This window comes from Schistocerca americana, chromosome X (assembly GCF_021461395.2).
Source record: "Schistocerca americana isolate TAMUIC-IGC-003095 chromosome X, iqSchAmer2.1, whole genome shotgun sequence".
In the NCBI taxonomy this organism is placed as follows: domain Eukaryota; kingdom Metazoa; phylum Arthropoda; class Insecta; order Orthoptera; family Acrididae; genus Schistocerca; species Schistocerca americana.
Window position 1 is genome coordinate 371,718,790 of NC_060130.1, and position 576,716 is coordinate 372,295,505.

At 43.3% G+C, this 576,716-nt stretch overlaps 1 protein-coding gene and 1 pseudogene across 1 annotated transcript; both read right to left on the reverse strand.

Moving 5' to 3' along the window:
- Window positions 1-8,422: 8,422 nt before the first annotated feature.
- On the reverse strand, window positions 8,423-361,651 carry LOC124556038. The gene is made up of 9 exons (XM_047130073.1): window positions 361,533-361,651; window positions 225,376-225,460; window positions 137,593-137,759; window positions 87,906-90,311; window positions 77,929-78,123; window positions 71,108-71,326; window positions 55,705-55,817; window positions 55,392-55,516; window positions 8,423-8,891 (listed from the first exon to the last, which is right to left on the reverse strand). Exons 1-9 carry the CDS (start codon window positions 361,549-361,551, stop codon window positions 8,774-8,776), a joined length of 3,447 nt encoding a protein of 1,148 aa, XP_046986029.1. The 5' UTR covers window positions 361,552-361,651; the 3' UTR covers window positions 8,423-8,773.
- Window positions 361,652-368,759: 7,108 nt separating this feature from the next.
- Window positions 368,760-368,877, reverse strand: LOC124557269 (annotated as a pseudogene).
- Between the last annotated feature and the right edge of the window lie 207,839 nt (window positions 368,878-576,716).

The window sequence follows — 576,716 nt, forward strand, 5'->3', positions numbered from 1 at the left end:
CCGTGCCATTATAATGTAAGACGGCCAACCTCACACCTGTTCCGGTTGCGAGAAAGGAGATCATTTTCGGTCTGAAAGCATTCAACGACGTGTCGCACAGCTCCCGTTGTCGGAAGCGTCCATCACACCTATGATGACCGCCGTACCAGTCACTTACGTAGCGGCTCTCGCCACGTCTACAGTTTCGTCCAGCCCATCGCCCGGTCCCTCCGATCGGCACGTCCCACCGTCCCATTCACCTACGGACGGTGCAGACGTCCCACCGGACAACCTTGTCGCTGAACAGGCTCCTGCATCGGACGCTGAGGAGACCAGTACTTCTTCACAACACCTGTTTGACAATTTCATTGTACCCTCCGACGCCTTCGAGCCAGGTCCACGCTCCTCCTTGTCGTCGTCCGACACTGAGGAACACGTGCATAAACAACGCTCGCCACGTAGGCGCAGACGCCGCCGCCGTTTACCCACACGCTCTCAATGCGTCGCCACCCCAGACGACGAAGACGACACCCCACCAGTTGGCATTTCCAAGCAGAGGTCAGAGGACAGCTTTCGCGATGAACAAGACATTTCGCAGGACGGGACCACCATGGAGGTCGCCACACACAATGAAACGATCGGTGTGCAGGTTGAGACGCCTGTCTCCCTACTGACAACTCCAGATCTCTCTCACCGTGACGCTATTCCCATGGACACTGGACAGACCCACGGCTCAGGAATATGGGCCAATGACGTTGAGGAAGGTACGCCTCCTCCTCTGGATGAGTTGCCTCCCCTGGACGAGGCTGCCTGTTAACATCAAAAGCGAGGCACTGCAACTCATACTCCCCTTGGTGATGGTAGATGCGCATCCATCACCACTGAAACAGATGTACCGGTTCGCCACATTGAACACCAACATGATCGGCACTGCACCCAAGCTGCAGCTCCTATGTGACATGCTTCGAGTCTCTGACGTCGACGTCGCACTTCTTCAGGAAGATCTACGGCTGCGACTCATACACGTCCACATGTGATCAAACAGGGCGTGGAGTGGCTTTCTACATACGCGAAGGAATCCCACTCACGGACACAACAATCCTTCCCTCTGGTAGGGACATGGCTGCTACCATCGTCGACACGCGCGTCATCAATATCTATGCTCCGTCTGGCTCCACGTACCGTCGACAGCGGTTCACTTTTTTCGGACATGACGTGGCGCCCCTGTTTTCTGGACGCAATGATCGCCTTATCATGGGAGGCGATTTCAACTGCGTCCTCCATCCACAAGACCAAATGCCTGGTTATTCGCCATGCTCGGCGCTGTTCACCTTAATCGTAAATTTTCATCTAGTGGATGTTTGGTAGAAAATTCATGGCAATACCCCCGGTTTTACCCATTATACAGCACATTCTGCGTGCAGACTGGACCGGTTTTATGACTCTGCCCACTTTGGCAACGAAGTCATCCAAGCAGAGCGATGGCCCCTTGCATTTTCGGACCATTGCGCCGTCATATGTTCCCTTGGCTTTGCCACATCAGTCAGTATGGCGCAGCAGAGGTTACTGGAAGGTTAATGCCTCCCTCCTTAATGATGCACACTGCCGACAATGTATTGCCACTACATGGGCGTCTTGCGAACGACGCCTCCTGCAGTACACATCCACATTCCATTGGTGGTTCAAATGTACGAAACATGCGATCAGAAAGGTCTTCATGCAGTGTGGCAAGGAAGCAGCAGCATGGCATCGAGACATCACAAATTTTCACTACGCCGTCCTCCGTGAGCTCGATGCGCTGCCTCCATCACCTGACACTCATAGGGAACGACAGCGTACTAAAGTTCGTCTCCTCTCTCTCCAACGTGCACGACTGTATGGTGTCGTGGTGCGTTCCCGACGACAGGATTTCCTCCACGACGAAACGCCGTCCATAATCCATGCCGCATCCGACCATCGTCGTCGTCGTTGTCGACTTTTCGTCCCCAACATCGCTACCTCCGATGGTGTTCACCACACAACACAAGCGGCAGTGGTGTCTGCCTTTGCTGAATATTATCGCCAATTTTATGGCGACGAACCGATGGCAACGCCAATTCCTGATGATCTCCATCATCCCCCTGATTGGACCTTCACCGTAACGGAGTCAACGTCCGTGATGTCTGCAATCACCGCAGAAGAGGTGGTAGATGTGATTAACAAGGGGGCCAAGAACAAATCACCAGGACCAGATGGTCTCCCCGTGGAGTTTTACCGGGCGCTCACCACGTTAATGCTTCCTCTCTGGACGGAAATGATTCAGGAACTCTTTACTCCGTCCTTCCCAATTCCACATGAATTCGTCACTGGCATTCTTCTACCTGTGCCTAAGCCAAAGGGAGGGTCTCATGTCTCTGAATATCGCTCCCTTACATTAATGAGTGCAGACTATAAAATCTATGCACGCCTCTTGGCAGCGCCCATACGCACTGTCTTACCTACGGTTCTTTAACTGGAGCAGACTGCATGTGGTTGTGGGGCCACCCTACAAACAGCCCTAGGAGAATACCATGACCTCATCGCGCTGGCTTCAGTTTGTCGCCTTCGTGCAGCACTGGTATCCATCGATTTCACGAGTGCCTTTGATCGTGTTCGACACCCATTCCTCCTCATGGTGCCGACACGTATGGGTCTCCCATTACTCTTTGTCGATACCATTCGCTGGTTACTACTTCTCATGGCTTCGATGGTACAAGTCAATGGGAGGCTTGTAGGACCGATTCAAATACGCCGCTCTGTGTGTCGAGGATGCCCTATGTCTACTTTACTATATACCATTCCACTTGAGCCCCTCATCACTGGTCTTACCTCTAGACTGCAGGGCCTCACTTTACGTGACTGCACTTTTCACTGCAGGGCTCATGTGGACGACCTCCTCTATCTCACCTGCTCCTCCACAGAACACAATGACACCATCCAATGGATCCACCAGCATGGACGTATTTCGGGTAACATTCTTAATGTCCGCAAATCGACTCTGATGCACATTGGGTGTGGCCTTCCGGTTATGGTGCCGACCCCACTCCCAGTCAGTACCACCCTTCGTTACTTGGGTATCGCATTTACGAGCTCCACACACTGCACAGTGGCCCTCGCTTACCGGCGACGTTTGCAGTCGATTAAGCACCAAGTTCGCGGTCAAATGCACCGTAACTTAAACCAACTACAACTTGTGTCCTATGTCAAGATGTATGTCGCCCCTAAACTGGTACACGTCGCCCAGATCCTCCCAGTGCCGTTACTCCTTGGCCGCCGCATCCAATCAGCTTTTGGATATTTCGTGTCAGCAGGGGCACTTTTCAAAGTCCGCTACAACACTCTAACACTGCCTACTGCAAAAGGTGGCCTCGGACTCGTCAACGTGCGGGTACGATCTTCTGCACTCTTTGTTCATACTATGTTGCAGCACTGGCGGGGGCCGGTCCCGTCCTTAACACGCAGTCTCTTAAATATCCTCCGACCAGCTTCTCTCGATCCACCGATCAATGTAGCACCTATTTCTCCATTATTGTACGACGTCGCCAATTGTTTCATAGAACTCAGCTATGTTCGGGCCGATCTTCCAGTCACCCGTCCTCCCCGTACTAAAGACTATTATCGTTTGTTTATGCTGTCCAACCCTTGCGACCCCATGGTGCTACAGCACCCTGATATTAACTGGCGAACGGTTTGGGGGTGTGTGTATGCACGCTTTTTACCGTCATCTGTGTCTGCACTCTGGTATGTTTTAGTCTATGGCAAATTCCCGACTAATAGTCGACTTTATCGCATAGGACTGGCCACCTCCCCACTCTGCCCTGACTGTCAGCTCGAAGGCACCGACGAACACCGTCTTCGTGCCCCCTAAACAGAAACGTTTGGCTCCTCATCCAATGAATGGTGGGCTTTTACCTCTGTGCCCCGTTGACGACGGTAACCCCAGATTTCTTGTTGTTGCCCCAGACATTTCATTACCCTCTTGCTAAGCACCATACACTCATCTGGTTTCGAGTACAGGCTTTAGAATACCTCTTTCGGAGTGGTCCGCATACAGTCCTCGACTTCTGATACAAAGTTGTGACCATGCATAGCACCCTCACCCGAAAACCATCTTATCGACAAACTTTTGCCGGTTATCTCCGCAGCGTCTTCCTTGACCCCCTCAAAGTTGGAGTGTGCCATGACTACCCTTCACATGATGCAAAACCCTTATCCACGTTCTCATGCAGCGATAAAAAAAGACAGAATGTGTTATATTTTGTTGTATTTAATGTTTTTCTAATATTTTTGCTTAACTACAAAAATCATTTGGATCTGTTTAAATTGTATCTTGAAGAACTGTGGCATTAGTTTGTTCAATAAAAAAATTGGTCAGAGCAACTGCCTACTAAGCAGGAGAGCTGGTAAAAAAAAGTAAGCACGTATCCGGATTCAAGTCCTGGCCATACCATAAATTTTAATTCATTACTTCACCTTCCATCCTTATTGAAGATAAAGTTGAGACTCATATGCCTCCAGGAAAATGTAATTCTATCAAATTATGAAAATGATTGTAAATAAGAAATACACTGTGTTTATCTGACAGAAACAAATAGTCTCTGAGATATTTAGCGAGTCGTGGAAAGCATATCAGAAAGACAGATTAGAGGCCATAAGAGGGGGAGGTGTTCATAGCAGTTGACAAAAATATTGTCTCTATTGAGGTCGAAGTTGAGTGTGACAGTGAAGTCATCTAGTCGCGTACAGAAGGTATAGGTGAAACCAAGGTAGTTGTTAAATATTTTTACCGGATACCCGATTCTGGTGTGACAGTTCTAGAGTCATTCAAAGAAAGTCTAAAGTCAATAGCAAGTAAATATCCAGATGGTGCAGTACTAGTTAGAGGTGACTTAAACCTACCTAGTATAGATTGGAATGTCTGGAGTCCAGACAGACAGTCATGCGAAATACTTTTGAATACGTTTTCTGAAAATTGTCTTGAGCAGCTAGTTCGGCTGCTCACACACAATGGAAATATCTTAGACCTCGTGGCTACAAATAGGCCGGACCTTATCGACAAAGTCAGTATCGAGACGGGGATTAGCGATCATGATGTCATTATAGCAACTATGATTACGAAAGGTAATAAATCAGTCAAGAAGACTAGGAGAATGTTTCTCTTAGATAGAGCAGATAAGCAGTTATTAAAATCTCACTTAGATAGTGAATTGGCATCACCTAGCCACAGCAAGATGTATGTAGAAGAATTGTGGGTAAAGTTTAAGCAGATTGCAATTCGTGGTCTGGAGAGTTATGTGCCTGGTAAGTGAATAAAGGATGGAAAAGACCCACCATGGCTTAATAACGAAATTCGGTGGATGCTGAGGAAGCAGAGACTGTTCCACTCTTGGTTCACGTGTCGGTGATGAGGATGAAATGATGATGAGGACAACACAACATCCAGTCCACTAGCGGAGAAAATCTCCAGTCAAACCTGGGCCCGCTGCATGGGTGGCAAACACGTTACCACTCAGCTAAGCAGGTGGACAGGAAAAGGATATTCCGTCACGACTACTATGCCACTGATGTTAGCCTTAGCTATACATAAGTCCATTTTCTCAACCACAAGCCTTCTGCAACTATTACCTCTGCAACCTAATACATGGCTGCCACCAAAAGCTAATGCCATGCTTAAGTTAATACGTAATTACTCACCCTCGAGAATCACAGCACCAAAATAAAAAATCTACCACCTGTTCCCCACACGCCAAGGGATGTCTGCCTTTGCTCTACATTCTACAAGGGTTCCTTATTAGGTCCTCTAAATCTCTAGTCTGGAGGACATTCACTTTAGATTAACTGTTTCAGCTAACAAGTGCTGTGGTAACAGATTGGCTTCCACCCCAGAATAAGCATTCCCGTTATAGTGGTTTCCTCCATTGTGGTGCTTCCTGGCATGACTACTCATTACTATTACTTCCTTTCTGATTTTAAAAAAAGTTTATACATCAAGGTAAGCTCTTTTGAGTGGTGAAATTCTCCTGAACCCAACAAAGCCTAGTTTAACTGAATTCACCCCTTCAGCTAGTGAAGTCGAGGAACTGGAGCATGGCTGTCCATATACGGACAGGATGCACCTCGTGCAGTGGACTGTGGAAATGTCTACTAAGGTCCTATTGATAAGGAATTACTATGCACTTAATAGAGGGAAATGTACTCCCCAATCTTAAATCAGAACAGCATAATTTATTGCTATAAAATCCCATTTCCTGTAGGTTCAGATGTAGCAAATTACCTACTTCTCACAACATGAATGTATATATTTTCTTTGTTGAGACGGTGTTAAATATATTTTTTTCTTTGCTCCTGTGGACAACTCACACAAACAAGTCATATAAATAACCTTCGAAAACGATTTGTTTAGATAATGGAAAGCATAGAAGAGACACAAAAATTATACGGGGAAAATAAATTCTAACGTCCGTATCTTTTGATTATAAGTATTAACCATTTCAAAGACAGAAATTTGACCTTGCATGTTTTGAACTATAGACAGAACGAGCATAATTGATATCATAATGGAATGTGAAAAGGTAATGCTTTTGACCTGCGTGTAGGAAAGACACTGAACTTGTATGTGGAAGGATGGATGTTCAAATCCCTAGAAAGTCATCGACAGTTAGGTTTTCCATGATTGCCATAAATCGCTTAAAGCGAATGCCAGGATGGTTTTTTTGAAAGGCATGGCCTATTTCCTTCTCCATACTTTCCATATTATATTTAAACGGAATATGTAGAAGAAATACAGACACTTTTTAAAGCCGTGAAGTTGTGTTTTTTGCTAGTAAGTAAGGGAAAAATGCTGTGCAAGCATGTATGTCATGCAAGTGAGAGGAATAGGTGGGGGCGAAAAAGCAGTCTAGCCTACGACGCGCGAGTACCCATATTTCAGTCATCCATTATTTGAGAATGAGAGAACTTCGTGACTTGCAACCAACTTTACACGTAATTTCAAACTTTTATGAAAATTTTTCTCGCTGATAGTCCCCAAAAAATGCTGAAAGGAAAAAAAGTTTATCGCTTTCTACATTTTCGCTGTTCATACAGTAAAATTGCAGCATCAGGCATGACATTTTAATTTATTATTTCTTTATTACTAGTTGTATTCATGACGCATTTTGCAGACAGTATCTCATATATTCAGCTAAATGTACCTGCAAATCTATATCATTGTACAGCATACAGTTTAGGAGATACGACTTTATAAGCATTGAGATGCGTGAAAAACTGCCGCGTCATGCATGACGTTTTAATTTATTATTATTACAACTAATTCTATTTGCAATACAGTTCGTAGACAGTATAAAGTTATACCACTGAATGTACCTTCAAAATTATATCTTTGTACAAGACATTACTCAGGAGATATGACGTCATAGGGATTGAGCTGCATGAAATCGAAACTGCACGACGAAAGTCGCTACAGATGCATCTGAAATATGTGTGAAATACGTTAACTATATGTGAACTGTATGTGACATGTGTGTACTCTGGCAAAGCTATGACTAAAATGCTCCTCCGCAACCCCTTGCTCGATTTCTGCCGACCTTGGTACACATATTACTATCTGGAAAGAAATACTGTGGGTTTAAGAACCAACAATCCCTTATCGGGGCTGGAGTGATAACGTGGAGAGAGAAGGGGGAATGAAGGCGTGGGCGGACAGAGAGGAAGAGAAACAGAAACTGGACACAGATGTGAGGGACGAGGAGACAGACAGTGTAAAGGGAAGGGGGACATGGACAGAGAAAGCGAAGAAGAGGAACTGGACACAGAGAGGGGAGGCAGAGCAGGTGGACAGAGGAAGGAAGGAGGAGGAAATGGACAGAGAGGGGGAGTTGGAGATAAAGGGAGTGAGGAGGAGATAGAGTGGCAGAAGGAGACGGACTCATATGGGGACGGGGTGGAGGAAATGGAAAGAGTTGAAAGGAGCAAATGCACAGAGGACAGGAACAGATGGACAATGAAAGTTCAGGGGGAGCAGGTGGACTGAGAGAGATACAAGAGGAGACAGGCAGTGGGTGTGGGGGTGTGGCACAGAGGAGATGGGCAGGGAGGGGGGGGATGGTCAATGTATGGGCTAACAGGGCTGAAATAAATACATACCCAGGCAATGTCGGATAAGCAGCTAGTCACAAATAATTTGACAAGAGGTCAATAGTGCATACACAGATATTCATCTGCCGTCTGCAGTATAACCAAGTTATGAGTTGGCCATGTTGTCTTGCTTCAGTGATCACTGTATACACGTTTCAGTGTAAGATATTTTTTTCCAAACAGAACACAGACTTTTCTTTTTTTCAAATTAATATCAGAGTGACGTAGGGCAGCTGTAGGATATGTTCAAGGAAAGGGAAACAACAAATTCTTTTAAAAATGTGTTCTTTACTTAGGAAAGTTTCTGGCAGAATATTTACAAGGAAGTACAATTCAAAAGAAAAGAAAATGCTTGATTGCTCTGCAGATGATTTTCAGATCACCTAATGTGCTGTTACTCTCAGTGGTTGGACTCGATGTCTCAGTCACGACATCACATTTAGAATAGGGGAGTACACAAACTTGTCTAGAAAATTACAGCTTTGTACTGAAGATCAGGATTGAGATGCAATGGCATATTTATTACAAACAGTCAACGCTACACTCGAATATATTTGTAAATTCCAGATAGGAACAGCGGGGCACACTTGCGAAGTCAGTATTCGTCTTTATTGTCTTCTGTTTGCCAGCACTGTTCGTCTCACGTTGCGAATGCACGGGAAATATCTCGTTCACTCGCGGCCCGAAAGTGTAACTTCCTTTCCGGAGTGATGGCACAGCCCTTCACACTCAGCGTCTGTAGTTTGGTAGATGGATATCTGGAAAGTAGAAAGAAATTCATTAGAACCCTCGTGAGACTCTAGCTTGCAGTCTGCGTACGTAATTTCTTCTGTTGGTTACAGATTGGGAACGTGTCAGTTAGATAGTTAGATGGAAATGGTTAAAACTATGTTACAAACACTGTTTCTCCTAAATTAAATACAGTCTGCAACAATGTTATAAACATCACACTTAACAAATAATGCAAAATACGTATTTATTCATGGCAGATTCGTATCAAGCAATGTTTTCAACTAATTTTGAGAATGACATAGTCCCATTGCTGGAAAGCGTTCACGGAGCCTGTGCATGGCATTGCGAGTCCTCACAACCGGAGTAGTCACAGTCTACCGTATGCTTTCTTTAAACTCTACTTGGTCACAAATATCAGACAACTTTCGATATCGTCTTATGTTTGGAATGTGGGCGTTATCTCTGGTCTGAATGATTTTTCTGGTATAATAACTTAGCCAAAGGTGCCATGGTAATTTTTTTCTATTCGGCAACTACCTTAGTGACATATTGTATGTAAGGTATCACAACAGCGTAAGAACAGAGACCAATACACTCTGACTTGAAAAAAATTATACATTGAAGTCTCCTCTGTTACGAAATGTATTTATTTACTACGATCGCGATTTCAGCCTATTATGCCAATTTCAAGCGATAGCTCACTATGTAGTGCATCAATGCATCGTTCCTTTGAAGAAAACATGTCCTCGTGCTATTCATGTTTGTTTATTACACATGTATAATATGACAGGAGTCTTCGTCATTTGTGTACAATTTGTCAGGTGCTGCATCTGGTGGACGTACGGTGTAAATTATGTGCTCAAATGACTTGGATTCTATATTTATTCATTTATTTATTTGTCGTCATTTAAAAACGACCTGCCACCTTGTTACTAACAGAGTTCGTACTTTCACAATACGAAATTTTACATGTACAGAATGTGAAACATATTTATTGTTTCTTATTTTTAATAAGGATTAATAGCATTGCAACTTTAAATACTTATAGACTCAAAAGCAATTAAGAAACGAAAATCTTAAAATTAACTATTTATGAATAGAAGAGGAATTTATGAAGACAGAGAATAGGTTATAACATTTTATAACTTGAAGACATATTATAAATTAGGGAAAAATTTCTAAAATAAACACGATCCTTGCATTTAAGATGGATAGATAAAAGATAATAAACATTTATGAAATTATCAAAATTTTAGAAAATACTATTACAAAGGGTAATTTTTTTAATAAAAACAGAAGATAGGAAAGATGATAGTGCAAAAATGTCCCTTCAACAAGTGTGTATGACAGTGAGTGTCTTGGAATTATCCATCAAACCACCGACCGCCAATCACAGCTCTTCATCTGAATCTAACATCTACTCTAGGTTTCCTAATAACTAAAACTTAACTTCTAATTTTTGGCTGTTGTGTTGTTTATTTAGGGTATTTCTTCTAGCTGGGACCTATTGTTAGCAGACACTTCATTTGTCGTTATTGTTCTCTCCTGTAATTGCAGGAGGAGTTCGGTAGTGATGTCCCAGAAGATTGGGCTACAGATCGGCCCTGGGGGGCAGCCTTTTGAAATTCGTTTGATTACTTTTCGGCCGTCCATCTGCCATTCGACCACTCTGCTCTTACAGCAGTCTAGTAGACTTTTATGGTGTTTCGGGTACCACCAGTTGCCTGAGTCTCTTGAACATTACGGGCCACCAGAGATTGTCAAAGGCACCTGCAATGTCGATCATAACTGCCATTGCACACTTAGCCTTGGTGTTGTTGGCAAATTGTAACGCTTGGCTGATGGTATCGTCAATCGACTTTCCCTCTCTGAAGCCGAACTGGTGTTGGCTTAGGCCACGAAGAGCTTTGTGCGCCTGTAAACGCCTGCACAGCACCTTTTCCTGGACCTCGGCAAGTGTATTTATAACACATATAGGCCTATATGGCTCGGGATCTCATGGATCCCTGTCAGCTGCCTTCTTTATTACGACTGCCTTGGAGACCTTCCAAATTGCAGGCACACGACTCATCCCTAGAGCGTCGTTTAGCAGAGTTGTAAGGAGTGGGATGATCTGTGGTATTATCTGTTTTAATACATCTGTGTGAATCCCGTGTAGTCCAGGTACTTGCTTGTTTTTGAACGCTGAGATCGCTACCTCTACCTGCGCAAAAGGTCAGGTGGCTGTGGCTGTGTTGTATGGTGCGTTCAGTTCCTTTCGCAATGTTGCTTGTTGGTGTGTGTCAGTGTTGGACTTGTTGGCAGTTATTACATGAAATGCTACATTCTTTTATACAAATGACGAAGACTACTGTCTTACTACACACATGGAACGTATAAACATGGCTGACACGAGGAAAGTGTCCTCTTAACGGGAACGACGCATCGACGGAGTTCATTGTGACTTATTGCTTAAAATTAGCATAATAGGTCGAAATCGCCAACGTTGTGAATAAATACATTAAATTATAGTCCAGAAGGAAAATGTTGTCCTCTCTAAGACACAGTCATTAGTATTAGCAGTTGAAATCAGTCATAATCACCAACATATTGGGGTCCGGCACTAGTGCGGATCATAATTTGTTGCAGATATTTGTGGCCAAAGGCTGAGAAAGAGCTCACGAAACTCAACAAAGTACCATTCTATATTCCTAACATATCTGCTCATGACTCGGAGAGAAATCCTCGATTCGAATATACTGAAACTGAGAAAAAGTTTTTTGCGTACAGTAAGCCATTTCTGTTCCACCCTAATGAATTAACAATGACAAATTCCAATCAAGAGATTTACGTATATCATTCTGAAAGAAATGGATCAACGTAACTCAAAGTAGATCGCGTTTATTTATTTTCTATAACCAAAAAATCCATACAGACACTACGACAGCCAAAGAAAATAAGTTCCTGAAAAATATGTGGTAGGATTTTTATTCTGCCGAGTATTTATTAAACGCTAGAACGCAGAAAGTTTTCTTCCTTAGACAGCGATCATGAAGCACTGACATCAGGCAGAGTGCAGCGTTTCGCTCGCCATAGATCTCGGAGGGCCGGCCGGAGTGGCCGAGCGGTTCTAGGCGCTACAGTCTGGAGCCGCGCGACCGCTACGGTCGCAGGTTCGAATCCTGCCTCGGGCATGGATGTGTGTGATGTCCTTAGGTTAGGTAGGTTTAAGTAGTTCTAAGTTCTAGGGGACTGATGACCTCAGAAGTTAAGTCCCATAGTGCTCAGAGCCATTTGAACCATTTTTTTGATCTCGGAGGGGAAGAGTGGCGAGCCCTTCGCCCCGGCTGCCTTTTACCTTTGGCAAAAATCCCTGGTACTCAGTGTGATAGTTGAGTGGACCTGGGGCCGTCTGCAGCGACTGGAACTAGGAAAACTGCTGCTCCTACCTGGGAATGAATCGGGACCTCCATGGCTGGAGTCTAGTTCTCTACCCGCTAGATCACCACGACTACAACAAACCTTTAAAAAAGTGAAATAATTATCAAGCGCAACTCTGATTTGATCACCATTGCTCCTTTCTGTCTTTATTGGGAGTTGCTTGCCTTCGGCTCACTCCTACTTTAGGATCGGCTCACCCACTCATTACCGAGGCGCACACTCAATCATCACCAATGACAACAGTTGTGTTAAGCGTAACCAACAACCCCAAAAACGTTCAGAGGTACCTTTGGTTGCTGCCCGCAGATTCATAACCGAGAACGTGATTGAGGGACTAGTTTAACCAGGTTGCAGTAAGTACTGGAAGATGAAGAAGCTTGCACAGCATAGGGTAGCATGGAGAGCTGCATCAAACCAGCCTCAGGACTGAAGACCACAACAACAACATAGATTCCAATATCGATTAAGGAGTAGAAACTGCTTTAAATATCCAACAATGCACAGCTGTGCACGTGAGTATAACAGAGCGAATTATCTACAAATAGAACTCCGTGCGATATGCGCATTTGGCCGTGCGGTTCTAGGCGCTACAGTCTGGAGCCGAGCGTCCGCTACGGTCGCAGGTTCGAATCCTGCCTCGGACATGGATGTGTGTGATGTCCTTAGGTTAGTTAGGTTTAATTAGTTCTAAGTTCTAGGCGACTGATGACCTCAGAAGTTAAGTCGCATAGTGCTCAGAGCCATTTGAACCATTTGATATGCGCATTTGATATGTAAAAACATTGATGACGGATGTGTTTGAAACTTACACATGTACATAGAATAATGCCTATTTTTACTACGAAACTAATAGCAGAGGTTATTTGGGTCATAAAGGATTTTCTTACAAGTTTACAGACACGGTCTACGAGTTACCGTCACTGAACGCCTTATGGGACTTAACCGCTAAGGTCATCAGTTCCTAAGCTTACACACTGCTTAACCTAAATTATCCTCAGGACAAACACACACACCCATGCCCGAGGGAGGACTCGAATCTCCGACGGGACCAGCCGCACAGCCACGAGCGATACCTGGTCTAGCGGTAGCGCAGTATTTGTTCCTGTCCTGCTTCATGTTAGTTGGTTGGTTGGTTGGTTGGTTTGGGGAAGGAGACCAGACAGCGAGGTCATCGGTGTCATCGGATTAGGGAAGGACGGGGAAGGAAGTCGGCCGTGCCCTTTGAAAGGAACCATCCCGGCATTTGCCTGGAGCGATTTAGGGAAATCACGGAAAACCTAAATCAGGATGCCGGACGCGGGATTGAACCGTCGTCCTCCCGAATGCGAGTCCAGTGTCTAACCACTGCGCCACCTCGCTCGGTCATGTTAGTTCAGAATGATGATCGTTAGCTGCTATACACACTTCTAGTCTTGCACTCTATGATCGCTGCATACAGCGCAGCATCGGAGACGAAATGTACTTATAGGCTGACCTAATCCCATATCTCACAGTCGGTATGAACAACAGCATTTATCTATACTATAGGGAAGGATGTGGTTGTGTCAGGTCGGGCAGACAGACTGGGTAATTTACTGCTCCTTTTCACCCTATCTAGAGTTGGGGAAACATTGATTCAGTTCTATGAGCTGTGCTTTTACATGTTCTTTGTTGCCTGTAACAGAGATTCCGCCGGCATTAGTAAAAGTCACAGTTCTAGTCCGTTGATAGAGGGGTTGGCATTCAGAGATCCATGTTTGAAAAACGGTTCAACGGTATTAATTGCCACAATTTCACTCCATACTTACACACTCATGGACAAATGGTTCAAATGGCTCTGAGTACTATGGGACTTATCATCTGAGGTCATCAGTCCCCTAGAACTTAGAACAACTTAAACCTAACTAACCTAAGGACATCACACACATCCATGCTCGAGGCAGGATTCGAACCTGCGACCGTAGCAGTAGATCGGTTCCGGACTGAAGCTCCTAGAACCGCTCGGCCACAACGGCCTGCACACTCATGGACAATAACGCTCCACTTTCCGAAGTCATGGCGACTATTTAGTGTTAGGCATCGATACCATGCTACTTTGGGTTTGAATGGTACGGTTAACGCCCTTAGTGGCAGGAATATATTTCATTAACTATTGGCACTACAACTATGCAACAAACTCCGTTCTTATTCAAATTACCTCTACTACAGCTTCGGAATAAAATTTATCCATGCACTATTCGGCGTCATTAAACGCTATTTCCAGAAATTTTGGAATCATTATGTAGGTTAACTTCGTGAGCTCCTATGGCTACTTCCATGTATGTAAATCACCTGTTTTTTTCTAAATGTATCGGCATCTGAGTACGACTAAGTATTCATAATTTTTACCGGCGGATCACGCGAGTACTTGGAAGAAGAACTGTGAGGGAATACGAAATGAATCAGCCTCGTAATTGCAGTTTTAAATAAAGTAAACGTATCGCCTCAGTTATTCCGTAAAATACAATAAAATTACAAGTCACCTACGAAAGAGAATAATTACAGAATTATTTTGCTATCTATCCTGATGTATACTAAGGAGCCAAAAGATTATGAACAACTGACTGATAGCGCGTTGATATGCCTTTGGAATTGGAAAAGCCTTTGGTATGATTCTGGCGATATGTGCCATCACATGTCCACGTACAGGTCATACAATTCCGTAAATTATGGGCCAGTGCTTTGTGGGTGCCGAGCTGGCGTCCGATATCGTCCTTGATGCGTTCCAGAGGTCAGCTCAGGCGAATTTACTGGGCAAGACATCAACGTGAGTTCACTATCATGTTCCTAAAACGATTATAACACGATTCGGGCCTTCTGAAACGGACAGTTATCTTGTTGGAAGATGCCATCGCCGTCGGGGAAGTCATCAGTCACGAAGGGAAGCAGTTGACCCATGTTCACGCATTCCAAAGCTGTAATAATGCCTTTGATTACGACCACAGGTCCGATGGAAGCCCAGGTGAATGTACGCCATAGTATAATTCTGCTCCTATTGGCCTGCATTCTTGCCGCAATGCATGTTTCGAGCAACTGTCCGCCTGGATGACGGCGTACTTGATGCGATTCATTCAACCAGGCGACACGTTTGCATTGATCCACGGTCAGATCTCGCAGATCTCGATGATCCTGTGCTCTGTGCTGGCATAACTGACGACGTCGTTGCTGCAACATTACAACACGAAGGAGTTGTCTACTGCGGAGCCGGGCGTTCAACAATATGCGCTAAACGGTGTCCTCCAAAACAGAAGCGCCTGCAGCAGCATTTTACGCTGTCGTCAAATGCGCCGCAGATCGCCGCGTACTCTGCTTTACAGAGCGGGCAAGCCTACGACCTACACGTTCTGTAATAAGGCGTGGACGTCCAACACCTTGTCGCCTACTTCCCTTTTGACCATCCTTCAACCACTTTCTGTAGGTGCTTGCGACAGAAGCACGCGAACAGCCGACCTAGTTCGCCGTTTCCAACACTCTCTTCCCCAGGCGCCGAACCATAACAATCTGCCCTTTGTCCCAAGTCACTTGTGCCAGTGGATTTCCCCATGTGTGGTCCGTATTATCACTAGAAAGATTCTCCACGCGTCTCTGCTCCGGTTAGCTACTTTCTTCACGGCGTCACGTGCCGGTGACTCCATCAGCGACATTCAGTATCGCAGCGAGCAGTGGTGATTAATGCTTTGACTCATCGGTGTACATGCAGGCGAGTAGAAATTCGTGTCAGGCGCTGCTCCATATGTACACAAACATGGAAAGTAGATGACCACAGAAATACTGGACATATTGAACTGGAATGTCTGAAAGGAAAACAGCGAGTCTCTAGAGAAAAATTGCTGAATAAATTAAAAAAAATTATTTTCAGCTAAGAACATGGGAATAATTTTCAGTTCAGTGCCCATCCTTCGTGCAAGGAAAGCGCAAAAGTGGGTTTTAGATTTTGATTACTCTCTCGCACAGAGGGATGCACGTAGGTATCATTCTTACGACGCTTCATCAGTGAATGCGACGAGTCGTATTCTTTGGCGTGTAGTTCACAGTAACGGACAGAATATAGCAGCAAACCTAAAAGTTAACCCATTGACTTCCTAATATTTTTCCCCACAGTTGACCCTATATCTGCTATTTAAATTTACGATAATCAGGATATTTTGTCTTACACAGTTTTCTCAAAATTATATAATTTTTTGACACGAATTCTTTATAAAACTTTCCCTACAACTTATTGAAGTATTGAGGAGTGAAGATAATACTGTTTTAGAAGTTTCTGTTCGTGTGGTATACCGAAAAAATACAGACATGTGCAAAGCCACTAGACACTTCTCACACTCATACCGTGCATCACGTCTCTTCTTCCTTGCTTTGCACACTAAACAATTTCCGGAGTGCGTGTTCTTGATGGGAGTGGTAGAATAAACGTAACGAAACCTGAAAACGATTGCTTATAACTCGCAAAATATCGAAAGGCGTCGAATGTGTTATACATCACTAAATAGGTCGATATCCCAGATTTCCAATGGTATATGACATATCATGCCGTCTATTAACAGAGAAGCAGAAACACTAAGAATTAAGCTATAGCTGCTCGTTCCGTCTCACAGCCGACAATGTAATAATGGACTTGAAACCTACGACCGTTTGTTAGTTGGCTGTAAAAGTCAGTGGGTTAACTATAAAAATGTTCTGTTTATTTTTGTTTTATGGTCTTCATTGGACCACTCGAGTCAGCTATACAAAGGTTTATACAGGTTGTTGTTATTCAATAATACAAGACAGTTCAATAGTAATTCAATAAGAAATTCAATAGTGCAGTAGTTATTCAGGGATTGTTATAATTTATTATTATATGAAGGGTGTTTTGCTCTTCTGTCTACCCAATACTTTTTCATTCTTTCAGATATTTTCTTTTCATCTTCGTCTGAGATCACTCTTCCGGTCGCTTTTACTGATCTTCGTTTGTAGCGTGGTTTCTGTGTCTTGCAGTATTCCGGTTATGTCTTTTTTTTTAAGTCGTCTAGTGTAATTTGGAGTTCTCTTATATCTTTCTTAATTTCTGTGATCCATTTAACGTTGCTCTTACTATTCCAGTTTTTCTATTATTCCATTACTGATTCTGTTTTCTAGTGTTCTCATGAGATGTCCAAAGAATGAGATACGCTTCTTCCTGATCGTGCTCATTACTGGTTCTATTTTCTTTCACATTGTTTCATTTTAAGCTATTCTCCAATGTCCATTTACTTCAAACTGTTTATTTATGTATGTCCTAAATATTCTTTTTTCTATCTTCAGTATTTTGGAAATTTTTGCTATATTAGTTGTTTTGAAGATGGTTTCAGCTGCGTAATTGTTTTCTGGTTGTGTAACTGTTTCATAATGTTTTATTTGCATCTATGGATAGGCTTTTTTGCTTTATGTGGTTTTGGTAATGTAATTTGCTTCGTTCATTTTTTTTATTCTATATTGCCATGATGCTTTCTCATTTATATTGTAAGTTACGATTTCACATAAATATTTAAATTTATCAACAATTTCAATTTCTTGTTCTCGTATTGTAACTTCGTTTGCACATGGTGGGTCACAACGTCTGAAAGCAAGGGGAAACGACAGCCGTAATTTTTCCCGAGGGCATGCAGCTTTACTGTATGATTAAATGATGATGGCGTCCTCTTGGGTAAAATATTCCGGAGGTAAAATAGTCCCCCATTCGGATCTCCAGGCGGGGACTACTCAAGTGGACGTCGTTATCAGGAGAAAGAAAACTGGCGTTTTACGGATCGGCGCGTGGAATGTCAGATCCCTTAATCGGGCAGGTAGGTTAGAAAATTTAAAAAGGGAAATGGAGAGGTTAAAATTAGATGTAGTGGGAATTAGTGAAGTTCGGTGGCAGGAGGAACAAGACTTTTGGTCAGGTGAGTATAGGGTTATAAATACAAAATCAAATAGGGGTAATGCAGGAGTAGGTTTAATAATGAATAAAAAAATAGGCGTGCGGGTAAGCTACTACAAACAGCATAGTGAACGCATTATTGTGGCCAAGATAGACACGAAGCCCACGCCTACTACAGTAGTACAATTTTATATGCCAACTAGCTCTGCAGATGATGAAGAAATTGATGAAATATATGATGAGATAAAAGAAATTATTCAGGTAGTGAAGGGAGACGAAAATTTAATAGTCATGGGTGACTGGAATTCGACAGTAGGAAAAGGAAGAGAAGGAAACGTAGTATGTGAATATGGATTGGGGCTAAGAAATGAAAGAGGAAACCGCCTGGTAGAATTTTGCACAGAGCATAACTTAATCATAGCTAACACTTGGTTCAAGAATCATGAAAGAAGGTTGTATACATGGAAGAACCCTGGAGATACTAGAAGGTTTCAGAAAGATTATATAATGGTAAGACAGAGATTTAGGAACCAGGTTTTAAATTATAAGACATTTCCAGGGGCAGATGTGGACTCTGACCACAATCTATTGGTTATGAACTGTAGATTAAAACTGAAGAAACTGCAAAAAGGTGGGAATTTAAGGAGATGGGGCCTGGATAAACTGTAAGAACCAGAGGTTGTACAGAGTTTCATGGAGAGCATAATGGAACAATTGACAGGAATGGGGGAAAGAAATACAGTAGAAGAAGAATGGGTAGCTTTGAGGAGTGAAATAGTGAAGACAGCGGAGGATCAAGTAGGTAAAAAGACGAGGGCCAGTAGAAATCCCTAGGTAACAGAAGAGATACTGAATTTAATTGATGAAAGGAGAAAATACAAAAATGCAGTAAGTGAAGCAGGCAAATAGGAATACAAACGTCTTAAAAAATTAGATCGACAGGAAGTGCAAAATGGCTAAGCAGGCATGGCTAGAGGACAAATGTAAGGATGTAGAGGCTTATCTCACTAGGGGTAAGATAGATACTGCCTACAGGAGAATTAAAGAGACCTTTGGAGAAAAGAGAACCACTTGTATGAATATCAAGACCTCAGATGGAAACCCAGTTCTAAGCAAAGAAGGGAAACTAGAAAGGTGGAAGGAGTACATAGAGGGTCTGCACAAGGGCGATGTATTTGAGGACAATATTTTGAAAATGGAAGAGGATGTAGATGAAGATGAAATGGGAGATATGATACTGCGTGAAGAGTTTGACAGAGCACTGAAAGACCTAAGTCGAAACAAGGCCGCGGGAGTGGACAACATTCTATTAGAACTACTGACAGACTCGGAAGAGCCAGCCCTGACAAAACTCTACCATCTGGTGAGCAAGATGTATGAGACAGGCGAAATTCCCTCAGACTTCAAGAAGAATATAATAATTCCAATCTCAAAGAAAGCAGGTGTTGACAGATGTGAAAATTACCGAACTACCAGTTTAATAAGTCACACTGCAAAATATTAACGCGAATTCTTTACAGACGAATGGAAAAACTGGTAGAAGCCGGCCTCGGGGAAGATTAGTTTGGATTCCGTAGAAATGTTGGAACACATGAGGCAATACTGACCCTACGACTTATCTTAGAAGAAAGATTATGGAAAGGCTTCTAGCATTTGTAGACCTTCAAATTCTGAAGGTGGCAGGGGTAAAAATGCAGGGAGCGAAAGGCTATTTACAATTTGTACAAAAACCAGATGGCAGTTATAAGAGTCGAGGGACATGAAAGGGAAGCAGTGGTTGGGAAGGGAGTAAGAAAGGGGTGTACCCTCTCCCCGATGCTATTCAATCTGTATATTGAGCAAGCAGTAAAGGAAACAAAAGAAAAATTCGGAGTAGGTATTAAAACCCATGGAGAAGAAATAAAAACTCTGAGGTTCGCCGATGATATTGTAATTCTGTCAGAGACAGCAAAGGACTTGGAAGAGCAGTTGAGCGGAATGTATAGTGTCTTGAAAGGAGTGTATAAGATGAACATCAACAAAAGCAAAACGAGGATAATGGAATGTAGTCGAATTAAGTCGGATGATGTTGAGGGAATTAGAGTAGGAAATGAGACACTTAAAGTAGTAAAGGAGTTTTGCTATTTGGGGAGCAAAATAACTGATGATGGTCGAAGTAGAGAGGATATAAAATGTAAACTGGCAATGGCAAGAAAAGCGTTTCTGAAGAAGAGAAATTTGTTAACATCGAGTATTGATTTAAGTGTCAGGAAGTCGTTTCTGAAAGTATTTGCATGGAGTGTAGCCATGTATGGAAGTGTGATATTTTGAGGTCAATTTTCTGTGCTATTTCTTGTATAGATTTAAGTTGGTGCCTGGTTTCTTGAACACTGTTGGCAAACCCCAAGCAGTTCAAAATTATATTATTTTTAGCACTTCGAATTCTTATGTCCTTTGGATTATCCTTGCACCATTCTCTCATTATGTATTCCAGGGTGCAGTTGAACAATAACGGTGATAGACAGTCACTTTGTCGTAAGCCTCTTTTTATAAGGAATGGTTCAGAAATTTCTCCTCGAAACTTAACTTTCGATATGGCGTTGGTTAGAGTAAGTCGTATTAATTTAATTAGTTTTGGATGGAGCACCTGATTCCAGAACTGAAGGTCTATGGAGGCAGTAACATGCCTTCTTAAAATCAACAGATGTTATTGCAAGAGGTTTGTTCTGTTTCATGTAGTGTGGCATGATCAATTTTAAGCTAATGATCTGCCTTGCACAGCTTCTCCTTGGTCTCAAACTTCCCTGGTATTCCTCTAACTCCTGTTCTAATTGTTCCTTGATTCTTCCATGTAGGGTCTTGAATAAAATCTTGTATGTGCAGTGTAGGAGCGAGATTCATCTATAGTCGCCTGGGTTGCTCTTATCCCCCTTCTTGTGTAGGGCGTGTATGATGGCTGTGGTCCACGGAATTGTTCTGTTACCCAAATTTTTGTTAGAGCCTTGCGTAAGGATGTCTTGACTGTGTCACTTGAACATTTCCATATTTCAACAAAAACCTGATCTTCTATACGTGCCTTATAATTTTTTTGTCTTTTGAAGATTCTTTCTACTTCTTCCTGTACAACTTTAACCACGCTTGGGGGCTTTCTTCATGGGATTTGTCACATTCCGGGGTCCACCACGCATGCTTTGTTCGTGGGTTCAAGGGAGCTAGATTATCGGCTTGTTTCTTGAGACTTGGTACCATTTCTTCTAGATTATTTGTTACTTTAATGGTTTGTGTTATTTGTTGGTACTTGTTATTTTTAATTAGCTGGTGTGTGTCATACCTCCTACTTGTTTTATTAGTTTTTCATTCTTTTTCTTTAATAGAGTGAATTTGATTTTAATTTTAACTAAACACTGGTCTGAGCCTGTGTCTACTCCTCTTAATACTTCAACATTGTATATTTCCTTACGAAACTTTTTGTCTATACAGACGCGGTCTAGCTGCCACTCCCCTTTCCTCCAGTCTGGGTGTTTCAACGCTTTAAGTTTATTTGGCTTCCTCTTGTAGAATGTTGATTTAGATATAAGGTTGTGTTCACTGCAGAGTTCTACAAGTCTTTGACCGTTCTTGTATGTAAAGTTATGTGGGCTTCATTTTCCAATTATATCTTTATATTTCCTTCCGTTTCCCAGCTCCCAACAAGACTTTTACTTTCCTTTTATTTATTCCGTTCACAGTTTCTTCGAAAAGGTCCCAAAATGTATCTACCTTTTCCTTTGTTATTGTTACAAATAATTTTCATTTGTACGGGTATGAGCATTTATAATTGTTCATTGTTTTTAAAAAATGAGTTGCAATTCTTGATGATACTGCCTGAAAATCAGTTACCTAATCTGTTACTTTTATGTTCACTAGAAATCGTATTCCAAATTGGGGACTTTGCTTCATAACCCTCTGTCCTGGTTTCCCATTATAAATTCTATACCCATGTAGTTCGAAAGGGGCCTCTATCGTGTTTCCCGTTTCTTGGAGCCCCGCTATTAAAATTTTTTGTTTATTCAATTCATATACAAAATTCTTGAGTTTTCCGGTCTTAAGTAGTGAGCGTATGTTGTGTATTGCTATATAATTTATTTGCTTATGCTGAATCTTCCTTTTGTGTGTCAGTTTACACTTGGGTGATTGCAAATGCTCCGATTCATTGCTGTCTTCTAGTTGGCTACCCACCGAATCCGATGTAGCCTTTAGCTGCCTTTTTGGACAGGACGGTGGTATTTTTTTTCTAAAAGACCTTTCCATATTTGACTTTCAACGGTAATTAATGTTACGTGGAGCAAGCTCCGATTTATAACTACGGTTGATAACCGCAGGGGGTGTGTTTGGCCCGCGAGAGCCATTTATTTGACTGAAGTCCGCTGGTAAGCCGGACAGGACCCGCCATCTGGGACGCGCCCAGTAGGGGTATGACTTCTACTGCTACGACTGCGCAGTTTTAATATGACACGGAAACAGAAAACAGTCTGCCAAGCTCCAAAGAAAGACGCTAACACATTTGGAAGCCTGCGATATTTCTTTCCGTTGTGAGTGAGTAATTTGGGATGAAACTGAGTAGGAAATAAAACTGGAAGAACATTTTCGCAAACAGATAATCAACCGCGTTCGTTGCATCAGCTATGAAAGTCGATTTCTGGCAGCTTCTGACAGTATTGTGGATCTGCACATCCGGTTTATTATTCTTGTTCTGTACAGCTTACTTTTTTTACGTTGAGTCCAAATCTTAGAACCTCAAAGTAGTTAGTATTGTGTTTTTTCTTTGAAGTATTAAATGAGGCAGAGAACTGGCAATTTTTGTACGTAATTCATAATGTAAAACATATGAACACAAAATGAAATTTTTTGATGACGTTATGACGGAATCGGTACACAGGACTCATTTATTTCCTTTTCTCCAAATTATTCTCGTTACTAGTGAGCATTTATTTATTTACGATTAGCTTTTATCCCGTAGTAAATGCAGGCTTGTTTTGTACTAGAGTTTTTAAAAGTCACCCTATTTAAATTTCGATATTAAACCGTTTTACGCTGCCTTCGCGCATCACCCTTCGCTACAGCTACGTTCGCTATCTGATTAAAAGCGTTCGGGCACTCCATGTAATGGGAAATTCTACATCTACATCTACATCCATCCTCCACAAGCCACCTGACGATGTGTGGCGGAGGGTACCTTGAGTACCTCTATCGGTTCACGCTTCTATTCCAGTCTCGTATTGTTCGTGGAAAGAAGGATTGTCGGTATGCCTCTGTGTGGGCTCTAATCACTCTGCTTTTATCCTCATGGTCTCTTCGAGAGATATACGTAGTTGGGAGCAATATACTGCTTGACTCCTCGGTGAATGTATGTTCTCGAAACTTCAACAAAAGCCCTTACCGAGCTACTGAGCGTCTCTCTTGCAGAGTCTTCCACTGGAGTTTATGTATCATCTTTCGCGATTACTAAATGATCCTATAACGAAGCGCGATGCTCTCCGTTGTATCTTCTCTATCTCTTCTATCAACCTTATCTGGTACGGATCCCACGCCGGTGAGCAGTATTCAAGCAGTGGGCGAACAAGTGTACTGCAACGTACTTCCTTTGTTTTCGGACTGCAATTCTTGCAATGAATCTCAGTCTGGCATCTGCTTTACCGACGATTAACTTTATATGGCCATTCCATTTTAAATCACTCCTAATGCGTACTCCCAGATAATTTATGGAATTAACTGCTTCCAGTTGCTGGCGTGCTATATTGTAGCTAAATGATACAGGATCTTTATTTCTATGTATTCGTAGCACATTACACTTGTCTACATTGAGATTCAATTGCCATTCCCTGCACCATGCGCCAATTCGTTGCAGATCCTATTGCATTTTAGTACAATTTTCCATTGTTACAACCACTCGATATACTACAGCATCATCCGCAAAAAGCCTCAGTGAACTTCCGATGTTATCCACAAGGTCGTTTATGTACACTGTGAATAGCAACGGTCGTACGACACTCCCCTGCGGCACACCTGAAATCACTCTTACTTCGGAAGACTTCTCTCCATTAAGAATGACATGCTGCGTTCTGTTATCTAGGAACTCTTCAATCCAATCACACAGTTGGTCTGATTGTCCATATGCTCTTACTTTGTTCATTAAACGACTGTGGGGAACTGTATCGAACGCCTTGTGGAAGTCAAGAAACACAGCATCTACTTGGGAGCCCGTGCCTATGGCCCTCTGAGTCTCGTGGACGAATAGCGGGAGCTGGGTTTCACACGATCGTCTTTTTCGAAACCCATGCTAATTCCTACAGAGTAGATTTCTAGTCTCCATAAAAGTCATTATACTCGAACATAATACGTGTTCCACAATTCTACAACTGATCGACGTTAGAGATATAGCTCTACAGTTCTGCACATCTGTTCGACGGCCCTTCTTGGAAACGGGGATGACCTGTGCCCTTTTCCCATCTTTTGGAACGCTACGCCCTTCTAGAGACATGTGGTACACCACTGCAAGAAGGGGGGCAAGTTCCTTCGCGTTCTGTGTGTAAAATGGAACTGACCACTAGACATCACGAGAGGCGCACCCGCCAGTAGAAATGGAGGCGGGAAGTGTTGTGTTGGCAGCAGAGAAGCAATAACAGCAAAATGAATAGGCAGGAGCGCTCTCAGTGACTTCGAACGTGGAAGAGTCATTGGATGTCACCTGGGCGGGAAATCTATCAGGGACATTTGAACCGTTCTAAAGCATCCCCAGAAACTGTCGGTGACCTGATTGTGCACTGGAAATACGAAGGAACAACCAAAGCCAGGCAGACCTCATGCATTGACGGATAGGTTCAAAAATGGTTCAAATGGCTCTGAGCACTATGGTACTTAACATCTGAGGTCATCAGTCCCCTAGAACTTAAAACTACTTAAACCTAACTAACCTAAGGACATCACACACATCCATGCCCGAGGCAGGATTCGAACCTGCGACCGTAGCGGTCGCGCGGTTAAACTGAAGCGCCTAGAACCGCTCGGCCACACCGGCTGGCGACGGATAGGAGCCGTCGAGCATTACGGAGGGTGGTTGTAAAACAAAACGCATAGAAGGCACTCGTGAGTTCCTAAGTGTACCAGCAGCCCAGGTAGCACAATGACGGTGCGTAGGGAGTTAAAAGAATGCGGCACAGTGGTCGAGCAGCTTCTCATAAGCCACATATTTCTCTATTCAGTGCTAAGCAACGCTCGAGGTGATGCAAAGAGCAACGCCACTCGACTGTGGACGACTGGAAACGATCGATTTGGAGCGATGAATCACTGTGGCATTCGATGGAAGAGTTTGAGTTTGGCAAATGTCCGGGCAGCGTTACCTGCCAGTAGTGAAGTTCAGAGGAGGTAGTGTCACACTACGGGGGTTATCTCTCGAGGTAAGTTTGTGGTCCTCTTACTGCGTTTAAGAAAACGCTAAATGCGGATGGATACGAACACATTTTACAGCAATGTGTACGGTAGAGGAGCAGTTCGAGACGATGATTGTTTGTATCAGCATGACAAAGCAGCATCTGTGAGACAATGATTTATGGTGATAACGTTCCTGAAATGGATTGGCCTGCCCGGAGTCCTGATCTGAACGCAATGGAACACCTCTGGGATGAGTTACAACATCGCCTTCGCTCAAGACTCCATCGTCAACCACTACCTTCTCTGGTTTGACAGCTGAGGAAGAATGGGCTGCCATTCGTCCAGGCCGGCCGAAGTGGCCGTGCGGTTAAAGGCGCTGCAGTCTGGAACCGCAAGACCGCTACGGTCGCAGGTTCGAATCCTGCCTCGGGCATGGATGTTTGTGATGTCCTTAGGTTAGTTAGGTTTAACTAGTTCTAAGTTCTAGGGGACTAATGACCTCAGCAGTTGAGTCCCATAGTGCTCAGAGCCATTTGAACCATTCGTCCAGAGACATTCAGACACTTCATTGAAAGTGTTCTCGGCAGAATTCAAGCCGTCAAAAGGTAAAGGGTGGACACACCCCATGTTAATGTCCACTAACAAGTGTCCGGATACTTTTGATCAGGTAGTGTATGCGTTTAGGCTGACTGTGTTATTACCGCTCGTTCTCGGCCTGCATGTAATAGACATTTGCTCAACGTGAACGTGGAACTTTGCTTTCCGTGGCTAGATGCACTGCCTGTTATTTCTACTTTACAATAATCAGGGGTGAAAAGAATAATTCGGGAACAATGAATGTCTCTTGAAAATATCTTTTCCACAAGCGACCTGATTTTCCCACTTGACAGTTGAGGAAGAATGGGCTGCCATTCCTCCAGAGACCTTCAGATACTTCATTGAAAGTATTCTCAGCAGAGTTCAAACCGTCATAAAGGTAAAGGATAGACACACACCATATTAATGTCCACTAACAAGCGTCCTGATACTTTTGATCAGATAGCGTATGCAGTTAGGCTGACTGTGTTATTACCGCTCGTTCTCGGCCGGCATGTAATTAACATTTGCTCAATGTGAACGTGGAACTTTGCTTTCCGTGGCTGGATGCACTGCCTGCTATTTCTACTTTACAATAATCTGGGGTGAAAAGAATAATTCGGGAACAATGAATGTCTCTTGAGAATATCTTTTTTACCAGTGACCTGATTTTCGGACAGGAGAATTATTACTTTCTGGATGTGGAACTCACTGTAAATAATTGTTCCGAGCACTAGCCACGCTGAACTGTTACGCGACATTTAAAATTCAATAAGCAATGTTCATTTTTTCTGTACTATTGCAAACATGGGAATAGAGAGTCAGATGAGATATGTCGGAGAGAAACTTGGAAGTGGAAGACTGGGAAGCTAGGATGCGAGAAACAGCTAGAATGTTGTATTAAATTGCTATAAAAAAGTTAGTACTTTAAAAAGTTATTATTCTCACATTTGGATAGGCTACAATTTATAACTTGGAAGCTGAATTCTCCCTCTGTAACTATTTTATGCACCAGTTCGCTAGGAATATAGAGCTACACGTTGAGCAGCAAGCATGTGGCACATACGACTGGTTACCAATTGCATCATGAATCGTCGGTATTGCGTGCAAGGTGCTTCAGATACGTTGTTTTTCTCTGTAACTTACCATAAATCAAGTGAAAGGAGTATTTATTTAGAAAGGTAAACGTAAGAAACGTTTCTCTTTCTGCGGAGTTTTCATCACAGTTTATTTCATTATTTTCGAGAGAGATACAGCAACATGCAGCAATTTTTTAAAACAGAACATTATTTTTTCCATATTGTAGCTGATGTATTTAAACCAGCTGTGTACAAATCAGTTTAAATCAAATTTGTATCAATTTTAGGGAGGGAGCTAGAAAACTATTGTACGTAATTATCTGTGTTCAGATGGATATTCTGGTGGCGGGATGCTCATTTACGTGAGGTGTTCAAACGAGTGCCCATTTTCTTCAGTGCATAACTCAGTTATGTAGAACTTGTTCCATCGGCCCAAAAAATTTCAAACATTTCTGGCTTTTTAACTAATACTAATTGTGAAAAAGTCCTCTTCTATCTCAGCTCTCTCGCTCCTAGCGCTCAGTAACCGGTCGGAGTAGCAGCTTCCAGCATTGACAAGCGCATGCGCAGAGCGAAATCGCCATTCGTATATTGATTTTGATAAGCTGAAAGTGACCTTTAGTGCTTCGTGTAGCGATATTGACTCTTGACAGAGGGAGATGACGCCCTGGACCTCCATCCGGGAGCAGCCATGCCCAGCTGCCCACCCGGCCATCTATATTTAGCTTCCCATGGTTCCCCTGAATCGATCAGGGCATGCCGCTGGGCGGCTGCTTTGGAGAAGGGCGTGGCTGATTTCTCTGCTCTCATCTTTGTCCAGTGCGAGGCTGTGCTCCGTCTCTTCGTCGTCGAAGAGATGTTAAACATTTATTTTCTTACCGTTAAAAAAAAAGGAAACTGTTAGTCATTGAATGCGCATAATTGTAAGAATAGAGCTGTGTACAATAAAACACTTTTCTTTTCGTTTGCCTATTCTGTTACTGCGTTATTTATAGCACAAGCATTAATTTAGTATTTTATATTTTAGTATGCCTAAATCTTCACGAAGAGATTGTAAATGCAATAAAGTCAGGTATTGAAACCACATGGACTTTTAGAAAAATATTCTATATTTTCCAGAGCTTTGACAAGAGTATCCAATATGCATTTGACAAAATTAATCCTTTTTATAATCGTTTGCGAAGTATATATATTTTTTGACACGCCTTCTGTCAAACATATAATAATTTTCCCACCCAGTTACCTTGTCTGCCGGCCGGGGTGGCCGAGCGGTTCTAGAAGCTACAGTTTCGATCCGCGCGACTGCTACGGTCGCAGGTTCGAATCCTGCCTCGGGCCGGCCGGAGTGGCCCTGCGGTTCTAGGCGCTACATTCTGCAGCCGAGCGACCGCTACGGTCACAGGTTTGAATCCTGTTTCGGGCATGGATGTGTGTGATGTCCTTAGGTTAGTTAGGTTTAATTAGTTCTAAGTTCTAGGCGATTGATGACCTCAGAAGTCGCATAGTGCTCAGAGCCAGCCTGCCTCGGGCATGGGTGTGTGTGATGTCCTTAGGTTAGTTAGGTTTAAGTAGTTCTAACTTCCAGGGGACTGATGACCTCAGAAGTTAAGTCCCATAGTGCTCAGAGCCATTTGAACCATTTGAAGTTACCTTCTCTAGACCTCACTATTCCTTAATGTCTGTCATTGACGGCTTAAGTTTACTGGGTGTCGTTATTTGTTAAATTATAGATAGGCGACGTATAATGTTCTGTTGTCATAACATATGTATTCCTTAATGTCTGTCATTCACGGCTTAAATTTACTGGGTTTCGTTATTTGTTAAATTATAGATAGGCGACGTATTATGTTCTGTTGCCATAACATCTGTACCTGGTGTGTGTGTGTGTGTGTGTGTGTGTGTGTAAGTGTGTGATGTATGATGCACTTCTTTTACAGTTTTGACCAGTTTTCTCTGACCGAGCGATTCTAGGCGCTTCAGTCTGGAACCGTGCGGCCGCTACAGTCGCAGGTTCGAATCCTGCCTCGGGTATGGATGTGTGTGATGTCCTTAGGTTAGTTAGGTTTAAGTAGTTCTAAGTTCTAGGGGACTGATGACCTCAGATGTTAAGTCCCATAGTGCTCAGAGCCATTTTAACCAACCAGTTTTCGTGTTTGGCATCACCAAAAAGTATCTTTAATCTACGACAGACGATTTCATCGTGAATTCATTATTTGCAGTCGAAAATCCTTCTAAAAATCGACATGTTCTTTTCCATAATTTTACTGTGAGAAATTGCACCAAAAACGGCCCTTTTTGGTACATCTGTAGTGTATTTGTGTCTCGAAGCATGTTGTAATAAGCAAAACGATTAAATACGACGCTTCAACGTCATATCAATATAATACAATATGGTGTAGTTGGTTGCGTGACCAACTACGAAGGAAACAGGAAACGCCTAGCCGTGCAAAGCTGTGAAACGATGCATTGCCGCGCATGCGTAGTACGGCCAGGTTGCGCACTATCGATCTGTCCAAAATGCATTGAATTCGTTCTCAGGCGGAAATGGATTTTCCTTGTATGCCATTTCACAGCCAGCTTGGCCATATTCCTTGGTTGTGTGCGGAGAACTAACTGGAAAATTTTTGAAATATGAGAAAAATTATGTGTTGCTGTAACCATTGTATCCACCACGAGAAAAAATGGCGTCAGGACGAGCGCATCATGTAAGGAAGTTAATATGTGAACAAAACCTCCATACCAGAAATTAATGCCAGTTAATTTTTTTTATTTTATTTTACTTTTTAAAAATAAATTACAGCTGAAGTTTGCTTTGACAAGGCTGGGAATTACATTCTCTTAGGATTAAAACCCTTCTTATAACTTCTTTCTCACCTTACTTTACCAACTACATCGCGTCGTCGTCTTGTGGAAGTGTACTCTTGCTGGCTGGTGTTTTGATCAGGAGAAAGTTGTCTCGTCACCGTAAGGCGAACGGGATAGCACAGTGGTTGACATACTGGAATCAGGAGCAATACTTTCATATTCCCTACCAGCCAATATAATTAAGGCTTTTGGTACATTATTGAGGTGAAGAGGTGAACAGCGGGCAAATGCACATATCGCACACTAGCAGCCTGTGGCCTGCCAGAGCGGGAACACCAGTCGCAGCCGCTGAGGCATTCCATTGGCGGTGCCAGGGAAGCACACTTATTAGAATGGCGCTCTTATTACGCTCAGTAAGAGTTTCATATAGCCATGGATTTCGCGCGCGCGAGAGAGAGAGTGCTTCAGCTATCTTTTTTCATGTCTGCCTGAGAAATAAAACGTAACAACAACTCCGAAAATCTCTCCCACACACACAAATGTACGCACACGCGCACACATCGATCGTACAATACTTCCCTGCTCATAGAGTGTGTGCGGACACTTTTACGTGACAGTCTTAAGTAGGGGGTGATATGATTTAATGTTGCGCAACTGATGTAATGTTGCGCAACTGATGTAATGTTGCGCAATACTGGCAGAGGTCGGGCCTGAACAATTTACAATTAAATTCAATATATATATATATCTGTTCTTTTTTACGTATTCGTTGTGCCTGTCCACTGTTGTCTATATTGCGAATATAACGTCTGCTGAATGTTGTTTTTTGTCTCGAAAAGAAATACTCATAACATTACTCTTGTGTTGCTTTGACATTTCATGTACTTTCATTTTAGACCATTTACTCCCAATATCATTTATTCTGGTTTTATACCAATGAACATTTCCCCCAAAAAACACGCAAGGAAAACAAAAAAAATAGCATTCTTTTCTTCACAGCCGCTAATCCATTTGTTCTTTTGGTAAATTTCCGAACTGCACTTACAGCATCGATTTTGTGTTTGCTGCTGCATGTTCAGATTCGGAGGTGGCCTATCTAGTGTTCTTACCTGAATTTTTTCACTGACAGTCCTGTCCTTACATGGAGTTTTTAATAATTCACTTACTTTGTTAATGTTTGCAACTTTCGCACTCAGCTGAATTTCCACTCAAAGAAAACACTCTGCACAGTGCTGTACTGGTTTAACCCCTTAATGTCGAATGTCACGAATTCGCATTATACAAAGCTGTGCTAATAATTGGCTGGTTAACTCTTTTTGAGCGCCATTGCCGGCAGGTGCTGATTCTGCATGAATCTACCAACGATTCTGATAAGTGCTGCATTCTCCTGAGTGCTTCGGGTTCCTCTAAGACGCCATGATCTTTGATTTTTACCTTTCATCCAGAAATTTATTCAGGTATAAGGGGTTAGTTACCGGACATCACAACGAAATAGAACGCGTTTGGACAGAACTGCATTACACGACATGCCGAACATAAACAGGAATACTACACTGTTGTTCTGAAAACAGGTGCTGAAACGTTGTTCTGTACCAATAGCCCTCCTGTTGTGAAATATACAAATATTCAAATAATGCCTCTTAATTTCAAAATCTAGTGGCATAATTGTATACAAATTATATACAACCGTTTACAATGATATTTAAGTGTATTATTTCTGTATTCGTTTTTTTAAGCATTAATTTGCGTTTCCCAATGAATTAGCATTAGCTTGCAGAATGATTGTAACATTCGGTTACAGGAAGTTATAGATCCGAATGTATTCTAATAATGTCGCTAGATGGCAGAATCGTACTTGTACAGGTTCTGCACTTTACTGATCTCTGACGGCAGGAAGAGCAAACTTCACTCCACCCCTGCCAACCTCCCTGCCAACCTTACCTGGGTCAAATTGGAAGAAAACAAGTAGTTTTGGGCCGCACATAATATACTTAAAACTAACGTGCTGAGCAAACTAATAGAAGTGTGTGTGTGTGTGTGTGTGTGTGTGTGTGTGTGTGTGTAAGAGAGAGAGAGAGAGAGAGAGAGAGAGAGAGAGAGGCGGTCGGAGGCATGGCGGAGATGTGACGGGAGTTTCAAATTGAAAATATTCCCTTTCCCTTTTTCATAACTTTACATACACGGAATTTTATGGTTTTTTTTTTTTGTCGATCGTGTGAGAGACGCTTACTTCTTGGGCCGCATTGATACTTACTTGCTTTGGGGCCCCATGACGCCCACGGGCCTCGCTTTTTACACAGCACTTGTGAGCGCAGACGGTGTCAATCTGGAGTTGGCTCCGAGCTTCAGAAAACTAACGCGAGAGGGTACGCTGCTTAACGCACCTCTTCAAATCAGAGACCACATACTCAGAAGCTATGTTTTATGCTCAATTTGTACAGATTTCTCTGTCTTTCTTTTTCATACAAGTGGTGCCGTGGCAGAGTACCGCTTCTTGTAGGTTGCACTCGCCTATGTGCATGTTGCCCGCTGAGCAGCTGCCGCTACAGATCGCCTCGAGACTGGCTGGCTGGCCACGTTCGTCAGCTACATAAATATTATATCAATAGACGTAAGTCTCCATGCGAGATGGTCACGAATGGGATAAAAGATTTAGTGTGATGCTTCTGTCAGATACAAGACTCGGCTTCAAAAGCTCCATTTCCAAATCATACAATAATACGTAGAGCAGACTTTAATGGTCCCGCAGTTGACTGGTTAAATTATGATATTATAATTTGTGGACAAAAGAAAGCTTTCTACAGAGCAGTTATAAAAGCTTTGTGCGGAAATTAACCGGAACTAACGGTTCGACACCCTACCCACGATGGAAGTATGCTCCCCAAGGACGTTCACACTAAGACACTGTAGGGGTGCAGGTGTTATTATTATTACACATTTTTTCCAGTTCATTATTTTCAACTCCCTATAAGCGTGCGATGTACACCGCCTAACTTACAAATAGGAAATAACAGAGAAACAGTATACCTAGCCAGAACATCAACGCTTGCACTAAAATTTATTGAACTGAATGAGTATAATGATGTAAGGTTGCAACACGAAAGAAGTTTATGATTACATTCTTCATACTACTTTGTCGAAAACTGACGTTTCGAGACCATGGCCGTGTGAAGTCTGAGACAAAAACCTGTCCACTGGCTGGCTGCCTCAGAGACTGAGTCCAAGTCGTTCACTTAAGGCACCAATAAAACCAGCCACAGCTCAGAATTCTAAGTTCAGTCATCTGCACGATGTGGCAACACTATAGGATGTGGAAGTGTCTGGAATAAGTGTTGTCTACCAATTGAGGAATTCCAGTGCTGTATCTGCTCGTGGTCTAGTGAGTTACCAAGGCAGATCAGCACGTTTGCTCAGGAGCCTAGTCATCCCCTGTATTAAAAAAAGAACGAAGTTGGCAGGGGTACAATCTGAAAGACGTCATGCGACATCTGCACAGAATCAGCAAAAAAAAAGGAACCACGAACAAACAGACTGAAAGAACAAAGACAAACAGAAAGAGGCAGACGTCACACAATATGTAGGCACGAAGGCGCGAGTTCGAATACACTCCTTCCTTTTTTTTTAAACGCATTTTGGACATCTCTTAAAGTGAACAGTCTGATATAATCTCAAAGATGATTATGATTCGATGTGACATTGAAGTGCCTCTGGCCACTACAGCTGTCATGAAATACCAGAAATGTATTCACAGTCGTGAATATGGACTACAGTGAGCTGTATAACAGAATGATGACAATGATAATTTGTGCCTCTGCCGGACTTGAACCCGAATTTCCCACTTATCACGAATGGCCAACTTACGACTTGGCTATCCGAGCACGACTGCTGGCACACTCGAACTTCGATTTGTCATCAACAATGTGTCTACATCAGGGGCAAGTATACATTCAGGGGCGAACCTATTGTTCTCTTTTGATTGAAAGGTGCTTAACCTATTGTTCTGCTAAGAGGATTATGACCCCTTGGGGATAATCTGTCCTTCTTAGAACCTCACCCCTTCCCCCTCCCCCTCCTCTTCCCAATACCTCAGGAAACCTCCAACCCCCCCTCCCCATAGCTGATACAGATACACTTTAAGGCCCATCCCATACAATCAATTTGATTGATTACTTAATTAAATTGATCAATTAATTAACCCCTCCCACTCTGGTAAATCCCCCAACCTTCCCCTCCTCCCCTCCCCCCCCCCCAACCTGGAAATTGGCGGCGCTGTCCTAGAGAGAAAGGATATCATAACAGGAAATTCAATTACATAGCAAAGAATATATCGTCTATTTATAAAAATATCATTTTGAAGGAGCTGGATCTCTCTTGCTCACCATTCTCCGCTGTTTCGGAAGGTGAAAGTCTTGTAACACACATCGAAAAGAACTGTGCTGCAGCCGGACTTGAACCTGAATTTCCCACTTATCGCGAATGGCCACCTTACGACCTGGCTATCTGAGTTAAACCGTGTTAAAATGGACTGTTAACCAATTGCGGAAATGGTTGATATCGTGTTGATATATGGCTATTGTGATCGAAATGCCCAACGGGCGTGTGCTATGTATGCTGCTCGGTATCCTGGACGACATCATCCAAGTGCCCGGACGTTCGCCGGATACTTACGATATTTAAGGAAAAAGGAAGTGTTCAGACACATGTGAAACGTCAACATGTGAAACGTCAATCACGACCTGCAACAAATGATGATGCCCAAGTAGGTGTTTCAGCTGCTGTCGCAGCTAATGCGCACATCAGAAGCAGACAAATTGCGCGAGAATCGGGAATCTCAAAAACGTTGGTATTGAGAATGCTACATCAACTACGAGTGTACCCGTACCATATTTCTATACACCACGAATTGCATGGCGACGACTTTGACCGTCGTCTACAGTTCTGCTACTGGGCACAAAAGAAATTACGGGACGATGACAGATTTTTTGCACGCGTTCTATTTAGCGACGAAGCATCATTCAGCAACAGCGGTAACGTAAACCGGCATAATATGCACTATTGGGTAACGGAAAATCCACGATGGCTGCGACAAGTGGAACATTAGAGACCTTGGCGGCTTAATGTATGGTGCAGCATTATGGGAGGAAGGATAATTGGCCCCCATTTTATCGATGGCAATCTAAATGGTGCAATGTATGCTGATTTCCTACGTAATGTTCTACCGATGTTACTAACAGATGTTTCACTGCATGAAAGAATGGCGATGTACTTCCAACATGATGGATGTTCAAAAATGGTTCAAATGGCTCTGAGCACTATGGAACTCAACTGCTGAGGTCATTAGTCCCCTAGAACTTAGAACTAGTTAAACCTAACTAACCTAAGGACATCACAAACATCCATGCCCGAGGCAGGATTCGAACCTGCGACCGTAGCGGCCTTGCGGTTCCAGACTGCAGCGCCTTTAACCGCACGGCCACTTCGGCCGGCCATGATGGATGTCCGGCACATAGCTCGCGTGCTGTTGAAGCGGTATTGAATAGCATATTTCATGACAGGTGGATTGGTCGTCGAAGCGCCATACCATGACCCGTACGTTCACCGGATCTGACGTCTCTGGATTTCTTTCTGTGGGGAAAGTTGAAGGATATTTGCTATCGTGATCCACCGACAACGCCTGACAACATGCGTCAGCGCATTTTCAATGCATGTGCGAACATTACAGAAGGCGAACTACTCGCTGTTGAGAAGAATGTCGTTGTTACACGTATTGCCAAATGCATTGTGGTTGACGGACATCATTTTGAGCATTTATTGCATTAATGTGGTATTTACAGGTTATCACGCTGTAACAGCATGCGTTCTTAGAAATGATAAGTTCACAAAGGTACATGTATCACATTGGAACAACCGAAATAAAACGTTCAAACGTACCTACGTTCTGTAATTTAATTAAGAAAACCTACCTCTTACCAACTGTTCGTCTAAAATTGTGAGCCATATGTTTGTGACTATTACAGCGCCATCTATCACAAAGCGAAAAAAGTGGTCCAACTAAAACTTTCATATTTCTTTACGTACTACACGAATATGTAATAAAAATGGGGTTTCCTACTTTAAAAAAACCAAGTTGATATCCGTTTGATCTACGGCAGCGCCATCTAGCGGGCCAACTATAGCGCCATCTGGTTTCCCCCTTCAAGCTAGACAAGTTTCGTTCTTTGTAGTTTTTTCGTTTGACGCTTATTTCGTGAGATATTTGACCCCATCACGATCAATTGACCACCCTGTATACAGGGTTTCTCAAAAGAAAAAAGAAAACTTTAATTTGTTATAGCATCCAAGCAATTTAAGATATTCCCACCATTCAATCAATTTCAATATGTAAGCGTTTGGCGGCACGCGCAACATCCAGTCTATATTCAAGCTATATCTACATTCGGTGCAACATATCCGCATCATCTGTGGCAATGACAACAATCATTCGGTTCTTTAAATGATTGATGCGGTTGACAGGCGTTTCGTAGACACTGTCCCTGTTATACCTCTATAGAAAGAAGTCCATTGCTGCACTGTCAGGTGACCTAGAAGGACAGGGAATTGGACCACGCCTGCCAACTCAGCGATCTGGAAACACCCGGTGTAGAACATCTCGCACAGTCTAAGCCCAATGTTGCAGTGCACCATTTTGTTGGAAAACGGCTATAATGTTATATTGGCCGTCAGGCAGTTTTTGTAAAGCAGACAGCTTCAGAAAAAAATGGCTCTGAGCACTATGGGACTCAACTGCGGAGGTCATTAGTCCCCTAGAACTTAGAACTAGTTAAACCTAACTAACCTAAGGACATCACAAACATCCATGCCCGAGGCAGGATTCGAACCTGCGACCGTAGCGGTCTTGCGGTTCCAGACTGCAGCGCCATTAACCGCACGGTCACTTCGGCCGGCACAGCTTCAGAATAAGGTAATTGTTAGAATTAACTATTTTTTTAATGAGAAAAAAGTTGATATCTGAATGCGATCGATCAACAAACAGCAGAACACATTTACTTCCGACCTCTACGTAACTCTCAAACACAGTGTGTGGACTGGTTGTGCCTCAGATGAGTACACTGTGTTTATTTACCTTATCACACACGTGGAATGTTGTTTCATCAGAAAACGCTAGCTGGTTTAGAAAATTTCCATCCTCCTCTAAACGCTGAAGAACGTGAACAGCGAATTACATACATTTGCACTTGTCGTCTGACTTCAATGCATGCAACAGTTGCAAATGGTATGGATACATCTGTGAAAGTTTCAGAAGAACCCAGTGCATGGTCGCCCTAGGGATTTGCAGCTTCTATGACACTCTCCGAACAGACTTCTACGGCCAACGTTGAAACGCCAACCTTGTTTGCCCTGTGTCGGTTTCACCTGTTCCTGGTTGTTCAGTGTGGTGCTTCGTATCAACGCTTCCTGTCTGCGTAAAATTCCTTTACCACTGGCGTATCGACGTCCGCGAGGGTGAGTGCTTCCCATATCGGATTTGGAAGTTTTTTTTGAACCTAAGGGTCCCATTTGGTCTGAATAATCCATTATAAAAATGTTCAAATGTTTGTGAAATCTTATGGGACTTAACTGCTAAGGTCATCAGTCCCTAAGCTTACACACTACTTAACCTAAAGTACCCTAAGGACAAACACACACACCCATGCCCGAGGGAGGACTCGAACCTCCGCCGGGACCAGCCGCTCAGTCCGTGACTGCAGCGCCTAAGACCGCTCGGCTAATCATGCGCGGCTAAGCCACTATACACACTTAGCCTGTTCTTGAGCCGTTGTTATTATGCTTCACTCACGACAACATTGATGACACACAAACAAAATATTAGCTAGACATTATGCGAAAATCGTAATTATTTTGGGTGCTAAAACACATTGAAGTTGTAGCGTACGTTTTAGACACCATGTAATTCCCAGAAAGTACGATGATAGCCATAATAGGTTATGCCAAGTTGGCAGCAGCGGTATAAAGCTCCGAGCTTTAGCCAGAATTTAACTTTGCTCTCGTAGATAGAAGTTTGCATTTAGATGTTCATGACAACGTTACTCACAATGGGTTTTAAAATAAATCGTGTATGGAAATGGAGGAGAAATCATTAACGTCGGTGGTGACTATAACTGTCATTTGACATTATATTGCATTCATTAACTGTAAAATATGAAACCCAACGACATCGTTTGAACAATAATATTACATGGCACACCATAGTTTATGTTCATTTCACAACAAGATTGATATCAGTTAAAATTTATTTTCAGCTTTACTCAGTTAGCATATCTTTTTCTCTTTATACAAAAAGTCTACTGTGCAACTCATTATCTTGAGTAAATGCCTTCCGTTCTCTGCTACTTCTAGAAGGAAACGTGAGTTGGTGTAACAGGATAGGTGTTCCTGTTCACATGTAGTGCACTGTGGGTGCTCACTTGTGGAGCGGGATGAAATAGGTGGAACTTAATCACAATCATTGCGCATAACAAGCGACGATGCCACTACGCTGTCTTTACTAAGGTGGTCAGCGCTAGAATGAGTGTGCCATCACCAATGTCATTCAAAACATTTAGACAGAGTAACACCTCCTTATTCACTGAACACCCGTACCATTCTGATCATACCGTTGTTAGTATCGTCTACTTGCAGTGGTTAAAATATAATTGCTGCTGATCCTCTGCAAAAAAAAAAAAAAAAAAAAAAAAAAAAAAAGCGAAAGTGAGAGAAGGGAAGAGTCTATATTCATTTACTCGGGTTCTTTCAGTTCGATCTTAATTTCGTTCCTGATAGCTGCACCCTGAACAGCTCTTTAGGCTATCAGAATATTCATTTGGGAAACTGTCCAAGTGTAATTGCTAGAACGCTTCTGCCTTAAATAGTATTGCGTTTTGCGTCGAATATGACTCGAAAGCGCCGTTAATTTGACTATGATTTACTGAATGATTTCTGAACTGCTCTGACTGATGTGTTGCCTACCTCACGAATTTTGTAAAGTATTGTGTCAACTGACAGTCAGTACTGACTGTAGGCATACGCAAGGAACTTCCCAACTGTACGAGGAACTTTTCTTTACTAAATGTTTCCCGTGCCATTATTAGTAAAACAACTTAGGGCAAATTCTGCTGAAAAACTCAGTTTCAGCAAATACTTAAAAAAGAATCCGGGAGTGATAGGAATGTGTAAATGGAAACAGACTGTTGGATGGAAGCGTGGAAAGCTCTCTATTTTTTATCACGCCTCTGGCGGGGAAATATAATGACACAAACTGCTGTGTGTGAAATTCTGAGAAATTACAAATAAAACTCCCATGATACGCTTACAGTGGAATACTGGTAGAAAGTGAAGTTAAATTTGTCCTGCACAGCTTTACGTATTTGTACTGCAGTTTGGTCCAACGCATACTTACAGAGCGTAGCTGCAATGACTTACGAAATAAGTAATTAGTGTAAATAATATTATTCAACACAACTTGCTTCATAAAATATCTTGTCTGTTATAGTACTATTTTTGCACGTATAATGCACCTCGTTTCGTAAATAATATTCTTCATATTATGTGACAGGTTAAATATTGCTCACTTTACAATTCAATAATGCACCGCCGTTTGCAGAAAACACCTCAATTCGAATAATCTGACTTAACAAATGAGAACAGTGCTCATTATTGTAATTACACAGTTTCTACAGATAATTACAAAACAAATATTACTATGCAACTGAAATGAAAGTTACTAAACGGGTTCTTTATGTTACAGTTACTTAAATAACCAGGACGCAGCATTATTACTTCGACTGTTCTGAAATAAAATGGTGTCAACGGAGACACTGAAGCAAGAACTTTTTTTTTAATATAACCGAAAACTTTTTATATCTGTATCAGATAGCTCTTGAGAAGACAGTGACTGTGATATAGCGTTTGTTAATATTGACGTTGCAAAAAAATTCGAGAAATATCCTAGAATCTGAGAGCACAGCCAATCAGAGCTCTCCTGCTATGCTATGTCAGAATATCAACACATTTGCCTGTTTACTTGTCTGCGTTGCTCATTTCCGCTTCAACATTCGTTGCGTCTATACATGTACACTAATGAGGAGAAGTTGGATATACTACTTTTATATGGTGAATGTAAAAGAAATGACTTAAAAACAGTACAGACGCGCCAAGCAATTGCACTAATTATTAAGACGCTAGTGCGAACAGACTGTTTGAACGTCAAAAAGAGGACAAGAATGAAGACTACAACTAACAGAGAACACGAAGACGCTGTCCTGACTACGACGCTAATGAATCCGTACAGTTGTACGGGACATATTGCCAAGCAACGTGTTATCAGTCAAATGAGTGACATTCGCATCCTGCATTAGACAGAATTTCAATCCCTATCATCTGTCACGCACTCGATGACCGTGATTTCGAACGTCGTACAGAATTTTCGTCGGCTTCCTCTTCTACAACTGAGAGACGACCGTACGTTTTTCCAACGTTTGCTCTTTGCCGATGAAGCACCGTTTACTAACCACAATAATGTAAATTTTCAGAACATGCACTATTTGGCAGTCTAAAACAACCCACACTGGCTTCGTGAGGTGCAACATCAACGATCGTGAAGTGTAAAAGTATGGTGCGGCATCATAACAAATTATGTTGTGGGACCTTACTTCACCTCAGGACATTTGTATGCACAATTTCTGACAAATATTCTGCCAGTTGTTCTAGTAGAGGTACCACCGGATATTCGACAGTGTATGTGGCTGCAACATGACGGTTGTCCAGCTCACTCGTCCCGTGTTGCAACGCAAATACTGAATGAGAACTTTCGTGAACGAAATTCTGTTGTCAAATGGCCTCCGAGATCCCCCGGTTTGACTCATCTTGATTTCTTTTTTTAGGGGGGAAGATGCAGTTTATGACGAAGCCCCAACCAAGCCAGACAGTATGTGTCGTGGAATCGCCAGTGCATGCTCCATCATATCATCCACTGTAATTACATATGTTCATCGTTCTTTCAGACGGCGATTGCAAGTGTGCCTTTCAGTCCATGATCAAAACAAAATTTTTCTATGTGATTTACAAAGCAGCATTTCCTTGTAAGCACCTGCGGAATACTGATGCATGCGAGAGCTCCTGCCAAGGCAAATGCCTGGTTAGGTAAATGCCTGACTAGGAATCGGTCCAGAAATACTGCTGAAATTAATAAATAACTAATTCCCAGTCACACGATCTTGATGTACGGGATATAAGGCGGATGTGGAAGCTATTTCACTCACACAAATTAACAATGTCATAAAACTAATAGCAGGCTGACTCTAAATACACTTTAAAAAAAAGGTCGTTGCATATATACACTCCTGGAAATTGAAATAAGAACACCGTGAATTCATTGTCCCAGGAAGGGGAAACTTTATTGACACATTCCTGGGGTCAGATACATCACATGATCACATTGACAGAGCCACAGGCACATAGTCACAGGCAACAGAGCATGCACAATGTCGGCACTAGTACAGTGTATATCCACCTTTCGCAGCAATGCAGGCTGCTATTCTCCCATGGAGACGATCGTAGAGATGCTGGATGTAGTCCTGTGGAACGGGTTGCCATGCCATTTCCACCTGGCGCCTCAGTTGGACCAGCGTTCGTGCTGGACGTGCAGACCGCGTGAGACGACGCTTCATCCAGTCCCAAACATGCTCAGTGGGGGACAGATCCGGAGATCTTGCTGGCCAGGGTAGTTGACTTACACCTTCTAGAGCACGTTGGGTGGCACGGGATACATGCGGACGTGCATTGTCCTGTTGGAACAGCAAGTTCCCTTGCCGGTCTAGGAATGGTAGAACGATGGGTTCGATGACGGTTTGGATGTACCGTGCACTATTCAGTGTCCCCTCGACGATCACCAGTGGTGTACGGCGAGTGTAGGAGATCGCTCCCCACACCATGATGCCGGGTGTTGGCCCTGTGTGCCTCGGTCGTATGCAGTCCTGATTGTGGCGCTCACCTGCACGGCGCCAAACACGCATACGACCATCATTGGCACCAAGGCAGAAGCGACTCTCATCGCTGAAGACGACACGTCTCCATTCCTCCCTCCATTCACGCCTGTTGCGACACCACTGGAGGCGGGCTGCACGATGTTGGGGCGTGAGCGGAAGACGGCCTAACGGTGTGCGGGACCGTAGCCTAGCTTCATGGAGACGGTTGCGAATGGTCCTCGCCGATACCCCAGGAGCAACAGTGTCCCTAATTTGCTGGGAAGTGGCGGTGCGGTCCCCTACGGCACTGCGTAGGATCCTACGGTCTTGGCGTGCATCCGTGCGTCGCTGCGGTCCGGTCCCAGGTCGACGGGCACGTGCACCTTCCGCCGACCACTGGCGACAACATCGATGTACTGTGGAGACCTCACGCCCCACGTGTTGAGCAATTCGGCGGTACGTCCACCCGGCCTCCCGCATGCCCACTATACGGCCTCGCTCAAAGTCCGTCAACTGCACATACGGTTCACGTCCACGCTGTCGCGGCATGCTACCAGTGTTAAAGACTGCGATGGAGCTCCGTATGCCACGGCAAACTGGCTGACACTGACGGCGGCGGTGCACAAATGCTGCGCAGCTAGCGCCATTCGACGGCCAACACCGCGGTTCCTGGTGTGTCCGCTGTGCCGTGCGTGTGATCATTGCTTGTACAGCCCTCTCGCCGTGTCCGGAGCAAGTATGGTGGGTCTGACACACCGGCGTCAATGTGTTCTTTTTTCCATTTCCAGGAGTGTATATACATAGAGAGGGAGCTGTAGTTTGCTTCACAGGTGACATAGGAACTAGCATGGGATACTTCATTGTACCATTGGTTCTAAGCTGTCCCAGCCTTCCTGTCGCAGTTTCTTGTGTTGCATTTCCCGAACTGTTTAAGAAGTTATTACATCTGGTGTGGAATATCATATCTTGAAGGTGTCACAAATGATGCTTCAGAAAATTTCCCACAGGAAATAGTAATTAAATCGTTAGTATAGGCATTTAAACACCTTGCTTCACACAGTTTAAAGCTACTTGACATAAATAAAAAACTGACAGTGCACAGTAGTTTGTATGCATAAAAAAGTGTTATGTTTTTGATGAGAAATTTAATTAAATAATCCAAACCTATTATTATTTAATATCATGCTGAAGTGGTGATGTATGAAATGATAGTTGGAATTTCAAATTCAAAAGACACTACATAATTCATTCAGTGCCTAAAACTGCAAATTTCAATGTACCCATTTGTGATCTGGTTATAGACTGGAACTTATATAACCAGATCTAGGTAACCTACACTGTGAGTAATTGAGTTTTCATTAGTACATATGGGTCTACAACAGACTAAGGGAAAACATCACGCTGTGAACGATCAGGTATCGCAACCAGGATGTCTTACGTCGAATTAAGACCCATATGCTACTATAAATTGAACAGACTTCCAATCTACAGTGATCATTGACATTAACCATGTACCTCTCGTACCCAGACTGTGACAATGTGCTTCTTGTATGATAATACTAAATGTGCCTTGAATCAATGTTATTTTTTTCTTTTTTGTGATGGTCTGTCGGGGAGGATATTGTTGATAATGATTTGTTAGCTGTGTTATTATTTTAACTGGACAGTTATAGTTTTTCTACAGAACTGCATTGTGAATGCGCTAAACTCCATCAAGCAATAATTTGAAGATAGACATACACTCCTGGAAATGGAAAAAAGAACACATTGACACCGGTGTGTCAGACCCACCATACTTGCTCCGGACACTGCGAGAGGGCTGTACAAGCAATGATCACACGCACGGCACAGCGGACACACCAGGAACCGCGGTGTTAGCCGTCGAATGGCGCTAGCTGCGCAGCATTTGTGCACCGCCGCCGTCAGTGTCAGCCAGTTTGCCGTGGCATACGGAGCTCCATCGCAGTCTTTAACACTGGTAGCATGCCGCGACAGCGTTGACGTGAACCGTATGTGCAGTTGACGGACTTTGAGCGAGGGTGTATAGTGGGCATGCGGGAGGCCGGGTGGACGTACCGCCGAATTGCTCAACACGTGGGGCGTGAGGTCTCCACAGTACATCGATGTTGTCGCCAGTGGTCGGCGGAAGGTGCACGTGCCCGTCGACCTGGGACCGGACCGCAGCGACGCATGGATGCACGCCAAGACCGTAGGATCCTACGCAGTGCCGTAGGGGACCGCACCGCCACTTCCCAGCAAATTAGGGACACTGTTGCTCCTGGGGTATCGGCGAGGACCATTCGCAACCGTCTCCATGAAGCTGGGCTACGGTCCCGCACACCGTTAGGCCGTCTTCCGCTCACGCCCCAACATCGTGCAGCCCGCCTCCAGTGGTGTCGCGACAGGCGTGAATGGAGGGACGATTGGAGACGTGTCGTCTTCAGCGATGAGGGTCGCTTCTGCCTTGGTGCCAATGATGGTCGTATGCGTGTTTGGCGCCGTGCAGGTGAGCGCCACAATCAGGACTGCATACGACCGAGGCACACAGGGCCAACACCCGGCATCATGGTGTGGGGAGCGATCTCCTACACTGGCCGTACACCACTGGTGATCGTCGAGGGGACACTGAATAGTGCACGGTACATCCAAACCGTCATCGAACCCATCGTTCTACCATTACTAGACCGGCAAGGGAATTTGCTGTTCCAACAGGACAATGCACGTCCGCATGTATCCCGTGCCACCCAACGTGCTCTAGAAGGTGTAAGTCAACTACCCTGGCCAGCAAGATCTCCGGATCTGTCCCCCATTGAGCATGTTTGGGACTGGATGAAGCGTCGTCTCACGCGGTCTGCACGTCCAGCACGAACGCTGGTCCAACTGAGGCGCCAGGTGGAAATGGCATGGCAACCCGTTCCACAGGACTACATCCAGCATCTCTACGATCGTCTCCATGGGAGAATAGCAGCCTACATTGCTGCGAAAGGTGGATATACACTGTACTAGTGCCGACATTGTGCATGCTCTGTTGCCTGTGTCTATGTGCCTGTGGGTCTGTCAGTGTGATCATGTGATGTATCTGACCCCAGGAATGTGTCAATAAAGTTTCCCCTTCCTGGGACAATGAATTCACGGTGTTCTTATTTCAATTTCCAGGAGTGTATTAATTGAAATCTATTTACACCCCATGACACTAGCGAATTTTTCATATAGATTTATGATCTGATTTTTATGCTTGAATGAACATGTTTTTTCATGAATTTGATTCTCAACAGAAATGATCTATATGCCAGTTTAATAACGTGATTTTTTGTGACTATTAATGCTTGAACCTTCATATATTTTCTATTGAAAATTTTATCTTGTGATGAATAACTTTTTCTTAGGTCTTGTAAAGTTTTAAAGTTGGTCATGGTACTAGATACTATGAGTTTAGCAAGAATGTGACTTTATTAAATACTAAATTGTTTTGAAGGTGAGTAGAAATTAATCATTGTTTAAAAAGATGGAATGAACAAGTGTGTGTTTCAAACTAAGGGTGGGTGAGTGAGTAGACAACATGATGTCATATGGTTTTTAAAGTCGTTTGGTTTGAATATGGATTATCTGAGAATCAACTGCAATGTTAAGTTTGAAGATGCATGAATGAGTATAAGCTAGTACAATAATGTAAAGTACAAGTTCAGTCCACCTGCAAATTTGATGGATGAATGAGGTGTGGTCTGATATGATAGGTAGGAGTGAAACAATAAAATATGAACTATGTTACCTTGGAAATATTTATAACTTCAACAACCGAGCAAGGTGGCGCAGTGGTTAGCACAGTGGACTCCCATTTGGGAGGACGACGGTTAAATCCCTCGTCCAGTCATCCTGATTTAGGTTTTCCGTGGTTTCCCTAAATCGCTCCAGGCAAATGCCGGGATGGTTCCTTCGAAAGGGCACAGCCGACTTCCTTCCCTGTCCTTCCCTAATCCGATGAGACCGATGACCTCGCTGTCTGGTCTCCTCTGCGACAACAACCCAACCCTTTCTTCAACAGAATCTCAGCTGAACATGCAAACCTGATAAACACAAAGGAATAAAATTTCTTTGATGCACTTGTGCTTTCACAAGTTTTGAGCACAACTGCGTTGGCATAAATTTAAAAACCAGGAGGAAGTGTTTTTCCAGAAACAGCCATGTAATGTATACATTTCCGGCGAGATTGTGCACCAGCGCTCTCACCTGAAGATGGTGGCCAGTTGGACCGCGGAAATATTGTGTCATGAAGACGTTATGATCCGGCTGCATACCCGAGAAGAATATTATCAATTATTACGCCGGGAAAGCCTTCGTAGTCAGATGATATAAAATTGTGAAAATAGATATCACTAGCTCTTGAATCCACAACAAATTTTCTTACAATATCAAGAAATCGTTATACCTTGCAATGAGGTGATCATATGTGGTCGAGTCCAGAGTACATACGAGTAATATGACTCCATCAGTATGTAGGGACGTCGCTGTGGCGCAAAGTAATGTACACAAAGCGCCGTGCACTATCGTGAGTTAGGTTGCTGAGGAGTAACTCAGTACGGACGTAAAGTTGTTTCGTTTTCCTATTAGGATGCCAGTTTTGGTCATTGGCATCCAGACGAACGCGATATGGAACACTTAAGCCATTAACTCACATCTTACTGAACTGGTAAAGGTACTGAACGTTTTCGGCATGTCACAGTATTCAAACGGTCGGGTATTTTGTTGTATGGCCCATGTCAGTAACTATTTTATCTAGCAAAATCGGCATGTTACAGTATTCAAACGGTCGGGTATTTTCTTGTATGGCTCATGTCAGTAACTATTTTATCTAGCAAAATATTGAACTAATTGTTTTTAACTGAAACTTCATTTCTTGTTCAAATGGCTCTGAGCACTATGGGACTTAACATCTGAGGTCATCAGTCCCCTAGAACTTAGAACTACTTAAACCTAACCAACCGATGGACATCACACACATCCATGCCCGAGGCAGGATTCGAACCTGCGACCGTAGCGGTCGCGCGGTTCCAGACCGAAGCGCCTAGAACCGCTCTGTCACACCGGCCAGCTACATTTCTTGTATGACGGCTTTAGAGTTCCATCGATTATTATGGTGATATGGTGCTAACTATGGTATGTAGCCAAACTTTTCGGCAAAAGAGGTGAAGACTGTCGCAGAGCGAATGTTCAAGTACTCTGTCTTGTAAGCAGAGGTTCGTGGGGCAAAACTTTTGCTCTATCGACCACTACTTACAACAAAAAATGCGCGATTCCACTTCTATTAGAATAAAGTGAAAAAAGTAATTCATATGCTGACACGTGGAAGTATGTGAATTTAAACGTATGCCAGTAAACGAGAATGTGTAAATTTTTGTTCACAATGTTATAACAACACGAGTCACAGCTTCCATTGAAACGTAATAAGTAGTTAAATATAAGATCAGAGATACATTTGATATTGAAGTAGGTTAGTGAAAGTACCCGCTTTAGTTATCGGATATCACATCACTCTGTGGGTGCACGAAGAGCTTGGCAGAGCGGTTGGCATTCGTGACACACTCAGCTTACTCGGAACTGACATCAAAATGACGCGTGTACATATCCAGCAGCACTTTACGGATAAGCAAAGCGTGACATTGACACAAGCTTATCCCTTGTGACCCTCGGAAATCGCATTATATTCGCGGAAAAAAGTTAAATATTTATGACAAGAGAGAATATAAATACACGAAATGTATTCGCACTTGCGAGTATGGACAACCATCAGCTGTATAATGGAATGACGACAATGATAATGGCGTAGTAAATTGTCGAAACTGGTAGCCAAATACAGTAATAATTTGGAAATTAGACGGCTGAAAGGTGTTTTATTTGACGTCCTGAAGCGAACAGCCGAGTCGCGCGACCATCTCTGAAATGATGGGCATAAATAGACAATGAAAATTTGTGCCCCACCGGGTCTCGAACCCGGATTTCCCGCTTATCGTGAGTGGTCGCCTTACCATCCCACCCCCTCCCGCCAATCCTCTTCACTTTGATTCTAGGTGTTTGGCATGGACGGACGGCGCATGACATCTGTTGAAGTTGTGGATAAATAAATGTGAATGTGATTGGTTCTCGTTTCAGTCGCAGCAACTTAAGCTGTCTTCTAATCCCACCTCGGAAATCGGAACATATTTCTAGAAAAAACAACCAAATATTTGTGAAAAGTAAGGAGTGCAAATGTCATTCATGATAGTTTCACTCGTAACAACTTCATCATTCGTTTTTTAATCAGACTGAAGTCAAAAATCGAAGAAACTCACTCCTTAGTGAGCACACTGTTGTATGTAAATAACATCAAATATTGCAGAACATATATGTATTTCATTAATAAGAAGTCACAGAATCTCCTACAAACGCGAAGGTGAAAAAAAATTAACGTATAGTAGCACCCAAACTTGCTTCCTCCGACTCCACAACTCTGCGTGTCCCTAACCACAAGACCAAAACGAACACATGCAATTATTAATAGTATAATCATTCATCTTAGAGTCTCCTGAATGCTTCTGATATTTCATTAATTTGTAAGAAATCGTAACAAGGGTGACCTCTTCAGTTGAAACTTCCGGGATGAGAGGCCGTGGTCGATGTATAAAATTTCCACCTATCGTTTCGTCTCCATCTGCAGGAGACATCTTCTGAGGTCGTCCGGTTACTGCCAGGTACTCTGGCATTTATAGAGCGCATAGAGGGCACCAACGTTCGTCACGTGATGCCGACGGTATGCCTATCTTTGGAAGGCGTCATCATTCTCGATTAACAGTAATTGATTGTCATTCTGCTGTTGCGGAAATTCTATACAACAGTATGGCATAGGCTATATTTCCTCTAAGTACTGGCTCTGCGCTCTATGGGACGTAACTTCTGAGGTCATCAGTCCCCTAGAACTTAGAACTACTTAAACTTAACTAAACTAAGGACATCCCACACATCCATGCCCGAGACAGGATTCGAACCTGCGACCGTAGCGATCACGCGGTTCCGGACTGAAGCGCCTAGAACCGCACGGCCACACAGGCCGGCCTCTAAGTACTCTCTCGTAAGGTATGATAATTCTGTTCTAATCAGCTCAGTATCTCTTATGTAATGCATCAGACGACTTGAAATATTCGACTCAATTTTGGCTCATGATGGAGTGCTTAGAGCATGCTCTACCTCTGTCACAGGATGCGTCCTCACTTTCAGTCTGTCAGAAGGTAGGCACATGCCTCATCACCAATGAAGTCTCTGAAGCTAACAGCACAGAGGAGTTGTAAATATCAGGTTAATACTGCATATCACTTTATAAATTCCGTAATATAGCTGATTTTATTACGATGGCCATCTCTCCCTGTGTAGATGGGAGATTGAAAGTTCATTAAAAGATCTCGCCGAAACGAAAAAACGTCTGATCACCACTCCAACTTGCGAATCAGATATGTAGTTTTCTTGCCCTCCCTTCTCTGGCATGAAGTTCATTGGCTAACTAATTAAATTGATCATGTGAATCCTATTGCGTGGTGAGTAATTTTCTTCCTGCAGTAGGATTACACTCGCCAGGTAACCATTACAGAGGCTTCTGTGGGGTCTCTAGGGGCTTCCCAGAGGCTAAAGTATTACCATCATGTATTCTCTAGGTGTGATTCTTGTGTGTTCTATAACAAATATTGCACCGACGGACCTCACCTCACAGTGTATACAGGGAACAGTATTATGCCTTTAAAACAAATACTGTGAAAGTGCAAATAGTGGATGCAGTACTAAATCAATGAAATCTCCAGCTAAAGAAGTGTAAACTCACTCCCAAGCTGTGATTCTTATGCCTGCTACAACAAAATATTGTACCGACAGACCTCACTTCACATAGTGTAAGGGTTTTGTCTTACACTTTTAAAATGAATACTATGATTGCAAAGGTAAAATAGTAGATATACGACAAAAATCAATTAAATCTCCGGCAAAATATATGTAAACTCACACTCATGCTATGAACTTATGCTTGCTACAATGATTATTGAACCAAAAACATTGAGTCTTGTTCTGAATATACTACATAATAAGCACTTAACGGCATCCAACAGTCTTTAAACATACATTCAGCTAACAAGTTTCACTCACAATGGTGAGTAGAAGACTTCACCAATTATGTAATGCTGGTAGGACCAAACAACGACATGATAATCAATATTGAGTGAACATTCTGTGATAGGTAGACATATTTTTCTCATGAGTGGTACCACTGTTTCTTAGGAGGAGAGAGATATAATCCTCTTGTAAGTGTGCAGCTATTAAAAAACACAATAGCACCACTATGTTATGCTATGAGTGTGTCCCATCCTTGGTTCTGCAGGAAGACTAAACACTACAGAACAGCTGTTTTCATGCTATCTATTCACAAGTTGAGGAAACACCCACAGTAATTTTTAAACCTGACAGCAGGCTACAATTCGGATCCTTCCATCCTAGTTATCTCGTAACATCCAAACTACAAACTCAGTCTATGATACTGTTGTCAGTGACGGATGAGCAAACTGCCAATGTTGGAGTTCTATGACTATGATACACTTTACATCCTCCTTAGCTAACGTACATTGTATTACCAGCATGGGGACTGTAATATACAACTACAGGATGGATTGCGTGTTTGACCCTGTGCAAAACCATTTAACTGTTTTAAACTCTAGCAAACAGCATTTACATTGTGCTTCTCTGTAGTCTCTACCAATCACAACCATGCAGTGCCAGCTAACAAATACCCTACAGAACAGCTGCTGCATGGGTTTCAATAACATTCTGCATTATGTCTATTCAGGTAAACTGACTGCTGCATTGGGTGCTTTCATGGAAAGAGAACTAGCAAAGACAACCATCTGCCTCTAAATTGATATGGATCTGTGTTGAAGGATAATAGAAAGTAGGTGGAGTAATTGGCTGAGAAGTGATTAACAAGATAGACTGGTCATGCATTCTAGGGAGAGGAAGATGTTGTGGCATGTCATTTATTGCACATTTAACTTTTTCCTGTTGTTCTCTTGGGCTGTATCAGGTCTGTGGTATAACCTGCATTCGACTCAAATACAATTAATTTGTTTCTTGTCAGTGTGACATAGAGCACTATCAACCTGCAACTGGTAACAGTAAATCTCCCCCATATCACAACTGTCAGAGGAAAAAATGGTTCAAATGGCTCTGAGCACTATGGGACTTAACATCCATAGTCATCAGTCCCCTAGAACTTAGAACTACTTAAACCTAACTAACCTAAGGACAGCACAGAACACCCAGTCATCACGAGGCAGAGAAAATCCCTGACCCCGCCGGGAATCGAACCCGGGAACCCGGGCGTGGGAAGCGAGAACGCTACCACACGACCACGAGCTGCGGACAACTGTCAGAGGACTTACAACTCATGTGTGATGAATCATGTCCACTAAACTGATGGAGAACCTCTTTTGGTACCCTCTTCTAGATGAATGAAGATGCATGCGAAGTATAGCATTTCCCCACTACATAAGAAACTGTACTCTTTTTGTGTAGAAGGTAGTAGTTTTTTTATCACCTTAAAGTTTGTCACCATAGTGAGTGGGATAGAAAACCTGCATGGTTAATGTATGTCAGGAGTTGGAAATATATTTTCTGCATTGCATTATCAGCAGCACTGCAATTCTACAACTAATACATTCGAAACCACACTACTTTAACATTATAGCATGTTTAAGTGCAGAACAAAGTAGCATTATGAGTGTGTGTTTATGTTCAATGATCATTTCTCTCTTTCCAGTATCTTCTTGGTATGGAGTCTAAACACTACAACAATACTCCAGAATTAATAGCACAAGTGATTTACGTAAAATGTTTCAAACTCCTTCTATCTAGATCACCATCATGCATAAACCATGTTTTTCTTCTTCTTCTTCTTCTTCTTGAGCATCTGATATACCACCACAACCCTCTCAAACATATCAGGCTCGTATCCACAGTCTTTTCAGAACAGCAGTTATGGTGTTCAAATAAGACTATTGGTCTATATCACTAGCATCAGTTGGTTGTACAAGTTTAGAATACGTGTTATACTCTTTCCAAATGCCAAACATTGAAGTTTACTGATTATGTGGAAGTCAGCTTCTTCTGTTCCTTCATGAGACGTCAAATGCAGTATGTGTAGTACCCTCCTACTTCTGGTCAGTTCCAAATTGAACTGGTACATTGTTCCAGGGAGGGCTGGTTAGTGACAGACAAAAACTTACGAGATGAATAGAGAGATACCACCTAGAGTCTTTCCAGGATCCTTAGTCAATAGGTTCAATGAAGTGGCAACTCGTTTCGAAATAGAGGGCAGAGAGCTGCTATGGATATGATTCGTTTATTCCAGTGGTGTTCATCAAACGTTTTGGTGAGATCTTCCAATCTCAGTCTTTATCCTACAAATGTGACAATACAGAGATGACAGGCAGAGATGACCAAGTATAGTAAAATGAAGTGTTCCAAAAATGGCTCCAGGCACTATGGGACTTGACATCTGAGGTCATCAGTCCCCTAGACTTAGAACTACTTAAACCTAACTAACCTAAGCAAATCACACACATCAATGTCCAAGGCAGGATTCGAACCTGCGACCGTAGCAGCAGAAGTGTTCAGCTAACGGACGTAGTTTTTGCACCTCTTCTCTGCCGCTGGCTATTTCCCATGCTATGAAACAGTATTTGCATCACTTTTACAGAGCTCTGACCTTGGCAGTTTGCTTATCCATCATTGACAATAGTATCATAGTCCTAGTTCGTGGTTTTACTCAGCTGGATGTTACAAAATAACGAGAAGGTCGAGATGCGAATTATAGCTTGCTGTCAGGTGTAAAGGATATGTGGATAGAGTGTGTGATAGCTGGTGTTCTCTATTGATATTTATGAATTTGAAATGTATGTAAACGCCACATGCATGACAAGTTATCTGCATAACTTTCACAGAGACTAATTTTGAGTGCTAAGGCTACAAGGAGCTCCTGGAAATGGATGGCGGCAGGAGGGTGGTAGGCGCCAATGTACTGAATAGTGGCCACCCACAGCGAATTCAAGGCCGCTGGTCACTGCATTCGTCTGGTCACAGCGTCCACCCATCTGACAAATGCTGCCTCTTCCCACCACGAGACATAGCCGAGGGCCCTTCTTTTTAAAATTACGTAACACTTCATTAGAAGAGCAAAGACAGAAAAATAGATGTAGCATGCTGTTGGCCGTTCCGTGCTGAATGGTCAAGTATTTTGTCTTGCTCCAGGGGTCAGCATTTCCTAGAAATATGTTTGATTTCTGCAGACCTGAATCAATATGTCATTGTCAAGCCGTCACTGACCAAAGCTGAGCACCTGCAGTGGATTGAGCTCTTTGTGAACATTCAGTGACAGGATAGAACAGGCCTGGAATACCAGTGTACCTGCCTATGGGAGGTGGGGAGGGGTAGAGTGACGGAGCAAGAGAAGTAAGATTGGACTTCAGCTGCTTAATCTCTGTCCATACATCACGCTGAAGATACGTGCAGTGTTCTGGGAGAAATTTTTTTTTTCAGTAGTTGTGTGATGTTATTACAGTGTTTAGTCTTCCTGTAGAACCAAGGGTGGGATGCACTCATAGCATAATATAGCTGTGCTATTGTGCTTTTCTAAAGCTGCACACTTACAAGAGGATTATGTCTCCCCCCCTCCCCCCCCCCCCAAGACACAGTGGTACCACTCATGAGAAAAATATGTCTATCCATCACAGAATGTTCGCTTAATATTAATTATCATGTTGTTGTTTGGACCTACCAGCATTATGTTATTGGTGAAGTATTCTACTCACCATAGTGTGTGGAAATTGCTAGTTGAATGTACGTTTAAGGACTGTTGCAATCTGTTAAGTGCCTATTTTGTAGTATATTCAATGCGAGATTAAATGTTCTTGGTTCAATAATCATTGTAGCAAGCATAAGTTCATAGTATGAGTATGAGTTTACATATATTTTGCTGGAGATGTAACTGATTTAGCTGGAGACTTCACTGGTGGTAGTACTAAATCCGCTATTTGCACTTTTGCCACCACAATATTCATTTTAGAAACGTAAAGCTACATCATTTATATGATGTGGAGGTTATCTTGCGAGTGTAAACCGGCGGCACACGCAATGGGACTCTCACAAATAATTTAAGTAATTAAGATTTCCCTCCCACCTACACAGAGATGACCATCATATTAAAATCAGTTATATCAGCAAATTTATAATGCAATATGTAGTGTTAACCTGATATTTACAACTCCTCTGTACTGCTACCTTGAAAGACTTTATAGGTGACAAGGCATCTGGCGATGTTAAGAGAGACTGAAAGAAAGGGGGCATCCAGTGACAGGGGTAGAGCATGCTCTTAGCACTCCATCATGAGCCAAAAGTGAGTTTAATATTCCACTCCTGTGATGCAGGATGTAACAGATAAGAAGCTGATAAGAACACATATCCTTTTTAGCCGATGAGAAAATACTTAGAGGAAATACAGTCTATGGTATATGTTGTACAGGATTGTCAGAAGAAGCAATGAAACTTTAGCAATGTGAAAACATGTGTATGCTTTCATTTCTTCTGTCTTCAAAGATAACTCATATAAGAATGATGAATCTACATTTTGCATGAACAATTCTAGGTGTACTGACTACAACATTCCTGTTTTGGATTGGGTAATGTGGATTTTTTAAACTGCAGAGAGTCAATGTTGTGGGTACAAGTACAGTTAGAACTATACATTCAGGTCATGCCCACTTCTCTTACAGTGTCATGGCCAGCTGCTGACCAGAAGCCACAGCTTAGTCTAGGGTTTCTCAGAAGGATTATCCCCTGGGGTCATAAATCAGTTAGCATAATACTAGGTATCCCCAGGGAGTCATAAATCAGTAAGTATAACAATAGGTAAAGGGGAGAAGGAGGGGGTAATTTACCCCTGAATATATGTTTACCCCTAAATGTATGCAATCCACACAAACAAAAAGTCCTGGAACTCTCTTTGTTCCACTACTCATGTCTCTCTTCTTCCTTCAAGGATGGCAACAAACAGTTGCCAATTTGGTGGGGAAAATGTGTTGCAAATTCAGGAGGGTATGCAGAAATGTGAGGTGGGTGTATTTTTGTTTTGGTTGATTCAATAAACTTAACAGAAAACAATACTGGTTTAAATTTTACCTTCCGTTGTACAGTCCCTGGTGAATACTTCTTTCCTTGCATACACCTCTCTTACTTCCCCCATGAACTAGATGTTTTTAGAGAAATGGACAGTCTGTGATAAACAGATCTACTTACGCTGTCCTTTTGCGAACAATGGAGTTAGATCGATGTAAGTCAGGCCACGGAACTGACAGCCTTCTTTGTCTTTTCATTTCATCTCCTGCTGAATGTGTAGTTATTGGAAGTAATATGTCTCCTGTCTGAAAGGATACAGAAGCAGAGCTGTACTACCACTTTTGTATTTTTGGTTGCATATTTCTGTTTTGATCAGTGTTATTAAGAAACGGATATTTACATTACAGATCTTCAACCCAATATGCCATGGAAGAAAAATAGCTTACATCGAATTATTAATTAAAAAAATAGTAATCTGCTTACTTTTCAGTACCTTTGTGGATTTCTTAGAACTTTTATTCAGGCCTGTTGTGTTGTTCACATCTGGGAAATACTGAAACTGTCGTTTATCACTATGGGGCAGCTCCGTTATGTGATTAACAGATCCTGAAATTGTACATACATTTTTTAATATACTGCAGCTTACTGTAATGTAGCATAGCGCAGAAAATCTTTATTCACATTTTCAATCAATATAAAGTGTACACCATAATGTACTTCTAGCAAAAGAGCTAACATCATTTTATAGATGAGTTTTTGTGGCACAGGTTATGATGTAGAAGTGTATAGACCCCTCCAGCCATTATTTTGAGTACAGTTGATCAAATTCTACTTCAGACATAGAATACATATGTTATTAATATTTCTGTGCTTACACATAATTGTGGTGTTAAGATGGTGACACAATGAATCAGAAAGAAGGAAGATTAACGCAGTTGTTAGGGATGGAGCACAAGCTTGGGTATGGAAAAATGCAGGAGGTAATTGTCCATGTCCTTTTCAAATGAAACATCTCAGCAGTCAATGTAATTTAGATTAAGGATGGAAAAAGTGAGATTATGTACATTTTGGGGGTGATGTATGAAGTAGGTGCCGGTTTAATGAAAGGGGAAATGGAATCTGGAAGCTATGTGAGGCTTTCTCTAATAGATGAAGAAGATATGGAAGTTGAGATGAGATGGAGTGGAGGGGGTGTTCTACCATCGTTTACCCTTCATACTTCAAAATTTAGTTAGTTTGTTGTTTATGGGCATCCAACCATGACATTATCAACGTCTCAGAACTTTTAACAAGAAAAATATCATATACTCGGTTATTGCACACGCTCTTGTCAGATTGTGCCATCTTTGTCTTCCATTCATTATACACAAGTTAATCTGCGGTCGATATTACTGCTTTCTATATGGGGCAGTCAAATGAAAACGAGAGGGACGGAAAAGAAGTAAGGAAGTTGTATTATTTGAAAAGTAATCGCTATGATTGTTTATACATTTATCTAACTGCAAGGCAAGACGGTCAGGAAAAATATTTGCTGTTGGCTGTGGATCCATGATTGTATTTAGCTGTGTTTTTCTAGTAGTATATGTCTTAAATTTCGTGTTATGTGTTTTTTTTTTCTAAGAGGTTTAGCGTTTTGTAACTGTAATTGTAAATTCATTTAGTCTGTAGCGCAGTAGTTGCTCATTGCGTGTTTTGAAGACAAGTGACCGTTCGTTCAGCACGGTGGGCTAGTCAGTCAGGGTTCAGTTGTCGCCTGTTGCACATTTCCACAGCGACGAATTACGTATTTAGTTTTTCCTGTGTTTTCCTGGTAGTTTAAAATTTAAGAGTTTTAATCTCGCGTTTTTTAACTGTAAGTGCACATTCAGAACGTCTGTAGCGCAGTTTTCATTTCTTCTGAACAGCTAGTTACACATCTCATTAAGGCGTCAGCGTCCATTGGTGAAACGTCATTAGGGTATCAGGTTGCATATCTAGGTTTCTGTCTGCCTTAATTATTTATTCCTTCAGCTAATCTTGCTAGGATGGGTAGAATGTGCGCGTGCTGTGTGCGAATGCAGGAGGAGCTGGCCGCAGTTCACGAACAGCTGAATGCGCTTTCTGCTCCTGTCAACCGCCATCAGGCTGCTACTTCGGGGTGTAGCGGTGGCGGAGAATCGGCGCGTCTCACCGGACATAGCTGTCGCTTGTTTCGCCCGCGGGCTCTGCTGCTGAAGCACCAACGCAGTGGATCTACTGTCCTCAGAGCAGGGTGAGTGGCGGGTAGTAACGCGTTCGCGGCGTTCGAGGCGGAGGACATTGGAGGATGGGTGTCTGGTCTCGCATGTTCGCCCTATGAACGAATGCGTTTGGGGCTGGAAGGAAAGCCAATATGCACTCGTTCCTTCAGCAGGGTCCGAGCAGGCACACGTGGGCGGGGGTTTGCTAGTTTTCAGGAACTCCAACGTTAGACGCGTTGTGGAGCCCCTTAGAAAGATCGCGTATAGGGCTGGAAGGGAAGCCAATATGCACTCGTTATGTCTGCTTGGGGGCAGAATCCGAGACGTGGAAAAGGCCGTGCCTGTGCCTACCGAGCATTCAGGGTGCAGTTGTGTGCAAGTTGTGGCTCATGTCGACACTAAGGAAGTCTGTCACATGGGTTGTGAGGCCATCCTCAGCTCATACAGGCGGCTGGCAAGTGGTGAAGGCTGCTGGCGGCCTCACACATGGGATGCAAGCAGACCTTGCAATTTGCAGAGTTGTTCTCAGAGGTGATCGGGGTCCAGTGGTTAGGAACCGAAAATGGTTCAAATGGCTCTGAGCACTATGGGACTTAACATCTGAGGTCATCAGTCCCCTAGACTTAGAACTATTTAAACCTAACTAACCTAAGTACATCACACACATCCATGCCCGAGGCAGGATTCGAACCTACGACCGTAGCGGTCGCGCGGTTCCAGACTGAAGCGCCTAGAACCGCTCGGCCACAACAGCCGGCTTAGGAACTGAGTAGATGGCTTCAACGAAAGGCTTCGTCGGCTCTGTGACGGTCGTCGCTGCAGATATCAGGACCTACGTTATCGGAAGAGAATTTTAGGACTCTAGGAACCTCAGACTGCATTCAGAGTAAAGACATTTCAAATTTCAAAATTTTATCAGTAAACTGTCGAAGTATTCGTAACCTATGTCACGAATTTTACTGCCCTCCAGGAAAGTTCTCAGGCTCAAATTATTCTTGGAACCGGGAACTGGCTGAAACCCGAAGTAGAAAACTGAGATATTTAGCGAGTCATGGACAGATTAGACGCCATAGGAGTGGGAGTGTTCTTTGCAATTGACAAAAATGTTGTAGGACTCCCCTGGACAGGTCAGAGGTGCAAAGGAAGCAGCTACTCGGGTAGCAAGGTACTTGTAGAATGCCATGGACGTTTTTTAGGCTAGGCAGTAGTGTAAGGTATTGTGATGAACACTCGCCAGACGACACGCAGATAGCGAAATCAGACAGTGTTCAGTGTAAAAATACTTCCACTATCAAAATTTTATCAGTAAATTGTCAAAGTATTCGTAGCAAAGTTCCCGAATTTACTGCCCTCCAGAAAGTTATCGCGTTCATATTATTCTTGTGACCGAGAGCTGGCTGAAACCCAGAGCAGAAAGCTCTGAGATATTTAGTGATTCATGGAAAGTACACTACTGGCCATTAAAATTGCTACACCACGAAGATGACGTGCTACAGACGCGAAATTTAACCGACAGGAAGAAGATGCTGTGACATGCAAATGATAAGCTTTTCAGAGCATTCACACAAGGTGGCGACACCTACAACGTGCGGACATGAGGAAAGTTTCCAACCGATTTCTCATCCACAAACAGCAGTTGACCAGCGTTGCCTGATGAAACGTTGTTGTTATGCCTCGTGTAAGGAGGAGAAATGCGTACCATCACGTTTCCGACTTTAATAAAGGTCGGATTGTAGCCTATCGCGATTGCGGTTTATCGTATCGCGACATTGCTGCTCGCGTTGGTCGAGATGAAATGGATCAAATGGCTCTGAGCACTATGGGACTTAACATCTTAGGCCACCAGACCCCTAGAACTTAGAACTACTTAAACCTAACTAACCTACGTACATCACACACATCCATACCCGAGGCAGGTTTCGAAACTGCGACCGTAGCAGTCCCGCGGTTCCGGTCTGCAGCGCCTAGGACCGCACGGCCACCGCGGCCGGTTGGTCGAGATGCAGTGACTTTTAGCAGAATATGGAATCGGTGGGTTCAAGAGGGTAACACGGAACGCCGTGCTGGATCCCAACGGCCTCGTATCACTAGCAGTCGAGATGCCAGGCATCTTATCCGCATGGCTGTAACGGATCGCGCAGCCACGTCTCGATCCCTGAGTCAACAGATGGGGACGTTTGCAAGACAACAACCATCTGCACGAACAGTTCGACGACCTTCGCAGCAGCATGGACTATCAGCTCAGAGACCATGGCTGCGGTTACCCTTGACGCTGCATCACAGACAGGAGCGCCTACGATGGTGTACTCAACGACGAACCTGGGTGCACGAATGGCAAAACGTCATTTTTTCGAATGAATCCAGGTTCTGTTTACAGCATCATAATGGTCGCATCCGTGTTTGGTGGCATCGCGGTGGACGTACATTGGAAGCGTGTATTCGTCATCGCCATACTGGCGTATCACCCGGTGTGATGGAATGGGGTGCAATTGGTTACACGTCTCGGTCACCTCTTGTTCGCATTGACGGCACTTTGAACAGTGGACGTTACATTTCAGATGTGTTACGACCCGTGGCTCTACCCTTCATTCGATCCCTGCGAAACCCTACATTTCAGCAGGATAATGTACGACCGCATGTTGCGGATCCTGTACGGGCCTTTCTGGATTGATATGGTAACTGCACGGAGGCTGTGTAAGGGCTTCCTAGAGAAACGTCTGCAATGTTGTCGAAACAATTTTGGCAACACGTGGGCCCGCCCATGAAGGTATTGACTGTGTTGCCTCACAGTGGGATAAATGAATTAACAGTTACGGCAATTACGTTTGAAATAGCAAACACGTTACTTCTTTTTTTTTATATCTGTCTCGTTTTCATTTGACTGACCTTGTACATCAAACAGGACATAGCTACACTCCTGGAAATTGAAATAAGAACACCGTGAATTCATTGTCCCAGGAAGGGGAAACTTTATTGACACATTCCTGGGGTCAGATACATCACATGATCACACTGACAGAACCACAGGCACATAGACACAGGCAACAGAGCATGCACAATGTCGGCACTAGTACAGTGTATATCCACCTTTCGCAGCAATCCAGGCTGCTATTCTCCCATGGAGACGATCGTAGAGATGCTGGATGTAGTCCTGTGGAACGGCTTGCCATGCCATTTCCACCTGGCGCCTCAGTTGGACCAGCGTTCGTGCTGGACGTGCAGACCGCGTGAGACGACGCTTCATCCAGTCCCAAACATGCTCAATGGGGGACAGATCCGGAGATCTTGCTGGCCAGGGTAGTTGACTTACACCTTCTAGAGCACGTTGGGTGGCACGGGATACATGCGGACGTGCATTGTCCTGTTGGAACAGCAAGTTCCCTTGCCGGTCTAGGAATGGTAGAACGATGGGTTCGATGACGGTTTGGATGTACCGTGCACTATTCAGTGTCCCCTCGACGATCACCAGTGGTGTACGGCCAGTGTAGGAGATCGCTCCCCACACCATGATGCCGGGTGTTGGCCCTGTGTGCCTCGGTCGTATGCAGTCCTGATTGTGGCGCTCACCTGCACGGCGCCAAACACGCACACGACCATCATTGGCACCAAGGCAGAAGCGACTCTCATAGCTGAAGACGACGCGTCTCCATTCGTCCCTCCATTCACGCCTGTCGCGACACCACTGGAGGCGGGCTGCACGATGTTGGGGCGTGAGCGGAAGACGGCCTAACGGTGTGCGGGACCGTAGCCCAGCTTCATGGAGACGGTTGCGAATGGTCCTCGCCGATACCCCAGGAGCAACAGTGTCCCTAATTTGCTGGGAAGTGGCGGTGCGGTCCCCTACGGCACTGCGTAGGATCCTACGGTCTTGGCGTGCATCCGTGCGTCGCTGCGGTCCGGTCCCAGGTCGACGGGCACGTGCACCTTCCGCCGACCACTGGCGACAACATCGATGTACTGTGGAGACCTCACGCCCCACGTGTTGAGCAATTCGGCGGTACGTCCACCCGGCCTCCCGCATGCCCACTATACGCCCTCGCTCAAAGTCCGTCAACTGCACATACGGTTCACGTCCACGCTGTCGCGGCATGCTACCATTGTTAAAGACTGCGATGGAGCTCCGTATGCCACGGCAAACTGGCTGACACTGACGGCGGCGGTGCACAAATGCTGCGCAGCTAGCGCCATTCGACGGCCAACACCGCGGTTCCTGGTGTGTCCGCTGTGCCGCGCGTGTGATCATTGCTTGTACAGCCCTCTCGCAGTGTCCGGAGCAAGTATGGTGGGTCTGACACACCGGTGTCAATGTGTTCTTTTTTCCATTTCCAGAAGTGTATAAATCACAATTTTTTTCAAATATTCCTTTCGGCATCTTTTATAACACACTGACGACACCTCTCGTGTATATTTAAAGAACGTCATGGTGGTAGCCACCAAAAGCTGCTGTAATGTGTATTTATTCACGGATAACAAAATTTGGTGAAGCGACCATCTTCAAGTCGCGGATGAGCATAACGCGTCATATCCAAAATTATTATCAGTTTCAGCATAATGATTATGTATTTGACGCAAAAGAACCTTCCATGAACATGATGAGTTGTTCATCTGTGACTTGAAGGTAGTCGCTTCACCTAATCTGTTTTTGAATAAATCCGCATTAAAGCAGCTTTTACGCCAACGGCCTTAACTCGTTGAATGCACGAGTTCTCATCACGTCACCGTAGTTGAGCCATGTTGGGTATGGTCAGTTCAAAAATGTTCAAATGTGTGTGAAATCTTATGGGACTTAACTGCTAAGGCCATCAGTCCCTAAGCTTACACACTACTTAACCTAAAGTACCCTAAGGACAAACATACACACCCATGCCCGAGGGAGGACTCGAACCTCCGCCGGGATCAGCCGCACAGTCCATGACCGCAAAAAAAAAAAAAAAAAAAAAAATGGTTCAAATGGCTCTGAGCACTATGGGACTTAACATCTGAGGTCATCAGTCCCCTAGAACTTAGAACTACTTAAACCTAACTAACCTATGGACATCACACACATCCATGCCCGAAGCAGGATTCGAACTTGTGAGCGTAGCGGTCGCACGGTTCCGAACTGAAGCGCCTAGAACCGCTCGGCCACATCGGTCGGCCCATGACTGCAGCGCCTTAGAGCATGGTCAGTACTTCGGTGGGTAACCGCTTGTGTACACCACGTGCTGTTGCCTGTTTTCCCTTCGAAAGTTTATAAAGCATTCTGTCAATAGAGTATAAATAGCGATAGTAAAGAATGTTAAAATTCAGTAAAACAGTCTGTACACATCCTCGTACCGTAGTTATACCCATGGATGGTGACTCGCCGTCGAGGACAACATAATGGGTTCTTTCAACCAAATATTTTATGATTTTAATATAAAATGGTTTGACAAACTGTTTTCCGTAATAGTTATTCATTCTCCTACTGACGCTTATTTTACATATACCATACGTGCTTCTTTTATGTACGCGATTTCTGTCGGTAGTTAACGTGGTGACAAATTTATATTTTTTGGAGTGCCTTACTTTCACGTTATTTCATACAGAATTTATTTATATTATCAGTGTATTATTAGACTTTACGAAATATTTCGTCAATGCTAAATTTTGGAGCCAGAATTTGTCCAAGTTTATAACCAGGTTCTTTGACACTGATGTACAGTCCATGCGAGTGATTCCATACGAGTGATCACTCCAGCGGTTTATTCTGACCACTGGAGACCGAATTGTGGCAGTCAGTTTCTTCGCTACTATCGTGTATCAAAGCTGAAACACGACGTTCGACATCAGACAGTGGCTGCCTCCTCTCTGCCATGGTGCCTGTGGCGGGCCTCGCTGGAGAGTAATATCGATACCGGCAAGTCATTGATATGGTAACCAAATACAGCCATCTGTGCTACGACTACTTTCCACGACTTCATACAATGCCCATAAAGGGCGGTCTACACACAGAAACGATCAAATAATGTCTGTTACTTCCATTCTTTAAACTAATTACGATAGGATTTGTCTTGAACATTTGTGTGTTTAATTTTTGTATATATTTCTATATCCATTCCTCTTGTAAATTCGAATACACCATTCAAAGCAGCGTACCTCACGCACGGGGTGACAATTATTGAACTATATGAAATAAAATCGTCGTAACTTCTGAACGGTTTGCCTTCGGATGTTCAAACTACACGGTTGGCCGCGGGGCATGATGGGAATTAGTATGCGCTGAATGGTTTGGTTTAGCGACGAAGCCCATTTTCATTTGGATGGGTTCGTCAAAAAGCAAAATTGGTGCATTTGGGGGACAGAGAATCCACATTTCGCGATCGAGAAGTCTCTTCACCCTCAACTGGTGACTGTGTGGTGTGCAATGTCCAGTCACGGAATAATCGATGCAATATTCCTTGATGGCACAGTGACTACCGAACGGTACGTGAAGGTTTTGGAAGATTATTTCATCCCCATTATCCAAAGTGACCCGGATTTCAACAAGATGTAGTTCATACAAGACGGAGCTCGACCCCACCGAAGCAGGAGAGTGTTTTATGTCCTGCAGGAGTGCTTTAGGGACGGTATTCTGGCTCTGGGGTACCCACAGGCCACTGACATGGTCCTCTATTGGCCGCCATATTCTCCAGATCTGAACACATGCGACTCCTTTTTTTGGAGCTGTATTAAAGACAAAGTGTACAGCATTAATTCCAAAACTATTGCTGAAATGAAAAAAGGCCATTCAGGATATCATTGACAGCATCGATGTTCTGCGGGTCATGCAGAATTTCGCTATTCGTCTGCACCACATCATCGCCAATGATGGCAGGCATGTCGGACATGTCATAAACTAAATCCGAATATCTGTAGTGACGTTTACACGTTGTTACTAATTTCTGTTTTTTTTCATATACTTCAGTAATTGTCACCCTGTAAGAGGCACATAATTGGTTGTTAATGATGTAATGATGTATACGATGGGCGGAGCTTGCACTAATACAGGGTGAGTCACTAACTGTTGCACTTAGAATAACTCTGAAAGTATGATAGCTGCTGAAAAGTTTGTGGGACAAATGTTGCACGGGATAACGGATGCCATAATATGACGTTGGTTTTTTGTTGCTAGGTGGTGTCGCGTCAGAAATATGAAGGTCAACTTTGTTTTTTAAATGGGATGCTATAGTGTGTACTTATTTTCTGACAGCGGCTATCGAGACGAATTCAATGATGTGTAACAGTAAGGTCTTTGAAGGTCAACTAAGGTCAAAAACGTGGCATGAGCGTCCATTTACAGAGGGTGTTCGAAGTGATGACCATTGGTATCAATGCAGTGCTGCAATCTTCTTATCACTTAGGCACTTATCGAAGCACATGCTCTGACAATTCTCTCTCGTATATCGTGCAAATAGTAAATATTCGCCGAATACGGCGTATCTATCTAACATGCCATTGACATGTAAACACCATTCGACAGTTTCACAATACAACACTAATAGGAACGGTAAGACTAGATCGTCAAATCAAGCGAATGTGATTGATGTATTCCTTCGAAGAACAAGTCTATATGCTTCTCATTTACGGAGAATGCCAACGAAATTCAGTGAGAGCTAGAGTGTTATACGGCAAAAGATATCCTCAACGGACTCACCCTCACGTCGTACATTTAAATATGTGTATGATAAATTGAGAGCAACTGGATCTTTAACGCATCGGAAACATATCCGGCAAGGGAAAGTTACTAACGAGGAAACGGAAATTGGTACTCTTGCCACTGTAGTTCGAGAACCTTGTATTAGTCGCGTCAAAGCGGAAGGGAATTTGGTATGAGCCACAGTAGTGTTATTCGTCTTCTGCATCGCCATAAATATCATCCTTACCATATCAGTCTCCACCAAGAATTAACTGTTACGCATTGTATGCGTCGCATTGAATTCTGCCGATGGGCTTAACTTCGGATTCATAGGGATGACACATTTATTAGTTTGATTTTATTTACGAACCATGGAAATGTTAATTTGCATAACATGCATCATTGGGCAACTGAAAATGCATGTCGACTGCGGCAAGTTGCACACCACAAACCGTGGTCGGTGAACGTATGGTGTGGGTTTCTGGAGGACAGAATTATGGGCCCCTATTTCATCGAAGGAAATCTTAATGGTCGGTAGGACACCACATTCCTACAAGAAATATTAGGTCTGTTATTGGAAGAAATACCTTTAGAAACAAGGAACAGAATGTAGTATCAACGCGAAGGGTGTCCGGCGCAGTTTTCGCTGATGGCTGTAAATGAGTTGCAGAGACAATTCCGAAATCGTTGGATTCGACGCGGAGGAGATGTGTCGTGGCCGGCTCGTTCGCCTGACTTGACGCCTGTGGATTTTTGCTTTGTGTAAAAGACATTGTTTGTAAAGACGTTCCAACTACACCTGAAGATGTGCGAGAGAGAATTGTCAGAGCATGTGCGTCGATAAGTGCCGATGATAAGAAGACTGCAGCACTGCATTGGTACCAATGGTCATCACTTCGAACACCTTCTGTGAATGGACGTTCATGCCACCTTCGTGACCTTCAAAGACCCTACTGTTACACATCATTGGATTTGGCCGAGCAGTTCTATGCGCTTCAGTCCGGAAACGCGCTGCTGTTACGGTCGCAGGTTCGAATCCTGCCTCGGGCATCGCTGTGTGTGATGTAGGTTAGTTAGGCTTAAGTAGTTCTAAGTCTAGGGGACTGATGACCTCAGATGTTAAGTCCCATAGAGCTTAGAGCCATTTGAACCATTTCATACGTCTCGATGGCTGCTATCAGAAAATAAGTACCGAACTATTGCATCCCATTTAAAAAACAAAGTTGACTTTCATAGCTCTGAAGGGACCCCATTTAGCAACAAAAAACCAACGTCATATTATGGCCCCCGTTATCCCACCCAACTTTTGTCCCACAAACGTTTCAGCTTCCGTCATACTTTCGGAATTATTCTTGGTGGCAATAGTTAGTGACTCGTCCTGTATATCCTCTAGTGTTGCTGCGTTACTCAAAAGTACACGTCCATAATGTTACGGATAAAGCTCCTTCCACAAGCCACCAGCGGGCATCATGGGTAGAAAAACTTACTTTGTTATTATTTTAGCTTTTATTTCAGAGGTTTTTTAGTGCTATTACCATATCTTTGTACAGAAATCCCTCTGAACATGTATTGCTATTGTACTGCAGTAATTACGGCCTGAAGATAATCTAAACTCTAGACCGACATCGGGTACCAACCAAAATAAACATCTGTTGCAATCGAGACTGTTTTACTGAATTTTAATCTTTTCCCTTCGCCTTTACGTCAAAGTTGAGGAGAGGTGATTTCGTAAGGTCTTTGCAGAAATGTCTTGGATTGAAGTCCAAACCTCTCAACAGCATCTCGTGAAGTGAGGGCATGTAACAATGTCGATGGTGATCCATCCGTCGTCTGGGGACGGGGGCTATTCGAGAGGGACAGGGTATGTGGCGGCACTGGGTTTCACCCTTTCCCTTCTCTCATCATCATCCAGCACAAACATGACACCACACTACACACACCTACACTTGTGCTGTACACTTTACACACAACTCTCACAGTTCCCGAAGCAAAAGGCGTCATTGTGAGGAAGGACAGAAAAACCTCTCCAGGTAGACGACTGAATCTGCCTTTCGGAACGCTTTCGACACAAAATATTTTCTCATGTATAGAAGATGAAAAAACGATAACTGTTCACAACGTACCGCTGTGGTGAAGGTGAAGTCGAGACGAAAAAATTGACGCAGGACACTTGCGGTTCATCAAATCGGAGCACAACATCAAATTGGTCACGAAAGCCACTTAACCTGCACCGCATCCGCGCCGGCTAGATTTCAGCTAAAATCGTCCTTGAATATTGAAAACCCTTTGTTGTTTCACTTAAAAAATCTGATTTTGACGTTTGGGTAAATCTTACCTCAACATATAGCGAATCTTAACAGGGTAAGATCGACAGTTAAATGGTTTTGTTTGTTAGGTCTTCTTACTACGATATTGCTGCGCTCGTACGGGAGAAGTTTTGATCGAATGGTAAACGTAATTAGTTTTTGCATAACATGTACAAAAGTTGTTTTTCTTTCGTTACCGTCAGGGAAAAGTTTAAATGAATAATTTTAACGAAGTAGCCGACTACGCCGGTGCCGTAATAGAGCGAGAGGATATTGAAAATCTTCCGCGGTGCTCACGTACTGTAGCTTAGATGGCTTTTGTGGACGAATTTGAGATTATTCCCCAGCTTGCAACACCACAAATATCCTAAATCAAATACTGTGATACGCTGTAAACAATTATCGTTTATATCCTGTATCTCGAAGCAACTGACGCCATCTTGCTTTCCCAGGACTTTATTGTTATTACTTAAAAGGGAACCTCCCCATCGCACCCCCTTTAGATTTAGTTACAAGTTGGCACAGTGGATAGGCCTTGAAAAACTGAGCACAGATCAGTCGAGAAAACAGGAAGAAGTTGTGTGGAACTATGAAAAAATAAGCAAAATATACAAACTAAGTAATCCATGCGCAAGGTAGGCAACATAGGGGTTAGTGGGAGCTCAGCAGTGCCGTGGTCCCGTCGTTAGCGTGAGTAGCTGCGGAACGAGAGGTCTTTGGTTCAAGTCTTCCCTCGCGTGAAAAGTTTGATTTTTTATTTTCAGTTTATGTGACAAACTCTTGTGTTTTCATTACTTTTTGGGAGTGATTATCACATCCACAAGAAAACCTAAATCGGATAAGGTAGAAGAATCTTTTTACCCATTTGCCAAGTGTACAAGTTAGGTAGATCAACAACATATTCCTATCATGTGACGCACATGCCGTCACCAGTGTCGTATACAATATATCAGACGTGTTTTCCTGTGGAGGAATCGGTTGACCTATGACCTTGCGATCAAATGTTTTCGTTTCCCATTGGAGAGGCACGTCCTTTCGTCTACTAGTCGCACGGTTTTGCGGCGTGGTCGCAAAACACAGACGCTAAACTTATCAGTGAAGAGAGCGTCTTTGAACGAACGGAAAGATCATAACTTTGCGATAATATTGAAAGTAAACCTGTCCATTATAATTATTCTGGCTGTTATGCCGTGGTCGGTTAATTAATTTTGTCTCAATTCCCAACGTTTCGTCTCCGACTGCGGGAGACATCTTCAAGGGGGTCCGTAGGTCGATGGAAGGTCGAACACACCCACTGGCTCGCTACTGACTGCCGCTAAATTCCGTGTTCGCGCGCTCCCTCGCCGTGGTGTGACGCCACGTGTTTTGAAAACGTCAGTGCAATTGGCCGCTGTCCGTCGCCGTCGATCGCCGTTGCCATCACCCAGTAGTGTACGGGTGGTACACATCTTCTTTAACACCGGCATCCATATACCGTTTAATTTCACGCCCTCCTCCTTTCGTTTGAAATTATTTGGGTGTTTAGCGATTTCAATTGCCTCCCTGTAGAGCCTTTCGTAGTATCCGCTTGTGGCCGCTAATACTTGCGTCTCCTCGAAACGAATATTGTGGTTCCCTGGCTGGAAAGCATGCTCCGCAACAGCTGATCGTTCCGTTTCTCCTCTTCTACAATTTCCCTTGTGCTCTTCCAAACGTTTAGAAACATTTCTTTTAGTGGTACCCACATAAACATCACCACAGCTGTATGGGATCCTATACACTCCAGCTTTCAAAAAATGGCTCTGAGCACTATGGGACTCAACATCTGTGGTCATACGTCCCCTAGAACTTAGAACTACTTAAACCTAACGATATCACACACATTCATGCCCGAGGCAGGATTCGAACCTGCGACCGTAGCGGTCACGCGGTTCCAGACTGAAGCACCTTTAACCGCACGGCCACACCGGCCGGCACACTCCAGCTTTTTCCAAAGGTTTGCGAGCGTCCTTGGCAGGCTTAAGGTATTCCTGTATCTTCCTGGTGGGCTTGTAAATTACGGTAATATTCCGCTTCGTCAAGATTCTCCCTATTCTTTCCGTTACATTTTTAACAAACGGCAGGAAAACCTTAGATTTTGCAGTAGCCTGTACGTCAGTATGATTTCTGCGTGGCTGCCTCAACGCACGTTTTATTTCGGCGGACGAATATCCGTTCTTCATTTGTGCATTGTGGAGATGTTCCATCTCAGCGTCGAGCAACTCAGGTTCACAAATATTTCTAGCTCTGTCCGCTAACGTCTTGATAACACCCCGCTTCTGTTGTGGGTGGTGCTTCGAATCCTGGTGCAAATAACGGTCCGTGTGCGTGGGTTTGCGGTATACTGAGTGGCCCAAACTACCATTTTCGTTTCTAAAAACAAGCACATCGAGGAAATGTAATTTGCCGTCTACCTCCTCCTCCATTGTAAACTGAATTCTCGAGTTTATACTGTTCAGATGTTCGTGGAACCGGCTTAGTTCCTCCCTACCACGTCTCCACAGCACAAACGTGTGATCCACGTATCGGAACCATACATTTGGTTTTTTGCTGGCAGTACCTAAGGCCTGTTCTTCGAATTTCTCCATAAAGAAGTTTACAATTACGGGACTTAGGGGGCTTCCCATAGCCATGCCATCAATTTGCTCATAAAACTGTTCATTCCACTTGAAGTATATGGTCGTCAAACAACACTTAAACAGTTCTGAAATATCGGCAGGAAAAATTCGATCCAGCTGTTCCAATAGATCATTAAGTGGAATCATGGTAAACAGCGATACCACATCGAAGCTGACCAATATGTCCTCCGGCTGGACCACTATGCCATTCAATCTGCTGATGAAATGTGTCGAATTCTTTATATAAGAGTCCGAACGGCCCACATGTGGTTTCAACAGCGTAGTCAAAAACTTGGCTAACGAGTAGGTTGGCGAACCAATGGCACTTAGTATCGGTCTTAACGGCACATTTTCTTTATGAATTTTGGGCAAACCATAAAGCCTCGGTGGTAGCGCAACCGAATTGCAGAGACCTTTCTGTACACTCTCTTCAATGGAGCACTTTTTTATTAACCGCGACACAGTTCTGAGAACGTTGTTAGTGGTGTCTTTATTCAGCTTCCTATATGCTTGCTGATCCAGTAGATAAGTAATTTTACTCTGACAGTCGGCCACATCCATAACCACCGATGCGCTTCCTTTGTCAGCTAGGAGAACCAAAATACTATCGTCGTCATTCAGGATAATTATAATGGACATGATATTTCCGGCCGTGAAAGTCTACATTTTAGAAAGTAAACCTTTCACTCGAGGGAAGACTTGAACCAAGGACCTCACGTTCCGCAGCTGCTCACGCTAACCACGGGACCACGGCACTGCTGGGCTCACACTATCCTTGACGTTGCCTATCTTGCGTATCGTCTACTCAGTTAGTATATTTTACTTATTTTTTTTTCATAGTTCCACACAACTTCTTCCTGTTTTCTCGATTGATCTGTGTTCAGTTTTTAAGGCCTATCCACAGTGCCAACTTATAACTAAATCTGAGGGGGATGCGATGGGGAGGATCCCTTGTTAGGTCTCTTGCTTTCCACTCGCTACGGACGTCTTATGTCGGAATGCAGCATCTCGCCGAAGCTATGTCCAAAATTACCGCCAGAGTGGTAATAAATAAGGGAGTAAAAGAGGATGAGGAGCAGAAAGGAGGCAAGTTACGTACGCTGCGCGCGGCTGCGCAGTGTGAGCGTGAAGCGCGGCTGGCTCGGCGGCAGAGCCGGCGGCGGAGGCTGCGGAGTGGCGACGAGGCAGCCGCTGTTCTCCTCGCCCACGCCGGAGTCCGACTGGCTGGTCACCGCGCTGTGCACGCACGCCGGGAACGACAGCCGCATCTCCAGCTCCTCGGACTGGTGCAGGTTGGCCGCCACCGTCACTGACCATCCTGCGGCACAAACTCTGCCTGTAGTGGTCAGCTGCGATTGGGATGGGCTATTTCATTAATACCAATAAGGTTCAAATGGCTCTGAGCACTATGGGACTCAACTGCTGTGGTCATTAGTCCCCTAGAACTTAGAACTACTTAAACCTAACTAACCTAAGGACATCACACACATCCATGCCCGAGGCAGGATTCGAACCTGCGACCGTAGTAGTCGCACGGTTCCGGACTGCGCGCCTAGAACCGCGAGACCACCGCGGCCGGCAATACCAATAAGGTCTCAATGATTTAACAAACGTATGCAGAATATTAAAAAAATGCACGAACGCACTACAAAAGTCCATGTATCGGGTAGAATCCTACGGTTTACCTTTTACCAAGCTTCAGTTGTTACGATGGACAGAGGCCGAGTGCTTCGCTCGTACAGTCCAACTCGAAAGCGCGTGGTAAATTCGCGTGAACGTAAAATGACTTTTTTTTATAATAAAATCAATATCTATATATGTCTTTGGAGAGAGAGAGAGAGAGAGAGAGAGATTGATTTTTGATTGAGATTTTTACTTTAAGTCGTAGAGAGAGAGATTGATTTTTGATTGAGTTTTTTACTTTAAGTCGTAACTGGTACCTGAATTTTGGTTGCTTCCTCCTTTAATCATCAGCTTCTGCACCAGTTGTTGACGTATTGCAATTTGGAGGAAGTTATTGTTCTTTAAGGTTTAAAATACGACTCTGTTAGTTACTTGGCCGTATTGCGGATAGCTCTGACCCCAAGTTTTCGTAGCTTTTCATACCTAAGCGACCACTGTTGTAAGCAAGTAAGATCAAACAGCAATCTGCTTTTCGTGAGAAAAGGAGATTCCTTGGCACACAAACTTCCTTCAAACTACACGTCCTGCTACATCAAAATTGGTCAGTGGAGTTCAGCACCATACTATTGTACAAGAACATAATCCAATTACTCTAATTAAGAAATTATCAGAGGTTGTTACTTATTAAATGAAAACTATAGCGAATGCATTTCTTTTCCTGTGTTTTAGTGAGCTTTGTACTCTTACAATTCTGTCGATTGATAGAATTCCATGTAATTTTTCTCCCATCGGAGAAGTATTGTAAACTGTGCTAAACTACTGCAAATACCGTTATGCGTGTCTCCAGCTTTTGCTATGCCTCATCCCTTGTCGTTATTTGTAAATGCTAACTTACCCTAACAATGCTATTCACCGAGATCACTTCTAAACTAAAACAACTTGGTCACTTTCATGAAGAAACAACGGAATTCCCAACCGAACCCGGTATCGCCAGAACATTTTACCGTAACAGATAAAACCAAATCGTAAATTTGTTTGCTTATGCTAGGAAAAAAATGGCTCTAAGCACTACGGGACTTAACATCTGAGGTCATCAGTCCCCTAGACTTAGAACTGCTTCAACCTAACTAATCTAAGGACATCACACACATCCATGCCCGACGCAGGATTCGAACCTGCGACCGTAGCAGCTGCGCGGTTTAACACCGACGTGCAGGGAAAACAATCGACACGACATGGTATCCAGGCAGGACTACCCCAAGGAAGCATCCTAGGGCCCTTACTGTTTAACCTCTATATTAACGACCTCCCTGCTATACACAACACGACGATGGCAATCTACGCGGATGACACTCCCATCCTTGCGCAAGACTGGAAGCCGTCTAACATTAACTCACGACTACAGACTGCACTCAGAGCGGCAGAGCCTTGGCTGGTGAAATGGCGTGTTAGAATAAACGTCGACAAGTGCGTAGTCGTTCTGTTCACTAGAAGACCGAAACTACTGCGCAAACATCAGCACTGGAACCCAATAACACTACATGCACGCCCAATACGTTTCCGCGAGAAGGTCAAATACCTCGGTGTCTGGCTGGACCGGAAACTACTCTGGCGGGACCACATTCAACACATGACCAACAAAGCAAAAGCGAGGCTCAAACAACTCTACCCTATGCTTAACAGGTGTAGCACACTGAATAGGAGGGTGTTTAGATCGATGTACATGACACTTATTCGACCCCTGATGACGTACGCCCACACGCCTGCACCGTCTGCAGCACATACAGAACAAAGTACTCAGAATCATAAGTAACGCTCCGCGCTACACACGTACCGCGGACCTTCACCGGGAGTATCGGCTACTTACCATCTTGCAGGTATTCCAAAAGCTCTCTACACGACTGTACAATAACACGAGACACTCGCGTAACCCGTTTATCGTTTCTCTGGGTAATTACGACCACAACCATAGATGGAAACATAGTAGACCAAATACACTATTGGCAAGAAACTAAACATCTATGGTCCATAGCACGCTAACACGACAGTACTGGCGAGCCCCTGCAACACAGCTACTACTGGTAACCCCAGATGCTCGACCCGCCGAAAAACAGACAATCGCTGGGAAACCGTACTGTACACAGCACGCAAACCAGCCACACCCCCCCCCCCCCCCCCCCTACAATGTGAGCTGATCTATGACCGATCGCCCACTAATGTATGACAACCTTGAACTGTTACAGGGACGCAGCAACTGCAGCAAGCCCTACAACGAGCTTCCGCAATGACAAAGGTAACGATGCACGGTACCTCGCACTAACACAACCACACCTTGCATGCACTGTCGCAGCTAGCAAGCCGCTACTGCCCTTACTACCCGTCCTACCGTCGCAGAGGTTTTGTTCCCTTGGCGCTTGCCCTGGCGCTTTTTTTCCTCTGCCCTTACAACCGTTACCCTACGATCGCTTTCGTCCACTTTCTATTTCCTGATGGACCATGTAAATGAGTAATCTTACCCAGACGCATGGAAACATCACAGCCCGCATCCTGTGACTCCTGATTCAAAGACTAACATGTTATACGGGGGTGACAGTAGAACTTTTGGTTTGGTCCCCACGTTGGTGTGGGCGTGGAGGGGCCCCATCCTTTCTTCTAGCGCGGTTCCGGACTGAAGCGCCTAGAACCGCTCAGCCACAGCGGCCAAACTAGAATAAACGAAGCAACGGTGCACTAACGATTGTTTTAGTGTGTGTGTGTGTGTGTGTGTGTGTGTGTGTGTGTGTGTGTGTGTGTGTATTGGAGAGTGGAGGGAGCATTCTTGTTCAGTGATTTCGTCTGAATCACGCATACATGTTAGGCAGTCAGTGCTGTGTTGTTCTACGTATACACTGCCCAGTTAAATTAATGTGACCCTGTCAAGCTGGCCTAGTGGCCTAGAGGTTCTAAGCGCTTCAGTCCGGAACCGCGCGACTGCTACGGTCGCAGGTTCGAATCCTGCCTCGGGCATGGATGTGTGTGATGTCCATAGATTAGTTAGGTTTAAGTAGTTCTAAGTCTAGGGGACTGGTGACCTCAGATGTTAAGTCCCATAGTGCTTAGAGCCATTTGAACCACCTGTCAAAAGATTGAATAATCAGCTTTTGCAGCGCGGACCACTACGAGACTTGCAGTAAGAGAGTCAATGAGTTTCTGGTAGCTGCAGACGGGGATGTGGAGCCATGCCGACTTCAGTGCCGCAGCCAGCTGCGCTAGTTTTCTCGGTTGAGGATCTATGGCACGAACAGCCCGCTCAAGGTTGTCCCAAAGATTCTCGATTGGATTTTAATACAGGGAGTTTGGCGGTGAGGAGAGTGAGGGTAAACTGTTCCTGGTGCTCACGCCACGTACACTGTGAGCTGTGTGACATGTTGTAGATGCCATCATGCCGAGAAATAAACTGCATGTAGGGGTGGACATGCTCCCCAAGGATGGATGCTTAGGTTAGGTTAGTGTTTAACGTCCCGTCGACAACGAGGTCATTAGAGACGGGGCGCAAGCTCGGGTTAGGGAAGGATTGGGAAGGAAATCGGCCGTGCCCTTTCAAAGGAACCATCCCGGCATTTGCCTGAAACGATTTAGGGAAATCAGGATGGCTGGAGACGGGATTGAACCGTCGTCCTCCGGAATGCGAGTCCAGTGTGCTACCACTGCGCCACCTCGCTCGGTAGGATGGATGCGAACTTATTTTGATCCACAGTGCCTCCCATAATGATGAGATCGCCCAGAGAATTCCACGGAAACATACCACAGACCATAATACTCCCTCCTCTGGCCTGGACCCTTCTGGCGACTGTTGCAGGGTGTTTGCTTTCAGACGTTTCACGCCGTAGACGCCAAAGCCCGTCTGTCCGATGGAGCATAAAATGTGATCCGGCTGAAAAGGCCACCTATTGCCATCCAGTGGACGTCCAGTTGCGGTGTGGGGGGTGCAAATTCCAATCCTCGTTGCGGTTGAGCAGCAGTGAGCGCACGAACCAAGAGCCGGCTGCGGAGGCCCATACACAACAACGTTCGCTGAGCGGTCGTTGAAGAGACATTGTTGGCAGCCCCTTGGTTCATCTGGGTGGTCAGCTGCTCAACAGTTGCACGTCCATTTGTCGGTACACACTTCTGCAGCCGTCGTTCACCCCTCTCATCTTGCCCAAGGGGCACAATATTCGCCTCGGCACCGGTTTCGGACAGCGCCATTTTGGGACGCACGGTATACTTCAACCACGGAGGCACGCAAACAGTTTACAAACTTAGCCGTTTCGGAAATGCTTCCACCCTTGACCCGAAAACCAGTGACCATGCCCTTTTGGACGTCAGATTAATCGCTCCGTTTCCTCGTTATGACAAAGAATGCACTTATTTTTATATGAAATAGAGGATGGGAAAAGAAAGGGAAAGGATGAGTGGGAAACTTCTGACTTCCAGCAGCACAGGGCACTGTGATAAAGCAATGCCGAAACTGAAAATTTGTGCTGGCTCGGGACTCGAATCTGAATTTACCGCTCATTAACCATTTCGGCCTTTCGGACACAGTACCTGACCGACTCAAATTTCCAACTATCACACGCTGCAGTGCAGGGTCCCTTGTCCATTAACCTTCTACTCGTAATTATTGATTTCCATAGGAGTTCCAACAATACCAGTGAATCCGCACTTTAATAATGTCAAGAATCTGTCGCGTTCTCACACTCAGGGTGAATCATAATTAATGGCATAAACGCACACAGTTGAAAGTACACGATACTAGAAGCAAGAAGTCTCTGTAAACATAGGGTCAAAAGAGCATACCTTAAGAGACACGAGCAATTTTTCATCTTCATTACTGTGAAACAAATCTCTTCTACTGCAAGCTCTTTGCTTACCATATTTTGGGAAGTGGCAGTATGGACCAAAAGAAGAAAAAATATCCAGTGACATTTCATTTCGGAAATCGTTAAGGAATTCAATATTTCGAGATCCACAGGGTCGAGAGTGTGCCGAGAATAGCATATTTCAGGCATTATCTCTCACGACGGACAACGCTGTAGCCGAGGGCCTTCATTTAACGACCGAGAGCAGCGGCGTCTGTGTAGAGTTGTGAGACAAGCAACACTGCTTGAATTAACTGCAGAAATCAATGTGGAACGTACGACGAGCGTATCCGTTAAGACAGTGCGACGAAATTTGGCGTTGATGGGCTACGGCAGCAGACGACCAATGCGAGTGCCTTTGCTGATAGCACGACATCGCGCGCAGCGGCTTTCCTACGCTCGTGACCGTATTAGTTGGACCCCTGACGACTGGAAAACTGTGGCCGGGTCGGATGAGTCCCGATTTCAGTTGGTAAGAGCTGATGGTAGGGTACGAGTGTGGTTCAGACGCCATGAAGCCATGGACCCAAGCAGTCAACAAAATACTGTACAAGCTGGTGGTGACTCCATAATGCCGGCCGGAGTGGCCGAGCGGTTCTAGGCGCTACAGTCTGGAACCGCGCGACCGCTACGGTCGCAGGTTAGAATCCTGCCTCGGGCATGGATGTGTGTGATGTCCTTAGGTTAGGTAGGTTTAAGTAGTTCTAAGTTCTAGGGGACTGATGACCACTGCAGTTAAGTCCCAAAGCGCTCAGAGCCATTTCAACCATTTTTTTTGACTCCATAATGGTGTGGACTGTGTTTACATGAAATGGACTTGGTCTTCCGCTCAAATTTAACTGATCATTTACTGGAAATGGTTATGTTCGGCTACTTGGGGACCATTTTCAGGCATGCACGGGTATCATGTTCCTAAACATGACATTTTTATTGATGAAAATGCGCCACGTCACTGGTTGACAATTTTTCACGATTGGTTCGAAGAACAATGCTGTCAGTTTCGCGAGAATGATTTGCTATCCATATCGCCGAAATAAACTCCATCAATCATTTATGGAACGTTTTTCAAAGGTCAGTTCGTGCACAAAATCCTGAACCGGCACCAGTTTCGCTACCACAGAGGCAGCATGTCTCAATATTTCTGCGGGGGAATCCCAACGACTTGTTGAGTCGATGTCATGTTGAATTGCAGCACTACTCCGGCCAGAAGGAGGTCCGTCACGATATTAGGATGTATCCCGTGACTTTTGCCACCTCAGTGTATTTATCCAAGTTCCGAGAGGACCCGAAGCTATTTTGAATGCCGACGCTTTCACTTCCTATGTTCGTGTTACCAGCGATACGGTTGCGTGTGATCGGACGTTTGAGTGGCTCGTTACAGCAGAAGAGGGCAGCGGGAGGCGAGAACATGCCCAACCTGTGGCAGCTGCGCACGCCGGAGAGGCAGGAGAGGCGGGTCGCGGCAGCGGGGCGGGCTGCTGCCGGGGGCGGGGGCGGCGGCGGGCCGGCGGCGGCGGCGGGGGCGACGGCGGCGAGTCGCTGCTGTACGCTGGCGACGACTCCACGGCGGGTGTGGGGGCGGGGGCGGGGGCCGTCAGCTGTCGCCCGCCTCCTGCAAGACGCAAACGTTCAAAAAATGGTTCAAATGGCTCTGAGCACTATGGGACTTAACATCTATGGTCATCAGTCCCCTAGAACTTAGAACTACTTAAACCTAACTAACCTAAGGACAGCACACAACACCCAGCCATCACGAGGCAGAGAAAATCCCTGGCCCCGCCGGGAATCGAACCCGGGAACCACGCAAACGTAACCATCAGTATACTGATCAACAATATCCAACCCACACTTTCACAGTTATATATATTTGCGTTAAACTAAACTAAAAAATTTTATTATCTAGTTAAAAAATAACACAAGAACTTAATCTTAAAATAATAAAAATTAAATTTCTTTTATCGAAAAGTAAGTAATGAAGGAGGAGTAAATATTACATACAAAAACGTATTTAAACATACTGCATAGTCAGGCTTAGCTTAGCCGCTAACGTTTCGTGCAGGGTCTTTACTAGATTCCGGAAGACCTAGATCACGGCCTAGGAAGGTGGATAGATGAAATTAGAAAACAAGCGATAACATCGTGGATGCCTATAGTCGAAGACCTTAAAGTATGGAAAACTCTAGAGGTTCCCTTTGTCTGGAAATGGGTATCAAATGATACATAACCATGATGGCACTGATGTACCATAAATAAGATCATACACTACCGGCCATTAAAATTGCTACACCAAGAAGAAATGCATATGATAAACTGGTATTCATTGGACAAATATATTATACTAGAACTGACATGTGATTACATTTAAACGCAGTTTGGATGCAGAGATCCTGAGAAATCAGCACCCAGAACAACCACCTCTGGCCGTAATAACGGCCTTGATACGCCTGGGCATTGAGTCAAACAGAGCTTGGATGGCTTGTACAGGTACAGCTGCCCATGCAGCTTCAACACGATACCACAGTTCATCAAGAGTAGTGACTGGCGTATTGTGAGGAGCCAGTTGCTCGGCCACCATTGACCAGACGTTTTCAATTGGTGAGAGATCTGGAGAATGTGTTGACCAGGCCAGCAGTCGAACATTTTCTGTATCCAGAAATGCCCGTACAGGACCTGCAACATGCGGTCGTGCATTATCCTGCTGAAATGTAGGGTTTCGCAGGGATCGAATGAAGTGTAGAGCAACGGGTCGTAACACACTGAAATGTAACGCCCACTGTTCAAAGTGCCGTCAATGAGAACAAGAGTTGACCGAGACGTGTAACCAATGGCACCCCATACCATCACGCCGGGTGATACGCCAGTATGGCGATGACGAATACACGCTTCTAATACGCGTTCACCTCGATGACGCCAAACACGGATGCGACCATCAGAACCTGGATTCATCCGAAAAAATGACGTTTTGCCATTCGTGCACCCAGGTTCGTCGTTGAGTACACCATCGCAGGCGCTCCTGTCTGTGATGCAGCGTCAAGGGTAACCGCAGCCATGGTCTCTGAGCAAATAGTCCATGCTGCTGCAAATGTCGTCGAACTGTTCGTGCAGATGGTTGTTGTCTTGCAAACGTCCCCATCTGTTGACTCAGGGATCGAGACGTGGCTGCACGATCCGTTACAGCCATGCGGATAAGATGCCCGTCATCTCGACTGCTAGAGATACGAGGCCGTTGGAATCCAGCACGGCGTTCCGTATTACCCTCCTGAACCCACCAATTCCATATTCTGCTAACAGTCATTGTATCTCGACCAACGCGAGCTGTTATGTCGCTATACGATAAACTGCAATCGCGATAGGCTACAATCCGACCTTTATCAAAGTCGGAAACGTGATGGTACGCATCTCTCCTCCTTACACGAGGCATCACAACAACGTTTCACCAGGCAACGCCGGTCAACTGCTGTTTGTGTATGAGAAATCGGTTGGCAACTTTTCTCAAGTCAGCACGTTGTAGGTGTCGCCACTGGCGCCAACCTTGTGTGAATGCTCTGAAAAGCTAATCATTTACATATCACAGCATCTTCTTCCTGTCGGTTAAATTTCGCGTATGTAGCACGTCATCTTCGTGGTGTAGCAATTTTAATGATCAGTAGTGTATTACGGCAGGGGCTAGCCAAACTTGTGTTCTGCATAAGCGTCGCACCTCAGCTGACAGGGAATTTCGCTGTTTTTCCAATGAAACAATACGTAATAGCATTCCTGAAAAGCTTAACATGACGCCACGTGGCCCTTGAGTTACTGTTTTTGCCTTTATTCTTGCGCCCTGTTCGGTTACAATGAGAATCCAAAAAGATATACGCCTGATGAACGTCGACAGACACAAATATTTAGCATGAAGACATCGAATTTGACCGTTCCATTAGGATTAATTTAGGAGTTGTCTCTTAAGAAATAACCAGATTCATCACTAGTGAACTGATTAATAGGATGACTCAGTGAACACAAACACTAGAAGACAAAATTTCAATTTGGGGATCGAGTGAGGTAGCGTCGTGGTAAGCCACTCTGCTCGCATTCGGCACAGCAGTGGTTCGAATCCCGGTCTGGCCATCCACATTTAAGTTTTCCGTGACTGTCGTAAACGGCCTAAGGCGAATACCGCGATGGTTCCATTGAAATGCCGCGGCCAGTTTTCTTCGTCAATCGGAGCTTGGGCTCCGTCTCTGATGACCTTGTCTACGACGGAGCTTTAAACCCTTATCTTTCTTCCCTTTCTCCAGTTTACACTCAATGAACAGTTGTGTGTCACGCATGGGATAAGCACTATCAAAGCACAGTACAAACATAAATAATAAATAGAACTGAAACTGTAACGAAGAGTGTATAGAAAAACAGTAATCTACTTAATAACAGTAAACAGGTAACTTCAATTTGCTCCATCAAACAGAATCCCTACGGGGTGCATCATTAATCCACAAGCCCTTAACACTCGAAAAGGATCTAAATAACAAAAGAGACATCAGCTGACTAAGAGTGACTTCGCGAATTACAAGTGGTGTTAGTGCTGTAGGCGGCAGATTGCCTGGACACCACGCCTCGTGCAGTTAGTGGCATATATTCTTCTGGGGGTACATATTTTGGTTCGCGTAATTATTCAAATACACCCTAAGACATAAAAAAGACACATCACGAAGGAATTATCCGAATGGAATAGAAATTGGTAGATGTGATGTACGTGTACAAACAAACAAACAATTACAATTTCTGGTAAGATGTGAGGATTTATGCAAGAGTAAGAGCTTCATTATGAAGCAAGTCAGTAACACGTTGGTCCACCTCTGGCCACTACGCAAACAGTTATTCGAATTGGCATTGATTGACAGAGTTGTTTGTTGGATGTATTCCTGAGGCATATCGTGCCAAATTCTGTCCAATTGGCTCGTTAGATGGTCAAAATACCGAGCTCGTTCGGGGGTCGTGCCCATAATGCTCCAAACGTCCTCAACTGGGGAGAGACTCAGCGACCTTGCTGGCCAAGGTAGGGTTTGGCAAGCACGACAACAATCGTAGAAACTCTCACCGTGTGTGAGCGGACATTATCTTGCTGAAATGTAAGCCTAAGATGGCTTACCACGAGAGGCAACAAATCGGGGCGTAGAATATCGTCGACGTGCCGCTGTGCTGGAAGGGTGCCGCTGATGACGACGAAAGCAGTCCTGTTGCGAAAAGAATTGGCATCCAGGGCCATCACTCGTGGTTATCGGCCCATTGGCGTGCGACAGTCACGTTGGTACCCTACCACTGTCCGGGGTGTCTCCAGACACGTTTTCGCAGGGATCGGAGTTCAGTTTGAAGCCGGGCTCATTACTGAAGACCATTCTACTGCGGTCAGTGAGATTCTAAGTTTTTTTTCCGATGTCATAACAGAAATCTCTGTGCTGGGAGTTAATCATTTCAGTTCTTATTGGGAACACATACTACATATACCACAACAGATCCAGAAATTAACAGGGCATCAGCAAGCTCTGTTCAACGATACTTGTTTACTGTTCTATACAACATTATACAGTCACAATGCAGCTGCACTGTAAAAGATGTTCTCGGGCATGGGATGAGTTAGTTCCTGCCCGTAAGCAGTTGGAAATCGTCCTGATTGCTGTCACTGCAAATAAGAGTGTTGGGAGGGCTACAGAGAGACATGTACCACGGATACGACAGGTATTACAGACACTATCCTCTCCTGCGGAAACTGATTCCTCTACAGGAATTACAGAATGTATGAACATTCGTCCACTAAACTGTGAGTGACGTCATAGGTGCTATCGTGCAAATAAATTGAAACTGAGCAAGTGAGACATACTTCATCTGTTGGGAAACCTGCGATGTCCAACGTTAAGGGGAGCCAAACGCAGAAGAGTAGGGGTGTATTAATTGTCAGCGGCTCAAATGTACGGCGAATAATGTTCCTCCTTAGGAAAATGGCAGCAAGTGATTGGAAGAATCCCCTTGTGCACTGCCTAGAGAGTACATTCAACATGTTGAAGAGATTGTTCCAGCAGCCATTGAGGGAAAAGGCGGCAACCAGTTGCGGATTGTGATGCACCTTGGGTCAAACGATGACTGTTGTTTGGGCTCCAAAATCATACATGGATCACTCCAACAAATGGCAGAGAAGTTTGAGCAGACCAGCCTTGATCACAGAATTTCATCCAAGCTCACTATCTGCAGCAATGTCCCCGTAGCTGATGGTGGTCGGCTGGTTCTGAGTCAGTTGGATTGCTTAAACTAGAGAGCTGTAGGGTCTACTTAAATGGATTAGGAGTGAGGTACGGAGCCTAGGTAGGGAATGAGGAGGTTCGAGGTCGTAATGATCCTCCCCACCAAACAATACCTTGCCAGAATAACCATATTTTTAGGTATACCAATTTCCAAATTTTCAAGCAGCTTCTAGAAAATAATGAAGCAACATAAAATCCGTGACCCTCGAAAATGACTAGGAAGATTACAAGCACGATGCTCAACAATTCAAGACAGAAATGTAGAGACCCTCCACCAACAAAGAATAACACAGTCTGAGCTTCCCGAATATATGTGGAAGATACAGCATTCCTCATAACCTCATAATTTACAAGTCGCATAGTCTTAGTCTGCAGACCTGTGTTCTCAGTCTTAGTGCTAAGTGAAGTGCTGATAATGCTGAGTGCACATTTCGATGTTACGTCGTGTAAATTAAGACGTTGCAAAAGTTATGAGAGTTTTTTGCTATTAAAGCTCTTGAATCAATCGTGTGACACCAACACCGACTCAAAGGAAGGCCTCGGCGCTTGCTGGTGGCGTCACGTCAGCTAGGCACGGCGAACGCCAGGTCTGTTGCAGGCAGAAACGCCTAGGCGTGCTTATCACTATAAATCTCTATTTTTGGACAAAATGTTTGCTATTGTTTTGGATTCTGCAGTTTTATTTAGATGAAAGATTTTCTTACTATCGTAAAGCTACAAATGAAGATCATAGTTCTGTATTGCTGAACCCTGTCGAAACAAACGTAGATCAATATGAGAAGATGCTTTGCCCCATTGCAAGCTTCGGAAATTTTACATTCAAGTAACTATATTTACTTGATCCATTTTGCTATAGAAACTTACCCCAACCCCCTTACAATTAGCTCGTTTCTTTTATTTATTTTCGTTTGACATCGTCACTGGAAATGTGAACTAATTTACATGTGTAAATGTCCAACTGTTGCCAGTCATTGGATTACAGTCGTTTTCAACGAAAGGAATTCTAAACAGGAAACAAAATAGCTTCATACATCGAAAATACTGCTGAGCTCAAACTTTTTTAAACATGCACATTAGAAAAGATAAAAATTCCCCTCTTGCAACTGAAAGAAGAAACTTTATAAGATAAAAAAGTTTATGTGATAAAACAAGTATCTCTCTTTTGCCTCTTCTTCAGTCCCCCACCCCCTCCCCCAACGTGTACAATCGCAAGATATTTCACTAACATTCGGTGGTCCTCACCCCATAGTCAACCAAGATACCTAAAGAAGAGCACCAATATGTTCACAGTTTCTTGTAAAAGCAACCCAGTACAAACTTAACTTCCTCAGATTTACAAATAAGGTAAAGAAGCACGAATTCTGTTGCTGCTGGACCATGAAGTTGTTTTTGTATGTCAATCCTTAAAACAGGGGGAAATTTAAGTTCAGGAGTACACTACTTGTTAAGAAGTGTAATGAATTGCGCAATTAATTGATTGCAGAAATCTCTCAGAACAATGTGTGTTGGTCAACTACGCCAATAGTTTCACATTTTCCTGTGTCAAAGAGGGAGACACCACCATTATGAGTATGCCCGCAACAGACCTGGCGTTCGCCGTGCCTAGCTGACGTGACGTCACCAACAATCGCCGAGGCCTTCCTTTGAGTCGGTGCTGGTGACACACGTAAACTTAAATTTTTTAAGGAATGTTATTCAAATTATTATATTTAAATATTTTATATTGTTATACTATTAAAATCATAAGCATCTGTGGAATATTAAACGTTAAGGCGTCGACAAGTTATATTAGCTTAGTGTGTGTGTGAAAGGGGGAGGGGGAAGCTTGTCAGGGCCAGTAACAAACTATGACCCCTCACTTCTAGATCTGGCGTGTGTGTGCATGTCTGCAATTTAGTCGACTAAGTCACTTTCCGGTTGCAGGGAGAAAGGGTTTCTTTTGGGCCTGAAAATGGACTGGACTTTTCCTAATCCTCCTAAATGAGTGGCGGTCGGAGCTGACTAGGACTAGATTAGCTAGCCGGAGGAAGCGTTGGATGAAAGTGACGAATTTGGCTATGGTGCATTCATGTCAAAAAATTTCATTTATTTCCATGCCAACTCGAGAGTCATGATTTCGTGTAATTCTTTTCCCATTTACTTGAAACTGAATTCCTGTGTTTCTGTTCTGGTGAATATCAGTGAGATCTGCTAATGGCCAGTTGGAGGCAGCGTATGAAATGTTAGTAGTATATTCCAGTCTACTGGTCAGACTTCGGATTCCCTCTGAAAGTAGTTGGACTGATACAGCGCTCGAGGTGTGGTATTGAAATAGTGAGGAGCTTAACCTTGTCTCGCGTGTTAAAGCGAGGCTGGCGACCACTATTTGGAGTGACTGATAGTGCAGCAGAGCAGTTTAGATATCGCAATAGATGACAGAGAGATAGAAAAACAATTACAATCGCTCAACAGAGGAAAGGCCGCTGGACCTGATGGGATACCCGTTCGATTTTACACAGAGTACGCGAAGGAACTTGCCCCCCCCCCCCCCTTCTTGCAGCGGTGTACCGTAGGTCTCTAGAAGAGCGTAGCGTTCCAAAGGATTGGGAAAGGGCACAGGTCATCCCCGTTTTCAAGAAGGGACGTCGAACAGATGTGCAGAACTATAGACCTATATCTCTAACACCGATCAGTTGTAGAATTTTGGAGCACGTATTGTGTTCGAGTATAATGACTTTTCTGGAGACTAGAAATCTACTCTGTAGGAATCAGCATGGGTTTCGAAAGAGACGACCGTGTGAAACCCAGTTCTAGCTATTCGCCCACGAGACTCAGAAGGCCATATACACGGGTCCCCAGGTAGATGCCGTGTTTCTTGACTTCCGCAAGGCGTTCGATACAGTTCCCCACAGTCGTTTAATGAACAAAGTAAGAGCATATGGACTATCAGACCAATTGTGTGATTGAATCGAAGAGTTCCTAGATAACAGAACGCAGCATGTCATTCTTAATGGAGAGAAGTCTTCCGAAGTAAGAGTGATTTCGGGTGTGCCGCAGGGGAGTGTCGTAGGACCGTTGCTATTCACAGTGTACATAAATGACCTTGTGGATAACATCGGAAGCTCACTGAGGCTTTTTGCGGATGATGCTGTAGTATATCGAGAGGTTGTAACAATGGAAAATTGTACTGAAATGCGGGAGGACCTGCAACGAATTGACGCATGGTGCAGGGAATGGCAATTGAATCTCAATGTAGACAAGTGTAATGTCCTGCGAATACATAAAAAGAAAGAGCCTTTATCATTTAGCTACAATATAGCAGGTCAACAACTGGAAGCAGTTAATTCCATAAATTATCTGGGAGTGGGCATTAGGAGTGATTTAAAATGGAATGATCATATAAAGTTGATCGTCGGTAAAGCAGATGCCAGACTGAGATTCATTGGAAGAATCCTAAGGAAATGCAATCCGAAAACAAAGGAAGTATGTTACAGTACACTTGTTCGCACACTGCTTGAATATTGCTCACCAGTGTGGGATCCGTGCCAGATAGGGTTGACAGAAAAGATAGAGAAGATTCAACGGAGAGCAGCGCGCTTCGTTACAGGATCATTTAGTAATTGCGAAAGCGTTACGGGGATGATAGATAAACACAAGTGGAAGACTCTGCAGGAGAGACGCTCAGTAGCTCGGTACGGGCTTTTGTTGAAGTTTCGAGAACATACCTTCACCGAGGAGTCAAGCAGTATATTGCTCCCTCCTACGTATATCTCGCGACGAGACCATGAGGATAAAATCAGAGAGATTAGAGGCCACACAGAGGCATACCGAAAATCTTTCTTTCCACGAACAATACGAGACTGGAACAGAAGGGAGAACCGATAGAGGTACTCAAAGCACCCTCCGCCACACACCGTCAGGTGGCGTCCGGAGTATGGATGTAGATGTAGATGTAGAATTAATCTGGGTCCGCCAATAAACGTTTCCAATTAAGTCTTCGGTGCAGTGAGTCGCGTAATTTGTTTTGCGCTCTGCATATCACCTAAAGGACGTCGATTCTTGCCGCGTCCACGAGTCTGACTTCGCGCGACGCCACGTAAGCCCTGAGGCACGGACGAAAGGAACTTTTCAGTACTAGCGTAAGATCCGCAGAAAAGTCCTCCACAAGCGAGAGTATTAATACCCTAGATATCAACTGCAGGCCTATTCGCAAGAAGGTGTCGGAACTTGAAATGTCCCAAGGAATCAATGCAGCTCACATAGTCCTAGGTATAGAAATATGGTTAAAATCCGAAATCGATACCGGTGAGGTTTTTGGGGGAAATTTAGATTCATATCAAAAGTATAGGCTAATGGGAAATGTAGGTGCTGTATTGATCGCAGCAGACAAAAAACTGAAACCCACTGAGATAGAAATTTAAGCTGCTTGCACGATTGTTTGGGTAATACTCAGCACCAAGCGTGGACATAAAATTATAATTGAATCTCTTTGTCGACCACCTCAATTATCAAGCTTTAGAGAAAACCTAAGTTCGCTATGACGTATGTTCCCCAATCACATTCTCGTCAAAGGAGGAGACTAATCATCCAACAATCAACTGGAATAATTACAATAATACAAGCGGTGGGCGTGACAAGACATACAGAACAACAATAATAAATGCCTTCTCTGAAAAATATCTGAAATAGGTCGCTCGAAAGGCTACTCATGATGGAAATATATTGAATCTAATGACAACAAATGGACCTGACCCCTTTGAAGCTGTCCAAAATGAAACTGATATTACTGTCCATGAGGTAGTTGTAGCAACTATGATTACTAACGTACGCGTGGCAACTAAATCTGGTAGAAAAGCGTACGTGTTCAGAAAACTAGATAAAGAATCAGTGGTGTCATATATCAATGAGAAAGTTGAAACAGTTAGCTCCGAACAGGTGCATGTATAAGAACTGTGGCTTAGGTTTTAAAAAATAATTGGCCGTGGACTGGATAGATATTGTGCACCTGTGTATCTTGCCATGGTACTTTAGTATCAGATATACGTACTTGGTGGTTCCCATACAGCTTATAGATAGGTAATATACAACATTATGTTTATGCTTTTTGAGAAGCTTAACTGAAAAGTAGCGAAGTACTTACGTTCATCTAGCGGCGTGTCTTCCAATCGATTCTCTTTCAGAAGGTAGAAATTGATCCATCCCTTAGAAATGGAAAGCAGGTCGTTCTCGTTGGAGAGAGCCTCTTTCCCCTTGTAAGATTCTATGTTGTCCAGCTCCTTCTTGGTGAGTTTGTTGCAGAGTGACGATTGCCTCGACCTGTCTGCCACGCTGCGGACCGTGTCTTCGTTCGACGAGTCGAGAGAAGCGCTTCTCTCTTCTGGAATTACTTCGAACCTGTGGCAGTACGTGCTGGACAGCAAATTGTTGGAGCACGGCGAAGGAGCTGGTGGGAGTAGCCTCGAAAGCTTCCTAACGGGCAACCGGGACGGTTTGCGAGAATTTGGCCGCACGATCGCCTCACTGTCGGGCACTTTCTTTCCGTACATTGTGCTCGTCCATTTCTTAACGGGAACAGCTGATTTTAACAAAGGTTTCGTGGGAATTACTGATTTTAACAAGGGCTTGGGGCAATTTGTTCGATCACGTGTGTCTTCAGCCGGGGCTAAATTCCGAAATTTGTCTGTTCCGTTTACAGAATTCGTTTCTGGCTTGCAATGGCTAGCAACGTCTGCTGACTCCAAAGGCACTTCAATTTTCTCGTCTTTTTCATTGTAACTGTTATCTGGAATAAGTAAAGGCACATTCTCTTCCTCGGTGACATTTGGCTCGAGTGGCTCAAGTGGCTCAAGAGTATCTAATATTGGCGTTTCAGTTTTTGTAGGCGGAACCACAACTGCTGCATCTCTTCCATCTGCGGATATGGGCTTCGCGGTTTCATTATTGGCCCTTTTCATTTTCTGTATACTATCAGAAGTACGTCTAGAGGTCCTTAGTTCAGGTCTCGGCGATGCCGACATGTTATTGATGCACGAGTGTCTACGAATTACTTTGGCACTATCTCTCTGGGAAGTCTTTGTGTCTAAGCGATGTCTAGGTGGAGGTAGAAACGTTGTGGCACAATTGTGGCGTTTCTCTTGAGTCTGTATTTCTGAAGAGACACCCATTTTTTTGGGGCTATCTTTGTCCGTCGTGGGTTGCCGGTCCTGAGGAAGTGGTGCAATAGAAGTACTTTTCCAGTTGGCTTCGGTGTGGTTACTTTCTGCCTTCTTGGCAGATTCGTTGTACACTATTGGACTGAGTCTTCTGCAGGCACGCCTGGGCTGGTTGATATCTGGAAGACTGAGCGTCGGTTTTTTGTGCAAGTGCGCACTCGCGTTGAGTTTTGACGCCGGCCTCGCGTCCCGCTTTTCGGTAACTGGAGCGGACAGCTTGTGCTGCTCTCTGCAGCGACGCTGCCTCTCGATGAGCTGTCGGCGGCGCTCGGAGAGCTTCCGGTGTAGGCTGCGAGGCAGGCTGAGAGCCAGCGCTCTCTCCGTGGCGGGCCGCGGGCCGGACCCCCCAACTGGCACGAAGAACGCCTTCAGCTGCGTGTCTTCGAGGCTGTCCACCAGGCTCAGCCCGCTTTCCGAGTCCTCCTCGTCACTGCTGCTGCTACACTCCGCAGAGGATACATTAACCAACATGGAGACGGAGCGTGGCAAGGCGGAGTAGCGTGCAACGCAAACTTGCGCCCTCTCTCCCTCGCAGTAGCTACTACCCGCAATCACATCGCATCCCCCACCCACCTCCGCCAACACGTTGGCACTGATGGCCTTGTCCGCTCTCGAAACACATCCCGATCCACCGGTAAAACTGTTGAACGCTGCACACGGATCCACTGAGTCTCTGCCCCTCACTAGGGCACACACCCTCGAGTCTCGTTTTGAGCACGCCGAAAACGTATCGCGCGCTCTCTGAACGTCTGTGATCGTCTTTACACTGGCGCTGCTGCTCGAGGAGGGCGTAGCTGGGCGATCTAGGAACTGTAGATAGCCGCCGTTGCTGCTGGACGACTTGCTCCTGGGATTGGACGTCGAACAGCCACTGGTGGGGGTCAAGGGCTCCATGCCTTTATCTGCGCGCTCGAGAAAGCGGACACACTCTGCCAGAAAGGTGTCCCCGTTGTGCGACGCAGGCAGTGCTGCAGTTGCTGAGGATGGTGTTACGTCGATCTCGGCGCAACAGTTCCGAGGCTGGTCTACGGCATTAACATCAATCGCTGTACGAAAACTGCTGCTCACTGTTGTCGACGGCTCACCACTCTGGCAGCCCACCGAGGCTCGGCTGCTGGGACACGATACGCTGACGGGCGATGCTCCCGGGCAGCACGGCTTGCAGTTGATGACAGTTGACAGCTCGGGAACTCTACTGTTGGCCTCAGTTCCCGAAGTTGACGTACGGCCAGCGCTGTCAAGGATCTCGAGGTTGCCTTCGGAATGAGGGCTATTGTTGTACGGCAAGGTGGTACTCCGACTGCTGCCTGAGCGGCCGGTACTCCACTCGCTTCCTGTACAAAGTTGACACGTGTTGTACTTCCCTACTACATACAAATACATTAAAAAATAAACGAGTAATATATTTCTTACGTTGGTGCATAAGTTCGTAGCGTTTTTCTGTAAGTTTCATAAACACAACAGATACACATAACAGTGACTTTAGTCATAAATACACTACTGGTCATAAAAATTGCTACACCACGAAGATGACATGCTACAGACGCGAAAGTTAACCGACAGGAAGAAGATGCTGTGATATGCAAATGATTAGCTTTTCGGAACATTCACACAAGGTTGGCTCCGGTGGCGACACCTACAACGTGCTGACATGAGGAAAGTTCCCAACCGATTTCTCATACACAAATAGCAGCTAACCGGCGTTGCCTGGTGAAACGTTGTTGAGATGCCTCGTGTAAGGAGGAGAAATGTGTACCATCACGTTTACGACTTTGACAAAGGTCGGATTGTAGCCTATCACGATTGCAGTGTATCGTATCGCGACATTTCTGCTCGCGTTGGTCGAGACCCAGTGACTGTTAGCAGAATATGGAATCGGTGGGTTCAGGAGGGTAATACGGAACGCCGTGCTGGATCCCAACGGCCTTGTATCACTAGCAGTCGAGATGATAGACATCTTATCTGCATGGCTGTAACGGATCGTGCAGCCACGTCTCGATCCCTGAGTCAACAGATGGGGACGTTTGCAAGACAACAACCATCTGCACGAACAGTTCGACGACGTTTGCAGCAGCATAGACTATCAGCTCGGAGACCATGGCTGTGGTTACCCTTGACGCTGCATCACAGACAGGGTGCCATTGGTTACACGTCTCGATCACTTCTTGTTCGCATTGACGGCACTTTGAACAGTGGACGTTACGTTACATTTCAGATGTGTTACGACCCGTCGCTCTAACCTTCATTCGATCCCTGCGAAACCCTACATTTCAGCAGGATAATGCACGACCGCATGTTGCAGGTCCTGTACGGGCTTTTCTGGATACAGAAAATGTTCGACTGCTGCCTTGGCCAGCACATACTCCAGATCTCTTACCAATTGAAAACGTCTGGTCAATGGTGGCCGAGCAACTGGCTCGTCGCAAAACGCCAGTCACTACTATTGATGAACTGTGGTATCGTGTTGAAGCTGCATGGGCAGCTGTATCTGTACACGCCATCCAAGCTGTGTTTGCCTCAATGTCCAGGCGTATCAAGGCCGTTATTACGGTCGGAAGTGGTTGTTCTGGATACCGATTTCTCAGGATGTATGCACCCTTAATTGCGTGAAAATGTAATCACATGTCAGTTCTAGTATAATATATTTGTCCAATAAATACCCGTTTATCATCTGCATTTCTTTCTGGTGTAGCAATTTGAATGGCCAGTAGTGTATATCACCACACGCTGAGTTTTGCGATTTTGCCTTAGAGCTTGTGGTATCTATACACGCGATTTTTGAACCTGCATGAAAATGTCGCATGATGGTGGAATGATCACAGTTCTCATTTACCGTTTTTCGGGTACACTGACGTGGGTCATTGTGGATTAATGCGTTTAATTGATCATCAAACCCCGAAAGTCTTCCTGAACACGGAGAGTCACTATAGTCTGTCGGTAAACTGAAGAGCGAGCGAGCGAGTCCGCACTCTGCCAACCCAGGTACGTCACAAGGCCCTTATATAGGCTGTTTCACAACATAGTACCGGCCCTGCCGCGATGCGCTTAAAATCTGTGGCCGTGTACAGATACGTCTCGGCTGCGTTTATTTTTAGAAAAATGCATTAAGACCATAAGGAATACAAAAAGCGATAGCTTCTTCCGGAACACAACATTATAAAGTAAATAATGTTAACATAAGAACGGAAGTCATGATTCTACTACAAACATAGAACCAAACGCCTGTTCATGTGGATGTATGTTCCTTTATTGCTATTCCTAAAACGAACCCCATATAATGCAATCAGTCTGTAGAATTTAAGGTTTGTTCTTATTTTGTGTTTCTACTAAAAGGTAGAAGTTTTCTTTGAAGGACTGCATTGAAACTTAACAATTCTTGCAACACAAAGAGTGTTTAAAAAGTAAGCAGAAATTTATAATTTTGTTTGTTGTATTAGTCCGATTTGCACTACTTTTTTGTTACTGTCTTCGTAAACATGCCTCAAAAGTATGTGTTCAATGTTATGCATATTGGGTATTTACTCTGTTGTCAGCTGTCAGAAAGGTTACATATGTTTTGGTAGCATCAACGATTATTTGTTTTGTATAAAAATAAATTAGTAAACCTGTATTAAATTTTGTTGTCAGAATGGGATGGGAAACGGCCTTGCCACAGTGGATACACCGGTTTCCGTGAGATCTCCGAAGTTAAGCGCTGTTGGGCGTGGCCGGCACTTGGATGGGTGACCATCCAGGCCGCCATGCGCTGTTGCCATTTTTCGGGGTGCACTCAGCCTCGTGATGCCCATTGAGGAGCTACTCGACCGAATAGTAGCGGCTTCGGTCAAGAATACCATTATAACGACTGGGAGAGCGGTGTGCTGAGCCCACGCCCCTCCTATCTGCATCCTCCTCTGAGGATGACAGGGCGGTCGGATGGTCCCGGTAGGCCACTCATGGTCTGAAGACGGAGTGCTTTTTTTTTATAAGAATGGAATAAAGTGTATGAAATTTTTAGAAATGGTAAATATTGCTTTTGGTGGGCCTGTTATGAGTAAACCAAGGGCTGACAAGTGGTATAAACGTTTCAAAGCAGGCCTTAAAGGACAGCGGTTTTACTAGCATGGATGAGATTAAAAATTCACAGTTAAGAGACCTATAAACTATCCCGAAGAAACAGTTCCTAAAGTGTTTCGGGAATTGGAAAAAGCACTGGGCTAAGTGTATAGTATGTAATGTGGAATATTTTGAAGAGGTTAACATTTCTGTAGATTAACAAAGTTCTTATCAAAAAATAAAAATTAATATGTGAATGCACCTCGTATGTCAAGCTTTTTGCTTAGAAGTCCAGAATCGGTGTACATGTTTCGAAGGAAATTTCTGCAGTGTTTAGAATAGCTATTGCGCACATGTTTTAAGCAATATGTCTTAGAATCATGTGAATAGTGACCGAGATAGAGATTTAGTGTTCCATAAGCATCACAGGTTTTACGTGATTTTGAAACTGTCTATAACGATGGGTTTCCTCCCAAAATTATTAGTTTTCCTTCGTGGCGATTCCAGTAAACCATGCGGCTTATTTTTCCATTCCTTACTTATGCGTCCTATTAAGTGAGGCTGACGTCTGCATACATTGCAGCCCTTTGATTGGGACTGGTAATATTATCCAACAGTTCTTTTTGGGTCGCCTCTTTAATACACGCTGTAATAACATTAGAGACGATCGAACGCTCGTTACTCCCCAAATACCTCCTCTTCTTCGTATTCTGCACATTTTCTTGCAGTGCTAGATGATTATCCATCACTTACGGATATCGAAGTACATCAGTAAGTATGAAAAGTTAGCTCACTGACACTGGTAACTAAGATCCCACGAAAAGAAACGACGTACATCACTGCACGCCGATTTACACTGCTAGACAGATAACGGGCTACAGATTTTGTTTACCCCTGTAGGCCGGTGGCAGCGTTCTTCCGGGAAAGGCCACTTCCCCCACCAAAATCGTTGCTCGCTCTTGGGTTTACATGTTGTTGTTGTGGTCTTCAGTCCTGAGACTGGTTTGATGCAGCTCTCCATGCTACTCTATCCTGTGCAAGCTTTTTCATCTCCCAGTACCTACTGCAACCTACATCCTTCTGAATCTGCTTAGTGTATTCATCTCTTGGTCTCCCTCTACGATTTTTACCCTCCACGCTGCCCTCCAATACTAAATTGGTGATCCCTTGATGCCTCAGAACATGTCCTACCAACCGATCCCTTCTTCTGGTCACGTTGTGCCACAAACTTCTCTTCTCCCCAATCCTATTCAATACTTCCTCATTAGTTACGTGATCTACCCATCTAATCTTCAGCATTCTTCTGTAGCACCACATTTCGAAAGCTTCTATTCTCTTCTTGTCCAAACTGGTTATCGTCCATGTTTCACTTCCATACATGGCTACACTCCATACGAATACTTTCAGAAATGACTTCCTGACACTTAAATCAATACTGGATGTTAACAAATTTCTCTTCTTCAGAAACGCTTTCCTTGCCATTGCCAGCCTACATTTTATATCTTCTCTACTTCGACCATCATCAGTTATTTTGCTCCCCAAATAGCAAAACTCCTTTACTACTTTAAGTGCCTCATTTCCTAATCTAATTCCCTCAGCATCACCCGACTTAATTAGACTACATTCCATTATCCTTGTTTTGCTTTTGTTGATGTTCATCTTATATCCTCCTTTCAAGACACTGTCCATTCCATTCAACTGCTCTTCCAAGTCCTTTGCTGTCTCTGACAGAATTACAATGTCACCGGCGAACCTCAAAGTTTTTATTTCTTCTCCATGAATTTTAATACCTACTCCGAATTTTTCTTTTGTTTCCTTTACTGCTTGCTCAATATACAGATTGAACAACATCGGGGAGAGGCTACAACCCTGTCTTACTCCCTTCCCAACCACTGCTTCCCTTTCATGTCCCTCGACTCTTATAACTGCCATCTGGTTTCTGTACAAATTGTAAATAGCCTTTCGCTCCCTGTATTTTACCCCTGCCACCTTTAGAATTTGGAAGAGAGTATTCCAGTCAACATTGTCAAAAGCTTTCTCTAAGTCTACAAATGCTAGAAACGTAGGTTTGCCTTTCCTTAATCTTTCTTCTAAGATAAGTCGTAAGGTCAGTATTGCCTCACGTGTTCCAATGTTTCTACGGAATCCAAACTGATCTTCCCCGAGGTTGGCCTCTACGAGTTTTTCCATTCGTCTGTAAAGAATTCGTGTTAGTATTTTGCAGCTGTGACTTATTAAGCTGATAGTTCGGTAATTTTCACATCTGTCAACACCTGCTTTCTTTGGGATTGGAATTATTATATTCTTCTTGAAGTCTGAGGGTATTTCGCCTGTTTCATACATCTTGCTCACCAGATGGTAGAGTTTTGTCAGGACTGGCTCTCCCACGGCCGTCAGTAGTTCCAATGGAATATTGTCTACTCCGGGGGCCTTGTTTCGACTCAGGTCTTTCAGTGCTCTGTCAAACTCTTCACGCAGTATCATATCTCCCATTTCATCTTCATCTACATCCTCTTCCATGGGTTTACATACAGACTATAATGTCAAAACGATCCTCCTAAAAACGAGAAAACAATTTTCTTTCTGTGCTCTGCCCAATGGCACGGCGCAAATGTTTATGGCTGCCTCTGCTGTTGTCACCCCTCTACTGAACTCAAACGGAAGACTAAGTCGGAAATGTTTCGATTTCTCCACTTGGCACTCCATTTTCTAGTGTCTCCACTCACTGGCTCCAAATGAAAAAATGACAATATGTAAACTCACAAGGCAACAGTTACTACAAATAAAAAACGACAGTCGATGAATAAACCCATAGCAACCAGAATACCAACATGTAAAACAAAAACCTTACGAACTTATGTACGAACCTACAAAATTGCATAATTTGCCTCATTTCAGTTAATTCAACAAAAGTAACTTGGTTACAAAAATGGTTCAAATGGCTCTGAGCACTATGGGACTCAACTGCTGTGGTCATAAGTCCCCTAGAACCTAGAACTACTTAAACCTAACTAACCTAAGGACAGCACACAACACCCAGCCATCACGAGGTAGAGAAATAACTTGGTTACAGACACAGTTTTTTTCAAGGTGTGAAGAATGCACCTTATACAGACTTCGTTGCTCATGAGCAAAACCTTGAAACCATTTAGAAATACTACACGTAAAAAGAAATCCATCAGCCAGATCTCCGTGAGCGCTTACAGTCGTTCAAAGAGGACACATCCGAAAGAAAATATGACTTTCAGGTATCAAAAGTCGTGTTTCTCCATGTAAGAAGGGGCTGTACAATAGTTTAGTTACCATTCGAATCTATTACCCGCTGTCACCAACGATAAAGCGGCACAAAATGACCTCCCTGGATGGCGAAAATCTCCTCTGTAGGATGAACATGGATTTCGCAACCAAAGATCGTGCGAAAGCCAGCTCTGTCTGTTCGTCCACGACATCCAGAAAGGAGCAGATGTGGGGACGCAAATTGATGTCCTGTTCTTTAACTTCCAGAAGGCATTTGATACAATTCTACATGAAGAAACTACGAGCTTTGTGATTGAATTCAGAAGTTCCCAGCAAACAGAACACGGCATGTCATTCTCGACGGAGAGAAATCTTCAGAAGTAAAAGTAATTTCGAGCGGTTCCTTAGTGAATGTTATAGAACATCTACTGTTCACAATATACGTAAATAATCCAGCAGAAAACGTCGGAAGCTTCATGAACCTGTTAAGGGGTGATGGTGGTCTGAACACAGTGGCCGGCCGGTGTGGCCGAGCGGTTCTAGGCGCTTCAGTCTGGAACCGCGCGACCACTACGGTCGCAGGTTCGAATCCTGCCTCGGGCATGGATGTGTGTGATGTCCTTAGGTAAGTTAAGTAAGTAGTTCTAGGTTCTAGGGGACTGCTGACCTCAGATGTTAAGTCCCATAGTGCTCAGAGCCATTTGAACCATTTTTTGAACAGAGTGATTCATAAAGTTGCACACAAATTGAAGCAGCTAACAGAGGATTCGAAATTCAACAACTTTGCAGCAGGAACTTACGGTCCTGGGAGTAATCATGATCCAGTGAAAGCTTCTGAATGTCAGGTACAACAAGGACAATCAATGCACATGCGCCTTAAGTTGAGCAAACATAATGCACTGTTTCTGTGCATTTACAGCTCACTGTCGTTAAAGAAGATGTAGATGCAGCTACACATAGTACCCGCACACGTTTCTGTGCAAGTATCTAACGTACTTGCACAGAGAAGTGTGCGGATGCTCTATGTAGCTGCTTCTACATCTTCTTTAACGACAGTGAGCTGTACGTGCACAGAAACAGTGCATTCTGAAAGTGGCAGGGGTAAAATACAGAGAGCGAAAGGCTATTTACAATTTGTACAGAAACCAGATGGCAGTTATAAGAGTTGAGGGACATGAAAGGGAAGCAGTGGTTGGGAAGGGAGTGAGACAGGGTTGTAGCCTATCCCCGATGTTATTCAATCTCTATATTGAGCAAGCAGTAAAGAAACAAAAGAAAAATTCGGAGTAGGAATTAAAATCCATGGAGAAGAAATAAAAACTTAAGAGGTTCGCCGATGACATTGTAATTCTGTCAGAGACAGCAAAGGACTTGGAAGAGCAGCTGAACGGAATGGACAGTGTCTTGAAAGGAGGGTATAAGATGAACATCAACGAAAGCAAAACAATGATAATGGAATGTAGTCGAATTAAATCGGGTGGTGCTGAGGGTATTAGATTCGGAAATGAGACACTTAAAGTAGTAAATGAGTTTTACTATTTAGGGCGCAAAATAACTGATGATTGTCAAAGTAGAGAGGAAATAAAATGTAGAATGGCAATGGCAAGGAAAGCGTTTCTGAAGAAGAGAAATTTGTTAACATCGAGTATAGATTTAAGTGTCAGGAAGTCGTTTCTGAAAGTATTTGTATGGAGTGTAGCCATGTATGGAAGTGAAACGTGGACGATAAATAGTTTAGACAAAAAGAGAATAGAAGCTTTCGAAATGTGGTGCTACAGAAAAATGCTGAAGATTAGATGGGTCGATCACATAACTAATGAGAAAGTATTGAATAGAATTGGGGAGAAGACGAGTTTGTGGCACAACTTGACTAGAAGAAGGGATCGGTTGGTAGGACATGTTCTGAGGCATCAAGGGATCTGCAATTTAGTATTGGAGGGCAGCGCGGAAGGTAAAAATGGTAGTAGGAGACCAAGAGATGAATACACTAAACAGATTCACAAGCATGTAGGTTGCAGTAGGTACTGGGAGATAAAGAAACTTGCATAAGATAGAGTAGCATGGCCGGCCGAAGTGGCCGTGCGGTTGAAGGCGCTGCAGTCTGGAACCGCAAGACCGCTACGGTCGCAGGTTCGAATCCTGCCTCGGGCATGGATGTTTGTGATGTCCTTAGGTTAGTTAGGTTTAACTAGTTCTAAGTTCTAGGGGACTAATGACCTCAGCAGTTGAGTCCCATAGTGCTCAGAGCCATAGAGTAGCATGGAGAGCTGCATCAAACCAGTCTCTGGACTGAAGACCACAACAACAAGAACATCTAACGTACGCAATGCCACACATCTCAGACGGTGGACTGGAAAGGAGCATTGTATCGTGATCGTTAAGGCAAGATTTTTGTATCTGTTATATATCTGATTATTACCTCATGGTATCGGTGCTAGTAACGTATAAAACAAGATTGCTGTCATATCAGTCTTAGCATGATGTGACTCCGTGTTTAGGCATCGTCTTGTTAAGGGCAAAGTAATTACTGACTGTCGGTGTTTACTTTAGCAGACAGCAAAGGTGTCTAAACAATATACAGTGAAAATACGCAGTATTTTTACTTCGATTTTTGAAATGTAATGGTCCGCCGCGTGCCTGGAGGCGCAGTCGCCCTCCAGTCGGCTGAGTGCATGTCGTGTGTCAGTGAAGCGTCAGGAGTCAGCACACATCGTCAGCTGAGCCAGGGCAGTGTGAGGCGCTGCGTCCAGCAGACACTTCACCTACCATGCCAGCTGCAGCCACACCTGATTCTGGCGACACTCCACGACTGCATTTTAAATTACAAGGGAGTCATCAAATCTGTTAATAACGGGTTTCCATGAGTCAGGTATGTTGTAGAGCTGGGGTGCTCAATCATTTTAGGCTTGAGATCTACTATATGCAATTTAGTCCATTTTGATATCTACTGACTAAAAAATTCTCCCCTCTCACCGCAGCCCCTCTCACAACGCGAGTATTAACCTCACCATCCAGGAGGAAAGATTGTTGGTTGTGGCCAGCGTTAAAGACGATGAAATGCAGATGGAGAAAAAGTAGGCGGAGACAGTGTTATCAGATTTACCGCCTACAAATACCGTGCGAAATACTCATTGTCAACAAACTTCTATTTTTCATGTAAACAGATTTCTTACAAAGGTTTGAAAGACCGACTCATAAAGCCATGGCGGTCTATGGGTTGAACACCTCTGTTGTAGAGAGAGTGTTCTGAGATCACTATGTGACCAAAAGTATCCGGACGCTCCCAAAAGCATACGTTTTTCACATTAGGTGCGTTGTGCTGCCACCTACTGCCAGGTACTCCATATCAGCGACCTCAGTAGTCATTAGACATCATTAGAGAGTTGAATGGGGCGCTCCGCGGAACTCACGGACTTCGAACGTGGTCAGGTGCCTGGGTACCACTTGTGTCATACGTCTGTCCGCGATATTTTCATACTCCTAAATATCCCTAGGTCCACTGTTTCCGATGTGATAGTGGAGTGGAAACGTGACGGGACACGTACAGTACAAAAGCATATAGGCCGACCACGTATGTTGACTAGCAGAGACCGGCAACAGTTGAAGAGGGTAGTAATGTGTAATAGGTAGACATTTATCCAGACCATCACACAGGAATTCCAAACTACGTCAGGATCCACTGCAAGTACTATGACAGTTAGGCGGGAGGTGAGAAAACTTGGATTTCATGGTCGAGCGGCTGCTCATAAGCCACGCATCACGCTGCTAAATGCCAAACGACGCCTCGCTTGGTGTAAGGAGCGTAAACATTGGACGATTGAACAGTGGAAAAACGTTGTGTGGAGTGAAGAATCACGGTACACGATGTGGCGATCCGATGGCAGGGTGTGGGTATGGCGAATGTCCGGTGAACGTCATCTGCAGCGTGCGTAGTGCCAGCAGTCACATTCGGAGGCGGTAATGTTATGGTGTGGTCGTGTTTTTCATGGAGCAGGGTTGCAACCCTTGTTGTTTTGCGTGGCACTATCACAGCACAGGACAAACATTGACGTTTTAAGCACCTTCTTGCTTACCACTGTCGGAGAGCAATTCGGGGATGGCGATTGCATCTTTTAACACTATCGAGCACCTGTTCATAATGCACAACTTGTGGTGGAGTGGCTACGCGACAATAACATACCTGTAATGGACAGGCCTGCACAGAGTCCTGACCTGAATCCTATAGAACACCTTTAGGATGTTTTGGAACGCCGACTTCGTGCCAGGCGTCACCGACCGACAAGTCTGAAACCGCGCGACCGCTGTTGTCGCAGGTTCGAATCCTGCCTCGGGCATAGATGTGTGTGATGTCGTTAGGTTAGTTAGGTTTAAGTAGCTCTAAGTTCTAGGGGACTGATGACCTTAGAAGTTAAGTCCCATAGTGCTCAGAGCCATTTGAACCACCGACCGACATCGATACTTCTCCTCAGTGCAGCAGTCCGTGAAGAATGTGCTGCCATTTCCCAAGAAACCTTCCAGCACCTCATTGAACGTATGTCTGCGAGAGTGGAAACTGTCATCAAGGCTTAGGGTGGGTCAGCACGATACTGAATTCCAGCATTACCGATGGAGGGCGCCACGAACTTGTAAGTCATTTTCAGCCATGTGTCCGGATACTTTTAATCACATAGTGTACATGGCTTTTCATACAACGTCCCTAACGTCCGAGAAATCGATGTTGACGCTTTATGATTACCTTCTACACTGAAGCGCCAAAGAAACTGGTATAGGCATGCGTATTCAAATACAGAACTGGCCGGCCGAAGTGGCCGTGCGGTTAAAGGCGCTGCAGTCTGTAACCGCAAGACCGCTACGGTCGCAGGTTCGAATCCTGCCTCGGGCATGGATGTTTGTGATGTCCTTAGGTTAGTTAGGTTTAACTAGTTCTAAGTTCTAGGGGACTAATGACCACAGCAGTTGAGTCCCATAGTGCTCAGAGCCATTTTGAACCAAATACAGAACTATGTAAACAGGCAGAATACGGCTCTGCGCGGCAACGCCTATATAAGATAACAAGTGCCTGGCGCAGCTGTTAGATCGGTTACTGATGCTACAATGGCAGGTTATCAAGATTTAAGTGAGTTTGAACATGGTGTTATAGTCGGCGCACGAACGATGGGAGACAGCACCTCCGAGGTAGCGATGAAGTGGGGATTTTCCCCTGCTACCATTTCACGAGTGTACCATGAATCTCAGGAATCCGGTAAAATTTCAAATCTCCGACATCGCTGCGGCCGGAAAAAAGATCCTGTAAGAACGGGACCAATGACGACTGAAGAGATCGTTCAGCGTGACAGAAGTGCAACCCTTCCGCAAATTGCTGAAGATTTCAATGCTGGGCCGTCAACAAGTGTCAGCGTGCGAAACATTCAACGAAACATCATTGATATGGGCTTTCGGAGTCTAAGGCCCACTCGTGAACCCTTGATGACTGCACGATACAAAGCTTTACGCCTCCCCTGGACCAGTCATCACCGACACTGGACTGTTGATGACTGGAAACATGTTGCCTGGTCGGACGAGTCTCGTTTCAAATTCTATCGAATGGATGAACGTGTACGGTGATTGAGGCAATCTCATGAATCCATGGACCCTGCATGTCAGCAGGGGATTGCTCAAGCTGGTGGTGGCTCTGTATGGTGTGGGCCGTGTGCAGTGGAGTGGTATGGGACCCCTGATACGTCTAGGTACGACTGTGACAGGTGACATGTACGAAAGCATCTTGTCTGATCACCTGCATCCATTGACGTCCATTGTCCATTTCGTCTGTTTTCGGCAATTCCAACAGGACAGTGCGAGACGCCACTCGTCCAGAACTGCTATAGAGTGGCTACAGGAACACTCTTCTGAGTTTAAACACTTCCGCTAGCTACCAAATATGAACATTCTTGAGCATATCTGGGATGCCTTACAACGTACTGTTGAAAAGAGATCTCCACCCCTTCGTACTCTTACGGATTTATGGACAGCCGTGCAGTATTCATAGCGTCAATGGCCTCCATCACTGCTTCAGACGTCGTGTTGCGGCACCTCTGCGTGCTCGCGGGGCCCTACACGATATTAGGTAGGTGTACCTTTTTCTTTGGCTGTACAGTGCATATCCGTAACGTTACTCGTGGTTCGATAAAGCGAACTTAACGCAGTGTTTAAGGATTATGGCTATCAAGCTGGTGGTACCGGTTCAAACCTTCTCTGTGCACTTTTTACTTGACATCTATGGTCATCAGTGCCCTAGAACTTAGAACTACTTAAACCTAACTAACCTAAGGACATCACACAACACCCAGTCATCACGAGGCAGAGAAAATCCCTGACGCCGCCGGGAATCGAACCCGGGAACCCGGGCGCGGGAAGCGAGAACGCTACCGCACGACCACGAGCTGCACTTTTTATTTTTCTCAGTTTCATCGTAGAGAATATCATTGCATAGTATAAGTCATGCAAAATTATTGAAAAGTAGTCAATTTCGCTGTAGTTACTTCATTAATAAATCAGTCATTGAAAGTAAACTTTACTGAAATATGTTTTCCGTTTGTTACAGATTACACAATAGTCTTAGTCCCTATCGCTTGCATCTTTTGCTGTGTTCGAACAGAATTGTGGATGGTATTTGTTGTAGGAGCACCCGAAACAACACATTCGTAGAGCACAAAGCACATTTAATAAATGCTACTGACCTGCAGGCACACGGATTTTGTAGAAGCGATACCGGAAAACAGCTCATTAAAATTCAGAAAATTGTTCTTTCTTCGACCAATTAAGACGCGAACCACGCGTTTTTGATCATTCCTGTAAAAGGAGGTGCACTACATGCAAAATTAAAGAATGTATCTTCCTTCGAAACGATTTATCTGTTATTCCTTAGCTGTTATTCCTTAGCATACCGGGAGCAGTTTGAATTGTTTTCGTGAAAGTTTTAACCTGCCTGTGAAAGTAAGCCTCACAGGTTAGCCACTGCGCTACGCTCAGTTGGTCGAAAGATGACTAACGTTACAGGTATAGGAGGTGCACATACAACTTCAACATCGATTTTGTCGGAAAATAGGGGCCTTCGCATGAAAAGCCGCTAGCCTGGTACTCAGGACAGGTCTCTCTGCAACATACCGAAACTCACCAAATTCCGTGATTATCAGGTCTGATGGTCTCGTTGTTAGTTTCTGATGCGCAGAGCGCAGTTTCTGGGTGTGCCACAGGTCATCCTAAGTTTGGAATTTGATAGCGGTGATGTCAACTGAAGCAGCAGCTCTAAGTGTACTAATACAGCCAAAATTCTTTAATCTTAGAATTGTGGTAGTACAGCCTTACTAGACGACGATAGTGCCAGCGAAGGGGGACGATTCGCCCTGTAGAACACAGCTCAACGCTATTGTCACGATCTCTTACAATTGTTGAAGATACTCTACCAACTTTGAAAAAATCAGAGGACGTGACTGTGTTACAGAAACTCTCAGATTGGGCAATATTTCAATCAAGGTCGAAGGTCCTTTTCATTAGTATGTTTGCCATTCAGCAAGGGAAATTATGTAAAATAAATGCATAAAATCATACCAATAAAATAAAAGAGAGCACTTGCCCGAGAAAGGCAAAGGTCCCGAGTTCGAGTCTCGGTCTGCCACACAGTTTTCATCTGTCAGGAACTTTCATATCAGCGCACACTCCGCTGCAGAGTGAAAATCTCATTCTGGAAACATCCCCCAAGCTGTGGCTAAGCCGTCTCCGCAATGTCCTTTCTTCCAGAAGTGCTAGTTCTGGAAGTTTCAAAGGAGAGCTTCTGTGAAGTTTGGAAGGTAGGAGACGAGGTACTGGAGGAATTAAAGCTGTGAGGGCAGGTCGTGAGTCGCATTTGGGTATCTCAGTCGGTAGAGCACTTGTCCACGAAAGGCAAAGGTTCCGAGTTCGAGTCTCGGTCTGGCACAAAGTTTCAATCTGCCAGAAAGTTTCATATCAGTGCACACTCTGCTGCAGACTGAAAATTTCATCCTGGAATCATACAAATAGTTAGGAACACGGGTGTGAGACGCACGTAGTACAAAAAACTCGATCACAAATTAATGACAGAACACGTATCCAATATATTCAGAATACAAGAAAGCTCAAAAGTTCCAAACCTACCAACATACACAACACAATCCGATAAAAAGTATCCGGACACCTTATGTATTTCGGAACTGACCACTAGATATCACGAGAGGAAGACCCGCGAGTGTAAAACGAGACAGGGCGTACTGTGCTGTCAGTAGGGATGCAGTAAGAACGGACTGGGTCTGTCAGCAGAGATTAGTGATTTCGAACGTGGACTAGTCACTGGATGTCACGTGAATAACAAATCCATCAGTGACATTTCAACCCTTCTAAAGCTGCCCAAATCGACTGTTAGTGGTATGATTGTGAAGCGGAAGGTACAATCACAGCTAAAGCAAGATAAGGCAGACCTCACGTATTGACGGACACGGACCATCGAGCATTGCGGAGGGTTGTTGTACAAAATCGCGTAAAATCGCCAGAAGGAATCATTCGTGAGTTCAAAAGTGCTACCAGCAGTCGTTCTAGAACAATGACTATGCACAGGGAATTTGAAAAGCGTCAAAGCTTTCCATGTATTTAATTAAAGGAGATAATTGCTTTTAAAATGAGTCGTTAGTTTATTGCAATATATGAAGTGTGATGGAGGTGAATTATTGTGTCATTAAGCATCGGTAAAGGGCTATGATTCTTCTCCTTGCAAACTTGGTACACCTTGTGCATGAAAGGAGTTCTTCTGATGCGTTCCTAGCTGAGAAGCCCGGCGACCAGGTGGACCCAGGTAGTGCGCCCACCGGCGAGCGGCGGTCGCGCGGCCATGTCGGCACGCTTCACAGAGGGCAGGCCCCCAGAGGATTAGCGACAGGCGAAGACGCTGCATATATCAACACGCTGCCAAGGGAAGCCGTGGACATTCGCACGTGTGCCCGAGGCAGCGGAAACTATAAACTTAGAGCGAAAAACAGCTTTTCCAGCACAACTTGGGTGTCCAAGAATCTCAAGTGGCCCAGGGAATTTTGGCCGTTTCCCGCGAGCATAACACCTGGGAACGTAGCGGCAATACTCAAAGGGAGAAGTCTTGGTTTATTTGTATACTCTGTCTCATACAGAGTATGGCTCTCTTTTCCTCGCGGAATGCGACGGCAAGGAGGGAGGAAATTTTGAAAGGGACTTCTAACGTTGGCTTTGAAAAATAGTACGAGCTACGTAATTTGCGGAAGTGCAGAGACAAGACGCTGGAGGGGAGCGGCTCTCTCTCTCCAGGTGCGAGGAGCGCACTAGTATTTTGGTTTTCCGAATTTTTCTTCTGAAGAGGCAGGATTTCACTCTTGACTGCTTCCGATAAGTCGCAACGATTCTGTTATCGCTTGTCATGAGACAATGCACTTTGCATTCGTCGCAAACAGCGTAGAGAGCAAAATTTGTTAGATCCAAGTAGGCGAGCTTCACTCACTGTGCGCGTTATCAAGAGCTTAACTCAGGATCATTTTGATTTACTACATGTCCGATGACGGTAGTACTGTTAGAACAGTTTTGAGCTTTGTTTAATGCAGTTTCACGTAGGTTTGCACTTGCAGATGGACGCATACCATCGTCCAGTAATGATAACTTCCAGCAGCAGGTTTCGGTCACTATTTTCAGCGTAGGGCATGTTAGACGCTATCAACTACGTCGCCGGCAGAGTCTCGACGCAGCCGCACGCAATCAGCCGACTCCACCGCCACACCGACCACGCTATAAACATGGCAAAACAGAAAACGCCCGCCTTCCTAGCTGCGCATTCTTCTTTCGCTTTCTTAAATTTCTTTGCAATGTGTTAGATGCTCATACAGACGCAAGGCACAGTATTCACCGTTTGCCCGTTAAGAGAGTCATATGTTCAGCTGTTTTTTTTGTTTTTTTTTGTTTTTGTTTTTTTTATTCCTTCCTCATTTAATACACCAGGTCAACCCGTCTCGCGTAATTTATTTATATGTTAAACTAGAATGAAGTCATACAATGCTCATGTTAAAGGGCAAATACCAGGGCAGGCACCTTATATAATTCACTTGTTGTGAGCTCTTGGTGCCAATTCAATTCTATTTGTTGTTTTTTTATTTCATACTTTCTGCAGTATCTGGCGACCCAAATTTTTTATTTTTGTTTATCATTATTTGAATAATTTGTGAGTGATTGTTAAATGAATTTGATAAAATTTCAATAATTATTGCATGTGCTGTTTAATGCAGTTTCACTGAATAAACCACTTATATGTTGAACAGCACTCGTTGCATTTCATTTATAGAATTTAAATCAATATTCATACCTCTTTCTCCGACCCAAACCTGGTATCTTGCAAATCAAAAAGGATAAGGTACACTTGCCGACAAGCTCCTAATAAGCCACGCCTTTCTGCTACGCGACGCTTGATGTGTTTGACTGGAAACGAGTGATTTGGAGGCATGCATAACGCGATGTCCTGTGGCAGTCCGATGGAAGGGTTTGGATTTGGCGAATACCTGGAGAACGTTACCTGCCATTATGGGTGGTACCAACAGCGAGGTACAGAGGAGGTGGCGTTACGCTATGGAGGTGTTTTTCGTCGTTAGCATGTGATACCCTTACGGCGCTTAAGAAAACGCTAAATACGGAAGGATATGAACACATATTACAGCCCTGTGTACTGCGTACAGTAGAGGAACAATTTGGAGACGGTGGTTATTTGTATCAGCTTGGTAATGCACCCTATCACGAAGCGGCCTGTGCGAGGCAATGGTTTATGGAGAATAACATTCCTGAAATGGACTGCCTGCCCAGAATCGCGGCCTGAAACCAATGGAACACATTTGGGATGAGTCAGAATTTCGACTTCACTCAAGACCCCGCTTCCAGCGTCAGTACCTTTTCTGGTTTCGGTTCTTGACGGGGAATGGGCTACCATTCCTCCACAGGCATTCAGACACTTCATTGAATGTGTCTCCAGCAGAATTCAGGCCGTGATAAGGAAAAAGTGTGGACACACAACATATTAATGTCGACTGACAGGTGTCCGGATACTTTTGATCAGATAGTGTACACGATAACAGCACCAGACCGAACTAAGTACCTAGCACACTACGACTTACGACTCTTTAATTAACGCACAGAGTGACAAACGTACTGAAGAAACAGGGCCTCCTCAAAGCATATACAATTGCGCAAACTCTCCAAACAAACTTATGCAGCCAATAATCAAGAGAGACAAATTCCACGGATTAGCAATATACAAAGCTGAATGTCAAAGTTGTGACGCAGTTTACATAGAAATGACTTGCAGGCATTTTAAAACACGTTACAAAGAATATATCAGGTGTTGAAAGTATGAAACAAACCATCCGCATTCGCAGAGCACGTAATGCAGCATAATAATCATTCTACCAACCTAGGACAAGAGGTCAGGATAAATAACCACAACATATGCTTTATCCCAACGCGAAAAACTAACACAACCAGAAAGCCACTGCACAGAAGAAACAGGTGATGCAACCTCAGGCATATTAACACAAACTCAAGGTAAAAAGAAACAATGTCCATATATGTACTTAACCACTCTAAAACAAATGCAAATTCTCTCTCTCTCTCTCTCTCTATTACATACACACACACACACACACACACACACACGCACGCACACACAACAGACATCACAGATAACACAAACACATATTCCACATTCGGCAATGGGCAATAACATTCAAGAGTTGGCATCAACATCCAAAACACAATATTAAGTCAATGTATATTGCTTTCCTAGTGGTGGGCAAATGAAATTGTGATTGGTAATAAGAAGAAGAACAGATCCAAAACTGGAACGAGAACACATGTAGTGCAGCAGCATAGACAAAATTTGTAAGTAGAAATTTAAAGTATTTTTACGTCACTGAAAATCAGAAAGTCCCAAAACTGTTTATAAATTCAATGTACAATCTCCAGTAAGAAAAACAAAATAATATAAAGATAAATATATATGTATTTCAGGTTACTGCCGATGCCGTTTAAATAATAAAAGCGAAGCGCGTATGGCACAAGAAAATCGTTTTATTCAGTTGTAATTAGACGGATCTAAAGTGAATCTACCGTATCTACGATAAAATTTAATAGGTTACGTTTCGTACTTACGTTTCATACCATTGCAAAGACTAGTCATGATCGAATGACGACAAAGATTTAACTGCATAATGATTGTACGACAATCCTCTTGCAAACCTCACTTACTTCTCAGGAACAATGGTTTTCTAATTCTCCTAGCTGTAAACTCACGAGCGAGCAACTCTATTGGTGGGGGAAGTTGCTTTTCCCGGAAGAACGCTGCAGATGGCCCCTGCAGAGGCACCCAAAATCAGTGTGCTCTTAACCGTCTAGTGGTGTAGTTCAGCGTGCAGTGATTTACGTTGATTCTATTCGTGGGATTTTAGTTACCAGTGTCAGTTAGCTTACTTTGTGTACATGTTGGTATACTTAAGTTATCCAGAAGTGATTGATAAGAATATTACATCGCAAAAAAATGTGCAGAATACGAAGAGGAGGCATTTGCTCAGTAACGAGAGTCCTGTCGAATTTAATGTAATTATAGCTTGTGTTAAAGGGGCGTTCCGAAAAGAGCTGTTGGCTAATATTGTCAGTCCCCACCAAGGGGCTGCCTCGCCACAATAGGGTGCATCAGAAAGGAACGTGAAAATAAACCACAAGGTTTACCGGAATCGCCGCAAAAGAAAAATAAGAATTTTAGGAGGAAACTCATCGTTATACACAGTTTTAGAAACAGGTCATTCGGCAAACGATGGAGCACTTTTAAATAAATGAAAAAAATGGTGGCTATATTACAGACCTTACTTACTGCCGCAAAAAAAAAAAAAAAAAAAAAAAAAAAAAAAAAAAAAAAAAAAATCAATTTTCCGTGGTAGACATGTTCTACACAAGACACCTCGGGAAATGCGATTACCAGGAAGAGATTTGAAGTTAAAAGATTCTGGTAGGAAGAACAGATATAACTGACTGGGGATGTAAACACTTGATCCAGGTAAGGAAATTAAGGGAGCCGGTCAGTAAGTTCTCTTACATTGACGAAACTTGGGTGGACAACAACGTTACTTAATGAAAATGTTTCTAGGGTTCTAGTGTTGATGGCATCAAGGACAATGTTAGTGGAAGCAACAAAATTATTGGGATCAACATTGGATCCAAAGATCGGTTTTCACCCAACGCACATATAATTTACAAAGCGGGATGTGCAACAGGAGACTACCACAGCCAAATGAATTACGAAATTTTTTCAAACTGGATCTCGACTAAAGTAATTCCGAATCTGCCATCCAACTGTGTTTGTGTTATAGACAATGCTTCATACCAGAATAAGGAGCATAAGAAAGCTCCAGTGACTGAATGATTGTTAAAAGATAATGTCGATGCTAATTTTTAAGGAGAAAAATAAAATTATTTGACTTAATTAATTATACAGCACAATCCGGAAGACAAAGTATTTGAAATTAATAAAATACTTGAAGCTAATGAACACACTGTGCAGCGGCGTCTGTACAGTGATTCGGCGATCATTCATACATAGTCAGTTATTTCAATTTTTCCGCGCTTTCATCGGTTGTCGTGCTGGGCCTCGAGGTCGCTCGTCATTATCAACTTGGCTGCCTTCTTCGAAAAGCCTACGAGTATTCCATTCTTAAACCCCCATTTTACTCATAGCAGACTTACTAAAACCGATATTTAACGTTTCTAAAGCTTTGATGTCTTTTGTTCTGTTCGTACAGCAAAATTTAATATAAATTTTCTGATCCACTTTTACAAAAAAATAAATAATCGCTGCTGCTGCGAAAACACAAGTTATATTTTTGACAGCTGTCAATAGACTAAATATCCGATATGGCTAACATTGTACAGATACTTTTCAAATTACAAATTCCCCGTTACTTTTCGAGCATTCCTCTCATAATAATTTTTGAGTTTCATCGTCGCCCATCGAAGAAAATTCTACCTCTTAGCGGAAACAAAACGTAAGAAAAAGCCTTAAAGAATTTCTGTAAATTGGAATATATACATTGGTTTATAAGGAGATAGTACTCGAACATTCATTCTGTTCTATGTTTGTAGTAGATATATGTATCCTGATTTATGACTACCGTTCCTACATTAATGTAATTTGCTCTATAATGTTGTTTTCTCGAAGAAGGTAATAGTCTTCTTTATTCCGTATGGTGTTAACTAATGTATCTACAAATAAACGCTGCCCAAAGTGTCTGCACAAGGACGAGCATGGAAGGGCCGGTACGGCGTTGTGAAACAGCTTGTAAAAGCACAATGTGACATAGCGGGATAGGCAGAGTGGGTCTCGCCTGCTCACTCATGAATTTACCGACAGACTATACATATACTAAGTCTTCTCATTATGAAATTACAACTGCTCCGTTCGACGAGGTCAAAGTTGCGGTGTTCCAGTCATCGGGTCAGATCGTGTAAGTTAAAGATAGAAGAATGGGAACAGTTCCGACTGAAAAGTTTATCAGTTTTCAGCTTCTCAACCATGATGCAGTTTGGCTGGTCCCACACTGTATAATACTCCAGCCTATTAGCATACTGGCTGTGAAGACATTACATGAACGTTTATTTCAATTTGTACAAGCTAAGAATGCGACAGGGGACAGAATCTTGGTTTTTGAAATTTCGTAATTGATCGATAGCATAGACATCGTATTGTAAGGTCTTATGAGTGCATAAAATGCACAGAAGGAAAAGAAAGATATTGGTCAACTAGGAAACTAAAATGGGTGCATTACTTTTTACCAGGCCATGAGATAGGTCTTACAAATATCAAACTTCCTGGCAGATTAAAACTGTGTGCCGTACCGAGACTCGAACTCAGGATCTTTGCCTTTCGCGGGCAAGTGCTCTTTCAGCAGTGCTAGTTCTGCTAGGTTCGCAGGAGAGCTTCTGTAAAGGTTGGAAGGTAGGAGGCGAGGTACTGGCGGAAGTAAGGCTGTGATGACGGGGCATGAGTCGTGCTTGGGTAGCTCAGTTGGTAGAGCACTTGCCCGTGAAAGGCAAAGGTCCAGAGTTCGACTCTCGGTGCGGCACACAGTTTTAATCTGCCAGGAAGTTTAATATCAGTGCACACTCCGCTGCAGAGTGAAAATCTCATTCTTACAAATATCAATTGTATCTCTGCTGCCAAACACATCTTAGCCTTTTCCTTAGAAGAAATCAGAAACTGTATCATACAATGAATCAATCGTGGCTGACCTGTGATATGTAGCGCCTCTAAGCAACAACTGATAAATGGTATATTATGGAATCGTTCCTTCTGATGGTAGAAATGAACTTGGTTTTGGCGCAGCGTAGCTGTTACTCTTTTTGAACGCTAAACACGAACGAGTGTCTCAGCCATTTCACTGAACACGTTTTCAGAATAGGAGTCCATATCCCTGCCGTGGTGTTGCCAATTAAGCTGTCCGTAGTGTTCCAAATCAATTTGAGACCCATGCAGGGACGGCTTCATAAAAACTACCGAAAGTCAAGGTTCGAGTACCTGTAAAGTCGATCGATTTCGCATGCCGTCTGGTAAGACTGCTGTTTAATTGAGCTGATCTATCTATGAACTTCCACAAAATTTACAGCTGAAATCTGCAAATCACATAATAGCGTATGCTAGGGAGTGCCTTTCATTCCATCGCGTAATAAGGGTTCTTTCCATATGTATTACGAGAGGTATGTTCGAAGGAAACTATACACCTGAAAGTTGAAACCTTGTAAGCTAGTCCTAGCCTTTAACATATAGCAATTGTACTCTGAGCTTATGAAGAAATTAATACATGTTATGTCGCCGTAAAACATACAAAAGAAACTGCTCCTAGTGGCCCTGAAATTGAAAAATGTTACTTGCGCAACGGTAGATAGACTCTGCTCCTGCAACAGTACCTGAAGTATAATCATCTGCACCTGAAATAAATGACGCTGCTGCGCAATTCGACTGGGCTTGTTTATACAAGGTGATTTTTCAGTAGTAAATGGGAGGTGCTGCGAACCACAATTTACTTTAGTATACCACTTACATTGAAACTAGAAAAATATATCATGGTTAAAAGGCTCTATTTACATTTTAAGTTACAAGTGCATGCCTCTTTAGAAAAAACTGTCATGACCACGTGGAGCCGCGCGGAATTAGCCGAGCGGTCTAAGGCCCTGCAGTCATGAACTGTGCGGCTGGTCCCGGCGGAGGTCCGAGTCCTCCCTCGGGCATGTGTGTGTGTGTTTGTCCTTAGGATAATTTAGGTTCAGTAGTGTGTAAGCTTAGGGACTGATGACCTTAGCAGTTAAGTCCCATAAGATTTCACACACATTTGAACATTTGAACCACGTGGAGTCAAACATGAAATGCAGAAACGAAGCTACTATAACACCTCACATAGTCATCGAAAGATTTATAGGTGAAACATGTTTCCATTCCCAGAAGGAATAGGATGAGACAACAACTTTCTGAATATCTGTGTGGCGAGAAATCACTGGCCGTCCGTTAAGTCCACAGCATGTAGCCACTATCTGAACACACCAAATCTCATCAGTGAGTGCTTAGAATGAAGGTATGACTCCAGGAAATAATTAGCATGACAAAAAGATAATTTTCAAATAATTTTCAAATAATGAAAGTCAGTCCATTCGAAGCGGCCTCTCGGAAGCAAGTGTATTTCCCCGCCAAATTCTAACTGTTCGTTAACTTGGTCGCAAAACCTCTGACATCAGCTGTTACCAGCCCCATCAAGTCCACACAGAGGTATACACCATGGGAGCGTTCCGAAACAAAGTTCTTTGGTTGAATTAGTAGATGACACCTAATGCCGCAGCGGCAAAAATGAATTCACAATGAAAAGTGCAGCCACCTGTCGAAAGGAGCAGCTGTGGACCATATTATATCGTCACAGGCGATACGCGAGTTTCTGATAGGGGATATAAGAGTGCATGTGAATACTGACTTGGAATCCGAGTCTTTGAAATTTATAAGCAGATTTTCATGAAATAGGCCAGTTTCTTCAGACGTCCCGTGATGTAACAGGGATGCGGGTAAAATATTGCGGTACCAGAAGTCACACAGCGTGACGTGGTTTGCGGAGTACAAATGTAGGAGTGGCATTCTTCTACTCGGCACGAGTATCAAGTGAAACACTTACAGACCCAGTCCTGGCTCTCTCCCGTGTTACGAAATAGAGCGGAAGCTATTCGGCTAAGCCACCAAGACAGGGTGCTCATAATTAAACTTTCGCTACCCGGGCCGGTGTAGACGAAAACTATTTACCGTATGAGTGTCCTACTTTACAGGGAAGATGTTCACACTGTGCGCTGCAGGATTTTCGTTGTTAGTTGTGTTGGTGTCATGAATTGCCGTTAGGCGCCGGCAATGGTACGGCGACGTAGCATTAGAAACATAAGCATCAGCGTGTATTACAATTGCAGATAGCCAACATGGTTGTGTACAAGGTGGGTAAAGCTTTACTCCTGAAGCTGTTTCATCAAAACAACAGCAATAGTGCTCCTGCTCTTCGCGGGTATCGACGCGTAAAAGGATATGGAGAAGTCCTCTTTCCGAACCTAGGTTGAAGAACATGATTTGGAAGTTCGAAATAACTGCCGATTTGGAAATAGCTCCTGGGAGAGGCCGACGACTAATTGCGCGACAAATTGTCGAAGAATTTTCTGTAGCTATGGCTGAGTATGCTGGACGTAATGTACGGTCTTCAAACAGTGCACGAGCTGTGTAACGAGAGCTGAACATTCCATGCTCCACCGTTCGAAAAGTGCAGCGAGAAGTTGTGAGATGGTGCATTTCAAGGCTGCCGCGGACGCAGATGGCCGTCACAATGAGCAAAGTTTGTAACCTGAAACGTAAACACGTCACGCAGTTAACAAATTTTAACGTCTCATGTGGAAATTAAAATGTATTTCTTTCAGTTGTTTCTTCGTTATTTCTCTTCCGCATGTCCTCACAAATGTTTCCACAGAGTTTCATTGCCCTGGTATCACTCGTTTGTCACGGTGGCCGTTTCAAGTAATTACAAGCACCCTATATAAAATGGATAACTAACAGACCCATTCCAAGCCGCGATACCTATATTTCACGGAATGAAAACAAACGTATAAAGAATAATGACGTTTAGTACATGTTGAAGAAAATATATTAAATAATATAAAGGACCAATATACAGGGTGTTCCACACGCTATCTACTCCTACAAATATGTCTACCCTCTGTAAAATCATTGAAAAGTGTGTGGCAGTTTGCCACATGGTGAATTCTTTTTGCTTATTCATTCACACTTGGAGAGTGTGAAAAATGCTTGTACGCCTCTGCGCGAGGTGTTGGTAATATACTTTCGTATCTATGGAGGCGTTGTAAAGTGTTGAAGAATATTCTTCGTTTCTGCACTGACGACAAAGAGTCAGTAATAAATTTTCAAAACTATACGGCTGAAATAACGGAGTAGAAATAAGTTTAGTTGCTGGCAGTCACTCGGATGTTGATCGTCGAAATTTATGTAGGACGAATGATATCTCTGTTCTTAGATTAAACTGATGCGTGAAACAAACGAAAATCGATGAGAAAAAGCATTACATAAGAAAAAAGATGAACAAATGATGAACGCTCTCCTGCCCCGAGGACGAAATTTCAAAACAGCATCCGCGATTCGTCTAGTAGCAGATACCCCAGCAGCCAATGCGGTGGTCGAGATGAATGAAATCAGAGTGCCAACTAGTGAATGATTTGGAATATTCAGCAGCCCCACTGTTCTGTAAATGAAATGAATCTACGTCCAACTCTGACGTTAATTTCTCGGTAAAGATCTACTTTTTATTTTTGTTCTTAATGCGTCGTGCGAAATTTCTCGAAGGTATTTTAAGCATATTGTTCAGTTAAAAAATGAATGATGGAGCAAGAGAGTACAGAGATTTTCCAGCCAAAGATTCCATATGAAGTCTCGCGATCCAGAGAGAAATGAAATGTCGTGTGGCTAGTTGCATGGCTCATGAGGTAGAACTTTCCAGCCCCGAGGACGACCGTTTGTTGTAATACGCTCTTTGTTGCCGGAGCATTGTTAATATGACTATAAGCCATACTGACCATCGCAAGGATTAGCTACTATCAGGAGTACTACAATTCTGCCTCAGTAGCTAGGTGATCATTGTGTGTGAGTACTAAGCAGAGGACCCGGTAGAGCCAGGGGTTTTGTCTTGGTGAGAGGACTGCGACGGGATGCACTCTGGCTCATGGTGCCAACTGAGGAGCTGCTTGAGTGAGAACTAACGGCTCCAAAATCTGGGAAGTTTAAAACGGCCGGGAGACGGGGAGAGCGGTGAGCTGACCCTTTAAAGCATTAGGATGACGTCATTGGCAGATAACAGCCGCCAACGGTACCGGATGGTCCGTCAGGGAGTACGCAAATCTGGTTATGAGTACAAGGAGCACCTCCATCGCAATGGCCTGGATACTTCTTCCCTTAGAGCGAGCGGAGCAGAGGATATCAACGACTGTTTTTCTTTGCCTAAAAGCTTAATCGGTGTTGCGTACGAAATCCAGTGAAATTTCATTATTCTTGCCAGTTTCCATACAAAAGTATAAACGTTGTTATCGGAACAGATCTGTAGAATGTGTGTGTGTGTGTGTGTGTGTGCGTGTGTGTGTGTGTGTGTGTGTGTGTGTGTGTGTGTGTGGAGAGAGAGAAAGAGAGAGAGATAGAGAGTAGAAGTTCATAATAACATATAATTCGACAATATGTAATGCAATAGATTGTGTAGTTGGCTGGAACAGATGCTGTTCTCAACATGTTCAAATAAAAAAAAAAAAAAAAAAGTAGGAATGACTTGGTAGATCCTCGGTAGGGGAGTGCCTGCCGATGAAAGAGGGCGAACCATTGCGTTGCGTGCAGGTATTTCGTTCAAAACAAAAAAATAATTATACTGAAGAGATAAATGGCCTGGTTTTGATAAATGACTGAAATAAAATTTTTACACCTGTTACGTTTCTATGTGGGTAGCAAAAAAAAAAAAAAAAATCTGATGTCATCAGTCCCCTAGACTTAGAACTACTTAAACCTAACTAACTTAAGGACATCATACACATCCATGCTCGAGGCAGGATTCGAACTTGCGACCGTAGCAGCAGCGCGTTTCCGGACTGAAGCGCCTAGAACCGCTCGGCAACAGCGGTCGGCACGTGCGTACGAAAACATGTTTCAGTACCTTATTCCTATTTTCCAGTACTGTGGCAGTTATGTACCTTCAATTTGACGTCTGCGTTTTGGTTGTTCTGAGTCCTGTCACTGCAGTCGACTTTCCATATTCGCACGGCATTGCGCGTTCTCCTGCACTCAGAAACTGGCGCACACGTAAGACATGTTATAAAGCGCTTCTTTTTTTTTACCTCACTTAGACATTCTATTCAGGATTACGTGACTTCCACAACTCTTGGAAACTGGAATAAACTCCTCAAACGCTTTGTGCTACGTACGAAAAAAACGTGTCTTGTGCTATAACTTTATTTGAAACAGTAAAGACACAGTTGCAGACCTTAAACATCATTTAGGATGGATAAAATTAAGTTTTCAGAAACCGTTCGAAACACTACAAATAACGAATTTGCAAGCCAGTCACTAAAAAATGTTCAAATGTGTGTGAATTCCTAAGGGACCAAACTGCTGAGGCCATCGGTCCCTAGACTTACACACTACTTAAATTAACTTATGCTAAGAACAAAACACACACCCATGCCCGAGGGAGGACTCGAACCTCCAAGGGGAGGGGCAGCGCAATCCGTGACAGGGCGCTTGAAAACGCACGGCGCCAGTCCCTAATCGTGATTGTTAATGCCCCGTATCATTATCTGATTTCATGATAAGTCACCACCCTTATGAATAAAAAAAAGGCGAAATTATTGAATAACTGAGGAGACGAGATGCGGATTTCAAGGTTGATGCGAAGAAGGTTGGACTATTCGAAATTGCGGGACTAAAGAAGCCATAATACATCTTCGACGAAATTGCGAACGATACAAAGTCATGACATTTGGCTACCTCCATGTCACTGTCATTTCACACTATTGACGGTCTAGTGGTACAAATAAAAAAAGTGCCTCACCATATATAGCAATATGTTTACGACCTCCGAAGTAAAGAAACTCCTTGTGGATACTGGAGAATAACTGCACAACTTCTCAACGGCGGAAGAGTATAATATCCAACAACACCTTATCAGATGGCAGCCAAGTCGGAGGCGTCGTCGAAGATATCTGGGAGGTAGCAGTAGTATTCCTAACCTTGCGGAAGAAATAGTCACAATCAGCAACTATGCGAATCGAGTGTTTCAACTACGGTAAATACAATACTGTCGTGATTTTAATGACGACTGGGCCGTCGATAAAACAGCGAATTGTGAGTGCGATAGTGAGAGTGTAAGCCAAAGGATTATTACATCGATCTTGGGTAGATCAATTTAATTTTTGGCAGCTGTACTATATTAGAAAACTGGTTTCCGTTGTCGTTACAAATTTTAACAAGTGACTGTAAGCTATTTCAGCACACTGGATATTGAATAGCCCTATGCAGGAGGACGATTACCTGTAGAAGGCGTCTTGGACGTGCTGGATGACGAAAGAGCCCACTGTGTATTACGCGTGCATTTAACTTGCAACGTCGCTGTGCGCTACGCTGCTCGCTACAATCGTCGCCAGGCGATATCAAGTTGGTGTACCATTGGAGCAGCGACCATCGCCGGCCGTCCTGAAACTTGACCTGCGATTGGCTACTTCAGGGTCGCACTTGCCTGCCGTTGTTTAGATGAGAACTGCTCCTCGTTTAAGCGGTTCCTCGGGCGGCATACACCTAAATCTATATTCATACTCTGCAAACAATTGTGTACTGCATGACAGAGTGTACGTCCCATTTTACCGCATGTTACCGTTTTTTCGTTTATTTAGCGTGTGGAGCGAGGGAAAGTGACTGCTTAAATGAGTTCAGGTTTTTCGGCAATTCCATGACGTTCTCCCATGTGTCACATAAATCTGTCGATTGTTCGTGCTACCCTTCGTTGTATAGCCGCTGAAAGTTTTATATGGTATGAATCCCACATACTTAGGCAGTATTTTAGAGTGGTTTGCGTGAGCAAGCGATATCTGTGGTAGACTGACTTCATTTTCCTGGCATCTTACCAAGGAATCTTTTTTACTCAGACAGTAGTGCTTGTTTTCTGTTTAGGAGATAATTTCAGTTGTACGAAATACAAGTGACAATTGTGAAAACACACGCGCTTCAGCCGTTTTTGAAATGGAAAGCTAGCTGAGACCTGAGAATGTAGATAATCATACCCTCATCATAAAAGGGAATATTACACTACTGGCCATTAAAATGCTACAGACGCGAAATTTAACCGACAGGAAGAAGATGTGATATGCAAATGATTAGCTGTTCAGAGCATTCACATAAGGTTGGCGCCGGTGGCGACACCTACAACGTGCTCACATGAGGAAAGTTTTCAACCGATCTCTCATACACAAACAGCAGTTGACCAGCGTTGCCTGGTGAAACGTTGTTGTGATGCCTCGTGTAAGGAGGAGAAATGCGTACCATCACGTTTCCGACTTTGATAAACGACGGATTGTAGCCTATCGCGATTGCGGTTTATCGTATCGCAACATTGCTGCTCGCGTTGGTCGAGATCCAATGACTGTTAGCAGAATATGGAATCGGTGGGTTCAGGAGGGTAATACGGAACGCCGTGCTGGATCCCAACGGCATCGTATCACTAGCAGTCGAGATGACAGGCATCTTATCCGCATGGTTGTAACGGATCTTGCAGCACAACAACCATCTGCACAAACAGTTCGACAATGTTTGCAGCAGCATGGACTATCAGCTCGGAGACCATGGCTGCGGTTACCTTTGACGCTGCATCACAGGCAGGAGCGCCTGCGATGGTGTACTCAACGACGAACCAGGGTGCACGAATGGCAAGACGTCATTTTTTCGGATGAATCCAGGTTCTGTTTACAGCATCATGACGGCCGCATCCGTGTTTGGCGACATCGCGGTGAACGCACATTGGAAGCGTGTATTCGTCATCGCCATACTGGCGTATCACCCGGCGTGACGGTACGGGGTGCCATTGGTTACACGTCTCGGTCACTTCTTGTTCGCATTGACGACACTTTGAACAGTGGACGTTACATTTCAGATGTGTTACGACCCGTGGCTCTACCCTTCATTCGATCCCTGCGAAAACCTACATTTCAGCAGGATAATGCACGACCGCATGTTGCAGGTCCTGTACAGGCCTTTCTGGATACAGAAAATGTTCGACTGCTGCCCTGGCTAGCACATTCTCCAGATCTCTCACCAATTGAAAACGTCTTGTCAATGGTGGCCGAGCAAGTGGCTCGTCACAATACGCCAGTCACTACTCTTGATGAACTGTGGTATCGCGTTGAAGCTGCATGGGCAGCTGTACCTGTACACGCCATCCAAGCTCTGTTGAACTCAATGCCCAGGCAAGCTCTGTTGGACTCAATGCCCAGGCGTATCAAGGGCGTTATTAGGGCCAGAGGTGATTGTTCTGGGTACTGATTTCTCAGGATCTATGCAGCCAAACTGCGTGAAAATGTAATCACATGTCAGTTCTAGTATAATGTATTTGTCCAGTGAATACCCGTTTATCATCTGCATTTCTTCTTGGTGTAGCAATTTTAATGGCCAGTAGTGTATGTGCATATGGCTACTTCGTGACTTTGTCACCTCAGTGTAACAGTGTCGTAATAGCTGTCAGTCGCTGCCAATCGTTGTCTCATAGCTCACGCAAACTGTCTGTGTTGTCCAGTGGACTGAAAGGAACTTTTGTTGCAAGAGTATACTATCCAACACAGGAGAGTCACAGTTGGCTGAATCTACAACAATCTAGGTTTGTCTCCAAGACCATAAAAATTTCTTTTCCAAATTTTTTTCGTACTGTGACTGCACAGTCGAAGCGTTACCACTAAATTCGGTATCAAATGCGCAGGACAAATTAGGACGACTTGGAGAGCGAACAGTTTCAAACACTTGGGAGATCCATGACGGTTACCTGGATTACAGGCGCTTGCCCTCCCAGAGTTGCATGTGGCTACATTTTCTCTACAAATGACTGATAGAGGCAAGACTACAAGTGGGCAAAACATTCTGAGGGATTTAAGAAAAACGATTAAACGCGAAATACAAAGAAGCATGGAATGAGAGATAAGTTCATAAAATAAAACGATGAAGAGCAACATAAAAAAGAATCGTAAGAACATAGAGATGAATGTAATGCTCAGTATCACACAATCAATTCATAAGAAACTTTCAGAAGGTGTCGCACTGGGGTCGAATTCAGGACAAACTCCGTCCGAGCAGGCCTTGGGGGGCCAAACGGTACCGACCGACCCAGTGCGTCATTCTCAGACGATATGCGCTATTGATGAGGATATAGACGGGCACCCATCCAAGTGCTACCCTAGCCCGACGGTGCTTAACTTCGGTGCACTGGTGGGATCTGGTGTTTCCACTGCGGCAAGGTCGTTGGCTGAATTCAGGAAAAGCGCGATTCAAATCCCTAGGTCGTTAAACGTCACTCTTCTTTGAATTTTATCCATAGTGGATGCTGTTGTACTCCATGACTGTTCCTTTAGGGGGTGTAGAAAAATTTCCGCTACTAGTCACAATAAAAGGTTATTTATTTGTCACAGGACCGGTTTCGGGCTTATGCCCATCCTTAGGTGTTTATACATTCACGTACATGTTTATATTGCTGGAGATCACTGTATAAATACAAAAAAGTTTCGACTAATGCTGCCTTGCCACTTACAATTGTCCCACTTCTATCTGTTCAGCCACCAGCAAATAATTTTTTTGCATTTATACAGTGATCTCCAGCAATACAGACATGTACACGAATGTATAAACACCTGAGGAAGGACACAAGCCCGAAACCGGTCGTGTGACAAATAAAGAACCTTTTATTGTGACTGGTAGCGGAAATTTTTCTATTCACTCTTCTTTCCTTCCTTTCTTTAATGATACTGCTGTGGACGAAACGTTCAGCTCTAAGCTAAATTTTGTTTTTCCAAACTCTCCCCTAAAACGATGTGAAATTCTTAATGAAGTCCGTCACTTAGTTTCAGGATCAACCAATGACGATTTCTAGGTAATTTTATACGTTCTTCAAGGGCAACATTGGCCAAATCACAAAGCTATTTTATGTAATTGTCATTCTGGGCATGATACTCGATAATGGAATTATACCAAAACTACCATGTTTCCAAAAGTAAAAGAATAAAATAGTTCTAGAACATAAAACCCTTTTCGTTCAAAGAACTGAGGAAGCTTCTCGTTGAAAAGTTACCGTAATAGCATCTGCCCACGAACGCAAAGGAAATGTGGGTGATACGCAGGTGATATTCAAGAACGCTCATGCTTGAAGCGATGCCCTACTTTGTGTAATTTTTTTCTGTGTAACAGTTATTATTTGTAAACCAAAGTATCCTCTTGTTTCACAGATTATTGAAATGCGTTTTGGTAAGTATATTACTTGCAATTCACTTTAAATTTAATTGAAAAATTGAAGGTTAGTCGAACCACTGCAAACGTGTTCTGCGACAGTAGTAGAAAGCCGTATAACGGGAAGGATGACACCTCTCGTTAAGAACTGTAATGTTTTTTTTTCTTGATTCAGCTTTTTTTCCCAGAAGATATATGCAGCAAAGTGTTAAAACTAACAAATGAATCAAGAGTACACTTAGGCGACAATTGTCTGGCAATTACATCATCCTGGATTGTTAAACTCTGTGACCATGCTTGCATAAAATATGATCACATTCTAGCAAACATAATTATATGTTTGTCTTTACCTAAACACATTTCATCACAGTTATGGTACACTCAGTGGCTGCTTTATTACCTCTTTGGATTATAGTATTGGACTGATGACCTCAGATGTTAAGTCCCATAGTGCTTAGAGCCATTTGAACCATTTGCTTAAAGTATTTCTTCTACGCGTACAGCAGGTTTTTGAATGAACCTTCCTCAGCGCGTGCAAACATCCCACATAGTGGAATGATCACAGTTAATCACACTTGCCAGTTCTCAAGTTTACTGACGTATATAATTGTGGATTAATGTGTTTAAACGATCTTCATCAGACCTCGAAGGTCTTTACTAGTCATTGCAGATATATGGTGATTCACGAAGATGTGCAAATATTTTCATATGCACGTCTAGGACATGTTTTTTTAGATTCATCAGACCAATAACAACAAAATAAATTTGCATTTTTTTGTAATACTCGTACTTGTTAATAGTTTTATGGCTGCTGACCGTTTGACAAGACAATTACAGTAATAACACGAACTGTAGCTAAGTAACTTGGAAAACGGCGAACTAGTATTGAAAATACGTCGCCTAGGTATCTGAAGGTGTCACAAGGCTCAAAGTTTTGCAGAATTTCATACAAACCTGCGGCATTAATGGACATAGTGACAGAGAATAAAGCTTAAAGTAATCTAAACAGAAAATCAATCAACACCCACTGAGAAAGCAACAATCTTGTCCTACAGAATCTCCAAAACATTAATCGGCAAGATCCAAAAGTAATGGGAATGAAGTCAGATTTGTTGAGTTTAGCTGTGGACGTCAAACAAGTGCGAGGTTAACTCTTCAGGACACTTTGATTGACTGCGTGGAGCCTCAACACTTAGGGATCCGGGGGATGATAACTATAGCTGGACCCAAAACTGCAAAAATTCCACTCTGAGATAAAACTATGAAATGTTGGTAAAATAAATGCCTCACTTTTTAGCGGCAACTTCTACATCAAATTGCTTCTGCATGTATTTCAGATTTATAACTGCATGTCCTCATGGGAAACACAACAGATTCTTAAAACAGAACGGGTCCAATAGCCTTAGGTCCTGTTTCGGAATTACGCTACTCATTGCTGTGCTCTTCCTGGGCGTGTGTATTACCTACGCAAACTCCCACAGGCGGGGTTTGTGGAATGGAGACATATATGTCAACATAGTTCACTAACATTGTTTACCACAGCGTTTTGTTCAAAGACGAGTCAAGAGACTCCTTCAACATGCACCTCGATTACCAATGCGCAGGGTACGCTCCACGGAGCATGGGTGTAGATTTGTATTCTATAGACGTTCACGGAGAAGACATGGGAGATATTCACGATTAGACGACGCTGACAATCAATCAGAAGACGAGACTTCAGTCTGAGTAGCTGAGAACAGGATTATATTTCCTCAAGAAGAGATTGGGCTAATTACAGCGCACATAAAGGGAGTATAAGCAACCATTTTTCCCAACACTAGATATGTGAATGGGAAGAGAAGAAGCCCCAATAACTGATACAATGGCAAGCACCCTCTGTCTAGCACTTCACATCTGAGTGGCACGTAAACGTAAGCTCTGCCCACAGACCTTGGCTGCCCTCTCGGTACCCACCGACCGCCGTGTCATACTCAGCCAATGGCGTCACTGAGGGGTGTGGTGTCCGCACACCGCTCTTCCAGCTCTTGTCCGTTTCCGTCTCCCGGAGCCGTTACTTCTCAATCACATAGCTCCTCAATTGACTCCACCAGGCTTAGTGCAGCCCGTTTGAGTCCTCCCATCAAGGAAAAATCCCTGGTAACACAGGAAAGAACCCGAGTTCTCCGTGTAGCAATCATCCGCGCTAACCACTAGTGATGGAAATAGCCGAATGAAAACAATCGACTCAGTCGGTTGTTGGAAACTGAGTTATTCATTCTTTCTTTTCAAGTGAAACCAGTCCTTAGTTTTTCCGTTGGTTGAAGCGTTTATTTATTCGTTCATTGAGCTGAAACCACTGTTGTTTACTGGTTTAGTTGGAGTTATCCACGCCGGCCGGAGTGGCCGTGCGGTTCTAGGCGCTACAGTCTGGAACCGAGCGACCGCTACGGTCACAGGTTCGAATTCTGCCTCGGGCATGGATGTGTGTGATGTCCTTAGGTTAGTTGGGTTTAATTAGTTCTAAGTTCTAGGCGACTGATGACCTCAAGAGTTAAGTCGCATAGCGCTCAGAGTCATTTGAACCATTTTTGGAGTTATCCAGTTATTCTTCTGAGTGAAACCAGACTGTACTCTTTTCATTAGGTGAAGTAAAGCAGTGTGGTACACAATATAAACCGCGGTGCACATACCTCCAGAGCTGAGCAAGCACAGAAATTCTCTTAAAGGGTCCTCACACGTTCAATAATATTGTCAAACTGTCAATATATTGACCCTCCGAGGGCGCGTATTGATATATTGTCAATAGTAGAAATGTTGACGAGCAATATTGATGGTCTTCAAAATATTATTAGCATTGTCAATACGTACTGAACATGTAAGGTCAACTATTGACGGGCTGACAATATTTTCCATTCAGATGTTGACAGAGCTTAATGTATCAGCCACACGGCATTAGTGTGCGCTGTTTGTTTTCAATTCGCCTTTCTTCGTATCATACCTCAGATTCAATTTTTCAAGTGGTCTTTTCACATAAAACAATTTTAATGGACATATGCGAAGGTAATAATTGTATATACCACTTTAGGATGGTCAACGGAGGATTCTCTATGACACTGCTTACTTTAGTATAGTATAGATTGGTGAGTTATATACCAGTTTGGAAAAAAGGTTCCACCTCAAAAATACGTCATCTACATCTACATCTACATGGATACTCTGCAAATCACATTTAAGTGCCTGGCAGAGGGTTCATCGAACCACTTTCACAATTCTCTATTATTCCAATCTCGTATAGCACGCGGAAAGAATGAACACCTACATCTTTCCGTACGAGCTCTGATTTCCCTTATTTTATCGTGGTGATCGTTCCTCCCTATGTATGTCGGTGTCAACAAAATATTTTCACATTCAGAGGAGAAAGTTGGTGATTGGAATTTCGTGAGAAGTTTCCGTCGCAACGAAAAACGCCTTTCTTTTAATTATGTCCAGCCCAAATCCTGTATCATTTCTGTGACACTCTCTCCCATATTTCGCGATAATACAAAACGTGCTGCTTTTCTTGGAACTTTTTCGATGTACTCCGTCAGTCCCATCTGGTAAGGATCCCACACCGCGCAGCAGTATTCTAAAAGAGGACGGACAAGCGTAGTGTAGGCAGTCTCCTTAGTAGATCTGTTACATTTTCTAAGTGCGCTGCCAGTAAAACGCAGTCTTAGGTTCGCCTTCCCCTCAACATTCTCAGGGTGACTCACGAAGATATGCAAAATCTTAATGTGTTATTCTACAAGTAAAACTAAAGAGAAAAGTTCATATAAACAGCTCCGCAAATGTTTAGTAACGGAGTTAAGACTAATAAAAGACTTTGCCTGAAATTTAGCAACTCCGCTAATATGAAGCCATCACAAAACTGTTCGAGGTTAAAGTAAAGCACGAGTTCCATTTATTTTGTTGTTATTGGTCTGCTGAATCTAATAAACCATGACCTAGACGTGTGTCTGCAATAGTTTTCCAGAACATCCAGAGAGGAAAAGATTATTATACATGTAAATTTGTTTACTTTCCATTAAGAATGTAGAAACGTTTATGTCATTGTTGGCAACTGTTAGTGAGCTGTTTCAGTCGTTTCCTAATCTTGAAACGAGTCTGTTTTCCGCATTGTTCAGTGAAAGAATATAATAACAACAGTGTATTTAAGTGAAACCACATAGTAACTATTGTAGTTTGTAGATTATTTATGAAACAGGGATCCTTTCAAATTTACGACAGAGGAACATGCTGCCGGCCAGAGTAGCCGAGCGGTTCTAGGCGTTACAGTCTGGAACCGCGCGACCGCTACGGTCGCAGGTTCGAATCCTGCCTCGGGCATGGATGTGTGTGATGTCCTTAGGTTAGTTAGGTTTAAGTAGTTCTAAGTTCTAGGGGACTGATGACCTCAGAAGTTAAGTCCCATAGTGCTCAGAGCCATTTGAACCATTTTGAACATGCTGATATGGTGTTCATTTATGGCAAATGTGATGGTAATGCTACTGCTGCAGTTGACGAACATCGCGTACGTTATCCAGCCCGGAGGATTCCGAATGCACGAACCATTAGTGGAGCATTTCGAATGTTAGAGGAGACAGGTTCTCTACCTAGCGTTCATAATCAGTACGTGCGCTCGATACGTGAAGACGATGATGAGGATATTATGGATGCTGTTCAACGTAGCCTGGGTACCAATACACGACGTATCTCTCAACGATTAGGCATTTCACAATCTAAGGTATGGCGTACAATGAAGTACAATAATCTGTATCCTTACCATAAACAAAAAGGGCTTCTTTTACATCCGGGAGAGCCTACCCTTCGCTTGCATTTGTGCAGCTGGTTAAATACTAATCGGCAGTTGCACAAATACATTTTACTTATCGATGAGGCACAGTTTACTCGAGATGGTATAAACAGTTTACATAACGAGCACGGATAGTCTGACGCAAACCCACATGCTACAGAGTAACGCAATTTCCAGCAGCGATTTAGCATAAATGTGTGGTGTGATATAATCAACACGCACTTTATTGCACCATTCATTTTCCCAGGACGTCTGACTGGCGAGACGTACTTACAATTCCTTCAAGAAGAAATTCCCCGCTTGCTCGAAGATGTTCCACTTGCTACGCGATTGCAAATGTATTTTCAACATGATGGCGCGCCTCCACATTTCACCAACGCCGTTACTACACATTTAAATGAAAATTTTCCCCGGAAATGGATTGGTCGTGGTGTTACACGTCTGTGGCCACCAAGATCGCCCAATTTAACACCAATGGATTTTTGTGTATGGGGATGGATGGAAGACATAGTTTATGAGGACAATGTCAATACACGTCAGGCATTAATTGCTCGCATTATGAATGCAATAGACGAAATTAAGAACAACTCTGTGAAACTGAAACGAGCAACAAAATCTGTTCATGCCCGTGTAACTAAATGCATTGAACTTGGTGGAGACATTTTTAACATTTATTGTGAATGTATTGTGAAATTGTATGTACACTGTACAACTGCCTTAAAACTGAGCTTTGTTTTTCCCGGTTTAACATAAATTCACTTGTGCTATGGTATTAATAAAAGCAGATTATCTAAGACGTTAATACAGTTTCAGTTAACGTTATTAGCATCATTTTTCCAAAATTAAATCTCTACAACTTCTATTGAAAAATTTGTGCAATTGTCTGGGATTTAAAAAACAAATTGGGCCAAGTAACTAATAAATTAAAAATTTTACGAAATTTGTTCTTTGCTCCTCTGGATGTTCTGGAAAACCACTGCAGATACAAGTCTGGGACATGTTTCATTAGATTCACCAGATCAATAACAACAAAATAAACGGAAATCGTGCTTTACTTTAACCTTGTACGGTACAGTTTTGCGATGGCTTCATATTAGGGAAGTTGCTAAACTTCAGGCAAAATATTTTATTAGCCGTAACTCTGTAACTAAACATTTGCAGAGCTATGTTTATATGAACTTTTCTCTTTAGTTTTACTTGTAGAATAATATATTAAAATTTTGCATATCTTCGCGAATCACCCTATATCTGCAGTGACTAGTAAAGTCGTCTGTGAAATGCATTCAGTTCCACCAGATTATTGCAAAACCCAAAATAATGTTTACGTCAGCTGCTTGGACGTATCCTTTGCCAGGCGGATGTAATTCCTTCACTAGTTTCCATAGAATTTTAGTAACTGTGTTTGCTGATATTACAGAACTAGACTTCGAGCATTCGAATGACCTACATGTCGCCAGGAATCTCAAAGTTAGACCTAAACTCTTTATGACTGCGACTGCCTCTCTCATTAACGTATCTCGCTTCTCTGTTTTCTCTCGTTTGAACATTAATAACTTATTGTACCGCTACAGTGCAAGACTCATCGGAACGTTACGGGTGCACAGTTCTGATTGTCAGCCAGTAAGTTAACATGTGGTCAGCCGCTCCATTTTATCTACCATTCTCAGACCCATTTCCTCTTTCTCGCTGTCTTCCGTTGGTTGCAAGCTATACCTCGTAATATAATTGCAGCACACGCTTTCTTTTGGGTGTTGACATCTTAGCCCTGCAAAACCGCGTTGTCGACTGACGATTTTTGTCAATATTTTGTTGGTGTGAGGTCGCTTCAGTGGTTTGACAAACTCATACTGTCAATAAATTGTGGGCGCCTTTCTTAGGGGTACGTGTGGAAGAAAGGAACATTGCCAAATGTTTGCGACTATTTGCATTCCGTTTTACTGAAAAGGTTTGATGATGTCCACTCCATTAATTAATTTATATACCGTCCACACGTCAGCGTCATGCTGCTGTTACGACTAGGGGGACAGACGACGCGAGGAGGTAGAGCACAGGTCCCGGCTGCACTGTGGTCGCACCGGCCTCGCGCCGGCTACTACCCTGGCCCTAACAGCAGCAGGAGGAGGAATCAGCATGCTACTACAGAGCATGTGTTGTATGTGTAATGTATGTGGTTGTTTAATCACGACAACAAACCACTCATCTACGGAGACGGACTATTGTTGTCTATTATTAGCATTTGAAAATGGGGGTTCGATTGAATACGCGGTTGCGCGTGGGTATTGTGGAAAACGCGACATATAATAAATAATTTGGCTCCGGTAAGAACTAGTAGTTAGCACTCACTATGCATGACGGTTGAAGAAAGACTCCTGCAACTGTGTCGGATCGATCTTGTCGCCCAACAGTAGTGAGTGAATGCTCACAGAAGACTGTCTCGGTACATTCCTTTCCTATTGCATCCCATTTCAATCGAGCGATTGCTTGTAGTCTACGCGCTATTTTCTCGAATTCACCGCTCTGTTCGAAAACAGAAGATGGACTGCAAGTCCTCAAGCTGTATCTATTCTATTGCTTCAGCTGAACACTCCTTGCTACTTATATAACCTTCAATTTTATGTAATAAAAGTTGGTTTTAATGTAATATACCAGATACTTATTGGCACTGTATAAACTCGACCGGTCGCTGTGGCCGAGCGGTTCTAGGCACTTCAGTCCAGAACCTCGCTGCTGCGACGGTCGCAGGTTCGAATCCTGCCTCGCGCATGGATATGTGCGATGTCCTTAGGTTAATTAGGTTTAACTAGTTCTAAGTCTAGGGGAGTGATGACCTTAGATGTTAAGTCCCATAGTGCTTACAGCCATTTGAACCATTTTGAGCATAAACTTGCTTGAAATCATCCGTCCCTTCCCACACCAATCCTTTTAGTTGTATTTACGAGTACATCGTCAGTTTTCTTTGTGTGGTTAAAAGTTCCAGAAATTATCCCCATCTCAATAACATGTACTGGAAGTCAGAACCGCAGTGACATAACAGGTTTTCTTGGTGATGGCTTCCATGAATTAGTTCCATGAGGGAAATGCAAATCTTAACTTTGATACTTTTTTAGAAACGTCTTTTGAAGCAACTGAGAAATTGCAATTAAAGCACGAGGTAAAAAAATCACCGTTTTGATTATCTTCACTTAAAAGACATGTTTTAAGTACCATTAATTAGTTAATAAAGCAATAAAGATACAGCTTCAACCGCCATAGTGCTTTACCATGAGAAAATCGAATTTCAATGTCGTAGTACCCTGATTAAACGAAATCAAATGGTTCAAATGGCTTTGAGCACTATGGGACGTAACATCTTAGGTCATCAGTCCCCTAGAACTTAGAACTACTTAAACCTAACTACCCTAAGGACATCACACACATCCATGCCCGAGGCAGGATTCGAACCTGCGACCGTAGCGGTCGCGCGGTTCCAGACTGAAGCGCCTAGAACCGCTCGGCCACCAGCGGCCGGCTGATTAAACGGAATCGATGGATATACTCGTACATCACAATAACACTGATTTTTATTTTGACATTTTTCTAATGATTGTTGTCTTTGTAGGGTTTAGCTTTTCCAGCCGCCTTTCAGACAAATTCAACCAATATATCACAAACACGATTTGCATGCGAACAGAACCTGGAATTTGTGACGGACTTCGACTGTCATTTAGATGCACCGGATTATCTATATACAACCCGACCACTTGGCCTCCCGTGGCCGTTATCGGAAACACGCGATTATGTTACGTTAAATACGGAAAACGCATCGCATTGTGAATGATTTCAAGAGAGCTGTTCATATACTATCAAGCGTTTCAGCGTGTCCTTGTAAAACATCACGTAAAAGCTCACAAGCCGATCGAAGCTCCCTCATTCCCAGGTGCAATAATATTGTGGCCGACTAATAATTTGCCATTAGCGTGACTTAAAGTTACAATTTGACTCATACGACACGTCGTAATTGTGACATAGGACTCGTTTGACGCTATCGGAAGGACGTCACAAGCCATCAGATTAAGAAAAGCAGCCTCAGCTGGAAAGTGGACAGTTGTGGTGTCGGCCCTGGTACGGTATCGACGGGAGAAGCAACCAGGCGCTTTGACAGCTACATGCGCATATTTTCAAGATGGTGTTGCTTAGTATTTGCCTCGTGTGAAGCTGGCAACATTAATGCGGGCAGATAGTTCAGTGGATATCACTAGTTTTGGTGTTTATGCCTAGAAGCCAAATAAACAAACATTCCGAAAAAATTTTGTTTACCCCGCCAGTCCAAAAACTTTCGAGGCTGGATCAACAAAAAAAAAAGAGAAAAGTGCATTTAATGTTTCAGGTGTTCTACCATTTGAGTACAACGCACAGAACGTTCATACAACCATGCGAAACTGTCAAAATCCTTCTTTGTAATGTTATTCATTTCGCCCATCCCATTGACTCGAATGTCGGTTATGTCGTCAAATCGTTGGCCCGTCATGTGAATTTGTGCGGTTTATCGTTTTGTCGTAGGTCCGTATTGATAACAGGAACTCTCGTCAAATGGTTCAAATGGCTCTGAGCACTATGGGATTTAACTTCTGAGGTCATCAGTCCCCTAGAACTTAGAACTACTTAAACCTAACTAACCAAAGGACATCACACACATCCATGCCCGAGGCAGGATTCGAACCTGCGACCGTAGCGGTCGCGCGGTTCCAGACTGTAGCACCTAGAACCGGTCGGCCACTCCGTCACCTGGGATGATTATTTCCAGAAGAGAATTATGTACGTTTTGCATTTCAGTCAAGTCGCGGTAGGCTTCCATGCGCCGTATTTCTTTGGGTTCCGAGGTGTTCGGGACAAACTTGGTACACACTTATCTCGAACACTTGATTTAGTGATGTTGCTCCACTGTGATTTGTGACAGGACAGTGTTGACACACTGCGTCTGCACGTCCACTACTTAACACTGACTGGTCAAATGCACGTAAGTGTTGCCAGTTCTTACTCTGAAATAATTGCTAGATGGTTTCTTTAAAAACACGTGATAGTAACGAAAGAGGCTGCATATAATTGATAATATATACGCTAGCGCTAGCAGGATTTGGTTATGGGGCAGTTCTTCAGTTTTTTAAGGGTTTGATCAATTTATTAATACGAGTTCTTCTCTTCCACTGTCAGATATTAGAAGCACATCTGTGTTACAGACTATTAAATAATCAAATAAAAGGTCCCGGCGGAGGTTCGAGTCCTCCCTCGGGCATGGGTGTGTGTGTTAGTCCGTAGGATAATTTAGGTTAAGTAATGTGTAAGCTTAGGTTCAAAATGGTTCTGAGCACTATGGGTCTCAACTGCTGAGGTCATTAGTCCCCTAGAACTTAGAACTAGTTAAACCTAACTAACCTAAGGACATCACAAACATCCATGCCCGAGGCAGGATTCGAACCTGCGACCGTAGCGGTCTTGCGGTTCCAGACTGCAGCGCCTTTAACCGCACGGCCACTTTGGCCGGCGTAAGCTTAGGGACTGATGACCTTAGCAGTTAAGTCCCGTAAGATTTCACACACATTTGAACATTTTTTTGAATCAAATAAAAGCTTATTATAACCACTGAACAAATATAAATCCACATATATATATTTAGCCTTAATATCACAATTGCAAAACGTAGACCGGGCTTTTGAAGCATCCGAGGGAACTCCCAAAATCCAGTCCTCGAACTCATTGCCCGAAAGCCACTGTTTTCGAAACCGCTGTTGGTACTGAGGCGCCATACTAATGATTAAAACTTTTCTAATTGTCTGCAAAACAGAAAAATAGAAACTACTACGTTTAAGCATCAATTATTGCACAATGGAATTATTATACTATGTTCACAAAACATTTCTCCACTGGATTGAGGAGAATCCTTGTTTCTGTGTTCGTGTTCAGATTCCTGCATTCACAATCTAACTAGCAATGTCTAGGTAGAGTAATGAATTTGGTATTAACTATTCGTTCTCGCTGGGTTTTACCGTGTACATGTATGTAAGATTTTTTCCCCCTTCTCCTTTTCCTGCAGAGTAAACGAAAATGCAAGCACACACTGCAGCCATCCAGTTAGTGCAACGCAGTTCAGTTTTAAATTACATGGGGAATAACAATTGTCAATAATCTTTGTCAGTAGATTTATATTGCATAGTCAAAGCGTAATTAAAATTATGCTATTTAGGCTGGACTTTGGCACAGGGTGTTGGTTAAGTAGGCTAGATTTCAGGCAATAGCCACGTTGTGAATTTGTATGGCTAAACGCTACTGTGAATATGCCATATTAAGCCATAAAATAGCTAAGCTGGCAACAGTGACCCACATTTGTTGTTTACAGTTGTTAGTTCATCTACATCTACATTTATACTCCGCAAGCCACCCAACGGTACGTGGCGGAGGGCACTTTACGTGCCACTATCATTACCCCCCTTTCCTGTTCCAGTCGCGTATGGTTCACGAGAAGAACGACTGTTGGAAAACCTCCGTGCGCGCTCGAACCTCTCTAATTCTACATTCGCGATCTCCTTGGGAGGTATAAGTAGGGGGAAGCAATATATTCGATACCTCATCCAGAAACGCACCCTCTTGAAACCTGGACAGCGAGCTACACCACGATGCAGAGCGCCTCTCTTGCAGAGTCTACCACTTGAGTTTGCTAAACATTTCCGTAACGCCATCACGCTTACCAAATAACTCTGTGACGAAACGCGCCGCTCTTCTTTGGATCTTCTCTATCTCCTCCGTCAGCCCGACCTGGTACGGATCCCACACCGATGAGCAATACTCATGTATAGGTCGAACGAGTGTTTTGTAAGCCACCTCCTTTGTTGATGGACTACATTTTCTAAGAACTTTCCCAATGAATCTCAGCCTGGCATCCGCATTACCGACAATTAATTATATATGAACATTCCACTTCAAATAGTTCCGTACGCATACTCCCAGATATTTTACAGAAGTAACTGCTACCAGTGTTTGTTCCGCTAACATATAATCATACAACAAAGGATCCTTCTTTCTATGTGTTCTCAGTACATTACATTTGTCTATGTCAAGGGTCAGTTGCCACTGCCTGCACCAAGTGCCTATCCGCTGCAGCAGATCTTCCTGCATTTCGCTGCAATTTTCTAATGCTGCAACTTCTCTGTATACTACAGCATCATCCGCGAAAAGCCGTATGGAACTTCCGACACTATCTACTGGGTCATTTATATATATTGTGAAAAGCAATGGTCCCATAACACTCCCCTGTGGCACGCCAGAGATTACTTTAACGTCTGTAGACGTCTCTCCATTGAGAACAACATGCTGTGTTCTGTTTGCTAAAAACTCTTTAATCCAGCCACACAGCTGGTCTGATATTCCGTAGGCTCTTACTTTGTTTATCAGGCGACAGTGCGGAACTGTATCGAACGCCTTACGGAAGTCAAGGTTCAAATGGCTCTGAGCACTATGCGACTTAACTTCTGAGGTCATCAGTTCGCTAGAACTTAGAACTAATTAAACCTAACTAACCTAAGGACATCACACACATCCATGCCCGAGGCAGGATTCGAACCTGCGACCGTAGCGGTTACGCGGTTCCAGACTGAAGCGCCTTTAACCGCACGGCCACACCGGCCGGCGGAAGTCAAGGAAAATGGCATCTACCTGGGAGCCTGGATCTAATATTTACTGGGTCTCATGAACAAATAAAGCGAGTTGGGTCTCACACGATCGCTGTTTCCGGAATCCATGTTGATTCCTACAGAGTAGATTCTGGGTTTCCAGAAATGATAACATACTCGAGCAAAAAACATGTTCTAAAATTCTACAACAGATCCGTTCAAATGGTTCAAGTGGCTCTGAGCACTATGGGACTTAACTGCTGAGGTCATCAGTCCCCTAGAACATAGAACTACATGAACCTAACTAACCTAAGGACATCACACACATCCATGCTCGAGGCAGGATTCGAACCTGCGACCGTAGCGGTCGCGCGGTTCCAGACTGTACGCCTAGAACCGCTCGGCAACTTCGGCCGGCAGATCAGTTCAAGTTGCCACAGTTGCTACAGCGCTGACGTCAGTCATATGCCACAAATAAAATTAGTCTCAGAACCTTTTGTGCGGACAATGTATTACATCCAGTCTCAGCTATCATTTCAAAAATACGAGGGGCGTTCAACAAATATTGCAACACTTCTTTTTTGAAAGAAGGTTCGATTTATCCAGGATTAAATGCACCATATTAACTGCCACTCTTTTGGCTACCAAACTCTATTTTTCAGCACAATCTCGTTTCAATGCGACGGCCTTACGCCACCTTACTCGGAGAGCCTGTGTGCCCGTATGGTACCACTCTAGAGGTCGACGTTTGTGCCAACGACTTGTTGCGTCAGTAGCCTCCCCTCATCCACGTACTGTTTCCCGAAGATTGCATCCTTCATTGGGCCAAACAGATTTAATTTAGTCTTTATGGTCTTCTATTGGGCGGCTAGGAATCCAGTGGGCACTCACTTTTGAATAGCCCTACTGGTGGGTGAGTGTGTCAGCACTACCAAAAGCGACGTCCAGATGAGCAGCGAGGTGTTTGTTTGTAATCCGTCGATCACCTCGAATGAGACTGTCCGCACGTTCCAAGACTGCAGGAGCCACTGCTATGTCCGACCAGTCAGAACGCGGGACATCGGACAGTTTTACGCGACCTTGTTCCAGTGATGCCAGACGCCTCGCCCAACGGCTCACTGTGCTTTTGTTCACTATCTGACCTCTGTAGACCTTCTGTAAGCGCGTAATAATATCTGCGTTGCTCTGGTTTACGCTCACAAGAAACTCAATGACAACCTTCTGCTCGGGACGTACCTCCGTTACAGACACCAGTTTGAAGGCTATGTGTAGCGCCACCCCCTATCGAAACTTCTTGAAACTATAGGGGCTGAGGTGGAAATAATAGATGATGTCCCACAACAAATCTCTCATTTTTCCAGCCGAAACTGGGGGAGAAAAAGTGTGTTGCATTACTTATTGAACGGCCCCAGTAAATGGATCGGTTGACCTGCAACTATAAATAATTTGTTTTTCTTTATTGGATTTCAATTCTCCCCCCTCCCTAGAGAGGGGGGGGGGGGGGTGATCGGGCTGGCAGCAGCGTAATATGCTGCTCTACAGCCTACAGAAAAGTTAAGAACCATAATGAGAATAGAAACAAACAAGAAAAACAGGCGATAAAACGGTGATTTTGTAAAAAACTGTAAAATGGCGATAAGTTGTGGAATTTAAAATATAAAAACACTGCGGTGACGATGCGGATGAGGACACACAAGAAGTAGACAGGCACAATAAAAAAACACAGCCAAAGTCTGGCTTCGCTTCTGTTCGCACGAGATAAAAAACACTACTACCGACAGTATGGCGGCTGTTTGCAACACTGACAGGGGACGCATATCACTGAACACTCACTTATAACAGCACTGTACAGATGACACGGCGGCAGATGGGGGGGGGGGGGGGGGGGGGGGAGGAGGACCCGGACCTATGAAGGAGAAAAGGGGGGAGGGGAGGAAAAGAAAAAAAGGGGGAGCTGATGATGGAGGGAGGGGACATAGAAGGAGTGGGAAAGTGTTGTGTACATAGTTCCCCGTAGTCAGCGCGTACACAACTTTCCCACTAGAGCGCGCCCCGTTAAGCACAACAGCGCAGGAGCAGCGCTCGTCCGTCTCCGCACTACGAGATGGCACTCCCATAGAGACGGACCAAATTCTGCTTCCGCCGATCCGCGTATTAATATGTAACGCAGCCAATGAGATTGCTGCTAACGTAGAACCTTTTCTCCTCGCGGATCACACTCGCGCAGTGATACATGAACACGCGTGGTATTATAACGAGTGTACAGACCTCCGATTAGTCAGTCTGCATTTTTCTGCATCAGTCTGTACCAGTCTGTACGAGTTCTCCATTTATCTGTACCAGTCTATAGTCAAGTTTCAGTCTGCCCCTAATAAGATTACCATATTCCTGTACATAGCCATGAAGATAAATGTATAGACATTTTTGTCAAGTATCAGAGATATGTGAGAATAAGATTAACGTACCAATACCAAAGGAACTTCAGATTGTCAATTGTAAATAGCATCCAGAACCAAGTTAAGTAATTTTTATGCTTGTTATTATTTTAATAAATGTGTGTGAAAATTAATCAAGTTCTGTTTAAAGTTGGTCACCGTCAATCTGCTACTCTAAGCGTGCAAGTGGCATTTCTATCATCTGACCTAACAGCAGAAGATAAACACGCCACAATAAGACCACGAGACATATTGCTGACACACGCCTACTTCGTTAGAGGGACAGGTCAAATAATCTGATGGTGTGTGTACTGAAGGTCTTACAGTACGCACACCACAGAAAGGCAGTGGACGGGAGAGCAGAAAGGACTCAGGGGAGAGAAGGAAACCAGAGAGAGGGTAGGCGGGGAAAAAACAGGATGGAAGGGAGGGGGGAGGAGGCAGCCCTGGGGAAGGAACAGATGAAAGGAGGAGGAGGAGGTGTGGATCAGATTTGATAGGAGGGATAAATGGAGGGAGAGAGGGCATCATCTGGGAGGGGGAGTTGACGGAAGCCACCTTGGGAAAAGAGATGAAGGGTGTAGAGATGGAGGGTAGGGAAACACAACAGTGAAGGCGCGGCAGAGGGTGGGGGTTGGAGAGGAGAGGAGCAACCAGGGGATGAGGGGTATCAAGGCGGCGGGAGGTGTAGAGTATGCGGATATGTTCGAGGACTATAAATAACTAACAACCAGAAGATAAATTTCTCCACAGGATTTGGGATCCTTCGTTATTAGTGTGGACTCGTCATTTCAGATGGACATAGATAGACGTGAAGTGGGAGACCTGTGGCGGGCGGACTGGGAGCGGGCTCGGAGGCCCTGGCGTCCTCGCTGTCGTCGGACTGCGCCAGCTGCACGGCGTAGCGCCGCATCACCGCCTCGGGCAGCGACAGCCGCCGCTGCCACCGCGGGCCGCCAGCGCCGGCGCCTGCCCGAGCCATGCCCTGCTGCCTGCAACACCACACGCGCCGTGCCAGGGAAAACTAGCCCCCAAAACACACTTAAAAAGCGTCGAATGCAGCATTTATTAAGGTTTATTATTTAACTACAAAAAGAATTATTGTATTAGGTTGGTGCATTAGTTCGTAGCGTTTTTATTTTGCATATTGGTACTTCGGTTGCTAATGTTTTATCTATAGATTCTCATTTTTTATTTGTAGTCCACTTTGCTATTTGAGTTTACATATTGTCATTTTCTCATTTGGAGATAATGATTTGGAGCCGTGGACGCTAGAAAATGGAGTGCCAAGTGCAGAAATCGGAACATTCCCGACGTAGTCTTCTGTTCGACTTCAATAGAGGAGTAACAGCAGGGGAGGTAGCCAGAAACATTTGCGCCGTGTATGGGGATAATGCCATTGACCAGAGCTGGCAAGAAAATGGTTTTCTCGTTTTAAGGAGAATCGTTTGGGTATTAGGGACTCCCAATGTTCAGGAAGACTTTCGAGGTTTGATGAAAATCGTTTAAACGCATTAATCCACAATTACACTGCTGGCCATTAAAATTGCTACACCACGAAGATGATGTGCTACAGACGCGAAATTTAACCGACAGGAAGAAGATGCTGTGATATGCAAATGATAAGCTTTTCAGAGCATTCACACAAGTTTCCAATCGATTTCTCATACACAAATAGCAGCTGACCGGCGTTGCCTGGTGAAACGTTCTAGTGCTGCCTCGTGTTAGGAGGAGAAATGCGTACCATCACGTTTCCGACTTTGATAAAGGTCGGATTGTAGCCTATCGCGATTGCGGTTTATCGTATCGCAACATTGCTTCTCGCGTTAGTCGAGATCCAATGACTGTTAGCAGAATATGGAATCGGTGGGTTCAGGAGGGTAATACGGAACGCCGTGCTGGATCCCAACGGCATCGTATCACTAGCAGTCGAGATGACAGGCATCTTATCCGCATGGCTGTAACGGATCGTGCAGCACAACAACCATCTGCACAAACAGTTCGACGACGTTTGCAGCAGCATGGACTATCAGCTCGGAGACCATGGCTGCGGTCATCGCCATAATGGCGTATCACCCGGCGTGATGGTATGGGGTGCCATTGGTTACACGTCTCGGTCACTTCTTGTTCGCATTGACGACACTTTGAACAGTGGACGTTACATTTCAGATGTGTTACGACCCGTGGCTCTACCCTTCATTCGATCCCTGCGAAAACCTACATTTCAGCAGGAATAGTGCACGACCGCATGTTGCAGGTCCTGTACAGGCCTTTCTGGATACAGAAAACGTTCGACTGCTGCCCTAGCTAGCACATTCTGCAGATCTCTCACCAACTGAAAACGTCTGGTCAATGGTGGCCGAGCAACTGGCTCGTCACAATACGCCAGTCACTACTCTTGATGAACTGTGGTATCGTGTTGAAGCTGAATGGGCAGGTGTACCTGTACACGCCATCCAAGCTCTGTTTGGCTCAATGTCCAGGCGTATCAAGCCCATTATTACGGCCGGAGATGGTTGTTCAGGGTACTGATTTCTCAGGATCTATGCACCCAAACTGCGTGAAAATGTAATCACATGTCAGTTCTAGTGTAATATATTTGTCCAATGAATACCCATTTATCATCTGCATTTCTTCTTGGTGTAGCAATTTTAATGGCCAGTAGTGTATATACGTCAGCAAACTTGAGAACTGGCAAGTGTGATCAACTGTGATCATTCTACCATGTGGGACGTTTGCACGCAGTGAGGAAGGTTCATTCAAAAACTGGCTGTGCGGGTACCGTTTGCTTTAACCCAAAATCACAAAAAACAGCACGTAGCTACTTGCTCGCTATCAGTTGGCTCCTGAACAACACCGACCGTTCTTATCCTGTATCGTTACTGGAGATGAAAAATGGTGTCTTTCCAGTAACATACGGAAAAAGAAAAGAATGGTTGATCCCAAAAAAGCAGCAGCTCCCCATACAGAGACCTGCGCACGTCCACAGAGCATAATGTTACGCATCTGGTGGAACTGCGACGGTGTGCTGTACTACGAATTGCTTCCCTGGGGTGTAACCATCGCTGCTCACATTTATTGTCAACAACTTGTAGACGTATTCCAAGAACAACGACCAGGAGACTGCGTGAAGTGATGTTGCTCCACGATAACGCGCGCCCGCATCCTCCTAGACTGACAAACAACACTATACAGGAGCTAGGTTGGGTAGTCATTCCGCGCCCTCAGATTTTTACCTTTTCCGCTCTCTGTCAAACAACCTCGAGGGGACTTCCTTTCCAGATGAAAATGGATCGACGAGTTCTTCCCTTCGAAGCCACGTGATTTCTACTGTCGCGGAATCGAGAAGTTACCCCAACAATGGCAGACTACTGTAAACAGTGAAGGAGAATATATTATGGATGAATAAAGTCTCTGTTATATTTGTCTGTTGTATTCACTAAGTTTAAGGAAAAATGCTGTGAACTTATGCACCAACCCAATACAAGTTGTGATCTATAACTGATGAAATACAAAAAAATTAAAATAAATTCCTCTTTCATTTTAATGGGATTAGTTTGCAGTTTATGACGGTACTTGATCGTACAGTGCAATGCGCAGAGTGCTAGGTTACCAGATAGGCAGGGGAAGCACGCCCGGATCCTTCGACGGATTAACGACTGTGGTCGCTACACGAGCCAGATTGAGTGCGGTTTTTAGGCGGTTTTCCACGCTCGTCGACGCGAATGCTGGGTTCGTACCCTATTTTCGCTTCACAAAATGTGATGGACAAACAGTTAAAATACGATGACATACAGAACAAAGTTTACGCAGTTCACATGCAGATGACACGCACGACTTCCCTCCCTTAAGTAATTGCCGACTGTGGCCACAGGAACGGCATCCGGCCGCAAAGTTACTTAAAACAAATTTGCCAAAGGTTGAGTACAGCGGAGTTCACAGCTAGATAGGATAAACGCTAACGAATGGAAGAAGAATTTCTTAGTTTACTGTGGACTACAATAATAGATTACCATTTAAGACAATGTTAGTTTTACATTCGATTTTACGTTGTTATTACACTGAAGAACCAAAGAAACTGGTACACCTGCCTAGTATCGTGTTGGGCCCCGCGAGTACGCAGAAGTGCCGCAACACGGCGTGGCATGGACTCGACAAATGTCTGAAGTACTGCTGGAGGGAATTCATGCCATGAATCCTGCAGGCCTGTCCATAAATCCGCAAGAGTACGAAGGGGTGGAGAGCTCCTCTGAACAGCACGTTGCAAGGCATCCCAGATATGCTCAATAATATTTATGTCTGGGGAGTTTGGTGGCCAGCATAAGTGTTTAAACTCAGAAGACTGTTCCTGGAGCCACTCTGGATGTGTAGGGTGTCGCTTTGTCCTGCTGGAATTGACCAGAGTGCACAATGGACATGAATGGATGCAGGTGATCAGATAGGATGCTTATGTACGTGTCACATGTCAGAGTCGAATCTAGACCCATCAGGGCCCCCATATAACTCCTACTGCACACGACCCACGCCATTACAGACCTCCACCAGCTTGAACAGTACCCTGCTGACGTGCAGAGTCCATGGATTCATGAGGTTGTCTCCATACCCGTACTCGTCGATCCACCCTATACAATTTGAAACTTGACTCGTTCGACCACGTGACATGTTTACAGTCATCAACAGTCCAATGTCGGTGTTGACGGGTCCAGGTAAGGCGTAAAGCCTTGGATAGTGCAGTCATCAAGGGCACACGAGTGGGCCTTCAGCTCCGAAAGCCAATATCGATGATGTTTCGTTGAATGGTTCGCACGCTGACACTTCTTGATGGCCCAGCCTTGAAATCAGCAGCAATTTGTAGAAGGGTTGCACTTCTGTCACGATGAACGATTCTCTGCAGTCGTCGTTGGTCCCGTTCTTGCAGGATATTTTTCCGGCCGCAGCGATGTCGGAGATTTGATGTTTTACCGGATTCCTGATATTTACGGTGCACTCGTGAAATGGTCGTACGGGAAAATCCCCACTTCATCGTTATCTTTGAGATGCTGCGTCCCATCGCTCGTGCGCCGACTATAACACCACGTTCAAATTCACTTAAATTCTGATAACTAGCCATTGTAGCAGCTATGACCTATCTATCAACTGCGCCAGACCCTTGTTGTCTAATACAGGCGTTGCCGACCGTAGCGCCGTATTCTGCCTGTTTGCATAAGGCTGTATTTGAATACGCATGCCTGTATCAGTTTATTTGGCACTTCTGTGTATTTGTTTATAATAACTGGTACAGTTTGTAACATGGCCATTTTTTCTGAAAATGTCCACTAACGTATTTCAGAAGACTAGAGGCAAATTCCCTTGATCAGATAGTTGTTCATTAAAATGCTGTGTAATTGCAGATCTGGATTAACATTGCCATGACAGTTTTTCATTCATTGTTTGATCTTCTGCTTTTCTTATGTAGTTGGTGGAGGTGTCGTACACATGATAGCTCACAAGTTGGATGCGTTAGATAAGGATCCTCTTAAGAGCAGTTTGCCGCTGTAAAATTGTTGTACTCTGGGCAAGGTGTCCGTCTGCAGGTAGCGAGGCTGTTCTTGGCGTAACTCCAGCTCTTACTCACAGAGCATAGTAGCAAGTAGAGTGGCCTTCGCGCCGCGAGAGGTGTGTCAAGGTTCCCCCTCCAGCTGGCAACCCACGACCACTGAGATGCTGGTAGCTCCGCGCAAAACGTATCGCGCGGTACACGGGGAGTGAAATTTCGTGCCATCCGATTTCCCTTTAAAAAATATTTTACGTAGGTGAAGCAAAGCTACAACAGTTTCTGTAGTTAGTTTCTCAGTGAAATTTTAGTTTTTGCGTAAAAAAGTAAAAACCACTGTTTTGGGATTCCCGCGTTTTCTCCGCTATTCAGTCTTTCTAATTCCATTTTGAGGAAGCTATGTGGTAAAAAATATTATTTTTCCGCATCTTATAGATACACATTTCAGCTTGATAATGAACTTGTTTTCTTTTTGTCACGGCCCATAGTTATTGTGGTACTTCGGAGTAATGTGATCAAAAAGTCAGTATAAATTTGAAAACTTAATAAACCACGGAATAATGTAGATAGAGAGGTAAAAATTGACACATATGCTTGGAATGACATGGGGTTTTATTAGAACCAAAATAAAAAACAAAGTATTGCTAGCCGCGTAAAAGATCTCTTGCGCGCGTCGTTTGATGATGATCGTGTGCTCAGCCGCCACTTTCGTGATGCTTGGCCTCCCAGGTCCCTAGACCTCAGTCCGTGCGATTATTGGCTTTGGGGTTACCTGAAGTCGCAAGTGCATCGTGATTGACCGACATCTCTAGGGATGCTGAAAGACAACATCCGACGCCAATGCCTCACCATAACTCCGGACATGCTTTACAGTGCTGTTCACAACATTATTCCTCGACTACAGCTATTGTTGAGGAATGATGGTGCACATATTGAGCATTTCCTGTAAAGAACATCATCTTTGCTTTGACTTACTTTGTTATGCGTATTATTGCTATTCTGATCAGATGAAGCGCCATCTGTCGGACATTTTTTGAACGTTTGTATTTTTTTGGTTCTAATAAAACCCCATGTCATTCCAAGCATGTGTGTCAATTTGTACCTCTCTATCTACATTATTCCGTGATCACTGCTAAGAGTATCCCACTACTTCCACATCGCTGGCAACGGGTTATACACAATGCTGGTGACTACTTTGAAGGTCATTAAAATTTTGAAACACGTATCTATTTTGTACGAGCTGTAAATAAATAGTTGCCATTATTAAAGTTCTAACCCTCGTGTCAGCTGACTACTGAGAAATCCAGCCGCTTAAGCCCATACAAATAATTATGTCTGTATTGTTACGATTATAATAGTGCCTGCACAACAATATTAAAAAAAGACTTCTTGTTCTAATCTTTGTGCTGCGGGATTCTGTGCGGTGCGGGCCCCTACTCCGCGATTGCGCGTAAATGCGTACTGCACTTTGATGACTGCTGTGTACGAAACACAGGCGTACACAGAGAGGGCAGGACACTGCAAGACCAGCCCCCGGAGAGCGCAACATACGTTTGGTCAGAGGCCACAGAGGGGCACACAACAAGGTCTACGTTATGGTTCCGCCTTGCATCGCGGTCCCGTATGAACATCCATCGCCAGACGCGGATATAAGAGGACGCACGGCTCAGCTCAGTGTGCATTTGCAGTTAGTTCCGTTGTATCGACAGCATGCCTTCTGACAACAACAAGACTTCTCTACATTTGCCGCCCAGAAGAGACCAACTGGACGTTCTACTAGTTATGTTAGTCATCGTTCACCGGATTCAAGGCTAGACCAGTGATAAAAGACTCGTCAATGGAAGTGAACATTTCATTACATTGCTTCTCACCCTCTTCACACCCAAATTACGTAATGTATACTTTTATTTAATAAATTGTAGCAGATTGTTGCTAATTTGTGTTTCTATCATTTTTGTTGTACTTTGCTTAAAATAACTTGGCCCTGTACCGAGCCTATACAGTTCCTGCTTTCAAGCAAGCCACCTTAATTACTACTTTCGGTGGAATGGGGTTCTCTTCCTGTCACATTTATTATTGACAAAAGTACACTGTGTGACGAAAAGTGTCCGGGCACCCCCAAAAATATACGTTTTTTTCTTATTATGTGCATTGTGCTGCCACCTACAACCAGGTACTCCGTATCAGCGACCTCAGTAGTCATTAGACATCGTGAGAGGGCAGAATGCGGCGCTCTGTGGAACTCACAGATTAGAACGTGGTCAGGTGATTGGGTGCCGCTTGTGCCATACGTCTTTGCGCGAGATTTCCACACTCCTAAACCTCCCTAGGTCCACTGTTTCCAATGTGATAGTAAAGTGGAAACGTGAAGGGACACGTACAGCACAAAAACGTACAGGCCGACCTCGTCTGTTGACTGACAGAGACTGCAGACAGTTGAAGAGGGTCGTAATGTGTAATAGGCAGACATTTATCTTGACCATCACACAGGAATTACAAACCGCATCAGGATCCACGCAAGTACTATGACAGTTAGGTGGGAGGGGAGAAAACTTGGATTTCATGGTCGAGCGGCTGCTCGTGACGCCTCGCATGATGTAAGGAGCGTAAACATCGGACGACTGAACAGTGGAAAAACTTTGTGTGGAGTGACGAATCACGGTGCTCAATGTGGCGATCCGATGGCGGCTGTGTGTGGGTATGGTGAATGCCCGATGAAAGTCACCTCCCAGCGTGTGTAGTTCCAACACTCAAATTCGGAGGCGGTTGTGTTATGGTGTGGTCGTGTTTTTCGTGGAAGGGGCTTGCATCCCTACACATGCCTACATTGATGTTTTAAGCACATTCTTGCTTCCCGCTGTTGATGAGAATTTCGAGGATGGCGATTGCATCTTTCAACACGATCGAGCACCTGTTCATAATGCACGACTTGTGGTGGAGTGTTTACGCGACAATAACATACCTGTAATGGACTGGCCTGCACAGAGTCCTGACCTGAATCCTATAGAACACCTTTGGGATGTTTTGGAACGCCGACTTCGTGCCAGGCGTCATCGACCAACACCGATAGCTCTCCTCAATGCAGCACTCCGTGAACAATGGGCTGCCATTCCCCAAGAAACCTTCCAGCACCTGGATGAACGTATGCCTGCGAGAGTGGAAGCTGTCATCAAGGCTGAGAGTGGTCGAACACCATACTGAATTCCAGCATTACCGATGGAGAGCGCTACGACCTTGTAAGTAATTTTCAGCCAGGTATCCGGATACTTTTGGTCACATAGTGTATTTGGAGAATACAACAATTACCAGCTGGCCGGGATCGTCGATGGAACAAGTGGGTCTGTGTGTGTGTGTGTGTGTGTTTTGACAGTACTGTTTCTGATCACGATACATATGCGATTTTCGCACTCTCTATTTAATAGGCTTCTTACTCACAGATGTTCTTAGTACCTCTCCTGACATATCAAATATCCATCTCCATCCCAGAACTGGAATACCAGATAGGATACGTCCAACATCTTGGCATAACACTAAATCTTTCTCCACCTCCTTCTCCATTTCCGCCAAACGACTGTGGAAGAAAATACCCTGTTATCTGCATCATATCAACAACTACCACTCTGCATTCAAGGAGAGATTAGGAATTTATCTGTTATCACAGCTGTAGCTTCCTCTTGGAATATCCTAACTGTTCTGTCCAGGCCCGGATCTAGGGGGTAGGGCAAACCGGGTTATCTGCCATGGGCGCCAAATTCATATTCTTGAAGAAAGAAAACCTTGTTTCACTAAGCGCAGAATGGTCTATCGGTTGTTCATATGATTTTGAAACGCATCCCTGTTGGTTTTTGAACATTTCTGAACACATTCTAAGTTAATTTCTGTACGAATCATAAGTTGATTTTTGAATGCGTGCATTGAGTACGTGCTAGGGGAGTCCCCGTCGCATCTAGAAATAAGAAACTTTCCCCCCAGGCAAAAGGGGACGCGACTATATGAGCTGAGCCGAATAAACCAGAACGGATGAATATTAATCGCTGTTTGTTTATGTGGTTGATTGGATGTGTCAATGATAAGCGTTGTTATCATTATTACCGAAATCTGTAGATTCAGAATGGAAATAAATCGACTAACAGGAATAACATGTAAGAAAGGTTACATATTACGTTCTCGATGTGGCCAAGAAAATGGAATTTTCACAGAAGATGTTTGCCAGAACTCTGTGCTTGTAAGGGCCAGTTGTACAGTCCCCAGTCAGCAGCCACTGAAGTTCCGTTCTCGGAACAGCGCGGAAGACGCGTTGCACCAACACGTAATAGCGCGTAACCGGAGAATAAACGCGAGGTAACTGAACCGATCATTCTGGAAGGGTCAGTGAAATTAACCGGAGAATAAGTTTTGACAATAGCAGGAATAGTTAGAGAATTAGGATGACAAGATTGCTTGTTAGAAGGAGGAAGGAGAAGAAACGGGGACATCACACAAATTATATGGAAGAATATGAAGATTCCAAATTTATATAAAAATTTCGTACAACTATTACTTTTCGATCTCATACTTGAGAAACTTGAGCATATGAAATGAATGTGAAACTATTTCCTAACATAAAACTTTTTGCTTGTAGTACGCCTAATAGGCATTTGATATTGGTACTTCGTGAATTATATTCTGTTGTGTTATTTATGTACTAAATGAGGTAGATAATAATGACCATTTGTGCCTAAACAGTCTCGCTTATTTGGCGTGTGTTACAATTGCTGCAATATTAAGAAGGCCTATTTCATGGCGCCTTGTCACGGTCCGTGGGGCTCCCCCGTCGGAGGTTCGAATCCTCCCTCGAGCATGGGTGTCTGTGTTGTCCATAGCGTAAGTTAGTGTAAGTTAGATTAAGTAGTGTGTAGGCTTAGGGGCCGATGACCTCAGCAGTTTGGTCCCATAAGACCTTACCACAAATTTCAAAAATTTTGCCTATTTCATTTTGCCTAGCAGACAGTGACAAGATAGACGTATTCAAATCAAGAAACCACACAAGTCTTGGCTGCTACTCGTATTAAAAGCTTTTTCAGTATTAGACAACGACATTTTGATTTTTCATGTTGCAAAAAGTTTGGCGAACTTTAATGGGGTAATAGATTCTTTCGCAGAAAGGAAAGCACACCGTGTAAAGCTGTAGCAAGATTAGAGAGAAAAAAATGCTGAGACCCAAGGATTCAAGAAATGCGTACTGTCTTGCATGTCTCTCGTCTTCACTGCTTTTGTGTTTCCTATATTTAATTTTATGGCCGGCCGCTGTCGCAGAGCGGTTCTAGGCGCTTCAGTCCGGAACCGCGCGACTGCTACTGCCGCAGGTTCGAATCCTGCCTCGGGCATGGATGTGTGTGATGTCCTTCGGTTGGTTAGGTTTAAGTAGTTCTAAGTTCTAGGGGACTGATGACCACAGATGTTAAGTCCCATTGTGCTCAGAGCCATTTGAACCATTTTTAATTTTGTGTCACACAAAAGAGAAAGTTATTAGTAATAGACAACAAACAGTGCAAATTTGCTGAAGAGTTCTTATCCTCCCAGTCACAAATAATCCCACCCAGTGTTAATTGTGCGTTTTTTTCTTTTTTAAAAAAAGGGTGTTGGGTGTCAAACAGGCCCACTGGCAGCAGGAAAGGCACCACGGGACATTTCAATTTCCACTGTCCTGAATATAGGTTTGATGGCCTCCATTGCAAAATGCACACGCTTGAATTCCACAGAGCAAAATATAGTGACGTGTGACAGAAGAACGCCGTTTGAAGAGGTGTGGCACTGCACTTTGCTACACTTAAGACCAAATAACATATCTTAAATTTCCTCGAACGTATATATTTTATATATCAAACTCCTCAGGAAGATGTGCGCTACAAAATGAATATGTTTTTGAAAAATCGATTTTTCTTTTAAATTTTTGACGTCTTATCTCGAACGCTCGAGGGGCGCCACCATCAAGTTTTTGCCCCGGTTCAGAAATATCGTAGATCCGGGGCTGGTTCTATCCAGCAGTGTAGAAGTATCTCTATCACACTGTATAGTGAACTATACATGCTTTTCTGGTCCATTTCTGTTTTTGTTTTCTACTTTCCATTCCATATGCTAGTCTTGCTTTATTAGGCAACTTCTCGCTTTTCTTCTGACCAATCTACGTCTTCTTTATGGGGTGGTTATAATTAAACTTTCTCTACCTGAGAGGACCCCCACGAAAAACTAGAGATCGTAGGACAAGGAAACTTTGTGGAAACATTTATAAGAATATGCGGAAGAAAAATAACGAAAAAACAATGAAAGAAACACATTTTAATTTCGACATGAGAGGGTAACATTTGTTAATTGCGTAACATGTTTACGTTCGTGTTTACAAACGTCATGTTCAGAAGTTGGTAATGTGAAGTTTATATGGTTACCATTTCACAATTATTCTTAGCACTTTTTCAACATTGGACAATGGAATGTTCAGCTCTCGTAACACAGCTCGTGCACTGCTTGAAGATCGTTCGTTGCGTCCAGCATTCTCAGCCCTCTTCCAGGAAGAAATCCCAAATCGCCAGTTTATTCGAACTACCGAATCATGTTCCTTCAACGCTGATGCGGAATGAAGAGCTCTCCGTATTGTTTTAATGTGTCGATACTCGCTAAGAGCAATAGCCTGTTGCTGTTGTTTTGATAAAATGGCCTTACGAGTAAAGCCTGTTCGCTTTGTCCAAGCCCATGTTGACTGTCGGAAACTAATGCATAGTGATGCTTGTGTTTCAATCCTACGTCGCTGTAGCAGTACCGGCGCCTAAAGGCAAGTCACGAGACCAACGCTAGTAACAACGGTGTGCTGCAGCGCACAGTCTGCACATCTTTCCTGTCAAGTTTGGTACCCTTACAATACATAGTTTTCCGTCTACACAGGCTCAAGTAGCGAAGGCTTAATTAGAAGCACCCTGTGTACTGATTCCTTCTGTACTGCTACCACACTTCTGTTACATGTCGTTACTCATATTTGACAAGTAAATAATGAGAATATTGCTTAACGTAAGGGTAATAAGTCTGACATGTTTTAAATTCCATGTGCTCATTACTATATCTATATTCATGTACTATTATTATTATTATTATTATTATTATGTAATGTTACCTCGCTAAGGATGTCTGGTTAGTTGTGAAAGAGAGTCTGGCGGCCCTACTATTAGCAGGTGAAATAATGCATAATTAAATAAGAAGTCGTAAGATAGGTAATAACACCAGCGCTGCGAATAGCAGCGAAAAATTTATTTTCCTTCTCAACATTCTCGCCCTGTTTACAACAGTTATCAAATCGCTTGACTAGGTCTTACAAGCATGCAGCAAGGATTTCTCGTGGCAGCTGCTGCATCCGAGTGATCTCTCAAATTACGGTCTCATCGTCTACATACTACTGCGCACCCAGGCGTTTTTTAAGGGGCTCAAGCAAATGAAAATCACTGGTGGCTAAGTCGGAGATATATGGTGGATATTTGCAGTAACCCCTGGGTTTGTTTTGCTGCGTGAGGATAGGCACAAGAATCACGATCCCTATCACTCTATCAAGGTCGTTTCCAGCGCCGGTCGCAGTTCGCGCAGTGTGGCACAATGGGAACGGTGTTAAATCTCACCATGAAGCTGGAGTATCAGCAATAATACACCCTGGATTTCCCAAAATACAGTCACTATCGTCTTGTGTGCCGACTGATGTTATTTGAGCTTTTTATTTATTTATTTACGCTCACTGACAAAAAAGAGCACCCAGAAGACATGATCGACTGTCAATGTAACATCGTACACGTACACACCAGTGGCGAGCATGTAAATGATTAGAATTTCCACTCTCTGTGACAGGTAGAACGGCCACCAGAGTGCATAAATGTTGTTCACGTTTAGTGTTGCTACCTGGCCTGACAGGGTATATAACGGACGTGCAGAGCGTCAAATGTTGAGTGATTATTTTGAAGGACGCGGAGGTGTCGCATACTCGTATGAGACGGCGTTACCAGCTCCGGACAAGGTTTGAAAGATGCCTCATTGTCGGTCTTCATTTGGCCGGCTGGTCGAACCGTGCAATATCCAGATCTGTGAGGCATTCGGATGTGACAGTGGCACAATGTTGAACTGCACGGAAATGTGAGAGAAGGCATGTTCGTACTCAACGTTCAGGTCGACCACGTGTGACCACCACAAGGGAGAACCATCGTATTATGCACCAAGCGCCTTTTATCCAATTCACATCTGCGCCTGCAATTCGAGAACAAATAATAGACTCTTTCCAACATTCTGTGTTACCTAGAATGAAATTTTCACTCTACAGTGGAGTGTACGCTGATATGAAACTTCCTGGCAGATTAAAACTGTGTGCCGAACCGAGACTCGAGCCGGCCGGGGTGGCCGAGCGGTTCTAGGCGCTACAGTCACTAATAATCTGTAGCGGATGCTACAGTCTGGCGCTACAGTGTCATACTGCGTGGAGTTGTGTTTCTGTGGCCAGCAGGATACCCAGATCAGACCGCTACGGTCGCAGGTTCGAATCCTGCCTCGGGCATGGGTGTGTGTGACGTCCTTAGGTCAGTCAGGTTTAAGTAGTTCCTATGGGACTGATGAGCTCAGAAGTTAAGTCCCATAGTGCTCAGAGCAATTTTGAACCGAGACTCGAAGTCGGGACCTTTGCCTTCTGTGTTGCCTCGCGCCACTGGTCGAAGATTATCAGCAACTGGACTAGGGAATTAGCGTCCCATGCGAAGGCTGCCGTTAACAGAACACAAACTGCTACGTTTGGAATTGAGTTGTGACCAGAAAGTATGGACTCTTGATGAATTCCGTCGTATTGGATTGAGCGATAAATCGCGATTCTGTACTACCAAGGATGACCACCGTTGGCGAGCGTGTCGGCAGCCTGGGGAGAGATCTCATTCTTCGAATGTTTTGGAGAAGTGCAGCGATGTTGCTCCTGGAGTTATGGTGTGGGGAACCATCGGCAACGACTTCCAGTCACAGCTGATACTGATTAAGGGAACCCCAACGGCACAACGGTACATCACAGGCATCCTGCGTCCTCATGTGTGTAGCCGGCCGCTGTGGCCGAACGGTTGTAGGCGCTTCAGTCCGGAACCGCGCTGCTGCTACGGTCGCAGGTTCGAATCCTGCCTCGGGCATGGATGCGTGTGATATCCTTAGGTTAGTTAGGTTTACGTAGTTCTACGTTCTAGGGGACTGATGACCTCAGATGTTAGGTCCCATAGTGCTTAGAGCCATTTGAGCAATCCTCATGTGTGTGACCTCTCATACGACGGTATTATCGTGCCATTTTTCAATACGACAATGCTCGTCCACACATGGCACCTGTCTGCGTGGAGTTGTGTTTCTGTGGCCAGCAGGATACCCAGATCTGTCCATGATAGAACATGAGTGGGTCCAGCTCGTCTGACAACTCCTTCCTAGTGCCAGTGTCCACGGTCTCAAGGACCAGTTATAATGGTAATGTTCCAGCTTGCTTCAGGAGAGACTACAACGAGTTTACGACACCCGTCCTAACTGAATAAGTGCATGCATCCGGGACAGGGGGGCTACAGTGTCATACTGGTGAGCGGGTTCATACTGCCGAGTTCTTTGAAAATTTGACTCGATTTTGTAATCACTGAAATAACATCACATATCCCCTCAACCTATGAAGTTTCATTTCGTCTCTTCCTTCCCATATGACTGCTTCACTATTTTTGTCACACAGTGTATTTTGCTGGAGAGGAGGGGTGCTTCTATTCCATTCCGTGGAGAATCACTTTGTCTCGGGTTTGTAGTGGAGGACCCCTGAGTCGTCCCCTGTAATGATATGCGTTAGGAAGTAACCTCTTCCTCAACTACAGTGCGTGACGTTCGACTTCGATAGGTCCATTCAGTTCCATCTGCGCTCCGAATACAAAACTTCGCGAAAATTCAGTCGTTTATGAAGAACGTTGCATGCGGCTTTGCGAGAACAACTGAGGGGACGCGCCACGTCTCGATTTCACACTGCGATCTTCTGGATTCTCATCCATCTATTTCAATGTCGGATCACTAATAAACTCCACAGGGCGACTAGGACGGTTCACGTCTGTGATGCTGCTTTCTCATTCTTTGCTGAATTCTTGTGTCCATTTAAAAACAGCTTTCTTTGAAACGCAATTCTCCGCATAATAAGGAACTCATTTCACGAAAAACCCTCTTTGTGATCAGCAATTTGGTCAAGAAAAATCGTACAGCTGCACGCTGTTCCAGAAGATTACATTCCAGCAACACAACTGCCATCTTGTACTGGAAGCTGACTGATCGTTGACTCCGAAACACTGTGCAGCGGCTATTGCTCACCTCATATGTACTGCTATCTTCTAGAAACACACGGAAGAGACATTTAAAACGGTATTCAGTATTCGGGCATCTGGTATAAACGGCTTAAGTAGGACACATTTTTTTCAGGCTGTAACAGAAGACGCAGCTGAATTTACGGAGATGACGCCGTTAAAAAGCTGTAATGAAGTGTAGAAACGCAGGGATGGACAAAAATATCGGAACATCACAAATACAGCACATTACCATGTCTTATACGGTGTAGGAAAGCCTTGGCATTCAAAAAAGCTTCCAGTCGTCTCGGAATGGATAAATATAGGTACTGCATGGTTTTCAAGGAAATTTTATACCTCACTTCCTGCAAAATGGTGGCAGGTATAGGTAACGATGAAGAGGGGGATAGCGATCGAGCATCCTTTTCTCCAAAGTAGAGGCTCAATAATATTGAGTAAGGTACAGAAGATTTCTGCACCGTTCATGTGATTACTAACTTGTGTAACAAGGTCTGATCTTAAATGTTCTGTAACGACGCCTATTCACAAAAAAGGAGAGACAGGTTATCTTGACACTAGAAGTCTGTAACACTGTTATCCGGATTTTCAAAAAATCTCAAAAGGCGATATATAATAGTGAAGTTAAAAAAATGGCTCTAAGCAGTGTGGGACTTAACAACTGAGGTCATCAGTCCCCTAGACCTAGAACTACTTAAACCGAACTAACCGAAGGACATCACACACATCCATGCCCGAGGCAGGGTTCGAACCTGCGACCGTAGCAGCAGCGCGGTTCCGGACTGAAGCGCCTTGAACCGCTTTTTTTTACTTTTTTTCACTTTTTACCACTTTTTTCATCTTTTTTTGTTTTTTTTCTCTATCCACTTTTTTATCCATCCTTTTTCCCCGGCAATCCAATTTTATTAACCTCTTTCATTTTCTTTTTATTTTTTATTTATTTTTTTTATTATTTTTTTTTTTTATTTTTAGGATGGTCAGGGCGTGGTACACACCGCACTAGCAGTGGGGTCTGTTCACGGCACTGCCAGTGCGTCGAGGCCCAAACCCCTCCCACCCCTTTTTCATGTTCCCTGTTGGGTCATATCACTAAGTGTGCAGAAATCTTAACACAATATTTCCATTCTCCGATGTAAGAAAGACAAAGAAACCTCTTCTCTGAGTAGAAACTGAACACTGAAAAAAAAAAAAACTTAACAATTCTTCTCGAATCACACAAATACTTTGGAAGTCGAACACGAGTAATTTTGAACAAAATGTTTTGAAAAAAAAAATGTTCCGGAAGCAAGGTATTAGTAAATAATAATAAGAAACCAAGTGACTTTTAATTTTCTTCTGTTCGTTCTCGTTCAAGGTGTTGTAGTGGTTCCACATATTTAACCAACACCCATTCTTTCAAAAATGATCTTCAGCATGTTGCCGTAGTGCTTCTTGTGGTTGCGATACGTGCTGATTTTTGCATATTCACACTTCATGTAAACGCGGAATTCTATCTCGTTGTCCGACCCAAGTGTGTGGATGACATAACTAACATATTTTCCCAGTAACCAGCTAATGGCGTTGGTTTTTAATTTCGGAAAGTATGTCATGTCTGGTCTCAGGAGGAGCGATGGCGTTATATATTCCGTAGAGGATCTGGTGAGAAAAGCGATTTGTTGCCTGATCCAATTCCAGTTATGCACATTGCCACCACAGGTGAATCTGTGGCTGAGTGTATCCACCAGATTGCATTTTCCACAAAGGTGTGTCTGGTTTAAACCGATCCCATATAGTTTCTCGTTGGTGCTGATTACATTATTAACTGTTTTGTACCATGCGGAAATAGCGTCTGTAGATAGCCCGGCATAGTTGATGTTCCGCCATACAGCTTTCCAGTCACAATTTGGGAATTTCGTTTCAATTTTGTTTCTACCCTCATTTAACTTCCTTTCAAGTATGATGTCGCGCGCTGTGATACGTGTGTTGCTTCTGATTTCGTCACTAAGATAACTTGCTTCGAGGAAAAAGTTCCTCACATACTGCAGACGGGCATTAATCCTTCGCACATCAATCGGTGCTTGCAGGCTATGGGGTATCACAGCCTCAAAGAGCTTTGCGGTTATACATTGTGGAAGTTCTCTGAGTATATGGAAAGTCCGTTTGAGGAACAGAGCAGACGCTTTATTGCGAATATCCACCAAACCGAGGCCCCCGTTTCTGACATCCAGTATAACGGTAGTCGCACCAACCCTGAATATGCCTCCTCGCCATAAATAATTGGTAACAGTGGACATGATCCCTTTCGCTACTAGTTTAGGGATGGGAAATACCTGCGCAGTGAAATACGCTTTAGACAAAACGCAGGAGTTGATGAATCTGACTTTTTGCACCAGGTCCATAGTTCGATGGATGTTCTCCAATACAGCACCATGAACTTTCCTCCTAGTTTCCGTCCAGTTAAAAGCAGCCATCCTCATCGGACATGCCATTAAGGTTATTCCCAAAGTTTTATGTTTGTTGTCTTCATCTACATCTACATCTACATTTATACTCCGCAAGCCACCCAACGGTGTGTGGCGGAGGGCACTTTACGTGCCACTGTCATTACCTCCGTTTCCTGTTCCAGTCGCGTATGGTTCGCGGGAAGAACGACTGTCTGAAAGCCTCCGTTCGCTCTAATCTCTCTAATTTTACATTCGTGATCTCCTCGGGAGGTATAAGTAGGGGGAAGCAATATATTCGTTACCTCATCCAGAAACGCACCCTCTCGAAACCTGGCGAGCAAGCTACACCGCGATGCAGAGCGCCCCTCTTGCAGAGTCTGCCACTTGAGTTTATTAAACATCTCCGTAACGCTATCACGGTTACCAAATAACCCTGTGACGAAACGCGCCGCTCTTCTTTGGATCTTCTCTATCTCCTCCGTCAAACCGATCTGGTACGGATCCCACACTGATGAGCAAAACTCAAGTATAGGTCGAACGAGTGTTTTGCAAGCCACCTCCTTTGTTGATGGACTACATTTTCTAAGCACTCTCCCAATGAATCTCAACCTGGTACCCGCCTTACCAACAATTAATTTTATATGATCATTCCACTTCAAATCGTTCCGCACGCATACTCCCAGATATTTTACAGAAGTAACTGCTACCAGTGTTTGTTCCGCTATCATATAATCATACAATAAAGGATCCTTCTTTCTATGTATTCGCAATACATTACATTTGTCTATGTTAAGGGTCAGTTGCCACTCCCTGCACCAAGTGCCTATCCGCTGCAGATCTTCCTGCATTTCGCTACAATTTTCTAATGCTGCAACTTCTCTGTATACTACAGCATCATCCGCGAAAAGCCGCATGGAACTTCCGACACTTTCTACTAGGTCATTTATATATATTGTGAAAAGCAATGGTCCCATAACACTCCCCTGTGGCACGCCAGAGGTTACTTTAACGTCTGTAGACGTCTCTCCATTGATAACAACATGCTGTGTTCTGTTTGCTAAAAACTCTTCAATCCAGCCACACAGCTGGTCTGATATTCCGTAGGCTCTTACATTGTTTATCAGGCGACAGTGCGGAACTGTATCGAACGCCTTAAGGAAGTCAAGAAAAATAGCATCTACCTGGGAGCCTGTATCTAATATTTTCTGGGTCTCATGAACAAATAAAGCGAGTTGGGTCTCACACGATCGCTGTTTCCGGAATCCATGTTGATTCCTACATAGTAGATTCTGGGTTTCCAAAAACGACATGATACTCGAGCAAAAAACATGTTCTAAAATTCTACAACAGATCGACGTCAGAGATATAGGTCTATAGTTTTGCGCATCTGCTCGACGACCCTTCTTGAAGACTGGGACTATCTGTGCTCTTTTCCAATCATTTGGAACCCTCCGTTCCTCTAGAGACTTGCGGTACACGGCTGTTAGAAGGGGGGCAAGTTCTTTCGCGTACTCTGTGTAGAATCGAATTGGTATCCCGTCAGGTCCAGTGGACTTTCCTCTATTGAGTGATTCCAGTTGCTTTTCTATTCCTTGGACACTTATTTCGATGTCAGCCATTTTTTCGTTTGTGCGAGGATTTAGAGAAGGAACTGCAGTGCGGTCTTCCTCTGCGAAACAGCTTTGGAAAAAGGTGTTTAGTATTTCAGCTTTACGCGTGTCATCCTCTGTTTCAATGCCATCATCATCCCGTAGTGTCTGGATATGCTGTTTCGAGCCACTTACTGATTTAACGTAAGACCAGAACTTCCTAGGATTTTCTGTCAAGTCGGTACATAGAATTTTACTTTCGAATTCACTGAACGCTTCACGCATAGCCCTCCTTACGCTAACTTTGACATCGTTTAGCTTCTGTTTGTCTGAGAGGTTTTGGCTGCGTTTAAACTTGGAGTGGAGCTCTCTTTGCTTTCGCAGTAGTTTCCTAACTTTGTTGTTGTACCACGGTGGGTTTTTCCCGTCCCTCACAGTATTACTCGGCACGTACCTGTCTAAAACGCATTTTACGATTGCCTTGAACTTTTTCCATAAACACTCAACATTGTCAGTGTCGGAACAGAAATTTTCGTTTTGATCTGTTAGGTAGTCTGAAATCTGCCTTCTATTACTCTTGCTAAACCGATAAACCTTCCTCCCTATTTTTATATTCCTATTAACTTCCATATTCAGGGATGCTGCAACGGCCTTATGATCACTGATTCCCTGTTCTGTACATACAGAGTAGAAAAGTTCGGGTTTGTTTGTTATCAGTAGGTCCAAGATGTTATCTCCACGAGTCGGTTCTCTGTTTAATTGCTCGAGGTAATTTTCGGATAGTGCACTCAGTATAATGTCACTCGATGCTCTGTCCCTACCACCCGTCCTAAACATCTGAGTGTCCCAGTCTATATCTGGTAAATTGAAATCACCACCTAAAACTATAACATGCTGAGAAAATTTATGTGAAATGTATTCAAAATTTTCTCTCAGTTGTTCTGCCACTAATGCTGCTGAGTCGGGAGGTCGGTAAAAGGAGCCAATTATTAACCTAGTTCGGTTGTTGAGTGTAACTTCCACCCATAATAATTCACAGGAACTATCCACTTCTACTTCACTACAGGATAAACTACTACTAACAGCGACGAACACTCCACCACCGGTTGCATGCAATCTATCCTTTCTAAACACCGTCTGTACCTTTGTAAAAATTTCGGCAGAATTTATCTCTGGCTTAAGCCAGCTTTCTGTACCTATAACGATTTCAGCTTCGGTGCTTTCTATCAGCGGTTGAAGTTCTGGTACTTTACCAACGCAGCTTCGACAGTTGACAATTACAATACCGATTGCTGCTTGGTCCCCGCATGTCCTGACTTTGGCCCGCACCCGTTGAGGCTGTTGCCCTTTCTGTACTTGCCCAAGGCCTTCTAACCTAAAAAACCGCCCAGCCCACGCCACACAACCCCTGCTACCCGTGTAGCCGCTTGTTGCGTGTAGTGGACTCCTGACCTATCCAGCGGAACCCGAAACCCCACCACCCTATGGCGCAAGTCGAGGAATCTGCAGCCCACACGGTCGCAGAACCGTCTCAGCCTCTGATTCAGACCCTCCACTCGGCTCTGTACCAAAGGTCCGCAGTCAGTCCTGTCGACGATGCTGCAGATGGTGAGCTCTGCTTTCATCCCGCTAGCGAGACTGGCAGTCTTCACCAAATCAGATAGCCGCCGGAAGCCAGAGAGGATTTCCTCCGATCCATAGCGACACACATCATTGGTGCCGACATGAGCGACCACCTGCAGATGGGTGCACCCTGTACCCTTCATGGCATCCGGAAGGACCCTTTCCACATCTGGAATGCACACGGTATGCACACGGAGTGCACATTGGTTTTCTTCCCCTCTCTTGCTGCCATTTCCCTAAGGGGCCCCATTACGCGCCTGACGTTGGAGCTCCCAACTACCAGTAAGCCCACCCTCTGCGACTGCCCGGATCTTGCAGACTGAGGGGCAACCTCTGGAACAGGACAAGCAGCCATGTCAGGCCGAAGATCAGTATCAGCCTGAGACAGAGCCTGAAACCGGACAAACTGGAGAGGCTTTCCGTTCAGCCCTCCGGAATGTCTTTCGCCCCCTGCCACACCTTGAGACGACCTCCCACTCTACCCACTTTGCCCATGCCAGTCGTAGGTGATCTAGGCCCCGTAGATTCAATATTTGACTTTTGTTTTCATTTGCTGTCTCTCCCGACGCTAGACAATACCTTTGGATTTCTCTTTCCTGTGTAACTGTCTCCTCCTTATTTCTTATTACAACGCCCACGTCATCAGCATAAGCTCGTATGACAGTTTTCTCACCACTCAATGTTATGCCTGTTAATCTTGCGTGGACAGTGCGGAGGAAGGGCTCTAAAGATACAGAAAATAAAAACATAGGTAAGGGACTGCCCTGTGGAACCCCTCGCCTTATCTGTATGGGTTTAGATGTTTGGCCATTGATTGCTATTTTCGCATTTATACCTGTTGCAATATTCCTTAGCATGTTCACAATCTGGGGGTGGAAAGCCATTCTTGACAGCGTCGCAAAGAGGTATCTATGACTAACGCGGTCAAAAGCTTTGTTGAAATCTATAAAGATTAACGCACATTTTATACTTGTCACTGAGGTAATTGCAATGACGTCTCTGTATGCAGATAGACTTTCGAATATCGTTCTGGTCGGAGAACAAGATTGATGATGACTCAATATTTTGTTGGAAAAGGCAGAGAGTCTTTTGTTGATAATACGCGAAATTATTTTGTAATTAGAATTTAGTAGCGAAAATTGTTTAAGTTGGTTTTGCCTTTACTCTTAGGAATCAGTACTATTTTACTTTCCTTAAACTCTGCAGGGACCGGTTTTCCGTTCAGGACCTCATTTGCCATTGAAGTGATCTTGTCCCCAATTATAGACCAGTAGCGGGCATAAAACTCCACACGGAGGCCATCAAGTCCCGGAGATTTTTTGAGAGGTGAGTTACGCACTGCCTCATGCACTTCATCTTTAGTAATAGGTGACAGGATGTCAGCGTTGTCTGTTACCGACAATTGTGGACCTAAAATAGTGAGAAAGTCCTCGAGAGCTGCATCTTCCACTGTGGTAGGGGCATATAAGGTTTCATAGTAGCTGTGGACTTCGTCCAGTATTTGTTTCTGGCATGTGAGCCTCGTCCAGTATGCGTCTGGACTTCATCAATTAAAGTTAGACGTCTGTTTTTAGCATGCCGCACCAAGTGATACAGAGGAGCTGTTTCATCTGCTACGACTGATGTGGCTTTCGATTTAATTTTGAGTCCCTCCACCTGTTGCCGTTTAATGCTTAATAACTTGGCTTTTATTTTTTTGATATCATTCAGACGAATTACGTCATCATGGGCCTGTTGATATAAGTCTCTTAAAACTTTGTAATAAAACTCCATTGTATTCCTCAACTCCCTGTGCCTCGCTGCACTATACTGCATGACAGCTTTCCGCAGCCTTGGTTTAGCCCTCCTAGTCCACCAGTCAATGACTGTTGGGTGCTTGTCTACTGTGCGGAGGCACATAGTCCACGCTACTCTTATTTCCTGTTCCAGTTCTTCGTCAGTTAAAACAGAGATATTTAAATTCCATTGGCCTCTGAATCGTCGGGTTGGCTGTACACTTAAATTAAAGCAAGTTAAAAGTGTACTGTGATCGCTAAAATACACGGGAATAGTTTCAACGTTTAATAAATAATTTTGCAAATTTGGTGACACGTAAATTCTATCTAGTCTGCTGCGGGAGTGGCTGGTTATATACAATCGCACCAAAAAGTATTGGCACAGTTACATTTTAGTGGTTGTAGGTTAAACGAAACATATATTTCAGAACAGAACCCATACATGTGACACCTTACATTACATAGTTTACAAATATGTCAAAATCACCTGTCCTTAAAGTAACATACAGTGTCATGAAAAAAAACATCGCTCTTCTGCACCCAAAAAAGTATTGGCACACGCATATGAATCGGACAGTGTGTTCGTTTTCTTCATTGATGTTCACCATCTAATAGCTAGTGTGCATCCCTTTAGCATCTATAACAGCACGTAAACGCCTAGGAATGCTTTGTATTAAATTCCGGGTGATATCAGGGGTAATTTTCGACCATTCCTCCAGGAGCACTTTCTCCAAGTCGTTTTTACCGGACGGACGCCTTTTTCTGACTTGTGTGTCAAGATGAGCCCACAGGTTCTCAATGGGGTTCAAATCAGGGCTCTGAGGTGGTGTTAGAACCCTTCTGGGGGCATTGTACAGTAACCACTCCCGGGTTTTCATGGCGGTATGTTTTGGGTCGTTGTCTTGCTGGAACTGAAACACCCCAGTAAGGCCCAATTTCTGTGCACTAGCGTGTAAATTACCTCGCAACACGTCAATGTATCTCATATGATCCATTGTGCCGTGAATTACAGCTAGATTTCCAACGCCGGAAGCCGCCATACAGCCCCAGACCATGATACCGCCCCCACCGTGTTTGACTGTGGGATGCATGTGTTTGATGTCGAGGTGCGTATTCGGCTTGCGCCAAATTTTCTTTCTTGCATCAAATCCGAACACATTGAACTTCGATTCGTCGCTAAATATCACAGTGTTCCAAAACTCCATCGGCTTGCTGATGTAGTCCTTGGCAAACTGCAGGCGTTTCTGCCGGTTAATTTCCGAAATGTATGGCTTCTTCCTGGGAGAACGTCCATGCATGTCAGCCTCATTCAACACATTTCGTATAGTCTGAACACTAACCGTCTTGTCGGACGTTGTCTGAACAATCTCAGCAATAGTTGCTGCACTTGTAGCAGGTTCCTTCCGAGCAAGTGCGATGATATGGCGACGCTCTCGGGTTGTAAGCACTTTTGGACGTCCAGGACGACACTTATTCACTGTTGTTCCAGTCTCTTTATATTTCTGAATGATGGCTCTTACCGTGGTGTAGCTCACAGACACCTCTGCTCCGATTTGTCGATAGCTTCTCCCTTGTGAATGGAGCAATACCACTCTCTCACGCAACGCCACTGAATGTTCCTTCTTCTTCGGCCCCATGCTGACCACTATCGCGCACTACAGCAACATACTGGCGACCGGGCCGTCAACAACACGCAGTGTCTAATGTGTCAGCAGATGGCGTTCCGGTACCTGAAAACCCAGCAATATACCGAGATGCCATGCTCTGTGCCAATACTTTTTGTGTGCAGAGGAGATACGTGTTTGCCCATAACACTGCATTTCTTTGTTAATGGTAGGCACTATGGGCAGAATTGTAATGTCTGGTATGTGAGGTAGCACGTACATGTACTGTGTACCGGAAAGTGCGGCGTTTGTAACCAGCAACGATAAATACGCACGTGTGCCAATACTTTTTGGTGCGATTGTACGTGAACCCGACTGACGTCGGGTGCTGAAGTTCCCACACACCCTTAAGGTGTAGATCACTTACTAACTTTTTTAACTGTGGCGAGTAGTTGAAGTTGGGTTGTTGATCTTTCTGGTTTAAAACACAGTTAAAATCTCCACCTAGTATAAGAGAACACCGATTTTTCCTAAATAAATAAATCAGTTCATCTTGAAAAAACTTCGCACGATCCAATTTGTGGGAATTTCCTGATGGGGCGTAAAGGTTAAGCACTGTCACATCGAATATTTTTATGCCTATGGCTCTTCCTGATTCTAGTCGTTCGATTTCAGTCACCGGAATGCCTTCCCTTATAAGAATGGCTGTACCGATATTGGCTTCCGTAGAAACATTAACAATTTCAAAAAAGCCTGGGATCCGAAATTCCGTTATCGCAACTTCTTGTAGCAACGCGATATCTGTCCCGGACTGGTACAAGAATTCTTTTAGTGCTGCCAATTTCAAGGGTGACTGTATTTTATTAATGTTAATAGTAGTAATGCTATAAGCTTGCATCACAGACATACCATAAGAAGCTATTTGGGATGAGGATCGGTATGATTATAGCAGCAAAGTGCTTCCCTACAAGACACGATCTTTACAAGCTGTGTGCCCATTACATGTACTAAATTCCTAGAAAAATTTGCACTGCTTTTAAACAAAGAGCTTGAGAAGAAAAGTATCCTGAAATTCCGACAATGCATTGCCAAAAGTCACTGTGGCCATTCTCTTTCTCCTCGTCAGTGTTGGCCCTGATGACTTCATGTTTAATATTCTTTTTCTAGATGTCTTTCTTCTCTGGTGTGGCTTTCGCTTGATGACGCGTGACAGCAAGACCCGGTGTCGGTCGCTGCCGCCGGCGGTGGCTGAATGGGGCAACGGCCGTGGCTTGCCAGTCTTCAATATTTGGTTCCCACGTGGTGTCTGTTGTGCTGTCTTGCTGGCGAGGCGGTGATGCAGTCGTGTGAAGTTAGCACCCCTTTTTCGAGAAATATACATTTTTTTCACAGTTCTTGTTAGATGTGCCATAGTTCTAGAGTTCTTTGCACAAAATTTCAATAGTTCTGCAAAATGTAACGAAGAAAACAACAATACTCGAAAAAATTTTCGTATCGAAAACATTCTCTGACAATTTCCGCAAAATGTAAATAAGTACAAGAGTTTTGAGCACAGTTCTGAACAGAACTCTAAGAGTTCTATCGAAAACCCAAGTGACATTTTTTTGTGCAGCTAATAGCTTACGAGATAATTGCAATTTAAGGAGAAAATCTTTTCACTTACTGTGAAGTTGGGACCCTTTTTTTCAGAAATGTATATTATTTTCAGAGTTCTTGATAGATATGCCATAGTTCTAGAGTTCTTTGTACAAAATTTGAATAGTTCTGCAGAATTTAGCGACGAAAACAATATTCGAAAAAATTTTCGTATCGAAAACATTCTTCGTCAATTTTCGCAAAATGTAAATAAGTACAATAGTTCTGAGCACAGTTCTGAACAGAACTCCAAGAGTTCTATCGAAAACCCAAGTAACATTTTTTTGTGCAGCTAATAGTTTACGAGATAATTGCAATTTAAGGAGAAAATCTTTTCACTTACTGTGAAGTTGGGACCCTTTTTTCAGAAATGTATATTATTTTCAGAGTTCTTGATAGATATGCCATAGTTCTAGAGTTCTTTGTACAAAATTTGAATAGTTCTGCAGAATTTAGCGACGAAAACAATATTCGAAAAAATTTTCGTATCGAAAACATTCTTCGTCAATTTTCGCAAATTGTAAATAAGTACAACAGTTCTGAGCACAGTTCTGAACAGAACTCCAAGAGTTCTATCGAAAACCCAAGTAACATTTTTTTGTGCAGCTAATAGTTCACGAGATAATTGCAATTTAAGGAGAAATTCTTTTCACTTACTGTGAAGTTGGCACCCTTTTCTTCAGAAATGTATATTTCTTTCACAGTTCTTGACAGGTATGCCATAGTTCTAGAGTTCTTTGTACCAAATTTCAATATTTCTGCAGAATTTAACGTAGAAAACAACAATACTCGAAAAAAATTTTCTATCGAAAACATTTTTTGTCAATTTTCGCAAAAATTAAACTTGTACAACAGTTCTGAGGACAGTTCTGAACAGAACCCCAAGAGCTCTATCGAAAATCCTAATAACATTTTTCTATGGCGATAATAGTTTGTGATAAATTGATTTAATGTGGGACACACTTTCTCTACAGAAAATATAAATATATTCGTACAACAGTTCTGATGACAGTTCTGGACACCATGTGAAGAGTTCTATCGAAATTCCTAGTAGAATTTTTTAGTGCAGGTAATAGTTTAAGAGGTAATTGCAACTTAATTAAGAACCCCATAAGTCCTCCTACTGTGAAGCTGGCACCCTTTTTTTTTCAGAAATATATATTGTTTTCAGAGTTCTTGATAGATAAGTCATAGTTATAGAGTTCTCTGTACAAAATTTCAGTAGTTATGCAGAATTTAGCGAAGAAAACAACATTGTATAACATAGCTGATTCAGGAACCCTTTCCATCTGATACAATTCTTACTGTTGCCACAATCAATCACTTGTGCATAGATTCCAACTGTACTGATCATTACAAAAATATAACCATTGACCAGCGGCGCACATTTCTTGCAGCGTTGTACAAAGCATTCGGCTTATCCGCTGTGAAAATATCACACTTAACGCTATTTTAAAATTTACGGTGGATGGCTTCCGTTTATCTACAATGTCAGCATCTATCGAATTATCTTCATGCAAACGTGATGCCTGGATCACTCACTTCCCCTTTTTAGGTACGGAGGAAACTAGAGTTCAGTCTTGTGCATGCCAAAAAAGGAAATGTGGGCAACCCTTCTTTTACTGATAGCAAACTCTAGAGAAATCTCCACGCTTGTTTTTCTTCATCATGCCAACAAAAGAAAAATTCTCCCTTCATAGCTCTATTATCATTCCAGTACTAGTAAACCAGTTGTCCGCTTTCACATTTCGACCTGACTGATATATAGCTTTACACAGTCACAGAACAACATCAAAATGTTTATTGGTCAGTTGGTAAATCCCTCTGGATGCAACACAGCGTGTATTTCCAAATTGTACAGGTAAAATACTTAAGAATCCACACTTAAGAATCCACACTCGTTTGTTTTGATTGATACATATTGGCGAAAACTGTACCTTCCACAGAATCCTTCCAGCTTCTTGTCTACTGTAACATTTTCTCCAAGGGTGTAAGATTTGTGGTAGTTGCGTACAAACACAGTAAATATTTCCCGAATAGCTGTTAGCTTGTCTAATTGTCTCCTTTCATCACGAATAGCGCGACTGTAAAATCTAAGGCTCTCCAGAATAAATTTGAAACGTTTTATGTTCATTTGCGAGGTGAAATTTTTCAATGCCATCACCATCAGTTCCACACAGATCTTCCAGGATTTATCTGTTACTTTTGTTAACAACAATTAAAAACAAGAGACTGATGAAGGCTTTCAATTCAATATAATCTATTGATTTTACCCCTCTCTCACGCTGAAATGAGGCTTTGATGCTCTCAAAATTCTGATTGGAATACAAAACTACAATAGACAAATATCCTTATCTATGAGGTAATTACAGCATCACAAATGCTGCTTTGGCTGCACCTATTGGTACAGGTAAATTTCGAATAATATTATGCTTTTCGAACAATATGCTTTGGATTTCTTCAACATTATCTAGTACTTCCCACTTACAATAATAAAATTCCTATAAAATAACGCAACCAGGCGCAGTGTATTAATCTGAAATTTGACGTTCAGACAGCGGACACTGACTATTAAACAGTTCAAACAGAATTTAAGTGCAGTTTTCATTCTGGATTAGCTTTGTACTACTTACTACGTTGATAAACAAATAAATTAATCGCTGAAATGAAATACGAAAGGGCACAGTGGATAAAAACGAGCAATCGGCTCATATCTCATCAAGGGAGCATTAGCGTCGATACTGAATCATACAACAATGAAAGGCACACATGAAGTGTATATTTTTAGAATCAGGAAGAACCAGATGAATTTTATTACGTAAAACAGTAATTGTTTTGAGCTCTCATGACATCCAGGACCCACTAACGGCTAAAAATATGCCCAGGACCCCCATGGATGAAAGTTATATGGCAACATCACCAGCCGCTAGGATACATAAAAACATGTGCTGTGTGTAACGAATAAATTTGAAATTGCTGTCGTTAATATTGTTGCAAACATTTGTTCTAGTTAGAAAGGAAGTGTGGAAGTTTGATGAGTTACACTACAGCGAGAGATAAAAGTCTTTACAATGTATAGAAATGTAAGTATATTTACTGAATATATCGTACAAACGAACTAAGTAGTATGTTTAAATCCTAATTCAATACATGACTGATAGAGGTGTTATAATGTTGAGGGGATACAGTATTAAAGTTAATAAGAAGTTCGAAATTTGTAAATAAGAACCTCGTTTATTTGGTCCTCAGTAATCCGGATTTCCGGTTTATCCGGATTCATATTTTGTGTCCCTTGGTATTTTTCTCTTTTTTTCTTATAACACGAAGATGTGTAGTCGGTGAGGTACATAGGCTGCTTATCACTAGGCCGGTAATTTAGTCTAATACTGAGTGATAAGGAACTCGGAGTGTGTGAATGACATTGTTTCTCACGTATTGTACATTAATATAACGGTGTATTGATGCCCATCAAGTAAGTCGCATAGTAACCACGCCAACAGCACTCCACCACAGCTCATTGTACCTCTGGTGCGATTCTCGACAGGTGTGACACCATCTGGTTAGTGGCGCGTGTGAATATATCTGCTCTCTCAGCCATCTGTTTGTTTTGCACTGACGAGCCTTCTCTCCTTGAATCATCTAAGCGTGCACATCCCACGCTTCCACCTACAGTTACTACAGTCAGTCTTAAGAAGGTGTACTGGCATTTGTATAGTGCTGAACATTTAGACTTTTTGTATTTAGTGGAATATACATCCGGGTTTTCGATTTTCGGTTTTCCAAAATAAAAGTGAGAATTTACGATCGTACTCATAGCTGTACTCCCAGCAGTACTTCATCTCCCGCGTTCCCAATTTCGTAGAAGTTGTCCTACGAAAATTGCAGAAGAAGCACTCCTGGACGAAAGGATATTGTGAAGATATCCTTTCGTCACAGCCTGGGGTTAGAGACCCGGTCCGGCACACAGTTTTTATCCGCCAGTAAGTTTCACATCGGCGCACACCCACTGCAGAGTGAACACACAATCTATTTCATAATCTACTGGCACCATAAAAATGTTATGAGGGTTTTTAAAAGAACTCTTTCGGTGCTATCCAGAACTGGCAGCAAAAGGGTTGTGCCAATTTATTATAATGTAGACCAAGTGGGTCTCTCGAAAATGCTATTATCTCATTAACTATTATCCCCACAAAAAAATGTTATTACAGTTGTCGGTGGAACTCTTAGGGTCGTATTAAGAAATGTCATCAGATCTTTTGTACGAATTTATTACTTTTACATGACGAAAGTGAGTCCCAAATGGCTCTGAGCACTATGGGACTTTACATCTTAGGTCATCAGTCCCCTAGAACTTAGAACTACTTAAACCTAACTAACCTAAGGACAGCACACAACACCCAGCCATCACGAGGCAGAGAAAATCCCTGACCCCGCCGGGAATCGAACCCGGGAACCCGGGCGTGGGAAGCGAGAACGCTACCGCACGACCACGAGATGCGGGCAGTGAGTCCCACATTAATTATCTCATATAATGTCATCGTCACAAATAATGTTATTATAGTTTTTGGTAGAACTCTGTGGGTGATATTCAGAACTGTCATCAGAACTATTCTACGAATTTTGCTATATTGGATAAAGTGAGTATCAGATTAAAACAATTATTGTATAAACTATAATCGCCACAAAAATGTTCTTATCATTTTCAATGCAACTCTTCCGGTGCTATCCAGAACTGCCAACAGAACTGTTATACAATTTTATTTTTTCCAAACTGACAAATAATTTTTTACCATACCAAAATTTTGCCGAGTTATTGTTTTCTTCCCGAAATTCTGTAGAACTATTCGTGTTTTGAGCAGGGAAATCTAGAACTATAGCATATATATCAAGAACTGTGAAAAAAATTTATATTTATCGTAAAGGGGGTTCAAACTGCACGGGAAATGCTCATAAGCATTCCTTAATAAAGGCAGTTACTACGTAAACAATTACCTGCACAGAATATGTTACTAGTATTTTCGATAGAACTCTTACAATGCTATCCAGAGCTGACATCAGAGCATACGAACAGACATAATTTTTTTTGGTAAGTGTGCCCCACAATTAATCAATTACCATACAAACTATTATAACCACAAAAATGTTATTATGATTATCGATAGAAGTCTTGAGGTGTTATCAGAACTGTTCATCAAAACTGTTGAACGAATTTACTTTTTCTGTGGAGAAAGTGGGTCTAACATCAAAGCAGTTACCGTATAAACTATCATCGCCACAAAAAGATATTATTAGGATTTTCGATAGAGCTCTTGGTGTTCTGTTCAGAACTGTTGTACGAATTTACTTTTTGCGAAAATTGACAAAGAATGTATTCGATACGAAAATTTTTTCGAGTATTGTTGTTTTTTTCGCTAAATTCTGCAGGACTATTCAAATTTTGTACAAATAACTCTAGAACTATGACATTTCTATCAAGAACTCTGAAAAAATATATATTTCTGAAGAAAAGGATTCCAACTTCACAGTAAGTGAAGAGGTTCCCTCCTTAATTTGCAATTATCTCGTAACGTGTTAGCTGCACAAAAAATTGTAATTAGGATATTCGATAGAACTATTGGGGTTCTGTTCAGAACTGCCCTCAGAACTGTTGTCCGAATTTACTTTTTGCGGAAATTAATAACGAATGTTTGCTATACGAAATTTTTTTCGAGTATTGTTGTTTTCTTCGTTAAATTCTGCAGAACTATTCAAATTTTGTACAAACAACACTAGAACTATGCCATATCTTTCAAGAACTCTGAAAAAAATGTATATTTCTCGAAAAAATGGTGCCAACTTCACAGTAAGTGAAAAGATTTTCTCATTAAAATGCAATTATCTCGTAAAATATTAGCTGCAGTAAAAAATGTTACTTGGATTTTCGAAAGAACTCTTGAAGCTCTGTTCAGAACTGTGCTCAGAACTCTTGTACTTATTTACATTTTGCGGAAATTGCCAAAGAATGTTTTCGATACGAAAATTTTTCGAGTATTGTTGTTTTCTTCGCTAAATTCTGCAGAACTATTGAAATTTTGTACAGAGAACTCTATAACTATGTCTTATCTATCAAGAGCTCTGAAAAAAAAAAATATTTCTGAAAAAAAGGGCGCCAGCTTCACAGTAGGAGCTCTTATGGAATTCTTAATTAAGTTGCTATTACCTCTTAAACTATTATCGACACAAAAAAATTTCACTTGGACTTTCGATAGAACTCTTCACGTGGTGTCCAGAACTGTCATCAGAACTGTTGTACGAATATATTTATATTTTCCGTAAAGAAAGTGTGTCCCATATTAAATCAATTTATCTCAAACCATTATCGCCACAGAAAAATGTTGTTGGGATTTTCGATAGAGCTCTTGGGGTTCTGTTCAGAACTGTCCTCAGAACTGTTGTAAAAATTTAATTTTTGCGAAAATTGACAAAAAATGTTTTCGATACGAAAATTTTTTCGAATATTGTTGTTTTCTTCGCTAAATTCTGCAGAACTATTGAAATTTTGTACAAAGAACTCTAGAACTATGCCATATCTATCAAGAACTCTGAAAAAATATATATTTCTGAAAAAATGGGTGCCAACTTGACAGTAAGTGAAAAGATTTTCTCATTAAAATGCAATTATCTCGCAAACTGTTAGCTGCACTAAAAAATGTTACTTGGAGCTCTCTTCAGAACTGTGCTCAGAACTCTTGTACTTATTTACATTTTGCGGAAATTGTCAGAGAATGTTTTCGATACGAAAATTTTTTCGAGTATTGCTTTTTCTTCGTTACATTTTGCAGAACTATTGAAATTTTTGTGCAAAGAACTCTAGAACTATGGCACATCTAACAAGAACTGTGAAAAAAATGTATATTTCTCGAAAAAGGGGTGCTAACTTCACACGACTCGGTGATGCTTGTTTATTTCCTCCTTCGGCGCGGCGTTGCGCTTCGGAGTCTGCAGGTTGTTTACTTGGTACTTCCTCGTACTGTTCGCACTGTATGGGCTGTGCACTTGATGCAGTTATTTCAGTCGTGACCTCAAGCTCAGTGTCACATTTCCGTGAAAGGTCACTACCAGCTGCGTCACTATTTGTTCGTGGCGGTATAAGTCCTTGTGCGGAAGTGGGAGCCACATCGACCTGCATTCCATCTCCTTTTTCCACTTCCAACAGATCTTCAGGACTGGGCTTCGGCCTCCTGGCAACGGGTATTTCACAGGAAGAGTCCTCATCAACATTTTTTTCAGTGTCCTCTAGAGGACGCTTTTTAGTGGGAATCTCGCTGTCACGGGACGGAATTTCAGCAGTTAATGCAGGTTTTAAAGACGGAAAGTCATTAACATTAAGTGCAACATTTTCAGAGGTAGTAACAGGATCTACGACAGCCGCCGGCTCTGTTGTATTACTGGCTGGCAACAAATCGTTGAGTGTTAATTTCCGGCGTTGCGTAAGGTTATTTGTTAGCACAAAAACACGGCGAGGGCAGTCCTGACGGAGGTGACCAGACTCGTTACATACATGACATGTAGGGGTTTGCCCTGAGTACATAACATGCGCCTTGTGCCCGTCAACAAAGATGTGGGAGGGAATGTTTGCCTTCACTTCCATCTCCACGGAGCGAACGCCGTTAAAGCACTGCAGCTTGAAATGCGAAGCTCACCTTTCGTTGACTATTTGCCTGACAACCCCATATTTTGAAAGGACACCTTTAATTTTCGAGTTGTCTACTTCTATGGGAATATTCAAAACCCTAACATTCCTAATTACAGACTCGGAATTCCGGAGTTTTACAGTACTTTTAGTACCATCACGGTGTATGAATTCCGTTTCATAACCAAATTTTGCCAGAAAGCGGTCTACACTCACGGAATCGTTAAACTTTACAAAAATGCAGTATTCATCAGAGTCTAGCTACATGATATGAACAGATTCAGAATGAAGGCCAATTACCTCGGTAATCCAGTCGTGTATTTCAAGTGCAGAGGGCTGTACTTGACGGGTGTACTTGTCGAAGGTGAAAATCACGGTGTTTTTTCTCACGGAGTTTGCCGTGGTGTTCTGCAGCGAAGAAATCTCGGACAACGCCGAAATCCCAACAGCACTACGTAGAAAGATGACACGACGAAGACAAAATGCTCAATTGATAACGCTTAATTCACGTGCAAAACGTCAATAAACGAGCACGAAACTCGAAAACACTGGCGTAAACACTGAACATTCACGGAGCAAACTTGAGGAGCGTGCGACCGCTGCGACAGCTAAAGCCAGACTTTAAAAATGGTTCAAATGGCTCTGAGCACTATGGGACTTAACATCTGTGGTCATCAGTCCCCTAGAACTTAGAACTACTTAAACCTAACTAACCTAAGGACATCACACACATACATGCCCGAGGCAGGATTCGAACTTGCGACCGTAGCAGTCGCGCGGTTCCGGACTGAGCGCCTAGAACCGCTAGACCACCGCGGCCGGCGGCGGCCACTGCGGCCGGCTTGTAGTGAAGTTACTTTCCGTGCGCACACACTTTATTGATATATTTGTAGTTCGATTTTAGGAATGGCCCTTCAATTTGAGAGACTACAGTTGAGCATTCAGCATTCCCCTGAAGTGCTAACTAGATATGACAATGTAGTGAAAAGGTCACCCCATAAGATCACGTGTAGTGTTTAGACAAGGTCGCGCAATGGGAACTATTATAAACATCTGAATTTAAACTAGGGTGGCCCAATTAAACGTGAAATCAGCCAATGACAGCGGCTGCAGACACGCACTTGCAAGTCTTCATCCCATGCTGCAAAAATAATTTTGGTGGACCGATCCGGGACTACCTTACAGAATTTAACCATCAGTTACTGCTAGCCTCCTTTGGTTCCAACAGATTCTTCTCGCTCTAACTCGTGTTTTCCCATAACCTTGCAGATCTCTGTCTCTTTAGAAAGCATTCTTTAGGCTGATTCTCACAATGGAAGTTTACAGCCTGCCAAATGCGGTCTCCAATCCCCTGCGAGGCTCTTATCCCCGACAGCGCCTGTCCCCCGACTGTGTACCTGGCTCGGGACTCTGCCTTTCTGTGGGGGACAATTTTACAATTCGCTTGCATTTTTAGCCCTCCGATCCTCACGCCCTCAGTCATCAGTGGACCCAGCTTACAGAAAAACATTACACATTCCTTTACCGTATAGAAATTAAATGAAGAACTACTTATTAAATTCGCAATTATTAGTGTTTGTTTCATTTATATCTGCACTTTGGTGCATCGTTAGCTGTTTTAATTGATTTGGCAATCTAATTTTTATAGTAAGTTATTAATTAGGTCACGGAGCAGTTTCGGGAAATACTGGTGGTGGTGGTAAGTTCCTATGGGACCAAACTGTTGAGGGCATCGATCCCTAGGCTTACACACTACTTAACCTAACTTAAACTAACTTACGCTAAGGACCCATGCCCGAGGGAGGACTCGAACCTCTGACGGGGGGAGCCACGCGAACCGTGGCAAGGCGCCCGAGACCGCGTGGCTACCCCGCGCGGGGGGGAAATACTATCCGGTAACTAGATCACCAGACAATAGTTTCCTTGCTGCACGAAATGGTGGAAGTATTGATAATAAACTGCAACCGTTCGAACGTCTGTTACTTAACTACAGCTTTTGAGCGTGCAGACCACGGTATATTGTTTAAAACAATATTTATGGAAATAAACATAATGCTTTCGGTTGGTTTCTGTTGTATGTGAGCTGTAGTACGTGGAATAGTGTTTTACACTCTGAGGTAATTACAAATCCGTTTGGGGTACTGCAATATGGAAATGTGACAGGTTCTTCACAACTGGGATCCGCTTTGTTGTATTTTGTTCTTTTCAGTCACTCAGCGAGGTGACGTAGTGAAGGCACTGTGAGGTGGGGTGGTTGTGATTGCAGTAGGGAATACTTCTGAAATACAAAATTGAAGTCCCTGTGATCGGAAAATGGAGTGAAGCTCCCAATGCACTCACGCAAATTTTCTTTTAAAAGGTAATGAAACAAGTTGCGCAAGGACTGAATTTAACAGCGGTAGGTCCACCTTCAAAAGTTAATATTTATGCATGAAATACACAGATCAACCACCACACATCACCACATATTTGCTAAGGATGGCATCTAACTACTGAATGAAAATGCATGCTGGCCGGCCGCTGTGGCGGAGCGGTTCTAGGCGCTTCAGTCCGGAAGCGCGCTGCTGCTACGGTCGCAGGTTCGAATCCTGCCTCGGGCATGGGTATGTGTGATGTCCTTAAGTTAGGTTTAAGTAGTTCTAAGTCTAGGGGACTGCGGACCTCAGATGTTAAGTCCCATAGTGCTTGAAGCCATTTGAAAATGTGAAAATGCATGCTATTTATTTCCCTTAATGTGCATTCAAGTGGGAAAACCTTCAACAAGAAGACAATGAACGCAGAATTAAAGAAACAATAACGTTTAATCCAGATTTTGGTACCAGTTTTGGGATCGCGTAAAGGATATTGCCAATGGTCAAGCGAAACACATCTCAGAAAGTGTTAATGATAAGTGAACGCTAAAAGGCAAACAACGTTCAAAGATGCATAGCGCATCCTGTAAATCAAACAATTAACTGCAGTCATCAGTTACCGAAGCGGCAAAGTTGACAAATACCGGGCCTCTGAATTTTACCACGGAAAAGCATTGCTGCCCGAATCTTACCAAATAACTTCCAGTGTGCGCTCCGGCCGTGTGTAGCAGTTAGCAGCGTTCGGTACCCATTTTCGTGTGCGCGGTTTACCAAAATTCTAACGTGTCCCTAGTTTTGGAATAGCTCCAAGTCATCCACCAATGACAGTAATGGTTCTGAAAGACGTACAATCTGTAACCAAGCTTTACCGAGATTGCAACCACCGCCCTAATGAAATTTCAGTATTTCGACAGAGCATCTGCATGAGGGAGATTTTTTGTGTTACTTTCAGAAGGGGACAAGAGCAGAAGCTAGCCGTCTTTCTAGTCATGATCCAAAGCAGCCATTGAGACGCCGTGTCTTTCAGTTCCCACAGCAGGCTTTCAACCACCACTTTTTTAAGTAAAGGAGAAATTCCTTCCCGTAGCCCCCGCATTTTTGCACGAGCGCCTGTCCCCCGTCGCTTTAACATGGCCAGCCCCGAACAGGGCGAAACAGCGGGGGTGGAGGTGGCTTCGGCCCTGAAGCGCACTTTGAGCTACACATTTATGACCGAGCCGAAGGTCGGTTGCTTGCTTCTCACCGCCGCCTCTCTGCTAAGCTGATGTGTGCCGAATAAACGGAAAAAATACAGCCTCTCACAAAGAGAAATGAACAGCTAGTTCAATTTCTTGCTCGACCGTAGGCAATAAGTGGAGTTACACATGCATTTTTCAAGTAATAAAATTAATTATGAAAAGAACATCTCAGTTACCCATTCATTTGTTAATAGACATGGGGAGTACTATGAGATCATAAAAGTATGAATGAATATATGTGGGATGGCGCTACATCAATAATTAAGCCACCTCACAGCATGCGATTCCCTTTCAAGGGAAGTAGGGTTCAGTTCCCTGTCCAGCCATTCAGGTTTAGCTTTTCCACGATTTCCCTTAATCGACTGTGCCACTGACACGAACATGGCCGATTTCTTTCCTCATCTTTACCTAATCTGATCTTTTGCTCCGCTTCTAATGATCTCGCCCTATTTGGGACATTAAAACAGAATGTTTCATCCCACCTTCGCTTCAGTAAGGTTTACCTCCTGGACGTAAAGTTTAAAATTCAGTTTTCAGCAGCAGTGTGCGCTGCCGTAGCTCTAGTTCACTTCCAATGTTCATAGAAGAACTTACTTTATTAGGGACATCCCATTTCAATTGTCTCATGATAATAGTGTTTACATATTGTACATATGATAAATAAGACGGAACATGTATAATGCGATTTCTACTGACGTCGCTGTGCGTATTTGATGAAGCTTGAATAAATAGAAACAACGCACTATTTTGCCACTTGTTTTGCACGCTCGTCAGTGAACACGCGAACCGCACGCGACGCTGCAAGCGCAACGCTTCGAACTCAGCCGAGTATGATTACTCCAGTCTGGGCGCCAGTAGACGCAGCGCTCGCTGCTCCGTCAACCGCCGCAACAACGACGGGTGGCGCTACACACGAAGATAGAGGTCGCCGCTAATGGCCATGCTCACAACGGAGCAGGTTGTATCCTTCCGCACGTCTTTATAAGTCGGGGAATGCGAAAATAAGTCCAAAGACTCGCAGAAAAAACGTCGAAGATACGCAGTACCAAAAAAGCCTGCCATCGACGTCTGCGCCACAGTTATCTGTTACTGGAAACGCCTAATCAGGACCAGTAATAGTTTTCCTCGAGACAAACCACTGTAAATCGCACAGAAGAAGTTAAGTACCTGCCTTTGCCCGGTAGGCTACATGTAAACATTGTAAATACGTGTGTGTGAGTTTCATCCATGCATCTGTGTGGCTTTGTGTTTGTAATACAAATATCTACATAGAATCCGCCGCTAACAGCTGCACACACAATATATTTATGGAAGATGAAGACAATAAAACGACCATTACATATAACTGCAGAGACAATGATACCACAGGAACACAATATAATGAAATACTAGACGTACTGGAGACGCCATTACATCAGAAATAAAAATAACTTTGTGGTTAATAGATTGCCGTGGTGGAGAAATGTTACTGGCATTCCGCTCTTGACAGTGCTCTGCATGTACTTACAAAACAGACAACACGGGGAGCACGTGGGACACGAGAAAAGGATTACTATTGATTGATAGTTGGCCCCTACCAGTCTACTCGTCGAAACATTAATCACTAACTTATTTTAATCGTAGTATACCAAATGATGTGATGTCTAAAGAAAATACGCAGTAACATATACAGCTACCAGTGGAAAGCTAAAAAAGTAGATACTTTATCCGAGACTGCAGTTATACAAGAAACCGAACTTTACATGAATGTTCCATACATATATTTCTGTAATAAACTTGCTAAAAGTGTGCAAGATGTCAGTAAAAGAAAAAATGTATATCACTGTATTTGAAACAAAATAAATCTTACATAGATCACTGATACCATACGAGGGAGCAACGTTACATGCTGCGCTCCATACAATATGTCATAATTCTTCAGCATGTGCAAATTAACTTCGGAACCTTACTGTAACGTTATGCATTTTCAACTATCTGCACCATATTCATGATTAAATACATTAAGATGTAAGCATTATAACTACAACTATCTAGCCTTTAGTTCAAGTGTCCATTCCAAGCTGGCACTGGTGGTAAATTTAAAATTCCAAGATGATGGTGGCGGAACTAACCCAGCTGTGTAGCTGAAAATCTAAAAAATCCAAGACGACAAAAGTTGCTTGTGTTAGCGGTTATTATGATACCATGTTCAAAAGTATCGGAACGAGGTGTAGTATTTATGCCAATATGTAAGCTTAACGTAAATTGCTGAAATTTGCGCCTTGTTCAAAAGCATCTGAATAATCTGAATTTTGTGTCATGTTCAAAAGTATCTGAACCATCTGAATTTTACATCATCTTCAAAGGTACCCAAACAACTCCAATTTTTTATTAATATACGTAAGCTTCACCTTGATTGTGTAAATTGGCATCATGCTCAAAAGTATCTGAATGAACTAAGTTTTGTGCCATGTTCAAAAATACCTGACTACTTTGAATTTTGTGCCAAATTCTAAAGTATCTGAACAACTCGAGGTCAGGCTGAACGCCTTAGACACACTGCCCAGCGAGTGCAGTAAGGTGGAGGATCCCTACTGTTTAGGGTGGCTTTATGTGCGGCCGATATACGCCGCTAGTGGTCATGGAAGGCGCCGTAACGGCTGTACGATACGTGAATGCCATTCTCTGACCGATAGTGCAACCATATCGGCATCATGTTGGCGAGGCATTCGTCTTCATGGACGACAATTCGCGTCCCCATCGTGCACATCTTGTGAATGACTTCCTTCAGGATACCGAGGTCGCTCGTCTAGAGTGGCCGGCATGAACCCTATCGAACATGCCTGGGATGGATTGAAAAGGGCTGTTTATGGACGACGTGACCCACCAACCACTCTCAGGGATCTATGCCGAATCGCCGTTGATGAATGGGACAATCTGAACCAACAGTGCCTTGATGAACTTGTGGATAGTATGCATCAATGCAAGAGGACGTACTACTGGGTATTAGAGGTACCAGTGTGTACAGAAATCTGGACCACCAGCTCTGAAGGTCTCGCTGTAGAGTGGTATAACAACAATGTGTAGTTTTCAAGAGCAGTAGAAAGGGCGGAAAAGATGTTTATGTTGATCTCCATTCCAATTTTCTGTACAGGTTCCGGAACTCTCGGAACCGAGGTGATTCAAAACTTTTGTTGATGTGTGTATAATCCTACACGCGATAAGACATTTATCCTACTGGTAGACGAGACGATGAATTCCTGTTTCGTCTGACTGGCAGTGTTGGGACGGACGTTACAGTGCAACGAGGTAATGCTACATCGACATCTACGTCTACATTTATACTCCGCAAGCCACCCAACGGTGTGTGGTGGAGGGCACTTTACGTGCCACTGTCATTACCTCCCCTTCCTGTTCCAGTCGCGTATGGTTCGCGGGAAGAACGACTGCCGAAAAGCCTCCGTGCACGCTCGAATCTCTCTAATTTTACATTCGTGATCTCCTCTGGAGGTATAAGTAGGGGGAAGCAGTATATTCGATACCTCATCCAGAAACGCACCTTCTCGAAACCTGGACAGCAAGCTACACCGCGATGCAGTGCGCCTCTCTTGCAGAGTCTGCCATTAGAGTTTGCAAAACATCTCCGTAAAGCTATCACGCTTAACAAATAACCCTGTGACGCTCGCGCCGCTTTTCTTTGGATCTTCTCTATCTCCTCTGTCAACCCGACCTGGTGCGGATCCCATACTGATGAGGAATACTCAAGTATAGGTCGAACGAGTGTTTTGTAAGCCACCTCCTTTGTTGATGGACTACATTTTCTAAGGACTCTCCCAATCAATCTCAACCTGGCACCCACCTTACCAACAATTAATTTTATATGATCATTCCACTTCAAATCGTTGCGTACGCATACTCCCAGATATTTTACAGAAGTAACTGCTACCAGAGTTTGTTCTGTTATCATATAATCATACAATAAAGGATCCTTCTTTCTATGTATTCACAATACATTACATTTGTCTATGTTAAGGGTCAGTTGCCATTCCCTGCACCAAGTGCCTATCCGCTGCAGATCTTCCTGCATTTCGCTGCAATTTTCTAATGCTGCAACTTCTCTGTATACTACAGCATCATCCGCGAAAAGCCGCATGGAACTTCCGACACTATCGACTAGGTCATTTATATATATTGTGGAAAGCAATGGTCCCATAACACTCCCCCCGTCCGACAGCATTCTGACAGCCCGAGGGCAAACGTCAAAGCCAACAGTGCAAACATCCCACATCATACCGCCCAAAGAAAGCCAAAGCTGCTCACTTAAGTTCTGGTAAGGTCATGGTGACCTCCTTCTTTGTCTGTAGGGTTTGTCTGCTTCGAGATCGAGTCCGAGTGGAAGCACAATCAATGCGCAGCGCTATGAAGGCACTTTGCAGAAACTGCGTCGCCATAAGGCAGAACGCCCAGGAATGCTGTCAGATGGAATATCCTGTTACATGATAACGCCCGCTCCCACACTTCCAATCGGACGAATGCAAAGCTTCAACGATTTGGTTGGGAAACGTTGCAACATCGACCGTACGACCAGGATCCTTCACTGTGTAACTATCACAACTTTGCCGACCTGTTCGGTTTCTTTTGGCTGCCCCTTATATAATTCCAATGACAGTACTTTTTATATGTTACAAAATATCTTTTATGTAGTACAGATACCGCTGACGATGGGCAATGCCCGAAACCAGTTTGATCAAATAAATTACTACCATCAAGCGACTTCCGTCAAATAACTAATGATTTGTATGACATATTTAAAATTCATACAAGCTGCAAAGGATGGAATGTACCAGACATCCTTGTATTTATATCACTGACACAGATTCTGAAGGTTGTCCTCCGTTAACCTTGTCCTATATTGCATTTTCGTGAGAAAAAAAATTGTTCACGCTTATATTTGCTTCCGAAAACACAAATTTTCTTTCTAGAAAATAATCTCAATCGTGGATATTTTTTTCAGTCAGATAAATTTTATAAAATTCGACAATGTTTAATACGACAAATTCAGATATTACAGAAAAATCTTCATGAAGTTTAATAAGTTCTATTTGAAGGTTTACTGGGGCCTTTTGCACGTCATATTGTATTCGGTTAGCAAATAAAGTAAAAGTGCTGTCTACATTCCTGAAATCACAATGATCTTGTGGAAAACTGCATTACTAATTATTTCCGTTCATCAGTATAAATAACACAACCAACATTTTCTCGAAATGACCATGTCGGAAAATGGTAACAGTTTCCAGCTCTTATCTGCTTTTCCCAAAGGTAGATAAGAGCTGGAAACTGTTACCATTTTCCGAGTTCTGAAAAGCTGTCTGATGGCTTTATAACTGTCATTGTTTCTGGAGTTTATAATTTAAGTCATTCAAATGACCTGTGATGTCCACCAGAAATGCTAAATCACAAATACAATGGGGCTCATTTCCTTCAGCTAATGGTTTCTCATTAACAGCCATAAAATCCACTATTTATTTTCGAAGATCGTAACAACGTTTCAGCAGTTTGTCCTTGCCCAAACACCTTATTCTCCAAAGATAAGTGAAATCATGATGATGGAAGCATAGGTCGTTCAAATTTCCTTGGCATTGGTGGTGATTTAGTGTGTGGTATCCACATCTATTAACACTTTATTTTTAATTGATTAAACACACTTTGTTGGTGAATAGATTGCCAATTTGGCTTTCTCAATATTTCATTCAGCAGATTTTTCATTTAATGTGCCAAAAAAACTCTTCCGTAAAGCGACCATTGCAGGCGTTCCATCAGAATAAACTCCAGTGAGCTGACTCCACCGCATATTGAACGTTTCGATGCCTTTTCCACTCTTTCAAAAACCACCAATAGCGGTGTCCGCCCGATAGCTGAGTGGTCAGTCTGCTTTCCACAGCGCTGCGGCGAGGACGTCTTGTTTACGTCCCGTCCGGGCGGTCGCGAGTGCCCGTAGTTGTTTACTACTGCGTTGTCGCTAGTGTACCCCGGCCGGCTAAATTCAAACATTCTGATGGCCATATTGGGGCGGTCTCTATCGATCACGCGGGGCTTGGCGTCCGTACGATACGCGTCTTCGAACTCCCGTTCGAAGTACCACCGGACGTAGTCACCGTGGCTTTCCAGCCCTACGGCAGAGTGATCAGCCATATGGCCGAAAAATGGACCACCTTTACAACGTACGCCGTTCTTAACGGAGTGCGACAGATTAAAATTGAATTGACCAAACATGTTCCGTCATATCTTGTCATCGGCGGATGTAGGGCGATCATTATGTATGACGGTCAGCCACGCACTTGCTCTGGTTGTGGCCAAGAAGGGCACGTCCGGTCAGATTGTCTCCGACGACGGCTTACTCAAATCCCGACAGGTGAATGTATGACTCCTTCTACGATGACGACCCTTCCTCTCAATTACGCCGAAGTTACACGGGCAGCAACCCTTTCCGATGCTGACCACATTAGTCAGATAGCCGCCCCCGATAGCGAGGCCGTGATGGCTTCTGCAGTACAGGATCCGGCCTCTACAACGGCGCCCTCACCTGAAGATAATCACCGACCGACCTTGCAAGAAGGCGTGGATGCTAGGATGGACATCGACCCACGGGTTGTGCCGACAGCAGCTTTTCTTCCAGACACCGGAGCAGCTGAAGAAATTCACCCACATTCAGATACTGAAACACACGTCCGTAAACAGCGTTCCCCGCGAAAACACAAGAGACGGCGGCGTGCTCCATCGGACGATTGTTTGCAGCGATCGTCTGACATGGACTGCGGAAATTCCGACGACGGTACCGGCGGTACAGAGGCCGCTGTAACATCAAACTCAACAGATCGCCGTGGTGACGGCTTCAGCCCCTCCGACCCCACAGAACAGCAGGATCACAAGCAGACAGCCGCTGCCGATTCCCAGCCAGCAGAGCCGATGGAGTCAGCGCCGAGTGCCGCAGCAGCCACTAACAGCCACCAACAGTCGATGGTATTTCATGGCGACTGGGCGGACGACTGTGAGGAACACTCCTTGCCCATCGTGTCGGACGACACGGGGGGAATTTTACCCCACCAGTGTTGATCCTTTCCCGCCATCAGTTACAGTGACGAGACAGCCTTACAAGGGTATTGATGGCCAACACGGATGCTATGGATAGACCTCAAACTTATCGCGTTGCAACTATAAACATCAACACTATGCGGACGCGCGCTAAGTTATCCTTGCTTCAGGATATGTTGAACTCTGCTTCCATCGACATAGCCCTTCTCCAGGAAGTGTACGTCTACGACTTCCCAGGCATGTACGGTTACGATGCTTGCGTCTCTCCAGCTTCCCGAACAGGCAGCGGTGTCGCTGTACTTCTTCGGGAAGGGATAGTGGCGGACGATATCCTGTTTCTGCCTGGGGCAAGAGGAATGGCACTCACAGTACTGGGTGTCCGCCTTATCAATATCTACGCACCTTCCGGGACGGACAAACGTCGCGAACGTTCACGATTCTTTGCGGAAGGCGTCGCCCCGCTCTTCCAAGGCCGCCACGACCATCTGGTGTTTGGAGGTGACTACAATTGCGTACTGGCGCCCAGAGATCAACTCCCACGACATAATCCGTACCCGAAACTGGAGACGCTAATTCGAGACCTGCAGATGGTGGACACTTGGGAACATCTTCACGGCCACCGACCGGGATTCACGCACTTCACGAGTCACTCTTCCAGTCGTATCGATCGGATTTATGTCTCACGCTCTCTCGCCGCTAGAACACAGGATGCCGAACTGTGGCCTGCAGCATTCTCGGACCACACAGCTTACATTTGTGCCGTCACCCTGCGGCGGCAACAAGTGTGGAGAAGCCGCAGCCCGTAGAAATTAAACATCGCTCACCTGTCGTACCCGGATTGCCGCCAAGCCGTTGAGGATACGTGGCATTCATGTGAAACTCGCCTCCGTGCATATCCCACAACGATCCGCTGGTGGTTGGACTGCGCCAAACCGGCACTGAGGCGAACGTTGATAACCTACGGTCGCGACCACGCTACTTGGCGAAGACATACACTCGACTTTTACCTCCGGGTCCTGCGCGACTGCGATGCTATGGCGCCGTCTCCGGAACGACAAACGGCGGTCCACCGTGCTAAGGATCAGATCCTCGCTCATATGCGACGCCACCTAGAGGGGGTAGTCATCCGCTCGAGGACGCAGGATCGGATACCGAGCGAACGACCGTCAATGTTCCACGTTCTTCGTGAACGTAAACGACGCCAACGAGCGCTGATACGCTTCATCGACACGGTGGACGGTCGTCGCCTCACCACGCAACAAGACATAAACACAGTGTTCTACAATCATTATTCCCAACTCTATTCCGCTCAGACCCCTGATCCGACAGCACTGGAGGACGTCTCTCAGACGATTTATGGCACCGTCAACCCGGCAGTGGAAGCGGCCTTGGTGGACGAAATTACAGAAGAAGAAGTGATCGACGCCATTAGAAAAGGAGCTGTCAACAAGTCTCCGGGTCCTGGTGGCCCCCCTTGGAATTTTACCGGACTTTTGAATATTTATTAGCCTCCCGATGGACGGACATCTGTCGCGAACTCCTATCCCCGGACGTGCCGCTCCCTGCGGCCCTTGTGGAAGGGATGATTATTCCTATTCACAAACCGTCCGGTGGCTCACGACTGCAGGACTACCGCCCGTTGACGCTATTGAACTGCGACTTTAAGATCTTTTCTCGACTGTTGGCGGCGCGGATGCGCCAGACCTTACGAAATGTTATCTCACCCGATCAAACGTCATTAGGAGGCGACAATAATATTCAAACAGCACTCAGTGAATATCGTGACTTGATCTCACTGGCGAGGGCATGTCGTCTGAAGGGTGCACTGGCGGCAATCGATTTTAGTCAAGCTTTCGACCGAGTGGACCACGACTATTTGGAAGCGGTCCTCCGACATATGCGGTACCCACAGCCATTCGTCATTGTCGTCATGCGACTACTCCGTGGCGCGACGTCCGAGGTGATCGTCAACGGCCGACCTTCGCAGCCCCTCACCATTTCTCGATCGATACGCCAAGGCTGCCCTCTGTCCACTTTACTTTACGCTGTGGCCATGGAACCTCTCCTCTGCGGCCTGCGCCAACGACTAACGGGTATGACGTTACGAGGCCACACTTTCCGATGTAAAGCGTACGCTGACGACCTGGTGATTGTCATCCTCAACGGTGACGAAACCGCTAGCGCACTGAATTGGATAGCGAAATATGGGATGGCCACTGGTAGTCGTATCAACGTCGCAAAATCGGTGGCGATGAACATCGGGGTCGGATTGTCTGAGAACAGTGTCACCCCTTTACAGCTCAGAGATAGTTTGAAATGTCTCGGCATTGAATTTACAGACGATATACGACGGACCGCTGCTCACAACTTTCGACGGCTTTTACGAAATGTTCGGACTGGAATTGCCAACAACCGCCTACGAGCCCTGGACATCGTCCAAAGGACCCAGTATGTTAACACACATTTAGCGTCACGCATTCCGCACATCGCCCAGATATTACCTATACCGGTGATGTTAGCTCGCCGTATACTTGCGGCTTTTGGGTCCTTCGTGAGTTCAGGAATGCTTTTCAAGATCAAATATGAAACTCTCACCCTTCCCCCGGATCGGGGAGGGGTTGGCCTTTATCACGTTCATGACAGAGCGGTGGCCCTATTTGTGAGCACATTAGTCAAACTATGGCACCGCCGTCCGGACAGTTTGACCAGTTTGTTAATAGAAGAACTAGCACCGCCCTCCCTGTTGCCGCCTGTGCCGATACACCACGTCCCCTCCTCGCTCTTCTACATCGGTGTCTTTTACCTCGAACTCAGTTACGTTCGACTTGCCTTACCAGCGACTCACCTGGCGGAGGCAAAGGCGGTTTATAGGGTCCTGCAACGTGGACGACCCGATAACGTCGTGGAGAGGAAGCACCCGAACGTCAGCTGGCGTCTAGTGTGGAGGACAATTCACCACGTAACAGTGGACACTGACGTCACGGCGATGTGGTATATCACTGTCAACGGTAAGCAGGTGACCAGATCAAGGCTACATGCGATCCACATGGTAGACTCACCCACGTGCACGAGCTGTGGCGTTCAAGACAACGATGAACACCGTCTTAGCTGTGGCGAGTCTACGGCAGTGTGGCACTTAGTGAGGCAAATGTCAGCATACTTCCTTCGGGTAACGCCGAATCATATCGACCCCAAGACTATCCTATTCCCGGATGAGACGTATTACCCACGCACTAAAACTAATGCAATGACGTGGCTTCGTGGACATGCAGTGCATTATTTGTTTCAAGACGGCACTAAGGACACTAGGCTTTTGGAACTATTTGCAGGAACGACATTGCAAGATCCTCCGTAACCCAAAGTATCGACAATATTTTTCCAATTTTTTGTGGAGTGTGTTCCACGACCCTCCACGTAGCTGGAACATCACGGGTAAGAGAAGCTAAGATTACAAGACGATGATAGAACACTACACGATACAAAGTGGGATCTACTTTCATCATTACGAGAAGTCATACCTGGATGATACAGCAGATGGAGAGTTTCGTTGTGAACCCTCACACTCTGTGTCAGTATTTGCCCCATTTCCTCTTTTTGTCCCCGGTGCGAAAAGGTCTTCGCAGTTTTTGTTTTCTCATCCAGTGCAAGATGTAGCACTGGTTAATGGTGGTATGGATTCCACCCTTCAGTTTTGTTTCATGGTTTCCTTCGCCCCGCACTTTGCTCTCTTTCTTTATGCCTTTTTCTACAACTATTAGCATGGTTTTAGTTATGTGCGTCCCCAACTCGACCCAACGAGTACACTTACTAGTTTTCAGTTCTTTATTGTTAAAAAAATACAAAAAAATAAAAAAATAAAAAAATAAAAAAATTATAAATAAATAAATGAATAAATAAAATGTAAAAAAATCACAATAATACACCAACTGCGTCCTTTGTACCACATCACATCCCCAGGATGGGAGGGAGGAGACATCGTGGCCAGGCCTCGGGTCGCGACCCCTGCCCACCTTGTCTCCGCCAGCCCACTACCTGATCCATCTAATAAAAATAAAAAAAAGTCTCCCCTTGAGTGAAAAGTTCAATTAAAAAAAAAAGGGTTTACCGTAGTGACCTGGCCACCTTCCTCAACACGTTTCGCCCCGCACTGGAGCCTCCCTTCCCAAATTGACTATCAGAGCAGGAAATTTGCCAAGAGAACTCAGAATATAATAAAAACAAAAAAAACAAAGAAAAGATAGAAAATACAAAAAATATAAAAAAATAAAAAAGTGGTCAGCGTGACGGATTGCCGTCCTACGGGTCCGGGTTCGATTCCCGGCTGGGTCGGAGATTTTCTCCGCTCAGGGACTGGCTGTTGTGATTTCATCCCCATCCTGGCCGCAGGTTGCCCAATGTGGCGTCGAATGTAATAAGACCTGCACCAAGGCGGCCGGACCAGACTCCAAGGCGCCTCCCGCCCAATGACGCCAAACGTTCATTTCCATTTCCACCGGCAGCGGTTCCCTTTAACGGATGTAACGCTAACAATTTTTCCGTTATGCTGAACTCCAGATCAACACAATGAACAAAACTTGCTAACTGAGCTGTGTTTGAAAAGGTGCTCTCACCCGAAGCGATCACAAATGCTTCGAATGTGGCAGCACGATCACACAAACTTATCGGGACATAGTAAACCTGCAATGTCCAAGAGGCACTCTTTAAAGATTTGGCGATTTTTCACTCACTATAAGACTCGCTTTAACCGAATTACCACATTGTGTCCTCGGTTTGGCAACCATTTACAGTTGCTTGTCCAAAATGAAATCTAATAATTTAAATTTGTCTTTCGAAATTGCTCTCTAAGCTGTCGCTGTGCCCATTTATTTCGTAGAAAAGTACCTTTCCACGTTATACTCCTTCCCAACAGAAAATACAACAAGGAAACAGATGTACCTTTGTAAACAGTAAAGAAATAATCCTCTGTCCATTTCTGCTGGAATTTGCGACATTCAGCATCTACTTTTCCCTTCTGAATCCGAGACATTTTACGGATAAACTCAGTACAGACGCAAGGAAACGGCCGCATGAAATTAACAAGCCACTAACACAGAATACACAGAATTTTACGCGCGAACCCACTGTAGATAACTAGTCTGTTCATTAAATAATCACATTGCGCTAATAGTCGGTAATCTCCGTGTCATTGTCGCCTACTATCGACGTATGCGATCTGTCAGTGACCAATACAGAAGTGGGCAGTAAAAAGTAAATAAAGTTTGTGTGTCATCAGCACTGATCCAGAGACGAAAACACTTCTCCCCGTACCGGTTCGAGGTATGGAGCTGTTTACCCCACCCTCCGCACGCACATGAGGACATGGGCCATAACTTTGGACTCATACTACAAAGGTGTTTCTGTTTGTTGTTGAAATACAGCAGTGGCGAAATGGCATTGTGCTTGCGAGAACTAAGCAAAACCTTCACTAGACTGCGTCATGAGATGCAAACAGGTGGTGAGCCGAGCATCGGTGGAAACGTTAAAAATGTATCCGGGGCGGCATACCCGCTCTCTCTCTTATGGATCACTTCTGCGGACTGATTATTATCGACGTATAACAGCAGAACTCTGTTACAGCAAAATTGTAACAAAATAACCCTATACATCTCCATTATTACACAAAATTGTGGGAAATTAGAGCAATGATGTTCAGAATAGTTGACATACAGTGAGTAGCATTACCCTGAACACAGGGTTGATACATCTGTGCGGCAATGATTGGCTGTCGACATATTGTTACTGCTGTTACCCCGTGCACACACAATTAGGGCAGTGGTGGTCAATTGACATATCATTTCTATTACCCCAATCATGGTGACTACTGCCACATAGTGTTGTAACAGCAGAAGGTCAGTGCGTGTATGTGTGTGTGTGTGTGTGTGTGTGTGTGTGTGAGAGAGAGAGAGAGCGCGCTAGCTTCCTGTTATGGAACAGCAATAAACCGTTAGAAATGAAGCCAAAAGGAAAGCCAACATGAAGGACGATTGTCAATCCACCCTTTTCTGATGGTGCGTACGTCATTCTTTGTTCTGTGCGATCAGTCCACCCTTTTGTCATTGTGTGACACACATTAATACATGTCTAGTCCAGCCACATCTACATCTACATGACTACTCTGCAATTCACACGTAAGTGCTTGGCAGAGGGTTCATCGAACCACAGTCATACTATCTCTCTACCATTCCACTCCCGAACAGCGCGCGGGAAAAACGAACATCTAAACCTTTCTGTTCGAGCTCTGATTTCTCTTATTTTATTTTGATGATCATTCCTACCTATGTAGGTTGGGCTCAACAAAATATTTTCGCATTCGGAAGAGAAAGTTGGTGACTGAAATTTCGTAAATAGGTCTTTGCTTTAATGACTTCCATCCCAACTCGCGTATCATATCTGCCACTCTCTCTCCCCTATTACGTGATAATACAAAACGAGCTGCCCTTTTTTGCACCCTTTCGATGTCCCCCGTCAATCCCACCTGGTAAGGATCCCACACTGCGCAGCAATATTCTAACAGAGGACGAACGAGTGTAGCGTAAGCTGTCTCTTTAGTGGACTTGTTGCATCTTCTAAGTGTACTGCCAATAAAACGCAGCCTTTGGCCCGCCTTCCCCACAATATTATCTATGTGGTCTTTCCAACTGAAGTTGTTCGTAATTTTAACACCCAGGTACTTAGTTGAATTGACAGCCTTGAGAATTGTACTATTTATCGAATAATCGAATTCCAACGGATTTCTTTTGGAACTCATGTGGATCACCTCACACTTTTCGTTATTTAGCGTCAACTGCCACCTGCCACACCATACAGCAATCTTTTCTAAATCGCTTTGCAACTGATACTGGTCTTCGGATGACCTTACCAGACGGTAAATTACAGCATCATCTGCGAACAACCTAAGAGAACTGCTCAGATTGTCACCCAGGTCATTTATATAGATCAGGAACAGCAGAGGTCCCAGGACGCTTCCCTGGGGAACACCTGATATCACTTCAGTTTTACTCGATCATTTGCCGTCTATTACTACGAACTGCGACCTTCCTGACAGGAAATCACGAATCCAGTCGCACAACTGAGACGATACCCCATAGGCCCGCAGCTTGATTAGAAGTCGCTTGTGAGGAACGGTGTCAAAAGCTTTCCGGAAATCTAGAAATACGGAATCAACTTGAGATCCTCTGTCGATAGCGGCCATTACTTCGTGCGAATAAAGAGCTAGCTGCGTTGCACAAGAACGATGTTTTCTGAAACCATGCTGATTACTTATCAGTAGATCGTTCCCTTCGAGGTGATTCATAATGTTTGAATACAGTATATGCTCCAAAACCCTACTGCAAACCGACGTCAATGATATAGGTCTGTAGTTCGATGGATTACTCCTACTACCCTTCTTAAACAGTGGTGCGACCTGCGCAATTTTCCAGTCTGTAGGTACAGATCTATCGGTGAGCGAGCGGTTGTATATGATTGCTAAGTAGGGAGCTATTGTATCAGCGTAATCTGAAAGGAATCTAATCGGTATACAATCTGGACCTGAAGACTTGCCCGTATCAAGCGATTTGAGTTGCTTCGCAACGCTTAAGGTATCTACTTCTAAGAATCTCATGGTAGCAGCTGTTCGTCTTTCAAATTGTGGAATATTCTATTCGTCTTCCCTGGTGAAGGAATTTCGGAAAACTGCGTTCAATAACTCCGCTTTAGCGGCACAGTCGTTGGTAACAGTACCATCGGCAATGCGCAGCGAAGGTATTGACTGCGTCTTGCCGCTTGTGTACTTCACATACGACCAGAATTTCTTCCGATTTTCTACCAAATTTCGAGACAATGTTTCGTTGTGGAACCTATTAAAGGCATCTCGCATTGAATTCCGTGCCAAATTTCGCGCGTCTGTAAATTTTAGCCAATCTTCGGGATTTCGCGTTCTTCTGAACTTCACATGCTTTTCCCGTTGCCTCTGCAACAGCGTTCGGACCTGTTTTGTGTGCCATGGGGGATCAGTTCCATCTCTTACCAATTTATGAGGTATGAATCTCTCAATTGCTGTTGCTACTATATCTTTGAATTTGAGCCACATCTCGTCTACATTTGCATAGTCAGTTCGGAAGGAATGGAGATTGTCTCTTAGGAACGCTTCTAGTGACACTTTATCCGCTTTTTTAAATAAAATTATTTTGCGTTTGTTTCTGGTGGATTTGGAAGAAACGGTATTGAGCCTAACTACAACGACTTTGTGATCACTAATCCCTGTATCAGTCATGATGCTCTCTATTAGCTCTGGATTGTTTGTGGCTAAGAGATCAAGTGTGTTTTCGCAACCATTTACAATTCACGTGGGTTCGTGGACTAACTGCTCGAAATAATTTTTGGAAAAAGCATTTAGGACCATCTCGGAAGTTGTTTTCTGCCTACCACCGTTTTTGAACAAGTATTTTTGCCAACATATCGAGGGAAGGTTGAAGTCCCCACCAACTATAACCGTATGAGTGGGTATTTATTTGTTACGAGACTCAAATTTTCTCTGAACTGTTCAGCAACTATATCATCGGTGTCTGGGGGTCGGTAGAAGGAGCCAATTATTAACTTAGTTCGGCTGTTAAGTATAACCTCCACCCATACCAATTCGCACGGAGTATCTACTTCGACTTCACTACAAGATAAACCACTACTGACAGACACAAATACTCCACCACCAATTCTGCCTAATCTATCTTTCCTGAACACCGTCTGAGACTTCGTAAAAATTTCTGCAGAACTTATTTCAGGCTTTAGCCAGCTTTCTGTACCTATAACGATTTCAGCTTCTGTGCTTTCTATTAGCGCTTGAAGCTCAGGGACTTTCCCAGCACAACTACAACAATTTACAACTACAATTCCGACTGTTCCTTGATCCAAGCACGTCCTGTATTTGCCATGCACCCTTTGAGATTGCAGCCCACCCCGTACTTTCCCGAGGCCTTCTAACCTAAAAAACCGCCCAGTCCACGCCACACAGCCTCCGCTACCCGTGTAGCCGCCAGCTGAGTGTAGTGAACTCCTGACCTATTCAGCGGAACCCGAAACCCCACCACCCTATGGCGCAAGTCAAGGAATCTGCAGCCAACACGGTCGCAAAACCGTCTGAGCCTCTGATTCAGACCCTCCACCCGGCTCTGCACCAAAGGTCCGCAGTCGGTTCTGTCAACGATGCTGCAGATGTTGAGCACTGCCTTCATCTCGTAAGCAAGACCGGCAGCCTTCACCAAATCAGATAGCCGCTGGAATCCAGAGAGAATTTCTTCAAATGAAACATTCCTCACGGCATTCAGGTAACGGCCCTCTCCAGGCCACTATTCAATTCTTTCGATGATAAATGCGGGGACAAAACATTTTCGTGCCGGAATCCAAGTTCCTGAAGACAATTTTGAAGAGATAACTTACTTCCATCGAACAGCTTTCCTTCTTTGAGGCTGGAAAGAAGTTTGTTGGAAAGGGGAGGGGGGAGTATTCCTATTGTTGATAATAAGACTGCACATGTCTGTGGGCCGAACGCTTCTAGGCGCTTCAGTCCGGAACCGCGCGACTGCTATGATCGCAGGTTCGAATCCTGCCTCGGGCATGGATGTGTGTGATGTCCTTAGGTTAGTTAGGTTTAAGTAGTTCTAAGTTCTAGGGGACTGATGACCTTAGATGTTAAGTCCCATAGTGCTCAGAGCCATTTGAACCAACATGTCTGTGCATTGCATCCTTTTCTTACCTGTAACTTCTAGTACAGCATGAGCTCGTGTTGCTTCATCATTCACCTCTTCCTTTCCCTTTTCTTCCCTCTCCAATTCTCAGCACTATAGACAGGTAAGTATTCAGTGCCGCAGCTGTTCTGTCCACCGTCCTTGTAGCATCTAAAATCGGACTACCATTTTTCCACTCGAGTTGAAAATAACTGCACATAGAGCAGACAAATTCGTGGCCTTGCCCACGGATCGGAATTCCCCTTCCAACGCTTGATATCTTTGGAGCCAGTGAAAGTGTTCTTGGATGACTACTTTTATTGGGACTCTCTTGTTCAGGCATGCTGTACTTTTGTTATTAATGCAACACCGACACAAAACACTCGTTCACGACACCTGACAACTGCAGAATGCTTCAGTAGCACTCCACAACAAGAGCTGATGAACATAGATGATTCTAATTCGCGACGTCACGTGGTACTGTTTATTCACAGTTTGGCGACAGGAGCACTTCACCAACCGAACCGCTTGGGACACGTTAAGAAGAACCGGTTCACCATTGGTGTTACTGGGGCTACGGCGTTATGTCCCACTCTGGTGAGCCAAATGTCAAAAGTCTCAACTAATTTTAGATGCACTATATGCAGGTTGAGATTTGTTCCTGCAAGTTGCGACTTGTTCCAACAAGCAAAGGTGATTAGCCAGAAAGCAGAGACTTGTCAGTGTCAGGAAGTTTGGACTTCATGATTTAAATAATGAAAAACTGCACTAGTTACTTACTTTTTCATGCCTGGCACAAAGCGATTTCAGAATTTATTCTCATTTTCAAGAGCTTTTGTTTACATAAATATTTTTTGTGATGTTTGCATGTGTGACTTTCTGCCCCTCTTGCACTGCAGTTACTAGTGCAGATTTTCATTATTTAATTCATGAATTACACAGTACATCGATTATGATGAACGAAATTAAGATAGGACTTGTTCCAACAAGCAAACCGTTTACTCAAATTTGTGATGTCACATGTACAGAAGAGTACCCTATCCAAGACATCACAAACAATGCCCAATTCCTTTGATATCATAATGACATCATGTGCTGGCCATTACCTTGATCTCATGACATCAAATTCCGAGATGGCAGACGCTTGTTTCATTTTAATGTTCATTAAAAATATAACACTGTGCTGTGATTGTTTCTTGTTCATGGCTGGTGTAATAGCTGCTGTTTTAGCCAGGCAGTAATTCCAGTTATATTTTTCTAGTGTAAAACATCATGCATTATTTTCGTCCGCCTAAGATGGTGAGGTGAAGCATTACTGAAAAACGACAAATAATGAAAGTTCGATACACATACCGCCAGTAACATAGCTTCAGATCGAAATTGCAGTATCTTTATATATTTTGTTAAGTATTACAAGCACTTTTAGAGCCTTGGGACCATTGTTCCAATCAGTAAATGTCGCACACATCGTTGAAAGTTCGTTTTTGTACCACTAATGCAACATAACCTCATGTGGATATAGATCAAATATAACTAAAAGCAATATCATATCTTTCTGCTTCAAAACACGATGCATTATCTTCTTCTCGCCAGTAATTGGTGAGGTGAGGTGAAGCATTACTGAAAAACTTCTATAAATTTCAATTTCTCATAGTTCAATCTTTGTCCCACGAGTAACATAGCCTCGAGAAAATCTGTGGCTGAAATGGCAACAGCCCTTATGTATTTTGACAGATATTTGAGACACTGATATATCATTGTAACACTTGACATGAGCACTGTGTCTGTTACTGACATATTTTTGACACATGTTTCAGTAATATAAATAATGTAAATTACAGTCTTTACATATACTGATGGACATTTTAAATGTGAAAATAACATTGTGACACTTGACATAAACATTGTGTTATATTCTTCTCCCCTAAAATGATGTTTCGTCAGAATTGTTTTTGTGCATAGTCTTATTTAAGGCTAGGATAAAATATCACCTGCCTGCTTAGCATGTTATTTAAGCAGAGCACATATGTTTTGCACAATTATAGAACAAGCTAGATGTGGAAATACTGTAAATTACACTCTTTACATATTCTAGATGCGAAAATAACACTGTGCCATTTGACATAAACAGTGTCTTGCTAACATATTTTACACCTACATCTTTGACATGGAAATACTATAAATTACAGTCTTCTCACACTTTTGATGAACAGTACGGGTCATTCAGATACTTTGAACATGACGCCAATTTACACAGTTTGGGTGAGGCTTACGTATGTTCGATAAATAATACAAGCCGTTCGGATACTTTCGAACATGGCACAAAATTCAGGTCCGTGTGTGTGTGTGTGTGTGTGTGTGTGTGTGTGTGTGTGTGTGTGTGTGGTGGGTGTGTGCCACTGAACGTTTGAATATGGCCCAATCAATATTCAGATCCCTTCGAACATGACACGATAATGACTGCAACACGATATGAGATAGTTCCGCTATCTCGAATTTTTTGAATTTTTAAATTTTTTGTATTTCCCACTAGTACAACTGGGTTAGTTCCGCAATGTTGAATTTGCCGCCACCGCCATCTTGCACTGCTAAAATTCCAGTCAGTACCATCTATGGTTTAGAATTTTCGCTAGTGCCGTTTTGGTTTGCGGGACTGCAGTGCTCACTAGCGGCGAATGTTTCAACTGTGTGTTGGATAACACCCACTGTACTTCTGATGTATACTGTTTATTTGAATCTTGAAAGTTACACATGAAACGTATCAATGCTTTGTGATAAATATCGATCGAAGGAAAAACAAATTTTCCTTTAATCAAATGCTTTAGAGATAGTTCTGATTGTTCTTCAGTAGTTATGGACTCCCGGATGTAACTTGATTTTCCTCTTGTCTTCCTCTGCCAGTGTGTGAATCACTTGGAACTGACATTCGTTTAAGCTGAAGCTTATCTTAAATACTTGATTAGGAACCTCCATACACAGAACCTGTTCACAGTGTGTATTTCACTTTTCATGTGCATACTTTTCCATGGAGATCATTCAGCACTTTTATATTGTCCACACTGTGCAATAAACAACGTTTCTGAATTCCGAAGCAGACTCAAAGTATTAATGCAACTATGTCGGCAGGAGCTGCGTGAGTGCTGAGGCATTGTCCGTCCGATTGCAGAGGCACACTGCAATGCCTCTCTCTCCCACTACGTTTACATCAGCTCTGAAATCCGCTTTCCCGTAAACTGATTTCTCGGTACCGCTTCTCGCTGGCCATGTACGTACTCCGACATCGTTTATGGAAAGGCAGTTCTGGTTGCGAAATTTCAAATCTCAAGATAGATTTCATTCCATGTAAACGCTCTGCAGCATTTGAATCATGTTTGTGTTGTCTGGTTGTTATATGCTTTTTTAAAATGTTGGTTAATATGGATGAAGTGCTTTTATGTAGAGGGGAGGAAAAGAAGTATTTCACAGACCAAGTAGTTATTCATTCTGTTATTTAATTGACGAGAAGCTTATTTTATATTTTTTGTCAGAAAGAGATACTTAATTGATGATACAGTAGCTGAGTTAGCAAAATCGAAAGATTTAATAGGAACCTTATATAGTGTGTAACTGATTAAATTGTAAATTGCTATGACCATTCTCGCTTTTAGTAGCAAAAGCTCCTGTAAACAATCAATGGCTGATGAAAAAGTGTTCGCTTATTCTGTGCACATGATGAAGAATGTGTCTTAATTAGTCACTCCAAATTTTCAAAACATTAGAGTGCAATAATGTTCCAGCAGCGCTCACATCGAACTTTCCTCGCAACATATGTGATCTAGGTGGGTGTACAAAAAACGATTTCGCGTATGTTAATTGTCAAGCATAAGGTTTTTAAATATCTTTTTTGAACGAGTTTTTAAGAGTTCATTAACGTTCGTAAGGATATCGTACTCTCTCTTTATTGTTATCGTTATTGACGTTTGATCCTTATTAGGCCATAAGATGTACAACAAAGGGCATTTTCAGAGCTTTGTTTGTGCTATTCTTTGCGCGTTGGGCTCTTTTCAGATCGTCAGACCAATTTGTTCTGGTTTTCTTGGGATTTCTGACGAGCCAACTGTCCGGTAGTGAACTTTTTGTCTAAAAGTTTTTCTGTGTGATATATTAAATTTTGTTATTCCCGTTTCCTTCATGTCTCTTTCACTGTACTGATCTATTTCATTTTTTTCAATTTTTGCTTCACTGCGCCTTTCGTAGAATTCCACAATCTGTCTAGTTAATCTGGTGGTACCATTCTTTTAAAATTCCCGTAAAGTTTTAGCCTGTGTTACTTTCATATTCACATATTTTTAATTTCTTTATTTGGTCTTAGTCTTGAATATAATTTGGTCCTAAAATCATCTGATTACTTTTCGTTCCGTCTTTTGAATTTCTTCAGTGATAATTTCACATACTTTACTCTCTATATACGTAAATGATCTGATGGACGGGGTGGTCAACAATCTGCGGCTGTTTGCTGATGATGCTGTGGTGTACAGGAAGGTGTTGCCGTTTAGCGACTGGAGGAGGGTACAAGATGACTTGCGTAAAATTTTTAGTTGGTGTAATGAATGGCAGCGCGCTGTAGATGCAGCAAAATGTAAGTTAATGCACATGAGTAGGAAAAATAATCCCGTAATGTTCGAATACAAACAACATTAGTAGTGTACTATTTGACACAGCCACGTCGATAGTTAAACATCTAAACGGAACGTTGCAGAGTGATATGAAATGGAACGAGCGCGTAAGAACGTCGGGTTATTGGGATAAATTTAGGGAAGTGTGGTTCAGCTGTAAAAGAGACGGCGTGTAACACACTTTCCTAAATGCTGAGCACAATAACCCGACATTCTTACGTACTCGTTCCATTTCATGTCACTTTGCAACGATACGTTTAGATGTTTAATCGACTCCAGTGCTACGCATTTTTGATTACTGATCGAGTGTTTGGGACCCCCGCAACATTGATTTAAGGAAGACATTGAAGCAATTCAAAGGCGGACTGCTAGATTTGTCACCGGTAGGTTCTACCAACACGCGAGTAGTAAAGAGATGCTTTGTGAACTCAAACGGACGGGAACCCCTGAATGGAAGACGTCTCTCTTTTCGCAGAACACTACTGAGAAACTTTAGAGAACCGCCGTTTCAAGCTGACTGCAGACCGATTCTACTGCCGCCAATGTACGTATCTTGAAAAGTACCACGAAGGTAAGATAAGAAATTAGGACTCATACGAAATCATATAGATAGTTGTTTTTCCCTCGCTCTATTTGCGAGTGGAACAGGAAATGAAATGGCTAGTAGGAGAGCAAGGTACCCTCCGCCACGCACAATATGGTGGTTTGCGGAGTATGTAAGTAGATGTAGATGCTACTTGATTATAAACTAGTTGCCTTCTCAGTGCTGTCATATTTATAATGATGCTTCGAAGTTAGGTAACACATCCGTTTAATTCATAGTTTGCACTGAAAAATGGGGTAGCTGTTTACTTTCCGTTTGACACACCTTAGATAATAGTTTCCTGTGTAAGAAATGCAGTAACCTCTCTTCGTTTCTTAGCGTTTATTCCGTTGTGTGTGGTCCGCTGTTTTCATGATTTGACATACATATTTCATTTTAAGTTTCGTGCGTGGATGTCCTTCACGTGGACACAGTCGACATTTAGCCTAGGGCCCAATTCACACAGAAATGGCGTGGAGCGGACGCCAGGCGGCGGGGGAGTTAGGGTCGTGCTGCGGACAGGACGTGACCAATTCGCACCGTAAGGCTAGGCGCAAATTGAGAGGCGTATTGCGCATGTGGCGCGACGCAGCGCAGCGCGCATTTTTGGAACTACACAGGTTCAAATGGGACCGCGCAAACTGCGCCGCGCCGCGCCTGGGACGCGACACGCGCCTGCGCCAGCTCGCGCGGCGTTGTGTTTTGTGGCAGTTTCGCGCCGCGCGTCGCGCGTGCCTAGTTAGCACCGTGGGAAATTTGAGGCGGTTAGCGGAAAGGTAGCCCGGCCATACGCTCACATTCGAACGGCGCACATGTGCTGTGATAGTATTGCCCATACGATAAATTTTGCCTTACTGTATACTAAATTTTATTGCCTTTGGGTAGTGTTTCGTTTTTCGCCACTTAAACGCTCCAGCTTTCTTCGTTCGTACATTATACTTTTCTGTTATTTATTATATCTATATAGTTATGTTTTGTTTTTCTTCTCTCAAGAAAAATGCATACTTCAGTAACTGGTGAGCTACTGGCCGCTGAAATTGTATCATATGCCTCCGCGATGTTTTCAGATCGCAAGAAGGGACAGAGGGTACTGAATAAGGAAGCAAGGAATATTATAAAGTCATGTGATTAAGAAACAAGGCAGGAAAGTAAAACAAGGTTATCTTCTCCCTGCCTAGTATGCTGGCGTATCTGTACGATCTGTCGCAAGAATTTAGAAAGGGATAATCTCCACAGGTGTGATCCCTTTGTGCTCCTGGTAAAAAGCATCCAAGATCTGAAGTACAGAAGTCTCACTGTGATTACTTGGATATGGCTGTAATAATGTAATGCGACACACTGTACTACATTCATGTGAACATCATATTTCCATTGCAAGCTAGAAACAGTCGAAGAACAGTCACAAATAACAATGTTTTAATTGGTTCGCCGTGATGAGAAAAAGCGTTTCGTTGTTGCATGGACATTATCAGCATTAATAAACTAATTATACAACAGGCTACACAAATGAAGAAAATGGTCGGTATTATTACGAAAGTAAGAATATCCTAAAAGAGTGTCATGATTAGATATATTTAATTTGTTGAAATGTACTGCTGACAAAGGAAGATCTACTTTCACGACAATGTTTTTCGAACTCCAGCTCATAAGGCACACATGGCTAGCTTGTGCATTCCTGTCGCGCGCATTATCCTCCGTTGCTGACAATACACTGACCATTGTGTTATGCGACAGATCAATTGTTTATTTTTCTCAATAACAACTATTTTATTCGCGATCACACATTGTCAGTTCGGCAAGCCGTAGGTGAGTAACCAGTATCTGGCATGTGCCTATCATTCCGCCCGAAGGAACGCTCGTCATTATTTTAATACTGCTCAGGGATCAAGAGAAGGAATAAAATCCTTTGGTAAGTTTCCATTCCAGTCGCTCAGTGTTAAAATGCGATGGGTTCCGGGAATTCCACCAAAATTCCAACAGACTCTATTTTTGTGTGAGTTGTTAACCTTTTCTCATTGGAAGAAGCATCACCGTTTGTGAGTAACGGTCAGATTTCTCTTGGTGACTTGTTTAATTGTACTTCCTTTGTCACAGTGTAATTTGCCAAACTCATCTCACAGCAGCTATTGCGACAGAATTCCGAAACGGAGTGCCTCATTAAACAAGTAATTGGCAATTATAGAGCTCAATAGCTTACGAAAAACCTCATAGTGTCGGTTTGCAGTAACATAAAAGAAGAAATTTCATGTTTATTTTCATATTAGAAAGCTCTTGTGTCGCTAGCTGTCGATAACTCTTAAAAAATTACAGTCACTGGAGTGAAATAAATAACCATAAATAAGAAAGTTGCGTGTGTTTAAGAATTGGCAAAACACTCTCCTTCTTGTGTGCTATCATTCGCCAAACCTTCGTTTCGAAGTCTCGAGCAGTTTACGAGATACGAGAGATGTTGCGAGTATTTCATTCTCTCGGGCGTGAGATCGGAAGTGTGCGCGCCACATAGGATCCATTTTGTCGAGGTCGGAGGCAGATAGAGACCTCCTCCCAAGTCTACACAAAAATTCAACATGTAAGCTAAATTTCATACGCAGCAACACATGGTGTCATATGCACCAAACGCAAAATCATAGCGACCCCTAATTTTCGTTGCAAACATTTTGAGTTTTGCGTAGTGTCTCACTAAAATGTGTACATCACAATAAGAATCCGAAAGGTCGTGCTACGAATGGATTACAATATGTTGTCTTCATTGGACGAAGATACTGATGCATTGTATCTTTTGTAACTCGTAAATGTTGAGCAGCGAGGATCATATTCGGTACATCCGTTATTTTTGGAAAAAGGGAAAAATTGGCACATTCGATATAATAAAAAAACTGAACATGCATCCCGAATGTTTCCAGCGTTTTCACAGAATGTCTCAAAAGTGAAGGACAGCATTCAGAGAAAAGCAACGAATCTGGAATATTTTGATCATAATTCCTATTTTTCATGTGATTTTCGTTTGTACAAAAGTATACAAATTGCTGATTTTATAGAGATGCTCAAAATATTAGGACACTATGTAAGGCATCTGGATAATGACAGTACGATACAGTATGACATCCTCAGAAAACAATAATTATATTATATCAACAAAAGGGAATTGCAGTAATCTCATGTACCGAAAACTAACAAAACAATATCTACCAATATGTGGACAGGGGCATGAATAAACAAGTGAAACGCATTTTGGAGACGAACCGAGCAGGTGCTTCATGGCACCGGAAAACCCTACTTAAAAAGAGAACGGCAAGCTTCAGCGCAGGAAGGGATAAGGCCAGAACAATACATTATTCCTTTTAATATAAATATGGCTGGGACTGAGTGTAAGTGGCTGGATGGCTTTAACAGGGCTAGTCTGCGACCTGGCAAGAAAAATAAAATTCATCTCTAAAAAAATGGTTCAAATGGCTCTGAGCACTATGGGACTCAACTGCTGTGGTCATAAGTCCCCTAGAACTTAGAACTACTTAAACCTAACTAACCTAAGGACAGCACACAACACCCAGCCATCACGAGGCAGAGAAAATCCCTGACCCCGCCGGGAATCGAACCCGGGAACCCGGGCGTAAATTCATCTCTAACGCGACGGTGATTGGCTGAAGCCATACTGGGCGACGCAGACGTGACACGGTGGGAGATCCCCATTATATAAAAGCATTTTGAGAACTAAAATTTCTAGATACCTCTCTCGTCTCGCGGCAGATCTCATAAGCGTGTGAAAAATAGCAAGGGTGTTGAGAGCTTTGTTTTCTGCGAAGTGTGGACGATATGCGTCACGTATCGTGGCGACAGATAGCAAAGAGGTAGTTAATTATTCCTGGGGCAATTTTTGCGGGCAAAGAAATTGTGCACGTCGCTCCAATCCTTAGCGAGTGTGCAATAGTCATTGCTTCGACTAGGGAAAAATTAACATTCTACAGAACGCAGAAAGTTGAGACTGAGTGAATTCAGTGAAGGCCAGAGTAGCGAATTAGCGTTTCAGATCCAGCATGGAGACAACGCCGTTGCAGATGCCGCTTGGTAAAGTATCATCGTGAATTAGATCACGGTAAATGTTGAGTCGAGACTTTACTCACTCCAGCTTGTGTACACTTTGACCACTGAATATCAAAAGCTGGGATATTAACCTACCCTCACATTTAGTACATGAGAATTTTTCATTGGTTCAAAAAGTAAATTTATTTTCCACCTACTCAGTGCATTGACCAGCAACGAGATCATAGATGTAAATGAGCTAATGAAGATTTTAGTCATTCTTTACTGTGATAAAAAAAATTTCATATGTAGAGATAACGATTTTAATAATCATCAATTCAATATGTCCAAGAGTTAAATATTTTGTTATTGCGTGTTGAAAGTAACTGAACATGATTGTTGTCTATCACTTGACCCATGAAAGCAAACCAAATGTTCAAATGTGCGTGAAATCTTATGGGACTTAACTGCTAAGGTCATCAGTCCCTAAGCTTACACACTACTTAACCTAAATTATCCTAAGGACAAACACACACACTCATGCCCGAGAGGGGACTCGAACCTCCGCCAGGACCAGCCGCACGGTCCATGACTGCTGCAGCGCCCTAGACCGCTCGGCTGATCCCGGGCGGCCCATGAAAGCACAGTTGATAAATTATATGTATAATAAAAAAGGTAATAGCTGTCTTGTCTTTCTAGAATAGATCCCAAACTTTCACTTTTATTAATTCATGCATTCTAGTTAAGAGACAGCAGCATTGGTAATGATTTTTGTTACAATCCACACATGATGTTTGCTGACTTACAGGGTCAGGTTCATATTTATATAGAATGTCTGTTTAACATCCTGGGGTTGAGAAGACAGTTCAGATGTTTTGTCCATTTGCGCGCTAAGTGGTAAGCTAAGTTCGCACACATCAGTCCACTCACTGTGCAGATACAAAGTGTGGACAAACTCAGAACTTTTCCAAAATAAGATCACCTGTAAATATTTCACTGCTGTAAACAGAAATTAGCCATTACAGGGCATGGTTTACAACCATGTGATAGAGATTTCGCCCTTACAGAGTGGAACAAAATATTATTTCACCCTGGAAACTGGCTTCTCCTCATTGCCAACGTCAAGAACAATGGATTCCTTATGTGCATGATGGAGCCAGAAGCTCTCAGGGATCTTAGCGTACTGGACCACGGGTTGCACAAAGGCACATTCTAAACAGCTGAGTATGTCTGGCTACATATTTCATTTGACAACCCTGCTACACTAAGGGCAACGAAAAGTCATAACATCCAGAAACCATGAATTTGTCAAATAATTGCAAAGAAGCCGTGAGGTACTGGGAAAAGAAATTTGCCGCAAGATAACATTACACTTTTCCCTATCTTGTGTGATAAAATTCTGTCACTAAAAAAAGCCAAGAAGAAAATCTTACTTGACAAGCGGCAGTATACCCCAGATGAATAACGGAATTTCTAGGAGGAGGTACCAAGTGAACAGTGGATTTGCATATGCAATAGGCAAAACCAGGACAGAAAACACAATGTCCACTGCACATGTTTAGTGTGACTGCAATAGGAATGTTGTTAAATTTTTTCGTTTCATCTGATGCAGTTTATGCAGACTTGTATTACAATAAACATTTTGTGTTTTGACTTGTGCTGTTGTAGTTTCTCAAAATAAGATTTCTATTTCTGCAATAAGTAACACAGAAATAAGCAAGTGTTTCAACAGCACAACTGTGAAGTCAACATTGTTCGTCCACAAAAATAAAAAAAGAGTGTTTCTTTTTAAAAAGATAGAATAAGAAAATGTGTAATAACTGTTACAAAAACATGCAAAATAACACTTTACTTCATTCACACTGTTTGCATCAAGAAAGGCCAAATACGTAAGCACAAAATAGGTAAGGAAACAGGTGAGCATAAAAAAATCCAGAACAAAGAATACAGGGTGGTTACAATTAAACTGACCGTGTTCCGATTACTGCATTTTGGGCTGTATGCATCACAGGATGCTAAACGTCGTAGGTTTGTTCATTAATCGGTGGAGTGTGCTGAAAAAAATAGTACTTCCAATTCTTTCTTTAGTTTCATCAACAGAAAAATCCCATTCCCCATTCATTGACTGCTGGAACACAAGCCATTTCTTCGACAATATGCAAACTAAAACAGTTACTGAATGTTTCGTGGATGAGACTGTTACTGTAGACAAGAAGAAATTTCGTATAAAGTATATAGCCAACTCTGCCACTGGATCTACAGTTGTCTATCTCTAGGTTTAAAATTAAAATAACTCTTCTACATCTACATCTACATCGATACTCTGCAAATCACACTTGAGTGCCAGGTAGAGGGTTCATGAAACCACCTTCGCAATAATTCTCTATTATTTCACTCTCAAAGAGCGCGTGGAGAAAACGACCACATACATCTTCCCGTGCAAGCTCTGATTTCCCTTATTTTATTATGATTATGGTTTCTTTCTATGTAGGTGGCGTCTACAAAATATTTTCGCATTTGGAGGAGGAAGTTGGTGATTGAAATTTAGTGAGAGGACCCGGCCGCATCGAGAAACGCCATTGTTTTAATGATGTCCACCCCGAATCCTATATCATGATCACAACATACTCTCCTCTATTTCTCGATAACACAAAACGTGCTGCCCTTCTTTAAACTTTCTCATTGTACTCAGTAAATTGTATCTGATAAGGATACCACACCGTGCAGCAGTACTCCTATAGAAAGCGGACAAGAGTAGTGTAGGCAGTCTCTTTAGCAGACATATTGCATCTTCTAAGTGTTCTGCCAATAAAAAGGAGACTTGGGTTCTCCTTCCTAACAACATTCTCGATGTGTTCTTCCCAATTTTAATTCCTAGGTATTTAGTTGAATGTGCGGCGTTTAGATTTGACTGATTTATCGTGTAACCGCTCATGTGGATGACCTCACACTTTTCATTATTTAGGGTCAACTGCCTATTTTCACACCACACAGATGTTGTTGTTGTGGTCTTCAGTCCTGAGACTGGTTTGATGCAGCTCTCTGTGCTACTCTATTCTGTGCAAGCTTCTTCATATCCCAGTACTTACTGCAACCTACATCCTTCTGAATCTGCATAGTGTATTCCTCTCTTGGTCTCCCTCTACGATTTTTACCCTCCACGCTGCCCTCCAATGCTAAATTTTGATCCCTTGATGACTCAGAACATGTCCTACCAACCGGTCGCTTCTTTGTCAAGTTGTGCCACAAACTCCACTTTTCCCCAATTCTATTCTATACCTCCTCATTAGTTATGTGATCTACCCATCTAATCTTCAGCATTCTTTTGTAGCACCACATTTCGAAAGCTTCTATTCTCTTCTTGTCCAAACTATTTATCGTCCACGTTTCACTTCCATACATAGCTACACTCCACACAAATACTTTCAGAAACGACTTCCTGACACTTAGATCTATACTCGATGTTAACAAATTTCTCTTCTTCAGAAACGCTTTCCTTGCCATTGCCAGTCTACGTTTTATATCCTCTCTACCTTGACCATCATCAGTTATTTTGCTCCCCAAATAGCAAAACTCCTTTACTACTTTAAGTGCCTCATTTCCTACTCTAATTCCCTCAGCATCACCCGACTTAATTCGACTACATTCCATTATCCTCGTTTATGTTCATCTTATAGCCTCCTTTCAAGACAGTGCCCATTCCGTTCAATTGCTCTTCCAAGTCCTTTGCTGTCTCTGACAGAATTACAATGTCATAGGCGAACCTCAAAGTTTTTATTTCTTCTCCATGGATTTTAATATCTTTTACTGCTTGCTCAATATACAGATTGAATAACATCGGGGAGAGGCTACAACCCTGTCTCACTCCCTTCCCAACCAGTGCTTCCCTTTCATGTCCCTCGACTCTTATAACTGCCATTTGGTTTCTGTACAAATTGTAAATAGCCTTTCGCTCCCTGTATTTTACCCCTGCCACCTTTAGAATTTGAAAGAGAGTATTCCAGTCAACATTGTCAAAAGCTTTCTCTAAGTCTACAAATGCTAGAAACGTAGGTTTGCCTTTCCTTAATCTATTTTCTAAGTCGTAGGGTCAGTATTGCCTCACGTGTTCCAACAATTCTACGGAATCCAAACTGATCTTCCCCGAGGTCGGCTTCTACCAGTTTTTCCATTCGTCTGTAAAGAATTCGCGTAAGTATTTTGCAGCCGTGACTTATTAAACTCATAGTTCGTCAATTTTTACATCTGTCAACACCTGCTTTCTTTGGGATTGGAATTATTATATTCTTCTTGAAGTCTGAGGGTATTTCGCCTGTCTCATACATTTTGCTCACCAGATGGTAGAGTTTTGTCAGGACTGGCTCTCCCAAGGCCGTCAGTAGTTCTAATGGAATCTTATCTACTCCGGGGGCCTTGTTTCGACTCAGGTCTTTCAGTGCTCTGTCAAACTCTTCACGCAGTATCGTATCTCCCATTTCATCTTCATCTACATCCTCTTCCATTTCCATAATATTGTCCTCAAGTACATCGCCCTTGTATAGACCCTCTATATACTCCTTCCACCTTTCTGCTTTCCCTTCTTTGCTTAGAACTGGGTTTCCATCTGAGCTCTTGATATTCATACAAGTGCCTCTCTTTTCTCCAAAGGTCTCTTTAATTTTCCTGTAGGTAGTATCTATCTTACCCCTAGTGAGACAAGCCTCTATACCCTCACATTTGTCTTCTAGCCATCCCTGCTTAGCCATTTTCCACGCTCCGATCCGTAGAACGCCATACAGATATCTAATCTAAATTTATTTATTTATTTACACGTCAAGTTCCTTAGGACTAAATTGAGGAGCAAATCTCCAAGGTCATGGAACGTGTCAGTACATGAAATGACTACATGAAAGTGATAACAGATAAAAATAAAATGTTTATGAACCCGAAAAACGTCAAGCCATAAGTTTAAGTAAACGCAATCAACAACACATCAAGAATCAGCTTAATTTTTCAAGGAACTCCTCGACAGAATAGGAGTGACGCATGAGGAAACTCTTCAGTCTCAGTTTGAAAGCGTGTGTATTACTGCTAAGATGTTTGAATTCTAGTTGTAGCTTATTGTAAACAGATGCAGCAGTATGCTGCACACCTATCTGCACAAGAGTTAAGGCAGTCGAATCCAAATGCAGGTTTGAATTCTGCCGAGTATTAACTGAGTGAAAGCTGCTTATTCTTTGGAATAAGCTAACAAAATGGCTCTGAGCACTATGGGACTTAACTTCTGAGGTCATCAGTCCCCTAGAACTTAGAACTACTTAAACCTAACTAACCAAAAGACATCACACACATCCATGCCCTAGGCAGGATTCGAACCTGCGACCTGCGACTGTAGCGGCTAGAACCGCTCGGCCACTCCGGCGAATAAGCTAACATTGTTAACAAGAAATGACCGTATATGTTGAGAGGCCAATATCAAAATACCCTGACTCGTGGATAGGGGTCGGCAAGAGGTTCGTGAACTTACACCACAAATTTCCCGAACCGCCCGTTTCTGAGCCAAAAATATCCTTTCATAATGGGAAGAGTTACTCCAAAATATATTATCATCCGACACAAGCGAATGAAAATAAGCAAAGTATACTAATTTTCGTGTCGAACGATCACTCACTTCAGATACCGTTTGAATAGTAAAAATGGCAGAATTAAGTCTTTGAACAAGACCCTGAACGTGGGCTTTCCACGACAGTTTACTATCTATCTGAACATCTAGAAATTGAACTGTTCAGTTTCGCTAATCATATGACCATTCTGTGAAATTAAAACGACAGGTTTTGTTGAATTGTGTGTTAGTAACTGTAAAAACTGTGTCTTACTGTGATTTAGCGTTAGTTCATATTCTACAAGCCATCAACTTACGTCATGAACTGCACTATTTGAAACAATATGCTTTACTACCAAGCTAGTATCATCAACGACCAGTAATATTTTAGAGTTACCCACAATACTAGAGGGCATATCATTTATACAAATAAGGAAAAGGAGTGTCCCCATCACTCATCCCTGGGGCACACCCCAGTCAGACCCCACATCACAGCCATTCTCAACACTGTGACTAATGACCTTTTGCTGTCTGTGGTTAAGTAAGGAGTGAACCAATTGTGAGCTACTCCAAGTAATCCGTAATGGTCCAACTTCTGGAGCAATATTTTGTGATCAACACGATTAGATGCCTTAGTTAAATCAAAAAATATGCCAAGCGTCCGAAACCTTTTGTTTAGCCCATACAGTACCTCACAGAGAAAAGAGAATATAGCAATTTCAGTTGTTAAACGACTTCTAAAGCCGAACTGTACATTCGATAGCAAATCGTACGATATAAAATGATCGCCGGCCGGAGTGGCCGAGCGGTTAAAGGCGCTGCAGTCTGGAACCGCACGACCGCTACGGCCGCAGGTTCGAATCCTGCCTCGGGCATGGATGTGTGTGATGTCCTTAGGTTAGTTAGGTTTAAGTAGTTCTAAGTTCTAGGGGACCTATGACCACAGCAGTTGAGTCCCATAGTGCTCAGAGCCATTTGAACCATTTGATATAAAATGACCAATTCGCCTTACGTACACAGCCTTTTCAATAACTTTAGCGAACACTGATGGCATAGAAATAGGTCTAAAATTGTCTACATTATCCCTTTCTGCCTTTTTATAAACCAGCTTCACTACTGAGTACTTAAAACGTTCATGAAACTGACCATTCCTAAAGCAAAAATTACAAATATGGCTAAAAACAGGGTTAACATGTGCAGCACAGTACATTAATATTCTGCTAGGCACTCCATGATATCCATGAGAGTCCTTAGTCTTCAGTGATTTAATTATCGACTCAATCTCCAAAAAATGGTTCAAATGGCTCTGAGCACTATGAGACTAAACATCTGAGGTCTTCAGTCCCCTAGAACTCAGAACTACTTAAACCTAACTGACCTAAGGACGTCACACACATCCATGCCCGAGGCAGGATTCGAACCTGCGATCGCAGCGGTCGCGCGGTTCCAGACTGAAGCGCATAGAACCGCTCGGCCACACTGGCCGGCGACTCAATCTCCCCGTCGTCTGTATCACAGAGGAGTATTTCGGACATCAATCTCAGAAAGACATCTGCCAAGAGAGTTATATGATTTCCTGTAGAAACTAAATTTTTATTTAAGTCACCGGTAATGCTCAGAAAACGATTGTTAAATGGTGCACATATATCTGATTTCTCTGTAACAGAAATATTTTTACAATGAATTGACTTTATATCGCCGGCCGCGGTGGCCTAGCGGTTCTTGGCGCTCAGTCCGGAACCGCGCGACTGCTACTGTCGCAGGTTCGAATCCTGCCTCGGGCATGGATGTGTGTGCTGTCCTTAGGTTAGTTAGGTTTAAGTAGTTCTAAGTTCTTGGGGACTGTTGACCACAGATGTTTAGTCTCATAGTGCTCAGAGCCATTTGAACCATTTTTTGGAGATTGAGTCGATAATTAAATCACTGAAGACTAAGGACTCTCATGGATATCATGGAGTGCCTAGCAGAATATTAATGTACTGTGCTGCACATGTTAACCCTGTTTTTATCCATATTTGTAATTTTTGCTTTAGGAATGGTCAGTTTCATGAACGTTTTAAGTACTCAGTAGTGAAGCTGGTTTATAAAAGTAATGCTCAGAGCCATTTGGCTTTATATCGTCGACCTTGTGCTGCTGCCAAGACACTTCCTTCACAACTGACCATTTGATTTTAATTTTATCCTGTGAATTAACTATTCTATTTGCATACCACATACTTGTTGTCTTCCTAATAACATTTGTAATGGGCTACTGTAGATGATTGTGACTACTTCTAACATTTTGTTGTAATTCCTGGTTTGTTCTACATGATATCCTTATCCCATTAGTCAGCCACCTGGGCTGCCTATTCCTGCTAGTACCCCGTTTAGAATGTTCTAATGGAAAGCAACTTCCAAAGAGCATGAGAAATGTGTTGAGGAAAGCATTATATTTATCATTTATGTTTTTGGCACTATAACCATCCTGCCACTCTTGTTCCTTGAAGAGATTTAAAAAACTCTCTATTGCTGTTGGATTAACGTTCCTACATAGTTTGTAATTGTATGTGACATTTGTTTGAGTCCAAAATCCTTGTAGTGTTAAAATTTGTGCATAATGGTCTGAAAGGCCATTCACCCTTTTACTAACAGAATGCCCTTCTACACTCATGGTCATAAATTAAGGATAATACTGATACATGGCAAAACAACGCTCTGGTGGGCGGTTTGAGGGTTTAAATAACCTTTGGGTATGACTATGCGGTGCACTTGACCTGCGGTCGTCGCATGGTGGCGCTGGCAGCAGTCCACATACGCAGAAGTGTGTTGGTGCTTGTCAGAGTACGGTGCAGCGAATAAGTGCGCAGACGTTTTCAGACGTTATAATGGTGACTGTGTGTTGAAAATGGCTCAAAGAACACATATTGATGGCGTTATGAGGGGTAGAATAATAGGGCGACTGGAGGCTGGTCAAACACAACAGGTCGTTGCACGGGCCCTCCGTGTGCCATAAAGTGTGACCTGAAGATTATGGCAATGATTCCAGTAGACAGGAAACGTGTCCAGGCGCTAAAGTACGGGGCGTCTACAGTGTACAACACCACAAGAAGACCGATATCTCACCATTAGTGCCCGCAGACGGCCACGGAGTACTGCAGGTAGCTTTGCTCAGAACCTTACCGCAACCACTCGAGCAATTGTCTCCAGACACACAGTCTACAGGCGACTGAACAGACATGGTTTATTCGCCCGGAGACCTGCAAGGTGCATTCCACTGACCCCTGGTCGCAGGAGAGCCTGTAAAGCCTGGTGTCAAGAACACAGTACATGGTCATTGGAACAGTGGTCCCAAGTTATGTTCACGGACGAGTCCAGGTATAGTCTGAATAGTGATTCTCACCGGGTTTTCATCTGGCGTGAACCAGGGACCAGATACCAATCCCTTAATGTCCTTGAAAGGGACTTGCATGGAGGTCATGGTTTGATGGTGTTGGGTGGGATTATGCTTGGTGCACGTACACCCACCCCTACATGTCTTTCACAGAGCGTATCAGGACGTCATTTTGCACCAGTATGTCCGCCCTTTCAGGGGTGCAGTGGGTCCCACGTTCCTCCTGATGGATGATAATGGACGGCCTCGCCGAGCTGCCATCGTGGAGGAATACCTTGAAACAGAAGATTTCAGGCGAATGTAGTGGCCTGCCTGTTCTCCAGACCTAAACCCCAACGAGCACGTCTGGGATGCTCTCGGTCGACGTATCGCTGCACGTCTTAAAACCCCTAGGACACTTCACTAGCTCCGACAGGCACTGGTGCAAGAATGGGAGGCTATACCTCAGCAGCTGCTCGATCATCTGATCCAGAGTATGCCAACTCGTTGTGCGGCCTGTGTAGGTGTGCATGATGATCATATCCCATAATGATGTTGGGGTACATGCGCAAGAAATAGTGGCGTTTTGTAGCACATGCGTTTCGGGACGGTTTTCTCAACTTATCACCAATACTGTGGACTTACAGATCTGTGTCTTTTTTGTTCCCTATGTGCCTATGCTATTAGCACCAGTTTTGTGTAGTGCCACGTTGTGTGGCACCACATTCTGGAGTTATCTGTAATTTATGAGCATGAGTGTAGTAATGAAGAATGAATAAAAACTTTGTCTATGGCTGTGCTACTGTTCCCTTGCAACCTAGTTGGAAAAAACACAATCTGCATCAGATCATATGAATTTAGGAGATCTACCAACATCCTTTTTCTTGCACCATCATATACAAAATCGATACTGAAGTCACCACATATAAGTAATTTCTGGCACTTCCTATAAAGTGAATCAAGAACCCTCTCTAGCTTGAGCAGCAATGCTCTGAAGGCAAAGTTATTGGACCTATAACCAACAAGAATTATAAGTTAAGTTTCTCTAAATTCAACTGTCCCTGAACAACATTCAAATATCTGTTCAGTGCAGTGCCGTGATACGTCAATGGACTCAAATGAAATACTGTTTTTTACGTACATAGCCACTCTGCCACCCTGCAAGGAACTCCTTGAAAAACAGCCAGCTAATCTGTATCCTGGTAAAGGAAGCCTCTGAATTGTCAAATTATTTAAGTGGTGCTCCTATATATCAATAATTTCAAAGTCAATATCTATAAGCAGTTCACTAACTTTATCTCTAATACCGCTTATATTTTGATGAAATATGCTAATTCCTTCTCTGCTTGGAAACATGATGTTCTCTGAAGGTGAGCTTTCCTTTAAGCAGGTATACGTAACAGCTAACTTCAGTCTAAAAAAGGTGCAGCTCTAACGCCAACTACTACAGGAACTTTTCCATGAGTGATGCCACCACCACCCACTACACTGTTACCTATAAGCTTTGCCAGCCTCCCCTTCCTATACCTATTGAGGTGCTGGCCATGCCTAGTGAAACCCGATCTACTCAAAGACTCAACTGGCACCACTGATATGTGACCCATGTCCTCTGCCATCTGTGCCTTCTCCAGCCCCATGACAATGCGCCTAACCGCCGCATTAAGATGAGGCCGATGATGACGCTGAAACAGTTGCGCGAAATGCACCTTAGTGCCACCAGTTTGAGTAGCTATCTTTACCAGGTCACCACCTACGTCATATTCTCCGTCCCTTTCAAGACTGTTCCCTGCTCCAGCCACTATCACTACCTGATCCCCCGTTGTAAAATTCCTACATAACTCTCCTATGCTGTCAGTCACCTGAGTCAAGCCAGCACTAGGCTTCACAATGCTGGTAACCTGGAACTCACTCCCCAACACTTCCTGCAACTGATGGCCCATACCTCTACCGTGCGAACTACCTAGCAGTAGAACCTTCTTATTTCTGTTAGACTTTGCCACTGACCTTGGCCTCCTAAGTGCTGACGACTGCTGCACATTCCCTACAGCTAGAAGAGGCTCCTCTCCGCTAAACTCTGACACTTGGTCAAATCTATTGCATATACGCAAAGTATAACTGTCTGAATACCTCCTCCTCCTAGCTGCCTTCTTGCCAACTGCTAGTTCCTATTCCCCAGCACCCTTCACCCTCCTCAACCTATCTACACTCATGCTCATAAATTAAGGATAGTTGCAGAATGTGGTGTCACACAACGTGGCACCGCACAAAACTTGCGCTAACAGCATAGGCACATAGACACAAGACACAGATCTGTAAGTCCACGGTATCGGTGATAGGTTGAGAAAACCTTCCCGAAACGCATGTGCTACAAAACGCCACTGTTTCCTGCTCATGTACCCCAACATCAATATGGGATATGATCACCGTGCACACCTACACAGGCCACACAACGAGTTGGCATACTCTGGATCAGGTGGTCGAGAAGTTGCTGGGGTAAGCCTCCCATTCTTGCACCAGTGCCTGTCGGAGCTAGTGAAGTGTCTTAGGGGTTTTAAGACGTGCAGCGATACGTCGACCGAGAGCATCCCAGACGTGCTCGTTGGGGTTTAGGTCTGGAGAACAGGCAGGCCACTACATTCGCCTGAAATCTTCTGTTTCAAGGTATTCCTCCACGATGGCAGCTCGGCGGGGCCGTCCATTATCACCCCATCAGGAGGAACGTGGGACCCACTGCACCCCTGAAAGGGCGGACATACTGGTGCAAAATGACGTCCTGATACACGCTGTGAAAGACATGTAGGGGTGGGTGTACGTGCACCAAGCATAATCCCACCCAACACCATCAAATCATGACCTCCATGCAAGTCCCTTTCAAGGACATTAAGGGATTGGTATCTGGTTCCTGGTTCATGCCAGATGAAAACCCGGAGAGAATCACTGTTTAGACTATACCTGGACTCGTCCGTGAACATAACCTGGCACCACTTTTCCAATGACCATGTACTGTGTTCTTGACACTGGGCTTTACGCGCTCTCCTGCTATCAGGGGTCAGTGGAATGTACCTTGCAGGTCTCCGGGCGAATAAATCATGTCTGTTCAGTCGTCTGTAGACTGTGTGTCTGGAGACAATTGTTCCAGTGGCTGTGGTAAGATCCCGAACAAGGCTACCTGCAGTACTCCGTGGCCGTCTGCGGGCACTGATGGTGAGATATCGGTCTTCTTGTGGTGTTGTACACTGTGGACGTCCCGTACTGTAGTGCCTGGACACGTTTCCTGTCTACTGGAATCGTTGCCATAATCTTCAGATCACATTTTGTGGCACACAGAGGGCCCGTGCTACGACCTGTTGTGTTTGACCAGCCTCCAGTCGCCCTATTATTCTACCCCTCATAACGCCATCAATACGTGTTCTTTGAGCCATTTTCAACACACAGTCACTATTATCACGTTTGAAAACGTCTGCACACTTACTCGCTGCACCGTACTCTGACATGCACAGACACACCTCTGCGTATGTGGACTGCTGCCAGGGCCACCGTGCGATGACCGCAGGTCAAATGCACCGCATGGTCGTACCCCGAGGTGATTTAAACCCTCAAACTGCCCACCAGAGCGTTGTTTCACCATGTATGAGCATAATTCTTAATTAATGAGAATGAGTGTAGTTCCTTCTTTGCGTATTGCAACTGCACCTGGCAGAGATCTTACGCTCCTGCTCCTCTATCAACTTATTTTAACTATAGATTCTGCATTCCCAGAAGTGGATCAGAGGATCTCGTTAGAATGCCCACTGGCTTCCCCACTGCGCCCTCCCCCCCCCCCCCCCCCCCCAATGAAAATACTTTGAACAAATCCCACACCATAACCCACTACTCACAAACCTATGACGGAGCCCACATTTCTCACTCATGGTAGAATTTTACAGTTATTAAAAAAACTATACGCCTACGTTACCTAAATTCAGTTACACCAGTAGATCTATTTATAGGACTAACAATAGCGGTCTCGAAATTTTCTGTCTACTAAGTAAGCAACTAGTTGTATTAATTTTACTAAACCAGAACTAATACCAATACCAACAAAACTTCACAAAATTCAAGCGGCGACTGGAACACTCACCGAAGTTAAAACAATGAATGAAAATTTTACTGAAATATTTCACTAGAAACAATAAGAAACATGAGCTGAAAACGGAAACACGTAATTTACTAAACGACTTCAACGCACAGAAAACTCTAAAAAAACACAGCGAGCGAACGTTTCCAAAAGTTTATTAAATCGTTATTTCGCCACAAACAGCAAGAAACACCGCTGAAAACTATTAAATTTAATAACTGTATAACAGTGCACAAATAACTTTGTCAGTACTTAGCTTTATAACCGTTATATAAATCGTTTTGCAATTGGTTTTCATTTTCTGATGACTTTAAGAGACGATAAACGACAGCACCATTAAGTGATTTAAGTTTCTTCACTACTCCGAGGATGTATACTTCTAAGTTACTCATGTTGGCAGTTGTTCTTGATTCGAATTCTGCAATATTTACTTTGTCTTCTTTGGTGAAGGAATTTCAGAAGCCTTAGCAGTACTGTCATCGAAAGCATTTCAATTGCTATCGCGCAAGAGAAGGCATTGAATGCGTCTTGCCGCTACCATACTTTACATACGACCAGAGTCTCTTTGAATTTTCTGCCATGTTTCGAGACAAAATTTCATTGTGTAAACTATCATCAGCATCTCGCATTGAATTCCACGCTAAATTTCAAGCTTATTTAGAAGATCGCCGGTCTTGGGGATTTTACGTTCCTGTATATCTGCTTTGTTGTTTTCGTTGTTTCTGCAACAGTATTCTCACTTTTTTTTTCGTTTATTTTTGGAGGTATTCAGTCTCCCTACGACAACCCTGTGTTCCCTAAACCCTGAATTCGTTTTGACACTCGTTATTAGCGTAGGATCGTTTGCTGCTAAGAGGGCAAGTGTATTTTCACAACCATTTACCATTTGAATGGACTCATGAACTAATTGCTCGAAATAATTTTCAGATAATGCGTTTAGCACAGTTTCAGATGATGTTTCCTGCGTATCTCCGGATTTAAACACGTATTTCCGCCAACATATCGAGGGTAAATTGAAGTCACCACCAATTATTATTGTTTGAGTCCTGTAAGTGTTTGAAATCAGACTCAAGTTTTGTTAGAAGCTTTCAGCAATTGAATCATCTGAGTTGGAAGGTCGGTAAGGAATTCAATTATTATTTTACTCCAGTAGCCACTACCCATACAAACTCATAAGAACTATCTAATTCAGTTTCGCTATAAGATAAACTACTTCTAACGGCAACAAACATGCCACCACCAGCTATATTTAGCCTATCCTTTCTGAACACAGCTAAGTGTTTTGCAAAAATTTCAGCCGGCTTTAGCCAGCTTTCACTGCCTGTAATGATTTGAGCATCAGTGCTTTCATTTAGCACTTGGAGTTCTAGTACTTTCCCAACACAGTTACGACAGTTTAAAATGTTATACCGATGGTTCCTAGACCTACGTTCTTTCTGTGTTCAATCTGCACCATTTGAGACTGAAGCATTTTTTGTATTTCCCCGAGACCATCTAACCTAAAACACCGCCCAGTCCACGCCACACAGCCCCTTCTACGCATGTAGCCGCTTCCTGCGTGTAATGAATGGACTCCTGACCTATTTACCGGAACCTGAAAACCCACCACCCTATGGGGCAAGTCAAGGTACCTGCAGCCTACACTCAGAACAGTCTGAGGGTCTGATTCAGACCCTCCACTCGGTTCTGTACCAGAAGTCTGCAGTCGGTCCTGTCGACTACGCTTCAAATACAATATTAACTTAAATTTTGATTCTAACTGACTTGATGAACCACATACGAAAGAGGAACATGAGCCACAACACCGCACAGCGTGTGGCCATAACGTCGAGTGTTGCGCGTCGTAGATCATTGCGGCCAAACGTCAAAATATATCACTTATTTACTCGGGATTGGAAAGAGTTTTACCACTCTCCTTCCACCGTTAAAAACGATTTCGGTATGTTAGACATATTTCGTACACAGCAATCTATGTTCTAAAACCCCCTAAATGTAACATAGCTTGCGAATTCTTCGATATGTTAGATATATTTAGTATACAGCAGCCTATGTTCTAAACCCTCCCCCCCACCCCCCCACCCTCCTCCAAATGCAAACTAGCCTGCGAATACTTTCTTCACTGCAAACTATACAAAATATGCGTGGTGGTTTACTTATTTGGGAAGTATCACAATAGCTATGACCAATAACGGGAATAAAACCAGTTCATTATCGAACCCTGTCAGACTACAAGATGCTGAGAAAACCATTGTTACCGATCAGTGTCCACAAAATCGAATGAGAAAGACTGCATAGCAGAGAACACGCGCGAATCCAATTATAGTGGTTTTTAATTTTGTACGCGGAAAGTAAAAGTTTTACTGAGATACTACGGATGTAGCTTTGTTTCATCTACATAAATAAGTTTTTTGGGTACATCGGATGCCTTAAAATTAATGAAAACAGCAGCGCCCCATTTGAACATCTCCGCCACGTGTGGCTTCAACGCACTACTCGTGGTTGCTAACGGACGTGGCGAGGACCACGAAGCGACCCGTCTCTACCACGCCGCTTCTGTGTGAACTGCCTCATTTGTTAACATGAAGGTGCCGGGAAACATCACTTGGTCCATAACAGACGTCCGCGCCACGCCATTTCTGTGTGAATTCGGCCTACGGGCTAGAAGGTGCGTGTCCCATCTCTCTGTAAATTGTGTAAATCTTATTCTGTTTGTGTATGGCATTTTTTGCGCCAGAGATTGGCGACCTATCTAGCATTCTCCTAAACGAGGGTAGAAGATCGACTAAAAACCACCTACAGGGCGGCTGATGTACCAGACAGACAGTCAGTCGTTAATCTGCCTCGCAGATTCAATCCGGGTGTGGCTCACCTCGCAGTCTCGCAATCCAGGGCGCTGCGCATTAAGCTGTACGAGCATTTCAAGAAATGTATCGAAATCCCAAATTATTCTTAAAGCTGAAATAACAGCCAGATAGGCAGGGTTTTTGAAGACGAATAGTCAGTGTTCAAGGATATGACAGGAATGATCATTCGAAGCACAGAAACCTAGTAAACATGGGATCTAAAATGTATACCTTAAGAGCTATGAGAACTACGAGGGCTGTTCGGAAAGTAAGGTCCGATCGGTCGCTAAATGAAAACCACAGTGACAATCAAAATTTTTTATTCGCAACAGTTAGCCACACCTTCCAGCTATCTCTCTAAATAGTCACCGCTCCGACTTAGACATTTGTCGTGGCGTTGTACGAACTTCCAGTACTCTCGTCACAGAAAGCAGCCATCTGTGCTTTCCGTCAATTCTCTACGCTGGTCTACCTTCCTCTGTTTGTGCAAAAATGTTGTCTTCGTAGCCAGCGGTTGATGTGAGCAGAGATGAACATCAGAGGGAGCTCAAAAATGGCTCAAATGGCTCTGAGCACTATGGGACTTAACATCTGAGGTCATCAGTCCCCTAGAACTTAGAACTACTTAAACCTAACTAACCTAAGGACATCACATACATCTATGCCCGAGGCAGGATTCGAACCTGCGACCGTAGCGGTCGCGCGGTTCCAGACTGTAGCGCCTAGAACCGCTCGGCCACTCCGGCCGGCTCAGAGGGAGCCAATTAAGGGCTGTATTGTGGGTGATCAAACACTCCCCATCGAAAACTCTGCAGGAGCGTCTTCATTGCCTCTGAAGGATGCGGCTGAAAATTGTCTTGAAGAAAGAAACGCATGAAAATTATGTTATATGGGCTGCATAGCTTCAGGCGAAATCTCTCACCAGACCCACGTACTTGGCGGGAGACACTGTTGTTTTAGGCAGCTCTACCTGATCACTTTGCGCTCTGAACTGACAAGAGCGACGTGAAGGAATCTACAGACACACTAAAGACACTGCCCAACACAACTGTGCAAAGTGCTATCGGATTTTCACAGTAGTTTCCATTTCGCGCCTAATCGGACCTTAATTTCCGAATAAGCCTCGTACATCTTCATTACTGTGAAACAAATCCCTTCTGCTGCAAGCTCTATGCTTTCCATGTTTTTGGAGGAGGTAATATGGACTAAAACAAAAAAATAACATCTACTAAAAATGCACTTAGTACATACTTTAAGAGGTATGAGCACTTCTTCAGCAGAAGAAGTAGTAAGATGGACAAGTGCTCATAGCTCTTAACGTAAGCGTTTTAGAGACCATGCTTACTATTTACTACTTGATTCAACAAGTACGTTAGACAGTGCTAATACAGCGAACAGAACCACAAAAAGCTTTACAAACAGACATTTGACATTATTTTGTGATGTTTATAAATTTATACACATTTCGATTTTAAAATATGTAAAATTTGTGGAGCTATGATACGTGATACAATCGTGTTAGGCAGATTAATAGCTGTTAAACCTTAACGTTGACGCGAGCTTTTCAGTTTCATAGGAGAAAAAAAAAAAAAAAAAAACAGTTCGCCTACATATATTGAACCAAACATTAAAATAACTTTAGCGACTGCTCTGTGCAATGGAAGATATCGCTCTTGGGGTAACATTTAAAAAGAGTCTTGTAAATTCCTGGACTGGAGAAACAGATCATTGTATGTCTATCAGCTCGAGTTGAACGTAATGAGGAGGTACGTAAGCAGCCAAAAGTGAGAACGGTCTGACAGATAAATCGAAACCAGTCTTCAATGTGCAAAATCTTGAAGTCTCTTTGAGAACTCATGAAGAAATGTTTCAGTTATTGAAACGTAGTCATTCATGTCCGGTTCACAAATGACTGCCTTGACTTTCGGGAAATGTTCAACGTCACGAAATTGAAGCTAATTTTTCCATAGGATTAATTTCTGTTTGATAGCATCAATCTTGTCCGCCGTATCTGTTACCAATTGTATCTCCCCTTGCATTAAAAGACTTAATAAACTCAAATTATTGGTTACGTCGACCATAAGATATTGTCACTGCTGTATTTACTCGTGATGTTTCTTCCTTAGTGGCTGCCTTAAGTTCAGCCGGCATTCAATGCCTTAGATCAATCAATGTAAAGTACAACAGACTCATCTAAAAAGGAAGAACGAAAAGTTCAGTCATTGTGCACAGTTGCAACGGACTGTATCGATTGTCTTCATTCGGATGCACCCATCGACTGACTTCACTCAAAAGAAATGAATGAGAAATAGTTCAAATGACACGCAATGCAACTTACTGATTGGATTGTATTCATTTAGTTGTTCCTTTAGACTGGTTCGACTCACAAGAATGAATGAACAATTCAATGAACAACCGACAACCGAATGAATCGATGTTTTTCCAAACAGCCGACCGAATCAAGTGCTTTGATTCGGTTTTTCCCATCACTTCCTAGCGCAAAACACTTGCTCTACAGCAGAGTAACAACCTACGCCCTTCTATTGAAGAACAGCGCAACTCCTGCAAAAGTACTTCACTTTAACAGTGTCAGCTTCACAATCCAAAGAAAATAACGCACAACAGGGATGTTAATAATTAAACAGCACAACGCTACTTGTTTAATGACACACTCATTCGCATCATTCATTTACACTGCATTTTTGAACAAAGCACGTTACCAACGTCAAAACAGTATTTCACTGAATGTTCAAAGTGATCTGGGCGATCACTGCAGTAGCCGCTTTGATAACAAACGTATTGGAAGACTGGCCGAAACACTGGTACACATAATTCTCTGTAAATAAGAGACTGCGTTTGATGGATGGTCTTACACTGGCCGAAGTTCGTATCGACGCCCAGAAGTCGTGTCGAGACGGTAAACTTGCGGACAAAACCCAGATACATCCAAAGGTTGAGAGTATGTTGTTCCATCTGTTGATATCATCAACACGCATACTGCAGGGCCTTCTTCTCCGTTCTCTTCATGCACTGAGAAGCTTTTGTGGCCGGAAAATGAATCTACGATTAAAAGTGTTCTGCTGTCATCTTGTACGATTTCAGAAAACACCTTCCGTCGCCACATCCATAAATGTTCTTTGTTGCCTTCTCCAGTAAATGAGGTGACTGTTAAATTATCGTCGGCATGAAACAAACTTTGATTGATTCGCGGCCCAAACGCCCCGGTCGCCCTTTTAAAACTACAAAAACAGACAATAGCAAGATACCGTTGGCATTTTTGTGTAGCTGTGCGTCGTGTTACTGACGGATTAAACGGCTGCGTCGACGTATTTCGGTCCTTTTTTGGCAAGAGTTCGACTGAACGTGATTTCTAAATTAAATCTGCTCTGACTTATATCGTGCACATTCTCTGTAGCTCACGTTTCAGTGACAAACTTTTCACACGCAGTAAGTTGGGATGTCTCGTACCTTGCTTTTTAGTTGAAGTAACATGGGTTATTTTTCGCGACGCAATAACGCATTTCTTCTTGGAAGCGTGCATCCACCTAGCAGATGTTCCAAAATAAATTTACTGCTACCTTCAGTGTAGCTCGAAGACCCCACTGCCGCATATTAACGTCATAGATCGTCATCATTTTGCTGTGTGCGTTATTAAATTTATGCAGGCAGACTGTCTTGACCTTAGAAAGCTTTCGTTGATGCGTACCCTGGTTTTGCATAAATAATAGTACAAAATAAGCCCCATAAACTGTCGTTTGCCTTGTATAAAATTTAGGCAGTAGCCACATATAAAGGTGCTTACCAGTCACCATTTTCAGGAGTTCTCGTTCTTGGACGTTTAAGCGTTGCAATTTGACCGATATTCCGTACCGCCCTTGGAGGTGCTGCAATATCGCTGGTGGGTTCACGGGCATTATAAATACAAACCTCTACCCGCTCCACCGTCAGGTTCATCGTGTTCAGGTATGAAGCAGACAGAGTGGGGTGGAGCAGTGGCAAACAAGCAATGCGTGCGTGTGATCGAAAGATGTGCTTTCAGGTCATAACTGTGTACGATCAGAATAATGGCCCATTTTTTCGGACGGGATCGACTGCTGGGGCTGAATTCTTGCATGTGTTCTTTTTACACCTTAAAATAAGAAGTCAAGTTGGTGATGTTTCCTTGTTAGTCGATAATACCGGCAGAGCTCCAAGATTGTTCGTGGCTGTTCATGTTTCGTGTAGAGTGTTAATATCTCTAGTTGTGGTATCAGGAAGGACTTGACGTGCAATAGACACCTGCTGTACGGGCAGGCAGTTCGGAAATAAAAGTTTACATAATACGCGTAACTGGACTAATGTCCATTTGCTATTTCATTTTAATATGAGGGACAGCTCTCTAGAGTCAACGACTTATTTTGAATGCCACGGCGCGACTGTTTGGAGCGAGGTAGAGTAGTATACCACATACGAATTTTTTTAGTAGGGAAAGTAAATGCACGACTCCTTTTCATTGGGAGACTGGTTGAGGTGATGCTTCCCGGTGAGCGAATTAGTTTACAAGATGGATTAAATCTTTCGCTCTGCAGCAGAGTATAGGTATTGAAGGTACTTCGTGACATCTAAAAACTGTGTACTAGGCCCAAGACTCGAATCTCGACCCTAAATTTTTGCGTGTAATGTTCTTACCAACAGAGTTGTCCTGGAACGAATCACGACCCGCCTCAGAGCTTCAATCTTCCAGCTGCTCTCTCCTAACTTCCAAATACCGCAGAAGTTCTTCTGGATACTTGCTGGACTAGCACGGCATACTTATAACGTTAGTACATACGAAAGTATTGCACCAGCTACCAATTTTTATACGAAATTTTTTTCGGTTGAATTTTATTTTTCTTACAAATGGTTCAAATTTGTTCTGAAAATGTTCACGAAAGGACCCTTAAATGACTATGAATACCTTGACGACGTCCGGCCATCGATGGAGAGCATATTGACCTCCATGACGTTAAGCAATGTTGGTCTGAAGTCTAGAGACGTGATTCGATCTTGCCCTCCTCCGATCTGTTCTAGTGAGATCTGAAGCTTAATCCAGAGGATTAACGCGTAACTCTAACTAACATCTACTCCGCAACTAGATTGTTGTTGTTTGCAGATGTGAAATAGCGATTAACGTCACTAAATAAAAAATCAAGTAATCAGCTAAGGCTGATTTTCAAACCGATGCAAGCTAAATTACATTCTAAGAATAAATAAATAGATAAATTTACGAATGGGACGGAAATCGGTAGATGTGATGTACATGTACAGACACGCAAATGATCACAATTTCAGAAAAATTGAATGGTTTATTAAAGAGAACGAGCTTCACAAAATGGGCAAGTGAATAACGCGTTGGTCCACCTCTGGCCCTTATGCAAGCAATTATTCGGTTTGGCATTGATTAATAGAGTTGTTGGGTGTTCTTCTGACGTATATCGTGTCAAATTTACCCTGTTGGCGCATTAGAGCGTCAAAATCTCAAGCTCGTTGGAGGGCCCTGCCATGAAGAGTAATAAAACGGGGCGCAGAATATTGTATACGTACCGCTGTGCCTTAAGGGTGCTGCGAGACAACCAAAGGGATCCTGCTATGAAAAGAAATAGCACCCCAGCCAGACCATCACCAGTCAGGCTGGTATCCCACTGCTGTCCGGGGCGTGTCCAGACACGTCTTTGCTGGTCATCGGAGCTCATTTCGAAGCGCGACTCATCACTGAAGACAATTCTACTCTAGCCTGTGAGATTCCGAACGGAAGACGTGTCTGGAAAAGCCGCAGACAGTGGTGAAATACGAACCTCAGCGTCGCCCGCCATACTGCCCAACAGCCATGAGTGGTGATCTGGATTGTCATTTCTCTTCATAGCGGGAGCACTTTGGTTGTCATCCGCCGCAGTCTTACAGCACAGCGATACGTCGACGGTATTCTACGCTCTATTTTGTTATCTTTCATTGCAGGCCATCCTAGGCTTACATTTCAGCAAGACAATGCCTGCCGGACATGGCGGGAGTTTCTACTGCTTGTCTTAGTGCTTGCTACACCCTATCTTGGCCAGCAAGGTCGCCAGATCTCTACCAAATTGAGAGCGTTTGGAGAATTATGGGCAGAGCCCTCCAACCAGCTCGGGATTTTGACGATCCAACAAGTCAATCGGACAGAATATGGCACGATATCCCTCAGGACATCCTACTAGAGATGGGCAGACTCGTTCATTCTTGGGAACTAGTTCACTGGTGATTGCTCTTTTTCGGGAACCGTTCATTTTTATTCGTTCACCGTTCAATTGTGCTTGGTATACGGTTCTTATGAAAAACTGAAAATTACTAGCATAGGTGACTGAAGATGGAAGGCGCCAAGAGGGGGCACTTGCCTCCGCACTGGAGTACAGAATTTTTATTTATAACATAATTGTCACACACTTGTAATTTTCGTGATTCTGCAAAATCTCTCATTTACCAAACTGTAGCGTTATGTGGCTGATCGCAGTACAGACTCCTCGCCAATTACGCAGGATTTGTTGACCGCTACTAGCAGAATAGATAAACACGTAATAGTTAGGCAGTGAAGAAATAACAAATAAGCTAATGCAAACAACAACTTCGAAACAATAGATGACGATTGGTAGGCGACAGTGAGCAGTCCAGTACTCGGGGCCGATATTTCGTGCGCCACCCTGTACCACTGGAATAATATTGTAGAAGTCATCATATTCTCTTTACAAAATGTGACACCAGACACTCGATTATGGAACACGGACTTCATTCGGTTGTAAGTCGCCCTGCCTTCCATAACAATGAACATGCTCTTTTACCTTGGATCAAAAAAAGACGGAAAATGGCTACTCGTGTGTGCCGTGCCGACTTCCTTTGCATGTGTAATAAAAAAAATCTTGCCTTTTTACAGGTATTTCTTCTGCTGTTTATCGAAATAGTGACGTCTGATATGCCGTTATGTTACGTGAAAAGATGTGTGTATTACATACCACGTAATTTTATGTAATTTACGTAATTATAAACTACATTTTAATTACCGGTCATGGACGGTGAATAAAATACGAAAAGAACCAAAAGTTCAGAGTTCAAAAAAGGTGTGAAACAGAATGGGTGTGCGCAGCGAACGAAACGAACAACTCTATACTGAACAAACTATGAGCAATCGGCAGTGGAACTGCGACGAGTGGCCACGCGAAGAAGGACGAGTTCGTCCGAGCGAGACCGAGGCAGATGGGAGCGGGACGGAGGCTGGAACGAGACCGGCCGACGTGCCGTTGCGGGAACGAGACCGACCGTTTCCCGTTCCCGGGAACTATAAGTAGAAAGCCGCGACCGAAGTTAACTATAAAAGACCGCTCCTTAGAATTTGTTCATCATTCGTTCCGTTCATCTTGATGAACCGTTCCTTTGGACCCGTTAGTTCGCGAACGACCCATCTCTACATCCTACAACTCCATCAAACAGTGCCAAGATGACTAACTGCTTGCATAAGGGCCAGAGGTGGATCAATGCGTTATTGACTTGCTCAATTAGTGAAGCTGTTTTTCTTGAATAAATCATCCAATTTTTCTGAAATTGTAATTTTTTTTGTGTCTTAGAGGGTATACTGAAAAACAGTTCCTACAAATATAAGCAGTTACGTAAGTGGTTTTCTCATTAAAATACCCGTCGAAAGTAACTGAACTGGGAACGTTCAATTTATTTATTTATTTAAATTCACTTGATTTCGTTATGTGCCCATACAACCACTTCAACAGTGGAAAGACGATACGACAGTGTGCTTCCACAACTGACAATATTCATTAGGGTCAAGCCGTACGCTGGTATGAAGCACATAGGCTTAGACTTGTCATGTGACTCCATGCCGTCGATTTTCGTGTCAGTTATGACGATACGAAGATAATAATAGCACAATACTCAGTCCCAGAGCTGGGGAAATCTCCGACCCGGCTGGGAATCGAACTCGGGTCCCTTCGGTTAGCAATCTGTTGCGCTGATCCCACAGCTACCAAAGCGGAAATCTCAGATTATTTGAAAATATGTGATTAGCTAGAGTCCACTCAGAGATAAATATAAGATCAGGCATCTTGTCTACGTTTATTACACGTCCACCTACCAACTCTATTTTCTGCGAAGTCCGATCCTGATACTTTGGACAGATTACGAAAGACAGTGGTGGTGCCCCTGGCAGAAATACTGTATATGATTCTTTTTTTTTAAAAAACAAACGTTTGTAGCTAGCATAGTGATGAAAGACTGTGAGGAGCTCATTTGCTAAAACTTTTACAGAGAAAAATAAATACTATTTACCCTTTTTTATTTGTATGTTGAAGCAAGAGTATTTAATGTACTTAATTGATATTTATTTAGAAGCCACAAGAATTCAGCTTCAGGTGAAAATAATTGCGGGGGGGGGGGGGGGGGGGGGGGGGAGAGTGTAGATGTACGGTACAACCACAAATATATCATCTGAACATGGGAAAACTGCTCATCTATTCATCACGGGATACGGAAATAACTCAGCTGACATACCTGCCTTTTAGTTTTCTATATCTAACTCAGATTGTTCCAAAAGTGTGGGAGATGTGTTTGGAATAGTGACCAGGTCAGAATTTTAGCATTATTTTGACCTAAATGCAAAAATACAAACAAATATGGTTTACTACAGAGCGCTAAAACACATTTTGTGATCGGTAAGTATACTTTTTCTCGAGTCTGATCAGCTTCTTTTTCGATATCAAGCTTGCAACGAAAACGAGTAGTTACTTTGATCATGTAAGATTATTCGTTTTTCCGTGCCAGGAATAAACACATTATTCGTTTTTCCATGCCAGGAATAAACACTTACCTATCAAGGGAGCTGGCGTCGGATTCCGTCCAGACTTCCCGTATGGTGCGAAGAACCCGGGAGAGAGTGGGACATCCGCCTCTACCTGTAACACACGACCCACATTGCTTACATTTAATTTATTTTGTGGCAAAATAATTTTCATTAGCCAGATTTTGTGCATGTTACTTGTAATAAAATGATTGCTGACAATGTAACTAAGCTTCATTTTTATCCCTCTCTGTCTTCAGCTACCGAGCTATTTGGCAGCTTAATTGAGACACTGGCCTCGTATCCTCGAATCACCTTTAATGACATAGTCGTCGACGGAATGTTAAACTCTGATCTTCCATCCTTTTATTTGCAAGGAACAGCGTTCAAATCACGGTCTGGCCATCTTGACTTAAGCATGCCAATGTTTCTCTAAATTACTTTAGGTGGAAGGGGAGTTGTTGCTTAAATAAGAAGCCATTTATTACCTGATCATTGTTTATTCGTTTTTATAATTAGTCTCTAATGACCTGAACGTCGTCAGGATATCAAAGAGTTAACTTCCTTCCTTCCACGGCCTTAGTTGTTTAAATTTTTAATGTGAATGGAAGTTTCTCGAAGACGCAATCTGACAGATATGACAAATACTTTTCTGTAGAATAAGTATGTTCATACTACATGATTCTTTAACTGTTTTCAGCAACAGGTACGTTGAACTTACTACTTCTTAGAGCAAGTTTCACACAACGTTGACACACTCCACTTTGCAGCGCCAGTCCTGAAGATGATTTGCAGTGCAGATTGAAACCGGTTGTCGGTAAATAAAAAGTTGTGATCCGGATGCATTTTGTTTATCTACTACTCCTTAGAGCTTTTGAGCACACTACTCATCACCTTACACGTTTCGTTTCGTGAAAGAAACCTGTCTGCTAAATTTAAACTGCTGCATTATTGCTTGCTGGTACTGTGTATAAGGAGCAAGATGAGGTGAGAACATACGTTACAGGGACTGAATGATGAACGTTGTTTGCGCTGATAATTTTGTTGAATAAAATTCAGCAAGAAAATCTACTTTGTAGGTTTTAAAGATCGATCAATTTCATAAGCAATATTAACAAGTGTGAGTAATCTCTCATTATGAAGCAGTCAAGAAAATGTTAGGCGTTTGGGAAACGTGCAATGTGGCTACATGAGCATAACAGATATCACATACGAGAAAGATTGGTGAAGATTCACGAAAATTTTTGGTTCGTGTGTCATGAAACAAAGACCTACGCAAAATCTAAAGAAAACCGCTCCGGTTTGGAATCTGACCGCGTAGATCACAACGGCGGGCTATGATTCGAAAGATGGCAGCTATTTCACTTCTTTCGAAGGATGGCAGCCATTTCACTTCACAGTCTGAAGTCCTGCACATCTCTCGTTACGCCGAATTGTGCTATCACGTATCGATATCACCCTACCGGCGTCAAAGCTGGCGTCAGACGCTGATAGGGGCTGCGCGGGATTAGGCGGACCACACGCTGTGCGTCCACTGAGCCACGCCTCCAGCGGCTCCATACCACGAGTGCGCCTCTGTCTCTACGATATTCACTATGTGATGAAAAGTATCCAGACACCTGGCTGAAAGTCACTTACAAGTTCGTGGCGACCTCCATCGGTATTCCTGGAATTCAATATGGTGTTGGCCCACCCTTAGCCCTGATGGCAACTTCCACTCTCGCAGGCATACGTTCAGTCAGGTGCTGGAAGGTTTCTTGGGGAATGGCAGCCCATTCTTCACGGAGTGCTGCACTGAGGAGAAGTATCGATGTCGGTCGGTGAGGCTTGCCACGAAGTCGGCCTGTTGCTGATTTGTCACATGAATTTTCTTGCTTTGGAGATTTACAGATATAAATGACTGAGTGTGGTAGATAACTGGGTGTATATTTTGCCATTCGGAGGCATTTGTTTTGCATAATTTATGTGTTCTTGAAATTAGTAAGCTTAGCGGATTGATTGAGTGATCGATTGAGGGAGTTAGGGGACTAAACAGCGAGGTCATCAGTCCCGAAGCTTACCGGACAAGAAATTAGTCATCCCAGTGCACATGCACAGATCAGTCGTTAAGCCTTTACAAGTCGGCTAGAAAATATCAGCATCCCCACAAGTTGGTTGAAATGCGCCACCAAATGCTCAGTGAGTGACTTAACTTGGATGAGATGTACCTGCACAACCTTGTGGACTCACTTCCTAACTGAAGCCAGGAGGTTATCAAGTCCAGGGGCGGAATTACACGGTATTAAACGATGCTAGGAATGACAAATTTTTTGTACGGTGAGCTTATTTGCTGTTAAGGATTTCGAGTCATCAGGCTCCTTTATGCACACATGCAGCCGTCGCGTCACTGCCACCTGATTGCGAGTTACTTTAAACACAGGTTGTTCATTGATTCAAAAGGTTTCCAATTACTGGGTTGCAGCGTGGCGTAATTTTTTATTTGTCCTTTTTGCCGTGTTTCGTGTGTCGCTGCTTATGAATTCGTCGAAAGACTGAGTAAGGAATAAAATCGCCAAGAAACGGCGTTCCACTAATTCAGTCAATATTCAAAGGCATCCACAGCAACACGTGAAGAAATAAGACAATAGGTCCACCAATGGTTCCATTAGTGGGGAAATCAACAACTACGTGGATCAATAGCTCTCGGATCTTCATTCATATAGACAACTACGTCGTTTGCATACTTAAAATTAGTAAACTCAAAACTTTGTAAGTGTTTCTGACACAATAAAACATTGATGAAGCCAAACTCACGTCGATTTCCGCAAAATACAGCGCAGAACCAAAAAAACTGGTACACCTGCCTGATATCGTGTAGGGCCCCCGCGAGCACGCAGAAGTGCCGCAAAAAGACGCGGCATGGACTACACTAATGTCTGAAGTACTGTTCGAGAGAAATGACACAATGAATCTCGCAGGGCTGTCCATAAATCTGTAAGAGTACGAGGGAGTGGAGATCTCTTCTGAACAGCACGTTACAAGGCATCCCAGATATGCTCAATAAAGTTCATGTCTGTGGAGTTTGGTGGCCAGCGGAAGTATTTAAACTCAGAAGAGTGTTCCTGGAGACACTCTGTGGCAGTTCTTGGCGTGTGGGGTGACGCATTGTCCTGCTGGAATTGCCAAAGTCCGTCTAAATGCACAATGGACATGAATCGATGCAAGTGATCAGACAGGATGCTTACGTACGTGTCACCTGTCAGAGTCATATCGTGACCTATCAGGGGTCCAATATTACTCCAACTGCATATGCCCCACACCATTACAGAGCCTCCACCAGCTTGAACAGTCCCCTGCTGACATGCAGGATCCATGGATTCATGAGATTGTCTCCATACCCGTACACATCCATCCGCTCGCTACAATTTGAAGTGAGACTCTTCCGACCAGGCCACATGTCTCCAATCTTCAACAGTCCAATGTGGGTGCTGACGGGCCCGGACGAGGCGTAAAGCTTTACTTCGTGCAGTCATCAAGAGTACACGGGTGGCCGCCTTCGGCTCCAAAAGCCCATATCGATGATGTTTCGTTGAATGGTTCGCACGCTGACACTTGTTGATGATCCAGCATTGAAATCTGCAGCAATTTGCGGAAGGGTTGCACTTCTGCCACGTTGAACGGTTCTCTTCAGCCGTCGTTGGTCCTGTTCTTGCAGGATCTTTTTCCGGTCGCAGCGGTTTTACTGGATTCCTGATATTCACGGTAGACTTGTGAACTCGTCATAGGGAGACTCTCCACTTTAATCGCTACATCGGAGATGCTGTGTCCCATCGTTCGTGCGCCGACTATAACACTCACTTAAATCTAGATAACCTGCCAATGTAGTAGCAGTAACCGATCTAACTACTGTTAACATTTGATATCTAATACAGGCGTCGCCGACCGCAGCGCCATTTTCTGCCTCTTTATATACACTATATGATCAAAACTATCCACACAGCTGGCTGAAAACGACTTACAAGTTCGTGGCGCCCTCCATCGATAATGCTGGAATTCAGTATGGTGTTGGCCCACCCGTAACCTTGTTGACAGCTTACACTATCGCAGGCATATGTTCAAACAGGTGCTGGAAGGTTTCTTGGGGAATGGCAGCCCATTCTTCACTGAGTGCTGCACTGAGAAGAGGTATCGATGTCGGTCGGAGAGGCCTGGCGCGAAGTCGGCGTTGCAAAACATCCCAGAGGTGTTGTGTAGGATTCAGCTCAGGACTCTGTGCAGGCCAGTCAATTACAGAGATATTATTGTCGTGTAACCACACCGCCACAGGCCGTGCATTATGAACAAGTGATCGATCGTGTTGAAAGGTGCAATCGCCATCCCCGGATTGCTCTTCAACAGTGGGAAGCAAGAAGGTGCTTAAAACATCAATGTACGCCTGTACTGTGATAGTGCACGCAAAACAACAAGGGGTGCAAACCTACTCCATGAAAAACACGACCACACCACACCACCACCGCCTCCGAATTTTACTGTTGGTACTACACATGCTGGCAGATGACGTCCACCGGGCATTCGCCATACACACACCCTGCCATCGGATCGCCACGCCACATTATGTACCGTGATTCGCCACTCCACACAACGTTTTTCCACTGTTCAATCGCCCAATATTTACGCTCCTTACACAATGCGAGGCGTCGTTTGGCATTTACCGGCGTGATGTGTGGCTTATGAGCAGCCGCTCGACCATGAAATTCAAGTTTACTCGTCATAGTACTTGCAGTGGATCCGGGTGCAGTTTGGAATTCCTGTGTGATGATGTGGACAGATAGCTGCCTATTAGACATTACGACTGTCTTCAACTGTCGGCGGTCTCTGTCAGTCAACAGACGAGGTCGTCCTGTACGCTTTTTTGCTGTACGTGTCCCTTCACGTTTGCACTTCACTATCACATCGGAAACAGTGGACCTAAGGATGTTTAGGAGTGTGGAAATCTCGCGTACAGACGTATGACACGAGTGACACCGAATTACCTGACCACGTTCGAAGTCCATGAGTTCCTCGGAGCGCCCTATTCTGCTCTCTCTCGATGTCTAATGACTACTGAGGTCGCTGATATGGAGTACCTGGCAGTAGGTGCCAGCACAATGCACCTAATATGAAAAACGTATGTTTTTGGGGGCGTCCGGATACTTTTGGTGACATAGTGTGTCTCTGTATTTGAATACGCATGCCTAAATCAGTTTCTTTGGCCTTTCAGTGTAAACTCTGTTCGGTGAGCTGCAATGTCCAATGACTTTCCTCCGAATTTTCTAGATAAGCATGTTCTCCATGTTACGTGATTCATACAGGTGGTTCAAATTAGGGTCATTCTCCCACTATCGGATTCTCGAAAATACTAAGTACAGAGTGACAATTATTGAACTATATGCAAAAAAATGTAAAGTAGTTACAAACTACGGCGTGCACACATCTTATTCAACATCTAAACGTCCTTACAGATATTCGGATTTAGGTTATGACATGTTCGATAAGCCTGCCATCATTGGCGATGATGTGGCGCAGACGAATAGCGAAATCCTGCGTGATCCACTGATGTGTCGGAACATCGATGCTGACTATGACCTCCTGAATGGCTGTTTTCAGCTCACAATGGATTCGGGGTTATTTCGGTTCACCTTGTCTTTAATACAGCGTCACAAAAAGGAGTCACATGTGTTCAAATCCGGAGAATACGGCGGCCAATCTATGCCAATGCCAATGGCCTCTGGGTACCCCAGAACCAGAATGGGGTCCACAAAGTGCTCCTCCAGCACATCAAATACTCTCCCGCTTCGATGAGGTCGAGCTCCATCTTGTCGAAATCTGGGTCGCTTTGGACCGCACCGATTATTCCGTGACGACACTGCACACCACTCAGTCATCTGTTGAGGGTGAAGAGACTTCTCGATCGCGAAATGGGGATTCCAAATGCGCCAGTTTTGCTTATTGACGAACCCATCCAAATGAAATGGGGCTTCGTCGCTAAACCAAACCATACAGCACAACCGAGCGGCTTGAACGTCCTAACGCAAACCGTTCAGAAGTTATGACGATTTTAGTTCATATAGTTCAACAATTGTCACCCTGTATATTATTTTTGCTTTCCATTAAATAATGTCGGATTCTTTACAATTTAACATTTTTATTCTTAGTTTTTATATGCTGTTCGACCACACTGCGCTGGAAACAACGGCAGAGTACTGTCCCTCTTCTGTTCAAAATGGTTCAAATGGCTCTGAGCACTATGGGACTCAACTTCTGAGGTTATCAGTCCCCTAGAACTTAGAACTACTTAAACCTAACTAGCCTAAGGACATCACACACATCAATGCCCGAGGCAGGATTCGAACTTGCGACCGCAGCGGTCGCGCGGTTCCAGACTGTAGCGACTAGAACCGCTCGGCCACTGCGGCCGGCCCCTTTTCTGTCATTTCAGTGATTCCATCTGCGGTGTCGTCGATCATCGGTAATGTGACACCAGCAGTCGACCAAAGCATGGATGCTGTATGTTAAAGCAGTGGCACGGACGGCGGCAATCCGGATGGAGTTTGACCCTCGCCTTCCAGGAATTGTGAGTCGCCGCCGCCGCACAGCGGTTATGAAATACGGCCGCACGGGACGAGCGCCGCAGTTCCGTCTGAAGTTCAGATCGAATTTACTTCTGCTTCCGGTGGAAACAGACCCCGCGTCATCACTCTGCCGAGATTATGTCAAACTTGTGTGTACCGAGTATCTAGGTGTACCCAGTGGTCGAGTGTTGTAATAACTGTAATTAGAACGTTCAGAATTCGAGACCTACAGACTTGTCATTTAACGCAGCTCAGTGTCTTCGAATGCTTCTTTGCTTGGCATTCAAGAGTCACATCTGTATACAATGAGCTGAAAAACGTCATGGGATAGCAATATGCACATATACAGATGTCGGTAGTATCGTGTACACAACGTATAAAAGGGCAGTGCATTGGCGGGGCTGTCATTTGCACTCACGCAGTTGATGTAAAAATTTTTCCAAACGCGGAATGGTAGTTAGAGATAGGCGCATGGGACATTCCATTTCGGAAATCGTTAGGGAATTCAATATTCCGAGGTCCACAGTGTCAAGAGTGTGCCGACAATACCAAATTTCAGGCATTACCTCTCACCACGAACAACGCAGTGACCGACGGCCTTCACTTAACGACCGAGAGCAGCGGCGTTTGCGCACAATTCTCAGTGCTAACAGACAAGCAACACTGCGTGAAATAACTGTAGAAACCATTGTGGGACGTACGACGAACGTCTCCTTTAGGAAAGTGCGACGAAATTTGTCGTTAATGGGCTACGACGGATGACCGACGCGGTGCCTTTGCTAATAGCACTACATCGCCTGCAGCACCTCTCCTGCGCTTGTGACCGTATCTGTTGCGCCCTAGACGATTGGAAAACTGTGGCCTGGTCAGATGAGTCCCGATTTCAGTTGGTAAGAGCTGATGGTATGGTTCGACTGTGGCGCAGACCCCACGGAGCCATGGACCCAGGTGGTCAACAAGGCACTGTGCAAGCTGGTGATGGCTTCATAATGGTGTGGGCTGTGTTTACATGGAATGGGCTAGTCCTCGGTTACGTTCGGCTATTTGGAGACCATTGGCAGCATGAGCATCATGTTTCCAAACAACAGTGGAATTTTTATGGATGACAATGCGCCATTTCATGGGCTTCAGTTGTTCGCGGAGGAACATTCTGGACAAATCGAGCGAATGATTTGACCACCCGGATCCCCCAACATGAATCCTATCGAACATTTACGGGGTATAATCGAGAGCTCAGTTCGTGCACAAAATCATGCACCGGCAACACTTTAGTAATTATGGTTGGCTGTAGAGACCGGCTCAATATTTCTGCAGGGAACGTTCAACGATTTGTTGAATCTATGGCACGTCGTGTTTCTGCTCTACATCGGGCAAAATGAGGTCCGACATAATATTAGCAGGTATATCATGACTTTTGTCACCTCAGTGTAACTAGTTCACGCGTGTTTAATTCAGGCACAGCAATGGAGAACTATAAAAGTTAAGTGTCTTTCAGTACTAAATAAAGAATTTTGATACTTGACTGTGTGTGAGTTAATTGACTGTTCTCTTTTTCCACATGCATATACAAAAGGGGAACACAACGCTTTCTTATCTAACACAGAGGCTCCGCCAATTTACGTAGAATGACAGTTTATAGTTTTCGTATATATATCAGTTGTTTATAAAATATTATACTTCAAAAGAATATAAATATTAACGTAACTTTTAACGCAGACAAAAAATTATGAGAGAAGTATAAATAAAAATAAAAATATGGATATTATGTGGCACATGTCGAAACCTATTTTAGGGCTTCATTTGTGGAGAATATGATTCGAAGTGTGAGATGATTCCTTTTCTGAGTTTGTAGGTCTTTTTCTAATGCTAGGAATGTTCGCTTAACCAGGCATTCTGAATGAAGGATAGACCAGCAGGTTCATCGTAAAACAGTAGAAGAATGTGCCGGTTACTGTATGGGCAGTAAGTAGGGGAAAGGTGCTGTAGCAAGTGCTAGGAAGACTTCCGATAATCCTTCTTATGTTTCACGAAAGAAAATGAGGTAACCTCAAACTTGGCAGAGAATGTTGCTTATGATCGCCAGAGCAAGATAATATTGCACAATGAAATAACTTCTGTTATCCTGAATTGTGTACATATAGTGAAGTTTCCTTATCATTTATGAAACTGTCTTCATATTTCTTTCTCATTTCTACACGTAAGAGCTGGGTAACAGATCACAAACGCTTGTTTCTGTAACAGTAGGGTTCTCTTCACTCCATCACTACTAATAGTCTAGGAAAGTACTGCCTTAGTATTTTGTTGTTATATTTATTTTAGCTTCCAGTTTTGATTTTATGGTACGGTAAGTATTAATTTTACTAGGAATACGCTAATTATTAACAATCCACTGGTCGTTCCAGTATTTGTCACATGAGTGGCCCGCTACTAAATACAGCACGTTGTCTTGATGCAATTATTGGTATTATTTTAGATTAAATGTTTCAAGTAACATATTTTAACCATTTTCTGTTCAAAGTGGAATTTGTTTTTGGGTATATAGTTTTATTAACAAATTGTATAATATTAAAAAGAACAAAGTTTCAAAAATTCATCTTGAGGTACGGAATTTCTTAGTATTCTCCTTTCATCAGGTAAAATTTCTACTATATTTTTCTTAATTTTTTTGAAGATTTCAATAAACTTCACTTGCACCATTTCGTAACTTTATCCTTCCCAACATAAATATCTTCAGCCAAGTCTCATCATCGTCCTCTTCATCTTTACCCTTAAGTTCAGTTTTGGAATTATGGTCAACGTTTGTTATTTCTTTCTCACTCAATAGCTTTCCTCAAAATTTCGAGCTGATTGCTTTTGACTTTTTTTTTCATTCTCTGCTTCTTCGAACTCATGCAAAATCCTAGGAATATCTTCACGTTTTACCGAGCTCCACCTAATAAAAACATTCTGAATATGTACTAATTTACTCAATAACATTAAAAACAAGAAAAAACAAAACAGAACTGTAGTTACATTACGTAAAAAACTGCGTAGTGAGGAATAAAGGCGACGGAAAACAATCAGAACGAGAGCGGCCGTGTGTTGTATTCCGTACAACATAAAAGCAGTTACTGGCTAAATTGTTTATGGGCAGTAAAGTAGGCGTAAAAAGGGAGCGGAGAGGGTCAGACGGCAAGAACAGTATTATCGCGAGGAATAAGGAATAGCAGCCGCCAGTATTCCGAGAAGCTGACCGGAAAACGATGGGAGTTAAAATAAGCCAAGTGTTGTACAAAATACAACGGCGCTGTTATCTGCGTATACTTACTTCCCATTATCTTTTCGTCTTTAAAACCTTCAGTGCTTCCACTATTACCAGGAAGGCTGTGGTTCACGTATTAATGCGTTTTAAGCAGGGAAACTGCCGTGTTTTCTTCCATTTCTTTCCGAATGGCCTTTACCTTCGTGAGATGGGGTCTTTTGTGTTGGCAGAAGAGCCAACACCGTGTTACGAGTGGAGGCCGAAATGCACGTGTTTTAGCTCACGCAGGCTGGCGTGAAGAGGGAAGAACTATACTGACGTGAGATCTGGAACATGACAATGAATGAGAATTCAGAAAGCGGACATAATTAGTTTGATACTTAACTTTAATCCATTAATGATGAACGTCGCTCTTGACGGTACATGAGTCACAATATTATCTGTTCAGAATACATTCTTGAAGAATATGGCGCCTTGCTAGGTCGTAGCAAATGACATAGCTGAAGTCTATGCTAAACTGTCGTCTCTGCAAATGAGAGCGTATGTAGACAGTGAACCATCCCTAGCAAAGTCGGCTGTACAACTGGGACGAGTCCTAGGGAGTCTCTCTAGACTAGACCTGCCGTGTGGCGGCGCTCGGTCTGCAATCACTGATAGTGGCGACACGCGGGTCCGACGTATACTAACGGACCGCGGCCGATATAAAGGCTACCACCTAGCAAGTGTGGTGTCTGGCGGTGACACCACAGTGTCTTCCACAGATTGTGACACTTTCTTTACTCCTTGCTCAGCTGAATCCAAACCAAAATTACTCGTTGTTTCCCAGTCTCTCGTCACTCAGCAAAAAATCTGCTGAATATTCTTTACTGACAGACTATGACTGTACTGCATATGGCCAACAAAGTTCAATCAGCACATTATTTAGTTTTACCATCCCTCTCTCTTTTATTGTCGAGAAGTCGAATAACGCACTTACCGTTAAGTTCATTTCTTGCTAATGAATCATGTACATACGTACATTCATAGCTCCAGTCACCACGGCAAAGGAGTGCACGTGGAGTCGTAGGTGACTACTGCATTGAAGAAGACTGTTAGCATAGGACGTGTCACCTACGTTACAACGTAAACCTCGCACAACAAGGCTCACACCGATGGTGGAAATATTATCTGATGTTTCTGATCACGCCTGTTACTTATTATTGTCGGATCGTATGTAATTTATTAAGAGCTGTCGTCTGCATGAAGTTTTTATTTCGATAGTATTGGTAGTTCTCACGCGAGAACGGCTAAGCTGGACCGTCTGTTACTGTGTGTGTCAGACCAGGAAATGGGGCAACTGCTAGTGTGAAGCTGGTAGTACTACAACTATGTGTCTATCAAATTAACTAAGGCCGGTATTACGCTATCAAATTTCTTTGTCAAATATCTTTGTCCAATATCTTTGTCAAAGATATTTGATGGTGTAATAGGGAACTTTGTCAAATGTCGTCCAATATTTGATCAAATCTAGGGCCTCGCTGTAGATTTGATCAAAGAAGTCGCTTGTCTTGTGTTCACTGCAATGTGACATGTTACCACATGGTGCGCTAGCATCGCTGCAGCATTCTGTCGCCTGCAGTGTTTTTATAAACATTGCGGGTAAGTACAATTGGTGTGTGCCGACAACTACAAAATTAATAGAGATGTATGAAGCTGATGAGGCGCTTTAGAACGTGAGGCACCCTGAATACAAAAATAGATTAAGAAGATTGGAGACTTGACCTGACCTAACCTAACCTAACCTAACATAACACTCTCCTGTAGCAAGGAATCGGAGTGTTACAATGAGCCTGTCTTCTGAAGATGGGCAGTTCTTAAGTGAATATTGTGCTTTGTGATATGAGGATACACTTCACTGAGCACATACAGAAATGTGCTCATCCATTCTTAAGTAATTGATGTGCGACTTGACGTCATCCACTGTAAGCTCACGTAACAAGTTTTGTTGAATGCTTTTATCGTGTCGTCGTAAAACCTGCGGCTTCACCCAGGTATGTTTCCTTTTTGTTCCCCACGCTTCTCTTCCACATGTGCACACAGTGCAATTGTGGTACATGCAACTGCTGCGGTTAATAACAAGTTGTTGTTGTCAGCCATCTTGAACTTTGACGAAAAATATGATGACAGTGTAATACCCCTTCTAGCGCTACGTCAAAGATCTTTGTCAAATATATTTGACGGAATATTTGATCACATCTTTGATCAAATCTTTGACAAAGAAATTTGATAATGTAATACCAGCCTAAGTGACTGTCACTTGAGCATGGTAGGGGTGACGTCGGCAGTTCGCGTTGCCCAGAGCGCATAATACCGCTGCGGCAGCTACAGCTGTGCGCTTCAGTTCTAGAACGTCCACACGCTCCCCGTCAACGAGCAGTATTGGGTTTGATTGAAGACAATTTGTTCACGCGATGACTCTTTCCTCGTGCGCAATCGCAAACGCACGGCACAACTGAAACGCATGCACCAAAATCAGTAGAAATAACGCACGTGTTCTCGTGTCCACGCGTCGCCTTATTGTTCAAACCGTCTGCTAAAGATGATAAAGGGTAAGCAGTATCTAAATCATACAGATACGAGATATACAAATTGACGGCGACACTTCGTTCGAAAATTTCATAGGGTGGTCACAACGAGATTTTAGTTTTTCTACTGGAAACTGCAGCGATGAGGCTAGCAATAACATATCTTTAGGTGGTAACCGGCGACTTATATACCAGTTCGAAATATTTATTTCGCATTTCAAAACAAAGCGGCCCGGTGAGTATTCCTGAACCTGAGAGATACTTAAGGGAGGTTGTTCATCGCAATGTGAAGTGTAATTAACTTTTTATACGTAATTTGTGTTTTATTTCACAAAAAGTTGCCTCCACAACATCAGCCGAAAAAGTTTACATATTAACATCGTCGGACTCGACAAATTCAGGAATGCCGTAGACATCAGAATCCACTAGAACGGAGGTTGTGTTTTCCAATTTTGTATTTTTTCCGTTGTCAATATCCTTCGTTTCAGTTTCTGGCAGTTTGTTGGGGAGCTCCACCTATCCTTTGTTTTCTTTGGTTCAGACGCCAGGCTCTTCAGTTGTGCTATTAAGCTGACATAAAATGATCATTCGACTGCAATTTTAATATGCACCTCTCATATACTTGTACGCTTCTTCTTCTACGTTTTCCCAATTCGAGACGAATCTTATTCTTTACAGTAATATGATCGGAGAGTTCTTATCTAATACTCGTTCAGGGCACCAGTTCTCAAGTTTTTATTTAAATGATCATTAGAAGCAGCATTCCAAACGATATGTCTGTCTGCGTATTGTTGTTGTTGTTGTGGTCTTCAGTCCAGAGACTGGTTTGATGCAGCTCTCCATGCTACTCTATCCTGTGCAAGCTTCTTCATCTCCCAGTACCTACTGCAACCTACATCCTTCTGAATCTGTTTAGTAAATTTTCTAACCCATCTGCCCGGTTAAAGGATCTGACATTCCACGCTCCGACCCGTAGAACGCCAGTTTTCCTTCTCCTGATAACGACGTCCTCCAGAGAAGTCCCCGCCCGCAGATCTGGATGGGGGACTATTATACCTCCAGAATATTTTACCCAAGAGGACGCCATCATCATTTAAGCATACAGTAAAACTGCATGCCCTCGGGAAAAATCACGGCTGTAATTTCCCCTTGCTTTCAGCCGTTCGCAGTACCAGCACAGCAAGGCCGTTTTGGTTAGTGTTACAAGGCCAGATCAGGAATCATCCAGACTTGCCCGTGCAACTACTGAAAAGGCTGCTGCCCCTCTTCACGAACCACACGTTTGTCTGTCCTCTCAACAGATACCCCTCAAAAAATGGTTCAAATGGCTCTGAGCACTATGGGACTCAACTGCTGAGGTCATTAGTCCCCTAGAACTTAGAACTAGTTAAACCTAACTAACCTAAGGACATCACAAACATCCATGCCCGAGGCAGGATTCGAACCTGCGACCGTAGCGGTCTTGCGGTTCCAGACTGCAGCGCCTTTAACCGCACGGCCACTTCGGCCGGCAGATACCCCTCCGTTTTGCTTGCACCTACGGGGGGGAGGGGGGGCTGTGTAGTGATTTATAAATTTCAACGCGCTTTGTTTAGTCTGCAATTTACAGCAAATGGTTCAAATGGCTCTAAGCACTGTGAGACTTAAGATCTGAGGTCATCAGTCCCCTAGACTTAGAACTACTTAAACCTAACTAACCTAAGGACATCACACACATCCATGCCCAGGGCAGGATTCGAACCTGCGACCGTAGGATCAGCGCGGTTCCGGATTGAAGCGCCTAGAACCGCTCTTCCACAGCGGCCGGCTAATTTATAGCATATAAATTGCCTTACAGCATCACTTCAACACAATACACTATGGAATACACTTGGGGCCCAGATGTTGGTAGCCTGCCAAACAGTGCGCTATGACGCTCGCCCTCCAATTCGAGAAAAATGCGCATGCACAAATACGCGTACGTGCGTTGACTGTTGGAAATGTAAGCGCATGCGCAAAGTCGAACAGAAATGAGGGATCGTGTGAACAGACCTTAACGAGATAGCCTTTTCAATTTCCCGCGCATTTTCGCAACTAGTTTCAGATACTGTGTCTCGTAAAATTAAATGTCGCCCAGATAAACAAACAACGAAAACAAATCTCTGTTACTTTATTGCTTTTAAAGCGTCGTCTGCAATTTACTGTCGTAGCTATAGTAGTGTGGGTGAAAGAAGCTCGCTGACAGTTGCAGCGGGCTTGGCACGGCTGTTTTGTGCCGCTGCCTCAAACGATCACGGATAAAGGTGCCGTTGCACGGCTGCGGGCTGCAGCCATCGCAGTCAAATGCATTACCGAGCGGTTCTCATGCAGCAGCTGTGGCGTGCGGCTGACAGCGGTACACACCGATTAAGACCACCTGTTTAATATTGTGCTGTTCCATTTTTCAAACAAAACGCACAGAGATTCTGCTTGGAATGGATTCTACAAGTCATTGACAGGATTACAGAAGTATGTGGCACCAAATGTCTAAGCACAGGTCAAGCAATTCCCGCAAATTACGGGATGGTGGTGTACAGGCACACAGCTGGCGCTCGATATGTGGTACAGTGGATACAGATCAGGCACATTCGTTGGCCAAGACATTAATGTGAGTTCACTATAATGCCCCTCAAAACAACGTAGCACGATTCTGACTTTGCGACATTGTGAGTTATCCTGCTGAAAGATGTCATTGCCGTAGTGGAAGACTTCAAGCATGAAACGAAGCAGGTGTCCGCAATAATCTTCACGTGGTTCACTGGTGTCATTATGCCATCGATTACCACCAGATCCCATGGAAGCCCAACTCAATGTACCCCACTGCATAATTCGGAACTCACCGGCCTGCAGCTCTGGCGGGATGCATGTTCGCTGGCCTTTGTGACCGAGCTGTTCTAGGTGCTTCAGTCCGGAACCGCGCTGCTGCTACGGTCGCAGGTTCGAATCCTGCCTCGGGCGTGGATGTGTGTAATGTCCTTAGGTTAGTTAGGTTTAAGTAGTTCTAGGTCTAGGGGACTGATGACCTCAGATGTTAAGTCCCATAGTGCTTAGAGACATTTGAACCATTTTTGGATGCATGTTTCGTGCAGCCATTCGCCTGGATGAAGGCGTGTAAGGACACAACCATCGACCTGGAGTAACAAGAACTGCGATTCATTCGACAAGCGACACGTTTCTAATGATCCACGGTGAAAACTTAAAGCATATGTATATTCCCACACAGGCAAGACATTTTACTTGAAAGCCACTTGCCCGGTGACGACGGACAAATATGGTATTACAGTGCCTGTGTTACCCCGAATTACGATGCAAAATTCCTTCGGACAGGCGTGCATCGTAATTCGGAATAACAAAATAAATGGCTCTGAGCACTATGGGACTTAACTTCTGAGGTCATCAGTCCCCTAGAAATTAGAACTACTTAAACCTAACTAACCTAAGGACATCACACACATCCATACCCGAGGGAGGATTCGAACCTGCGATCGTAGCGGTCGCGCGGTTCCAGACTGTAGCGCCTAGAACCGGTCGGCCACCCCGGTCGGCTCGGAATAACACATTCATATACATAATGGATGTACGAGTACAGACTGTAGACACACTTCTGACGACATATGGAAGTTTGGGTACTGCCGTGAGTCTTGGTCGGATTGTCAAAGGTCACCGTTCGGGATAAGCGGGAAATCCGGACTTCAGTACTGGTCCGGCACAAATTTTTATTGTCGTCATTACATTGTACAGCTGCTGGTTGTCCATATTCGCAAGTCCAAATACATTTCTTGTATTTCATAATGGCTGTAGCAGCCGCAGCGGCTTTTCTTTCGGACATGCATGCATGTCCGAAGGAACTTTGCATCGTACAACAGGCTTTAGATACCGGCTCCCCGGATGATGACATATTTCTCGACTTTCGAAAGGCGTTCGACTCAGTTCTGCACTGTCGCTTGCTAAAAAAAGTGCGTTCTATCCAACGACATATGCGGTTGGATAGAAAGTTCTCTAGCAGACAGGGAGCAGTATGTCGTCCTGAACGGGGTAACTTCAACAGAAACAAGAGTAACTTCAGGTGTGCCCCAGGGCAGCGTAATAGGTCCTCTGCTTTTTAAGATTTACATAAACGATCTGGTTGATGGTATTGACAGCGGCCTTAGACTGTTTGCCGATGATGCTGTAGTCTACAGGAAAGTAGTATCACACGAAAGTTGTGAACAAATCAATGAGGACTTGCAGAAAATAAATGCGTGGTGTAAAGACTGGTGGTTCTAGGCGCTTCAGTCTGGAACCGCGCGACCGCTACGATCGCAGGTTCGAATCCTGCCTCGGGCATGAATGTGTGTGATGTCCTTAGGTTAGTTAGGTTTAAGTAGTTCTAAGTTCTAGGGGACTTATGACCTCAGATGTTGAGTCCCATAGTGGTCAGAGCCATTTGAACCATTTTTTTTGTAATGACTGGCAGTTATCTCTCAATATTAGTAAGTGCAACCTACTGTGTATAACAAGGCGAAAATCCCCATTAATGTATGAGTACAAAATAAATGATCAGTCTTTGGAACCGGTAACATCAGTCAAGTATCTGGGTGTGACTATTCGAAATGATCTCAAATGGAATGGTCAGATTACACAAGTAACTGGTAAGGCGTACTCTAGATTGCGGTTTACTGGAAGAATCCTGAGGCGATGCAGTCCTTCAACAAAGGAAATAGCTTACAATACGTTAGTTCGTCCAGTCTTAGAGTACTGTTCGTCTCTATGGGACCCTTACCAGTTGGGTCTGATTCAAGAGATTGAGAAGGTTCAAAGAAGAGCAGCAAGATTCGTGACCGTATATTTAGCCATCGCGAGAGCGTTACAAATCTCATATAAAGTTTGACGTGGGACACACTTGCAGATAGACGACGCGCTAAACAGAAGGAGCTGCTCACTAAATTCCGAAATCCAATCTTCGCCGAGGATGTAGAGCATATATTACTACCACCAACTTTCAAATCGCGTAATGATCATTCAAAGATACGGGAGCTCGTACTGAGGCGTTCAGACAGTCGTTTTTCCCTCGCGCGTTCCGCGAGTGGAACAGAGGGGGGGAAATATGACTTTGGCGCGAATTGTGCCCTCCGCCACACACCGCGTGGTGGCTACCGAAGTATATATGTAGATGTAGATGTAATTCGGAATAACACAGGCGCCGACACCGGGCAAGAGACTTTCAAGTAAAATGTCTTGCCTGCACGGGAATATACAAAATGGATGTACTAGTACAGACTGTAGACACATGGTTGATGTATGGAAGTTTTAGTCTGTCCGTGAGTAATGCTCGGACAGCCAATTGGCAATCGCTTTAGCGGCTGCCCGTAGAGGAAGTGTACTTGCGCCTGCGCTGTGTGTGAGCTCGTGTTTGTTTACACTGCGAGTTAGCCTGCACGCGGGCTTCGCGCACTGAGATCGTGGCAAATAAGTTCAGCAAATCGACATTACGTTTCAACTTTTGTCCGGAATATGCACGACCGAAAGCCTTAGAAATGGCATGTTTCCTCCGTGAGGAGGTGAAGATCCCACCATCGGAACTTCTGCGTATCCAGCTCTCGAACCTCAGTAACGCCGCTTATGTTAAAATTATCAATGACGCTCCGTTTCTGTCACGCTAACTGTAACGTCGGCGTGGACAAAGCCGACCATGCAGGATTACACATTAGAACTATTGGTGTGTTCGAACTGCCATTCGAAGCACCTGCAGAGGACGTCTTATCGGCTTTCCGGCCATATGACTGTTCATGGTCATAGGCAGAACATATAATATCAGTGAAAAAAAAAAAAAACTAGATCGCGATGGTTATTTTATTAAAATGACCGGTTTCGGCCAGGTATTAGGCCATCTTTAGAACAGTAGCATCAGCTGATGCTGACGTCTAGAACAGTCAGTTGATCTTAGCCACTGAAACTCTGTTACAATGGTATCTGATACGCAGAAAGTGTGTTCAAAAGAATATTCCTTCACTCCTGAATGTTTATGGTTAGCGGATTCATGTTATGTATGCAGGGCAAGAAGGAATCTGCTTCCTTTGCAATGAAAGTGCCCCTCTCAGATAAAAATGTCCACGCCGTGTTACGGTTTAAAAGTCGTCCTACGAAAAACGTTTATCCGAATTAGTGTCTTCGCAATCTGCTGTCAGTTGCAAGATCCCCTCGTTTCTAAACTGATACTGTTATTACACAGCTTTAGGCGCGAGTCCATCGAGGGTGGTGTATGTGACCTACAGTATAACTGGTCAACATTTCCACCTGGAATTTGCGAGTGGAAGTCGGACCTTACTTGATCCGCCTTGGTGGGTCATGTCGTCGGATTTCCTCCTACTTTTGCGCGGTGCAGCTCTCGTAAATGTCGTCCCGTGCAAATTCTTCATTGGCGCACTGCATGTCTCTGTCGGTGGAAGCTAATTATCTGAAATTGCTGTCGGTCAACTGTGGGGTATCTATTTACTCGAAATTAACATTCAGAATGCCGTAATATCACTTTTATTCCTATTAGATCAATAATTAAACACTCATGTCACAAACTACTCGTAACCGAGAGCATGGCTACCATCTAACAATACAGGAAGAGCTCTTAACGCCGACTGCCAACTTAGGCGCGCAGTCCGTATCTCTTACTAGTTTCGTCACAGTTCGTGGATTTCCGATCAAGTTCGTACTTACTAAGATATGCATTTGTTAATGAACGGGTGTGCATTTTAATGAGGCAAAATTATGATAAATACTTTTAAACATCCAGAGGCCACTCCTAGTATTCATGTTGACATAAATGACTTATTAAATATAAATAAACAAAATAGGTGACTTTGGCGCCAAGATGGTGGTACTTCCCGTCATGTATATTTCCCAGGCTAACGCTTGTTGCTACGGCCGGTATTACACTATCAAATTTCTTTGTCCAATATCTTTGTCAAAGATATTTGATAGTGTAATAGGCACTTTGTCAAATGTCGTCCAATATTTGATCAAATCTAGGGCCTCGCTGTAAATTTGATCAAAGAAACCGCTTGTCTTCTGTTCACTGCAATGTGACATGTTACCACATGGAGCGCTAGCATCACTGCAGCGTTCTGTCGTCTGTAGTGTTTTTATAACCATTGCCGGTAGATACAATTGGTGTGTGCCGACAACTACAAAATTAATAGAGATGTCTGAAGCTGATGAGGCGCTTTACAACGTGAGGCACCCTTAATACAAAAATAGATTATGAAGATTGGAGACCTAACCTAACCCAACCTAACATAACCCTCTCCTGTAGCAAGGAATCGGAGTGTTATAGTGAGCCTGTCTTCTGAAGATGTAGCAGTTCTTAAGTGAATATTGTTTCAGTTTCAGTTTCAGTTGCTTTGTTGGGTTGTTGCTTGCTTTGTGATATGAGGATACACTTCATTGAGCACATACAGAAATGTATGCTCATCCATTCTTAAGTAATTGATGTACGACTTTACGTCTTCCACTGTAAGCTCACGTAACAAGTTTTGTTGAATGCTTTTATCGTGTCGTCGTAAAACCCAGGGCTTCACCCAGATTAGATTAGTTTTTCGTTTCATAGATCCGTGCTGAGGAGCTCCTCGTGGATGTGGAACATGTCGATTTTTTTAAGCTGAAATAACAATACTAATAGTATGAATAAATACAATAGATCATTTGTTTCTATTACAAATTTCGCCAATGGAGTAGAAGGAGTTGGCCAGTAGTAAGTCTTTCAGGCTCCTTTTAAACTGATCTTTATTTCTAACTAAATTTTTTGTTTGCTGGCAAATTATTGAAGATGAGTGTTCCTGAGTAGTGGACCCCTTTTTGAACCAAAGTGCTTTTAAGTCCTTGTGCAGATCATTTTTGTTCCTGGAATTGTATGTATGAACTGAGTTGTTTGTTGGAATAAGAGATATATTATTTACGACAAATTTCATTAAGAAGTAAATATACTGATAGGCAGTAGTTAGTATACCCAGTTCTTTGAAGAGGTTTCTGCAGGAGGTCCGTGAATTTACTCCACAAATAATACGTATTACACGCTTTTGGACCTTGAAAACTTTTGTTTGACTTCAAGATTTACCCCCAAAATATTATCCCATATGACATTATGGAATGAAAGTATGCAAGCTTTTTCATTTTTATGTTGCCTATGTCTGCTAACACTCGAATTGCAAATACAGATTTGTTAAGGCCTTTCTGCAGTTCTGTGGTGTGCTCCTCCCAACTGAATTTATTATCAAGTTGTAATCCCAGGACTTTTAAGACAGTCAACCTCGTATGTATGGTTCCATTTTTCCCCCCACTTCTTTTCCGCATGTGCACACAATGCAATTGGAGTACGTAGAACTGCTGCGGTTAAATGACAAGTTGTTGTCAGCCATCTTGAACTTTGACGAAAAATTTGATGACAGTGTAATACCCCTTCTAGCGCTACGTCAAAGATCTTTGTCAAATATATTGGACGGAATATTGGATCACATCTTTATGATCAAATCTTTGACAAAGAAATTTGATAGTGTAATACCGGCCTATTTTCCAGAGCCGAGCCCCACCCCACTACGCGCGACATATGGTCGCTTCGTCACCTAGCCAGTCAGCGTGGGAAATGCTCTCCGACTCATGGCCGGCTACGGACTACAGCACTTCCTAACTATCGTGAATACATCAATGAGAGACAATAATTTATTAAAGAAGGTAAAAATGTCTTCCTCACGTAAGAGGCACCTTACACAGTACTTCTCCGGCTTTAGAGGACGTTGGGGGTATTTTGACCCCCACTCCGCGCAACCTTCCGCCGTTACCGGCACATTCAGTAGCTGCCTGCTGCCGTTACCGCGTATGCACCGGTAGCACAATTTAAACCCCGGCGGACACGGAATGACGAAGAATTTGAAGTTACCCTCCCCAGTCTTGCCTCTCCGAGAAGGTCTTCCAGTGGTGATGCTCTGAACACTGACGTTAACTGTAGTTCTAGTTTCGCCAGGGATGAGAGGCTGGTTCTGTTGACGTTGAAATAAATGTTGCATCTGCGTCCTCTCCTTCACCCGTAGGAGCGCCTGTCCCTGTGGGTTCCGATGATTTAATGGAGACATCGTCTGCTGTTCTGCCTTTCCATTGTTCTAGTGAAATGTCATGCCTTCCTCAGTCTGATACGATGGAGCAACAGGTTACTGCGGATTCCCTTCCAGGTGGTCAGATGATGCAGACAGCTTCATATGCTGCACTGTCTGTCTCTTCTTTATCTGATGATAATGTTCGTCTCTCCCGGTTGTGTTTCTCGCATTCCGTTGTGTGGAGTGGGGACGCCTCCTTTCCCGCAGCGGACATTAATGAGCTCCCTACCCTTCCGTGTCTAGAAGTTATATTGTCATGCAATGGTGTGAAGCAACGTTTTCAACCCGAGCGTGCAGCATCGCACCGAAAAAAACAAAGCATGGAATCTGTACCTTCCGGTGGAAACGATTCAAATCCTGTACCTACGTCTCCGCCATCTGCCGGTATTGCGGAGGGCGGAACGTGATGCGTAAATTCTTTTCTAGTTCTACTTTCATGCTTTAGGCTAAGCCCAAATTAAGACGCGTATAGCATGTGTGACGTGCACGACACTACAGGGCGGCGTTTCCGCAAGTGCCGAGCTGGTCCAGGGCCGTAGTGAGACGCATACACATTCTTTGCGTGCGCAGGTTGGCGACGCTCTGCGCTGACAGAATCGAAGCGCGCGCACCCTGTAATCTTTCTGAAACAATTTTAGAGAAACTATTAAGTAAAAATATTTTAATTTTGTCTTACTTGTAGCGCAATATGTCAGCTTCGTGGTGAAGTGTCCATCATCTCGCTAATAGTCATACTTATTGTGATATACACATTTTAATAAGACACTACGCAAAATTCGAAAGTTTCCAATGAAAAATAGGAGTTGCTATGAATTTGAGTTTGGTGCTTATTACACGATATGTTGCTGCTTATGAAATTTAGCTAACATATTGAATTTTTCTTTAGACTTGGGAGGAGGTCTCTTTCTGTCTCCGACCTCGAGAAAATGGATCCTATGTAGCGCGTTCATTCCCGATCTCACGCCCGCGAGTGAAATATTCACAACATTCCTCGTATCTCCTAAACCGCTCGAGACATCAAAACGAGATTTTGGCAAGTGATAGCACACACGGAGGAGAGTATTTTGCCAATTCGTAAACACAGGGAACGTTTTTATCTATGGCGATATATCAAAAGTTATACTTCCTATTTTCTTTTTTTTTTACTCCAGTGACTGCAATTTCTTAAGAGTTTCCTAGTATGAAAATAAACACTAAATTTCTTCACTTACGTTACTGCAAACCGACACAATGAGATTTTCCGTAAGCTCTTGAGCTCTCTGGTCGCCAATAACTTGTTTAATGAGACAATCTGTTTCAGAATTCTATCGCAATAACTGCTGTAAGATGAGTTTGTACAAATTATACTGTGTTTTGGCAAAGGAAGTATAATTAAACTTGTCAGCAACAGAAATGTGGCCGTTACTCATAAATGGTGATTCTTATTCGAATGTGAAAAGGTTAACAATTCGAAAATAAGTTGACAATTCTGTTGAAATTTTGGTTGACTTCTCATAACCCATCGCATTTTTACTTCTGAACCACTAGAATAGAAACTTACCAAACGATTTTATTCGTTTTCTTCATTTGAGCAGTATTAAAACAATGACAAGCGTTCTCTTCAGAAATGACAGGCACATGCCAGATGCTGGTTACTCACCTACGGCTTGCCAAACTGACAATTTGTGATTCGCGAATAATATAGTTGTTTTCAGAAAAATGAACAATTGATTGATCCGTCGCACAACACAGTGATCAGTGGCCAGCAGCTGAGAATAATGCGCCCGACAGGAATGCGGAAGCTAGCCAGGTGTGCCTTGTGACCAGGTGTTCACGTCTTTCGAAAAACATCGTCATGAAAGCAGATCTGCCTTTGTCAGCAATATATTTCAACAAATTAAATTTATCAAATCAACAGACGCTTTCAGGTTACTCGTACTTTCGGAATAATACCGACCGTTTTTCATTTGTGTAGCCTGTTGTATAATTAGTTTATTATTGCTGACAGTGTGCATGTAACGCCGTCCGGAGAGGCCGAGCGGTTCTAGGCGCTCCAGTCTGGAACCGCGCGACCGCTACGGTCGCAGGTTCGAATCCTGTTCGGGCATGGATGTGTGTGATGTCCTTACGTTAGTAAGGTTTAAGTACTTCTAAGTTCTAGGAGACTGATGACATCAGAAGTTAAGTCCCATAGTGCTCAGAGCCATTTGAACCATTTTTTTTTTTTTTTTTTTTTTTTTTTTTTTTTTTTTTTTTTTTTTGGTATGTAACCACTGAAATTCTTTTTCTTGTCATGGAGAGCCAATCAATACACTGTTATTTGTGAGGGCTTCTCGACTGTTTCTAGCTTGTAGTGGAAATGTGATGTCCACATGTCTCTTATTACATTCATATCAAAGTAATTATAGTGAAACTTATGTATTTCATATCTTGGTCGCTTTTTGCCAGGAACACAAAGGGGTCATACTTGTGAAAATTACGCCTTTTCGACTTTTTGGAACAGATCGTGAAGATACGTCAGCACAACAGGCAGCAAGTAGTTATACTTCTTTCGCTTTCCTGCCTTGCTTCTAGGTCACATGATTTTATAATATTCCTTACTTCCTTGTTGACTGCCGGCCGGTGTGGCCGTGCAGTACTAGGCGCTTCAGTCTGGAACCGCGCGACCTCTAAGGTCGCAGGTTCGAATCCTGCCTTGGGCATGGATGTGTGTGATGTCCTTAGGTTAGTTCGTTTTAAGTAGTCCTAAGTTCTAGGGCACTGATGACCTTAGATGTTAAGTCCCATGGTGCTCAGAGCCATTTGAACCATTTGAGCCTTATTCACTACCCTCACGGAGAATCGTCTGCCCCTTCTTACGATCTGAAAACCTTGCGGAGGCAGAACATACAAGCCCAGTGGCTAATGGCTGACCAGTTAATGACCTGTGCATTGTTCTTGACAAAAGAATAAACAAAACAAAAAACTTTACAGATATAAGTAACTGAAAACTATTATGTACTAACGAAAAGAGACGGAGCGCTTATAGGCGAAAAACGAAACACTACTCAGGTACAATAAAATTAGTTGCCGAAGTGAGCATATGGCAATACTTACTGCCTTCCCGCTCCCCGCCTCATCCCCCCCCCCCCCCCCTTGCAGTGCTCGCGCGGCGTGAGAAACTGTGCCACAACGCAGCGCGACCTGGCTCAAGCACGTGTCGTCCACATTTGCGCGGTCCCTTTTGAACCTGTGAAATTACAAAAATTCGCGCTGCTCTGCCCCACACGCGCTATACGCGTCTCAATTTGCGCCTAGCGTTTCATGTGTTCAAAATGTTCAAATGTGTGTGAATTCCTGAGGGACCAAACTACTGATGTCATCGGTCCCTAGACTTACACACTAATTAAACCTACTTATGCTAAGAGCAACACACACACCCATGCGCGAGGGAGGATTCGGTATCTCCGGCGGGAGGGGCCGCGCAGTCCGTACATGGCGCCTAAACCGCGCGGCCACTCCGCGCGGCGTTACGTGTGTTAACTAATGTTTCTTACCCCAAACGTTAACAGGATAAGCTCTCCATTACGGTTTGATGCATTACGACAGTTTGTTTATGATTCCCAAGCTGATTTTGTGTGTTTGCAAGAAGTGTTATTTGATGTGTTTTGTCTCCCTAGGTATTATATGATTTTCGAGTGTAGCGCGCGGAAGTTCTACTAGGATGACAGTGCCTTATAGGGACGGTAATTCCGTTTGCGGTCCCAGGATGTCGTTTTTATGATCTCGCCATAATTTTTCTTTATGCTCCATCTGGATCTGTTCATCCATATCACCGCTTTCATAAGGAAGATGTCATTTGTTTACTTCGTCAAAATCCTTGCAAAGTTTTGGTGGGAGGGGGGGAGATATTTCAAATGCGTCTTACGTCCTGTCGATCAAACTCCAATTTATAACTATTGTCGTGAACTTATGATATGGTGACATAGTAGACTCTACAGGATTCTTGGATCTACAGATATCCCACATTAGCGCGTTTTACATATTTTACAGCTACTTCTAGTAGTCGTCTGGAACGTTTTTATTCGCCTGCTTCCCTATGGAGCCAACTTTTGTCAATTGATGTTAATTCCTGCCAGCTTCACTGACCAGTGTGCTGTTTCAGGAACCCTTAACCACGACGCACGGCGGGTACATTTTTCTCGCCCTATTTGGAAGCTAAATATTTTACATCTGGTTGACCTCTTCTGGATGATATCCTCGCTTCCGTGTGAGGGCGGGAAACCCGTTCCCAAGTGCGTTATGGAATGGTGGGTTGCCACTGCCAAACCTCGCATTCGCACTGCACTCACGCGCTCAGGCGCTGGTATAGCGGCTGAAATGAGGAGGACTCAGGAATTTTATTATGCTGTCTTTCGTAACATTTATGATGGTACTCGTGACGTCCCTTTAAGAGTTATGGAAATTCACCGCTTGAAGGCGAAACTCTTGTAATTCGAAAGACTACAGTTAGATGGTTTCCGTTTGCATTCCCAGCCACATTCGATTCTTCAGGATGTGTTGGCTTCTCTGTATCATCTAATTCGGCTTCGAACGCAATCTCAAAGTACATGTCTCACTACCATGCGTTGTATATATGGCAGTTATTGGTCATCCCAGCCGGATATAATGGGTGAACTTTCCCGGTATCTTTCCGATCTGCTGATTTTACTTTCCTCCTTGATACTGTTGTTATGCCAACGCTCCACGAGAAATTTTTGACAGCTTTTCACCATGATGAGGTATCAGACATTGTAGTTAGCTTTCATTCCCGCAAATTGTCGGGTTTAGATGAGCTTCCCAAATAATTGTATGTTCGGTTTTGGCCTCTGATAGGAGATAGATAACATACCTGGTCAATGAGCTGGTGCAAGGGTACATATCCCGCCCTCTTTTAATGCCGGAAAAATTGTGTTAATTCCGAAAAAGACGGGTTGTTTGTCCGTGGATCAGGTCTGACCAATAACGCTACTCAATTTTGATTACAAAATAGCAGCGCGGGCTATAAGCAATCGTTTGTCAGTTTTGCTTGCTGACATTGAAACGCGTTACCAGAGTTATCTCCAGAGTCATACTCTCCTGACTCCCATTGCTGAATGTCGTGATCTCATTTTGATTGCTTCCACTGTTCCTGTGTCGGGATCTTTAGTGTTTATTTTATTGTAATCATGCGTTTGACCGAGTTAGTCATGATTTTCTGCTGAGAGTGTTGACGGTGGTTGGTTTTAATGAAGCTGCACGACGTATATTCACCTCTTTAATTACTGGTATTCAGGCGTCTATTGACTGGCGGGGGGGAGGGAGGGGGGGAGGGAGGCATTGTGGTCAGAGCTCAGGATTCGACACCTACCCGCCTTGTCTCCATCCAGTCTGAAGCTGATTGTGTACGCTCTTCCCTGCTGCCGCTACAAGCCAAAAAATAAAAAAGGGTAGACTGCTGGGATATTAAACACAAATCCACCATGGAACTATGGTTCTAATCCTCGTTTGGTTCCTTGTTTGTTTTTTAGGAAAGAAAATTAGTGAAGTGCATTCGTCGACGCTGGTTCGATTCCCACTGCTCCCTTTTTTGATTTTGTTTTATTCCTCGCATTGTTACACAATTAATTATAAAATTGAAAGATATTTAAATAGTTCAATTTGTATACATAATATTAATATATTCAATTTAGTTACGATTACTAGCATGGCAAGTCAAAAGGCTACAGGTGACCACATTGTTGCACACTGGTAAAATTTTGAACGAGCCACCAATGCTGTAAAGCCTGATATAACAGTGGATTTAATCACTATAATCTGTCTGCCCAGTCCACTTAGGGATGCTTTTTCCCGGATAGCAGCAACAAACCATATTATGACACTGAGCAAACTGAGCCACCACCATCTAAAAATCTTATATCTTTTTCTAGGGGTGATTTTTTTTGCGCATATAAAAGATTTCCCTGTGCAAAATTGACACATGAACTATTTGAACAGACTTGCATGGGTGGTAGCCTCGTAATATTGTCATTTTACTAGCAAGTATTAGAATAGTTATTTCTGATTATTTAAAGTTTGATATAATTTTAGTGCACATTGCTAATAAATAATACGAATAGAGAGAACACAATATTGTTCTTACTTGATTTCTGGGCAAATTGTCCAATCTCATTCCAGGCACTGTCTTTCACGTTTTGAACTTTTTACGCAGCACTGGCCACATAAAAAATACAGGGAAACTAGGACAATATTTCCACTACTTTTTCGTCCTTTACATCTGTACACGACACTATTGTAGTAGACATATTTGCAGCTCTCAGTTGCTAGAGGACTCCGAATTGTAGCGTGTAACAGGGTGGTGTGTAAAGTAAGTACGTTGGTGCACGAGAAACAGAGTGCTTTAATCGATTTTCGAATTCGAAGAGTTCGTCCACACGTGAAACACCTTCCCCTTCAGCATGATAATGTCGGATCACACACGAACGCTGCGACATCTGCTACAATCCTACGCCTTGGATTCACTGTCATCGATCATCCTCCACACAGCCCCGGCTTGTCCCATACAATTTTCACATGTATCCAAAACTTAAAGAACACATTCGAGGACTTCACTTTGGAAGTGATGAAATAGTGCAAGCAGAGGTGATGTGGCTACATCAACAAAGTCAAACATTCTACAATGGCGGTATCAAGAAACTAGTCTCTCGTTGGGAGAAATATGTTCGTCGCCATGGTTACTATGTCGAGAAATAAATATGTAGACATTAAGAATAAAGATGAAGGTTAATAACGTTTCATTTATTTAAAAAGCTTTACGAGTTTTCACTTAAAAAATTCGGAACGTTATCTTACAGCACGCACTCGTAATTACAAAACTAGTAGAAATAATTTAAAAAAATGGCTCTGAGCACTATGGGACTTAACATCTGAGATCATCAGTCCCATAGAACTTAGAACTACTTGAAGCTAACCTAAGGACATCACACACATCCATGCCCGAGGCAGGATTCGAACCTGCGACCGCAGCGGTCGCGCGGTTCTAGACTGAAGCACTTAGAACCGCTCGGCCACAGCGGCCGGCAATAATTAACACAAAAGTTTTGTATACTATCACATCTAAATGATGAACTGATTTTATCATATTGATCATGAAAGGATGGCCACAATAGTTACAGTATTCAATAAACCTGTCATAGAATGTGACTTGACATAGTTTTTGAACGCCTCTCTGTCACTCCTCCCTATTTTTGAAGCATTACTGTTTGCTCTGTCATTCTGAAAGCATGCTGGCAAACTATTATTTTCGATTAAGTCCTGGTCAACACACAATCCATGAAAAACCTCTGGTCCATTTTTACCGACTATCGACTATCATGTTGTGCAAGACGCAGATACACTATGTGGTAATGTCTACATGCTCTACAGAAGTTTCAGCTTCCTGTCGGAAAAAGACGCCACTTGTTGCTCATAATTCCGAACGTGCGTTCCATCACCATTCTAGCCATCGATAATCTCTTGTTAAATAATTTTTCTTCTTCACTCACTGATAAATTTTCCAATAAGGGAAAGGCTTTATCTCCAGTCAACACTAATGGGGTTTTCTCCGAAGTACGGTACCAAATTGTTCTTTGGGTGGTGGCTAGTTTTGCGGAACATTCAAAATACTATTGCGCATATCACTTGCCTTAAATGTCTCGTCATCTGACTGCCTGCCATAATCTCCAACGTCAATATCTGATATTAACTTCCGGTTAGCTCCAGCTACAGCTAGCAAAGAAAGCGATTTCTTATTCAACACATTGTCCCAGAATGATGGGGGTACTTACCCCGAACATGCTTTCTGTCAATAGCCCACACACCCTTCTGATAATTTTAGTTGACATACATGCGTTGTGCAGCGGTTTTTGGAAATTTTTGGTAAGTTCTATGAGACCGAACTGCTCAGGTCATCGGTCCCTAGTCTTACACACTACCTAAACTAACTTATGCTAAGGGCAACACACACACACTCATACCCGAGGAAGTACTCGAACCTCCGACGGGGGGAGGGGGGGGGAGGCGAACCATGGCAAGGCGCCCAGACCGACCGGCTACCCCGCGCGGGCAGCGGTTTGAACCTGTAGTATGGTAAGAGGAGGCAGATGTACAGGGCTCAAAATTTCCCATATTGTGGCACACGTTTCATGCACACATTATGCGGCTGTAGTTAGACAGACCCGAAATGAATGTGAAACTGCATTGGAAGACATCCCAACTGACAAATATCTCGAAAAGAATGCAATGAACAGAATTAAAAGATGTGAAGTGTCTTTGAGTATATATATTCCTGTCTGTATTTCCAGGCGAGGCTATGAAGAATAAGTGGGACTATTCACGCTACACGTTCCGCTCGGAACTAAAAAAAAAAAACTCGTACAGAACGTTCTGGAGACGAAGGTCGCTCTCCAGCGATCCTATCTAATTGGCCATGGTACGAGGTATTGACGTTTTTGACAGACACTCTGACACCGTGGGAGACGAAAGCAACATTTCACACAGGAAAAGAATACGACGACGTACAATTGTCAACGGCTGTTACAGAGTGTTTCAGCTGACAAGAGCAACCAGTGTTCATTAGAAGGGAGCCCTTTAAGGCTGTCAGAAAGTTCAGAGGACAGTGTTTCAATGGTTCCAGCCTCACTCTCTCCATACGCAGACAACCATGATAAGAGTCCAAGGAAGTCTACAAATACGCAGTTACTGAATGCAAAAAAACAAAACCAAAAGCTTATGGAGCAACAAATGTCAAAACCGATGACAGCTATCATTTTGTACTGAGTTTGCTGCCCATTATGCGAAAATTATCGCCTAAAGCTCAGTTGAGAGCTAGAATTAAAACGAAACAGACTTTATTGGAAGAACTGCAACATTCTTCAACCCGTTCCACTGCAAATTACTTCATTTCGTGTTGCAGGCCTTAAAATTCTCAAGATGAAAGCATCTTTTCAAACCCCCAAGCTTATGGAAACTTCGATACTTTCAGTGAACATTATTTCGGCCTCTTTTCAGCTACGTTGAAATTTATAAAATATGGTGAATATATCACTAATTGTACGTAAATTTCTGATAATGAAAAGTGTTCTGTAAATTTAATACCTGATGGTGGCCATAAGTTCCTTTAGTGGTAATAGCCCTCCTGAAATTTGTGTCTTGCTTCTGTAATCTACTTGAAACAGACGACACCATATAATCAAATGTCACTGTACTCATTCTGCAGTAATTATAAAATTTGTCTTCACGTTTTATCATCTCTCAAACGATGGGATTCTCCTGTAGTCTTCCTCTCCTTGTTGACCTTACTCACCCATTCATGATTGCCTTGAATTTTGGGAGCACTGTTTTCTGCTATAAATGAATTTGCTGCGTCAAGGAAAAAAAGACATCCTTCCGAGACTGGTCGACAACTGATGCTCCCCGTCGGCCAGATCGGGCTGTAAAGCGTGCAGTGTGAGCCCTCCATCACAACGCATCGCTTTGGGCAATCTGCTTCGCTTCGCATCGCATCGCGAGGCATCGCATCGAATCGAATGGCAGGCAGAGTAAATTCTTTACATGTGTCCGATAGAACAGACACCACGCGAAATCCGCAGCCGTAATACATATTATGAAAATTGAAGATGGAGGGGGGAGAAAGAAAAGTTTAGGGCATCGGAGCTCTTATCCAGAATCAGCGGCGACGAATGAAAATACCTCCTGTTTATTAGGCAGTTGCTAACCACTGCAGCACAGTATTTATCGCAAATGCGCGGACTATCTCCGCATGCTCCCTGGCTGAATCACATTCCCTACTAGTGCCACCTATCTGCAGTCCCCGACCATACCCTCTATGACCGCTAATTTTAGATTCCTACTGGAGGTCGAGCGTAAATATGCATCCGCACTGGAGGTTGTGGATTCATTGCCCATCGAGGCGAATCGATTACACGAATGTGTGATACCTGTTCTTTCGGACGATACCTAGTAAGCAGCAGATCCGGGGTTCTTCGAGTCTCGTTCTGGTACACATTTTCACTCGTCGCCGCTGATTCTGCATAAAATTCCCGATGTAGCTGATATCATTAGTTCCTTCCGTCTCCTTTCCTTTCTCCCCCCTCTCCCCCCAATTCACCTACAATTTACATGAAGAGTAAATTCTGGCAAAGCTACGGTTGCGTCTGTACTGTGAGCGCATGAAAACGCGGCACAGTCTCGCTCGCTTTTGCAGAGTACGCGGCCCCGTATCGCGGGCACAGGAGCGTGGCGTGGGAATGGCAGACGTCACTCTTTGAGAAGGAGCTGCGGAGAATTTAACTGTCGAACCGGACACGTGCGGGCCAGAGAGAACGAGAGCGCCATGTGGGCGAGAGTATCGCAGTATCTTAACGTAGCTGCAGGCTACAAACTGTCAAGGGGTTAAAGTTAAATGGAACATGAGCGGCTGAGGAACGGGGGCTAGGAATGGTCATTGTCCAATGACTGCCATCACAAAAGATGCCGTGTCGAACAAATGATTACTATATATCTACAGCACAGAGCTTTCAAATTCGAGACGTGATAGTATTTGATTAATCGAATAGCTTCGTTGGTGAAGGATTTTTTTAATAAATCGATATGTTTGGTTTGTTCGTTAACTTCACGCAAAACTGTTTTCATGAAAAACACATGAATGTGTTTATTGTGACTGTTTCAGGTGGTTGTTGAAAGAGATACACATCTTCCAGTTTGTTGTGTTCAGCGTCAAACTGACGTGTGGAGCATTGCTTGTTAAAAGGAGAAGCATAACTGGAATGAACAGACATAAATGCAAGGAAAGCGACACTTGTCAAGCGTTGCAGCTTCTAGCGCTGATAAAATATCCATTAGGGACAAATGTGTTTTGATATGTGGAACAGACCTCCGGTTTTTTAACGTTGTAAGTTGTGAGGGATACACAAGCTTAGCTCAAGAGCTGATAAGTACAGGGGCTAAATATGGGCAGATCAACGCCCAAGAAGTGCTGCCTTCCCCTATGACTGTAGCACGACAATTAAGGGTTTATACGATATTGTAGTGCCTGTGTTGTTCAGAAGTACGATGCAAAGTTCCTGTATTCCTGTCTGAAGTAACAGGCACTGCGGCGACTACAGCCATTACGAAATGCATGAAATGTATTAAAAAAATGGCTCTGAGCACTATGGGACTCAACTGCTGAGGTCATTAGTCCCCTAGAACTTAGAACTAGTTATACCTAACTAGCCTAAGGACATCACACACATCCATGCCCGAGGCAGGATTCGAACCTGCGACCGTAACGGTCTCGCGGTTCCAGACTGCAGCGCCAGAACCGCGCGGCCACCTCGGCCGGCTGAAATGTATTCGCTGTTGAGAATACGGACAACTATCAACCGTAACAATGAAAATTTATGCCCGACCGGGACTCGAACCCGGGTTCCTTGCTCATCGCGAGCGGTGGCCTTTTTTCTAAGTTTATTTATTTATTTTTTATTTTTATACTACTCTACCATTTTTTTTCGCCCCTGGACAGGAAAAGGAAACTACAAAAAAAAATCTACATGCCACCACCACATGTGTCCTGACAAAAAAAAAAAAAAAAAAAAAAAGTAAAATGCACCTATTCAGGCGTTGGCGCCTATCTACGCCTATCCCTAAACAACTAACCTATTACTACAAGCGTTTAGGAAAGGAATAAAGTGGGGGGCAAGAATTTTGAGAGTAGCGATGAAAATGAAAGTAGTTGTGTACGGGCTTTTGTTTTTTAGTTTATTGCATTGTATTTTGTTTTTTGTTTTTTGTGTTTTTTGTATTTATATTTTTATTTTCTTTTATTTATTTATTTAATTTTATGATTTTTTTTAAATTTATTAAATTAGTCTATATACCAGAATTCCAGGAGTCGCTAGCGACTTCCGATTGGCGGAACATCCAAACGTGTATTCTCGAAATTTTAATCGAGATTCGGTTTGTAGTGCGTTCAGACCATCATGACGGCCAAAAGCCATCAGCAGCTCATGGCTTGGACGTTCCAGCTGGAAGGCGGGTCATGAAAGGCGCTCCCTATAAAACTGAAAAAGAACTGCATATATATGGGGTTGCGAACAAGTATACAGTGTCGATCGTTAAGGTACGTCCAATAACCTAGTTCTGATTTCTTATCGGGGCCAAAACGGTATCGGACCGTATGATCGCGTATCCAGTTCACAGTATTAGTTTTCGTTGCGGGGTAATGAATCACATCCGGGAATAAATGTGTCAGGAAAGTGATCTGAGAAAGTGTCTGTCGGGTAAGAAAAGCCAAGATACGCTGGGTGAGCCTCCAGACGTCAGACGAGGAACCACATGAGAATCGATGAGTGTCTGTGTCCTCTACACCATAGTGAACACAGAGGGGTGTGTCAGCAAGGCGGATGCGGTGCAAGCGAAACTGATTGACCTGTTTGCCATTGATGGTGATATACCAGGTGGACTGAACGCTGGGTGTCGAGATAACCAGCATGCACCGCTTTGCACACCCAACGCCATATGATCTGGGGAAACTTGTGTTCGATGGAGCTAGGGGTTTGACAAGTTTGTAAAGCGTCATGTACAGTCTTTGTCTGGAGCATACGTCGAACGGATAAGGAGAGCAGGATGTAACTTAATTCAAGGAAGAAGTGCCGAAAGTGATAAAAGGGGAGTGGAATGACTGATAACTTGACTGGGGCTGACATGGAGACTGGCGCATATTCATGCAAAAGCAGTCCGGTCAGGGTTGTCGGGCAACGACGCCAGACTTTCAGTTGGGAGCTAACAAAAAGTGCCGTAACTCTGTCTGGCACATGGAACAAGCCCACTCCGCCACGCTCCCGCGGGAGGGCAAGGGAGGAATATTGAACTTTAAATTCATCCCGGTACAGACAAAGGATCCATCGCCGTCAACATACGACGTGCGAGGGTAAGCGGAACCGGGAACACTTGTGCCACGTGGGGGATGCGTGAGACGTGGTAAACATTCATGTATTGCAATTTCGAGGGATCTAAGCCGGTGGTCTACAGGGCCAGCTCTGATAGTTTGGTGGAGAAGTCTACTGTTGGTTGCCGCTGAACGACGGAAGTCATTCATAAAATCAATGCCCAAACAGCGGACACTGGTGGCCACACTCAAAGCAGCGACAGATCTCTCAGGTAGACCCTCACCAGTAAGCAGAACCTTCGATTTGGAAGTGTTAAGAGAACTTCCCGATGCCTCCCCATACGTCGCCTCCCAAGTCAGAGCCGCGCGAACATCGTCTCTATTGTGGAGGTAGAGGACTAGATCGTCAGCATAGGCTGTACAACAGAAGCGGTGCCCATGCAGTGTCAGGCCCACCAGGCGTTGGCGAAGCCCCTGGAGTAGGGATTGTAATGCCAAAGCATACAGTATCGTGGAAAATGGGCAACCCTGTCGGACAGAGCGCTCGATCGCTAGAGGCGCGGTGAGGCGACCATTACAGAGTATTCTTTAAGTCGCGCCGCTCAAGAGCCGCATCACCACTGTTACTGCCGGAAAACCCATGTGTTGGAGGACCGATTTCAGAAAGGTATAGTTCACACGGTCGAATGTCTGACTGAAGTGAAGCGATGTTAATGCGCCAGGTAAATTTTGCGAGCGCTATCATGTCCCTGTAACGGCAGAGGGCCGTATGGATGTAGTTGTCACCACCCAGCGAAGTCTGATCAAGGGAGGTGACGTATCTTGCTGCCGTCTTGAGTCGTGAGGCCAACAAAAGGGTAAAAATTTTCGTGTCACTGTTGAGTAGCGTGATGGGTCGGTAATCACAAATCCGTGATCGCCCATATGGCTTAGGGACCAGGATGATGACTCCATCAAGGAAGGTGGCTGGGATCATCGTTGTGGTTGACATCAGTTCGCCGGCCGGAGTGGCCGTGCGGTTCTAGGCGCTGCAGTCTGGAGCCGAGCGACCGCTACGGTCGCAGGTTCGAATCCGGCCTCGGGCATGGATGTGTGTGATGTCCTTAGCTTAGTTAGGTTTAATTAGTTCTAAGTTCTAGGCGACTGATGACCTCAGAAGTTAAGTCGCATAGTGCTCAGAGCCATTTGAATTTTTTTGACATCAGTTCACGACAGATGGACGTCCAAGTAGGTACAAAAATATAGCTAAAACACTTGTAAAATTCGAGGGGGAGGCCGTCAGGCCCAGGGGACTTGTTGGCAGCACCACCTTGATAGCATCTAGGACTTCATCGGAGACCACTTGTTCCTGAAGTTCTTGAGCAGCATCCTCTGTTATGGTGCGGACAGTCAGCGCTGCTACGTCCTCGCTTAAGGTCGAGGGAGTGGGACGGCAGCGTACAGCCGGCAGAAATGAGAATAGAACGCATGACTAATGGCGCATTGCGTAGTGTATCGTCGTCCTTCCGCATCGGTGAGGTCGTGGATGAGAGCTCGACGACGACGTCGGCGTTCAGTGAGGAGTTGGTACATCGACGGCTTTTCGTGAGACATATGGTCACAGGTGCAGGATCTGACAAGGGTCCCTTCCAAGCGTCGTCGCATGAGTGAAGTGATCTGCGCTTTAGCAAGATGCACTACCGTCTGACGGGCAGGAGAGAATGCCATCGAAGTGCAGTCATGAAGCACCGCATAATAAAAGTCCATGGTGCTCGCTTGCCAATCTTTGAAGTCTTTGCCATAGCCCATCATTGCCCTGTGTAGAGCTGGTATCGCGCAGGATAGCGACCAGGATAAGGTGTATGTGTATGCGGGCCGACGTCGACGACAGAGGGCCCACGAATCCTCAACGATCCGTCGGCGATCAGGGACAGTCAGGTGGGAAACGTTTAATTTCCACAAGCCGCGGCTGTGCCACACCTGTTGGCGAGCGAGGACGACATCGCAGATGTAGGCGTCGTGGTCATAGAAAGCCAGAGGCCATACTTCGGCATGTCGAGTGTCGGCAGGAAGGGAACGTGTGCGGTATATACGGTCGAGGCGACAGGATGAATGCGCCGTATAGTATGTGAAACCTGCATGGGTGCCGTGAACCTCTGTCCATGTGTCAACAAGCTATCGATGATGACAGAGTGGGCCACACACAGGGAATGACGTGGAAGTTGGTCATCAGGCCCTTGTGTGCAGCTGAAATCGCCACCGAGGACCATTTCATCCAGGGGACCCTCGAAAAGTGGCGTTACCTCGTCAGCAAAGAAAGTGTGTCGGTCACGATGTCGACTGGAGCCAGACGGCGCATATACATTGAGGAGGCAAACGCAGAACAGCGTGAGGGCCATACCTATAGCATTAGGAAGGTACACTACATCTTCAGCAGGGAGTCCAGAACGGAGGAGGGCGGCGACTCCACTACTGTTGTCAGAAACATGGGAGATATATGCTGTGTAGCCAGTCAGGGCGTAGGAATCACCGACGATCACTTCTTGGCGGAGGGAAATGTCGACATCAGCAGTGTAAATGATCTCTCGGAACATTGCCAGTCTGTGGGAAGAATGGTGGCCAGATTCATCGTCGCGATGTGGTAGTGTTGTGGGCGTGCTCCCACCGTTGGCAAAGATGTTCCAGCAGAGATGTCCGGTTGGCGTGTAACGTCCGACGCAGTCACTCTAGCCGCAATCACTGGGTGGAAGGTGGGTCAGGCACTGCCTGACGGGAGGGCCACATTCTCGATCTTCTCCATCGTCGACATCATCAGCCCAGGAAACTGGAACAGGTGGCAAGCGACTGTCACACTCATCGAGGGCGAGTTGTGGTGACACTGCTGCAGCGGGATCCAGGGACTCTCCCTCCATGGAATCGATCGTTGTCGGGTGGGATAGTTCCTCAGATGGGACATCAGGAGCGGCCACTCCTGTCGTCAGGGCGCTCGAAGGGAGATCACTTTGTATCCGCTCCACTGCCTGTGATGCCACATGAATAAGTGGTCTTCGGATGGCGTTTGACTTCTCTTCTTCCGTTTCTGGGGCGACCGCTGCTTTCGGAGTTGCTGTTCTGTGTCTGAATGTGGTCGTTCAATGTCCGAGGTCGCGACCGTCTGAAGAAAAGCAGAGGTAGGCACCGCACTCGCATCGACGTCCACCGCAGCGGGCGGGCTGGTCATCGAGCTCTGGAGAGTTGGTGGTGTTGCAGCTGTCGGAGGAGATGGTGCCGATGAGGGCGTGGCAGCACAGTCATTTTCAGTGGGGAATGCCAGGGAGAGAACAGGTGCTTTTTGAAACGACGCATCCGGGCTGCGTACGGCCGTGGCGTAGCTGTCTGGTAAACAAGTGACCGTCGCTTTGGGAGTTGAGTCACTGGCCGGGACCTGGAGAAAACGTCGGCGGAGGCAGTCTGACCGAACATGGTCCTCTTGTCCGCAACCGGCACACGTCCGCGGCTGGCCAACATTCATAACGGTGGCTCGCACGCCACCTATCAGCAGATAGGATGGTACATGTTTGGATACTTCGATTTTGATTTGGCGGACACCGTTCAACACGTGGTATGTCGTGAACGTCTGCCATTTTTTCCACGATGTGCCCCACACCATTGCCATTGGGTCGGAAAGCTTCGACGACCACGTCTTGTGGCACTTCGAAAGGGAGCTCAAAGACCCGAAGTGTTCAAAGAGCGAAACCAGCGTGAACTACCGTTACCTCTCCAATATAAGAATGCTTGAACTTGAGTCTATGTGCGTGTTATCGAACTACCTCTGGACATGCTTCCTCCGTCGTCATCTTAATATAGACGATACTGCCAGTGATAGAGAAGTGAATACCTATCACTTCCTGGGGGTCCAAAAGTTGCTCTTCGCGAATGAATTGTTCAGTGTCATAAGCGGGTGGTCGTGCATGTTCGGCTTGGATTATTACTTTAAGTGTCGCTCGGCGGTAACAGTGCGCCATGAGGTGCAGTAGTACGGACGCTACACAACACATACCGCGACGCGGAAGTAAACAACTGCGGTGCGCTGTCCGGCGCGCGGAGCCGGTCGGCACGCGACCACGGCCGAAAGCCGACTTTCCTTAAGGCGGGTCCACACTGAGCGCGCCTCACGGCGCCGCGCTGCACAAAACGGTTTTGCGCGCTCAGTGTGGACCCGCCTTTAAGCACGACTCACGGCCAAACCCAAGCTCCACATGTCGTCATCCATGTATCTACAACCTGCAATCGTACATCCATTATGTATATTTACGTACAGGGGAGACATTTTAATTGAAAGTCGCTAGCCCGGTTTCGGCGGATAAATACGATATTGCAGTGCCTGTGTTGTTCAGACGTACGATGCAAAGTTCTTCCACACATGCATGCATGCAAGCTCTCTTCCACAAAGAAATTCAAATTGGCGAACATCCACCTCAAAATCGAACGATGAGCTTGAGAAATATATGGACACGGAGCATCCACGCGACGACTTCACAGATCTTCTTTTGTGGTGGAAAACATATGCTTGTGCCCTTTCCTGTATACTTGCCAGTGGTGGCTCTAGCGAAATAAATTTTGGTAAGGCAGGGATGTTATTGACTCAGAAAAGAAGTTCTGTTGTTTCTGATCGCGTTAATGGTATTCTTACCAACCATCACGATAAAGCCGGCCGCGGTGGCCGTGCGGTTCTGGCGCTGCAGTCCGGAACCGCAAGGCTGCTACGGTCGCAGGTTCGAATCCTGCCTCGGGCATGGGTGTGTGTGATGTCCTTAGGTTAGTTAGGTTTAAGAAGTTCTAAGTTCTAGGGGACTTATGACCTTAGATGTTGAGTCCCATAGTTCTCAGAGCCATTTGAACCATCACGATAAAAGAACTAAATCTAGCTAAATTTGAAGTGCAGAAGCACATGTCCAAAGGAACAGACAATGCGTCGACTGCAGCCGTTCTGAAATACATTAAATGTATTCACAATTGGGAAGACGGACTAACATCAGCTGTAGAATGGACTGAAGACAATGAAAATTTGGGCCGGACTGGCGGACTCGATCCCGGATTGCCCGCTTGTCGCGAGCGGTCGCCTTGTTATTCGGCTCTCCGTGTACGACTCACGGCCAGGGCCAAACTTCCATATGTTGTGAAATATGCGTCTACAACCTGTATTTCCGTCCAAGGGAACTTTGCATCGTAATTCGAAATAAAAAAGGCACTGCAGTATCCGTATTTATGCGCCGACGCCAGGCAAGCGACTTTCAAGTAAAATGTGTCGCCTACATGGGAACATTCACAATGGACGTACGAGGAAACGCTGTACACTCAAGGTTGACAACATATGGAAGTTTGGGTCCGGCCGTGAGACGCGCACGTATAGCCAAATGGTCTATCTTATCTCGAAACTGAACTATTTTGCGCATGTCCTTTCCTTAATGGTCACGACGGCCGACAGATTTCAAGCACCATATAGACACTTCATGAGCGCCGTTCTTGCTTTTAAAGTCCGATACGCCACCCTGACACTGCCGCAGCGGACGGGCGGTATCGGTTTAATATCTATAGCCGCGCGCGATCGCTTTATCTCAACACAAAGCGTCGCACGTGGACTTCTGCCCACGTCAGTCTGACGGGCACCGTGATAGCTGAAGTGGCACCACACTCTCTGCATCCACCAGTTTCTGTAGGACAAATTTCACCGGCATTCGCGCACATCAGAGAATTTTTGATCGACCTCAGCTACTTATGATCAGATCCTCCGACAACACGGTATGTCGAGCACGACATACTGTTATCGCCTTTACCAACAGCAGCAACCTGTCAATACGGTCGCATACAGTCACCCCGACGTTGGCTGTAACACGGTGTGGCGAGCAGTACACACACCTTCTCTACCTGTGACGGTGCATTCATTGTGGTACGTGGCTGTAAACGAGAAGTTCGCTACTCTTCAGAGGCTACGTTCCAACCATCTGACGGACGACCCCTTGTGTCCGACATGCTCAGTCGTTGATTCGGATGCACACCGCCTGACTTGTGCCGCGACCAGCGAGTGCTGGCTACTCACGCAGCGTATGCTGTCACTACTCTTGCGGCGATTGCCAGAGTCTATCTCCCCTGATGATAACCTGCGCCCCGACAGCGTATACTTTCCACCACCCGGAACAAACGCCGTTAACTGGGTAACAAGCATGGCCTTTTACTATATACTTCGTGATGCTTACAAAGGTCGACTCGACTTTTGGTCCCTACTGATGACGACACATGCAGCTATCAACCCCCAACCCGAAGTACAGGACCCACTTCGCTAATTATTTAGGTTCATTATTTGCGGACCCTCCTGCTCACTGGGGCGTTCGGGTATGAGACGCTGTACCTGAAGAAAAATCCTGGAACGTATTGATCCACTACTGACGGAATAGGGGGTAACCCCTACCAACAGACGAGAAGACGACACGGAGGCAATCCGAAAACAAAGGAAGTAGGTTACAGTACGCTTGTTCGCCCACTGCTTGAATACTGCTCAGCAGTGTGGGATCCGTACCAGATAGGGTTGATAGAAGATATAGAGAAGATCCAACGGAGAGCAGCGCGCTTCGTTACAGGATCATTTAGTAATCGCGAAAGCGTTACGGAGATGATAGATAAACTCCAGTGGAAGACTCTGTAAGGGAGACGCTCAGTAGCTCGGTACGGGCTTTTATTAAAGTTTCGAGAACATACCTTCAACGAGGAGTCAAGCAGTATATTGCTCCCTCCTACGTATATCTCGCGAAGAGAGCATGAGGATGAAATCAGCGAGATTAGAGCCCACACAGAGGCATACCGACAACCCTTCTTTCCACGAACAATACGAGACTGGAATAGAAGGGAGAACCGATAGAGGTACTCAAGGTACCCTCCGCCACACACCGTCAGGTGGCTTGCGGAGTATGGATGTAGATGTAGATGTAGATGTAGACGCTCGGCTACGGCAAATGTAGGGTCTTTTTTGCTGCAAAAAAATTAATAAAAATAAAAAATTAACATAGACAAATCCGCTAAATCCTCTCTCTAATCCTTTGATTCTAGAAAACGTTGCGTGGGCATGGCGACGTGATCGCCAGGCCTCGGGTGTCGACCCTGCCCTACCCGTCCTCCTGCTCCTGCAGCGTTTCCCTAGATTTAAAAAAAAATGGTAAGGCGACCGCTGGCGATAAGCGGGAAATCCGAGTTCGAGTCCAGGTCCAGCATTAATTTTCATCGTCGTCGTTCCATTCTACAGCTGATGGCGGTACATTTTCGCAGCTGCGAATAAATTTAAAGTATATTTGTAAGTCGGGAAGTCGTATGCACCACGACACCGTTCTCAGGACCGTCCCATGTGATCGGCGGCGGTGTAGGTGGCCAGCTAAGATTGCCGGGTCGCCTCGTTATCGGGACCGTGCTCTCGGAACGCGACAATCACACAGGCAGCATTCTCGCTGGTCTGCCTTGTTTATGAGAACGAGCTGGAGTACGGCGACAACGGCCTCTACTGGGCTGCCGTCCGACCGATGTCACCGCAGGCTGCAGACGCTGCTAAGGGGACGGCCATTAATTACGTGATCTCAGAATGGGGGGTGGGGGAGGGATCTGGCAAAATCTCACCAGATCTAATTTACAGGGGAGGAGGGGCAATGAAAATGTCTCGTCAACTTTTCAGTTCACAAAATATGTTGTTGTTGTTGTGATCTTCAGTCCTGAGACTGGTTTGATGCAGCTCTCCATGCTACTCTATCCTGTGCAAGCTTCTTCATCTCCCAGTACCTACTGCAACCTACATCCTTCCGAATCTGCTTAGTGTATTCCTCTCTTGGTTTCCCTCTACGATTTTTACCCTCCACGCTGCCCTCCAGTACTAAATTGGTGATCCCTTGATGCCTCAGAACATGTCCTACCAACCGATCCCTTCTTCTAGTCAAGTTGTGCCACAAACTCTTATTCTCCCCAATTCTATTCAATACCTCCTCATTAGTTATGTGATCTATCCATCTAATCTTCAGCATTCTTCTGTAGCACCATATTTCGAAAGCTTCTATTCTCTTCTTGTCCAAACTATTTATCGTCCATGTTTCACTTCCATGCGTGGCTACACTCCATACAAATACTTTCAGAAACGACTTCCTGACACTTAAATCAATACTCGATATTAACAAATTTCTCTTCTTCAGAAACGCTTTCCTTGCCATTGCCAGTCTACGTTTTATGTCTTTTCTACTTCGACCATCATCAGTTATTTTGCTCCCCAAATAGCAAAACTCCTTTACTACTTTAAGTGTCTCATTTCCGAATCTAATACCCTCAGCATTACCCGATTTAATTCGACTACATTCCATTATCCTCGTTTTGCTTTTGTTGATGTTCATCTTATACCCTCCTTTCAAGACACTGTCCATTCCGTTCAACTGCTCTTCCAAGTCCTTTGCTGTCTGTGACAGAATTACAATGACATCGGCGAACCTCAAAGTTTTTATTTCTTCTCCATGGATTTTAATGCCTACTCCGAACTTTCTTACATAATTATAACGGATAACATCTCGAGCTTAAACAGTATTAAAGGACCCATCTGTTCCAGCATATCGACAAGCGCCGGCACGAAGACGAAGATCGCAAGAGCATAGAAGGCTGTGAGACAACGTCAGCCAATAGCCCGCTGACAAGGACTGGCCCCGACAGGAGCGCCCTCTAGCCGATGAGAATACTAGCGCCTCTCCTGCCAGCATCGGCCGCATAGTACTAAATCGGGACTCGCAGACCAGCACAATATGAGAACAGCAAAGGAATTTGACTGTTTGCATGTCGTCCATCGCTTACGACACCGTTGTAATTTCAAAGTTAAGTATTCTCAATATGCTTTATTGAAATAAAACCATTAATGTGATTTGCTTGAATTGTTCTATAGCTATCCAAGAAAGCAGCATCCTTTAGGCACCCTATAAGCTACGAGTGGGCAGGAGCCCACACCACCGGTCCCCAGTTTGAGACAAGTGCCGCACGCTTGTACTCTAGCCAGTCGAAATCACTGCAACGCTTATAAATCAGATGTTATTGTGTTCAACACGTATTTGTATCAAAACTTTTACGGTGCGTGTGTTAAGCGGCATGCGGAAATGTCCAAACAGACGTGCGAGTAAGAAGTTAATCGTCTGTGGAAAGAAGCGTCGCTGAAGTTCACCGACAAGAATTCTCCTAGTGATCATATAAAACAAGAGATGTTCAAAATGTTCAAATGTGTGTGAAACCTTATGGGACTTAACTGCTAAGATCATCAGTCCCTAAGCTTACACACTACTTAACCTAGATTATCCTAAGGACAAACACACACACCCATGTCCTAGGGAGGACTCGAACCTCCGCCGTGACCAGCCGCACAGTGCATGACTCTAGCGCCTGACTCTAGCGAAATGTGGTGCTACAGAAGAATGCTGAAGATTAGAGGGGTAGATCACGCAACTAATGAGGAGGTATTGAATAGAATTGGGGAGAAGAGGAGTTTGTGGCACAACTTGACTAGAAGAAGGGATCGGTTGGTAGGACGTGTTCTGAGGCATCAAGGGATCACCAATTTAGTACTGGAGGGCAGCGTGGAGGGTAAAAATCGTAGAGGGAGACCAAGAGATGAATACACTAAGCAGATTCAGAAGGATGTAGGCTGCAGTAGGTACTGGGAGATGAAGAAGCTTGCACAGGATAGAGTAGCATGGAGAGCTGCATCAAACCAGTCTCAGGACTGAAGACCACAACAACAACAACAACATGTTACCTTCAAACAGGGTTCAAATGGCTCTGAGCACTATGGGACTTAACATCTATGGCAATCAGTCCCCTAGAACTTAGAACTACTTAAAACTAACTAACCTAAGGACATCACACAACACCCAGGCATCACGAGGCAGAGAAAGTTACCTTCCAACAAGGAGAAATAAACTTACATAATATGAGCTAAACTACTGTTTTATTAAACAAATATGAAATAAATGTTCACTATAACTCTCCGTTGCCAAGGACAGGTGTTAAAGAGATAGTAATGACGCATTCGAAGCATTAAGCAGTGCAATTGCATCAGTTCTCGGTCAGCTGCTTATTCTATCACTAATTATCTCGTAGACAAACGCCTCAATGTGGGATTATGTGGCTCGTTCGTAATTGGGGTCATTTTTTTGAACTGATCGTAAATTTTTTCTCGCCAAGCTCACTTTGTGTTTTATATTACTGCTGCTCCCTTGGCCGTACGACAACGCAATTTATCGCTGTGTTACCTGAAGCAATACTGAAGGAATAGGTAAAGGTTTGCATTTGTGAAACAAAAATGGAACCGCACAAAATGATTTTATTTTTCGTAGGCGCACTTTATACACAGGCGCACCCGTTCGAGGGTTAATATTTAGGCATTTAATCAGAATAAACGAAAACTATAGTTTTCTTAGAACTGAAATTGTGTTTTTCACCTTTGTTTTGCGAGTACGCTGTATCACTGCAGCTAGCGTGAACGAGGATGCAAATGAGCTATAGCACGGTATCATGTACAGCGACTATGCTGTCACGCAAAAGGGGTTGCACCTGTTAGATCTTCGGCTAGCGCTGGCAGCATAATACAAAGTGCATGAGAAGTAACTGAAAGCCAGTGACTGATGGATGATATTGATAACCGAACGGCTGATAGAATCTCCAAGCCGGCAAATGACGAGAGAGATCAGCTCCACTGCGGAGCAACTCCAACGTGAGATAAGTAATAGTGTACTGACATAGTCTAAAGTAAGGATATAAAATATTCCATAGTGAATGCCGATCCCCATTTTCATCTAAATAATGAGGAAATTATAGCAACCGGAAAAAATAAAAGTAAACGAAGTTCGCTTGGTCGTTAAACGCCAGTATTCTCTTTCCTGTGCTGTTAGTTTCTGCTAAACTGCGGACCTGCATGATAGCCTCCGTGACCTAGACGTCAACTTTCATGTCTTACTGGCAGGCTTTGCTTAAACACTATTATCATGATTAATGCTACTATTAGAAATAAAGAACAGGTGGGAAGTTTAGAACACTACTCAAATAAGAGCAATTTTCAGCCTAAAATAGACAGATATGTTCCAAACTTCAGTTATATATAGAAAGACGCTCACTGGCATATTCAATCACACTGAACTATGTATCAAAGAGTGCTTAAGTTGTTCAACATGAAAGCAGAATAGATCTGGGCGTCATTACCTGGTTAAGTAAAGAATAAAAATCAGAATAAAGAAAGACTCAAGATAATTAGGCGAGCAACAGGGAGATCGTCAAATAATGATACAATGACAGTAGAACACTGGGCGACGACATGGATTGCGACTAGCGAGTAATAAGACGATTAAAATGATGGTCGACGAAATTCGGTTTTTGAGACTTTAAAACTCAGGTAAACTTGTACAGGGATGGCACCTAACCTGTCGTCCAGAGGCTGCCAATACCGATCGCAGAAGCTCGTACTGTTCCCTAAAATATCAATTGAAACGTAAGAGCGAATGGTCTCTACGGCTCCTACTTAAAGCTTGTCTCGCTGAGAAAAACGGTCGAATGAACCGGAGTGGCACTAGGTTTCTTTTTTTCTTTAGAAAGTTCTTAAAGGATCACCCTAGGATATTAGGTTGACTGGTTCTGGCAACTTTTAATTCTTAAATTCACCTTCTGGGCGTGTCCTTGTACGTGAAGGCAAGTTTTTATCACACATAAACTTGATCTTAACGGAATTCGCCATCTTAGCGATCATTTGCAAGTTTTGGTGCCATTATACTAGATGTTCAAAAATTCAGTGGCCAAACTAAGATGAATGATACAGGAGACAGAAAGTACATGAGGGAAACATTCCAAGTTGGAAAAATATATCTAAAAACGAAAGCGTTGGTATGTTGATAGACACACAAACAAACACAAACACACACACAAAATTCGAGATTTCGCAACCTAAGGTTGCTTCATCAGGAAAGAGGGAAAAAACGAAAGGATGTGGGTTTTGAGGGAGAGGGTAAGGAGTCATTCCAATCCCAGGAGCGGAAAGACTTACCTTAGGGGGAGAAAAGGACAGGTATACACTAGCACAGACACACATATCCGTACCGAAAAACGTTCAGTTTTGATGCGAGATAATACAGGATTCCACGTCTTGCTGAGAGGAAACCCATTGTCTCTGTTGATTAAATTATCAGCCAACCTAATTTCAATCGCCTCTTTATATACACTGTTCCAGAAACCGGAAGTGTTGGCAACCACAACAGTTTCCTCAAATTTCATATTGTGTCCCTCATTTAGGCAGTGTTCTGCTACCGCCGATTTTTCCGGCTGTTGTAGCCTCGTGTGACGGCGATGTTCCACACACCTGACATGCACTGTGCGAATTTTAGGATCCGGCAGCAAACCCGAAGAGACGCGACGTGGCAGGTCATCAGCCAAGGAGATAATCCGAAAGCGGCAATAATAATCACGAACAACGCCCTAAAAGTAACTACACTATCACAGTTCACTAATAGTCACTGCAATGTCGTGGAGCTGCTATCTCCCGGTGGAACAATAACACTAATTAATATGTACTTTCAGTACGGGGATAACATTGAAACACATCTTGACCATCTAGCTACAGTAACAACGGCATTGCAAGGACGAAGGATGATAATCACTGCTGATATCAATGCAAAATCCCCCCTGTGGCACAGCGGCACTAGGGACACCAACGGAGAGAAAGTAGAGGATTTTATCATGGCATCACAACTAGTGATAGCTAACAAGCCTGGTAATCCTCCAACCTATGCCGGGGGAGGAGGACCAGGCACGAACATTGATATAACTCTAGCCACCCCCAATGCAATTAACACAATACAAGAGTGGAAAGTAGAAGAAAACGCCACCACAAGTGACCACAACCTAATCACATTCATTGTAGGTGGAAGAGTGTCCCGCTGGGCCATGGGGTGGGAAACGCAGTTTAATTACAGAAGGGCTGATTGGGAACGACTGGCGAGGGAGTGCGTCATTCCTGCCTTGCCAGAAGGTGGCGCAGACTTTGACATAGATGTAAACAACCGAGCAGAGGAACTGACTAACGCAATAACTAGCGCGGTGAAAGCTGCCGTACCGACCAGGAGGAAGGCCATAGTAGCCTCTCCATCACCATGGTCGCCCGAACTTGAGGATATGCGCCGGTCTGTCAGAAGGTTGAGAAGATATTACCAGCGCAGTGTCGTCTGGCCGGAACGGCAAAGATGGCTGATGCAGTATCGGGAGGCTAAACTTCGTTTCCAGAAGGAACTCCAGGCTGTTAGAATACAAAGTTGGGAAAATTTCGTCCAGGGCCAATTGGCATTGCACCCCTGGGGTACACCGTATAAATTAGTACGAGAGAAGATCCGCTCTCCACTGGAATTATCAACAGTCAGGCACGGGGACAGGATGACGGAATCCTGGCAGGAAACTGCTGAGGTCCTCCTCCGGTCCCTGCTGCCTGATGATAGCGCGGATGGGGAATCTGATCAGCAACAACTAAGACAAGACAACCTCAATGAATACACCAACAATACGGCAGTCTACCCTTTCTCGGAGGAAGAGGTGGCTGCCCACATAAAATCACTTAAAAGGGGTAAAGCTCCCGGGCCAGACGGCATTGTAGCCGAGGCGGTGCAATTCCTAGCTCCCCAGCTAACTGCACCACTCACTCACTTATATAACGAATGTCTGATACAACAAAAAATTCCAAGGGTGTGGAAGTCCGCGAATGTAGTCATTATTCGGAAAGGGTTGGATAAAGATCCAACAAATGTAAAATCCTACAGACCAATCTGCTTTATTAACATTCTAGGGAAAATATTAGAAAAGCTACTAGCTGACAGACTGGCTGCACATCGAGTGCTGCGTGGGGTGAGCGACAGGCAGTTCGGCTTCAGGCCTGGGCGATCGACATCTGACGCAATCGCCCTGGCTGCTGAGGTCTGTGGCTCTACCCCACATAAGTACGTGGTGGGCATCATGGTTGACATCAGTGGCCCCTTCGACAACCTGTGGTGGCCTTCGCTCTTCTCCTGCTTGCGGGAGAAGGAGTGCCCAGGGCCGCTATATGGTTGTCTGAGGAGCTATTGCGAGGAACGGGAGGTCTGGCTATCATCTTCTGGCAAGAGAATTGGAAAATCTATAACAAAGGGTTGTTCACAGGGTTCTGTGGTAGGGCCCCTGTTTTGGGACATCCACATGGAGCCTTTATTAGACACCCTACAACAAAGTGAAGAAGTGCTAGAGGTGATACCCTATGCAGATGACCTCCTCCTGTTGGTCGGCGGCCGTAGCCGCGAAGACATTGAACCTAAAATAGAGAGTGCGCTAAACAAGTTACAACTATGGTGCCAAAACACCAAAATGACGGTGTCACCAAGTAAGTCCACCTACTTACTACTGATGGGACAATTAATCCGTAATCTGACTGTACGAATCGAGCGCTCGCCGGTTCTCCGGAGACGTGACGCCCGATACTTGGGCATCATCATTGATGAGAAGTGGAATTTTGGGAAACACATTGAAACCGTAACCCAGAAAGCCCTCCAAACACTGAACAACCTCATATCCATAGGACACAAGAGATTTCATCTTCCACCTCATCTCATAAGACTCTATCATAACAGTATATTAACATCAATAGTGGGTTACGGCTCGGGAGTCTGGGCACACAGGCTCACGAGGGTGGTGCCCGCCATGACAGTGAGAAGGGTTAAGAGGAATATGATACTTAGATCGGTAGGGGCTTACAGAACAACACCAGGGGGAGCACTACTAGTCATAATGGGGCTTTGCCCCTTGGACACCAAAATCAGGGAGCAGGCTGCATGGTTCTGGATTAAGAAGGGAAATGTAACAAAAATAGAGGAGATCTTAGGCATTGGGGCAGGGAACAAGGGTGAGATTCGGCAAAGGGGAGTACAACTGTGGCACGAACTGTGGGAAGCGGATGAAACAGGGCGCAGGACACATGAGTTGATACCAAGCATTAGGGAACGGCTAAAAATGAAGTACTTTGAACCCACCAGAGGACTAATCCATTTTCTCACTGGACATGGGCCTTACCTGGCGTACTTATGTCGGTTCGGGAAAAGGGCCACACCCGCGTGTGAATGTGGTGAACCGGAGGGCACTCCCGATCATGTGATTTACGAATGCCCCCTCTTCAATGATGTTGCTTCTACACTACGTGACCAACTACCCGACCATGACACATACCACCTGATAAGACGAGAAGACACCTTCCAAACACTGAATAGACTTGCCAACGAGATATCACAGAAAGTGCTGAGAGAATACATGTGGGAACAAAACTAAACAGCACAGATTACGACAAATACGTGCCCTACTCCCATACCGCCTGTGCGTGGATAGGACGACCCTTTAGTCTGGAATCCGCCACGTACGGAATTAGGGGGAGTGGGGAATAAAAATAACTAGGATTTGACAATACACTGGAGATAACTTAGGTTAGAACTAGTTAGTAGGAATTAGACTAGAAATCTAAATTTAGGAACCTGCAGCGATTAACATCCTGGCCTGCCCAGTGTCAGGGGCACGCCCATCGGGATTAGCTCGATGGGCAAGGCAATAAAGTAGGTTTGTACATTGCTGACACATCTGTGACGCTGCAGGAAGTAGAACGTAGGTTTAGTTAAAAATCTTAGGAATTAAAAATAAATAGCTGTATATAGCTGCCCATTGAAATTAGATTATAGCTGTAGCTCACGACTTAATATATTGTAATTAGCTGCTAATTGTAACTAACAGTACCAAGTAAGATCCACTAATCAAATAAGGTAGTGGGTTGTGATGTATAAATATTATTGTCGATGGTAAATAAAGATTAAAAAAAAAAAACCGAAGAGACTTTCAAGATTAATAAGGTTGTCTCCATACCCGTACACATCCATCCGCATGATACAATTTGAAATGAGACTCGTCCGACCAGGAAACATGTTTCCAGTCATCAACAGTCCAACGTCGGTGTTGACGGACCCAGGTGAGGCGTAAAGCATTCTGTCGTGCAGTCATCAAGGGTACACGAGTGGCCCTCCGGCTCCGACACCCCATATTGATGATGGTTCGTTGAATGGTTCGTACGCTGACACTTGTTGATGGCCCATCATTGAAATCTGCAGCAATGTGCGGAAGGGTTGCATTTCTGTCACGTTGCACGATTCTCTGTAGCCGTCGTTGGTCCCGTTCTTGCAGGATATTTTCCCGGCCGCAGCGATGTCGGAGATTTGATGTTTTACCGGATTCCTGATATTCACGGTACACTCGTGAAAGTAAACTAAGTTCGCTTGGTCGTATGGGAAAATCTCCATCGTTATCTCGGAGATGGTGTGTTCCATCTCTCGTGCACCAACTATAACACCACGTTAAAACTCACTTAAATCTTGATAACCTGCCATTGTAGCAGCAGTAACCGATCTAACAACTGCGCGACACTTATATAATGTACGCGTTGCCGACCACAGTGCCGTATCCTGCCTGTTTACATATCTCTGTATTTGAATACGCATGCCTACACCAGTTTCTTTGGCGTTTCAGTGTATATTTGCTATACGAAATAATATTTTTTTTTTCTCCGTCATCGTTTCAGTTAGTTTGGGCATTGAATTTTAGAACACCCTGTATATCGACTAGCATATATCATGGAAAAAATTTGCTAAACCTGTGGAAAATCACTGTGCTATGACTCAGTTACCCTTGAAATACACATAACATTATTATTCACTTTTTGTACTCATTAATTAATAAAGGTTTTTCCGTAACTTTTGGCCTGAATGACTTCTCTCACGTAATTCTAGAATGTTGCCTTGATATAGCTACCCGTTGAGTGTATGCCATCACACATCTGGCATTTTCTTTCATACAACGGACGTATTTCATAGTAACCGGCTCGACACACCAGTCCATCTTCTGATGGCGGCATGCATTACATTACTCTAGTGAAATTTTCGCAGAATCTCTCCCGTAGAGAAAATAATATTGCTCTTACCTACGTTCTGCTCGTAATCTACGACAGGTGACAGATTAGACTGTATGATTTAAGGATACGCCTGCCATAATCATACACGTTTTGGAGGGAACTATTTCTCAAATGGTTCAGATGGCTCTGAGCACTATGGGACTTAACAGCTTAGGTCATCAGTCCCCTAGAACTTAGAACTACTTAAACCTAACTAACCTAAGGACATCACACAACACCCAGCCATCACGAGGCAGAGAAAATCCCTGACCCCCCCGGGAATCGAACCCGGGAACCCGGGCGTGGGAAGCGAGAACGCTACCGCACGACCACGAGATGCGGGCAACTATTTCTCAACGAGCTGATGCTGTAGAGCGCTGTTGTACATGAGAAACATAATGATCCCCTTAAAAAGAGATGACAAAACATCATTAGCACCCTGTGACAGTCGTTTGTTATTTTAGTGGAGGAAGTTCGGCTGCAGAACGCATGATTATAAGTTACAAATGCGCCCGTGCTGTTAACTAAACATATACGAGGTAAAATGAGAGCTCTCCCTGACTTTCAACGCAATTATTATTTCGTCTCAGGAGGCGGATTGTTACAAACAATAACATACGGGAGAGAAGAAAAGTAAAATAACACAAATAGCCACAAAATAGCTCACGAAAATTTAGTCCATCAACCAAAGATAGCAATTATCTATGCAGTGGCTTAAATCAGGTCTTGAAATGCTTGCTGAACAGGGTAGAAATGATACTCGCACATACGTTAAGTAGTTTGTAGTTCTTGCTAGTCACAGCCACCCAAGACGTACTCCAGACAACTTCTTTTGTTGGGTGTTGCCTTTGATTTCACATACACTTCCTAAGTGACCCAATGTCATCTAAGATGTCCGTTCCAGCTTATGTCCAGAAGATGAAGATTCAGGAAGAATCATTTACTCTGCGAGATGTCTTATTCTGGCTCACCGTATGTCTCGACGTAGTACTGTCGTGGGGTTTCTTCAGGCCACTGGAGATTTGGAAGGAAATTTTACTGACACTAAATTTTCCAGGTGGAGCTTGGTGTCTAAACAATGATTGAGTAACGCTGAAATTTACCCTTGTCTCGTCATGCCTTGTAGCCATCTGTCAATGTGTGATTGAGGATACGATATGTGCAAAGCAGAAAAATTTTTCGGTGGGTGTTAGTTGCAGACATCTGGTAACAACTTTGCAGCTTCTCTGTGTGAGCCGAGCTGGACCACACACACCTTACACAAACGCCACTGAACAAATGAGGCTCGTAAAATACTTGTGTCGGCTCCGGATTTGCTGAAAACGTGCAGGTGCAGAGCGTGTCTGGTAGGCATTCACAAGACACAGGCATCGCCAGTGAATATTCAATTAGGGGATTAAGTTTTTCATGGACAATAATGAGGTTTATTCCTTGTGCTGAGTACAGTTGGGCGTGCCCAGATTGGTTTACAAGGCCACCAGCGTTAGGCTCACAGTAGATTAAAAGGCGTTGCACTGAATTGCTCATGCGATTTCGTCTCGATTAGTTGTTCGTGTAGATCACGGGTGGGCAACCGGCGGCCGGATCCGGCCCGCAATTGATTTCAATCCGACCCGCGGACGATATGCGCGGGAAAAAACTAGGAGCTCACGCTGTACTCCGCCCGGGACGCATTTTCCGGTATTCCTGCCAACGCTCAGCTAGTCTCGGCGCAGGTTTGCAGATCATGATGCAGACAGTGAAAATCTTGCTTAAAAGATTTGGCCAGACAGAACGCAGCCTGGTGACACGTCTCAGGCCTTGGCGGATGGCAGGTGTTTACAAGGCAAGGGACGCCACATGGGTGAGAGCTGGCCTCTGCGATTGGCTGTTGCAGCATCAGCTGTCGCTGTGGAAGCAGCCGATAACTCATTAACACGTTGCATGTGTAGCGCGGTACACAGCTGCCTCCCGGCGCTGGTGCAGCACAGCAGTCAAATGCCCACGTTATTTACGGCTTAACGTCTGTGCTACACACTGATAGAGCGCAAACGTTTGTTGTGGGCAACAGCGCCACTAAAATTACCGACTGCCCGCGAAATGCGCCGACTTCAATAATGGCAGCAGGTGCTGCTGTACAAAGTAGTTCTCTGTTGTGATTTTGAGCGTGAAGTTCTGTGCTAGTTGTTTCTTAATTTCGTGCAAGTCACTCTGTGCGTCGAGTTTATTCATAAAATGTCTGGTGCTAAGAAGGCGAAAGTAGATGATGAATGTCGTCAATTTCAGGTGAAATGGACTGAGGATTACTTCTTCACGATGTACAACAGTAAACCTGTTTGCTTGCTGCGTAGTGAATCATTATCTGTTGTGAAATAAGATAACATGAAAAGACACTTTTCTATGAAATACGCTGCTCAACAACAGATTACAGGATAACTGCGGAAAGACAAAATTAAGTTATTAATTTCCAATTCAGACAAGCAATAGCAAATGTTTTCCAAACCGAGGTCAGAGTGCGGCAATTTGGTTAAAGCTAGCTTTATAGAGAGCAGAAATATTGCCAAGTCATTAAAGCCCTTTTCTGAAGGCGAATTCATGAAGGAGACATTGCAGATGTACTATCTCCTGACCAAAAAAAAAGTGTTTGGACAAATAAGTTTGTCTCCACGAGCAGTGGTTCAACGAACTGAGATGATAGCTGGTGACATTCAAAAAAAGTTTGTGTGGTCGTGTTGCCACATTCGAAGCATTTTCCATTGCTTTGCACGAGAGAACTGATTTTTCAGACGCAACTCAATTGCGGATTTTCGTTCGTGGTGTAGATGTAGATGGCATTACAGCCATTAAAAGGAACCACTACTGGTGAAGACGTTTGTCACGAAGTTGAAAAAATTATCGAAACCGTCAACCAGCAGTGGAGTCAACTCGCTGGAGTTTGTTCTTATGGAGCACCTGCGATGGTCGGTTCACGAAACGGTTTTATTGGTATATTAAATGAAAACTCTTCTGAACTAAATGGTTCAAATGGCTCTGAGCACTATGGGACTTAACTTCTGAGGTCATCAGTCCCCTAGAACTTAGAACTACTTAAACCTAACTAACCTAAGGACATCACACACATCCATGCCCGGGGCAGGGTTCGAACCTGCGACCGTAGCGGTCGCGCGGTTCCAGACTGTAGCGCCTAGAACCGCTCGGCCACCCTGGCCGGCCTGAACTAAATATTGTCAAAGAAAATTTAACAATTCTTCACTGCATTATTCACCAATATATTCGTGTGCTAAATCAATTAAAATGGAAGATGTCATGGACGTGGTTACTACGAGCATCAATTTCATTAAGTCTCACTCACTACGTCACCGTCAATTCAAACAGTATTTGGAAGACCTGTGCTCCGAACATGAAGATTTAGCTTACCATTGTGAAGAGGGCTGGCTGAGTAAGGGCAAAAATAATAAAACGTTTTTATGATCTGCGACAAGAACTAGCAGATTTTATGTCTATCGAACGGAAACCATTGGGTGAAATAAATCACCCCCCAATGGATTTGTGGTTTAGCATTTCTGGTTGACAGCACAGCTCATTTAAATGACTTAAATTACAAACTCCAGAAACAAGGGCAGATAATTCACAAATTATACAGCCATCTGAAAGCTTTCCAGACAACGATGCGCTTGTGGGAAATGCAGATGAGAACTGGAAACTGTTACCACTTTGGTTTGGGGTTGGGTTCTTTGGGGGAAGAGACCAAACAGCGAGGTCATCGGTCTCATCGGATTAGGGTTGGCTCTGAGCACTATGGGACTTAACTGCTGCGGTCATCAGTCCCCTAGAACTTAGAATTGCTTAAACCTAACTAACCTAAGGACAGCACACAACACCCAGCCATCACGAGGCAGAGAAAATCCCTGACCCCGCCGGGATTCGAACCCGGGAACCCGGGCGTGGGAAGCGAGAACGCTACCGCACGACCACGAGATGCGGGCATATCGGATTAGGGAAGGACAGGGAAGGAAGTCGGCGGTGCCCTTTCAAAGGAACCATCCCGGCATTTGCCTGGAGCGATTTAGGGAAATCACGGAAAACTTAAATCAGGATGGCTGGACGCGGGATTGAACCGTCGTCCTCCCGAATGCGAGTCTAGTGTGGTACCACTTTCCTACAGTGTCAGCTCATGAGAATGTTGATTACTTTACTTATACTGATGAGCCGAAATCATTGTTAGTGCAGTTTACCACAAAGTTTTCTGATTTCAGGAATGCAGACAGCATGTTTGCTATATTTGCTAAATGGCTCTGAGCACTATGGGACTCAACATCTTAGGTCATAAGTCTTCTAGAACTTAGAACTACTTAAACCTAACTAACCTAAGGACATCACACACACCCATGCCCGAGGCAGGATTCGAACCTGCGACCGTAGCAGTCCCGCGCTTCCGGACTGCAGCGCCAGAACCGCTAGACCACCGCGGCCGGCTATATTTGCTAAACCAATAACATGTGATGTAGAAAAAGTCCCAGAAAACCTTCAAATGGGACGTATTGAACTTCAAGAAGATTTGTCTTTAAAATCTAAATTTGAAGAAGTGAACCTGGTCGAATTTTATAAAACTTATTTGACCAAAGGGAAGTATCCGCAACTGAGATCATTTGCAAAAAGGAAAATTTGTCTTTCTGGAATCACATGTAAGTGTGAACAATTTTTTTCACTTATGCAAACAAATAAATGCAACGCACGTACAGACGACAGCCTGGAAAGTACCTTAAGAATAAGTATCAGTGACATAAATCCAACCATCAACAATCTTGTGTTAAAAATTCAAACTCAGGGTTCACATTAATCTGCTGTTGAATATTTTTTAAAATCAATAAACCACTGTAAATACATTTGTGTAGCTTTTCTGCTTTCCTAACGGCTGATGGCAAAATTTGTATGTTCAACGTACTGGATTTCGACAAAGTCACCCTGTTTCACATGGTTGTCTGTGCAATCACATGATCTTGAAAAGTTTTATTTTGGGGTATGAGTTATTATGATGAATCTTAAGGAACCAAGACGACGAGTTAAAATATGGCGCGGAAATAAACATCCGAAATTGGGGTGTCGTTTACTGTCAGAGTCACGAACGACAAAATTCCACCTTATTCGCTGGGTATTCTGCTGTGAAGCCAGGTGAATTTCTTTTGGCTGTATGGCAGAGTTTTTGTATTTCACTATGTAGGATAATATTCATGTTCTCTTGAAAAGCTTAGCGGTGAGTCCAAATACTGCGTATTATCTGCAAATCTGCGTGTCACAGGTGTCTTCGATCTTATGCATTACAGGTGCAGCTATCGCGTCACATGAGTCCTGCCTTCTTATTGACTGAACAGTCCGCCCCGATTGCTGAGTGATCAGGGTGACGGATTGCCGTCGTACGGGCCTGAGTTCGATTCTCGGTTGGATCGGGCAGTTTTCTCCGCTCAGGGAGTGGGTGTTGTGTTGTCTTCATTATCATTTCATCCACATACGGCGCTCAGGTCGCCAAATGTGGCGTCGACTCTAATAAGACCTGCCCCGCAAAGGGCTTCCCGGCTAATGATGCCAAACGCTAATTTATATTTTTCATTTCCATTGACTGTACGGTTTGTAAGACCTCTGCTGTCATTTATGTGAGCAGTTTCGGCCTTTTCGTGAAGTGTAAACAACGTACGATTATGCATACAATAGCAGTGACACAAATTTCGCACGGAAGTCAGGAGATCTTCAACTTCAATACCGTTCTCAATACGTCAATGTAATGACCGTCTGAGGGCGAGTGTTATCTTACTGTTAATACTAGAAATATCGAGGAACAGTACTACTGATACCATCCAAAACATTCTCAGGATTCCCAGCCTGTAATGAGCGTGTGAGGACAATTATTATCAGTTTGACAAATCGCCATTCTGTTCAAATGTATACAGTTCTTACTGGTATAAATCAGCAACTAGTTCTTGTCTGTTGTGGAAGTATTACGTAGAACACTGCAGCTGTTGAAATTTTTGGTAAATTATAATTAATTATCTGCAACCATTTACTTTCATAGGAATTTATTTCTCCATGATGACATTTCAAGATGCCTGCCTGGCATCACATAATTTCACATAATTTCGTTTATTTACATTTCATGAGCATATCTTCTTTACCAATGGTGTCGCAGAATTTTACAATGGAAGTTTTAATTGTAAAAAGTCATAGATAAAGACACGTTTACGACGCGCAAATAAATGAAAACTTGAAGATTACGTGAATATAAACTTACATTCAACAATGCTATTTTCGAGTCATAGTTTGTTGGCATGGCTTGTTGGGAAAGGGGTGTCATTCACATCGGTCCGTTACCACGTAAACATTATCGTCACAGACGCATTAGTTTTGACTGTGTTAGGAGCACATTTTTTTAAGGAGATAGTTCAAATGCTCAAATATGTGTTAATTCCTAAGGAACGAAACTGCTGAGGTCATCGGTCCCTAGAATTACACACTACTTAAACTAATTTATGCGAAGAACAACACACACACCCATGCCCGAGGGAGAACTCGAACCTCTGGCGGCAGGAGCCGCGCACTCAGTGACATGGCGCCCCTAACCACACGGCCACTCTGCGCGGCAAGCAGTTAGTCATAATGTGTTAGGTCATCAGTGTATATCCCCATGTGTCTAACAGAAGAGGTTACGCGTCAAAGGGCTTCCTTATTGCCTACTTCCTGTCATTAACTTTGTGGGTGGTTCTGTTATCATGACTGTTGTAGACTCATAATCTTCGCTCAAGTATTGTTGATCTCAGAGGATGAATCACAGAAAAGAATATTTCAAATTTTAAAAGTAAACAAGTACATAGTATGTAATGATACTTTCAGATATGATGTTTTTATTGCCTTGCAGGTACACTGGAGCACTAGTATCGAAAAAACTAAACTGCCATCTTCGGATCAACAGTGTACACGTTATGAAACCACGCTGTGCTACAAATTGCACGTTCGTTTTCGGACCATCGTAACGGATTCTTAATAAAAGGAGAGCAGAACATTAAAAAAATGCAAGTGTGTCCTCGTAGAAGACAGCGTCATGCAAATGTGGCACATCAAGAAGTGCCGCCTCTAGGTGGGTTGGCTGCCCGCAACATACTCATTGTAATTAAAACGCTACTTTATAGCAGTAACATAAAGGGAACAATCTAGACAAGTTATCAAAGCCAACTGCGACTCCACATGGGCAAATCCCTTTGCCCCAACCCATTGGTTTGGTGAGGACGAGAGGCTGAATGCCAATGTGCTGGCGACGAACGGTCGGCTGTCGTTTGTTGGCTCAGTTAGTACGCGCTTTTTCGGTACACGCATGCACGGCGCGTATTCTGCAGAAAATCACAAGCTGTCTGCTGTCCGAGGGGACAACAGTAAATTAGAGACCTCATCGCCCGCCTTCTCTTTGACCCAACCGATGAGGGCTGCGACGCAATACAGTGCATACGGGATTTTTCCTCAGTAGTCCAAACATTCAGAGATGGCCTCATGTTATATTTGCAAAAATTATTACCCGAAAACAAAAAATATGAGCGTAAGGGAAATTAAATTTTAAACAGAGTTTCTGTTTTATAAACTCGATCCCGGATGGCGAACGTGGCCGAAAAAATCAGCAAAGTTGCAAAAACGATTTTTCTTAAATAAGAAAAAAATTATAGCTTCGATCGAAAAATGTTAAATGAGAAAGCTGTAGGGCTAAAAAATCTATCGATTGCTTTTTGGGAAGTATCCATTGATTTGTTACGTTTCGAGATATATAAAAAAAGTTAGAAAATTCCTAAACATTCACGTTCCCATATTTCCTGTTTACTGTTAGTGCAGCCCGTGGTAAGTCGAAAAGATACCTGTTTGAAAAATTAAAAAATATTAATTATGTTTCGAGACATATCGATTTTTTGGGGCCGGCCGTTGTGGCCGAGCGATTCTAGGCGCTTCAGTCCGGAACCGCGCTGCTACGGTCGCAGGTTCGAACCCTGCCTCGGGCATGGATGTGTGTGATCTCCTTATGTTAGTTAAAGTTTAAGTAGTTCTATGTCTAGGGGCTGATGACCTCAGATGTTAAGTCCCATAGTGCTCAGAACCATTTGAACCATTTTTTTTGGAAAAAGAGAAGCTATTGATAATTAGCCAGATCTTCTCAGCAGGTGGTTTTACAGTAACAGTTTTAGGCTTATTCCCTTTACAGAGAGTTGTGCTGCCATGCTCGTAAATAATTTTTACGATTTTATTAATTATAAGGAACAAAAAATGACTTTGAAGAACTTGCACTTTTGTTGATCGTGTCTTTTAACTATCTCAGTGTTATTTTATGAAAATAGCTTTTAAAGAAAGAAATTGCTGATATTTTTTCAAGAACTTAAAAGAAAAAGAAATTTCTGCGAACTGCTGGATCCGAGGTAACTTAAATAAAGGAAAAAAAATCTACTGTACGCATTTAACATTTATAGCGATTGGTTTGATGGAGGTTTATTCTGAATGCTTATATTTTCAAAAAAAAAAAAAAAAAAAAAAACACCAGCATGTGTTTCATTGGTTTTAAGTATTAGTAATTGGGTGTTAAAAGTGAAGCGCCCAAGCGCGGAGTGAGTCAGCTGGAGCATGTAGCGAAGTGGGGGGAATTAGTGCGCGCTCGCTCTGAAAACTATTATGGTGCGCACAGAGAGACAAGCAGGCTGCCAGCGCAGGCGGCTTGACCTAGGCCGGAAAATATGTCCTTGTTATCTAACGCGGCGCCACACAATGGCAGCAGGGTGGCGGCGCACGCCCTTCAATCTTTCTCAAACGATTTAACAGAAACTGATTAGAAAAAAATGATTTTCGCGTTACTTATAGCTTTATGTGTAAGATATATGATGAAGTGCCCAAAATTTTGATAATGATCATAAAAAACGTGATATTAGCATTTAAGTGCGACATTGCGTGAAACACGAAAAGTTTGCAATGAAAAATAGAGGTCGCTATGATGTTGTGTTTGGCCCACATTACACTATTTGTTATTGCGAATGAAATTTAACACAACATCCCTCACATATCCTAAATCGTTCGAGATATCGATACGAGATTTTGAAAAGTGACAGCACGCAAATACATCTACATCTACATGATTACTCTGCAGTTCACTCTTAAAGTGCCTACTTCTCTGCCATTTCACTCTCGAATGGCGGGTGGGAAAAAGGATAACCTAAATCTTTCCGTTCGATCTCCAGTTTCTCTTATTTTATTATGATGATCATTTCTCCCCACGTAGGTGGGTGTCAACAAAATATTTTCGCATTCGGAAGAGAAAATTAGTGATTGAAATTTCGTAAATAGATCTCGCCGCAAAGGAAACCGCCTTTGTTTTAGTGACTGCCACGACAGCTCGCGTATCATATCAGTGACACTCTCACCCCATTGCGAGATAACATGAAACGAGCTGCCCTTCTTTGCACTTTATCGATGTCCTTCGTCAATCCTACCTGGTAAGAATTCCACACAGCGCAGCAATATTCCAGCAGAGTATGGACAAGTGAAATGTAATCTCTCTCTTTAGTGGGTTTGTCGCATCTTCTAAGTGTTCTGCCAACAAAGCGCAGTCTTTGTTTCGCCTTCCTCACAATATTATCTATGTGGTCTTTCCAATTTAAGTTGCTCGTAGTTGTAATTCCTAGTATTTAGTCGAATTGACAGCCCTTAGATTTGTGCGATTTATCGTATACCCAAAATTTATAGGATTTCTTTTAGTACCCATGTAGGTACCTCGCACTTTTATTTGTTTAGTGCCAAAAAATGTTAAAATGTGTGTGAAATCTTATGGGACTTAACTGCTAAGGTCATCAGTTCCTAAACTTACACACTACTTAACCTAAATTATCCTAAGGACAAACACACACACCCATGCCCGAGGGAGGACTCGAACCTCCGCCGGGACCAGCCGCGTTTAGTGCCAATTGCCACTTTTCGCACCATACAGAAATTCTCTCTAGATCATTTTGTAACTGGAATTGATCGTCTGATGATTTTACTAGACGGTAAATTACAGCGTCATCTGCAAACAATCTAAGGGGGCTGCTCAGATTATCACCTAGATCATTTATGTAAATCAGGAACAGCAGAGGACCTTGCGGAACGCCAGATATCACTTCTGTTCTACTCGATGATTTACCGTCTATAACTACGAACTGTGACCTCTCTGAGAGGAAATCACGAATCCAGTCACACAACTGAGACGATACTCCATACGCACGCAATTTGATTAATAGTCGCTTGCGAGGAACGGTATGAAAAGCCTTTTGGAAATCTAGGAATATGGAATCGATCTGAGATCTCTTGTCGACAGTAATCATTACTTCATGGGAATAAAGGACTCGCTGTGTTGCACAAGAACGATATTTTCTGAATCCGTGTTGGTTATGTATCAATAAGCCATTTTCTTCAAGTGATTCATGATGTTCGAGTACAGTATATGCTCCAAAATTCTATTGCAAATTGAGGTCAGTGATATGGGTCTGTAATTCAATAGGTTACTCGTATTTCCTTTCTTGAATACTGGTGTGACCTGTGCTACTTTCCAGTCTTTAGGAAGAGACCTTTCGTCAAGTGAGCGGTTGTATATGATTGCTAAGAAAGGCTCTATTGTGTCTGCATACTTTGAAAGGAACCTGACTGGTTTACCATCTGGGCCGGAAGACTTGTTTTTCTTAAGTGATGGCTCAAATGGCTCTGAGTACTATGGGACTTAACATCTATGGTCATCAGTCCCCTAGAACTTAGAACTACTTAAACCTAACTAACCTAAGGACAGCACACAACAACCAGCCATCACGAGGCAGAGAAAATCCCTGACCCCGCCGGGAATCGAACCCGGGAACCCGGGCGTGGGAAGCGAGAACGCTACCGCACGACCACGAGATGCGGGCTTTCTTAAGTGATTTGAGTTGTTTCGCAACACCTAAGATATCTACTTTTATGTCACTCATGATAACAGCCGTTCCGTTTTCGAGTTCTGGAATATTTTCTTCGTCTTCTTTCGTGAAGGAATTACGGAAAACCGTATTTAGTTACTCCGCTTTAGTGGCACCATCATCGGTAATATTTCCATTGCTATCGCGCAGTGACGGTATTGACTGTTTTTTGCCACTGGTGTACTTTACATACGACCAGAATCTCTTTGGGTTTTCTACCATATTTTGAGACAATGTTTCATTGTGGAAACTATTAAAAGCATCTCCCATTGACGTCCGCCATAAATTTCGAGCTTCCGTGCAACTTAGCCAGTCTTGGGGAGTATTTCGCCATAAAGTTAGCATACAGAACTTTCTTATCTACGGCGATATAGCGGAAGCTATGGCTTTTATTTTATTTTTCGATCCAATACTGCGATTTCGTAAAAGTGTTTAACAGCTGTTGAAAAGAGAATTTGCTAATACAAAAATAAACATGAAATTTCTTTCCTTGGGTTATGGCAAACCGAAACAGTGGGGTTTTCGTAAGCTATTGAGCTCTCTGGTCACCAATTACTTGTTTAATGTGATACTGTTTCAGAATTACGATATTGTACTACCTTTGTTATTCCGAATTATGATGCAATGTTCCTTCGGACTACATGAAATGTATTCGCAGTTGCGAATATGTACCACCATCGGCTGTAGAATGGAATGACGGAGCAGGACTTGAAGCCAATTTCCCGCTTATCGCGGGCGGTCGCCGTACCATTTGGCTATCCGTGCACGACTCAGGTTCAGACCAAAACTTATATACATCTCAGATGAATTAGCAATTGCGAATAATGACTACCATCAGCTGGAGAATGGAATGACGACAATGAAAATCTGTGTTGGACCGGGACTCGAACCCGCATTTCGCCCTTATCGCGAGCGGTCGCCTTACAAATTGGCTATCCGTGCACGACTCAAGGCTCGACCCAGACTTCCATATGTCGTCAACCATGCATCTACTTGTATATGTCATCAACCATGTGTGTACAACATACAGTCGTGCTCAAAAGTATCCGAACGACCTGAATTGCATTTCGCCTGATTCGCATGCAACGGGCATAACGCAGCTGTCTAGCAGGTCCTCTAATCGCTCCTTGGTACAGTCGTTTGACTATTGAAAATGGATCCTACAAGCCACCACTACCACTAGAAAACACTGCTCTGGATCGCAATAACTCAAGATGTAAAGCAATACCACGATGCTACAAATATCAGGGAACACCTTATCACAGATGAGACTGTCCTTAAGGCTTGTGAGCTCACATTTATTACAATAAATGACATACCTGAAATGTTACCACTCTCATTATTACGTCAGATAGGTAATGCACGCAGTAAGTTCGTCGTATTCATGATTTACTCTTGGAAGTAACATGTTGTTGTTGTTGTGGTCTTCAGTCCTGAGACTGGTTTGATGCAGCTCTCCATGCTACTCTATCCTGTGCAAGCTTTTTCATCTCCCAGTACCTACTGCAACCTACATCCTTCTGAATCTGCTTAGTGTATTCATCTCTTGGTCTCCCTCTACGATTTTTACCCTCCACGCTGCCCTCCAATACTAAATTGGTGATCCCTTGATGCCTCAGAACATGTCCTACCAACCGATCCCTTCTTCTGGTCAAGTTGTGCCACAAACTTCTCTTCTCCCCAATCCTATTCAATACTTCCTCATTAGTTATGTGATCTACCCATCTAATCTTCAGCATTCTTCTGTAGCACCACATTTCGAAAGCTTCTATTCTCTTCTTGTCCAAACTATTTATCGTCCATGTTTCACTTCAATACATGGCTAACCTTCATATGAATACTTTCAGAAATGACTTCCTGACACTTAAATCAATACTGGATGTTAACAAATTTCTCTTCTTCAGAAACGCTTTCCTTGCCATTGCCAGCCTACATTTTATATCCTCTCTACTTCGACCATCATCAGTTATTTTGCTCCCCAAATAGCAAAACTCCTTTACTACTTTAAGTGCCTCATTTCCTAATCTAATTCCCTCAGCATCACCCGACTTAATTAAACTACATTCCATTATCCTTGTTTTGCTTTTGTTGATGTTCATCTTATATCCTCCTTTCAAGACACTGTCCATTCCATTCAACTGCTCTTCCAAGTCCTTTGCTGTCTCTGACAGAATTACAACATACCGTACTTATTATTTAACACAAGATGGCATTAAAAATTTAAGTTATTTACGAGCAGCTAGTTGAGAATATGTATGAACTTCAAATGACACGACGAACCGTCTCGTTCTGCATATGGATTCAAACCCACGTCATGCAGACTAAGCAAAGATTTCGTGACTGACGGAAACTAACAGTCATTCCTGATTAGGCATACAGAGAGTGATATACCTCGATTTTAGACAATATCAGTTAACAAATATCAACAGCTGACACGTAGCTACAACAGCTCCAGAACTCAATAACAATTCCTTCAGAACTTCTGCATTCCACTGCGCTGTGAGATAATGCGTATGGCCGGGTCTAGACTTCTGAGAGACAAACAGTTACAGCTTTTCTTTTGCACTGCACGACGTTTTCAACAAACAGAAAGCGCAATAGAGTAGCTCAAGTGGAAAGGAACACTTCCTATTTAAATTTCTGCATCCTACACTGTTGGCTGTTCTGTGTAGGTGGCAGTTACGTGACTTTATTTCGGTGATTACAAAATAGAGTCGAATGTGTGCACTGGGTAGCTGAGGCAGCTAGTGCATGGTGATTCGGTCAACCAAGTAAATAAATTTAGTGAACATGCTGCAAATTACTACAGGGAGCCTGTGTGTCAGAATTCTCATCCAGTGTGGCGCAACGGCGTTATGATAGAAAAATGAGTCACAGAGAATAGGATTTGGTGGTCTGTTGGACTGACGACAGGTTCATATACCTACCGTCTGGGTTCGATTCCAACTCCTGTCAATGATTTCATGTAGGGAGAGACAGATTCCATTTTCTTCTGCCTACACCAAGTGAAGAAGATGTAATGGCACTGTGGTCTAAAATTCACATTAAAAATGATATTCCTTCTCTACCAAGTAGACGTTAGTTTGAACCACAGTAAAGTCTGGAGTGGCGACATGTAGAAACTCTATCACCAGTAACCTTTCTTATACTAGTTATTTATTTCTAGTGACGAAAAAAACTCTATGGAGGGTCACAGAACACTTATTCCATCTTTTATTTGAGCTTCTGTACGTCGATTAAATTGGTTCTGAACTGGGAATGCAACTCAGACCACCCTTAACGCGGAATTTGATCCCTTCGTGACAACACAGCTCGGCTACAATTTGTTGTTTGTTCAAAACTGCAGATTCCTCAACATCTCCACATGTTGCGCGTGAATGGGTTCGAATCCTGGTCCTGCACTAAAGATTTCATTATGTATTATCAAGCTCTAGCATGAGAACACCTATCTGCTGGTGGATAATAATTTTGATGTTTAATGTATTTTCATTCGTTGTCAACACTAACGATATTTGACGTTTTTGACTCCCAGTGAGACACAGAACTATTTGCGAGATCACTGTAAGTTCAAGATGTTATTCCGAGCTGCTGGTGGAGAAAAATTCGGTAGCTGACGTCTCTTTGTGTGTAGTCAACAACGCTATGTGTGGGGCTCTATTCCCAGTCAGCATTGAACTCTTCGTCATATTATTTCTAGTTCAAACATGCTCACATGTCGCTGCTGTTGCAACAAACCCATATTTAACGTTCGTTTTCTCTAGAATATAACAGCGATAGGTGCCGGGTTGGAGTCCTCGGAAGGAAAAAATTAATGCTTCGTCTCGTCATTTCAGTTAAAACATCTAGCTACTGCCGAGAAAATCCGATATGTCACTGTTGATTGTGCTTCGATATCAATCCGATTAGGTTCTGGGTTCGAATCCCTGTCCAACACAAAGCTTTACCTCACGGCATTTCAAGTAAGTTACTTGTTAAGAAGCACTATTTAACATCTCTCGAAGTTCGTTAACAGGGACAGTAGATGCTGGGTAGGAATTCGCGTCCGTTAAAAATGTCTGCGTTATGTAATTTAAAGTTGATATTTGTTAACTGATACTGTCTAAAATCGAGGTATATCACTCTCTGTACGCCTAATCAGGAATGACTGTTAGTTTCCGTCAGTCACGAAATCTTTGCTTAGTCTGCATGACCTGGGTTTGAATCCATATGCAGAACGAGACGGTTCGTCGTGTCATTTGAAGTTCATACATATTCTCAACTAGCTGCTCGTAAATAACCTAAATTTTTAGTGCCATCTTGTGTTAAATAATAAGTACGGTATGTTACTTCCAAGAGTAAATCATGAATGCGACGAACTTACTACGTGCATTACCTATCTGACGTAATAATGAGATTGGTAACATTTCAGGTATGTCATTTATTGTAATAAATGTGAGCTCACAAGCCTTAAGGACAGTCTCATCTGTGATAAGGTGTTCCCTGATATTTGTAGTATCATGGTATTACTTTACATCTTGAGTTATTGCGATCCAGAGCAGTGTTTTCTAGTGGTGACTTGTTGGAACCATTTTCAATAGTCAAACGACTGTACCAAGGAGCGATTAGAGGACCTGCTAGACAGCTGCGTTATGCCGGTTGCATGCGAATCAGGCGAAATGCAATTCAGGTCGTTCGGATACTTTTGAGCACGACTGTACATCCATTATGTGTATTCCCGTACAGGTCGCTTGCCCGGTGTCGGCGGATGAATATGGGTATTGCAGTGCCTGCGTTATTCCGAATTTTGACAAAATGTTTCTTCGGACATGCATGACTGAAAAACTATCAAACAAAAACTGTAGCTTCGGCTATATCGACATAAATAAGGAAGTTCCGTATGTTAACCATATGGCAAAATACTCTCCTCGCTGTGTGCTACCATTTGCCAAAATCTCATTTCGATATCTCCAACGGCTTAGGAGTTATCAGGTATGATATGAATATTTCATTCTTGCGCTCGTGCGGTCGGAAGTGAACGTGCTACAGGATGGTCCTTATAAATCGGAGCTACTTCAATGTGTCATAATTTCCTTCCGGAAGTTCATAGGATCGGGAAAGTTGTTTTAATGATCTAACAGCTCTGGGAGGATCAGAAGTACCGACTGTTGTAGACAAGTTGATTTCTGTTTCGCGCATGAGGTCTTTTGTCTGGAATAATGCTCGGCCTCCTTTGTAGCTTCGTCGGTCGCGGTTCGTGCAGTATATGGGGTGTGTTGTTCGGGGCGTTTGAGGCGTTTGACAATAACAAGCAAATTAGTGATTCGTTCGCAGTCTATAGCTGGCAGAAATATGTAGTACACACTTCAAGAGCAGGTTTTTATTGTGAAAACATATTGGACAACAGACACGTTGGTTACAGCACAACTAGTATTCTGGAGAGAATTCAAAGTGCGCGATGTCCCACCTAGGCAACCGTTTTAAAGATTGTAAGGAAGCTGGAGACAACTGGTGTACTAAACAACGACAGTGCTAAACATAGACCATCACTGAGTTCAAAAGTTATTGATGATGTTCGAAGATGATTGGAGAACTTTCCAACGAAATTGTTGCGTCCGTTGAGCCAGGAGACAGGCATTTCATATGGCACATGTCAGAGAGCTGCGAAGAAGTCGGCATTGCGATCATACACAGTGCAACATGCTGCAAGCATTGCTAGAAACATATCATGAGAAAAGAATGCGTTACCATCGATGATTTCAGGGGTTTAATATTCAACGTCCAAATGAGGCATGGTTCCATCTGTCAGATTATATCAACACTCAAAACAGCCGATACTGGGCTGGTGTAAACCCCCATACCATCCACTAAACACCACTGCACAATGAAGAGGTTGGAGTGCGGCGCACGGTATCAGCTTCCAGTGGGTGTTGTGTGATGTCCTTAGGTTAGTTAGGTTTAAGTAGTTCTAAGTTCTATGGGACTGATGGCCATAGATGTTAAGTCCCATAGTGCTCAGAGCCATTTGAACCATTTTCAGCTTCCAGGATTGTTGACCCGATTTTCATCGATACTACCGTAGACCCTACAGTTTATACGGGCATTTTCAATACATATTAGGAACAACTGGATGATATCGAACTTGCAGAAGTGTATTTCCGGCATGATGGAGCAACTTTTCACGAGTCTAACGCTTCCGGCAGCTTGTAACCAATTTCTTTGGTCACCGAATAATCTCAAAAAATTTGTGCTCCCCGATCACCTGACCTACCCCCCTACCCCCCCCCCCCCCCCCCCCGCCTCTGCACCGGAGTTTTTCTAGCGGGGGTATGTTAAAAGTTGAGTGTACAAGAAAAGACTATGTACAATCGGCATTACATACGAAATAAGCAAAAATGGCGAGGATACACCTAACAGAACGTCGCGGAATATGGCGAAACGATTACAGATGTGCTTCGATGCTGGTGGAGGGCACTTTGAACATATACTATTTGGATTTTGTATGTATGCATGTATTTTACTACTTGCGTATTATCGTCTCCCAAAATTGCGAATGTGTCCCGTGCTTGGTTCAGATGTTATAACTCGTTAAATTGGTTCAGGTTTATATGGATAGCACTGTACATAAATTCCATTTTCTCGAGATTCGAGAGAGGTAGGGGCCTCCTCCCAAGTCTAAAGAAAAAATTCAACATCTTAGCTAAATGTCATTTGCAGCAACATACGGTGTTTCGCCGCAACGTATGATGTAATATGCACCAAAGCAAAATCATAGCGACCAATATTTTTCATTGTAAACTTTTTCGAATGTCGCGCAACGTCTTACTTAAATGCGAATATCACAATAAGTATGACCATTAGCAAGATGACAGGCAATTCACCATGAAGCTCACATATAAAGCCATAAGTTAACATAAAAATCAAGTTGTTTGAATAGTTTCTGTAAAATCGTGTGAGAAAGACAACAGAGGTAACCGAGGGCGCATGACGTTCTACCCATAATGTTACTACTGCACCTTGACTAGAACGCTAACCAGCGTTCTCTGTGTGAACGCGCATATAACGGCACTAGCGCGGCGAATCGGCACGCACACTACCGGCTTTCTCTTTGACTTCTCTTACTGAATAACAAAATCAAAAAGAGGTAATTTAAAAGCGTATCCTGGGTGTCAATATTTCTCGAAGGAATAGTAATTAAAGGTTTACTAAAAATGCAGACAATTTACCCAAGTGTGTGATGCTTACAAATTGTAAACATATACGTGTCATCAAGCCATCTGACTGTGGGTCACTTTATTACAACAACAAAACACATATTCTCGATACTGTTGCTCGCTATTGGTGATTCACACCACAGACTTACGTTCACTGACGTTGGAGCAAATCGATCGCCAGATTAATCTGTGTTCACGAATTGATTGCTTCGTTAAAAAGTTAAGTGACAATGAAACTAAATTTCCTCAAACAGTTGTATGAAGGCTACGATTGCTTTCTTCGTGTACAGGTTGGTGATTAATTTCTTTTCAAAGAGCTTTCAGATGCAGTCTCTGTACGGCTAGAAGATACGTTGAATGTATTTCTCGCAGTCTTGCAAAAGAGTGCAGAATTTTTGATCGATATTCGAATGTATCTCTAGAATTTGCTGAAGATATTATAAAAACTTGCTTTATGTTCTACAGTTTTGTTCGTGATCGAGACAGATAACAGATTTGAAGACAAAATGAATACTTTTGTGTTACATAACATGTCAGCACACCGAACACAAGTGGGAAGAAATGTGAGTGACGCCAATCAATCATCGTCGTCACTGAAGAACGTTTGCTTCCAACGTCCAGTGAAAACTTAAATTTTCTGCAGTTTATCTGAACATTTCTCACACTACATGACGCACGGGTGTTTTTCAACTTCACAGATGAAATATTCTGTATTGACCTCCAGACCGAACTACCAAATAACATCGAGCAACAGTTCCAATACATCACGAGCCGACTGTTAACCCTTAACTCACGAGGTCCGGTTTCTCCAACGTGTACTACAAGGTGCGGTCTCTGGGACCCCTACGTTTTCAACTGAGATTTAATACATAACTCATTTGAAAACTTTAACTTATGTCATATAACATTTATTTTTACAGTTAATTAAGTGTTGTTTAACTACACTTCATTGATTTTAATGGACTGAATAAGGACTGCAATTTTTTGCTTTTGATCAGACAAAATCACGGATTTTTAAAGAGTACACATAAACGAACTGTTAGGGAACAGATTTTACATTCTTAAAAATTACAGTTTCTCTGTAGCAAGTAAATTACCACACAACATTAAATTCTATGTTCTAAACATGCACATAAAATTGCACTCAATAGATAAAAAAAGAAATTCTGCAAAACTGACATTCTGTTCTGGAAATTACATTTTGCTTTACTACCACTCATAACACATTTAATTTGAAGTAACACTTGTAAACATTTCTTTGGAGATACATCGCCACGGTCCTGAAGTTCTTCCTCTGAATAATCCTCTTGTTCGATAGCAGAATTATGATCACTGGCTATTGCAAAATCGTCTTCATTTTCGTCTACTTCTTGATCTTTCTCTCTGGCATCTATCCTCATTCCCGACTAACCGTTTCATCAAACTTAGTATCGTTAAAATTAAAAGACTCCTGGAAACACATTTTGTACTATACTGACGAAAACAGGTACGTTTAGTATAACACCATGGTCTATATATTTGTCTCAGCTGTCATAGAGGATAAAAATGATAAAACTGTACAGTACGATAAATAATACATACGTCAATATATTTTATTTTTGTGCTAACAGTATCTGCTTTAGTTCTTAATTTTATTGCATTTGTTTGGCCGCCATAAAAGTCATCTCTTGGATTTAAAGGTTCAACAATTTCAGGTAGCTGTTTTAATTTCTTAAGATTTTTATACTCTGCTGCGTTAAGCCAATCACATTCCCACATCTCCACTAAATTATATCCTAATTTTCATATTTCTGTAATTCTTGTGTAAGTCTTTTGCAATAGGTCATCCATTATTTCTTTATTTTTATTGTTAATTATCTCACTTTTAAAACATTCTTTATAACCATACCAAAAACCGCCATGATTTTGATAAACAGTATTTGTTTCTTTATCATAGCTGCCTACTTTTTCCAACTGTTTTTACTTCTCCACCAATAAGTGCATGTTGAATATTTTTATTGTTTAAACTGTTTAACCAACCTATAGATTCTTTACTGTAATTTTCGTTTTTTTCTTTATCCAATACAGCAATTGTGTTTTCAGGTGAGTATTTAATCTGTAAATAGTCATTCAAACTCCAGCCGTTGTTAAATGACGGAATGAATCAATATAGCTATTTCTAGAAATTTTTTCTCAGTTGTAAACAACCTGTTCTCAAAATATCTACGTCAAAAAATGGTTCAAATGGCTCTGAGCACTATGGGACTCAACATCTTAGGTCATAAGTCCCCTAGAATTTAGAACTACTCAAACCTAACTAACCTAAGGACATCACACACACCCGTGCCCGAGGCAGGATTCGAACCTGCGACCGTAGCAGCCTCGCGGTTCCGGATTGCAGCGCCAGAAACGCACGGCCACCGCGGCCGGCAATATCTACGTCAGACATACAGTAATCATTAATGTCTTCTTCATATTGAAAACATAATTTTCATTAAGTCTGGTGCTACGCCATTTGATAAATATTTCTCTACCGTTTGGTTTCATAGAGTCAACAAAATAATATTTTTTATCAGGTTTCGGTCCTAGGTAATGTTCATTTTCTTGTGTATTGAACAAATGTAGAAATTATCCTTTCTTCAATTCTTTCAAACCAAATGTTTTTGGAAAACTATTAAGTGGCTCTTGTATGAAATTACTGCTATCTATGATTTTTTAGACCCAACTGTTTTATCTCCGATAAGACCAGTTAAGTTCTTGTGTAGATGGCATATGGTTTTATTGTATTTTCAACACAATATTTCAGAATGAATTGTGAATCGTATCCTTTAGTATAGTGAACTATGAATGTATAATTTCTGTTTTCTTCAGGTATCACCCAACGATAGGATTCATCATTTGTCTTAAATTTATAAGCAGTATCTCCATTAAAATTGTGAGCTCTTATGAGATTTGAAATATTTATTCCAGTTTCTTGTTGAGCTTCATAATCAAACCATGTGTATCTTTCTGTATAGGTACAGTTCACTCTTATAAGTAATCCATCTTTGCAACACTCAGACTGTTTACTGGTAACTATTTTTCTACATTCCCAACACTGGAAAACATAGTAGTCTTGGACAACCTTTGATTATAAAATCCTCACCAAATTTTCTTTCACAAATAACGCTTTTTTCAATTTGTATTGAATGTAACATTTATGATTTTTAATGTTCACTACTTGTTTACAGTTTTTACATTGTTTATAACCACACTAATGTTCCTTAGATCTGAGACAAGGCTTTTTGCATTCTTCACATTTATAAACTCTATCACAAATTTCCTGGCAATTTTAAGGGAGATGGTAGTGTTGAAGGAGAAAGTTCTAGGGTTAAAAGAGATCTATCGTCTGCTTTTAAAAGTATCGATTTATTTGTAACGTTTCAAGATACATCGAAAATCGCATGAAAAAGCTCGTTAACATTCATATTCCAACATTCATATTCCCATACTTGCCATTACCCAGGGAAGGTCCCCAGGGTGTGTCAAAAAAACAGCTCAATGCAACGGAAAAACAGCCAAAGCTGTAGATTTCACTTTATTTACTTGATGACTAGTTACAGGTCAGAACCCATTTTCAAATCATCCAGATACTCAAAATGATATTTCTCAAAATATAACCACCATGTGAAGGTAACAAACTTGCATAACAAAGTGCAAATGAACAGTTCCAGAACATAGATATAGCTCATTTGCATTTTGTTATAATTATATGATTGTTATCTCGGCATAGTTCTTATATTTTGAGAAGCACGGTTTTGACTATCTGGATGATCTGCAAATAGGTCCCGGCCCGAAACTAGCCATCAAGTAAATAAAAGTTAAATTTGCAACTTTGGCTGCTTTCCTGTTGTATTGATTAAAACAAGCTGCTGCCCTGCTGCAAGTACTTGAGCATGGTGGAAGACCTTAAAAAAGCATCTGTTTGAAAAAGTAAAAAATATAAATTATTTTTCGATATGATTTCCTTGTTTTTTTTTTGTTTTTTTTTTTTATTACAAAAGAGGCATTCTCAGTAATTGGCTAGATGTTCTCAGCGGATGAAGCTGCAGTAACGGTTTGAGGATTATTTCCTTCGTAAAGAGTTGTACTGCCATGTTAATAAATACTTTTTTCGATTTTATTAATGGTAACGACCAAAAAGTGGCTTCAAAGAACTTGCAATTTGTTGGGTACGTTTTTTAACTAACTATCCCAATTTTTATTTTATGAAAAAACTTTTAAAGAAAGAAATTGCTTACATTTTTCACGAATTAAAAAAAGTTTACGGCCTTTTGGAGCCGAGATAACTTTTAAAAAAAAAAAACTACTGGACGCAGCTAACCTTTTATAGGGGTGCGATTGATGGGGGTTAATGTTGAATTCTTATGTTTTAAAGAAAAAACACTAGGATGTGTGTCACTGATACAGTAGAAGCTCGATATACCTCGGTCCGATATACCACTGATTCGGATATAACGCAGTATAAAGTATGTCCCCCAAAATGAAATTTCATTTATGAATGATTTTTGCACTCTTAGTATATTTTATAAACTCGAAAAATCTTATTACAGTCTGCACGTAGCCTTTCTGCAGTATAATTTGCTGCTGCAAACCCCAAGCTCTCTAAACAATAGCGAAAACAGATGTACGAAATTTAACTCCACCTTTGGTTTCTCTTATCAACATATCAGGATTGTTGCTGGACAGAAGCTCTGAATACACATCTCGCTGTTAACATTGAGACGTAGTGAATAAAGTGACTATGCAACAGTGCTTGGCAATATCGATATCAACACAACCATCATGTGGCTCACAAATTATTCGTTCACTGTCTAGATTTCTGTGTGTTGTTACGATATCACAGAAACATAATTACTGATCGCTTGAGGAATGGTGAAACTAAAGCAGGTTTATCATGCAAGTGTGGTGTACCTGAAGGAACAATCAGAGAATGGGTGAAAGAAGAGGATAAACGTAGAAGTTTTGTTAACCAGTTGAAAGTGATGTGAGAATAGACAGAAAAGGGACCAAAGTAGGAAACAACAGTGAACTTGACGAATACCTTTATAGGTGGCTTTTATAAAGAGAAGTGAAGGTGTGGCATTTTCCAGGCCAGTTATTAATGCCCAAGCTGAAAAATTTCACTCTGATTTACATGGAACAAAGATTTTATAGTTTCCGACGGATGGTTTTCAAGATATAAATGTCGCCGTGGAATTCACCAAACGACCACTGAAGGAGAAGCAAGGTCTTGCGCCAGTGAATCTGCTTCACAGTTTCTTGAAATTCTACACAAAGTAGAGGTAGATGAAAATTTAGATGATCGTCAAATGTATAACTGTGAAGAAGGAACTGCGATTTATTGTCGATTGCTTCCAACCAGAACTCTCGATACTAAAAAATCAGGAAATAAGACGGATTTGAAAGTGAATAAATACAGAATAACCCTCTCCTTTCCCACAAATAAATCGGGCAATCATAAGCTAAAGATTCTTTGTACAGGTAAAAGTAAAAGCCCGAGATGTTTCAAGCATTTAAACATAGCATCATTACAATACCCTATGACATTTTCACCAGTTGGTTTCAAGAAGAATTTGTACCGTCGGTGAGAAAGCACCTACTGTCACTTACGTGAGAGAAGAAGCTCTACTAGTCTTTGAACACCGTCCAGCTCATCCACCTGCTGATGTGCTGGAATCAGAGACAGAAAAATAAAAACCTTGCTTTTACTAAAAAACGCAGCTGCATTAATGTAGTCGTTGAATCAGGGCATCATACGAGCATTTAAGGCTCATTATTGCCATGAACTACTCATCATCATCATCATCATCATTTAAGACTGATTATGCCTTTCAGCGTTCGGTCTGGAGCATAGCCCCTTATAAAATTCCTCCACGATCCCCTATTCTGAACTACTCACTAAAAAAAAAAAAAAAAAAAAAAAAAAAAAAAAAAAAAAAAAAAAAAAAAACGCTATTGCATTAATTTAGTCGCTGAATCAGGGCATCATACGAGCATTTGAGGTTCATTATTGCCGTGAACTACTCACTTCAAAAACACGCTACTGCATTAATTTAGTCGCTGAATCAGGGTATCATACGAGCATTTAAGGTTCATTATTGTCGTGAACTACTCACTTCAATAGTAAATGCAGATGAGAGAAGGGAAATGTTCTTGAAATCTGTAAATCTTAAGAGTGATGCTCTAACGTGCCTCTATCTCTTCTACTGCTGGCAAAAATGATAATTTGCGCAACGTATATTTTAACGCGACTTTAGTCGCCCTGACACTTATACGTTCCCCAGTAGGAGTACGTTATTCTCATTAGTTAAGTCAATTGTCGTGTGACAGCTTAACTGTTTCCTAATCGTATCCTGGGGATGCGATTGAATGTCAAGATAAGCCGACAAAATCCAGTTCTCTTTTAACGAATAAATTAAAACATGTATAAAATGTGCACAAGTGACAAGATTAATTAGCACGGGAAAATACTATCTACTAAATGATAAATGCCGTGATTTTAGCATATTTATCCGTCATAATCACAATTCAAAGACTCTAAGCAATAATTACAACTCTCAGGTTCTCCATGAATTAATATTGGCCCTTAAACTGTCTGGCTCTGCCCTATAATGCACTCGCGATCTGTGATTAGGCGCAGAGTAATTGACATCCCCCGTTGTACTAAATATCAAGAAGAAACTACTATCTCAATGAGCAGTGTGAAACCTCCGTGCAGAACGGAGTAGAACACGTGATTCAGCAATGTATGCCGGTGCATAAGCAAGATCACCGTAGTGATCAGACACTATAGCCGCAGAACGTCTCCCTTCAGCGAGGTAATAGTAAAATTGTACTTCACCAAACGTACAGCCGAAGACGCCCGTCTACTGCCGTGGACTCGTTCCACGACCCAGCAACGACTCTCTAGCTCCACGTCCAAGGAACTGCCTCTCAGCTCCATGCCCCAGGAACCACAGCTCTAACTTTCCTCCACTTTTTACCAGCTCAAAGTCTTTTCTCCTCCATTAAATTTGGGTGGCGAATCATCTTTCCGGAAGGCGCTCGTTTCCGAATGCCGACCAATCTCAGTTTACGATCCAGACCGAACTTCCTGGAAGTTCTTTCTACTTCCGTAGGAAAGTCCGCGAATACTTGCTGCCACGTGTTTTTGGCGGACCCGCTGCTTTCTCACGCCTGCCCGCCTGACACGTGTTCCCGTTTTGCAGGTGGTTCAGCTCCCGGGCATCCCGAGATTAGCACCGGAAGCGGCTGTGCCGTCCCATTATCCGAAGGAATGTGTGAGCTCCCTATGTCCTTCCGTTCTACCACGAGTTTCACAGCTCTGCTTGTTCCCCAGTCACCCAACATGCAGACATTATACAATAACTTAAGTGTACTGGACGATGTCAGTCACATACATGCTTTTATTGAACGAGCACAAACCTGTCTTCTCTATCACTGAAGAGGCTTACTTGTGTCGTACTGGATGTAACACGGTTTGTAAAATGACGCCACCTTACAATGCGTATTCTGTCGGCCTGCCATGGCAGTGCATCAGACCTACCACTATTAGGAATTTCTGGAAGAAGTGTTCCATTGAAGAAAATGCAACAAATGAACGCTATAGTGAAATAGATTTCAAGAGCAGTGATATCCAGTGTGCGTGTGATGTTGTAAAGCGCAATAATGATCTTGAAGACTTGAATCGTTGCCTGGTCGTCGACAAAGAAGAACCGATTTCGGAGCTCATAGATAACATGCTCTTCGAAATGAAAGTAGTGAAGCAGCCGAGGATGAGGACGATGAAGCTGAAGAAGAAAGTGTAGATGATGTTCCCAGCACAAGTGAAATATTGTATAACATAAACAAAGTGATTACTTGAGTGACAAAGTGAACCAAATCAAATTGGGTTGCTGCACTTGATGAGCATCAAGGGTGGAGGCCCATACGCAGCAAAGTTCGTTGAACGTTCATTGAGGACATACTGTTGGTACCTCCTTGGTTCATCTGGTCGGTCTTTTGCGCAACAGTTGCACGTCTATTCGCCCGTACACATTTCTGCAGCCGTCGTTCACCCCTGTCATCTATGGCCTGTGGTGCAGCACAGTTGTCTCGGCGCCCGTTTTGGATAGCGCCATATTGCCATGCACGTTATACTTGAACCACGGCGGCACGCGAACAGGTTACATACTTAGCCGTTTCCGAAATGCTTCCACCCTTGGCCCGAAAGCTAATGACCATGCCCTTTTGGACGTGAGATAAACCACTCCGTTTCAGCATTACGACAACGACTGCACTGTTCCCGGCGTCCCCCCGACATGTTTCATACACTACTGGCCATTAAAATTGCTACACCACGAACATGACGTGCTACAGACGCGAAATTTAACCGACAGGAAGAAGATGCTGTGATATGCAAATGGTTACCTTTTCAGAGCATTCACACAAGGTTGGCGCCGGTGGCGACACCTACAACGTGCTGACATGAGGAAAGTTTCAAACCGATTTCTCATACACAAACAGCAGTTGACCATCGCTGCCTGGTGAAACGTTGTTGTGATGCCTCGTGTAAGGAGGACAATTGCGTACCATCACGTTTTCGACTTTGATAAAGGTCGGATTGTAGCCTGTCGCGATTGCAGTTTTCCGTATCGCGACATTGCTGCTCGCGTTGGTCGAGATCCAATGACTGTTAGCAGAATATGGAATCAGTGGGTTCAGGAGGCTAATACGGAACGCCGTGCTGGATCCCAACGGCCTCGTATCACTAGCAGTCGAGATGGAAAGCATCTTATCCGCATGGCTGTAACGGATCGTGCAGCCACGTCTCGATCCCTGAGTCAACAGATGGGGGCGTTTGCAAGACAACAACCATCTGCACGAACAGTTCGACGACGTTTGCAGCAGCATGGACTATCAGCTCGGAGACCGTGGCTGTGGTTACCCTTGATGCTGCATCACAGACAGAAGCGCCTGCGATGGTATACTCAACGACGAACCTGGGTGCACGAATTGCAAAACGTCATTTTTTGGGTTGAATCCAGGTTCTGTTTACAGCATCATGATGGTCGCATCCGTGTTTGGCGACATCGCGGTGAACGCACATTGGAAGCGTGTATTCGTCATCGCCATACTGGCGTATCACCCGGCGTGATGGTATGGGGTGCCATTGGTTACACGTCTCGGTCACCTCTTGTTCGCATTGACGGCACTTTGAACAGTGGACGCTACATTTCAGATGTGTTACGACCCGTGGCTCTACCCTTCATTCGATCCCTGCGAAACCGTACATTTCAGCAGGATAATGCACGACCACATGTTGCAGGTCCTGTACGGGTCTTTCTCGATACAGAAAATGTTCGACTGCTGCCCTGCTTAGCACATTCTCCAGATCTCTCACCGATTGAAAACGTCTGGTCAATGGTGGCCAAGCAACTGGCTCGTCACATTACGCCAGTCACTACTCTTGATGAACTGTGGTATCGTGTTGAAGGTGCATGGGCAGCTGTACCTGTACACGCCATCCAAGCTTTGTTTGACTCAATGCCCAGGCGTATCAAGGCCGTTATTACGGCCAGAGGTGGTTGTTCTGGGTACTGATTTCTCAGGATCTATGCATCCAAATTGCGTGAAAATGTAATCACATGTCAGTTCTAGTGTAATATATTTGTCCAATGAATTCCCGTTTATCATCTGCATTTCTTCTTGGTGTAGCAATTTTAATGGCCAGTAGTGTACATCCTCCAATGCTATTGCTGCCACCTGCCGTCTATGAGTAGTGAAATTAAATGATCGTATGGCATTGTTGGCCGGGAGGTCTCGTTCTTGCACGTTGACGTCGAACATAGGCAGTGGTTACATTAATGTGACGGCATGGCAAGTGGAAAAGAGACATTGATAGCGCAAGGGATCGTGTGCATGATAAATTCCTGCCCTCGAAAATTTCCCTTCTTCATACCTGCTCTGTGTTACCACAGATGGTCACTGATATCATTTGTACTGCGATTGCAGTATACGCGAGGTGCCTCGTTGCTTCCACCGCCCTGAGTGGGATGCACAAGTTCTGAATAATGTTCACTAACATGCAGCCTGCTGTGGTTATTGTCCCCTGCGTAGAAAACAACACATAGGTCGTTAGTCCGTTACCTTGAGGCTGTAGTAAAACAGCGATGAACTGGTATTGTATAAATAATTATATTTTCAATTAGTTTGTCTATATGGGATACCACTCAATTTTTATTAGCAGAATACGAGAAACTGCACAATTGTGTTCCACTGTACGAATCACAATTAATTTCGATTCTTCACACTTTATCAGGAAATAAACGAAATAATGACTTGTGAGTTTTCTGAATTACTGTCATAATAGTTCTCAGTTACATGTAAAAAAAGAGATTTTTAGTTAAATTCTTAAACAGTACCGACCGCGGCAGACAACATATCTGTCCTCCGAGACTGCCGAACCAGCTCTAATCTTACAGTCGAAACACTTCTCTCTCCATCCATTTTAGGCGCATTCGGAAGATCTTCGAAGTGCTTTGTATGCCTTTTCGTTTAGCAATTGTTTATTATTCTGCTGGTAACTAACATTTTTGAAATAATGGAGTGATAGCCTGCTATTGAGAGATGCTTTAGTTTTTCTGATAGTAATAACAGCAGTTTATCATTTTGGCGCGCTGCTTCCGAAAACTGCAGCCAGCCGCGAAGAAGGACCACAATTTAGGCGGTCTTTCTTACGATACCCGTATGTGTCCTCGGTACCTCACACCACGTTACGCCATTTTCCGACTGCTGCCTTCTCAACTGCTCCAGGAAGAGATTCTTGTAGCTAAATATGATGGCTGTAAAGCCAGAAATATTACAAATGGACCGTGTAAGATTGCATAAAATGAGATGGTCGATGAGCAGTGGGTGCGTTCTGGTTCGAAGCGCTATGCGCGGTCACCACAGTTAGGTTTTGCCTTCGAGCGGTACTTCCCTTGCAGCACGGTAGCAGTCAGCTGTCAAAGTAACCTCCTCACACTACAGCTGTACCCTCACTGTATTTTACATGTCCTGCTCACGTTATGACATAAAATAAAATGCTTTAGGAAAAAATAATGTGTTTGATTTATGTAACTTTTGAATAAATTGGTTTTTAACAACGACTTTTATTACACAACTAACTGTGTTCGTGTCTACACTCGTACGAATCATTTTGTGGTGTCACCGCCAGACACCACACTTGCTAGGTGGTAGCCTTTAAATCGGCCGCGGTCCGTTAGTATACGTCGGACCCGCGTGTCGCCACTATCAGTGATTGCAGACCGAGCGCCGCCACACGACAGGTCTAGAGAGACTTCCTAGCACTCGCCCCAGTTGTACAACCGACTTTGCTAGCGATGGTTCACTGACAAAATACGCTCTCATTTGCCGAGACGATAGTTAGCATAGCCTTCAGCTACGACCTAGCAAGGCGCCAGTACCAGTTACTATTGATACTGTAATTTGTACCGTCAAGAGCGACGTTCACCATTAATGGATTAAAGTTAAGTATTCCACCAGCTACGTCCGTTTTTTCTAAATTCTAATTTCCTTGTCCTGTTCCAGACCTCACGCCAGCCTGCGTGAGCTAAAACGCGTGCCTTTCGGCTTCCTCTAGTAACACGGTGTTGGCTCTCCTGCCAACCCAAAACACATTTCAGTAACACCCACGCAAACTAACTATTCGGTGTATTTACATCATCAATACTACAACAGACCTAAGCAAGAAAATCAGTTATATACTCGAGCCATGAATGGGTAGCGAATAGGGAGACTGACTACACATTTTATCAACCCTGAGTCGGACGTAGATGAGATTATTATTATTATTATGGAAGTGAAACATGGACGATAAATAGTTTGGACAAGAAGAGAATAGAAGCTTTCGAAATGTGGTGCTACAGAAGAATGCTGAAGATTAGATGGGTAGATCACATAACTAATGAGGAAGTATTGAATAGGATTGGGGAGAAGAGAAGTTTGTGGCACAACTTGACCAGAAGAAGGGATCGGTTGGTAGGACATGTTCTGAGGCATCAAGGGATCACCAATTTAGTATTGAAGGGCAGCGTGGAGGGTAAAAATCGTAGAGGGAGACCAAGAGATGAATACACTAAGCAGATTCAGAAGGATGTAGGTTGCAGTAGGTACTGGGAGATGAAAAAGCTTGCACAGGATAGAGTAGCATGGAGAGCTGCGTCAAACCAGTCTCAGGACTGAAGACCACAACAACAACAACAACATTATTATTATTATTATTACTGTGCGTGCGTGCGTGTGTGTGTGTGTGTGTGTGTGTGTGTGATCGAGAGAGAGAGAGAGAAAGCGAGAAGACTTATTTCAAGAGATGGGTCATCTAGTAACTTTAGTATTGGTGCTTCTTGAATTTCCACAACTTATCTCGGTATTTTTTCCTTATATACGGTACCTACAATCATTTGTATACATATATTTCAGCCTTTACTTCAACTTATGAACATTATTTTTTATACAATTCTTATAAAATTAGTCGTGCTATTGACATGTAAAATTACTTCGACGAAACCGTGATTTATTACGGCGAAAATGACAGACCGTATCCCAATTAGCATCAATTTTAAAGATATTATCCCTGTGAATGATATTTAGAAAAGAAAAATAACAGTTTTATACTGATTAGTTAATTCAAATAAAGTTTCCCTTAACTTTCAGCGAAATTTAATTTTTAATCTGACTCGTAAGCCGCACCCAACCTATTAGGATAGGTACTCCGCGCAGCTAACTACGTATGCCTAAAAGAGTAATAGGACGTATAGGTATTGCTAACAATAGGCAAAAGTGCTAAACAGGGACTATTTAGTACTGCTAATTAGCACAATTAAAAAAGAAAACTGTGCTTACTTTTTTCGTTCTTCTTTCTCTACTTGTGTAAGACTATAAAAATAATCATCGGCAGCAAGCTTATACCGTTAGTTAACTAGATGATGAAGGATTAAGCACTGGCACTGAGAAAGGAGTTACATCACAGTTGCTGGGAAAGGTCATATCGATAAACAACCAACGATCAATATGCGACTTGTCCAGCGTGCAAGGGGCCGAGCGAGGTGGCGCAGTGGTTAGCATACTGGACTCGCATTCGGGAGGCCGACGGTTTCAGCCCGCGCCCGGCCATTCTGTTTTAGGTTCTCCGTGATTTCCCTAAATCACTTCAGGCAAATGCCGGGATGATTCCTTTGAAAGGGCACGGCCGACTTCCTTCCCCATCCTCTCCTAATCCGATGGGACCGATGACCTCGCTGTTTGGTCTCCTCCCCCCGAATCAACCAACCAAGTGCGAAATCTCGTCAGTGAAACGTACACGACGAGACGCCGCAGGGACTCCCCTGTGCGGGTAACACACACACGGCTGCCGGCTCTCCTTCTTCTATAGAGGAATATGGCGAAGAGTTTGTGACACTTGCACGGTGAGGGAATGTGTTTGCATTTTCATGGAGCCCAGGACACGATGGATAGTGGACAGGTGTTCCAGAAGTAGACCACCAGCCTGTCTGTCGCTACCTGCAACGTATCCTGGAGTAGGCCAAAGCCCATTTCCTGCATATGTTCATAGTGTGTGTGCCTTTCTCCCAGAGATAAATACTTTATTTGGCAAGTAGTGTTCCGTGTTTTAGTGCTGAATAACCGAGTTCACCGAGACCACCAAAGGGAAGCCTTTATTGATTTACAACGGGCATCAGTGTATAGTGGACTATACAGACAAACAAGAACTGACTTCACAGCGTTGTGAAAACTTTCGAAAGATAAATGCAGAGAAAGACTATATATAAAAAAAATACAGTTTTAGGGGGAAGGTAGCCACATTTGTATTGCAGATGAAGCAGCAAATGGAGCGTGACAACATTTTATCAGCGTAAAGAAACGAGCAAAAGAAACGGACGCTACAGTTTCATCTGTTAACAATGAAGTAGTAGCGCAGTTCTTCAATCAAGGCTACGACTTAGTAACATCGTTACCATCACACAGAAGTGCATTGCATTAGGGGAAAATACATAGGAACTATATAAGATCCCACGGTTCTAGAGGAATATTCTTCCAAGAAAATAATTTACTGATGAATTATGGTAGCGCCGGCCGCGGTGGTCTCGCGGTTCTAGGCGCTCAGTCAGGAACCGCGCGGCTGCTACGGTCGCAGGTTCGAATCCTGCCTCGGGAATTGATGTGTGTGATGTCCTTAGGTTAGTTAGGTTTAATTAGTTCTAAGTTCTAGGGGACTGATGACCACAGAAGTTGAGTCCCATAGTGCTCAGAGCCAATTATGGTAGCAATATTTTACTTGCAGATGATAACAGGGGACCGAATGACAGAATACTGGGGCCGGCCGGAGTGGCCGTGAGGTTCTAGGCGCTACAGTCTGGGACCGAACGACCGCTACGGTCGCAGGTTCGAATCCTGCCTCGGGCATGGATGTGTGTGATGTCCTTAGGTTAGTTAGGTTTAATTAGTTCTAAGTTCTAGGCGACTGATGACCTCAGAAGTTAAGTTGCATAGTGCTCAGAGCCATTTTTTGACAGAATACTGGTGTTTGTCAGCGAAAATGGAAAAACTTGTTTATCAAACTGCGAATCATTCTTTCTGGACGGAATGTTCAAGAGTTCGAGCAAGCAGTTTGGACAGTTGTTTATACTGCTTGCCGACCATAAGAGTTCTTGGGAGGAAACAAACACCATTCCAGTTGTTTACGCTTTACTGTCAAATAAAAATCGAAAAAAATCTGAAAGTTTTTTAAAGCTATCAAAACTAACGTGCCTGTATCGGACCTTGGATCTCAGATGATAGACTTCGAAATTGCCATCGTCCAAGCAGCTAGAAGATTGTTTCCTGGAACAGAGATTACCAGTTGCAATTGCCATTTTAATTAATGTGTGTGGAAACAAGTTGAGTGTTGCGGCCTCGTTCCAGCCTATGAGGAAAACGAGGAAATATGCTGTCTCATAAGAATGAGTTCTGCTCTAGCACATATTTCCGGGAAATGCTGCATGATGGCTGGCTGCGTATTCAGGACAGCACGCCTGAAAACCGAAAGCTTCAGGACTTCTATGACTATTTTTTGAATCAGTGGCGTGATAACGAACTTATACCAAAAGAGATGTGAAATTTCCGTGGAAGGCGCCACCGCACTAACAACGCCTCAAAAGGATGGAACCGAAGAATAAATACGTTAATTCAAAAATTCGTCCGAGTGTTTACTCATTAGTGAAAAGTCTTGGAGAAGATGCAGAATACCACTGCCATCAGTTTGACCGCTAATTTTAAGCTTTGATGGGGAAAGAAAAAAGAAAAGAGTCAGCAATGAAGACTGACGAAAAAGTTGCAAAGGCTTTATAGAACTCCAGACTGATGGAAACTTCAAATCATTTCTGACTTGTGTGGCCTACGCACAGGAGCTACAACGACAAGGAAAACGTCAGATTACTTGAAAAATTTGCAGACTGGTAGCACAGGAGAAGTGCAAACAATGTGCTGCCTTCAGAGGAATGACCATAATCAGGTTCGACGTATCCTTAGATACGAACATACAGTATATGCGGCGCAGTAGTTACGGGCAGATCCCACACATAAATTTATCTTTTTCTTCTATTTTGGCAACAGCAACCAGATTTTAAAATCTTGTCTAATATGTAAAGATGCAGTTTTGGTGTCCATAACTTCACCGTTTTCGAGCTTCGAATTTTTAATATGATTTTAATGGTATTCCCGAAACTCAACATTTGGTACCCACACCACAATTTTCACATGCCAGATTTTGTAGGTACATTCACGAGACATAGTTCAACGGTTTCGTGCATTCATTTTATGAGAAATATTAATAATCTGTTTTCAGTGTTTATTTCAAATTTCAGCTTTAAATGATCTGTAATTACTGGTACATAAATGTGATGATAAATTAGATTTTCGATAATATTAATGCATAGAAGTATGGAAACACATCAAGACTACTTCCTGCAAAAATTTCGTTCAGGTTGGTTAATATTTATGACAAAAAAGTTGACACTGAGCTTAGAGAAAGAAATTTGCGGTAAAACTGATTTTAACATTTCATTTTATCAAAAAATTAATGTTATTATAAGAGACATTTAGTCATCAGTTTGATGCGGCCCGCCAAGATTCTCTCTCCTGTGCCAACCTCTTCATCTCAAAATAGCACTTGCAACATATGTCTTCAATTATTCGCTTCATGTATTCCAATCTCTGTCTTCCTCTGCAGTTTTTGCCCTCTGCAGCTCCCTCTAGTACCATGGAAATCATTCTCTGATGTCTTAACATATGCCTTATCATCCTGTCCCTCCTTCTTGTCAGTGTTTTCCACATATTCCTTTCCTCGCCGATTCTGCGTAAAACCTCCTCATTCCTTCCCCTATCAGACCATGTAATTTTCAACATTCATTTGTAGCACCACATCTCAAATGCTTCGATTCTCTTCTGTTCAGGTTTTCCTACAGTCCATGTTTCACTACCATACGATGCTGTGTTGCAGATGCACATCCTCAGAAATTTCTTCCTCAAATTAAGGCCTATTTTTGATACTAGTAGACTTATTGGCCAGGAATGTACTTTTTGCCAGTGCTAGTCTTCTTTTGATATCCTTCTTGCTCCGTCCGGCATTGGTTATTTTGCTGGCTAGATATCAGAATTCCTTAACTTCGTCTACTTCGTGACCATCAATCCTGATGTTACGTTTCTCGCTGTTCTCATTTCTGCTATTTCTCATTACTTTCGTCTCTCTTCGATTTACCCTCGGTCCATATTCTGTACTCATTAAACTGTTCATTCCATTCAGCAGATCACGTAATTGTTCTTCACTTTCACTCCGGACACGTACGCATTAAAAATCATCATCACCATAACGTTTTCCCTTCCTGCTTATAGGAGGCTGCTTCTTGTAAATTCAAGATTAGGGTAGCCTATATCCTTAATTTTCTAATTAAAAATTTCTAATTAAAAATTCTTCTTGAGGAGGTGCAGTGTTAGGAATATTTGATTGTAAGCCAATCCCTGTTTCCTTGGAGCTTGCAAAGCAATTGATTCGCAGTGACTAGTTCCCAACTGTTTCGTTTCAGTTTTCCTGGAAATCTTGCAATACTGCCAAATCGTTTTGGGATCTAAGAGTGAACACTTTAAAGATGTGAACTAGCCACTAATTTTGTTTAAAAATTGAAGTTTTAGGCTGAAGTCTCCGCTTAAAATGGAGGGTAGTTGTTTTCAAAGGGATGAGAAGTAGTATGATGGTCGGTTTAGAAATTTAAAACCGGTCAGGCACATCAACATCAACGTATCAGTGCAGGATATCAAGTCTATATGTTTACTGTATGTGATGGTGTCTTAATACGCTTAGTGTTCTATTAATGTGCTTCAAGACTTTGAACACAAGGAAAAAATTCAGTTTACAACAACATTACAATAGATTCCATGGAAAAGTTTATGGTCACTTGGAAGATGAACAGCGAGAAGCTGATGTGAAAAAAAAGTCCTCCGCATTTAGGCAATATGACTGAAGAAAGTATTCCTCATATTGTATTAGAGAAACAAACGTCTCAGTAATTTTCCCAACATTTTCACTATGCCAATACATTATTGTTTTCAGGAGGAACACTCAGTGAATGAATCTGCAGTTAGTTCAAGTTACCATATTGCTTTTCAGCTTGCAAAAGGTTGCGCAGTTACGTTGATTTTCGGTCTATGTTGACGGTGTGGAAACTCGTCTACAGTTAGAACTTATATACCTACTGTGTGACGTTTGCGTGATAAGTTTCACAGCAAAATTAGTCTCCTAGATTTCTGTTTCCTCACTGTAACTTTTCACTTCACAAGTCTGCAGCCATGATTATGTTTATGTTTAGACTTAAATGTACATGCCGCTTTTTTTTCGCAATGAAGAGAACAAAAGCCATCCACAGAAGCTCACTGGCAGACTTCAGCTTAAGAGCTTGTCTTCGAATTAGCATTAGTCGAAAAGTCGTACGAAATGTTGATACTTTAGTGAAAAGAATAAGTAATATTCATTGACATTCTGTGTTTTTAGGTTTAACGTTTAAACAAAATTGTAACGAAATATAAATTTGTCAATTTAAATTTCGTCCTAGAAAGGCAGTCACCAAAAGACTGCAATAGTCATAACAAATACCATGTTTCTTACTTAGCTGCCCCTCGTTCTTTGCATCATCAAAATTTTAAGAGATATTGAATTTCACAATCAGTTCTCATTATACTGAATTTCATTGTCAGTTCTCATTAATACAACAGTCTTAAAAATGAATTTTCACGAAATGCGTTAGTGAGCCACCCTGAAGCGACATGTGGTTGCTGACTGCGCTGGTGTGTGCGCGAGCCAGCTCGCGTCAGCAGCTGTGCCGAAGTGCTAGGCTTCTACATCTACATCTACATCTACATTGATACTCCGCAAGCCACCCAACGGTGTGTGGCGGAGGGCACTTTACGTGCCACTGTCATTACCTCCCTTTCCTGTTCCAGTCGCGTATGGTTCGCGGGAAGAACGACTGTCTGAAAGCCTCCGTGCGCGCTCTAATCTCTCTAATTTTACATTCGTGATCTCCTCGGGAAGTATAAGTAGGGGGAAGCAATATATTCGATACCTCATCCAGAAACGCACCCTCTCGAAACCTGGCGAGCAAGCTACACCGCGATGCAGAGCGCCTCTCTTGCAGAGTCTGCCACTTGAGTTTATTAAACATCTCCGTAACGCTATCAAGGTTACCAAATAACCCAGTGACGAAACGCGCCGCTCTTCTTTGGATCTTCTCTATCTCCTCCGTCAACCCGACCTGGTACGGATCCCACACTGATGAGCAATACTCAAGTATAGGTCGAACGAGTGTTTTGTAAGCCACCTCCTTTGTTGATGGACTACATTTTCTAAGCACTCTCCCAATGAATCTCAACCTGGTACCCGCCTTACCAACAATTAGTTTTATATGATCATTCCACTTCAAATCGTTCCGTACGCATACTCCCAGATATTTTACAGAAGTAACTGCTACCAGTGTTTGTTCCGCTATCATATAATCATACAATAAAGGATCCTTTCTTAGTGTGCCTGTACCAGTGAAAGGCCATTTAGCCCGGCAAGAGTCGCAGGCTCCATGCAAGTGACACACCACGCAAATGTCACTCTGTGCAAGTGTTCCAACCCCCATGGGGAAGTCCCTTCGCAAGTACCTGCTGTTGCTCAAGTGGTTCGAATCTGCAGGTGTTTTGTATTTTAATTCCAACAGTTAGAAATACATTGCATTATTATGAGAAAATGGAAACAATAATAACTGTGGCATGCAGATATGCACACATTAATATGAGTCTGAACATAAGTCGGCCGAATTTGCCGCCCTTCCCCATCCCTCACCCTTGCCTGGAAGTGCCGCCCGAGAGCAGTGCCCGCCTTGCATGCACGTGGCCATAGGCCATGATGACCAGCAAGCAAAACGCAGAAATAAAATAAATGAACTTGCATCTGTAATGTTTCACCCTCTAGTTGGCAATATGGATTATCGTTACCAGCGAAGGTTCTGCATATCTAATTTTAGTGGAAGATTTCATACGAAGAACGGCGTTGAAATATCACGACACAGAAGCAATGAACGGGCGCCAAGAATGTGAAAACATACTCCTGGACACGGAGAGTGTTCTCGAGCCACACGCTGAATGTGTACGTGCCTGAACTCACGGGTATCAAGGCGAAATTATAGCGGAAACGTCCAGCGTCACGAAGATTACGACGAGTATAAAGCGTTTATTGAAACGCTCGCCTCCTGAAACAGTTTACGGCCGTAGAGTCGAACAATGGGCGCCTCGCAGCTGGCTGCAGCGCTACGACGCACAAGTTCATGCGACTCACAAATTCACTGCTCTTGCCCATTATCATTTTCGTTGAAATGTCGTCGAATAGCTCTAATATCGATAACCATTTAAGTGGTCAGAGATGTGAATACTCAGCTCGTGCCCTTTGAAAAGGCCTTCGACATCCTCGCCAAGAGTCTGTACATGCACTCACGTTATATGAAAGGTCAGTATAACAAGCTGAGAATTTACAAGAATGACCAAAAGATCCGAATGAAACTTCTCTCATCTTGTGTCTTGTTGATCTTCTCCAAGTTGAAATTACATTGTGAGTTTTCCCTAGGTCGACACCTATGGTGTACAGAAAATGTTTAATGTTCTCTGCAGGCTTTTAAATAACACTGGCTGTAAGTTTTGTTGCAAACATCCATTTGTTCATTCGTAGTTTAACTTTTACACAGTGTGTCATACATCCCACAAGACATAACACCGTGCGGTTCTAGGCGCTGCAGTCTGGAACCGCGAGACCGCTACGGTCGCAGGCTCGAATCCTGCCTCGGGCATGGATGTGTGTGATGTCCTTAGGTTAGTTAGGTTTAACTAGTTCTAAGTTCTAGGGGCCTAATGACCTCAGAAGTTGAGTCCCATAGTGCTCAGAGCCATTTGAACTATTTGAAGCCATAAAAATGTTGCGAGTACATCAATACACAGAGGAAATTTCATTCACGTCTGCTGATTAACAAATCTAAACAGCTTCACATATAATGACGAAAACATTTCGTGTCAGTTAGATGCTTACATTCTGATATCCTTACACAGGAAAACTGAAAAGTACAACATTTATGATAAAGACGTATTAGATGATCCTACTTTCAAATGGTTCAAATGGCTCTGAGCACTATGCGACTTAACTTCTGAGGTCATCAGTCGCCTAGAACTTAGAACTAATTAAACCTAACTAACCTAAGGACATCACACACATCCATGCCCGAGGCAGGATTCGAACCTGCGACCGCAGCGGTCGCTCGATTTCAGACTGCAGCGCCTAGAACCGCACGGCAACTCCGGCCGGCGATCGCACTTTCTACGAACTGTTTCAGTATTTAAACAACCATCGTTTTTATGTGGAAATATAATTTATAGTTTTTGCATTTACAAGTGCAGGTTATCTGAATCCAGAATTTATTCTGGAAGTCGGCTAAGCAGATTTATGTTTTAAAGCATGTATTTCTCTGGGAGAGGTTTGTTTGAGTGCTTTGCATTATTTTACTGGTGCAAAAATACAAAAGGAATAACAGTACTAACAATTTTATAATTGGAATGTGTGTTGCAGTTTAGAATTGCGAAGCAACAATGAATGTTTCGTATTTCAATATTAACTCAATCCTGCAAGTTTGACGAAATATGAAACGTATTCCGAATACTTCGTCTCCTAATAAGCTTCCTTATGAAATATAAATTCTCAAAAAAGGTATTTACTTCTTTTTGTAACAAGTAATTTTCCAAATACTGTGTTTCGCCAGTTCAATTTCTATTATGTAGTAATTTAGATGGTAATTTACGAGTTTTGGTCATTATCAGTCTAGGCTGAATGTTACTGTGATTTAAATTACTTCGAAGTCTATTGGATTACTGCGTATTTTCAAATATGGTAGTAATTATGATATGTCAACAGACGTTGCTAATCGGGAGAATGTAAGTCGACTATTATATTAAGTACGAGGAGGTATCACAGATGGTATATATATATATATAGGATTGTCATTTTAACGACAAGTGTTATTTGCTAAAGTCGAGCGTAAAAACCTCAATTGAAGAGATCGATACCCAGCAGTCTGTGAACCAGTGCTGTACAAAAGACCAGATTACATAGTGCATCGACTGATACCTGGCCCAAAGCGTTACAGCTTTCACAAATGGGGAAGCCACAGCATGTTAATGGGAAGGAAGCAGTATTCTGCGAGGTACGAAGATATGTCAGATCCTAGGGAAATTGGGAAAGTGGTGTAGCAGCTAAGTGAGCTTTGCCAGGGCCACGCAGCAGAAGAATATACTGTTGTGATCGAGAATCATTTAAGCGATCTGTGGTGTGATGCGCTATACGATCCCGTACGGAAATTGTCCCACCACACTAACTCAAGTGGGTACTTTTCCATCACGGAACTGCGTCATACTAATCTGTCGGAGTGCCACTCTACCGTACGATCCCGTCCAGAGAGTGTGTATGGATTGCACTCTTTTTAACAAAGTTCTAGCTTGCTGTCTCTTCCATGGCACAGACTGTTCATATTCTTCTTTAATACAGTCCTAAATTTAGTCAGTAATCCTATATTACTTTTAGCAGATGATCTTTCGTCCTTGAACCACGTATGGTTCAAATGGCTCTAAGCACTATGGGACTTAACATCTGAGGTCATCAGTCCCCTAGAACTTAGGACTACTTAAACCTAACTAACTTAAGGACATCACACACATCCATGCCTGAGGCAGGATCCGAACCTGCGACCGTAGCAGTCGCGCGGTTTCGGACTGAAGCGTCTAGAACCGCTCGTCCAAGGCGGCCGGCGACTAAAGACTTACAACGTTTCAAACATAGTGGTTTTAGTCTGTCCCAGACTCATTCTGTACACCGTACACAATAGAGAAATAACATTTGAGTGTTTCAGACCACACGTCATAAGATTTTTTGAGACTTACGCAAGTTTTAACCTCTAAAGATCCCGTTCTATTAATATGTATGACATATGATCTCATATCTATTATGGTAGTGTGCTAACGACAGCATGTGTCCTTCCAGAGACGGGTGACATACGTCTCTGCATCTACTATGTTCGTCCGCATGCAGTATGACATTGCCTTTCGACGACACACATCGCTACGGTGTTTCCATGAGATACACATCTCTCGATAGTGATGTAATTAAAGTAGTCACACTGTTATTCGACAGAAATGATTTCAAAATCCTATGGAAACATCCGATATCACGTTTACAGATTCATATTCGGCGGACTAATGTAATCATTTGTTTTCAGTTCAAGTAGTTCTTCCATACTTCCCCATAGGCGGTTTCCGAGATCTTTTTTTATTTGACTCGTGTGTTCACAATGATGACATGAGCGACGTGATTTATGACATTTTCTTGGCATGGTTGGCTCACAGTATGTTTTAATATTTCTGTGTAAACGATTCCACTTTTCTCACAATATTTCAACAAGTAACTTAGTCGTCTTGTTAACGTGTTCCAGTCAGACGAGTTCGTCTCTGTGTCACTAAAAGTTTCTAGCGATAGCACCTCCCTGTATACAGCTATGTCTTCTTCTAGCAGTTTCACAGGGCTACAGAGGTTTCTCATCCCTTCCATACTTCCTCATTTGGGTTCTCAGAGCATCCGTGTTACATTTTTGTATGAGCATATTCATCTGTTATGATCCATTGTAAATTCGTTCGATAAATGCTGCCACTGCTACTTATAATTACACCAAACCAGCGGATGAGTACTCCATAATTGAGTATATGTACAAACAGTTACCTGGATGTCACATTTTCTCATTTCTGTCTGTTTTTTCGAGAACTTTCATTACAAAAATATTAAGAGGCATCTATATCAGTGCACTCCATTCCAGATTTTCCGGGGTCTTAGTTACTATGTAGTCTTAAATGTATGTCTTATTAAACTATTAAGAGGCACTGCAGCTGGACTTTGGCTGTGGCTGTGGCTGTGGCTTCTGAGTAGATAGGACGGTGGAGGCGTGATGGGGGTGGCAGTGAGGGAGCAAGTCGCCACGATTGAGAGTCGCCATTTGGAACAATGACGCGACCCGTCCCATCGCCTGCCTGGCTTTTAGATGGGAGTGTAGAAGGTTCAACAGGTCGTGGCTGCAACTGATTGGAACTATAAATCTGCTGAACCCGACCAACATCCACCACAAACAACTGCCGACCTTTGTGAGCCACTACTCCACCTGGCAGGCACTCCTGCTGCGAGCTGGAAGACCAGGCAGCCACATGAGGAAAACTCGGCGGGACTATGTTTGAGGCATGCCACTCAGGATGAAACAAATACAAAAGGCCACGTGGCGGGCACCATGCAAATGTTCCGTTGGCCTGTACCTGTTAACTGGCGCCACCCAGTACATCGCCTTGTTTCGTGCACAGACCTCACAAGCCTGTATAAGGTGTTCAATAGTGTGATCAGTCGCCACTCAGTATACTTGACGATGTACCAAATCCTTCATATGACTCCTACCACAGTGCGATGGATGCAGTAGATGGGTTAGGTATTGGGACAAGAGCGGCATAAGCACAAAGTACCATTATCCTAGATGGTGGCGATGACGTCATCCAAGATGGAGGTCATGACGTCAGGCGATGACGCAAGTACCGTTATCCAAGATGGCGGACTTTGGCGGGAAGTTTGAATTTTGGCAGGAAAGTGCCACACCCCCTTCCCCCACAAAAATGGCGGGAAGTTCAAACTCAAAGAGGATAATGCACCACACCTCGGTTATCTCTACTAAGCAAAGAAAATCGCGGGAAGATAGCTCACTTGGGCTACCTTCACCAACCTAAGTCAACCGACCGCCACTTCCTCCTACAAACTGGCGGTAAACAAAGCTCACTTGGAGTTTCACTGCTAAGGAACAAAAATGGCCCAAAACAAAGGACACTTGTACTAACCTCACTCGCCTAACCGCCACTTCATTCTGCTAAGGGTTTGTGGGAAAAATGGACTTGTCTTTATTATTTAAACAATTTCATGCAGATGTGTTTGCCACTGGGTCCAGAGCCCAACTGGCCTAGTACACATCGCCACCAGCAGGGGATGCTCTCATGAAGTCAGGTAATGATGTAAGTACCGTAATCCAAGATGGCGGCACCCAGTGTGTCACCACAAGGTCCAGAGCCCAATTGATATAGTACACAGCGTCACCACCAGAGGGCGCTCTCATCTATGACGTAATCCAAGATGGCGGCACCCAGTGTGTTCACCACAAGATCCGGATTCCAACTGACTTAGTACATATCGCCACTGCCAGAGGGCGCTACTGTGACATCAGGTGATGACGCAAGTAACGTTATTCAAGATGGCAGCATACATTTTGTTCGCCACATGGCCTAGTACATATTGCCAGCACCAGAGGGCGCTACCGTGACGTCAGCTGATGGCACAAGTACCATTATTCAACATGGCTGCATATATTTTGTTCGCCATGTGCTCTAGGACACAGCCACTGCACGATCCCATTACGTAATCCAAGATTGTCGCTCACAGTACGTCAAACACATGTCACCCCTGTAGTCAAGCACTGAGAGAGATAAATGCTGTAAGGCCTTCTCTCTCACACGTATATAACAGGGTATGCTACGCGTGTAGAGCCAGCAGGCACCACAGATAGTCTTCTGGAAGTATGCTAGTGAGTGTAACTGAATACATGTGATACCCACATCACACATCTAATGTATCAATTACCTAAGTACTTAATTCCAATTCAATTTTAATCATATTCCATAAATGATTGTACGATTTGGATATTCAATTATCAAATGACAATTTTTACATTTTCCCACTAGGAGCGCAGCGTTCATTCATGAAGTAGCATCCCCCACCCCTAGAATGCTGCACTCTTATTGGCTACGGCATTAGTCACGTGATTCTGCGTCACAGAACCCCAGATGGTGGTCTGTAGAGGGAAAATGGCGCGAAAATGACTCAGGCTGCTCTGGGCTGCTGGGGACAGAAGTGCACTCTATTTTTTAACGTTTTAGTTAGGGATGGAGTATATTTATCACACTGATACAAAACGCACACTCTCACATGCTTGGGGCCATCTCACACAGTCCACAGACCTGCAAACTACGCAAACTACATCGAAATAACGCTCTCCAGACACGCAAACAACTCCTAAATTAATGAAATAATTTCAGTACACACTTGCAGACTACTCCTAAATAATGCAGCACAGTGATGTGTAGACACGCTCAGTACTCGTAAACTGTACAAATAGCGCATGGCACCGCCTACAGGCCCACCCGCAAAATAATGCAAACAACGCGTGCAAGCACCCCCCCCCTTCCCCAACCACACACACACACACACACACACACACACACACACACACACACATCCTGTTCACCGGATTGCGAAGTGACGCAGCTGTCAGTTGTCAAACCACGCACAGGCCCCTGCTCCGGTTCCACAAGCACGAGGCGGCCACATCCCTTTCATACTTGATTTATGAGAAATTCCTGTCCAAATACGTGTTCACCTAGACGCAGGTCCTGGCGTGACCGGTCAGGGACGCGCGCGCTGTCGCAGTCGCGAGCCGCCGCCGAACGCAGGTGATAGTTGCATCTTGGCGCCGTTCATGACGCGATCGGACGGGAGCGAAGACTTATTTACAGACCGCAGACGCTCCAAGCTTGGCCGCACGCGTGGGTTCGTCGCTACCCTCGTTCTAACTGTGGTCCGGCGAAGACGCTGCAGAAATCCATTCTAGAATAGCACAAGCTGCTTTCTCCTTAGTGATTCTAACGGACCATGCCTGACGTGTGGTTGACACTTCGCCGCACGTAGCTACTTACCATTGCAAGCGCATCTGGCAATGTTCTCACTGTTATACTGAAGCCACATTGCTGTATAAAATAATAACCAAGTCGAACTCAAGTAAATTGCATAGTCCCCCAGAAACACTTAACCTGCGCTTTTGTAGGAGTTTTCGTGTTGTCTCAGCTTGTATGCACGGAAATTCTTGCCCGAAAAGAACCTCTTTGCGAAAATAACGCACAATAACGTCGAATACAGTCTTCCTCGCGGACCTAACGTGGTATCCACTACATCATATGCTACCCTTCCTGCTCTTAACATACGTAAATGTTCTCACCGCTATGTAGATGCTCCTACATCCCAGTACAAAGGATGTGAATGAATGGAGCATTATGATTGGCTGTTATCGAATTTACTCGCCGAGTTACTGATGCCGCCGATATCGAAGCATCGTCCGCCTTTTTTCCTTCTGCAGACGAGATTTTAGCCATTATTTTACACAGATCGCCATATTGCACTGGCAATTTAATCATACAAACTACCATACATATCGTCAAATACGGAAAGAGTTTTACGATAGGACACATAGTCTTCATCCAGTCCAGAGCCCAACTGGCCTAGTACACATCGGCACCAGCACAGGACGCTCTGATGAGGTCAGGTGATGACGCAAATACCGTAATCCAAAATTGGGGCACCCCTGTGTTCACCACGAGGTCCACAGCCCAATTGACTTAATACACACACAGACCACGATGATAATATTTAATTGTAAGTACAGTGATAAAATATATATGTGGCCGGATTCCTAGGATCATTCTGTCTGCGCCGGTAGCCTGTGGCGGGAATGATTCACGTTTCCGGCTAACGGTAGGAGCTGTCCGAATGGAGAGGTCTGTTGGGATGCAGGAATGTAGCTGACTTAACTGTGTCTAGACAGCCGAGTAGCGAACTAATACTTAGTGCGTGTTGGATAGTTCTCGTGATCGCGTGGAAATTTGAGAAGATTCAATATGGACATGTGTTTGCGCTAGACCATTATTCGCTCTTATGTAAATTGTCCGGTTGACTGTTTCTGCACATTTAGCGCCTTTATTTGGTTGAGGGGGCATCGTTTGTGGTGTGTAGATCAAGCAGGTGTAAGACCGGTGTAAGACACGTTTGCTGGTTCTCTAGACATGAGAAACACCTTAGTTGACTTTGTAAATTGTAAGAATGATTTGGTTCTGTTACATCTCCGGGATCTGTATTCACGAGTGGAAATATCAGTTTTCTCTATTTCTTTTTTCGAGTTTTGACGTATAGGTCATTGCAGACATAAGTTTCTACTTACTCAATGGTTTACAGCACGCTCCACCTCGCAAAAGTTTCGAGTATCGAGAGAAATAATTAGTCGGCTGGGGTGGCCGAGCGGTTTTAGGCGCTACAGTCTGGAACCGCGCGACCACTACGGTCACAGGTTCGAATCCTCCCTTGGGCATGGATGTGTGTGATGTCTTTAGGTTAGTTAGGTTTAAGTAGTTCTAAGTTCTAGGGGACTGATGACCTCAGAAGTTAAGTCCCATAGTGCTCAGAGCCATTTGAATCATTTTGAACCAGAGAAATAATTTCGAGTCTGTGTCTTCGGAATTATAGTGTGCGAGTGATACTGCTATGCAGGCGATATTACTGTGTGCTTGATATCGACAAGTATCGCGCAAATAGTATAATATTCTGGTAAACCATGTGAAGATAATGTTCTTGTAATCCCAGAGTCTGGAGATGGGTGTAGAAAGCAAGCAAGCAGGTCAGGGCCAGAAACATTAACGCCTCTGTGCCGAGGGGAAATGAGCCCGACTTTGTTCAATGGTTTGGAGAGTGACTTGGGTCCTCTGAGGGCACTCTGGTCATATGTCAGGAGCAGATGACTGGTGACTGTCGGCTGCGGTGGATGACCGCCCGACCTCATGGGAAATATCTAGTGCTGTGAGGAGCGTAGACGGTGCATGTGCTTATGCTGTCTGTCTTCGCGGTGTATGTACGAGTGTCTGGCAGTTGATAGCTATATGCATGACGCAAAAGGGGCGATTTTGTATGGCGTAGAATACGAATTGTGTGTTTACTACACTGATGTGGTATATGGAGGTCAGTTTCACGCTGAAATATTCTAGCTTCCGTACTCCATGGCAGAGCAGTATAATTGAGCAAGTGTCTTTCCATATATGACGATCTGTAGGCCACTTTTGCAGGGTTTCACTGTCAGTGCAATATTTCACTGTCAGTGCAATATGGCCATCTGATCAAAATAGTTTTGCCGCTGGAAGTCTCAACTGCAGAAAGAAAAAGGCAAACGATGCTTCCACACTGTCAGCATCAGTAATTTGGCGGGTAAATTCAGTAAGCGCCGATTTCCAAGAGGTAGACTTGGCTATTATTTAGATAGCCATGAGACGTCAGTATAACACTGAGAACCCTTTAGCTGCGCCTGCGATCTTTAGCAGCTATGCGAACATTTTGCAACATTGCGTCAGCCACGCTGGGCAGGTAAACACGTGCACAGCTATACACATTTCGCATGTCCCGTTAGGGTCACTAGCGCGTCCAGAGGGTGATTTGGCTGTTATTTACGAAGGCATGTGACGTCAGTATAACACTCGAATAATTCTAACTGTATGCCAGAAAATAGACCTGAATTTCACCTCTGGCTGCAGATGGCAGTGGCATGAGAGCAGTGGGTCACGCCCCGGCGTTCGTCTCTCCAGCGGTGGCTTGCATCCGTTTGGCCCTGGAAAGTGTATGTGCGCAGTTGGCGGCGTCGGCGTCGGGTGGCGGGAATTATTATTAATTGGCATAATTAATTTGCATGAAATTTTTATATCAACGTGGTGTTAGCAGTACAATAGTTCAGGGGAGTGCGTGGGTGGGTGGGTGACATGGAGCAGAACAGCAGGTTAATGCAGAACACTAGGTTAATTTGCATAATTTTTCATATAAAAGAAGAGTGCACTAGAAATGGCGTTCAAAAGCGTGTGAAATTCGAAAAGTGTACCAGAAAATGGTGGGAGGACATAATTAATTACTTAATTGGATATCAAAGGCGGTACAATAGTTTAAGGGGTTGGGGGTTGACATGGAAAACCACTTAACAAAACAATAGGTTAAGTGCTTACAAAGGGCCCAACATAGGGTTAATATGCACAGAGTATAGTGCCGAACATTAGGTCATGCAACATGTTTGCCCCCATGTAATTACTTCTTACAAGACCTACATCTTTCCAAACAGCAGAGAATGATGAGCAAGAGAAATACAACACCCAAAACTTAATTTTTTATAAATAAACAATATACCCTCGAATTTCCTGTTACGAGATCCCTCCTCTCCACCAAAGAGCCAACAATTTCGATGTATTCCATACACTGGTTTGATTCCCATAATTTGTTTCAATAAACTATATTCCATACATTGTCTAACTTGTTTAAACAATATTCCATACATTGCAATCAATCTCCTGACGAAGTCTTTAACTAAATACATAAACTATATTCCATACACTGCCATAAATAATTAAGCAATAATCTATACATTGTCTAAATTGTTTAAGCAATATTCCATAAACTGTAATCGAATTCCGTCCAAATGACAGATCAACTGAGTCTTTCTCCCGTCGATTTCTGGGGTGGGAGGGTACCAGAGGGGAGGCGTTAAGTAATTGATCAATTTAATTAAGTAGTCAATCAAATTGATAAGATTGAGAGGGGCTATTCCAATAACTCCCTTATGGAACAAGGAAAGCCCTGTATCAACTGCTCCAAATATTGCTGATAAATTTCAGGCGCAGACGAAATTGCAAAAGGCGAGAGATTAAACTGATAAAGCACAAATGGGGTGTTGAGCACTAAGTGACTCCAAGAATTGCATCCAGCGGCAACTGCAGGCATGCTTCGAGCAAGTCGAGGCATTAAAAATAGTTTCCCCTTACAACTTCTCCAACATCCCGTCTGGCTGCGGAACTGGATACGAGTCTGTGATACACACTGTACGTCGGCCATCTATTTGAAATCGCCAGAGGGGCGCACGGCACCGTCCGGCTTCTGAATCACCATCAAAGGGGTGGCCCACCGACTCAACGAAATACAAGAAACAGCGCCGAGGTCCTGTCAACGGTGCAATTCGGGCTTGACCTTGTCGTGCACTTTGAAGTGAACAGGGTGGAGGCAACAAAATTTAGGTGTTGCAGAGGGCTTAAGGAAGACGTGTGTATCAAAATTTTCTGCCCGCCCAAGGTATTCTCAAACAACTGGTCGCATGACGGTTCTAAAGACTCGAGACCTTGGAAAGGGAAGGAATGAGACACTAAATGTACTTTGTCTATTATCTGGAAACCAAAAACAGAAGAGGCATCTAATTCAAAAATATTCTGGGTCTGTGGTGAATTAACCACTAAAAACGTAAGTTGCCATTCCACATTCTCATAACGTGCAGAAACAGAGAACTGTCGCCTCACAAGAATACACCGTTTACTATAAGACACAACGCTGCTTAGTGGCCGTTGCAACGCAGGGGAGTCCAAGGCTTTTACATATCTAAATTAACGAGGCTAAGCGTCGCTCCCGTGACTACCTGAAAGTCTGTCGGTCATCCATGTACTACTAACGTCAATAAAATAAATGGGCGACGCTTTTGGTGCATCAGGACAACCTCCAAGACCAGGGAAAACACTGTAGCCTCTGATGACAGTCCTGCGGCTTGCCTACTGTTACAAACTGTTGCCAAATGGCCTGCTTTGCGGCATACCCTACACACGGCATCTACATGCGGTCAGTCACATCGAACATGCACAAAATGACTATCGGGACATAACTGCTAACTGGCCCATTGAGCAGGTACAAGTTTGGAAGAGGAGGGACGCCGAGAATCCGAAAAGCATTATGACTGGGGATAATGACGCTTTGATTGACGCGTACCCGCCGAGCCCGTCATGGGTGGAGACGGGCACTGGCGTGACGTCACTGAACTCAGATCGAGGCCCACGAGAAAGACAGGCCACGGCGCGTACGTCACGAAGGTAGTCCTGAACTCGCTCGCTCGATAAGCTCAGAAGACAAAATGCGTTTCTAAACCTGTTAACTCGCAGCTGGCCGTGTAAGTACTAACGAGAATTGCATCTTCCACTGGAATCTGCTATTATGAAGTCTTATTGATTAACAGTACTACAGCAAAATTTAATTTAAGATTAATACTCGATATAAATGGTATAACTGGTTGTTTATAGCATTTAGTCTCTTCTGCTTAACAGTACTCATTACATGCTGGAAGTGGTACCTTATGCAACTGATAATCATTTTAGCATGATTTTATTTTATTGTACGCCAGTACAGCCGTAACAAATTATAAGTAGGGCCCTGGAAATCCCATCATTCTAGGACTAATAACAGTAAGATTCCATAATAGCGGATTCCAGCAGAAGATTCAGTTTTCGTTTGTGCGGACACGCCTAGTTATGAGTTAACAGCTGTAGAAACTTAGTTTGTCTGCTGATTTGAGCGAGCACAGGACTACCTTCGTGACGTGCGCGCCGTGGCCTGTCTTTCTCGTAGACCTCGACTCAGATCGTCCACAGCATCAATACACAGGAACTGAGCGGAAGGCAACGCCGCCTGGCTCACCGCACAGAACAGTGGGGGTTGTTTGCCATGCACCTCTAACTTTGTTGCCTGCCAAATATGGAGAGTTTGTCCCTTGTCACTGCAGTAAGTTCATCTGACTGAGCAATCTTGGCGAATTAGGTTAAAGAAGGGTAGGACAAGGCCAATGCCCTAGTTTAGTCCTGTGGGTCGGCTGTTAACCGGACGATCACGTCCATAATGAGTGAGTCTGCATACGTGGTAACATAATGGGGAGACTCAAACCGACCCTTACGCGCCGGCCGGAGTGGCCGTGCGGTTCTAGGCGCAACAGTCTGGAGCCGAGCGACCGCTACGTCGCAGGTTCGAATCCTGCCACGGGCATGGATGTGTGTGATGTCCTTAGGTTAGTTAGGTTTAATTAGTTCTAAGTTCTAGGCGACTGATGACCTCAGAAGTTAAGTCGCATAGTGCTCAGAGCCATTTGCACCGACCCTTATGCGAGAGACCTTGCAGGTCTGTCATCCACGCCACACAGAATTGTCCAGGGCGCTTGTGATGCTGATTAAACTGTAACTGCGAGCCACTACATACGTTTGAGAACCGAAATACTGCATGAGCAACTGACGAAGTTCATCAAACACAAGTTTCTCAGGATCGCTAGAGGGCTTCAAATTTTGGACAATTTCATACAATCACAAACTGCTGGACAGCTTCATGAAATGGATCGACGATACGCATTACCTGGCTGCGCAGCATGAACCGGCGCAGGTAATTCTCCCACCTCTCTGTCGGCTCGTCGAAGCTGGCAAACGGCCTCAGGAGTGGCGTTGGTGGGTTGGCGTGTGAGGGGGGGGGGGGGGGGGGGTGCTTCTCGGCAGGCGCCGACCAGATATCAGCGTGGCCCGAGTACGGAGCAATTTCACATTTTGTTTGAGCAGCTTCTGCATCAGCTCCTCCTGCAGCTTTTGTTGCTGCTCTTCGAGATGCAGTTGCTCCTTCCAGCACCGCAAAAATTCCAAGTCCATGGTGACCATAATTTAACACCATGAAAAAAATAAAGAAGAGCGTCAAACTTGTAAGACAGTCCTACGTCGCTGCTTTAGTATGCACGGAAGGCGTGACAATGCTGCGAACCGTGACAGTCTACATCTACACGACTACTCTGGAATTCACATTTATGTGCCTGGCAGAGGGTTGTTCGAACCACCTTCAGACTATTTCTCCACCGTTCCACTCTCTAACAGCGTGCGGAGAAAATGAATTCTCAAATCTTTCTGTGTGGGCTCTGATTTCCCGTATTTTATTGAGATAATCATTTCTTCCTATGTAGGTTGACGACAATAAAATACTTTCACATTCAGAGGAGAAAGCTGGTGATTGAAATTCCGTAAAAAGATCTCGCCGCGACGTAAAACGCTTATGTTTCAGTGTTGTCCACCCCCACTCGCTTATCATATCCGTGACACTCTTTCCCGTATTTCGCGATAATACAAAACAAGGTGCCCTTCTTTGAGCCTTTCTTGAACTTTCTCAATGTCCTTCGTCAATCCTACCTGGAAGGATCCCATAGCAGATATGTTTCATCTTCTATTCTGCCAATAAAACGCAGTTTTTGGTTCGCCTTCACCGCAACATTATCTATTGGTCGTCCCAATTTAAGTTGTTGGTAATTGTAATTCCAAGGTATTTAGTCGAAATGGCAGCTTTTAAATTTGTGGATATATCGTGTAATTGGAATTTAACGCATTTCTTTTGTACTGATGTGGATTACCTAACAGTTTTCCTTATTGAAAGACAATTGTCACTTTTCGCACTATTCAGATATAATGTCTAAGTCATTTTGCAATTGGTGTTGATCTTCTGATGACTTTACTAGACGGTAAATGACGGTATTATCTGCAAACAATCTAAGAGAGCTACTCACGTGATCTCCTAAATCGCTTATGTAGATTAAGATCAGCAGAGGGACATAACACTTCCTTGGGGAACGCCGAATATCACTTCGGCTTTACTCGATGGCTTTCCGTCAATTACCACGAAATGTGACCTTCTTGAGAGGAAATTTCGAATCGGTACGAATGTAAACTATAAAAGCCGATGGTGGCTCGACAACAAGCAGGGAGTTGAACCACGTAGAAGGGAACGAAACTCGGCGAGCGAGTCAATCTACGGGGCAGCACAGAGTCCGAACACAATGCAGAGATCGATCACGGACCACGCGGGACCAGCACGAGCGATAGATAATTGAGCACATGAAAATGGAGGTGAAGGCTTCGTCAACTGTCCACAGGCGCTGAAATCAGCGTTAGAAGCGCAGGGTCAGGCCTGTTGCCTGCGGTAGGTAAACACCTGGGTGGGTCACTGTGCCTATGTCATGCTTCGCCCGTGCCGTCCGTCACAGCGTTCTCTATTATTCTGCTGAGATAATAGCGCTAGGCTTCGCTGCATCAATCTCGATGTACGCTGAAGGGGATGAAGGGGATACTAAAGTTTAAATAAAACGCAATCTCATATTCCTATCCCGCTGCAAATGTTTGAACATTGCTCAGCTTTAAACGTAGGGCAAGTCAGCTCATTGGATCTAAGCTTGGGGGGGGGGGGGGGGGGGGGGGAACGGGGCAGTTGTTTTAAACATGCAAGCTATGTCAGTGAACAATGACATCAGAAGTGTCGGGGGGAGGGGGGGGAGATCGTTTAAACATGCAAAATCCACCAGTGGCCTACACTGTTTTAAATCTAGGGCACACTGATTCGTAATACAAATGAACTGTGAAGTCACAGGAGTGGGGAATCTTGTGATTTATCGATTTCCTACCATTTTACAGTAAGAACACGATTTTAAACTAAGAACGATCTACCTAGCAACCATACTGTCTGCGCTAGTTAGATGGGAAATCTGACAACCAAGCAGACCTTGCCAGTGTCCTCGAACTGATCAACTTGGCTTCTGATATCATAGATATGGTAAACCCTGACAACTATGCAAACTGTACCAATATCCCCAGGTATGCCATCTTGGATTCCATACTAAGCACAAGGAGCCACCTTGGACTTTTTTTTAATTTCTCACTAATTAGATAATTCCCCATCTAGAATTTATTGAATTTCCCGCCGTTTTATATGCAGGGAAAGTGGCCTGTGACATCATAGGTGTGGGGAATGGGAGAAATCTGGCAATGTTGCAAGATGACAACATAGATGATATCATGAGAAATCTGACAACAATGAAGGCTGTGCCACAGTCCGCCAGTCCCCTTTCATATATGGAATTTAACTAATGAAAGGAGAAAAGATAAAAATGCAGCATATGAAGCAGGTCAAAGGGAATACCGATTTCTACGAAATGAGATGGACAGAAACTACAAAACTGCTAAGTAGTAATGGCTAGAGGACAACTGCAAGGCTATAGAAGCGTATATAACTAGATACCACCTACAGGAAAATTAATGAGATCTTTGGAGAAAAGAGAAGCAGCTGAATGAATATCGAGAGCTGAGATGGAAAACCAGTACTAAGGAAAGAAGGAAAAGCTGAAAGGTGAAAGGAATGTCTAGAGTGGTTATACATAGGAAATGGCCCTTGGAGCGGATGACATACCTTCAAAACTATTGATATTCCTGGGAGAGCCAGCCATGACAAAACTATTCCACCGTGAGTACAGGATCTATGAAAAGGGGAAATACTCTCAGACAACTAGAAGAATGTAATAATTCCAGTTCTAAAGAAAGCAGGTGCTGACAGGTGTGAATATTACCGAACTAATTTCATAAGTCATGCTTGCAAAATACTTACTTACTGAAAAATGGAAAAACTGGTAGAAGCAGACTTCTAAGTAAATCAGTTTGGGTTTCGGAGAACTGTATGAACACACTAGACACTACTGACCCTACGTCTTATCATAGAAAACAGGTTAAAGAATGGGAAACCTACTTAGAGCAAACTCCTAACAATGTTGAACGCTGCTCAACACGACGCTGCACGTCTCACCCAGATACTAATATCCGTTGTTGTTGTTGTTTTGGTCTTCAGTTCGAAGACTGGCTTGATGCAGCTCTCCATGCTACTCTCTCCTGTGTGAGCCTCTTCATCTCCAAATAGCTACTCCAATCTACATCTCTTGGTTTCCCTCTACGACTTTTGCCCCACACACACTTCCCTCCAATACTAAATTGGTGATACCTTAATGTCTCAGAACGCGTCCTATCAGCCGATCCCTTCTTTTGGTCAAGTTGTGCCAAAGATTTCTTGTCTCTCCAGTTCTATTCAGTACCTCCTCATTCGTTACATTATCTAACCACCTAATCTTCGAAGCTTCTATTCTCTTTTTGTCCAAACTGTTTATCATCCATGTTCTACTTCGACACAAGGCTTCACTCCAGACAAGTACTTTCAGAAAAGACTTCCTAACACTTAAATCTATATTTGATGTTAGCAAATTCCTCTTCTTCCGAAACGCCTTTATTGCCATTGCCATTCTACATTTTATATCCTCTCTACTTCGGCCACCATCAGTTATTTTGCTGTCTAAATAGCAAAATTCATCTACTGATTAAAGTCTCTCGTATCCTAATCTAATTCCTGTAGCATCACCTGATTTAATTCGATTACATTCCAGTATCCTTGTTTTTCTCTGGTTGATGTTCATCTTATTATGAAGGTATGATGAATAAAATACAGGGAGCGAAAGATAATGTACAGCTTGTGCAGAAACTAGCCGGCAGTTGTAAGAGTCAAAGGGCACGAAATGAAAGCAGTAGTTGAAAATAGAGTAAGATATGGTTGTAGCCTATCTCAAATGTTATTCAATCTGTACACTGACCAACCTGTGAAGAAACCCAAGGGGAAATTTGTAAAGGGAATCAAATTTCAGGGGGAAGAAGTAAAAAGTTCGAAGTTCGACACAGTAATTCTGTCAGCGACAGCAAAGGACTTGGAAGAACAGTTATAAAGTGTCTTGCTAGAAGGATATAAGATGAACTTCTCACAAGAACAAAACAAGGGTAGTGGAATGTATTGTAATTAAATCAGACGATGCTGAGGTAATTAGATTAGGAAGTGAGACATTAAAAATAGTAGATGAGTTTTGCTATTTGGGCAGCAAAGTAACTGACGATGACCGAAGTAGAAAGATTATAAAATTCAATCTGGTAGTGGCAATTAAAGCGTTTCTAAAGAAGAGAAATCTGTTAAAATCGAATATAAAACGCATTTTCTGAATGTATTTGAATGACGTGTAGCCTTGTACGGAACTGAAAAATTGCTTACTGGTTCCAGTAGTGATTACATGGTTTTTAATCACAGATGAGTAGACATACTTATATATGTGTATATATGCAGATATGTCAACTCGTACTGTACTTAAAAACCATGTATCCACTAATGGAAACAGTAAGTAATTTTTCGGTTTTGTATCAATTTTGTAAAAACTGTAGTCATAATGTTCCACTTTGTACTAAACCTATGTACTCTTAAGGGGATTAATCGCAACCAAATTCGAAAAATGATGATCAAGCCTCTGAGGATGAGCCCCCAGGGCTCTAAATGCATCGTGTATTGAAATAAAATCAGGATTTGTGACTGCAGGCGCTTTGTTTTTATTTTTTTATTTTAGGAAATCATCTTCCTGGAAGATAAGTCTGTGCTTGTTGAGCACAGCTTAGCACAGAATGACACCAACTTTGAAAATACGTCGCTTGGCTGGTGCTTTCAGCCTGATGTGGAAGCAGCTGGCAGCTGGCGCGAACTGCAGGCCTTATCAACGTGAGCGGGTGGCCGTTAAACTGTCCAGAACGGCCGTTAAGGGTTTAAATGACCGTCGCCGCTGGTGCCCATTGGAGGAAACGGACTGTGGCGGACTGGCACTTGGACATAAAATGGAAAGAGAAAGAACGCTTCCCGAAACGTCGCTGATTCCCTGTAGATTTATTTCATTGCAGCGAAAAAAATGGTTCAAATGGCTCTGAGCACTATGGGACTTAACTGCTGAGGTCATCAGTCCCCTAGAACTTAGAACTACTTAAACCTAACTAACCTAAGGACATCACACACTCCGTGCCCGAGGCAGGATTCGAACCTGCGACCGTAGCGGTCGCGCGGTTCCAGACTGTAGCGCCTAAAACCGCACGGCCACCCCGGCCGGCCTGCAGCGAAAACCTTCGACTGTAAATCTTTCACCTTCCGAGAGCTTGTAGAGCTGCCTTTGTTATACCTTTCCTAATATTCCTCCACTCGTCGTATACGCTGGTATGTGATAAGAGTATTCTCTTGAACGCTGTTATACGTCTGTTAATACATATATTTGACTGAATATTGCACATATTGCACGTTTAATACAAAATATCAAAAAAGTAAAACGATGGCAATATAATGTAGTCGAATGAAATCAGCCGAAGCTGAGGGAATTAGGTAGGAAAATGAGTCACTAAGAGTAGGAGATGAAGTTTGTTATTTGTGTAGTAAAGTGACTGACAATGGCCCAAGTAGACGTGATATAGCAAGGAAAGCAAGCAACATTAAGGAAAACATTTCTGGGAAAGAAAAATTAGTGAACATCAAATATAAATTGAAGACCGTTTTAACAAAACTCAAGAAACGCCATTTTTTTCAAAATACGTTTTTTAACGGAACTTTAATATGAACCTCACACAATGGTAAACAGAAAATAGGACAAACGTGAATATTTGCCGTTGTAAAAGACGGCTGAATATAGCAAATTTTCACAAAACTCGACATATCCATTTTGCAAGATTCCACAAAACTCAAATAATCTGTCTTTTATACTGTATGGTTGAAACTCAGAACACAAACTTTAAAAGTTAAATGTAAATGCCTTTACAGTTGTGTGGGTATATTGTAGGGCAGTCACCCAGCACCACACAAGATAAACCAACTGTTTGCTAACGATTGTTAGACAACAATGCACATTGTCCATCTACTGCTTTTTAATGTTCAGCCACTGTTTCAATATGAGGTTAGTAGCTGTAGTAGAACGTTCTTGTTGGAACATCATTATTAAGATGATAGGAGAGTCAGAGTATTCTGAAACAGTCCAGTAGGTGAAAAGTCCTCAACGTCAAAGCAGTGTACCTTCAAATGAAGATCTGAATATAGAGTGGAACCACATTCGTTAAACAAAGGAAATAACGTGCAAAGCACGATGGTTGTGCTTCAATTCATTTTACAGATAGCTTGTACATGAATAAGAAAAGTTGAAACAATTTCTTACTAGGGCATATGTGAGTAAACTTGCCTAAAAGACTCATGTCAGTCTCCTACTTTACAAGAGAAGAAGAAGGCCGAGAGATTTCTGTACGTGCTTCAAAAAGCAGACAAGTGACAGGTAACTCTGATTTTATTTATAGCTAAACAAAAAGTTTGAAGAATGAAAATAATTGTCTGAACAGGCTATATGTATTTCATATGCATTTTCCAGGAGTGACCGGAGACAGGCTCAGGCATCTTGCCAAAAGACAAGCTGGATGGTGTACTACCAAACGAGAATCGAAGTGGAGGAGCTCGCAAGCTGCTGGAAAGGGACGAAGAGTAGACGGAGTTCTGTGAGAAGGAGACACGTAAATATAAACGCAAATCTTCTAATTACTCAAGAAATAACGTCAAGTGATCATATCTTCAAACAGAGTTAAATCTTTAAAAAAGTGCATGATAGGTACAATGCCTCTCGAGTTAAACAATGGTTGTTGGGCTGCTCTCTTTCAAAGTATAAAAAGGTATTCCATGAAAGTTTCAACCTGGGCTTTGGAAATCCCCATACCGATAGTTGCTCACTGTGACACTTTATTGAGCAGTTACAGTAATGTCAAGATTTCGAATTAAAAAATATAAGAATAGATTGTTGGTTGCACAAAATAAAGGCAAAAATATTTTTCAATAATTTGAATGAAAATAAAAACAATACTACGACAGTTTGTTTTGACGTCCAGCAGAATCAACTCTTACCCAAACTGTCTACTGAAGAAGTATTTTACTCCAGACAGGTCTGGTTGTATAACTGTACGATTTCAAATTGTTCACAATAGATATCACACAAAATAGATAACTACACGTGGCTTGAGAGGGAGTCAGGATGGGGGCAAATCAAACTGCGAGTGCTGTAAGAGACTATTAAATTTCCTTAGACCAAGATTTAAAGAAAGAAGGGGCAAAAATCTTGGTTCCACATTATTTTCTTGTTCTTATGGCTCCCAAAACAAAACTTCCACAATGACGGCAACGCTTATGATTACACTGAAAGCTCAAACGTACTTAAAGGAATTGAGCATTATTTCCCGATATGTGGGCATAGCTATTTATCTCCTGATAGGATTTTTGGCCTTATTGAAAAATAACTAACAAACACGAAACAATCACTCTGTCCTCAGAGTGTTACGACATTTTGGAAACGTTCGGTGAGTTTAAAGTCTGGGTACAGTTACGATGTGAAATCAGTCTCCGGACGTGTAATGAAAGCCAAATTGTCTTTTAAGATATCTGAGGCAAGAGTACTGAATTATGTTAGAAGACCTAAGAGAAGAGCACAATTCCTTTTTTAAAACACTTACTTTGCTTAACCCTCCAGCAGGCGCGTCAACTTTCATGACGCCACTAGTCGCGATGTATCTCGTGGATACATGCGAAGATTTTTGTGACTTTTTGTTTGTTTACAGGTTATTTTTCTTTTGTTTTTGTTTTAAATTGCAGTTACCTTTATTGTTACAGATTTTACAAATACAGAAGTGAACATCAGGCTCATTACACTTTCAAATTAACAGAAATATTTGACATTTTGTAATGGAGAAGTACATGAAATTCTTTTAACAATTGATTTTATTATAGATACAAATAAATTATTGAACTAATCAAAGCATGGCTCTCTTTACTGATTGCCCTCTACAGAAAGACATTGTTCACAAATTATTTTTGCGTGCTTTTGCAAACAAAGATGTGTACCGCATTTTTCACATGTATACTTGCTGAGACAAGTTTTTTTTGTCTCCCTGTAGCATGACTGGCACCTTTTTCTTTTCTTGTTTTCTGATTCCAAGGATTGTTCAGCGTTTTCTTGCTCTTTTCCTTTAGGTTTGTACTTTACTAGCATTGACTTTATATATAATAAGAGCTCTTCTTTTGAGATGATCTTGCATTAGAGTCAGAGCCAAAGTTTTGAGGTACTCGCGCCGATTTGAGTATTTATTGTTGTTACCCAAGAAAATTACTCTTGAGTTGATGCCTGCAATGTTCAACAGGTGGAAAAAATTACCATAGGCCATCTTCTTGTTGACCTAGCTACATTGTAGGTTGCACAGAGTTTGTCAACTACATCAACTCCAGATTTGGTGTCATTATAGTGTAGAATAATTGCTGGTTTTTTCTCTAAACCTTCCGAAACCTCACTTGACGACACATGCATACTCGAAAGGAGGACTACAGTTTTCCCTTTTTTCGGGACATACGACACAAGGGTTTCATTCTTGCTGTAGCCAAATACGCTATCATATTGCTGTCTACATTTTGGTGCTACGAAATCTGATGGCAGTTCCTTCTTGTTTTTTCTAATTGTGCCTACAAACGACGGTCTCCTTTTATGCAGTTCTCTTACTAACTCCAAACTAGTGAACCAGTTATCTGCTGTAATGTTTCTACCCGTCCCATATATTGGTTCGGCAAGTCTCAGAACTACTTCTTTGGCGGAGTTGTTATTCTGAAAGGGTCCTTCTGGTTGTAATCCACAATATATTTCCATGTTGTAAGTATAATAAAGCTTGGCATCACATAGGCAGAAAATTTTGATGCCATATTTAGATGGTTTGGATGGTATGAACTGGCGAAATCCACACCGGCCTCGAAATGCTGGTAGCTGCTCATCAACTGTGACGTTCTGACCGAGGTAGTAATGTGTCTTGCAGTTATTCAAACACATGGTGAACATTTCCCTCACGGCTGCTAATTTGTCTGTCTTGCGCCGTTCTTGTCTTGTGGCTCCATCATCAAAACGAACACATCTTATTAGGAACAGGAAACGTTTTTATAACAAGCCAAGAAAGGCTTTTATTTCGATTTCGTCTGTGTCCTTGCAGTCACTCTCGCGAGCAAAGTTTCCTTTTAGATCAACTATACGCCTGTTAGTGTTGACCACAATTAGATCTAGGATATCATTACTGATGAATAGGCTCCAGCAGTCAATTTCAGTTGCCATTTTCTTTGCGTCTCCAACTACCCCAGGCAGTTTGGTTAGTATATTGTGAGGCCGTGTCCGTGTTGCTTTCCAAGGCACTTTCCTCCCTTTAGTTCCATCCTTACCTAAAATAAAAAAATAAGTAAATTACACCATTGTTAGATATTGTTATTATTACATCTGAAAGCATATTTATTGTATTTTCTACTCACCAAAGTAGTAATGTTCATCAGTTTCCTGGGCTTCATTATTTTCCTCTTCATCCAATTCATGATCTGTGTCTGAGTCTACAGATCGTGTTTCGAGTATATCTTCGGTTTCTGAATCAGTTTCTGCAAGATCATCTTCATCTTCAATGGATACCTCGTCGTCGAGAAGAAGGCGATGTACTTCTTCCAAATCCTTAGGATTTTTTAGATCATATCATTTACTCATTTTGAAAGAGAGTACACGTAGCTTCAACGAAACGTTGCTTCATTTAGAAGACAACAACGCAACTGCCGACTTGCGTACGCTGCAAACAATGCAACAGCTGCAGTCATTAGCGGCGACAAAGCGTTACCCGAGTAGGCGCGCTGTATCTGAGAGATACAGGCAGTGCACGTTCCCACACCTGACTCATTTATGACCTTGTCAGTATCGGGATAAGACTGAAATTCCTGTGAAACAATAAGAAAGGTATGACACAAGATGTCGTGGGCCAGCAAACCGTTACCACTGTTCATTGCGGTAATATTGGAGAAAAAGTAGGTCATGTATCTCACAGATACATGCGCGACTGTCGGAGGGTTAACAGATAGACGTTGAGGTGCTGAAAGCTGGAAAGAGACGTGCTTCAATAATAATGTTTGAAGCAGCTCAACTTCCATCAGTGAATCACTAATGCACAAATAAAGGTAATGATGTGAAGAAGTTGATGTCCTGTTTCGAAAATGATTTAGAGGAAAGTAAAAGGTTCTACTTAAAAGCTGTACAAGGGAATGCTAATGACACAGAAGTCAAAATTCTGTATTATACTGAGCCTTTACGTTAGAGAGACTGTGTTACGGTATTGTTTCGGATTTCACGCAGCATTAAATATAAACATTGTATTGAAATATGTACTGTTGCTTTATTTGTCATTTAAACGTATCACTTTGAGTTTCATAATAGGGTTACATAATAGATTTAAGGAATGAGAAACAGATTTTGTTACTGTGAAAACTTCTGCTCATGTATTAAAGCACAAGAAAAATATGACTTTACTAAAACATTTTCTACAAAATGTAAAATATGTAAAAACCCATTGTATTTAAATGCTTAAAATGTATATTTGTAACATCTAGCGCAATAAAGTAAAGAAGACATATGTACTAGAAAGTGGGTATGTTGAGTTTCGTAAAAAATCTGTAATTTGTAACATTTTTCTCAATAATGGCTGTTACTGATGAACTTAAATTATTCCTTCATCAATCCCTATCTACAAGAAGGACCAGTACTTAATTTTTGAAATTTTTTGAATCAATGATATTGAGCACAACTTTAATACCTCTCCTATAAAATTTTTTAGATGGCGTTTGTTGAGTTTCGTTAAAACAGCCCTCAATTGAAGTGTTGGGAAGTCATTCCTGAAGGTATTTGTCGTGAGTGTAGGCTTGCACAGAAGTTAAACATAAACAGTTCAGAAAAGAAAAGAATGGAATCTTTTGAAATGTGGTGATACAGGTGAAAGTTGAAGATTAGAAGGTCTGATCGGATAACTGATAAAGAGGTACTACATCAAATGGGGAAGAAAATAAATTTATGGCACAACTTGACTGAAAGAAAAATCGGTTGAAAGAACATACCCTGTGTTATCAAGAAATACTCAGTTTGGTGATTATGGGAAGAGAGGGGAGGGGGGGAAAGGGGTAAAAATTTCAGAGGGAGATCAATGCTTTTCTGCAGTAGACACGTTCAAGGGAATGTATTTTCAATAGAGTACGGGAGGAACCGCAGGTTCGGACATTTGGTTCACGCACTCGGCCGAGTGGAATTAAGCCTGAACGCCTCTAAGGCTGATCCCGTCCAGCCATTGTGGCAACGACATCGCTAAAGAGTCCCCAAAGGTCGAAAGGCTCGAAAATGCATGACTTTACTAGGCGTTTGAATTCATGAAACAATTCCGATAAACTAGATATGTCACACGACACAGTTTAGTGAAAATGTACGAATTATTGATTATCAAATTGAATAAATAAGCCAGAATTTCGTGACTATGAACCACGAACACTCACAACGCAAGTAATTTCCAAGACCCGAGGTATGAGACGCAGTTCTGAGGGAAGGAGCATTTTACGACGGCAACGCGCATCTCAATGTTAGGCCGAAAACCTTCACAGCGGGACATCTAGCGGACACAATGAGACGCCAGAGCCAATGTGCAGGCCGTCGGCAAAAAGCCGCCCTTGTCCCTGCTTTTAACGACGACCCTTCGGAAAGCCTTTCTACAGAAACACGGCTGGAGATGGCAGATAAACGTCGGAAGAAATCCAACTCAAAACACTGTGGCCACCTGCGTAAAAACCCACGTGGAAAGAAGCGACTTATCTCAGTACTACGTAACAGAGGTTAAACTCTGCCCTTCGAAAGATAAATGAGAACAAGTCTCACACATGTTATATTATTTCGAAGTGGTCCAAACATTAAACGCAAATATACCTCAAATTAAAAATTAAGAGAGAAGAAAAACTGTAGCTAATTGATTCTTGAAGTACAAAGGAACAATACGGCGAAATCTAAAATCGGGTGCAATAATGCTGAGAAGATTTCATTATTTTTTGAAGATAGCCGCAACCATTAAATTCAGACAAAAATTGGAACAGCCCTTCTTCTTCCAATTGGAGCCACTGTGCTACAAGTATAATTCTGTTTCGACAGTTGGAACCACGGCAGGAATGGAGAGCTGTGTGGCAAAAGATGGTGTATCGTCGCTAGGCAATGAAAACCTCGTAACTCAAATTGGTCAAATTTTACAGGAGAAACAAAAAACTAATTATAGAAATCACATGAGGACCTGATTAGTCAAATGTAGTGGTTTCTGCTACACAATATGGATCCGGTCATTGGTGCATAAGACTTTATTATGCACTTCAAATTGTCTGCCGGTTTTTGGAGTTACGAGGTTTTCACAGTTTTTTTTTTTTTTTTTTTTTTTTTGGTGGTGATGGAGATAAGAGGCATGTAACGAGTGCACGGTTAAGAATTGAAATGAATTTGTTTTAAAAAAACTTACTTAAATTTTGCATTATTTGTGTATTATGAAACGTCTGTAACGATACATTGTTACTGATATAAAGTGAAATGAATAATTTCACCTTGATCAAAATATTGGAATCTGGATGTTAATAAATTACAGTGTTTAAAAAACATAGAAACAATGTTGTTAGCTTTAATTAACCTTTTCTTACTGTAAACATTTGTGCAGTTTATTAACATTTATTATTGGTACTATTGCTGCTACACTGACAGTCATAGGTGGCTGTAAACAAGTTTAATTTCGGCTGCATTTTTTTATGCACGGACATGTTCTCTCATTACAAATGTGAGGCAGTGTTTCATAAAATGAACGCACATCCTTAGGAAGGACCAGCTTTAGTTGTTGCAAATGCGTAAACTTTTCTGCGCTGATTTTTAATGGTGAACTGTAGACAGGGGGCACTGTAAGTGAGCTGGGTATGTTTGACATCCTTCTTGGAAGTGGTTCCCATGTATCGCTGAATTTCAATTTATATTCCATTTTTCCGGAGGGATCATACTTGAGACACCGGATATCAGTCACTGTTGGATCCCCAATTTTGGATCCTGGCTGAATAGATGAATACAACGAGAGTTTATCATAGGACTTGAAAAACGTGTGGTCCAAATAATTGACAGCATAAGGTCTACGACTTTGTCTTGCGGTAGCACAAACTTCTACATAGCCAGCAGGAGTATAAATGTGTCTGTTTTTTAACTTCCTTTCTATGGTGGAGTGCATAGAATCATACTCCATTTGAGTGTGACCTTTCTCCAGAAATTTTTGCACTATTGTAATGCCTTTCTGATTGGCGAGATAAGCCAGTGCATTACTCATGACTGAGTTTCGATTCTGGTACGTGCATCTGTCGCTATAGAAAATAGCTTCTGAATCATTTTGGACGTACGTTTCTATAAAATGCACGAGTATACTGGCAAATTCCGAAGCTGGTAGTCCACCTTCACTCTCGTGCCAAAGGTAACAATAACCATCGTTACTTTTTAAATCATAGATGGTAAAGTTGTGGACCTTCAGTTTGCTTTTATAGTACAGTGCAGATGCTTTTAGTCTGGGAGAAAGGAGAAGTGCTTGAAGGTCCATTGTAAACACTCTAGCTGATCCTAATGTATCACTATTTTTCGCTTTCCTTGCCTCAGTTTTTCTGGCCATATGCAAAGAGTATTCATTGTCTGAGAGATTGCCTGTCTGGTGAGAACAACAAAGATCGCACTGGTCCTTTTTAGGCGAAAATAAGTTAAGATTATTTTCATCGAACACCTCGCAGAACTGTTTGTAAGCAGCTGGGATCTGTCCTCTTTTCTTGCAAAATTGTATATATTCCCTATGTAGTTCTGATTTACTCTGCCAGTTAGGTTCCAAGTAGAGTTTTGTGGAAGAACGACGGCAGTAATGCGATTCCAGTTTCGCCAACTCTGCAAAAAAATATGATGTTGATTGTCGTCCACCTGAAACTTTCGTTGGTCTCTCCTGCATTTGAGGCCCTTCTGCAAGCGTTCTTCCTGATGCACTAGATGCCCATGTTCTGAAACTCCATTCGCCTAAGCACAAAGTATTCAGAAACATAGTCTTGCAGACAGCTTTTCTCTGTCCTTCTATTACAAAATTGTAATATAGTGTGTTAGAACGGTGAGATTTATTAGATTCTGAATTATTTCTGCATCTTTTAACTGGAACGTAGTAGACATGGCTTCTAACAAAAAATTTTCTTTCACCCCAAGACATATCCTACCAGAAATGATTAAATATTAGCTGTCTCTGCTCTTCTGTAATATCCTTGCAATTCCTGTTCCGATTTAAGGAAGAATGTTTACAAGTACATCGTGGTTTCATTTCCCTCCTACTCCTGTTCATTGTTGGTCTCTTTTTGCCAAACTCATCTTTTTGCATTCCTAAATAATTCTGTCCCCTCATACGTTTTTCTTTCTGCAAACTTTGAAGTGATTGATTGCTTTTCCTTCTACAGCGCTGCTTAGTACTCTTTACTCCCACATCAACTTCGTCATCGTCGTCTTCCTTGCTCTTGTTACTGCTATGGTCATTTTTGTTTTTATCTGGATCGTACGCATCACTACTGCCACTGGAGATATCATCCTCGCTGCTGTGTTCGAAAAGACTTTCAAACTCAGAAGTGGAATTCGCGTCTGTATTGGCTTCTTTTTCCGCATTATCTGTAGTGTAAACCATAACGTCATCAATAACATTTAAATAATTTAAGCACCTCAACTTCCAAACAAGGATCTTACTTCCAGTTACAACAATATAAACTACGGTTTACCTTCATTTTGTAGGTCTACCCTTTCTTTTGGTGCAGGACAAGGAGGAACCTGACTAGAATCTTCTTCCGGCGATTTTATATTGTATGATCCGTTGTCGGCTTGTTTCACTAGGTGAAGAGTGAATTTACTCTTTTTACCCATAGCTGAAAACAAAGTAGTTCCTGTAGAATGTATAGGATTCTGTTCAGTTCTAAAATTAGAACCTCCTATGCACCGAGCGCAGTCTGCTTTACGCGCAATGAAAAACTCGTAAGTCAACATTCTATTTAACGAGGTCATTATTAATTCTGTATATTAAAATACAATACATAAATACCTAGAAACACTAACATGTACCTGTAGCAATAAAGCAGTGTTGGGTCTGTCAGTCAAAAAAGTTACTATCACGTCAAAAAACGTTTAAATCTCGGAGTGTGTGTTCGCCCTGCACACTAACAATGGCGATTATCGGAGATAAGAGGTTTACAGCACAAACTACATACCGCTGGAGATGTGAGGTTTTCATTATTGCCGCTAGATGGCAACACCGTTCAACTCGAAGATGGAAGGTTTCAACAGCCTATGTGGCATAATTTTCTATATTTGGTAATGCAGTTTCGTGGATTTCATTGTCAGATGGAGTTACGAGGTTTTCATTGCCTAGCAACGGTATGTTCTCTAGGTCCCGCAGGCAGTCAATGAACACAGCCACTCCCAGTAGTTGATAATAGCCCTATTTTTTGAGATCAGAAGCACATCAATGAGCCTCAGTTTGCCGCCTTCTATTTGGATCAACGGTTGCAGCAAGACAACTAAGACGTACATGTGGTGTGCTCACAGCACTTGCACGCTAAGTGAGAATAATGTTCGTCTGCTCGTTACCTTAAGAAGAGCATAGCAATGTTCATCGTATTTCGCCTCCAAAGTTTACAATCGACGAGCGTGACTCCTGTGCATAGGAGTGGTGAAAGAACGTCCCCGCAACATTACAGACCAATATCCTTAACATTGGTTCGCTGCAGAATTCTTGAACATATTCTCAGTTCGAATATAATAAATTTCTCTGTGACGAAAAAGCTTCTGTCCACGAATCATCACGGTTTTAGAAAGCATCGCTCATGCAAAATTCAGCTTATCCTTTTCTCACATGATATTCTGCGAACTATGGATGAAGGCAACAGGCGGATCGGATTCCATATTTCTAGATTTCCGAAAAGCATTTGACACGATGGCCCATTACGGAATGTCGATGAAGCTCGAAGACTTCTTAAGTAACAGACCCAGTACTATGTCCTAGACGGCGAGTATTCATTATGGAAACGGGTATCGTCAAGAGCGCCCCATGGAAGTGTGATAGGACCCCTATTATTTTCTATATACATAAATGATCTGTCGGACAGTCTGAGTACAGTCCGTGGCTTTTTGCTGATTATGCTCCTGTGTACGGAAAGGTGTCTTCGTGAGTGACTGTAAGACGATACAAGCTGACTTAGACAAAATTTCTAGTTGGTTGATTAATGGTAGCTAGCTCTGAATGTAGAAAAATGTAAGTTAAACAGATGAGTAGGAAAAATAAACCCGTAATGTTCGAATCGGCATTAGTAGTGTGCTGCTTGACAGAGTCACGTCGATTAAATACGACGGTAATCCCAAACGTAAGGTCTCCTATTTTTTTATAAGTACATAGATCTGTTTATTTCTACAATGGTTTACATCAGTTTACAGCTTGAACATTTAGCTATTTTTCGACACAATCACCATTTCTGTCGATGCATTTTTGTAGACGCTGTGGCAGTTTTTGTACGCCCTTGTCATACCAGCTCGCCGCCATGTTGTTCAGAAAATGACGAATCTCTTCTTTCACCTCGTCATCGGAGCTGAATCACTTTCCCGCCAAATGTTCTTTTAACCTAGGGAACAGGTGATAGTCACTGGGCGCCAAGTCAGAACTATAGGCTGGGTGGGTGATTGTGTCCCACTGAAATTGTTGCAGGAGCGTTGTCATGGAGAATGTGTACGCCCTTGCTCAAAATTCCTCTTCTCCGGTTCTGAATTGCCCGTTGAGTTTTCCCAGAGTCTCACAGTACCTGTCAGCGTTAATTGTGGTCCCAGTGGGCATAAAATCGACCAACAATACTCCTTTCCGATCCCGAAAAACGGTTGTCATGTCTTTACCAGCAGACTGTTTGTTTGAATTTCCGCGGCTTTGGCGAAGAAGGATGCCGCCACGGGCGTGATTGTTGCTTGGTCTCAGGTGTAAAGGGGTATGCCCAGGTTTCCTCAACCGTGACAATTGAGTCCAGAAAGTTGTCCCGTTCGGCTGCAAGGCGGTGAAGAAATGCGCGGGAAGCATCAACTCGTTGCCGCATGTGGTCCTCAGTCAGCATGCACGGCACCCATCTTGTGCACACCTTCCGGTAGTTCAATGTTTCCGTTAAAATTCTGTGAGCGGTGCTTCGGGAAACCTCAGGAACCAACGTGCAGAGATCGTCCAGGGTGACCCGCCGATCTCCACGCATGCTTTGCTCAACCTCCAACACTGTCTCCTGAGAAATTGACGGTCTCCCGCTCCTGTGTTCGTCATGAATTTCGGTCTTACCAGCTGCAATCTGTCTACACCACTTACGAACATTTTTGGCATACATGCACGACTCACCACACACTTCCGTCAATTGGCGATGGATTTCAATCGGCGCAGTGCCCTTTGCGTTCAAAAACCGAATAACTGTGCGGAATTCGCACTTGGCGGTAACATCCAACGGGAGCTCCATTCTCAACGGCTGTCAAGCCAAGACTGAGCGCCTCAGCGAGGCGTGTGCATGTTTACACACAGCGCGTGAAGCACTCTTCATAACAGTGTGACCAACTGCCACACAGAGTTCTGTACTTATGAAAAATAGGAGACCTAACTTCTGGGATTACCCTCGTATCTGGGCATAACGTTGCAAAGCGATACGAACTGGAGCGAGCATGTAAGGATTGCAGTAGGGAACGTGGATGGTCGACTTCGTTTTATTGGGATTTTACGAGACCACATAAAGGAAAATAGTGCGACACATTCCTGAGTACTGGTAGAGTGTCTGAGGACCACACCTGATGGGATTAGAGGAAGACATCGACGCAATTCAGAGGCTTGCTGCTAGATTTGTTACTGGTAGTCTCGAAAAACAGGCAAGTGTTACGGAGACGCTTCAGGAACTCAAATCGGAATCCCTGGAGTTCAGGCGATGTTCTTGTCGAGGAACACTACTGAGAAAATTTAGAGGACTGGCATTTGAAGCTGACTGCAGAATGATTCTCTGCCAACGTGCATTTCGCGTACGGATCACAAAGATAAGAGAAATTAGAGCTCGTACGGACGCATATAGACAGTCGTTTTTCCCTCGCTCCATTTGCGAGTGGAACAGGAAAGGGACTGACTAGTAGCGGTAGAGGATACCCTCTGCCACGCACCATACGGTATATATGTAGATGAAGATGCAGATGTAGGCTACGTCCGTTCTTGCAGTGAGACGACGCACTCCGCCACATGGTAAGCCGTTATCTCAAACACACGCTTTACGTCACCTCGATCGCTGCCTCATGGGTTCTGCACTATCAGTAATGCGTTACAATTCTCACGTGAGTAAATCTCTCTCCCGCATTTTAAAATACTAGGGACGTTTAAATTACTTTGATAATTATATATGTTAATCCTTACATTCACTGATTACTATCTCTGTATTTCATTCAGTAGTTTATCCGGTCAGTGAAGGCTGCTCGCGGTTCCATTTTTCTAAATTCTAGAGGACTATATCCTGTTGTTTCACATTCGTCTGTTTCAATCAGAACTGTATCCTCTGAGTACTTTCGTCAGCCTCCTAATAAATTTCGATCCCGTGCAAGCAGGAACGATGTTGATACCCTTCCAAGGTCGGGACTGAGTTACATCACCACTGGAATTCCTGGTAGTGTAGAAATGTCCACATAAGAGGCACAAACTGTGTGGGGAGCTATTTACGCTAGGCCGGCCGACGCTTAAGGGCACTGCAGCGGGGTACAAGACCACGAAAAAGTCTTTTTTATCTTATTATACATTTCTCTGTTTCTATTTTTTGCAGCTTTTGAGGTAATTTTTACCTAGTTGTAGCATTATTGCCTGACAAGTGCACTGCAGCGGGATACAAGGGCACGAAAAAGTCTTTTATCTTCTTATACACTTCTCTGTTTTATTTTTTGCACCTTTTGGCGTAATTTTTACCTAGATTTAGCATTATTGCCTGACAACTTATTCTTTGGTCTGACAGCGTATTTTAGTATTAAGCTGAAAACGAAAATCAGCCCATCAGCCACATTATCTTTATTAGATAATATAGATTATATTTGTTTAAAATTGATTGAGAAGAGAAAATGCTTTAATCTGAGAAAAACTAAGTTTCATGACACAAAGGCCAGCATGGCTATAATTTCTAAGTTCTTTTATGGAAAACTGTACAAGTGATAAGACAGTACCTCACTGTGTTGTGGAAATAACATTGTTTTCTCATATTGGCTCAAATGGCTCTGAGCACTATGGGACTTAACATCTGAGGTCATCAGTCCCCTAGAACTTAGAACTTCTTAAACCTAACTAACCTAAGGACAACACACACATCCATGCCCGAGGCAGGATTCGAACCTACGACCGTAGCGGTCGCGCGGTTCCAGACTGAAGCGTCTAGAACCGCTCGGCCACACCAGGCCGGCTTTATCATATTACCAGAAGCCCTGCATAACCTACAAGTTCATTCGTTGATACACATACAAATGTACGTTGCAGACTCTGTATCAGTGTTACTTGTTCTGGCGTGGCTTTCGTACAGGAGGTGCTTGAGGAATGGGAACAAGGCTTGTGACGAGAGAGAATTGGTTGAACTGGTGCTCTGTAGGTGTGACTTTGGAAAGGTCGCCATCACGTGAGCCGCTGCCCGCCACTTAAGACAATTAGCTCCGTCCTACAGACCAGAGGCCACTCTTGGCCCTGTTAACGAGTGACGTACCGAGGAAAGATTCGCAAAGTTTCCTATTCAGTCTTGATACAGCAATTCTGGAACGATTTTCTTTGCTCACAATAATTCATTATCTGATCGATCCTCATGTAAGAATGCGTTAGTTCATTCCCTCAGCAAATTTTACAGCAAATGAAGTTGGTCATGATAAGTATTAAAATTTTCGGTGTGGTCGTGCGGTTCTAGGCGCTTCAGTCTAGAACCGCGTGACCGCTACGGTCGCAGGTTCGAATCCTGCCTCGGGCATGGATGTGTGTGATGTCCTTAGGTTAGTTAGGTTTAAGTTGTTCTATGTTCTAGGGGACTGATGACCACAGATGTTAAGTCCTATAGTGCTCAGAGCCATTAAAATTTTGTTTGTGACCACATCCTTGCATCATAAAACTTCATCTTTCCCTAAATTACCTCCTGTTTCTTGCCGCTTTCTACATCCGTATAACATGTAGATCCGATGCACGCAAGTGAAAATACTTAGTGCCTCGGACAAGCTTTCAGTGTCACGTCACTGACAAGGTTTATTTATTTACGATACCACCCATGTATAGGTATTCGTTTAGATACGTTACCGTGTTCTAGCATGATAACTCTGTTAATACTTGCAGCCATTCTTCCTCAGTCGTTTACTTCAGTTATGTTTGTCACGTAGATGAGATCAAATCCAACTTTTGCAACTAAATGTTTCTTTAGTTTTTTCCCAAAACATACTACACATCATCAGTGGTCTGTAATATAAGGAGAATTATTTAAGCACACATATTTTGTTAGGAGATGGGTAGTGTTTCTTGGCAGCACATTTAACTTATCTATTTACGATTACAGGGTTGCGATTTATTACTTACTTTCATTTTCCTATTCTTTTTATGGGTTCACTGGTTCTTCTGTAGGCGCTGGATGCACAGAATACAGGTTTCCAACCGATAGTATGCCACACTGATATATTTCACTACTGTGCGGCAGGTCCCGGCGGGGGTTCGAGTCCTCCCTCGAGCATGGGTGTCCCCCTCCCCCCCCCCCCCCTCACATTTCACTACATATGACTTTTCCTGCTACATACTGCTCATGTCATTGCTCACTGCTCACTTGCTGTAGACGAATGAAGGATGTTGGGTGGGGGTTGTAAAACTTCTGGTCAGTGCACATCTCTTTTTCATCATTGGAGCATCCGATATAGATTAGTTTGCAAAGCGACCCAACAGAATCAAAATCGTAACTTTGTGTTTATTGCAAATCTGATTATATAACTCAGTCTTACATTTTTTGTAAATATAAATGAAACATGGAACTGACATGTGATTTGATTTTAAGGACATATAACCGCTTTTCGTATTTTCAGTTTAATCGGAAATCATAATTACACTAGAAATTGTCATTATTGCTTTATTTGTAACTAATTCTGAAAATTATTGTTAAAGGAAATGACAAATAGTAAATTTAGGTTCCCCAAATGCAATATCAATAGCTGAACATATTTTTTATCTGCAACGAAAACGCAGTTAATGCGTAGTTTAGAGCACTATAGTTCAATTGTTTTATCTTGGCGGTTCGCGCATGCCCGCCCAGACGCGGGAGATTGCTGCGTTGCCAGTTGTAGGCGCCAAGAGAAGCAGCGACATAGTATAGTATAGTTCGCAAACTCATGTTTAAGGGGGAGCGCGCAGTTTATGAAGTAAATCCACCACTGCCGCATTAACCCTTTCGCTGCTACAGAGACGTGGTCCCCGCATTCCGCGGTGTGCGCGATTTTGTTGTCACTGCACTGCTCGCCTGTGCAGACACATGGTGTTCCCACTGCTATACACTTTATCATTCGATTTCACAAAAACTATTTGGCCCAAAAATTTGATTTTTACACATCTTGACTGATACCTTCCCCCCCCCCCCCCCCCCCCATAAATGACTTAATTTTGTTTTGATGTTCAACGCAGATATTGTGCAGCATTAAATGTAGCAAACCATTGCACGAAATTTTGAAGAGTTTGCAGAGGTAAAAGTCCATAGCGTATACTTTCCGTATGGTCGATTTTAGTTGCCACTATAAATTTCAAAAAATTACACTCAAACGAATAAAATTCATGAAGTAAGACACTTTGATATTGTTTTTAAATAAAGAAAATATTAGGCACTGTACAAGGCTTAAAATCTCATTTTGTTCGTTATAGTTCGTTGAAATTGTTCGTGGCGGACGTTCCCTGACGCCCATTGAAGTTCGATATTGGTCAATCCACTCAGTTTTTTTATTACAGAGGGCAGCTAACCCTCTGACCGAACACGCTGAGCTACCGTGCCGGCACCACTTTAACCCTTACACTAACGCAGCTCCCCATTCAATTCCACTCTCATAGGGCTTTAACATAACACGCAAAATACCGACAAACATTGTCGGTATGACTATGAATTACTCACGTTTCGTCGAATTATAATAGGAAATAAACAATTACCGCTGTTCTTTATTGCGAAAAAGCGGTTAGTGAGAAAGATACAAACACCTTTCCTTGCTATCGCCTGAATTAGGAGGCTTATTGCTTGTTTGGTTTAATTAATAAATAGAATATGAAGCAATTGGTATAAAGAATGCTTTTTCCAAACTTTCTATAAAAGAAAGTCTGATATCAAGACATTGCTTTTGTTCTATTACTTTATTTATGACTGAACGTTTTTAAAACTGAAGACACTCATCCGTAATCTGCACTGCAGTCGGGCTCTAGCAACGTCGTTCTCTGTTCATTGGCTGACTGTGTTTTGTGACATCAGATGCGCAGAACGAACCTAAACTGGGCCGCCGTCGTAAATGACGCGCACTTTAGTGATCAATAATAAATTTTCGAACTTTTGTTTTTAACAGTTTAGTGACTGTAGATGGGTTAGACTGTTAGAGTGTGGAAGGAGGGTGAGTGGTGGGAGGGCTCTCTCTCTCTCTCTCTCTCTCTGTCAGCATATGTATGTGGTTTAGCTTTATTTGTTACTTTTTAATTTCTTAAAAAGGGAAAAAACGCACACACGAGGAAGAGTGCCCCCACTTTGGATTACAGACCACTGATGATAGCTAGTACAAATAGGCAACAGATTTGGTTAAAAACAAAATAAACATTCAAGTGCGAAAGAAATATTTCTTGTAACTTGCATGATAAACATTTGTCTGCTATCGTTGTTCACATAATCCAAGATACGAGAGAACAACGCGCGTATCGGTGTTACAGCGGGGCTCAAAATGTTCTCTAGCTCAATACATCACCTCGGTCTTTTAACAAAAGGTTTCATCTGCCTACAGGGAAATCACCAACATGATGGGTGATTTCCTTAGCAAATGGGGTTACTGTACCACTGATGACGAGGTCTTTATAGTCGATACTCAAGCTCAGACTGGACAACGATTGTCAAAGAAATCGGCCGTGACCTTGTCAAAAGAGCCACCCCGGCATTAGGAAAACGGCGGCTAGTATGGGGCACTGCCAAAATTGGTATAAAACCTTTGTTTTGTAAGGTATAACTCCATGGAGATTTCTCTACTATGGTTCATTTGTCGATGTTGTGGCCGCTTCAATGGAAACGGCCCGATATCAGCGTCTGATATCTCCATGGTAACTAACTACTTCGTACATCTTGGAATGTCGTCTATCGGACGCGTGCTCTGCGCCCACAAACCATAGGCATTGCGTCATCTGTGCGCAGATATCGTCTGGAACCTACTAAGGACTTTCGAATCCATACCACACAGAATCGCTGCTTCATTGCGTTCCAAAGATAGGCTTCCCCTAGTTCACCTAAGTCGTTTAATGCAAACATCGGTATCATTCCATTGAAAGGATGTGGCAAACCCTGCCCCATCTTCCCTGACGTTGTAGGCCGTCTCAAATGACTTTGTAGTCGACAGGACGTTACATCCTAATGGCCATAAACGTTACTAACATTGTTCCTCATTGAACATGTGTACAGAATTAAGGGACGGCGTCTGGTCCAGTCTGCATTTGCAGAAATCGCCCTTGACCAACTACGGCAAGTGGGAGTAGCGACGATCGCTACCTCCCATAATCAGAACAGACATCTCTGTCATCATCTCTATACACGGTTACACGACTATTTTGTATTTACAAGCGACTGTATAAGATTCTGAGATTGCTGTCCAGGATAATCTTTCCGTATGCGTAGGATGCTGTTATTATTATTACATACAGCACAGAACCTATATACTGTCTGAACAGAAGTTCCTCACCTGAGAGCATTCTTTCGGAATATTCATTTATCAGCTCACAATGAATTATGGCCTCTCGTACGAAAAGAAATTAAGCAAAGTTTGAAATTCAACTCAGGACACCGGCGTCCGTCCTTTTGTACCAGCAAAAATATGGCGATGAAACCTTCCTCTACCATCAGGATTTGAGCTGTCTACCTGCAAACCATGGGACACAAGTTGTCACTTGCCAATCGAACTCAATGAATGAGCCTTACAGCAAATAAGGGTACCGTAAGGAAAGAATTGCGCTGCGACAGTAAAGTTAAGTTTGATTTGCCATGCCCTCAGCACTATTTGGAGAGTATTTAGTTAGGTGTATATGATTCTTGTTCAAAGTTTTGTGGCTAGAATTTACCACCAGACTTTTCTGACCAAATGATTTAGTACTTTGAATCAATTTTCTTGTGCATAATAAGACGTGAATGTGATTACATTTTTAGTGTACTATGGAGCGTAATTCGTCAAATGAATTAGGATTTTGTAAATAAGACTGCACTCCGTAGGTCCCAGGACTCTCGTAATGTCACACAATGTCGTGAAAGGATCTAATTTCAGAGAAATCTCGGAGTGAGTAGAAACGATTTCGTGTCAAATAGACATGTAACTTAATCATGGACTTGGCACTGAGATAGATAAGAGCTCAGTTTCGTCTGCGCATCACCATTGACAGCTATCATCTGTGAGAGATCATCATCATCATCATCATCATTTAAGACTGATTATGCCTTTCAGCGTTCAGTCTGGAGCATAGTCCCTCTTATAAAATTCCTCCATGATCCCCTATTCAGTGCTAACATTGGTGCCTCTTCTGCTGTTAAGCCTATTACTTCAAAATCATTCTTAACCGAATCCAGGTACCTTCTCCTTGGTCTACCCCTACTCCTCCTACCCTCAACTTTTGAACCCATGAGTCTCTTGGGTAACCTTGCTTCTCCCATATGTGTAACATGACCCCACCATCTAAGCCTGTTCGCTCTGACTGCTACATCTTTAGAGTTCATTCCCAGTCTTTCTTTGATTTCCTCATTGTGGACACCCTCCAGCCATTGTTCCCATCTACTAGTACCTGCAATCATCCTAGCTACTTTCATATCCGTAACCTCAACCTTATTGATAAGGTGATCTAAATCCACCCAGCTTTCGCTCCCATACAACAAAGTTGGTCGAAAGATTGAACGGTGAACAGATAACTTAGTCTTGGTACTGACTTCCTTCTTGCAGAAGAGAGTAGATCGTAGCTGAGCGCTCACTACATTAGCTTTGCTACACCTCGCTTCCAGTTCTTTCACTACGCCATCTTGTGAGAATATGCATCCTAAGTACTTGAAACCGTCCACTTGTTCTAACTTTGTTCCTCCTATTTGGCACTCAGTCCGTTTATATCTCTTTCCCACTGACATTACTTTCGTTTTGGAGATGCTAATCTTCATGCCATAGTCCTTACATTTCTGATCTAGCTCTGAAATATTACTTTGCAAACTCTCAATCGAATCTGCCATCACAACTAAGTCATCCGCATATGCGAGACTGCTTATTTTGTGTTCAAATATCTTAATCTCACCCAGCCAGTCTATAGTTTTCCATATATGATCCATAAATAATATAAACAACAGTGGAGATAGGTTGCAGCCTTGTCTTACCCCTGAAACTACTCTGAATTTACCGTCAACTCTAACTGCTGCCTGACTGTCTATGTAAAGACCTTTAATTGCTTGCAAAAGTTTGCCTCCTATTCCATAATCTCATAGAACAGACAATAACTTCCTCCTAGGAACCCGGTCATACGCCTTTTCTAGATCTATAAAACATTGATACAATTCTCTGTTCCACTCGTAACACTTCTCCATTATTTGCCGTAAGCTAAAGAGATTCAGTTACAATTTCATTAAATGTTGCGGAAGACCCACAGTTTGCTGAAGTTCTACTGAGATGCTTTGGCCTTCGTTGCAGTGAGATTTCATGCATGATAGTCAATCCTTTTACTCAGTCGATTCAAAAGACATTAGCTGCTGGACGAAGTCTGAAATAAGACCCTAATTCATTTTTGTGCGGAGGTCTTATGTCAAATTCAACGCTTAATTTCGAGTCTACGATGAAGTCGATACAACTAGAATATTCTTTTCGGATTGGAACTATTGATTGTGACATTCATGAAGGATGTATGCTTCTATACTCGGTGGACCATAAATGTGCCCTCCAGGACGAAAAAGAATTTCCGAATAAGAGGCAGCCAGAAACAACTACTAAATCCTGTTACGTATGATTTTTTACCGTGCAGTACACTTTTCGATGCAGAACGCAAAGTACTACATTCCTGTATCTTCTATTGTATGTATTTTAGGGACGACCTCTTGCAACAGTTTCCACTGTGATATTGTGAACAGTACTTAATTACGATTTACTGATTTGTTTGAACTGTTTCCAATCGAGAAACGTAGCTACTCTGTCCACTTACACAAACAGTATGTGAACTGTCGCCCATTTAGTTGACGCAGTACTAATATAAAAGTGCAGAAATGTTGTACCCACCTGAGGGGAGAGGGGCGTACGACGAAGTCTATAAGGCAATTTCGAAAATTAATTAATAATAAATGTCGCAATATGACACAATAAAGCGAGAAACAGAACTTGGAATAAAACGGTTGTAGGCAGCGATGAACGAAAACTGAGGAACGACAGATGATGACCACCACCGTCCGGTAGTTATCAAAGACGCAATGACAGATGTAAACTATGTGATCAGTATTGTGTATCACCTGTATGCCTTCATGCTTGATGTATTCCCCGACGGCGATTGCATATTCCAGCAAAATAAGTGTCTGTCTCGCGCTACAGTGGTTTGAAGAGCATACAAGTAAACTCACGTCCATGCATTGGAGTACAAACTACTGTCCAAACTTCTTGCTCCAATTCCTGAACGTTCCATCCGCAAAGAATGAATCACAGTTTTTGCTGCCAACACCAGTATTCTTTCATTTGGCCCCTGCTATCATTTGCGAGTAAAAAATTGCTACCATCAGTAAATTATTTTCTTGGAAGGATACTCCTGCAGAATAGGTGGGATCTTGTGTAGTTCCCATATATTTTCATCTAATGCGATGTAACGATTGTTTCGCACATCCGTGTGATGGTAATGATGTTACCAAGTCGTAGTCTCGATTGAAGAGCTGCCCTACTTCTTCAACGAAAACTGATAAAACTGTAGCGTCTGTTTCTTTTCGCCACCTCTTTGCGCTGACAAAATGTTTTCGTACTTTATTTTCTGCTTTATCTGGAATACAACATGGCTACCATCCCCTAAAACTGTGTTATTTTTTGTCGGTACTTTTCCTTCGAGTTATTGTTTTTAAAGTTAACACAGCCTCAGTAAGTCACTTCATGTTTGTGTGTATAGCACACCCGTCGTAAATCAGTAAAGTCTTCCCCCCGTTATCTCAGCACTAAAACACGGAACACTAATTGCCAGTCAGAGGTCAGCTACAGTACTGAACTCTGGGAGAAAGCCACGCACAGTACGAACTGGTGCGGGGACAGGGAACTTCGTGCAAGAAATGCGCTTTGGCCTTCTCCAGAATACGTCGCAGGTAGCGGCGGACAGGCAGGTGTATCGTACTTCGAGTCCTCGGCTCCATGCAGACGTCAACACATTCCCTCTCAGTACAAGTGTAGCTCCGTGTAGGTGTCACAAACCCGACGAGCGTTCCGTGCGCACGGGTAGGCCAATAAATTTAATTACCATCAAAGTTCATGTCCACTGCGCCTGTCAGAGTGTATTTGTGAAAATAATATCAGTATCAGTTCAGAGGTTTAATACCAGTAAAAGAGTTCAGTAAAGTGCTGTCCCGTGAATTTCCAAGCAGTTTTATCAGAAAGTCAGATGTGTTCATTTCTACGTTCATTTGCTGTGTAATTACAATAACAATTCTGGAAAAGTGATTGTTTGCAAGACTGAAGATAAATATTAGGAATATTCAGGGCCAACATTTTAAATTGAGTCATTTTGTTTTTCAGTCTGGCGGAGTACGTAAGTTTCACTGAAAATGGGTTGCTTTTTCGTAGACGACATGTTTGATATACCAGCTAGTCTGGATTTCGCATCGTGTAGCGTGAACGCCACATATTTCTGTTCAAAATTAAATTTTCAGATAGCTCATTTGCCCTGCACTGAGATTTACATATTTCGATATCAAAGGAAGTTTTACACATTTCTAAAATACCAACTTAAACTTACGAACACATATTTAAATATATGAGAAACTTCCACCTTGCACGGAAATTTTAGCTGGCCCCGGTGGCCGTGCGGTTCTAGGCACTGCAGTCCGGAACCGTGGGACTGCTACGGTCGCAGGTTCGAATCCTGCCTCGGCATGGATGTGTGTGATGTCCTTAGGTTAAAATGGTTCAAATGGCTCTGAGCACTATGGGACTTAACATCTGAGGTTATCAGTCCCCTAGAACTTAGAACTACTTAAACCTAACTAACCTAAGAACATCACACACATCCATGCCCGAGGCAGGATTCGAACCTGCGACCGTAGCGGTCGCGCGGTTCCAGACTGAAGCGCCTTTAACCGCGTGGCCACACTGGCCGGCTGTCCTTAGGTTAGTTAGGTTTAAGTAGTTCTAAGTTCTAGGGGACTGATGACCTAAGATGTTAAGTCCCATAGTGCTCAGAGCCATTTGAACCATTTGAACGGAAATTTAATAACAATTCATTCAATGACTGGTGACTGTACAGAGTATGTGTTACTCGGTAACGTGCGAAACACTAAAGAGGTATGTTCTTTAAGTGTTGCGCATTTAGTTTCGTTGATAGGAACAGCCAGTTTGCAAAATATTTTCCATCTAATTCGCATACAATGTAACTCACGTTGAAGAAGGAAACGAATCATCGTTTAGCTTTTCTTATCTGCTGGTGATACGCTGGAAACCTTTCTGGAAGGACTGATTGCAATGGTCTGCATTTTCGTTATAAGTTATGAAATACTTCATGTGGGTGGCTATTGTCTGGTTTAAATGCAAATGTTCTAAGTTCACTAATTTCAAACTTTCCTGCTGGTGGTCTCAATAAGAGAAGCAAATGGTAACGCGAAGTCACTAGCGTCTCTGGAATTTCCTTCTTCATCGAAGTAAGGCAATCATCAAGTCGAAGCTGTATGACCAGCGAAGTGCCTACTCTAGAACCTCGCGCAACTGGATATGTAGAATCTGAGCTTCCGCATGTACTGGCAATTTTTAAAAACGAAGCACTTTGTCAGAAAGTACTCTCATGTCAAATACCAGAAAAACATCAAATGAAAAGCTATTTTAAACGTAAACATTTTTGGTTACGCTTTACCGTGTCTGTTGTTGACATCGAATGATACAACTAGTTTACCGTTACCAGTCGCTATTTATAACGAGGTCGTTATAGACGGAGAACAAGCTCGGATTAAGGAAAGATAGGGAAGAAAATCGGCTATGCTCATTCAAAGGAACCGTACCGGCATTTGCCTTAATTGATTTAAAGAAGCCACGGAAAACCTAAATCAGGATGGCCGAACGTTGATTTAAACAGTCGCCCTCACGAATGAGAGACCACTATGTTAACGAATGCGCTACCTCGTTCGGTGACACATTCACACTTACATCTTCGTTCATCCTTTCAGTCAAAGATCTCGACAAAACTATGAGCCATGCACTAAAATGGTGTTCTGTCATTTTGCCTTCTAGACAATCTCAGAGGTTACCCCAAAATCGTAACACAACGCTTAATACCATATTAATCCACATTAATCCACTCTATGGTGGAGGTTTAAGCTTTCGAAACGTGTCATGGAAATAAATAAATAGTGCCTGGCATCAGTGACCTTGTCGTTGTTGCACTGAGTGACAGAAGCAATGATGGAAGACGCATTATTGCCATTATACAGGGTGATTCAAAAAGAATACCACAACTTTAGGAATTTAAAACTCTGCAACGACAAAAGGCAGAGCTAAGCACTATCTTTCGGCGAATTAAGGGAGCTATAAAGTTTCATTTAGTTGTACATTTGTTCGCTTGAGGCGCTGTTGACTAGGCGTCAGCGTCAGTTGATGCTAAGATGGCGACCGCTCAACAGAAAGCATTTTGTGTTATTGAGTACGGCAGAAGTGAATCGACGACAGTTGTTCAGCATGCATTTCGAACGAAGTATGGTGTTAAACCTCCTGATAGGTGGTGTATTAAACGTTGGTATAAACAGTTTACAGAGAATGGGTGTTTGTGCAAAGGGAAAAGTTCTGGACGGCCGAGCAGCCCGTGACAGAGCACTTCATCACTGGCCTCCAAGTAGCCCTGATCTTACCCCCTGCGATTTTTTCTTTTGGGGGTATGTTAAGGATATGGTGTTTCAGCCACCTCTCCCAGCCACCATTGATGATTTGAAACGAGAAATAACAGCAGCTATCCAAACTGTTACGCCTGATATGCTACAGAGAGTGTGGAACGAGTTGGAGTATCGGGTTGATATTGCTCGAGTGTCTGGAGGGGGCCATATTGAACATCTCTGAACTTGTTTTTGAGTGAAAAAAAAACTTTTTAAATACTCTTTGTAATGATGTATAACAGAAGGTTATATTATGTTTCTTTCATTAAATACACATTTTTAAAGTTGTGGTATTCTTTTTGAATCACCCTGTATATTGTATTAGGTTGCTGCATAAGTTCGTAGTGTTTTTCCATAAGTTTAATAAACACAACAGATACACATAACAAAGACATTAGTCATCAATCACATATCCTCCTTCACTATTTACAACAGTCTGCTCACGCTGAGGTAACTTTTCGATTCCGCAACTGTAGCAATCACGTGAGTATGGGGTGCAGAACTCGTCCAGCTATGTTCAGAGCATATTTTCATCCGAAAAGGAAGTTCCTTGAAGGCTGTTTGATGGAGGGCGTACAAGGTGAAAATCTGAGTGCTCAAGATCTGGTGAATAAGATGAGTAAGGAATGACTTCCCACCCTAACTCCTGTGTAGTGTTTTCTGTTAGTCCAGCAGAAAGCGTGCAGGCGTTCCCGTGTGCTTGCATCACTTCACGCAGTATTCCTGGGCATTGTTTTTCGCTCGGTTCTGGAAGACGTCTCAATTGTTGGTAATAAATTTCAGCAGGGAAAGCAATTCGTAGTACACCACACCGTTGTTGTTTCACCAGATGCGTAGCGTTATCTTTTGTGAAGGCGCGCACGTCTTGTACGGGAAGTTGCTGTTTTGTTTGGGCTCAGCCATTTCTTTCCTTTCCTTATGTTAGCATAACGAAGCCATTTCTTGTCACCAGTAACGATGAAGGATAGGAATGGTCGTTGTTGTTCACGAGCCAACTGATGATGAGCAAGCAGAGACGCACAATACACATTGATTTTTGTGATTTTGGCTTAGAGCTTGCGGTACCCACACACCCCATTTCTGAACATTCCCCACTGCGTGCAAATGTCGCACGATGGTGCAATGATCACAGCTCATCACATTTGCGAGTTCTCGAGTACACGACGTGGATCATTGTGGATTAATGCGTTTAAACGATCTTCGTCAAACCCTGAAGATCTTCCTGAACGTGGAGAGTCACAAATGTCAACACGATCCTCCTCCCAAACGGAGAAACAATTTTGTTTCTGTTCTCTGTCCAATGGAATTATCCCCATCCGCAAATATTTTTGGCTGCCTCCGTTGCAGTCACCCCTCTACTGAACTTAAACAGAGGAACACGTCGGAACTGCTCCCATTTCTCCACTTGGCACTCCATTTTCTAGCGTCCATAGCTCCACTCACTATCTCCAAATGAGAAAATGACAATACGTAAGCTCAAATAGCAACAATGAACGACAAAAAAAATGACAATCGATAAATAAATCCATAGCAACCGGAATACCAACGTGCCAAACAAAAACACTACGAACTTATGCAGCAACCTAATACTATACAAACAATAATGTTGATTCGCTAAGGATGTCTAGTTAGACGTACGAGAGAGCAAGAAAGCCCTGATCTTGTCCCATGAAACAAATGTAGAAATAAACAAATAAAAAGGAACATCGTGAGTAAAAGTATTGCCCAACATTTGTGCGACTACTGCAGAAACTGTATTTATAACGTTAGTTATACCAGAGAGCTTTGTATATTCCTTTCAGTTATGCTTACTCGATTTCACTAATTCGAGTAAATTCCAGTTTACCGTAATTATACACTGTTGCCATATGGAAATACATCTCCCTTTCACACTAAACAGCCGTATAACATAAAAATCCCTCAAGACACTACTCTCGAAAACGTGAACAAGATACAAGACTTGAATTTGAGATAAAAAAAAAAGCTCTGCATTCAATTCCTATTGCTCGTAACATGTGGTTAACAATGGTCAGTCTTGTGATATATCTGAGCAAGCATTGTCTCATACGCGACGATTAGCACAGAAATTGAGTTAACGGTTTAGCTTCTACAGTCAGATCTGTTTCATAATAGTCATGGGAAAAGAAATTATGACATTTTTCCTATGAACACGTTTTCAACATCCTATACATTACAGTGGGAACGGGTCGCCATAGAAATTAACTTTTGGTTGGATGCGACAGAAACACAGACGCCAAAAGCTTGCGCATCTCCTTTATGTTTTGTGGCTTAATTAGCGCAGTGAAAAGAGGTTTGTGCGCTCGTGACTTCGGCAACACTACTAATTGTAGTTAAAACTGAACTGTATAAACGCGGCTGTATTATGTTATTTTTATGAGAGACGACCGGTTTCGGTCATGTACCTGACCATCTTCGGGTTCCAGGAAGGTATTATTCAACTATGCAATGTACAATTACATTCTTTTAAAATTTTGCACTTGACGTTTACAAGTGATGACTGTTACACACAGGCAACTGTGTTAAGAATGGAACAATTCGAATTCCTTTGGGCACTGAAATTGTGCAGTGCATATCTGAATATTTTTTTGAGACCCGAAGATGGCCAGATAACTGAAATCTATAGTCTTTGATAAACAAAAAAGGGAACAGCTGAATATTGTACAATGCAGTGTTTAACCTTCAACGAATCCGTCCAGCACCGCCTACACAGGCTATTAATACTGTGAAGCGTAACTGATTTTGAGTCACGGTAAGCTCATGGTTCAATCGAAAACTCACTTTTAATGCAGCGTATAGACTTAAAAAACAATGATGGGACATTAAACTTAGCTGATTGTTTCTTATACGAGTATAGCTTGTAAGTGGTCACATTCTTCCTCGTGACATAAACCCCGCGCGCAAATCACGGAATACGAACAATATTAGCACGTAAACAGTTTCTCTTGCAGTGTACTGTAAGTTTAGCGTGCCGTACGATGTCTGTGAATATAGACGCCAGATTGCAAGGTGAAGCGTGTGCGACAAGATAAAATATTTGATCCTGAAGGGAGAAGCAAATGAGTTCTGTTGTACGAAATTACTTAAGTGCATGTATCGCAGACATAGCTGAAAGCGAAGCAAAGCGGAGCTGTAATGTTTAGAGAAGCGACGTCATCGGTATTTCTCTTGTCGATATCCGAGTGCATGTATCGCAGGCATAGCTGAAAGCGAAGCAAAGCGGAGCTGTAATGTTTAGAGAAGCGACGTCATCGGTATTTCTCTTGTCGATATCCGACTTACATAAGACATAGAGGCGCATACAGAATCCCCTGTGGGATCGAAGACGTAAGGAGTGGTGGCGGCGCCGCGTCTGTCAGCGCACTGACCGTTGGCGGCAGGCGCTGCCCGTTGCGCAGCACGAGACTCGGCGAACTCCTCCGAAAGCTGCGCCGGTCGTAGACCCGCCAGCGCGCCGCTAGAATAGGCTCAACATCTCGAGATAAGGCGTGGGGCATTGCGCACACGGCCTGCTGACGGCCGCTGCTACTGCGCACCTCACCGCCGATGAAAGCGCACGAGGTCGAAAATCGCGATGTATGCGCACGTACAGGGTTTGGACAAAAATATGGAAACACCGCGGGAAGTGCATACTTGACTGTAAATGCAGATGGCAGCCAAGTTTGCAGGTGGCGTTGTTGTATTTGACCACGAGTGGCACTTGTGTAATGCCGGCCTAAATGCATTACAATTGTCATTCTTGGTCAGAACAGTGATCTGTGTAGTTGTGAGTGCATTATGACGGAGCCAAGTTAATTGTTGGTGCTCGTATAGTGGTGCTTCCTTAACGGAGGTAGCCGAAGTGTTACGTGTTTCGTGAGGCATTGTATCGAAGATTTATACCGCATACAGGGCAAGCCGAAAAACATCATCCGCTAAGTCACAACGTTGACGAAAGTGTAGGTTGATAGATAATGACAGATGATCATTGAAGAAGATTATGACGAAAAGTACACTATTGATCAAAAGTATCCAAACGCCCCCAAAAACATAAGTTTTTCACTTTAGGAGCACTGTGCTGCCGCCTACTGCCAGGTACTCCATGTCAGCGACCTCAGTAGTCATTAGACATCGTGAGAGAGCAGAATGGGGCGCTCCGCGGAACTCACGGACTTCGAATGAGGTCAGGTGATTGGGGTATCACTTGTGTCATACGTCTGTAGGCCCACTGTTTCCGATATGATAGTGAAGTGGAAACGTGAAGGGACACATCAGCACAAAAGTGTACACGCCGACCTCGTCTGTTGACTGACAGAGACCGCCGACAGTTGAAGAGGGTCGTAATGTGTAATAGACAGACATCTATCCAGACCATTACACAGGAATTCCAAACTGCATCGGGATCCACTGCAAGCACTATGACAGTTAAGCGGAAGGTGAGAAAACTTGGATTTCATGGTCGAGCTGCTGCTCATAAGCCACACATCACGCTGGTAAATGCCAAACGACGCCTCGCTTGGTGTAAGGAGCGTAAACATTGGACGATTGAACAGTGGAAAAACGTTATGTGCAGTGACGAATCATGGTACACAATGTGGCGATCCGATATGGCGAATGCCCGGTGAACGCCATCTGCCAACGTGTGTAGTGCAACAGTCAAATTCGGAGGCGGTGGTGTTATGGTGTGGTCGTGTTTTTCGTGGAGGCGGCTTAGACCCCTTATTGTTTTGCGTGGTACTATCACAGCACAGGCCTAAAATGATGTTTTAAGCATCTTCTTACTTCCCACTGTTGAGGAGCAATTCGGCGATGGCGATTGCACCTTTCAACACGAGCGAGCACCTGTTCATAATGCACGACCTGTGGAGGAGCGGTTACACGACAATAACATCCCTGTAATGGACTGGCCTGCACAGAGTCCTAACCTGAATCCTATAGAACACTTTTAGGATGTTTTGGAACACCATATTCAATTCCATCACCGATGGAGGGCACTACCAACTTGTAAGTCATTTTTAGCCAGGTGTCCGGATACTTTTGATCACATAGTGTATGAGGTCGACAGCTGCAAAGATCACTGAATAACAGAAACTCGCACTCGCGAACCCTGTCAGCACTAAAGCAACACGAAGGGAGACCTACAAGCTGAGAATTGCACAGTGAGCTGGAATTCCAAAGCCACACATCAGTGATGAAAATGCCGGCAAGAGGAAAATGTGGCGCGGAAGTCACAAATCCTGGCTATGAGGCAACAGAAAAAAATCATTTTGTCGGATGAGCCATGTTTCAGTGCGTTTCCGATTACGGCCGAGTTTACGTTCAAGAGTGAAACATTGACAGGGGCAGGATGGGGGGGGGGGGGGGGCAGCGGTGATGATTTGGGCAGCCATATCGTGGTATTCCATTGTTGCCATGGTTACTCCACTAGTTCACGATACTATCAAGGATTATGTGACCATTTTGAATAATCAGGTCCATTTCATGGTACAATGTTTGTTCACTTAGACTGATGAAGTGCTCCGAAGCGACAGGGCCCCTGTTTTCATAGCTCACGTCGTCTAGACCTGGTTTTGTGAGCGCGAGGATGAATTTTCACATCTACCCCAGCACCACAGCCACCAGATCTCAGTAATATATTTGTGTTCTGCTTTGGAGAGAAGGGTGCGTGATCGCTATCCAGTTACATTATCGTTACCTGAATTTTCCACTATGTTGCAGCAAGAATGGTATAACATTCCCTTGGAAACCATACAGGTCCTGTATTTATCCATTTCGAGACGACTGGTCGCTGTGTTGAATGCCATCAGTTTATCTACACTGCATTAGGCATGGTAAAGTGTTGTGCTCTTGGCTTTTCTATATTTTTGTCCATCCCTTGTATATACGTAGAGGCATACACTTTCAGTACGCAATCATACAGTGCATGGCGGATGACGCCCTGTATACAACTGCAAGTCTTTTCCTTCCTGTCCTACTCACAGATGAAGCGAGGAAAAAAAGACTGTCTTTATGCTTCCGTATGAGCTCTGATATCTCGTATCTAGTTTTTGTGGAACTGACGAGAGATGTACGCATACGTTCGTGGCAGTAATATCGATCTGCAGTCTGTCACCGGCCGGTGTGGCCGTGCGGTTCTAGGCGCGTCAGTCTGGAACCGCGTGACCGCTACGGTCGCAGGTTCGAATCCTGCCTCGGGCATGGATGTGTGTGATGTCCTAAGGTTAGTTAGGTTTAAGTAGTTCTAAGTTCTAGGGGACTGATGACCACAGATGTTGAGGCCCGTAGTGCTAAGAGCCATTTTTTTGCAGTCTGTCTCAAATGCCGGTTCTCTTAACTTTCTCAGTATCGTTCCCTCCAAGGATTCCCAGTTCTGTTCACGAAGCATTTGCGTAATACTAACGTGTTGATCGAACTTGCAGGTAACAATTCTAGCAACACGCCACTGAATTACTTCGATGTCTTCCTTTAATTCGACATGGTGGGGATCCCAAACATTCAATTAATACTCTAGAATGTGTCGCACAAGTGTTCTGTACGCGATCTTCTTAATAGACGAGTTACATTTTCCTACAATTCTCCCAATAACCACGTTCGCTCTATTGCAGTACACCAATAAGACTGCATTCGAAGATTATAGAATTATTTTTCAAAAAAATGTTAAAATGTGTGTGAAACCTTATGGGACTTAACCGCTAAGGTCATCAGTCCCTAAGCTTACACACTACTTAACCTAAATTATCCTAAGGACAAACATACAAACCCATGCCCGAGGGAGGACTCGAACCTCCGTCGGGACCAGCCGCACAGTTCATGACTGCATCGTCTTTAGACCGCTCGGCTAATCCCGCGCGGCAATTATTTTTCCTACTAATTTGTATTAACTTACTTTTTTCCACATTTAGAGTAAGCTGCCCCTGGCCACACTAAACAGAAATTATATCCAAGTCAACCTGCGTCGTACACGCACTCAGCGACACTTTCCCATAAATAACAACAAGCATTCGCAGACTGCTGCTCACTGTATCCTTCAGATTGTTTATGTAGTGGCTGGATTACGGGAGAACTGTGGGTTCAGGAAACTCAAACCAAAGTCAAACAACGGCAATGTTGAGAAACTGGATTAACTGAATCCTTCGTTACCGCTTCGCCAAATCACAACCAAACTGTCTCGGCCCACGCCACGGAAGAACCTTTCACCACGACCTACATTCTAAAAAAACAATATGGACGCAAAAAAATACTGCCGTGGTCTGTTCTTTTCCTGCCTGCGCACTTACGATGTCACGGTCCACAACCTCATTATGCCACGGGACGAACTCGACATCCGGTATCGGTAGGTTCGGTTCATCCGAAAAACCTTGATTGGCCGAATTTTGAAGATAGACACTAATTATTCCCCGAAAGCCTAATAACAAAGTTTAAGAACCAATATTACGTGAAGAATCTAGAGCTATTCTTCAGTCCCTTCGTATCGTTCCCGTAGGGGTCATGAAGATAAAATCAGAGTAATTACAGCACGCACAGAGGCATTTAAGCAGTCATTGATCCCGTCCTCTATACGGGACTGGCACTGAAAGAAAGTCTAACTTGCGGTACGATGCTAAATATCCTTTGTCATGTACTAAACAGTGGTTTGCTGAGTTTGTCTGTAGATGCAAAAAGATTCATCTGTCTACATCTGCGTAAACATTCCACTATCAGGTGTGCAATGTAGGGTACTGAATGCTTGGTAGCAATGTCTATCACCATTCTTTCCTATTCCATTAGCGTACGGGGTGGAGAGAAAGTACTTTTTACATCGTCTGAAATATTCATACACAATGTTCTCGGTGCACTAATCGCGTTAAATGGAAATCGACCAGCAAATCTGCCTCGAAACACTTCGTGGTTATATGTGAAATACTTGTTTTCTAATTTTTTCCGACGGGGTTTCGCGAGAACACCTCCTTGCTTGCAACGATTTCCATTTCTGTTCACCGAGCATGTACGTCGCACGTTGGTGTGGAAATGGGTGTGACAATTAGAGCAGTAGCAGCACGTTGATAAGTGGTCCAATCTTTTCCTACAGCCCGATATAATGATCACTGCAGACCCCAGCAATATTCAAGAGTAGATCATATGCATCTACTTTGTAAAATTGCTACATTTTCCTAGAATATTTTCAATGAATGTTCGTCTCTTTACAGCCTACGCAGAATACTTTTTCCACTTTATATCGCTTCGTATCTTTCTCTGTACATATTAAGTAAATGTGACAGAGGTCAGGGGCTTTTCGCTAAGTTTGTAATTGAACGCTGTGGGAACGTTTTATCTTGATTGTGGTCTTTGTATTGCATTTATTCAAGGTCGGGGGAACTGGTTTTCAACTAAAAAAAAGTGGCACTTTTTTAATATACCCTACAATTTTTACCAGTGACATTTTTCTGTAGCCACAGCCAATAAATAAACTGAGAAGATTGCTCCCTCTGTCTGACAAATATTTTAGGTACATTGAGAAGATAAGTTGTCGAATCACGTTGCCTATAAGCACATCAGACGATAAATTTGTTTGTAATGAATACACTCGCTCGTGGCCTATGTAACATCCTCCATCCATCACTTGTTCGGAAAAATAAGGGAAAAGAAGAAGTTGTACGTTATTCTTGCCTGGGAGATCCCGAAAGGTTGTTAAGCACACTAATCGGAAAGTGTGTTCTTCCTAAGAGCTGCGATGGGGAATTATGTCTTAAGTGTTTTGTTGAATGTAGGTAATTGTAATGTTTGTGTTGTACGATGATGAGAGAAAGAGGAGAGTAAAATCCGGCCCCGATACGTAGACTCCTCCTCTCGAATAGCACTAAAGGAACCACCGTGCCTAACGTCCCCATCTAACGGACGGTTCACCATCAACAGTGGGACTTGCTCCCACTTCGTCAGACACAGCCGAGATGTTTGGAACTTAATCCAGCATACTAGCGCAAAGACATCACGATCTTTACGCTAACAAGTCTCCTCCCACTGCCGGTCAAATACTGATGGTGAAAATTTGTTTCACAGTTAGGATTCACAGCAGCTACTCCCGAGTTGGGCGCCAGCATACAAGCGCGCGCTAGCGATCCCGGACACGGAGGTCGACTGTTTGGCATGGTGTAAGACCGCCGTTGAGAAATTTGGGAAAAAAGTCTTTCGACGTGAGCAATCTTCTTGACACAGTGGCCCATATGACACATGTTAGAGATTTAAAATACTGTTTGTCAGTGCCAACACAGACAACACATGCTTACAAATGTATTAAAACGGATAATAAAATTCATAATTGGGTGTGCTCGTATCTATATACACGTGCATCCAACGTTCCTCACCTGTAGTAAAACTATTATATGGTCTCGACATAAAATGAGAATCAGGTGAAAAACGTGGTAAAGTCTCTTCGCAGTGCAGATCATTCTTCCTGGGTGTTGCTATTTTCACAAACCGTAGTGTACGTAAGTGACTTGCAAAGAAAAGAGTGATCGTTAACAAACTTGTGCACGGAGTGAGGCAGTTATCACATTTTGGTTTCATGTAGCTCACAGCCAACAATATTTATTTAACCAAAAACGTTATCAAAACGATAATTTTCGTGTACAGCGCGAAATAGCTAGGCTAAGAACAATGCTTAGAACTGATTTCCATATCTGCAGGTGCATCTACAGCTCTAAGGATTACAAACTATTATAGTGTACCTGGAAGAGGGAACTTTTTCTTGTACCCTGTATTAAGGTTATTTCTTCGCCGACTCACAGATCGTTTGAGAAAAGGAGTGCGCTTATGTAATAGATTTTAGTATACTTCTATCTTCACACACTCTGCGGGAGCGATACGTAGCGCGCTGAAAAATATTCGTATATCTCGACTGTTGAAATTTACCTACTGTCTAGTAGTTCACAGTTTGCAACACATCGTTGAAGGAGTACTGTCTTTTGCAAACAGGCTGTACCTTCTCAGTTTCCTTTCAGCGGACTGAAACCTACTTTTTATTCTACCTCTAAGTATAACTGGCCGTTCCATTTCAAATCCTCAAAAGCTGGTGGTTTCAGGTATTTGTTTGACATGACAGACTCTAATTGTGTATCATTAGTCGCGTAGGCCAAAACAACTACATTTTTACATTTTGTGCAGAAAAAGTTTCTTACTGTGTCAGCACCGGAAAAATATTTTATACAGAAAATATACTCATTATTGTACTCGTTGACTTGTACCTTAAATATCCTTATACTTAGGTGTAAGTGTTCAAAGAAGCAAAGCGTTGTCTTTGTACTTGCGAAAGAATGTAACTTATTTGCAGGTCGAGGATATCTTTATTAACGAATAGCGGCACTCCGTCTTCAGGCCACACATCGGGACCATCCGACCGCCGTGTAATCCTCAGCTGAGGATGCGGATAGGAGAGGCGTGTGGTCAGAACACCGCTCTCCCGGTCGTTATGATGGTTTTCTTTGACAGGAGCCGCTACTATTCGGTCGAGTAGCTCCTCAGTTGGCATCACGAGGCTGAGTACAGCCCTAAAAATGGCAACAGCTCATAGCGGCCCGGATGGTCACCCATCCAAGTGCCGGCCACGCCCGACAGCGCTTAACTTCGGTGATCTCACGGGAACCGGTGTATCCACTACGGTAAGGCCGTTACCTTTATTAACGAATAACTACTACATATTTTACGGCGGAGATTCTTACGAAATATATTGCTTAGAAGCGATGTTTCCATGTCTCATTAAAGTTGAAAATTAGTCAGACCATAAAACTAAACATGGTATTCACAAACGGCGAAGGACCGCTGGCTCCTCACGTCCGAGACAGCGCAGGGCGAAGTATGGCCGGCTTTGAACCTCCCAACAAAGCTTCGTTATTCGTGTGTAACTGAGAACCACCCGGAAGGAATTAGAACAGGAGACGTTTGCCCCTGCGAGCAGCTAGCAGGGAGCCACAAGCCCTTCCGCTAGAGACATGTTGTCTCCCACGCTAATTACTGCTCAGAAATTGTGCTCAGTATTCAATAACGCTAGTACAAGCAACGTGCTATCGACCTTCTTGTGAATCATCGTCGTATACGGCTGCCGTGACCAGAACACCGCGGCGCACCTTAATCAGAAAAGCCAGCTGGCAAACCTGATACGTCATCGCTAGAGCCTGCGTGCGCTGCTACCGCGGCCGCTCACGCAACGCCTTGCGTCGATACAAACACTCGGCTACATCGTTCAGCGCCACCGTGCCCTACTTATTGTTTCACCGTCCTGTCACGCTCTTCCCAAAACTGGGATATACCTTACATAAGCTTTCACAAACGAAAGTTCAGAGATTCTCTCTTTAGTAAAATCTGCCTGATAACCAAACAGTTGCAGTATTGAGAGGCACTATAGGGTGACAAGATTCCACTGTACTCTCGACAAGATGTGCTTAGCAAGTCGTATAACTCTCGTGCTGTAGGAGTCAGATTGTGCATGTCAATGCTGGGAGGCTGTTCCTAGTGTTGCAAGGAGCGCTTTCCTCGAGAAGCATAAAATTGAAGAAGAAACGATAGGAATGTTGCAGGTTTCGATTCCCACAAAGTGTTTCTTATATTGTCTTAGGTTATTTCTCTAGGACTTAGTCACCAAAACTCAGCAGCTGTGTCCATATAAACGCTGTATTTATTTCTCAGCCTGGGCTTACTGCCCCAGTGTGTTTTTAAATGTTTGCTCGTAACAGTGTCAAAGGCGTTAAGAACGACGTCTTGCTAAGAATACGCTTGTACCTTCTCAGAGTAGTCATTTGCTTTTTCTCTGACGTTTCGAATGATATTTTCAAATTTCCTGTTGTAATAGGCAGGTACAATTATTGCAGTAAAAAATTTCTTATAAGAGTCGAAGAAATGAATCGTTTTGGTTCTCTTTTCAATAAAATAAAACAAAATAAAGGTCGGTGGTTAATGTGTAATTTTATGAGTTTGTCAATGCGTCTTCAGATTAGTGTGGTGTGATATTCAGTTCAAGAATTAATAATATCTGTTGAACTGCTAACTGTCATATTAAAGACACAAGCCACCTTCTCGAAATCGAAAACAACTTGGAAAATCAGAACGAAATCGAAAAAATAAATAAATAAATAAAATAGTGGCTGTCATGGAAGAAATGGAAATATTTAGCCGTAGTACAAAAGACGGAGAAAGTAATCTTATTATGATAACTGAATTTAAAAACTCAAACTCGTTTAGCAGCCGTAAATCGGTTGTAACGCAATACATTTACGACGCACCGGAGTCACACAGAGGTCTGTTAGTATCGCGAATATCGTTCTGAAAGAAGCGATAGTCGATACCCAGCCGCACACTACAAGCCCGCCATACTTTTATATGTGTGTAACGTTTATTTCCATAGAAAAAACGCGTTGAGCAGTGAAATAATCCTAGCCAGTGGCACTGGTTAAGTGTAATGGTATACAACAGTACCGCTAGTGTATCGGACGGAAATACAATCTATGGAACGCTAAAATCATAAGAGAACAACTGACGCGTTAAAAGTGTGTCACACCGCACTGTTACTGAGCCATAGCAACTGATGCAAACCTATGTGCTTGCATCCCACACAAGCTGTGTTTTCCAGCTCAACAAACAACGAGAGACTTTATGAGCCCCACAACAAAATAATAACAGCAGTTTATACTACTGGACGTCAACATCTGCCCCCTCACCGCCCCCATCCACACACACGCAAACTCCCCTCCCACCAACCACTATGTCACAGCACAGTGCACAAAACTGTAGCTTTAGTATCTGTATTAATTTAGATTAGTTAAGACATTATCATTTAATAACATTATGTCTCCACGTATACACGCCTGAAGATGAGCAGAAAATGCTGATAACTATTGGCGCTACTTTAAACTAAACATAAAATAAAGATGAATGTCGCCTGTAGCAGTTAAACACAAACACTTATGCCACACAGTCATGGCCTCTACACTTAGCCACTATGGCCACAGCTGATCAGTTCAAGAATACTAATGACTAGTGTCATTAAAACACACATGAAAATAAGTGTTCCTGAAGCGGCTGTATCAGGCTGCTGTATGAGTCGGTGCTGCACTGCTCTGTCCTCACTGTCCCAAAAAGCTGTTGCCGTTCTCCGTCGCTGAGGCAAACACAATTTTTTTTTATTATGCTGCCGCAAATATTTAAAATATTTTTGAACAGAATCTCATACCAAACTAACTGAGGCCTTTCTCTTGACTGTGCACCTGCTATTACATGCCAGACAATATTTAGTTTGTCATGAGAACCAAAACGACGCTTTCGATGGACGCTGAGCGTTAGGCGAAACACCTCAGGAGCAGCCTATGCCTCTGTGTGAGTTGATTCGCCCTTCATATCACAAAAACGTATCTGAAAATGTTTGCCGAAACCCCATCTGACGCGTTTTAGGACTTATACCACGTATAACTGCTGGTATTCTCTCTCTGTTCACATAGATACTGAAAGGTACAATGCGTCTGTTTTGGTCGAAGGTACGTCAGGTACCGCTTCTGAACATCTGCGCCGCAATATCCTAAGGCACGAAACCACCCTTCAGTTACGTTACTATAGTATGTCACCTAACTGAACGTTTACACGCATCTACATGTACGTCTACGTAGATACTCCGCAAGGTGCATGGCGGACGGTACCCTGTACCACTGCTTGTCATTTCCCTCCTGTTGCACTCATAAACAGAGCGAGGGAAAACGCTTGTATGCCTCTGTATGAGCCCTAATTTCTCGTATCTTATCTTCGCAGTCCTTAGGCGTGATGTATGTTGGCGGCAGTAGCATCGTTCGGCAGTCAGCTTCAAATCTCTGAATTTCCTTAATAGCGTTTTCCGAAAAGAACGCCGCACTCCCTCCAGGGATTCCCATTGGAGGCTCCGCAACATTTCCATAATACTTACGTTTTGTTCGAACCTATCGGCAATAAATCTTGCACCCCTCCTCTGAATTGCTTAGATGTCTTCCTACAATCCGACCTGGTACGGATCCCAAACACTCGAGCAGAACTCAAGAATAGGTTGCACCAGCGTCCTATATGCGGTCTCCTTTACAGGTGAACCACTCTTTCCTAAAATTCTCCCAATAAACCGAAGTTCGTTCCACCTCATATCGCTTTGCAATGTTACGCCCAGATATTTAAACGACTTGACTGTGTCAAGGGCCGGCCGGAGTGGTCGTGCGGTTCTAGGCGCTACAGTCTGGAACCGAGCGACCGCTACGGTCGCAGGTTCGAATCCTGCCTCGGGCATGGATGTGTGTGATGTCCTTAGGTTAGTTAGGTTTAATTAGTTCTAAGTTCTAGGCGACTGTTGACCTCAGAAGTTAAGTCGCATAGTGCTCAGAGCCATTTGAACTGTGTCAGGCTGGACACTAGTAATACTATATCCAACTTAGCAGTTTGTTCTTCCTACTCATCCTTATTAACTTACATTTTTCACGTTTAGGGCTAGCTGCCATTCATCACACCAACTGGAAATTTTGTCTAAGTCGTCTTGTATCTTCCTACAGTCACTCAAGTTCGACACCTTACCGTACACGACGGCATCATCAGCAAACAACCGCAGACTGCTGCCCACCGTGTCCGCCAAATCATTTACGTAGCCTATATAGAGAACAACAACGGTCCTATCGCACTTCCCTGGGGCACTCATGACGGTACCCTTGTTTCTGATGAACATTCGCTGTCGAGGACAACATACTGGGTTTTATTATTGAAGAAGTCTTCGAGCCGCTCACATATCTGTGAACTTATTCCATATGTTCGTACCTTTGTTAGCACCTGAAATGAGGCCTCGTGTCAAATGCTTTCCGGAAATCTAGAGATATGGAATCTGCCTGTTGCCGTTCATCCATAGCACTCAGTATATCATGTGAGAAAAGGGTAAGCTGGAGTTTCGCACGAGCGATGCTTTCTAAAACCGTGCTGATTCGTGAACGTAAGCTGCTTAGCCTCAAGAAAGTTAATTATATTCGAACTGAGAATGTGTTTAAGGATTCTGCAGCAACCAGAAGTAGGGACATTGGTCTGTAATTTTGGGAGCCGTTCTTTTATCTTCCTTATATACTGGAGTCACTCGCGCTTTTTTTACAGTCGCTTAGGACTTTGTACTGGGCGAGAGGTCCACGATGAATGCAAGCTAGGTAAGGCACCAATGCCGTAGAGTACTCTCTCTAAAATCGAATTGGGATTGCATCCGGACCTGGTGATTTATTTGTTTTCAAATCTTTAAATCGCTTCTCTATGCCAGGTAAGCCTATTCTCATGTCGTAAATACACGAGTATGTCCAATGGTCGAATGACGGTATGTTTGTAAGGTTCTCCTACGTGAACAATTTCTTGAACGTGAAATTTAGAACTTCGGCCTTCGTTTTCCTGTCTTCAACTGGCACACCAGACTGGTCGACAAGGGACTGAATGGAAGCCTTAGACCCGCTTAGCGATTTTGCATATGACCAGAATTTTCTGGGGTTCTCTGCCAGATCTTCTGCTAAGGTTGGACTGTGGTAGTTGTATGCTTCGCGCATAGATCTTTTACAGACGCACGAATCTCTACTAACCTTCGCTTGTCGTCGTTTGTGCGTCCCCTTTTGAATCTAGATGTAACAGCCTCTGCTTCCTCAGCATCTTACGAATTTCGTTTTTAAACCATGGATGGTCTTTCATCCTCTGTCCACTTACTAGGCTCGTAAATCTCTAGACCACCATTTACAATCTGCTTAAACTCTGCCCATAATTCCTCTACACCCATCTTACTGGTACTAAGTGATGTCAGTTCACTAAGTTAGCTGTTAATTCCCGGCGGCCTCCCTCGGGCATGGGTGTGTGTGTTTGGCTAAATGGTTCAAATGGCTCTGAGCACTATGGGACTTAACATCTTAGGTCATCAGTCCCCTAGAGCTTAGAACTACTTAAACCTAACTAACCTAAGGACATCACACACATCCATGCCCGAGGCAGGATTCGAACCTGCGACCGTAGCAGTCCCGCGGTTCCGGACTGCAGCGCCTAGAACCGCACGGCCACCGCGGCCGGCTGTGTGTGTTTGTCCTTAGGATAATTTAGGTTAAGTAGTGTGTAAGCTTAGAGACTTATTACCTTAGTAGTTAAGTCCCATAAGATTTCACACACATTTGAACATATAGCTGTTACTAACTGCTTATCTGCTCTATCTAGCAGAAACACTCTCCTAGCCTTCTTGACTGATTTATTAACTTTCGTAATCATAGTTGCTATAACGACATCATGATCGCTAATCCCCGTTTCTATACTGACATTGTCGATAAGGTCCTGCCTATTGGTAGCCGCAAGATCTAAGATATCTTCGTCGTGTATGGGCTATTGAGCTAGCTGCTCAAGATAATTTTCAGAACACGTGTTCAAAAATATTTTGCATGACTGTCTGTCTGTACCTCCCGCAGTGAATCCATAGACATCCCAGTCTGTACTCGGCAGACTGACTGTGGCCCTTAGCACTAAGGCTGAAGTTGACACGATGCATCATATTCCAAAATAATTCCTATCAAGTCCAACATAAATGAGTGAATGAATAGGGTAAAAACACCTTTTGAAATAACTGATGCGATTGTAAGCAACTATAAATTTATTACACCGGCAGAGAACGACATTGGACATGAATAGATATAAACAACATCGATTACAAGCAAGCTTTTGTATAATGAAATGAATTGTATGTAGTGACATTCGGTGATCAAAGCTGGGGAGTTCAAATGGTTCAAATGGCTCTGAGCACTATGGGACTCAACTGCTGTGGTCATCAGTCCCCTAGAACTTAGAACTACTTAAACCTAACTAACCTAAGGACATCACACACATCCATGCCCGAGGCAGGATTCGAACCTGCGACCGTAGCAGTCGCACGGTTCCGGACTGCGCGCCTAGAACCGCGAGACCACCGCGCCCGGCAAAGCTGGGGAGTGGGTGGAAAATTAACTGCTACTCCGATATTAACTATGGATAACGCGATCTAACTGAAATTAGTTTGTGGGTAATGACTGAGAACTGCAAAGGTGCAAACTGCCATGGAATGCAAATTGGACAGAGACTGCTGCTGTCGGAAAGCGCTCGCCATGCACGGGGAAATTCCTACTGTGCCAGAATTGCGGAATGTTCATCGAATACTGGTTGGAGTCAGCAATTCGGCGATCAGCGCACCTCTGCGTCGACTAGAACGTTGGACCTCTGTCTCGTTCGCCGCGTCCAAGTCGTGAATCCTCGCTCTAACACATATCGTGGTCCAACGGGTCGTGCAGCCACGTCTCGATCCCTGAGTCAACAGATGGGTACGTCTGCAAGACAACAACAATCTGCGCGAACAGTTCGACGACGTTTGAAGCAGCATGGACTATCAGCTCGGAGACCGTGGCTGCGGTTACCCTTGACGCTGCATCACAGACAGGAGCGCCTGCGATGGTGTACTCAATGACGAACCTGGGTGCACGAATGGCAAAAAGTCCTTTTTTAGGATGAATCCAGGTTCTGTTTACAGCATCATGATGGTCGCTTCCGTGTTTGGCGACATCGCGGTGAACGCACATTGGAAGCGTGTATTCGTCATCGCCATACTAGCGTATCACCCGGCGTGATGGTATTGGGTGCCATTGGTTACACGTCTCGGTCACCTCTTGTTGTCATTGACGGCACTCTGAACAGTGGACGTTACATTTCAGATGTGTTTCGACCCGTGGCTCTACCCTTCATTCGATCCCTGCGAAACCCTACATTTCAGCAGGATAATGAACTGCAGGTCCTGTACAGGCTTTTCTGGATACAGAAAATTTTCGACTGCTGCCCTGGCCAGCACATTCTGCAGATCTCTCACCAATTGAAAACGTCTGGTCATGGGTGGCCGAGCAACTGGCTCGTCACAATACGCCAGTCACTACTCTTGATGAACTGTCGTATCGTGTTGAAGGTGCATGGGCAGCTGTACCTGTACACGCCATCCAAGCTCTGTTTGACTTAATGCCCAGGCGTATCAAGGCCGTTATTACGGCCAGAGGTGGTTGTTCTGGGTACTGATTTCTCAGGATCTATGCATCCAAATTGGGTGAAAATGTAACCACATGTCAGTTCTAGTATAATATATTTGTCCAATGAATACCCGTTTATCATCTGCATTTCTTCTTAGTATAGCAATTTTAATGGCCAGTAGTGTACTTGTATTGTGGCCTCTGTCCAAATGTTCTCTCCGTCTCTTCACTAAGATTTTCCAAAAGCACCGCATGTGGAGTACACTCAAAAAGCTGAAATAAGCAATAATAATGTGTCAGCGCTTCCATACGCCTATCACAAAATTCTCCGCTCTCCGCACAGCCTCCCTCCAGAAGTTTCTCCGCTCTCCGTACAGCCTCCCCCGAGAAGAATGCCAAATTCTTCTCCTCCATTCCTATTATTACACGTGACAAGGAATAAGCGCCCACCGACACGTCCTCTGACGTAACAGTCGGCGCCCCGTTCAAGAAACTCCTTCTCAGTGTTTGCGGGAAGCAGCTTGGCGAGGGTGTCTGTGTGGCTCTAAAAAACGCGAAAGCTGTCCCGGCGACGTTGCGACGGGCATCCTGCCGTGCCGGCCTATTTCAGCCACAGTGCCGAAGTGTTTTTCACGATCGTAGCAGATACTGATCGCAGCAGGAAAGCCCACGGGAAACATCACGTGGATACCTGGAGATTCAGAAGAATGCTCTCTCCCTGGCGACGGACACTTATCAGGGGGCCAGGCCACCGCGACTCGGCTAACGAAGTTGTAAAAGTTCAGTCTAGAGCCTCTGGGACAATGGACTGCGCCCCGCCGAGAGTTCCTTTCTCCCTGAGGCTACGGGATGCCTGCTGTTCGGCCCGTGTCTGCCAGCATGAGTTCCACTGCGCAAAAGCGGAAGCCACGATTCTCAGACCCATCTGACATACTAGTGTCAGCGCCCTTTGTTCCACGAAGTAACGGCAATAAAGCAATCCACTTCGCCACCTACACGCCGCTATCTTTCCTTCGCCTTGTCCCAGACTGTCCACCATAACATTACTACATGAAATAAACTACTGATGAACTTAGCACTCAGTCACTGTCAATCCTCATTAATAGACGTAATATCAATCACAGAGGACTCGATCTTCAAATTTATAGCAAAGATAAAGGTGGTTCGAATCATGAAATAGAAGAAATTTGTTAACCAGTGGAGGGAGGAGTGTTCGAGACCACTAGGCAGTGCCTGGTTTAAGTTAAAAAATCTCTAATATTAACGGCCCTTCTGGTGGTATTGGAAAGCATTACTCTATGTATTGGGACTGGATTTCATCAAGTGCCTTCATTTAATTTCCAGAATCACCCACAACAACTCTGTGCTGCACAAGAAATGTAAAACTCAGATACCTAGTTGACATACGAGACTGTTGAAAGAAGAGACCGTAACTTTGTCCCGTAAACACCCATAAAATGGCTCATACGCATTGGGTTCGAACTAGATCCTAGGTGTTTTCGCTTCGAATTAGCACTTCACAAAGGAATACGTTTAGCCCCAAGAATGCAGATGATATTCTGAGAGTCACTATTTTAACACCGGTTGATACATACATCTGACACATTTTAAAGAAAATTTCCATGCTACGGACGAATGGTACATCTTCTTTCACTGTAATGACAGCGATATGTATTCCTAAAATACGAAGGAACCATTCTCATTCACGCCCACCCAAACACCGCAGGCAGCTTATGGAGGTTCGATGGAACTGGGTCATAGCCTGACTTCTCAATCGGTGGTGGCCAGATGTGCTCAGTAAGGTTGATTTCAAATGGCACACAAACACTTTCGCAGAGGCGAAATGTTTTGGTGTCTTGCACCGATATTGATATCGAGCCTCCAGACACGTTACTACAACTAGGGAGAAGAAAAAACCGTGAGCAGTTATAACATCCAGTACCATCTTTTCTCCATTGGTTACAGACACCCCACACGTGTACCGCTATTTCCTGTACCAGTAGTTTACGCGGTATGGAGAACATCATGAATGCATGATCACCATCAGACATGCAAAGCCTGGAATAAGACTATAATGTCTGATGAATCACGGTATATGTTGGTACGTGCCTATGGAAGGTTGCAAGTACGTCGAATACACTTTATACATGCCGTTTTCCCAATGGACACCATTCATGCAGGTGGTGGAGATATTCACGTTTGGGAGATATTTGCATGAGATAGAATGAGGCTCTTAACACTATGCCGTCCAGCGACACCACAGTGGTGTGCGCGAAATAGCGGTCAACGGCTGGCGACACCACAGTGGTGTCGTGAGCATGGTATCACGCAGTGGCCAGTGACAGCACTTTAGTATCTTTTGCATTCTGTTGGTGTTTTGTTTATGTAACAATAAGTTACACACGTCAACAAGTTTTTTATTTTTATAAGTACTTGTGCCCTTTCATCATGGCAGACGAAAGAGACAATAGGATTATTTGCGATGAATGCGCGGACGTCTTGTCTGACGTTCCGGACGACTTGGCCGATTGGGAAAAAGACACTGGATATCAAAAAAATGAAAGTGAAGCAAAATCGCAGGAAAATAGTGAAATACGTCCAAGAAGAATTCGGCGAACGCTGCAGTTGCCAACTGATTCGGCTGAATCAGACGAAGAAGACAGTGCACAGTGGTCAGACTTTGATTTATCGAGAACCAACAATAAATTTGAAGGATCCCCGGGTCCAAACATATTTCCCAAAGATACAAAGAGCTTCGATGATATCGTAGAGTTATATATTGGGAACGATCTATTTGAATATATTAGCAACGAAACCAACACGTACTACAGTCAAAATTGCAATAGAAGGAAACTGGAATTTAAAAATTGGCAAATTTGTCGACGTTATGGGACCCGAACTTAGAAAATGGTTTGGGCTTGCTGTCCTTATGAGAACTGTAAAAAGAGCAAGGATCTTTGATTATTGGCCAACGGATCTGTTGATAGACACACCAGTATTTTGCAAAACGATGTCCCGATTCAGACAAATATTATCATTTTTACATTTTACTGACAGAAACAGTAAACCGGATAATGCCGACCGGCTTGTCAAAGTGCAATTCGTAATTGATTATGTTTCCAGAAAGTTTCAAAAATGTTCAAATGTGTGTGAAATCTTATGGGTCTTAGCTTACACACTACTTAACCTAAATTAGCCTAAGGACAAACACACACACCCATGCCCGAGGGAGGACTCGAACCTCCTCCGGGACCAGCTGCACAGTCCATGACTGCAGCGCCGTTAGACCGCTCGGCTAATCCCGCGCGGCCCAAAAAGTTTAAAGAAACGTTTAATCTAAGTCAAAACATCTCAATTGATGAAGGAATGATACCGTGGCGTGTACGGTTAAATTTTAAAGTTTACAATCCGTCGAAATTTACGAAATACGGCATACACATTCGGATGTTGTGTGATTCGATTAAGGGATACATTTTCTCATTCAAGATATATTCCGGCGCTGGACAGCCTTTAGCAAAAACAGTGATGCAACTGTTGACACCTTCTGATGGAAAGTGGCATCACCTCTGCATGGATAATTATTATGGCATTGTAGAACTTGCAGAGAAGTTACTTGAAAAGAAAATTCGAGTTTGTGGAACGATACGGCAAAATAGAGGATTTTCGGAAAATTAAAGCGCGCAAAAGTCAACGTGTTTGAAGCTTGTCATCAACGGAAAGGTGACAAGCGGCCGGCGACAAGCCAAGTAATCCGAATTAACGCTGCCGGCGCCAAGCGAATAAAACAAAAGTTCAAATGTGTGTGAAATCTTATGGGACTTAACTGCTATGGTCATCAGTTCCTAAGCTTACACACTGCTTAACCTAAATTATCCAGAGGACAAACACACACACCCATGCCCGAGGGAGGACTCGAACCTCCGCCGGGATCAGCCGCACAGTCCATGACTGCAGCGTCTTAGACCGCTCGGGCCAAGCGAATAACTTTGTACGAGACGTGCGGACGGCAAAGTGGTAAGAGTCTGCCATCGTCTGTCGCCACCGAATGGTTACAACAGATTACTGGTAAACTGTAGCTTCAGCAGCACAATCGTCCACCACAGAGCTCCAGAATTTTTCAGGAAGGTTTGAGGAACACTGTTGCATTGGCGCTATGCCACTATTTATGGAAGTTTAAAATACCACCCGAAATCATATCTACACTGCCTGCAAAATTGTGAAGCACTCAGAAGGGGAAAATGAAAGGCAGCGAAACTTCACGTGTTGATAGCGTATGTGATTTTATTTGAGTGCTTACAAAATCAATCAGATTTCCACAGGACTAACATTGATCCGTATGACGCTGCACCAACTCTGACTTGGATGTATGCACTGGTTCGGCTGGGATGGGCGTCTTAAAGCCGTTGTATTCTCACCTGAGGAAAACTGGCCCACAAGTTTTGTAACTGGTCCTTCTTATCTTGGATGAAGTTGACGTCTGAGCTGGTCTCACATATGTTCTATCGGGAGAAGCTCTGAGGACCTTGCGACCATAGGAGTAACTGAGAATCGAGCAGGCAGTTCATAGTGCCATGTGTGAACGAGCATTGTCCTGTTGAAAAACGGCATCACAATAATTGTAACGCATGAGTGTACAGGATATCCGTGTCATCAGAGTTCTCTGAGTTTCGACCGGCCATGACTTGCAGTCATACCCAATGGCTTCCCACACCAAGATGCCAGGTGTAACACCTCTGTGCCTCTCAAAAACATTGAAAGAAAAGGACCTCTCCCAAAGTGGCCTCCATACTCGTCGTAGTGCAGAACCGCGGTTCATTGCAAACACATTGTGATGTCATTCATCAGCATTCCATGCTTCCCAGTCATGGCACCTCTCCAAGTGCAGCCATTTGTATTACGGTATTAGTGGTAGCATATACAATACATGGGACGGTAATTTCCTTGTCCGGCCGCTGCTAGCTTCCTGCCAATGGTACGTAATGACAACAGAATTCTGCAGGGAGACCATTACTTGTTCACAGATGGCAGGGGGAAAATGAAGGGGCTACGATGTGCTCGTTGCACAATACGACGATTTTCCGCTGTGGTAGCCAGACGTGGTCAACCAGGACCAAGACAACGAGTATATCTGCCCTTACATTCCCATGCAGTTCGACTTCAGGCCACTGTCGCATCTGAATGGTCCACAGTTCTGCATATCGTACGATGCGACCAGCTGGCCAAGTAAAGATCCCAATGAGGCCCCGTTCAGGCTCTGTCAGGTGTTGATAATGCTGTCTCACACGATTACATGGCAACTACGTATCCTTCACGGTGTTCCTTCAACACCTGCCGGTGTTCAAACCCTTTACACACCTTACCAGACCTGTAGTTTGTTGCCTGTTCCACCAGTCACAAAGATATACACACTGCTCTAAATCATTCACATAGCCGCCAATGATGTGTACTTCTATGAAATCGTATTGATATCAGACCGTGGCTTTTGGGTGCGTCACTTTTTTGTCAGACAGTCTACAAGCATATCTGTGTTAGGTAAATGGCATGAACACCACGGACGTCAAACTTGTGGCCTGCGGGCCGCATGCGACCCTTAAAGGTTATTTGGGCGCCCGCCCCACCAATGTAATGGTATGTAAATAAATATTGTGTCGCTTACGCTCAGGGACACAAATCTCGACTAGCAGCGAATATTTTGGTAGGCGATTATCGGATTACAGACCTAAAGAGTATAAAAGGATGTTCTATTGGGTTGTTTCGCAGATTCCTCCCTTCTGAATGCGCTGCAGCCGGCCGCGTGGAGCAACAGTGCTTACTTTTGAAAACAGATGAATGCACTGCTGCGCGTTCAAGCACATACAATAGATGTATCTCGAACTAAAACTTTGTCAGTACAGTTTATGGTCGTAGCTGTATCGCTTTTCTCCCTAGGCCTGCTCGACACATATCGGTGCAAGTCGGTAGCCTTCGTGACTGACGACATGATGTTTTCCACTGGTCCTAACACAGCAGCGTTCATACAGCTGCGGTATTGTAGCCGCTCAGTGAATGGGTGTCCAGTATTAATTAACGAAGCAATTAGTGATGTAGCTGTTCCAGGCCTATCGCCGGCCGGGCTGGCCGAGCGGTTCTAGGCGCTACAGTCTGGAACCGCGCGACCGCTACGGTCGCAGGTTCGAATCCTGCCTCGGGCGTGGATGTGTGTGCTGTCCTTAGGTTAGTTCGGTTTAAGTAGTTCTAAGTTCTAGGGGACTGATGACCTCAGAATTTAAGTGCCATAGTGCTCAGAGCCATTTGAACCATTTTAACCTGGCCTATCGAGATTATATTTGCCATTACAACTAACTAACAAATGGCTCTGAGCACTATGGGACTTAACATCTGTGGTCATCAGTCCCCTAGAACTTAGAACTACTTAAACCTAACTAACCTAAGGACAACACACACATCCATGCCCGAGGCAGGATTCGAACCTGCGACCGTAGTAGTCGCGCGGTTCCGGACTGAGCGCCTGAACCGCTAGACCACCGCGGCCGGCAACTAACTAACACATTTGAACACGAGCGACCCTATATCACGCTTCCACGAAACGTTGTTGCTTCTGTATGCAATTTCTACCATTGCAGCAGATGGCATGTGGCGCCTGTTGGTAACAGTTCGGGATAAAGAGAAAATTATTCCCCCCTGTCAGTATTCCACAGCCCGCAGAGGCCGAGATTTATTACTCGTCACCCACCTCATACGACACAGCTGCGTTGATGGACTTAAGTCTCGTACAAATTGATATGTTTGGTGGACGAAAATAGATTATATTTCGATGTCGGAAAACCGTTATCAGTTTGTGCAATTATTCAGCATCTGCTAATTTAATATTCAAGAAATACACTGGTGTTCAAAATAACAGCAACAAACGGAAATTTTGCAAGGTTGCGTTTATTTTGCCACAACAGTATAAACAGATGGTAGTAAAGTAGAAACATCGTAAAAAATAAAGAACTTAAACAACTGTAACATGCATAATGGTAGGCAAATATGTTCTTCGTTTTTCCCAACTTAACGCATTTGCATACACATTCTGACAAATGCTTAACGTGTTCAATATAGGGTGTGACCACCTCTAGCAGCAGAACAGTCCTGACGATGACGGGGCATGCTGTGAATGATGTCATAAATCTCATGTTTAGGCAATAACACCCATCCTTCTTGCAGAACTGTTCGCAAACCTTGTACAGTGGTTGGTGGATGCTGCCGTGATGCAATCCGTCTCCTTAGTGCATCCCACGCGTGCTCTATGGGATTCAAATCGGCGGAGCGTGCAGGCCACATCATGTGTGCAATATCTTCAGTTTCCAAGAAAACATCAAGCACCCGTGCTCAATGAGGTCGAACATTATTGTCCATTAGTACGAAGTCTGCGTCCACAGCACCTCGCAACAACCGCACATGACGTTCCAAGGTCTCATCAAGATACCTGACAGCAATTAAACCCTGCCGATGCACCTGTACAGTTTCATGAAGAGGTGTTCCAGTGGTCAACATAATCCTTGCTCACATCATTAGGGATCTACCTCGATATCGGTCTCTTTCCACAGTGTTTGGGTTCCGAAATCGTGTATCACGTTCCCTCCAGATGCAAATCCGTCGAGAATCACTCTCCAGAGCAAATCGGAACTCAGCTGTAAAAAGAACATTTGCCCACTGTTCGACCGTCTAGGTGGCATGCTGACGACTCCACTCTAGACGCCCTCTTCTCTGAAGATGCGTTAGAGGTACACATACAGCAAGTCTCTGACAATAAAAACCACTCTGTCTAAGCCTTCTGTACACCGTTTGCCTCGATACAACACGTCCAGTGGACGCAGCGAGGTTAGATTCCAATTGCCGTGCAGTATTAAGGCGGTACCGTTATGCCATTACAGCCAAATAACGGTCCTCTCTTTCTAAAGTCACATGTGGTCGGCCCTGTCCTGGTCTTCGGAGTAGAGTTTCGTTCTCTATAAACTGTTTCCACATCCGAGAAACAACAGAACGATTCACGTTAAACCGTGGGAAACGGGAAATTTGTGGTAAGGTCTTATGGGACCAAGCTGCTGAGGCCATCAGTCCCTAAGCTTACATACTGCTTCATCTAACTCTAACTTACGCTAAGGGTGACACACTCACCCATACCCGAGGGAGGACTCGAACCTCTGACGGGGGAAGCCGCGCGGACCGTGACTAAGCCGTGGGGCCACATCAGTTTGCAACTGTCCGATTTCCATTCTTCCGATGGCCCTCCACCGCAGAGAGTCTGGTAGGCGTCTTCTCTGTGCCAGACTACACCGCCTGCGACTCTGCACACAGCTATTCTGGATGTGGGGCAACCCGGGAACACTATCGCATTTGATAGATGCCTTCACGTCATCGTTGGCAAAGTTGACCGGAATGCTATCTTCCGTGAAGAACATGATCATACGGACATCTGTTGGCAGTGTATATTATTATACTGAGAATTAGACAATCGACTTGGAAATCGCGGCTTGTTGCTTTAATTTTGGACACCAGTGTATGTTATTTTTTGTCAAAACCTACTATTTAACAATTTTAATGATTATTCATTTACTTCAGAACTTTACATTCAGCATGCCTGTATTGAAAGGAAGTGGTAGTAAAAATAAACGAAAAGTTGCAGACGAACATCGAAATTTCCGAGCATGTTGGGAAATGGAATTCCTTTGCTGTGAAGTAAATAATAAAATATAATGCTTTAGATGCAGTAATACTGTTAGCGTACCAAAATTACACAACGTTAGTAATTATTATGAACAATTACGGCAAGTTGAAAAACAGAGGTGGTGAGACAGGGAGATATATACGCGCGTATGATAAACCCCTTCCCTCGAAAATTTCTCTCCTTCATACCTCCTCTGTGTTACCACACATCACTGATCTCATTTGTACTAAGACTGCAGTACACACAAAGCGCCTATTTGCTTCCGTCACCCTGAGTGGCATGCGTAATAAATGTTCACCAACTTTCAGTCTTCTATAGTTGTTACCCCTGCGCAGAAAACAGCACGTAGGTCGTGAATCCGTTATCTCGAGGCTCTAATAAACTCTTGGCGAGGAATTGTTATTTTAAAAATCATTAAATTTCCAATCAGTTTGTTTATACGTGCCACTCGCTTTTTATTGGCGGAACACGAGAAACTGCACAGATAAATTCCACTTTAGAGTCACAAATAATTTGCATTCTTCAACAAAATAATGAACTATGTATTTCTGTAATTACTACTACATTGTTCTCAACTACATGTCCAAATAATCATAAATTGCTAATAAAGTCTTAACTGACACCGAGCGCGGCAGACATGTCTGCCCTCCGACACTACTGTACCAGCTCTGATCTTACAGACCAACCCATTCACCCTCCATCCAATTTAAGCGCGATCCGATCACCGAAGTGCTTCGGCTACCTTTTTGTTTAGCAGTTGTTTATTATTCTGCTGGTTAGTAATACTTGTGAAATAATGGAATCATAGCACGCTATTGAGATATGTCTCAGTTTGAAATGCAGGTAAATACACTGTTCAGTTTGTCTAATATTAGTAACAGAAGATTATTATTTGGCGCACAGTTTCCGAACGCAGCAGCCAATCGCGGAGAAGGACCAAAATTTAGGCGGTCTTTCTCACGATACCCGGATGTGCCTTCGTTACCTTACATCACATTACGTCATCTTCCCACTGCTGCGTTCACAACTGCTGTAAAAAGAGCTTTTTGTAGCTGAATATGATGGCTGCAAAGCCAGAAATATTAGACAACCCCCTTCTTCTGAGATTTCCATACATGTTCTTGCAGGCAACAATCAGTTTTTGAAGGAAACTAATTTTTACTCAAGTTTTAATAATTTTTTTCAGTTATCGTCTCTCTAGAGCCATACCACTGCACTATACTTGTAATTTGTTATTGTTTTTTCAAAGATAGAAACTATTTTATATTTTTTCATTCTCAGATTATTAATCAATTTATATAATCATACCCTCAGTAAATTCGTGTACCGCCTTTATTCCCAAAAACATTAATCTTTAGTTATAGTTTCTATACTAATTATATCATTCTTTAAATAGAACAGATTTTCAAAGTAGCATTATTCAGCATCTTTATGTTGTTAGTAGTCCGTTGCTAACTTGCAGTCTATCATTTCTGCTAGAATACTCTATAGCAGTCCACTATCTCCTAGTCAAGTTTCAATCACAAAATTTTGTACTGCAGTTAAACTACTACCGGCACATAGTTGTCCATTAAATTGAACAAAATATTTCTTGAAAAGAAGTTAAATTGCTATACCACTACTATCGGCGCATTGCCGTCGTTTCATTTCGATGAATCCTTCTTTACACTTTTCCTCACTATTATGTCGCCACCATGCCGTTCTGCACTTATTGATATTTGAATGGATCATAAAAACGTCCACTTTACGTGGTTACAAATAAAACAAACAGAACACCAATGCATTTCACAAATACATGGAGACAGAAGAACTTCACATTCACACCTTTTACCAGAACATACACAAGCAGCCCACATCAGCAACCCAAATTGATCATTCTGTTGTCCATGATGTGGTCTTGCATTGTGAAACTGCAGACTTTCGCAACCGATGTTGAGTTCAACAACTGTCAATCGATTGTTTCATCTCTAACCTCGGCATACAGCTCCAATACAGTTCCACGAAACAGTTCAATGGTTTTAAATGAGAAAGGGAAGTAGAATAAAGATCTAGCTAAGAATTTTTAAACAATTTTAAATTACACTATAAAGACATGATACGTAATGATTTGTTTTGATTTTGGGTGTTTATAAACAATGCCACTGTTTACATCGTACTACGACAGTGGTTCATCAATGTTTTTGTTTTGGTCACAGCTGTAGGTACATACAGCTGGGCAGTGCCCTTCGCACTCTTTAAGAGCTATTAACCATCTGTTACTATATTCTGTTTATCATAAGAACAAACCTGATGTAAACATTACGCCATGTATTCTTCCCCGTTTGCTTGAATCTCATTGTATTTCGTTTCACTCAGAGCGGAAGCCGAGCTGTGACCAGTAAAGTGAAGTACGATCATAAGCATACGTTTTATGCCGTGTTGCACGCACAAAGACTGAGGGATAATGCAGGACAACAGCTTCACCGAAGCATTAAACTTGGACAGTACAGACCAGCCAGCAGTTCAACTAACCTGCAATGATGTGAGCGGTTGCAGTTTAGACGTACAATGATGTGAGCAGTTGCAGTTTAGACGTAAAAACAGACGATCAAAGAAACAATATAGCTTCGAATGCCATTTAATTTTTAAAGAGAATGCAATAATATTCGGAGAGACTCCAGCACTACCGCGCGCTTCTTAGGCGACCACACGGAAAGCATAAAATGCACTCGTCTTCACCTGACATAGTATTCTAATTACAAACAAGAGTGATGAAAATTTCTAACTTAAACATAGCGTAATTTTTCTGAGCGAGCTGTGTGTAATGCAAAAGCATACTGCAGGGATTTCACCGTACTGTCGAATACTGAGACCACTGAAGGTGTTAATTACAGTCAGTCGTCTGGTAATCTTTTAGCTCCTTCCTTATCCGAATCCGAGAAATACATTTCAGTTCTGAAAGTGTCTCCTGCTACGTTGATAACGAGCCTATCAACAACAGAATCCCCGAAGCCAACCAGGCGCCGCATATTCTCTCTTTCTTTTATGACGAGCCGTTCTATATCCCGCCAGCGTTCGGAAGTGACATGTGAAAAAGCTGCGTGCGTTAGTTCCAGTACGTCTAGCAGCTTAACAGTCTTGTTACTTCTCCGGCCAAATCCCGCAACTTGGTTCCAGGTCAGTTCTGTTGCGTTCATATTGTATAATAGTACAGCAGCAAATGTAAAAATGCAGCATTTGTATGATGTGCTCGAGGCTGTGAAAATGTTTCTACGATACTTTACGCCTGTGGTAAAAACGATGGACATAGTCTAAATAAAGAGGATTTAGTTTTCCATTTTTGCCTTAAAAATTAAATTGTCATGTTTCTTAATTTAAACAATTTTTATGAACAGTCTTTTAAAAAACATCGATAACTAAGATTTTGAAATGAAAACAGGAATTTCGCGTCCAATATGTAACTAGCAACAAGAAGACGTGAATTATTCACAAAAAAATGTATATGGTCGTAGCGGACGTCACATGACATCGGTTGAAGTTCGTTGTGGATCCTTTCACTCAGTTCTTCTATTTACAGAGGCCAGCTAGCTCTCTGACCGAACACGCTGGTGTACCGTGCCGGCTGTGGGGGAAAATTGAACCAATGAATCATTAACCGTATTTGCTTAACAGTCCATTGCAATACCGACTGCGCTACACGTAAGATGTGACTTTATGCATCGACTGTAGTACATACAGTGACTGGGAAAACATCAAAGCCAATTATCTCCGTAAATTTATGAAAATCTTTAAGGACAACGTATTTCTCGGCACTTTTTAAACGTTTTTCACACGCATGTTTCACTACGGAACAGAAAGCAGCCTCAGCCACTTTCATACTGCGCATTAGCAGCGCGACAATCAGAGCACAACGCTGCAGAGGATGCTACTGTACACGATTTTTGAAATAAAAACCACGTAGCTAAAGCGTGATTAGGATAATCGTTGATGGCTGTTAATACATCTGAATATCTTAAAGTTTCATTTAATAGCCGAGAGGTCTGAAGCTCTACAGTCTACAAAAAAATGGTTCAAATGGCTCTGAGCACTATGCGACTTAACTTATGAGGTCATCAGTCACCTAGAACTTAGAACTAATGAAACCTAACTAACCTAAGGACATCACACACATCCATGCCCGAGGCAGGATTCGAACCTGCGACTGACTGTAGCGCCTAGAACCGCACGGCCACTCCGGCCGGCTACAGTCTCCATCTACATCTACATATATACTCCGCAATCCACCATACGGTGCGTGGCGGAGGGTACCTCGTACCACAACTAGCATCTTCTCTCCCTGTTCCACTCCCAAACAGAACGAGGGAAAAATGACTGCCTATATGCCTCTGTACGAGCCCTAATCTCTCTTACCTTATCTTTGTGATCTTTCCGCGAAATGTAAGTTGGCGGCAAAATTGTACTGCAGTCAGCCTCAAATGCTGGTTCTCTAAGTTTCCTCAGTAGCGATTCACGAAAAGAACGCCTCCTTTCCTCTTGAGACTCCCACCCGAGTTCCTGAAGCATTTCCATAACACTCGCGTGATGATCAAACCTACCAGTAACAAATCTAGCAGCCCGCCTCTGAATTACTTCTATGTCCTCCCTCAATCTGACCTGATAGGGATCCCAAACTCTCGAGCAGTACTCAAGAATAGGTCGCACCAGCGTTCTATAAGCGGTCTCCTCTACAGATGAACCACATCTTCCCAAAATCCTACCAATGAACCGAAGACGACCATACGCCTTCCCCACAACTGCCATTACAGGATTGTCCCACTTCATATCGCTCTGCAATGTTACGTCAAAATATTTAATTGACGTGACTGTGTCAAGCGCTACACTACTAATGGAGTACTCAAACATTACAGGATTCTTTTTCCTATTCATCTGCATTAATTTACATTTATCTATATTTAGAGTTAGCTGCCATTCTTTACACCAAGTACAAATCCTGTCCAAGTCATCTTGTTTCCTCCTACTGTCGCTCAACGACGACACCTTCCCGTACACCACAGCATCATCAGCAAACAGCCGCACGTTGCTATCCACCCTATCCAAAAGATCATTTATGTAGATAGAAAACAACAGCGGACCTTCCACACTTCCCTGGGGCACTCCAGATGATACCCTCACCTCCGATGAACACTCACCATCGAGGACAACGTACTGGGTTCTATTAAGAAGTGTTCGAGCCACTCACATACTTGGGAACCAATCCCATAGGCTCGTACCTCAGTTAGGAGTCTACAGTGGGTTACCGAGTCAAACGCTTTCCGGAAGTCAAGGAATATGGCATCCGTTTGATACCCTTCATCCATGGTTCGCGAGATATCATGTGAAAAAAGGGCGAGTTGCGTTTCGCAGGAGCGATGCTTTCTAAAGCCGTGCTGATGCATGGACAGCAACTTCTCTGTCTCAAGGAAATTCATTATATTCGAACTGAGAATATGTTCGAGAATCCTGCAACAAACCGATGTTAAGGATATTGGTCTGTAATTTTGAGGATCCGTACTTCTACCCTTCTTATATACAGGTGTCACCTGCGCTTTTTTCCAGTCGCTCGGGACTTTACGTTGGGCAAGAGATTCGCGATAAATGCAAGCTAAGTAAGGAGCCAATGCAGTAGAGTACTCTCTGTAAAACCGAATTGGAATCCCATCAGGACCTGGCGATTTATTTATTTTCAACCCATTCAGCTATTTCACAACCCCAGGGATGTCCATCGCTATGTCCTCCATACGGGAATCTGTACGAGACTCAAACGGCGCTATGTTTGTACGATCCTCCTGCGTGAAAGATTTCTCAAATGCTAAATTTAAAATTTCAGGTTTCGTTTTGCTGTCTTCCGTTGCCAGGCTAGACTGATCAGTGAGTGACTGGATGGAAGCCTTCGACCCGCTTACCGATTTTACGTAACACCAGAATGTCCTTGGGTTTTCAGCAAGATCTTTTGCTAAGGTATGACGGTGGTAGTGGTTGAATGCTTCGCGCATCGCTCTTTTTACAGCAGCACGAATCTTTACTAACTTTTGCCTGTCCTCATTCTCCCGATCTTTCTTGTACAGCGAGTGCAACTGCCGTTGCTTCCTGAGCATTCTCCGAATTGCGCTGTTAAACCACGGTGGGTCTTTTCCGTCCGTAACCCACTTTTTCGGCACATACTTGTCCAATGCGTGATTTACAATGTGTTTAAAATTTGCCCATAACGCTCCCACGTCCATCGTACCGGAAGCAAATGAAGTCGATTCATTTACTAAGTGGGATGCTAACAACTGCTTATCTGCTCTTTCTAGTAAGAATACTCTCCTAGCCTTCTTGACCGACTTTTTAACTTTCGTAACCATAGTCGTAATGACAACATCATGATCACTAATCCGTGTCTCAACACTGACACCGTCGATGAGGTCTGGTCTGTTCGTGGCTACCAGATCTAAAATATTTCCATTACGCGTTGGTTGTCGATTTAGCTGCTCAAGACAGTTTTCGGATAATGTGTTCAAAAGTAATTCACACGACGGCTTGTCTGTACCACCTGTAATGAATCCATAGACATCCCAGTCTATACTACGTAGGTTGAAGTCGCCTCCGACTAATATAGCGTGATCCAGGTACTTCTGCGATACAGAATGTAGACTCCCTTTGAATGATTCTAGAACTGTCACGGTGGAACCTGGTGGCCGGTAATAACACCCCACAATTAACTTTATTTCCCCTAGCCCTGTTAAACTTGTCCAGATAACTTCACAATCACACTCTACTTCGACCTCAGTAGACACAATATTTTTGTCAACTGCAATGAAGACACCACCTCCTAAGGTGTCTAATCTGTCTTTCCGATACACGTTCCAACCCTAACTAAATATTTCAGAACTTCCTATCTCAGGGTTCAGCCAAGTCTCAGTCCCGAGAATAATTTGCGCGCCACACGCTTCCTGGAGGGCAGTAATTCAGGAACTTTATTCCGAACACTCTGAAAATTTACTGCTAATATCTTCATAGCTGAAGTGTCTTTACACTGAGCGCGTCCTGATTTCCCTGCCTGCACTTCGACTGGTGAGTGGTCATCAGGACACCTCGCACTACTGCCTAGCCTAAAAAACCCCCATGTGCACGCCACAAGTACTCTGCTACCCGAGTAGCCGCTTCCTTTGTGTAGTGCACCCCTGATCTATCTAGGGGCGTCCTACAATTCCCCACCCAATAGGCAAAGTCTAGAAATCTGCAGCCAAGACCGTCACAGAGTCGACGAAGCCTCTGGTTGAGACCCTCTACTCGGCTCCAAACCAAAGGACCCCGATCCACTCTGGGAACGATGCTGCAAATAGAGACTGCTTGCACCCCGCGTGCGAGGCCAGCGGTCTTCACCAAATCCGTCAGCCGCCTGTACGAACTGAGGATCGCCTCAGAACCCAAGCGACAGGCATCATTGGTGCCGACGTGAGCAACTACTTGCAGACGACTGCACCCCGTACGCTCGATAGCCGCAGGCAAGGCCGCCTCCATATCTTGGATGAGGCCCCCCGGCAGACAAACCAAGTGCACGTTGGATTTCTTTCAGGCCCTGTACGCTATTTCCCTAAGGGGCTCCATCACCCGCCTAACGTTGGAGCTCCCAATAACCAGCAAGTCTTTGCCCCCGTGTGCCTGATCGGGCCTTGCTGAAGGAGCGGCCATCTGCCCACTGACAGGATGAACGGGCGAGGCCAGCCTCCACATTGACCTTCCGCCTCGAGCGACGCGAACGCGTTGCAGTCCGCCACTCACCCTGAGGCGAGGGCGGACCCAACGCGCCGGGTACACTAGAGGGTACCTCGGCGGCTGAGTCAGTGGACGCAGCAAGCGACACCTGGGGTGTCTCAAGCGACGCGCCAGACCCTCCGCCGTCGCTGCACCTCGAGGCAGCAGCCTGAAGGCGGCTGACCGTGGCCAACAGCACGCTCAGCTGCTCGCGAACCGCGGCCAGTTCCTCCTGCGCCCGCACACAGCACGCACACACCCTATCCATCGTACTGCTAATATCTAACGACTCCGCGAATTTATACTCTACGGCTATCAATAAGCAATATTACTCCTCTCAAATACGAGAATACGCAAGGTTTTTATGTAATTAAATATGCAAGCGCACAAACACTCGGAAAGAAATTAAGAATCAAACTACAAAACAAATATGAAAGCTAAATATGCGGCTCGCTACTGCACTGCTGCTGCACTGATACTTCACCAGCGGCTGCTCAAGGCTCACTGCGCTGTGTCAAAAGCGCACTGGCTGTCCAAAACAAACAACTGACTAACGACTCCGCGAATTTATACTCTACAGCTATCAATAAGCAATATTACTCCTTTCAAATACGGGAATACGCAAGGATTTTATGTCATTAAATATGCAAGCGCACAAACACTCGGAAAGAAATTATGAATCAAACTGCAAAACAAATATGAAAGCTAAATATACGACTCGCTACTGCACTGCTGCTGCACTGATACTTCACCAGCGGCTGCTCAAGGCAGTCATGGACTGTGCGGCTGGTCCCGGCGGAGGTTCGAGTCCTCCCTCGGGCATGGGTGTGTGTGTTTGTCCTTAGGATAATTTAGGTTAAGTAGTGTGCAAGCTCAGGGACTGATGACCTTAGCAGTCAAGTCCCATAAGATTTCACACACATTTGAACATTTTTTTGTTTCATTTAACGTAACTTAGTAATAATACATCTAATAGATAAGTAGGACCTACTTCCACGAGCATAACAACACCAGTGTAGGTGTGCTACAGTTTCTCACCAATCATCGCGTTTGTGTTTGTTTACACCAGATTTACATCATACGGATTATAGTGACCAGCTTCGGTAGTGACTCATGCCGCGCCGCCGAAGTGGCCGAGCGGTTCTAGGCACTACAGTCAAGGACCGCGCGACCGCAACGGTCGCAGGTTCGAATCCTGCCTCGGGCGTGGATGTGTGTGATGTCCTTAGGTTAGTTAGGTTTAAGTAGTTCTAAGTTCTAGGGGACTGATGACCTCAGAAGTTAAGTCCCATAGTGCTCAGAACCATTTGAACCATTTTTTTGACTCATGCCGCTAACCGGCGTCACCTGCTATGCTCTTTAAATCTTACCTACGGAGGCTTACAACTGTGATTGACGGATACATCGAGAAAACCATTTAGTATTTTGCTTTAGACATTATGCACAAACGCTCATTTATGATACCATTGCTTCATTCCACAGTGTGATGTATCATTCCTTCTACATTTGAGTGTCATTGTACCCACAAACGAAAGTAGTAGAACTGTATTTATATAATGACTGTGTTTTTTACTGACTTTGATATACGAGCATTATGTGACTTTGTAATATGTAGGAGCTAATTAGTTTATTGTTAGCTAGATCTTTATTCTACATTCCTTTCTCATTTAAAACCATTGTGTGTTTTTACTCTCTGTACTTCATATCGTGTGGAGTCCATGTAAACCGTATTTACTACGTTTATGTCTTCTATGAGATATCCATGTCAGTATTGTGTCTTATATCGACAGTATAGTTTACTCCCTTTTACTTTATAAAATAGTTGGTGGAAACCACTTAACGCCCGACTTACATGTCGACTTTTGTCTCCCCCCCCCCCCCTCCCCCTCACTCTTCATTAACGACTGGTCGACCTTTCCATCGCCTAACGATAATACTTCACCTTTCTGCGTTATTTCAGCTGTATTATGTATTATAGCCCACGTCTTGCCTCTCTACTTTTAAAATATTTTCAAACATTAAGTTTTGTTTATCGTTGTTGTTATACTAAAAAGTTGTTCCACTACATAATTGATACAAAATTTTTGTTATGTCCATTAATATGGTACTGGTGTCTTGTTGGAATGATATACTGTGTTCTCTTGCTGGTGTATCTGTAATCCTATACTTCGTATACTCGGGCCTGTCAATATACATACTGTGAAAACTCTGTTTTTTCACCTGTGCTATGCAGATGTTTGTTCTGCTGGGCTACTTTCTTTGTATCAAGGTTGCTTCTTTGTTGTCACATTCAGTATAAGAAAATTTCCACATAACCTCGGTAGTGAAGAATGTTAAGGAAGACACAATGAAAGAAGGCAGGAAAAGAAAATGAAGTATGCTGTCAGGTTAACTCGGGCACCTGGTAATCATCAATTACCTAGCAATACAAATAACGTTATTGCCCCCTGAGGTTAGTATTAATAATATTTTTTCATGTCACTGATTGACATTTTATCTAATAATTGTTGGGCGTTATTTCCGTGGTAGAATGAGGCACTTCATTCAAAATTTTCTCAAATTCAACCACGCAATCTACCCGCATGTGATGCTTTTTAGAACTGAAATGGTAACTTTGTCTCTCACAGACGAATGCAGTACACATTAGACCATTTTTGCTAGGGGCCTCTGACAGAAGCTGGCTGTCAAGTCCCTGTTTATTTCTATCTTGACGCCACTGAACTTTGGTAAGGGGCCTTCTAGTAACTTACTTCTATCCTTTTGTGCTGGAATGACTTTTCCACCATCAAAATTTTTGTCCAGAAATATTTCACCTCCCACTCTATTTTGTGTGCTGCCAATCCAGTATTGATTCAAGAATGCTTGAACAAATTCTTTATATGTTTTACATGTGTTACTGACCTCTGTTCCCCATGATTTTGCTCCTCCTTCTAATCTACTGGCTATGAATTTAATATTTTGTTGTCCACTCATGTTTTCAGGAATGATGCCATCAAACTGTGTAATGAAGGCTACTGGATGTATAGTTCCCTTACTAGAGAAATGATATAATTTGTAATTTACAAGCATTAGCGTTATTTGCTACGTCACTTATATGAACAACACCTTTCTTTCTTTGTTGTTCACACTAAATTTCTACTTTCTGTTTAACATCATTTTCTGTTTTTTTTTCTTGCACCTCAGGAAGTACTGTCTCAAAATGGTTCAAATGGCTCTGAGCACTATGGGACTCAACTGCTGTGGTCATAAGTCCCCTAGAACTTAGAACTACTTAAACCTAACTAACCTAAGGACATCACACACACCCATGCCCGAGGCAGGATTCGAACCTGCGACCGTAGCGGTCTTGCGGTCCCAGACTGTAGCGCCTTTAACCGCTCGGCCACTCTGGCCGGCGTACTCTCTCAGTTCACCCTGAATCGCACTTGAGTTCCCTTTACAAGAGGATTCTAGATGTGGAAATTACGACTAAATATTTCCTGGTCTTTTTGATACTCTGTAAATTTCTCGTGATAACTTTGTTTTGCTCTAGTCTTACATTAATAATGTCATTAATTGTTGTTTCATTCATCCCATTTTGATCCTGCAAATTCTTATTCAGCTTCTTCATTTCATGGTCAACCTTGTGATTTATATATAACTTACGAATTTCTAAATTTTTACACCATTCTTTTGTTTCATAATCTATTTTCCTTCAATATCCCTCAGTTTTAGCTTCAAGATTTGTAACGTTTTGTTCCAAAGCATTGAACATACCGTTACTTTGAGTTATTCCTACACTGTCTTGTTTTAGCCATTATCTATTTTATTTTGAGTTTTACTTGATTCCGCCTTATTTTCTTTTTGTTATTGCAAACTTAAAATTAATTTTCTTAATTCCTCATTATATTGTTTTCGTTCTTGCAAAATTAATTTTAGCATAGATCTTATATCCTGATCTTCCTGAGTTGGCAAAGTGTCAGCTATTACTGTATCATGACATAATGTACGTAACTCAACTATTGACTCGTTAGCAATGTCAACGTCAGGGTGTTTTTCTCTGGCATCGTCATTCCAATGAATCATTTCATTTTGACTAGGTAGCGCAACTCCTGGGTTTAGATTATGATTGTTTGCCACTAAATCAACATTTCCACTGCCCTCATTATTAGTTAACTCTATACTTCCAGTGAAATCATTTATGGCTCCGATCGGTCTCAGGCGCTTTTCCAAGGTTCGCGCAGCTCCCCCCGCCGGAGGTTCGAATTCACCATCGGGAATGGGTGCGTATATTGTCCTCAGCGTAAGTTAGTTTCAGTTAGATTAAGTAGTGTGTAAAGCTAGGGACCGTTGACCTCAGCAGTTTGGTCCCATAGGAACTTACCACAAATTTATAAAATTTCCATTCATGGATACTTAAGAATTCTCAATGCGATCACTGGTTATTGAATTTGCTATTTCGGATTCATCACCAAAGTTTGAAATTATATTTTCACTTTGATTATTTGTGACTTCATTTGACATATCACTAAACCCATATCTGACTTCACTACCGTTTGTTTGTATCTCTCTACCACACCGTCAGTACTACTGTGAGATTGAACTCCTGTATTCCTCAGATCGTATCTTACTTCCTTCTCCCCAGACATTTTACTAATACTAATGTTCCAATTACAAATCTTAGACTGCTATATGCAAGTGCAACACTTTACTACTTTTATTCCCCGACGTTCTGACGCAGATTCTCGTAGCTGTGGGCTACATCGCTGGCTGCAATTCCGCTGCCGTGATATGCTGAATGATTCTTAAAACGCGCCCTGTACTGCCAACTGCGCCAGCCTCTGCTTGCTGCCGTCGCACCTGTTGTCTTTGGCTGCCTCTCGCTGCTCTGCACGCTGCATTGTCTCTTAGCATGAAGAATCTTGAAGTGATGGTTTATAACGTAATCCCATGGTCCGCGTGCACAAAGTTAACTTTCATTATCGTAGCACTTCAGCACTTGCTATTCCAGAATTACCGATACATCTTTCATTTTAAAGAAAAATTTGATTTTACGGGCCCAGATATAATAGTTCAAATAAGGTTCAAAAACAGTTCAGAGTCTACTTATCACAGTTCTCATGCAGTTTTCTTGTCAAAAAATGGATCAAATGGCTCTGAGCACTATGGGACTTAACTGCTGAGGTCATCACTCCCCTATAACTTAGAACTACTTAAACCTTACTAACCTACGGACATCACACACATCCATGTCCGAGGCAGGATTCGAACCTGCGACCGTAGTGGTCGCACGGTTCCAGACTGTAGCGCCTAGAACCGCTCGGCCACCTCGGCCGGCTTTTCTTGTCATTCACAGTTTACCCGTATCATAGTCCTTACACAGTTCGCTGGTCGTTAACAGTTCACAGTTCTTTCTAATAAAACTAGCCTCATAATTCCAAAGAACTTCGATTTCAAACATTTCTTCCGCCAGGGATGCAGTTGGAAAAAGAGAGGCCCTACACGATATTCGGCAGGTGTACCAGTTTCTTTGGCTCTTCAGTGTATATATACGTATGATAGACCCTGTCCGACGAAAATTCGAAAATTTCTCTCTTTCATACCTCCTCTGTGTTACCACAGATAACGTGTCACGGATCTCATTTGTACTAAGATTGCAGTACTCAAAGTGCCTATTTGCTTCCACCGCCCTCAGTGGCATGCATAAGTTCTAATAAATGTTCACCTATCTTCAGTCATCTATAGTTGTTGTCCCCTGCGGAAAAAAAAAAAAAAAAAAAAAAAAAAAAAAAAAAAAAAAAAAAACACGTAGATCGTGAATCCGTTATCTTGAGGCTGTACTAATATGTCTGTCCTCCGCGACTGCCGAACCACCTCACATATTTAGAAACCGTAGATTTCTAATAAAATCTCAATTGACACCGACCACGGCAGTCAACATGTCTGTCCTCCGCCGACACTATCGTAGCTGCTCTGATCTAACAGGCGAACCACTTCGCCCTCCATCCAAGTTGGGTGCAATCCTAAGTGTTTCGTCTGCTTTTTCGTGTAGCAGTTGTTTATTATTTTGCTGGTTATTAATACTTGTGAAATAATGGAATGATAGCACGCTACTGAGAGATGCTTCAGTTTGAAATGCAAGTAAATACGCTGTTTAATTTGTCTAATATTTATAACAGAAGATTATTGTTTGGGCGCACAACTTCCGAACGCAGCAGACAATTTCGTAGTAGGACCACAATTTAGGCGTCTCTTTCACGATACCCATACCGAATAAACCAGGTGTCATCGGTACCTCACACCACGTTACGTCATATCGCCACTGCTGCCTTCTTAACTGCTCTAAAAAGAGCTTCTTGTACTTTAATATGATGGCTGCAAACCCCAAATATTACGCAATGTAAGTCGACGTATAATAATTATGAAGGGTTAACGGATACAAGAAAAGTTGAAAGAGTTCTAGCTGGAACTGCACAAACAACAGTTAATGTTTAAACCAGCAACACAAGAAATTGAAGGGGAGGTGCACACAGGATACGATTTTTCGGAGCTGATAGAAAAACACTCTTAACCTTCTAATGCAGTTGATTTCATAAAAGATTGATTACTGAAACTGCAGAAATTGTTTGTTCAGGAAATGTGAAGGCTTTAAAGCAATCTCTTAACCCAAAATGCGTTGCGGAAAGCGTTACTGATTTGGCTGACAATTTTAGCATTCAGATCAATTCAATATCATCTTTTGCCATTGTTTGTGATGACAGTACGAGTACCAGAGGCCTAGCTAAATTATCGAGGAATTATTGGAACTAGTTCTCACGAAAAACACATGTACAGGACAAGAGACAAGTAACTGTGTTTTCGAACTCCTACAAAAGTACGAACTACCCCTGTCAAATTTAACTTCTGTAACTACACATGCAGCTCCTTCGATGACTGAAAAAAATTGTTTCGTCGCACTGATGAAAAAAAAAGTGAAAATATGATGGATCCAAGATTCTTCATACGCCTTGTATTACACATCAAGAAGAATTATGCGCAAACATAATGAAAATGGAACATGTGATAAAACTTATAAAAAAACATCAGTTTCATTAAATATCGAGGTTCAAATCCTCGAGAGTTCTCTGCTTTCTTACATGAAAGAGACACCGATCATTCGGATTTGTCAGATTACACCGAGGTACGTTCGTTATACTGCACCACAATTCTTAAACAATTCTGAAACTTGATAGAGGAAATATGCCAGACCTTAACAAGTAAAAATCAAGGTACAAGACAATTTTTTGACAAAATATGGTTAGAAAATTTATCCTTCGTGGTTGATTCAACAAAAGCTTTATATTATTTGAATCTGAACTTAAGGAAAAAATCAAGCCATCATGAACATGTGTGACAAGGTTAAAGGACCCAAATGTAAGACAGTTTTACGGAGAAACACTTGAATAAAAATATAAAGCACTTCCGACAGGCAACATGAACCAATTTAGTTGAGGTGAAACAGCATCAACGAAATCTACGTAGAGAAAAACTTTTGCTTCAGAAATGAGTTTAAACAAAGATTTACAGATTTTAAATTAGTAGAAAACCAGTTTCCTGTGTTCGCCTCGATTTATGCAATAAACACAGAATCAGTACCTGATCAAATGTAAGAGAGGTCGTTGAGAACCAGTGCAATTCAGATTTGAAGACATAATTTTGTGGAGTAGGAGTATCTGAATTACGTAAATATTTTCCTGCCAGGTTTGAAAATTCTCGAAAATTTGCATATGAAATTATTTCCTTGAGTGGAAGTGCTTATCGACGTAAGCAACTATTTTCAATCATGTAAGGAAATAAATGTCGTGTCAGATCCAAAATTTCAGACATTTACCTTGGTCAGTTTTCGCAGTAAATGTTCAAATGTGTGTGAAATCTTATGGGACTTAACTGCTAAGGCCATTAGTCCCTAAGCTTACACACTACTTAACCTAAATTATCCTAAGGACAAACACAAACACCCATGCCTGAGGGAGGACTCGAACCTCCGCTGGGACCAGACGCACAGTCCATAACTGCAGCGCCATTGACCGCTCGGCTAATCCCGCGCGGCGACAGTAAATACTGTAAATATATTTTCTCCTGGTGTAGGGCAGACAGTAGCAGAAAAAATTGTCATGCGTCTGGAAGAAAACATCTTTATTATCATTGTTCTTGTGCTCTGCGCTATATTTTTTCTAGATACCTTAATGTTTCTATGAAAACAGATTTCTTTTCGCCTAACCTTCTTGAAAATTCTAGAATGAAATTTTCACTCTACAGCGGAGTGTGCGCTGATATGAAACTTCCTGGCAGATTAAAACTGTGTGCCGGACCGAGACTCGAACTCGGGACCTTTGCCTTTCGCGGGCAAGTGCTCTACCGACTTTTTTTCCATTTTGTTCGTTGTTGATCGTTGTGTTTTGGTGATTGCGGACGTCACATGACATCCGTTCGAGTTATTTGTTGATCCTTCCACTCTGCTTTTTAACAGAGGCCAACCAGCTCTCTGACCGAACACGCTGAGCTACCGTGCCGGCATCCGACTGAACTACCCAAGCACGACTCACGCCCGTCCTGACAGCTTTACTTCTGCCAATACCTCGTCTCCTACCTTCCAAACTTTACAGAAGCTCTCCTGCGAACCCTTTCTTTCTTTCAGGAGTGCTAGTTCTGCAAGGTTCGCAGGAGAGCTTCTGTAAAGTTTGGAACGTAGGAGACGAGGTACTGGCAGAAGTAAAACTGTGAGGACGGGGCGTGAGTCGTGCTTGGGTAGCTGAGCCGGTAGAGCACTTGCCCGCGAAAGGCAAAGGCCCCGAGTTCGAGTCTCGGTCCGGCACACAGTTTTAATCTGCCAGGAAGTTTCTTGAAAATTGTTTATTCGGTCGAGGTCAGCTTTTGAGTGTGTCGCCCTTGCTGCATACCAATACATGAAAGGCGACGGCCAGCACTGTAATCGTTGTAAGATGTCGCAGGCTAAGCAAGAAGCTGAACTGGTTCTGGCGGCGGTTATTTACCCACACGCTGATACTAATGGGCAGGCCGAAGAGAGCGTGGCCTATGAACGCGGCGGTCTGTGCCTGGCTTTCGCAACGGTGCCCTCTCACAGATTACAGAACACTGGATTTGTGAATGATTTGCAGCTCTATGAAGCTGCAACAATACACCATAATTCGCTTGCGTAATCCAATGATTGTGGCAGAAATTAGTTGATCTTAACAGTGGCGGTTTTCCCCGAATCGATAATCCTACTACCTGGAGTACTCCATGCAGTGGGGGTACCTACAGTCTGACCGTATTGATATTAGGATTGTTGATATTTTTCAAAACATCGGGAGTCCAGTATTTCGATATTTAAGAAAATATCGTTATCGATCCTCGATATATCAAAAAACGTGTCCTATATCGATGTATCAACGGAAAAAATATCGACTTAACTGCCGATGAAAATATCGGCTGCACATTGTAAATATGATGCCGGTTTTGGAGCTGCATACTTAAGTATTTATTGCCGGCCGAAGTGGCCGTGCGGTTCTAGGCGCTGCAGTCTGGAACCGCGAGACCGCTACGGTCGCAGGTTCGAATCCTGCTTCGGGCATGGATGTGTGTGATGTCCTTAGGTTAGTTAGGTTTAACTAGTTCTAAGTTCTAGGGGACTAATGACCTCAGAAGTTGAGTCCCATAGTGCTCAGAGCCATTTGAACCATTTTTTAAGTATTTATTTATTATAAGATATTCTGTACATCAACAAGATAGCAGTCCGCCTATCCCCTTTAGAGCAAGAACTGAATGAAAACGTTCATGCTTGGCGTTAACAATAACCACTTTGCCAACAATGGTACCTGCAGTTAAGTAGTATAGTAAAAGGTGTCCGATGGATCCGTCGTTTGATTTCGTCACATATCGGATTTGTCTGGAACACTTCATGTCGACTTCCCGGTTTATTCACTTCTGCCAACGCTAGCGACCTAGCAGTTGTAGTGTCAAAACTGCGTGGTGAAGTTAAACGTTGCAGTTTCTGTTGGTAGCGCCGAGAGCTAATTACACCAGCATTTCCCTTCACACGTCTCCGCCCACCGCAATGAAATGAACACTCTTAGCTGCTTACAGGCGTTGACATACGTCAACTGGGACAGATGAAAATGTGTGCCCCGACCGGAACTCGAACCCGGGATCTCCTGCTTACATGGTAGACGCTCTATCCATCTTTTTTTTTTTTTTAAATTGTTCACATTTTTGTTCGATTTTGTTCGTTGCAATTGTTCGGTGCGGATGTCCCATGACACCCGTTCAAGTTCAGTGTTGATCCGTTAACTCAGTTTTTTTATTACAGAGGGCAGATAACCCATTGACCGAACACGCTGAGCTACCGTACCGGCAATCCATCTGAGCCACCGAGGACACAGAGGATAGCGCGACTGCAGGGATTTATCTCTGGCACGCCTCCCGCGAAACCCACATTCTCAACGTATTGTCCCGCACTACATTCGTAGTGCCCCCGCCAGTTATACTCATTACTCGCGGCGCGTTGCCGATTCCCGTAAGAGTTCGGGCACTGTTTGTGCATTTGCACAGAAGAAGAAGATGGTCAAGTGGCCGGTGAGCCTTAACTATGTCCGAAAGAACAGATACCATCGGTGACTATGCAGCTCGTTAATGAGTATAATGGGTGGGGGCACTACGAATGTAGTGCGGGACAGTACGTTAAGAATGTGGGTTTCGCGGGAGGCGTGCCAGAGATAAATCCCTGCAGTCGCGATATCTTCTGTGTCCTCTGTGGCTCAGATGGATAGCCGGCAAGGTAGCTCAGCGTGTTCGGCCAGAGAGCCGGTTGGCCTCTGTAATAAAAAACTGAGTGGAAGGATGAACCACCGAACTTGAACAGGATGCCGGCCGAAGTGGCCGTGCGGTTAAAGGCGCTGCAGTCTGGAACCGCAAGACCGCTACGGTCGCAGGTTCGAATCCTGCCTCGGGCATGGATGTTTGTGATGTCCTTAGGTTAGTTAGGTTTAACTAGTTCTAAGTTCTAGGGGACTAATGACCTCAGCAGTTGAGTCCCATAGTGCTCAGAGCCATTTGAACCATTTTGAACAGGATGTCTTGCGACGTCCGCAACGACCGAACACAACGATAAAAAAACAAAACAAAAAAAAGATGGATAGAGCGTCTGCCGTGTAAGCAGGAGATCCCGGGTTCGAGTTCCGGCCGGTGCACACATTTTCATCTGTCCTCGTTGACGTATGTCAACGCCTGTAAGCAGCTAAGGGTGTTCATTTCATTGTAATTTCATTCTAACGAGCTGCATGGTCACCGATGGCATCTGTACCATCTTAGTATATATTTACGTTTTTGTTCATCATTATCAGCAACTGTTTTTGAAGAATGCTGACGTGAAGAAATAGTACACTAGTTGCGTTAAAAATTGTTTTTTAACGCACCGGGTGTGTTATTTCTTAACACTGGAAATCTTGTTATTCCATTCACATCGCCAGGCCTCCCGCCCTCCCTCCCCCCCCCCCCCCCCCCCTACTGTAATCGACCTTTTTCTTTGTGCCACCTATACTTGCTTCACAAAAAGTAATAAGACTCCTCCACATGTGAAAGTAAAATTATGTTCTAGTACAATTTCAAAAGAACAGTTTCAAATATTCACCGAAAAATGCGAAGAAAATATAGTATAAAATAAAAATACAGCCCCTCAATATTGCCATTTCGTTATCTATACATCGCCATATTGTGGGAAAATATCGCCAATATATACCGACAATTTTTGGAAAAAATATCGATACATCGATATTTTATCAACAGGTCTAGTTCAAAAGTGGCGACGTCGCACGTCTTGCCCACCCCTCGCTCGAATGTTTACACCGACGGCGAATACAATGTCTGACGCAATCACTTTAAGTGACACCACTAAGCTGTCTATGAGGAGTGGCGGTAGTAGCGCTTTCTGCGCAACGCACTAACTCACTAATTTAGCTGCCAATGAGTGTAATGTTACTATAATTTAAATTTAAAGTGTCTATTTCCTAAACTTCTGACGGGAGTTGCTTATTTTATACTTAATCAATGTTATAACAGTTTACGAAACAGCAAAATTGTAAACATCACATGTCAGTAAGGTACCGGTGACTTAGGAGTCCTAATACGAAAAAAAGTCAGCCAACATTATTTGAACAGAAACTACAAGTTCACTGTAGAGTTGGTGTTTATGTCTTATACCTTCATTCATTTTGTTTAATCACGTTAGTCTGCCTCTGCCTTTCCAACCGCCTCCCTCATGACCATTGCTGCTAGGCCTCACAGTTAAAACCCACCTACCTGTGAACTGTTTCTATTGTTGTACTCATAAACGAATGTACACTGTGTTTATTTTTTCTCCTCTTTCTGCAGTATAGTTATTACTACATGTTTTATAATGTTGTTTATTAGATGTAGCTTGTAACATGTTTATCGCAATGAATGTAGTGCAAAATATGCGATATATTTGTGTAGATGTGGGCCACACGGTCCTAATCTGGCCGGGTTAAATAAATCAATTAATTTAAAAAATTAAAACTATCCTGATTAGTACAAACGGAATGAAATGTTCCACTGACGGCGTAGTCTGTATAGACAGAGCACTTAGTTAGCTAAGGATTAGGAAAGAAACAGGTTGTGGCCCAATTAAAGAAACCATGCCAGCACGCACCTGAGGTAACTTAAAGAAATTGACTGCTTCTGCAGCCGTAAGATAGTTTAAAAATATTGTTCCTTACTGTTTTCTGAAAGCTTAGCGTAACGTATTTGGTACAGTGTTTCTTATGCCCGAATGCAAGAAAATGTGTAATCCTAAGCCTTTTTTTCACATTACAGGTACAGCCGGTCGGTAATTGATGTTAGAGTTGGATTTGATCTGATACTAAGAGTTGCGTCCGTTTGGTTCCGTGTGATGTGGCCTTCTTCTTTCGCTGCAGCAATAATTTCAATCGTTATCGCGGTACGAGGTCGCCCGGAGCGTGACTCATATTGACGACTTTGCATTCCACGCTAAATCCGGTAGACCCACCGCACACAGTAGCAAGTGACGCGGTCAGGCTTCCTGAAGACTACTCCAATCGTTCGTGACATTGGTCTCAATTTAAATTAAATTCAAAATGTTAAAAACAAGCAACGTAAATCAAAGTCTATTACTGGATCCGAACTAAGTGGCACTCACCTCCCTAAATTAGCAATTAACAGAGTTATTACTGAAGAAAAAACAGTTTTTTAGTTTATATTTCAGAATTTTTAATTTCACACCACCTACGTTTGGGGCTACAAGCTATTTTGTAACGTCATTTTTTCAAATATGTTATTCAAGCCTCTTGATGTGAAGCTATAAGTCTACTAACGCAAAAGACGGTAAGTTCTAATTAAAAATTCATCGAAATTTTATGATACCCAACACAGGAATTAAATTATGTTATGATACATTAATGAAGCAGTATATAATAGATTACAAATTAAGCATATAGTTTCTCAGTACACAGTACTGACAATATGGTTCTATTTACTACACAACAGTTAATCATAATTGTTTCAATAATACTCGCAGTATCTAAGCTAACAGTTTTCGGTACAGGTTATGCAACTGAACAGCACAAGGTGGGAGGTGAATAGGGAGAGACCAGTTAGATTTTCCTGTAACTATGTTGGCAATATCTAGAAGTGGGGCCGGTCGAAGTGGCCGTGCGGTTAAAGGCGCTGCAGTCTGGAACCGCAAGACCGCTACGGTCGCAGGTTCGAAACCTGCCTCGGGCATGGATGTTTGTGATGTCCTTAGGTTAGTTAGGTTTAAGTAGTTCTAAGTTCTAGGGGACTAATGACCTCAGCAGTTGAGTCCCATAGTGCTCAGAGCCATTTTTTCTAGAAGTGGGAAGAAAGCAAAGGTCGTTACGCAGCACACGCGCGACTAGAAGATAATTAAAAAAAACAGTAATTTTTTGTTCTCATTAATGCCTAACTGAGAGGCTTATGTCTTGAATAGCGGCGTATACATTATACTTAAGTAAAGTGTCACCAAATTGTGATTATTAGCTCTTATTAAGAAGATATTCAGAAAGTTGTTCCACCGGATAGTGCAGGGGAAACTCATTGCAGTTACATGGTCGGGTTTAGAGTACGTTAAAATTTTCGTAACGGCAAACGAATACCTCAAGGCGATTCTAGTGCTCCGAAGAGTGGTCGGAGAACTTATAAAAACAGGAGTTCAGTCAAAACCACGTCCAACTGAAGGAAATATATTTGAGTAAAGCATACGAAAAATATATTATTTAAACTCAAAGTATGCGGAGAACATATGTAAAAATTAATTTCCTGAATAGGATGTACACTACCTCGAAAAAGTTTGCGACAAGTAGGGCATCCGACCACCTTCTACTACTAACATGTCCGTCTCCACAGCTGAGTGGTCAGACCGGTGGAATGTCATGTGACGGACCTGAGTTCGATTTCCGGCCGGGTTGGAAATTTTCTCCGATTGGGGACTGAATGTTCCGTTGTCTCCATCATCATTTCATCCTCATCGAGACGCAAGTCGCCAAAGTTGCGTCACGTAAAAAGACTTGCACCAGGCGACCGGCCCACCCGACGGGAGGCCCCAGCCATAAACTAACACTGCCGAGTCCATAGTAACATGCTGACCCTGTGAAGACGCGGGATAAGACCAGTAAAAAGAATAAGACTATCTATGTTGTCAGAAGCATATCCTATATTGTTCATGTGAGAAACTATGGTATGCTTACTGGGAGTGTTGTATCTAAATGAATTGATGTGTTCCTTAAAGCTATTTCGAAAGCTTCGTGCGATCTGACCCACATCCTGTACCGGGCCGTCACTGCGCATTATCTTGTAGACGCTACAGTTGGAAAATTTGTCTTTATTGCTTTTTACATCGAGTCGACTCGAAATTTTTATCTGCAACATAAAACATGGGCAGAACACACTCAATGACGAAGCTGAGATAGTGGCAATGAACTTTCTTAGAACCTTCTCAAGCTTACTAAGCGACAGTCACTAAACTTTACTACCATCTTCTCTTTAGTAACCTAAATCATAAAAACAACTGGCAAATCATCAGATCGACACATTAACAAATAAATGTGCTGGAATATAGGTTCTCACGTTTTTGTTTTTGTTCGTTTGCAAAAAAACTTGTAAACATAATTTTAAATAATAATAAAGTTGCTTACAAGATGTTCGTTGTAAATATACATTTTCATCATTAGATGACACACAGAAGCGAAACTACAACACAAATAGCCCAACGACCGTGCGGATGTGGAAATACTGTGCCTTTTAAGAGAAATAGCATTGCTAGCTTATATTGTGAAGAAAAGATACAGAATAACGTACGCACACATAAACACGCACATACACACACACAAAACACACACAAGCACACACACACACACACACACACACACACACTATTTGTGTTGTTGTTTTGCTTCTGTGTGCCATTTAATGATGACTATGTGTGTGTGTGTGTGTGTGTGTGTGTGTGTGTGTGTGTGAGTGAGAGAGAGACAGAGAGAGAAAAAGAGAGAGCTGCACACGTATGTTTATGCGTGCGTGTGGTACTCTGTATCATTCTGTAGCTTTGCTTCGCGATGCAAGTTGGCGATGCTATTTGCCTTACAAGGCACGGTGATTCCACATGTGTACAGTGGCTATTTATGTTGTTGTTTTGGTTCTGTGTGCCATCTAATGATGAAAATGTATATTTATAACGAACATCTTGTAAGCAGTTTTATTATTATTTAAAATTTATAATTCCAGCGCCTTATTACAGGAAAAAGTGCAAACTATACTTTATTTGCAGCAAAATGAAGTTCAGAACGGCCAACTGGCTACATCCAAGAAACAAAAATGTAATTTAATCCACTGATCCCCTTGAAGATGGGGGAAATATTCATACATAATAAAAACAATCAGCATTGCCACTAAGGGGGCCGCAGCAAGAAAGTACCAAGCCACATTTTTGGGCAAATGAACTAACTGTGTCATTTTGTGCAATGAGTAATACTGCAGATCATGGCGTCAAATGATTCTGCAAAAATCTCACGAGATGGTACTGTTTTCAGGTTTCTGTTCTTGACCGAATGCTTTACATATCTTTCTTATCGACAAGTAAATGTCAAGCAACACAATGAATCTGTAGAAGATGGCTTCTAGAAAGAAACTGTACTTTTCTACGGAAAACAGTGATGAAGACACAGACGCTAGTTCTCACTCTGAATATTCATCACGTTCTGAGGACGAATTAACATCAGAAAGTGAAATTCGGGTATATGTTGCTCGGCATTATATAGTTCTCATAGTTCATCACGTGTAGATGCTGGTTGGACGAAATGTGGATTTCTGTTTACGAGACACATTTCTGATGCTTATTTACTTGTCTTTATGAAATGATTACAGTACACATTACTTTACACTATTTAGATTCTTTAATTTTGTGTTATGTACATCAAAATATGCCAAAAGTAAAATTGTTGCTTGACACTTTTTTGACCTAAAGATTAGAAATCTACACTCCTGGAAATGGAAAAAAGAACACATTGACACCGGTGTGTCAGACCCACCATACTTGCTCCGGACACTGCGAGAGGGCTGTACAAGCAATGATCACATGCACGGCACAGCGGACACACCAGGAACCGCGGTGTTGGCCGTCGAATGGCGCTAGCTGCGCAGCATTTGTGCACCGCCGCCGTCAGTGTCAGCCAGTTTGCCGTGGCATACGGAGCTCCATCGCAGTCTTTAACACTGGTAGCATGCCGCGACAGCGTGGACGTGAACCGTATGTGCAGTTGACGGACTTTGAGCGAGGGCGTATAGTGGGCATGCGGGAGGCCGGGTGGACTTACCGCCGAATTGCTCAACACGTGGGGCGTGAGGTCTCCACAGTACATCCATGTTGTCGCCAGTGGTCGGCGGAAGGTGCACGTGCCCGTCGACCTGGGACCGGACCGCAGCGGCGCACGGATGCACACCAAGACCGTAGGATCCTACGCAGTGCCGTAGGGGACAGCACCGCCACTTCCCAGCAAATTAGGGACACTGTTGCTCCTGGGGTATCGGCGAGGACCATTCGCAACCGTCTCCATGAAGCTGGGCTACGATCCCGCACACCGTTACGCCGTCTTCCGCTCACGCCCCAACATCGTGCAGCCCGCCTCCAGTGGTGTCGCGACAGGCGTGAATGGAGGGACGAATGGAGACGTGTCGTCTTCAGCGATGAGAGTCGCTTCTGCCTTGGTGCCAATGATGGTCGTGTGCGTGTTTGGCGCCGTGCAGGTGAGCGCCACAATCACGACTGCATACGACCGAGGCACACAGGGCCAACACCCGCCATCATGGTGTGGGGAGCGATCTTCTACACTGGCCGTACACCACTGGTGATCGTCGAGGGGACACTGAATAGTGCACGGTACATCCAAAGCGTCATCGAACCCATCGTTCTACCATTCCTAGACCGGCAAGGGAACTTGCTGTTCCAACAGGACAATGCACGTCCGCATGTATCCCGTGCCACCCAACGTGCTCTAGAAGGTGTAAGTCAACTACCCTGGCCAGCAACATCTCCGGATCTGTCCACCATTGAGCATGTTTGGGACTGGATGAAGCGTCGTCTCACGCGGTCTGCACGTCCAGCACGAACGCTGGTCCAACTGAGGCGCCAGGTGGAAATGGCATGGCAAGCCGTTCCACAAGACTACATCCAGCATCTCTACGATCGTCTCCATGGTAGAATAGCAGCCTGCATTGCTGCGAAAGGTGGATATACACTGTACTAGTGCCGACATTGTGCATGCTCTGCTGCCTGTGTCTATGTGCCTGTGGTTCTGTCAGTGTGATCATGTGATGTATCTGACCCCAGGAATGTGTCAATAAAGTTTCCCCTTCCTGGGACAATGAATTCACGGTGTTCTTATTTCAATTTCCAGGAGTGTATTTATATTATGTCTCATCAAACAAAATAAAATGTACCAGAGAAACATATTACAAGTGTTCAACCAAAATTTAATAATTCACGTGATTTGAGCATTTGCTCAAACAATAATATGGCTTTATCTCGAAAGCATAAAAATGTGGCTTGGCACTTTCTTGCCGGAACCCCTTCAATTTACTAAATGGAAAAGTAATCTCATTCATTAAACTTTTTCAACAGCGTCTTAAAGTTACTGGTGAATATATAATAATACTATTACATGTGCAAGATGATATTAAGATCTCATATAATAACAACAATAAAGCCGGCCGCGGTGGCCGTGCGGTTCTGGCGCTGCAGTCCGGAACCGCGGGACTGCTACGATCGCAGGTTCGAATCCTGCCTCGGGCATGGGTGTGTGTGATGTCCTTAGGTTAGTTAGGTTTAAGTAGTTCTAAGTTCTAGAGGACTTATGACCTAAGATGTTGAGTCCCATAGTGCTCAGAGCCATTTTTGAATAACAACAATAATAATCTAGTTGCAAATTCTTTAATATGTTGATATCACAAATCTCAACGCAAAATTTGTAATTCTCTTCATAGTCACTGTTATAAAATTTTTAACCGTGGTCACACTACTGACTGACTAACTCTGACAACATACTGATGAACCAAGACATTATGACCATATGCTTGATAGCGCGTTGGTCTATCTTTGGAACGGAGTACAGCAGCGATTCTGAGTGACATAGATTCGTCAAATGCTTGATAAGTTGAAACACTGATTCGGTTGTACGAGCTGTGCATCCATCAAGCTGTTAACTCGTTTTAGGTAACAGAGAGCCCACCAGCGTTAGTCAAAGGCACAGGGTAATGAATCTGATGTAATTGGTGGCATTCTGCGAGACATCTTTGACAAAAGCTTTTTCGAAATTAACGGCCGCGATTTGGCACGACACCTTTAACTCATGGAAACTGATGTTCCACAATGGCGACTGCTTAGAAGTAGGCACAAATACCGTGCTATTTTGGGTTTTAGTGTTGCGGTCAACGTCCGTAGTGCAACGACAATATTTTATTAACTATTACCAATACAAATTTGCAACAAATCACCTCTCATACAATTCCGGAGTAAAAATATGCCTTATTCTACTTGGTGCCTTTAAACATATGTTACAGAGTCATTCGAATCATTGTATGGGTAAAATTCTTGAACTCCCGTATCTCCTTCCATTCTCTTAAATTAACACAGTAATTACGTGAATCAACTGGTGTTTAGAAACGTATCAGACCCTGACTACTGGACTAAAGGTTCATCATTTTAACGGGCGTATCACGTAATTTCTTGGAAGAAGCATTGTAAGGGCACAAGAAATGAATGAATCATGTAATTTCGGTTTTCAAGAAAGCAAATGTGTTCCCTGAATTATTGCGTACAGTACATTGCAAAAACAACTCACGTACGAAAGAGTATGACAACAGATTGCTTTCGTTATCTGTCCTAATATGCGGTAATAGGTGAAAACATTATGAGAACTGATAAATTATCAGTTGATGAACATCTGGAATCCAATACAGTAGTGAGTCTGTGTGGAATGAATTCGAAATGTCGTTGGCAGGTTTCCGAATGTATGTGGCACCAGATGTCTACCCACACTTCAGCAAATTCCCCTGAATTACAGACCCGTGTTCAGATCACGCGAATTTGGTGGCCAAGAAATCAACAGGAGTTCACTGTCACGCTCATCAAACCAATGTTTGGGAACCGGGGGAATGCCGAAGGTCAAAAAATGGTTCAAATGGCTCTGAGCACTATGGGACTTAACATCTGAGGTCGTCAGTCCCCTAGAACTTAGAACTACTTAAACCTAACTAACCTAAGGACGACACACACATCCATGCCCGTGGCAGGATTCGAACCTGCGACCGTAGCGGTCGCGCGGTTCCAGACTGTAGTGCCTAGAACCGCACGGCCACTCCGGCCGGCAAATACCGGAGTACCAGGAAATAACTATACAATCATTTATTTTGTTTCATTTGAGTAGCGCTGCAGTCAGTGAGCAGTAGTGCTGCAGCATAACAGACGATGCCAGAACTAGGGTGCGGAGGAAACGAGATCTTGTAAGTGACATTCTTGTTACGGCGCTAAAAATTAATTTTTATCGAATGCCGGTGTTAGTTTTGGTTTATGCTTAAACTGAGGTAAGCGTTTCAGTACCTTTTTAACTGTATTTACAATAATGCAGGTAGATAGTATGTTTTCTGGTGTGTCTTTTAGCGTGAGTTTTGTTACTTTTCGAGCATTAGGAAAGCCTTTAATGTCTACTCTCCGCCACGATGTCTGACTGGGATAATATCGACAAAGTGAATATGGGGTAATGTTGACAGGGTGTCGATATTTCTCCATGTTCTAAACTTAAAAAAACGTAGTTTACACTTATGTAACGTCTTATATCTGATTTAGAATTGCGAGGACAAGAAAAAGAAAAGCAGAGTCGGATAAGTGGACTGAAGAAACTCTAAAATTGACTTTAGGTTTATTGAAGTCAGTGCGATCACTGAACAGCGTATCAGAGCAGCTGAACATACAAGTATTTCACATTATGACCAATTAGAATCAAATTTGCACACGTTTCCTTCTTTGGAGAGAAGATCCATTTTTGTTCCTGAACAAGTACAAGAATTAGTCAACCATGTGACTACAGTGGCAAAATTATTCTGTGGCATTTCCCTGGTTGAGTTTCTGCGAATTGCCTGTGAGCATTCCGAAAAACTAGGTCTCAAGCACAATTTCTATAATATTACCAAGTGGTTGGAGAAGACCGGGGTTATGGTTTCAAAGAGGCACATCCTAAAATGATCTTAACAAAATCAGCAGCAACAAGTATCAGCTGAGTTCTAGGTTTCATTAAAGCTAAAGTTGATTTATTTTTTCCAACTTGGACACCAATTTCGAAAATATACTGTGTACGTATTAGATATACAGGGTGCTTGTTTTAAACTGAGACAACATAATATATCGAAAACGACGCATCGCACGAAAAAAACTTTCTCGATCAAAAAGTTAATAGTAGCCAAGGGGACATCTTTATGTGCTACAACTGGCCACTTCCTAACCACCACTCCTACGTGGGCGGGGTCAGCGTTGTATTTTCAAATGGGAACCACCAATTTTTATTGCATATTCGGATTCTACGCCTAAAGCTACATATGGTTTGCCCAAAACATTGTTTTTCATTTGTGGTAGATGGCGCTATAATCGACAAATGTTATGTGTGCCTGTTTTTGCAATTAAGATCCGATGCATTTGATTCTAAATTTCATTTACGACGTAAATATAACTTTTATATTCTAATGGTTGATATTTAGGGTCGACATTTACCTTTCTGTTGCAGATTTGATTGTAAAACGCAGTATGGTTAGCCGCTTCAATGTCTGGTTAGAATCTACGTTTGGTGTGATGCGAGAACAACAACGTGGATGTAATAATTTTCTGTTCAAAAACGGTTCAAATGGCTCTGAGCACTATGGGACTTAACGTCTGATGTCATCAGTCCCCTAGAACGTAAAACTACTTAAACCTAACTAACCTAAGGACATCATACCCACCCATGCCCGAGGTAAGATTCGAACCTGCGACCGTAGCGGTCGCGCTGTTCCAGACTGTAGCGCCTAGAACCGCTCGGCCACCTTGGCCGGCAATTTTCTGTTCCCATCGAGATGATTGATACCGGTTAGTATCCTTGCCTCTCACCATTGGGATGTTTGATTTCGGTGAGTCCCCTTGCCTCTCACCACTGGAGTGCTTGACTTCGGCGTGTCCCATTGATTCTCGCCATAACTATAATTCACAATAAATGCTATTAAACTGACAACCTTCCAGTTCGATTAATTTTTTAATTTGTGCGTGGACTGCTTGTATACAACTTAAAAGCATGTCGAGTGGAATCTTTGTGCAAGCATTTCTGATACGTTCTCTCATGTTCTGTCGAGTAGTTGGTATCGGGTGGTTATAATTAAACTATCCCTATTTAACACGTTATAACACGGAAACTAATTACCGTACGAGGACAAAACCTGGTAGCATTAATGTTCAGAGTATGGGGTGCACGATTTCCATGCGACACAGCGCCACCGTCCAGTTCCAACTATGGCCACCAGGTGAGGTGATCAGTCATCGTGATACATAGTCTCACACACCTGATCAATCGCAGTGCACTTGTTGACGTGTCAACATGAGCTTGGACAAAAGGAACAGGGCATTATTTGTGAAGCTCTATTATCAAAACAACTATAACGCTGCAGCTGCACTTCGAGAATATTGCCGGCTGGAAGGATTATGGTTCAAAAAAGGTTCAAATGGCTCTGAGCACTATGGGACTCAACTGCTGTGGTCATCAGTCCCCTAGAACTTAGAACTACTTAAACCTAACTAACCTAAGGACATCACACACATCCATGCCCGAGGCAGGATTCGAACCTGCGACCGTAGCGGTCACGCGGTTCCAGACTGTAGCACCTAGAACCGCACGGCCACTCCGGCCGGCGAAGGATTATGGAAGGTTCTCTTTCTTCACCTGCTGTGCGGAGCACGATGGAGAAGTTCGGATCAACTGGAGAACTGGGCGTCGCTCCTGAAAGAGGCCGACAACCGATGGCATCACAGGTGACTGATGGAATCGCTGTTGCTATGGCAGACAACGCTGCGCGCAATTACCGATCGTTAGCCAGTGAGCGTGCTGTGTCACGACACTTGAGCATCCCGTGGTGCACTGTACGGAAGGTGTTTCGAACCATTCTCAAATAGTATCCGTACAAGATCCATATCGTACAGGAGCTTGCACCACAGGACGTACAACGACGTGTTGACTTCGCTCTCCACTTTCTCGCACGGATTGAAGCTGACGAGGACTGGCCCTGGACCATATTATAGACAGATGAAACTCACTTTTCTCTGATGGTTGAGGTGAACACACACAAGTGCCGAGTGTGAGGACCTTCACCTCCAGTCTCTGTGCATCAACTTCCTCTGTATGGTGAACGTGTCTCCGTGTGGTGTGGCTTCACGGCTGCAGTTATCATTGACCCATTCTTTTTTGAACAGGTCAGGGACGAAAGACGTGCAGTGTGACTGGCCAGCGTTACTGCCATAAGCTTCGCCAGTATGTTATACTCGCCCAACAGGAGAGAGACGCATTAAATTCAAGTTTTCGTACAAGATGAGGGCCCACCGCACATACCTCGTGAAGTTCATCTGCTTCTCCGAAACACATTTGGAAACGATCGAATTACCATCCGATTGTTTCCAAATGCTTGGATCACCTGATCTCACTCCCTGTGCTTTCTGGTTGTGGGGCTACCTGAGGAACACAGTTCATCAGGGGAACATTCACACATGTGCTGATCTGAAGCGCAGCGTATCATGAGAGGTAGCCAGTATACCTACGGACATGCTTCGTTCTGCTGTGCAGAATGCGATCTTACACACTCTTCTGGACACTGATGGGCGCCATATTGAGCCCCTTTGGTGTCAGTAATGGTACCGGTATGTAAAGGTATGATGTACCACAGTAGCACATTAAAAGTGTTTCAGTTGAGCTGATTCTGCATTATTTCTATTCCCCATGTCCTTGACATTAAAGCTGCTAAGTTTGGTACTCGTACGATGATTAGTTTCCCTATTATAACGTGCTAAATAGGGAAAATTTAATTATAACCACTCGATACTTCTGCATACACTTTGTCCTTCAGATACGCCCAAAAGGAAAAAATCCGCCTGCGTAAGGCCGGGTGATCTGGCAGGCCACGCACGTTACCTGATCATTTCGACCGATCCAGCGACCATTCAAATCGCGATTCAATGCTCCTTTGGCTCTTGCGGAGTAATGTGCCGGACAAACGTCATGTTGCAACCAAATGTTCAGTCACACTACGAGGGGTACACCTTCCAACAGAATGGGTAGCCCCTCTTGCAATAACTTACGGTATATTTCTCCAAACAACGTGCCTTCCACAACAAGGGGGACGACCACTTTGTTGTATGTGATACTGCACCACCGTTAACAAACCAAGAACACTGACGAGCAACCTCACGTATTCAGTGCGGATGCTCCACACTAAAATAAATCATGTTATGCCGATTTACCTCGTCCTGGTTCGTAAATGTTGGCTCGTCACAGGATATTACCTGACAAAAGAATTTCGGGACTCTTTGTTTTTGCATGAGCGTCCAATTGCAAAACCGTATCCGATTCTGAAAATCATTCCCATGAAATTCTTAATGCAAGGAGATGTGGTAAGAAGGGTATTTGTGACGGAGTAGGATCGTCCAAACACTTACGTGAAAATGTTCAAATGTGTTTGAAATCTTATGGGACTTAACTGCTATGGTCATCAGTCACTAAGCTTACACACTGCTTAACCTAAATTATCCTAAAGACAAACACACACACACCCATGCCCGAGGGAGGACTCGAACCTCCGCCGGGACCAGCCGCACAGTCCATGACTGCAGCGCCTAAGACCGCTCGGCTAATCCCGCGCGGCCCACTTGTGTGAGCAATTACAGACTGCTGCGATATGTCTCGGCTATTTGCACGTTGATTATGAGCAATCGCAGCTAGTACTACAATTTCATTATTGATGTTCCCACTTACAGTTGCTCCACGAGTTGGTTTCTTAGGCGTCACACTTCCCTCGGTTGTGAATTGCTGTACACCATGATGAATATTTGCACGGGATCGTGGCATATGAGCAAAACGTTCGGAATAAAGAGCAACAGCGGCATCCAACTTTCTTGCAACCTCGCCATAAATTAAAATTATTTCGATTTTATCTGCAACAGATACAACATTCATTACGCCAGCGTTGCCAGAACAAGCTCCAGACGTTCGGTGTTGTGCTTATGAAGTCCCGGAGCTACAGTGGAGCGTGAGGCGTGCTGGGCACTGAGCGATGGGGCGAGCCTGTGAGTGTTAACATGATATGTGTGTATCCATGGAAGGTACGCCTGTCAGTATCACTTCATGGACATTTTTCCTTATTACAATGGTTGTGGTTTGTATTCCCCCGTAAGCATCGTAGCAGCCAGCGTGTGAATTACGGCGGTAGGGTGGGAACACACATGGAAATCTGTCACTGATGGCGGGGTTCGAGGACAGCCACAGACATCAAGCATTCCAATGGTTTCGGACTCACGGAAATAAACCTCGTGGGGAACGTAAAACTATGTTACCATACAAGTAGCTTATCTGCCAGAAATGCCAATGTTTAGCCATATTGCTTGTACTCTACAATGACGTTTGGAACAGTCAAGGACCGTTTGAACATCAGTATCAGCCGTTAGAACACAAATGTTAAGCCGGCCGCGGTGGCCGAGCGGTGCTAGGCGCTTCAGTCCGGAACCGCGCGACTGCTACTGTCGCTGGTTCGAATCCTGCCTCGGGCATGGATGTGTGTGATGTCCTTAGGTTAGTTAGGTTTAAGTAGTTCTAAGTTCTAGGGGACTGATGTTAAGTCCCATAGTGCTCAGAGCCATTTGAACCATTTTGAACAAATGTTATATTTACATTGCAAATGAAACGTAGATTCAAATGTGTCAGTTCTTTACTGCATAACCAGGCACTCTTGATCTTTGTCGATTACAGAGCCGTCTACCACGGAAGGGAAACAATTTGAGGGACTACCACACATAACATCGTTGTACTTAAATAGTCTTGACAGACTCTGGGTAACTAAGTTACAGATATCTGATTCCATTGCTTCGCTGGATAGCCTGAATTATCATAGTAATCGGATTACATTTCGAAGTCAGGATGGAGTCTATATGCACATATATGGCATGGAAGACTCTAGTTTTAATGGAACATTGGTTAATCGTTGGAAGGAGTACCACCCATAGCATCGCTGTACTTAAATAGCACTGACTGACGTTTGGAAACTATCCAACAGTATCTCTTTAAAAACTTTTTTGTATGCTTTGAATTCCACATTTATTGCATGCAACACCTGTTGGAGTAGGTGTGCCTTCTTGCAGTGAATTTCTGTTGATCTTAGGATGATTGAGTGAGTGACATCATGAACAGCACATCTCAATCTCAATGCTCCCAATTTCTTAAGCAAAACAATATCATGGATCTACTCTCGCTCCACTGCAGCACACACCACTTCATGCAGACCATGTGTGTTCACGCCAATTTGTTGTTTTAGAAATACGTCCTTTGATGCCCCTGAAACTATTAATTTTAACGTAGCAACACCAAGCACAGTGAACAATTGCTGCACTAACACTGCTGCTGTCAAAGTCGGGTATTCTGAGACAAAATGTGTCATACTTAGCCATCAGCTGCCTCTGAATATATACACTGGTTTACCACACAGCTTACCCCACTTTACAGAAAGATGACCGGTAGTTAGAGCAACAAAGAAAATAAGTCAGGTACTCAGATCTGTGAAGGATAAACGCCCTCCTCTGTCGACATGTGGTGTATACAAAATTCCGTATACGTATGATAAAGTTTATATTGGAACTACCAAGAGGAGCGTAAATACACGGCTAAAAGAGCATAAAAGTCTTTGCCGACTAGGAAAAACACAGAAATCAGCTGTAGCAGAGCATGCTCTTCAGTCAGGAAACCACGAAGTTAAGTTTTCTGAAACAGAAATTTGATCTACAAAGTCAAATTATTGTCCACCACGACTATGTAGAGCAGCCATTGAAATTTATAAGCACCAGGATAATTTTAATAGAAAATAGGAAGCAATGAAACTTACAGACATAGACACAGTAAATCTGCAGAATCGCTAGACAATTTTATCTTTGACAAGACGACAATCGATAGTTGAGTTTTATCTTTGACAAGGATTATCTCTGCTCACCACGTGTTACTTCGACCACGGCCCCTTTCGTACAGTATATATGTGGGTCTCAGACGTCTGACCAGTGAGTCGGCAAGACGCAGTGGAGGAACGCCTCTGAAGTTGTCCAGTGCAGTCCTGGACGAAACGTCAGGAACAGAAGAGTTTCTTTGACCACGACTTCACATCCCGAAAAGGTTTACCAGCAGCTATGTCATCTGGTCGTAAAAGCCTTCATTCTAAAATTAAGATGGTTTTGGGTGTGATGAATTTCAAGCAAGTTATGAATGCTGCACGTCGTGCTCTGAAGAAAAATAAAACAACGATGAAGAAGAGGAAGAAGGGGTATCTAAAAAAACTGTACCCTGACAGTGATGTATACAACTGTGCCCTGAATCATAAAGGTCCGGTTAAAGCACCCAGGGTACTGCCGATGCCCAAGACATCAGGTGGAATTATTCTCTTCCTCATTCCTGCCCTCGCAGATCTCTCAGCGGTGGGTTCACTGGCTGGTGGTGCTGTTGCCAGAACAGTGAAGAAGGCACAGAACTTCCAGGAACAGCTGGAGGAGGCAACAAGTCATAGTCGCATGATGGAAGCAGCAGTGATCGAAAAAGAACTATACCTGAAACCGTACAGGAAATGACTTAGTCTCTTCATAAATAATATACTGGACAGACCGCTTACAAGTACAGATCTGCTCAATTTGTCAGGAAAAAATTCCGAATTCCAAGATTCCGTGGTGTGTTTGTACAGGATACATTACCAAAGACTATGTGAAGATCCGGAGAATGTGGAATTGTGAATTTCGATGTTTCTGGGAGACGAAGATCCCACTGGGTGGCGTATGTTAAGAAAAGTATAAATAACGTATACTATTTCGATTCATTGGAGACTTGCAACTGCCAGAAGAGTTACAAGGATACTTCACCGACAGAAGACGTGTGTTCTACAATTTTCATCACAACCAAGACTTTGGTACTTACTTACGCAGGCACCTGTGCATCATGTTCCTGTAACGTTTACGAAGAAGCATAAGGAGGTGCATTAAGCATCCACCTATCTGTCGAGGTTCAGATGCAATGTCGTATACTCTGACTTTAAAAGAACGATCGTCAGTATTACGTACGAATTACTTCACTCCGATCGCTTTAAGCAACAGGGAGTCGAGTACTACACTGATTGAACTGGGAACTTACAACAGCTTTCCGAATATCACAGAGAGTAACAATAATCTTCATCTGGAAATTAATGGTGAAAAAGAAATTGCGCAAATAGAACTTGGTTCATACGATATTCACGATTTAAACAAAGTTTTAAAACAGTATGTAAATGGGATTGCGCTACATGCAAACATCAATACACTTAAATCTGAAATAAAAATAACTAGTGCAACGATTGACTTTAACCAGAAAGGTTCAATATGACGGCTATTGGGTTTCAGAAAAGGACGGGTTTTGAAGAAGGATACTAATAAATTATACAGATAAGATCAGTCAGTGAACATACTGCCTGGCAGTACAATCTGTGTCGGGTGTAACATTGCAACGATCCAACAATTTACCGATTCTTCCCATCAGTGAGAACAGGGTACAAGATTGTTGAGATCCCCATCAACGCTCTTTTCTTCCCAGTAATATTTCAGGCTTTGGACTATCTGGAACCACGTATTGCGGACCGGGATAATCAACTTGTCGATTTTCGCGGCAAGGAAATCACTGTACGGCGGCATCTAAAAGGTTAACCAGCAGCAACCCAGAAGCGGTGGCAGCGAGCTTCAACCAGTCAGAAGATCACAGCAGCCCCGTATTCGTATTGTCAACGAAGACACAGTGGGCGTAAGGCATAAAACCAAAGTATGTTACGTGCAGCGTGGCACTTCACAACAGAACAGCATGCCGAATGGGTCTGAAACCCCGCAATGACGTCGTTCAGCTAACTAGCCCAGTGGAGCAGGACGTGCGTATTGTACGCCAGGAATACTTCTTGCATAAGCCTTATGCGTCAACCACATTTAACAAGAACGATGAAATTAGGATTGTCATCCAGCACCAGGACGCTTTAACCTTCCCATGCAAGACCTTCATATACCTTGATGGACCATTTATGAAAAGGTATTGTACTGCTACAACAGTATCGAACCTTATACGTATTGCTTTAGCGTTCGTTTCATGAGATACGATATGAACTTAATGAGGCCGAGATTAACCGTGCACAGCCGCGCGGGATTAGCCGAGCGGTCTCAGGCGCTGCAGTCATGGACTGTGCGGCTGGTCCCGGCGGAGGTTCGAGTCCTCCCTCGGGCATGGGTGTGTGTGTGTTTGTCCTTAGGATAATTTAGGTTAAGTAGTGTGTAAGCTTAGGGACTGATGACCTTAGCAGTTAAGTCCCATAAGATTTCACACACATTTGAACACTGACCGTACACACAATGTAGCCATAACATCAACTCTTGAAACGTATGTCTCTGCTTCTCCCTCGGATTTAGAAAATGCTGGATGGTTCATTAACGAGCCAGCAGATAGAACAGTGGAAGAGTCCGAGAGATTTACTACGTATATACCTTTAAAATTTCTTATGGGTTATTTTGTGAACATGCGGCGAGTTGTTCAGAATGCTGACCAGGAACTTATTCTGGTACGGAGTGCAACGGATAACAACTCACACATTCAAGGACCTCAATAGGAGAACGATATCACCATCAATAAAATAACATAGAAAATGACGCACATCACAGTATCAGATGAGCAGCGTTAGAAGCTTTTAAAAGTTCTGAATGCCGGTGTATTTCTATCGCTATCTTTCCGTTAATGGGATGTTTTCGAGTACCCAATGCTACCGACTGAAAGCAGACAAATGTGGTATATTAAAACCTCCTCTCAGCTAGAGACGCCTAGATTTATCATACTTGCCTTTCAGACCAATAGAAGAGGGAATATAGCAAATGATTCCACTGTATTCGACAACTGCAAGTTAATTAATGCCAGTGTATACCTGATCTCTGAATTCTGCAAGTATGATAATTTATACCTGCTGTGGAATGAAAATGTATACAGTCTAGTGTATGACATGTATGCGAGGTTTTGTGCTTCATACTACGAAGAGGAGGTATGTCTACTCCATCCTCGGAAATTCAAGGGACTGGCGCCAATTGTCGTAATAGGCTGCTGAAAACAGAACGAGATAATTAAATCTGGACCTATAGATGTACGAACTGAATTTGAATCTTCGACAAATTTCCCAGAACACACTGCAGCATATGCTCTAGTTCTACATGACCGTGTCATCAATTATTGTCCACTCACCAGTGTTGTGCAGCGAGCTACATAAATGAACAGGTGCTGCGCCATACCCAAATCATTCCACAATGTTGTCTCAAGGTGTGAACATCACTGCAGATGCTCAGGGATTCTATGATGATGAGTGTACACAGTTCATATTTTTAGATGTTCCATTCATAACATACACAGAAGATGCTGTAATAACACAGATATTGCAATTTTGTCATATGATGACATCGTTGGAGACCGTGGCTATTATTTAAAGACAAATGTTGATGGTTCTGGGACAGCAACCAGCCACAAATTTACTTTCAGTTCCTTTATTCAAAGGGTACTGTTACCGGTTTCGAATCGTTATGATTCATCTTCAGACGGTTTACACGCTTTCCTTATAACACGTGGTGCGTTTTTCACAGATAAATTATCCTAAAATATAAATAATAAATAACTATAAGCATGCCACACACAGATGGTTGCGTTACAGATTGTCGTTGGATGTGACTTACGTGAAATGTCGGTTTGGAGTGTTTGTTTTCATAACATTGGTCCAACAGATGTGAATATATTCCCGCTGCATTCTTATTGTTGCACACGTAAATTTTTTTCACTGAACACTTTAGATTTGTCACTGAGAAGATTTCTACCACGCACCACATGTTTTGATACATACAAAGAGCTTAGAAACATATGAGTATCAAAGATGCTATGATATATCAAAACATTTGGAGATGTCCTATGTTTGGAAAAGGATCATATATTCATTTATGCAACTGAAATGCCCTTTACACAGTTTTTGAGCGGATACTGTTACATTAATTATAAAGTTGATCCTTTTTTGACAGTATCCTTTTTTTACAGTATCCACTCAAAAACTCAAAAAATCAATACTATTACATTAATTATAAAGTTGTTCCTTTTTTTACAGTATCCGCTCAAAAACTCAATGTCTCTGTACTAGTGTAAGAGGCATTTCAGTTGCGTAAGTGAATATATGCTCCTTTTCCAAATATAGGACATCTTCAAATGTTACGATATATCATAGCATCTTCGATACTCATATGTTTCTAAGCTCTTTGTATGTATCAAAACATGCGGTGCGTGGTAGAAATCTTCTCAGCGACAAATCTAAAGCGTTCAGTGAGAAAAATTTACGTGTGCAACAATAAGAATGCAGTGGGAATGTATTCACATCTGTTGGACGAATGTTATGAAAACAGACACTCCAAACCGACATTTCACGTAAGTCACAACCAACGAAAATCTGTAACTCAACCATCTGTGTGTGGCATGCTTATAATTATGTATTATTTATATTTTAGGACAATTTATCTGTAAAAAACGCACCACATGTTATAAGGAAAGCGCGTAAACCGACTGAAGATGAATCATAACGATTCGAAACCGGTAACAGTACCCTTTGAATAAAGGAACTGAACGGAAATTTGTGGCTGGTTGCTGTCCCAACACCATCAGTATAGATATTCTCATCAAATACTACATCGCTGAGGTCGTCCAAGGATGTGAAGTGAGCTAAAACGGGGAAGAGCGCAAAGTGGTTAACACATTTCTACCATGGAATTCACTGGGATGATTTTGGCATATCCTATAAAGATATGGTAGCATCGCTTCGAATATTCAACCACACGGACATCATCATCTACATGAAGGGAAAGGAGAAGATCTCGTGGATGTCAATTCTTCAAATATGCTGCTGTTCGAGACCTGGAATTCTATGGTTGTCCTGCTCTCCTTCGACTCAACAAGAAAACGTGTGAAAATAGTGTTCTGTATCTGATTACGAAAATATAAAATTACTTTTAAGTTGAATGAGACATAAATGAATTTTTACCTCACAACATCTGTGTGCTTTGCCTTTTCCACACTGTTCCCCCTTTGATAGCACCCAGTTTTACCCAGATACTATGTCTGTGGTTTTCTTCAAGCACAGGAGATGTAATTTTAGATATGTTTGCTACATGTCTTTGGAAGTGGACCTGGTCACGTGTCTCCTGCTCCCATAAGCCAATTCGTGCTGCATGATAGGCGTAATCCCATGCAACCATTATATACATTTTGTTATCTTTCACTTTAATCTTCACCTCCTTAATAGCACAATCTTCAGAATAACTATCATTTGTGTCATGCACATCCTTTTTGTAAACGCAATGCAACAGGGGATAGGGGTTTTTTTTTGGTAAATAACAAAAAAGACGTATGGTAACGAACTTTTTCATTTTTTCACTTCACACAGATACATCATTATTGAGATACAGTTCAGTTGTTGAGATACAGTTCAGTTCTTGAGGTACAATACAGTTCTGGAGGTACAATACAGTTCTTGAGGTACAATTTGACTCTGCTATTCCAATGCAGAGATACTTTTACCTTATATGCTACAACACTAACACTGGCCGAGAATACTATTTTTACAATTTTTTTCTAGTAGCACAAGGTGAAAATGTCTACAGTTTTTCCACATACATAAATCCACATTAAAAACTAATGTGGAGATAGTATTTTTTACTACTGCAACTAAACTCCACAGTCCCAGGAGCATAGCTTTCACAATAATTCTGATGGATTGTGTACATTTAGAAACTAATTTCCTCAGTCTCAATAGCAAAGGTTTTTACAATAATTATGGTGGACTCTGAGCTATATAGATATATACACTTAAAAACAGATCTGACTTGGATGGCTTGCGGCAGGTGAAAACTTACGAACTATTCTACATACAAGATGCACATGTACATGGATGTGTCTATATATATATATATATATATATATACGGGGTACACATGCATTGTGTAAAAATAGATAAATATACAATTTTTTTCGGTATACTCTTTTTTAATAAATATAAATATATTATTTTGTTTATGCTGTTTTTAAGTTCTTTAATTTTTCTCACACATGGTGTGCATATATATTTACATTTTTTTCTTTATCTTTTCTTTCCACGCGTGGCGTGTGTGTGTGTGTGTGTGTGTGTGTGTGTGTGTGTGTGTGTGTGAGTGTGTGTATACACACATACATACTACACATAAATAAATAAATATTTACACGACACACACAAAGACACGTACACACACACAAAATGGAAATAAAGGAGGAGGGGGAGGAGTAACACCTCGTTAAAAAACCTTGGTTCACCCGGCCCGGGTGATAGTACCTCGTGAGGGCCCCTTGCCAGGGACACGGTGAAGACCTCAACGGCAGCGAAGGCGGAGAAGATGGACTTCGGTACGGCGGAGCTGGCGGAAGAGGCACCTTTTCTCTTTGGTTACAAAAAGAGTACAAGTAGCGACTGAACCCCAGAGGGACGGCTACAGACAGCGTCTGACTCATGGTGGGCGGCTGAATTTAGGCTGGGCATCCTACTGCCTACGTGGAAAGTAGCGGGAAACTATCACATTACATTCCCAAGCAGTACATGGTATGTCTCTCCATGTGAAAGATTCCGGAGATAAAACTTCCCCTCATTCGGATCTCCGGGAGGGGAACACATTGAGAGTAGACATATTTGAAAGGAAGAAAGGGACAGTGAAGGGAGTAAAGATACGGATTGGAACATGGAATGTGAGGACACTTCTGCAAGCAGGAAAGCTAGAGAATGCAAAACAGGAGATGAAAAGGAACAGATTAGATGCCCTCGGTTTGTGTGAAATGAGATGGGGAGAGAATGGGGAGATAGAAAGTGGAGATTATAAACTCAGGGGAAATCAAGAGTTGTGAAAACGGAGTAGGAATATTGATAGGGCAAAAGTTGAAAAATAAGGTAATGAAGGTCCAATATATTGATGGAAGATTGATGATGATACGACTGACGGGTAGTTCAAACGATTTGGTATTAATACAGGTATATATGCCAACCAGCCAGCACAGAGATGAGGAAGTGGAAGAATATTATGAGAAAATACAAGAACCCATCGAGAAAGAAAATAGAAATGCCTCTGTTATCATCATGGGGGACTGGAATGCAGTGGTGGGTGAAGGAAGAGATGAAGATACAGTAGGAAAATTTGGATTAGGAATAAGAAATGAGAGAGGTGAACGACTAATTAGTTTCTGTAAAGAAAATTCATTAGCAGTGGGTAACAAATTATTTGAACACCACAAAAGGATACGTTACACATGGATAACAAATTTGAATAGGAAAAGATATCAGCTGGACTACATCCTGATACACAAAAGGTTTAGGAACTGTTCGAAGAATGCTAAAGCTTATCCAGGAGCGGATATAAATTCAGACCACAACCTAGTGATTGGAGAAATACAAGTGAAGTTGAAAAAAGTCTGGAGAGGTAAAGCAAAGGAAAGACTAAACATAGAAAGACTCAAAGAGGTAGGAAAGGCATCAGATTTGGAGAACAGATTTATGGAAAAATGGCAAAGAGGTAGTGTTGATGTAAGTGTTAATGACAAGTGGATAAAAATGAGGGAAGGACTCATGGACTCTGCCAAAGAAGTACTAGGAATTAGAGTATCCCAAAGCACCAGGAAAGAATGGACAACAGAAAACATGTTAAAAAAGATGGAAGAGCGCAGAAAGTGGAAAAGTGTAGAAACTGAAGAAGGCAAAAAGAGGTACAGGAAACTGAATAATGAATTAAGAAGAGAAACTGAAGAAGCAAGAGAAAAATGAATGAAACAGAAATGCGACGAGATAGAGAAAATGGAGAGAGAGGGAAAGTATGAAATGATGTAAAGACTGGCTAGTGAGATAGTTTTTGAACGTAAAAGAAAGAGGAATAACATGGAAATAGAAAGAGCGGGTGGTACTCTAGCAGAAGAACCACAGGAGGTTTTGAACAGATGGCAAGAATATAATGAATGTCTGTATAAGGGGCATGAAATGCAAAGCGAGATTAAGGTTGAAGAGGAGCAATATGTGCCAGAAGATGGAAAGGGATTTACCATCTTGGAAGCAGAAGTAGAAAAGGCGCTGAAGGAGAGGAAGAATAGGAAGGCATGTGGAATAGATGATTTTCCAGCAGAACTGTTGAAGAACTGTTGAAGAGTCTGGGAAACAAGGCAAGAAAAGAAATAGTCTACCTCTGTAACGAGATATATGAGAAAGGGGAATGGCCTGAGGACTTCGCTGCAACAGTTATGATACCAATAGAGAAAAAGAGAAACACTAAAAAATGTGAAGAGCACCGGACCATCAGTCTAATTTCTCATGCAGCTAAAGTCTTGCTGAGAGTGTTGAATAGAAGGTTATATGGCAAGCTGGATAGAGGGATTGCAGAGGAGCAGCTCGGATTTAGAAGAGGAAAAGGAACAAGAGATGCTATTGGCCTGCTAAGAACTATAGGGGCAAGATATATGGAAAAGGGTAGAGAAATCTTTGCTGTTTTTATAGACTTAGAAAAGGTTTTTGACAGAGTTCAGTGGAACAAGCTGATGGATATTTTGAAGAGGAAAGGAGTAGATTGGAAAGAGAGACGACTGATACAGAATCTATATTTACACCAGAAAGTAAGGATAAGGATTGGAAATGAAATGTCAGAAGGAAGCAGCATTGGACGAGGTGTTAGACAAGGTTGTTGCCTTTCCCCACTGTTGTTTAACGTATACCTTGAAGAGATTATTGCGAAAAGCTTAGATGGGAAAAGAGGAATATGTATTGGTGGAAAGAGAATAGAATGTATAAGATTTGCCGATGACATGGTATTAGTGGCAGAAAGTGAGCGGACAGTGATTAACATGCTCAAAGATCTGAATGAAGCTTGTGTGGAATATGGGATGCAAATAAACACAGCAAAAACAAAGAGTGTGGTCATCAGTACAAGACGCACACTGTCCAGTATTAAAATAGGACAATCTACCAGTAGCCAAGTAAGTGAATTTAAATATAAATATCTCGGAAGCACAATAACTGAAGACTAGCGATATCACCAGGAGGTGAAAACTCGAATTGCCATAGCGAAGGAGGCATTCAACAGAAAGAGAAGACTCTTATGTGGCAAGTTAGATAAAGGACTAAGGAAAAGGCTTGGCAAATGTTTTGTCGGAAGTGTGGCACTATATGGGGCAGTAACATGGACGCTGAGACGAGAGGATGAAAAAAGGTTAGAAGCATTTGAGATGTGGATGTGGATGAGAATGGAGGGAATAAGCTGGATGGAAGGAGTGAGTAATGAAAGAGTATTGGAAAGGGTTGGTGAGAGAAGATGACTGCTGAAGGTTGTAAGAGAAAGGAAAAAGAACTGGTTGGGACATTCATTGCTTGCTAGTTGGTGCTTTGGAAGGATTGGTTTGTGGGAGAAGACTGAGAGGAAGAAGGAGATACAAGATGATAGACGACATAAAGTGAAGAGGAAATTATGCAGACCTGAAGAGGATGGCAGAAGACCGGACAGCCTGGTGAGTTACCATGTGGAAACCTGCCTTTAGGCAGAACACTGATGATGATGATGATGATGTGATAAAAGAGTCATACTACTACTCTGCATACTCTCTCTGTCTCTTTGTCTGTATGTCTCTCTCTCTCACTCACTCATTTTCTCCTTCTCACTCAATCAGAGCATCCCACCGCTTCTCTCGCTACAACTGGGTAGTGTGAGTACGTGAGAGTTTCAGTCCTGTCATCAAAATGACCCTTTTATCGACGTGAGTAGACAGGCCGATTTTAGACTGCAGTACAGTGTACACTTAATATCCTCTCAATCGAATACTAGTTTGCCGTACCATATGCGGCAGCTGCGGTGCAGTACCGCGAACACTGCTCTACAGGCACCGCAAATAGTCTTTGATAGAGAGGGCTCTTGAAGCCATACACTGCACACTCTTAGCCCGCTTCTGGGTGGCGCCTTCCAATGTGTGATACGTATACATTTTTCATCGTAGAAAAACAAAACGTATGGCGGTGTACACAGCTGTAGTCATACATTGCTTTGATGTGTTACAGCAAAGAACAATATATTAAACTGCTTATGAAACAATAAAACAAGAACCCTCTCCTTACGACTGATAGTCTGTGGGATATGGTCTTCCTCCAGTACAGGTGACAAAAACTTAGACAGGTCTGTGGAAGCGACTTCGATCACTGGCTGCCTGCTCCAGTGTACCAATACATGTACATTTAATGGGATCACCACTTATGGTCGACATCAACAGACAAACAGTATTTGTTTCCGATATATCAGAAGAGATAGATGTGATAAAATCTTATTGAGTTCTCTAACAGGTGCAGTTAGCAACATTTTTATAGTTTGTAGTTTTACTCCTTTGGATGTTACAAAAATAACAAGGAGAATGAGTGAGAGAAAAAGTGTGTGTGTGGAGAGAGAGAAAGAGAGAGAGAGAGAGAGAGAGAGAGACTGTGCTGTCGAGAGAATTAGCAGGGGTCCGTGACTCTGCTGGGGGTATCAGTTCTCCCTGCTCTGGCAAATGCCAACTATCGTGCAAGAACGTACGTAACACAAATAAAAGACGCGAGGGCTCTTTAATTGTAATGTGTGATAATGACAATGTCGCGGGAGAGTTTTGCTACTGCGAAGCTATGGCAGGCTGTGCAAATGTGGACACACCATAATTTTTCGGACACTATATACCTGTTGTTGTTGTTGTTGTTGTAGCGTTCAGTCCTGAGACTGGTTTGATGCAGCTCTCCATTCTACCCTATCCTGTGCAAGCTTCTTCATCTCCCTGTACCTACTGCAACCTACATCCTTCTGAATCTGCTTAGTGTATTCATCTCTTGGTCTCCCTCTATGATTTTTACCCTCCACGCTACCCTCCAATGCTAAATTTGTGATCCTCTGATGCCTCAGAACATGTCCTACCAACCGGTCCCTTCTTCTTGTCAAGTTGTTCCACAAACTCCTCTTCTCCCCAATTCTGTTCAGTACCTCCACATTAGTTATGTGATCTACCCATCGAATCTTCAGCATTCTTCTGTAGCACCACATTTCGAAGGCTTCTGTTCCCTTCTTGTCCGAACTATTTATCGTCCATGTTTCACTTCCATACATGGCTCCACTCCATACAAATACCTTCAGAAACGACTTCCTGACACTAAAATCTATACTCGATGTTAAGAAATTTCTCTTCTTTAGAAACGCTTTCCTCCCCATTGCCAGTCTACATTTTATATCCTCTCTACTTCGACCATCATCAGTTATTTTGCTCCCCAAATAGCAAAATTCCTTTACTACTTTAAGTGTTTCATTTCCTAATCTAATTCCCGCAGCATCACCCGATTTAATTCGACTACATTCCATAATCCTCGTTTTGCTTTTGTTGATGTTCATCTTATATCCTCCTTTCAAGACACTGTCCATTCCGTTCAACTGCTCTTCCAAGTCCTTTGCTGTCTCTGACAGAATTACAATGTCATCGGCGAACCTCAAAGTTTTTATTTCTTCTCCACGGATTTTAATACCTACTCCGAATTTTTCTTTTGTTTCCTTCACTGCTTGCTCAATATACAGATTGAATAACATCGGGGAGAGGCTACAACCCTGCCTCACTCCCTTCCCAACCACTGCTTCCCTTTCATGTCCCTCGACTCTTATAATTGCCATCTGATTTCTGTACAAATTGTAAATAGCCTTTCGCTCCCTGTATTTTACACCTGCAACTTTTATAATTTGAAAGAGAGTATTCCAGTCAACATTGTCAAAGGCTTTATCTAAGTCTACAAATGCTAGAAACGTAGGTTTGCCTTTTCTTAATCTTTCTTCTAAGATAAGTCGTAAGGTGAGTATTGCCTCACGTGTTCCAACATTTCTACGGAATCCAAACTGATCTTCTCCAAGGTCGGCTTCTACCAGTTTTCCCATTCGTCTGTAAAGAATTCGCGTTAGTATTTTGCGGCTGTGACTTATTAAACTGATAGTTCGGTAATTTTCACATCTGTCAACATCTGCTTTCTTTGGGATGGGAATTATTATATTCTTCTTGAAGTCTGAGGGTATTTCCCCTGTCTCATACATCTTGCTCACCATATGGTAGGGTTTAGTCATGACTGGTTCTCCCAAGGCCGTCAGTAGTTCTAATGGAATGTTGTCTACTTCTATCAATGATAATCACGCTATTTGTCGGAAATTTTATGCTCTCGGAACGTAAAATTCCTATGATGAGTGTTCCAGCGTATCACCAGACGTGTCCAGGAAGTGATCAGACTACCATTCCTGTAAAAAATTACTTATGTCTAGCCGTAAGGGGAAGATAGATTTGACGTGGGAATTGTGGTTTCAACGCATTGACTAGCATATCTGACCATAAGAGGTGATAGCTTCAGTTCATAAACAGCTACATAATACAGGAAATCAAGGTTTCAATTGGATCTGCTATAGATGAACATGGCACGAAATACATCTATAACAAAACTGATACACTGAACGACCTCTTATTGGCTCCCCTAAGCGGATCCTCAGGTATTCTTTGTCGCACTCTCGACTGCAGTGTTTATTACAGTAGGCCAACATACACCGACGAGCCAAAGAAACTGGTATGGGCATTCTTATTCAAATACAGAGACATTTAACAGGCAGAATACGGCGCTGCGGTCGGCTACGCCTGTATAAGACAACATGTGTCTGGCGCAGTTGCTAGATGTGTTACTGGTGCCACAGTGGCAGGTTATCAAGATTTAAGTGAGTTGGAACGTGGTGTTATAGTCGGCACATGGGCTATAGGGCACAGCACCTCCGAGGTAGCCATGATTTGGGGCTTTTCCTGTATGACCATTTCATGAGTGTACCATGAATACTAAGAAATCTGGTAAAACATCAAGTCTCCGACATCGCTGCTGGCAGAAAAAGATCCTGCAAGAACAAAGCCAACGACAGCTGAGGAGAATCGTTCAACGTGACAGAAGTGCAACCCTTCAGTAAATTGCTGCAGATTTCAATGCTGGGCCATCAACAAGTGTTAGTGTGCGAACCATTCAAAGAAACACATCGATACGGGCTTTCAAAGCCGAAAGCGCCCACCCGTATACTCTTGATGACTGCACGACATAAAGCTTTACGCCTCGCCTGGGCCTGTCAACACCGACATTGGACTGTTGATGACTGGAAACATGTTGCTTGGTCGGACGAGCCTCATTTCAAATTGTATTGAGCGGATGGGCGTGTACAGATGTGGAGACAACCTTGTGAGTCTGTGGGCTCTGCATGTCAGCAGGGGACTGTTCAAGCAGGTGGAGGCTCTGTAATGGTATGGGGCGTGTGCAGTTGGAGTGGTATGGAACTCCTGAAACGTCTAGATACGACACAACAGATGACACGTACGTAAGTATCCTGTCTGATGATCACCTGCATCCATTCATATCCATTGTGCATTCCGACGGACTTGGACAATTCCAGCAGGACAATGTGATACCCCATTACGTCCACAATTTCTACAGAATGCTTCCAGGAACACTCTTCTGAGTTTTAAACACTTCCGCTGGCCACCAGACTTCCCAGACATGAACATTATTGAGCATATCTGGAATTTCTTGCAGCCTGCTGTTCAGAAGAGATCTCCACCCGCTCGGACTCTTACGGATTTATGGACAGCCCTGCCGGATTCATGGTGTCACTTCCCTCCAGCACTACTTCAGACATTAGTTGAGTCCATGCCACGTTGTGGTGCGGCACTTCTGCGTGCTCGCGGGGGCCCTACACGATATTAGGCATATGTACCAGTTTCTTTGGCTCTTCAGTGAATACTGGTGACGTCTTTCAAAACCTTTCGTCGACTGGAGCGCTGTTGATTGGCACATGGTGCCACATGCCTGTGCTTTACGACAATTGTTTGGGAGAGTCTTGCAGAATGCTACCCCTTCATAAAGTACTGATTGAAAATACCTGCAGTCTATTCTCGAATCTGATTGCCTGGAAGACTTAAATGTCAAATAATTTCCTAGAGCTGAGGAGAATTGAGACACCTAGCCGGTGTGAATGTGGATATATCATAATTTTTCGGGCGCTATACACATATAAACAATGATTGCACTGCTTGTCTGAAATGTGTAATTATGTTGGAGTGTAAAGTTACTGTGGTCAGTGTTCCGACATGTGCAAAGAAAATGATGTGGGTTGTACTATTTCAGGTCGCAAGGGAGGTACAGATTTGACGTGGAAAACTGCGATTTCAGTGCATCGACAGCCCTAAGGGTTAGGAAAGATTTTACGTTGAAAATTATGTCGAGTCATAAGAAGAATATAGATTTACACAGGAAATTGACATTTCCAGTGCCACAGTCATTGGGAGGAGGTATTTCCGACACTTTGCTCGTTGTCGAATGTTACCAGATTGGCATTAAGATCGTAATATTTAATTGTAATTACAGTGATAAATATGTGGCTGGTTTCATAGGACGACTGTACATGGTATTCAGTTGTGTGGCAGAGATATGTGGTGATAGGAAAAAGTGTACTTGTGTTTTTGGGATCTTTGAGTTTCCACACTATATGTAGGAGTGCCTGGTGGTCGACAGCCATACGCAGGATGCAGAAGTGATGATTTTGTATGGTGCAGTACATAAATTGTGTTTATTACAGCGACGTAGCATGGTGGTAAAATTGTTTGTGGTGATATAAGCCGGTTCGAGAGTGGTTTCATGCCGAAAAACTCAAGCTTTCCTCGACAATAGCAGAGCAGCCTAACTGACTATCTTTGGCTATAATTTCCATGTTTCATCATCTGTAGACCACTTTTGCCAGGTTTAACTATCAGTGCAATATGACTACTGTATTTTTTTTTCGATCTGTGCAAGCTGGCCGTTGTGGTCGAGCGGTTCTAGGCGCTTCAGTCTAGAACCGCGTGACCGCTACGGTCGCAGGTTCGAATCCTGCCTCGGACATGGATGTGTGTGATGTCCTTAGGTTAGTTAGGTTTAAGTAGTTCTAAGTTCTAGGGAACTGATGACCTCAGATGTTAAGTCCCATAGCGCTCAGAGCTATTTTTTTTATCCGTGCAAAAACAGTTTTCCTTTGAAGTTCTCGTAATTTGTCTGTCTATAGAAAGTGATAGACAGTGCTCTCAGACCAGTAGTAGCGTTTTGGTGGGTAAATTCAGTAAGAACCAATGAGGATACTCCATTCAGAGGAAGTTCCATGATGTCTGAGAGTCTCAAGATATTCTTGGTGGAGGCATATGAGTCTCTACAGACTGGTTCGAACAAGACAAGAGCGGAACAAGGCATCTATGGAAAGTTCCGTGACGTCAGAGAGTCAAGTGATGTCTTCTCTCTTCGAGTGTTCAGTGACAAGTCCAGGCAGACCAACCCGCCAATGTGGCCTTCCAGGCCAGCAGTTGTAGGACACCGGAAATTCTAGCCATTTTTCTCATATTTAGTACAGTGCTTAGAGTTCTAGAAGAATCTTTCAGATCAAGTCTGCTGTACGTCTGTGCTTAGACACCAGTGTGGGTTTCCCACTGTGGAATTGTGCTTCGAAAACTGAGGATAATAAAAAATAAGTTCCTTAGCACATCTGACTTTAGCAGCACATATAAACTAAGCCCACTCAGCGTTTCATTTATTTCGACTTGTAGGTGAAGGGAACACTATCTATTCTGAGTCTGCCTGATACTAGTTTCGAGTGAAATTGTGAATTTTTTCCAGCAGGATACCACCCGTTGTGTGAAATCATCAGTGTTGAGCTGTATTGTGATTTTAGAAATTAATAAACTGTGTGATAGCCATCCCTGCAGATTGTTTAAATAAGCAATGTTCTGCACTGCTTTGACTCCCACAATTTGTTTCAATAAACGACATCCTTGCAAATTGTTTAACCAATACTTCAATGCCTTAAATTGTCCAGTGCAATGTGACTGACGATATATTAGCATACTGTCGTGAGATCTTCCCAGTCTAACATTCCAACACAGACCGAGTGATTTTTCCCACTACTTTTCTTTTTTTCAAGGAAATGGGGAGGGGAGGGAAGGGGCAGGGATTTACCAGAGGGGTGGGGGGAAGGGGACATGTGCTGGCTGGGGAAAACCATGACATCAACAGGGTTAATGGTAATTAATTGATCACTTAATTAATTTGCATAATTAATATGACATCAGTTTGATATCAAAAGTGTAGCGCAACCGATTTTATTTCGCTACCCACTGATTGTCCGGGAATCAGACGATGGAGTACGAACGTATCAGGATCTTGGCACAGACTTCCAAATACTGGGGCAGCGTCATTAGAGAGGCCATAGAAATTCGCTTCAGGGACGGTCTCATTAACCGAGACTGCGAATGTAATCTTAGCGAGGTTTGGGAACCAGCACTGATTTTAATTAAGAAGCCTCTTAGCCAACAAAACGATCTGGCGACCAGGACGGACAGAGAACTTACATGAACCGTATCACAGACATCGACGCTAGTGTCTCTACGACCGCCAACGCGCGGCCGCGAACCGTGGCGGGAGCGGCTCGCGGGGCAGGGCATACTACTCGGTCGCGCGCCCTCAGGAGCTCACTTTGTCAGCGCACCTCACAATGGCAACATGTCTGATCGCCGAAATGTTGTGCCCATTGGACTCTATGAACCGGCAGTACACCTGTAGACAGTTCATCCTGTGGGCTACGTGTTATGGTACACCAACACATGTAAAAATGAATAAACTTTATACGAACCTGTTATCAGACGTACCTCATAAATGGTCCATGCGGGGGAAAGAGAAACTTCAGACTTATTAACCCTAGAAAACTAACGAGCCGAAAATGTTACATAGTTACCAAATCATAGTAAATTTTACAACTCTATATCTTATTCTAAGGAAGTCATAATTTATGGTTTATGCACTAGTTAATTACAGGTATAAGGTCTCCACTGGTATGTCACTCACAAAATAAGTATAAAATGTTCTGTTTTGCACCCTATACTGACAATATCCGATTGGCGGGAACCGCGAATTGGTACCACCTGCAATCGTAAATTTAACAAGTGTTTTTAATCTAGGGTTGATGACGTTACCTCGAATTTTTGATAGAGAAACGTAGGTAGTACGGCGGGGCGGAGTCGGTCGCCTGCTTTTCTGTTAACGCTGTCGTTGAGTCCACCTACCTCGATAGGATCCTTGCCGATGTCCCTTCACTCTGTGGTAGCAGATACGTGCTAGGCAGTGTAAAGCAGCGTTGATGAAACTAACTACCACACAGAGACCACGTAACTCTAGTTGAAAGTCAGTTCCAGAAAGTTCATGATTAAAAAATCGGGCGTTCGGGATCTTCAGTCTACTTGTTGAAAAGCGTTTAAAATTAGATTAATTCTGCTTTTTATTCATACTGAAACACATGAAATGGCTATCAAGTCCGTATTTAATATGGTAAAACGTTATCATTCGAAGTTCACTGTCTGTATAACAAATATTCAAACGAAAAGCAGCCAGAATTTTAATTTTCACGTTCTAACAGTCACAGACCCACAACTATCCGCGAGTTAAACATTCGGTTGTTTCAGTGGTCTTCTTCATAAGAACTGCTCGCCAAAATATTCCGTACAGAGCACGAAACACGCCACGCGGAGTTGTTACTACGACCAGAAAGTTCACACGTTCATATCTCTCAAACTATTTAATTTAGAAACACCAAACTTTCATTAAAATGTTCGTAACTCCAGTCGCTTCAGTTCGCCGAAATTAGCTCAGTATTTCCTCATCGTACAGAGTATTTTTAAGGATCGGTCTAACATCGTGTTATCTGTAGACCGGTTAGCAGGCGACTCATCTCGAGGTTTTTCCTATATGGGTACTCCTCTTTTCGTGCGGGAAGAGCTTAATTCTGAATGGCTGTTGATCTAAACGACCAATCAGAACGTTCCATCCAGATCATTCTCGCGGAAAATCTTGCCTCATCCAATCACTAATTTGATAGTAATTAATGTCAACAAAACTTCAATTTCTGATATTTTGTTTAATCAAAATAAACAGAGTGCGAAATATATTTCAAATTGATAAATAAACTTATTCCGCCTCTCACTTCCATTCTGGCTGCTTTTATACAAAGACAAGCACACACCGACATACATCACCTGAATCGTGGTTGCAACATAACTTTTCCACGGTTCGTTTGTACAACGTTTTACGAAAAATAAAATATTACATTTTAACGTATTTCCCACATACACTTTCTCAATCATTCTCACGCACTCACACGGAAAAATATAATCAAATTATAATTTTGACCGATTTTTGTATTACGTAATGCACAGTGACTAAAGTTTTGAAAATAAAATTCTAGTTAATTGATTTTTATGCACTAAGTTTGGAATGGCTTCAAATGATAATGAAAGTCGATCTGTTATTTTTCCTAACTTGGTTTTAAAAAACAAGCGTAGGTTTTAGGAGTTTCAGGTAATTCTTTTTATCTCCAGAGTTATAATAAATAAAAATCTGAAATTTGGAAAGCAGGGTTCCATTAATAACAAAAGGCTGTGTACCAAATTTGAACAAAATCGGATAATAACTGATATGGATTATTTAGATTCGTAGAGGGTATGAATCTTCGTATTGACTGTTACGCTATGCGGTTCTCACGGTAGGCAGCGTCAGCTGTGCTGTGAAAAAAAAAGGAGATAGCCATCCTGCAGCCACCGAACTAGACGGCTGTGTGCCTTACTGCAACGAATGTCACCTCGTAATAACTTGCTGCGTTACAATATGTCTGAATAAATGGTATCTATGCGATAGAAAGTATTTCATTTTTAATTACAATTATTCCTACTGTGATGTGATTTAGTCCTTACTTCAAACCATACAAAATTTGATGCTATTATCTAACATTAATGAACTTCTGGGAGCATTATAGGTTACCAGTTGTTAACGTAACCGATGTGTCGTTATCCCAGGCTGCTAGGCAATGCGCACTTCTTTGCCGTCTATGGCCCAGAATTGTAAACACGGGAGTGTGAGAATCTATGTCCGAGTGGTGTTTCAGGGTAGGGGATGTCTGGGCTACCGGAATGAGCAAGTGATCGGTATGCCATTCGGTGAACGCGTGAAACTAATATGATGGAGGACCTCGTGTTAAGCTATGAAAAAGAACCAGCGCGGACATTACAGAAATAAAGTTTCACATCTTCGAATAATGTTACAGAAATTCCCGATATACAAAAATGTTCGCATCAATGGGACAAATACATTTCCGCATAGCCAATAGCTGTATTACGAAAATTAAGAAATTAACGACTATTTGTATGAATAAGTACCTATACAAAATATTTAAAAATTCGATAGCACGCAGATCCATACACCCATAGTCAAGAACGAGGTCTCAGATGGGCGATGAACGTGTCAGTTGTCACCAATATCCCTGCTTCCAGTGGTGTCAGTCTTAGACCATATTTTAAATATATTTAATTATGTAACTGTGCCAGAAAGCCGAATTCTCCATACATATGCATAATATGAATACAACATTGTTTACCTCTAAATAGTCCCGTTCTCCTAACGTATTATATATGCAGATTCAAGTTGTATTTGATAGATAAACGTATAATTAACTATTTTGGCCATTAATAAAGATATATGCTATTTGACTAAATTGCAGGCTATGTAAATTCTGAGAGTACCCTTGAAAAGAGATCAAAGAGAAGCTCAAAATAATCAGGACATTTAGTTACATTTGAAAATTTTGTTATTGTATTTCACTTGTTTATTGATGAATCGGTTGACTTCGAATTACGTGTGTGACTCGAAAGTGACCAGCAAGACGGGTGCTCCCCTCATAACGTTAACTGTACGCCTGATTTATCGTAAATTTCAGTGTGGGCCATATTCCCAAATTTCGGCTGTTACGTTGGAGACTGGTACGCTAGGAAAGTATATGAAGTCGCTAGGCAATGAAGACCTCGTAACTCCATTACCAAATGTAGACAATTATGCCGCATACTGCATAGCCTGTTGAAACCTTCCTCCTTCGAGTTGTACGGTGTCGCCATCTAGCAGCAATAATGAAAAGCTCACATCTCCAGCGATCTGTAGTTTCTGCTGTAAACCTCGCATCTCCGGTAATCGCCATCGTTGGTGTGCAGGGCGAACACATGCTCCGAGATTAAAACGTTTTTTGATGTGATAGTGACCTTTTTGACTGACAGACCCAACACTGCTTTATTGCTACAGGTACATGTTAGTATTTCTAGGTATTTATGTATTGTATTTTAATATACAGAATTAATATTGACCTCGTTAAATACACTGTTGATTTACGAGTTTTTCATCGCGCGTAAAGCAGAATGCACTCGGCACATGCGAGGTTTTAAGTTTAGAACTTTACAGAATTCTATACATTCTACAGTAACTACTTTATTTTCAGTTACGGGTAAAAAGAGTAAATTCACTCTTAACCTTGTGAAACAAGCCGACAACGTGTCATATCGTATAAAATCAGCGGGAGGAGATTCTAGTCAGGTTCCTGTTTGTCCTGCACCAAAAGTAAGAGTAAACCTACAAAATGAAGGTAAACCGTAGTTTATATTGTTGTAACTTTAAGTAAGATCCTTTTTTGAAAGCTGAGGCGATTAAATTATTTAAATATTATTGTTTACACTACAGATTCTGCGGAAAAAGAAGCCAATACAGAGGCGAATTCCACTTCTGAGTTTGAAAGTCTTTTCAAACACAGCAGCGAGGATAATATCTCCAGTGGCAGTAGTGATATGTATGATCCAGATAAAAACAAAAATGACCATAGCAGTAACAACAGCACGGAAGACGACGATGACGAAGTTGATGTGGGAGTAAAAAGTACTAAGCAGCGCCGTAAAAGGAAAAGCAATCAATCACTTCAAAGTTTGCAGAAAGAAAAACGTATGAGGGGCCAGGATTATTTAGGAATGCAAAAAGATGAGTTTGGTTAAAAGAGACCAACAATGAACAGAAGTAGGAGAAAAATGAAACCACGATGTACTTGTAAACATTCTCCCTTAAATCGGAACAGGAATTGCAATGATATTACAGAAGAGCAGAGACCGCTAATAATTAATCATTTCTGGGAGGATATGTCTTGGGGTGAAAGAAAAATTTTTGGTAGAAGCCATGTGTTCTACGTTCCAGTTAAAAGACGCAGAAATTTCAGAATCTAATATATCTCACCGTTCTAACACACTATATTACAATTTTGTAATAGAAGGACAGAGAAAAGCTGTCTGCAAGACTATGTTTCTGAATACTTTGTGCTTAGGCGAATGGAGTGTCAGAACATGGGCATCTAGTGCACCAGGAAGAACGCTTGCAGAAGGGCCTCAAATGCAGGAGAGACCAACGAAAGTTTCAGGTGGACGACAATCAACATCATATTTTTTTGCAGAGTTGGCGAAACTGGAATCGCATTACTGCCGTCGTTCTTCCACAAAACTCTACTTGGAACCTAACTAGCAGAGTAAATCAGAACTACATGGGGAATATATACAATTTTGCAAGAAAAGAGGACAAATCCCAGCTGCTTGCAAACAGTTCTGCAAGGTATTCGATGAAAATAATCTTAACTTATTTTCGCCTAAAAAGGACCAGTGCAATCTTTGTTGTTCTGCCAGACAGGCAATGTCTCAGACAATGAATACTCTTTGCATACGGCCCGAAAACCTGTGGCAAGGGAAGCGAAAAATAGTGATAAATTAGGACCAGCTAGAGTGTTTACAATGGACCTTTAAGCACTTCTGCTTTCTCCCAGGCTAAAAGCATCTGCACTGTACTATAAAAGCAAACTAAAGGTCCACAACTTTACCATCTATGATTTGCCGGCCGAAGTGGCCGTGCGGTTAAAGGCGCTGCAGTCTGGAACCGCAAGACTGCTACGGTCGCAGGTTCGAATCCTGCCTCGGGCATGGATGTTTGTGATGTCCTTAGGTTAGTTAGGTTTAACTAGTTCTAAGTTCTAGGGGACTAATGACCTCAGCAGTTGAGTCCCATAGTGCTCAGAGCCATTTGATCCATCTATGATTTAAAAAGTAATGATGGCTATTGTTACCTTTGGCAAGAGAGTGAAGGTGGACTAACAGCTTCGGAATTTGCCAGTATACTAGTGCATTTTATAGAAACGTACGTCCAAAAGATTCAGAAGATATTTTCTAAAGCGACGGATGCACGTACCAGAATCGAAACTGATTCTGTGCACTCCACCATAGAAAGGAAGTTAAAAAACGACACATTTATACTCCTACTGGCTATGTAGAAGTTTGCACTACCGCAAGACGAAGTCCTAGACCTTATGTTGTCAATTATTTGGACCACACATGTTTCAGGTCCTATGATAAACTCTCGTTGTATTCGTCTATTCGGCCAGGATCCAAAATTGGGGATCCAAAAGTGACTGATATCCGGTGTCTCAAGTATGATCACTTCGGAAAAATGGAATATAAATTGAAATTAAGCGATACATGGGAACCACTTCCAAGAAGGATGTCAAACATACCTAGCTCATTTACAGTGCTCCCTCTCTACAGCTCACCACTAAAGATCAGTGCAGAAAAGTTTACGCATTTGCAACAACTAAAGCTGGTCCTTCCTAAGGATGTGCATTCATATTATGACACACTGCCTCATGTTTTTAATGAGAGAACATGTCCGTGCCTAAAAAAATGCAGCCGAAAATAAACTTGTTTACAGCCACCTATGACTGTGATTGTGATAGTAGCAGGAATAGCAACAATAATAAATGTTAATAAACTGCACAAATGTTTACAATAATAAAAGTTTAATTAAAGCTAACAACATTGTTTCTATGTTTTTTAAACAATGTAATTTATTAACATCCAGATTCCAATATTTTGATCAATGTGAAATTATTCATTTCACTTTATATCTGTAAAATGTATCCTTACAGATGTTTCATAATACACAAATTATGCAAAGCTTAAGTAAGTGTTTTTTAAAAAAATCAAGCATTCATTCATTTCAGTTCTTAACAGGGCTCTCGTTACATGCCTCTTATCTCCATCACTTATCAAAAAAATAACTGTGAAAACCTCGTAACTCCAAAAACTGGCAGACAATTTGAAGTGCATAATAAAGTCTTATGTACCAATGACTAGATCCATATTGTGTAGCAGAAACCACTACATTTGACTAATCAGGTCCCCATTTGATTTCTATAATTAGTTTTTTGTTTCTCCTGTGAAATTTGACCAGTTTGAATTACGAGGTTTTCATTGCCTAGCGACGAAAGGCTGAACGACGGTAATACTTCCTCCAGCATATTTCTTCATCTACTGTGCCTGTACCTTCAATAAGGTTTACGGCTCCGTTTTTAGAAGGACTGCCGTCAAGTGACGGTGTTTTTTATTGAAAAAAAACCATGAATATTTTACTTGGGGTCTTAAATGTGCAACTGTCTGGTTTAATCATTTTAAAAACATGTACATATTTTATACTATCAAATCTTTTATAAAGTGTGTTTGTATATTTTATTAATGCACTCGACTGAAGTGCAGCAACATAGCACTGTCAGCCCTGTCAGAACAAGGAAATAACTTAACAATGCGATGCAGGGAACAAAAACGCCACTCAGCGGGATAGAATGTGTGCCGCTTGAAGTAACGTTGCCGGCCGAAGTGGCCGTGCGGTTAAAGGCGCTGCACTCTGAAACCGCAAGACCGCTACGGTAGCAGGTTCGAATCCTGCCTCGGGCATGGATGTTTGTCATGTCCTTAGGTTAGTTAGGTTTCACTAGTTCTAAGTTCTAGGGGACTAATGACCTCAGCAGTTGAGTCCCATAGTGCTCAGAGCCATTTTTTGAGTAACGTTCAGATGTTTGGCAATGGATCTGCCGCGCTGGTTTCGTACTTTACTAGTTTTCGAGTGATAGTCTCTGGACATCATCACGGAAGTTAGACCAATTCGCTGTCGTTCTGTGATATAAACTGGTCGTGAGCCAGCACTGAAACATTTTGCGAGTGGTAGACTCGCGTGGTTTAAATACGTTATCATTTCACGAATGGAATGGAAGACAGTGCTATGAGACATTGACTGTATTTTAATGTATTAACTGTTGGTCTTTGGTGAATCTGAGACGCTTTGGAACTTTTTCTTTGCACGCTATTTAAATAAACGGTAGTTCATGGGTATCTGCTAGCACTTGTTCGCGTCTATGCAAACCTTACTGCTCTCTAATATTTCGTATGTTTAGATAGTGGTCAACATTTATTCGCCATCTGAAACGCTGTAAGATCACTATTCATAAGTTTTACTTGAAAGAATAAGAATAAATAATTGCTTTTAATTTATCAATGTATTTTTGTGTTGGCTACTATAACTGGTCCTCCAGGACCAAAGACATTTGTTTTCTAATTTCATTTGACTGTATAACGATGTGTTAAACTTGTTGTTATTTCAGCTAAGACAGCAGTAGGGCATGTACGTAAAAGTGTGCTACCCACCCATAAGACGACGTAAACGAGGACCTGTTATTCAGGGTGGTACATTCGCCCAACCCACATCAACTTATTTCTGGTTGCATGCGTTTCCAGGAGATATTCCAAGTAGTAACATTAAGTTGTGAACCGTGCGAGGCTTGAGTGAATTGAGGAATTATGATGGAAAATTGCATCTGCATCTACTGTAGCTAGATACATTACTATTGATTGACGAATACAGTTTTCATGAGCAACATTATGTTCTTTGAGTAATTAAAATCTACAGGATACGACCCCAGAATGACAGTGCCCCCAAATACAGTTCTCTAACCTATATTTTTGGTAAACAACTATATGCAATATTCGTATTTATTCATTAGCGCATGGAAAACCAAGTGTCACTCATGTACCCAAAGGATTCGTCATGAAGTCTTTCCCTGTGATGTCTATGAGACCTTCAATGAAAATATGGGCACATTCCTGAAAAAGAATTACGTTTTCCTTCAATCCAATTTTCTTGATTATCCTGTTTGAAGGATATCCCATACTTAAAAATGCATTTGTGAATGAGTGAGATGAACTACGTTTTGTCTTTTTATTTGGCAAACACGCTGAGAAAACTGGCCCCTTCGTGTTGAGAAGCTGTTATATTGTCTCCCGCCGATGTTTTTTCCACTTTGTTCGTGTTTCGGGTGACTCTTCGTTTTAACGGCGATACATATTTTTCTCTTGCACTTCAGAATGTGGGTTACAAATCTGGTAACAAGGCCGCAGGGTCCTGTAGGAAGTACATACAAGCTGACTTTTGCGAAACATTAAACAGGAACTTCGCAGCAAGAGCTTTCAGCTTTCTCAATTGTGCCCTTTTTTACTGCATATTTTCGTTTCCAGCGCAATATTTCACTTCATTGTACACACAATAGAGAATACGAAGAGAGCGCAACAGTCGCTAATAGATGACAACGCAGAACAACACACACATGCAAGGCCAATTTATAAAACCCAGTATAACGTAGAATTAATCATTCCTTAAAGAGTTAAATCTACGCTTATCATAATTAATTTGAACTTACAGATAAAATGAGGGATTTCCTTGTGACTATATACATTTCATAAAATATTTCATCTTAGAAAATGGCATTCATATATCGTCTTCTTGTAATGTTTCTGAACTCGTTCGGTTTCTCCCACACTAGCAAGGCTGACGTTATTTCAGCAGTGGCTTTTGTTGCTTGCTGATTTGATTGATGGAGGTGCCACAGCGGTTACTCATTATCTGGAGTAACGGGACTCAGAGCCACATCCGGCCATCCAAATTTAGGTTTTCCATTAATTCCCTCAATCACTTAAGGTGCTGAATGATTCAAAGGTACAGGCAAGAATTGTTCCTTGCGCGTCCTTGTCCTATCCGAAGTTGTGCTAACATACATGGGACATTTAAAAACTTAATGCCAATCCTTCTTTGTTCCTTATGTAGTTAATGAATAACCTGCCTTTCTTGAAATTGAAATCATTACATTTTTCTTCAAGGCCTGGCGGTATTTCATCTATCTTGCACAGCAGGTAGAATATTTTGGTCATGGCTTGCTTTCATAAGGACCTCACAAATTCTGAGAAAGTTTCGTCTCTTCCTGTGGTCTTGTTTCGACTTAGCGCTGTCTCAGAAGTTAATACACTACTGGCCATTAAAATTGCTACACCAAGAAGGAATGCAGATGACAAACGGGTATTCATTGGACAAATATATTAGACTAGAACTGACATGTGATTACATTTTCACGCAATTTGGGTGCATAGATCCTGAGAAATCAGTACCCAGAACAACCACATCTGGCCGTAATAACGGCCTTGATACGCCTGGGCATTGAGTCAAACAGAGCTTGGATGGCGTGTACAGGTACAGCTGCCCATGCAGCTTCAACACGATACCACAGTTCATCAAGAGTAGTGACTGGAGCATTGTGACGAGTCAGTTGCTCAGCCACCATTGACCAGACGTTTTCAATTGGTGAGAGATCTGGAGAATGTGCTGACCAGGGCAGCAGTCGAACATTTTCTTTATCCAGAAAGGCCCGGACAGGACCTGCAACATGCGGTCGAGCATTATCCTGCTGAAATGTAGGGTTTCGCAGGGATCGAATGAAGGGTAGAGCCACGGGTCGTAACACGTCTGAAATGTAACAAATGGTTCAAATGGCTCTGAGCACTATGCGGCTTAACTGCTGAGGTCATCAGTCGCCGAGAACTTAGAACTAATTAACCCTAACTAACCTAAGGACATCACACACATCCATGCCCGAGGCAGGATTCGAACCTGCGACCGTAGCGGTCGCCCGGCTCCAGACTGCAGCGCCTAGAACCGCACGGCCACTGTAACGTCCACTGTTCAAAGTGCCGTCAATGCGAACATGAGGTGACCGAGACGTGTAACCAATGTCACCCCATACCATCACGCCGGGTGATACGCCAGTATGGTGATGACGAATACACGCTTCCAATGTGCGTTCATCTGGATGTCGGCAAACACGATTGCGACCATCATGATGCTGTAAACAGAACCTGGATTCATCCGAAAAAATGACGTTTTGCCATTCGTGCAACCAGGTTCGCCGTTGAGTACACCATCGCAGGCGCTCCTGTCTGTGATGAGGCGTCAAGGGTAACCGAAGCCATGGTCTCCGAGCTGATAGTCCATGCTGCTGCAAACGTCGTCGAACTGTTCGTGCGGGTGGTTGTTTTCTTGCAAGCGTCCCCATCTGTTGACTCAGGGATCGAGATGTGGTTGCACGATCCCTTACAGCCATGCGGATAAGATGCCTTTCATCTCGACTGCTAGTGATACGAGGCCGTTGGGATCCAGCACGGCATTCCGTATTACCCTCCTGAATCCACCGATTCCATATTCTGCTACCAATCATTCGATCTCGACCAACGCGAGCAGCAATGTCGAGATACGATAAACCGCAATCGCGACAGGCTACAATCCGACCTTTATCAAAGTCGGAAGCGTGGTGGTACGCATTTCTCCTCCTTACACGAGGCATCACAACAACGTTTCACCAGGCAACGCCGGTCAACTGCTGTTTGTGTACGAGAAATCAGTTGGCAAGTTTCCTCATGTCAGCACGTTGTAGGTGTCGCCACCGGCGCCAACCTTGTTTGAATGCTCTGAAAAGCTAATCGTTTGCGTATCACAGCATCTTCTTCCTGTCGGTTAAATTTCGCGTCTGCAGCACGTCATCTTTGTGGCGTAGCAATTTTAATGGCCAGTAGTGTATAAAGGCAGCTTACCCCGTTAGTAGTAACGATAGTTGATAGGAATGCTCGATGAACCAACTGATTACGTTGAAACAAAACTGTAGATATAGCTACCCACTACTCTCTGTTGCTTTGAATTAGAGAAGTCGGTGTCCCTATATCTGATTTTCGAACGCTGCCCATTGAGTGTAAATGTCGTACGAAGGTTAATCACATTTGCCAGTTATTGGTTACACTGATGAGGACAATCGTGGCCCAAACCGAGTAAACATTGTTCATGTGAGCCTGTGGGTATTCCTACCTACTTCTTCTCCTTCTTCTTCTTCTTCTTCTTGCGTTACGGCCTCTGTAGGACCACAGGTAGCCCATTCGTGGACTGCATTTTCCTCTTCTTCTCCGACAACCTCTTCATTCTTTCTCTTCTTCTTTCCCGCTCTTCTTCCGAGATCTTCAGTTTCCGTTTCTCCTGTCGGCTCCACTGGTGACACTCTAATCTATTCCTACCTACCTATGTTAAGGTAAATTTTAACTGTGATGTTAGGGTTCGTACTTCACACTGGGTGCACGAATGGCAAAACGGCATTTTTTCGGATGAATCCACGTTCTGTTTACAGCATCATGATGGTCGCAATCGTATTTGCCGACATCCAAGTGAACGCACATTGGAAGCGTGTATTCGTCATCACCATACTGGCGTATCACCCGGCGTGATTGTATGGGGTGCCATTGGTTACACGTCACGGTCACCTCTTGTTCGCATTGACGACACTTTGAACAGTGGACGTTAAATTTCAGATGTGTTACGACCCGTGGCCTACCCTTTATTAGATCCCTGCGAAATCCTACATTTCAGCAGGATAATGCACGACCGCATGTTGCATGTCCTGTACGTGCCTTTCTGGATACAGAAAATGTTCGACTGCTGCCCTGGTCAGCACATTCTCCAGATCTCTAACCAATTGAAAACGTCTGGTCAACGGTGGCAGAGTAACTGGCTCGTCACAATACGCCAGTCACTACTCTTGATGAACTCTGGTATCGTTTTGAAGCTGCTTGGGCAACTGTACCTATACACGCCATCCAAGCTCTGTTTGACTCAATGCCCAGGCGTATCATGGCCGTTATTACGGCCAGAGGTGGTTGTTCTGGGAACTGATTTCTCAGGATCTATGCACCCAACTTGCGTGAAAATGTAATCACATGTCAGTTCTAGTATAATATACACTCCTGGAAATGGAAAAAAGAACACATTGACACCGGTGTGTCAGATCCACCATACTTGCTCCGGACACTGCGAGAGGGCTGTACAAGCAATGATCACACGCACGGCACAGCGGACACACCAGGAACCGCGGTGTTGGCCGTCGAATGGCGCTAGCTGCGCAGCATTTGTGCACCGCCGCCGTCAGTGTCAGCCAGTTTGCCGTGGCATACGGAGCTCCATCGCAGTCTTTAACACTGGTAGAATGCCGCGACAGCGTGGACGTGAACCGTATGTGCAGTTGACGGACTTTGAGCGAGGGCGTATAGTGGGCATGCGGGAGGCCGGGTGGACGTACCGCCGAATTGCTCAACACGTGGGGCGTGAGGTCTCCACAGTACATCGATGTTGTCGCCAGTGGTCGGCGGAAGGTGCACGTGCCCGTCGACCTGGGACCGGACCGCAGCGGCGCACGGATGCACGCCAAGACCGTAGGATCCTACGCAGTGCCGTAGGGGACCGCACCGCCACTTCCCAGCAAATTAGGGACACTGTTGCTCCTGGGGTATCGGCGAGGACCATTCGCAACCGTCTCCATGAAGCTGGGCTACGGTCCCGCACACCGTTAGGCCGTCTTCCGCTCACGCCCCAACATCGTGCAGCCCGCCTCCAGTGGTGTTGCGACAGGCGTGAATGGAGGGATGAATGGAGACGTGTCGTCTTCAGCGATGAGAGTCGCTTCTGCCTTGGTGCCAATGATGGTCGTATGCGTGTTTGGCGCCGTGCAGGTGAGCGCCACAATCAGGACTGCATACGACCGAGGCACACAGGGCCAACACCCGGCATCATGGTGTGGGGAGCGATCTCCTACACTGGCCGTACACCACTGGTGATCGTCGAGGGGACACTGAATAGTGCACGGTACATCCAAACCGTCATCGAACCCATCGTTCTACCATTCCTAGACCGGCAAGGGAACTTGCTGTTCCAACAGGACAATGCACGTCCGCATGTATCCCGTGCCACCCAACGTGCTCTAGAAGGTGTAAGTCAACTACCCTGGCCAGCAAGATCTCCGGATCTGTCCCCCATTGAGCATGTTTGGGACTGGATGAAGCGTCGTCTCACGCGGTCTGCACGTCCAGCACGAACGCTGGTCCAACTGAGGCGCCAGGTGGAAATGGCATGGCAAGCCGTTCCACAGGACTACATCCAGCATCTCTACGATCGTCTCCATGGGAGAATAGCAGCCTGCATTGCTGCGAAAGGTGGATATACACTGTACTAGTGCCGACATTGTGGATGCTCTGTTGCCTGTGTCTATGTGCCTGTGGTTCTGTCAGTGTGATCATGTGATGTATCTGACCCCAGGAATGTGTCAATAAAGTTTCCCCTTCCTGGGACAATGAATTCACGGTGTTCTTATTTCAATTTCCAGGAGTGTATTTGTCCAACGAATACCCGTTTATCATCTGCATTTCTACTTGGTGTAGTAATTTTAATGGCCAGTAGTATAATAATGTGTGCTTCCGTTTTCAATGTTTGTATGCATTTACTTGCTTGAATATTAATTTTTCACAGATGTTGGCGTATGTGGCGTTAGTGCTTGGGGAGTCCTCTCTGCAAATGTGTGCTTTCCAAAAACCGGGGATAAGAATGCCGTCATTAATAGACGCATGTGGAGGATATGATAGCGAGGTATCTGCTACTTTGGGGAGTGGTAAAAACTATTCTCTTTCTCTCTCTCTCTATCTCTCTCTCTCTCTCTCTCGTGTGAGTGTGTGCGCGCGGGCATAGATACTAAATGTATCTATGAAGACAGTGACAGAGTCCCCAGCGTGTGATGCCATAGCTGATGAAGAGGATGAACACGCGCAGCAGGTATGGTGGGAATTTAATATACCGAATTTGAGCGAATGGACGCAGATGTGCGCGTCCTTACTGAAGTCTGAAATTGCCGGAATGTACGTCAGACAACAGCCTCGACACCATGCACTATTACCACTATTACACTGCGCCTGGCTTAGCGTGCGTCGCAGCGCTCAAGAGCATACACTCTGAGTGGAACTGTCAACTGACATCAACATGCTGCTGTTCTTCGAGCGCGGGATCCGCGAGGAACTTTGTCAGTGTCTTCATAGATACATTTAGGCAAACAAAGTGCGAAGGGTTGGAACATTTAATTCCAGCCATCAGTGATAGTTACACTAGGCACCAGGAGCTTAAGTACAGTTCTGGGAGCCCTGGGGCAAATACATAAAGTAGAGGCCCTTGCACCTCCTACACGCTTACCCCCTCCCCACCCCATATCTATCTCAACGAAACGTCGCCCACTCGTCGTCTTTCACAGCCAGTCTGCCCCCCTCACATACACACACACTGCATTACACTATTTCCCGGCCTCTCCCCTCCCACTTAAGAACAAAAAGTGAAATAAGTAAGAAAAACCTTACAACCATCTACTTTACTGTAAATACGTAGGTTGGAACTTAATAGTGGCAACACTGTAGTGGAGGCACTATGAAATGGAATCTACTAATGTCGCTGATAGCACACGTTGTTGAGCAAATGGACTCGCCCGTCCCACGTCACTGGCGTGGGCAAAATCGAGGGAAACACAGTCACTTGTGAGCGAGCGGTCTAACGTAACGGTGTCACTACGTTTTCGAAACAGGAACAACGGAGTTGGATCAAGATTGAATGTGCCAGAGGTCGTACAGCACGACAGAGTCATCAAGGTCTTCAAGAGGCCTGCGGGGAATCGGCATTTCCGTACAGAACAGTGGCACGTTGGGTAAAAGCCTTGAACGAAGGTCGGCAAACTGTGGCAAACATGCATCGCGCAGGTCGTCCTAGCGTCTCTGAAGAAGAAGTGCATGCTGTTGCCACGTTAGTGGACAGTGATCGACGCCATACGATTCGTGAGCTCGCCCACGAAACCGGATTAGCGCATACGACTGTGATTCGGATCCTGAAGGAACGCCTGGGCATGCGAAAAATTGCATCACGATGGGTTCCGCAGAAATGGATGCGTTACGACGCTGCTCAGACGCACTTGGAGCGCTATGAGCGCGAAGGAGAGGCTTTCTTACGCCGTATCGTAACACTGGATGAGACATGGGCCACATCGTACGAGCCAAAACTGTAACGCCAATCCAACGAATGGCGTCATTATGTGTCGCCGCGCAAGTCGAAAGTGCGTCAGAGCCCCAGTATGGTGAAAGTTATGTTGATTCTCGTGTACGACTGTGATGGTGTTATCAAAAATGGTTCAAATGGCTCTGGGCACTATGGGACTTAACTTCTGAGGTCATCAGTCCCCTAGAACTTGGAACTACTTAAACCTAACTAACGTAAGGATATCACACACATACATGCCCGAGGCAGGATTCGAACCTGCGACCGTAGCGATGGTGTTATCCTAACGCATTACGTTCCTCCACGGCAGACCGCCAATGAACAGTATTACTGTTTTGAGCATCAGCTGCGACCAGTTTTGTGGAAGAAGCGGCGACACTTTCTGCGCAACCCACCCATCATTTTGCGCGACAACGCGCGGGCGCATACAGCGCAAGCTGTGGCCGCTCTGTTCGGTCGATGGGACTGGGAAGTACTGTACCATCCACCATACTCCCCAGACTTAAGTCCTCGTGACTTTGATTTGATTACGAAGATGAAGGAACCACTTCGTGGCATTCGCTTCAGAACTGTTCCAGAGATTCGACAGGCACTAGACCGTTACATTCGCACCATCAACAGAACAGGCTCTGCTAACGGTATACTACGCCTTCCACATCGATGGCAACGGGTTCTACACAACGCTGGTGACTACTTTGAAGGACAGTAACAGGTGCAAACATGTAACTCTTTTGTATCGGTTGTGAATAAATAGTTACCACTATTTAAGTTCCAACCCTCGTATAATCTTACGATTTTGGTTCAAATGGTTCAAATGGCTCTGAGCACTATGGGACTTAACATCTGAGGTCATCAGTCCCCTAGAACTTAGAACTACTTAAACCTAACTAACCTAAGCACATCACACACATCCATGGCCGAGGCAGGATTCGAACCTGCGACCGTAGCAGTCACGCGGTTCCGGACTGACGCGCCTAGAACCGTACGGCTTAACGATTTCCCCCCGATTTATATTAACGGCATAGAGCTGTTACGCCCCTGCAGCATTGCACATAACAAATACTGCACACTACCCTAGGGACATCTTAATTACATACAAAACAAAACAGTTTATGAAAATCATCTTAGGTTCATAATAATAACATAAAAACCAATTGAAGAAACTGAATAATGTCACAAAAGTGAAATAATATCTGATACTGTACGTACTGCAAGATAAGACAAGAATCCGAACTTCCAGCATACTGAGATAATTTTAGGTCAGAAACTTCTGTTATAGCGCATAAAGGTCTGTCTACTCTGTAACTGTTCGTTTGCACATTTTTGACATGGTTTTTGCATTTTTGGAAATATCAATTCCACGATGTGGTATGTCGATTTGAAAATGGGTCCCGACCCCAAAACTAGCTATCGAGTGAACAAAAAAGTGAAATTTGCAACTTTGGCTGGTTTTTCGTTTTACTGAAAACGAGAATGAATAAATAATTTGAAAGAAGTACGTAAGTTTGAATATCCATATAAAAATGTAAACTATTAATGAAACGTATGTGCTTAGTGCTCTAAATTCTCGTCTTACTCAAATTCCATTTCTTGTAGCCCCTATGCGCGAAATGATCCCCTGCTCTAGAAAAATCAATATCCATTCTCTTTAATTTCCTACATAATTTACAGGTCCAAATTTTCATTTGTAGTCGGCGGATCGCTGCAAATTGCATGAGGATACTTTTTACTAGACCATACGTTAAAGTGTTATCCTCTTCCACTTGTGGATGGAGCGTGGGAAGACTTCTTCTGCACCTCTATGCGAGCGGTTATTTTCATAATGTGATCTCTGCGGGATATATACGTAGGGGGCTAAAGAACGTTCGGGGTTTCTATTTTGAAAGATGAGTCTTGGAGTATTCCAAGCACGTACTTGAGAGACACGCGGTGTATTTCTTAGAGTACTATTAGTTAAAATTTTCCAAGATTTCCGTTCCACTCTCTCACCAGACAACCAAACCAGTAAGCATTCGCGCCACCTTTCTTCTGTTGATAGTGTTTACAAAACGGGTACCCATTTCTGAACCACTGTAGATTGTGAATGTTTTAGTAGTGTTTCTAGCATAGAGAAAGAACCTTCAACTTTTACAACGGTCGGGGGTTCTGTTAGATGCATCAGGATGGCTTTAAATGAAATTATCTGTACAGAAGAGAAATATCAAGGTAAAATGTCACTGAAAAACTTAAGAACTTAATTTTTAAGATCTTCGTCACAGGCGGGCAGTACTTATGAAAAAAGGGTATTTTGCTACGAAGGCGTCTGTAACAAGCTTCATTCCTTAAAACCAGGTACTGAGCTGCGAATAATCGTTGACAATTACTGGATAAAAAGTGTTACTTTATGTCCAGTTAGGGGCTGTATCAGCCTCTCGTGCTCGTACAAGATCCCCAAAGTGCTTCTCGACTGCTTTAACTCCCTTGTTAGGGACTTAACGCTCGGTAGCCCATGTTTCACAGATGTTGAAAGTTTCGCCAAGTAATTTGTCGCATGATTCTTTGATGTTAGCTGTTTCTGAGAGCAATCGAGCGATATGTTGCAATGGTAAGACACTGGCCTTCCATTCAGGAATACGGTGATTCATATCCCCGTCCATCCATCCACGCTGAGATTGTCCATAATTTCACCGCAAACCGCTCGAGACAAATGCTGGGCTGGTCCCTTTCAAGAGGACATGGCCGACTTCCTTACTCATCCTTTCTCTACCCAACATGGCGCTCCGTCTCTAATCATCTTGTCGTCGACGGTACTTGAACCCTTACCTTCCATCTTTCTTTTGGACAGTGACTATGGAGTCATATGTAACTGCATCTTACATACTCTCAGACCGTAAGAACTAATGTATTGGTTTATACTGAAACTGAAAAGGGTAACATTGTGTTTTTAAGACCGATTACTATACTTCGTTTGATACATTTCTTATTCTTACGAATGTTTGTCAGAGCTTAATTTCTGTGTGTACACGTTTCTTATCTGCCAGCTCCGCGCGTTGAAGTTGGTGTCTTTAGCGTTGCTCTGGAAGTTCTCGCGGAATACAGTTTTAAATCCTACCACCGTAACATCCTGTGACAAAAATATTGTAGATGTTATCATCTGTTTCGAAATACAGTGATGTTTCTTGATTAGCCTCTTAGCCTCTACAGCGGCTTTAAGGACTGAATTTAAATTATGATTTGATTCTTTTTGCACACTATTGTACACACCACACTTGACGGTTGCTGTATCATAGTCTTGGCCGAAACAGCTGCTCACATATAGTCCATTTCGTTCTATACATTTAGTTCACTGATGTCCATATCCTAATGTAGATTGATCTTTGACCTGGGTAAAGTAGGCAGATGAATCACATATGTTTACGTCAGAATGGTTTCCAAAACAAACTCATTTACTTAACCTAGGGAAAACTTATCTTGATTGATCGATTTTACAAAATTTTCCGATTTTCCTTCCCATTTTAATGTTTCCTAGTTTTTTCTATTTATTTTAAATACCAGAGGCACCTCGACCTTCCGGGCACCGCCCCCGTCGCCCCCGGCTAGTTATCATCGCTGGATAGTTTCCTAAGAATTTTACATAACACCGGAAAATCTAAGCCGAAGCGAGGCTGCTGGAGTAGACGACATTCCCTGAGAACTGCTGATATCCTTGGAAGAACCAGCCATGACAAAACTGTTTCACCGGGTGTGCAATATACACTGAAGAGTCAAAGAAACTGTACAACTGCCTAACATCGTATATGGACCCCGCGAGCACGTAGAAGTGACGCAACATGTAGTGGCATGGACTCGACTAACGTCTGAAGTAGTGCTGGAGGGGACTGACTCCATGCATCCAGCAGGGCTGTCCATAAATCTGTAAAAGTACGAGGGGTTTGAGATCTCTTCTGTAAAGCATGTTGCAAGGCATCCCAGATATGCTCAATAATGGCATGTCTGAGGAATTTGGTGGCCGGTGGAAGTGTTTAAGCTCAGAAGAGTGTCCCTGTTGCCACTCTGTAGCATTTCTGGACGTGTAGGTTGTCGTATTGGCCTGCTTGAAATTGCCCAAGTCCGTCGGAATGCGCAATGGACATGAATGGATGACCGAGCGGGGTGGCGCAGTGGTTAGACACTGGACTCGCATTCGGGAGGACGACGGTTCAATCCCGCGTCCGGCCATCCTGATTTAGGTTTTCCGTGATTTCCCTAAATCGCTCCAGGTAAATGCCGGGATGGTTCCTCTGAAAGGGCACGGCCGACTTCCTTTCCAATCCTTCCCTAATCCGATGAGACCGATGACCACGCTGTCTGGTCTCCTTCCCAAACCAACCAACCAACCATGAATGGATGTAGGTGATCAGACAGGGTGCTTACGTTCGTGTCACCTGTCAGAAATGACGCAAGAAATGACGACACATGGAAGTTTGAGCCTGGCCCTGAGCCGCACACGGAATAGCCAGTGCGGTTAAGTCGACCACTCACTTAAAGCAGTAAATCCGGTTTCGAGTCCCGGTCCGGCACATATTTTCATTGTCGTTATTTCGTTATACAGCTGATGGTCGTTCCTATTCACAACAGCCAATACATTTCATGTACTTAAAAAAACTGTGAAATGCAGTAAGAACGCGGAGCAACGATAGCAATCAATAGGTAAGCCAACAAGAAAAATCTGAGTTCCGCCATTCCGTGGTGCCCAAATCACAGGCGCCAAATTGAATTTCACCTTCATGAGGACGCATAACATAAATTCTCACTGGTACATAAAATTAATAAATATGGACGTCTTCGACACTGCAGTTACGTTCAGCGTAATTCGATTTTGCGGACGAGTCGTCCAGACTGTTTATCAGAGATAGTTCGTGTTGATATCCGTTTTTATTCGAAAAGTCGAGCGTGTCTTGAAACTCACGTGTTCCACGCACATATTATAAGAAATATTACTTTTTCGTGAGAATTTCTAACGATTATAGTCGAATTTCAAACATTAGCTGTATTTTTGTCGAACGATTAGTTTATCTTTTAAGTCATAGGTGTCTTAATAGGGAAAGAAATGCAGTTTGTTTCCGCTTACATACGTATAATTAAAGCTTTCGTCTTAGTGCCAATGCAGTTCGTATTAACAATCCCAGTACAGTGTGCCTTCGTTATCTAGGCTTCTCATCTCTCTAGTACTGGATCGGTAGATGTCGCTGCAGTTCAAACGGTTAATAGGAGTATGTTAATTCTTCTCGCTGTGGCGATCAAATGATACCGTGCGCAGTAGACTTACCACTATAGGCGTCATTGTTTAATGTTGTGTTTCGGCGATAGGTAATTTGTCGCAGTACTGTGTATTCCCTGATCCATCATAAGAAGTATTAATCGTTCACTCTTGGAGTAGTGGCTGACGGGAGTAGCTGTTTCGATTGAAGTCGAAAGTAGGATAGCAGTAGGCATACTGAGCGAGATAATGATGTCATTTCAGGGTCACTGATAAGATGATGGACCAATGAGCTTCATCCATTGCTCCTGATGTCGCATCGACGTCATTATACTCTCATTCAATCACAATGTAGCATGTGACCAAGTTATTATCATTGCTATTGAAGCAGCTCTTCCCCATCTTCATGTTTCATAACTTGGACACTTGAGTGGGCCCCATAGGAGGAGGTTGTGTCTATTTGTTAATAACAAAATACATTACGTCACGTCACTCGAGCTCTATTTGTCAATAACAATTTAATATTTCGTTATTCGAGGCACCAGCAGGGATCACACACAGGCAGATATTTAAGTACTCTCATTCCCCACCATTTTTACATATTTTCACCCATTTTCGTATATTCCACAGTTTTACACATTTTATCGAATTACATGAGTTCGCTCTCGACATTACGTCAACGTCATTGCTAAGGCCTAAGGCACCACTTTATTATGTGTTTGTGTGTGTGTGTGTGTGTGTGTGTGTGTGTGTGTGTGTGTGTGTCCGTGTGTGCGGTTGACATCATAATGTGTGTGTTACAAATGAACACAGTAGGAATAATGACTCACCTCATATTAATGATGTCATAGCAAATTCTATAAGTACAGCCCATTTACAGCCAAAGATGCTGTACGTATAAGAAACACCACACCACGACAGATAAACCTCCTGCTAAGCTACTGCCACATTACTGGATTGTGTGACATCACAGCAAAAATTTTGATGCTTCCAACAAAAGATACTACGTGTGTAGCAAAGCGTTAGAAAATACACACCTAGAGATAGTCCTGAGCGGTAACTGTGACCACCCTAGCGAAAAGTAACGCACCTGTTGGGGTAGAGCCACCTCTCCAACGCTGAAGTGAGGTGTATAGCCACGAACACTGCTCCATACCAGCAATGGCCAAGAAGTTGCATTATTATAGGCGTAATCATCTCTGACGTGATTGTTGGAACAATCATAATTCATCGGCTGAGAGCATCATAACGCCGATGCAACATCTGGAACGGTGGGATAGAACTTCCATAGTTGTATAAGGTACGAAAAATGTGGAATAACACATAAAATTGTGGAAAATACGGAAAACACACGAAAATGGGAGAAAAATACGTAATATTGGGAAAAATACGAAACAGTGGAAGAGTGAGACTACTTACATATTTGCCTGTGTGTGGCCTCTGCTGACGAAAATCACATAATATGAAAGTCTTGAACTTTCCTGGCTGATTAAAATTGTGTGCCGTACCGAGACTCGAACTCGGGACTTCTATCTATTGCGGGCAAGTGCTGTACCAACTTAGCTACCCAAGCGCGAGTTATAACTCGTCCTCACACCTTCAATTCCGCCAGTACCTCATCGCCTACCTTTCCAAACTTCACAGAAGCTCTCCTGCAGGCCTTGGAGAACTAGCACTCTTGGAATAAAGGATATTGCTGAGACGTGACTAAGCCACAGCCTGGGGGATGTTTCCAGAATGAAATTTTCACTCTGCTGCGGAGTGTGCGCTTGTATTCATTTGCTTTTGGCCACCACCAATCTTAGCAAAGGGCATCTTCACTGAACTACCAAAAAATTTAAGCCTTTTCAAATTCAATAAAATACAAAATTTCTGTGAACTTTAACTCTGCGTTTTATGTTTTGTTTCGTTTACGAGTTCATACTTGCAATGAACACATTATTGTCTGTTAGCTATAGTTGTCTAAATTATTCACATATCTTCACGTTAGCAAAGTTTCCAAAACCAAGTTTGATTATAGGGAAGGACTCCACCTGACTGATCAATTTTACTAATTCTTCAATTTAAACTTCCCGTTTTTTTGCCTCTTTCATGTGTGAGGTGTGAGGGGCCCCCAATCCTCTAGCGACCCGGGGCAGAGCCCTGACTGCCCCACCTTTCAGGAACATGGATGTTCATCTACATCTACATCTACATTTATACTCCGCAAGCCACCCAACGGGATGTGGCGGAGGGCACCTTACGTGCCACTGTCATTACCCCCCTTTCCTGTTCCAGTCGCGTATGGCTCGGGGGAAGAACGACTGCCGAAAAGCCTCCGTGCGCGCTCGAATCTCTCTAATTTTACATTCGTGATCTCCTCGGGAAGTATAAGAAGGGGAAGCAATATATTCGATACCTCATCCAGAAACGCACCCTCTCGAAACCTGGTCAGCAAGCTACACCGTGATGCAGAGCGCCTCTCTTGCAGAGTCTGCCACTTGAGTTTGCTAAACATCTCCGTAACGCTATCATGCTTACCAAATAACCCTATGACGAAACGCGCCGCTCTTCTTTGGATCTTCTCTATCTCCTCTGTCAACCCGACCTGGTACGGATCCCACACTGATGAAGAATACTCAAGTATAGGTCGAACGAGTGTTTTGTAAGCCACCTCCTTTGTTGATGGACTACATTTCCTAAGGACTCTCCCAATGAATCTCAACCTGGTACCCGCCTAACCAACAATTAATTTTATATGATCATTCCACTTCAAATCGTTCCGTACGCATACTCCCAGATATTTTACAGAAGTAACTGCTACCAGTGTTTGTTCTGCTGTCGTATAATCATACAATAAAGGATCCTTCTTTCTATGTATTCACAGTACATTACATTTGTCTATGTTAAGGGTCAGTTGCTACTCCCTGCACCAAGTGCTTATCCGCTGCAGATCTTCCTGCATTTCGCTGCAATTTTCTAATGTTGAAACTTCTCTGTATACTACAGCATGATCCGCGAAAAGCCGCATGGAACTTCCGACACTAGCTACTAGGTCATTTATATATATATACTAATACAGTCACGCCATAAAACCGTCACTATATTTGCGAGAGTTCCTGTGTCTGACGTGTGAAGACCTTGATGTTAGCTTTGTTTGGGGTTCGAGAAGAGTCCGATGCAGGATATACACTGATGAGCCAAAAAATTATTACCACCTGCTTAATAGGTTGTTTGTCCGTCTTTGGAACGAATTACATCACTGATTCTGCGTATCATGGATCCAATAGTTTGTTTGTAGGTTCGTGGAGGTACGTGCCATTAGATGTCTACGTACAGATCACGTAATTCTCGTAAATAATGGGCCGCTGACTTGCGTATGCGGCGATGGCGCCCGATAGCGACCCAGATGGGTTCCATACGATTAACACTAGGCGAATTTGGTCGCCGAGACATCAACGCGAGTTCATTATGTGCTCCTCAAACCACTGTAGCATGGCCGAGACACGGACAATTATACTGCTGATAGAAGACATCGCCATCGGGGAAGACATCGAGCATGAAGGGACGCAGGCGGCTCGCAGCTGCAGCGTGTCTTCGATTGCTACAACAGGTCCCATGCAAGTGCAGGAGATGCAAGCGCATAATGCTGCTCCCACCAGCCTGCGCCCTGGTCCGCTGCACGTTTCGAGCCGCCGTTCACCTCGATGACAGCGTTTGTGGCCACGACCATCGACCTAGTGTAGCAAAAATGTTATTCACCCGAAGAGCCGACACGTTTCCGTTGATCGACAGTCGAAACCTGATGGTACCGTGTCCACTACAATCGTAATTGACGATGTCGTTGGGTCAACAAGTACTATGAACGGAGTGGTCCGAAACATTTGTACGTGCTCCAGCATTGTGCTCTTTCGGCAGAGATGCGACAGGTCACCATCTATCCTATTTTACAGAGCAGACAAGCCTCCGAACACCATGTTCTGTGAAGTGTCGTGGACTTCCAATCATTTAGCACCTAGTGGTATTTTCACTGTCATTCTTCGTCTTTCCACAGATGCTCACGACGTGAACATTCGACCATGTTCGCCGTTTCCCAGATACTCGTTCACAGGTTCTGCGTAATAATAATCTGCCCTTTGTCAAAGTCGCTAATTTCAATGGATTTCCCCATTTGCAGTCCATATTTTCGCTAGGGTGATCCCTGTCTCCTGTCTCTGTCTGTTACGCTTACATACTTTTGTTACCGCGGCACGTGCCCACAACACCGCCAGGCGGCATCCAAGGTCGCGGTGGGCTGTGGTCATAATGTTCTGGCTTATCAGTGTATAATGCAGGTATAGCTTGCGTCACTACATGCTATAAACTAAAGCTCCTCGCCACGTTTTACTGTCTGTGTGAAGAATAATCTCAGGAGCTACTATAGGGATTTTGATACAGTTTTCACTACTAAATAGACTGATTTGTAAGGAAGATTTGTGTACGTAATTTATTACCTCTATGCCAGGCAGGTCATTAGGACGTAGATAATTAGTGTTACCTGTGCAAAGCCGGGTCAGGTCACATGTGTCCTAATAAACTGCATGCACTACATAGTAATTCACCGTTATGTGCAGAGCATCAAGTCAAACGGCTCCCTCGCCATGTTATTAAAGAATCTGGGGTGGAACAAAGAGTGAGAGTATGAAAGTAAGCTTTGAAATTTCTCCATCAATTGGATTAAAACCCACAGTTACATACTGGGAAACGAGATTGCCGTTTCTATTGGTAAGGAAGCAGTGATATCCAATAAAGCGGATAACATACATGTTCCAACGGAAGATACCTTACCTAAATTCAAAAATAGGATTCGTAACAACTGTGGCCAAGAATTGCAAGCCTCGCAGATACTGAAAAATGCTGAATGCATAACAGAGACATACACTCAGTGGTTAAACCGCTATACTCGTATTCAGAGGGAGAGAGACCCAACCTACCCATTGGTTTTCCTACATAGATTAAGGCGAATACCGAGATAGTTCCTTTGAAAAGGACAAGGCCACTATCCTTCTTCACGCTAGTCAGATCCAGTATTATGCTCTGTCTCTGGTGATCACGACATCGTCGGGATCTTACGCCCTAATCCTCCAGCCTTCTAGTTACGCGTAAATAATGCTAGTGATGCCTAACAGGCCTTAGAGTGTCGGACTCTGCTGCACAAGGAAATTTGCATTTACTTTAGCTGGGCTGACGTTCAATCGTTACAGCTTTGTATAGCACCTGCACTGATCAGCTAAGACGTTATAACCACTGCCCACCGGCAGACTGAATGCCGACTGATAGCACTGCGGCCACGTGACAGTGAAATGAAACGATGTAAGCCGAACAGGGACGAAAGGAAAATCACAATTCGGATTCCTATCAAAGGTTTCTGCAGAGCTCCAACTGTTGCAACGTATTGAGCTTACCATAAAGAAGTTTAATCGCACAATGTCAACAGCTCTCGTCTTCCTGGACATTGAAGTGCCTATGATTTTGTTGGAGAACCTGCTCAGGAAAATTCAGCAGACCACAAGTATACCGGACTGTTATACCCGATAAATTACCAGGTTCCTCCACAGCAAATGTTTTTCGGTACGTGCGGAGACACGAGAAAAACATTCGTCGTCTAGCCGGCCGGAGTGGCCGAGCGGTTCTAGGCGCTACAGTCTGGAACCGAGCGACTGCTACGGTCACAGGTTCGAATCCTGCCTCGGGCATGGATGTGTGTGATGTCCTTAGGTTAGTTAGGTTTAAGTAGTTCTAAGTTCTAGGGGACTGATGACCACAGATGGTAAGTCCCATATTGCTCAGAGCCATTTGAACCCATTCGTCGTCTCCCACGCCAGTTAGATATCACTATTTAATGGTGCAGAAAGAACAACGTCAAACTGATCGCAGAGAAGACAACTGTTGTCTACTTCAGCAAGAAAAGGACTGTACTTCGTGACACGTTACGACTGCAAGACAGGATCATCTCAATTAGACCTGCTGTCCGGTACCTAGGTGTAAAACCACACCAATATTTGTTCTTCCTCCAACATGTAGAAGTACTAGGAACAAAAACGCTCATGATGGGAAAGAAACTTATCTTCCTTTTCCTGAGTAATGAGCTGAAAGTCTCTACGAAACTTAGACTACTTAAGAGTATGGTGCTATGGTTCAAATGGCTCTGAGCGCTATGAGACTCAAAATCTTAGGTCATAAGTCCCCTAGAACTTAGAACTACTTAAACCTAACTAACGTAAGGACATCACACACACCCATGCCCGAGGCAGGATTCGAACCTGCGACCGTAGCAGTCGCGCGGTTCCGGACTGCAGCGCCAGAACCACACGGTCACCGCGGCCGGCAGTATGGTGCTATCAAAGATAATCTATGGCAGTACTGTCTGGAGTTTTAACTAGTAAAACCAGTGTCAACGAAATGCAAATAGTCCAAAATAAATGTATTAGGTGGATTTTGAGAGGGAACAGATACTCAAGAATCGAAAACGTGCACCAAGCCTCCCACGTGGGTACGTTAGTCAGAAGCGATCAACGAATCTATATAGTGAGATCTACCAGGTTCGTGGCATCGTAAGAGTGCTGGAACACATAGGCACAACGAATCAACGTCACCGGCACCGATTCAAAGCGCCTAAAAATGGTTCAATTGGCTCTGAGCACTATGCGACTTAACTTCTGAGGTCATCAGTCGCCTAGAACTTAGAACTAATTAAACCTAACTAACCTAAGGACATCACACACATCCATGCCCGAGGCAGGATCGAACCTGCGACCGTAGCGGTCGCTCGACTCCAGACTGTAGCGCCTAGAACCGCACGGCCACTCCGGCCGGCAGCGCCTAAAACATTAGCCGTCATGGCATCAAAAAATTGAGAACAGTACTGTCGGAGGTACGCTTATGGACCACTTTGGCACTAAAAATCCTTTTCCAAAGTGATATAAGTGAACATCGCCCTCACCTCTTCCACACGTTGGTGAGGTGAAGGTCGCCTCGAGGCGATGGGACTTCCGACGCACTGAGAAAAAAAAAAAAAAGGAATAGAGATCCGTTCTAGCGACAATATGGGCCACAGAAGATAGTCGACAGTTCGAGTGCTATTGTCGTAAGCATCTATGGAAAATGGTTGGTGAAACTACGAGTAGGTTACAAGGTTTGAAACGTCCAAGCCTCATCACAGAACCTGAAGGTTGGATGCTTGACCGTTCTGTAAAGCAGGATAATCGGCAATCTGTGGCAGATCTGATGACAGAGTACAGTTCTGGTGCAGGCACAGGTGTTTCGGAATATATCGTTCAGCGTACATTGTAGAAAATGGGGCTTCGCAGCAGACAAAGCCTACATGTTCTCATGTTGAGCCAACGATATCGTCAATGACGATAACAGTGAGCGTGGGATCATTAGACTGTGGAGCAATGGAAATGGGACGAATGAACAACGTTCCTTGTTACACCGCCGTCACCCAGGCGAACACCTGCTCGAACGATGCAACGCGCCACGGATGCATGCCTATGAGGGCAGTATTATGCTAAGGGGAAGTCACCTGGCCTTTCGTGAGGTCTGTGGTAGTAATCGAATGCACCACGGCATTTGTGAACCACGTGAGCATTGTAGCTGATTATAATCATCTCTTCATGCTTGATGTCATCCCCATTGGCAATGTTATCTTCCAGCAGCATAACCGTCCGTGTCATAAGGCCGGAATGATGATGCAGTGGTTTGAAGAGCCTGATAGTGAACTCATGTTGATGTCTTGACCACCATATTCGCCTGATCTGAATCCTATGGAACACATCTGGGAAGTTACCGAGCGCTAGGTCCACATCTACAAACCACTGGCCAGTAATTTACGGAATGCGTGTGACCTGTGAGTAAACGTCTGGTACCACATTCCTCCGGAAACCTATCACGGACTTGTCGAATCCATACCACTCAAAATCACTGCCGCACTGCCTACCAAAGGTCTTCCATTTAGCAGTTGGTCATAAAGTTTTGGCTCATCAGTGCATGACGTATCAGCATGTCATTTCCACTTTCTGATTACGGCGTGGTGGAAGGCATAAATCACTTATTTTTATATGCACCAATTTGTGGGACCAGACATCACAGATGGTAAGGAATTCTATTTAAAAAAATACTATTTACTGAAATCTGTTTGCTTATAATTATTGGAAGGAATTTAAAAAATCTGCGTGGTTGCTTTAAAACAGTCGCTAGTTTTTTCTGAGTTTGTTTATTGACTGTCATGACGCGTTTCGAGCTTGACCAGTTGTCTGAAGACCTATTATAAACAGAGAAAGTAACAGATGTTATGCTACAAACTTTTACAGAAACGCAAATGTCTTATAGAAGTCCGTTCTAAACGAGCAATATTTAGGAACAAAACACTTTTGGTAAAGGAATACATACCATTTAGATACAAATACACGAGACTTTGGTGTAGAAGTCAAAGACTGTCATCACCCAAATCTAGAAAACAAGTAGCACCATTAATCGCTCAGTTTGACCCTAAGTGTCGAAGTTCCATACAAACAATGACTAGCGTAACCGTGTGTATTAGGAGGAAGGAAGATTGGGTTTAACGTCCTGTCGACATTGAGGTCATTGGCGACGGAGCACAAGCTCAGACTGAGTCAAGGATGAGGAAGGACCGCCGTGGCATTTCCCTAGAGCGATTTAGGGAAATCACGGTAAACCTAAATCTAGATGGCCATACGGGGGTTTGAACCGTCGTCCTCACGAAAGCGAGTCCACTCTGTCACGCTAGGTGGCGTATCCGTCTCGATGCACGTTTAAAGAGCGCCACACACACATTCGTGGCCCATGTAAGTATTATACGTAAATGCTTAAGAGACAATTGCGGGAAGTGCGTATCAGTATGTAAAATATTAAAGAATTCCTTGCCCATATACGGGCAAAACATCTCTCTTTCTAATAAATATTCAAAAGCCAGCATATAAATCTTCACTCTCTTTTGCATTATTTCTTAAGAATTTAAATATAATACTTACATTGGCCACGAATGTGTATGGTGCTCTTTAAACGTGCATCGAGACGGTTACGCCACCTAGCGTGACCGAGCCTTCGTCCTAACACACGTGGTTGCGCTGGTCATTCCTTCGATAGGTCTTCAACAGTTAGGGGCATATTGTACACTTAACGGTGCCACCTGCTTTTTGGAGTTTGATGACAGTCTTTGACGTCTACATTTAAGTCTCGTGTATTTGTATCACAGTAGTATATTTTCCTTCATCAGAAAGTGTTTTGTTCTTGAATAGTGTTAATTTAGAACTGACTTTTATAAGACATCTGCATATCTGTAAAGAAACATACGCTCCCTTCCCGCCAACAAAAACCTGTTCCTGCACACCCTTGCCACCCACCGCGTGGATGCCTTCCTCCTCAATGAAACCTTCCTGCAACCCCACCACACAGTCCACACTTCACCCTACCTCCTCCACCGCTCCGATAATCCCCTCCCAATTGCGCGTGGCGGAGTTGCCATTGGGCACCACCGCCAGATCCCCGTTCGGCTCCAACCTCTCCTTCCCGACCCCACCGAACACCTGATCCTTAGTGTCTTCTTCCCCGGCCTTACCATTACCTGCGCCACCATCTATGTTCGCCCCAACGCTCCTCTTCCCTTCGACTTCCTCTCCCACATTGACCGTACCTTCTCCTCCTACGTGATCGCCGCCGACCTCAACATCCATCATCGTTCCGCCGCCCAGTTACGGCGGTGGCATCGGTTCCTATCCTCCCTTCAAGGCGACCTCATTCCCATCCCCCAGCACACCCGTCCCGAATCCAACTCCACTCCTGATGTTGTCCTATCCTCCCCCAACCTCCTTGGCCGCATAACGGTGGATGTCCTGGAGCCTATTGGTAGCGACCATCTCCTGGTCCTCCTCACTGTTTCAGACGGTCGTCGCCCTCGCCCCGACCCTCGTACTGCTCCTCCCCCTAAGTACGTCCACGACTATTCCCGAGCCGACTGGAATGCCTACCGGGATACCCTTTCCACCCAGGTCAATAGCCACCCTCTCACCTACCACCACCCTGACGATGTCACCCATGCCGCCTCCTTTCTCCAGCAGACCTTGTCTGAGGCCGTGGAGGCCCACGTTCCTACTGTCGCCATCCACCCCCACCGTCCTACCTTACCCCCACAGGCCGTTCTCCTCCTCCGTGAATCCCGTCGTCTCTACCGTGCCTTCCTCCGCACGCGTGACCCGGACACACTACGACGCCACCGGCAACTCCAGCGACACGTTCGTAATTTGCTCGCGGCTAAGAAACGCCGGGACTGGCGACAGACATGCACCCGTTTAAATGCGACCCTACCAATCAACTCGTCCAAGTTCTGGTCAGCCTTCCGTCGCCTTACCGGAACTAAACCCTCCCCCTACTATCCTCTTCTCCACGATGATCACCCCTTCCCTGACGCCCTTAGTAAGGCCAATCACTTTGCCTCCTACCTCTCTGATGTTTTCTCCATCCCCGACGATCCCCAGTTCGATTACTCCCTCTTCCTGGATATCCGCGATCAAACTGACACCTCTGTCCCTCCCCTCGCTCCTGGTTTCCAGTATTTGGACAACATTACACACACGGAACTCAATACCCCTATCACTACACAGGATCTCATTGATACACTCCGCACCAAACGCAACACCGCTCCTGGTCACGATCGTGCCACCTACCATCACCTTCGTGAAGCTCCTGTCTCTTTCCTCTCCACCCTGGCCAGGCTCTACAATGTAGTCCTGTCCACCGGTTACTACCCCGACCTGTGGAAAACCTCCCGTATCCTCATGCTCCTTAAACCTGGCAAACCGCCGTCCGCCGTCTCCTCCTACCGTCCCATCAGCCTTACCTCGGTCTTCAGCAAGGTCCTGGAATCTATCCTCACCCGCCGCATCCACCAGCATCTCCGCCAGCACCGCCTCCTTCCCGTCACCCAGTGTGGCTTTCGGCCATCCTTCTCTTCCGACGATCTTCTCCTTCACCTCACTCATCTCCTTTCCGAACAGCTTAATTCCCGTCGCTCCGCCATCTTCCTCTCCCTTGACCTCGAACGCGCTTATGACCGCGTCTGGCATTCCGGTCTCCTCTTCAAGCTCCAAACCTTTGCCCTTCCCATTAACTACGTCCATCTGATCGGTTCCTTTCTCTCCCGCCGTCCTTCCTATGTCACCATCCATAACACCGATTCCTACACCTTTTTCCCCTCCGCCGGTGTGCCCCAAGGCTCCGTCCTCTCCCCCCTTCTGTACCTTTTGTACACGGCGGACATGCCGCCGCCGTCGCCCTTTGTCCACCTCCTCCAGTTTGCCGATGACACTGCCTTCCTCGCCCTTGCCCCCACCCTGCAACGCTCCCAACGCCTTCTCCAATCCCATCTTGACCGGTTCACCGCTTGGTGCAACCAATGGTTGCTCAAGGTCAATCCCTCCAAAACCCAGGCGATCATTGTAGGCAAAACCACCCCTTCCTTCCGCCTCCTTGATTTCTATCTCACCGTCTATGGCCGTCCTATCGCCCTCACTCCCACCCTTAAGTACCTTGGCGTCGCCCTCGACCGTCGCCTCTCCTGGACCCCCCATCTCCAGACGATCCAAGCCAAGGCACGTTCCCGACTCCATCTCCTCAAGCTCCTTTCCGGCCGCACGTGGGGTCTGGACCCCTCCACAATCCTCCACACCTATAAATCCCTCATCCGCCCTATCCTTTGTTACGCCCATCCAGCGTGGATCTCCGCCCCCCCCTACCTTCTATAAATCCCTCCAAATCCTCGAACGCCATGCTCTCCGCCTTGCCTATCGCATCCGTCTCCCCTCCCCCACGCGGATCCTGTATGATCTCATCCCCTTCCCCCACCTCCTCCTTTTCCTTGAAAGGATACGTATCCTGTACACCTCACGTAAACTTGATCCTCCTCACCCGCTCGTTTCCCCGATCCTCTCCCACCCCCGCCCGCTGCCGCGCCTGTATTCCCACGTCCCACCCGGTCTCCATCTCTCCACCCTCCTTACCCTCTCCCAAGGTGGCTTCCGCCAGCTCCCCCTCCCTGATGATGTCCTCGTCCCCTCCATCTACCCCTCTTATCAACTTTGATCCTCCCCCCCACCTCCTATGTCCTCTCCTTTAGTCACCCTCCCTCCCTCCCTTCCCTTCCCTCCTCTTTCCTTTCCCCCCTCCCTCCGCCCCTCTCCACCGGGCTTCCCTCCCCCTTCCTCCCTCCCCTTCTCTCCTTTGCCCATGGCATCTCTGCTCCCCCCTCTCCCATTCCCCTTCCCATTCCTCCTCCTCCACCTCCTCTCTTGGCAGGTCCCCGGACTCGTACACGCTCAGTGAACATTCGCGCGCCGGGGATCATCGCCGTCAGTGTTTCGTGTGTGTGCCTTCGTTTGTGTGTAGTGTTGTTCGCCGTCACGCCCCCACCGTTCACGTGCCGTCGCCATCATCCATGTTCTGTGCCTCGTGTCGCCCAGTGTTAGTGATGTTTCTCGTCTAGCGTGTTTTGTCGATTTTTAGTGTCTACATTTTTTGCCCACCGTTTTTACTGTCTACTCTGTGCCACCTTTATGTACTACTTGTTGTAACACTCGAGGCTGAAGAGCGGCGTATTGTGCTGCTGCCAGCCCGCCTTTGTATAAGGTGTTAAAATCACAATAAAGAAAAAAAAAAAAAACTGTAAAGAAATTCACCTACACACCCAAAGGAACTTCGTCTCGACCTTTACCCCTCCTACCAACTTCAAATCAAACCGAAGCGAAACGAAGGAAGTCATGTCTCTTACATAAAAACTTCCATTTTATTTTCAACTTGAAAGAGATTTAAATTCATTGTAAATATCTCACCTTTCTGTTTATTATTCTTTGATCTCATTAATATTTTCTTGTTAGTTGACTGAAGAGCGGGTTGACTGTACCACTGACAGCTCCCCCCCCCCTCCCCCATATAGCGTGATGGGGAATGAAATAATAATAAAGAAAAAAGTCTGTGGAAATTTGTAACATAATGTCTTTTACTTTGTAATAGGTATCACAGTAGTATATTTTCCTTCATCAAAAAGTGTTTTGTTCTTGAATAGTAGAACTGACTTTTATAGGACATCTGCATATCTGTAAAAAAATTCACCTACAAACAAATTCAGGGAAAGTAAGCGACTTCTACTGCAAGCTCTTTGCTTTTCGTATTTTTGGAGGATGTAATATCGACCAAAAACAGAAAAAATATCCTTGTAAACATGAGCTCTAACATGCATACCTTAATAGCTATGAGCACTTGTTCAGTAGAAGAGACGTGTTTCACGTTAGCGAACCCAGTACGTTGGCCTCGATGGTGAGTGTTCATCGGAGGTGAGGATATCATCTGGAGTGCCTCAGGGAAGTTTGGTAAGTCCACTGTTGTTTTCTACCTACATAAATGATCTTTTAGATAGGGTGGATAGCAATGTGCGGCTGTTTGCTGATGATGTTGTGGTGTACGGGAAGGTGTAGTCGTTGAGTGACTGTAGGAGGATACAAGATGACTTGGACAGGATTTGTGATTGGTGTAAAGAATGGCAGCTAACTCTAAATATAGACAAATGTAAATTAATGCAGATGAATAGGAAAAAGGATCCCGTAATGTTTGAATACTCCATTAGTAGTGTAGCTGTTGACACAGTCACGTCGATTAAATATTTGGGCATAACATTGCAGAGCGATATGAAGTGGGACAAGCATGTAGTGGCAGTTGTGGGGAAGGCGGATGGTCGTCTTCGGTTCATTGGTGAGATTTTGGGAAGATGTGGTTCATCTGTAAAGGAGACCGCTTATAAAACACTAATACGACCTATTCTTGAGTACTGCTCGAGCGTTTGGGATCCCTATCAGGTCGTATTGAGGGAGGACATAGAAGCAATTCAGAGGCGGGCTGCTAGATTTGTTACTGGTAGGTTTGATCATCATGCGAGTGTTACGAAAATGCTTCAGGAACTCGGGTGGGAGTCTCTAGAGGAAAGGAGGCGTTCTTTTCGTGAATCGCTACTGAGAAAATTTAGAGAACCAGCATTTGAGGCTGACTGCAGTACAATTTTACTGCTGCCAACTTACATTTCGCGGAAAGACCACAAAGATAAGATAAGAGAGGTTAGGGCTCGTACAGAGGCATATAGGCAGTCATTCGTCCCTCGTTCTGTTTGAGAGTGGAACAGGGAGAGAAGATGCTAGTTGTGGTACGAGGTACCCTCCGCCACGCACCGTATGGTGGATTGCGGAGTATGCATGTAGATGTTGATGTAGATGTAGATGTAGATGGACAAGTACTCATAACTCTTCAAGTATGCATTTTAGACCCTATGTTTACTTGACTTTTTTGCTTCGAATTTTTGCTCCTGTCATATTCCTTAACACTGATCATTCCTCGTCGGACACCCTGTGTAAACAACCATAGACAGTCCTGGCAGAATCGTGCGTTGCTGCCTCTGGATCACAGGGTCCCGGGTTCGATTCCCTGCAGGCTTGGGGATTTTCTCCGCCTGGGGACTGGGTGTTTGTGTTGTACTCATCATTTCATCATCATCATTCGTGACAGTGGCTAGATTGGACTGTGTAAAAACTTGGACTGTGAAAAAATTGGGACTTTGTACGGGCGCTGATAACCGTGCAGTTGAGCGCCCCCCAAACCAAACATCATCATCATCCTGGCGGAGGGGAAAAAATACGTATGTCGTAACAAGTTAATCAGTATTGTGTAAACCATTCACGTTATATTAATTTATTTTATTCCGTTACTTATCAGCATGCATGGATTTTTTTTTGAGTACCTTACATGCGTGTCTACTTTACGTAAGGCGGTAGCTGTATGAGCCTTTTTCAAAGGACTCCAAAAGAAAAGTCAGTGACGTTGCATGTGTTTGATAGGGGTTTGTTTTGATGGCATCCGCAGTGCAGTGTGCAAACGCTGGATGGAAGAGGATTCCTCAATCAAAGATCATCAGAGTACAGTACGAGAACGAATAAAGACGGCAAAGCACGAAATAGCAGCAGGTGTCTGGTACAGACCGAATTTTTTTTAATGTTATCCACACATTGGAAGGAAGTGTATAAAATTGTTTGTCATTTCTGCATAATGTCTCTTGTTTTTCATTTCTGAGACTGTCGGGTACACTTCAATGACAAGGATACTGCTCTTCACGGTTCGGCAACTATAGGTGAGAATACAATATATTGTTCTTGTTGTGGTCTTCAGTCCTGAGACTGGTTTGATACAGCTCTCCATGCTACCCTATCCTGTGCAAGTTTCTTCATCTCCCAGTACCTACTGCAACCTACATCCTTCTGAATCTGCTTAGTGTATTCATCTCTTGGTGTCCATCTACGATTTTTACCCTCCACGCTGTCCTCCAATGCTAAATTTGTGATCCCTTGATGCCTCAGAACATGTCCTACCAACCGGTCCCTTCTTCTCGTCAAGTTGTGTCACAAACTCCTCTTCTCTCCAATTCTATTCAATACCTCCTCATTAGTTATGTGATCTACCCATCTAATCTTCAGCATTCTTCTGTAGCACCACATTTCGAAAGCTTCTATTCTCTTCCTGTCCAAACTATTTATCGTCCATGTTTCACTTCCATACATGGCTACACTCCATACGAATACTTTCAGAAACGACTTCCTGACACTTAAATCAATACTCGATGTTAAGAAATTTCTCTTCTTCAGAAACGCTTTCCTTGCCATTGCCAGTCTACATTTTATATCTTCTCTACTTCGACCATCATCAGTTATTTTGCTCCCCAAATAGCAAAACTCCTTTACTACTTTAAGTGTCTCATTTCCTAATCTAATTCCCTCAGCATCACCCGACTTAATTCGACTACATTCCATTATCCTCGTTTTGCTTTTGTTGATGTTCATCTTATATCCTCCTTTCAAGACACTGTCCATTCCGTTCTACTGCTCTTCCAAGTCCTTTGCTGTCTCTGACAGAATTACAATGTCATCGGCGAAACTCAAAGTTTTTATTTCTTCTCCATGGATTTTAATACAATATGCAGTGTGTATTAAAGTGCTATGTGATGCATATAACTCAATCGAATTCTACATTTCTTTTACTTCACGTGGATAGCACGAGCGACGTAACACTCAGACTAGAGTACCTTCACAACAGCCGAATACGATAGTCGGCCATCGCCACGACATAAGTGACATCCAGCAGTCGCAGTAATATCCCGTCATTCATTGTTGAAGACCTCTGCGTTCAGTGCGTCAAAAGGAAATTATGGTCATCGAGGATGTGATATCATAAAGGAGTATGAGAAAGACAGAGACAATAAAGTATCAAAATTTGGAAACGTATGTGGAACATTGAAGAGGTACTTCAGAAACAAGATAGAAAAAATAACACGAATGAAGGTTTATAGAGTAACAGCCGTCTCCACACTACTCTACAGAAGACAGTCGTGCGTCATTTACAAACGACAAGAACATAAGATCCAGGCAGCTGAAATGAGATTTCTGAAGACTGTGACTCTGTGACTGGCAGTACCACAGCATGAAATTAAAATCAAATGAATACCCTTAGCTGCTTACAGGCGTTGATATAAGTCAACGGGGACAGTTGAAAATGTATGCCCCGACCGGGACTCGAACCCGGGATCTCCTGCTTACATGGCAGACGCTCTATCCTTTTTTTTCTTTTTTTATCGTTGTGTTTGGTTGTTGCAGACGTCACATGACGTCCGTTCAAGTTCGTTTGTTGTTCCATCCATCTGAGCCACCGAGGACACAGAAGAATAGTGCGATTGCAGGGACTTATGTCTGGCACGTCTCCCGTGTGACCCACATTCGCAACTTATTGTCCCGCACTATATTCATTGTCCCCCTGCCCATTATACTCATTACTCGCGGCTTTACTGCCGATCCCAGTAAGACTTCGTGCACTGTTTGTTGGTCAAATGGCCGGTGAGCTCTAACTATACGTACCAAAGTAGATAGATTTAGAAACTGAAATGTTACGAAATAATTAAACGTATTTAACGTAAGAAATAAAATTGAGGACAAATGGAGTAAATATCTCCACAGAATTAACTTCGGCAGACTACCTTACGAAACCAGAAGTGATAATCCGGTAGGTCTTGGAAGTATGGAAAGGTGAAGGAGGAGATGGGCACCGTAACAAGCAGAAGCATAAAGGCATGAAGTGCAGAACAAGGAATGTTGTAGCGTGTTATATGCCTGTTCGAGATTCGATTCTTTGTTATTAACCTACGGGCACGTGTATAACCATATCGCTGGAGTTACTAAATTGAAATTACCACTGTGAACGTACTGAATAGAAAATTTTTCATATAGTATTGTTTTCCATTTTGTGGAATTTGATGCAGTTATAAAATATTACGAAATTTTCCCTCAACTGGTAGAGACTACGACAAAACGATAACTGATCCTTTTCAAGAAGTTAATAAAACTTCAAAGATTTTCACTGAATTTTCATGAGAATTGCTATAGTAGGGAAAGATGTGTCATTGATTTCCACTATCAAAACAGTTGCCCGCATCTCGTGGTCGTGCGGTAGCGTTCTCGCTTCCCACGCCCAGGTTCCCGGGTTCGATTCCCGGCGGGGTCAGGGATTTTCTCTGCCTCGTGATGGCTGGGTGTTGTGTGATGTCCTGAGGTTAGTTAGGTTTAAGTAGTTCTAAGTTCTAGGGGACTGATGACCCTAGATGTTAAGTCCCATAGTGCTCAGAGCCATTTGAACCACTATCAAAACAGTTAGTCTAGGTCTTAAAAATAGTAAATTTTCGTCCTCAAAATTCTTGTAGCGAAGGAAAAAGCCTGCATCTTATGCCTTCAATTTACTAATGTCAGAGTCATTTATTAAGTCAAAACAGTGAGGAATAGTTTGTTTTACGTACCTGTAACCATTAAAATTGATCACTGCCAAGTACGCTGTCGTATACGGTTAGCTATATGCCAAAATACTCTCTCGTTTGCGTTCTATCATTTATTGGAAAGCTTACTCTGATATGTTGAACTGATTATAATATATTTGTACAGCCCATGTTACATGAACCAGAGTGTATAGTGTTGTGGCATAGATCATCACTTCCTGCATCTGTGTGTACCCTCCCCCCCTCCCCCCCCCCCCCCCCCCACACACACACACAGACACACACTTCAACTGTTGCGCATTCATTCATGCTATGCATACGTGACGGAGGGAAAGGCATTCCCACCAGATGGCAATGCGTTTAAAGTACGTCACTAAGAGAAAAGAAGAAAAGTAGTTGGCAAAATACTGAAGAATTGTTAGAGCTCTAAAAGGACAAAACAGCTGTGTTGACGCCACACCAAGAAATCATCAAATGGCTCTGAGCGCTATTGCACTTAACTTCTGAGGTCATCAGTCCCCTATAACTTAGAACTACTTAAACCTAACTAACCTAAGGACATCACACACATCCATGCCCGAGGCAGGATTCGAACCTGCGACCGTAGCGGTCGCGCGGTTCCAGAATGTAGCGCCTAGAACTGCTCGGCCACCCCGGCCGGCAAGAAATCATCCATAATGACGATACTTACTACTTCCTGGTGAGTCTCAGGAGTGCAATAAACTCCTTTCTCTTCAGAGGCAAATTTATGTAAAACTTAAAATGTAAAGGCTTGTGTATAATGAGTTGGAGGCAGTGAGTTCGTTTGAAAGGTCTCCTTCGAAACAAGGACCGTGCACTAATTCAACGTGGTTCATCGTCATAGACAGTTTTGCTTCTTGTATTATACTCCTGTAAAAATATGGCCGGCCGAAGTGGCCGTGCAGTTCTAGGCGCTGCAGTCTGGAACCGCGAGGCCGCTACGGTCGCAGGTTCGAATCCTGCCTTGGGCATGGATGTGTGTGTGATGTTCTTAGGTTAGTTAGGTTTAACTAATTCTAAGTTCTAGGGGACTAATGACCTCAGAAGTTGAGTTCCATAGTGCTCAGAGCCATTTGAACCATTTTTGTAAACATATGTTCTGTTTAGAAATATTTGTCTTGAACGTTCTTCATCTTATGCTCAAATGTATCATTACTCATTTTGCAATATGAATAAAAGTTTTTCAGGGACTTTGTTTAGTTCTTCGCGTAAAGAAAAAAACTCTCCTAAATGCCAATCCATATTGATGGAGTGAGTCCGTAACTACCCATTCCTTACGAAATTCGACGAGTCACGGCAATGTGAAAACAAAATCAACAGAACAATGAAATCATGTTATTTAAGATGCCTGTAATGCGGTAGTGGTGAAACACTTTTGGCTGCACCTGTGTAAACTTCGACCTTCAGCTGTGGAAAAATGTGAATCCCTTGCCGCTGGGGACAAGCCCACCAAGCGGGGAAGAAACCTGCACGGAAACAGACACACACACAGATCTCTTTCTTTAAACTGGTTAGAACTGCATGCGGATCCAACGCGCCAGTCGATAGTAATTCATTTACTTGTCCTGCAATGTTTGGGGCTACGCTGAATCCGTTCATTTTTCTTTCAGTTAAAGTAGAAAAATCGAAGTTGAAGCACCTTAGAGACAAAGAGAACTTAATTATTTTATCACCGAATGATCCAGAACAATGTCAATTGAAACGCAGTTCCATTAAGCCTTCGTTTCATTACATTAATTTCCTAAAATAATACAATTTGTAAGAACTATGCACAGTTATCTGAAAATGGAGATACCGTCGATCCAAATCATGTAACTATTTACGGCATGTGGTACTACACTTTCCCGGAAGTACAGAAGCGACAGTGTCAAAAACAAACATCTTGTGTATTAGTCAAACATAAATATAGAAACATCTATAAATGTAATTATTTTTTCAGCATCTGCCGTTTTTCATCTCAACTAAAAAGGAATTAAATAGAACGTCGCGCGCTTTTACTAAGGTCCATCCACAGCAAAGTCTCAAATTAATTTATTCTTCTCTTCTAGTTCCAAATACGAAATATACATGTTACTTATTGTAGGAAATGGACAGCAAATAATTGTTTGGCCTTTGTTATGTAAGTTGTGAGCTAGCAGCTGATTGTCCAGTATAATCGGATGTCACCTAGTGAAAAATTCGTATACGTTTAGATTTTTCTAGACATGGATCATTAAAATAACACAAGGGACCGACACTAGACGTGAAATCATCGCTAGTAATTCGTTTCTTTATATCCTGTAGTGTTTGATACCACTCTGAACACCAGCGAACTCTGTAAGCTTAAGATCGCAGCATTGACGCGACTCAATAACTATTATTTAATTGTTAACGGAGGCAGATATCACTGTCACTACCATTTCAAAAACCTTTTTGTACTTTTAGCTATATTTCACTCGCAATAATGTGTGGTCCAAAACGTATCTAACAGTAAGCTACCCGCTATCAAAGTTTTTTAGTACAAGATTTGTAAATCAAGTGCACATGATTGACAAATAGCATCATTTCAGAACGACTGTTACGAATTATGAAAAGGTAAATGGCTTATTAAGAATCTAAGATGCTGCTATACCACATGTACAAAAAATCAGATTTTTTTAAAGGGAATACTTTTTTCAAAATCGATTAAGAAACGTTATGAAACTAAAAAATCACGCGAAACGAAAAGTAGGTGTTTCCTTTTTTTTCACGAGGAGAGTAAAGCTTTCAAGGAAAGGCAGTTCATGAAACGACGTACCGTAGTCTTATACACCGCCAATAGTTTTGACAACGTGAAAATCGGAAAGTGAATGTTTCCCTTTTTCGTCCTCCCGGCCCGGCGTGCAGTGTGACAGCGGCTTGAGCGCAATAACCCATGTGTAAAATATATCTGCATAAAAGTTTTATTTCTACACGTTTTTTATACATTCCTGTTGTGTGTTTCATTCAAATGGATAACTCAAATGCCATGCAGCTATCAAAGTCTTGTTGTGGATGGTGTAAATCACCAAAAGCTTGTATATTTGTTGTGAAACTTTATAAGAAGTCTGTTATTTCAACTTTTACAGTTAACAATTAGGTGGTCATACTCCTCTTGGAGATGATCAACCTCATATACCCCTAACCTGCAACCAGTGTCGAAAATGTGGAGAAATTGCACAACATCCTGTTGGAATATTGGCGATTAAGAAATACGTAACGGCGTGGATAAAAGAAAGGGTATAGTGCATTTTACACCAAGGACTGTGAGGAGCTTTGTGGAATCGATGAGATACATGTTGAATTCCGTGCAAAAGGAAATGAGAGAGCGAATTTCTCGGCTATGTCTGGACCGTTTACTAAAGAATCCAACTGATTTTGTTCGCCGAATCGTTACTGTAGAAGATGCGTTAGTCTACCACTTCATGTGCCAGAAAAAAACAGCAGTCAGAGGAAAAGCTGGAAACTGTTGAACCTGAACAAAATGTCGACGTCCGTTCCGGCTGAAGTATAGATGCTGGTGGTGTTTAATGGACTACAAAAGGAATTCTTATTGACACCTTTGTAAAAAGTAAAACAAGAACAATCTAATACTACGTACGAGTTTTGGGCTAAATAGTTGGGAAAACATGTGAGAAGAGACCGACCTGGATTACAAAAAAAAAAGAGTCCTCTTTTATCATGACAAAGTACCTGTATCTAAATATAATTTGAAAAACTGACGGATTTGAAGTATCAATAGTTGGAAAATCAACACTGTTAGTCAGATTTGACAACGTTCAATTTAAGCGTATTCCCTCGCCTAAAGACATTTTTGACTGGAAAACGTTAGGAGACCAAGAGATTCTGTGTCATCCACTGATGCACATTTCGTGGACACTCAGACTCGCACTACAGGGATGGAATCTACCAACTGGAGAAACTTTGGAACAAATTTGCCCTCTTACAAAATTAACAGGGCAACAGAAGTAAAATTTGTTTATTCTTATATTAATTGGATTTTTCTAGCTCTTCTCATTGTTCCGTGGGCCATTTTCCACATCTTGTAGTATCTTACCTGTTGTACTTAAATGATCCATACGTACGTTTAAAAGAGGGATTTAAAAATATAGTTCGGAGAAATTAAGTTTTTAAAAGTTATTTCTCAAAAATCTAGAGTGAAATTCTTTACGACTTACAGTTGCTATCGTAGTTGTATCAGTCTTAGTCCACGGTTTTTCGAAATTATCAATTCACACCTAGAGTAGCTGTAGAGGGGACACACTTGGTATTACTTTAAAAAGGAAGCCTTGTCGGGAAACATACTGTCTCTGTCCAACACTCCAAACATCTAGAATACTACATTCCACTCTCCAGTGTCTGCTCGGTGAATGAGCGGCAGTTAGTGTGAATCTGGTAATTATTAAAGCTATAAACAAATAATCGATGTCAAGTGCTACGACAGAAATGGAAAGTATAGTCTACACATGACTCATTGTACGCTAGAAATCTGTTCTTCGACTAAATACCCGCATCCTGTTCTGCTACTACGGCAACGTTCAGCCGTAACATCTGCTCGTTGGATCTCTAGATGTGTCAGAAGAATATGATACTTTCCTTTCGTATAGCATCTGGTATTGTGCAACGCGTATGTCATACCTTTTTTGCAAGAAGATTGTTCTTAAGTTTTGTCGCTTGTTTTATATAGTGACATATCTTGTTGCTTATGGGAAACATTTCGAAGAGTGTCGGTACTAGAGCTGGTTCACTGTAGCTTGATTTTAATTGTGATCGCTTTCTTATTGTAGGTCTTCTTCGTTAGGAGGAAAGTCTGTCCCATCTTGCTGACTCTTTCGCAGTTTGTACCTTCTTCTAGGCCATTCGGGTTTATGATCCCACCGAGATACTCAGCCTGCCAGGCTGGCCTACTCTAACACTCATTGTGGAGGTGGATCTCAGGCATTCCGTATCGCCGGTGATACACTTCGTGTTCACAAACGATAAATACAAGCCAGTTTTCAAAACTATCTCCTACAATATGTTAACTTATGTGATTGCAAACTTAAAGTCTTCTGATAACAGTACGAGATAGTTAGCGAATGTTAAGCAACTGTCACTAAGGTTCTCTAGCTAGCACTTATTTTAATTTGATCCTTATGGCCTTATTGTCCTAGTAATTTTTCCCATTGGAAATGGATATGCCGTGTGGCTAGGGTCTCCCGTCGGGAAGACCGTTCGCCTGGTACAAGTCTTTCGAGTTGACACCACTTCGGCGACACAACGCGACACCAAGTCCCTGAGCGGAGAAAATCTCCGACCCAGCCGGGAATCGAATCCCGGCCGTTAGGTTTGACATTCCGTCGCGCTGACCACTCAGCTACCAGGGGCTGACATTTTTCCCATCGATGGATGACTTTGTTCAGGACGTAGCTGGAAAGTAATGGAGGAATATAATTCCTTTGTATTACGCCTGCTTTAACCTCATACGATCTCGAAACCACGCTTATGAACTTAATTTTTGTGGTTGTTATTGGTAGTGTCTTGTACTCCGTCCCAGTTTGGTTATATCACTGTACTACGATCGATAATCACAGTCCTTTCCTAAGTACACAAACAGCTGCGTATTTCATGCTTCTGGAAACTGTGTCCTTCAGTAATGTTTTGAGAGTCCATATTTGTTTCACATATGACCGTCCTTCATGCTTCTGGAAACTGTGTCCTTCAGTAATGTTTTGAGAGTCCATATTTGTTTCACATATGACCGTCCTTTTCGGTAATCTGCTTGATATTCGACAATCTTGCGTTCGGCCCGCTTTTATGAACGCAACAACAGTGCCATCGAGAGGATTTTGTATGTCTCTGGCAGAAATGAGATGTCTGTATAGTAATTAACATCACTTAACTTCCTTTCTTTACATTGTGGATATATCAGCGTGGATTTGCAGCCTCTGCAGAATCTTACTTGTGTACTAGATTTCTTGCATCAGCCACTACGACAGACTAGCTATTTTCATCATACCTCGATACCTTTCAGTTTTTGTTGACGGCAGAATATCTTTTATGATCTTCTGAAACAGTCTCGTCCTGCCAGTCATACTGATACTTTTTTCTTGGACGTGTTGCCAGAGGTGCAATTTTTTTCTCCAAAACGAATGTCTAAGTTTTCCTTACCCTTTTGACAATAGCAGTCACGAGGTACTCTTTTATTGCTTTAATAACTTAATTGAAAATCGTGGCTTATCTGTTCCATCGCGAGTCTTCTCCAATTCCATATTTTTATATGCTTTTTTGTTAATAATGTCTGACTTTTATAGTCATATAATAGCGTACTACAGATGAACGTCATGATAAATTTCTTGATTTTTCTATACTAAGTGTGTTCTTTACCAGCAGCAGTTTTCTTTTCGTCAATACAAATTTTGCTTTTGCAGTTATTTTTCGTATTTGCACTTAAGTAGCACTTAAGTAACAAAAGTTACCTACATAGTCTACTTTGGAGAAATATCCTGTATTTTATTTCTCTGAATTCTGATGTCAGGTTATCCATCATTTGCTAACTGTCATGACTTTGCTCTTGGCAGTTATCTCGAATAACATGCAAATTTTTGCAGGTTTCAGTATCTGAAAATCACACAAATTGTGTTACTCTATTATTTCTCCTAATTCAAGAGAATTTTACTTTCTGTTTCACTGCTGAGACAATGAGTCTATTTTTGAGAAGGGCTTGTTGCATTGTTCTAAAGCACAACCAGAGGAAGGATTTCCACAGATGCTGCGGTTCAATAACACGTAGGTTCTTAAGCCATGACATTACACGTGGCAAAGTAAAGAAAGCAGTTGTACACACTAATTACAGGAATTTACGTAAAGTGCATACTGCGAGAAAGAAAACATGGTAAGAAGCCGCTGCGTATTTTTTTCTATAACTGGGGCATTAAGAAGACGAGTTTGTGTTTATTTAGACATGTGTCATACTACAAATTCTGATCCTTGTATATGGTTTGCTCTGGTAGTACTTCGCGGACGTGAAATACGCCGATCTGAACCAGGACTTGGATTCCAAGTTTTCTGGCTGTGAGATATTTTGCAATCTGGCGAGAGGCAAGGTCATTCCTATATAGTGTATGGATAAGCAACTTTCAAGACGGTGTCTTCTTTAGGCAAGAAGCTGAAACGTTATTCATGACTCTTATTAATTTTGTAACCAAATAATATACTATATATTTTGTATTTTTCTTTAACATTCACGATGTTTCTTCCTTCATGGATGGGATAACGGTTTCAAAACCGATTAAGATGATCAAAATTATATCTGTATTAACAATGCCATTAAAAGGTATTGAACCGCACAACGTTAATAAAACACCCCATATATCATTAGGTTAGTGAATACTAAAATGTAACACACAAGCATAAACTAAATCACTGTAATCATTCAGTGAACTAGAGAATTATAAGACATAAGTTCTCCATAGCCAAACAGTGTGCTAGATGTACTATTGTTCAACCGAAAATATCTTATGACTGGTTATACAATACATCAAACTTGCACTTTAAGGATGTACAGCCACACGCAACAGCACAGAAGCGCTTCCATAAATTCATTATAACAGAAGATATTAGAGAGCAAAGCTAGCTGCAAACCTGGCCAGGGTGGCAGCACCGTCGCGCTTAAGGCCGAGGATAAGTGAGGGGAGGCAGTAACAGCGTACACTCCAGGATTCTTACAAGTGGAGAGCTGGCACGCGCCACACAACATGCCCATAACAATGCCCTGGATAGGATACCAATAAAACACTGACCACCACTTTTGTTTGATTTAAATTTATCCATGTTATGTGGAATGTTTTGCGCACTCTGACTGTATTGTAAAATCGTGAAATAATTTCTCCCGCTTTAGTCACTTATTACTAATATTTAATTAGCACTACGCGTTTCGGCAGCATGCTGTCATAATCAGGCCCATTCTAGTTCCATGTACATTGTAGTACTCTGAAATGTGATTAGGTTCATTTGATGTAAATGGAATGCACCTTATGATGACATCATGCTACCGAAACGCCTCATGCTAATTAAATATTAGTAAAAAGTGACTGAAGTAGCATAAATTATTTCGTAAATTTTTGTTTGACCATACATTTGACGCATTATCACAATAAACATTTATTCACAGTGTAATGTGTAATTCAATGCCCACATTAATTCTGGCGCTTCATTTTTTTGTAAAAATTTAATGCAGCATCCTTTTTTAAAATTATGTCGTCTCATTAACACATTATGACTTGTTCATTGTGTCACCGTTTGCAAGAAAATCACATAGGCTGAAAATTTGTTCTCAGAATTTCCTAGCTAGTCTTGATGTCCAGTCATGTTCAACAAAAGCAGTGAGGTTTCCGCAATATTAGTGTTTCTTTGTATTGTTCATAATATCGCAGAAATTGCAGCTATATCCCCAATGGGACATTTGTTGTACCCATTACTTCTTTTTGTGGTAGAATCTTGTATTCCACTCCTTTTGACATCGCGTCCTTCCTTCCACAATTTGCACATCTTTTGGGTCTGCACTGCCACTCCTTTGTCATCGCCAATAAATTGAAAGACGTTAACGGCAGGTCGCCGCGTCAGTCTGTGAAGGTATTTTCCGCAATTACTTTCTTTGCTTGCACTGCGACGTAAAACACGCAATACTTTGAAGTGGGACGAATCTGTAGTTGGCCATGTGTCGCGTCCCGGCACAGCCTCACTATACCAGAATGAAGTAAGTGCTAACTGCGTAGCGCAAACGGGACGTTAACGACAATGGGTTGGTTATAAATTGCTGTCAACTTTTATATCGGAGATGAGAGGGAGAGAATCTCCTTGGTTTGAAGCAAATAAGTTTCCTGAAAATAGGTTACAGAATTGCAATAGGCAGAAAAGATTGGTTAGTTTCTATCAAGTTTATTCTCACATATACTTATGTGAAGTGTTGGACCATAAACCCCTTAGTAAGATTCAGTCTATTTAATTGCTGGTACATATAAGAAACAAGTACAAAGCAATCACTTGTTCTTGGTTAGCATTGAACTCTCTCTAAGTAATTGAGACAAAGACTGACAGCCTCTGTTCAACACTATTCCAATGAAACTCTTAAAAATCCTACTTGACCTGCAGTTCCTGAATGTCCACTAGAGTCTATCACCGTCTTCTCGTAGTTGAAGTCTTTATCAGCTGTATCGGCTGCTATGGGCCTACTCGGCCCCGCTGGCATCTCACTGCGGAATCTCCAAACTGCCGGCACTGGCTCTGAATCTGCATCTGAATCTCTGCTTCTACCTATTCCGCTGCGTGGCCTTTTATTTCGTTTCTCATGTACTTGGGTGCACACGAGTTAATTTGTTCCACACGACCCTTTCATTTCTAAGTGATCGGATTGCACAAGAATGCCTATGGTTCCACACGACACTCTCGTTTCTAATTGGTCGGCTTGTGCAAGGATGCCTTCGGTTCCACACGACACTTTCGTTTCTAGCTGCACACAACTTAATTTAGTTCCACACGAGTCTTTTCCGCACGTGACTGACACTCTCTCTTGCTGTATTATCGCCCTGGTGTCTGCGTCTTCCATTGCGCAAGTTTGATTCATGCTGCTTCCTCTGACAGGAAGTCAAACACTAAGTTATTTGATCAAAAAGCCATACTTGGCAGCCTCCGCCGCTTATCTCGTCCCTACGTCCTGGTGGACTATTTCTTAATGTCGGCTGGCTGTTTGCCTATGGAGCCTGGACGCTTGTTATGGTCACAAAAGCAAGAATAAAAATTAAAATTTTATACGGTCACAACATATGTGACAAAGTTAGTCCCTGCTAAGACTCACTTTGCCGAGTACGAAATAATAATAAATAACAATAGTGTTCAAGCTCACACTGAGAACGTATTCTGAGGGATATACTGTATAGCGGCTGTCTGCGTACGCCTCTTTTTCTACACTGTACTTTTTCCTTCCCTTCCAAATGCTTATCAACCAGCTATAGTGTTGTGATTGGTTTTGTCGAAAGTGAGGGTGGAGGTTGACGTCTTGACGCCTTTGTTCGGCTGTTTTGGACAGCTCCCGCGCCAGGGGGAACGCAGCGATCGATAGCTTATTTATAAGCGCTTCTCGCAACGCAGCCGAGCCGGGGACAGGCGGCTGACCTCGCAGCGATTTCTTTGTGCGCCACCTCTACGGATTTTTCGTAAGGTAGCCACATCACATGGCTAGTGTCAGTGAGGTGTCATGCGTACGAAGGCAGTCGTGGCGTTTCGAAGCCCGTACAGCCACAACGTTCAGACATCTTCGGCAATTTAATTAAAAAGCTGTTTCCAGAACTTCATGCTTTCCGCTCGGTTTTCTCTTTCAAAGTAGCAGCGTTTACGGCTACGCACGATCCCATTAGAATGCTTTATATCGTTTGCAGATGATTATGCCGATATGGTATAAAACAGCCTTAGTCAGCATCAATTAGGACCTCGTTTTCACTCTATCAGCTATCTTAAGAACGTTCAGAAACTCTTTGAACATCCATACAAAGAACGCAGGTAACAACAATCATGCAGCCAATGTACGTAGCGATTTCGATAGTAAAATGGTGGCACACAGTTATTTTGATAAAGAATGGCGTTTTTAATGTGGATAGAATTACTGAAACGTAGTAGGGTACTATGCACTTGTGAAACTTCATCCGTCTGTTCTAGCTCCTCTAAAGAACAATGTTTTTATATTCCCCACAGCTCACATACTGCACCAAATTATTGACTCCGGAATCTTGCTCTCCTACAATTCGGGATAATTTCATGCATCAATACACAGCTGTTGTGGTTGAGAGTCCCAGACTTTGTTCGCAGTTTCCCAGTAAAACTTGGAAGCACATTTTTGTTCCCTACACTTCTCTCGGATATGCAGCCGGATGACGATGCTAAAAGCGAAAAGTATTTTCTACCATTAAAAGAATTTTATGGCTTCATCAGATGATGTGGAAATGTAATGAAGACTGTGAAACAGAATTTTCAAACGAGAGATAACTGATATTAAGCAAGAAATGACTCTTGGTATCGAGTATTGTGGTCCACTGAACTGCTTATATAACATAAATGTACTATAGTAACAACATAATTATATTTTTTAGGTCTCCACCTTTGAGAATTTCGTTATCAAATAAAAGATTCAAATTACGCAACATTACAGCACCTTGCGATAAAACAATGCCTGAAATACATTTTTCTGTGGTGGTCTACTTTACATTTTGTAAATAAATAACAATGTCGCTATCAATTTGTTGACTTTGAACTTACTTAAAAATTAAATGCTTCCACCACGTGCATAGGCCAATCAACGACCGGGGCGTTCTTCCTCCCTCCCACGCTTACTCGTGAAGGGTGACGCAACCCTCTTTCAGAGTCGTGTTAGAGACAGAAGCTCTGCTGCGACACAGAGCGTTCCTTAATGCGTCACTGGGAAAATCCCGCCTGTGCGGCCAGTGGTGCAATTCTTGCGGAGAATATTTCCCAAATATTCAATATTTTCTTGGAAAGATTTCACTTACAAACACTGACCGCGGTACTATATTCGGTCTTTTTTTTACATTTTTATGATACAGAGATTGGCATAATGTTCATGCTGGGTGGTAACCGTTAATGTATGGTCACCTGAATAATTAATACAAGGAAGCAACTACGTTAACTGCTCCAGAATAACGTCTGGATAATGACCAGTACACTCGCTATGCCCAAGCACACTGTTTTGTGGCAACAGAGCAAAAACAGGTGCTATGGTTTATTGAGTGCTGTTGGAAGAGAAGCGTGAGCTAAATCGGTTTTGGAGAAAAATTTTCCCGCATTAGATTTCGGCAATAGTTCCTCTGGCCGCTACTGGGTACTATATGACTACGTGTCTGACCGCTGGTAGTTGTTATAAAATCTCTACATAAAATGCGGGGATATATGGAACGGCTCCGATGAGGCCTAGTACTTGCAGCTGATCGAATTCGGCTTTGACAAAGAGTTTTAGGGCAAATGGGATTGGGCAAATGCGGCATAATTCAAAGAAAAATGAAGCTTTAATGGTAATATGTGCTTCGAAATCTGTTTCGTATCCTTGACTAGTAGCAAAATGGCGTGTGTGTGTGTGTGTGTGTGTGTGTGTGTGTGTGTGTATGTGTTAGTGTGTGTGCGAGAGAGAGAGAGAGAGAGAGAGAGAGAGAGAGACCATTGGCGCAAGTAGACACACATCCAATTTTTTTAAACCTGTCACAGAGTCTCTGGTTCATTCTCACTTTTTATGTTAAATGGGCCGGCCGGAGTGGCCGTGCGGTTCTAGGCGCTACAGTCCGGAACCGAGCGACCGCTGCGGTCGCAGGTTCGAATCCTGCCTCGGGCATGGATGTGTGTGATGCCCTTAGGTTAGTTGGTTTAATTAGTTCTAAGTTCTAGGCGACTGATGACCTGAGAAGTTAAGTCGCATAGTGCTCAGAGCCATTTGAACCATTTATGTTAAATGGCCAGCCAGCCACATAATCTGAGAACAGTTTTGAATACTTTTATATCATAATAGAACAGTCAGGTGAAAAAAAATCTCGTGACTATCAGAGTTTAAAAACTGTGAATTTGGGGGTATTAGTCCCACTCGCCGGCAAGCATTTTATACGAGCGCAGATAATTTCTTTGTTGAACCCCAGTCGCGGCCGGACTCGCCTACAACGTAGGCTGCCCGCCGAGATCACACTCTAGTAGTCCACCATTGGATTCGGTTCACGTTAGTTAAATCTAACTTTCAATATCGTTCTCAAGCTCATGTTCCTTTAGCACCTAATGTGCCAGGACTTGGCCTGGTAAAAAATTGTGTACTTTTACCGACCTCGACAGGAATGTAAACAGCTACTACTTCAATACGAAATAATAAAGTCCACACGACTCGCGTCGACGAAACGTTAAGCCCTAACCTTCCTTTTTTACAATTTCCGTGGCTCGAAAGTTCGATATTTTTGTCATTAATTTTACCTATAGCTATAATGGTGTCGTTAGTGCAAGAAAACTGCAACAAAAATGGCAGAACATCTACACAAACTTGCTTACACATAACGTTGTCCTGGTATGACATACAAGTAGCCCCAATAGATCGCATCTTATAAGAAACAGTCGAAATGTATAAATTAGTCGGGACATACAGTGCAGGGTAGTCATGAGGTTGACGTCAGACTGACATAGCCTCGCAATCATGGTTACTATTTTAAAACATGTACAGGACTCACTGGAGTGAAAGGTCGACTATGTCTTAGGCGACCATCTGCACCAATTACTGTGTGCCTGATAGTACGCCGGTGACTAATGCCCAAATCGGTAAGAATGTGAGGTCGACTGTGTGGAAACACGAATGAACGTGGTAGTCGATGTACAAACCAGATGTCTGCCTGTGGCCACGACTCAACATGCAACAAAACCGTGGCGTTTATCCACAAATAAAGACGGATTTGCGTCGCCGACAACCTCCGAAGCTCGGACAGGAACACGATCGTCAGCATGTGCAGTGTTTCTCGTTCATATCTCATTACGTGGATGTCCAGTGCCAACAAAATTGTAACAGTGGTGACCGCAAGATGTTACTCTTATTTTCCTTTACCTTCTATATAAGAAACACAAATTAACAAGGAGGAAGCAAAATAGAAAGAAAATGACGAACAATGTTGGTAGAGAGGAAGTAAAAGTTCGATCTGGATCAGTATGGGGCAGGAAACCGCCTGCGAGCTCTTCAAGGAAACCATCCTGACACGCGCCGTAAGTGATTTAAGTAAACTGCAGAAAACCATATTCTGAAAGTCCACGCAGATTTGAAACTTGCTCCTTTCGTATACGAGCTAAGTCGTTTCCTACTGTACCAACTCGCTCAGTTTATGCAGAATGAGAGACGTGTTTGTTGCACGCCCATGTGAGCAAAGTTCTTATAAGCGAACGCGCGTGCACTTCTCTCTCTCTCTCTCTGTGTGTGTGTGTGTGTGTGTGTGTGTGTGTGTGTGTGTGCGCGCGCGTGTGTGTGACAGAGAGAGAGAAAGAGAGAGAGTGTGTGTGTTATGTGTGTGTGTGTGTGTGTGAGAGAGAGAGAGAGAGAGAGAGAGAGAGAGAGAGAGAGTGTTATTCGAACATTTTATCGTACTTAGGTCACTGAAATTTTACGACGAACAAGCATACCAATAAAAGCACCTCACACAAATGATAACAAAAAGAAGTAGCAAACCTTATGCGAGAATACTTCACCGAGGGAAACTGTTTTCGTGTTTTTGCGTAGGTTGGCATAACTCAAGTCATCAAACATCAAAATAATTTCTCGCACAATCTTGGTGACTATATACAACACTGGATTACATCAGAACGCAACCCATAACTTACGTTTGTTGCATGATTTAATAAAACATGTAATCATATTGAGAATTCTCATGTCTCTCTTCTGTCATTTCTATTCATTTTTCAAAGGCTTGGCACGACATATCGCTAGGCTGCCTCTTTTTGTGCAAACAGCATTGGACTTGGGAATGTCCTTCAAACCACGAACAAATAGCGAAGGTTAAACAGCGTTGACACCCGGTTCTGTCGAACTGAAGAGTGTGCCAACCGAAATATGACACACTGCAATACTCAGTGAAATGTCACGCTTTTCCGACTGCTTCAGAGAAGGACCGAGTAAAGCCGAGAGAGGCCGTGCTTTGGCCCGCGTAGAGCCCTCACACCCTGCACGCGTGAAGTTTGGCACGCCGCGGCCGGCCCTGGTGTAAAGCGAGTATGCGGAGATAATTTCTTGTCTCTAGTGTTTCATTGGTAAGGCAATGGAATCGCATTTGGGAGGAAGACGGTTCAAGTACCCCACCGGACATCAAGATGCAAACAAAAAAAAGTTTTATATAAAAAAGAACTTGGGTTATTTTTGCGCTATAACCTTGATTTCAGGACAGACAAATTTTAAAAAATCTGGAGTATACAAAATTAACTGTGGCTCGTGTGACAGATTTTACATAGCGCAGACTGGAAAGTACTTTGCCACATGTTTTAGGGAACAAACTTATAAAAACAACAGTGCCCTAGTTTCAGATTTTAAAAAAATGAGGGGTCACGTACCATCATCGATCAATGACAAAATGGAAATCTTGTATATTGAGTCTAAAGATCGGGATCTGGTGGGGATTCTTGAGGAGCTAGAAATTTATATTCATCGTTCTTATAGTCCTTCGAAAGTTGTTAACAAGGAAACAGGATTGGATCACCAAAGGTTTATCAGTGTATTTTGTAGTCTTTTGCTCACGTAAATAATTTCAAGGCTACACAGTACATCGTGCCTACTATTTTTTCTGCACAGGTTCATTTTTCTTAATGTGGGTTGTTGTGGCGGCAGTCTTCCTTCCTTTTTATTTTTTATTTCCAAGCACTGTCATGCCTTCCACTGGATGTTTTCTCTAGATTTTTTTACCCTTCTCAACTTACCTCCACCACTCTTTACCTTTACCCTTTACTGAGATACTTAGCATTCATAAATAACTTATATACACCTACGTAAACCTAATCTAGACTACATTTCCGATTAACATTTTTTAACCTATATGCATTTGCAACATTATACATCCATCAGCACCTGGCGGCCGAAGTAGCCGTGCGGTAAAAGGCGCTGCAGTCTGGAACCGCAAGACCGCTACGGTCGCAGGTTCGAATCCTGCCTCGGGCATGGATGTTTGTGATGTCCTTAGGCTAGTTCGGTTTAACTAGTTCTAAGTTCTAGGGGACTGATGACCACAGCAGTTAAGTCCCATAGTGCTCAGAGCCATTTGAACCATTTGAGCCATCAGCACCTTGTCAACATTTTTCCTACATTCAAGTTCTGACATCCACAAACGCTAATGTAAATTCTTTTGCTCTTTAAGTTTCGCAATGTAGTTACACATACTGCCTTCTTTATGTATTTTACTCTCGTTACTTATAGTTAAAAAAGGCATTTATTTTAAGTTTGTACTGAATTACTCTATTCACTGTCTATGAGTACACGTAATAAATAACGCTTGTCAGTTTGCACCCTTGTCTCACCCTCCTTTCTCCTTGTCCCCCCCCCCCCCTTTCTCACTACTCTTAATTTTAGCTGCATGTACTCTGTTTTACTAGATAAACTTTATAATATTCTTTCTTTGATAAAATGTAATGCATATTGAGATTCAGTTTTGTGTAATATCATATATGACAACCGTGCACACAGCTTCCTCGACTTACATCTACATCTACATCTACGTGATTACTCTGCTATTCACAATAAAGTGCGTGGCAGAGGATCAATGAACCACCTTCAAACTGTCTCTCTACCGTTTCACTCTCGAACGGCGCGCGGAAAAAACGAGCACCTAAATTTTTCTGTGCGAGCCCTGATTTCTCTTATTTTATGGTGATGATCATTTCTTCCTATGTAGCTGGGTGCCAACAGAATGTTTTCGCAATCGGAGGAGAAAAGTTGTGATTGAAATTTCATGAGAAGATCCCTTCGCAACGAAAAAACGCCTTTGTTTTAATGTTGTCACTCCAATTCACGTATCATGTCTGTGGCACTATCTCCCCTATTTCGCGATAATACAAAACGAGCTCCCCTTCTTTGAACTTTTTCAATGTCATCCATCAGACATTTACTTTGTCTTCTTTGGTGAAGTGACTTTCTTCCCCACCCCCTTCCTTTGTCTTCGATTTCGGTCATATGTCCACTATAACTCTCTTGTTTGGCATACTACTACTACTACGTGTATTGTGTGGTGTTTGTTGTACTACTTCCTTTTTAATATGCTATGTTTATTAAATATTTTTATATCTGTATTTGATCTGTCGGACGCCTACAGCGCTACGTTGTGCCACGCCGCCTTGTGGCTATTTTTGTTACGTTGCATGTAACGTCAAATTGGTTTTCCCAGTTGTACTCTGAAATTGGTTACCTATACATGACGCCATACTGTGTGTCTAAAGCCCGTTACCTCCTTTAGGATTGAGCGAGGTGTGGCAGTGGTTAGAACTCGGGATTCGCATTCGGGAGGACGTCGGTTCAAACCCGAATCCGGACTTCCTGATTTGGGTCTTCCGTCATTTCTCTAAATCGCTTCAGGCAAATGGCGGGATGGTTCCTTTGAAATGGCATGGTCGACTTCCTTCACCATCCTCTCCTAATCCGATGGGACCGATGACCTCGCTGTTTGGTCTTCTCTCCCCCCCCCCCCCCCCCCCCCCCCACACACACAAATCAGCCAACCAACCTCCTATGGTATGCTCATTTCCATTCAAGTTCTCTTAAACTTTTGTCAGTTTATTAGGGGTGGGCAAACGATATTCGCGTTCGAACGGGCTCGAAATTTCCCGACACGCCGCAGCGTTCGATACAGTACCGAGCTTGTTCGAACAATCATGTGCCTTTTGACTAGTGCGGCTCGAGTCCAAGGAATACCAAGGAACTGCGAGCTAGCCTCTCTGACTCTGCAATTTCGTGGAACACTGGAGGAAATAGCATTAAATCCTTCCGCTGCATAAACTCCTGTTGTATTTGAATAAATTTATGACACGGGTTCTCATACAGTAGCAGTATGTAAAAAATATTAAAATTTATGCTGATTTTTAAGTAAAGTTAACAGACAAAGACGAAAGTGTTGTCCGCCAGAAAATATTACTTGACTGAAGCCAGTATAACATTTTATTTGTTTATGGGAGACGCTAATGATAGGTTGAAAATGAAAATTCAGTCCCTTTTCACATATTAGAATAGCAGATAAAAACTTTACCAGATTTTAATCAGGTTCGACATAAGATGGCAACATTCGGATGAAAAAATCAAGACAATTAATTAAGAATTAAACGCCGAACAAACGAAATGTATCGTTAAATGAAACAAGAAGTTTACTGTTACCAGTCACTGTTTATCTCCACGACGCTTTTCAAAGATTTAAACCTCCATCATCGGGTGGATTTACATTTGTTACTATGACGTGCGTATGTGTGTGTGTGTGTGTGTGTGTGTGTGTGTGTGTGTGTTACGATTTTGGAGGAACTATTGGCACTCTCTAGTGGAGCAACAAAATTTTATTTAAGAACATGGTTTTCGGGTCCTTTTGGCAAAAAAATAAACGTATATCTATCGGTAAAAATAAAATAAGTAAAATAGAGTACCTCCAGGGGTTACAGGTTCGTTTCACTGTCCCAACACATTACATGTATACTGTCATATTTTATAAACAAATACATCTTCTGGAAACTATTAGCTGCAAGGATGATATAGGAGAAGAGAAACTCATCACAAAGTACAAAGAATATACGTCGTAACAGTATTATTTCAGAATAAGTTTTAAAGGATTTTGGAGATCTTTGTTTTCAGATGTTGAATACATGTGTTGGAATAAATATTTCAGGAGGTATATAAATCCGATGTTCTCAAGATAATATAGCTTAAACTTCACATTCGTTTATATAGTCAGGTGACATGTTGCAAATTTTCATTATAATAATTATGTTGACTACAGTGGTAAGACTATACATAAATAACAAGCTTGGTTGAGATTCACGGATAGTAATGAAAGGCTGGAGGCAGAGGGAGAGGAAAAGAAAGAGAAAGCGAGAGTGAGAGGAAGAGAGAGGATGGAAGGAGTGATTGGATGAGAGCAAACTTTCCAAAGCAGGGGATTCTTAATATTATATCTGTAACATGTAATAAATTTCAAGCTGACAGGGGGTACAAGCTGTTGGTATGATGGCATATTTGTAAATGAGGTCAATCCCTTGTATATTTGAAGGATCTCATGGTAACATAACTAAATATTTATGGTAAATATTAAGGTGTAGGTGTGTGTGTGTTTGTGTGCACATTGCAAGTTTAGTAATGTACGCAGTTGTTGGAAACAGAGTGATGCTATTGTAAATATTGCAATTTTTGTCATTTAAGATGGATTCAGGAAGTAGTAGGGCCGATTCGTCACTTTACGGGGGCTGTCGGTGCATCCTGACTCCTGTGAGTGTGTGCGGTAGCGTCCTGTGTGGTCCAGTGGACACGGAATGGTGGGATGTGTTTTTTACTAGCGATCTTTTGTTTAAACTGTATTCCATCGATTTCACTGACCAATAGGATGCTGCATATTTAAAAAAAAAACATCCCATACATGTGAAGAATATCGATTTAATTAATTTGCATAAATTTTTATATCAACGTGGCGTTAGCAGTACAGTAGTTAAGGGGAGGGTGTCCGTGAGTGGGTGACATGGAGCAGAACAACAGGTTAAGTGCAGAACACTAGGTAAATCTGTATAATTTTTACGTAAAACGCAGTATAATAGTTTAAGTGGGTGGGTGACAAAGAAGAATGCGCCAGAAATGGCGTTCAAAAGCATGTGAAATTCTAAAAGTGTACCAGAAAATGGTGGGAGAACATAACTAATTACTTAATTTGGTATCAAAGGCGGTACAATAGTTTAAGGAAATTGGGGTGACATGGAAAACCACTTAACAGAACAATAGGTTATGCGCCAACAAAGGGCCAAACATTAGGTTAAGACACCCAGAGTACAGTGCTGAACATTGAGCTACGCACTGTGTTTTCCCCAGAGTTATTTGCGTCTCTGCACATCAGTGTACTGCATTATTTACGAGTTGTTTGCAGGTCTGTAGACTATTTACTGCGACCTCAAGCGCATCAGGGTGAGTGTTTTGTATCAGTGTAATAAACACACTACGTCAAATCCGTCCCTAAAGAAATAATTCCGAAATAAATAAAGTACACTCCTTGCTGTCTCCAGCAGCCCAGAACACGCCGAGTCCTTTTCCTGCCATTGTTGACCCTCCTTGGGAGGGAAGACAGTGCCAGCTGGTGGCAGTACTGTGTACAAGGTCAGATGGACTCCGGACCTCGTGGTGGACACACTGGATGGCGGTACTGCTTCAAATTGTTTAAATAAATACTGCCTGCAAAATAAAAAAATGGCTCTGAGCACTATGGGACTTAACATCTATGGTCATCAGTCCCCTAGAACTTAGAACTACTTAAACCTAACTAAACTAAGGACATCACACAACACCGAGTCATCACGAGGCAGAGAAAATCCCTGACCCCACCGGGAATCGAACCCGGGTGTGGGAAGCGAGAACGCTACCGCACGACCACGAGCTGCGGACAGGACTTAACATCTGAGGCCATCAGTCTCCTAGAACTTAGAACTACTTAAACTTAATTAATCTAAGGGCATCACACACATCCATGCCCTAGGCAGGATTCGAACCTGCGACCGTAGCGGACGCGCGATTCCAGACTGAAGCGCCTAGAACCGTTCGGCCACACCAGTCGGCTGCAAAATAAAGACTTATGTCCATCCTATCCAGCACAGGCTGAGTCCTTTTCCCACCAATTCCTAGGAAGAGGTGGTGGTCGGATGACTTAGGTTAGTGGAGGTAGTCCAAGTGACCTGTTTTCGCGCTATTTTCTTACGTTAGTGTAGATAGCCTTGATGTGTTGCATTGTCCTGAAGGAATTTGAGCTTCCTGCAATTTTCTGGGGGATGGGAGGGGAGGTGGACAGGGAAGGGGGTTAGGTTACTTAATTGATCAATTTAATTAAGTAGTGAATCATATTGATGAGTGAGAGAGTGGCTATTCCAATAACTTAGACCTGAAAAAGTACCTGTAGCAGTGAGGGGGGAGGTTTCCTGAGGGGTAGGGGGGAGGGGGAGGGGCTGGGGAACAACAGGTTAATTGCCTGTCAATCAAAAGTAAGGACCCTTTTAGCAAAACAATAGGTTAAGGACCTGTCAATCAAAGAAGAATAGTTTAAGTACCTGTCAACCAAAGGAGAACAATAGGTTAAGTACCTGTGAAACAAAGGAGAATAATAGGTTTGCCCCTGAGTGCATATCTGCCCCTGATGTAGGCAACACGCACTAAAAAAACGGGCCACAATATACTTTGCCCTACTACTTCAGGGTGTTTTGTTTGGTGTTTCTATATTTGGAATGTTTCAAGGACATCTAGTTTTTTTTCCCTTTAGGTTGGATGTTAGGATAATGATATTTGTGTTGTTAGCATGGTGTTTTGTTTCATGTGGATGGGTGGCTGTTGCTGATGTTTGGTATTTTTTGTTATCTTGTTTTTTTCTTTGTTTTTTAATTCTGCAACTCAAAGAACAGGTGGCAGCACTAAGGCTGCGGAGGCTGACTACGTTGCTATTGTGCAGGTAAGTCGTAGACAGGATCAACCAGGCACCCTTGAAAGGCTATCGCTTACCGTAACAGTCAGTGAAGGTGTCCAAGTGGATTGTGATATAGCGATTGTCATTCATCTCTTCTCCTGTTGTTTCTAGCCAACCAGCAGGAGTACGGTGTTCTCCTCCAGAGAGCAGGCCGTTATGAAATGTTACAATGTAGTGCATCAAGCGGTCGGGAAACGTGATAATGGAATGCTTAAAATGACTAACTACTCATCAAAAAAAAAAAAAATAAAGAACGTGTAGCGGAACTATTGGTCAGCGGTTTGTCAGTAAGCAATAGGGAAACAAAAGTACCTATTGGACTAGTAATTAAGAGCAGCAGCGGAGCGGCGAAGTAATATGGCATAAGTACGTGTTGCGTACAAGTGGCGGCAGCTGCACGGAGTCGCGATAACCGATTGCGCACTTCACAAAACACTTCGCGCGGAGCAGCGGTCATAGCCGTCGGATAGCTAGCAGCGAATACCGAAGGACCGCACCAAGGAGACACCGAGTTCTGGAGGCGCGCGCAGAATTGCCGCAGAAAGAAGACGAGAGTGGCCTGGCGGGCGCGGACGCACCAGCAGTGGACCGAGCAAAGCTGTCGGCCTGAGAGGGAAGTCTTGGTGGCTGCGGCAGACGACGCGCCGAAGAAGATCTCGAAAGATAACCACAAGGTCATCTACCAATATCAAGGAGGATGGTGAGGAGGTTGCTGATGTGGATTTTATAAAGAGAGAGTTACGCAGTACTGAGTGTTTCAGTCCAGACATGCATTCAGTGAATGTTTTACTTGCTGATGAAAGCCAAGTAGTGTGGGGTTAAAGGAGGCGGGACGGATAAGTTTGACAGCAAACTTGAGAGAATCAGGACCCGCGAGCTTGATGGCTACTCAAAGTAAATCAGTCAGTGGGGAATCTTAGGGTTGCCACGGTACCAGGGCAGAGAAAAATGTGTTCTTGTTGTCACTGATTGCAACTTAAACGAAATTCCAGTAGCAAATTGTTAAAGATACACCTTCTGGCCATTAAAATTGCTACACCACGAAGATGACGTGTTACAGACGCGAAATTTTAACCGACAGGAAGAAGATGCTGTGATATGCAAATGATCAGCTTTTCAGAGCATTCACACAAGGTTGGCGCCGGTGGCGACACCTACAACGTGCTGACACGAGGAAAGTTTCCAACCAATTTCTCATACACAGACAGCAGTTGACCGGCGTTGCCTGGTGAAACGTTGTTGTGATGCCTCGTGTAAGGAGGAGACATGCCGTACCATCACGTTTCCGACGTTGATAAAGGTCAGATTACTTGTAAAAAGAGACAGCATTGGTCGTATATTTTTTACTATTGCAAATCGATTTTCTGTCACTGAGCGACCATCTTCAGTGCTATATTGTATAACTTAAATTGGGATGCACTGTTGTCACTAAGCGTACGGCAATCACATATAGCACTGAAGATGGTCACTCAGTGACAGAAAATCGATTTTGAGACTATGTGATTGCCGTAAGCTTAGTGACAACAGTGCAATCCCAATTTAAGTTATACAATATAGCACTGAAGATGGTCACTCAGTGACAGAAAATCGATTTTGCAATAGTAAAAAATATACGACCACTGCTGTCTCTTTTTTCAAGTATACCTGTTACCTGGTCGTAGTGCACAAGACAACATGGAGTCGCCAATCAATAAAAGGTCGGATTGTAGCCTATCGCGATTGCGGTTTATCGTATCCCGACATTGCTGCTCGCACTGGTCGAGATCCATGACTGTTAGCAGAATATGGAATCGGTGGGTTCAGGAGGGTAATGCGGAACGCCGTGCTGGATCCCAACGGCCTCGTATCACTAGCAGTCGAGATGACATGAATCTCATCCGCATGGCTGTAGCGGATCGTGCAGCCACGTCTCGATCCCTGAGTCAACAGATGGGGACGTTTGCCAAGACAACAACCATCTGCACGAACAGTTCGACGACGTTTGCAGCAGTATGGACTATCAGCTCGGGGACCATGGCTGCGGTTACCCTTGACGCTGTATCACAGACAGGAGCGCCTGCGATGGTGTACTCAACAACGAACCTGGGTGCACGAATGGCAAAACGTCATTTTTTCGGACGAATCCAGGTTCTGTTTACAGCATCATGATGGTCGCATCCGTGTTTGGCGACATCCAAGTGAACGCACATTGGAAGCGTGTATTCGTCATCGACATACAGGCGTATCACCCGGCGTGATGGTATGGGGTGCCATTGGTTACACGTCTCGATCACCTCTTGTTCGCATTGACGGCACTTTGAACAGTGGACGTTACATTTCAGATGTGTTACGACCCGTGGCTCTACCCTTCATTCTATCCTTGCGAAACCCTACATTTCAGCAGGATAATGCACGACCACATGTTGCAGGTCCTGTACAGGCCTTTCTGGATGCAGAAAATGTTCGACTGCTGCCCTGGCCAGCACGTTCTCTAGATCTCTCACCAACTGAAAACGTATGGTCAATGGTGGCCGAGCAAGTGGCTCGTCACAATACGCCAGTCACTACTCTTTATGAACTGTGGTATCGTGTTGAGACTGCATGGGGAGTTGTACCTGTACAAGCCATCCAAGCTCTGTTGGACTCAATGCCCAGGCGTATCAAGGCCGTTATTACGGCCAGAGGTGGTTGTTCTGGGTGCTGATTTCTCAGGATCTATGCGCCCAAATTGCGTGAAATTTAATCACATGTCAGTTCTAGTATATTATATTTGTCCAATGAATACCCGTTTATCATCTGCATTTCTTCTTGATGTAGCAATTTTAATGGCCAGTAGTATATTAACATGGTAATGATCAAATCAGCACCAGTGTTAAACTCGAAGTGTCAAATTTGTGCTGAGAAGTAAAGTCAGATAGCATGGAGAAGTTTGATAAGTGTAAGTTGCAATTGGAACAGCGAGTAGATACCAAAATACAGGTCGTAGATAAAGTGGGTAGTGATGTGGATAAAGTGAGTGACGTGTGTGCTGCAGGACACAAAGAGGTGATAGGTTAAATCACTAAAGAAATTGGAGGTCATGCTATTGCTAATCGCAAATGTACCACTGAACTTGAGCTGAAACAGGAAAGTTTTGAGACGAAAATAAACAATGTGATGTGTAACATAAGTGCTACTTTAAAATCTGAGCAAGATGCTAGTTTTAAATTACATTTGAGTGAGACGACTCTGGCGTAGGGTGCTAGTCGAACAACGTGTGACTCGTTTGAAGAAAAGCAAGAAGTCCTTACACCAGGTGGATGGTCGACTGGTGAAATATGAACAAGAAATTTCTACGCTATCCGTAGGGACAGGCCATGTTTCGTCTAGCACTTCAGCAGAAGCAGCGTTTATCCGCTGACGGAAATTTAGTAATTTTGATCCACATAATGGTGTGCATCTTAAACTGTTTGTTCTGGAGTTTGATCGTGTAATGCCACTGTATTAGACGGACCAAGAACGAGTTTCCTCTGTAGTGGGACACTTAAGAGGCGATGCCGTTAGGTGGAATAACGAGATGTCAACTACCATTTTGTGAATGGTGGTGGCGACGCATAAAACATGTCAATGCAGGTTTGGCGGCCGAATTATTTGCCGTTCCGTTATTGGAAAGGAATTGCTGCGAACGCAGCGACACGACACAACTATGAACGGTGTATGACGTTTTTGGAGAGAGTTGTGCGCTTGCATATGTTTGACAATAACCAAGAGGCAGGGGTCTCAAAGGAGGGAGCAAGCAAGGCCAGTAAGGCTCCTTAGGAGAGAGCACAACGCGGGGAATGCGAGGGAGGAATAGTCATGCGAACGGGGCGCGTTGGGAGGAAAGAGCCGAGCCGTTACACTAAGCCATGTCTCAGTACTGGATCTGCTAGAGGCGACGAAAGTTAAGGTCCCACATGGCAACAGGAGCTCACGCAAAAGTAGGTGGGAGAAGTGATTGAAAAGAGAAAGAAGAGAGACAGTGGGATTGGTTTTGACAGAGAGCAAGATTCACTGGAAGGGGTAGCAGTGCCACAAAGAAGGCAGTAGAGGTGGCAAAAAATAACGTAACTGATAGAAATAACCGGTTACTGAGAAGTAACGGTTATTGCGATAACCGTTCCTCTGATTCTGGCAGTTATTTCAATAACTGTTTAGTGTCAACAGTGCCTCGCGCCATCTGTTGACCGAAGATCGTACTGCGCATTTGGAAGGCGTTCTATAGACCATGGGAATAACTGTGAGACTGCGCGCCATCTGTTGATAAGAACTGTGTACTATTTCGTGGGCCTTCGTTACTTTAAGCATAAACAATTAAATAAAGTTAATGTCCAAGCCGTGGCTGATAGGAGCTGCAGTACAGGCATTAACAAGTACGGTCGTTCCCTTAAGCCACCGCCTTACGTGTTAATTTAGCTTGGACGGGTAGTACAAGGAAAGTTACTTAGGAATTCGAGCGACTATGGAAATAACTGTCAGAGACCGGTATTCTCCTCTGGCAGTTATCTTTATTGGCTCGTAGTTCTAGTTCTCTGGTAGTTATCGGGCTACCACCACAGATAACCTGGAAGCTGGTAACGGAATAACTGTGTGTGTAGACGTTCCTGATTCGGTGACTCCAGTTAAAGGTCGTAGTTCCAGGTGATATTTCCAGAGAGGATAGTAACTGGAGCGAACAAATATTTTCGTACTGCTACGGATATAGCCGCTGGCCATCGCGAATGACAAATAACATGTCAGAAAGTATAACATAATACAGTGGAATATAATAATTATTATCCTCATCATTTGTCAGGAGATTGTCAAAATATGTGAATATATCACAGTAACTGCTAATATTTACAGAATTGGTACACTGACAGAATAAAACACAGTTACGTACTTTTAATAAATTTATCGTACACAGAATACCCGATCTTGACTGTTGCAACCAAGTGCTGTCAAAACTGAAATATAGCAGAATTTTTACCTAAGCTGGTCTATCAGCCTCTGTTACGATATTCATCTACAGAGTAGAAGGAGGGGTCAATGGAAGCGTCTGATTCCACCCGTCTGCTTCGACGTAAAGGTGTTGTGGTGTGTGAATGTCATTACGGCACGGTGTTTATGAGTTGGTTTTTGTGTGTCTGTGGGGGGGGGGGGGGGGGGGCTGTCGATCTAGGTTGCAGTGCCGGAATTTGCTGGTGGTAATTAATATTTTTTTTTTCTAGCTGTGATGTTTTGTGTATTTATGAAGTATTGAATGTGATTTAATTTATGTAGGGATGATTGATTTGTGGAGTTTTGGGATTGTGGTTTTATTTTTCGCAGTTGTAGGTGTTGGTTTTTTGGCATCAGTAGCTGTGGTGGACCTATATAGGTCACCGGAAATGACCGATTCCCATTTTCATAGTTGTGTGTGTTGATGTTTTAGTATCGTCATCTGAGGTTGACCTATGTAGGTCAAGGGAAATGTCTGATTCCAATTTTCGTACTTTTAGTTGTGGGTATTGGTGTTTTGGTATGGTCACCTATAGTTGACCTATATTGTTCAAGGGAAGTGTCCGATTCCTGCAGATTTTTGTTGGTGTAGCAGAATGCTGTATTTATTTTTCTTTTTGTTCTTCATTTTGTGTTTTGGGATCATGGTGTGTTTTTTTTTACTAGCTTGTCCTCACCCTAAAACCCCCAACTTCCCGCAGTTGTCCCATTGGTTTGATTGTATTTTTGGTGGGAAATGTTATTGTATTATTTATATGTATCTTCGTGTTTGTTGCCATGTGTATGTAGTGACGTCATACACACACTTAAAATAGCCATTTCCGGCATATTGATGACGGGTGGAATCAGACACTTCTGTATCAAATAGTCTTTCAAACACACTGTAAACCGGGCCTTATCTGAAACCAAGTTTTTAATGGTTGCTGACTTGCTGGCAGTTTATTGAAAATGCATGTTCCTGAATATTGGACCCCTTTTGGACCAAGGTAACTAATTTTAGGTCTTTATGTAGATTGCTGTTCCCATTTCTAGTAGTGATATTATGTATTAAGCTATTGGTTGGAAATACTTGAAACAAACTTCATAAAGGAATAAATATACTAGGAAGCAGTGGTTAGAATACAAAGTTCCTTGAACAGGTTCCTACATGATGTTCTTGAATTGATACCACAAACGATTTTTATTACACGCTTTTACATGAAAAAAACTTTTGCTACGTTTGATAAGTTACCACAGAATATGCTCCCTTATGAAATAATAGAATGAAAAAATGTGTTATGCCCTTCCCAACTGAATTTATTATCGAGTTGTAGTCCCAGAAATGGAACACTGTCAACCTTTTCGATCTGCATGTCTTCATATGTTATAAACATGCTGTCGCTGGAGAAATCGAGCAGTTTGCAAATCTGACATAAAACTTGGATTAGCGTACTCACACTTTCCCCAATAGGACTAGCTTTTACAGCACAGGAGTAAACGAATCTGTCACATTACGTATATTTTTTGTTGTATTATAAGGCTGTACACTTTATTCTATTATGTGAGCAGCACAAGAAATTAAGCTTCGAATTTAACCTACAGTACTCAGTTTACATATTACTTCATACTAAAAAACGCACGTTGTTAACATTTTACTCAAACAATGCTTTGGGGAAGTTCCGCGTACTTTCTGTCGCAGCTGCGAAGATAATATTTCTAATAGCGACCGATAACCTACAAACATATAATATGAAACACTAATAATCGTTCTAACATCAACTAAAATGTACCCGGAGTTAATAAGCTAAGGTTATGACACGATTCATACGACATTCCTGCTATTTCACACTACTCGCAGTTATACTGATAACTAAACTGATGGATTCCAACTATGTCGTTATTTAACTGTCGGAGTTATCGGTATTCGCTAGCGAAAAATAACTTGGCAGTTATTAATAACCGTTAACGATAACGGTTATCAAAGAATAACTGGAACTGTGATAACGGTTACTCCAGAATAACCGTTTGGCCCACCTCTAGAAGGCAGTGAGATGCTGCACCTGTGCAAGCTTGCGCACCCAGCAGAAAGGGAGAACGGAAGGAGGCCGGTAGTGGGGATGCCAGCACACAGCGTGGTATCGCGCGCCTGAGACGACAGAAGCATCGCACAAAACACAGGTGGTGAGCAGCGTTACGGCCTAGCGCGCTTATTTGCTGAGCCAACACCACGGCGTGACGGCACTAATGATACAGAGCGTACAAGAAAATAGCGTGGCCTTCGGGCCGTGCATGGTGTGTCAAGCTTCAGTCTCCATGTTGATGCCCACAGCTACGTATCGCGTGGTACACGGAGAGCGAAATTTCATGTCATCTGACTTGCCTTTAAAACATTATCTTACGTAGATGAAGCAAAGCTACATCCGTTTCTATAGTAAGTTTCTCAGTAAAAAATTGAATTTTGGAGTAAAAAACTAATAACCTCTGTTTCGGGATTCGTGCATGTCCTCCGCTGTGCAGTCCTCTTCATTCGATTTTGAGGGAACTATCCCGTAAAAAAAAAAAACAGTTGCGCATCTCACAGCCACATATTGCAGCTTGGTAATGAACTTCAAAGAAAAATACAACACTACTCATATTCTGAAAAGTTTGCAGTGAAAACTGTCGCTGACCAGTTCACGTTTGGTGGATTTTAGGACACAGGTTGTTGCGAACGAAATGTAACTAACATATCGAGATTGTTTTAGGGTAATGTCTGTTTCCATATGTGAGACATACTGGAGATTCTCCGTGACGAGACTGGCAGCTACACGCCACACGCACGGTTATTGCCTCCTGCTATGGCCTGCCATGCGGAGTGCGAAGCTGCCTAATGTTTCTCTTCTTCGTATGCTGCCTATACAAGCTGAAGATGGCAGTGGAAGCAAAACTTAATGACAGGAAACGACACCGGGAGTCATCAGCTCATGACGCTGACAGTACGTTTTTTAAGTCTATGCTGCCTGGTTCCAGGAATCATTATTACCTGCATTATTGAATTTATTTCCACATTTGTTATAACATGTTCACATTACAATTGCTGTTTTAGTTGAGGGCGCTGCGAACTGTTGACATATTCTGCTATTGGTTGTATCGAATGACTCACGATCGATATAATAACTGCTCTCAGTCGTGTAATAGGAAGTATGTTTTAACCTATTACCCTACAACACTGTCAATGGCGCTTTGCGAGCCTTTCGGTCAGCATATGTTTGAATCACATTATGAAAGAGTAATTGCCTTGCCAAATTAGATTCAGTTGCCATGCTACCCAAATATCTGAGACGTTGTTGATGCGTAGTTGAGCTGAGACAGTTTTTAACACAAGCCATAGTGCTGAATGACCTTTCTCCTTCATCTGCAGTCACTGGAAGATTGCAAAAGATGCGCAAGGCTACACATGTATTCGGTTATAAGTATGAAACTTTGAGCTTGTGCATTTATTCAATAGCTCTAACGGTTCCAATGTTATGTCTCCGAATTCTGAAGTATGAACTGTTTTCAAATATTTCATTAATTCTTCTAAATCTGTTGCGACATCATTGTGGTATTCATGATACATGACTTGCAAGCCTCCGCGACCCGATCGTCAGTCGTCTTCGTGTATTTCCATAAAACTCCAAACGAGTCTTCTAAAATCTTTACTGCTCCATATCGGGTTTTCAAGTTACACACTTGACTGTCAATAATGACATAAAAAAACATTTGTCTTTAACAAAACTTCTGAATTCACATGTGCAACTTCATTCCTGGTTTCATCATGAAATGATTTCCTTTTCTTAGTGCGTACCTCTGGAAATTCAGGATTGATATTAACTGCACTGGCAACAACTTTATATTCAGAGAGAAAGGTGTCCCAGTTTTCACGAAGATATTTTAGGTCATTTAATAAGCCCTCAGTGTATCTTATCTCAACGTCAATGGCAGTATTTCGAACGTGTAGTAATTTCCTTCTGTACTCAATTGGTAGCAACAACTTTAGCCAAATTGGTGCCAAGATTAAACACTTGAATGATCTCACATAATCCAGAACACCCCCTGCCACAAAACGTGTTTCAGATGACAATTTTAACTCACTGAGAGTTTCAACAGCAGTGGCAATTTTATTCAAATGAGCTGTTATTGATCTTACAGCAACAATCCGAGCTCTCCAACGGGTATCCGACATGAAATATAAAAACTTCCAACACACTGTTTCAGAATTTCTCAACGTTGTGTACTGCAACTGAACAAGTTGTTAAGTTGCTGAATCACTCCGAAAAAAGTCTTCCATAAAAAAGTTTGCTACCAGAGGGGGAGAGGACTACCCACGGGAACACCGTCAATTTTCTCAAAATATTCGCTGTTTTGAGAAAATTGACGATGTTGCCACAGGCAATTCTCTCCCCCTCTGGTAACAAACTCTTTTATGGAAGACTTTGTGGAGAGGGCACTTGATTTGGCAGAACTTAGACCAAAGGTCTTCTGACGATATGTGGATGATGCTTTTGTAGTGTGGCCCCACCGTCAAGAAGAACTGTCATGCTTTTTGCAGTATCCGATTTCTATCCACGAGAATACGAAATATGCAATGGAAGTGGAGAAGGGCAGTTGTCTGCAATTTCTGAACGTCTAGGTCTGAAGGAAGCGGATGGATCATTGTGGCATTATGTCCACCGTAAGCCGAGACATACAGATCTGTATATAGAGGCGCCTAGCTGCCACCACCAATCACAAACTATGGCCGTCCATCGAACGTTGGTGCGTCGAGCACACGTGTCTGATGGAGACAGCCTTGCAAAGGAGCTGGAACACCTGCGATCAGTGTTCAAAGATAATGGATATTCCCCACATCATGTCAGTACAGCTTAAAGGAAGTAGAAACATGACCATCCGCAAGAGCAAGAGGAGCCGTTTAAGTTCAGGGCGCTCCTCCCGTACGTCGGCAATATTTCGCCGAAATTAGGCAGGATCTTAAGAAAACAACATGTCAAAGTAATCTTCCGCCCACCTGCAAAGACTTGTGCGCTTCTCGGTTCGGCAAAGGACGATTTGAGGTTGGTCAGACGGCGAGCAGCAGTGCGTGAAAGATGCGTTGAACATGATCGCCAACTCGCCTTTCGCCGCCCATTAAGTCAGCCATAGCCGAGCATTGCATCTCCACAGGACATTCCATGGATTATTCTGCCACGGAAATCTTGTCCTCGACGTTAGCCGGTTGCAATCCCGAAACTTCATGGCATACGTAAAAAATTTCCAAACTCTATTTTCTCGAAAACGGTTGAGAGCTGCGTCTTCATGTTTACATATGTTGATGTCCTAGTTGTGCCATACACATCCTTCCATATGAATTAGATCAGTGAGGGGATGTTCGTACGGTCCACTTGTTCGTGGAAATTGTAGTGTACTTCTTTCAGAATACGTTTTTTGGCGGCGTTTCGTACTATGATAGAGTTTTTACTCGCGTCCAAGCAGTGACGAACTGTTTCGTTCACTCTCGCCACGGGATCTATCGGGTCATTGCACTTGCTGGTAGAAAGCGATCGTCCATTCCAGAGCCCACATCAGCTCGAGCTCAACAACCTCTATGTTGGCGAGTGCTGTCGGAAAGCGGCGCATGCTAATGGACGGCTAAACTTATCGCGTAGTCGGTAGGCAGTGGCCAGTAAATAGCGCCAACATGCAATTCTGAGGCTCGGAAGACGCTCTACTAAGGGATATGATCTCTCTTGCTCTGCTACGAGTATCGTCGTCGGAAGGAGAGATAAAGGAACGAACAGGCTTACGAGGTCCTTGGTCTCATTTCGTGTCTGAATTTGGTGCTGTTCAAAACATTCTTTTGGTAACGATTAAACACTTTTCGAAGTTAATAGCCGTACCATAACCAATCTGGGCACACGCAAGGTAACCCTGTAGATTGTTTAGCATGCATTTGCTCAGTCTTACGGTGATACAGTTTACTTAGATCCATCGGCAATAAGCTTACCTATCCATAATGTGCGCTGTGCTCTCAGGTATCTCGGCAATATGAAATTGTATACAAGTGAACACAGTTCCCAAAAATAATGCCATTTAAAGCAAGTTGAAAATCTACGTAACATACCCTCCTTTGTCGTTTTGTCTTCCTGTAATTCGCTAATGAGACGATTGCTGCCTCATCCTCAAGTTCTTTACTTACATATGCTTGTAAAATATGTAAATCGAGGCCCGTATAGTTCAGTATATACACGGAAGAGCCAAAGAAACTGGCACACCTACCTAATATCGTCTAGGGTCACCGAGAGCACTCATAAGTGCCGCAAAATGGGGTAGCGTGGACTCGCCTAATGTCTTAAGTAGTGCTGGAGGGAATTGACATGATGAATCCTGCGGGGCTGTAGATAAATCCATTATTGTACGAAGGGGTGAAGATCTCTTGCGAACAGCACGTTGCAGGGCATCGCAGATATGCTCAATAATGATCATCTCTGGGGAATTTGGTGGGCAGTGGAAGTCTTTAAATTCAGATAAGTGTTCCTGGAGCCATTCTGTGGGGTGTCGCCTTGTCCTGCTGGAATTGCCCAAGTCTATTGGAATGCACGATGGACATGAATGGATGCAGGTGATCAGACAGAATGCTTACGTACGTGTCATCTGTCAGAGTAGTATCTAGACGTGTCAGGGGTCCGATATCAATCAAAGTGCACATGCCCCATATCATAACAGAACCTCCACCTGCTTGAACAGTCCCTGCTGACATGCAGGGTCCATGGATTCATGAGGTTGTCTCCATACCCGTATACGTCCATCCGCTCGATGCAATTTGAAGCGAGACTCGTAAGATCAGGCAACATGTTTCCAGTCATCAACAGTAAAATATCCGTGTTGACGGCCTCAGGCGAATCGTAAAGCTTTCTGTCGTGCAGTCATCAAGGGTACAAAAGTGGGCCTTCGACTCCGAAAGATCATATCGATTATGTTTCTTAAAATGGTTCGCACACGTACACTTGCTAATGGCCCAGAATTGAAATCTGCAGCAATTTGCTGAAGGGTTGCACTTCTGTCACACTGAACGATTTTCGTCAGTCCTCGTTGGTCCCGTTCTTCCAAGATCTTTTTCCGACCGCAGTGATGTCGCAGATTTGATGTTTTACCGGATTCCTGATATTCAAGATACACTTGTGAAATGGTCGTTCATCGCTACCTCGGAGATGCTGTGTTCCATCGCTCGTGCGCCGACTATAACACCACGTTCAAACTCACTTAAATCTTGATAACCTGGCATTGTAGGAGCAGTAACCGATCTAACAACTGCGCCAGACACTTGTTTCCTTACATAGGCGTTGCCGACCGCAACGCCGTTTTCAGCCTGTTTACATATATCTGTATAAAATGCACGTTAAATTCTGTTTTACGCGAATCGCACATGCTGAACCGGTTTAAAGTGAGACGGATGATGATAAAAAATACATTCTTACGGTAATTATAAGAATAGTTTGCAAAAATATTTCATTATTTTGGTTTTAAGTGCGAAAAATCACGCGTTTGCACATGAAACTGTGTTTCGTTTAAGCGTTGCATGTGGTTATAATTAAAAAACTGGTTATTACAGATGATTATCGTTCCATTGTCTATAGGTTAAAGATTTTATTCACTACTGCCTTAAAATCATCTAAAAATCTTTGGACATGTAAAACAATGCATTTACCAAACCAGAATTATGCCCAGCCCTGTACAAAATGATATAATGTCTGATCGAGCATTTTATCGATGATCACGCAGAAAATTAAACTAACCTGAATAATTGCTCTAAAAATAATTGTCAGAAAAATAGACTTTGTTTCTAATCAACAGATTGTTTTACTGCGTTTTCTTCAAAGACTACTATGCTACCTTGTAGAAAATTTGTTTTCCGACAAAACAAGCTTAAATTCGTCACTTTCCGTACATGATTGAAAAGTTGATAATATTTTGTCGTGCGTACATTGTTTCGCGGATCTGCTTATTTCAGTCAATCATACTCATGCTAAATTCAGATTGGTTGTTGAAACATTTCGCATCAAAATTATGCACGTAATTATTGTAGCAACAGTTTCTTAATTTTCAATTTTTATTACTGCATACTTCAAAATACATGACAAGAATTTTAAGATAAGAGGTAATCACAATATTTATACTTTTTAATACATAGTTTGCGATATAGTAAGTTGTTAAGTAAGTTTATCCATTTAGTATGATTGTACCGTAAGTTTATCAACGTAATATGAACTGTTTACATACATTATTTCCATAGACTTCGCACAGTATTTAATATTTCATTCGGTATCGTATTTATGTTTGCTGTTATTTTGTGCACTGCATTAAGTATTTACGGTTATTTTTCATATGTTTGCTTATACAACCTCATGCACATATGAGCAAAATAGTGTAACTATACATCAAAAAATTAAAAACAATAAATTAACAAAATTAAAAAATATATACAATTAAACAACAAAATAATAAAAACAATAAAAAATAAAAATATGAAAAAATTTAAAAATAATACGAAAAACCTCCCTTAGGCATGTGAACTTGACGTGGTGGCGAGGCTTCTGAGTTCTTGTGGCACAGTTGGCTATACTGGACAAGTTCAACCAGAAGTTAGTCTTGAACATATATTTCGTACTTCGTTAGGTTGGCAACAAGAAGGTAAACAAGCCGAAGAGGAGGAAACACATAATGGAGTCGCAATATTTACGTTGCGAAAAGCAGTGTCCGACGAAATAGTTATATCGAGCGCCAAAAAAACAATTGAACACCACAAAAAAGAGTGAGAAACATGGTGAACAGTGTGAAGAAGGTCAGAACGCAAAGTTGTGCTTATACGGTAGTAATAAATGTGGTAGTGCGACCTCTAGACCAGATGTGAGGAAACGCAGATCACCAAATCGTAAGTAATTACTTTTGTACAAAAAAAAAAAAAAAAACCGCGACGTGAACTGTTTGATAATCTAAAACTAACAAAACTGTATCTTTATAGATCCCACTGATGATGCCTTCGAACAAGATAATGCGAAACGGGTATGGGATAAATAAATCAAGTAGCAGCAGGAAAAGGCAGTTTTATTTACAAAACAAGCATTTACTATGTATTGCACCAAAAAATCAAGGTCAAGTAAATATAAATGTCGACACGACTGAATTTGCAGTCATCATACACTCCCAATTTATTCGGATAATATATGAGAAATTCTCTAAGCACGTCCGACGTTATCTGAATGACACCATTCCAGGACGTTGGATTGGAAGAGGTGGAGCAGAAGATCAACTTCATCGCCAGTGGTCTATCAGGTCTCCAGATCTCACACCTTGTGACTTTTATCTGTGCGGTAACGTAAAGGACCGTGTTTTTATCCCTCCTATAACTGACACTCTTGAAACCATGCGACATCGCATTGTTGAAGCTGTGAATTCGATAACAAGGGACCAGCTGCTTCGTGTGTGGCAGAAAATGAACCACCGTTTTGATATTTGTCGTGTAACACATAGTGATCACATAGCCTGCGTAAAAATTAGAACTTTTCTCTTTCCAGGAACGTTGGAATTGTATTTCTATCTTATGTGGTTTGGGAGCAATAAATGTTTGAAATCTGTTCCTTCTTGTTGAACAGCCCTGTAAAGTGGCGAGTTCAGCTAATGCTGATGGAGGTGGATAGCGATCACACAAAGACTCAATAACATTAGGGTCTGGTGACTGTGGTGACGAGGGGTGATTTAACAATCCATTCTCGTGCTCACAAAACAAGCCCTAGATGATGCGAGCCGTGTGAATAGTGGCGCTGTTGTCTTGGAACACAGCTTCACCATTGGGGAACAAATATTCTACCAGGGGGTGGATCTAATCGGCCAACGTGGTCACATGGTTCTTGGTAATAAGGTGACCTCGCAGATTTCCCATGGTGCTCATGGGGTACCACGATGTGGCTGCCCAAATCATCGTCGACCCCCCTCCCCCCCCCCCCCCTGCCCCTCCTCCCGCCATGTTTCACGCTTGGGAAGTTAACTCGGCCAGAAGTTGGAAACAGTGTACAGCAAGACTCATCCGCCCAGTAGTGTACAAGTTTTATAGTTTTGGCATCCTGTTTTAATGTTACAGGCATTTGCATCTCTGATGTGGGGTTTTGGAATTCCAGCTTGCGCTGCCATGCCCAGATCATGGAGCACTCTTCGTGTTGTGTTGATACTGACAGGGTTCGCAAGTGCGAAATTCAGTTCTATATTGACTTTTGCAGCTGTCGTTCTGTATGTTTTTCGGCACAGTCCTCTTCAATGACTCTGTCACGGCCTACATTACCTAGATGGCAAAACCCAAAAGGTAAAGAAACAAGTTTGAAACTGACGTGGTTGAAAGAATCGATCCTTAATGAAATAGATTGTGATCCTATAAGATCCTCAGTTGTTCCATAGGAAACGGGGTAATTGCATTTATGAGAGTTGATATCGTTTTCGTTTGAGAGCATAAAAACTTATGGATAAACAGTTTTTAATTGTATTATTCCTGAAGAATAATATAAATTTCAGATCGCCCCAAACAACTAATGCAACGTCGAACATATATAGTTTTTAATTATACTGTGGCATTTATGCATCATTTCAACCCATATTTCATTAAATTTCATAATGCAGTGTAGAAAGGCTTACGCCGCTGTATGCCAGCAAGCAGTTAGGATTGGTAACAATCCGTTATAAAACAGATGGTCACGAAGCGTAGGAACGGGGGCGCGAGCAGGAACCGTGTCGTATTGGAGCCTACAGAGAATACGGTGATTCATACTGCGAGGCTTGGCAGCAAACATATAACTTTGTTTATTAATTTTAAATGTTTAAATGTTCGCATACGACTCCAACTAGACTATTGATATTATCTACACTGACAACTTCCTAACCGTGATTTCAATAACTCTAAAATCAACCTCATCTTTTAATTAGAATTTTATTTACAATTATCTTATTGGCCGAGTAAACAGACCTATCAGAAACGCGCCCTGTGGAGCCAGGCGTTAAACACTGGAGCTAGCACACTACACTGTTCGTAACCAGCTATCATGAGAGCAGTATGTGTGCTTCACAAATTCTGGTAGGCTTCAAAAGTGGTTTATTGATTAACAGCTCCTCGGAGAACGTTTATATGCGAATTCACGAGTGTGCGACTTCGAACTGACATTAAAGTGGTGTGAAAATAATTTTACGAGCTTGAAATGGTGCTGGATAAATGAAGATTAGAATCGGCGAACTTCATTTAATCATTACGGTTAGACTGGCCCTAAAAACTATTATTTTCCTTAGTTTTTATTAAAAACAAGGTGGGATACTTGTATTTCAAGACTTTCATTGCAGTAGCTTTGATACTTTCCCAATAGCCACTCCATCATTCACAGTTGATTGTAGACATATTATTACACCACACGACCAGCAGAGAAGAAGACCAATTGGGACATCGAGACAACTTTACCACATAAGAGATAAGGAAACGTCTTAATGGTGGATTAGGGTACTTCCAGGGGTGTTGGACCTTCTCGTCGAGAGTTGGTCAATGTAGCCCAGCAACTTGCACTGTTTGCATGTCCGACGTAGTAATGTATCATGGTAGGAATTAAGTAATTAGTTAGGCAGCGGGGTAAAAATACATATTCAGAAAAAACAGAACACATTGAACGACTAGAGATAGGACGCTCATAATCACAGGACATGTGCCTTAGTATGTTCTGTAGAAATGATTAGCATTTCAGTCACCTCGGTTAAGCATGTGCCTTGTTGTCAAGTAGGCATAGGGTCCGCCCTGGACCCTGATAACTTGTTCCCTGGGTGATGGCATCGACGCATGTAAAGCGCGAATGGCGTCCTGTGGTATAGCCATCCATACCCGCACGTACATGTCCATCCGCTCGATACAATCTGAAACGAGACTCGTCTGACCAGGCAACATGTTTACAGTCATCAACAGCCCAATGTCGGTGTTGACGGTCCCAGGCGAGGCGTAAAGCTTTGTGTCATGCAGTCATCAAGGGTAGAGGAGTGGGTTTTCGGCTCCGAAAGCCCATATCGATTATGTTTCGTTGAATGGTTCGTACGCTGACACTTGCTGATGGCCCAGCATTGAAATCTGCAGCAATTTGCAGAAGGGTTGCACTTCAGTCATTGTTGGTCTCGTTCTTGCAGGATCTTTTCCCGGTCGCAGGGACGTCAGAGAGTTGATGTTTTACCGGATTCCTGATATTCACGATAAGCTGCATGTCCATGATACACTCGTGAAATGATCGCACGGGAAAATCCCCAGTTCATTGCTACCTCGGAAACGCTGCGTCCCATCGCTCACGCACCGACTATAACGCCACGTTCAAACTCACTTAAATCTTGATAACCTGCCATTTTAGCAACAGTAACCGATCTAACAACTGCATCAGACACTTGTTGTCTTATATAGGCGTTGCCCTTTGCGGCTGGTCCCGGCGGAGGTTCGAGTCCTCCCTTGGGCATGGATGTGTGTGTTTAGGTTAAAAAGTCCCATAAGATTTCACAAACATTTGAACATTTGAACATAGGCGTTGCCAACCGCAGCGCGGACTTCTGCCTGTTTACATATCTCCGTATTTGAATAGGCATACATATACGTGTTTCTTTGGTGCTTCTGTGTAAGACAAGCCAAAGCGACATATGTAAGTTTCTATTTAGTCTCGCTGTCACCGCATAGCTCGGTGCCTAGAAGCCGCCTCACACCAGCAAAGGCATACGCAACTATTTCCTATTGTCTGAGAGTGACCTCCCGTAGTGCAGGCAACCGCCGAAATGGCGTTCCTACCTGTACAAAGTTTCCTTCACAAAGAGTAACCCCAGCCGTGGGCTAACTCAATGCTGAATCCGAGAGCCAACTTTAAGTTAAGAACTCACTCTCTTTCACCGAGTACTAACAACTGCTCATACTCTGCGTAAGCCGTCCGGGGCGGCCGAGCGGTTCTAGGCGCTACAGTCTGGAACCGCGCGACCGATACGGTGGCAGGTTCGAATCCTGCCTCGGGCATGGATGTGTGTGATGTCCAGTTAGGTTTAAGTAGTTCTAAGTTCTAGGGGACTGATGACCTCAGAAGTTAAGTCCCATAGTGCTCAGAGCCATTTGAGCCATTTGAACCATTTGAACTCTGCGTAAGCAAGAAAATCCATCTACATTAGAAACAGGGGATTGGATGCGGGAAATCACATACGTTCATCTTCAACAACTGCTTTTGATAATTTTCATTGTCTTGTGCACTCCCTTCGTGTTAGTGGGGGGGGGGGGGGGGGGGGGCAGAAATTAAAATGACAGCATCAGGAGTGGTTGCTGAAACGATCCAACTGACAGTTAGCAGGACCCTTTGAGTTAATTTTGACAAATCGTTGATACATCCTGTACTTCAATCATCACTGGACGTATTGTAGCACCAAGTTGCATGTGACAAGTATCTTCGTAGTTAATATCAGTTTTGAATTCAGAACCACTTCTTCTCTAGGTAGCTCTTTAATTGGCAGTACGGGGCTAAAGAGACAACATTCCAACACTGTCACCGTGACAAAATGGCCATTCACAGTAAATACAGGCATTTCATTTGGCAGACACTAATATGTACTGATCAGCTACGGAAGGATACGATGGAACCACGTTACTACTAAAAAACATTCTGTAGTTCAAAACATTGCAAACTTACGGTTCAGCCACTCACAGCCGTAGGCTCATGATAACTTTTCATAAATCTGTGACATGTTTGGCTTCGAAATAAACAACATTTTTCTGAAGAAAATAATGGGTATTCGGAAAACATTACAGTTCCGTATTTGGAATTGATGTTAATATTGCCTACGTAAAGTGCTGGTCTATGGATTGGTTGTTCATCAGGGACCGTTTCTTGAGTCGCATATTTGCTTTAGCGCAGTAATTTGAACTAATTAAACTGTGTTCCGGAACGGGTTTTGCCGCGACATTGGATTCTCCAGTTCCTCGATACACATCAATCCATCATCATGCAGTGCGTTAATCAGTATCTACACACATGCTGCACAAGTCGCCTTATGGTGTATTTTGAGGATACCTTGTACTGCTACTAATCATTTCATTTCCTGTTCCAGCTGTAGACGGAAGGAGGGAGAAACAACAGTAATTCCAAGAGTAAAATCGTGGTCATGGATAGCCTGCTTGTAAAATGAGCAGAGGCGCATGAATCTTGCCACGATAAATAAGTAAATAAAATAACTAAAAACGTAGTGTCTAGTGTGCAGATATGAGATCATCAGTTGTACACTGATGAACGAAAACGTTATGACCCTCTCCTTAATAGCGTGTTGGTCCACCTTCAGAATGCAATACAGCAGACAGTCTGTGTGGCGTGAATTCGACAAGTCCCCGGTAGATTTTCGAAGGTATGTGGCAGCAGATGTCTACCTACACATCACGCAACTACCATAAATTACGGACCGGTGGTTTGTGAGCGAAGTTGACGCCCGATAGCTCCCATGTGTCTCCAAATGGCTCTAAGCACTATGGGACTTAACATCTGAGGTCATCAGTCTCCTAGACTTAGAACTACTTAAACCTAACCAACCTAAGGACATCACACACATCCATGCCCGAGGCAGGATTCGAACCTGCGACTGTAGCAGCAGCGCGGTTCCGGACTGAAGCGCCTAGAACCGCTCGGTCACAGCGGCCGGCCCATGTGTCTCCCATCGGATTTAAGTCAGTCGAATTTGATGGTCAAGACAAACACGTGAGTGCACTATTAAACTCCTCCAAACACTATAGCATCATTCTTGTCTTGTGACATGATCAGTTATTCTCTTGGTAGATGCCATTGCCATCAGGGAAGACATCAAGGATTTAGGTATGCGGCTGGGCCGCAATAATGTTCCCGCAGTGCACAGTCGTCATGGCGCCTTCGACAACTGCCACAGGTCCCTAGAGGTAGAGATGAATGTCTCACACGGCATGATACTGCCGCTATCGGCCTGCCTCCGTGGCGCGCTGCATATTTCGAGCAGCCGTTCGCTCTTGTGACACCATAATGCCGTGCCTGTGTTAAGGAGAACGACGCAATGTTCCTTCTGACATGCATGAATGTCCGAAGGAAGAGGCACTGCGGCAACTACACCCATTATGAAATACATGAAATGTATTCGCTGTTGCGAATACGAACAACCATCAGCTGCATAAGCGAATGACGACAATGAAAATTTCTACGAGGCCAGGACTCGCACCTGGATTTTTCGCTTTGCGCGAGCGGACGCCTAAACCGCTTTTGTTATCCATGCACGACTCAGACTCAGACTTTCACATGTCGTCGTTCTTGCGTCACACCCCGCAGTCGTACACACATTTTGTAATTCCCATTCAGCGGAGGACATTTTTGATTGAAAGTCACTGTCCGGTGTCAATGGATAAATCCGATATTGTAGTGCCTGTGTTGCTAAGAAGAACGACGCAATCTTCCTTCAGACATGCAAGCATATACGAAGGATCAGGCACTGCAGCAACTACACTCGTTATTAATTGCATCAAATGTATTCGCTATCGCGAATGCGAACAAACATCAGCTATATAAGTGAATGACGACATGAAAATTTGTGCCGTACCACACCTCGAACCCGAATTTCCCGCTTTACGCGAGCGGTCACCTTAACCGCTTTGGCTATCCATGCACGACTGTGCCAGATCCAAACTTCCATATGTCGTTCTTGCGTCACAACCTGCAGTCGTACACACATTTTTTGATTCCCGTACAGGGGGGGGGGGGACATTTTTAGTTGAAAGTCGCTGTCTGGTATCAGTGGATAATTCCGATATTGTAGTGCCTATGTTGTTAAGGAGAACGATGCTATTCCTTCCGACATGCATGCATCCCCTTATTTCATGTAGTTTCCTTTTATGACGGCGTAGCCTGACACGATCTCCGAACAAGATACCTGATTCAGCTGACACGGCGGCGTGTTTCCACTAATCCACGGTCCTTTCTACATGACCTCGTGCCCGTAGCAAACGTGAATGACGGTATCTAAGTGTTCACTATTGTGCAGCCCCACGTTCAATAGTGTGTGGCGAACAGTATGCCCGAAACACTTTGTCACCTGCTCGTGGTTTCACCGTCGGTCAACCACTTCCTACATATGTTTACGACAGTAGTAGGTGAGCAGCAGACCAGCTTCAGCGTTTCCGAGATGCTCATTCCCAGACGCCAGGCTGTAACAAGATGTCCATTGTGTCAGTGCATTTCTCTCTGCTCCGGTTATATAATTTCCTTTTATCTAGCGGTGGTAGTGGTTACAGCGCTGTGGCTTGACTGTATAAAATGAATGAAGCGCTCCGCAACTAACACACCAGATTCGTTATTTTTGTTGCCCAAAGCGTAACAGTTTCGCCACCGAAGGTATAGGTTGGTTGGTTTGTGGGACTGAAGGGACCATACTGCTAGGGCCACCGGTCGCCGAAGGTATAAAAAGAAAATTATTTATTACTTTGGTTACTTACACGTCATAGTATCTATGAGATTGCGAAGATGCTATCTCTGAACCAGGCCGCGAATTTCTCACCTCGACCTCTTAAATACTTGTAGTATTATAGGCAGTCAGTAGAAACTGCAGTGTCGTAGGGTTCACGCGTCAGGTTTCTGTCTGTTTCAGACTTATTCACTCGCCGGCCGCGGTAGTCTCGCGGTTCTAGGCGCTCAGTCCGGAACCGCGCGACTGCTACGGTCGCAGGTTCGAATCCTGCCTCGGGCATGGATGTGTGTGATGTCCTTAGGTTAGTTAGGTTTAAGTAGTTCTAAGTTCTAGGGCTCTGATGACCACAGATGTTAAGTCCCATAGTGCTCAGAGCCATTTGAACCATTTGAACTTATTCACTCGCTTCGAAACTATACTAGTCGACTTCCAACTGATATATTCCCACAGAGTCTAAAAACTAGACCCATATGTACTGACCATTGAAGTTACTCAAGGATATTTTGATATAAGGGACACGTGGTCTCTGGTGGCTAGTTGAAGAGTAAAGATATGGTTCAAATGGCTCTGAGCACTATGGGACTTAGCTTCTGAGGTCATTAGTCCCCTCGAACTTAGAACTACTTAAACTTAACTAACGTAAGGATATCACACACACCCATGCCCGAGGCAGGATTCGAACCTGCGACCGTAGCAGTCGCGCGGTTCCAAACTGTAGCGCCTGGAACCGCTCGGCCACCCCGCTCGGCGTAAAAATATGATTATGGTTTATTGCAGAGATGGCCAAATGCGCTATTGCTGGTGCGGGGGCCCGCGAATGCGCACACCGCTTGCCCGCGGGCGCTGTCAGAGGACTGTTGCTCCTCCACCCATCTGCTAACGTCGTGTCACGTCTTACGGAGGCCCACGAGTGCGGCGCAGCGTGATAGGCCTGTGTGTACTTCGTGTCGTTAATGTTTTCGATGTCGAAGTCTCCTTGGCGTTCGTTGTAGGACAAAATTAGTGTGAGGAAAATCGCTCAAGAGGAATTGTTGTTGTTGTGGTCTTCAGTCCTGAGACAGGTTTGATGCAGCTCTCCATGCTACTCTATCCTGTGCAAGCCTCTTCATCTCCCAGTACCTACTGCAGCCTACATCCTTCTGAATCTGCTTAGTGTATTCATCTCTTGGTCTACCTCTATGATTTTTACCCTCCACGCTGCCCTCCAGTACTAAATTGGAGATCCCTTGATGCCTCAGAACATGTCCTACCAACCGATCCCTTCTTCTAGTCAAGTTGTGCCACAAACTTCTCTTCTCCCCAATTCTATTCAATACTTCCTCATTAGTTATGTGAACTACCCATCTAATCTTCAGCATTCTTGTGTAGCACCACATTTCGAAAGCTTCTATTCTCTTCTTGTCTAAACTATTTATCGTCCACGTTTCACTTCCATACATGGCTACACTCCATACAAATACTTTCAGAAACGACTTCCTGACACTTAAATCAACACTTGATGTTAACAAATTTCTCTTCTTCAGAAACGCTTTCCTTGCCATTGCCAGTTTACATTTTATATCCTTTCTACTTCGACCAAGAGGAATTAAGAACCTCAAAACAACAATCGGTAGATCCCTACGCTTCAACTAACACTGGGAGTACGAATTGTTTTTATTGAAACACAAACTGGACCAAAGTTTTTGCTTTAAAGTGCTATTTTATCGGCGTGGGAGAAGTACATTGTGAAACAGCGTTTTCAATTCCTTCATAAAAAATTCGTGATCACATTGAACACTGAAGAAAGGAACGCCAAACGTCTCGAGTTATAACAGGGAAGAGAGAAAGAATAAGTTCATATAGATATACGTCATTTCATATGCTACTATTATTTCTAAAGCGGTATTTTGTTTTGTCCTAGAGTTTACATCTCCAATGTAACGTATTTACAGTAAGAGAACCGTGTCATCTACACTGATGCCGCATTGAAAGTGAGCTCTTAAGATAGCTCAAACAGCGAGTCCCTTGAAAGCTTTGTTGCTGCCGCAAGATTCTTGGGTCTAACGACTGTACCGGTTTTCGAAAGAGATCCTCTTTCACGGATAATAGTCTGCAGACGCATCGAAGAAATGGCAAACAAAGTGGAAACCCAACTGAAGGATAAGACTAAAGATTTTTTTCTCTCTTTGGTTTTGGATGAAATCACAGATGTTTCTCAGCTTGCTGTATTTGTGACAGGTGTTGACGCTGAGTTCATCTTGATGGAGGAACTCTATTTAGTGCCAGCGCACGATATAAATATAGCCGACGAGATATTTCCTGGCGTAGAAAACATTATGGACAAATGTGACCTCTGTTCCTAAAGGCTTTCGTTGTTGCAACAGATGGAGCTGCCGCAATGATTGATACAAAGTTTGGTGTCGTTGCTTTGATAAGGAAGAAGGTAAAAGAAGTTGGTATCCAACAAGAAATACAAGCGATGTGTTGCGTCCTAACCACGTTCATCTACTGACAAAATGTGCCAAAATACGTGGCGTCATGGATTTTAATTGTAAAAACAATTAATAAACTGATATCCCCCCCCCCCCCATGAACCATGGACCTTGCCGTTGGTGGGGAGGCTTGCGTGCCTCAACGATACAGACAGCCGTACCGTAGGTGCAACCACAACGGAGGGGTATCTGTTGAGAGGCGAGACAAACGTGTGGTTCCTGAAGAGGGGCAGCAGCCTTTTCAGTAGTTGCAGGGGTAACAGTCTGGATGATTGACTGATCTGGCCTTGTAACACTAACCAAAACGGCCTTGCTGTTGTGGTACTGCGAACGGCTGAAAGCAAGGGGAAACTACAGCCGTAATTTTTCCCGAGGGCATGCAGCTTTACTGTATGGTTAAATGATGATGGCGTCCTCTTGGGTAAAATATTCCGGAGGTAAAATAGTCCCCCATTCGGATCTCCGGGCGGGGACTACTCAGGAGGACATCGTTATCAGGAGAAAGAAAACTGGCATTCTACGGATCGGAGCGTGGAATGTCAGATCCCTTAATCGGGCAGGTAGGTTAGAAAATTTAAGAAGGGAAATGGATAGGTTAAAGTTAGATATAGTGGGAATTAGTGAAGTTCGGTGGCAGGAGGAACAAGACTTCTGGTCAGGTGAATACAGGGTTATAAATACAAAATTAAATAGGGGTAATGCAGGAGTAGGTTTAATAATGAATAAAAAAATAGGAATGTGGGTAAGCTACTACAAACAGCATAGTGAACGTATTATAGTGGCCAAGATAGACACGAAGCCCATGCGTACTACAGTAGTACAAGTTTATATGCCAACTAGCTCTGCAGATGTCGAAGAAATTGAAGAAATGTATGATGAGATAAAAGAAATTATTCAGGTAGTGAAGGGAGACGAAAATTTAATAGTCATGGGTGACTGGAATTCGACAGTAGGAAAAGGGAGAGAAGGAAACATAGTAGGTGAATATGGATTGGGGCTAAGAAATGAAAGAGGAAGCCATCTGGTAGAATTTTGCACGGAGCATAACTTAATCATAGCTAACACTTGGTTCAAGAATCATGAAAGAGGGTTGTTTACATGGAAGAATCCTGGAGATACTAAAAGGTATCAGATAGATTAAAACAGAGCTTTAGGAACCAGGTTTTAAATTGTATGATATTTCCTGGGGCAGATGTGGACTCTGACCACAATCTATTGGTTATGAACTGTAGATTAAAACTGAAGAAATTGCAAAAGGTGGGAATTTAAGGAGATGGGACCTGGATAAACTGACTAAACGAGAGGTTGTACAGAGTTTCAGGGAGAGAATAAGCGAACAATTGACAGGAATGGGGGAAAGAAATACAGTAGAAAACGAATGGGTAGCTCTGAGGGATGGAGTAGTGAAGGCAGCAGAGTATCAAGTAGGTAAAAAGACGAGGGCTAGTAGAAATCCCTAGGTAACAGAAGAAATATTGAATTTAACTGATGAAAGGAGAAAATATAAAAATGCAGTAAACGAAGCAGGCAAAAACGAATACAAACGTCTCAAAAATGAGATCGACAGGAAGTGCAAAATGGCTAAGCAGGCGCGGCTAGAGGACAAATGTAAGGATGTAGAGGCTTATCTCACTAGGAGTAAGATAGATACAGCCTACAGGAAAATTAAAGAGACCTTTGGAGAAAAGAGAGCCACTTGTATGAATATCAAGAGCTCAGATGGAAACCCAGTTCTAAGCAAAGAGGGGAAAGCAACAAGGTGGAAGGGGTCTATACAAGGGCGATGTACTTGAGGACAATATTATGGAAATGGAAGAGGATGTAGATGAAGATGAAATGGGAGATATGATACTGCGTGAAGAGTTTGACAGAGCACTGAAAGACCTGTGTCGAAACAAGGCCCCGGGAGTAGACAACATACCATTAGAACTACTGACGGCCTTGGGAGAACCAGTCTTGACAAAACTCTACCATCTGGTGAGCAAGATGTATGAGACAGGCGAAATTCCCTCAGACTTCAAGAAGAATATAATAATTCCAATCCCAAAGAAAGCAGGTGTTGACAGATGTGAAAATTACCGAACTATCAGTTTAATAAGTCACAGCTGCAAAATATTAACGCGAATTATTTACAGACGAATGGAAAAACTGGTAGAAGTCGATCTCGGGGAAGATCAGTTTGGATTCCGTAGAAATGTTGGAACACGTGAGGCAATACTGACATTACGATTTATGTTAGAAGAAAGATTAAGGAAAGGCAAACCTACGTTTCTAGCATTTGTAGACTTAGAGAAAGCTTTTGACAATGTTGACTGGAATACCCTCTTTCAAATTCTAAAGGTGCCAGGGGTAAAATATAGGGAGCGAAAGGCTATTTACAATTTGTACAGAAACCAGATGGCAGTTATAAGGGTCGAGGGGCATGAAAGGGAAGCAGTGGTTGGGAAGGGAGTGAGACAGGGCTATAGCCCCTCACCGATGTTATTCAATCTGTATATTGAGCAAGCAGTAAAGGAAACAAAAGAAAAATTTGGAGTAGGTATTAAAATCCATGGAGAAGAAATAAAAACATTGAGGTTCGCCGATGACATTGTAATTCTGTCAGAGACAGCAAAGGACTTGGAAGAGTAGCTGAACGGAATGGACAGTGTCTTGAAAGGAGGATATAAGATGAACATTAACAAAAGCAAAACGAGGATAATGGAATGTAATCGAATTAAGTCGGGTGATGCTGAGGGAATTAAATTAGGAAATGAGACACTTAAAGTAGTAAAGGAGTTTTCCTATTTGGGGAGCAAAATAACTGATGATGGTCGAAGTAGAGAGGATATAAAATGTAGACTGGCAATGGCAAGGAAAGCGTTTCTGAAGAAGAGAAATTTCTTAACATCGAGCATAGATTTAAGTGTGAGGAAGTCGTTTCTGAAAGTATTTGTATGGAGTGTAGCCATGTATGGAAGTGAAACATGGACGATAAATAGTTTAGACAAGAAGAGAATAGAAGCTTTCGAAATGTGGTGCTACAGAAGAATGTTGAAGATTAGGTGCGCAGATCACGTAACTAACGAGGAGGTATTGAATAGGATCGGGGAGAAGTTTGTGGCACAACTTGACTAGAAGAAAGGATCGGTTGGTAGGACATGTCCTGAGGCATCAAGGGATCACAAATTTAGCATTGGAGGGCAGTGTGGAGGGTAAAAATCGTAGAGGGGACCAAGAGATGAATACACTAAGCAGATTCAGGAGGATCTAGGTTGCAGTAGGTACTGGGAGATGAAGGAGCTTGCACAGGATAGATTAGCATGGAGAGCTGCATCAAACCAGTCTCAGGACTGAAGACCACAACAACAACAACAAACTGATATCGCACGGATTGGGACATCGGCAGTTTAAATCCTTCCTGGCAGAGCTGGGGGGTGATTGTGGCCGTGTTTTTGTGAGGTACGATGGTATTGTCAAGGTGTTGTTTTAGAGCGTTTTTTCAATTTGCGTAAAGACATAGCGTTATTCGTGGACATGAAAGGAACGCCAATAAAACAGTTCGATGACAGCCAGTGGAAATTAGATCTTACATTTCTGACTGAATTTACGAAGCACCAGAATGACTTGAGTACAACTTCACAGTGTCGATATAAACCAATTACCGGCGTTTTTGACACCGGCTTTGGTTTTTAAAATAAAATTGCTGCTCTGAATAAGCAGCTCTCAAGAAGGTCATTGGCGCAGTTTTCGAATGTTGCATTTGTAAATGAAATATTGAAAGGAGACAGTAAGCGAAGATTTTGATGATTTTTTACGGTGCTGCAGGCTTTGTTACAACATTTTAATAGTAGGTTCTCTGATTTAAATTGATTTGGACTTGGTTTTAGTGTTTTAAGAACTCCTTTTGCAGTGGACATTGAAAGTGTGCCTCCTGAAATTCAGCTGGTGCTCATTCTCTTTCAGTGTAGTCGTGTGCTCACGGAGATGTTTCACACTGCAGAAAATATTGAAATGTTTTACAAGAACTTCCGTCGAGAGCAGTATCCGTAGTTGTTTCGAATAGCTACTCCGGTTTTCTATCTGTTCGGAAACACATATTTCTGTGAAAGTGTTTTTTTCAGCAGCAGAATTAACAAAATCGAACATTAGGCGTAGTCTTACTTTCGCTTATGTGACTGAAGCAATGCGTTATCTGATCAGTCATCTCGCTCCAAACACGGAGAACCTATTAAAAAAATTAAAGGCAACAGCAGTGATGAAAATAGATGTTTCTTTCTTTTTCATAAGAAGTAGGCCAGCTCTGAAGTTAACACTTCTCATTAAGACTGAATATGTTAAGTTAATAGTTGTTTTAAAAAAGCGTGTGTTCTTTGCTTATTACTTTGTGTCTGTGTTCTGTTTATGAAAAGGAAACTAAGTCGACAAGAGTGGTATTTTATTCCTTTTTCTTTAACATTGTACCGTCCCTACCCCCTTTCTCTGCTGAAATAAATGACAGATTTTTGAAGATTTCGTACTGTTTGTAATTGCTGTCAGCCTATGCAGCATATCACTCTGCGTCGCTGTATTACTTTGCGGCGCTGCAATACTCGTTACGGCATTACACAGTAAGACTATTCTTTACTGTCTCTTTCTCGCTGTGTAGCGCCTCTGCAGACGGTCAACTGCTTTTCCATTGTCTGCTATTGTAATCTGAATGTGTGTACCTGCCTTTAGTTTTTCGAATGGAGCTGGGACGAAACGTTCACGCAAAGAAGAAAGTGGAACAGGACGTACAAACTGGTCGCACAAGGGGAAGAAAGTAAAAAATAATATTTCACTCACTGACAAAGATGTTGTACAACATAATAATTGAGACGCAAAGCTTTATGCGACGAGATGACGTATGAAAGTATGCATACTAGTATAAATTAATTTGCTTTCCTTCACGACAGGTCTGTTATAAGTTAACTACTATTACTTTTTCATTCGGTGGCACTTTGACTAACAAATTCGTTCTTTAAGGCTTTTTGGCAAAAACTATGCACATGTTATATTGTGTCGCAAGTAAACATTGCATTGTCGTACTGCAATCATTATAGTGGAAAGACGACTAACGTCAGTACAAACTCGAGTGTCAGCTGTCGATCGTGTATTACCGGCAGTCTTCAGTCAATTCGCAGGTGCGCGTGCGTCGTATCCGCACGCCGAGACTCAATGACCACAGTGACCGTGGGAAGCCTCGCGCACCCATTCCTGATTTACTGGGTTTGTCATCCCCCATTGTCTTCGTTTCTGTGAAAATACCATAACAATACTGGAAAATCCTGCAATATGCAATCACCAAAACGTAAAACACAAAAGACAGAGTAATGCAACAATCCTCAGACGAAATATACATACTTTTTACATGCGCGTTCAGTTTATTTAGTTCAATGTATAATATAGTACGTAACAAATGCAAAAAGTTCCCTTACAGATGATGATGAAAATATCAACAACCATCGTCTCGACAGAGTGTACAGCGACTATTAACTTACAACTAACACTGCCGAAAAACAAATCAGGGACGTAACCGAGCAGTACTAAATTTGCGCTTGAGGGCGAAGACGTAAGTGGGCATTACTGTTGTCACTAACAATGTTGTTTCCGACCAAGAAACACAACGCAATGCACTGTTATGTAGAAATTTTCAGCTCAATGCAGATACAGGAGTAAAAAGGGTAATAAATGAAACGAGATGCAATTACGCCGTAGCGAGCCATCGGTGACGAAGTGTCCCTTACACCAAAACACTTGAAAATTTTGTCCTTAGAGTTCGAATTAACACTGTAGATAAGGAAAGTACAATATCTCATTAAAAAAGTTTCTGGAAAGCCACACACAATGCCGAATTGATTACTACTCTGAAGCGCCAGAGAAACTGGTATAGGCATGTGTATTCAAATACAGAGATATGTAAACAGGCAGAATACGGCGCTGTGGTCGGCAACGCCTATGTAAGACAAAAAGTGTCTGGCGCAGTTGTTAGATCGGTTACTGCTGCTACAATGGCACGTTATCAAGATTCAAGTGACTTTGAACGAGGTGTTATAGTCGGCACACGAGAGATGGGACACAGCATCTCCGAGATAGCGATGAAGTGTAGATTTTCAGTACGACCATTCCACTAGTGTTCCGTGAATATCAGGAATCCGGTAAAATAACAGATCTCCGACATCGCTGCGGGACTGAAAAGAATCGTTCAACGTGACAGAGGTGCAACCCTTCCGTAAATTGCTGCAGATTTCAATGCTGGGCCATCAACCAGTGTCAGCGCACGAACCATTCAACGAAACATCATCATCGATATGGGTTTTAGGAGCCGAAGGCCAACTCCTGTACCCTTGATGACTGCATGACACAAAGCTTTACGTGTCGCCTGGGCCTGTCAACACCGACATTGGGCTGTTGATGACCGGAAACATGTTGCCTGGTCAGACGAGTGTCGTTTCGGATTGTATCGAGCGGATGAACATGTACGCGCGGGTATGGAGACAACCTCCTGAATCCATGGACCCTGCATATCAGCAGGGACTGTTCAAGCAGGTGGAGGCTCTTTAATGGTGTGGGACATGTGGAGTTGGAGTAATATAGCACTCCTGATAAGTCTAGATACGACTTTGACAGGGGACACGTACGTAAGTATCCTGTCTGATCTCCTGCATCCATTCATGTCCGTTGTGCATTCCAACTGACTTTTTCAATTCCAGCAGGACAATTCGGCACCCCACATGTCCAAAATTTCTACAGATTGGCTCTAGGAACACTCTTCGGAGTTTAAACACTTCCGCTGGCCACCAAACTCCACAGACATGAATATTATTGAGCATATCTGGGATTACTTGGAACGTGCTGTTCAGAAGAGATCTCCACCCCTTCGTACTCTTAGGATTTGTGGATAGCCCTGCAGGATTCATGGTGTCCATTCCCTCTAGCACTACTTCAGACATTAGTCGAGTCCATGCCACGTCGTGTTGTGGCACTTCTGTGTGCTCGCGGGAGCCCTACACGATATTAGGCAGGTGTACCAGTTTCTTTGGCTCTTCATTATAGATGTCACGAGAGGCGGAAATGGCAGCATAAAAGTAGACACGGTGTCTTATATTGTCAGTTGAGAAACAGCTACAGTAAAAGGGGTCCGTCAGGATAATTCAGTGACTTCAAACGTGAACTGGTCATTGGAAGTCACCCTAGGAACAAATCCATTGGATACATTTCAGCCCTTCTAAAGCTGTCCACGTCGACTGTTGGTGATGCGATTGTTAAGTAGAAAGCGAAGGAACAATGACAGCTAAACCAAGATCTGGCAGACTTCATGTATTTACAGACAGGGAGCGTCGAGCATAGAGGAGGGTGATTGTAAAGAAACACATGAAATCAGTGGAAGGAAACACTCGTGAGTTCCAAAGTGTTACCAGCGGTAGAGCTGGCACGATGTCTGTGCGTAGGGAGTTAAAAACAGTGGGTACAATGGTCGAGCAGCTCCTCATAAGTCACACATTTCTGTATCACTGCTAAGCTAAGTTTGATCTGGTGTTAGACCGACGCCAATGAACAGTGTACGACTGACAACGATTGATTTGGAGTGATGAATCACGCTGCATCTTGCGGCAAAACCGATGGAAGGGTATGGATTTGGGGAAAGCCTGGAGAACGTTACTTGCCATCATATGTAGTGGGAACGATCTACATCTACATCTACATTTATACTGCGCAAGCCACCCAACGGTGTGTGGCGGAGGACACTTTCCGTGCCACTGTCATTACCTCCCTTTCCTGTTCCAGTCGCGTACGGTTCGCGGGAAGAACGACAGGCGGAAAGCCTCCGTGCGCGCTCGAATCTCTCTAATTTTACATTCGTGATCTCTTCGGGAGGTATAAGTATATAGGTATATATTCGATACCTCATCCAGAAACGCACCCTCTCGAAACCTGGACAGGAAGCTGTGGTGTCACCGCCAGACACCACACTTGCTAAGTGATAGCCTTTAAATCGGCCGCGGTCCATTAGTATACGTCGGACCCTCGTGTCGCCACTGTCAGTGATTGCAGACCGAGCGCCACCACACGGCAGGTCTAGAGAGACGTCCTAGCACTCGCCCCAGTTGTACAGCAGGCTTTGCTAGCGATGCTACACTGACAAATCCGCTCTCATTTGCCGAGACGATAATTAGCATAGCCTTCAGCTACGTCATTTGCTACGACCTAGCAAGGCGCCATTACCAGTTTATATTGAGATTGTTATTATGTATCAAGAGCGATGTTCTCCAATTATGGATTAAAGTTAAGTATTCCAAGATCTTCGTACTTTATTTGCAATTCTCAAGACATTTTCCTGTTCCAGACCTCACGCCAGTCTGCGTGAGCTTAAATGCGTGCCTTTCGGCTACCTCCGAGTGGCTTGGCTGTCTTGCCAAGTCACTACAGAAGCTACACCGTGATGCAGAGCGCCTCTCTTGCAGAGTCTGCCACTTGAGTTTGCTAAACATCTCCGTAACGCTATCACGCTTACCAAATAACCTTTGGATATTCTCTATCTCCTCCGTCAACCCGACCTGGTACGGATCCCACACTGATGAGCAATACTCAAGTATAGATCGAACGAGTGTTTTGTAAGCCACCTCCTTTGTTGATGGACTACATTTTCTAAGGACTCTTCCAATGAATCAAAACCTGGCACCCACCTTACTAACTATTAATTTTATATGATCATTCCACTTCAAATCGTTCCGTACGCATACTCCCAGTTATTTTACAGAAGTAACTGCTACCAGTGTTTGTTCCGCTATCATATAATCATACAATAAAGGATCCTTCTTTCTATGTATTCGCAATACATTACATTTGTCTATGTTCAGTGTCAGTTGCCACTCCCTGATCCAAGTGCCTATCCGCTGCAGATCTTCCAGCATTTCGCTGCAATTTTCTAATGCTGCAACTTCTCTGTATACTGCAGGATTATTCGCGAAAAGCCGCATGGAACTTCCGACGCTATCTACTAGGTCATTTATATATATTGTGAAAAGCAATGGTTCCATAACACTCCCCTGTGGCACGCCAGAGGTTACTTTAACGTCTGTAGAAGTCTCTCCATTGAGAACAACATGCTGTGTTCTGTTTGCTAAAAACTCTTCAATCCAGCCACACAGCTGGTCTGATATTCCGTAGGCTCTTACTTTGTTTATCAGGCGACAGTTCGGAACCGCATCGAACGCCCTCCGGAAGTCAAGGGAAATGGCATATACTTGGGAGCCTGTATCTAATATTTTCTCGGTCTCATGAACAAATAAAGCGAGTTGGGTCTCACACGAGCGCTGTTTCCGGAATCTATGTTGATTCCTACAGAGTAGATTCTGGGTTTCCGGAAATGACATGATACGCGAGCAAAAAACATGCTCTAAAATTCTACAACAGATCGATGTCATAGATATAGGCGCATCTACTCGACGACCCTTCTTGAAAACTGGAACTACCTGTGCTCTTTTCCAATCATTTGGAACCTTCCGTTCCTCTAGAGACTTGCGGTACGCGGCTGTTAGAAGGGAGGCAAGTTCTTTCGCGTACTCTGTGTAGAATCGAACTGGTATCCCGTCAGGTCCAGTGGACTTTCCTCTGTTGAGTGATTTCGGTTGCTTTTCTATTCCTTGGACACTTATTTCAATGTCAGCCATTTTTTAGTTCGTGCGAGGATTTAGAGAAGGAACTGCAATGCGGTCTTCATCTGTGAAACAGCTTTCGGAAAAGGTGTTTAGTATTTCAGCTTTACGCGTATCATCCTCTGCTTCAATGCCATTATCATCCCAGAGTGTCTGGATATGCTGTTTCGATCCACTTACTGATTTAACGTAAGACCAGATCTTCCTAGGATTTTCTGTCAAGTCGGTACATAGAAATTTACTTTCGAACTCACTGAACGCTTCACGCATAGCCCTCCTTACGCTAACTTTGACATCGTTTATCATCTGTTTGTCTGAGAAGTTTTGGCTGCGCTTAAATTTGTAGTGAAGCTCTCTTTGCTTTCGCAGTAGTTTCCTAACTTTGTTGTTGAACCACGGTGAGTTTTTCCCGTCCCTCACAGTTTTACTCGGCACATACCTGTCTAAAACGCATTTTACAATTGCCTTGAACTTTTTCCCTAAACAGTCAACATTGTCAGTGTCGGAAGAGAAATTTTCGTTTTGATCTGGTTGGTAGTCTGAAATCTGCCTGCTATTACTCTTGCTAAACAGATAAACCTTCCTCCCTTTTTTATATTCCTATTTACTTTCATATTCAGGGATGCTGCAACGGTCTTATGATCACTGATTCCCTGTTCTGCGCTTACAGAGTCGAAAAGTTCAGGTCTGTTTGTTATCAGTAGGTCCAAGATGTTATCTCCACGAGTCGTTTCTCTGTTTCATTGCTCGAGGTAATTTTTGGATAGTGCACTCAGTATAATGTCACTCGATGCTCTGTCCCTACCACCCGTCTTAAAGATCTGATTGTCCCAGTCAACGGAGGATGAAGTACGGAGGAGGTGGAGTTACGGTAAGAGGGTGTTTTCCGCGGTTACGGTGTGGTGCCCTTATTGCGCTTAAAAAAAGGCTAAATGTGGTAGGATACGAACACGTTTTAGAGCATTGTGTACTGCGTGCAGTAGAGAAAAAGTTCGAAGACGATGACTGTTTGTGTCAGCATGACAATGCACAATGCAGCATCTCTGAAGAAATCGTTATTGGATAATAACATTACATACGCTTTCCTACCCAGAATACCAACCTGAACCGAATGTAACGCCTATGGGATGTGTTAGAAAGTCGTCTTTGCTCCACAGACATTCAGTACCTCACTGAAAATGTTCCCCCCAGAGTTCAAGACGTCATAAAGGTGAAGGGTGGACACACCTCATATTAGTGTCGACTAACAGATGTCCGGATACTTTTGATCAGATAGTAGAGATTCTACCTGGAAAAAATGGTCTGTCTTCTCGCAACAACGAAATATCTGGTTTTTCGCCGTATTTAAATTATATTACTTCTTTCGAATGAGTCCGGCTTACATGAGAAACCGGAATGTTGCAGTAAATTTGCCTCAAGTCTCTTATTTCCGCTGGCCAGTTTTTGTGCTCTTAAACGTTCCCGAATTTATCAACTAACATCATATTTCTTATGTGTAGCCAACCGCGGTGGTCTCGCGGTTCTAGGTGCTCAGTCCGGAGCCGCGCGACCGCTACGGTCGCAGGTTCGAATCCTGCCTCGGGCATGGATGTGTGTGATGTCCTTAGGTTAGTTAGGTTTAAGTAGTTCTAAGTTCTAGGGGACTGATGACCAAAGATGTTAAGTCCCATAGTGCTCAGAGCCATTTGAACCATTTCTTATGTGTAGGCGACGTGACATATGAAACGTGTCAGTAAAGGAAATTGCTAGCATAGTTAGCAGGTTATAAGTGGACTTTTGTACGATCATAGACCGTAATATTGGAAATTAGGCACACATTCACCTCTAATTTTTTTATGTGAATTCAGTGCTTCCATGCCTGGGAGCTACACACTGCTCAATGATATTAAGATCGTTCCGCTTCGTGAGTAAGATCGGCTTGGCCGTGTTAATTGCGTGACTCGGAAGTTGCGCGCCACTTCGAACAGAGAACGGGCAATTAGCCGTGTCGTCAACTGTTGCAGTTTCCGCACGAGCCGCGAGTTCACTTGCGTTACAGAGAATTCAACACCTATCAGTACAGGCAATATACACCATGTTTGTTCCCCTCACTTCCCTCGGTCTGAGCACACAGGATGTTTCAGATAAGTTGTTTTTCTCTGTAACTTTCTAATTGCTAAGTGATAAAAACGTTAATTTAAGTAAGTAAACGTAAGAAACGTTACCTTTTCTGTGGAGTTATAAACATAATTTATTTACTTATTTTACAGAGAGTTACAAAAACGCGTTGTTATTTTTTAAATAAAACATTATTTTGTATTGGTTAGCTAATGTATTTAAACCAACAACGTACGAGTCACGTTAAATCAGATTACTATCAGTTTTAGTTAGGAAGCAAGAAACGTTAAAGTTTTAGGGGTGGGTACAACATGCTGTACATAATTGGCTGCGTTCAGATTGATGTTCTGGTGGCGGATGTTCATTACAGTGAGGTGTTCAAACGAGTACCCATTTTCCTGAATACACAATTAAATGCGCTTGCGGGCTTGCGGTAAAGATGGGAAAAACCGACTGGTTATACTCGATACCAGTATTTTAGTTCAGATGAACGGGTATTTTTCGGCATTTTTTAGTATCGGTTATAATTGGTGCTTTTTATTTTTTATTAATGACCTAGTGAAAAACTGAAATATCAATTAGCCATAGAAGCAGTACTAAAATTTTTCGTTCTTAAATAAATCTTTTTTACAGAGGGAGTAATTTTTATTCGTAAAATTTGGATTGATGTGAAATATGCGTTATTATAGAAAATGGGAAAAGCGATCGGTCCTATTTTAATAACAACGCCTACAGAAATAAGCCACTAACACATGGCATAAGAATTGGTACAACATTGCTGAGGCAATAATGTCCCTGTTGCTGTGCGTCGTGGCTTAAGAAGAAAATTATCATAACAGTAATAAATTAAAAACTTAACAACAATTCTTTCATAGTATACAATGAAATAGAAAGTAGCTGTGTGTATAATATGCCTTTATCTGCCCGTAGCCCGTGTTTAAAACGGACAAATTAACACAAAAATAGAATTCTTCACCTCAGTTTTCACCCTTTACCACTGACTATTCGTAATGCCTAAACAGTGGTATAATCCCCGATTACAACATGATTTTTGAGCAAAGTTTCAAAAAATTAGAATCAGTAGGAGAACACCGGTGTATTATACACTCCTGGAAATTGAAATAAGAACACCGTGAATTCATTGTCCCAGGAAGGGGAAACTTTATTGACACATTCCTGGGGTCAGATACATCACATAATCACACTGACAGACACATAGACACAGGCAACAGAGCATGCACAATGTCGGCACTAGTACAGTGTATATCCACCTTTCGCAGCAATGCAGGCTGCTATTCTTCCATGGAGACGATCGTAGAGATGCTGGATGTAGTCCTGTGGAACGGCTTGCCATGCCATTTCCACCTGGCGCCTCAGTTGGACCAGCGTTCGTGCTGGACGTGCAGACCGCGTGAGACGACGCTTCATCCAGTCCCAAACATGCTCAATGGGGGACAGATCCGGAGATCTTGCTGGCCAGGGTAGTTGACATACACCTTCTAGAGCACGTTGGGTGGCACGGGATACATGCGGACGTGCATTGTCCTGTTGGAACAGCAAGTTCCCTTGCCGGTCTAGGAATGGTAGAACGATGGGTTCGATGACGGTTTGGATGTAGCGTGCACTATTCAGTGTCCCCTCGACGATCACCAGTGGTGTACGGGCAGTGTAGGAGATCGCTGCCCACACCATGATGCCGGGTGTTGGCCCTGTGTGCCTCGGTCGTATGCAGTCCTGATTGTGGCGCTCACCTGCACGGCGCCAAACACGCATACGACCATCATTGGCACCAAGGCAGAAGCGACTCTCATCGCTGAAGACGACACGTCTCCATTCGTCCCTCCATTCACGCCTGTCGCGACATCACTGGAGGAGGGCTGCACGATGTTGGGGCGTGAGCGGAAGACGGCCTAACGGTGTGCGGGACCGTAGCGCAGCTTCATGGAGATGGTTGCGAATGGTCCTCGCCGATACCCCAGGAGCAACAGTGTCCCTAATTTGCTGGGAAGTGGCGGTGCGGTCCCCTACGGCACTGCGTAGGATCCTACGGTCTTGGCGTGCATCCGTGCGTCGCTGCGGTCCGGTCCCAGGTCGACGGGCACGTGCGCCTTCCGCCGACCACTGGCGACAACATCGATGTACTGTGGAGACCTCACGCCCCACGTGTTGAGCAATTCGGCGGTATGTCCACCCGGCCTCCCGCATGCCCACTATACGCCCTCGCTCAAAGTCCGTCAACTGCACATACGGTTCACGTTCACGCTGTCGCGGCATGCTACCAGTGTTAAAGACTGCGATGGAGCTCCGTATGCCACGGCAAACTGGCTGACACTGACGGCGGCGGTGCACAAATGCTGCGCAGCTAGCGCCATTCGACGGCCAGCACCGCGGTTCTTGGTGTGTCCGCTGTGCCGTGCGTGTGATCATTGCATGTACAGCCCTCTCGCAGTGTCCGGAGCAAGTATGGTGGGTCTGACACACCGGTGTCAATGTGTTCTTTTTTCCATTTCCAGGAGTGTATATTATTCAGTCACTTACCACTTATCGAGAAAAGCAGCGAACGGTGGGCGGACTAAGATTTCTTTTATTTGCCTGTTTGATTTACTATGTTGAGTCTATGTATTTTGAAACAGAGTGAATCAAAATTTTTCGGTATTTGTTCGATTTGTACTTTTTATTACAGGAAATAATAGGGATAAAAAACCGAAAGTCGTTTATTCCAAAAACCTGTTACTTTGAGCAGTTTTAACAGTCCGGCTGAACTGGCGCGAAGAAAAACAGTATAACCGAAAACCGGTTGTTTCAGCGACAGCAGCCATCCCTAGCTTGCCGGCGAGATGCAAAGTTGCTTGTGCCACAGAACGACAAGCTTCCTCCACGTGACGTCTGAAGTAATTTGGGGTTGTTTATTCTACGTCAGTATCCGTGGCAGGCGGAACGTCGTGTGGTTGTGCGTTTCCGACCAGCCTTCTACACGGCAGTGTAAGCATAAGTTGCACAATCTAACCGAACATGACTTCAAACAGCGCATGGAGGGAGCCTGTCGGTTCGTCACCAGCATCTGAACATCTCGTTCACAGGTTGTGTAGAAGGCGCATTGAACTATGCGTTTGAGAAAATGAACACTCATTTGAACACCTTATTCAAATGATCATCCCGCCACTGGAGCACCCATCTGAACACAGCCAATAATTTGCAGCACGTTTCATCCATTCCTAAAATTTGAACGCTAGCTCCTGAAGTAAAATTGATAGAAACAAGATTGAAATTCATTGGTTTATATACATCAGCTACATGATAGAAAAAAAATAATGTTGTATTAAAAAATATATATCTCGTTGCTATAACTGTCTGGAAAATAACTGTACAAATTTTCTTCATAGCTCTGAAAAAAATTAACGTTTCTTATATTTACATATCTATATAAACCTACCTTTCGTTTATTACATTGTAAGTTATAGAGCAAAACGGCTTACCAGAAACAACCTGTATAATTATAAAAACAAGACTGCTCACATTCAGAGCGTTCCGCAGTAATTTTTACACTCTTTCAATTCCAGAATTATCTGTGTGGCACGTTGATTAATGCTATGGACACAGGAAGGCATGAGAAATATTAACGCGACTAGCAGTCAAACTGTCTCATGAAATGCAGCTACTGTTAGTCACTCTTCTTGGCAGCGTTGTTCGCAGTTTATTGCACAGAATGACGATAATTTCAAACAACTGAAACCTTTGTGGTTGTAATTTATATGAGAAACATACTTTGTTTTTTCGACTGTGTTAATGCAGAAAGACAGAAAGAAGCACAATTCGCGATCATATGTCATTACAGTCTATTTATTCACAACCCTGATCGAAACTGTGCATCCTTCCGGGGTGGCCGAGCGGCTTTAAACGCTTCAATCTGGAACAGCGTGACCGCTACGGTCGCAGGTTCGAATCCTGCCTCGGCCATGGATGTGTGTGATGTCCTTAGGTTAGTTAGGTTTAAGTAGTTCTAACCTCTAGGGGACTGATGACCTCAGATGTTAAGTCCCATAGTGCTCAGAGCCATTTGAACCATTTTTGAAACTGTGCGGTTAATGGCCGGTTTCGTTTATAATAACGATCGTCAGATGTGATGGAGGTAATAACAAACATAATACGTCAAGACTTCAATCACAGGTATTTTATACCAAAATAATAAACACGTTAGATGTAGAGAAGGAAGGAGCAAGCATAGGAGGCCGGACTGCATCAGAGTTGGTGATTGCACGGTGCTGATTGCAGGTAAAACAATATTTCTTCAGAGAATGCTATTCAGATATGGAGAAGACTTGAAAGGATACGGAATGCAAATCATCACAAAGAAAATTAAGGTGATGTTTGTACACTGACCACCACAAAAAAGGCAACATTTCAATTTCTTACAAAAACTGAATTTTTTTTTTAAAATTACACTACTGGCCATTAAAATTGCTACACCAAGAAGAAATGCAGACGAAAAACGGGTATTCATTGGACAACTATATTATACTAGAACTGACATGTGATTACATTTTCACGCAATTTGGGTGCATAGATCCTGAGAAATCAGTACCCAGAACAACCACCTGTGGCCGTAATAAAGGCCTTGATACGCCTGGGCCTTGGGTCAAACAGAGCTTGGATGGCATGTACAGGTACAGCTGCCCATGCAGTTTCAACACGATACCACATTTCATCGCCGGCCGCTGGTGGCCGAGCCGTTTTAGGCGCTTCAGTCTGGAACCGTGCGACCGCTACGGTCGCTGGTTCGAATCCTGCCTCGGACATGGATGTGTGTGATGTCCTTAGGTTTAAGTAGTTCTAAGTTCTAGGGGACTGATGACCTGAGATGTTAAGTCCCATAGTGCTCAGAGCCATTTGAACCATTTTTGAACCACAGTTCATCAAGAGTAGTGATTGGCGTAATGTGACGAGCCAGTTGCTCTGCCACCGTTGACCAGACGTTTTCAGTTGGTGAGAGATCTGGAGAATGTGCTGGCCAGGGCAGCAGTCGAACATTTCCTGTATCCAGAAAGGCCGTACAGGACCTGCAACATGCGGTCGTGCATTATCCTGCTGAAATGTAGGGTTTCGCAGGGATCGAATGAAGGGTAGAGCCACGGGTAGTAACACTTCTGAAATGTAACGTATACTGTTCAAAGTGCCCTCAATGCGAACAAGAGGTGACCGAGACGTGTAACCAATGGCACCCTATACCATCATGCCGAGTGATACGCCAGTATGGCGATGACGAATACACGCTTCCAATGTGCGTTCACCGCGATGTCGCCAAACACGGATGCGACCATCATGGTTTTGTAAACAGAACCTGGATTCATACGAAAAAATGACGTTTTGTCATTCGTGCACCCAGGTTCGTCGTTGAGTACACCATCGCAGGCGCTCCTGTCTGCGATGCAGCGTCAAGGGTAATCGCAGCCATGGTCTCCGAGCTGATAGTCCATGGTGCTGCAAACGTCGTCGAACTGTTCGTGCAGATGGTTGTTGTCTTGCAAACGTCCCCATCTGTTGACTCAGGGATCGAGACGTGGCTGCACGATCCGTTACAGCCATGCGGATAAGATGCCTGTCATCTCGACTACTAGTGATATTACCCACCTGAACCCACCGATTTCATATTCTGCTAACAGTCATTGGATCTCGACCAACGCGAGCAGCAATGTCGCGATACGATCAACCGCAATCGCGATAGGCTACAATCCGACCTTTATCAAAGTCGGGAACGTGATGGTACGCATTTCTCCTCCTTACACGAGGCATCACAACAACGTTTCACCAGGAAACGCCGGTCAACTGCTGTTTGTGTATGAGAAATCGGTTGGAAACTTTCCTCATGTCAGCACGTTGTAGGTGTCGTCACCGGCGCCAACCTTGTGTGAATGCTCTGAAAAGCTAATCATTTGCACATCACAGCATCTTCTTCCTGTCGGTTAAATTTCTCGTCTGTAACACGTCATCTTCGTTGTGTAGCAATTTTAATGGCCAGTAGTGTATTACACTTTCATGACACTGATCCTCCATCTTATGATGGAGTATTGTGGTAGGTCGTATCTAAGTGTCCGACGATGAAAAAAGAAAATTTTAAGAAATTAAGCCAGAGATGAACACTTCAATGAAATTTTGAGTGAGCTCATAAAGGTAAGTTACGTCTGTTTTGATGTTATGCACTTCACACTTTACTTCACAGACTTCGGAAACGATCTCAGAGACTTCTGTTCGCATCTTCAAAAGCGTGTATTGTCACATCTTGCACCAGTGACGGAATTCAACCTTTCAGCCATGTTCGTGATCAATGCGGTAATGTCCTGTTAATGAATCATATCCCATTCTTTCAGGAGGGCCTTCAGTAGGTTCTGTAGCGTCTCTGGACAGCGCTGACGGGCTCTTATCCCCAGCCGGTCCCAAACATACTCAAACAGGATTCAAAGCAGGGCTTCGAGCACGCCAACCCACACCATGAATCCCTGTTTCATTCAAGAACTGTTGCACAATTATCACAACATGTGTGCATTGTCGTGCATTATTCTAAAATCAACACCAATAAATGGAGCGAAAGGCACAACATTCTCCAGAATGATTTCGTCCACATGCTGATGCGCGGTCTCCCAAGTTCTACGAAGACCAAATCCGTTCTTGCAGCTGTATTGATTCCTATCCACAACGTCACAGAACCACCTTGAAAGGCGTCCTGGATGAGAATGTGCAAGGGGAACACATTTCCCCTGGACTTCCCTAGACACTCTCTTCCTACAGGTGACCGGAGGCCAAATCACGTCTTATCGGTGAACAACACTTAACCCCATTGTTGTACTTTCCAGCCAAGATGTTCCCCTACGAAACGTAGCCGAGCTATGTGATGCTCTCTGGTGAGCTACGGAGCTGTATCAGGTTTTCTGAACTGAAGACTGGCTTCTTCCACTCTTCTTCGAACGGTTCTCTCACTAACGTTGACCCCTCAAACCTGGTGAAGTCGCTTTCGTGCTTCAGTAGCGGTGGTGTGAAGGTTGCGGAGATCTTGAAGTTGTAAGAAGCGGTCATCTCTCTTCGACGTTGCTCTTCCCGACCCTGTTCCTGGTCTCATTGTGAAGCCTCCAGCTTCCCTGTACTTTCGTACGGTCCTGGAAATAGTCTAAGGTGTAGTCTTCAACACTTCTACATCGTAATACATGCTGCGGCCATCTTCCACCATAACATCTTTCAAAGCTTTTTCAGGGCTTAATGACATGTTTGCTCCAGAAAGCTGATTACGAAAATCACTGAAAGATCCTACAAACACGTGAGATTGAAAGGGGAACAATTCAGCGAACAACAATAAGCGCTATAAGATCGGAAAAACAATATCCGCTCACATTCAGTGATGCGTTTTCCAGGTTGCGTGTGCGCCGGCCGGAGTGGCCGAGCGGTTAAAGGCGCTACAGTCTGGAACCGCACGACCGCTACGGTCGCAGGTTCGAATCCTGCCTCGGGCATGGATGTGTGTGATGTCCTTAGGTTAGTTAGGTTTACGTAGTTCTAAGTTCTAGGGGACTTATGACCACAGCAGTTGAGTCCCATAGTGCTCAGAGCCATTTGAACCATTTTTGAATCAGGTTGCGCGGGAAACAACAATTGAATCTAGTGCAATAAACAATCAGCCCTTCACTGTTTCCTGAGAAATCAACGCCAGTAACATAACCTGTCTCAGAATACTGGTTGAAGAGCTTCACTTTGATTAGACAGATAATTACACAATGGTTACAAATCATTTATTGGGTGTCGCGTTTTTCGTGCCGGTCAGTGTATATGACAAAAAAGATATGAAAGTGAAAACAATAAAATAAACTGAAGAGGCTGCACGGTGCAGACGTTTGCGTAGCATACTGACTGGTAACTGGATGAGTGAAAAAGAAATAAGAACCAGAACTCCAATGCCAAAACAAGCTTTCTAGAAAAATAAAAGCTTATTGTGCAGTAAATTACGGTTGGAGTTAAGAAAAGGTTGGTAAAATGCTTCTTGTGGAGTGTTTTTCTGTTCGGCTGGGAAAGCTGGATATTAACGAAAAAAGAAAGAAACTAAATTGAAGCATTCGAGTTGAGGGTTTGGTAGAGAATGGAGAAAGTAAAATTGATGGATAGAGAAGAATAGTGAGGCACTGAAAATGGTAAAGGAATAAAGGTCTCTCTCAAGCGTGATTAAGAAAACGAAATCAAACTGGTTGGAACATACACTGCCATCAAAAGCAATTCTGACATTGGAAGGTCAGAAGAAAATGGGAAGGGGAAGAATAAAAATGCTGAATGAAGTGAGAATAGGAGGATACCAGACCACGAAGCGATGGAGACAGGAATGGTTTCAGGAACATGCGAGTAGGCAGAACATCTTATGATGACGATGATAACATACCCGTACTTGAAACTCTGTCGTGCAGCGTGAAGAATTAGCATCTTCTGAGTTCAAGATGGATATAGCAATAAAAACTGGTTTTCGATGGTCACTGTTCATAAAAGAATTGTTATTACTGTAAATAACAGTCTGGAACAACTTGCGTAGGAGCAGAAAGTTAGTATAGGTTAAACAGGACAAGTACACCTCCCTATCTTACACTGCCTGTCAAAAAATGTGAAGCACTCAGAAGAGAAAGGGAAAAGGAAATGAAACTTCACAGGTTAATAGGGTATGCAAAATTATTGCTATGACTACAAAATCGAGTCAGATTAACAAAGCACTTAGCAGTATGAGCCCACTTATCAGTAAGAAGATGCACCGCCTCTAATCAGGATGCTTGCTTTGATTTGGTTCGGAAGGGTGTCACAAAGCTGCTGTATTCTCTCCTGAGTAAAGCTGACTGTTGCAAATGGTCCTTGATAACTTGGATATTGACACTACAATGGAGCGGACGTCCATACCCTTCCCACATACGTCATATTAGGGACAGATCTGGGGAGGTTGCTAGCCACGACAGAGTACTTCAATATGACGGAGACAGTTCATACAGACATGTGTGAACTCGACGAGCACTGTTCTGTTTAAAAATGACACTGTCGCGTGAGGGGTAACACATAAGGAGGTAGGATATTCGTGAAGTGCCGTTGTGCCGCCAGTTCTCTGTCTCTGCAAGTCGTGACGAGAAGTCATAGCAGATGGTTCCCCACACTATGATGGCGGGAGTAACACCGCTGTGCCTCTTCAAAACAATGGAAGAATGGGACCAGTTCCCAGGTTGCTAACATAGTCGTCGACAACGAAGGTAAGAGCGTACGGAAGAGGTTCCCAGATATGCAAGTAACAGAATCCAGCATGTCGTTCTACACGGCGAGTGTTCGGAGACAAGGCTATCGTCAGGAGTGCCCCACGGAAGTACAATGGCACCGCTCCTTTTCGCTGTATGCATAAATGAACTGACGGACAGGGTAAGCAGCAATCTGAGGCTGTCTGCTGATGATGCTGTGGTCTATGGGAAGTTGTCGTCATTGAATGACTGTAGGAAGATACAAGACGACTTAGACAAAACTTTTAATTGGTGTGGCGAATGGCAACTTGCTCTAAATGTAGAAAAATGTAAGTTACTGCAGATGAGCAGGAAAAGCAGTCATGAAATGTTCGAATACAGCATTAGTAGTATATTGCTTGACACAGTCACGTCGACTAAATGTCTAGGCGTGAGGTTTCAAAGCGATATCAAATGAAACGAGCACGTAAGGACGGCTGTGAGGAAGCCTAAAGGTCGAATTCGGTTTATTGGGAGAACTTTAGGAATGTGTGGTTCATCTATAAAGAATGCCACGTGAGAACATTAGTGCGACCCATTTTTGAGTACTGCCCGAGTGTTTGGGAACCCCGCCAGGTCGGATTAACGGAAGGCAGAGAAGTAATTCAGAGGCAGTCTCTTAGATTTATTACCGGCAGGTTCGATCAACACACGAGCATTAAGGAGATGCTTTGTGAACTAAAATGGAAATCCCTGGAGGGAAGACGACGTTTTTTTCGAGGAACACTACTGAGGAAATTTATAGAGGACCGATATTTGAATCTGACTGCAGAACGATTCTACTGTAGCTAACGTATATTTCACGCAAAGAGCAGAAAGATAAAGTAAGAGAAATTAGGGCTCGTGTGGAAGCATACAGACAGTAATTTTCCCGTTGCTCTATTTGCGAGTGAAACGGGAAAGGAAATAACTAGTAATGGTAAAATGTACCATCTGCCACGCATCACACGGTGGTTTGCGGAGTATATATGTAGATCTAGATGTAGGAAATGGTCGTCCAGGATAGAGCAGAACCGCGTTTCATCGCTCAACACGATGCAACGCCATTCATTAGCCGACATTAGCAGTCCGGCCCCACTGCAAACGCACATCTACATCTATATCTACGTGATTACTCTGCTATTCACAATAAAGTGCCTGGCAGAGGGTTCAATGAACCACCTTCAAGCTGTCTCTCTATCGTTTCACTCTCGATCGGCGAGCGGGAAAAACGAGCACTTAGAATTTTTCTGTGCGAGCCCTGATTTCTCTTATTTTATAGTAGTGATGATCATTTCTCCCTAAATAGGTGGGTGCCAACAGAATGTTTTCGCAAAGAGAGGAGAAAATTGGTGACTGAAATTCCATGAGAAGATCCCGTCGCAGCGAAAAACGCCTTTGTTTTAATGATTGCCACTCCAATCCACGTATCATGTCTGTGGCACTATCTCCCCTACTTCGCGATAATACAAAACAAGCTGCCCTTCTTTGTACTTTTTCGATGTCATCCGTCAGTCCCATCTGATGCGGATCCCACACCGCACAGCAATACTCCAGAATAGGGTGGACAAGCGTGGCGTAAGCAGTCTCTTTAGTAGACCTGTTGCACCTGCTAAGTGTTCTGCCAATGAATCGCAATCTTTGGTTGGCTCTACCCACAATATTATCTATGTGATCGTTCGAATTTAGGTTATTTGTAATTGTAATCCGTAAGTATTTAGTTGAATTTACAGCCATTAGATTTGTGTGACTTATCGCGTAATCGAAATTTAGCGGTTTTCTTTTAGTACTCATGTGAATAATTTCACACTTTTCTTTATTCGGGGTCAGTTACCACTTTTCGCACCATACAGATATCGTATCTAAATCATTTTGCAATTAGTTTTGGTCATCTGATGACGTTACAGGACAGCATCATCTGCAAACAATCAAAGACGGCTACTGAGATTGTCTCTTATGTCGTTAGTATAGATCAGGAACAATAGAGGGCCTATAACTCTTCCTTGGGGAACGCGGGATATTATTTCTGTTTTACTACGAACTGTGATCTTTCTGACAGGAAATCATGAATCCAGTCGCACAACTGAGGAGATATTCTATAGGCACGTAGTTTGGTTAGAAGACGCTTGTGAGGAACGGTGTCGAAAGCCTTCTGGAAATCTTAAAATATGGAATCAATTTGACATCCCCTGTCGATAACACTCATTACTTCATGAGTATAAACGGCTATTTGTGTTTCGCAAGAAGGGTATTTTCTGAATCCGTGCTGACTACGGGTCAATAAATCGTTCTTCGAGGTACTTCGTAATGTTTGAACACAGCATATGTTCCAAAACCCTACTGCAAATCAACGTTAGTGATATGGGCCTGTAATTCAACGGATTGCTCCTACTTCCCTTTTTGGGTATTGGTGTGACTTGAGCAATTTTCCAGTCTTTTGGTACGTATCTTTCTTGTGAGCGAGCGGTTGTATATAATTGCTAAATATGGAGCTATTGCATCAGCATACTCTGAGAGTAACCTGACTGGTATACAATCTGGACCGGAAGCCTAGCTTTTATTAAGTGATTTAAGCTGCTTTGCGACACCGAGGATATCTATTTCCATGTTTCTGATCTTGTCGGTTGTTCTTGATTGGAATTCAGGAACATTTACTTCGTCTTCTTTGGTGAAGGAGTTTCGGAAAATCGTGTTTTGCTTTAGTGGCACTGTCCAGTGTCATCAGCGACTTCACCATTGTTATCGCGCAGTGAAGGTATTGATTGCGTCTTGCCACTAGTGTGCTTTATGTATGACCAGAAGTACTTTGGGTTTTCTACCATTTGTGTTGTGGTGTTAATGACAACGAGTATTCTTGCTCTCAAACATCGGGCCATTGTCAGGTCCGAATGCTCCACACAACTGGATATTGCACGATTCGACTAGTCAGCCAAATGCAGACCCACAATGAGACCCCTTTCAAACCCTATTAGGTGCTGTCAGATGCTAATACCGGTGACTCAGGCGAATACGCGGCATCTCCGTGTGCTTCACAGTGATCTGACGCAGTTCACGCTCCTTGTGTATACCTTACCAGGCCTGATAACAGCGCTAAACCCGAACACTAATGTTCTCTGGTGGTCCTTCTTTCTTTCAGACACAATTGCACCTCCAGTCTTTTACATACGTGCCAATGATGTGCACGTGTACAAAGTTACATTGACATCCGACCATCTAGTAGATTCCTAAATGGGTACATACACACAGTTTTTTCAATTGATGAAATTTTGTGTTGTTTTGGTTTTCAGTCCAGAGACTGGTTTGATGCAGCTCTCCGTGCTACTCTATTCTGTGCAAGCCTCTTCATCTCTAAGTACCTACTGCAACCTACATCCTTCTGAATCTGCTTAGTGTATGCATCTCTTGGTCTCTCTCTGCGGTTTTTACCCTCCACGCTGCCCTTCAGTACTAAACTGGCGAGCCCTTGATGCCTCAGAACATGTCCTACCAACCGATCCCTTCTTATAGTCAAGTTGTGCCACAAATTTCTCTTCTCCCCAATTATATGCAGTACCTCCTCATTAGTTACGTGATCTACCCATCTGATCTTCAGCATTCACCACATTTAGAAAGGTTCTATTCTCTTCTTGTCTAAACTATTTATCGTCCATATTTCACTTCCACACATGGCTGCACTCCATACTAATACTTTCAGAAAAGACTTCTTGACACTTAAATCTATACTCGATGTTAACAAATTTCTCTTCTTCGGAAACGGTTTTCTTGCCATTGACAGTCTACATTTTATATCCTCTCTACTTCGACCATCATCAGTTATTTTGCTCCCCAAATAGCAAAACTCATTCACTACTTTAAGTGCCTCATTTTCTAATCTAATTCGCTCAGCATCACCTCACTAGTTCGCCTATATTCCATTACCCTCGTTTGCTTTTGTTGATGTTCATCTTATATCCTCCTTTCAAGACACCGTCCATTCCGTTCAATTGCTCTTCCAGGTCCTTTGCTGTCTCTGACAGAATTACAATGTCATCTGAAAACCTCAAAGTTTTTATTTCTTCTCCGTGGATTTTAATTCCTACTCCAAATTTTCTTTTGTTTCCTTTACTGCTTGCTCAATATATAGATTGAATAACATCGGCGATAGGCTACAACCCTGTCTCACTCCCTTCCCAACCACTGCTTCTCTTCCATGCCCCTCGACTCTTCTAACTGTCATCTGGTTTATGTACAAATTGTAAATAGCCATTCGCTCCCCGTATTTTACCCCTGCCTCCTTCAGAATTTGAAAGAGAGTATTACAGTCAACACTGTCAAAAGCTTTCTCTAAGTCTACAAATGCTAAAAACGTAGGTTTGCCTTTCCTTAATCTATCCTCTAAGATAAGTCGTAGCGTCAGTGTGGTATCATGTGTTCCAACATTTCTACGGAATCCAAACTGATCTTCCCCAAGGTCGGCTTCTACAAGTTTTTCCATTCGTCTGCAAAGAATTCGTGTTAGTATTTTGCAGCCGTAAATTGAAAAAACTGATAGTTCGGTAATTTTCACACCCGTCAGCACCTGTTTTCTTTGGGATTGGAATTATTATATTCTTCTTGAAGTCTGATGGTATTTGGCCTGTCTCATACATCTTGCTCACCAGACGGTAGAGTTTTGCCAGGCCTGGCTCTTCCAAGGCTGTCAGTAGTTCAAATGGAATGTTGTCTACTCCGGGGGCCTTGTTTCGTCTCAGGTCTTTCAGTGCTCTGTCAAACTCTTCACGCAGTATCATATCTCCCATTTCATCTCCATCTACATCCTCTTCCATTTCCATAATATTGTCGTCAAATACATCGCCCTTGGATAGACCCTCTGTATACTCCTTCCACCTTTCTGCTTTCCCCTCTTTGCTTAGAACTGGGTTTCCATCTGAGCTGTTGATATTCATACAAGTGGTTCTCTTTTCTCCAAAGGTCTCTTTAATTTTCCTGTAGACAGTATCTATCTTACCCCTAGTGAGATAAGCCTCTACATCCTTACATTTGTCGTTTAGCCATCCCTGCTCAGATGAAATGTTATTTGTGCAAAAATTCTGAGATTTTGGCACAAAAACATGAAGTGTTAATGAACCGTGTTTGTCTAAGGAAAAATCGAAGAGCCCGCATCTCGTGGTCGTGCGGTAGCGTTCTCGCTTCCCACGCCCGGGTTCCCGGATTCGATTCCCGGCGGGGTCAGGGATTTTCTGTGCCTCGTGATGGCTGGGTGTTGTGTGATGTCCTTAGGTTAGTTAGGTTTAAGTAGTTCTAAGTTCTAGGGGACTGATGACCATAGATGTTAAGTCCCATAGTGCTCAGAGCCATTTTTTGAAGAATCGAAGACACAAAATTCTAACTTTTTTGTAGCAATTTGGCGTGCCTCCATAGAGTATCGCGTTGAGCGCTAGATTGCGAGGCATGGAATGATAAGGACAAAGAGCGAATCGACCGACCTGATTAATAAATACTGGTCCAATATACTGATCAGCATGGATGTGGTTTTCAGACGGTTTTCCACATCCATTGCGTTAATATTTGGAGAGACGGAAGATTAGGGTTGGCTCTGAGCACTATGGGACTTAACAGCGAAAACACGCAACGCAACAAAAACCAATTTACTCTGCCCGCAAACATTTGGTGTGAACGCCTCTGTCCGCAGCTCGTGGTCGTGCGGTAGCGTTCTCGCTTCCCACGCCCGGGTTCCCGGGTTCGATTCCCGGCGGGGTCAGGGATTTTCTCTGCCTCGTGATGACTGGGTGTTGTGTGATGTCCTTAGGTTAGTTAGGTTTAAGTAGTTCTAAGTTCTAGGGGACTTATGACCATAGATGTTGAGTCCCATAGTGCTCAGAGCCATTTTGAACGCCTCTGTCTGCGCGAGATAATGCAGTAGTTAAGGACAAGTGGAGTTTAAATCCTCGTTCAACCATCCTGATTTAGGTTTTCTGTGGTTTTCCTAAATCTCTTATGATGCATACTACCCTTCCAAAAGGGCATGGTCGATTTACTTCGCCATCTCCGTTCCATCCGAGTTAGTGCCCCGTCTCTAATTTTTATTCTTTCCATCTTTCCATTCTTCAGTCATCCTCTTAGATCATGGTAAAGTTGTGCGTAATCTTTCCAAATATTTCCTCAGAAATAAACGTCACAATCACAATGAGAAAAAACGCGTCAGTTGCGGAGTTCGCAATTGGCGGTAAACGCAAGAATGAAAGGACAAAAAATTATTTTCAAAAGTTTTCGTGAAACTTCATCTTATTCTAGTGACGTACAACATAACTAAAGATTGTGCAAAATGCAGAAACCAGAAAAAAAATAATTCCACTGAATTCAAGCTCGAAAGATGCATAGAAAACTTCACAAGCAATGTGTTCAAAAATGGTTCAAATGGCTCTGAGCACTATGGGACTTAACTGCTGTGGTCATCAGTCCCATAAAACTTAGAATTACTTAAACCTAACTAACCTAAGAACATCACACACACCCATGCCCGAGGAAGGATTCGAACCTGGGGCCGTAGCGATCGCGCGGTTCCGGACTGTAGCACCTAGAACCACTCGGCCACTTCGGCCGGCAAGCAATGTGTATTTACGACTGCAAAGATTAGTTTAGATGCACCTTTTATTGTACTGATCCATACTGTGGAGATCCTCAAGAATGCAGAAGATATCATACAGCAATATTACGTAATACATATCTTAGAAAAATATCTTCTAATGTCCTTTCCATAGATCTTAAGTGAAATGTTGCTGATGGATGTGGAATATCTCAACAGAATCTTTAATATAATTTCATTCATACAGTAACAACAAATTTGAGAAAAAACATGTACATACATGTACAACACATTGAGGAGTATATGATAATTCTTGGCTATCTTCAAACAGAAAAGTAGTTTACAATACTTATTAGTGTAGGCAACTACACTGAAGAAGTACAGAAGTAATATTTTACATAACATTCATATTGTTTGATAATATTGATAATAAACACAAGTCATTTGGTCCTACTAAGACAGTGGTCATAAAACTGCGGTCAGCCTTCCGTATGCAGGCCGAATTAAGTATTCGTGCGGCCCGAGGTTCTCAGCACTATTTTGTACGAATATGCATTTAGCACCTAATAGCAAAAATTAAAAAAAAAAGTCGACTAACGGTAAGAGCTTCTTAAGAGTGTAGTTTTCCTGTTCAATAACAAACAAAAATACTTACAGGTATAGCAATATTTTAAGATGTTCTTCTCTTTAAATGACCCTGGTGAATTCGGCCGTGAGCTAAGTGCAAATAAAACTGGCAGCCTGCCCCTGGGACAGAGGGGTAACTGGCACGGCCACTGCGGGTTACGGTATGAGGGAGAGAGAATGTACTGTTTGTCTTCCATTACTGACAACTCATGGGCGTGCGTGACTCGTACCGACCAGCTACTATTGTATAAATTTTGATACGGACGTAATACGGATTCGTGAATGTGCATTACAGAGACAGTCGTCTTCAAATGCGATACTTATTTGTATCAAATAACATTACATTAATTAAGGCTGTTGCAATACAATGCAGTGAGTAGAAAAAAAACTGGTGTTTCATTTATCAAACTTTATAAGGACGAATACTATTATTAATCCAAGTCATTCGCTCACATGGTGAAACCGGGGGGGGGGGGGGGGGGGGGGGGGCTTATGGGCGCTCAGCCGGCCGCGGTGGTCTAGCGGTTCTAGGCGCGCAGTCCGGAACCGCGCGACTGCTACGGTCGCAGGTTCGAATCCTGCCTCGGGCATGGATGTTTGTGCCGTCCTTAGGTTGGTTAGGTTTAAGTAGTTCTAAGTTCTAGGGGACTGATGACCACAGATGTTAAGTCCCATAGTGCTCAGAACCATTTTTTTCTTATGGGCGCTCAACATCGAGGTCATCAGCGTTGGTGAAACCAACACTTCACCACGTAACTATAATGTCACAGCTGTTAGACTGGTCAGGCTGGCAGCAATCTGAAATAGACCACAACAATTGTACCGATATGTAGCGATCAGTAATTTGGGGCTGCCGGACAACTTCTCGTATGTCAATAACGAAAGTGACCAATAATTACAGAAGTGCAATTTCCGAGTGCTCTTCAAATTATAGAAATCTGTTAAGGACGAGGTTTTATTTAAAATTTTCTCGATGTACTTACCACAGCGTAAATGGCTTAGCACGGACAAATAAGTTTACCCGACGCGTTGTAGATGTTACGTGCAACTACAGTGCGATTAATACTGTATTGCACTTGACAGTTAAGAGCACGTGTTGCCTGGATGTGACTGTGCCAATCATACCTTGCAGTCTAGCATACGAACTCTGCGTAGTTGCCATCTGCCCGCTGTGCGCCCTGGTACAACTGTCGGTGTGCCGCCGCAGGTGGCAACGCAATGCGTCCATTTCATCGGATGACAGATAGGTACAAAGTAATTTTAATCGCACTACGATGAGAATTCTGTCTCACATTGTAGTCAAAGAACCGCATTTAGAAGACACAATACGGATTGTATTCATTTGAATAGGTGCAAATATGGACGAGAAAGCCAAAAAAGTGCATCACAAGACACATTAATTAAATAGTGTTTATACTTAAATTTACAGGTAATGAATAAATACTTACCATTTGCTACTGTTGGCTGTACCTGACTTCGTCATCGAACTAAAAATATACTGGATGAATTATTGAGCAAGTGCGAGACGTTGGCCGGTCACCTTAGGGACGAGGCTGTGGGCAGGGACAGATAGATTTGTCGTTGCAGGGTAAGGGGGTTCCACAGGAGGAAGGTTTCCTTGCTTGTATTCCAGTACTGACAACTCATGGGCGTGTGTTCCTTGTAGTGATCAGCTACTGTGGTATAAATTTCAAACGGAAGTAACATGGATTCGTGAGTGCGCGTTACAGAGACGATCATCTTCAAACGCGGTACGTATTTATAGGAACGGATATGAAATTAAATGAATCCTGTTTAATAAAAAACACTGAGTAGGAGAAAAATGACATTCAAAATATTTAGCAAATATTTGTGATCGAGTCTCCCATTGTATGAGGCACTTAAATATAAATACCGTTACTGTTATTAATCAATTAATCATGCGCTTACACAGACAACACAATAACATATCAGGTACTTACAGTGTCGCAACTTTAGGGTCGCTGAGAGTGGCACCAATCTGAAGTAGAGAACAGCCGACACGAAGTATTCCGCCGATTTTTAACGATCAGTAGTTTCTGACTAGAGGCTAACTTATTGCGACCTTACTACACCTAGTCTGTTGGGGGCTCTTAACATACTAATTTATATAGGTTACCGAATGATACGATCGATAAATTTGCGGTCCAAGGTGGTGCTCTACAATTTCATTATTGGCTCCTGAGCAAAAAAGTTTGACGACTACTGTTACAAGCACCATGGGGAACAGGCATACGTTGCAGCAGAAGACATCAGACGCGCCAATGCGGTCCAAGATGCATAGGTCAAGCAGAACCTATACTTCGGCCTCCCACATCCCCAGATCTCAATAGACAACAATTACTAAACCTCCTAACGGACGTACATGGGAATTACGTCCTCTCAACATCTTCTGCAACTATAAAAGACTTATCCGATCCATCTTCACCTCTGTCCCGGTACACAGTGTTAATCGGCCAGATGTTGAAACCAGGGCACACGCTGCTGGAGAATGAAAATTCATTCTTGTAACGACCAAATTATATATTTGGGCAGCACATCACATGGGTCAGTTTGAAGATGGCTCGAGATTCACAGCCGAAATACCACAAGAAGAGTAGAAGTGGTTTGATTGCATTCCCAGAACTTCATGAATCAATAAATAACAAATGTATACAAATTACATTTTAAGAAAAAATGTATTCGGATAAGCTCAAAACAGGTGTACCGCCTTCCATGAGTATTATTACAAGTTCAGTAATTGCTTAACTCAGTGGTGAAACAAATCCGTAATTCGTGCAAGCACCTCAGGGATAGTAGCGTAAGTAGTAATATGAGCGGCAATAGGTCTAACAATGGATAAGAAAATAGGATTGCGGTTAGGCTACCATGAACAGTATAGTGAACGAATTATCGTAGTAGAAGTAGACACGAATTCAACACTCGCCGCAGTTTGAAAAACCTAATGTTTTACCGCCATGAGCTGCTGATAAATATTCTTTATTGAATAACCAGTTTCGGTCCATATAACCATATAGAATGAATGGCGTCAAATAATAAAACCCATGAATTCGTTACCGTTGTCAAATACTAATATAAATTACAGCGTCAATCATAAAAATTTGCCAAACAGTGCATAGACTCATATTATATAAACAGTCAGAATTAACTTTACGAAGGCATCCTATGTACTGCAATATTGTCGAATTCATGAATTTTATGGAAATGAAATGAGCGTTTGGCGTCATTGGCCGTGAGGCCTCTGGCGGGGCAGGTCCGGCCGCCTTGGTGCAGGTCTTGTTACATTCGACGCCACATTGGGCGACCGGCGCCCCAGATGGGGATGAAATGGTGATGGAGACTGCACAACACCCAGTCCGTGAGCGGAGAAAATTCCAGACCCAGCCGGGAATCGAACCCGGGCCCGTAGGAAGGCAATCCGTCACGCTGACCACTCAGCTACCGGGGCGGACATGGATTTTATTATTTGACGTAACTGATCGTCAGGATAAACAGACGTCACGGGTTTTGTATGGCTTCCAACACCAAGCTGTAGTAGTGCATGGTTATTGGAGTCTGGTGCAGGTACAAGAACGTAACTTGATGGTTAAGTATGAACCGGTATGAATGTATTCAACAAGTAACTGCAAACAAGGTAAATACACTTGTTTATGAAGTTCCGTCAAAATACATGAAATATCTTAGGATTTGCGCATACGGCAAACCATCAGCTGCATACTGGAATGACGACAATGAAAATTTGTGCCGCACCGGGATTCGAACGCGGATTTCTTGCTTACCGTGAGCGGTCACCTTACTACTACGCTATCCGAACATGACTCACGACCCAACCCAAACTTGCATACGTCGTGAAACATGTGTCTATAAGTTTCAATCGTACATTAATTATTTATATTCTCTTACAGGCGTGACATTTTAATTGAGAGTCGCTTGCCCCGTGTCGGCGGGTAAATAAGATATTGCAGCCCCTGTGTTGTTCAGAAATACGATGCAGTGTTCCTTCGGACTTGCAAGTTGTAGACACATAGTTAACGACGTATAGAAGTTTAGTTCTGGCCGTGAGTCGTGCTCGGATAACCACAGTCTGCCTTCGGCAGTGGTGAGGCGTGCACGCCCTGTTTGCGTCTCGCCTGTTGTGCTGCTTGCGAGCAATTGCGCCTTTGTTTACTTCCTCCGTAGCGGCTTGTCTCAGAGTCCGACTTAATCGACCATCATGGCGTTTTCTTACAGCCAAGCCACAATTAAATTAACTTTTCCTTTGGATCACGAACGACCGAAGGCGTCTGAAGTAGAACGTTTTATACAGGATGAAGTGAGTCTCTCGTCACAAGACGTTTTTGGGATTCTTTTTTCGATCCTAAGTACTACTGTGTACAAAATCTGGCGAATGACGAGCCGTGCGCTGACGTTGCGGCGCCACGCTAACGCTCTCAAAAACCGAGACTCTGACGGACATATAGGGACTGTCGTGATTGATCACGCTGGTTTTGGCCTCCGAACGTTGCGGGTTTTCAAACTTCCGTTTGAGGTACCGTCGGATGTTGTGGTGGCCGCCTTTAAACCTTACGGCTACGTCGTCAGTCACGTTACTGAAAAGTGGAAGACGTTCGAGACATCCCGTGTCCTCAGTGGAGTCCGTCAGATAAAAATTGAACTACGGAAACACGTGCCTTCCTACTTGGTGATCGTCGGTTTGCAGGACTGTCGTCATGTACGATGGCCAGCTGCGCATCTATTCAGGTTGTGGTCGGGAAAGCCATGTCCGTTCTGAATATCTCTGACATAGACTGGTTAAGACGCTGATCGGAGACATCGCTCTTCCTGCGGCGCCCACTATGTTACCTGTACCTTACGCGTCTGCAGCAGTGCTGTCTGCTGCGCCTCCTCTGAATCAGTCGGTACTGGCGTCGACTCCTTTCGACGACGCGATGGACATTTTGCCTGTCTCTCTCAGCCTATTGCTGGAAGCCCTTACACCCACACTCTCTCTCAGCACCTATCCCGCTTTCTTTTACTTAAATATAACCTCTACCCATACTAACGACAGTAACCAGCTACTTCAATTTCACAGCAAGGTAAACTACTTCTGACAGCAATAAACACTCCACCACAAATTGTATTTGATCTATCCTTTCTGAACACGGTTAGGTCCTTTGCAAAAATTTCGGCTGTATTTATCTCCGGCTTTATCCAGCTTTCTGTAGCTATAACGACTTGAGCTTCAGTGCTATCTATTAGCCCTTAGAGCTCTGGTTCTTTCTCAAGACAGCTACGACAATTTACGACTACAATACTGAATGTTGCTATGTCTACCCCTTTTCTGTGTTTGTTCTTTGAGAGTGAAACCGTCTCAGTGCTTCCCGAAGACCCTCTAACCAAACAAATCCGTCCAGTACATTTCACGCAGCGCCCCCTACCCATGTAGCCGCCTCCCGTCTTTAGTGGACCCCTGACAAACGTAACCTGAAACCGCATCAGGCCATGGCACAAGTCGAGAAATCTACAGCCTGCACGGTCGCAGAACCGCCTGAGCCTGTTTCAGACCCTCTACTCGGGTCTGTACCACAGATCCGCAATCTATCATGTCGACGATGCTACAGATGGTGAGCTCTGTCATCATCTCGCAAGCAAGACTGGCAATCTTTACCACTTCAGATATCAACCCAACACGAGAGACAGCCTCTTCCAGTCCAAAGCGACACACATTATTAGTTACAACATGAGACACCACCTACAGTTGGCTGCACCGTGTGCTCTTTAAGGAGTTCGGAATCACCCATTCGACATCTGGAATGAGTCCTCCCGCTATACACACAGAGTGCACATTGAATTTCTTCCCCTCTTCGGCAGCCATATCCCATATCTATCTGAACGCAGCAATTACAGTTCCTATCCATAGTAAAGACAGCGGAATTTCACACTGTACAGTTATTAAAGCGCAGAGCTTTGACTACTAGATACACAAACGAGCAAGAGATTAACAATTTAAACTAGAACGCACACAGTAAATCAAAATAATTCGCTTCTAGTTATTAGAATCTTGAACAACTCACAAACGAAATGCGGTGCTCTGATGTGCTGCCGCGGAAACGGAAGCTGTTGCCTAACCAATGATTACCTTTTCTAAAATTTTCCAGACTGCTGAAAATAGTGAAAATGAGCAGAATGTTGACTGTTTTCCATATCTCCTATCTTATACAGAAGTTTAACTTAAGCATATTTCAGCAAAGTGGAAAATGTTTGAGTCATAAATGACTCGTTAGACAAATAAATTAATACGTTACTCAACTCAGAAGAACACACTTTAAAGAATTTTGTTGATGTATTAAAACGGCTTACATATAGTCTCAGACCTGTCTTGTGTTGCTAGATGGGTCAGTGTTACGTCAGTGGGAGGCAGTGAAGAGAGAAGTAAAGTCTTTAAGGACGTGCACGTATGCTTCTTCGATGTCAAAGGGCTCTGTAACCGGATACGCGTCAGTTTGCAGGAAATAGGTTTACCAAACTGCGACTTTCGCTTAGCAGCGGATAAGCTGGTAGACAGTGATGTGTGAGGCTAGTGAATAGAAGGCCGCATGTGCGGCAAACGGGTACTGTACCATCCAGTATGACCATGGCACAGAGTGAGCGCCATCTTGTCTGTATGGACATGCCAGATCGTTTTGCTTCGTCGGCATTGTTGGATTGGCTCTAGCGCACAGCAGTGAATGTGGATCTTTCAGCGTCGAAGTGTCTACAGCTAACACGGACACCATTCCGTCACCGTATTCAAAAAGTACAAATTTCGAAAATGCAGTAGATACTGATGCTACAAATGGTAAAATGTAATGTTTTCGGATGGGTCCCGCTTCAATCTATCTAACAGTGATGGTTGCATGCTTGTTGAGAGCACATTAATTTAGCGGTGTAAAGTAGCGGTCCATCGGGATTGTTGTATAATTAAAGTTCCAGTTTCAAGGCGCTGTAAAAAGAACCAATGCTCAGAATTATATCAAATTTGAATGGGATATTATCGAAGAAGGGGGAAACATTATGGAAACAGAAACCTTAACTAACACTTTACCATTAGATGGCGTTGTAAGCGGTAGAATATGCTAAATAAAAGTCGCGGGGTACAGCTGTTCCTTAGTTTGCGTCTGAGACTCCCGGCATGACTGTCTCAGTGAACGATCGCGCACTGTTGGTAAAGCTCTTTTGCAAAAACGGTAACTGTGTACCAGTAGCTCTGCAGAAGTATCAGACACTGAAGAGTATAAAAAAAAGGCGTTGGTCTGACATCTACCAAGGGTGTGGAGAAAGTGAATACGAAATTCGAAAAGACAGGAGCGCTTGAAGTGCAATGTAGCAGAGAGAGGAAAACAATTGATCCGACATCAGTAGATGTGTTTACTGCATTGCGGGAGGGGTGGGGTGGAGACGTGCAAACATGCAGTGCACAGGGAATTTCCAGAACTTCGGACGTGCCTATGAGCGCAGTGCATAAAATTATGCGAAACACAATGCATTGCTGTCTACATAAAATTACGAGTGTTCAGGAGTTTTTTTATACTGACCTGCTAGTAAGCCAAACGTTAGCTAAAGAATCCATTGCTCGCATGAAAGTGGACGGTGAATGACCATGGAACATTTTGTGGACAGACGAAGCCCATTTGCATGTCGAAGCACACGTCGCAGAATTGTAGAAGATGGCCAACAAAAAAATCCGCTCGCACAACAACCGGCACCGTTTCATTCCGTAAATGTAACTGTGTGGTGCGGGTTGATGGCATCGTTTATCGAAGAGCTTTTTTTTTTTTTTTGCTTTTTTTAATGAGAGTCTTTTGCGCACCAACATCATTCAAACGCTTCAACAGTATGGATGTGTGGGTAGATGGCGCCCCTCCGTGCATTGCACAGTTGCTGAACCAGCTGCAGTAGAGGCGTTTTAGAACTGCTAGAATTATATAACATGTCTTGCGTCAGTCTCACGACAGTTAGAAACCGTTTCCATTGTTGCTTTTTATGCGGTTTTTGGCCTCAGAACAATTAAGAAATGGTTTTCCCAATCCTATGTGTAAGACTTTGTCAAAAATTTCCGTAACCTGTTACCATTATCTCGTCTTGCCACTCTGTGTGTTTTTGTACACCTCCTCAACTCAAATTCGTCTTTAATGTACGTTAAGGAGTGTCCACAAAAAGTCTCTGCTTGTGCACCAAGCACAGACATGTAAGAAAGAAAAACATATGCGACGAAATTGGCTATATGCACGCGATGAACATAGGTGTGCTATGATGTCAATGCATTACCTGAGCGTTTTTGCAAGCCCTGTTGGATATCAAAGTAGACTATGTAGATAACAAAGAACACACGCGTCTTGGCGAGATGAACGAATAAAACTTCTAACGAGATAAAAGATACGAGCTCCTTGCTAGGTCGTGAAGGCCCAAGGGATGTTTACCGGCCGCCGGGTCATCCTCTGAGTTGCAGCGCCATGCAGATGCGGTAGGAGTGGTATGTGGCCAGCACTCCTCTCTCCCGATCTTCTTGCAGACTTTCCAGACCGTGGAGCCGCTACTGCTCGGTCGAGTAGCTCCTCAGCTGCCATCACGAGCCTGAGTGCAGCCTGTACCAGTCCTCCCACTGAGGAAAAATCCATAACAGTATCGGAAATCAAACCCGGGTCCTCCGCATGGCAGCCATATATGCTGACCACGTAGCTACGGATGCGAACTTATAAACAGATAAGGCTTGCTAAAATACTGTACTACTTTCAACCAGAGATTCGTATGCATGTTTGTGCTATTTGTTCGTGTTTCAAAACACAGTCTGCGATTGTTCCTAAAATCGGAAATCATGTAAGGAAGAACCACAAGAAATTTAGTTGCGTTTTGTTCTATTTCTTATTTTATGTTGAATATGCACTTAGGGAAAACCTCAATGTTGTTTTCAAGAGTTTGAAACTAATAGCGTGACTGTTACTGGGGTGGTTCTTCAATAGAGCATAGACTGTTTTCTGGAAATCGTCTTAAATTGTTAATTATGTTATTTTATGCTCATAAAATTCTTTTTTCCTTATTGAATTTCAGCTTTGTTTTATAAAAACGGAAATGAAATTTAAGTAATTTGAAAGCCCGCTAAAACGCTCCATTCGAGTCATGCCTATGACGTCACTGGCCCGCTCGCTACTCCGACTGTCATAAAGCTAATTCACAGTGATGTCTTGTTTTGAAATTATCGTTTCGGAAAATGGATTACAAATGGTATGTAGTATCACACTGTACAAATACAGCTATAAAAACTCTTGAAAATTGTTTTTGAGTGTTTCAGAGAATGAGAAGGTGCACAAAAATTAGTTGCACTGCACCGGCAAAATGCCACCACCTCGTTGCCCAAGTTCCCCCACTGAATTAAAAATGTCTTGCCTCTGAAGTTTACATTAATTTCCCTCCGAGATACGTTTTGCCACTGTTATAAAGAAGGACAGCGTCAGGCGACGAAATTAAGCTATTAGGAAAAATTATCGTTATACTCGCTGCTTTGCACACAAATGGCAGCTTGGTTGGTAGAGCGGTGAACTATCGAATATGAAAAAATGACATCCAGAAGTCCCTGCTTCGAATCTAGCCTACAACAATATTTTAACTTATTTATAAAACAAATCGACAATACTTTCATATGAAAACCAAATCACAATTACAAAATTTCACCACACCGATCGGAAACAGAATATTATTGTGTTTTCCTTAGCGTGTACATGCGCTTATATTTGCCATAACAGTTCACACATGTCATGCTTAAAAAGATATTTTCTAGTTAATGTGGCCACATACTTTCTACTTTATTAGAGACAATGCGCTTTTTTTTATCTTCGTACTGTCCAGCTAGGATTCTTCTTGTTTAAGCTTTTGAAGTTTCATCATCTTACAGAAGATGAAGTAAGTCTACTTCAGACACTGACGTTAGTTTACACTCGAAAGCAGCACAGCCCTTACATTTGTGTTAAATCCATGTTGCACATGTTTTATATCTGTCCGTATACAAAGCCTCATCGCCCTACACCTCGTTGTATTGCGGGAGTATGGTGACATCTTCAATACCAGCAATGCTTTCCAAAAAAGATAATTCTTTGTAAGCAAAGTAGATGCGTTTATCCTCAGTTGTCTATTTCTCAAACAAAGGTTAATGTGAAGCTATATATAAAACATTCCACCATCGAAATAACGGCTATGAGTTCTTGCTAACGCTATTTTCATATTTCGTGTAAAACTTTTAAAAATTTGTGACCCTTCCAGGACTCGATCCTGCGTTCTTTTTATCCGTAGTTACATGCGCTATCCGTTGTGCCTCTGCTGAGTATCTTGTATAGCGGAAATCAGCACTAACGTTTACCAAGAATAATTTTATTGTGCTTTGGGTCGTATTTCATGACTGATAGCAGACAATCTAGGTATAAGATACGGGCCCATTTGCAAAAGTTCCAAAATTCCTTAGTTTTGAGCGGGTTTAATGATGTTGCAGGGAAAACAATGTCCGTCCTTGCACATATCGCTGCTCTAAATGAGTGGAGCATAAACGCACCAGTTTTCGTAATGCTTCCACTAGCAGCGTTCACAAAATTCCATCCTATTGTTATTTAAAAGTTGTAAATGCGTTTTCCATCACTAAATAACTAAATTACTTGCAGAAAATGTACGTGCAGCAAACACTTGTTTAACACACGTATAGCTTCGTCTTTCTTACTCCTAATCTTTGACGTCACCAGATCGTCAGCCAATAACAGATCATTTTCGATCACGTCAGCAAATCCTAATACATAATGATTTTAAAGCCTTAATTACATAAAATAAGAGATATCTTGTGAGAACATTGATCGTAAATGCAATCTGAATCTTATAATCATTTCGAATAACAACAATCCGAACCATATTTTTAACATAGGAAAATAGACTATTGCTAAACTTTTGATACGTCACCGACAACTGGCTCTACACGAACCTAGAACGACTATGACGTTTTTGTGAAATTCATTTCGTTGCTGTCAACGCAATCTTCGCCTCAACAATTTTACTTGAAATTTCGGTTTACACAGGCTTTCTCAGTCTACTAACACAGTAAATTCTTGGTTTGTGCGCTATTAAGTTTTGTAGCAAGATAATCTTTTTTATCAGAGTTCCAGAAGACATTCCTACAGCCACAGTCTGCGATCTCCGCCGTGATTTCTTGAATGTCGACAGACAGTAGAACAAGAAGTACACAATAAGCAGTATAAAAAACGAGGGTCACCCCAAAAGAAATGCACACTATTTTTTTTAAATCCATCTTTTATTCTACATGTCTGAAAGTTTTGCAGTGTGTACATAAATCCTTTAGGAACAATATTTTCATTTCTCCACATAATTTCCATCACTCTCAACTGCCTTACGCCATATTTTTAGCGCAACGCAATCTGACTTTCAATAATCCCTACAAAAGAATGGCCCTGACTAACATTAACCTATACCTTTCACAAATCACTTACCTCACAAAAATCTTCGTTACTCGAACTACTGCAATACAGCTAGCGCCACTACTGCCAGCTAAATAAAAGATTCAAACTATGAAGGCACTAACTACTGATAGGCATAGTTAGAAAATCAAAGATTTTGATAGAGAACAAACAATGTATTTACCTTAATAGTGTTCAAAAGTCATTATATATATATATATATATATATATATATATATATATATATATATATATATATCAGTTCATGATATCCAGTATTACAAATTTACTCTCTCTGATGGACACACGTCCAGATCATCCGCTCTCAAAACTCCGCCATCTCTCTCCCCACATCCACCACTGCTGGCGGCTCACCTCCAACTGCGCAATGCTACCCGCTGTTCACATCCAACTGCCCAACACTACAATAGCAAACAACAATGCAAAGCAACCACAGCCTTCACACAGCACAGTCAGTGACTTTCATACAGAGCGCAACGTGGCGTTACCAATATAAAAACCTAAACACCCTACTTACAACCTAAGCACCCAAGCACCAATCCCATGCCGCTATTGTGCCGTTGAAAGCACGTGCCCAACGTTGAACACAGAAACCATCGTGTGGAAGTATCTTAAACATTTCAACCGCTTTCCTTTTTTCCTTTCTTCTGCTATCTCCTCCCATCCCCCCCACCCCCACGCCCACACCCGCACACACACACACACACGCACACACACACACACACTTGTACTCGAGCGGAGTGGGGTTCAAGCAGCGACTGGCGAGCATCCAGATTCAAATTTCTCGTTGTTTTCAGATATAACTTAAGTAAAATGTCCTTTGAAAAGGACACAGCCGATTTTCTTCGCTATCCATATCAAATTCCCACATTCTATAAGACGGCGTCCACAGGGAGTTAAACCTTTATATTTGTTCCTCTACCATCTAGCTTATCCATGCTTTTCGCATCACTTCTCAATGCTCTTCTTCTCACGTCTGCCGTATCTCGCATCTCTTTGTTCTTGATATTTACCAGCTCATCCTTCCATAGAATTTTGACGTCTCCTGTCACACCGATTGTTTTCGTAAATTTATTTATGTTTTATTCTTCTAGCCATGCAGTATGATTCATACATCTGTTAAATCTATAGTGCGTTGGTAGATACATGGGTGGAGGCAGCCTGGAGGACCACGTACCGCAACCGCTTAGGAAAGATGGAGAAGGGGAGGGGATAAGGGATATTGTGAGTTGCTGAATGTCGTGTGAATATTTATCTCCACAGCTACATAAAGCATGGGAATATATTTGGAACTGAGAGCCAGAAGTACCATTTTTGGCGGTATAAAATATTTTCGCTAAATGGAAATGGTCTCTGATGGGGACATCAGGCAAAACCATTGAAAGCGTTTCCTATTATTTCCGAACTTTTACAACAATTCCTGCAAGGATCGAAAACAAAATATGAAATATAATGACTAAGTACGAACAAATGCATACGAGGTACTATCTACACAAATTGAGGTGCTGAGTGTCATCAACGCTTCCAATGAAGCCACTTACAAGTACCAGCAGAAAGTCGTCCTCACACGGTACGTGTTTCTTCTCGTGTGACCTGCTATAGTCAAGAATAATACGCGTCGTTTTAAAAACATTTTCATGGGTGCAATTACCTCAGTACTGTAGCTTTGAGTGATTTGACGAGGTTCGAGAGACGTAACTATCGCTGGCCTCTCCTGTACACTGTTGCTTTCGGAAGACTGTCGGTCAAATTCTTCATTCACGTGTATGTAGTATCAGTTGCTGCTATATAAATAGTTCATTTATTAATATTGGTACCGCGCATGTAACTACAGAAGTTCGTTTTGTGTTGCGATACAAGTTTCGTTTCATTAAGTGAAAACATCGCCTCACCCTTGCTTTGCTTACACAGGTGATATCATGTCGACATGCACGTTTCACTATGATAGTCCTCTTTGGAAGCGGTGCTGTAAATCAAAAATAGAAGTACTCGCCTTGGCGACACAGCAGGCGCGACGCAGGGTGCAGAGTGGGCGACGGCCGACGCAGCCGCCGTGGCCGTTGCCGCTGACGCTGCGACTGCCGGCATCTGCAACACAAAAAAAAATATTCAAATGTGTGTGAAATCTTATGGGACTTAACTGCTAAGGTGATCAGTCCCTAAGCTTACACACTACTTAACCTAAATTATCCTAAGGACAATCACACACACCCATGCCCGAGGGAGGACTCGAACCTCCGCCGGGACCAGCCGCACAGTCCATGACTGCAGCGCCTTAGACCGATCTGCAACACAGCACTAGCCATCTAAGCTAAGCTCAGCGCAGTATCACCACCTACCTAAAGCCCTCAACGTTCTTATTTAACTGTTCAAGCAACAGCTATTCGAAACAGCTGCGTGTTAAAGCCGATCTGTCTGCGCAGCTGTCTGTGCACGTCACATCTATGCAGACAGATCGTTGCGAGTGGATTGCAGATCTGCGAGAAATTGTTGGGAATGAAATAATGCATACTACTATTAATCCAGCCCAAACATCCACGGAAGTAGAAAAGTGTTTCACTGCTATAGTTCCTTAAAGGTACCTATTGCACTCTAAGACGATGAAACACTGGCCTGACTGGGCGGGGCGGCATTATAACAGAAATGTGGCAATAGAATAAAAAATGACAAATAATATTTATTAAGAGTGTATTACAAAGTGCTGCTTATCTTTGGTGCAATTTGATGATTGGCATTTGTTGTTCTAAACCTAATGCAATGGAATCTGAATAACATTGATCTCTCTTAGTAGCCTATGATATTGACACTGACTGACAGTAATCTGCAAACACTCTGTTAATGAACCTAGTTTTCCGTCAATAGCGACAGCGAAGTTGGAAGGTAGTCTTCAGAGCCCTGTAATGCTGAACTGTCTAACAGTTGAATCAGAACTGTCTGAGTGTCCGCGCCGCATCGAGTCTTGGTGACTGTCTGCCAGCACAAGGCAGAAGCAACCTTGCGAGTGCTTTCGACGCAGGCAATCTCCCAGTTCCCGTGGTTTGTGTCTAGGTAAAAGCCGTTCGAATGGTGACCAATAGATGGTTGTAACTTGTTTTGACTGATCAGAGGAAATTCTTCTGACTGAATCCAAAGTGATTCATAATCCTGCTCCAAAGAGATGTCCGCGCGCATGAGCATAGCTTTTTGTGTTCGGTGTTGTAGCACTCTCGTCGAAGAAAGAAGTACTAGTTTCCTGCCAGCCTTTTAAAGGAACGTTGCATCTCAGCCTTGTGAAAATTTGATACATCCTAGTGTAATTTTGTTCCCTTGAGGAATTTTCCCGCGGATATGTGCTTCATATAAAAAGCTTAGAGTATCAAAAGCAAAAGGATCTCACTGTCCTCTGTTAACTTCACTTTCAATGTGAATAAATTTTCCCTCTTCTATACAAGGAGGCGATCACAAGAACCGATAATTGAGGGTCACATACTATATTTCTTGTCATAAATGACATTCACACATTAACGTGGCTTGCTTTAGAGGGGAGGTGGCATAGGTAGGAATGATGCTGCTGTACTGTTACACGTATATTAGTGGACACATTGCAGCCACTCTGAACCAACTAAACAAACGATAATTTTTCTTGAAATCAGATTATTTCCGGCATTTGCAATGTTTAGGCATTTACTACATTGAAGTTTCTTAACACTGGTACTAATTATATGCAATGTATTGTTAATCAGCAACAAAATTTGTGTTATCAAAATCAGTCAGACAGGCTTATCAAATTTGCCATCATATGCATATAATCAAAGTATGTAAACGAAAACAGGTTGCTGATGACGAAAGTGGTATCAGGAATAATTAAGAACTTCTTCTGTTAACATTTTTATGACTGTTTCTCCGGGAAGTGCCAATCACAAGTGGGAAGCATAAACATTTGACTCAGTTTCATTCATCATTATTGATGTTTTTGGAAAGGCTGCAACTGTCATTCGTTCTTTAAAGAATGAAACTTGCGAAAATTCACACTGTGTGTGTGTGTGTGTGTATTTGCATAATGTAGGAGGTAGAGTACGGCACCTTACAACCTCTTAACGCATTACAGTGCATGAGAGGCACAACACACATACGAACACCACACAACATACTTATGTAAGTATTTACACTTGACAATGAGAATAAATTCTGGAGACAGGTGGCGATAAGCATAAAAACAATACGTACCGGGTGCACAGTTTCATTATTAAAATCAGAAACATTTGAGCAACGCGGAGAGAGCAAAGGCATCAGCTTGCGGTGCAGGTGGTCAAACAACAAAACACACTAAATATGCCTTTGCGTAAACCAAAAAGGTTCTCACGGTCGAGATTATAGCGAAGCTACATATGCACAGTAGAGAGAGTTTGAAAACGGTTTCACTCTTTTGGAATACTTTTACTCGACGGAACCTAATGTAAGTAGTGAGAGCCGGCTGCTGTGGCCGAACGGATCTAGGCGCTTCAGTCTGGAACCGCGGTGCTGCTACTGTCGCTGGTTCGAATCCTGACTTACGTTCGTTAGATTTAAGTAGTTCTAACTCTAGGGTACTGATGACCTCAGATGTTAAGTCCCACAGTGCTTAGAGCCATTTGAACCATTCTTTAAGTAGTGAGACAAGAGGGGCATCAGCACAATTTATTAGTGCAGATTGCCTACATCAGGGACAAGTATACATTGAGGGGAAAACCTATTGTTCTCTTCTGATTGACAGGTCCTTAACTTCTTGTTCTGCTAAGTAGATTATGGCCCTCTGAGGATAATCTGTCCTTCTGAGAAACCTCCCCCACCTCTCCCCCTCCTCCTCCTCGTCCCAACCCCTCAGGAAACCTACAACCCTCCCCCCCCCCCACCCTCCCCCCAGCTGATACAGGTACACGTTTAGGCCTGAGTTATTCGAATAGCCTCCTCCAACTCTATCAATTTGATTGACTACTTAATTAAATTGGTCAATTAACCAACCCCTCTCCAGTAAATCCCCAACCCTCCCCTTCCACCCTCACCACCTGGAAATTGGCGGCTCTGAGCTGGAGATGAAGGATCTCATGACAGGAAGTTCAATTACATAGCAAATGATGTACTATTTATTTATAAAAAAAATTCAATTTGTTGGCATTGGATCTCTCTTGTTCATAACTCTCTGCTGTTTGCGAAGATGCAGTTCTTGTAAAACACATCGAAAAAAAGTAATGAAATCGTTCGTCTTTTTTAATTCCAATTGTGCAAGGAATACTGTCATGAAATAATCACACCTGATTACACTGTTGAAAATCTTTCGATCAGCCATCTGCTGGCCTGCACATGGTGAGCACGTGGTAGCCGCATGGGGCCACATACTAAGCGCTTCTTGTCACGTTGGAAGTACCCATAGTCTTCCACCTCACCCCTGGTACATGGATACCCTTTGTGATTGAACTCTTAACTGCTTCAGGGGTTATCACACATGCTGTTTAAGCAATGTGTGGAATATTGTCACATACATAACTTGAAGATGTCACAGGAACTAAATCTACGGTACCACTGCACAAAGAGAGAGAGCGAGCGTTGCAGATTATGCAAGAATATTTAACCGATTCCGAGGACTGTCATCACCGAACTTAAATTAATCACTAAAAGAAAATATCTTGGCACGCTTGTGCAACCTCCCAGAGACACTTCGCACGCTTTTGTAGGAAATATCGTCTTTGAGCACGAGCTGCTTCAGGAGTTACTAAATCAAACTAAATACACTACTGGCCATAAAAATTGCGACACCAAGAAGAAATGCAGATGATAAATGGGTATTCATTGGACAAATATATTATACTAGAACTGACAGGTGATTACATTTTCACGCAATTTGGGTGCATAGATCCTGAGAAATCAGTGCCCAGAACAACCACCTCTGCCCGTAATAACGACCTTGATACGCCTGGGCATTGAGTCAAACAGAGCTTGGATGGCGTGTACAGGTACAGCAGCCCATGCAGCTTCAACACGATACCACAGTTCATAAAGAGTAGTGACTGGCGTATTGTGACGAGCCAGTTGCTCGGCCACCATTGACCAGACGTTTTCAATTGGTGAGAAATCTGGAGAATGTGCTGGCCAGGGCAGCAGTCGAACATCTTCTGTATCCCGAAAGGCCCCTACAGGACCTGCAACATGCGGTTGTGCATTATCCTGCTGAAATGTGGGGTTTCGCAGGAATCGAATGAAGGGTAGAGCCACGGGTCGTAACACATCTGAAATGTAACGTCCACTGCTCAACGTGCCGTCAATGCGAACAAGAGGTGACCGAGACGTGTAACCAATGGTACCCCATACCATCACTCCGGGGGATACGCCAGTATGGCGATGACAAACACACGCTTCCAGTGTGCGTTCACCGCGATGTCGCCAAACACGGATACGACCATCATGATACTGTAAACAGAACCTGGATTCATCTGAAAAAATGACGTTTTGCCATTCGTGCACCCAGGTTCGTCGTTGAGTACACCATCGCAGGCGCTCCTGTCTGTAATGCAGCGTCAAGGGTAACCGCAGCCATGGTCTCCGAGCTGATAGTCCATGCTGCTGCAAACGTCGTCGAACTGTTTGTGGAAATGGTTGTTGTCTTGCAAACGTCCCCATCTGTTCACTCAGGGATCGAGACGTGGCTGCACGATCCGTTACCATCCATGCGGATAAGGTGCCTGTCATCTCGACTGCTAGCGATACGAGGCCGTTGGGATCCAGCACAGCGTTCTGTATTACCCTCCTGAACCCACCGATTCCATATTCTGCTAACAGTCATTGGATCTCTACCAACGCGAGCAGCAATGTCGCGATACGATAAACCGCAATCGCGATAGGCTATAATCCGACCTTTATCAAAGTCGGAAACGTGATGGTACGCATTTCTCCTCCTTACACGAGGCATCGCAACAACGTTTCACCAGGCAACGCCGGTCAACTCTGTTGGAAACTTTCCTCATTTCATCTACATCTACATCTACATCTACATCCATACTCCGCAAGCCACCTGACGGTGTGTGGCGGAGGGTACCTTGAGTACCTCTATCGGTTCTCCCTTCTATTCCATTCTCGTATTGTTCGTGGAAAGAAGGATTGTCGGTATGCCTCTGTGTGGGCTCTAATCTCTCTGATTTTATCCTCATGGTCTCTTCGCGAGATATACGTAGGAGGGAGCAATATACTGCTTGACTCTTCGGTGAAGGTATGTTCTCGAAACTTTGACAAAAGCCCGTACCGAGCTACTGAGCGTCTCTCCTGCAGAGTCTTCCACTGAAGTTTATCGATCATCTCCGTAACGCTTTCGCGATTACTAAATGATCCTGTAACGAAGCGCGCTGCTCTCCGTTGGATCTTCTCTATATCTTCTATCAACCCTATCTGGTACGGATCCCACACTGCTGAGCAGTATTCAAGCAGTGGGCGAACAAGCGTACTGTAACCTACTTCCTTTGTTTTCGGATTGCATTTCCTTAGGATTCTTCCAATGAATCTCAGTCTGGCATCTGCTTTACCGACGATCAACATTATATGATCATTCCATTTTAAATCACTCCTAATGCGTACTCCCAGATAATTTATGGTATTAACTGCTTCCAGTTGCTGACCTGCTATTTTGTAGCTAAATGATAAAGGATCTATCTTTCTGTGTATTCGCAGCACATTACACTTGTCTACATTGAGATTCAATTACCATTCCCTGCACCATGCGTCAATTCGCTGCAGATCCTCCTGCATTTCAGTACAATTTTCCATTGTTACAACCTCTCGATACACCACAGCATCATCCGCAAAAAGCCTCAGTGAACTTCCGATGTCATCTACAAGGTCATTTATGTATATTGTGAATAGCAACGGTCCTATGACACTCCCCTGCGGCACACCTGAAATCACTCTTACTTCGGAAGACTTCTCTCCATTGAGAATGACATGCTGCGTCCTGTTATCTAGGAACTCCTCAATCCAATCACACAATTGGTCTGATAGTTCATATGCTCTTACTTTGTTCATTAAACGACTGTGGGGAACTGTATCGAACGCCTTGCGGAAGTCAAGAAACACGGCATCTACCTGTGAACCCGTATCTATGGCCCTCTGAGTCTCGTGGACGAATAGCGCGAGCTGGGTTTCACATGACCGTCTTTTTAGAAACCCATGCTGATTCCTACAGAGTAGATTTCTAGTCCCCAGAAAAGTCATTATACTCGAACATAATACGTGTTCCAAAATTCTACAACTGATTGACGTTAGAGATATAGGTCTATAGTTCTGCACATCTGCTCGACGTCCCTTCTTGAAAACGGGGATGACCTGTGCCCTTTTCCAATCCTTTGGAACGCTACGCTCTTCTAGAGACCCACGGTACACCGCTGCAAGAAGGGGGGCAAGTTCCTTCGCGTGCTCTGTGTAAAATTGAACTGGTATCCCATCAGTTCCAGAGGCCTTTCCTCTTTTGAGCGATTTTAATTGTTTCTCTATCCCTCTGTCGTCTATTTCGATATCTACCATTTTGTCATCTGTGCGACAATCTAGAGAAGGAACTACAGTGCAATCTTCCTCTGTGAAACAACTTTGGAAAAAGACATTTAGTATTTCGGCCTTTAGTCTGTCATCCTCTGTTTCAGTACCATTTTGGTCACAGAGTGTCTGGACATTATGTTTTGATCCACCTACCGCTTTGACATAAGACCAAAATTTCTTAGGATTTTCTGCCAAGTCAGTACATAGAACTTTACTTTCGAATTCATTGAACGCCTCTCGCATAGCCCTCCTCACACTACATTTCGCTTCCTGTAATTTTTGTTTGTCTGCAAGGCTTTGGCTATGTTTATGTTTGCTGTGAAGTTCCCTTTGCTTCCGCAGCAGTTTTCTAACTCGGTTGTTGTACCACGGTGGCTCTTTTCCATCTCTTACGATCTTGCTTGGCACATAGTCATCTAACGCATTATGTACGACGGTTTTGAACGTTGTCCACTGATCTTCAACACTATCTGTACTTGAGACAAAACTTTTGTGTTGAGCCAACAGGTACTCTGAAATCTGCTTTTTGTCACTTTTTCTAAACAGAAAAATCTTCCTACCCTTTTTAATATTCCTATTTACGGCTGAAATCATCGATGCCGTAACCGCTTTATGATCGCTGATTCCCTGTTCTGCGTTAACTTTTTCAAATAGTTCGGGTCTGTTTGTCACCAGAAGGTCTAATATGTTATCGCCACGAGTCGGTTCTCTGTTTAACTGCTCAAGGTAGTTTTCAGATAAAGCACTTAAAAAAATTTCACTGGATTCTTTGTTCCTGCCACCCGTTATGAACGTCTGAGTCTCCCAGTCTATATCCGGCAAATTAAAATCTCCACCCAGAACTATAACATGGTGGGGAAATCTACTCGAAATATTTCCAAATTATCCTTCAGGTGCTCAGCCACAACAGCTGCTGAGCCAGGGGGCCTATAGAGACATCCAATTACCATGTCTGAGCCTGCTTTAACCGTGACCTTCACCCAAATCATTTCACATTTCGGATGTCCGTCAATTTCCTTCGATACTATTGCACATCTTATCGCTATAAACACGCCTCCCCCTTCACTGTCCAACCTGTCTCTGCGGTATACATTCCAATCTGAGTTTAGGATTTCATTACTATTTACATCTGGTTTCAGCCAACTTTCTGTCCCTAGTACTATATGGGCGTTGTGACCGTTTATTAATGAGAGCAGTTCTGGGACCTTTCTGTAGACGCTCCTGCAGTTTACTATTAGCACATTAATATTGTTATTCCCTGTTGCATTTTGCCTACTCCTACCTTGCTGCGTCTCAGGAGGCGTCTTGTCGGGCCTAGGGAGGGGATTCTCTGACCTAAAAAAACCCCATGTGCACTCCACACGTACTCCGCTACCCTTGTAGCCGCTTCCGGCGTGTAGTGCACGCCTGACCTATTCAGGGGGACCCTACATTTCTCCACCCGATAGCGGAGGTCGAGAAATTTGCACCCCAGATCTCCGCAGAATCGTCTGAGCCTCTGGTTTAAGCCTTCCACTCGGCTCCAAACCAGAGGACCGCGATCGGTTCTGGGAACGATACTACAAATAGTTAGCTCTGATTTCACCCCGCGAGCGAGGCTTTCCGCCTTCACCAATTCCGCCAACCGCCTGTACGAACTGAGGATGATCTTTGAACCCAGACAGCAGGAGTCATTGGTGCCGACATGAGCAACAATTTGCAGTCGGGTGCACCCAGTGCTCTCTATCGCCGCCGGCAGAGCCTCCTCCACATCTCGGATGAGACCCCCCGGCAAGCAGACAGAGTGAACACTGGCCTTCTTCCCCGACCTTCCCGCTATTTCCCTAAGGGGCTCCATCAACCGCCTCCATCAGCTCGATGTAGGTGTCGCCACCGACGCCAACCTTGTGTGAATGCTCTGAAAAGCTAATCATTTACATACACTCCTGGAAATGGAAAAAAGAACACATTGACACCGGTGTGTCAGACCCACCATACTTGCTCCGGACACTGCGAGAGGGCTGTACAAGCAATGATCACACTCACGGCACAGCGGACACACCAGGAACCGCGGTGTTGGCCGTCGAATGGCGCTAGCTGCGCAGCATTTGTGCACCGCCGCCGTCAGTGTCAGCCAGTTTGCCGTGGCATACGGAGCTCCATTGCAGTCTTCAACACTGGTAGCATGCCGCGACAGCGTGGACGTGAACCGTATGTGCAGTTGACGGACTTTGAGCGAGGGCGTATAGTGGGCATGCGGGAGGCCGGGTGGACGTACCGCCGAATTGCTCAACACGTGGGGCGTGAGGTCTCCACAGTACATCGATGTTGTCGCCAGTGGTCGGCGGAAGGTGCACGTGCCCGTCGACCTGGGACCGGACCGCAGCGACGCACGGATGTACGCCAAGACCGTAGGATCCTACGCAGTGCCGTAGGGGACCGCACCGCCACTTCCCAGCAAATTAGGAACACTGTTGCTCCTGGGGTATCGGCGAGGACCATTCGCAACCGTCTCCATGAAGCTGGGCTACGGTCCCGCACACCGTTAGGCCGTCTTCCGCTCACGCCCCAACATCGTGCAGCCCGCCTCCAGTGGTGTCGCGACAGGCGTGAATGGAGGGACGAATGGAGACGTGTCGTCTTCAGTGATGAGAGTCGCTTCTGCCTTGGTGCCAATGATGGTCGTATGCGTGTTTGGCGCCGTGCAGGTGAGCGCCACAATCAGGACTGCATACGACCGAGGCACACAGGGCCAACACCCGGCATCATGGTGTGGGGAGCGATCTCCTACACTGGCCGTACACCACTGGTGATCGTCGAGGGGACACTGAATAGTGCACGGTACATCCAAACCGTCATCGAACCCATCGTTCTACCATTCCTAGACCGGCAAGGGAACTTGCTGTTCCAACAGGACAATGCACGTCCGCATGTATCCCGTGCCACCCAACGTGCTCTAGAAGGTGTAAGTCAACTACCCTGGCCAGCAAGATCTCCGGATCTGTCCCCCATTGAGCATGTTTGGGACTGGATGAAGCGTCGTCTCACGCGGTCTGCACGTCCAGCACGAACGCTGGTCCAACTGAGGCGCCAGGTGGAAATGGCATGGCAAGCCGTTCCACAGGACTACATCCAGCATCTCTACGATCGTCTCCATGGGAGAATAGCAGCCTGCATTGCTGCGAAAGGTGGATATACACTGTACTAGTGCCGACATTGTGCATGCTCTGTTGCTTGTGTCTATGTGCCTGTGGTTCTGTCAGTGTGATCATGTGATGTATCTGACCCCAGGAATGTGTCAATAAAGTTTCCCCTTCCTGGGACAATGAATTCACGGTGTTCTTATTTCAATTTCCAGGAGTGTATCACAGCATCTTCTTCCTGTCGGTTAAATTTCGCGTCTCTAGCATGTCATCTTCGTGGTGTAGCAATTTTAATGACGAGTAGTGTATGTCTCTAAATACACTTTCAAAAAGATCGCTGCACAGTAGTTTGCTTCAGTTTTGCGAGTATACCATCACAGACTCTAAAAAGGATCGTGCCACACTTGTGAAACCTCTCAATCTTCCTCAACTACTCTGGAATATTTGAGTGCATAAGCGAATTAGGTAACGTGTTTAACATCTCAATATATTTGCAAATGTTGCTTTAAACAATTTGTTTCAAATACAAATGGTTCAAATGGCTCTGAGCACTATGGGACTCAACATCTTAGGTCATAAGTCCGCTAGAACTTAGAACTACTTAAACCTAACTAACCTAAGGACATTACACACACCCATGCCCGAGGCAGGATTCGAACCTGCGACCGCAGCAGTCCCGCGGTTCCGGACTGCAGCGCCAGAACCGCTAGACCACCGCGGCCGGCTTGTTTCAAATACACTCGCACACAAAACACTGCACCGTTTTCCCAGGTGCACGTGGAATGGAAATACATTACAGCAAAATACACTCGAAAATACATCATGCGGGAATATTATTTATAGATCGAAACTAAAACAAATGAGTGCAAATACACCGCATCGAAACTCTGAGGATGATCATACACCACGTAAAAAATATTGCTGAATACACTATCACTGTAGTTTGCTACAGAAGGCACTGTCGTAGCTCAGGACCCGCGAAGCAGTTGTGCATGCATCAGTGGCTGCAGCTCTCCATGGAGTGGAACAGCGACGAGAAGCGGGGTTTTCCGGCCACATCCACGAGCGCGCGAAATCCGTGGCCAGACGACCAGCACCTACCTGTCCTGCGTGGTCAGACCAGCACTCATCGGCGAGTGGAGTAGAATGCCACACCCTTATTGGCTCCCTGGGTGAAATGGTGGGTGGAGTGGATAGAGGTTATATAAACCGTCGTCGTGGTACAGTCGCTTTCATTGTGCCACCGTCAGTCCACCAGTGTGGTTGCTCTTTTAGTTCTGTGATCTTGTGCCAATTTCTTTTCGGGAAAAAAATGAAGCATACAATTTCCAGCTACAGCATCAACAATGGTAGTGGAAAACGCCCTAGGCAATGGGAATTACCAAGTAAGCATACAGGGTGAAAAGTATTTAAACCGACAAACTCTGGGAGGTTGTAGGGGACATCAAAACAAATATTTCACCCTAATATCATTTTTTCCTATAAGGATTATTTAAACCGGTGGAGGGTATATTACGTTCTTCAGTTGTTAGAGGCCGTATTACGATCTTCAGTTGTTAGAGGGCTTATTACGCTCTTCAGTTGTAGGCAACTGCTGTCCACCAATGTAGTAGTGCATTGTCTCTGTTTACTAATGGAGTGAGTACACTGATATGGTTGGTGCGTACTACGTAGCGCACTACAACGGACGAGCTGCACAGCGGGTTTATCAACAACAATATCCTAATCGCCGTATCCCGCATCACACGACCTTTACTAGTGTGTACCAACGTCTGCGTGAGACCGAGTCATTTAGCAGAGTACCTGGACAGGGACGCTGTCGCACGGTAAGAACGCTGTAATTTGAGGAAGCTGTCTTCCAGCATGTGGAACGGGATCATTCAATGAGCACTCGTGCAATTGCACGTAACATGGGGACGAATCAGACGACTGTAAGAACAGTCCTTCGAGAGCAATTGTTACGTCCATTTCACCTACAGCGTGTCCAAAACCTGGAACCAGTTCATTATCCACCCAGAGCACAGTTTTCGCAGTGGTACCTGGAACAGTGTGAAGTGCATCCTACATTTCCATCCTCTGCGTTGTTTACCAATGAATCAACTTTCGGGCGTGATGGAGTCTTCAACACGTACAATTCGCATGTTTGGAGTGAGGATAACCCACATGCCACAGTTACTAGCGCTCATCAAGTGCGGTTCTTCGTTAATGTGTGGGTCGGTGTTGTTGTGGACTGTTTAATTGGGCCGTATCTGCTACCTAGGCCATTAAATGGCGGGCACTATTCCAATTTTCTCGCCAGAGCATTGTCAGAATTGCTGGAAGACGTCCCGCTCCCTACAAGACAAAGCACATGGTTCCAACATGACGGGGCGCCGGCACATGTCAGTCGTCGTATGTGTCGGTTCCTGGACCGACGGTAGGTACCCAGAAACGTGGATTAGCAGAGGTGGTCCTGTACCATGGCCTGCTCGATCCCCAGATATGTCCCCTCTGGAGTTTTTTGTGTGTGGAGAGATGCGCCACCTTGTTTACGCAACTCGTGTTGCATCAGAAGAGGATCTGGTTGCCCGGATAGTAGCAGCAGCAGGAACATTTCAGGATACTCCTGGGGTTTTTGCCCGTGTCGGACAGAACATGATCCGCCGGTGTAACCTTTGTTTACGTGTCAATGGAGGCATTTTTGAAAATCTACTGTAATTTAAATTGGGTTGTGTTTATGTGTTGTCTCTTGGTGATAAAAAACTGGAAAAGTGTTCGTTGGTTTAATTAATTTGTCGCCAGAGAAATCTTCCTCTGCCGGTTGAAATACTCCTCATAGGAAAAAATGACATTAGGGAAAATATTTGTTTTGATGTCCCCTACAACCTCGAGAGTTTGTCGGTTTAAATACTTTTCACCCTGTATATTTACTTCATAGCATGAGGTCGGATTACACAGTGTGTATTTTCGTAAAAAGTTTCTCAATACCAACTTCAGATTTCGAAGTATACTTTCGTAAGAAAAGTTTCGTAGTATGAAATCATTATGTGTACAGATTTCTAAGTTAAAAAAATTTTCATAGTATGTGTGGTCAGACTTAGGTGTTAATTTTTTTCTTGTTGTTTCAGCATACATACACCAAATCTTAAAAACGTCGGAGACAGAGGTCCAACAGTGGCAACACCAGCAGCAATATCATCGTAAGTAGTATATATATATATATTTTATCGAATACGTAATATATTGTTTTTGTAGATGATTTTGAAGGACCAAAACTAATAAATGTTACTTTTTCACTATGAATTTCGTATTGTTGCAGTATATGTCGTGTATAAGTAGTTTCTTTCTAAAAAATTTTCATCATTTATTTAATATGTTGTTACTGTTGTCATTGTTGTAGACAACGTCGAGGATCAAAATCGATAAAGGTCACTTCTTTCCACGAAGGATTTCGTATTGTTTCAGTACATATATCCATTAATATTTTTTTTTCTCTCCATAGTAATTAAATTTCATCTTATACATAAAATATGTCACGTAATCTTTGTTATAGATTGTTTTCTGGCAGATGAAGAAGGGGGACAGGAAAGGGTATGTGCTGAAGACATGCAGGAGCCATCGCAGATCTCATGTGTGTGTATATTCTAAAAATATGTGTTTGTTTTCTGTAGTTTTTGTGTGTATATGCTTTTATTACTAGATTATTATTGTCGCAAGCGATATAGGGGAGTTAGACAAATGGAGCTTGCCAAATTCAGGTGAGAACAAAATGCCACAGTGGGTGGAGGAGACGGAGGAAGACCTTCGTCGTCGTGAGGAGATGAGGGAGATGCCATGGAGTCAGTGTGTATTTTTTCTTCCCTTGCAGCAACATCAGGCGGTGTCTAGAGCGTTGTACTGAGTTATTTTTTCATTATTCTACAGCGGAATCCTCAGGGGAACAATTCACGCATTACACTGTGGCTCGGGTAATGGGGGTAGCGAATCCTATAACATCGAGACGGAGTCCTGTGCGGCAAGTTTCGCCAACAAGGGCGCCGATAGTCACCGTGCGAGAACACCACCGCCGCCGCTCCTGTCATGCCCCCCCCCCCCTCCTGCCACCGCCTCACCCCTCCCCCACCCCCCCGCACCAGCACCGCTCTGGCGTCCATGGACCACTCTCCCTCAGGGCTGCAGCAACCATGCTGCTCGTAATGGCCTGATTCTGCAGCACCTCCCCCTCCTCTTCTTCCTCTCCCCTCAAGGGCCATCAACAAAGGGTACGTATACCACACACAGAGCATACCCCTCGACACATCGCCAAAAGTAGCTTCGTCATGCAGTTGCAGTTATAGTATTAGTAATTGAGATGATCCTGTTGCCAGTAGCATTTCTAATCTGCAAAACTCTCACAAGTGACATTACATAACTGAGGTACTCGTCTTAATGAAATCCTTACACAGGACGATGGACATAGATTCGCACGTAACTGGTTTCATTTTACTTAATGCTTGGTTAGGCACTGCTGTCGGAAGTTCTAAAGCCTTGTAAGTGCTTCCTATTGACAGGAATCGCCCTGCCCCTATGTGAATGTCCTCAAGAAGTAAATTAATCTGTGAAAACTGCTATAGCTTACGGAGCAATTGTCTCGACCATTCAGGTAGTTCTTTCCGCCGCTGACGCTTGTCAGCATTTTTGAAAGAGTAGCAGGGAACACAGACCACAAAAGAATTTCCTGCGTTATGAGTTGGCGTCCTGAGGCGAAATAACCTTTACATGCCAGAAGCTTGCCGCTGAAAGTTGTTTCCTAGACCGTTAGTTGGGGGGCTAGCGTAGATTGAAACTATGTTGTTTGGACGCAGGAGACCTGCATGCACCGACATCTGCGCAGATACCCGTACAGCAAGTGACTCAGTGTGTTGTCTCATTAAATATGTATGTGCTTATTGTCCTAACTAAATTAGTTGGCACCTGAGAGCGAGCGGGCTGGACAGGCGAGTGCTACTGTGAGTCCGTGCATGGCTCAGCATCAGCAGCTGGGCGCAGCCCGGCCGGGTTGAGGCATCTCGCCGGGTCATCGATCGACAGGCCTGATGGGTTGCGTGCTCAGCTTGCGCGCCGCAACGCCCTGTCGGTCTCCGACCGTCTTCAAGCCCCTGTATTTATATTCGCCTATTGTTATTTCGATTAATTATGGAGGGTCGGATTACAACTGTTCCGATTATGGCTTAAAACCACTTCTAAAATCTCTAGGTACCACTTGAGTTACTGACTTAGGTGTAGGTTATACTCGTATTCCCGTATCGTTTTTGGCGTATCACTAAACATAGTTTGCGAGAAAAATAAGTTGCAACTAATCGATTAAGCTTACTGAATATGCATTTACGCCACATAAATTTATCGAGTGTTACAGGATAAGTTATGAGAATGCTGGTAATTAGCAGTACACGCTAC

Coding starts and splice junctions, on each gene's coding strand:
- LOC124556038 (XM_047130073.1), bottom strand. Junction 137,760..225,375: donor GACGCCAGCTCCCTTGATAG/GTAAGTGTTTAT, acceptor GTGGTGTTGCAG/GCAGCAGGGCATGGCTCGGG. Junction 71,327..77,928: donor GGCGTGCGCAGCTGCCACAG/GTTGGGCATGTT, acceptor TTTGTGCCGCAG/GATGGTCAGTGACGGTGGCG.